Source organism: Scyliorhinus torazame, chromosome 10 (assembly GCF_047496885.1).
Source record: "Scyliorhinus torazame isolate Kashiwa2021f chromosome 10, sScyTor2.1, whole genome shotgun sequence".
NCBI lineage: Eukaryota > Metazoa > Chordata > Chondrichthyes > Carcharhiniformes > Scyliorhinidae > Scyliorhinus > Scyliorhinus torazame.
The window spans coordinates 96926355-97503070 of NC_092716.1; the positions used below are offsets into that span (position 1 = coordinate 96926355).

General features: G+C 49.0%; 1 protein-coding gene across 2 annotated transcripts; it reads left to right on the top strand.

The window, feature by feature from the left end:
• The first annotated feature begins 82427 nt into the window (after window positions 1-82427).
• gnao1b (guanine nucleotide binding protein (G protein), alpha activating activity polypeptide O, b) lies at window positions 82428-443232 on the top strand. Of its 2 annotated transcripts, none has more exons than XM_072518466.1 (8): window positions 82428-83087; window positions 83300-83342; window positions 194554-194695; window positions 347418-347578; window positions 393778-393906; window positions 398673-398802; window positions 418633-418786; window positions 424231-428345. In XM_072518466.1, exons 1-8 carry the CDS (start codon window positions 82970-82972, stop codon window positions 424416-424418), a joined length of 1065 nt encoding a protein of 354 aa, XP_072374567.1. In that variant the 5' UTR covers window positions 82428-82969; the 3' UTR covers window positions 424419-428345. The 2 variants fall into 2 exon arrangements, with proteins under 2 accessions (XP_072374567.1, XP_072374566.1); XM_072518465.1 differs by lacking the exons at window positions 418633-418786; window positions 424231-428345 and adding exons at window positions 431825-431978; window positions 441465-443232 and having other exon boundaries at window positions 82453-83087.
• Window positions 443233-576716: the final 133484 nt, after the last annotated feature.

Sequence of the window (576716 nt, forward strand, 5' to 3'; positions counted from 1 at the left end):
AAAGTGGATTTTGACCTGAAATGGATTTTGGTTGAGTGGAGATAAAGATAGCAGGTAGGATTTAGTGCTTTATTGTTATTGTTAAGCCTTGCTTAACCGGTAATTGTAAGCTATTTTCTTTATTATGTTAAAGTTAGTAATAGTGTGTTCATAATAAAGTTTGTTTTAATATACCATATGCCTATTTGTGCATGGAATCACTCTTGGAACAAATTATCCTTTCTTCACAGTCTTACAAATTAAATTAAATATTGGGGCTCTGTCCGGTATCCTGTTGGATCTTATCCAGGATCGTAATACCTAACTCACTTACTGCCTTTCAGAACAAGAAGAGTCCAATGTTGAGGAGCAAATTCTATTTGAGTGCCTTGTCATCCTTCTCTTGAGTAGATGTTACTCAAGGAAGACCACCACCGTAACCGAAAGCCGGGTAGAGGGACACCAAGTGGCATTTAGCCCTTGGTGGGCAATTAAGAGGCCGACGCTGGAACCATCATCCAACTGAGGAAGCTGCTGCCTCCGAGAGCTGTCTACCCAATCAGAGTGAGAGGCTGCAAGATGAATGAGAAGGCATCCGCAAGCTGAGGTACCCTGGAAGACAAGGTAAGTTTTGTTTTTAATGATCCGGAGCCAAACATAAGCCCCGGTGATCACGGGAGGTGGGTACTGTGGTGATATGTAACAGGCACATCTCTGTATAATTGTACATAGTTGTATCAATGTACATATTTGTTTTTATAGTGCCACTGTATATAGACAATGACCAACACATGTAGGGACAGCTATAACATCCCACCAGCAGGTGGAACAAGACCAGACAGATATATATCTAACAGAGGATGGACGAGAGCCAGGCACGGGTTAGCAGGACGGGCACGACGACAGACATCAGTAATGGAGCCGGAATCGTTTGTACATAGGAATACATGGTTACCATTAAGAATAAATACTTGCAGCATCTACATCTTTGTGTTCTACGTGTACCTTCATCATCGAGGAAGTAATAGAACATAACATGGTACCAGGTGTGCTGAAGACCCCGAGATAACCGCAGCAAGACAAACCATGTGGCATGGCAGAAAAGCTAGATGAACAACCGCTGTCAACCTGGTGACCTCACGCAACGCAAGACGGTGAAGTGCGAGATGGATGGGTTTAAGGTACCACACCAACTTCAAACCTCGGGCAAACTGGACTCAAACTGGCGTGCATTCAAGCAGCAGTTTCTTTTGGCCTGTGGTCTATAGGCACTGCCTGATGAAAGGTGTGTTGCGTTGCTGCTAAAGACAGTTGGGTTCCAAGCGCTCCAACAATACAATTCGTTCGGCTTTGAGACAGGTCAGCAGAGCTATGAGGAGGTGGTTTGATCCTTTGATGGCCACTGCTCCCCGAAAAACAATGAAACTTTTGAGAGATACGTGTTCCGATTTCACGCCAAAAAAGACAAGGAATTCTTAGACAGTTTTGCGATGGATCTGCGTTTAAAGGCCCCATCGTGCAATTTTGGACAGTTGCAATCAGCGCGTCACCTGAAGCCCCTCCCCTGAAACTCCGGCCCCGATGGGCCGAGTTCCCCCCGGCGCGATTCACTTATGGTCTCAGCCGTGCGGGAACACGGCATGGCGACTGCGGACTGTGTCCAGCGCCACCACAACCGGCCGAGGGAGCTTCCACTAGGGCTGGGGGGACTGGTGGGGGGGTGGCCAGGGGGGGAACTATCTAGAAGGTCGGGTCTGCGCATGGCCAGCACCATGTTTTACGGTGCGATCACTGCATGTCGTCGCCGTGCGCATGCGCGGCCACAGGCCTGGCCATACTCCGGCCATTATGAGGTAGGTCGCAGGAGGTCCCACGTAAAACGCCACCGATCCTCCGCACTTAGCCTCAGAATCGGAGAATCTGGCCTGTGGTCTCGATGTGGGCAGCCATTTTGAGCGCTATGGTATGCAGCCGAACACACAATGTGGTCTCGAGGCAGGTGGCCATTTTGAGAGCAATGCTCAGCACTGGCGAAAGAAACGTGTTTGCGATGTGGGTGGCCATTTTGAACATCACAAAAAAAGTGATCTCGCTGGGAACGGCCATTTTGGATCCCATCCGTCATTTTGTGCCCGAGCTGTGGCAACAGACACTCACTGAAAAGACGTCCGCTGTTTAACAAGAGCTGTTACCAGTGTGGCAGAAGGGGCACTTTGCTCGCCACTGAACAGTTGATCTGGCAGTAGAGGCACCCGAAGCAGGGCTGCTGTGAATATGGTTACAAGAGATGAGTCGAGCGTCTTGGCCGGCCTCGGCCTAGAAGTGGCGCGCACCATCTGCGCTCACTGTGAGGCGCATGTGGGGACCATCGAGGACAGGTGGACGATCCTGGTAATGCTAAATGGAACAGTCATCAAGTATAAGCTTGATATGGGAATGAGGGCCAACCTGATTCCGCTCTCGATGGTGCAGCAGCTTAACACAGTACCTCACGTTGATCCGGCAGGCATCATTCACGAGGACTACAATGGGCGTCAGGTTGCGACTGTGGGGCAATGCAAGCTGGATGTCACCATTAAGAAGGTAACTCAGGATACGGTTCTCCGTAATAGTGGTGGTGCGTGAATAACTCATTGGCATGCAGGCCTGTGAACAGCTCGGGCTAGTCAAAAGGGTGTACGCTGCAGATTGCATGGAGCCTTCCCTTCACGCCTCAGAGGAAGCTATTTCCAAGACATATCCGGAGGCATTTCAGGGCTTTGGCACCAGACCGTTCACCTACCGTACACAACTGAAGGAAGATGTGAGACTGGTGGTGCATGCGCCCAGTCAGGTTCCTGCCCCGCTGCGGGAGAGACTCAAGGCCAAGCTACAGTGGATGACAACCCTGGGTGCCATCAGGCGCATTGAAGAGCCCATGGACTGGGTGAACTCGATGGTACGTGTAAAAAAAACAGAAAGGGCACCTGAGAACTTTCATGGACCCCAAAGATCTTAATGCGAGCATCAAACGAGAACACAAACCCGTCCCAAAAAGGGAGGAAATTGCGTGCAAGATGGCTGGAACAACATGCTTCAGCAAGCTGGATGCGTTACAGGGATTCTGGCACCTCAAGCTTGATGAGGCAGGTACAAGACTGCACTTTTAATATCCCCTTTGGCTGATACGGTTTTCAGCAGCTGCCCTTCGGAATCATTTGTGCTTCGGAAATATTTAATTGGGCCATGGAAAACATAGTCGAAGGGCTGCCGGGTGTACGTCTATAAGTGAATGACATCATGATCTGGGGATCCCGTGAGAGGAAAATGATGCTCGGCTCTTGCAAGTGCTCCAAAGGGTCAAGGAAAATGGGCTCACACTTAATTGGACGAAATGCCACATTTCTGGCTGACTGAATATCATCAAATGGGGTGCAGCCGGATGAAGAGAAAATCAAGGCCCTCACCAACATGCCGAAGCCCACAGATAAAAAGGGTATCTTCCGAATTCTGGGCATGATAACTTTGTTGGAAAATTCGTTCCCAACCTTGCCTCAAAAACATCAAAGCTCAGGGAGTCCATTAAAAAGGATGTGGTCGCCAAAACATGAGCAGGAATGGAGAGAGCTCTGTGTCTCCCTAACGACGGTGCCCGTTCTGGCCTTTTTCAACCCGGCTAAGGAGACAAGAATCTCCATGGACGCATCTGAAGATGGGGTTGGGGCAGTGATGCTGCAACAGAGTGTGAATGGGGACAGGCTGCCGGAAGCATATACATCGAGGGCCATGACGAACACAGAGCGCAGGTATGCACAAAAGTTTCACAATTACGTGTATGGCCTCCCCGCATTCTTGGCTGAAACAGACCACAGGCCGCTGGTCACAATAGTCTACAAGAATCTATGCCAGATGTCCCCATGGATACAACAGCTCATGATGAAGCTTCAGCGGTATGACTTTCAATTGATCTATACACCAGGTAGATTTCTGGCTGTCATTCATACACTCTCCAGAGCTGCGTCCGTAAATGAAGTCTGTCCAAGGGGAACAAAGTTTAAATACATGTTAATATGGTGGCTGTATCACTACCGGTATCAGATGAGAAATCAAAGCTCATCAAGCACAAACGGCCAAGGATCCGGTGCTTCAAAAGGTGATCGGGTGTCTGAAGGAGGGTTGGCCAAAAAGTTGCTGCCCAGCTTCCGACAACATTTGTGCTGAACGTAGTGAGGTGGATGGCTTGCACAAAATTGTCATCCCCCACTCGCTACGGCCGTTCATGCTCAAGAAGTTGCACAAAGGACTTATAGGTATTGAGAAATGCAAGTGCCAGACGGTATACTGGCCTGGTGTCCCCCAGGACATAGCTGGCTTGGGAGGAACAGTGTCACACCTGCCAGAAATTCCGCTGCAGTCAAAACAAGGAGCCCATGCAAGTCAAAGACATTATTGCCAGCCCATGGTATAAAGTCGGGATGGATCTGTTCCACTTTCGAGGGAGAGACTACCTGGTGGTCATTGATTACTTTTCCAACTACCCTGGGATAGCGCAGTTGTCCAACATGACAGCAGGTTGTGTGATCCAGCACGTAAAATCGATCTTCGCACGGCATGGCATACCATCAATTGTCATGTCGGACAATGGCCCCTGCTTTAGCAATTATGAATGGACCGCGTTTGCTCACCGGTATGACTTCAAGCACGTAACATCAAGCCCACTCTATCCACAGTCAAATGGGAAGGCGGAGAGGGGCGTTTACTTGATCAAACGGCTGCTCGTGAAAGCTTTAGACAACGGGGAAGACATACCTCACTCTGCTCAGTTACCGGTCAACCCCACTGATAAATGGCCTGTCACCAGCACAGCTGTTGATGAACATGCAGCTGCGGACAACCCTGCCCTCCATGGTAGTCTCCGCAGTAGATCGAAACCTCCAGTCAAAGCTCATCTTACAGAAGCAAAAGCAGAAGGAGGCATATGACAAATCTGCAAGGGCACTCCAGCTTCTGCAAATATGGGACACAGTTGGAGTCAAGAATCCCACTGACTGGGGTGGACGAGGCTAGCAATGGTTGTCCAGCAAGCGGGTCCACACTCATATAGGATGTTCACTGAGGGTGGCTAATTTCTGCACCGAAATCGAAGAGGCCTACTCAAGGTACAATGACTTTTCGTACTCAACCCGACAGATGAGTCTGAGTACACTCTGATGTACCGTCAACTGCCACGAGACGAGAATGGTGAAGCAATCGAGGCTTTATTGCACAAGGTGTTGTGCCTCCTGCAGCTGGAACCAGAATGGGAGCAGCGCAGGAGAGCACACACTTTTATACGCCGCCTGCTGGGCGGAGCCAGCAGGCAGGGATTTACCGTCGTACCTGTAATATATGGGCAGTGCTGTAATACATACAATATATCACTCGTGGTGTTTACCACATTCACCCCCTGCTAAAAAGAAGTCTGGCGGGGGTGACAAAAACATTACAAATTAAGTCTGTCGGGGGCTTTGACCCTCCGCCACGATCACCTCAGTCCTGGTGGTGATGTGGGCGCCGACGTGGTCACCTGCGACTCCAGGAGCGTGTTGTCCTCGTCTTCGACACCCCTGAGTGGATCCAGTGGGAGGACGGATCCCGCTGGGGTGGGGGCTGCGGTGAGATTTGCCGGAGGGAGGGTGAGTGGCGCAGGGGTGAATGAGGCAACCGGGGGGGGGGACGGTGTCAGGTCGGGGGTCGTGGGTGGGGACCCAGCGGGTGCCAGGTGCCGGAGGGAGACTGTGTCTTGGCGCCCGTCAGGGTGTGCCACGTAGGCGTACTGCGGGTTTGCATGTAGGAGGTGGAACTTCTCGACCATGGGGTCCGATTTATGGCTCCGCACATGCTTCCGGAGGAGGACGGGTCCAGGAACTGTCTGCCATGTTGGGAGTGAGACCCCGGAGGTGGACTTCCTGGGGAAGGCAAACACACGTTTGTGAGGGGTCTCATTAGTGGCGGTGCAGAGGAGCGACCGGATGGAGTGGAGCGCGTCGGGGTGGACCTCCTGCCAGCGGGAGACCGGGAGAATTTTAGACTGCAGGGCCAGCAGGACGGTCTTCCGACCGTCCCGTTCTCCCTCTCCACCTGCCCATTTCCCCGGGGGTTGTAGCTGGTCGTCCTGCTCGAGACAATGCCCTTACTGAGCAGGAACTGACGCAGCTCATCGCTTATGAAAGAGGATCCCTGATCACTGTGGATGTAGGTGGGGAAACCGAACAGAGTGAAGATGCTTTGATTACCGTGGCAGAAGTCATGTCGGGGCACGGGATGGCAAAAGGGAACCTGGAGTATTCGTCAATTACGTTGAGGAAGTACACGTTGCGGTCAGTGGAGGGGAGGGCCCTTTGAAGTCCACACTGAGGCATTCAAAGGGGCAGGAGGCCTTCACCAGGTGCGCTCTATCTGGCCGGTAGAAGTGCGGCTTGCACTCTGTGCAGACTTAGCAGTCTCTAGTGACGGTCATGACCTCCTCAATGGAGTAGGGCAGGTTGCGGGCATTGACAAAATGGAAGAACCGGGGGATCCCTGGGTGGCAGAGGTCATAGTGGAGAGCCCGGAGTCAGTCCACTTGTGCGCTGGCACATGTACCGCGGGATAGGGCATCAAGAGGCTCGTTGAGCTTCCCCGGGCGATACAAGATCTCATAATTATAGGTGGAGAGCTTAATCCTCCACCTCAAGATCTTGTCATTTTTGATCTTGCCCCGCTGTGTATTATTAAACATGAAGGCAACCGACCGTTGGTCAGTGAGGAGAGTAAATCTCCTGCCGGCCAGGTAATGCCTCAAATGTTGCATAGCTTCCACAATGGCTTGGGCCTCCTTTTCGACAGAGCAGTGCCGAATTTCGGAGGTATGGAGGGTGCGGGGAAAGAAGGCCACGGGTCTGCCCGCCTGGTTGAGGGTGGCGGCCAGAGCCACATCCGATGCATCGCTCTCCACCAGAATGGGGAGGGACTCATCGACCATGTGCATCGTGGCCTTGGCGATGTCTGCCTTGATGTGGTTGAAGGCCTGGCGGGCCTCAGCCATCAGGGGAAAAACTGTGGACTTGATGAGTCCGCATAATTAGGGACCCACTGGACGTAATACGAGAAAAACCCCAGGCATCGTTTCAGGGCCTTGGGGCAGTGGGGGGGGGGGGAGTTCCAGGAGGGGGCGCATGTGGTCGGGGTCGGGCCCTAGGACTCCATTTTCCACAACATAGCCAAGGATGGCTAAGCGGTTGGTGAGGAACATGCATTTCTCCTTATTGTGTGTGAGGTTAAGGAGTTTGGCGGTATGGAGGAATTTTTGGAGGTTTGCATCGTGGTCCTGCTGATCGAGGCCGCAGATGGTGACGTTATCTAGGTACGGGAAGGTGGCCCGCAGCCCATACTGGTCAACCATTCGGTCCATCTCTCGCTGGAACACAGGGACCCCATTGGTGACGCCAAAGGGAACTCTGAGGAAGTGATAGAGGCGGCCATCTGCTTCAAATGCAGTGTATTGGCGGTCCTCCGGGCGGATGGGGTGCTGGTGGTAGGCGGACTTCAAGTCAACTGTGGAGAAGACTCGATACTGCGCAATCTGATTGACCATGTCAGATATGCGTGGGAGGGGGTACGTGTCGAGCTGCTTGTACCGGTTGATGGTCTGGCTGTAGTCAATGACCATCCTGTGCTTCTCCCCAGTCTTCACTACCACAACTTGAGCTCTCCAGGGGCTGTTGCTGGCTTCAATGATCCCCTCTCGCAGAAGCCGTTAGACCTCCGACCTGATGAAGGTCCTGTCCTGGGCACTGTACCGTCTGCTCCTAGTGGCGACGGGTTTGCAGTCCGGGGTGAGGTTCGCAAACAGTGAAGGTGGATCGACCTTAAGGTCAAGGGGCTCGTTGAGCTTCCCCGGGCGATACAAGATCTCATAATTATAGGTGGAGAGCTCGATCCTCCACCTCAAGATCTTGTCCTTTTTGATCTTGCCCCGCTGTGTATTATTAAACATGAAGGCAACCGACCGTTGGTCAGTGAGGAGAGTGAATCTCCTGCCGGCCAGGTAATGCCTCCAATGTCGCACAGCTTCCACAATGGCTTGGACCTCCTATTCGACAGAACAGTGCCGTTTTTCGGAGGCATGGAGGGTGCGGGGAAAGAAGGCCACGGGTCTGCCCGCCTGGTTGAGGGTGGCGGCCAGAGCCACGTCTGATGCATCGCTCTCCACCTGAAAGGGGAGGGACTCATCGACTGCATGCATCGGCCAGACGGGCAGGGGTCCACCGAATTTCAAAGTAAGGCTTTGAAGATGGCATTGAAAATCCAGGCCGAGCAACAGGGCAGCGCAGAGGTGGGGGAGGACATAGAGCCTAAAGTTGCTGAACTCTACGCCCTGGATGGCAAGGGTCGCAATACAGTACCCCCGGATTTCAACGGAATGGGATCCGGAGGCCATGGAGATTTTCTAGGTGATGGGGTGTACTGGGAGGGAGCAGCCCCTTACCGTAGTGGGATGGATGAAACTCTCTGTGCTCCCAGAGTCAAAGAGGCAGGTCGTCTCGTGCCCGTTGATCTTCACCGTCGTCGTAGCAGCCGCGTGGTTGCGGGGCCGAGACTGATCCAGGGTGATGGAGGCGAGCTGCGGAAGATGCTGGGAGGTCCCGGCTGGTCTGAGGTGGCGGAGGTAGCAGTAGGCAGCGAACAGCCAGACGAGCAAGGGTCCTGAGGCGCGGTCCAAAATGGCGGCAGAAATGGCGGCGCCCACGGGGTGCACATGGCGGGTGGCATCAAAGATGGCGGCACCCAAGGGACGCACGTGGCTTGCGAAGGGGAAGATGGCGGCGCCCACGGGGTTCACATGGCGGGTGGCATTAAAGATGGCGGCACCCACGGGCCGCACGTGGCTTGCGAAGGGGAAGATGGCGGCGCCCACAGGCCGCATGTGGCTTGCGGAGGAGAAGATGGCGGCGTCCCTGGGTCGCACGTGGGGGGTGTAGAAATGCCGGGCCTGGAAACAGCGGCGACCGACCGGGCCTGGCAAACAGAAACAAAGTGTCCTTTCTTCCAACACCCGTTGCAGGTCGCGCTCCGCGCCGGGCAGCGCTGCCTTGGGTGTTTGCTTTGTCCACAAAAATATCACTTGGGCCCCCCCAGGGTTGGCTGGCTGTCGCGCGGTGCAGACTTGCGGTGAGCTGGAATCGGCAGCTGGTGGGGCCCACGATGCCCATGAGGGTGCCACGCGGTCGGGGGTGTAGGACTCCAGGTTACGGGAGGCCACTTCTAGTGAATTAGCAAGCTGCCTAGTCTCCGCAAGATCGTGCATACCCCTTTCCAATAGTCGCTGGCGGACGTATTTAGACTTCATGCCCGTGACATAAGCGTCTTTAATTAAAAGTTTGGTGTGTTGAACTGCCAAAACTGCCTGGCAGTCACAGTTCCTACCAAGGATCTGTAGGGCCCGCAAGAAATCGTCCAGAGTCTCCCCGGGGAGTTTCCGTCTCATGGCCAGGAGGTGCCTGGCGTACACTTGATTCACCGGTTTAACGTAATGTCCCTTGAGGAGCATCATCGCTTCTGAGTAGGTGGGCGCATCCCGGATGAGGGGGAAAATTTCAGGGCTCACCCGCGAGTAGAGGACTTGGAGCTTCTGTGGGTCCGAGGGTTCTTCAGTGGCTGCTCTGAGGTAGCCTTCGAAGCAGGCTAGCCAGTGGTCGAAGGTAGACGTGGCGTTGGCTGCGTGAGGGCTGATCTGCAGGAGATCAGGCTTGATTAGGAGATCCATCTTTTAAAATCTTGTGCAATAAATTGATGTACCGTCAATTACCCGAGACGAGAATGGTGAAACAATCGAGGCTTTATTGCACCAGATGTTGTGCCTCCCGCAGCTGGAACCCGAAGCAGCGCAGGAGAGCACACACTTTTATACGCCGCCTGCTGGGCGGAGCCAGCAGGCAGGGATTTACCGTCGTACCTGTAATATACGGGCAGTGCCGTAATACATACAATATATCACTAGTGGTGTTTACCACACACCCCCAAGAGTGAAATGGGCGCAGAAGATCCGGCACACCCTGGGGCAACTGATGCGTCCGTGTTGGCGCCGAGGGAAGGAGCAGTGCTTGATGCAGATTGGGCATACTCACCAGCCCAGACACTCAGGTGGCCGTTCAGAGTGTGGCAGAAGCCTGATAGACTGAATTTGTAGCTGAACACATCTCTCATAAAGCAGAAATGTGATTGTAAATAAGGGTATTTAAAACATTTCTCCGAAGGAAGGACGATGTGCTGATATGCGTACAGGCATATCTATGAATAATTGTACATAGTTGTATCAATGCACATATTTGTAGATAATAGTGCCACTGTATGTAGACAATGACCAACACATCTAGGGACAGCTTTAACCTCCCGCCAGCACGTGGAACCAGATCAGACAGATATTTTTATATTCGAGAATGGACAGGAGCCAGGCACGGGGTAGCAGGACGGACGAGATGATAGACATCAGTAACGGAGCCGGAATCATTTGTACATAGGAATACATGATTATCATTAAGAATAAATACTTGTCGCAACTACATCTTTGTGTTCTATGTGTACCTTCATCATCAAGGAAGTAATAGAACACAACAGATACCTTCCAATGGTGGCACCATAACTGTGGGAGTGGCTTCACCATGGAGTAACCATAAAGGAGGGCTGAAACCATCCACCCCCCTCCCAGCCTGAAGGAGGGCATCCAGGGTTTACCAGGCAGTTACTCCACATGACTGCAGCCCTCCCTAACACTGGTAAAATACAAGCAGAATAGGAGGTGATTCTTAACTGGGCACTAATGGGCACAATTATGCTGCTGAGGTTCCTGGTGCTGGTAATGCTCCCTGCCTAATTCCTTTCCAGCCCATCCCCAGGGAGCGAGTAAAATCTGGTCCTATGTTTCTGAGAATGCATTTCTATTCTCTGATAGTATTCCAACTCCAGGTGAAAACTGCCAGGTCTCTGTCCTGTCTGAACATTGAGCTGAGCATGTTTTCCACCATTTTGCCACCACAACATTATTGCTGATCACTAAGCCTGAATACAAAACTGCAATAAACATGCAAATTTACCAATAAGTAAAAAATTGAGTTATTACCATTATTAAAGTTATTCAACTACTAGATGAAAAATCTAGCCTGTGTGGTAATTAAATCTGTTAGAAGCACCTCTATCTGATGCGCAGAGTGTAACTATGCAGACTCAATGAAATCATGAGCTGAGAGAAAGAACAAAAGAACAGCACAGTAGCACATGTGATTAGCATTGTGGCTTCAGAGCGCCAGGGTCCCAGGTTCGATTCCCTGCTGGGACTCTGTGCGGAGTCTGCACGTGCTCCCAGTGTCTGCATGGGTTTCCTCCGGGTGCTCCGGTTTCCTCCCACAGTCTAAAGACATGCAGGTTAGGTGGATTGGCCATGATAAATTACCCTTAGTGACCAAAAAAAGGTTAGAAGGGGTTATTGGGTTCTGGGGATCGGGCTTAAATGGGTCGGTGCAGACTCAATGGTTTGAATGGCCTTCTTCTGCACTCTGTGTTCTATGTTCTAACAAAGAACAAAGAAAAGTACAGCACAGGAACAGGCCCTTTGGCCCTCCAAGCCTGCACAGACCATGCTGCCAGTCTAAACTAAAATCTTCTACACTTCAAAGAACAAAGAAAAGTACAGAAAGCTGACAGGGTTTTGATTTATCTGAGATACAGACGTTGGTTGAGAAGATGAATTGAAGAATGGGGAAAAAATAGAATGCAGTATATCTTGAATTTATTCATTAATTCTATCAAATACTCAAATCATGTTTGACTAGCTCCCTAAATCTGAAGTATATTATTCATGCATTGCAATTTTGACAATATTGTCATTTAGAAAAGCTAAGAGCCCTTTTACTTCATTGGTGAGGTGGCCCTTTGCGTATTTTGGATTGTTCTATATTTTGATGCCAATGTTGGATGATCAAAGCTTTAAATCTGCTATTGAGATTGGCAAAGAGTCTTCTATTTAAGAGAAAATCCAACTGTTAGACATTGTTTCCGCATCTCTTCTTTGTTGTTTAATTGAACTAAGTCTGCCCAAAAATAAATAATCATAAATAAGTTTGGCCATACCATGTGTACAGTGCAAGTGACTATAGCAAAATGTTCTGGATAAGATTCCAGCAATTTGTTGGGGGAATCTTAACTTCCAGAAGCGTGAAAGGTTGGGAGTCTGTGGGAGAGTTAAAATCAGAGAAATGTAAATAGCCCATTAAAAGCTATCACAAGCGAGCAAGAGGACATGGTGGAGACAGTAACAGCAGTGAAGAATCCGTAGTGGAGATCACAGGATTCCCATTGAAACCACCCATGCCGCTGGGAAACCCATGGGCGGGAATGCAACAGAGAATTCAGCTCCGATGTTGGACAATCTCTCCCTATTCTTGATTTCTATGTATAATTCCTCCTTTTACTCTGATTTCAACTTCTTCAAATAACAGGAGCAAACAGAGCAAAACTATCGTTTATAACCCCATTGACAAACATTAGTGATTTGTTGTCTAGTTTTGATTTAGTGGCTGGTCTACATTCAGCCACAGTTTGATGGTGGCTCAGATACCTGGGCCGAGTTTAATTTTGACACAAGCTGGAGAGAGGACTATTTTGAGCTTAAAAGAATGCTGTGTGGTTGGTTCAACTTGTGTATGACTGACAAAGCCGTTATCATTTTGCAAGGTGAGCAATTCAAAATACGCGATGTCCCAGTAATTGCTTTTTGGGAAAAGAAAGATGAATTGTGTTTGGACGGTGTGCCAGTAAGTGATTGGTAAAGTAAAGGTCACAGTCCATGGGAGACCTCTCTCTGTGATGGAGAGTAACAAATGATTATTTTTACAAAAGGGTGTCATTCCGCATCAAACACAGAGCAAACAAAGGAGACAGGCCTTACCACCACGACCGGTATGGCAATTGAAGCCAGACTGTTGATGCCATTCAGCACCACATTCTAGCTATCCTGCCAGCTGAGCAAACCGAGCCCCACAGGGAGTGGGGGCAGTTCGAAGATCTCAGAGAAGGAGCCTCCCTCAGTTTGAAATTCTGGTCATACAGCACAAAGTGGCCTGCATCCATCTGTCTGGGTAACGCCCCTGCTGCTCCAGACTGCAGAGTACTTTCCTGCCAAAGCTGGGAACGCGAGCCAGGGGCGGATCCGGGTACGTTGACCCTTAAAAGTTCTGCTGGCACTACTTTGGTTGCAGCATGTGGGGTGGTCCGGTAACAGAAAAGAAATCTGACCAGTCGTGTGTTGGGAGTCTCTGAGGTCTGTTTCTTCAAGCCTCTTTTCAATGTTTGCACTGCCGAGCCATTTGAAGCTGGGTGGTACGGGGCCGTGTGGATGTGTGCACCCCATTTGCCTTCACAAATCTCCAAAATTCTTCGCTAGTTAAAAACATGCCATTGTCGGTGATCCACACCTCTGGGATACCATGTGCATGAACGAGAGTCGCAGTTTTCCAATTGTCACCTTAAAAGTAGTGGACCACATCTAGCCACTTTGAATGGCCGCAACAACTAAAATAATGGACCCCTGAAAAGGACTAACAAAGTCGGTATGAAGCCACACCCAAGGTCAACCAGGCCGTACCCATAGTGAAGAGGCATGGCGGGTGCGAGCTTTTGCTGCTCCTGCAGACGCCGCAATTCTGAGCCAGTCGCTCTATCTCCGCATAGAGGCCTGGCCACCAGACATAATTTCGGGTGAGCATTTTCATTTTTGATATGCCTGGGTGCCCGTTATGCAGCTCTCACAGTTTAAAGTCCTGACCTTTGTGTGGGACCAAGACGTGAGTTCCCCATACAAGGATGCCGTCTGCAATGCTGAACTCTGCTACTTTAGTTGAAAAAGCCTTTAGCTCGTTGGGCAGTTTTTGGCATGACCACCTGTTGAATCCTCGGTAGGCAGAACGCAAGGATGAAAGTAGAAATTACAGAACAAGTTTTAATTCTATACAATTACAATACTTCTCCATTCCCCGAAGAGTCTCCTTCCCCAACCTGCAGCTAGGCCGGGGTTTTTATACAACTGGGGCTCTCCTTGTAAAGGGGAAACCCCGCCCTCTTAAAGGAGAAGGCCTATCTGCCTTAAAGGGGAAGTTCATATTCAGGGAGGTCATGGGAAATTGTATAGGCCTGATTCCGGGACTTCCATTGGGGTTATAACACCACCATATAGCACAAAGTAGCAGATCTTGGACAATATGTGTGTGGTTTCATGCATCCACTCACGTATTTGGGCTGCCAAGACTAGCAATGTATCCATGAAGTTCAAAGTGGCTATAACGTTGTCGGCTCCAGGGATAGTTGGGGGCCATGTCGATAGCGAAAGTCTACCTAATGCCTCTGCGTTCGCAATTTTTATGCCCGGTTGGTGCTCAAACGTATAGTCATACGCCACCAACAAGAGGGCCCACCTCTAGATACGGGCTGGCGCTTTGACCGGATTAGCCTTGTCCTCCATGAATAGACCCAACAATGGTTTGTGGTCCACCAGTATTGTAAAATGATGCCCGTACACGTATTGACAGAACCTTTTGACAGCAAAAACTATGGCCAATCCTTCTTTTTTGATTGTGTGTAGTTTCTGTCTGCCGCGGCCAGCATTCGAGAGGAAAATGCAATTGGCCGCTCTCTAACGTCGTCCATGCGGAGTGACAAGACGGCGCCAAAGCTGTATGGCGAGGCATTGCATGTGACTAACAGTGGTTGGCAGGATTGTAATGCAGCAGCAAGCCGGATGAAGTCAATTGCTTCTTTACCTGAGCAAACTCCTCCTCCTGTTGCGCTTTTCACACCCATGGCTGGAGTTTTTCAGCAAGACGTGTAGGGAACTAGCAAGGTTGCGAGGCCAGGGATGAATTTTCCATAACAATTCACGAACCCCAGAAACAAATGCAGCTCAGTTGTATTTTCCGACGTGGGGGCCTGTGGAATCACTAGCACTTTCTCTTCTACTGGGTGACGTCCATCCCGGTCGACACGGTACCCTAAGTAAATGACCTCCCTGGCGATAAAGATGCACTTCTCTCTTTTGCGGAGGCTGCCCGACTGAAAAGCGGCAGAGCACCTCGTCCAAGTTGCTCAAGTGTTCTCGCTCCATCATATCCATGACCAAATTATCATTCAAATAAATCACCACATGTTGCAGGCCCGGCATGAAGCGCTGGAAAATGAGGCAGGCCGACAATACACCAAGGTCAATCTCATGTAGTCATAAAGGCCCCTGTGGGTATTTATGATCACACATTGTTTAATTCCAGTTGAAGATAGGCATGACTCAAGTCAAGCTTTGTAAATAAGTGACCTCTAGCCAATTTTGCATACAAGTCTTCATTGCATGGCATCGGGTACCTATCCAATCGGGCGGCCCTATTTACTATCACTTTATAGTCGCCATAAAGGCGCACGGTTTTGTCCAGTTTAAGAATGGGGACTACCGGTGCTGTCAATCAGCGGATTTTACTGGTCGAATGATCCCGAGGCTCTCTAGTCAGCTGAGCTCTTCTTGAATCTACCGGGCAGGCCCGAATATATTTAGACCATGCTTCAGGTCGACATGAATCTTTTTCCATGGCTCTCTTTATTTTCCCCAGCCTGATTTGGAAAACTTTGGGGCATTTCCCCAATACCTCATAAAGGCCTCCTGCAGAAATTACTTTGCCGGGCGGCGCATGCGCGGGAGCGTTAGCGGCCGCTCACGGCACCCCACGCATGCGCTGTGGAGGGAGTCTCTTCCGCCTCCGCCATGGTGGAGACCGTGGCGAGGGCGGAAGGAAAAGAGTGCCCCCACGGCACAGGCTCGCCCGCGGATCGGTGGGCCCCGATCGTGGGCCAGGCCACCGTGGGAGCACCCACGGCCAGATCGCCCCGCGCCTGCCCCAGGACCCCGGAGCCCGGGACAGGCATTCTAGCAGCGGGACTTCGGCCCATCCGGGCCGGAGAATCGCGGAAGGAGCCCGCCAACCGGCGCAGCGCGATTCCCGCCCCCACCGAATCTCCGGTGCCGGAGAATTCGGCAACCAGCAGGGGCGGGATTCACCCCAGCCCCCGGCGATTCTCCGACCCGGCGGGGGGGGGGGTCGGAGAATCTCGCACCTGGAATTCAATTTAAAAAGTCTAATAACGACCATGAAACCATTGTCGATTGTTGTAAAAACCCATCTGGTCCATTAATGTCCTTTAGGGAAAGAAATCTGTCATCCTTACCTGGTTTGGCCTACATGTGACTCCAGACCCACAGTAATGTGGTTGACTCTTAAATGCCCTCAGGGATGGGCAATAATTGCTGACTTAGCCACATCCCACGAACAAAAAAAAAAGACAAACAGATTTGTCAAGCAATATTTCTGTTTCATAAATCCGAGGCGACTCTGCACAATCATATTGTGATGTTCTAAGTGCTTTGTTATCACTTCTCTAATAATAGATTTTAGCATTTTCCCTATTATTGATGTCATGCTAACTGGCCCAAAGTTACCTGTTTTCTCTGTCCCTCCTTTCTTGAATGTTTTCTCTCTTTCACATCCTTTCATGATTGCTGCCAAGATACCATACATTGACTAAGGTTGTGTATGACTGCACAGCAGCTGGATGTTGAGGGAGGAAAATATCTCATAGCTGGCATGCAGTGTTTGCAAAGTAACGTTCATACTGTCAATATGGCACCCACCACCATGGGAAAGACTGAGATTCTTGCAAAGCTGCAGCTTCTCACTGATGTGTTGGGTGCTCCAGATCCGGGGAACACATACAGGCCACCAACACTTAAAATAGTGCATCACTGTTTTATTAAGTCAGAAACTGTTGAACATAATTTCACTGTGGGTTTACACGATATTAGATTGAACTAAAGACCTATGCCTTGTCCTAACCAGTCTATGCACTCAGCACATGGTGCAGATCTGTGCTGCAGGCTGTGAGCTCTATCCTACTAGGATGCTGCAGCTCAAATGAGCGGGAACTCAGATGCCCCCTGTCTTTATAGTGAGTGTGCTCTAACTGGTGATTGGCTGCAGTGTTGTGTGTTTTGATTGGTCCCGCTGTGTGTCCATCAGTGTGTGTGTATCTGCACCATGATATACTGGTGTATATTATGACATCCCCCCTTTTATAAAAGAATGTACCTGTGTGGTAATAAATAATGTATGGTGAGAATGTTCCGAACTACTTGTGGGGTGCGAAAACATATTTACAGGACTACGTACATGAGAACTAAGCTATTTACATGGGAAGGTGCATGGTGCAGTGAAGCAGAATGCAACAAGAATAACGAGATGAACACTATATACAAACCAGGTAAACGATCAAACAAAGCGACAAAACAATTCAGAAAGTCTCTAAGTCCGCAAAGTTCATAAATTTAGTCTCTGAGGTGGGCGACGAATTCTGGTTGACCGCCTCAAGGGTGGGTCGAGAGCCGCTGGTTCAGGAACGGGCTGGACTGCATCAGAGTCAGGGGGATGCAGAGTGACAGGGATTTCTGCATAGTCCGTGGGAGGGTCAGCAGGAGAGCGAGGCGACACTGGAGGATCACGTAGCGAGCGTGGAACGAGATGAAGGGCGCAGCGATTGTGGCGCAGAATGGAGCCATCCGGTAGACGAACCAGGAATGAGCGGGGGGCCACCTGCCGAAGGACAACAGCGGTCGCAGACCAGCCACCATCCAGAAGATGAATGCGGACGTTGTCATCTGGAGCCAGAGCCGGGAGATCCGCTGCACGGGAGTCATGAGCCGCCTTGTTCTGTGCACGAGGCAGCTGCATCCGGCGAAGGACTGGAACGTGGTTGAGGTCTGGGACATGAATGGACGGCACCGTTGTCCTCAGGGTACGACCCATGAGCAACTAGGCTGGCGACAGGCCAGTGGGCCGTGGGGCGGAGTGATAGGCCAGCAAGTCAAGGTAGAAATTGAACCCAGCATCGGCAGCCTTGCAGAGGAGCCGTTTGACGATATGTACTCCCTCTCCGCTTTGCCATTGGATTGGGGGTACAGAGATTGGATGTCACATGGGCAAAATTGTACCGCCTGGCAAAGTTGGACCATTCCTGGCTGGCGAAGAAGGGTCCATTGTCCGACATAACTGTGAGCGGGATGCCGTGTTGAGCAAAGGTTTCCTTACAGGCACGAATGACTGCAGACGAGGTGATGTAGTGCAACCGTATCACCTCCGGGTAATTCGAAAAGTAGTCCACAATCAGGACATAGTCTCTACCCAGCGCGTGGAACAGGTCGATGCCCACCTTGGTCCATGGTGACAACTCATGGGGCTGCAGGGTCTCACGTGGTTGGGCCGGCTGGAAGCGCTGATAAGTGGGGCAGTTGAGCACTGTGTTGGCTATGTCCTCATTGATGCCGGGCCAGTACACTGCCTCTCGGGCCCGTCAGCGGCACTTTTCCACGCCCAGGTGGCCCTCGTGTAGTTGTACCAGGACGAGCTGGCGCATGCTATGTGGGATGACAATGCGGTCCAGTTTTAGAAGAACCCCGCCTACTACCGCCAGATCATCTCTGATATTATAGAACTGAGGGCATTGGCCCTTGAGCCACCCGTCTGTTAGGTGGCGCGTGACACCCTGTAGCAAAGGGTGAGCCGCCGTCTCGCGGTGAATTTGGATGAGGCGTTCATCCGTAGCAGGTAGATTGGAGGCTGCAAATGCCACATGGGCATCAACCTGGCAGACGAATCCCGCTGGGTCACATGGAGTGTTGACTGCCCTGGAGAGAGCATCAGCAATGATGAGGTCTTTGCCTGGGGTGTATACCAGCTGGAAGTCGTATCGCTGGAGCTTGAGAAGAATACGCTGGAGGCGAAGCGTCATGTCATTCAAGTCTTTCTGTATTGTACTGACCAGCGGGCGATGGTCGGCCTCGACGGTGAATTGAGGAAGTCCATAGACATAATCGTGAAACTTAACCACACCGGTCAGAAGGCCCAGGCACTCCTTTTCTATCTGCACGTAGCGCTACTCCGTGGGGGTCATGGCGCGTGACGCATATGCAACGGGGGCCCATGATGAGGCCTCATCGCGTTGAAGGAGCACTGCCCCTATGCCGGATTGGCTGGCATCGGTCGAAATTTAGGTCTCTTTTGCTGGATCAAAGAAAGCTAAGACCGGGGCCGTGGTGAGTTTGGTTTTGAGTTCTCTCCATTCGCGCTCGTGGGCAGGAAGCCATTGGAAGTCTGTCGTCTTCCTGACCAGGTTCCTGAGAGCCGTGGTATGAGAGGCGAGGTTAGGGATGAACTTCCCTAAAAAATTGACCATGCCCAGAAATCGGAGGACCGCCTTCTTGTCCTCAGGTGTTTTCATAGCTGTGACAGCAGCCACCTTGTCCGCATCCGGCCGCACACCAAACTGGGAGATGTGGTCCCCGAGGAACTTGAGTTCCGTCTGACCAAAAGAGCATTTGGCCCTGTTGAGGCGGAGGCCATGCTCACGTATACGTTTGAATACGCGCTGGAGGCGACTGACATGCTCCTGCGGGGTGGTGGACCAAATGATTATGTCGTCGACATAGACGCGAACACCTTCAATGCCTTCCATCATTTGTTCCATAATCCTATGGAACACTTCTGAAACAGTTATGATCCCAAACGGCACCCTGTAGTAACAATATCTGCCAAAGGGGGTATTAAATGTGCAAAGTTTACTGCTGGATTTGTCGAGCTGGATTTGCCAGAATCCTTTTGAGGCGTCGAGTTTGGTGACGAGCTTGGCGCGAGCCATCTCACATGTGAGCTCTTCGCGCTTGGGAATTGGATAACGCTCCCTCATGATATTGCGATTTAGATCCTTGGGATCAGTGCAAATTCTCAATTCGCCGGAAGGCTTTTTTACACCTACCATGGAACTGACCAATCGGTTGGTTCCGTGACTTTGGAAATCACTCCTTGGTTCTGGAGGTCCTACAGCTGCTGCTTGAGGCGGTCCTTAAGGGGTGCTGGGACCCTGCGAGGTGCGTGCACCACAGGCGTGGCATTCTGTTTCAATAAGATCTTGTAGGTGTATGGGAGCATGCCCATGCCCTCGAAGACGTCGTGGTGCTGGTTGATAATGGCGTCGAGTTGCGCCCTGAAGTCGGTGTCCTGAAAGGCAGACGTGTCATCAGGAGAGAGTGAACTCTCTGAACTAGGTTCAACAGCTTGCATGCCTGCGCGCCAAGCAGGGAGGCTTTCCAGGAGCCCACGATTTCAAAGGGAAGGATGGCTTTGCATGACCTGTGCATCACTTCAAGTTGGCACGAGCCACTGGCATCAATGGCATTGCCATTGTAATCTAATAGCTGGCAGGCTGATGGGAGGATGGCTGGTTTGACACGAAGGCTTCGGAGGTCAGACCGCGCAATGAGATTGGCGGAGGCACCAGTGTCCAGGCGGAATCGTATTTGGGACCGGTTGACCGTCAGGGTGGCACACCACTCATCGTCTGGATCGATGCTGTATACTGATAGAGGCTGGATTCTTTGCTTCGGGGACACCCTGTTTTTTGTAACGATACCGACTCGAAAAGGCATCTTTGGGTCCTCGTGTCAATGTTGGGTAGTAGGTCCGCATCAGACTCGGTGACGGTGGGTTGAATGGCCCGGACATTCCTGCGAGACTGGCTGAAGCGATATCAGTTGGGAGGCTGAGCTGCTCTGCATAAGGCAGCATAGTGTCCAAGTTTGCCACATCTCAGGCATTGTCGGAATTTGGCAGGGCATTGCCGCTTTAAATGGGCGGAGCCACAGTTGCCACACGTCGGAGCGTCAGTACGTTCGCTGCGCCACTGCGCTTGCGTGGTGCGGTCGTACGTGGTGCGCACCTGCGCATTACATTCGTCGACGTCGCCGTCCCCTCGTTTGGTGCGCACAAGCGCGGGAGTCTGCGAAAAGCGCGCAAAATGGCTGCCCTCATCCAGGCTGAGGCCCTGGAGTTGCTGGATTGCTTGGACTCGTTCCGCCTCGTGGGGACCTTGCCGTGCCGTTTCAGCCGCTTGGATGTGGGAATACCGACTCGTGGTGTTTTCGTGTAGCACGCAGGTCTCAATGACGGTCGCTAGGGTGAGCTGCTTTACCTTGAGGAGCTGCTGGCATAGGGGGTCCGACTGAACACCGAAAACTATCTGGTCGCATATCATGGAGTTGGAGGTGGGCCCGTAGCTACAGGACTGCGCAAGGATGCGGAGGTGGGTGAGAAAGAACTGGAAAGGTTCATCCTTACCCTGCAAACGCTGTTGGACACGTAGCGCTCAAAACTTTCATTCACCTCTATGCTGCAGTGAGTGTCAAACTTGAGGAGGACCGTCTTGAACTTTGTTTTATCTTCATCATCCGCAAAGGTGAGAGAACTGAAAATGTGGATGGCATGGTCCCCGGCCGTGGATAGGAAGAGAGTGATCTTCCATGGCATGTCCAAGACATCCTCCCGGTCTGTGGCTTCAAGGTACAGTTGGAAGGGTTGTTTGAATATCTTCCAGTTGGCCCCTAGGTTACCGGTGATGCGGAACATCGGCAGCGGGCAGACGCTGTCCATTTTGCAGGATGACGGTATGCTGGTGGAAGGCAGATCACTTGCAGGTAGGTCTAAGAAGTTCTAATATCCCTCAACTCCTGGTATCATGATGTGTTGGGTGCTCTGGATCCGCGGAACACATACAGGCCACCAACACTTAAAATAGTGCAACACTATTTTATTAAGTCAGAAACTGTTGAACATACTTTCACTGTGGGTTAACACGATATTAGATTGAAGTAAAGACCTATGCCTTGTCCTAACCAGTCTATGCACTCAGCACATGGTGAAGATTTGTGTTGCAGGCTGTGAGCTCTGTCCTACTAGGATGCTGCAGCTTGAATGAGCGGGAACTCTGATGCCCCCTGCCTTTATAGTGCGTGTGCTCTAACTGGTGATTGGCTGCAGTGTTGTGTGTTTTGATTGGTCCCGCTGTGTGTCCATCAGTGTGTGTGTATCTGCACCATGATATACTGGTGTATATTATGACACACACCATCTGCTTCTCTTCGACAAGAGAGAATGAAATGCATTCGGCTGCTTTGGAATACAGTGTTCGGTGTTTTTCCTTATGAAGCAGGAAGATGTGGCCAATATTGCCTGGTCCAGCCTGGAAGAAGCTCAATGCAAGAAAGTTCATATCTATAGTCATGGCAACTGGCACTGCTGTACTCACCCTGCTGTGTGATTGCAGTTGTGACAGATTTCAGTGAAGACATCCTTAGGGAAGAACTATCATCTGATACTAAGGTTCCTCACTAGGTTCATATAGGAGAATTGCTCCTTAGGCACCCTTGGGAGATGTTGTCTCTGCTGAGAGCCCTACTCCTCCTCTTCCTCCTCCTCCCTCTTCCTGCATCTATCCTGCACTGTGTCACCTCTGCTCATTCTGCAAGTCATACTGTATTCAAAGAGGAACGCACACTACTACACCCACATCTAAAGCAACTGGTTTTGCGGAGGAATCCTTGAAGTCAGCACAAAGTCCTTCAACACATGATCAGACCACTCCCTGTAGATTTGAGAAACTTTGGAACACTGGACACCAGATATTTATATAATTGTAGCAGCAGCTAGTAGAAATCAATCAACAACTAACCCCGTGTTATCAAACTTCTTTCCCGGAGCCCATTTTTGCCAACCAACCAACCTTTGAGACCCACACTAGCCGACCTCTACGACACACACGGCCGGCCTTTGTGGCACACACCATGTTCTCTTACCATTCATGCGAAAGGGGAGTCTGCTTGGTCCTCACAATCTCACTCCAATCAGGTTCACAGGAGGAGAGGGCAATGCACATATCAGATGCAGATTTCAGCCAATTCCTTTGTGCCGTCTTCATCTTTGTGAGAATGGAAAATCCAACCTTGCATATGTAGGTTGCCGTGGAGCAATAGCAACAAAATGCTTGTTTTACTCAGCACTAGATACTCCTGGGCAATGTTACACCAAAATGCTGACAGCCTCATGGGCTTTTGGCATATTTTTAATGTGCTGTCACAGGTCAGGTAGAGCAGCGTAGTCTTTTCATTTGGAGTCAGCTGTAGCTTAATAACTGACTCTGGGATCTCAACCACAAGAGAAATTTTCACTTAGCACTTATCTTTCAAAATCTGAAACTTCTCCTCTCATTTGCCAGTGTTTCCCTGCATTTCACACAGATGGGCTTTGCATCCTTATTTGCATTAGCACAATTGACAAAAAGAAATCATCTTTATACTGCTTTGTTTCCGAGTTAAGTTTCTTCTTTGCAGACTGTTAACCGAGGCCCTGGAGCTCTGTACAGAGTTAACAGTAGCACTTCACTGTCCTGCCATGGACTGTCCTGAGCAGCTCTGTCCAGCAGATTCAGATGTGAGACCTGGCCAATAAGTACTCTGCCTATTTGTGCTATGGCCGTCTCTTTCTTGTAACAAAATGATTCATCTTCACAGTCCTCTTGTCTTAGCTTGCTAGCAGCTAGAAAATGGAAATTTTATATTACACGGAAACTCCAGTCTGATTGTATCATGAGTACACACACCATTTTGATTTGACATCACTTATAATCTCTTTAGATTTAGTCATGATTACCATGTTGTGTAAAAAAAAGTCTTCAACATGTCCCTTTCCTCACTTTTATCTCAAATGTAGTTTTATTTCAATTGAATCTCAGGCCATGGGTGTTGCTAGCAAAGCCAGTGCTTATTGTGCATCACAGACTGCCTTCAGAAGGCGGAGGTGGGTCGACTCCAGCAGTCTGTGTGTTTTGTAGAACTTTGATACAACTGAATGGGCTTTCTATGCCACTTCAGAGGATAGTTAAGAGTCAATCATGTTGATGTGAAGTTGGAGTCACATGAGGACCAAATTAAGTAAAACGCCAGGCTTCCTTCCCTAGAGAACATTAGTGACTCACTTGGGTTTTATTATGACAATGTGATAACTTCATACTGACAACAGCTTTTCATTTGGACATTTGTTTTTTTAACTGCTTTGAAATTCTCGAACTGCCGCAGTGGGATTTTAACTTGTGGATGATTGGTGCAGGTTTCTAGATTACTCAAGCAGTAACATAGCCATGGCACGGTCATACCCACGATTAACTCAAAATGAAAGTTTCTTCTCTCTGTTAATTATAACGGCCGTGCTTTTTAAAATGAGCGTGAGCAGTCCTCTCACCTGAGTTTACATTGAAATCCAGAGAAGAAAGCTGGCCACAATTCAACATGTAATTTACAAATGATCAGAAATACAAGGGAGAAGACAAACCAATTTGGCCTCTCATCTCTCAAGAATTGCACAACTCTACAATTGCATTTTTGAAAATTCCCCAATATGTTTCTATCCAGTAACTAGCCTGGCAGAATATTTATCTTGGCTTAGGTAAAGAGGTACTTTCTAGATTGCTCTCTTAAATGTACTATCCACCAATTTCCTATTTAGCTCCATTTCCCCTGCGCTCCTGGCTTTCTTTGAAATAATATCCTGGCTTTACCTTATCTCGACCATATAATGTTTAATGTACTTGGGAATAACTTCCTTCTCTCCAGACTGTAAAGCTTGAGCATTTTTTCTAATCTTCTTTCATTTCCTAAGCCCTTTACTCTTGGGACCCTCTTATTGTTGTTTTCTCTATTATTTCCTATACATGTATATAACCTTCTGGTGAAGTGGTGACATCAACTAAACAAAGTATTCTTCAACCGGCCTTTGTAATGGGAGGCCCTGGAAGATCATGGCGCAGGGAATGGAAAACTCACAGTGATATATTAGGATACCTCTTGCGGGAAGGGGTGGTTAGGATGCATAGTTTTTTTTAGTTTTTTTATTATAAATTTAAAGTACCCAATTCATTTTTTCCAATTAAGGGGCAATTTAATGTGGCCAATCCACCTACCCTGCACATCTTTGGGTTGTGGGGGCGAAACCCTACGGAAACACGGGAAGAATGTGCAAACTCCACACGGACAGTGACCCAGAGCCAGGATCGAACCTGGGACCTCGGCGTCGTGAGGCTGCAGTGCTAATCACTGCACCACCGTGCTGCCCTTAGGGTGCATAGTTAAGGGGCTTGATTCCCCGATTTTGAGGCTATGTCTGGAGGAAGTATCTAGTTCTACGATGAAAGAATCGGCGAGGCCCCAGCACCGACCCTCCACCCGGTGAGGGGCTAGCAACCGTGTCCATTAAAACACACGGCCTTTACAAAATAAAAGGGCGGAGAATTTCCGGGTCCATGGCCGCGCATGCGCAGGGTGACGACCTGCAGCAGTCACGCCGTATATAACATGGCGCTGGCCAGATACTGCCCCCCTGGACAGCCCCTCGCCACCCCCAGACCACCCCCCACCCGTTCCCCAGCCCTCGCCAAAGCCCCCCGGCAAGCGGCACGCCTCCTCCCCCCCCGGGCTGTGGCGGCGCTGGACACACTCCGCAGCGGCCACGCCAGGTTTACGAAAACTGAGAGCACACCTGCCTGGCGTCATCGTGAACCCGGCCCATCGGGGGCGGAGCATCGGGGGAGGGCCTTCAGGTAACGCCCCGAGGCCGTTCCAACGGCGTGTGGCGTACTCCCTGATGACTATGTCTTGGAGGGGGCGGAGCATCCAAAAACAGGCACCGTCCCGGATTCGGTCGGAAAAAGGGATTCTCCGCCCGATCGGCGATTACGAAATCGGCGTCGGGGAACAGAGAATCCCGCCCAAGGTATTTCAGTCTGCACCTTGTTTCTATACTACCAAAGCTCACAAATGGATGGAATGATTCTTCCAAAGAAAACTACCTGCTGGGATTCTGAAATAAAACTAATGGGCTTCTCACTGATGGGACAAATCTCAGGGTGCTGTTGGAATACCTGCACAGTTAACCATCAGAAAATTCGGGCACAACTAGAGACACTCACTGTCACTGATCAACCAATAGATTCTGCAACGACTATACTGAGGAAATAATGACATACACTGCTGCACCGATGATGGCATCCTTACTTGTGGAATAAGTGCGGCAGTGAGGGCAATCACCATGCTAACAGAATTGTGATGTACAAAAGGGATAATGACTGGGCATTACAGAAGTAATGACAAAACTAATGGACAGTACCAAGTCTTACAACACCAGGTTAAAGTCCAACAGGTTTGTTTCAATGTCACTAGCTTACGGAGCGCTGCTCCTTCCTCAGGTGAATGAAGAGGTCTGTTCCAGAAACACATATATAGACAAATTCAAAGATGCCAAACAATGCTAGGAATGCGAGCATTAGCAGGTGATTAAATCTTTACAGATCCAGAGATGGGGTAACCCCAGGTTAAAGAGGTGTGAATTGTCTCAAGCCAGGACAGTTGGTAGGATTTCGCAGGCCAGATGGTGGGGGATGAATGTAATGTGACATGAATCCCGGAACAGACACAGAACAGACCTCTTCATTCACCTGAGGAAGGAGCAGCGCTCCGAAAGCTAGTGACATCGAAACAAACCTGTTGGACTTTAACCTGGTATTGTAAGACTTCGTACTGTGCTCACCCCAGTCCAACGCCGGCATCTCCACATCATGGCTACCATCGACACCGCAAACTGCCGGCTCAAAGTGGAGAGGATCTCCAGGAAGATCGCGCATATAGACACTGACATTAAGTTTCTACAAAGATGCAAGAAAGCAGACAAGATCCCGAAAGGGCTACAGATCACAAACCCACTCAAGTCGACCTACAACACAGACTTCGCTGAGAGACTCTGCCGTCGCACCTCTCTCACACTCCTCAACCACCTCGTCCGCCAGCTCTACAGCAGACGACGCAACCTGGAAACCAAGATAGAGGCCATATTCTCAACTTGCGCTCAGGATGCAGCAGACCAGCTGCGGAACACCGCCAAACAGATGAGACAACAATACTATGCCACCTATATGCACACCAAGAGCAGGAAGCTTGAGACCCAGTCTTCAGAACAGTGACCACGACACCACACAACCCTGTCATGGCAATCTCTGAAAGACGTGCCAGATCATCGACATGGATACCACTATTACACGTGAGAACACCACCCACCAGGTACGCGGTACATACTCGTGCGACTCGGCCAACGTTGTCTACCTCATACGCTGCAGGAAAGGATGTCCCGAAGCGTGGTACATTGGCGAGACCATGCAGACGCTGCGACAACGAATGAACGGACATCGCGCAACAATCACCAGGCAGGAATGTTCCCTTCCAGTCGGGGAACACTTCAGCAGTCAAGGGCATTCCGCCTCTGATCTCCGGGTAAGCGTTCTCCAAGGCGGCCTTCAGGACCCGCGACAACGCAGAATCGCCGAGCAGAAACTTATAGCCAAGTTCCGCACACATGAGTGCGGCCTCAACCGGGACCTGGGATTCATGTCGCATTACATTCATCCCCCACCATCTGGCCTGCGAAATCCTACCAACTGTCCTGGCTTGACACAATTCACACCTCTTTAACCTGGGGTTACCCCATCTCTGGATCTGTAAAGATTTAATCACCTGCTAATGCTCGCATTCCTAGCATTGTTTGGCATCTTTGAATTTGTCTATATATGTGTTTCTGGAACAGACCTCTTCATTCACCTGAGGAAGGAGCAGCGCTCCGAAAGCTAGTGACATCGAAACAAACCTGTTGGACTTTAACCTGGTGTTGTAAGACTTCGTACTGTGCTCACCCCAGTCCAACGCCGGCATCTCCACATCAAAACTAATGGAATAATAGAAGTTCTATCTATGATCCGCACCTGGCTGAAGAATTAACAGAGCCAACTGAACCACTTCACTCGTTGCCATTGCAGACAAAATCTTTCAGTATCTATCCTTCAATTTATTTGAATAATTTACAGAGCCTTGCTTTTCCCATTCAGTTGGCATGCATCGAGCAGTACTTTCTAGTTCTAAAATCATGGGCACGATTTAACCAAAAGGTTTCTAAGTGTGGTAGCAAGCGGGAACTGTCTCGAGTTTCCCAACCCTCGGCCCGCCAAGACCGTCACCACTGTCAAACATCAATTGGACAACTTAATGAGGCCCCATGGACTTCACGCCGCAAATGGTGGTCCCGCTGGCTGATTCAACGCTCTCGCCAGCCCCCCACTAACAAGGGAGAGCAGCACTTAAATCGATCCAGCACAGTCAACCCCACTCAGCTCTCAGCCATGCTGCCAAGAAAACCAGCCCTCGATTCGGAGATGCCAACCTGGGCAAATTACTGGATGCGGTCAAGGCCAGATGGGATGCCCTATTCCTCCGGCGGACTCACAGGTCAGCCAAAGAGCACAGACTGCCGCAAGAAGATCAACGACTTCCACTGAGCTGCACGGGTAAGTTGGCACAGGACCCCCGAACCCCTCCCCTACGAGTATGCATCTGGCACCCCCCCACCCCCCCGCCCAGCCCGTGCCCCGGACTACGCATGTTCAGTGGTGCCGCCCATGTCGCCTACCCCCCATACTCCCCATCCCCCACGCTATCCTCATACGGGACCTCTCCTCTCCCCCTCCCCCGCTGAACCCACACACCCCGAATCCCGACCATCCCCCAAACCCCTGTGATGACTGATGTGTGTGGCTAACGATGCCCACCCCCCCCCCCCCCGTGTCCCTGCAGCAGACGTTGGCCCACATCAGGCGGGTGAGGGCCCAGGTGGGCGGCGGGGTGTCGGACATCAGGGGTGGGATTCTCCGACCCCCCGCCGGGTCGGAGAATGGCTGGGGGCTGGCGTGAATCCCGCCCCCGCTGGTTGCCGAATTCTCCGGCACCGGATATTCGGCGGGGGCGGGAATCGCGCCGGTCGGCGGGCCCCCCCCCCCCCGGCGATTCTCCAGCCCGGATGGGCCGAAGTCCCGCTGCTGGAATGCTTGTCCTGCCGGCGAGAATCAAACCACCTCTCTTACCGGCGGGAGTAGGCAGCGCGGGCGGGCCCCAGGGTCCTGGAGGGGGCGATCTGGCCCCGGGGGGTGCCCCCACGGTGACCTAGCCCGCGATCGGGGCCCACCGATCCGCGGGCAGGTCTGTACCGTTGGGGCACTGTTTTCCCTCCACCTCGGCCACAGCCTCCACGATGGCCGATGCGTAAGAGACCCCCCCCCCCGCGCGTGCGCGGGGATGACGTCAGCAGCCGCTGATGCTCCCGCGCATGAGCGGACTTCCGCCAATCGCCAAAGTCCTTTTGGCCCCGGCTGGCGTGGCGCCAAATGTCTTTCCCGCCGGCAGGCGGCGCGCCAACCAATCCGGTGCGGGGCTAGCCCCTCAAGGTGAGGGCTTGGCCCCTAAAGGTGCGGAGAAATCCGCACCTTTGGGGCGGCCCGACGGCGGAGTGGTTCCCGACACTCCATCCCGCTGGGATCCCCCCCCCCCCCGCCCCGCTGGGTAGGGGAGAATCCCGCCCCAGGTTCCTCACCCCTTATGAGGAACAGGCGCTAGAGGTCGTGGGAAACACTAGAGGCTGAGGACAGATCTGTAACCAATGAGGAGGTTGCAATATGGTGCAGAGGTGAGGGTCCACCAGCCCCCACCCAGATGAACTGTTATACGTGAGTTGTTGCCGCCACACAGAATGATCCATCCATCCCATTGATCACATGTCCATTCTCCCACAGAATCTCCATCTGACGGCACTGGCCCACTCGGGGTGGTTTCCGCCCCCCCCACCCTCCACACTTCCCCCACCATGAGAACACTTCAGAGGAGAGCTCCGAGGATGCCACCGTCAAAGCGTCACAGCTGTCATCTCCACCCTCCACCAGCACAGAGACACACACCTCAGTGGACAAAGGTAGTGGTCAGTCTTCCAGGACACGACATGGTGAGCACCACACAGTTTCTGATGCACATCAGGTGGAGGCAGGAACACCCCGGTGAGACAGCAGACGGAGGTCTGCTGGATCCCAAGACCAGCTGGATCCCAGTCAGATGCTGAGCCTCTGGACCAGGTTTACCCAGAGCTGATGCAGACGTTAGGGTGCAGCCATGAGATTGAGAGAGAGATGTCAGCAAGTCTTCAACAGGTCCATCGCCAATTGGCGGAGTCCCAGAAGCTACGAGCACAGGGATATGGTACTGCCAATGCATGGCACCGAGGCCAACACTGCTGGCGTGGTGACCGCAGTGGAGAGCCTGGTGCACGACGTTGGCAGAATGCGTTGAGGTGCCCAAGGTTTGGCTCAGTCAGTGACGGCCATGGCTGAGTGCCTCGACAGTGTGTCCCAGTCACTCGGGAACGTGACCCAGTACCATGCGGACCTTAATGAGGTGCTGCAGGGCATGTCCAGTCTCAAGTCAGCATTGCCGAGGCCCTCCAGAGCATGTCCCAGTCACTAGGGGAGGTCTCCCAGTCCCATACATGCAGAGCTGATGTGCTGCAGAGCCTGACCCGGTCACTGGGGGATGTGCCCCTATCATAGATGTGCATTGCTGGGGTGCTCCAGAGCATGTCCCAGTCACTGAGGAGCATCGCCGAGGGTGACAACACTGTACTGAAGACATTGGGGAGTGCCAGGGCTGGCAGAGCCAGATGATGCAGGGGCAGCCGGGGCTTGATCCAGTTCCGAGGTGAATCCGACCGAGAGGAGGAAGCGCTGGGTGACAATCTGATGCCACGCTACGGAGTGGCGACGGTGGCTACCTGCTCCACCGAGACTCACCCCATTCTCAGCGGCGCGTCTCGGAATCAGCATCCGGAACAGGATGGTACGCCGGGGCATGTGCCACTGGAAAGTGCGCCGGGGCCCTCCGGCCCCAGTGCCGCCAGAGGAAGTCCTCTAGGGGCATCAAAGACCAGGGGACGCAGTGGGCAACAGGCTGCCTCCACCTCTGTTGTGAAACCTGGGGACACACCATTGCGAATGCTAAGCAGGTCAAGTATCATAGAGAGGGCACTGGGGGTTAGAGGGGGTAAGGGAGGGTTGGGTGCATTGTGTTGTGGGGGGGGGTCTGGAAGTGGTGGGGAAGGGGGTCGGATCTCAAACAACGATGAGTCAGAGTGCAGGAAGGAGATGGAGAACTTAGTGACATGGTGCAATGACTTCACAGCTCCAGGGTTCCAGGTTCGATTCCAGCCTTGGGTCACTGTCTGTGCGGAGTCTGCACATCCTCCCCGTGTGTGCGTGGGTTTCCTCCGGGTGCTCCGGTTTCCTCCCACAGTCCAAAGATGTGCAGGTTAGGTGGATTGGCCATGCTAAATTGCCCTTAGTGGCCAAAATTGCCCTTAGTGTTGGGTGGGGGTTACTGGTTTATGGGGATAGGGTGGAGGTGTGGACTTGGGTAGGGCGCTCTTTCCAAGAGCTGGTGCAGACTCAATGGGCCGAATGGCCTCCTTCTGCATATCCATTCCTGGCTGACAGTCCCAGGGCCCGTCCTCCTCCGAAAGTATGCAAGGAATCATGAATTGGATCCCCTCGTCGAGAAGGTCCTGCTCCTCCATGCCAATCCACAATATGCCTACGTGGCACATCATGACGGCCGGTAGGACACAGTCTCCCTCCAGGATTTGGCACCTGCAGGTTCCCCAGCGACCATCACCACCACCCCTGACCCTACATCGTATCCCTCCACCACTACCCAGCTACTTCAAGATTTGGCACCCGCAGGCCGACCGGCGACCATCACCACCACCCCCACCCCTACACCGCCCCCCCCCCCCCCCCTTCACCAACTCAACTACTGGGTGACGAAGAGGACAGCATGCTCCTGGACGCGCAGGTCTCGACACCAGTGCACACACCACAGCCAAGACTGAGGCGATCATGGCGGAAGGTCAAAGCCCCCAACAGACTCGACCTTTAAGTCCACTTCACCCCCGCTGGACTGTTTTTTAAACCACTGTTAGTATATTATATGTATTGTGGTAAACTGTCATTGTATTACATGTATTGTGGTAAATTACTGCCTGATGGCTCCGCCTCCCCTCGGGCTCGGTATAAAGGTGGCCGACCTCCGGTCCTACCCCAGCTCGCGATCAGAGGGCAGGAGGCTTTCTGTTTAGCTTATTAAAGTCTCAGTTTCGTTCACTAATCGTCTTGTGTTGATTGATGGCACATCAATCCTCTTATGGACTGAACTGACCATTCCAAGCACCTTCTCTATTGTATAGCACTACACCCCATTTGCTCCACTCCATGTTTATGTATTTACATTGCATATTTATCATATATCCTATGTTTTCCATGTATGGAATGATCTGCCTCGACTGTATGCAGAATAATACTTTTCACTGTACCCTAGTACACATAACAATAAACCTAAATCCAAAAAGAGACCATCAGGGAATTGGGGTAGTTGGTGACACATTTGTTAAACAACAAAGATCGTTGACCTTTGTTGTACGATCAATGACCACTAAAGCGAGGTTGTAGTCCAACTGAAGGCTTTAATGAGCTAGATGTTTCCCCCAGCAGCTAAGGCACACAATGAGGGCTGCTGGGGCGGCACGGATTCTTATACCCTGCCTATCCGGGCGGAGCTATCATACACTCTAACCAATAGAAAGCATACAGTTTCTACCAATGGTGCTTTAGCCTATCAGGTACCGTATTACCTATAACACCACATTCACCACCGGTTTAAAAAAAAGAGCCCGGCAGGGGTGGTGGCCAGAAACTACAAAACATAGCAACATGGTATAATTAGTTATGGAGGTACCGTAATACCTCCGTACAGTGTTTAGTAACTATTTACAAGTCTGGTAGCCATGTACATTTGATGGTTGATATTTACAGATTACAGTTAAAATGAAGCAATCAGTCGATCGGGGGCCCTGGTCGTCCTCTGTGATCGTCGGAGCTTCGGTGGTGACTCCGGTGGAGGCTCGGGCATCTGTGACTCCGGGAGCGTGGTTTCGATCTCCATGGCAGCTTCGTCACCCCTAGACGGCGCTGGTGGGAAAAACAGCTGACCTGGGAAGGGAGCGCCTGCAGGGGGCGTCGGTGGGTGGGGGAGCCTAGACGGGGGTGGCGGAAGGACCGATCCTCCTGTAAGGTGCTGCGGTGGAGGGGAGGGTGGGACTGGTGGCTGGAATGTGCGTGAGGTACCGGCGGGCACCAGGTCCTATAGGGAGACCGTATCTTGTCGGCCGACGGGGTACGCCACGTAGGTGTACTGGGGGTTAGCATGGAGCAGGTGGACCCTCTCGACCAACGGGTCCGACTTGTGCGCCCGCACGTGTTTTCGGAGCAGGATGGGTCCAGGTGCTGCCAGCCAGGTCGGGCGCGAGGTCCCAGAGGAGGACTTCCTGGGGAAGACAAGGAGACGTTCGTGAGGTGTCTGATTGGTGATCGTACAAAGCAGTGACCGGATGGAGTGGAGGGCATCCGGGAGGACTTCTTGCCAGCGGGATACTGGGAGGTTCCTGGACTGTAGGGCCAGTAGGACGGTCTTCTAGACCATTCCGTTCTCCCTCTCTACCTGTCCGTTACCCCGGGGGTTGTAACTGGTCATCCTGCTCGAGGCGATGCCCTTGCTGAGCAGGAATTGACGCAGTTCTTCGCTCATAAAGGAGGACCCCCTATCACTGTGTATGTAAGCAGGGAACCCGAACAGTGCAAAGATGCTATGGAGGGCCTTGATGACGGTGGAGACGGTCATGTCGGGGCAGGGGATGGCGAATGGGAACCGGGAGTACTCATCAATCACGTTCAGGAAGTACGTGTTGCGGTCAGTGGAGGGGAGGGGGCCTTTGAAGTCCATGCTGAGGCGTTCAAAGAGACGGGAAGCCTTTATCAGGTGCGCTTTCTCTGGCCTGTAGAAGTGCGGCTTGCACTCCGTGCAGATCTGGCAGTTCCTGGTGGCTGCCCTGATCTCCTCGATGGAGTAGGGCAGGTTGCGGGTCTTGATGAAGTGGAAAAATCGAGTGACCCCCGGGTGGCAGAGGTCCTCGTGGAGGGCTCGGAGATGGTCCACTTGTGCGGTGACACATGTGCCGCGTGACAGGGCGTCAGGAGGCTTGTTTAGCTTCCCGGGACGATACAAGATCTCGTAGTTGTAGGTGGAGAGCTCGATCCTCCACCGCAAGATCTTGTCGTTTTTTATCTTGCCCCGCTATGCATTATCAAACATGAAAGCCACCGACCGTTGGTCAGTGAGGAGAGTGAATCTCCTGCCAGCCAGGTAATGCCTCCAATGTCGCACAGCTTCTACTATGGCCTGGGCCTCCTTTTCGACTGAGGAGTGGCGGATTTCTGAAGCGTGGAGGGTACGGGAGAAGAAGGCCATGGGTCTGCCCGTTTGGTTGAGGGTGGCCGCCAGAGCTACGTCGGACGCATCGCTCTCGACCTGGAAGGGGAGGGACTCGTCGATGGCGTGCATCGTGGCCTTTGCAATGTCTGCTTTGATGCGGCTGAAGGCCTGGCGGGCCTCTATCGACAGGGGAAAAACTGTGGATTGGATCAGGGGACGGGCCTTGTCCGTGATGGGGACACACTGAGCGTAGTAGCTAAAAAAACCCTAGGCAACGTTTCAGGGCTTTGGAGCAGTGAGGGAGGGGGAACTCCATAAGGGGGCGCATGCGTTCAGGGTCGGGGCCTATAACTCCATTTCGCACTACGTAGCCGAGGATGGCTAGGTGGTCGGTGCTAAACACGCATTTATCCTTGTTATACGTGAGGTTAAGGAATTTAGCGGTCTGGAGAAAATTTTGGAGGTTAGTGTCGTGGTCCTGCTGGTCATGGCCGCAGATGGTGACATTATCGAGATACGGGAATGTTGCCCGTAAACCGTACTGGTCAACCATTCGGTCCATCTCGCGCTGGAAGACCGAGACCCCGTTGGTGACACCAAAGGGAACCCTTAAAAAGTGATAGAGCCGCCCATCTGCCTCGAAGGCAGTGTATTTGTGGTCACTAGTGTGGATGGGGAGCTGGTGGTAGGCAGACTTGAGATCCACCGTGGAGAAGACCTTATAATGCACAATCCTGTTTACCAGGTTGGATATGCGGGGGAGAGGGTACGCGTCCAGTTGCGTAAACTTGTTGATGGTCTGACTGGAGTCGATGACCATCCTATGCTTCTCCCCGGTCTTTACCACCACTACTTGAGCTCTCCAGGGGCTTTTACTGGCTTCAATGACCCCTTCCCTCAGTAGCCTTTGGATCTCTGACCTAATACAGATATGGTCCTGGGCACTGTAGCGTCTGCTCCTGGTGGCGACGGGTTTGCAATCCGGGGTGAGGTTCGCAAACAGGGAAGGCGGGTCGACCTTAAGGGTCGCGAGGCCGCAGACAGTAAGGGGGCGGTATAGGGCCGCCGAATTGGAAGGTCAGACTTTGAAGGTTACACTGGAAGTCTAAACCCAGGAGTGTAGCCGCGCAGAGGTGGGGAAGGACGTGGAGACGGAATTTTTTGAACTCCCTTCCCTGGACTGTGAGGTTTGCTACACAAAACCCCTTTATCTCCACTGAGTGTGAACCGGAGGCCAGGGAGATTTTTTGATTAACGAGGTGGATGAGGAGAGAACAGCGCCTTACCGTGTCGGGGTGTATGAAGCTCTCTGTGCTCCCCGTTGATGAATACATTCGTCGTAGCGGTTGAGAGCGTTCGAGGCCGAGACTGATCCAGAGTCACCGAGGCTAGTCGCAGCAGTTGAGAGTTCTGTTCAGGCAGTGTGTGGTCAGCCGAGCTGGGGTCCTGAGGGTTCATCCAAGATGGCGTCTCTCATTGGTCGCACATGGCTGGGGGTGCACAAAATGGCGGCGCCCATCCCTCCAACGTGGCATCCGCGGAACAAGATGGCGGTTCCCGGGGTCTGCATGTGGCCCTGGGATATGGAGGTGGCGGCGACCGCTAGCCGCACGGGGCCCGTAGAGAAGTTTGTGGTTGCGGTCCGCATTCGCCGCTGGAGACCGCGGCAACCGCCCGGGCATGGCATACCCCCACGAAATGGCCCTTTTTACCTCATCCCTTGCAGGTGGATGCGCGGGCCGGGCAGCGCTGGCGGGGGTGCTTGGCCTGTCCGCAAAAGTAGCAGCGGGGCCCCTCGGGGTTGCCAGACCGCCTTGCAGCGCAGGCCTGCGGGGGAACGGGGGAAGTCTCGGGGTCGGCCGCGGAGGGGTTCCACGCTGCCCAGGGGGATGGCGCGCGGTCGGGAACATAAGCGCGGGCGTTTCTGGAGGCCACGTCCAGGGAGCCTGCAAGGGCCCGTGCCTCCCTGAGACCCAAGGTGTTCTTTTCTAACAGGCGCTGGCGGATTTGTGACGATAGCATACCTCCCACGAAAGTGTCCCAGACTAAGAGTTCCGTGTGTTCACTCGCCGAAACTTGTGGGCAGCCACAGCTTCTGCCCAACACCAGGAGTGCACGGTAGAATTCCTCCAGCGATTCCCCAGGGGTTTGTCGCCTTGTTGCAAGCAAGTGCCGGGCGTAGACCTGGTTTACCGGGCGAATATAGTGTCCTTTTAGCAGCTCTATTGCTGCATCGAAGTCTTCCGCTTCCTCGATGAGGGTGTAAATCTCTGGGCTCACCCTTGAGTGCAGGACCTGCAGTTTCTGCTCTCCCGTGGGTGCGTTTTCGGCCATCTCGAGATACCCTTTAAAGCACGCCAGCCAGTGCTTAAAGATTGCCGCTGAGTTCGCCGCGTGGGGGCTAAGTTGCAGACACTCCGGCTTGATACGGAGCTCCATCCTTTCTTCTTAAAAAAACTAGCTTATTTAATTGATGCACGATCAATGACCACTAAAGCGAGGTTGTAGCCCAACTGAAGGCTTTAATAAGCTAGATGTTTCCCCCAGCAGCTCAGGTACAGAATGAGGGCTGCTGGGGTGGCACGGGTTCTTATACCCCGCCTATCCGGGCGGAGCTATCATACACTCTAACCAATAGAAAGCATACAGTTTCCACCAATGGTGCTTTAGCCTATCAGGTACCATAATACCTATAATACCACAACCTTGACCAATATGACGCATCTGGCACTTTCTTCCACAATGCGGGCACCAATCGTCGAGCACCAATCGCATGCCCCATCTCCCTAGATGGACGCAGAGGTCCTGGATGCCTCTCCCCGGGATTGAAGATGGCTACTCACCTCTATGGGTCCCCGCACCAGCCCTTCCACCAGCTTCATGTTTTAAAATGTATACTAGCCCTATGCAGGGCTAGCACATCCTCATCATGTGCCAGGCTTAGCCTGATACAGTTCAGAATAGTCCACCGGGCGTACATGATGGTGGCCCGGATGAGCAAGTTATTCGGGGTAGAGGACAGGTAAGAGAGCCCAGCAAATCATGTCCTCATATTTTGGACATGCCCGAAGCTTAGAGGGTTTTGGGAGGGTTTCGCTAAGGCGATGTCCACGGTGCTAAAAACACGCGTGGTGCCGAGTCCAGAAGTGGCGATCTTTGGAGTGTCTGAAAAGCCGGAAGTCCAAGGGACGAAAGAGGCCGACGTTTTGGCCTTTGCCTCCCTGGTAGCCCGGAGACGGATCTTATTAATGTGGAGGGACTCCAAGCCCCCGAGTGTAGAGACCTGGGTTAGTGACATGGCTGGGTTTCTGAGTCTCCAGAAAATAAAGTTCGCCTTAAGAGGGTCAATGTTAGGGTTCACCCGGAGGTGGCAGCCATTCGTCGACTTTCTCAGGGAAAATTAAAATGTCAGCAGGAGCAGAATTCCAGGGGGAGGGCCAGACTATTGTTTTATGGTTGGGGTGTGTGAAGATTGTGATGGGGTGGAAATGTTTATTGTACCATGCTTATGTCGCTGTTATTATTATTATTCTAAAATTTGCAAGTACCCTCATAAAAATATTTTTAAAAATTAAATAAAATGTATACTAATCGCCACCCACATGACCACTTGTTGGGGAGGCCATTAGATCATGGGGCCATTGGATAGGGGATTGCTCACATTAATTTCTCACCATGCTACTTGGGTTCCTGATTTCACCAACGGGAGCAGGCAGATTAGATCACAAACAAAACGGCGCCCGGCGAGGTTCTCGATTTTGACCTCAACCACGATTTAATGGCCTCATTACACTCACCTTTACGCGCAACAGGGTCATAAAATCACTCCCCATTTTTCTTCTGGTTTGGCAAAACGAATTTCAACATTGGGCCATCAACATGCATAAACCTGAAGGCATGACAACAGTATTGGTAATGTCACTGGGCTGGTGATCCAGAGGCCCAAGCTAATACTTGGGGTAAGAGTTCAGATTCCAACATGGCAATCAGTGGTATTTAAATGCAATTGATAACCTTGAATTTATAAGCTAGTCTGAGAAATAGTGACTGCGGAAACCTTGTCGTAAAAACCCATCTGGTTCACTAATGTCCTTCAGGGAAGGAAATCTGCCACCCTTACCTGGTCTGGCCTACACATGTCTCCAGGTACACAGCAACATGATTGAATCTTAAAAGCCCTCTGAAATGTTGTGATATGCCACTCTGTTCAAGGGCAAGTAGGGATGGGTAACAAGTGCTGGCCTTGCCAGCGGCTCCCACATCCCATGAAAGAATATTTTAAAATTTTGAACCACGAATGAATGAAACTGAATGAAATTTGAATGAGGCCAATTGTACATCTACAATTAGATTGGGCTTACTTTTCCAGTATTCAAAATAGGTACATTTTATCTTGCTTGTACGTTGGAAAAAGTGATTCCTTGAAGCTCCCTTCTGCTGGATCTTCTAACTTAGAGAAATACATAGCGTGTAAAAAAAAGTCAGGCTGAAATTCTACTTTCCTTGACTACAAAATAATTGGTCATGCTCATCTGGGGGTTGTGGGGAGGACCATGCAATGCATGTACTCTGAGGCACTGAACCCTAATGCCCCCTTGTCAAAAATCCTGACCTCTTAATATACCAGTCCACAAATGATTAGCCATCTTAAGATGTTTATTGACATATTTGCTGCCACTTTGCATCCATGCAATATAGGGTGTAGAAAATGCCAAGAGCCCCTTGTGTTCAACACGGCTTAAATCCTCAGGTGTGGGTGCTAAACTTAACCAGGCTTTTTTTCAGGAAATAGATTTCCAGCAGAAGCAGCAGTGTTTCTAGTTTGCTTTCTGAGTATTCTAGGTCTGGCCCTACCAGCCCATTTGTGCTGTGTCCCGGTCCTGTTACTAAGTATCTCCCCTGGTTGAGAAGGGCACCCCATTGGCACCTTAAGTGACACAGATATCTGCCAGCTCAGTGCAAATGTCCCTGACCTCAGGATGTTAGATCTTGTCAGGATCACATCCCTGAGAAGAGGAAAGTTCCTCTCCCAGAATTTCTAGGCCAGTATCTTTGACGCAAGATAACAAATTACTACTTTGAAAGTTGTACTTCGTCCCGGGTTTCATTTTCTTCCTCCTACTTTGGATCCACAAAGGTACAAACAGGAACAGTATAAGATTTAGTAAATTCTTCCTGCCATTCACTGAGCGGCTAAGTGCAGAAACTGTTGTTTGACCCAAGGAAACTCATGGTCTAACACAGCAGCTCATTAATACGAGCTGATATTAATAGGAGCTGATATCCGGTTTGTAAGTCATATACTGTGTGGAGATGTATTCACATGCCTGCCATTCTGAGGTGCAGTGTGATAAAAAACTGATACATTGCCACAATTGTAATTGGTTTTTTCCATCCAATTTTCTTTCCTTATACCCCCTCTCATTTACTCGTGCTGGAGGATATGTTCATACCGAGCACCTGTCGTTGTCCTGAAATTCTTATCCTCTGCTATGAATTTGGAGGTCAGCATTGGGAGATCATTGGTCTACAGAGGATATCATAACAAAAACCTCATCCTTCCCTTGGTTCAGGAGAGGTTCCCAGGAGAGGTATCCTCCCCAGCTTGAATATGACAGCATAAACCAGGACACAATCCTAGAATCTTCCCGATCTTTAGGACTTGGTACAGAGCATGCACCCACCAAGGGAATCCCAAAATTGTAATTTTGTTCCCTTGTGATTTGAGCATAGAAGCGCCATTAGGTTTTAGTCTGTGCTGAAAACATACTTTGGATGCTATTCACCAGTCATCATTTAGGATCAGGATCCTCTCCAACTTTACCGAATTGATATGATCACAGCTGCTGATTATCATCATGCACACCTCTGTTGCTTCCCAGTTCAGACACCCGAGATACCCATTTGTGTTATCCTCCATCACTGAATCCATCTGCATTGCATCAGCAATCAACCAAGTTTGAATTATTGCTAAGGATCAGGTACGGCTGATGTGGCAATCATTTCCTGACACAAAGACTAAAGGTCAGAGAAATTCCGCTGACCACTTTGAATAGCTAGTGAAAGGGCTATTGCCTGACCTTTAGGCACACGCTTGTTTTGGCAATTTAGACATTCAAAAGCAATGGCAATGCCTGCAGTTCATCCAATGGAGGACAGTAAATGAAAAATCTAGAGGGAAGACTCCAAACTGGACTTTCCTCATTGAAAAAACATTCAATGTTGGACAGAAACACGACACAGTCCAAAAAGCTCTTCCTGACATTCACTGAGGGGCTAGGTGCAGAAACTGTTGTTTGGCCCAAGGAAACACATGGGGCTGGATTCTCTGAGCCTCCGCACCAGAATCGCGATTGGCTCGGGGCGGAGAATGGGCGTTTAAGCCAAAATCCGGTCCGACGCCGCTCCCGCAATTCTCCGGTCCCCGGAAAATTGCTTGGGAGTCTCTCGCGCGTGAACTATCCGGCGCGGGTAGGGGGCCATTGACAGAGGCCAACCCCCCCCCCCCCCCCCGCGATTCTCCGAGGAAAACTGGTCAGGTTCCCGACAGCGTGGTTCTAACCACCTATCGGCCATCGGGAATGGCCGGTAGCGGCTGCGGACTCAGTCCGCGGCCACCCTTGTTGGGGCGGGGGGATCGATCTCTGCAGGGGGGGCCTCATGGACGGCCAGGGGGGCGATCGGGCGTCACGGACCCACGGGCGCGTGCGATCTCGGGGGCCTACATTTCTGGAGCCGCTCCGCGGCCCGGGTCCGCCATGTCCCACGGGGCGGCCACTGCAGGCCGCCATTGTGCGCATGCGCGGACTCCCGACCGGAGTGATTAAAGAAAGTCCAGAGTGATTTGCCAGCGTTTTTACACTGGCGTGGGGACATAGCCCGATTATTGGAGAATCCCACCCATGGTTTACTGCCATTAATCCTCAAAATAATGGGAAGATTCTGACTGTTTTTGGATCTCAGACCTCTGAATGTGCAGTCTGTGATGGTAAAGTTCAAGATTGTCATATTGCTCAGGTGGGGGGCCCGATTCCCCCAGCCCCGTGGAGAATCGGCACCATTTGCCCCGGCACGTTTGGCGCAGTGCCGGTCGCGGGCCGCTGTACAAGGCCGGGCCGCAGATTCTCCGGACTTGATGGGCCGAGCGGCCGCGCGGAAAAAGCAGAGTCCCGCCGGCGCTGTCCACACCTGGTTGCTGCGCGTAGGGTCGGGGGCAGCCTGTGGGTGGGGGGAGAGGCGCTCCTTCACCGGGGTGGGCTTCCGATGGGGTCTGGCCCGCAATCGGGGCCCACCGATTGGCGGGCCGGCCTCTCCAGCCCCGGCCCTATTTTATTACGCGGCCGGCCCTTGAACCCCTACGCCATGTTGCGTCGGGGCCGGCGCGTTGAAGAAGTCCCCCGCGCATTCGCGGATTGACGCGGCGCCACTGCGCATGCGTGAGTTGGCCCCGCCCCCAGTGCATGGCAGGAAGTGAGGCTGGCGTTAACCGCTCCAGCGCGTGCTGGCCCCCTGTTGGGGCCAGAATCGCTAGTGCCCGTGTCCATTTCGTGCCATTGTGAAATGCGACGGCGTTCACAATGGCGTGGGCACTCTGTCCCGCGTTCGGAGAATCGCGCCCAGTATGACCAATTGGGCTTTTGATTGACATTTGGCACATGCAAAACCCGAGGAGCCAATCAATTGATCTGACCTGGCCCAACCACACAACATATTTTGATGTGTTCCTGATGACACAATTTGTAAAGCACTTGAAACATTAAGAGGTGGGGGATGATAGGAGGAGAGCAACTGCCACAATTTAGCCACCAGCAGCCAATGAAGGCAGGCAGGCAGTCAGGGCTTATTGCATAGCTACAAAAGTCTCACTACAATCCTTCCAAGCTGGTTAAGCCATTTTGCAGTTTATTCCTCTGCTGAGACAACACATTTGTCTGGGCAGCATCTTTATCACATTCCATGTGAAAAGGAGATACCGACTGAAGAGGGCACAGCGATTCTGCTGCTTGGCAGCTTTCCCAAGAGTGCAGGCATTCTAGAACGAATCCATGTGGCATTCAGGGCTCTACATGTCAACTCTGATAGATAAATGAACAGAAGGAATCACCACTTTTGGATTATTTCAGACCACAGAAACCTGACTCCTGCACTTTGATGCCTGTTAATAATGACACACCCGGGCTGTGCGCTGTACAGTTTTTCCATCCGAAGAGATAAGGATGAATATCATAGAATCCCTATAGGGGAAAAGGAGTCCATTCGGCCCATCAAGTCTGCACCTCCGAAAGTACACACTACCTGGACCCACTCGCATGCCCTATCCCCAAAAGCCCATGCATTGATCATGGCCAGTCCACCTAACCTGCACATTTTTGGACTGCGGGAGGAAACCGGAGCACCCAGAGGAAACCCACATAGACATAGGGAGAACCTGCAAACTCCACAGAGTAACCCAAGACCAGAATTGAATCTGGGACCCAGGCACTCTGAGGCAGCAGTGCTAATCACAGTGCCACCGTGCTGCCCATTAGTTCTATAGTGCTGCAGTTCCACAAGAAGAGTATGAGGAAAAGGGGTGCAACAAGGAGACTGGGAAATTGGTGCAGAACACTAATTAAAAACCACTTAATCAATGACAACTTCCTGCCTCTGGTCATTTGTTTTGCTTAATGAAATCCCATCCATTGTGATCCCTAGAAATAAGCTCCATATTCTCTTTAGCTAAACTGCCCTCTCCAAGCACTTCAAACCTTTCCACAATTCAATTCAACAAACATTGTCCTGGCTATGGAGGAATTTAGAGATAGCTTTTTTGGAAAATGCATTTTACATTGCAAATCTGTTCTTAGCCCATTGCCTGTGCTTCCCCGAGGTGACATGATAGGTGTGATGTTGGAGGAGAACTGCAGTACACTCTCTGTCAGCTGCTACAAGCTGCTCACAGCAAGTGCAAAGGATGGTAGCAAATGCCTTTTGCATTAACTTCTGTTTTAATTAAGGCATGCCTAGCTGAATACCAATCCCTTGCCCATACAGTTGACAAATAAGCTGGAAGCGTGGTCAGAACTTTGTTTTTTCCTTTTTTTTCTCCCCCATTTGCTCTTTCCTATTTGTCAGGTGCCCCTTCCTGACACTCACTTGCTAAGTACTCCAACATGCCAGCAGTTGGTGCTGTCAAAAGAGCAGCAAACATCCCAGGCCCATGTTGCCACTTCCCCATGCCTCAGACTGGGATGAACCTTTACCAACAGAGCAAGGAGATCCGCAATGCATGCCCAAGAAATTGCATTCAAAGTTAGGTAAGACTTGAATGAAGGAAGTCAGTGTGGGATGATAAATGGAGGCTGGGTGTAGACACCTTCAAACTTGTCTTTGCCAATTCCTTCGAAAAATGGCAGATACCTGCAGCATCTTCTGATAATGCATGAGTTAATTCAGCAAGACTGATCCACTGCCTGTCTCCATTCTTAGTATGTGGTTCTTATCAAGCTCTGTAGACTGGCCAAAGTGAATGATGAACTACAGAACATCTAGTTTAAATAATTTATTATGGAACAACTGCGTGATAAGACAACTAGGATAAATAAAATAATAAACTACTAGCCTAATTAACTATTGTAGAGCTACTGCAAAATACATCTATCCTCCAGCACGACCTTCTCCCAACTCCCAGACTACAGGGTTAATTGGTGGGTTTGCACTGCCACCTATTGGTCGGAGGACGCGCATAACATTATGTACAAACTTGCTTTATGCATACCATCACAGTTCTACTCTGTGGTTGTGTGTAATCTTGGCCTGTAAGCAGAGCATTTTCAGACAGACTCGATTTTCACTGGATGTATACATTGGGACTGTTATGTCTAACCTAGCATTACTGCTGCAATATGTAAGTTATAGGCTTCAGACAAAGTGAGAAGGAAAAGGACAATAAAGTAGATGCTGCGGAAGTGGCATTCTGTGATCATGCAGTAGATAAATCCAACTTTTAACAATTAACTTTAATGGAAATGAAAAGTTCAAAGCATTCTAGCAAGATGAGGACAAACAATTCTTTTAGTGTCATAAATTTGGTAAATGTTGTCACCCTTGGCTCAGTGGTACCATTCCCACTTCTAACTTCAAAGGTTATGGGTGCATGCCCCACTCCAGACAGTCCCAGAGAGTAGAGGCAAGCGTTTCAATTTCTGAATATTGGGTTGACATCCGGTGGATCACTCGCAACCATTGGGAGTGGAGTGGCGAGGCTGCCCTCTAATGCATCTATTTAGCCAGATCCTAACGAGGGATTGAGTCGGGCTAACAATCTGTTCATGTAAAGGGGTACTTTGTAACAGAAACAACCTAGAGCATGATCTGTTGAGTGGAAATCAGTGGAAGAAATATCTTGTGACATTTGACATGGAAGAGAAGAAGAAAAATTTGGTAAGCATTTCAAAGACTTGACGTAGCATTTCTATGAAGCAATGAGAGACATTTCTTTGTGTCTCTCATTGGGGCACCATAGTGATCTCCTTTACGCAACAAACTACTGTTGCATAACTTGTAATCAAGCTATTTTTATGGTGCTGCCGATTGTGACACTGACTCTGTGATCATTAGGCACAGCTGTAGTAAAAGAGTTTTGGTTTGCATAAGTGTTGATTGTTATTTTTTTTGTGCATTTCCCCTCCCCACAACTCTCTTTATTGTCCTGTATGAAGAGTTTCTATGCATTCCCGAGTCATGGTTTGATACAGAGTTCTTGTTATATACACAAATCTACAGGTGCAGACATTCAGGGACATACATTAACATTGTGGTACTCTGCATCAGAGCCTATCATAATCAGTGGCTTAGTTCCAGAGGAGGGGCCTGCAGAAAGATTGATTAGGCAGCAATGCATTTAGTGTGGGTTAGACAGAGTGCTGATATCTGTCTCTTTAGGAGTCAGTTCAAAGTTCTTTTAGCTGCTCAGTGCAGCCTATCAACACCAGAGTCTTTGTAACAGAAAAGAGTAAATAAATGTGTTTATTTTCTTTACATTTGTGAAATAATCAAGAGGTTGGCAATCCCATCAAACACGACTATTTCCACAATGGTCCATAGAGGTTGATATAAGATTGTGACCGGACAGGAGAAAAATAACTCCATGATCTTCAGCATAAAGGAACCTGAGTGACTATTGGATTATATCGGTTGCTCCATGGGACATGACCTCATAGAATCTTACAGCGCAGAAGGAGGACATTCAACACCTTGTGCCTGGGCCAGTTGTGATGGAGTTTTCCATTTTGTCCCATTCCCCTAATCTCGCTCCATAGTAGTGTATTTATTTTTTCCTTTTCCAACATTTATTCAAATCCCTTTTCAAAGTTATGATAAATTTGTTCTCACCATGCTTTCAGATGAGTACATTCCAGATCGTAACAATTTGTTGTGTGAAAATAAACCACATCTCCTCTCTAGTTCTTTTGGTTGTGAATCATTTACCACTTTACGTTCAGACGACAGGGAAATATTTTGACCTTTTGAGCATCAAAGCCAAATAATTCGTGTATAGTTTCTGGTTTCTTCAAAAAAACTCTAGATATTTATCTTCTGTGTCCCAGGTTACTCTCCGAGATGAATTGTAGCTCTGTGTACCAGAGAGCATTTTCACATGCCTTGCTTTCCATTAGACATTTATTGAGATCCCAGGTATTGACCAGAGAACCTGTCTTTCAGTTACTGGTTCTATATTGTGCCTTCATTAAGTCCTCCTTGTTTGCCCAGTTATGTCCAAATGTGTGGAGAGAGGTGTCTAACGTTTGATGGCTTTGGAATCACAGTTCAATGAATAACTACAAATGAAGGCTACACTGTGCGAGTTCAGTCATTTCCAATCAGGAGCAATAGAATCTATTGTTGATTGTAGATTATGGTATCCAATCAGGGCTTATTTCCTATTGATCACACAAGGCACCTTAATAAGGAGGAAGTGGGGCATTTAAAGACTATTAGACTCTGGTGGACACAATCCAGTTGTGCTGATTGGAACCTCTGACTATGTTGTGAGAAAGAAGGAGCTGTGTTTGTGGGGTAATCCCAAAGTGATTTTGAAGGCATGATATGTTAAAAATAACTCTGTCATCAGCACATGGACTCAGGGACTTCCGGTGACGGTGATGTGCTGAGCGGATGCATATCAGGTGGCTCTCCTCCCAACCAGAACCAAAAAAGTAACTTTTAGAAGAATTTGGTCTGAAAAACCAATGGAAAATAACCCTAATGGAGAAGAAGAAGCAACGGAGGAGGAGATGCCAGCAAATGGAAGCTCGAGGGCCGACTGGAGGGCAGAATTGTCGGAAAGGGCCACAGTCAGCGAGTGGACATCCAAAAGCGGAGGAGACCAGCGACTTGAACACCGGCACTGACAACAGCCTCCCCATCCCCACCAGGAGACCGCAGGAGGACCTTTCTAAAAAATGAGCTGGCCGCCATGAAGGAGGCGATTAAAACCGAGATCCGGGTGGCAGTGAAGATGGTGGTGATGGAAACAATAATCTCCCTCCAACGCACGATTTATAGAATCATAGAATTTACAGTGCCACTCGGCCTATCGAGTCTGCACCAGCCTCCGGAAAGAGCACCCCACTTAAGCCCACGCCTCCATCCTATCCCAGTAACCCCACCCAACCTTTTTTGGACACCCAGGGCAATTTATCATGACCAATCCACCTAACCTGCTCATCTTTGTTGTAGAAAATCGGAGGGCCCAGAGGAAACCCACTGACACGGGGAGAACGTGCAGACTCCGCACAGGCAGTGACCCAAGTCGGGAACCGAACTGGGACCCTGGAGCTGTGAAGAAACTGTGCTAACCATTGTGCTACCGTGCCGCCCCTGGCGGGAAAGGGCTGGGAAAAAAAGTGGAGGCGCAGGAAAAGATGATCCAGGACAGGATCTTTGCTCTGGAGGCGGAGGTGAAAATGTTGGAGGTGGCCCAGGGGAGTCTGAAGAGGAAGGTCAAGAACCAGGAGAATAGATTCTGGCGGGTGAATATACAAATTGTGGGCCTGCCAGAAGGCATCGAGGGCAAAGACCCGACAGACTATATTGCCCAAATGCTGGGCAACGTAGTCGGGAGGTACAGTTTCCCTAACACCCAAGAACTCGACAGGGCACACAGGTCAGTCAGACCGAAGCCCAAGGCGGGGGAGCAGCTGAGAGCGATCGTCGCAAAGCTCCACCGATATCATATTCAGGAAAGGATCCTGCGGTGGGCCAGGCAAACAAAGGCGAGCTTGTGGGAAGGACATAGAATCCGGGTCTATCAGGACATTGGGGCAGACCTGGCAAAGAAAAGAGCCGAGTTTAAGGCAAAGTCGGCGCTCTACAAGAGTGGAGTCCGATTCGGCATGTTATTCCCAGCCAGACTCTGGGTCACACACCAGAGCAAAGAATACTGGGCGGGATTCTCCGAGCCAGCGCCGGGTCAGAGAATCCCCAGGGGGCCGCGCGAATCCTGCCACGCCGCTCCGGTGCCGGGACGCGATTCTCCGGAGAGCACGGCACCGGTCGGGGGCCGCTCTATGCGCCCCCCCCCCCCCGCCCCAGCGATTCTCGGCCCGAGATGGGACGAGCGTCCGTACAAAAACACCCGAGTCCCGCCGTTCTAACCTAGTCTTACCTGGCAGGACCTCGGCGTGAATGGATCCGGGGTCGGCCTGGTGGGTGGGGGGGGGGGGGGGGGGGCGGGGAAGGGTTCCGACCCCGGGGGCGCCACCGCTGTGGCCTAGCCCGCGATCGGGGCCTACCGATCGGTGGGTCGGACTCTCGGGCTGGGGGCCTCCTTTGTTCCACGCCGGCCCCTGTAGCCCTACGCCATGTTGCGTCGGGGCCGGCGCGGAGAAGGGAGCCACCGCGCATGTGCGGCAATCGCGCCGGTCCCACTGCGCATACGCAGACCCGCGGTGCCCATCTGGCGCTGGGATCGGCAGCTGGAGCGGCGTGAGTCACTCCAGTGCCGTGCTGGCCCCCTGTAGGGGTCAGAATTGCTGCTCCTGAGGCCATGTTGACGCCGTCGGGAAACGCGACGGCGTTTATGACGACGTCAACACTTAGCCTCAGGATCAGAGAATCCCGCCCACTATTTCAATACCCCGACAGAAGCAAATGACTTTGTACGGACTAACAGCCTGGACAGAGAACCAGGTGTGTGGGAGGAGGATCACTGAAAGGCAGAGACTGAACTAGTGACTTATAATCTTGGTTATGTGTTTGCGCGGGACTGTTCTGCCTCGTTCAGACCAGAAGGACCAGGTACAATAGAGAGCAAGGACAGGGAAAGCAGGTGAGGGGGTGGAGCGGAAAAACAGGCAGTCAGAGGGCACAAAGGGCTTGACCAGTCCTGGGAGGGGAGCCACCGTACTAGCAGGGAGGGCTAGCACAGGAAGACAGGCAGTAAAGTGGCGGTGCGGTGCACCTCCTGGCATGGAGGGAGCATCCACCAGGTAATTATGGTTGATCCCACAGGAACGGGGGACAGAGGCCCCATATCAGGATAGCCACCTGGAATGTAAGGGGACTTAAAGACCCAGTGAAAGGTTCCAGAGTCTTCGCCCACTTAAGAAGCCTGAAGTCCGACATAATCTTCCTGCAGGAGAAGACTTGAGGGAGAAGGACCGACTGCGGGTAAGAAAGGGCTGGGTGGGACAGACCAACATTCTTGCTACAGGCTGAGGGCTTGGGGAGTAGCCATACTGATTAGCAAAAGGACAAGGTTCACAGAGACAAGGACTGTTACGGACCCAGGGGAACAGTACAACATGGTCAGCGGTGCACTGGAAGGGGCATCGGTCGTACTGGTAAATGTGTATGCGCCCAAATGGGACGACACAGACTTTATAAAGAAGACCATGGTGGAAATCCCCGACATCGACACACACCGACTGATTCTGGGGAGCGGCTTTAACTGCATGCAGGACTCGCTGACCGACCGATCGAAACCCAGAACGGGGAAAAAGACAGGCATGGCTACGGAACTGGGAGCATTCTGGAACAGATGGGGCTGTGGACCCATGGAGGTTCCTGCACGTTGGCGAGAGGGAATTCTCGTTCTTCTCACCGGTCCACAAGCTATACTGCCAGATCGACCTTTTTGCAGTTGGGAAATTGGTGCTTCGAGGAATAGTAGGAGCGCAATATTCCGTGGTAGTCATCTCCGATAACTCTCCACATTACATGGATGTGAGGTTGGAGATGGGCCGTGCCCAATGCCCCACATGGAGGTTGGACACGGACCTCTTGGCCGACAAGGGCTGCTGCCAGGAAACATCAGAAACCATAGGCGACTATGTGACTAACAACCGGAACGGGGAAGTCTCACCTTCCACATTCAGGGAGGCACTAAAGGCCGTGATCAGGGGGTAAATTATAGCCTAAAAGGTTCGCAGAGAGAGGGCAGCCAGGCAACAACTGATTGACTCCATTCTGGAGATCGACAGGAAGTACTCCGAGGCCCCAACCATAGAGCTTCTGGCGGAGAACAAAAAGCTACAAATGGACTTTAACCTGTACACCAACTCCGCCAGACATGGGGGACCTTCTACGAGTGCGGAGAAAAGGCAGGCCACCTAATGGCTCGGCAGCTGAGAAAGCAGGCAGCCACGAGGGAAATAGCGCAGGTAAAAGACAGCAGAGACAGACTGGTAACGGAACCAAAATAGAAAATGGGTGACCAAAAGACAGAGCAAGAGCAGGAAGGCAGTGCAGGTGTCCTCTGCGGTCATCCCCCTGCAAAACAGATATACCGCTTTGGATATTGTTGAGGGAGATGGCTCACCAGGGGAAGGCAGCAGCAGCCAGGTTCATGGCACCGTGGCTGGCTCTACTGCGCAGCTGGGCAGGAAGAAGAATGGCAGGGCTATAGTGATAGGGGACTCAATTGTAAGGGGAATAGACAGGCGATTCTGCGGACGCAATCGAGATTCCAGGATGGTATGTTGCCTCCCTGGTGCAAGGGACAAGGATGTCTCAGAGCGGCTGCAGGACATTCTGGGGGGGGGGGGGGGGAGGGAGGGTGAACAGCCAGCTGTCGTGGTGCACATAGGCACCAACGATATAGGTAAAAAACGGGACAAGGTCCCACAAGCTGAATTCAGGGAGTTAGGAGTTAAAGTAAAAAGTAGGACCTCAAAGGTAGTAATCTCAGTATTGCTACCAGTGCCACGAGCTAGTCAGAGTAGGAATGTCAGGATAGATAGGATGAATGCGTGGCTCAAGGGATGGTGCAAGAGGGAGGGATTCAAATTCCTGGGGCATTGGAACCGGTTCTGGGGAGGTGGGACCAGTACAAACCGGACTGTCTGCACCTGGGCAGGACTGGAACCGATGTCCTGGGATGGTGTTTGCTAGAGCTGTTGGGGAGAGTTTAAACTAACATGGCAGGGGGTTGGGAACCGATGCAGGAAGTTGGAAGGTAGTGAAACAGGGACAGAAACAAAAGACAGTAAGGGGGAAAGTGTAAGGCAGAGAAGCCATAGTCAAAAATCAAAAAGGGTGACAGAACAAGGTACAGTGACTGACGGGAGCTCAGTGAATAGGACCAGGAATACTAAAAGGAATAAAACGGGAAGTGAAAGCATTAATGGTAAGCGACGCGGCAGGTTGTTACATGAAGATATGGGTTCAACGACAAGGAAAATTAGGAGAAAGGTTGAGAGGAAATATAACTTCGGAGATGTTACTGATCGAGGTGTTAAGATTCAGAACAGAGGTAAAAAAGCCAACATAAGTGTATTTTACCTGAATGCTCGTAGTATTCGGAATAAGGTAAATGAGTTGATGGCGCAAATCATCGTGAATGACTATGATTTAGTGGCCATTACTGAAACATGGTTCTGGATGGTCGCGACTGGGAGTTAAATATCCGAGGGTATCAAACTATTCGGAAGGACAGAGTGGATGGCAAGGGAGGTGATGTAGCTCTGTTATTTAAGGATGGCATCCGGGCAACAGTGAGGGATGACATCGGTGCTATGGAGGATAAGGTTGAATCCATTTGGGTGGAAATCAGGAATAGTAAGGCGAAAAAGTCACTGATAGGAGTAGTCTATTGGCCACCAAATAGTAACATTATGGTGGGGCAGGCAATAAACAAAGAAATAACTGATGCATGTAGAAATGGTACAGCAGTTATCATGGGGGATTTTAATCTACATGTCGATTGGTTTAACCAGGTCGGTCAAGGCAGCCTGGAGGAGCAGTTTATAGAATGTATCCGCGATAGTTTCCTAGAACAGTATGTAGTGGAACCTACGAGGGAACAAGCGGTCCTAGATCTGGTTCTGTGTAATGAGACAGGATTGATTCAGGATCTCATAGTTAGGGATCCTCTCGGAAGGAGCGATCACAATAGGTTGGAACTTAAAATACAGATGGAGGGTGAGAAGGTAAAATTAAGCAATAGTGTTTTGTGCTTAAACAAAGGAGATTACAATGGGATGAGAGAAGAACTAGCTAAGGTAGACTGGGAGCAAAGACTTTATGGTGAAACAGTTGAGGAACAGTGGAGAACCTTCCAAGCAATTTTTCACAGTGCTCAGCAAAGGTTTATACCAACAAAAGGGAAGGACGGTAGAAAGAGGGAAAATCGACCGTGGATATCTAAGGAAATAAGGGAGAGTATCAAATTGAAGGAAAAAGCATACAAAGTAGCAAAGATTAGTGGGAGACTAGAGGACTGGGAAATCTTTAGGGGGCAACAGAAAGCTACTAAAAAAAGCTATAAAGAAGAGTAAGATAGATTATGAGAGTAAACTTGCTCAGAATATAAAAACAGACAGTAAAAGATTCTACAAATATATAAAACAAAAAAGAGTGGCTAAGGTAAATATTGGTCCTTTAGAGGATGAGCAGGGAGATTTAATAATGGGAGATGAGGAAGTGGCTGAGGAACTGAACAGGTTTTTTGGGTCGGTCTTCACAGTGGAAGACACAAATAATATTCCAGTGACTGATGGAAATGAGGCTATGACACGTGAGGACCTTGAGAGGATTGTTATCACTAAGGAGGTAATGATGGGCAAGCTAATGGGGCTAAATGTAGACAAGTCTCCTGGACGTGATGGAATGCATCCCAGAGTGCTAAAAGTGATGGCTAGGGAAATTGCAAATGCACTAGTGATAATTTACCAAAATTCACTAGACTCTGGGGTGGTCCCGGCGGATTGGAAATTAGCAAACGTGACACCACTGTTTAAAAAAGGAGGTAGGCAGAAAGCAGTAATTATAGGCCAGTGAGTTTAACTTCGGTAGTAGGGAAGATGCTGGAACCTATCATCAAGGAAGAAATAGCGAGGCATCTGGATGGAAATTGTCCCTTTGGGCAGATGCAGCATGGGTTCATAAAGGGCAGGTCGTGCCTAACTAATTTAGTGGAATTGTTTGAGGACATTACCAGTGCGGTAGATAATGGGGAACCAATGGATGTGGTATATCTGGATTTCCAGAAAGTCTTTGACAAGGTGCCACACAAAAGGTTGCTGCAAAAGATAAAGATGAATGGCATTAAGGGGAAAGTAGTAGCATGGATAGAGGAATTGGTTAATTAATAGAAAGCTACAAGTGGGGATTAATGGGTGTTTCTCTGGTTGGCAATCAGTAGCTAGTGGTGTCCCTCAGGGATCAGTGTTGGGCCCACAACTGTTCACAATTTACATAGATGATTTGGAGTTGGGGACCAAGGGCAATGTGTCCAGGTTTGCAGACGACACTAAGATAAGTGGTAAAGCAAAAAGTGCAGAGGATACTGGAAGTCTGCAGAGGGATTTGGATAGGCTAAGTGAATGGGCTAGGGTCTGGCAGATGGAATACAATGTTGACAAATGCGAGATTATCCATTTTGGTAGGAATAACAGCAAAAGGGATTATTATTTAAATGATAAAATATTAAAACATGCTGCTGTGCAGAGAGACCTGGGTGTACTAGTGCATGAGTCGCAAAAAGTTGGTTTACGGTTGCAACAGGTGATTAAAAAGGCAAATGGAATGTTGTCCTTCATTGCTAGAGGGATGGAGTTTAAGACTAGGGCGGTTATGCTGCAATTGTATAAGGTGTTAGCGAGGCCACACCTGGAGTATTGTGTTCAGTTTTGGTCTCCTTACTTGAGAAAGAACGTACTGGCACTGGAGGGTGTGCAGAGGAGATTCACTAGGCTAATCCCAGAGCTGAAGGGGTTGGATTACGAGGAGAGGTTGAGTAGACTGGGACTGTACTCGTTGGAATTTAGAAGGATGAGGGGGGATCTTATAGAAACATATAAAATTATGAAGGAAATAGGATAGATGCGGGCAGGTTGTTTCCAGTGGCGGGTGAAAGCAGAACTAGGGGGCATAGCCTCAAAATAAGGGGAAGTAGATTTAGGACTGAATTTAGGAGGAACTTCTTCACCCAAAGGGTTGTGAATCTATGGAATTCCTTGCCCAGCGAAGCAGTTGAGGCTCCTTCATTAAATGTTTTTAAGATAAAGATAGATAGTTTTTTGAAGAATAAAGGGATTAAGGGTTATGGTGTTCGGGCCGGAAAGTGGAACTGAGTCCACAAAAGATCAGCCATGATCTCATTGAATGGTGGAGCAGGCTCGAGGGGTCAGATGGCCTACTCCTGCTCCTAGTTCTTATGTTCTTATGTTCTTAAAAGGGGTCAACCGGGCATTTGAGACCTTCTACCTGTAGTGATCTGTACATCTGCACATACACCAGGGACTATAGCACAGATGTAACAGCCACAGCATCACTAGAGGGCAGCATCAGAGACGGATAGAAAGGGTCCGACCCAAGGGAGGAACCACCTCTTTTAGAAGCACAGGGCTAGTGAGCAGTAGCACACAGAGACAGCTCAGCATAGGCAGTTTACCTTAGTTTCACGGGTGGTACCTCTTCACTGTATTACATCTAGCTGAGCTCTGGAAACAGAACAAACCCTCTGAATAAAGTATTTGTGTAAACTGGAAGTCTACAATCTTTATTCAGACTTAGAGAATAGCATATGGTACCAAGAGTGATTTCAGCAAGCTAGCTAGACACCAGCAGGAGAAGAGAACTTAAACCAGACATTCGACCAAGGAAGGCCTCACAGCATTCGGACCCTTCGGATACCAATCGGCACGATGGACCCAATCCAAGCTCCACGCCTGCTCAAGACCACTGGTAATATGCATTCCAATTGGAAACTTTTTATACAACAGTTCAATCTATATCTAGAAGCTAAGGATCTGACCTCAGCATCTGATGCCAGGAAGATAGCCTTGCTCTTATCCCTGGCCGGGCCGCAGGCATTAGAAATATAATTCCTTTACCTACCTGGAAGGGGAGGACAAGGGCAAGCTGGAAATAATCATCAAAAAATTTGAAACCCACTGTCAATCTGAAGTCAATGAGATATTTGAAAGATTCAAGTTCACCCGGCGTTTGCAAAAACCAGGAGAACCTTTCAGCAGTTTTGTGACTGATTTAAAATTACCAGCTCAATCCTGCAACTTTGAAAACCTCCGTGACTCCCTCATCAGAGACCAGATGGTCAATGGCATATCTGATGAGGGACTCAGAAAATCTTTATTAAAACGAAAAGACCTAACCCTAGAAACGGCCATGCAAAGATGATCTCCTCATGAAAAAAGTAAAGACGAGTATGAGGAATTTATTTAACAGGACCAAGGTCTTCACCACGAGGTCGAGCCCATCAAAATGGTGGCCCAGGCTTCTAGAAGGCGTCCTCTAGCGGCAATCGCACACGTGCAAATCTGGATGCAGGCCACACGCATGCGCAGTTCTCCCGAAGATTTGACACGGAAGAAAGGCCTACTGCGCATGCGCGAGCGTGGTGGCACAGCGCCATGACGTGTATCCGCTGCGGACACACCCACTTAAAAGGGCAATGTCCAGCTTCTGGCAAACAATGTTTAAAGTGTGGCAAATACAACCACTTTGCCTCACAGTGCAGAGCTGCACTGCAAATGAAGACCACAAGACAGAAACACATGAACTTCAACGTAAAAAGCATGGACTCAACGGAGCACAAAAAAAACCAATGATGAGTATTCCTCGGATGAGGACAACCTCGCTTGCGACAACTCGCTTGTCGTGGACACGATTGAGACAATTGAGGAACCTGGTGCAACAATCGCCACGCCTCACCCGGTCAACAGCATTGATTCCAGCAGTGAGTGGACTGCGACTGTGCAAATCAACAACTTTCCATTAGTCTTCAAGCTTGACACTGGGCCTCAGCTAACCTCCTCACTAGCAAAGGTCTCCATTCGATTCCACGAGACCATGAAATAATATCCGCTGCATGTCGGCTGAAAGACTACAACGGCAATCAGATCGCCTCAAAGGGATCGTGCCATCTCCGGGTGGACAACAAAATGCTACGCAAGCAGCTATGATTCGAGATTGTAGACAACAATAAATCTTTGCTGCTGGTACAACGCATCTACATGCACACCCAGGATCCATCAAGCTTGGAAGCTAAAATCCACAGCATGCTACAAGAATACCCCGACGTATTCAAAGGCATGGGCACCCTACCTTGCCAATCAAAATCATGCTGAAGACAGACACCAAACCCGTCATTCAGCCGCCCAGGAGGGTTCCAGCTCCACTGCGGGAGAAGTTGAAAGCGTAACTCGACAGACTGCAGTCACAAGGCGTAATATCGAGAGTCACACAGCCGACTGACTGGGTCAGCTCTATTGTCTGTATTAAGAAAACTTCTGGAGATCTTCACATATATGTAGACCCGAAGGACCTGAACCAGAACATTCGCCGGGAACACTACCCCATCCCCAAGCGTGAAGTGATCACATCTGAGATGGCGAATGCTCGTATCTTCACCAAACTCGACGCCTCGCAGGGGTTTTGGCAGATACAGCTCGATGACTCAAGCAGATTACTGTGTACGTTCAACACGCCATTTGGACGTTTCTGCTTCAATCGCATGCCCTTCGGCATTATGTCTGCATCAGAGATCTTCCACAGGATGATGGAGCAAATGATCAAAGGTGTCAGAGTCTATGTGGATGACATCATCGTATGGTCCACCACTGAAGAAGAACACCGCTGTCGTCTGAAGAAAGTGTTTCAGAGGATTCATAAATACGGTTTGAAACTGAACCAGGCAAAATGCACATTTGCGCAGGAGTCTGTAACCTTTTTGAGTGATACCATATCATCTCAGGGTGTCAGCCCTGATGAGGCGAAAATCGCTGCGATATGGACCATGAAGACGCCACACGACAAGAAGGCGGTGCTACGATTTCTGGGCTTCGTCAATTTCCTCGGCAGGTTCATCCCAAATGTGTCCGCACGGACAGCAGCTTTACGCAATCTCCTACGAAAGACCACTGAGTTTGAGTGGACACAACGTCACCAGAATGAATGGGTGGATCTCAAACAGCAACTGACGAGGGTACCGACCCTTGCTTTTTTTGATGCAACCAGACCTACCAAGATCTCCACTGATGCCAGCCAGGATGGGATTGGCGCCGTTCTCCTCAAACAGGACGACCAGTCTGACTGGGTCCCGGTGGCATACGCGTCCAGGGCCATGACCGCAACTGAGTGCAGATACGTACAAATCGAGAAAGAATATCTCAGACTCCTCACTGGGATTCTGAAGTTCCACGACTACATGTACGGCCTGCCCATGTTCATAGTGGAAACAGACCACAGACCGTTGGACCAAGGATCTGAATGACATGACACCTCGTCTGCAGCGCAGCGTGATGAAGCTGCGAAGTTATGATTTAACCCTAGTATACACCCCGGGAAGAGACCTTGCCATTGCCGACGCATTGTCCCAATCAATTGGCACTGACAGCGCACCACCAGCCCCCGTCAGAGAAACCGAGGCCCAAACACAGTTATGAATGGAGAATTTGCCTGCTTTGGATGAGAAGCTTTGCCTAATCCGACAGGAGACGCAGAAAGACGCAACCTTACGGAGAGTGCTGCACCTACTCCAGCACGGTTGGACGAGGGAACAATGTCCACAATTTCAGAATGTCAAGTCAGAATTGATTGAAGTTGATGCCCTCCTGCTGCACAATGCGCGGATTGTGATTCCGGCCACTCTCCGCGCGCGCTGAGATGCTACGTAAGATTCATGAAGGCCACCTAGGAATTGAGAAATGCAAAAGGCGAACACGACAGGCTGTGTACTTGCCCGGAATGAATCAAGACATAACGGACATGGTCATGACATGTGACACCTGTCAAAGACATCAACCTGCACAGTGCAAAGAACCACTGCAACAACACAAACTCACAATGGCGCCATGGACAAAAGTGGGCATTGACCTATTTCATGCCGCAGGGCGTGATTATGTTCTGATCATGGACTATTACTCAAACTATCCGGGGGAACTGAAACTCCCTGATCTCACGTCTTCATCTGTCATCAAGGCATGCCAGGAGACATCCTCGCGACATGGAATCCCACACGTGGTGATGTCGGATAATGGTCCTTGCTTCTCGAGCTGGGAATAGAAAGAGTTCTCAGACAGCTACAGCTTTCGGCATGTAACATCCAGTCCGCGCTAACCACAGTCAAATGGGAAAGTGGAAAAAGTTGTCCACATTGTCAAACGACTCATTAGCAAGGCATCAGATTCACACTCGGACATCAACCTAGCGCTGTTGTCCTACCGAGCAACCCCATTGAGCTCAGGACTGTCGCCAGTGCAGATGCTCTTCGGCAGAGACATTCGGACAACCCTACCGGCGATACAATTCCAAGAAACCGATAACGCTCTGGTCCTCGACAAAATGCGGGCTCTACGGTCCAAACAAAAACAATACTACGATCAACATGCGATCCCACTCAAGCCACTGACAATAGGCGACATCGTCAGAATCAGGGACCCAGAAGGTGGATGGTCTGAGCCAGCCATGGTGAACAGGCAGGAGGCAACGCAGTCCTACATTGTCAAATCGTCAGCGGGAGTACTTTTTCTCCGTAACCGCCACGATCTGTTAGTGATTCGACCTACAACGCCGGTGTTTCCCACACTGGACTTGACCGAGTCCATTTGTCCACAGGACGTTCCTCGCCACACAACGCCAGACAGTACTCTTGATGACATCAAACCATCATCCCTACTACCACCGTTAAGACGCTCCAGCAGAAGCCGTAAAGCACCCGACCGGCTAGATTTGTAACGACACTTCAACGCACGCACAAGGCGAATATGGACATTTCTCACGATGGACTCATATCACAGTTAATTGTTTCTGTATTACTTTTATCATTTTCACAGTGTGCAGATTTCCATATTCTCACCATTTGTTATGTACAGTTTTCTTGAGGCCAGTCTAGAAAACATGTCAAATAAAAGGGGGGGGGGGATGTAATGATCTGTACATCTGCACATACACCAGGGACTATAGCACAGATGTAACAGCCACAGCATCACTAGAGGGCAGCATCAGAGACGGGTATAAAGGGTCCGACCCAAGGGAGGATCCGCCTCTTTCAGAAGCACAGGGCTAGTGAGCAGCAGCACACAGAGACAGCTCAGCATAGGCAGTTTACCTTAGTTTGTATTACATCTAGTTGAGCTCTGGAAACAGAATGAACCCTCTGAATAAAGTATTTGTGTTAACTGGAAGTCTTCAATCTTTATTCAGACTTAGAGAATAACATACTACCGAGGGCTGTACACCTCCGAGCCCCCCAACGGGAAGGCAGGGATGAAACAGTTCCTCGACGGACTGGACATGCAATTATGGGGGAGGACAGACAGGGGGAACCGGAACCACCAATAGATCTGGGAGAAATCATGAAGAGCATCAGCTCCATGCAGGCGGGGAAGGCGCCGGGACCCAATGGATTCCCGGCAGACTCCTAGAAAATATTTGTCCCCCTCCCCCCCGCCCTCCCCGGGGAGAGAACACCAGAGGTGATTGTCTCCCTGGATGCAGAAAAGGCCTTCGACAGAGTCGAGTGGAAATACCTCCTCTAGGTACAGGAGTGGTTTGGGCTAGGGGCAGAATTCACCTCTTGGTGAAAATCCTGTACAACGCCCCCAAGGCAAGCATTCAAACCCACACCATCAGCTCAGAATACTTCCAGCTGCACAGAGGCACCAGACAGGAATGCCCACTGTCACCGCTCCTCTTTGCCCTAACAATTGAACCCTTGATGATCGCTCTGCAAGACGCGAAAAGCTGAAAGGGCATCCAAAGGGGAGGCAGAGAGCACAGAGTCTCACTCTATGCAAATGACTTGCTTCTCTATGTCCTGAGAGCAATTATGCAGCTCCTGCAAGAGTTTGGAACCTTCTCGGGTGATAAACCTAACCTGGGCAAAAGTGAGGCATTCCCGGTGAACCCAAACGGGGAAGGGACAGAGTGATGCGCTATCAATTACGACGAGACGAGGGTAGAGAGTAATCGAGGCTTTATTACACAGAGATGTGTGGCCTCCGACAGCTGCTGCTGAAATGGCTGCAGTTCGGAGAGCACACACATTTATACTCAGCCTACTGGGCGGAGCCAGCAGGCAGGGACTTATCCCCGTACCTGTAGTACAGGGGCCTTACCGTAATACCCTCGTATGCAGTGCAGTATGTACAATATAATAAAATGGTGGTGACTACCACATTCACCCCCTGTTAAAAATGAGTCCAGCGGGGGTGGTGGGAACTATTTACATACACGTTGTCATTAAAATTTCAGAGAAGGTTACAAATTTAGACGGTCGGGCGCCTTGATCCGTCATTGAGAGTGCCGCAGTGCTGGTGGCGAGTCAGGCGTCGGCTCGGTCGTCGGTGACTCCGGGAGCATGTCGACATCCCCTTCATCCCTGGGTGGGACCAAGGGGAGGATGGATTGTGCTGGAATGGGGGCTGTGGTGGGGTGTGCAGGGGGAAGGGAGGGTGGCGCCGGGGCAGGGGGGCGGGGGGGCTGTGGGGACCCAGCTGGTCCAAGGTCCCTGAGGGAGACTGTGTCTTGGCGGCCGTCGGGGTACGCTACGTAGGCATACTTCGGGTTTGCGTGGAGTAGCTGTACCCTCTCAACCAACGGGTCCGCGTTGTGGAGCCGCACGTGCTTGCAGAGGAGAACGGGTCCTGGAGCTGCCAGCCACATTGGGAGCGAAATCCCGGAGGTGGACATCCTTGGGAAGGCAAAGAGACGTTCATGGGGGGTTTCGTTAGTCGCCGTGCACAGGAGCGACTAAATGGAGTGAAGTGCGTCGGGGGGCTCGTTGAGCTTACCGGGGCAATACAAAATCTCGTAATTAAAGGTGGAGAGCTTGATCCTCCACCGCAAGATCTTGTCATTTTTGATCTTACCCCGCTGTGTGTTGTTAAACATGAAGGCAACCGACCATTGATCTGTGAGGAGAGTGAATCTCCTGCCGGTCAGGTAATGCCTCCAGTGCCGTACATGCCTCCAGTGCCGATAGCTTGGGCCTCCGTTTCGATGGAGGAGTGCCGAATTTCGGAGGCATGGAGGGTGCGGGAAAAGAATGCCACGGGCCTGCCTGCCTGGTTGAGGGTGGCGGCCAGAGCGACGTCTGATGCATTGCTCTCGACTTGGAAGGGGAGCGTCTCGTCGACCGCGTGCATTGCGGCCTTGGCGATGTCGGCCTTGATACGGTTGAAGGCCTGGTGAGCCTCGGCCATCTGTGGGAAACCGGTGGAGTGGATGAGTGAGCGGGCCTTGTCCGTATAGTTAGGGACCCACTGGGCGTAGTACGAAAAGAACCCCAGCCATCGTTTGAGGGCCTTGGGGGCAGTGGGGAAGGGGGAGTTCCATGAGGGGGCGCATGCGATCGCGGTCGGCCCTAGATCTCCGTTCTGACCACGTAGCCGAGGATGGCTAATCGGTTCGTGCTGAACACACACTTCTCTTTGTTGAAGGTTAGGTTGAGGAGTTTGGCGATGTGGAGAAATTTGGAAAGGTTAGCTTCATGGTCCTGCTGGTCGTGGCCGCAGATGGGGACGTTATCCAGGTACGGGAAAGTGGCCTGCAGTCCGTACCAGTCAACCATTCGGCCCATCACCCGTTGGAAGACCAAGACCCCGTTAGTGACGCCGAAGGGAACCCTAAGGAAATGGTAAAGGCAGCCGTCCACTTCAAACGCGGTGTACGGGCGGTCCACTTTGCGAATGGGGAGCTGGTGGTAGGCAGATTTCAGGTCCACTGTCGAGAAGACCCGGTACTGTGCAATCTGATTGACCATATCAGATATGCGTGGGAGGGGGTATGCGTCGAGCTGCGTGTACCGATTGATGGTCTGACTGTCGTCAACGACCATCCTGTTTTTCTCCCTCGTTTTCACCACTACCACTTGGGCTCTCCAGGGGCTGTTGCTGGCCTCGATGATACCTTCCCGCAGCAGCCACCCCGATACGGATCCTGTTCAGATCGATACAGATCCTCATCCCTGCATTTAACACTGCAGAGGAGAAAAGACATGGGCAGCCTGGTGCTATCAAGCTTACAAGACTACCACTGTGCAGCAACAGAAGAGAGAGTGAGGGGATGGATACGCAAACCCACCACGGAATGGGACGGATGGAGGAGTCTTCCTGCAAGGGAACAACCCTCCAGGCCCTTGCCACAGCAGCCCTCCCATCCTCACGATGAAGCACACATCCTGCCCAGTGGTGGTAGCTACACTAAAGACAAGGAACCAGATGAAGCAACATTTTGCTCTGACTGCAATGTCTCCCATGGCCCCAACCTACGGAAACCGTTTGCACCAGCCATGCTCGACACTACTTTCAAAAAATGGAGACAGGACTGGGTGATGCTAACAGTCCGGGACCTTTACATGGGGGACAGACTAGCGACACTGAGCGAACTGGCGGAGGACCTGGAACTACCGACAGGACAGGAACTCAGACACCTCTGGGTAAAGCACTTTCTCCGCAAGGAGACAGTCGGATACCCCAGTGCCCTGGGAACCACATTACTAGAGGACCTGATAAACATGGACAGTAAGGAAGGGGGAAACTGCAGGAAAATCTACGGACAGCTACTGGACAGGGCGAAACTGCCACTGGATGAAGCCAGGTGAAAATGGGGAGACAAACTGGGGACAGGAGTGGACTGGGGACTCTGGAGCGAAGCACTGAGCAGGGCCAACTCCACCTCCTCCTGCGCAAGGCTCAGCCTCATGCAGTTCAAGGTGGTGCACAGAGCGCCCCTAACCAGAACCCAAATGAACAGGTTCTTCCCAGAGGTGGAAGATAAATGTGAGCGGTGCCCGGGAGGCCCGGCCAAACACACCCACATGTTCTGGGTTGTCCCAAACTTGCCGGGTTCTGGACAGTCTTCTTCGAGGCAATGTCCAAGGTGGTGGGGGTGAGGGTGGAGCCATGCCCAAAAGTGGCAATCTTCTGGGTATCAGAACAGAGCTACACTTGTGGAAGAGGACTGACACCTTAACTTTCACTTCCCTAATCGCACGCCGGAGAATCCTGCTCGGCTGCCGATCAGCAGCACCACCCACAGCTGCAAACTGACTGGCAGAACTGGTGGAATTTCTCCACTTGGAGAAGATCAAGTACACCATCCGAAGGTCGGAAGAAGGCTTTCTCAAAGCGTGGGGGCAGTTCTTCAGCCTGTTCCAAGACCTGTTTGAAGCCAACAACGAGTAGGGAAAAAGCGAGAGACAGGAGAATGCAGACAGAGATACACAACTCTAAGGGGGGGGGGAGGAAGAGATGAGGACATTCAGAGGAACTACAGGGAGAAGCATTGCCCCCCCCCCCCCCACCAAATCCACATGGCCAGCAACAGAAAACACAAAGGGAAGTGGGGGGGAGGGAGAATAGGAGCCAGGGGACAGAACACCCTGAACGAAAGAGGGGGATGCCAGGGAAGGGGGTGGCAGGGAAAGGGGAAGGGGGGGAGGAAACACCAAAGAGCGATTGTATGTACATAAAAACCACACGTGCTGTAAATATTGGACATAAAGTTTTACTGTGTGCAATTGAAAATGCCAATAAAAATATTCAACAAAAAAAACATATGGACTCCGTGTCCAGAGCCCAAAATAAGAATGAAACTTGATTAAATAATGTAAATTTGTTCAGCTTGGATTATAGCTGTAGAACCAAACAAATACAAAAACACTGTTAGATCTTTCTTTTCACTGGACAGCAGCTATACGGATTGGACGACCAGCTTGAGTAGTCATTTTTTAAAAATTCATTCATGGCATGTGGGCATCCCTACAGGGCCACCATTTATTGTCCATCCCTAATTGCCCTTGAACTGAGTGGCTCGGCCATTTCAGAGGGAATTTCAGATGCAAAACATCTCCGTGTCTTTCTGTCAAACCTCTTCAAGAGACAATCACATTGCTGTGGGCCTGGAGTCAAATGGAGGCCACACCGCCTTTGTTCAGCAGATGAACAGGATGGGGTTTTTTTAACAGTAATCGATGATGGTTTCATGATCAATAGACATTTTTCATTCCCGATTTTAAAAAAAAATTGAATTCAAATATCACTATCTGCCGTGACGGGGATGTGAACTTGGGTCCCCAGGGCATTATCATGGGGCTCTGAATTATTAGTCTGGTGACAATATAACCATGTCAATATCTCCCCAATCTTAATGCATGGAATGGCATTTATGAATGTATAAGTGATCTTATACATGAGATTAAAATGAATGAATGAATATGGACTAATGCTCAAGAATATAGCTGAGAGATCTTCAATGGCTGCAATCATGGAAATGTGTGAAGGAAGACAAGGTATGGTGTAAATTCCGGGTGTGCTGGTATTTAATTGTATCCAATTTATTTTTGCAGTTTGGATGAGAGAGACAAAAAGTGCTATGAAACATTCCTCAGCTGATTAAGTGAATTGATTAGAGGCCACAATAGATCAAATGTGGATAGAAAGATATGGGCCTGGTGGGCAGCAGGCTCCTCAGTTCTAGAGTTTTTACATCTGTATTGAGATCAACAAATGTTGGCCTTGCCAGCGATATCCACACCTCATCAAAGAATGAATAATAATTTTAAAAAGATTGTGGGTTCAGTGCACTGAAGAAGCAGTGACCTCAGAGGTCCATAAATCAAATTGTTAAAAAAACAGTTTCCTTAACAGAGATGCAAAACATCTCCGTGTCGTTCTGTCAAACCTCTTCATAATTTTACACACCTTTTATCAGGTCCTCACCCCAGTCTTTTCTCGAGAAGATGATCCCAGTTTGTTCTGCCTAAGTACTACCTGCATTCTGGTTTCATCGTTCTAACTCTTTTTTTTGTACCTTCTCTGGTGCTGCAATGCCCTTTCCCATCATATTGAGACTACGGAACGCAGCACAGCACTCCAAAAGTGATCTAACGTAGGTTGTGTAAAAAATTAACATAATGTGCGGGATTTTCTGGTTGCACCCTCCCCGAGACTGGAAATTCCCGCCCAAGGTCAATGGACCTTTAAATGGTCTGCCAAATTTTCCACCCCGCCTGTGACAATTCTTGCGGTGGGCGGAACTGGAAAATGTACCTCAAATATTCCTGCTTTTCGATTCCTTCCCTCTGGAAATAAATCCCAGAGCTGACTTTGCTTTTCTTAAATGGCCTTATTAACCTGCTTCATGACTACTAGTGATTTGTGTATCTGTACCCCTAGATCTCTTTGCTCCTCATTCTTGTTTAGTCTCTTACTATCCAAGCATTATGTGACATCCTTATTTTTTCCATGACCAAAATGAACTATCTCACACTTAGCTGTATTGAAATTAATTTGACAATTAAACAGCCTGCAAGTTTATTAATGTCTTGTACTTGTCATATTCTTCCTTTGTATTAACCCCCACCAATTTGGTGTTATCGCAAATTTATAAATTGTACTTCTGATTCCTGAGTCTAAATTGTGATCAACAGTGGTCCCAAAACTGATCCCAGTGGATTGCTGTTTTCCACCTTTAGCTAGTCTCAGTAACGACCTTTAATCCTTACTCTCTGTTTTCTGTGTTGTAGCCAGCAAGTGAATGATCTAGGCTTTGTGAAAGGAGGTGACCTTTTTGGGGTGTCTCACATAACACATCATCAGAACAAGCAGAAAATGCTGAAATACTCAGCAGGTCAGGCAACAGCTACAGAGAGAGGATCATAGTCAATGTCTCCGGCTAATGATCTTTTGTCGGAACTGGAAAAAGCTGGGGCTATAACAGGTTTTAAACAGGGAAAGGGAGTCGGGAAAAGAGAAGCTTTATAACATGGTAGGAGAGGTTAAAGGATCATTGAATTGAATCATAGAATCCTTACAGTGCTGAAGGAGACCATTCGGCCCATCGAGTCTGCACTTACCCTTTGAAAGAGTGCTCAACCCAAGCTGACTCCCGAGCCCTATCCTAATAACCCCTTAACCTAACCTACACATCTTTGGACACTAAGGAGCAATTTAGCATGGCCAATCCACCTAACCTGCATTTCTTTGGACTGTCGGAGGAAACCCACATTGACACAGGGAGAACATGCAAACTCCACAGTCACCCAAGGTCGGAATCGAACCCTGGTCCGTGATGCTGTGAAGCAGCAGTGCTAACTGTAGGCAGGGCCGTCACGCGGCAGCAACGCTATGCTGTTACCAGGAAGTCAGTCAGTGTTACAAATTTAAAGACCCTGCTCTCTGAATCTGTCTTTATTTTTCTTATTGGATGCTCAAAAAAATGCTTAAAGCGGAAGAATGAGTTTGAAAAAAGACAGGCTACCACCTTCACCAGCAGAATCTGCTGCTACATTCAGCCATGATCCTGATATCAGGCCTTCTCTTCTGCTCTTACTCTGCCTCGTCATAGTTGCCGTAAAACCCTCCCAAACATTTTCACATTTGATACCCAAAAGAAATCTGCGTAGTGGGCAATGAAAAATTGCAGACAACTGGGCCGTTAACAAGCGCAATAGCTTGTTAATTCGTCATTTCAAAATGGGGGTCCAGTCCAATTTCCTTGCCTGCTTACCTTCTGCAATTTCAGAGACTGGTGTGATGATATCATATTGCTAATCCAATGTCGTCATGCCCTATTCGCACGGAGGGGCAGCCAGCCTGATTTGTGGCCATAAAATCCAACCCTGTATGTCTAAGGCGTCAAAAAGGGACACTTCGCCAGAGTCTGTCTGGGCTGACCTAAAGCCCAGAAATTGAAAACTCATCGGGCCCGTCCCATGGATTCGCAGGCCCACAGGCCCCACAATGTGGCTGCGTGCCTGCCTGGAACGCCCCCTTCAGACGCGTCATCAGCCTTGTGCGACTCGTGGGGGCCGCCATCGTGGCCGCCGGCACCAACACCGACCGACACGTGTGACCGATGGGGGCGGCCACCTTGGTCGCCATCTTCGACCCAGCCCGACACGTGCGACTCACGGGGGCCGCCATTTTGTGACCCCGATACCGCCGACCACACAGGCTACCCGCAGCTTGGTGCAGTCACCCTCGACCAGTCGCAGCCAAAGCACCTGAAAAATGCAATGATGGTCGTCCGGTTCAACGGGCACAAGACCCCCTGTCTTTTCGACTCCGGGAGCACGGAGAGCTTCGTTCATCCTGACAGGGTAAGGCGCTGCTCCCTTCACATCTACCCCACATCCCAAACAATCTCCCTTGCCTCCGGATCCCATTCGGTTCAGATCCGGGGGTACTGTTTCGCTAATCTCGCGATGCAGGGCGCCGAGTTGTTTTAAGCTGTACGTCCTCCCTCACCTCTGCACCCCCCTACTGCTCGGATTAGACTTCCAATGCAGTCACCGAAGCTTGACCCTACAGTTTGGCGGATCCTTGCCCCCCCTCACGGTATGAAGCCTCGCGACCCTCAAGGTCTCCCCCCCCTTCATTCTTTGCGAACCTCACTCCCGACTGGAAGCCCATCGCCACCAGGAGCAGGCGGTACAGTTCCCAAGACATGACTTTCATCAAGTCGGAGGTCCAGCGACTGTTGAGTGAAGGGATCATCGAGGCCAGCAACAGCCCCTGGAGAGCGCAAGTGGTGGTCGTCCGGATCGGGGAAAAGAATCGGATGGTTGTGGACTACAGCCAGACCATTAACCGGTTCACGCAACTGGAAGCGTACCCCCTCCCCCGCATAGCGGAGATGGTCAACCAGATCGCACAGTACCGTGTTCTCAACAGTCGATCTGAAGTCGGCCTACCACCAGCTCCCGATCCGCCCGGAAGAGCGCCACTACACTGCTTTTGAAGCAGCCGGCCGACTCTTCCACTTCCTCAGGGTCCCCTTTGGCATCACTAACGGGGTCTCGGTTTTCCAGAGAACGATGGACTGAATGGTGGACCAGTACTGTTTGCGGACTACATACACATACTTGGACAATGTTACCATTTACGGCCATGATCAGCAAGACCATGACGCCAACCTTCAGAGGTTCCTCCAGGCCGCCCAATCCCTCAACCTCACATATAACAAAGAGAAGTGCTTTTTCCGCACTACCCGACTGGCCATCCTTGGCTACGTCGTGGAGAACGGAGTCCTGGGGCCTGATCCCGACCGTATGCGCCCCCTCACGGAACTTCCCCCTCCCAACAGCCTCAAGCCCCTCAAACAATGCCAGGGGCTAGTCTCCTACTACGCCCAGTGGGTCCCCAACTATGCGGACAAAGCCCGCTCACTGATTCAAACCACCACATTTCCCCTGACGGCTGAGGCCCGCTCGGCCTTCAGCCGCATCAAGGCCGACATCACCAAGGCCGCAATGCACGCGGTGGACGAGTCCGTCCCCTTTCAGGTAGAGAGCAATGCGTCAGACGTCGCACTGGCCGCTACACTCAACCAGGCGGCCAGGCCAGTAGCATTCTTCTCTGGGACCCTCCACGTTTCCGAAATCCGACACTCCTCGGTCGAGAAGGAAGCACAAGCCATAGTGGAAGCTGTGCGGCAATGGAGGCACTACCTCGCCGGTAGGAGGTTCACACTCATCACCGACCAGCGGTCAGTCGCCTTTATGTTGGACAACGCACAACGGGGTAAAATTTAAAATGACAAAATCTTGAGGTGGAGGATCGAACTCTCCACCTACAATTACGATATCAAGTATCGTCCTGGGAAGCTCAATGAGCCCCCAGATGCCCTGTCCCGTGGCACATGCACCAGCACGCAAGATGACCGACTTTGGGCTATCCACGATGACCTCTGTCACCCGGGGATCACCCGGCTTACCCACTTTATTAAGGCTCGCAATCTGCCCTTCTCCACCGAGGAAGTCAAGGCCATGACCAGGGACTGCCAAGTCTGCGCAGAGTGCAAACTGCACTTCTACAGGCCAGACAAGGCCCGCCTGGTAAAGGCCTCCCGGCCCTTTGAGCGCCTAAGTATTGACTTCAAAGGGCCCCTCCACCAACCGTAATATATACTTTCTAACCGTCGTCGATGAGTATTCCCGCTTCCCCTTCGCTGTCCCCTGCCCCGACATGAGCTCGGCCACTGTGATTAAGGCACTGCACAGCATCTTCACACTGTTCGGTTTTCCTGCATACGTCCACAGCGACCGGGTCACATCGTTCATGAGCGATGAGCTGCGTCAGTACCTGCTCAGTAAAGGCATCGCCTCGAGCAGGACTACGAGCGATAACCCGTAGGGAAACGGGCAGGTGGAGAAGGAGAACGCGACGGTATGGAAGGCCGTCCTTCTGGCCCTCCGGTCTAGAAGACTCCCGACCCCCAGCTGGCAGGAGGTCCTCCCCGACGCCCTCCACTCCATTAGATCACTCCTTTGCACAGCCACGAACGAGACCCCTCACGACCATTTGTTTGTCTTCCCTAGGAAGTCCATCTCCGGGGTCTCCTTCCATACTTGCTGACAACTCCGGGACCTGTCCTTCTCCGGAGGCATACAAGGAGCCATAAGACCGACCCCCTGGTCGAGAGAGTCCAGCTGCTGCACGCCAACCCCCAGTACGCCTACATCGCCCACCAGGACAGACGGCAAGATATGGTCTCCCTCCGAGACCTGGCGCCAGCTGGTTCCCCTGCCAACGCGCATCCCTCCACGCTGCCTACCGCCACCCTCAGCGCTCCTTACGCCCCCCTGGGTCTCTTGTATTGTCCCGTGCCGGCACTGCCGCAACCCACAACCCCCCTGCGTACCCCCACCCCCAACCGTCTCCGACACGCCGGACTGAAGCTCAAGCTCCAGACACATCGCCCCGGGAGTCACCACCTGCAACAACCGTGCCTGCCGCATCGCCAGAGCTGAGGAGGTCTAAAAGAATGATCCCGCCTCCAGACAGACTGAATATTTAATGACCCCCACGTCACCCCCGCTGGACTTGATTTTTTTAATAGTGGGTGAATGTGGTGAATGTATTCACCTAAGCATGAACTGTCTGTATAGTGCTGTGACCGATGATCTGGAAATGATGATACTGTTTACTTCCAGGTACTGTACTGGAACCCCGGTGGGCTCCGCCTCTGGCTCCGCCCTCACCGGGGCAATATATGGACCGGCCACCTGTGGGTGGCACTCATTTGTACAGTCGACACTGGCAGGCGAGTTCATGGATAATAAAGCCTAATGTTCACTCGTTCTCACGGTCTCACATTGAATTGACGGTATAACACTAATGATGACTATGAACCATTGTCGATTGTCATGAAAACCCATCTGGTTCACTAATGTCCTTTAGGGAAGGAAATCTGCCGTCCTTACCTGGTCGGGCCTACATGTGACTCCAGATCCACAGCAATGTGGCTGACTCTTAACTGCCCCTTCAAGGGTATTTTGGGATGGGCAATAAATGACGGTACAGCCTGCGACGCCCATGTCCATGAATGAATTTTTAAACATAATAATTCAGGATGCATTCCTGCTATCCTTCCCTTTAATACCATTTCCAGTACCTTCTCCATCAAGGAATCATTTCTGCTGTGATCTTGGACTTGAGCTGTAGTCACTGGAACATGTTCCATCTGCGCATAATAGAAGATATTTTCACTACTGAGTGGTATCTGACCAATGCATCAGCATTGACAAGGCTCTCACACTGATGGTATTTGATCTCATAGGAATGTGCAGATAATATTAAGGACTATCATTGGAGGTTATTTGCTGTCAATGAAGGAATACCTTTATGTGGCCCAAAAATAACTGTTAACGGCTTGTGGCCATCAGCAATGTGAAGTGACGACCATAGATAGAGGTATTGGTGAAAGTTTCTCACACCAAAAATAATACTCAGAGCCATTTTCTCAAACTGAGTATAGTTTGATTCATCATTTGATGCAAAAGCCATTGGTCTTCCTTACCCTGAAGGGTGTGACACCACCGCCCCAACTCCATACGGTGAAGCATCACAGCCAAGTTGCGATGGTAATTTCAGGGTTGCAGTGTACCAACACTTCTTCAGTGCTTCTTTAGCTGACTGATGTACTTTTTTGCATTCTGGTGTCCACTGCCATGCTGGTTTAACGCACAAGGTATGTGACAGTTTAAGTAGGATTGCTAGATTCAGCACAAATTTCCAATAGTGGTTCATTAACACTAGGAACGATCTTATCTGTGTTACATTCATTGGTCATGGGGCGTACATAATAGCCTCCGTCCTCTTTGGTGCCTTGAGTAAACACTTGCTAATGATCATGTGGCCTAAATATTGGACTGATGCTTGAAAAACGTAACACTTATCTTTCCTCACATGGAAACCATGGGCGGGATTCTCCGCTGGCGTGATTCTCCATTATGCCGGCACCCGGGGGTTTCCCGACGGCGTGGGGCTGCCCCACAATGGAAAACCCCATTGACCACTGGCGTAACGGAGAATCCCGCCGGCTGGTCGGGGCAGAAATGTGGCGTAGCGGGACGGAGAATCCCGCTCCATGCATTTGAAGGTGTTTCAATGTGGTTTCTCAGTTACATAAGTGTTCCAGTTCATTGGCACCAGTAATTAGTATATCATCTAGGGGCAGCACGGTAGCATTGTGGATAGCACAATTGCTTCACAGCTCCAGGGTCCCAGGTTCGATTCCGGCTTGGGTCACTGTCTGTGCGGAGTCTGCACGTTCTCCCCGTGTGTGCGTGGGTTTCCTCCGGGTGCTCCGGTTTCTCCTCCCACAGTCCAAAGATGTGCAGGTTAGGTGGATTGGCCATGATAAATTGCCCTTAGTGTCCAAAATTGCCCTTAGTGGTGGGCGGGGTTACTGGGTTATGGGGATAGGGTGGAGGTGCTGACCTTGGATAGGGTGCTCTTTCCAAGAGCCGGTGCAGACTCGATGGGCCAAATGGCCTCCTTCTGCACTGTAAATTCTATGGTAATCTATGATAATCAAAGTAACACTGTACCCCTGTAAACCTCTAATGATCTGGTCCATGGAACGTTGAAACCTGGTGCTGACTTTATTCCAAGAGGTAATCACTTAAAGCGAAAAAGGTCTTTGTGTGTTATAATGGTGAGCAGCTGTTGAAATTTAGCTGTAACATTCATTTGCCGGTCAGCCCTTAATAGGCTGACCTTGCTGAACTTCAGTCCTGCTAGGCTGGCAAAAAAAACCTCAATCAATGGTAGTGGGTGGTATTGATCTTCGCACAGAATCGGATTGATGGTTCTAAAAGCTCCACTGATGAATAGTTTGGTTCTGCATCAAAACAGGCACAATTGGGGTTGCCCAGTCACTAGTAGTGAGGAGTTCTAAAAATCCTGTGTTCACAAGTTTAATTACTTCAGATTCTACCTTTCGACATATAGCGTAGGTCAGTGTTTTTCAAACATTTTTCCGGGGACCCATTTTTACCAACCAGCCAACCTTCGGGACCCAACCCAGCTGACCTTCCCGACCCACGCCGGCCGACGTCCGAGGCCCACGCCAGCCAACCTTTGCGGCCCCGCCGGCCGACCTGCGCGACCCACCATTTTCTCTTACCTTGTTTGTTACTTACAAAAATGCAGGAATTGGTTTTGGGTCCCTTTGGCCCCAATGGTCCCTTTGTCCCTTTGGCCCCTTTGGCCCCCGAACTTGAAAAGAAAAGGTTGCGACCATATGAAACAAAAATGCGGCCGCACTGCGCATGCGTGCCCGATCACCGGTGCGCATGCGCATAGTTTACCAATGATCGGGCACACATGCGCAGTGCGGCCAAATTGTTTTTATCTGTTCCTGGCCATTTTGAAGGCCGCTCGCAGCCGGCATTATTAAAAGCCGTTGCTGTGGCTGTTGCGCGCGGATTTGGGCGATCGGGAGTGCCGCAACGGACAGCTCCGCGACCCTCCCGACACCCATCCGCGGGTCGCGCCCCTGAGTTTGATAATGCCTGGCGTAGGGTACTGCTTTAGCCTTGAGACTCTTAGGCTGGCTATTTTGCTTCATCTTTAATGACACTTGTACCCCTTTCATGGACCCCAGTGTGTCCTCACATACACTGTTGTATTTTTCTAAGATAATCTGTAAGATCGTCTTTGAATCAACTAAACTGTTCACAGCACTCCAATTCAAATTTATCTTTTCCAGCCAAGAAGGGCCAAAGAGAGCTCGAAAACTTCCTTGGACAACATGAAGAGGCAGCTCTGCAATTTGCCCACTTAACTTTACTTTGACTATGATGCATCCTCTTAGAGGCACTATTTTCTCAGTGTAAGTCCTCAAGGTGAGATCTCTTGGTTTTAATGGTAGGTAATTCAGTTTTTGTTCATAGATGTTTTTGGAAATTAAAGAGATGGCAGCCCAATATCGACCTCCATTTTTAAAATTAATTTAGAGTGCCCAATTCTTTTTTCAAATTAAGGGGCAATTTAGCATGGCCAATCCACCTACCTGCACTTCTTTTTGGGTTGTGGGGGTGGGACCCACGCAGACACGGGGAGAATATGCAATCTCCATACGGACAGTGACCCGGGGCCGGGACCGAACCGGGTTCCTTGGTGCTGTGATGCAGCAGTGCGAACCATTGCGCCACCGTGCTGCCCTGACCTCCATTTTTATAGATTATCCATTCAGTTTTGAAACTACCCAGAACCGATGTGATTCACCTTGAACTGAAAATACATTCAACTTTAATTCCTCATCAGAATGATGTGATGTGTCTTCATTATTGTTATTGTTTTTTTCTTCCACATTGTGAATTTTCTTACTTCAATTATTTTGCTTCTTCCTTGAAATGTATTCTTTGAGCATTCTTCTCAGGGGAAACTAGTTTACTCCAGCAAGCTCTTCCTTTGTGGCCAGCTCTGCCACAATCTTTACATTGGCTATTTTTGCTTCTGCAATCAACCTGTGAATGGATAATTTTTGCAAAGCATTGACATGCCTGTTGATTTTTCTGGTTGGCAGTTTTTGGATCCTCGTGCCTGCTCCTAGCAGCAAGCTCCATTGAAATGGTAGTCTCTATTGCTGTTTTCAGACCTATATTTCATTCTATTCATAATCCTTGAATGGTCGAATTTCTCAACCCACAATCCAAACGGTCTCTAATTGTACCAAGTCAGTCACCAAATTCACAAAACTCTGCGAGTTGCTTTAGGGTTACAACAAACTATTTATTCCCTTCCAGCCAATTTCTTTGGTGAACTCAAAACCTTTCCGTGATAATGAATGACTTTGGTGCATAGTGGTCTTCTAATATTTTAACCAATTCCTGATAGGTATCATCATCTAATTTCATGGACATGACTAGTCTTCTGGGTAAATTAGAAGTTTTGCTTCCAATAGTACTGTGGAATGCAGGGACCTTAATATCTTCTGAAATCTTACTGGCGTATGATTTCCAAATTTCTGAGTCTTCTTCAAATGAGCCCATTTCTCCACATTTTCCCGCCATTTTTTCAGCAATATCAGAATGCTCTCACAACTTCCCTTATATTAATGGTCTATTTTAATAATGATGAATAAGCCAATTGTAGCAGCATGCGATGCGAGAATGTTTTACTGCAGATTTGTGGCTCAGTCTTGGAGATCCTCCGACTGTAACTACTCTTGCGACTGTCTGTCACAGCAATCATCTGCTGTTTGCAACTGAATATTCTTAAGCATGAGAGAGGGATTACATTAGCATCGGTCAAACCTCTGTGAGCGCACACATTCAGTAAGTGAATGGTGCATAATTAGAATATTCTGAGTAACTTTGGACACAGCTTTCAAAGGGAACTTGGTCTTCCCATTGCACCAACAGGACAATTTTAGGACTGCTGGTTCCTAGTTTTGAAAGGAGGCTCATTTTATCAAAGAAATGATTGAGAGGTGACATAATCTAGGTATGTGGCATACTCATTGGCATGAATAATATGGATGTACGCAGTATTGGGTAAATTAATAGTGATCACAGGATTACATTTTTCTGATATGGAATAAAATCGCATCAGGAGCAGTTCATGTGTCGATGTCATGCGTGCCTGTGCCTCAAGCTAGGTCCTTGTCTCACTGTCTGGTGTTGCTTCATCCTGCGCAGTTCTCATCAGTGTAGTTTTCCATTGCCTTCCACTCTCAAGGGCAGGACAAGGAAGCAGGTCCCAAGTCTACCTTAACCAGAACAGGAGTCAAACCACACATTAGCCATCTAGCCAACTGATCTAACCAGCCCCTTGATGCTGTATCCACTTAACCATTCAGGTGTGTTGAATATAAAAATAAGGGTGGCTTCCGGTTGCGGCTATGCGGCTCCCGCTAAAAAAGTACTTTTGGGCTCTTTTTAGGGCTCGTAACAGCACTTGTTCAACGTTTCCCGACGTGGGAAGGGGACAGCAACATTCCCCCAATAGTGTATGGATTGGACCAGGAGTGGGGCGATTTAAAAAGTGGCATTAAAGCAAAGAAAGGTGCGAGGGAGGAGGACCAGGATGGCGGCGGGCGGAGACCAGGCAGTGTGGAGGCAGTGGGAGCAAGAGCAGCAGGAGCTTCTCCAGCGCTGTTTTAAGGAACTGAAAGCAGAGCTGCTGGAGCCGATGAAGGCTTCAATTGATAAGCTACTGGAGACCCAGACAGCCCAAGGGGCAGCGATCCGGGAGGTCCGGCAGAAGGTCTCGGAGGACGAGGACGAGATCCTGGGCCTGGCGGTGAAGGTGGAGGTGCACAAGGCGCTCCACAAGAAATTGCAGGCGAGGTTCGAGGAGAAGGAGAATCAGTCGAGGCGGAAGAACCTGCGGATCCTGGGTCTCCCGGAGGGGCTGGAGGGATCGGACGTGGGGGCTTACGTGGTCACCATGCTGAATTCGCTGATGGGAGCGGGGGCCTTTCAGGGGCCCTTGGAGCTGGAGGGGCCCCACCGAGTGCTGGGGAGGAGGCCCAAGCCCAGCGAGCCGCCGCGGGCGGTGCTGATGCGGTTCCACCGGTTTGCTGATCGGGAGTGTGTGCTAAGGTGGGCCAAGAAGGAGTGGAGCAGCAGGTGGGAGAACGCGGAGGTCCGGATCTACCAGGATTGGGGCACGGAGGTGGCGAAGAATAGGGACGGTTACAACCGGGAGAAGGCAGTGCTGCACAGGAAGGGGGTGAAGTTCCATATGCTGCAGCCGGTGCATCTGTGGGTCACCTATAAGGACCAAGACCATTATTTCAAGTCCCCGGAGGAGGCGTGGGCCTTTGTTCAGGCCGGAAGACTGGACTCGGACTAAGGGTCGAGGACGAGGGGTCGTGGTGGAGGGATGGTTGGGGATTGTTGTGTTGTGTTTTGAGGGAGGGTTCTTTGTTTGTTGGGGGTTGATTGGGCATTGTTTTGATTAGGTCCGCCGGGTGGGCTTGTAGGGGGGGTAGGTAAACTGCTTGGGGGGTTGATGGTTGGTAGGGGAGATGGGGCCCCGCGGGGGGGGGGGGGGGGGAGGGAGAGGCCTGAGTTGGGAGTAGTGGGACCAGGCCTGGAAAGGGAGCTGCGCCAGAGGAGGCGGGGCCTGGTGAGTGGAAAGCGCGGGCTTTTTCCCGCGCTTAGGGTTGAAGGGGTGGGGCCGGAGCTGGGAAGCGTGGGCTTTTCTCCCGCGCTGGGAGGGGAATGGATGAGAGCCTGCTGGTGGACAAGTGGGGGAGGGGAAGTTCCACACTGGGGGGGGGGGGAGTGGCCGGGGTCAGCAGGAGTCAGCTGACTTACGGGTTGCTGCTGGAATGGCCAAGGGGGAGCTGGAGTTGGTAGAGGAGGTCGGGGCGGGGGTCTGCCGCTGTGGGGAACGGGTCGTGCGGGGGGTGCGGGCACGTGGCTGGCCTAGGAAGGGCTATTGCTAGTCGGCGGGGGAGGGGGGTGAGTAGCCCCCTGATCCGGCTGATAACCTGGAATGTAAGGGGACTGAATGGGCCGGTCAAGCGGGCCCGGGTGTTCGCGCACCTGAAGGGGCTGAAGGCGGGTGTGGCCATGCTTCAGGAGACGCACCTGAAGGGTGGCGGGTCAGGTAATGTTGAGAAAGGGGTGGGTAGGGCAGGTGTTTCATTTGGGTTTGGATGCAAAAAATCAGAGGGTGGCGATCTTGGTGGGGAAGAGAGTGTCGTTCGAGGCGTCGAGCATTGTGGCAGACAATGGCGGTAGGTATGTGACGGTAAGTGGCAAGCTGCAGGGGGAGAGGGTGGTGTTGGTCAATGTATATGCCCCGAATAGGGACGATGCGGGGTTCATGTGGCGTATGCTGGGCCGGATTCCGGACCTGGAGACAGGGGGCCTGATAATGGGGGAGGGATTTCAACACGGTGCTGGACCCGGCACTGGATCGCTCTAGGTCTAGGACGGGCAGGAGACCGGCGGCGGCCAAGGTGTTGAGGGGATTCATGGACCAGATGGGAGGGGTAGATCCATGGAGGTTTGCGAGGCCGGGGGCCAGGGAATGTTCACTCTTCTCCCATGTCCACAAGGCCTACTCCCGGATTGACTTTTTTGTCATGAGCAGGGCGCTGATTCCGAGGGTGGAGGAAACGGAGTACACGGCGATAGCCATTTCTGATCATGCTCCGCATTGGGTGGACCTCGAGTTGGGGAGGAGAGGGATCAGCGCCCACTGTGGCGCCTAGAGATGGGGTTGCTGGCGGACGAGGAGGTGAGCGGGCGGGTCCGGGGGTGTATAGAGAGGTAGCTGGAGGCTAATGACAATGGGGAGGTGCATGTAGGGTGGTCTGGGAGGCGCTGAAGGCGGTGGTCAGAAGAGAGCTGATCTCCGTTAGGGCACACAAGGAGAGGGGGGAGAGGAGAGAGAGGGAGCGGTTGGTGGGGGAGATGGTGAGGGTGGACAGGAGGTACATGGAGACCCTGGAGGAGGGATTGCTTAGGGAGCGGCGTAGCCTCCAGGCTGAATTCGATTTGCTGACCACCAGGAAGGCAGAGACGCAGTGGAGGAAGACGCAGGGGGCGGTATATGAATACAGAGAAAAGGCGAGCCGGATGCTGGCGCACCAGCTTCGGAAGCGAGAGGCAGCTAGGGAGATCAGGGGAGTTAGGGATGGTGGACGGAGCACGGTGCGAAGTGCGGTGGGTATCAATGGAGTCTTCAGGGACTTCTACGATGAACTGTACCGGTCTGAGCCCCCACTGAATGAGGGAGGGAATGGTCGCTTCCTGGACCAGCTAGGATTTCCTAGGGTGGCGGGGTTGGGGGCGCCGGTTGGGTTGGAGGGGTTGGTCAAAGGGATGGGGAACATCCAGGCAGGGAAGGCACTGGGGCTGGATGGGTTCCCGGTTGAATTTTACAAGAAGTGTTCGGATCTCCTGGGTCCGCTGTTGGTAAGGATCTTCAACGAGGCAAGCGAAGGGGGGGCTCTGTCCCGGACGACGTCGAGAGTGCTGATTTCCCTCATCCCGAAGCGAGACAAGGATCCCCTATAGTGTGGGTCATATAGGCCGATCTCACTCCTAATTGTAGGTGCAAAGTTGCTGGCAAAGATTTTGGCCATGAGGATAGAGGACTGTGTGCCGCAGGTCATACACGAGGATCAGACGGGGTTCGTGAAAGGGAGGCTGTTGAATACTAATGTACGGAGGCTCTTGAATGTTATAATGATGCCAGCGATGGAAGGGGAGGCAGAGATAGGTGGCGACGATGGATGCGGAGAAGGCCTTTGATAGGGTGGAATGGGGGTACCTTTGGGAGGTGTTGAAAAGGTTCGGGTTCAGGGGGGGGTTCATCAGGTGGGTGAGGCTGCTATATGAGGCCCCGGTGGCGAGTGTGGCCACAAACAGAAGGAGGTCAGAGTATTTCCGGCTACACCGGGGGACGAGGCAGGGGTGTCCCCTGTCCCCCCTGCTCTTTGCGCTGGCGATTGAACCCCTGGCCATGGAGTTGAGGGAGTCGAGGAACTGGAGGGGTCTGGTGTGGGATGGGGTGGAGCATCAGGTGTTGCTGTATGCGGATGATTTGCTGCTGTATGTGGCGGACCCGATGGGGCGAATGCCGGAGGTGATGAGGATCCTTAGTTTGGAAATTTCTCCAGGTACAAGCTTAATATGGGGAAGAACGAGTTGTTCGTGGTGCACCCAGGGGACCAGGAGAGGGGGATTGGTGAGGTCCCGCTAATAAGGGCGGAGAGGACTTTCAGGTACCTGGGGGTCCAGGTGGCTAGGAGCTGGGGGGCCCTACATAAGCTTAACTTCATGAGGCTGGTGGAGCAGATGGAGGAGGAGTTTAAGAGGTGGGACGTGCTGCCACTCTCCCTGGCGGGTACAGTGCAGTCAGTTAAAATGACGGTGCTCCCGAGGTTTTTGTTCCTGTTCCAATACCTCCCCATCCTGATCCCTAAGGCCTTCTTCAGGCGGGTTAACAGGAGTGTTATGGGGTTTGTGTGGGTGCAGAAGACCCCGAGGATGAGAAGGGTGTTCCTGGAGTGGTGCAGGGATAGGGGGGGGGGGGGGGGGTTTGGCGCTGCCTAACCTCTGTGGGTAATATTGGGCCGCCAACGTGGCTATGGTGCATAAGTGGGTGATGGAGGGGGATGAGGCGGCATGGAAGAGGCTGGAGATGGCATCCTGTGTGGGCACGAGCCTGGAGGCGCTGGTGATGCCGCTGCTGCCGCTTCCTCCAACGAGGTATACCACGAGCCCGGTGGTGGTGGCTACCCTCAAAATCTGGGGGCAATGGAGATGTCATGTCTTTTTTTTCTGTATTTTGTTGATATTTTGTGAAAATGTGAATAAAAATTATTTTTAAAAAAGAAAAGAAAAATAAGGGTGAAATACAATTCAATGTGAGAAATGAAAGTAGATAAATAGTGAGGTGCTCAATGAGATCCAGTGACTTCTGCTATGCTGAGCAAAGTTAAATAATTGTGATTAACTAAAAATTGGATTTGGATTCTAGACTTATCACTTGATCAACATCAATGAGCACAACGGCGATTGATTTTTTGGGGGCTAAAGACAAGCAGTACATCTATTTAGCACGATAAAAGCAAAATAGTGTAGATGTATATTCAAATATTTAAGTTGGCTAATGTGACAGAAGACAGTCATAGATAATGGACATTTTAAAAATTACATGGAATTTACAGCACATCAATAGGCCAGTTGGTCAAACAAGTTTATGCTCCACATGAGTGTCCTCCTACCTTACTTCATCTCAACATTTGTGTATTTATTTAGCTTCCCCTTCAATGCTTCTTTACTAATCTCCTCAATACTCCATGTGGTAGCAAGATCCATCTTCCAGATTAGGGGGGATATCAGTGGCAATGGTGCTCTGAATGATCTGGACAAGGGTATAGGAACAGAGGTTATTATTAATAATTATTAATTATTTGAAGGCAACACAAAAGTGGGAGTGAGGTTATGGGTGTTAAAAGAACTCCAATTTTGGGAGGAATTTATGAACAAGTTAGTAGATTTGGCAGATAGAATTTATTGTGGGAAAATATAGGGTGAGGCAATGAAAAAAAGAAAGGACATGTACACTAAAAGGTAAAACTTTAAAGGAAGTTAGAGTAAAGAGACATGGGTACCTTTTAAAAGTGGACACATAACTGAAGTATAGAAGATTCTAGTTTCTATAACCATGTATTGGCTACAGTAGTTTGACTCAAATCGAATATGGTCCAGTTTTGTGTACCCTTATTTTAGGCCATGGGAAGGGAGCAGAAGAGACAAAATAAGATGCAGCATGGATGAACGGCTTATACGGTGAGAGCCTAAAGAAGCTGGGACTGCTTTTATTCCTTCATTAAATATAAGATTAAATAAACATCTGATAAAGATACTCAAGATTAATCAGAGATCTTGAGAAATCAGGTAACTATTTCCGCTGCTGGTGAGTGAGCAATTAGCAGTCATAAATTTGAAGATCATTACCAAAAGAAAGAAGGAAGAGTTTAGGCGGGTTTCTCTATGTAGATGGCATACATACACAAACTTCCTGGAAGTTTGGAAGCAGGATCCATTTTTTAATAAATCAAATGATAATTATTTGAAAGAAGAAATGTAAAGGCTGTACAGATAGGGCAACATAATGAGACTGAATGGACGACTGGTTTGGGTACCACTGATCAAGTGACTTTCTCCCATATACTGACATTTCTGTAATTCCAGGAATGTTGCGTAATTCGAACCATCTTGTGTTGTCCAAGAGGCCAATAGAAATTTCACAGACCTTTTTATTCAGCTGGAGGTTCTATTTGTGGATGCTCCCCTCTCTTGGAGATCGATGGTTTGATTTCTCCTTTTTGTGATCTATATATTTTTTTTGCACCCACTCCCTGTCTTGGTGTATATGGACTTCAAATAGTATTTCCTATCTGCTGCACCATGACAGTACCTCACATTTTTATTTGGTTTCGGTAAAATTAACTTTTGTGGCAGCAGCCAAAGTTCAGAAACTTTAAAAGAATGCAATAATTAATGTAATGTGACTATAAGTTGACAATTAATCTTTTCCATGCTCATTCACCTCGTGACCTCTGTGCCATCAACTTCTTGATCGGTGCTTGGACTGAACCTTCAGTGCTTTTTGCCACTTGTGCCACAAGCTGTGTATGCCCTGGTTACGAATTGATGGCGACAGAAGCATGGCACACACTGGCATTGGCTACAAAGCGCTTTGGGGCGTGGTGGGGTGGTGAAAGGCTCTAGATTTAGGCAACTCTGTCTTTTTGTATAAGCAGCGATTCTCAAAAGGACTCGTGCAATGCTGGTGCTATTCTGGCTGTGACTGAATATCTTTCTCCTCCACATTTTTCAATACAAAGTTGAGAGAGTTCCCAATTTAACATGCCCCCCCCCCCCCGCCCCCCTCTGCAACACAATGCCCGAGATCCTTAACCCACTTCACAAATATTGTCATTGATTTTTTAAATATAATGTTTCGTAAAAGATGATCCTCCTAATGGATAACGGATGATCGGATATACTAAACCACAGATGCTTGCGGGAGTGCTTGTTCTGGGCAGTGGATTGATCCAGATGTCACTGTACTTGGAATTGACAGACACGTTTCTCGGGGAGAGACACGGGCGTATTGCACGTTGCAATCCGGGAATGACAGGGCGGAATGCTTTGTGGCTAGTTGATATTGTTCATAGCTGCCATTGATTCTGAATTTGTGTGTCAATAAGATGACAAGGAAGTAGGGGCTTGGGGGTGGTTGGCTAGCTGGTGGATGAACGGGCGCTGGTGAGGTTCGGATCTTGGTTGGCACCGTGGTCTGGGTCCACACCCTGACAGCCTGGGAAAAGGAAAGGGGCTCCTTTCACAACACTGGAACTGCCTGCCTCCCTACTCGGCTTTACTCAAATGGTTGCTTTGCCAGCAATACTGCACTCGCTGAACGTTTTAGATGTTTTTTAAAAATGCATATGATGCCCGCGTTTCTGTGATTTTTCTTTTACCTCCCTTCCCTTATCATTTCTCCAGTGAAACAGTCCGACTCCTGCAGCAGCTGAGCTTCCCCGCCTGCCTGACGCTAAATCGTCATGTACAGTATCTTAAGTGCTTCAGTGCCCTAATTGCGAGTGATTTTGTGGTCAAATCCGTTTAACAGCGTAACATTATGGGTGTGATCAATTTATAGAGCCCACCATAATCTGCTGATGCAATAAGCACTCTCTGCTCCCCCCCCCCCCCCCCCCCCCACATAGGGATCAAAGTCCTTTTTTTTACATTCGATAGAAGCAAGTTAAAGTGCACGATTATGAGAGAGTGTTTCAGTAATGGATTCTGCTCGGTGTTGTATTGAATATGTGTGTGTTTGCATTTGGCCACTGGAGATTTTTTGTTTTGCAATGTAACGCTGATTATTTTATTTTTTTTGCAATTGCAATTTTTTGCATCGTGGGGGGAGGGGGGGGCACGGAGATTGCAGCCTTTTCTGCCACCTCCTGTAAGAAGCAGTGTTGCTCCCTCCCTCCCTCTCTCTGGTTAAGGTGCAGTCAGCAGTGGGAGTGTTGGATTGGCGCAAGCTCACAGTCTATTTGACGTCAGTGTGGAGTGGGGCTGAGGCTGGCGCACTCTCTGTCTCTCCCTCCATTGTGAGCAGTTGAAGGATGCGATCGGGCTGAACTGCTGCCGCCGCCCCGCACACACACACGGCACACACCCAACACACACCCCAGCAGCACCCGGAGCCAGACTGAGACCGTGACAGGCAGAGGCAGCCGGCCAGAGCCTCTTCCCCCCCTTCCCAACCCCTTCATCTCTCTGTCTCTCGCTTCCCATTCTCTGGACTGCATCTTGCAACGACCAAGGGGGAAACAAATCCAGGATATCTGTCTCTCTCTCTCTTCTTCTCCCATCCGCTGATCATCAAGCAAAGGAGAAAAAAAAGAAGCCAGCCTCGTCCTTGGCGTTGGATGTGTGATTAAACCCCAGCGTCTCTCAAAAAAAAAACCGAGGGTTCAGTCCGAGAGAGAGAGAGAGTCAGTCAGTCAGTGTGTGAGGGGAGCGAAGCAAGGAGAGGCCAGAGCTACTTTCCAACAGCAGCCATGGGATGTACAATGAGCGCCGAGGAGAGGGCAGCCATGGAACGGAACAAAGCCATCGAGAAAGGCATCAAAGAGGATGGCATCAGCGCCGCCAAGGATGTCAAGCTGCTGCTTCTCGGTAAGAGCCCGGGGGGTGCTCACACGAACCCTTCCCCTTCCCGTCTGGAGAGTCTGCTCCGCCGGCCTTGCTGCTTTCCTCCTCTCTCTCTCCCTCCTCTCATTAATCTCCCTTTATCCCCTTTACATTTGTCAAACGTTCCTTTTTTTCCCCCTCCCTTTCTCCCCAACCCTACTTTCTCTCATTTTCTCCCTTTTTTAATTTCCCCACAGGGGCGGGAGAATCCGGGAAAAGCACCATCGTAAAGCAAATGAAGTAAGTGGCTTGTTTTTTAAAAACATTTTATTTTGCCATTTTGTGTGGAATTTAATATCGGGGATGCACTTTCTCTTATCTGTTCACGCCTCATTTTGGGTCGAGACAGTATCTTGTGGTTAAGATGTATATTAATGGTAGGGGCCCGCCATGTTTATGGTGCTATTATCTTACTCTCTTATGCCCAACATATTGATGGCTTTGGTGAAAGGGCTGTGACTCTTCCCTACATGTGCAGTGTTGTGATTGGGGAGTCAGGTTATTTTTTCTGGGATGGGTCCTGATATTATTTTTGTTAATATTCCTGTTTCTTTGGAAAGGGTGTGGGTCTGGTGTATTTATGCTATAGCTCTGTCACCATAGCAGGACATGCATCTGTGAATGTGCAAAGATGCATCAGGAACTGAGACTGCTTCAGAGGAGGGGCAGGAGAAAATGAAAATCATCCCCAGCTACCAATTAACCTTTAATGCTAAGCTTTCATCTTTAAACCTTTTTTTTGTCACGTTTGATCGCTTGAATCTGGCATTTATGTGGCATTTAAAAAAATACATTGAATGTGGATTTATTTAACCTGACAGATGGCAGATTGAACACTTGCCATTTAAAGATTCTTTTAACACAGATATTATGATTCATTGTTATAATTAATCAGCCAGGATTCATTTGGGGTTTCAATAACTAGTGATACACTCTTTGCTCGTGAATTTGTGAGATTACTTGCATCAAACAGCAGGTTGGTCCCACCACTCCCTATCCACTCCCTTGCATCTTATTTTCTTCATTGACAATCTGGGATCCTCACAGTTTGGGAGCTCAGGAAATGCGTATTAGTGATGGCAATGTGTCCCTCATAAGCACAGACAAGTTGTTGTTTTACAAGGATTATTCAGGCCTCTTTATTATCTGTGTATCACTGGCCCAGGTCTGTGTGTTATGTACTTGGGTGTTTATGTACAAAAATCACCATAAGTCAGTGGTCAGACACAAATAAAAATCAGCAACTCAAGGAATGTTGGCTTTTGCCTCAAGGTGCCTGGGTTACAAAAGTGAGAATGTTGTGCTTCAGCTGTACAAGGCCTTGGACAGGCACCCATTTGACATGTTGCGTTTGGCACTGGCCATCACATTTCAGGATGGGTATAGCTCAGTTGGTTGGGTGACTGGTTTGTTATGCTGAGCAATGCAAACAGTGCGGGTTCAATCCCCATACCAGCTGAAGTTATTCATGAATGCCCTGCCTTCTCAACCTTGCCCCTTGTCTGAGAGGGTGATGATCCTCCGGTTAAATCATCAACCAGTGGGCTCTGAAAAGTGAGAGCAGCCTCTGGGGCTGTAGTGACATTTGCATTTTATGGGCCTTGAAGAGAGTACAATATAGATTCACCAGAATGATGCAGGGGGTTTAAAGGGTTAACTAATGAGAAGAGGTTGCATAAAATAGACATTGTAGATGGTGGAGTCGCTTGATCAAGATGTTTAAAATAAGAAAAAGGATTTAATAGGGTAAATACGAAGGAACTTTCCTTGGGTGGGGTAATCGAAAACAAGAGGGCAACATTTTTCAATTAAACCTAGGCCTTTCAGAATAGAAATCAGCAACCACTTTTTACGCAACGGGTATGAGAAAGCTGTAGATTCTAGGACAGTTGACATCTTCAAGTCTGAGACAGGTAGATCGATGTTGATTAAGGGAATGGAGATACGAATCAAAGGCAGGTACATGTATTTTAAGATTAGTACTAATCAAATGGCAGAACAGGTTTAAGAGTGTGACTAGGTCTATTTCTATTCCTCCCTGAGACTGGCCAAGCCTTGGTGTATATTATAGCTTGGGTCTGCATATTTACCTGTGCATTTTTTTTTGTAGCTGCCAATGTGTCTTGATTTAGTGTGGAATATTACCTGGACATCAGCATATTTCTGTGTATCATACCCCAGATCAACCAATTTCATGCACAACTGGCTGGGAGTCTAGATCTGTGTATTGGAGCCTAGATCTCATGTGCATGTTAGTGTCAAGGTTGTAGTCCAAAAGTGATGATGCTGTAGCTTGGATCTGTATCTTTGTATTGTGTCCCGTTTGTTTCTGTTGTGGGCTTGGTTTGTGGGATGTGAATTGAGATCAATGCAAAATTGGTGTTGTGGCCTGGGATGGTGCCCTGTAGGTTGGAGTCCGAGCTTTCCGGCTCGTGTTGGTGTGAAATGGTCTTGGTCTGTGTTTACCTACCTGGTCTAGTTTACTTGGCAAACGTCAGTCCCTTTAAAGTTCTGTTGTTGGTGCCCTTGTTCTCACTACATCCTATTCACATTTTACCCCTGTGTTTGCTGACCCACATTGGCTCCCTGTCTGGCAGTACCTCAGTTAGAGCCATTTGCGGCACAGAAGGTAGCCATTCGGCCCATCAGGTTAATGCCGATTCCCTGCAGAACAATCCAGTCAGGCCCCCTTCCTTGCTCCAACCCCTTGGCCCTGCCAGTTTATTTCCTTCAAGCGCTCATCTAACTTCCCTTTGAACTCATCAATCATTTTTGCTTCCAACACTTCTTAAATTATGATGCTTGTTTCAAATCCATCCATGGCCTCGCTCTTCTCTATGTTGGCAAATCTCCTCCAGTCCTCACATCTCTCCAGTATCTGTACTCCTTTAATCCTGACCTCTTCAGCATCCCTGATTTTAATTGCTCCACTATTGGTGACCGTGTCTTCATCTGTCAAAACCGTTCATAAACCTCTCTGACTCCCTTAACACAAGCCTTAAAACTACCTTCTTGACCAAACTTCACTTTGCTGCCCATGCTAAAGTTGCTATATAAATGTGATTTGTCTTTGGAGGAGGGGAAGGGGGTGGGCTCTGGGTCAGTGTTCTGCCCTGACTCGGTTTGGTGAACCAGGATGAATGCATTTGGGCTCTGGGTCAGTGTTCTGCCCTGACTCAGTTTGGTGAACCAGGATGAATGCATTTGGGCTCTGGGTCAGTGTTCTGCCCTGACTCAGTTTGGTGAACCAGGATGAATGCCTTTGGGCTCTGGGTCAGTGTTCTGCCCTGACTCAGTTTGGTGAACCAGGATGAATGCCTTTGGGCTCTGGGTTAGTGATCTGCCCTGACTCAGTTTGATGTGAACCAGGATTAGTGTCTTTGGGCTCTGGGTCAGTGTTCTGCCCTGACTCAGTTTGGTGAACCAGGATTAGTGTCTTTGGGCTCTGGGTCAGTGTTCTGCCCTGACTCGGTTTGGTGAACCAGGATGAATGCATTTGGGCTCTGGGTCAGTGTTCTGCCCTGACTCAGTTTGGTGAACCAGGATGAATGCCTTTGGGCTCTGGGTCAGTGTTCTGCCCTGGCTCAGTTTGGTGAACCAGGATGAATGCATTTGGGCTCTGGGTCAGTGTTCTGCCCTGACTCAGTTTCGTGAACCAGGATGAATGCCTTTGGGCTCTGGGTCAGTGTTCTGCCCTGGCTCAGTTTGGTGAACCAGGATGAATGCATTTGGGCTCTGGGTCAGTGTTCTGCCCTGACTCAGTTTGGTGAACCAGGATGAATGCCTTTGGGCTCTGGGTCAGTGTTCTGCCCTGACTCAGTTTGGTGAACCAGGATGAATGCCTTTGGGCTCTGGGTTAGTGATCTGCCCTAGACTCGGTTTGATGTGAACCAGGATTAGTGTCTTTGGGCTCTGGGTCAGTGTTCTGCCCTGACTCAGTTTGGTGAACCAGGATTAGTGTCTTTGGGCTCTGGGTCAGTGTTCTGCCCTGACTCGGTTTGGTGAACCAGGATGAATGCATTTGGGCTCTGGGTCAGTGTTCTGCCCTGACTCGGTTTGGTGAACCAGGATGAATGCCTTTGGGCTCTGGGTCAGTGTTCTGCCCTGACTCAGTTTGGTGAACCAGGATGAATGCCTTTGGGCTCTGGGTCAGTGTTCTGCCCTGGCTCAGTTTGGTGAACCAGGATGAATGCATTTGGGCTCTGGGTCAGTGTTCTGCCCTGACTCAGTTTGGTGAACCAGGATGAATGCCTTTGGGCTCTGGGTCAGTGTTCTGCCCTGACTCAGTTTGGTGAACCAGGATGAATGCCTTTGGGCTCTGGGTTAGTGTTCTGCCCTGACTCGGTTTGATGTGAACCAGGATTAGTGTCTTTGGGCTCTGGGTCAGTGTTCTGCCCTGACTCAGTTTGGTGAACCAGGATTAGTGTCTTTGGGCTCTGGGTCAGTGTTCTGCCCTGACTCAGTTTGGTGAACCAGGATGAATGCCTTTGGGCTCTGGGTCAGTGTTCTGCCCTGACTCAGTTTGGTGAACCAGGATGAATGCCTTTGGGCTCTGGGTTAGTGTTCTGCCCTGACTCAGTTTGGTGAACCAGGATGAATGCATTTGGGCTCTGGGTCAGTGTTCTGCCCTGACTCGGTTTGGTGAACCAGGATGAATGCTTTTGGGCTCTGGGTTAGTGTTCTGCCCTGACTCGGTTTGATGTGAACCAGGATTAGTGTCTTTGGGCTCTGGGTCAGTGTTTTGCCCTGCATCTGATGTGAACCAAGATTAGTGCCTTTAGGCTCTGGGTCAGTTTACTGCCCTGACTCGGTTTGATGTGAACAGGATTATTGCCTTTGGACTCTGGGTCAATTTTCTGCCATGATTCGGTTTGATGTGAACCAGGATTAGTGCCTTTGGACTCTGGGTCAGTGTTCTGCTCCAGATCAGTGTTCTGCTCCGAGTCTTTGCACCGAGTCCAGTTTAAACGCAGCGTTTGGGGCCGGAGTTGTGCGGATGTGACCGGCTCCCGGGTATCGCTTTTTGGGAGTTCAGTTTGACCAGGGACAGCAACAGGGTTTGTGAGGCTGCCCCGGGAGCGGACTGTGAGAGCCGGGGGGGGGGGGGGGGGGGGAGCAGCGGCCGCCGAGCGCTTTTCAGGCGCTTTGACTGGTGGACAGCGCCCAGGAAAGTGGCTGGACGCGGCTTCGGGAGAGCTCGGGACGGCTCTGGGGTACTCGTCACCCGGAGTGTGGGTCACCTCGGGACGGTGAACTTCGCTTGGGTGGTACCACCCCCAGAAACTGGGGAAGGGGGTTTGTCCCCCTGTTGAGTATGGGCCAGTTACCATTGGGCTTGAGACCCCAGCGCTGCGCTGGCATTGGAAACACAGACATACACATCTGCTTGCTTTGTTGAGAGACTTGAGGTGGTTGTAAGTTAGTCAGCAGCAAGAAGCCTCCTTGTTCCTTTGGTGCTGCAGAATGTGCTCATTCAGATTACAATAGTCAAACTAACCGAGCAAGAATCTGCACAGCCAGAAGCTTGAAAGTTGGAATTTGTAAGATGGAATGGGTCAAGAATGCAGCCCTGTGATGGCTGTAAGTGTTCATTCTTACTCCTGACAGAAGCATCAGGACCAGCTTTCTCCGTAGCTGGTACTTACAGCTCATTTAAATTGAGAGTCATCAGCAGCAACTATCTAAAATTTGCTTTTATGCAGCACCTTTAACGTTGGATATGTTGATATTAGGATATTTTACTAATATAGGACACAAAGTTGTGAAATAAAAACAGCATCCCCACGTTTCAAACCATGTTTGAAATAGATGCCTTTTGCTGCATGATTTGATCATGGCAAACTACTCATCTGTGCCACCCACCATACTGCTCTCAGCTGGCCAAAAAATATCTTAGCAGAATGGATAAAGCTGATTCCACAATTCCATGCAATATGTTGTAAAGAATATGTACATTGGGTTGAGATTGTACTGATAAATCTATCTAGATTTACTTTAATTGTTCTTCTGGTGTAGTCTCTTCAGTGTCCTAACATTTCAGCCTATTTGTGGTGTACGTTTTCTTCAACAATGTAAACTGAGTGATCTGTATGGAAATTGAGAATTCAAAGGCTGTTTGAACCAACTGGACATTCATCTAAAAAGCATTGCAAATGCATTTAGACTTACAAGTTATTCCACAGGGAAGGAAATGCTGGCAATAGCATGAAACCATTGTTAAATGAATGTCTTTCGATTCAACAGCACTCTTCTGTTTTAGAATAAGAAGGTGGCAAATGAACATTCCAATTCTTGGCTGCTATTAAGAAAAGGAAAGTTTGTCATCATAATTTATGTCTGAACTATAGAAAGGATAGACAAAACATATAAAATATTTGGATTCATTCTGTTGGATGGGCAGAGAGTGAGAACAGACACAATACTGGCCTTGGTCCCCTGGAAATGATCCCATGGTATATCCTGTAATACTTCAGATGTGAGTCGAGTTCTAAATATTTGGGATGGGCACCCATTTGTTTCCTTCCAGTGATAATTGAAGAAGAGACCATGGATATTCGAAGAGTGGATACAGCTGTCTTATGAGGCGTACCTGGGGAGATGTATCCATGCTGCATGCATCTGCCAAGTCACAGCTGATAGATAGTGGGAGGTGTCCTGGGCCCACCAAATAATTTCTAGTGCCTGCAATGATCTGAAAGTGCACTAACAATGCACATTAGTTTAGATTTGTGGAATAGAGCAGTGTAGGTGTTGGTGTCACAGTCATAGAATCTCTACAGGAGCGTGGTGCAGTGGTTAGCACTGCTGCCTCACGGCACTGAGGTCCCAGGTTTGATCCCGGCCCTGGGTCACTGTCCATGTGGAGTTTGCACATTCTCCCCGTGTTTGTATGGGTTTCGCCCCCACAACCCAAAGATGTGCAGGGTAGGTGGATTGGCCATGCTAAATTGCCCCATAATTGGAAAAATGAATTGGGTACTCTAAATTTATTCCCCCCCAAAAATAGAATCTCTACAGTGCAGAAGGAGGCCATTCAGCCCATCAGGTCTGCACCTGTCTCGGCCCACTCCCTCGCCCTATCCCCACAACCTCACCTAATCTTTGGACACCAAGGGACAATTTAACATGGACAATCCATCTAATCTGCACATCTTTTGACTGTGGGAGGAAACCAGAGAACCGGGAGGAAACCCACACAGACACAGTGGTAACGTTCAAACTCCACACAAGGTCGGAATGAAACCTGGGTCCCATGCTCTGTGAGGCAGCAATGCTAGCCGCTGTGCCACCATCTCTAATATTTGGGTCCACCTGGATGGAGGCCAATGCAACGCAGCCTGGGTTAGAGTATGACCAATATCTTGCAAAGAAATCTTTTGGTGGGCGAAATTCAGAATTGTTCTGTGAGGATTTCTTAAAACATTGAAAGTTGGTATTGAAGGGGGATGTTTGAATGCCTTGCTTTGGGAGAGATTCAGGCATTGTGATATTGTACCATTTATATAATACTGTGATCTTGCAAATATTGAATTCCCTTTCTCTTGCATATGGATTCTCATCGTTATCAAATTACTATTTAGTTATTAAATAATCTCCCTGCAACTATCAGCTATCACGTGCTCCATGTCAAATTTGAGAAGAGCAACAAATAATAATCAATTTTCAAGAATCATCTGCATCACATTTTAATGCATTTCGCAGATACCTTGTGACAATGGTCAAATATGGTCAAATATCAAGAGAGTCTGGACACTGATTTGCTCCACAGCCTGCAATAAAAATATTAAAAGGATCATGTCTTTTTTTTATTGTTTTTATTTTAAAACTCCCAACAGTGTTATTGTTAGGTCCCCAATCTCTGCAGTTCCAGATGATTAATTAGATATAGTGACAGTGAACCTGTTGCACCTGATCCTGTATAGCCGGTTGTTTTGTGAAGCGGGTCAGACCTTGGGGAGCGTAAGAATGTTCGGTGTCTTATAATAACTCAGTCAAAACAGAGAGGTTGACATTGTGTGAAATGCCATCGATTTATTTTAAATTGCCGCTTTATCTAAAACATTGATTATTGGCAGGAGAGTTTTTAAGTAGTGATAGTATACTGCAATAATTGTCCAACCAACAAAGTGACCATATATCTGTTGAAGCGGGTGTGTTCCTCTGAATTGTCCTATAATCCTTTCGATGTTCAAGTCATAAGTTTCCCACATCATGGCTTTTTGTGGTCATGCTATAAAGCTGCGAGGCACTTTACATCGTTCTAGGAGACATTTTGCATATGGTCCACTCCTCACTGGCGATGTTGGATTTTGCTCCTGTGACATTATAAATATACATTGAGTCCCAAGAGCAACACTCTAAATTTATATCCGTGAAGCGACCACACTTGCAATTCTCTCTGCTTCCCCACGGCTGCTAGGGCAACAGTCTTAAAAGTCTAAAATACAGAAACAAATGAACTGGGGTACCAGGTATCTTCGGGAGTTTTGTGTGGAACATTTGGGAATCTCTGGCAGCTCAGATGATGCTCATAATCACAGAGTAATTCTCAAAGCATAGCTGTCATCTGCAGAACACTAAAAGCAGGTGAGTTCCATAGGAGAGCCAGGAATTTGAAATGTTTTAATCAACCCAGAGACTGAAGCCTCAGAACAGAAATTATGTTATCCACCTCAGAACATTTTAGAATTATTGCAATTTTGAGCATTTGAACAAGGTAAATGAATGAGATTATTGCATTTTAAATTCTTAATGAACTAGGTTCAAAGCCCTATATGTACTGCCAGTTTTATTTAATTATTTTTCGTTTGTGGGACTGAGTTCTATGGTTGTCAGTTTAAAATGCTTTCCTTCTCCGTTTTGAATTTCTTCATGATGGGGATGGTGAATTGGTTGGAAAACTGACATTATCTCTGGGAATTGGATTAGGTTGCAGTCTAGCCCAACAGGATGAAACTTTGATGAAAATGTGCTCCTTGGAGCAGTTAAAAGTGATGTGGGTGAGTGTCATTTTCAACCCAATTCTGACTGGGTGTCAGTCCATAGCATGGACTGCTTATAACTTTTATCAATCAGTAGCTTCACTCAGGTAGGATGTAAAGAATACTGTGAGAAATATAAATACAATATTGGTGCAATAGGCAATTATTTTTTAGGTTACATTGAACACATTGTTGATAGAAAGTTACTGTGAAGTTAGTTTATAAGTTGCATGAGGGTGCTTCATGAGGCAACATTGATGGAGCTTTATCGTGTTGGTAGTCCATAATTTGGGAGGGTTCTCCGGGGTAGTATATAGGAGTCTTCTCTGGACTTCTTGAATGGAAATTGCTGCAATCTCATCTGGTAGCATCCTCACCACCAAGCCAATGCTGAATACTTCAGTTCAGCATTGAGGGAGTACTGCACTGCAGGGTAGTTTACTCCATGCCTCTAAATGATGTTGCAGAAGGGTAGAATGTATTTAAGCAGAGATGGGCACAAAATATTGCAAAGGCATTGTATGTTCAGTGGAAAAGTTCAGATTCATCTTCCCCACCCCCAACCCACCGCTTTGCCCCACAGTTGATGGCTGCACCTTCAACTGCCTGAACCTTATTACATCTTGGGTTTCCCTCCTTAAACCCTATTTGCCATTTCTCCACTTTCCTTTAAACCTCCAAGCTTTTGATAGAGTGGAAGTGGAGAAGATGTTTCCACTAGTAAGAGAAACTAGAACCCGAGGGCACAAGGGACAATCCTTTAAAACTCAGATGAGGAGGAATTTCTTCAGGTGGTGAATCTGTGGAAATCATTGTCGCAGAAGACTGTGGAGGCTAAGTCTTTGAGTGTATTGAAGCTAGAGATAGATAGGTTCTTGATTAATGAGGAAATCAGGGTTTACGGGGAGAAGGCAGGAGACTAGGGATGAGAAACATATCAGCCATGTTCAAATGATGGAGCAGACTCGATGGGCCGAATGGCCAATTCAGCTCCTATGTCTTATGGTCTTATGATCACCCTTCCTAATATCCTCCTCCTTTGGCTCAACCTCCTTTTTTTAATGTCTCCTGAAGCACATTGATGTTTGTCTATGTTAAAGATGCGACTATAAATGCAAGTTATTCATGCTGATTGCTACTATTACTGCAGCACAGTGCCGATCATCGAGAATATCCATTCAGTGTTCGGCATTAGTTTGAGAAGGACAAAAGATGAACTGAAGAAATTCAAATCAGGAGCTTTCGGAGAGCTGATGAACATGGAGCTGAGGCAACATCATTTCCAAGTAGCATTGAGAGGGAGGAAGGTTGGCATTTGAATGATAGTTAAAAGAACAGATGTATCATGAGTGAGTTTAGTTAGTGGAGTGGTACCTGAGGAAAGACGAGCATAAAGAACATTGGTTAGCATTGAAAGGAGTTGTGTGGGGAGAGACTTGAGGGACAAACAAGTTGGTTTGTTGTTGGTGTTGGTTGACAGCTTGGTGAGAATAGGTGATAAACTACAAGGAGATGAGGGTCCAGTCTGCAGATGAAAAGGAAGTAGCAGATGATGGTAGTCATAGAGATTTTACAGCACAGAAAGAGGCCCTTCGGCACATTGCGTCCGCATCGGTCGTCAAGCACCTATCCTAATCCCATTTTCCATCACTTGGCCCATAACCTTGTATGCTATAGCATTTCAAGTGCTCATCTAAACACTTCTTAAATGTTGTGAGGGTTCCCGCCTCTATCACCCTTTCAGGCAGTGAGTTCCAGATTCCCATCACCCTCTGGATGAAAAAATGTTTCCTCACATCCCCTCTAGACCTCCTGCCCTTTACCTTAAATCTATGCTCATTATTGACCCCTCTGCTAAGGGGAAAAGTTCTTTCCTTTCTATAACCCTCAGAATTTTGTACTCCCCAATCAGGTCCCGCCTCAGCCTTCTCTGCTCCAATGAAAACAACCCCAGCCCTATCCCATCTCTCTTGATAGCTGAAATGCTCCAGCCCAGGCAATCTTGATTTTGGAGAAGGAGCTCCATTAACCCCTTGCACTTGGTGCTTAAGATGATAGAGGTGGGTTGGGGAAAAAAGAGACTTTAAAGAACCATTATTCTTGCCCTCCAGGATGATCCTGGATTATTGGGTGATTTGGGCTGAAGGAGGCAAAGTATAAACTGCTGGCTTAGTACAGTGGGCTAAACAAGGCCAGCAGAGCGGGTTCAATTCCCGTACTGGCCTCCCCGAACAGGCGCCGGAATGTGGCGACTAGGGGCTTTACACAGTAACTTAATTGAAGCCTACTTGTGACAATAAGCGATTATTATTATTATTATGGTAGTTTATAACTGATACACATTTTGTTGGAGCTTGCCTTGTGACTCAAAGGGGCTAAAAATGATTATCTCGGGTTATGTGTGCAATATTAATTTGACGCTTTGAACAGATGCTGACTACATGTCCAAACTTTTCTTGATTGATTTCCAGCATTTATCATAGAATCATAGAATCTCTACAGTGCAAAAGGAGGCCATTCGGCCCATCGAGTCTGCATCACTACCTCACCCTATCCCAATAACCACTTCAGCTAACCTACACATCTTTAGACACTAAAGGGCAGTTTAGCATGGCCAATCCACCTAACCTGCACATCTTTGGACTATGGGAGGAAACCGGAGCACCCAGAGGAAACCCACACAGACACAAAGCGAGTGCAAACTCCACTCAGACAGTCACCCAAGGCCAGAATTGGCCACAGGTCCCTGGTGCTGTGAGGCAGCAGTGCTAACCACTGTGCCGCAGCACCACCCATTTATGTTTTTTAAAAATAAATATTTTGTATAGAGCAGCAGTCTACGTTTATGCAGAAAGGTGGTGAAAACTGCACCTCCACTTCACCCTCTCTACACCCTCTCTACTCTTTGTCTGCAAATCTACTGACATTTTTGGGGAAATGCTCTGATTAAATACAGCCCACTACATTTATATTCCGTCTTTCTGTTTAATTGTGATTGATAATTGCGTCGTTTTCATTTCGACATACACTTAAATACAGATTTACATTTTAAAGAAAAAGAAAGTCCTCACTGAAGGTTAGAACATGTATGAGAACCCTTTTTATCTGGAAGCTGCACTACTTGTGATTACTATTTTATCTTTTATTGGCCCTGTTTGACATGATTTTACCACAATCACTCAATGTGGTAATCATAAATCTGGGGCGAAATTCTCCTACCCGCCCCGCCACATTTCTGCCCCGACCGGCCGGCGGGAGTCTCCGTAACACCGGCCGGTCAATGGGGTTTCCCATTGTGGGGCAGCCCCACGCCGTCGGGAAACCCCCGGGCGCCGGCAAAACGGAGACTCCCGCCGGCGGAGAATGACGCCCCTGATGTCTAACACCATACCCCAAGTGTTCAAAACTGCACAATACACACCCCTTTAATCAAACAACATTACCATTAACTTTACAGTTCCAACATAATACATCATTAGACTAGTCCAGTGGTTTCCTTAACATTTTTGGATTGAATATGTTGAGAGTTCAGCTGGTCCGAGCTGCAATGGATAAGTCTGTCAAAAGTCAAGTCTGAAAGGTTCCTCTCTAATTAGAGAAAGCTTGCGCAATCTCTAATCCCATTTTTGCAAAATTTTAATTTAATAATCTTTATTGTCACAAGTAGGCTTACATTACCAGTGCAATGAAGTTACTGTGAAAAGACCCCAGTGCTAACCACTGTGCTACCGTACCATTCCAGGGCAAAAATGTTTTTAAAAGGCACACTCCTAATGCAAATTAATAATATAGACAATGCATAATCATCTAATGCCTTGCTATCTCAGCAATAGGTCGAAAAGGGTCTTAACATATTGGTTAGTGGTCTCGTTATGTCAAGTCTGAAATTTTCACTATAGCATGGATGACTGCACAATTCTTGTTTATATTTGCAGTGTTGTCCTGTGCTGATTCAAAATAAGACCCCACTCCACTTATTATAAAATGAAAAGATTATAATATCTCATTACGGTTAACTTTTATTTGTTTCTTTATGCCTGCTTTGTGTATGAAAAAGTGTCCATGTTCCAACTTGTCTTTCTAGGACCCTGATGTAAGCTGAAGCATGTTCATCTGAACGATCGCACAATCCTTTAATGTTCAATTTATAGGTCTTCTGATAATGCAGTCCCATTTAACATTTTCTTCAGAAGCTTTCCTGCAACATTTTGCCACAAGTTTTCAAATAATAAATGTCTGTGCTAAGATTCAAACACTTGTATTGAAAGTTTCTTCCAAAGTGTGCTGAAGAAACTGGAGTTGTGTGCTGCTAAATGGTATGAAAGGATCACGTAAACTCATGTTTTGAGTTGATGAGACATATGAACAAATACATGTGCAAAATGATAGTCTGTTCATTGACTATGATATTTAGAAGTTGAGCATTGATTAGATAATATATCAATTTCTCTGGACTATGTTCAGTGCTTGAATTAAACTGCGGTGAAGGAAATTGGGGGCATAGTCCACTTTTATTTTGGATCCTGTTCCGAATCATTTCAGAAGGAAGTGACCCGTGCCTCATACTGATAAGGAGAGTGCCACATGGCTCTTTATATTGGAACTCAGCTTTTTTTACCTGGAGAAATAGAGTGGGAATCTGGTTTCTATGGGATGGTGTAATATTTCTGGAGCAATACACAGCACAGAACTGCTCGTTATTAAGCAAACTTAGGGATTCATTGGAAATCTCCCTGAAATAGTGCTGAATGTGGTCTTTTTAAAAAAAAAATTGCTGTACAGTGGTAGTAGGACTCTTGAGATTGCAGTTAGCATTAATTAGTAGGGCAGTACTAGGGGTATTCTCTGTTTCGCCTGGCTCACACTGTGTCAGATTTGGGAGCACTTAGTCCAAACAGTGGATGGTTTTTTCCTCAGGACTGCTAGCTATCATGTGTCGGTACATAAATAAACATAAGCCAAACAGAAGGAAGTTTTTATTGGGCGGCTGTCTCTGACCTGAAGATGTTAGTGATTATCTTAAGATTATGTGGACAAGGACATGACCATTCCTTACAGAAACTTGTCTTTCAACCTTCCCTTGTTGCCTTATAGAGTCAGAGTTTTTACAGCACAGAAAGAGGCCCTTCAGCACATGGATGGGGAGGTTTTAAATGAGAGCTGGGCACTTCCCACCTTGAGGGAGGGAGGGGAGGGAACAGCCAGATAGGGATTCATTATTGTACCACTGTCACGCACATCTGGTTGCATTGGTGGTGGTTTGGAAACAGACCAATTGGCAAATGCTCTTGGCTCAAGGGTGCATAACCAGGGAAATCTGTCAGGACAACAAATATAGAATAAAAAGACTCATGGACGTGACTGATGCACAGACTTATTCAGTTTCAATTTGCAATAATTCTAAATTATATTTTTAACTTAAATTCAAATGGAGAAAGAGGTGGCAGCTCAAGATGGAGGAGCCAATTTTGTCCTTCAGAATGACCACTGTATGTGCAGTATGGCACTTTGACATGCTACTCTGATCTTGCCTCCAGTAAGCAGATGAATTACAGATTTTGTTTTAGGGGGTGGCCGGTCCCATGGGTTGCAGGAAAGCATCCAGAGCCTTCCAGGAATATTGTTAATTGCATCCTTAATTCACTTTCTCTGCTGTCTGGTAAATTGCCATTCCACCCCTGAAAAAACATCAAGATATCTGTCAACTTTAAAAAAGGTTTCTGGACCCTCTCCCTGGGAAAAATCCCGCTGATAGCTCTCTTGATAGTGAACTCAAATGCACTAGCATCTGCTGGGAATCTGAATCCAATGAAGTAAGATTTTGGTTTGACAGCTGTTGTGAACTTTGTCATAGCTGCTTCTTAACCACCAGAGGTGACGCATAAGCCCTGTGTATGTGGGCAAAGTGCTAGCAGTGGAGCAGAAACAACTGTGACGATTTTGTTTTGGAGTTGTCAATTCCTTCTTGTCTTTTAGTTTGTCACTGCAGAGTGAAATTTGATGTTTTGGATTTTATCTTCCATTGTGGTGGGAATCAAAAAAGGTGAGAGGCATATAACTTGGTTGGCCCTCCACATTCTTCAGTTTTCCTGTTTTTTTTTGCTTAATAGTTGGGACAGTGTCTATAAGGCATTTCAGCTGTCAAACTCCTTCATTGTAGATGCTGAAATGCTGAAATAGATGGTGTGAAGTTAAGTACAGTCCTGTGTTTGTCTGCAGATTCATTGTTGCTTCTATATAATTTTACGCGAAAAATCTAAATTAGTTTGCTCAGCCAGGAGTCACATTCAGCAAGAAGGGGTTATGGGTGAATAGGACTTGGTGTAAAGAGCCTTGGGCAGCAGAGTTTTGGATGCCCTCAAGTTCACGGAGGGTGGAATGTGTGAGGCCGGCCATGGGAGTGTGGTTGTTTTAAGAGTCAAGTCTAGAGTAAGAGTCAGCACGGTAGCATAGTGGTTAGCACAGTTGCTTCACAGCTCCAGGGACCTAGGTTCGATTCCCGGCTTGGGTCACTGTCTGTGTGGAGTCTGCACGTTCTCCCCGTGTCTGCGTGGGTTTCCTCCGGGTGCTCCGGTTTCCTTCCACAGGCCAAAGATGTGTGGGTTAGGTGGATCGGCGATGTGCGGGTTAGGAGTATTGGCTATGCCAAATTGTCCTTAGTGCCCAAAAAAGGTTCAGTGGGGGTACTGGGTTACAGGGATAGGGTGGAGGTGTGGGCTTGGGTAGGGTGCTCTTTCCAAGGGCCGGTGCAGACTCGATGGGCCGAAGGGCCTCCTTCAGCACTATAAATTCTATGATTCTATAGAGATAATGGAAAGGTGGATGAGGACTTTCACAGCAAAAGAGCTGAGGCAAGACCGAGTTGTTAGAGGTGACACTACATTGGTGGAAATGTCTCACTGATGGTTTGGATATGTGGTCAGAAGCTCATCTCCGAGTCAGATATGACACCAAGATTGCAAACTGTCAGGGCCAGCCTCAGACAATTGCTCGGGAGAGAGATGGAGTCTGTAGCTAAGGATTGGCGTTAGTAGCAGGGACCAAAGTCATTGATTTCAGTCTTCCCAATGTGTAGTTGGAGGAAATTTCTGCTCATCGATACTGGATGTCGGAAGAGCAGTCTGAAAATGTAGGCAATGAAGGAAGATTGTTGTGAGATAGAGCTGGGTATAACAGAGTACAAATGAAAACGGCCATGTTTTGGGATGATGTTTTTTGAGGGGCAGCATGTAGATGAGAAATAGGATGGGGCGGGGATAGATCCTTGCCGGGACACTGAACGTAATGGCCTGGGAGCTGGAAAACAAACCATTGGTGATTCTCTGGCTAACCTAATTATAGGTAAGAATGGAATAAGGTGAGCTGAATGACATTGGAGAAGTGCTGGTGGAGGATGCTGTGGCCAGCCGTGTCAAAGATCTCTGACAGGCTGAGAAGGATAAGAAGGGCGAGATTACCTTTGGTTCAGTCACATAGGATGTAATTTGTGACAATGATAGGAAACATTTGGTACAGTAGCAGGAGCAGAAAGCTGATTGAAAATGAGAATTCAGGAACGATGGGTTTGGGAGGTGACTTTGGAGAGGCAGGAAGGATGGAGATGGCGTGGTAGTTTGCAAGGATGGGGTTAAGGGTTGAGTTTCCTCCACGCAATGTATTGAGCTGTGGGTTGCAATTCGGGCAGGCTAATTTTTTATCTAATCGCTATCCAAATGCAGGTGGACCACACTCAGAATATTTCTTGGTAGTTTTAATTATACTGTCAGCAGAATTAACCTGAACACTTCTAACAATTGCCCTGCCTAGTAGCAGCACTGAGGTGTTACAGAGCACCAAAACTGCAATTGTGCCGTGCATACTTTCAGCTGAAATGTGGTGTGAAAAACTCATTATGGTGGAGTTATGTTGTCTCCTCCTTCATGGGAGGGAGGGAACTGGAGTAATAAGCCTTGTAGCAAGATTTCAACTGCACTTCTCACTAGTTTAGTGTGATGAAAAATAACTTCAGCAAAGCATTGCTCTTTCACAGAGGTCAAGCTAAGAGAATAGAACAGCACAGACATGAGGAAGTGAGATAATCCGTAGGTTCATATTGGTGTGATAATCCAGTCAACACATCGAGCCTATTCTGCCATTCAATTAGATGATGGTTGATCCATGTCTTAGCATCATTTAAGTGACTTGGCTCCATATCTTTTTAATATCCTTGACTAATGCAAATATAATACTTTCTATTTGAAATGTTCACTTGAACAAGCCTCACATCAATTTGTTGTGGCGTAGGACTGAGGTGAGCATAGTAAGAAGTCTTACAACACCAGGTTAAAGTCCAACAGGTTTGTTTCAAACCACTAGCTTTCAGAGCACTGCTCCTTCCTCAGGTGAATTTGTTGGAGGAAGAGTTCCAAATTTCCACTCCCCTTTTGTGTGAAAAAGAGCTTCCTGACAGCACCTCTGAATGACCATGCTCTAATTCTGACTTCAGGACAGGTGTTCAACTGGAAAGATCCCCTGAGTAAAGTTCTAGACTGGTACCTGCAAAATACTTCCTTGTATCATTTATTCTGTTTGTTGAGATTACGGGACTAAAATAAGCTGTTGCTAAATGTTATTCCTCGGCAAATATGTATTTAATGTGTCCCACTCATTTTCATTTAATTAATCAGATTAACAGATAATTGAAGTGATTGCATATTGAAATTCATTTCAAATGATCAAAATGGGCCCAGTGCCCTGTCGTCTTGCTCATTAGATTTGGGGTTGTGGGTTTCAGCACTTTCTCTTCAACTTGTATTTTCTTTTTTTTTAAACAAACGATTTTATTGAGGTATTTTAGGCATGTAGAAAAAGTGACATTGTACAGTACAAAAAAAAAGAAGCGAAGACACAAATTACAAAATAAACATAGTGCAAACTACGGCTCTGTTCACGCACAGACCTGCCTCAATATCCCCCTATTCTACTCTACTCTACCCTTGCCCCCCCCCCCCCCCCCCCCCCCCCCCCCCCCCCCCCCCCGACGCTTACTCCTTTGCGAGGAAGTCAATAAATGGCTGCCACCTTCGGGCGAACCCTAGTAGCGAACTTCTCAAGGCGAACGACTTTCTCTAGGCCAAGAAAGCTCGCCATGTCCGATAGCCATACCTCAGCCCTCGGGGGCTTTGAGTCCCTCCATGCTGACAGTATTCGTCGCCGGGCTACCAGGGAAGCAAAGGCCAGAACGTCGGCCTTTCTCTCTTCCTGGACTCCCGGGTCCTCCGAAACCCCAAAGATTGCCACCTCCGGGCTCATTACCACCCCAGTTTTCAATACCCGGGACATGACATCTGCGAATCCCTGCCAATATCCCCTGAGTTTAGGGCACGACCAGAACATGTGCACATGGTTAGCCGGCCCTCCGGCGCATCTAGCACACTTGTCCTCCAGCCCGAAGAATCTGCTCATCCGGACCACCGTCATGTGGGCCCAGTGCACGACCTTAAACTGGATCAGGCTGAGCCTGCCGCATGTTGCGGTCGTGTTTACTCTGCTCAGAGCTTCTGCCCAGATACCGTCCTCCATCTCCCCCCCCGAGCTCCTCTTCCCACTTAAGTTTCAGGTCCTCGGTCTGCGTATCCTCAGCTCCCATTAGTTCCTTGTAGACGTCTGAAACTCTACCCTCTCCCACCTCTCCCCTAGAAACTACCCTGTCCTGCCTCCCCTTCGGCGGGAGACGTGGGAAGGATGGCACCAGTCTGCGTACAAAATCCCTCACCTGCATGTATCTAACATTGTTCCCTCTCGCCAGCCCAAACTTCTCCTCCAGTGCCCTCATGCTCGGAAAGCTCCCTTCCAGGAATAGATCCCCCATCCTCACAATCCCCGCCCTCCTCCACAGTCGATACCCCCCGTCCATGTTCCCCGGGGCAAATCGGTGGTTGCCGCTAGATTGGGGTCCACACCGATGCTCTTACCTTCCCTACATGCCTCCTCCACTGGCCCCAGATCTGAAGAGCCGCCACCACTATCGGGCTGGTGGAGTACCGTGCCAGCGGAAGCGGCAGAGGCGCCGTGACCAGGGCTGTTAAGCTTGTGCCCTGCGCGAAGCAGCCTCCATCTGCTCCCAAACTGACCCCGTACCCACCATCCATTTCCTTATCATCGCTATGTTGGCCGCCCAGTAATAGTTGCTGAAGTTCGGCAACGCCAGCCCCCCTTCTCCTCTGTTCCTTTTAAGCATCACCTTCCTCACCCGCGGATACTTCCCTGCCCATTTAAATCTCAGAATAATTTTATTCAGCCTCTTAAAGATGGACCGCGGGATAAAGATGGGAAACACTGAAAAACAAACAAGAACCGCAGGAGAATCGTCATCTTAACAGTCTGCACCCTCCCTGCCAATGACAGCGGGAGCGCATCCCACCTCCGGACCTCCTCCCTCACTCGTTCCACCAGTCGGGACAGGTTGAGCTTATGCAACTTGCCCCAGTCCCGTGCCACCTGAATCCCCAAATATCAGAAACTCTCCCCCACCAGCCTGAACGGCAACCCCTTCAGCCTACTCTCCTGCCCCCTCGCCTGAATTACAAACAACTCGCTCTTAGCCATGTTCAGTTTGTATCCGGAGAACCGGCCAAATTCCCTCAGGGTTGCCATAATACCGTCCATCCCCACCATTGGGTCTGATACATATAGCAGCAGATTATTCCCGTATAACGAGACTCTATGTTCCACCCCCCCCCTGACCAGCCCTTTCCAGCCCCTAGAAACTCTCAGTGCAATTGCCAGCGGCTCTATGGCCAGCGCGAACAGCAGTGGGGAGAGAGGGCAGCCCTGTCTTGTCCCACGGTGCAGTCTAAAGTAGCCTGATGTCCTGTTCGTCCTTACACTCGCCTCCGGGGCCTGATACAATAGCCTAACCCAGTCGATGAACCGCGCCCTGAACACGAACCGTCCTAGTACCTCCCACAGATAATCCCACTCGACCCGGTCAAAAGCCTTTTCAGCATCCATGGCTACCACTATCTCTACCTCCCTACTCTCTGGGGGCATCATAATCACATTGAGCAGCCTTCTTAGGTTGGCCACCAGCTGTATTTTCCTTTTTTTAAAAAAATATCTTTTATTGAAATTTTTTTTTCCCTGAGCAACATTTTTCCCGATTACAAAACAAACGAAATGATAACAATAACAAAACAGAAATTTTAAACTTTTTAACAATAATAATAATAATAATAATAATACACAAGTAACAAAACCTCATACTCTATTGACCTATACTCAACTAAACCTCCTCCCCCCGCCCCCCCCCCCCCCTCCCCCCTGGGTTGCTGCTGCTGGTCATCTGTCTTCCCTCTAACGTTCCCCTAGGTAGTCGAGAAATGGCTGCCACCGCCTGGTGAACCCTTGAGCCGATCCTCTCAGGGCAAACTTTATCTGCTCCAGTTTAATAAACCCCGCCATATCGTTTACCCAGGCCTCCAGTCCCGGGGGTTTCGCATCCTTCCACATGAGTAGGATCCTGCGCCGGGCTACGAGGGACGCAAAGGCCACGACATCGGCCTCTTTCGCCTCCTGCACTCCCGGCTCTTCCGCAACTCCAAATAGAGCTAACCCCCAGCTTGGTTTGACCCGGGCATTCACCACCTGCGAGATCACTCCCGTCACTCCCTTCCAATATCCGACCAGTGCCGGGCACGCCCAAAACATATGTGCGTGGTTTGCCGGGCTCCCGCCACACCTCCCACATCAGGGGCGTCATTCTCCGACCCCCCGCCGGGTCGGAGAATGGCCGATGGCCGCCGTGAATCCCGCCCCCGTCCCCGCCGAAGTCTCCGCTCCCGGAGATTGGGCGGGGGCGGGAATCCAGCCGCGCCGGTTGGCGGGACCCCCCGCTGGATTCTCCGGCCCGGATGGGCCGAAGTCCCGCCCAGAAACTGCCTGTCCCGCCGACGTAAATCAAACCTGGTATTTACCGGCGGGACCAGGCAGCGTGGGCGGGCTCCGGGGTCCTGGGGGGGGGCGCGGGGCGATCTGACCCCGGGGGGTGCCCCCACGGTGGCCTGGCCCGCGATCGGGGCCCACCGATCCGCGGGCGGGCCTGTGCCGTGGGGGCACTCTTTCCCTTCCGCCTCCGCTACGGCCTCCACCATGGCGGAGGCGGAAGAGACTCTCCCCACTGCGCATGCGCGGGAAACTTTCGGCGGCCGCTGACGCTCCCGCGCATGCGCGGGGAAACTGACAGCGGCCGCTGACGCTCCCGCGCATGCGCCGCATTTCCGCGCCAGCTGGCGGGGCAACAAACGCCATTTCCGCCAGCTGGCGGGGCGGAAATCCCTCCGGCGTCGGCCTAGCCCCTCAATGTTGGGGCTAGGCCGCCAAAGATGCGGAGACTTCCGCACCTTTTTGCCGGCGCGATGCCCGTCTGATTTGCGCCGGCTTTGGCGCCAGTCGGCGGGCATCCCGCCGTTGGGGGAGAATTTCGCCCCTGTTCTCCACTCCAAAGAACCTGCTCAATCTTGCCCCCGTTATGTGTGCTCTATGCAGCACCTTGAATTGAATCAGGCTAAGCCTGGCGCATGAGGAAGAGGAGTTTACCCTGCTTAGGGCATCAGCCCACACACCCTCCTCTATCTCCTCCCCTAGTTCTTCTTCCCACTTTCCTTTTAGTTTGCGCACCGACTCCTCCCCCTCTTCCCTCATCTCTCTGTAAATCTCTGACACCTTGCCCTCTCCGACCCACACCCCTGAAAGCACCCTGTCCTGTATCCCCTGTGTCGGGAGCCGCGGAAATTCCCTCACCTGTTGTCTAGTAAACGCCCTCACCTGCATATATCTCAAGAAATTCCCCCGGGGTAACTTATACTTTTCCTCCAGTGCTCCCAAGCTCGCAAAAGTCCCATCTATGAATAAATCTCCCACCTTCCTAATTCCCAACTGGTACCAGCTCTGAAATCCTCCATCCATTCTTCCTGGGGCGAACCTATGGTTGTTCCTGATAGGGGACCCCACCAGGGCTCCCCGCACCCCTCTCTGTCACCTCCACTGTCCCCATATGTTCAGTGTTGCCGCCACCACCGGGTTCGTGGTGTACTTTTTCGGTGAGAGCGGTAGCGGTGCCGTCACCAGCGCCTCTAGACTCGTCCCTTTACAGGACCTTCTCTCCAGCCTTTTCCACACCGCTCCCTCACCCTCCATCATCCATCTACGTATCATTGCCACATTGGCGGCCCAATAATAATCTCCCAAGTTCGGTAGTGCCAGTCCTCCTCTGTCCCTACTACGCTGAAGGAACCCCCTCCTTACTCTCGGAACTTTCCCTGCCCACACGAAGCTCGTGATGCTCCTGTCTATTTTTTTAGTGCTTCCCAGACCACTCCCACAGGGACCTCGCCGTCGTCATTGACCTCCAGGTATCTCTCAATACACCCCCTCACTCTTGCACACACTCCCTCACCCGCCATCAGTCCCACATCTAATCGCCAGAGTGTTCTCTGCTCCCTGTCCTCTCCTACTTCCAGGTCCACCCAATGTGGGGCATGGTCCAAAACCGCTATGGCTGAGTATTCAGCTTCTTCCACCCTAGAGATCAACGACCTTCCTAAAACAAAAAAATCTATCCGGGAGTACACTTTATGGACGTGGGAGAAGAAGGAATACTCCCTAGCCCTGGGTCTAAGAAATCGCCATGGATCCACTCCCCCCATTTGGTCCATAAACCCCTTAAGTACCTTGGCCGCTGCCGGCCTTCTTCCAGTCCTTGAGCTGGATCTATCTAGCCCCGGGTCCAGCACCGTATTGAAGTCCCCTCCTAAAATCAAATTTCCTGCCTCCAGGTCCGGAATACGCCCCAGCATCCGTCTCATGAACCCCGCATCGTCCCAATTTGGGGCATACACATTAACCAACACGACCTCCATTCCCTCCAGCCTACCATTCACCATTACATATCTACCTCCACTATCTGCTACGATGTTCTTTGCTTCAAAGTTCAAAGCTACCCGCTTCCCCACCAAAATGGCCACCCCTCTGTTCTTTGCGTCCAGTCCTGAGTGGAACACCTGTCCCACCCATCCTTTCCTTAGCCTAACTTGGTCCGCCACCTTTAGGTGCGTCTCTTGGAGCATAACCACGTCTGCCCTTTGTCCTTTCAAATGCGCGAGCGCTCGGGCCCTTTTTATCGGTCCATTCAGGCCTCTCACGTTCCACGTGATCAGCCTCACTGGGGGGCTACCTGCCCCCCTCCCGTGTCGACTAGCCATTACCTTCTCTAGGCCAGTCCCATATCCCGCCTCCGCGCTCCCGCTCGCTCCCCCAGCGTCGCATTCCGCCCCCGACCACCCACTCTTTAGCCATTTCCTTTTGGATTTCCGCAGCAGCAACCCAGTTGTCGTGTCCCCCCCCCCCCCCGCTAGATCCCTATCTAGCTTGATTGCTCCCCCCATATCACTTCCGTAAGTCAGCTGATTTCAACTGACCCCGGCTACTCCTGCTCGCTCCTCGACCCCCCCGGTGTGAGGGAACTCCCATCCGCCTTGCGCCTGTTTTCCCGCCTTATTCTTTCTGGCGCGGGAACATCCCTTTACCTGACCCACCTCTTATGGCGCAGCTCCCTTTCCCCTCCCCCTCTCCTTCCCCATTCTCCGACTATGTCCCGCCTTTCCCCCCTCACCGGCGCCCACATTTCCCCAATGTCCCCCCCCTTCCCTGTTTACTTCTCGATTAACTTCCACCATCACATTAACAAAAACAATAACAATAACAACAATAACAGTTCCCTGCAGCATCAGTCCCTCGGTTCCGGTCCAGTTTCTCTTCATTGATGAAGGACCGTGCTTCCTCCGCCGTCTCGAAATAATAGTGTCTCTCCTGATGCGTGACCCATAGTCTTGCCGGCTGCAGCATCCCAAACTTCACCTTCCTTTTGTGCAAAACCTCTTTGGCTCGGTTGAAGCTCGCCCTCCTTCTCGCCACCTCCGCACTCCAATCCTGGTCGATCCTTACCACAGCATTCTCCCATCTGCTACTCCGCACCTTTTTAGCCCATCTCAGGACCTCTTCTCTGTCCTTAAGGCGGTAGAATCGCACGATTATCGCCCTTGGTGGTTCTCCCGCTTTTGGTCTTCTCGCCGGGATCCGATTTGCCCACTCCACCTCCATGGGGCCCGCAGGGGCCTCAGCACCCATTAGTGAGCTCAGCATCTTACTTGCGTACGCTCCACAGTCCACTCCTTCCACACCCTCCGGGAGACCTAGTATCCTAAGGTTCTTCCTTCGCGCTCCATTTTCAAGGGCCTCAATCCTGTCAGCACACTTTTTATGAAATGCCTCGTGCGTCTGAGTCTTAACCGCCAGGCCCAGGACCTCGTCCTCAATACCTGACACCTTCTGCTCCACCACGCAAAGCTCAGCCTCCTGGGTCTTTAAAGTCTCCTTAAGCCCCTCAATTGCCTGTAACATCGGGGTCATTACCTCCTTCTTCAGCAGATCCACACACCGTCTCACAACCTCGTCCTGCTCAGGCCCCCATGTCGCCTGCGATTTCTCCGCCCCCATTTTGTTCTCCACTCCCTCTGACCTTGTGGTTGAAGATTCTTCGGGCTGCAGCCGCCGCCGCCGGTTTTTCCCTCCGTCTTTCGGGGGGGACTCCCTTCCCACGCACCTCGCACCGGGTTTTTCGGCCGGCAAAGTCCCCGTTGGGGCTCTTAAAAGAGCCCGAAGTTCCGCCGGAGCTGGAGCCGCCGAAACGTGCGGCTAGCTCATCCCCGCCGCAACTGGAAGTCTTGTATTTTCCTTTTTTGAACACAAAGATGAGTTTCCCTGCCAGGGGAGGTTATTCCAGGGACGTGCTGATACTGACCATTTGCCAAGAGAAGCCATACAAGTTCTGATAAGAGAACGAGCTGGGAGTTGATACCACATCACCGGCTGATGAGGGACAAACTGATCTCATGCCAGTTACAAGCTAAGAGAAACCATGTTAGTTCTGTGCCAAGAGACCTACCTGATCATGTAGTGAGGCAACCTGTATTATGTGATGTGTTCATGCAGCATACTATGTGTCAAAACGGATAGTGACACAAGCCAACTATTTACCACGCCGACTGCTCACAGAGAAGTTTCACTGAGTAACGTCTTTCCCAATCTATATCAGGAGGGAGCAACTGCTCCATTGCAGGAACCAATGCCTACTATATGTAACATCTGCAGGTTAATTTAGAAATAATAGTGCAGCGATGTACTCTGAACTATATGCAACAAAGTGTTGCTAATTTACTCCACAAAGCCTAACTTGTGCGGGGAGATTACCAGGTTCTGTATGTGTCAGTTATGCAATAACTCTATCGCAGTACAGACGATCACTGCTTTTTGGTTGTGCTTTGAGAGTATTTGAGGCCTGTATGGACAACTAGACAATTAGGAGTGTTTCCAGGAAGACTGCAGTAATGTGTTGTGTTATGACCTCTAAGATTCCCTGCCTTTTCTACAGAGCATGAACTCCCCTGGTAATTGGGAGAGGGGTTTCCCCTTAACAAGGGGGGAATCTCTCAGTATAAAAACCCTGACTGGCATCCAGAGTGGCCCATTCAGGGAGAGGAATTGTTGCTTTTGTAATTATTGTGTACACAGTAATAATCCTTTGTTCATTCCTATCCTACCGTGCATTCTTGCGTCTCTTCCGTTGGATTCTACATATTGCACCCAGACTAATTTCTCGGCATGTGGATTAAGTACTAGTTTTTCTGATTTTAGCAAAAACTCTATTTCATAATAAGATGTGGATTTTCCTTACTTTGGTGCTCCTGTTGGCTAAAGAGTAGGGTTAAGGAAATATCCAATGGCCCCTATAGAGTGAAAATTGGATGCTGATACGATCCAGTTCGATTATGATTTTTCAACCCCTCATGGTCAGATAGCTTGCTAACACTCACATCCAGCACAAGGACTTTGTATAACCTGTGGCTTCTGAGCATCCCATTTATAGCTCCCAACCTACTTCACTTGGATTATGTTAACATGAAAAAAGACAAAAACATGCAAATGAAGAAATCTAAGCCAGGTATTTATTGTGGAATAAAAGGCTAATAATTATGCTGCACTTTACAGGTTAAATTATTTTAACAAAAAGCACCATAGTGTTCTAAATAAACCTGCTCGAATGGTTACACCATGTTTATGGATAGTGCCTTTGGTTTGAGGAACAGGTTTATGGCTGTGTCCAATATTGTTTGTAATATAGGCGAGATGATGAATTATTCTGAATGTGCTATTTTTTAATCATGGGAATTAATAGCCAGAAAAATTGTCTTAATTCTATACATATTCAGTTAAAGTTTGTTTTTAAAAGATGACTTTACTGACAAAATCTCAGTAGAATGTCAAACCTAATTCATCTATATTTTAATTTTGATTTTCTTCCATTGCTTTTTTTCAGTGCATTTCATTCATTGAAAATGCAAAATATGAATTCTACTAGAGACCCATAACAATTTGCCAAGGTTCTTGATTAAGAAATGATGAATTTTTGTCTTGCAACTCCCAACAGTTTTGGCTTTGGCAATTAAAAACAAAAGGCTGTTCAGTTATTCAGGAAAAGGGTTGCTAATCCCTCATCCAGCAAATGCATTCTTTTACTGTACTCCTCCTCCTTCAGACATCCATTGGTGGGGTGGGGGGTCCATGATTATGCTTGGCAAAGTACCGCAGTAGTTTGCCATTACCTTCTGCAGTATGGCAGACAACAAAACTCGCCCAATCTGAACACCTGCGATAATTCCTTTTGGAAGGATTTATAGGCTGATTGTCAACCTGTCTGTCCACGTTATGAACGCACCTTCCGTGTTTGATGTGATGTGCAGCAAAATTTGAAATCCATTTCCAACTTGCATGCTAAAAGCAGTTGGGAACTGGACAAAGCCTTTTCCCACTCTCCACCCATATCAAATATGGACACTTGGGTCTGCTACTGGTCAATACTCAGTGTTCATGCAGCTGCACTCTAGCAAGAGCTAGTGCCTTCAGGAGGGAGGATTGCAGAAGATTTTTGTTTTTAAAAGAAATGAAACACTGATGGTTAAGTGGGAGATTACTTTGACAATTTTGTCAGTGAGTTGATTGGTACCAAAATCAAACCGAAAACATAAAAACATGGAGGTAGCATTCTTGATTGCGGCACAGTGGTTTGCACTGCTGCATCACAGCACCAGGGACCTGGGTTCGATTCCAACCTTGGGTGACTGTGTGGAATTTGCACATTCTCCCTATGTCTGCGTGGGTTTCCTCCGGGTGCTCCGGTTTCCTCCCACGGTCCAAAGATGTGCAGGTTCGGGGGTTATTGGGATAGGGTGGGAAATTGGGCTTGGGGCGAGTGCAGACCCGTTGGGCCGAATGGCCTCCTTCTGCACTGTAGGGATTCTATGAAGAAATAAAAATAGAATCATTTTGAGGAACAATGTGGCACGCAGGGAATGGTTGTCACTTGAAGTGCACTGTGTAAAAGTGTGATAGAAAATTATTTCATAGTAATTTTCCAAAAGGAATTTAAAAGGAAAAAGTTGCAGGGCTGTGGGGAGTGGAGCAAATTGGATAGCTCCTTCGAAAGAGTCAGCATAGACCTTATGGACCAAATGACCTCCTTCTGAGTAGTAAGATTGAGTTTGTTGGTTTTATCTCATTTGTACTTGGAAAGTGTCCATTCACAGAGCCTCCTGTCTTTTCATTACATTTTCTCACTGAAACCTGAGTGCAGTCCTTGCATTGAATAGATCAATAAACCATTTCCAAATGGTACCTGACTAACAATTTGTGGACCTGATTGAGTGTCTCAATGTCCTGTTGTTTGGCCCAGTCTGTTCTACTGATACGTGATGATAATTTTACACTTTTTTACTCTATTTCAAGGATTCAGGATTCAGGAAATATATTAATTTCCTTGGATGCTCTTGTCAAATGCCCAAATCATTATAGCCTTTTTCTCTCCAAGACTGACCACTCCTGATATCCGACGTAGAATAAATGATGGTCATCCACTAAAGCCATAAAAGCTGAACTGCAGGAAACCAAGAGCACCTTTTCACTTATCGCATCACATTTCTCTAAGTTATGTACTGCTGGTGTAACAGTGGTGAACAAATAACTAACTAAATTATTTTAATCATAAGGATGCATTTACATCATAAGTTGATGTGGAAGGGTTTCAGCTTTGCACTAAATTCTAATGATCTGTATTGTGTATAAGACTCAAACACTCCTGAAGATATACAGAACTGGACTTCCTCTTTGAGGGCATTTCACTTTGCCATGCTCCATTATGTGGCCAAATGTCTGATTGAAACCAAAGTTGAGCTTTGAAGTGCACACCCTATCCATCAGCAAGAATATTTGCTTTTGGAAAGTTGCCTACCTTCACTTTTTTGCTTCAGCTCTTTTACTGTAATCCTTAAACACTCCTTTTGTGACTTCGACTATTTCTCCCTTCATAAACTTTAATTTGCCTGAGACCTGGCTGCACATGTCCTATTCTGCACTAAATCTTGCTTCTGCCCGTCATCAGCGGTCCCTCGATTTGAGGATGATGTCTGCTCCAGGTCATGAGTTCCAGCCACGGTCTTCATGTGGCTGAACAAGCTGATTCTCAAACCACAGGCCTTTGGCTGATGGGGAGGACATTTCACGAGGTAGTCAGATCAATAGATTTGCTTTCTTTTCTTTCCTTCTATGCCACTGCTCTGCCTCATCATGGAACTGTTATGACTCAAAGCATGATGTAATTGAATTTGATTGGTAGCAAGCTTCTCCCAGTTATTACTATCAATGCTGCTGCACCTCAGTGTGTCTTTGTGACATTTTCTTTGTCACCCCCTGCAACACTGTCCGTTTGACAGTTGAGAAAACAGGACCTAGAGGGGTAGATGTGTTTTAGCCATCCGGCCACTGTTTCCAGTCCATCATAGTTTATCTTGTTGCAGGATTTCTGCCTGAATGTTTGTGGAGCTGGCTTCAAGAAGGACACTAGAGTTTGTTCCGTGCTCCTCCGATTGAATCTGGAGGATTCAGCAGTGGCATTGCTGATGGAATATCTCCAGTGTTCTTGTGTCACTGAAGCCAGTTCTCACTGCAATACAGGAGGGCAGTGATGACAGCTGCACTATAATGTTGACTTGTAAGTACCTGTGTTGTAATATACTTGCTGCTATAGTCTGTAGAAGGCTGAGCTGATGCAGCTGATCTGGTGTTGGATTTCCTTGTTAATGGTGGCCTTTTGGGGGGAGGTGGCTGCCAAGGTATGGGAAGTGCTCAACATATTCCAGAATGTCGTCTCCATCATATATGGGTGGTGGAATATTTGGCCGACAAGATATGGGTTTATAGCACTTTGCTTTGGAAACATTTAAGGACAGGTCGAGTTTCTTGGATGCCGAATTTATAAAATTGAAAGTGGTTTGCAAATCTGGTGCAGAATGGACTCTGCAGTCATCTGCAAACTATAGATCATGTATGTCTATCGTGATCAATTTACTTTTGACATGGAGGCTACTGAGGTTAAAGAGTTTTCCATCTGGGCTGTATTTAATACTCACACCAAAGCGCAGTTGATCTCGGAGGTAAACAGACACTGTCAGGTAGATTGTAAATAGTGTGAGGCAATCACACAGCCTTGCTTGATCCTGGTCCAGATTTTGAATGCATTTGTTTCAGATCTCCCACCCAAGACAGTTGCAGTCATATCATCATGAAGTAGTTGCAGGATTGTGATGAAGCTTATTGGAGATCCAAATCTTTGGATCACAATCCACATAACCTTGTGATTTAATGAGTCAAATGCTTTGGCCAGATCAATATTGCAATGAAGTTGCTCATGATGGTGTTGTTCATGACATTTTTCTTGTAGCCAGACCAATCCCATGTCAGAGGTTCCTCTGGAAGGTCTAAAACCACACTGTGTCTGGGGGAGGATTTCCTCAGCCACAGGAAGTAGGCGATTCAGATGAATATGTGTCAGGATTTTCCCTGCAATGAGCAAGAGGGAAATACCTTGATGGTTCCCACAGCATGATTTGACTGCCTTCTTGAAGATAGTTACAATTGTCGCATTCCTGAAGTTGGTTGGAGTTATCTTTCCTCATGAATTAGGAAGAATGGAGTTTTGCTATGAGCAAAAACCCACCAGCTTTGAGATCTTCAGCTGGAATTGTGAGTATAACTTGGGACAGATATCTCAACCCACAATCTGTAACATAATAAAGCTCTTTCGATGAATTCCAGCAGGCTTAGATGTTTGTCATCTGATTGCATGTTGTAGCTCTTCCATCAATAGTGGTGAACCCATTGAGTCTACCACAGAGTATTAGGGGAAAGCCTGAAGAGTATCAGCTACCTCTGTGGATTCACAGGTGAGGAGTTGTTGAAAATGTTCTTCTAGTGTTGACGGATGCACCATCATCCTTGAGAAGAGCAACACCATCCTGTGAATGAAACTGATTTTGTCCATTTGATCTTGGACTATAGTTGGCCCTGGTAGCTTCAAAGAATCTTTTCATGTCATGATGATCGGCATATTGTTGGATCTCTCGGGCTTTTTCTTCCCACCACATTCCCTTTATCTTCCAGATTTGTCTTTGGATGTCAGCCTTGGGCTGTTGGTATGCAGCCTTCTTGACTGGCTACCTTGGGTTGTTCCGCCAGGCAATGAAAAGTTCTCATTTTGTTCTAGGAGGCCATCCATCATTTTCGCCAAATGTCTGGTGATGGCAATACCCAAACCTAATGGTCTGGACACAGGAGTCCTGTACAACTGACTTTATTTGATACCATTGATCTGAAATTGTGTTGGATGTGTGAGGATATTTGAGATTGGTCAAGAGATGCTCTTGGAATCAATCCCCTTCTTTGATTGGGCTGTTTTAGAGCTGAGACATTGACCTTCTCCCTTTTTGACTTTTGGGCCTTGCGATGGTTTGGTAGATATTCATCGCCAATCAAGCAAGTCGATCATCTATCCAGTAGGCATCAGTCCCCTGCTATGGATCAAATGTTATAGACATCACTTGGATCGCACAATTACATAATCCAGGAGGTACCAATACTTTGATCTAGGATACCTCCATCTGGTTTTGTATTTGTCCTTCTGGCAGAAGGTGTTTGTTATAATGAGGCCTTGCTGAGCACACTACTGGCAGCAGGAGGACACCATTTTGTATTGGCTTTTTCCATTCCGGTATCCCAATGGTTCCACCCCAGACATTGCAATCACGGACAGCCCTGTTATTAAAGTCCCCCTGAAGGATAATCTTATTTTGGGAAGGCAGTGAGGACTCCATCAAGGTCAGAATAGAACTTCTCCTTGACATCTTCATCAGAGTCAAGGGCCAAGGCTTAAGCACTGATGACAATGTCATATTGATTATGGCTGATCCACAGATGAAGTGTCATGAGTCTTTCATTTATACAATTGGGCAGTTTTGGTAGTGCATCCAAGATGGCAAAATCATTTCATGGTCATGAGGGTCACTGTTAGCCTTTCCTTTCCAATAGATGGTGCATCCCTCTGCTTGTTCATTCAGCTGTCTCTCCCTAGGAAGGTGGGTCTTTATCTGAGGGTGGCAATACCAACCTGGAGTCATGATAGCTCATGTGCTATGATTACAGTTCTTCTTTCCGGATGGTCAGTCTTGCGATTACCCTTTCATTCTCTGACCACAAGGATGGTGATGCCACAGAAAGTTCCCCAGAAAGGAGGAAGTGGGACAATTTAATTTTAGGGCATCTTTTCGACCGCACTTCACAATTGGCGTGACCCAAGAGTATCCTGAAGAGGCCTCTTGTCACAGTTGCTGTTGTCCGAACATACTTTTGTCCCATCATAGGTGTCCCAATGACCTTCATGCATCTGTCACCAGTGCGCAGATTCTTGACTCGGGACTCCCACGTTCGCAGCTCTGTTCCCCCTTGCCAATTCTCTATCGCAACAGGACTTGGCAAATGGGCATGGCAGAAACTTCTGCATGACTTTGTTTAATGAGGGGACCTAGGGCCACCATCCCCCCTCCCTCCCCTACCACCAATGATTGAAATTCAAAATCTTTGTCCGTTCCCACTGTAAATCAATGGCTGCATTCTGCCGCCACTTTTTTTATAAATTAACAGTCTTGCTATCCCTTTAATACCAGCCTTCTGTTTATTTGCCTCTTTCATTTGGACCACCATTGGCAGCGAGGCTTTCAGCCAACTTGGGTCTACTATCTGAAATTTCCTTTCTGCCTCCACATCTCCTCAAAAACAATCTCTTTGGTGAAGCTGTCTGTTACCCTCACCTAATCAACCCCTCAACTAATCACCCTCTATCATGGTACTTACCTTGCATCTATGGAGGGTGAAAGGTGTTCGATGAAAGCAAGTTCTTTAAGTGAATCTGATTAGCAACAGTTACAGTTTGAATGCAATCTTTATGGGATCGCATGATGCACTATAATATGCATTAGAGTGACATTTGTCTGAAGTTTCTGAGTTTGTAGTTTAAGTGGAGGAGCAGCACCATGGCCTTCCCTGTAAGGGGACATCTGTGGCAGGGCAAGAAGCTGGAGAACAGCTGCTGGCCTGTCATAGAGATGAAACTCTGCAAAGGAAGATGCAAGTTTGACCTTGGGACAAGCATAGTGCTATTATTACCGGTGTCTCTGAAGAGTAGGTGTGTGATGTGTCATCCAGCATGATTTGAGAAAGTAGTACTTCACCAGGGAATGAGACAAGTGATTCAGTTGTACTCTGTGAGGGTAGAATTTGATGAGGGAAAAAGTTGATGTTTTGTTGGAACAAAATTGTTAGTGGGGGAGCATTTTGGAGATTGTGACCACAATTCTGTGACTTTCACTTTAGTAATGGAGAGGGATAAGTGCGTGCAACATGGGCAAGGTTTACAATTGGGGGAAGGGTAAATACGATGCTGTCAGACAAGAACTGAAGTGCATAAGTTGGGAACATAGGCTGTCAGGGAAGGACACAATTGAAATGTGGAACTTGTTCAAGGAACAGGTACTACGTGTCCTTGATATGCATGTCCCTGTCAGGCAGGGAAGAGATGGTCGAGTGAGGGAACCATGGTTGACAAGAGAGGTTGAATGTCTTGTTAAGAGGAAGAAGGATACTTATGTAAGGCTGAGGAAACAAGGTTCAGACAGGGCACTGGAGGGATACAAGGTAGCCAGGAGGGAACTGAAGAAAGGGATTAGGAGAGATAAGGGAGGGCATGAAAAATCTTTGTCGGGTAGGATCATGGAAATCCCCAAGGCCTTTTACACATATTTGAGAAATATGAGAATGACTAGAGCGAGGGTAGGTCCGATCAAGGACAGTAGCGGGAGATTGTGTACTGAGTCTGAAGAGATAGGAGAGGTCTTGAACGAGTACTTTTCTTCTGTATTTATGAATGAGAGGGGCCATATTGTTGGGGAGCACAGTGTGAAACAGACTGGTAAGCTCGAGGAGATACTTGTTAGGAAGGAAGATGTGTTGGGCATTTTGAAAAACTTGATGATAGACAAGTTCACCGGGCCTGACGAGATATATCCAAGGATTCTAAGGGAAGCAAGAGATGAAATTGCAGAGCCGTTGGCATTGATCTTTTCGTCCTCACTGTCAACAGGGGTGGTACCAGGGGATTGGAGAGTGGTGAATGTCGTGCCCCTGTTCAAAAAAGGGAATAGGGATAACCCTGGGAATTACAGGCCAGTTAGTCTTACTTCGGTGGTAGGCAAAGTAATGGAAAGGGTGCTGAGGGATAGGATTTCTGAGCATCTGGAAAGACACTGCTTGATTAGGGATGGTCAGCACGGATTTGTGAGGGGTAGGTCTTGCCTCACAAGTTTTATTGAATTCTTTGAGGAGGTGACCAAGCACGTGGATGAAGGTAAAGCAGTGGATGTAGTGCACATGGATTTTAGTAAGGCATTTGATAAGGTTCCCCATGGTAGGCTTATGCAGAAAGTAAGGAGGCATGGGATAGTGGGGAATTTGGCCAGTTGGATAACGAACTGGCTAACCGATAGAAGTCAGAGAGTGGTGGTGGATGGCAAATATTCAGCCTGGAGCCCAGTTACCAGTGGCGTACCGCAGGGATCAGTTCTGGGTCCTCTGCTGTTTGTGATTTTCATTAATGACTTGGATGAGGGAGTTGAAGGGTGGGTCAGTAAATTTGCAGACGATACGAAGATTGGTGGAGTTGTGGATTGTGAGGAGGGCTGTTGTTGGCTGCAAAGAGACATAGATAGGATGCAGAGCTGGGCTGAGAAGTGGCAGATGGAATTTAACCTTGAAAAGTGTGAGGTTGTCCATTTTGGAAGGACAAATATGAACGCGGAATACAGGGTTAACGGTAGGGTTCTTGGCAATGTGGAGGAGCAGAGAGATCTTGGGGTCTATGTTCATAGATCTTTGAAAGTTGCCACTCAAGTGGATAGAGCTGCAAAGAAGGCCTATGGTGTGCTCATGTTCATTAGCAGAGGGATTGAATTTAAGAGCCATGAGGTAACGATGCAGCTGTACAAAACCTTGGTCAGGCCGCATTTGGAGTACTGTGTACAGTTCTGGTCACCTCATTTTAGGAAGGATGTGGAAGCTTTGGAAAAGGTGCAAAGGCGATTTACTAGGATGTTGCCTGGAATGGAGAGTCGGTCTTACGAGGAAAGGTTGAGGGTGCTAGGCCTTTTCTCATTAGAACGGAGAAGGATGAGGGACGACGATAGAGGTTTATCAGATGATCAGGGGAATAGATAGAGACAGTCAGAGACTTTTTCCTTGGGTGGAACAAACCATTACAAGGGGACATAAATTTAAGGTGAATGGTGGAAGATATAGGGGGGATGTCAGAGGTAGGTTCTTTACCCAGAGAGTAGTGGGGGCATGGAATGCACTGCCTGTGGAAGTAGTTGAGTCGGAAACATTAGGGACCTTCAAGCGGGTATTGGATAGGTACATGGATTACGGTAGAATGCTGGGGTGTAGATTAATTTGTTCTTAATCTAGGACAAAAGTTCAGCACAACATCGTGGGCCGAAGGGCCTGTTCTGTGCTGTATTTTTCTATGTTCTAATTCCCAAATACCACATGTGAATGCAAATTTTTGAAGTAATTGTATCAACGAGTCATTTAAAATGTCAGTCAGTAAAGTTACATTTTGTAGAAATTAACAGTGGGAGGCCCTTTATGCTCCCCATCTCTCTTTGCACTGGATTTGAATCTTGCCTTGAAGAGGAAAGGGCAGTGCTGTAAACCCTGGGCGTGATTCTTCGATCCCGCGACTAAATGCCCGCGCCATCGTGAACGCCGTCGAGTTTCACGGTGGTGCGAAACGGCCCCGATCACGATCGATCCAGGGCTCGAAAATGGGCTAGGAGCGGGGCCATGAAGAACTCGGGGGGCATGGCGCGAAAGCAGCGTCGTAAGCACGTGATGCCCGAATGACGCGGCGCTGCGCCATAAATGGCGGGATCCGCGTATGGAAGGACCCAGGAGGAGGAGAAGGAGGAGAGATGGCTGAGCCCCGACGAGCCGCACCGAGGTTCCGGGACAGGGACCTAGATACCCTCCTTGATGAGGTTGAACAACGAAGGGCCTTCCTCTGCCCAAGACGTGGGTATCGCCAGCTGTCCAGCACAGTGAGGAGCGGCTGGCGTGACATTGGCACCGCCGTGAGTGCTGTGGGGCACACACCCCGGTCCGGGGAGCAGTGTAGGAAGAAGCTGCACAACCTCACTAGGGCTGTCAGGGTAAGTGCCATGAGGGTGCCCCCGGGTCACAACCAACCACCTCCCCTCTCAGGACAAGACAGCTCACAACCATCGTGAGCGTATGAGAACCGGATGGGGTTCGCCTGTGCTGCACCCCCTAAACGTTCACGAGAGGCGGGCCCTGGACCTCGCTGGGGGATCCGCCACCTGCCATGGCCCGGTCCCAGCAGGCGATGGCACAGTCCCAGCAGTCAGTCGCAGAGAGCATAGACCGCCTGGCGCACGTGATGGATGGCGTAGCGCACTCACAGGTTGAGGTAGCACAGTCCCTGGCAGGAATGTCGCACTCCCTGGGCGCCGTCACTGCGAACATTCGGACCATGGTCGATACCCCTGCAAGCCTCCAGGACTGGCAGCGCCAGGTGTCGGTGGGGCGACGGGGCATGTCTCCGATCGCACCTCCGTCCCACAGTGAGGCCTGGGGGCCACCGGGCTCCCTGAGAGAGGAGGAGGTTCTCGGGCCTGTCCCGGTATCTCCAGCAAGGGGCGTCTCTGAACACTCGGCCTCCCCCCGTTCCATCCCTGGCGCATCTGGTGGGCAGCAGGCAGGACAGGGTGGCACCACGCCATCCAGCATGCCCGCCGAGCAGCGTGGCCCATCGAAGCCGGGCCGCCACAGGAAACGGGTGCCGACGGGGAGCCATGTCGCAGGGCGTGATTCTCAGCAGTCCGCCTCCGCTCCTGCTGTACCATCTGGGGAGACACCTAGACGTAGTGGTAGGGCCCGTAAGCCAAAGAAGTTAGAAACATAGTAAGTTGGCACGGGTGCAGGGCACAGTTTAGTTGTAGGGGGTAGGGCATCTGTATGTGAATGTCACAATTAAACTCATTGTTGCACTTTACTTGTAAGACTCTGTGCTATGTCCGGTGCCAGGGGGCTGGTGAGGGTGAACGCGTGGCGCTGGGGTTAACGAGCGGTTCAACATCGGTGCCGGATGTGCTGTCCCTTTCCCCCCTGCCTCCCAAAATCGGACACCGTAGTCCTCGGCACTCCAACGCCAGCTACCCCACACGGGCACGTGATGAAATGTTTGTGACGAACGCTGTGACCACCGGAGTGCATGGTTCAACTATAGCCATGAGTCAGACCTTGGCTGGCAAATCTCAGCTCACGGCTCATCGCAGAGCAGGCTGTCATCATTCAGCATGGTACTGATCACAACCGCTTACACAATCATCAATGTTGTGCAATCCCTTAGTGCCGCAGTGGTAAGGTGATGTGGAATTGGTGCATTGTATGCGGTGCGGAGGTACGGGGGTGCAGGGGGGGTGGGTGGGTGCTGTGTAGTGCCCATGTGCAGGGCTGGCGGTGCAAGTGGTAGTGTTCAGCGAATCCCACCCCCACAGTGCGTGAACCGTGCGGCCACCAACGCGTCGCGCGCCCGCTGTCCCCGGCGGTGCCGTCGCGCAGCCTCCTGGGCGTAACGAGCAGCCGGGCAGTGTCTGCGTCCTGCACCCCTCCCCCCACCCTGATGCACGCCATCCTCCTCCTCCTCCTCCTCTTCCTCCTCCCCTTCGTTTGTGTTAGCTCCGGTGCCGTCGGGTCCTCCCTCCGACTCCTCCACCAGTGCATCTCCCCTCTGCATGGCTATCTTGTGCAGCGCACAGCAGACCACAACTCTGCGACCGACCCTGTCGGGCCGGTACTGCAGGGCCCCTGCGGAGCGGTCCAAGCATCTGAATTGCATCTTCAGCAGGCCGAAGCACCGCTCCACCACACCCCTGGTTGCTGCATGGGCCTCGTTGTATAGGCTCTCCGCGTTGGTGTGAGGCCTCCGTATTGGCGTCATCAGCCATGACCTCAACGGATAGCCCTTGTCGCCCAGCAACCAGCCCCTCAGCCGGGGGGGGGGGGGGGGGGGGGGGGGGGGGGGGGGGGCATCCATCGAACATTGCGGGGATGAACGACTGTGCCAGAATGTCGGCATCATGCACACTCCCGGGTACCTTGCACACACATGCATGATCTTCATGTGGAGGTCGCACGCCACCTGAATGTTCATGGAGTATGCGCCCTTCCTGTTCATGAACACTTCCCTGCTGTCTGCAGGCGGGCGCATGGGGACGTGCACATCATCGATGACACCCCGGACCATCGGTATCCCGGCCACCTTGGTGAATCCACGTGCCCGTGCTTCCTGCTGTGCACGGTCCTCGGGAAATTTAATGTACCTGTCTGCGATGGCGTACAAGGCGTCGGTCACGGCCCGGATGCACCTGTGGACCGATGCCTGTGAGATCCCAGATAGGTCCCCGCTCGGCGCCTGGAAGGAACCAGTAGCGTAAAAGTTTAGGGCCACCGTTACCTTGACAGAGACTGGTATAGCGTGTCCTCCCGTTCCACATGGGGCGAGGTGCGCCATGAGCTGGCATATATGTGCGACCGTCTCCCTGCTGAACCGTAGTCTCCTCCTGCATGTAATGTCCGGTAGGCCTTCGGTCACGGTACACCCTAGGACTTGCTGGACGCCTGTGGCGCCCTGGCACCACCATCAGCGGCTCCTCCTCCTCCAACCCCCAATCCACTTCGATATCATTGCCCGCTTCCTGTGCATTCCTCACCGTCGGGGGTCAATGTTCCCTCGGCATCCCCCTGGACATTCCGGGCCTGAGCGCTTGCGGCCTGCGCGGTGACGACGGGCCACTCCGCGGCCATCCCCTCTGCTGCAGCACAGCCGCTGCATCTGCAGCCACTGTGGGCCGTCGCAGTCTATGCTGCCAGATGGCCACCTGCAGAGCTGCGGCTCTAACCACGGCAGTGAACATCGCTGTCTGGTTGGCATACATGGTGACCCACAGGAGGGTGGCGGGGGGCAGAGAAACAAACTGTTACACGGAAGTTCTTCCACACCTCGTCAGCCGGGCTGCATGGGATCCCTGTGTGCCCCGGTGGGACGGTCGCGCTGCAGATACGCAGCCAGCCTAACACCTTGTCACTGTCTGCGTCCAACGGTCAGTTCACACCGTCCTCCTCACCAGTGTGCCAGTCGCCTGTGCCCATCAGCCACACGACAATCTGCGGCCGTGCCCTCGTCACCGTCCTGCCACATCAGGGCGGCTGACATGTGGCATCTGCGGATGGACGACACCCTCCACACTCTCCCTCATCCCCCTCCCACCTCCACTCCCTCCCTCACCTCCCTCCCACCTCCACTCCATCCCTCACCCCCCTCCCACCTCCATCCCTCACCACCCCCACATCCACTCTATCCCTCACCCCCCCTCCCACCTCCACTCCCTCCCTCACCCCCCCCCTCCCACCTCCACTCCCTCCCTCCGCCTCTCCCACCTCCACTCCCTCCCTCATCTCCCTCCCACCTCCACTCCATCCATCACCCCCCCCCCCCCCCCCCCCCCCACGTTGGCCACAGTGTTCTCGGGGAAGCCGACCCGGTCTGCAGGAGCTCCGGAACAGTCCACTCACCTCCTCACTGCTCAGCGTCAGCCAGCACGACTGGCTGACGACTTTATTTACCAGGTGTGAACGGCGACGGCGTGAACTGGGGTCACGCCGTCGGGACTTCGGCCCATCCGGGCCGGAGAATAGCGGGGGTAGTGGAGAATCGCCATTTTGGGTGTCTCGGGCGATTCTCCGGCCTGCGCCGCGCAGAACTCAACGGGGCCGATCTCACCGCTTGGGTGAATCGCGGGAGGGCATCGGACTGGCATCGCGTGGAAAACTGGCGCACCAGGCGATTCTCCCAACCGGCGCGGCATCGGAGAATAGCGCCCCCTGACTGGATTTGAGTGTTATTTATCCCTGTCATGGTAAATCTAGATAAGTACATGAGGGGGAAAGGACTCGGAAGGATGTTCTGAGGAGGTTAGATGGAGTAGTTTGGGAGGAGGCTCATGTAGCATAAACACCAGCATCGACCAGTTAGGTCAAGTGGCCTGTATCTGTACTGTGAATTCTGTTTCATTCTGTAGAATATGTGCTGACATCCTTTTGGAATTGAATGGATTAAGCGTATAGTTTCCTCATCTTAGATTTGGAAGTGGTTTGTAAATATTGATTACACAGGATCACAATCAACCAGGAGATTTGGGAAAAGCAATCCGGGGAGAATATATATGAACACTGTGATACTTCAAAGTTTGATACTTAACCTGGCAGATGTTTGTGAAAAGATTGCAACTGTCTGTGAGTTGAGCAGAATTCACTGAGAATGGGGAGCTGCAGTCAAGCCCTGCAATTGTCACACTAAATTATTGGAACTTGAAGCTGATCAATAAGCGGCACTCCGCAGGGCAGCGTTCTCAATGCGATCAGTTACCAGTACAACCCATTCATAGGCCGACTGTTAGCACTAAATACCAGACTTCCACAAATTGACAATGAAATAAGAGCAGCTGCTGAAAGGAAATGTGATTAAATGACATTAGGCCAAATTCCATTTATATTTAATAGCAGGACTTGTACGTCTGGATAGAGGAAAGAGCAACGTAGAATTTTGTGTGGAGATTGACAGCAGTTAGAGATTATTAACTAAAAGTACCCACTTAGTATGGATGGGGCTTTTGTCCAGAGCTTTCAGATGAAGAAATGTAGCTCTTTGGAGATGTCCAGCTTGGTTGAGGTTTCAAAGGATGACATTGTCCTGGTAATATGTTCTGTAAAACTCGTCACTGTGTTCTGTTGTGTGTGACTTGGTCATCATCGAACCATCATCGTGCATCTGGCCTTATGAAATCTAAAACCAGGGCAGCATGGTGGCATAGTGGTTAGCACTGGGACTGCGGCGCTGAGGCCCCATGTTCGATCCTGGCTCTGGGTCACTGTCCGTGTGGAGTTTGCATATTCTCCCCATGTCTGTGTGGCTTTCACCATCACAATCCAAAAGATGTGCAGATTAGGTGGATTGGCCACGCTAAATTGCCCCTTAATTGGAACAAAAAATAATTGGGTACTCCTAAAACCACAGATGGTTCTGTCTGTTGTGGTTGTGCGACTTCTTTGTTAGGGCGATCAAAACCTTAAGTCCACTGCCTAGCTCACTCCCCATAGACCCTTTTACTCCTCTGCTTTGAATATTTAGCCATCCGCCTTAAAAAGGTGTATTGTTTCAGTCTCAACTTCTCCCATTTGCACATTATTCCATGCTTACAACAAATCTGCACTCATTCTCACTCCTTGAGATAATTTTTAATTGATTGGCCACTAGTTCGCCAAACAATAGTTGAAATACTCCACTCATTCATACTTTCAAAACTCTTTATGCAATTACATTTCTCTTTCTCGGGTGTCGGAGGTTGCTCTCTCTCTCTCTGCTTTTGAGTCGGAAAGTTACGGGTTAAAGCCTCATCGGAGACTTGAGCATAATATCTGGGCTGATACTCCAGAGTAGTGCTGCATTGTGCTGTTTTTTTGGATGCCCCATCTGAGCATAAAATATTCCAAAGTACTGCAGAAAGTAAAGCAGAGGAATTCTCTTGGACAATATTTCTCCGTCGAGCAACATCACTGAAACGGATCACCTGGTCATTATCTTATGGTGAATTTGGAACTTTGAACAAATTGGCTGCAGTGTTTCCCTAGGGTGTTTGAAGTGTAGTCAGTATTGTAATGGAGGAAGCACAGTGTATATATGTTGTTAGTTTGCAAAATTTACATTTGAATGATCATCTTCTAGAGTCCAGTCAAAAATCACTACCGTAACCATCTCTGAACAATTTTCCAAATCCTTTCCATAGAGTTGTGCGACACCACACCCCAATAACAGAATGTTTGAGATGCATCGAAATCAGTCCTGATAATGTTTATTCTTTAATATGATCATGGAACAGTACTTCAATCATTCATCTTGTGTTTATTAATCAACATTAACATGTTTTCAGAGAAGGCAGAAGGTGCAAAGAGTTTGGGTTCATCGCATGGCCAGATCTAAAATCTTGCTGACTTGTAGCTTTATATTTGAGCTTTATTTGAGTAGCAATCTCTGTCATGTGTTTTAGGGATTTTGATCCTTTTTTAAAGATCTGTGTAGAAGGTGCATGTGTATTTGTAAAAATGATTTTAATAAATAATTGCACTACCTTCAACGCAAAACATTTGATTCAAACAGAATTGGGTCACATCGAGTTGACTTTTGACTTCTGAACTATGTCATTTTCAGAAATCATGTGAATTTTCACTTTTTAAACATTTTGTTTGCAAGTACAAACAGTTAATTTGATCCTGGGATAGATTTTTATTTTGTGTAACAGTGCTTTGTTGGTGCTTTACTGAATTGCAGTGTGTACACAACTGCAGGTCTAATGCTTGCGTTTGCAGGTTACGAAGACACTGATCCAAGCAGAGAACATCTTGGCAAAGCAGACTTTATTGTCATAACGGATGGGATTTTCTGACTATTGATGCTGGTGGGTCCCGCCGAATGCACATCCCCACTGCAGGTTTTGCAGTGGCGAGGGTTGCGTTCAATGAGAAACCCTCTTGATAGTGGCAAGACAAGATCCCACCACTGGCCACCAGTGAACCATCTTCCGCCACTACAGGACACACCGTGGAGTGGGAGGAAAATCCCAACCGTAAACCTTTTCCTTTCTAATTCTTCTTAACTCCATGCGTATGTTGTTCCGCCTCCCTGGCTGCTTTAAATAAAGCCTCATCGTTGTCTCTGTAACTCATTTAAAAAAAAAAAATTTAGAATACCCAATTCATTTTTTCCAATTAAGGGCCAATTTCGCGTTGCCAATCCACCTACCCTGCACGTCTTTGGGGCAAAACCCTCGCAAACACGGGGAGAATGTGCAAACTCCACACGGACAGTGACCCAAAGCCAGGATCGAACCTGGGACCTCGGCGCCGTGAGGCAGCAATGCTAACCACTGCGCCACCGTGCTGCCGGTCTCTGTAACTCATGCTAGCTCTATCCGTGGGCCTCATGCTCCAACCAGACTTGGCCACATATAGCACCTCCTTCTTGCTTGCTAGTGAAGGACTACAGGTTTGAGCTTTGGACAGCAGGTTCCCAAAATGTTCCAGCACAGGTTTTTCTCACATCATGGGCGGAATTCTCCGCAATCGGCGGGATGACCGGCGCCAAAAACAGCGCGAATCAGTCCGGCATCGCGCCGCCCCAATGGTGCGGAATCCTCCGCATCTTGAGCGGCCGAGCCCTCACCTTGAGGGGCTAGGCCCGCGCCGGACTGATTTCCGCCTCGCCAGCTGGCGGAGGCACCAAAGGCCTTTTCCAGCAGGTCCCCCGCCACGCCAAGGCACAGGGTGGAGAAGCTGACCCCCACCCCAACAGAATCCGCCTTAGTTTTTGCTTTCTATCTCAATTACTGGCACAACACCGAGAAACTGATGGACCAAAATCCTACTGCGAATGGAATAGAGTGCTCAGAATTAAGTTAACCTTTTGATGTATTATTGGTTTCTGGATACCTCATGAAGCTCCCAACATCTTCACCTTGTTTATTGGGCAGGCAGATAATACCACATCGTCAAAGTTGCCCAGGTTAACACTAATATTCTGATTTATTTACAATTGGATCAATACATGGAGGCAATTTAAGGCAGAAGCTATGAGGTTACCTGTATTCGATTGAGTTCACAAGTAATTTTTTTTTTAAATCGCTTCTCAGAATGGAAGTAGTCATCTTTTGTAGACATTCACAAAGCAATATGAAGTATCAGCACTGATGTCAAATATAGAATTAAATCTGAGTAATCAGAACTGCATGTCTATGGCATGTGAACGTTTTTTGGGTTACTGCCGTGCTGCTGAAGTTCACAGACAATCTGAGTACACAGCTTATCTTGTGCCTTGTGGAGATAGTTGTTAATGGCAGGATGTTCCTGTCTATCGGCAAAAATCTTGCATTAATGGTTCAGCAATCGGAGTAATTGAATTTCTGTATTCCCTGGTCTGTTAACCATCATAGATTAACATATCCAGCAGACAGTCCCATCAGGCAAGCGACTTTCAACTTAATTCATTTCTGGGGCAGAGGTGCTGACACACAGTCCACCCAGGTTGGATATATCTCATGGTCATGGTTTATTTATGTTCATTGCTGCCATTTTTGCCAGAGGGCCCCTGAGCTCTCCTAATTGGCTGAATTTCCAGATCTGCGCGCAGGCCAATTTTCCTGGAGGCAGCCTAACTTCAGCCTCCATCTTGAAATTCGGTAAGGATTTTAATCCTATCTATACTGTACATAAACAGATCCAATTTCACATTTCACACCCTGTTTTCATCATAAAAGAACATCTTTCTTTTTCATTTAATGTGAAATTTTGAGCCATATAAGGGTCACAACACAGGACTGATAATATTGTTCCTAATATTCCTATTCCAGGACACCAACATGCACCATTTTACTGATATCTGTGGGCTATAGAAGAGAAACACAGATATTAAAGATGTTAAGAAAATTGATAACTGGTATGTACCACGTGCAAAATGTGGCACCAAATGCTTGTTTTATTTTACCTGGTATGCACTATCCATAATCCATTGTGGGCAAGATAATTCCACTCGGCAGACCTTGAAGGCTGTTATTTCCCAACTTCAGCTGAGTTGCAAAACAAAGCAACATTATTGTCTCTGATTTGAGCTCATCCTGACCCCACCTCTACCTTCATTGAAACTACGTTTAACTCCATTATCAGTTTAATTCTGGCTGGTTGTCTGAGGAATTGTCATTATTTCACAATCCTGGTGTCACCATTTGTAAACACATTGGGCAAACGCATATGTCACGTTACAGTGAAATAGTGTTTCTTTATATGTTTCTTTGAACAAGACTTTTCTGCAGTGACTTCCATGACCTCTGAACGTCTCAAAGCGATTTACACTTGGTGAAGTATTTCTTGAAGTACAGTCACTGTTGTAATGCAGGAACTTGGCAGCTATCTTCACAGCAAGGATCCACAAACAGCAAAGAGACAAAGTATAAAGCTCCTTTTCTTTTTAGTTGTATCAATTGAGGGATACATGCTGGTCAGGACTTGCCCTCGTTGAAATAGCGCCATGGGATCTGATACATCCACCTGAGAGGTCAACCGGAGCCCCAGTTTAAATCTCATGCGAGAGATGCCACCTTCAATTGGGCATCACCCTGTCTGTATGGCACTGGGATGTTGGCCGAGCTTTTGTGCTGAAATCTGTGGAGCGAGACTTGAACCTTTAGCTGTTGTGATCGTGGATAACCCAGTGCAGTTTGATCTTGTCCTTAAACATTATCCACACTGTGCACTTTTTACAAGGATCTCTGGATCATGGACAGGAGCAAGAACCTGGTTGAAAATCCAAAAGACTTGGTGTGCCCATCTGCTTTTGGAGTTGGATCTGGAATTTGCATGGTTCCTAATGGCCAGCTCCACACTTAAGTCACTGAGTCTTGGAGAAGCTCTGAGTTTCTTTAAAAATTCCAGCGCTGGTGTCAGATGCAGTGTAATGACTTGTTCCCTCCTTCACCATTCTTTGTGGAACTTTCCCCTCACTGACTAATCCTCAGTGAGATCAGCATGTTGCAATGTAGAAACCCGTGGGTACAAATCTGCTTTCACTTACCATTCCAAGGTAGTTGTGATTAAAAGCCCAATGAAACCTCAATCACTTGAGTTGGCTTGTGATTTATTGGAGAGAAGGTGAGCAGATGGTGTGCAGACTTCTATCAGAGCTGCACTGAGCACCAATTCAAAGTGCTGAAGTGTCCTTTGTTTGCCCTGGTGGTTGAAGTGCAATGCTTCTTCATCATGAGGCATTCCACTTAATGGTGGCAGACAGAATTGATGAAATGAATCACATCTATGATGGGTATATTTAAGCGCTAGGCTGAAGGGTCAGCCTTGAATGATAGTCTGCTGATTCACACACCCTGAGTAGAAACCAGGGCGGTGGTTACATGGTAAAAGATACACTGTGATAATTTTAGAAATCAATTGCCAATGGCATTAGTTCTTGCTAATGCAAATGCCCCAAGTAAGCTATTAACCCAATCATGAATACTAAGTACAATTTGTGTCACGCAGTGTCACAGTTCAACTCCACATTGCCAGTATAGACTATTATGCTGAATATGGAGGCCACTTTGATTTTGTAATTTGGCCATCAACCACACTGAGAAAAAGCTCCACGGAATCCCTTCAAATCCTATGCTTGCTGTAAAGAAAGTAAATCAATTCTGATTTCTCAGACAAGAAAAGAGAACTTGCCCTTGTATAGTGCCTTTCACTACTTCACAACATCCTAAAGTGCTTTGCAATCATTTTTAATGATGTTGAATAGAGGGATAGATATACTCCAACAAGGGCAGATGGAACCTCCGTTTAAATAAACCTTGTCAGAGGTTTAGTGCTCATGCCCTGGAGTGGGGCTTGAAACCACACCTTGCATATTAACATATGAAATAGGAGCAGACGTAGGCCATTCGGCCCCTCTAACCTGATCCACCATTCATTAAGATCATGGCTGATCTGTTTGTGTTTCAAATTCCACATTCCCGTTACCCCAATTAGCCTTTGATTCCCTTGCCAAACACAAACCTATCTACGTCCACCTTCCAACATATTCAATGACCCCACTTCCACCCACCTGAAGCAGAGTTCCAAAGTCGGACAACCCTATGAGAGAAATAAATTCTCCTCATCTCTATCCTAAAAGGGTGACCCCTACTTTTATGACAGAGCCGCCTAGTTCCGGACTCACCCACAAGAGGAAACACCGTTTCCACGTCCACCTTGTTAACGCCGTTCAGGATTTTGCTGACGTGAATTTGATGATGCTACTTATTGAGCCAATGTCAACAATTTGATTTCCTTACTAAAAACAGAAGAAACTAAAACCAAAAGGCAATGAATGATTCCCTCTCCAATCTGGACTGGCTGCACTGGGTGGAACCTGAGTATATTGTGATATAAAAACGTCACTCTTTGTCTTCAAATTATACAGATTAGCTGTTTGACTCTTTATAGGTAGCTTACTGACTTCAATCTTGTGGCGTACAACAGTGATATTCTGAAGCCAATTTCCTCCCAACTCCAACAGCAACACAACTTCAGTGGGGCTGACCCTGATTGGAACAATTTCCTGGGGTCAAATTTGGTATAATATTTTTGACTGGCGCCTTGTGGGACTCCTGCCCTGGGTGGTGGGGAGTGGGAGCGCTGTTGGCAGTTTCTGGAGCCTGGCCTCTTCCCTAGATTGGCTGACAAAGTTTTAATTTGAAAGTGTACTAACATAGACAGCATACTAACATAGACAGCGTATCTGTCATTCTAACATTGCAACATTGTATGCCAGAAATGCCTGGCACCTGGGTGGTGGGAGTGGTGGAGTATATTGTGGTAAATGTGTTACATAAAGTATTCCTGATATTTGCAATTGTGTTTAATATGCCCATCCGTATTTGGGCAGACATAATGAATACTCCACCCTATTACTGGTAGGAAATCCCTGAATGGCCAGCAAATGTGTTGGGGAGTTGGCAGGACAGAATTTCAACAACAGCCCACTGAAGTTAACTAGCATAACTCCAATGGATAATCGTCTCAATTTCAAGTAACCAATTTGTTCTAATGTTACATTGTTCTTGCAACACAAAAAGAGGCCATCAGACCCAGCAGTTCTAAGCTGGTGTTTATGCTCCACACGAGTCGCCTCCCTCCTTGCCTCATCTTACCCAAAATATTTAAAACAATCCTCCCACAAAACCCACCACACTAACATGCCCGGATCCCTCTCCAGTGCAGTAGCAGGTTCTTAAGTATTGATTGCTAGCTGAAGGGCTTGAAGATGGCAAGCCAGGTTAGAAACCATATTCAAATTTAGCAGGTCTCGTATCCATCAATTGGCTGCCTCACCCATGGTGTCTCCAAATTCCCCCCTGACACTGAAGCAACAACATCCATTTATAAGACACCTTGAACATATTAAAACATCCCAAAGCGCTTCTCAGGAGCTTGCTCAGACAAAAATGGACACTGAGCCAACGAAGACTGGCTGACTGAAAGTTTGGTCATGGAGGTAAGTTTTAAGGAGTCACTTAAACCTCTGTGGGGAAATTCCAGAACTTAGGGCCTGGAGGGCTGAAGGCACAGCAAAATTGCTGCAGATGAAGGAAACTGGGGTGCACCACTGGAGGAACTGTATCGACTTGAGGAAATTTAGATAGAGGAATGGTATAGTCACAAATTTGAACACAAGGATGAGGAATGTTGATTATCTTTGGTATGCTTTTTCAACTGTGATTTAGAACTAGTATATTACTGTGTGCAAATTGTGGTGCAATTTAATTTATAATTACTGAATGTTACATCATAGGGAGACCATTTAGCCCATTGTACCTGCACCAGCTCTTTTTGAAAGAATGATTAATTAGTCCTACTCACCTGCTCTTTCCCGATTAGCCCTCCAAAGTTTTCCTTTTCTTTTTTTAAAAAATATGTTTACTCAAAGTTTTTCCAACAAATATTTTCAACCAGTTAACCCCCCCCCCCCCCCCCCCCCCCCCCGTAACAGAAAAGAAAAAGACAAAAGAGCAAAACAAAACATAAACATATCAAGCAAACATAGTACAGAACTTATACAATGGGTTTCTCCCGCACATATTAACCCTCCCTATGTTTGTACAAATACTACCTGGGAAAAAAAACCTCCCCCACCCACCCAAATATCCCCCCCCCCGAAAGAAATACCCCCCCCCCCCCCCTTCCCCCCTCCCTGGGTTGCTGCTGCTGACCGAGCTCCTTCTAGCGCTCCGCGAGATAGTCAAGGAACGGTTGTCACCGCCTGAAGAACCCCTGCGCAGACCCTCTCAGGGCAAACTTTATCCTCTCTAGCTTAATGAACCCTGCCATGTCATTTATCCAGGCTTCCACACTGGGGGGCTTCACGCCCTTCCATAATAGCAAGATCCTCCGCTGGGCTACCAGGGACGCAAAGGCCAGAATGCCGGCCTCTTTTGCCTCCTGCACTCCCGGCTCGTCCGCCACCCCAAATAATGCTAGCCCCCAACTTGGTTTGACCTGGACTTTCACCACCTTGGACATAGTCCTTGCGAAACCCCTCCAGAACCCTTCCAGTGCCGGGCACGACCAAAACATGTGGACGTGATTCGCCGGGCTTCCTGAGCACCTCCCACATCTGTCCTCCACCCCAAAGAACCTACTCCGCCTCGCCCCCGTCATGTGCACTCTGTGAACAACCTTAAACTGTATCAGGCTGAGCCTGGCACATGAGGAAGAGGAATTGACCCTATTCAGGGCATCCACCCCCAGACCCTCTTCAATCTCCTCCACCAACTCCTCCTCCCACTTGCCCTTCAGCTCCTCTACCAAAGCCTCCCCCTCTTCTTTCATCTCCTGATATATCGCCGAAACCTTGCCCTCTCCGACCCATACACCCGAAATCACCCTGTCCTGGATCCGCTGTGCCGGGAGTGACGGGAATTCCCTCACCTGCCGCCTCACAAACGCCCTCACTTGCATATACCTGAACGCATTTCCCGGGGGTAACCTGAACTTCTCCTCCAGCGCCCCGAGGCTCGCAAACGTCCCGTCTATAAATAGGTCCCCCATCCTTCTGATCCCTGCCCGATGCCAGCTCTGAAACCCCCCATCCATCCTCACTGGGACGAACCGGTGGTTCTCCCGGATCGGGGACCACACCGAGGCTCCCATCTCACCCCTATGTCGTCTCCACTGCCTCCAGATCTTTAGCGTTTCCGCCAGTACCGGTCTCGTGGTGTACCTTGTCAGCGAGAGTGGCAGCGGTGCCGTCACCAGCGCCCTCAGGCTTGTTCCTTTGCAGGACGCCATCTCCAACCTCTTCCATGCCGCCCCCTCTCCCTCTATCACCCACTTACGGATCATCGCTACGTTGGCTGCCCAATAATAGCCCTCCAGATTCGGCAACGCCAGCCCTCCCTGTCCCTACTATGCTCCAGAAACACCCTCCTTACCCTCAGGGTCGTGTTTGCCCACATAAAGCCCATGATGCTCCTACCTACCCGCTTAAAAAAGGCCTTGGTAATCCTAATAGGAAGGCACTGGAACACGAAAAGAAACCTCGGGAGGACCGTCATTTTAATTGACTGTACCCTGCCCGCTAGCGAGAGTAGCAACAAATCCCATCGTTTGAAGTCCTCCTCCATCTGCTCCACCAACCGCGTCAAATTAAGTTTGTGCAGGGCCCCCCAGCTCCTAGTTACCTGGATCCCCAAGTACCGAAAGCTCCTTTCCGCCCTCCTCAATGGTAGGTCGTCTATCCCTCTTCCCTGGTCCCCCGGATGCACCACAAAGAGCTCACTCTTCCCTACATTGAGCTTGTAGCCCGAGAAGTCCCCAAACTCTTTTAGGATCCGCATGACCTCCGCCATCTCCTCCACTGGATCCACCACATACAGCAACAGGTCGTCTGCATACAACGACACTCGATGCTCCTCTCCCCCTCGGACCACCCCCCTCCAGTTCCTGGACTCCCTTAGTGCCATGGCCAAAGGCTCAATTGCTAATGCAAACAACAGGGGGGACAGGGGGCACCCCTGACTCGTCCCTCGATACTGCCGAAAATACTCCGACCTCCGCCGATTAGTAGCCACACTCGCCACCCGAGCTCTATATAGAAGCTTAACCCAACTAATAAACCCCTCCCCAACTCCAAACCTCCGCACCACTTCCCAGAGATATTCCCACTCCACTCGGTCAAAGGCCTTCTCCGCGTCCATAGCCACCACTATCTCCGCCTCTCCCTCCACCGATGGCATCATAATCACGATTAGGAGCCTCCACACATTGGTATTTAGCTGCCTGCCCTTTACAAATCCCGTCTGGTCCTCATGAATCACCCCCGGGACACAGTCCTCAATTCTCGTAGCCAGCACATTTGCCAACAGCTTAGCGTCCATATTGAGGAGCGAGATCGGTCTATATGACCCATATTGCAGTGGGTCCTTGTCCCGCTTCAGGATCAGAGAAATCAGCGTTCCGGTCATTGTCGGGGGCAAGGTCCCCCCCTCCCTTGCCTCATTGAAAGCCCTCATCAGCAACGGGGCTAACAGGTCCGCATACTTCCTGTAAAACTCAACCGGGAACCCATCTGGCCCCGGGGCCTTCCCCGCCTGCATGCTCCCCAGTCCTTTAGCCAGCTCCTCCAACCCAATTGGCTCCCCAAACCAGCCACCTCCTGCTCTTCCACCCTCGGGAACCTCAGTTGATCAAGAAACCTTTGTATCCCCTCTTCCCCCGCTGGGGACTGAGATCTGTACAGCTCCTCATAGAAGTCCTTAAATGTCTCATTTATTTTCACCGCACTCCGCACCGTAGTTCCTCTGCTATCCTTGACTTCACCTATCTCCCTCTCTGCCATCCTCTTACGGAGCTGATGTGCCAGCATCCGGCTCGCCTTCTCCCCATACTCGTACGTCGCCGCCTGTGCCTTCCTCCACTGTGCCTCTGCCTTCCCCGTGGTCAACAGGTCGAATTCCGTCTGGAGACTTTGCCGCTCCCTAAGTAGTCCCTCCTCGGGGGCCTCTGCATATCTCCTGTCCACCCTTAGGATCTCTCCCACTCACCTCTCCCTTTCCCTGCCCTCTCTCTTCTCCCTGTGAGCCCTGATGGAGATTAACTCTCCCCTGACCACCGCCTTTAGTGCCTCCCACACTACCCCCACCTGCACCTCCCCATTGTCGTTGGCCTCCAAATACCTTTCAATGCACCCCCGCACCTTCCCGCACACCTCCTCATCCGCCACTAATCCCACATCCAGACGCCACAGCGGGCGTTGGTCCCTCTCCTCTCCTAACTCCAGCTCCACCCAGTGCAGGGCGTGGTCTGAGATGGCTACGCAAAGTTTTCCTTTTCGAACGTACATAATAGGCACATCTTATCTCATGGCCTGCTGGACCTAAGTGTTCCTGCAAATCTGGTTGGTTGTGTGGCATTCAGGAGGCCTGTTGAATGAATCTGTGCATGAATGAAAGGTAGGATTTTCCCCTGGATGGGCGCCAACCAGATTTGGAGTTGCCTTTCATTCAGCGTGTGATCAGGTTCAATGTCATGGGTTCATGTGGCCCCATTGCCCAATGAGAATGGAGCATGTGGACCTTGGGCCAGAGCATGGACATTTGCAGCCAGAATAGATCCTGGAGCAAGATGTGATACTATAGTGAAAGACTCCGTCAATACCATTTGTAAATAGCCCGTTATTTGTGATGTGTTATGTATACTGACTGGTGGTCTCCAATCTTTCCTTTTCTACACATTGTTTATATAATTTGAAGAAAAGTGAAAATTGTTTTCGATCAGGAATGGTGTGCAGCTGATGTCCTGGACCGTTTTATTTCATGAAGGGGCACGTTTGGGAGCACAAAGCAAGTTCCTTTCAAAATTGATGCTCTCAATCCAGCAACACCTCCATTTTAAAATCTTCATTCTTTGTTTTCAAGTCCCTTTGTGACATTGCCTTCCATATTTTCCTAACCTCCAGCCCTACAACCCTCCAGTATTTGTGCTGCTCCACTTCTAGCCCGTAGCGCACATCCAACTTTAATCTCTTTACCAGTGCTGACTGTGCCTTCAGCTGGCAAGCTCTAGAATTCCCATCTAAATGTCTCAGCTTTTCAACCTTCTTCTCCTCCTCATTTTTTGACCTTAGTCACTCCCCGTCTACATCCATGACTCTTCTAATGCTCTCCATTTCTTTTAAAAGTTTCCAATTTCCTGGCGCTAATCCTCTTTTCACCATGAATACACAATCTCTCTACACCTCCATCCCCCACCACGATGGTCAGGTCTCAGCTGGCTGAACGTTGCCCAACTGCATCTTGCTTTTGCAGAATGCCTTGCGTTTCTAAACGATTGCCCCTCTTTGCAGCAGTGGATCAAGGATATTCTCTGCACTGGAGAAGCTCCTTCTGATCGGGATTTCCATCCACAAACTGTGAGGTAATCATTTCCCAGGCAAGCTGGTATACTAAGAAATTCTAAGGGCTTGTGCTATTATATATCATCACAATTGCTGTCCAGGGCCAGATGAGACTTCGACAGACTGAAGATCAGATTTCTTTCAGATTCTATCCAATAATCAAGATCATTTTCAACTATAAATATTTACCGCCTGTGCATATGTCATTCTGTGGGTTGAATGGGAGAAGAAGCAGTATTATCAGCATCAAAATCGTTGTGCATTTTGTGGACAATTATCAGCTTAATATCCTTTTGAGGTGGTTTGAGGGAACTTTCCAACAGAAATGATGCATGACAATATTCAATGTCACCTACAAAGCAGACAGTCATTCACAATCTCTGACAGTAACCGTCGTACACTGGGGAGGTCATGAATGCCAACTGACAGAAGAAGGGCAAAGAGCCTTGACAGGGAATAAACCATCTTTTAGTTGATGTTTTTCCAGCTTCTTCAGTCTTGTGTCCTGGTATTCAGAATATCACTACCTAGTCTGACACTTCAATAGAGGAGATTTATTAACATTCTCCAGATTCCTTCCTCTTGCCGAGGCTTGGATGCAATGTTGCACAAAATGCTTTTCCTGTAAACACCAGCATTTCTGTGACTAGATTTAATTGCTAAGTCCAAAGGTGTGCAGGTTAGGTGGATTAACCATGCTAAATTGCCCTTTCGTGTCCAAAAGGTTAGGTGGGGTTACTGGGTTACAGGGATAAGGTGGAGGCATTGGCTTAAATAGGGTGCTCATGGAGGGATTCTGGTGTGAGGTGCTCCGGAGGGTAAACGCCTCCACCTCTTGTGCGAGGTTGGGGCTGATACAGCTGAAGGTGGTGTATAGAGTGCACCTTACAAGGGCGAGGATGAGCCGGCTCTTTGAGGGGATAGAAGATGTGTGTGAACGTTGCGGGGTGGGCCCTGCAAACCACGTTCATATGTTTTGGTCCTGTCCAAAGCTGGAGAATTACTGGAGGGAGGTGTTTAGGGTAATCTCTAAAGTGGTGCACGTGAAACTGGACCTGGGCCCTCGGGATGCCATATTCGGGGTGTCGGACCAGCTGGGGTTGGAAACGGGCACGGAGCCAGATGTTGTAGCCTTCGCCTCGTTGATCGCCCGAAGGCGGACCTTGTTAGGGTGGAAATCAACCTCTCCACCCTGTGCCCTGACGTGGCGGGGGACCTGCTGGAATTCTTGACGCTTGAAAAGATCAAATTTGAACTGAGGGGAAGGATGGAGGGGTTCTACATTTCATGGGCGTTATTCATTATGCATTTTCGAGAATTGGATCACATCGAACATTGGGGGGCTGGGAGAGTTGTGGGGAGGGGGACTGTATGTGTTAATGGTGACTATGGGTGATTCCTAATTCCTTTTTATCATTTGTTTGTGTTAACACGTGGGCTAATATCTGGGGTTTGGTGGGAGGATGGGATCGTTGTTATTGATCAGAGGCTGGTTTAGCACAGGGCTAAATCGCTGGCTTTGAAAGCAGACCAAGGCAGGCCAGCAGCATGGTTCAATTCACGTACCAGCCGCCCAGAATAAGCGCCGGAATGTGTCGGCGAGGGGCTTTTCACAGTAACTTCATTTGAAGCCTACTTGTGACAATAAGCGATTTTCATTTTCATTTCATTTTGATATGGGGATTGACATTAAATTCGTTACTGATTATTATTTATTGTTGGCTGTAAATTTGGGAGAAAATGTGAAAAAGGAGGAGAATAAAAAATATTTTTTTTAAAAGTAGGGTGCTCTTTCCAAGGGCCAGTGCAGACTCGATGGGCCGAATGGCCTCCTTCTGCACTGTAAATTTTATGATTCTAAGTGACTGGCTACAAGTCTACCTCATCAGCAGAGTGCTCTGGATGGTTAACACATTTTGCTGGCGTCTGCCATCAAAGCCATTATTTAGTTACGAGGGTACTGCCTCTCCAATCATTCCAGACTTCTTGCAATGTCCCCCATCTACAGCAGACAAAGTGGACTATACCCTCACTTAGTTTAACTCATCTACCAAGATAATGGTGCCAGGGTTTGCTCATTGGTGTGTATTGGAGGCATAAGTGAGAGCTGAAGCCACTGTGGGACACCATTGGATCTTACCCACATTTCAAACCAAAGTGTGCAGATAACATATAAACTAGAAGTTCTCTTTGTCTAACCACAGAACCCCAGCCTTCCTATGACTTTCTGGGGTTATTATTGACAGCAATAGGACACCTCACAACCTGCTCCTGATCGCCAGCCTATTGCCATTTCCCATCAGGTTTGGGTGGGACATTACAGATGATTTGCCATTTGCTCCCACAAGGCGGCACAGTAGTTAGCACTGATGCTTTACAGAGCCAGGACCCAGGTTCGATTCCCGGCTTGGGTCACTGCGGAGTCTGTACATTCTCCCTATGTCTGCGTGGGTTTCGTCTGGGTGCTCCGGTTTCCTCCCACAGTCCAAAGATGTGCGCGTTAGGTGGATTGGTCATGCTAAATTGCCCCGTAGTGTTCAAACGTTAAGTGGGGTTTCTGGATTACGGGGATAGGGTGGATGGAGGTGTGGTCTTAGGTAGGGTGCTCTTTCCGGAGTGGTGTAGACTCGATGGGTCGAATGGCCTCCTTCTGCACTGCAAATTCTATGAAGTTGTTAAAATTGTGCTATGATGGAGCTGTTGAGAGGCTTTTTGACCTGGTCTCTGAGCGTTGAACTAGAAAAGACAAGTAAGAATAGAGATGAGAAGGATCACATTAATCTTCAGAATGGCTGGTTCATGGAGCAAAAGCTGTAGATTCTGTGTGGATTCACATTTTCATATGAGTGCTTGAAGAATATTGGGCTGGATTCTCTGCCCCGCTGCGCCCCATTTCTGTTTCAGCACGCCGGCGGGATGCTCCGTTACGCCATCCGGTCAGTGGGGTTTCCCATTGTGGGGCTGCCCCACGCCGTCAGGAAACCCCCGGACTGCTGGCAAAATGGAGCATCCCGCTGGCGGAGAATCCAGCCCATTTTGTTCGGAGAGGGAATTGAAGATTACGAGAAGAGGAATTGCTGCCGTGGTTGGTTTGTGGAGGGTGCCTGGCCAAGGTTGGATAATGGCTCGTGAGGATATTCTGGAATCTCCCTTCTTTCTCCCATATATTAGTGTGTAGAGTCCACACTGGAGCGGATAGTGGATGATTCGTGGAAAGAGTACACTTGATAAACTGAGGATCCATCTCTTTTTGGAGTAAACCATGCAGCCTCTTCAACCTGATATTATGGCGGGTCTACACCTCAAATCTGTTTGCTTGTACATTTGCTCCGTTTTCCTTGATGCTCTTACTTGACTAAAATCTTTCAATTTGCAGTCTTAAAAGCTTAGCTTGTCATAAGATCTCCAGAATGCTTCAGAATTCTTTTCAGGGAAGAGAGCTCCTGATTTTCTGCTAGGTTTTTTTGTAATTGAAATTAACACTGCTGGTTGGTGACTGCAAGGCACTGTTATGCCTTAGAGTGTCTATTTTTGAGCCCAGTATCCCAGGTGAGGTGAAATTAACAGTTCTCCACAGCAAGCACAATCTGCAAATTACTTTCAAGCTGCCGATGCAAGAAAAGTGTACAATAGACTTTCAGACAAGATATTATTGTTGAGCCTCCAGTTAAACTGGGAGATGCACCCTGAAGGGTACTGGTAATACCAATGTCACCTCTCGGGGCCCAAGTTCAATTCCAGCTGACTGAACAAATATCTCCTCCATCAGCTGTTCCACAAATCCTACCTCCAGTGGATCTGGACAAACTCAATTCAGATTCTAGTGTGAACACAGCAGGAAACCAGCCACAATTTGATATCAAATTCCGTGTTTAAGCTGAAAATGATTATACAAATCACAAATGCTTGCCACATTGAGGAAACACATATAAACTTGCATTTATGTAGTAGCTTTCATGGCCTGGGGTCACCCTAAGGGAATTTGCAGTCAAAAAGTGCTCTCGGGAGATAGTCGCTGTTTTTAGCCGACAGTTTGCATTCAAGCACCCAGAAGCAGCACTACGATAAGTAACTAGATAATGTGTTTTGGTGGGGTTGGTGAAAGATAAATATTTGCCCGGGTAGCAGGAAAGCTGCTCTGCGCTTCAGATAGAGGTGTAAGATCTTCCACCGAACAAGCAGTTTACTAGTACAGCATACCGCCAAGACTGGGCAGATGTGTCAGCTGATATCCTGTTCTTGAGTGTCTAGAGAGCGTCTTGAACACATGAGCCTCTGACTCGGAGGTAAGCATACCCCCTCCCCACTGAGCCATGGCTGACAGAGAGAACTCTTCTGTGTTTGACCTGTGCTATAGCTGACCCGGAAGTGCTGAATGCTGACACTGGTGCCAAAATTGGATTCCTCAGCATCGGCATTTCTCACCTTGTTGAGCCCTGACAAACAGTACCGAAAAGAGGAGGTGGCATTGTCTTGTTTTTCCAAGTACAGACATGGTGTATGCCATCTTTGTATATTTGTGTTTTAAATATATTTGCTGCTGAAACAATGTTCGACAATCTCTATGTGGGATTATTGGAGCAGTCAAATCCCTAAGTCACAGCCCAAAACCTCTGCTTTCCTCCTGTATTAATCCTTGTCCATCAGATGCTGCTGAAGTTAGCACATGCCAGATATTATTGTAAATTATTTCTCAGGATGTGGGTGTTGCTGGATGGCCAGCATCCCGAGTTGCCCTTGAGGATGCAGCTGGGCCAATTCTGAGGGCAGTTAAGATCTCACCGCGTAACGTGAGACTCCAGCCTCACATCTTGGGTCAGATCGAATACTGAAGATTAGTTTCCCTCCCCGAAAAGTCATTATACATTTACACACCAAAGAGGATATCCTCGAACAAAAGTCAAAATAAGGCTCTGAAACCAAATTGCTATTGCCTGAATTTTGGCACCAGTTGAGCTTGTAACGTATTTGCAATTGTGACCTATTTTCATGCAAGTAGTTGTGAAACATTGTGTTTTGAGAAGAAAAATATTGCAATAAATCTGTCACAAGAACGCTGCTGCTTTATTACAAAATGGTCACCCCTCATTAGCTGATAAACAAGTTCAAAATAGCTACAAATTACAGTCAGTTATTTTATTGTGCAAATGCTTAAGTATTAGTACAGGCTGTAGTGTATAAATGGAAAGCCCATGTTGTGCGTATTGTGTGATTAGTCATCGAGATATTGAATATTAATCAGGAAGCATCTTTGAGAGCAGCATTTTGACTCCTATCTTGGATCAATCATCCTCCTAATAATAGATACTCATGGTTTGACAATCCAACACATTTGCTCTAAATATGAAAATCCCTCAAATTGGCAGTTTGCTTTCATTTCGAAGCACAAATGCAATCACCTGTGACCTTATTTCTGGGATTACTGTACCGTGATAGCTTATGACAATCGTCAGCCCAGTTTCTTTTAGTCACAGAAATACTATACAACAAAAAGCCATAAAAATAAGGGGGGGGGGGGGCGCGGTGGGCGCTGGGGAAGATTGCCATGAGGCTGGGTGGGGACATTTAATTGTCTTTGGCATTTGTAGCTTATTCAAAGTCCTTTACTGTTACGTTAGGCTGTAACATGAAGCCAAGCCTGTTACGCTCCCTGATTAAAGTGAGTTTTGGTTGAATCTAAAATGGAAGCAAAGCTCATGGCAAACTCCCAAAGGTATTTCCCATCCCTGCAAAGCACTAGGTTACCTCAGGTTGCACGTTGGCGTGACCTCCTGGTAGCAGAATTCAGGGCTAAGTGCGGTGCGAAAATACGCGGCAAGTCTTAGTTATGTTGGGACCCCAGGTCACACCCTTTCTGCTCTACCATTCAGTTAGATTCTGGTGGATCTGGACATTTGGCGCAACTTCATTTACCAAATTTGGGTCCATATCCTTTAGTACCCTTACCTCTTTCTTTTAGAACAACTGATATTTTGGTGATGTGGCACAATGGGACATTGGGATACAGGTTAGGACAGGGTGTATAATGTTGCAACCAGATGTGTTGGTGGCAGTGGGGCACATATTAGGATTGGATGTGTTGGTGGTGTGAGCATGCTGTGGGCAGACAGCCACAGCTGGTGCTTGCCTTGTCAAAACAACCTTATTTTGCAAATCCGAGGCCTCTCTGGGACACAGCATCACGAGAAACCAATCCACAGGGACATGCTCCAATTGTGCTTCATTGAACATGACAAGTACATAATGATGGTGATGGAAAGTGTGATGCTTGTCCGCCTTCTAGAGTGCACAGAGTGCAGTACAAGGTGGTATTGTTTGTGTTGTACACTTACCTTTTGGACTGCAATTCCCTACCTATCCCCAGTTCAAAGGAGCCCTGTCATTCCTTTGGCATTCTTGGGCGATGACTATTGTGATTTGGCGACTAACAAATGGGCATATATTTTGTTGGTGGAATAAAGTGCGAGCAGCAATGCCAGCTGAAAGATGAATGCAGCTTCTTTGTGAGGATGAAATTATTCAGAAAAGTGCTCTAGATTCATGCAATTGCCAAGAATGGGAATATTTTCCTTGTTTGTTCCAAAGTCCTAACTTTGAGAGTTCCAGTGTGCAATGGTTTCCAGCTTTGAAGGGCTAATTTTGTTCTCAAAGTTCACATTTGGTCTATTTCAGCATTCAATGCTCTTGGTTTAAATTACTTAATGCTGAAGCCCACCTTGAAGGAGTTATATTGAACTTCTACTCGAACTGTGCTTTAGCCACTGTAAGCTGAGAGTCTCTCCTGCCAAAACCCGTTTGCTGGAGAAGAAACACTGGATGCAAACGCCAGCTTCTATTTTCTCCAAAAAAGGGTTGAAATGCAAAACCCATTTAAAAGCCTGTCTTAATTAGTTTACTGTGAAACCTTGCTAACAAATACATCTAACATTGAATTAACAACTATTTAGAGGAGCAGATCCTGCTCAAGGCACCATGAGATTTTACAGTTGGTGTGCTGACAATATAGAATTAGCTCCATGAATGTCACACATCAACTGTTAAATTTGTCATAAAATAACTGTCAGTGCAGCTCACAAAGCCATTCACTTGTCCCAGTGAAGCCAAAGAGTGTGACAATTGAGAATATGATACTCCTTGATACACAAAGAAATAAACACACCTAACACATTCCGTGGAGTGCATTTAGTTGCTTACCCCAGTGTCTTCTTCATTATCAAACATGCCCGTAAACGCCCCCGCCACCTCGCTTCACTCCTCCACTCTGACTTGCAACAAGTGTAGGGAGTTCCAACACCACTGCTCCATTTTCAAGCTGGATGACGCTGCCCCACCTGGTTCTGTTCTTACCTGTCTAGCCATAGCAAGATAATCTCCTGTAATGGACCCTTTTTCCCCCCTTCCCACCATTATCTCTGAGGTACCCCTATCCTTGCACCCTCTATTGTGCAACCATGAGCTGCCCTTCAGTGACATCATTCAAAGGTGTAAGATCAGCAGCTATGTATGCTAATGACTCGCAACGTTGCCTCACCTCCTAACTGTCACCCTTCCATTACTCGTGTGTTATCAGACTAGTTATCCAACATCCAGTCCTGGATGAATGCAATTTACTCCAGATTTGACACTGAAAGACTGAAGCCATTGTATTTGACCCCCATTGTATTTGACCCCCACCACAAACTCAACTGCATCCCATTCTAGGCTACTGCCTTAGATTGAATCAATCTTTATGTAATCTCAGCACCCACTTTGAAGCTTATCTTCTGACATCCCACTCTCTCTAACTCCAACCTTTGCAACATTGCCCATCCCTTCCACTGCCTCACTCCAACTATCATTGAAATCCTTATCCATGCCTCTGTTTAACTTCTGACTTTGTCTATTCCAATGCTTCGCAAGTCTAACTCCCAATTTACCCCCAGTCTATCCCCTGTAAATCTGAGCTAATCTTACCGCTGCCTGTATTCTAACTCCCACCAGGTCTTGCTTACCCTTAATCCTTCTGCTTGCTAACCGACAACGGCATCCAGTTCATTAATACTTCAAATTTAAAATGCTCATCCTTGTGTTCAAATCATTCCTCCCTGCTAGTCCAGCATTCTTGAACTCTGCAAACCTCATAGCTCTACATTCCTTCAACCTCAGCCTCTTGTGCACTCTCCACCCTAAATTCCCTTTGCTCCACATTGGCTACTGTGCTTTCAACCACCTATCTTCTAAATTCTGGAATTATTTCTCTCTAAGCCATGTCTGCCTTAATAATCCCTCCCATCTTTTAAGATCCTAATGAAAACGTACCTCTTTGTTGAAACTTTATTTGGGAAGAATTGACGAACAAGGTTGCAATTGGACAAAAATTCACACCAACCTAAATAAAGATACTAGGCAGGGTAACTAATCATCATTGGTTCAATGCCAAATTGTCTAATACTTTTTATGATGCGCTTTGGGAAGTTTTCTTGTGTTAAAAGGTGCAGGGCAGAGGGCACCACTGTGCCAGTTTGGTTTGGGCATTAATGCTCCTAACAGGGAGCTAGTCATCTTGCTGTGCTTTGGCCTGCCCTCTTCAATGCCCACATTACATCCCCATATACTTCTAGCTTTCTCTCCTCGCCCTTTAAGCCACTTTTAAAATCAACCTTTTTGATTGAACGTTTGATCCCCTCAAATGTCTCCTTTTATGGCTCAGTGTCAAATTTTTGTTTTGAAGATTGCTCTGATGTAGCACCTTGTGACTGTTTACAACAGTAAAGGTGCGATGTAAATACAAGCTGTTATATAAATGCAAGTTTGTGTTCATCTAGTCACTTTGAAATGTTAAAATCAGCATACGTTAGCCACAAACTTGGAAAATTACCTCTAGACATGAAGTAACTGACCTTTTGTGGGTTCAAGTCAGTTCAAATTAATGATGCCTAGAACGTATCTGGTAAAATCAGGACATGCGATCCTAGCGTTAAGTTAATAGTGACTATGACTTACTGATGAGCTGGTCCATATGTTATGCCTTTGAAAGGATTAGTATTGCCAATTGTTTCTGATGTTGTTTTGAATTTATTAGAACATTTCACAAATAAAAGTCCTGTTAAGGGATAAGGATCATTTTTTTAGAATCCCTTTGCATTCTGAAATTTTTGAACAGACTGGGTCATTGCACCAAATATCACTCACTTTTTACTTTGTGCAGCTTTTTGTAAAATTTACAAAAGATCAAAATCTTTTGTAGCAATCCACATTTCCTGACTTGGTCCAGGGGGTAGTAAACACTGAGGGGGGTTCATCCAGATTTTAGGTCTTTGGGTTTCCATTATCCTTCTAACTTAAACTCTGCCTGGATTAATGCCCCATAAATGGACCAGCAGTACCAATTTTGTCAGCTTCTGACTGGTGATGGATGTCATATTGACAGTAATCAGTGGGGTGAGATTTCTAACTATCTGGTAAGTTACATTTTCTTACGAGAAAATATTCTGCTCAACATCGTTGCATTTATTGATCAAATTTGCCCATATTGAATTGTGCAAGTCCTTACAATCAGTCTTGAGCCTTTTGTAGAATCACAGATAATATTTTCATCTGAGAGAGTGTTTTACTTGCAGCCATCAGGTGACACAGGGCTGGGCATTCTCTGCTGCATTTCCTGAACATTCCTGTTAGATCACCATATCTGTGATATAAAGTGTGGTATTCAATATCTTTCGGAAAACTGCAGTTGACTGGGACAGCTTGACCCTCATTTATTGGGATGAAGGTTTGAGGGTGAATTTTATTTGAAGTATTCAATTAAATAACAGCAGAACTTTATTTTTGAACTGTCTTGCTGTTGATCTGAATCAGTCCTCCCCACCTCTCCCTGTTCCAGTTTGCTTGCTCCAGTGGGCTTACCAAGGAGAGCGTTCCAGTAAATTTCAGAGCAGCTCTTTAGGAAGTAATGTAACTATATTTAACTCTCAGTGCACAAAACCTCTGGCTGCAGGGCATTGGGTCATACTGGATTTGATGTTGTAGAGAATAGTCTGAGAATATTTCTGCAATGGGGAGCCCAATAGAATTTCATCCAGCTGGAGGTTTTACACCCAAGTGTGTTTCAAGTCAGATGCAACATTCCTTATCCTATCTTTAATGGACTCTGAAGCTTGCATTGAAGCTGTATTTCAGTATTAACATATTTGTGATATGGAAGTGGGATTAAGCATTCAGACTATTTTTTGAGTCTGGTAAGCAGATACCTGAAGCGCAATCCACATTTCCAAGTGTTTAAGATGATTGGTTCCAGCAACATTTTTGATCAAGTTTCATGAAAGTATTGGCTGCTCGGGATCCTCAAAACCAACCTGGATTTTCAAACTCCCAAAAGTGTGTCCCGGGGGTTTACTCAGAATTGTGCAGGTAACATCAGTCAGGTGACAAAAGGCAGTTTGGATTTCTAATAGTAGGCACACAAATACAAGGTACTTTTTATGAATTTAATCAAGACCTGGATCTGCCCTTGAATCTTGGTTTGTGAAATCATTACAGGGATCATTTTAACCTGACCCACCAAAGAGGGAAATGGGATCAGATTGAAGGCAGATGGTAAGTAAAAAGCAGGCAAGAGTGTAAAACAAGTGACTAATTCAATCCTGTCAATTTCCCACAAGTTAGGTTCAAATTTAGGGCAGCACAGTAGCATAGTGGTTAGCACAGTTGCTTCACAGCTCCGGGGTCCCAGGTTCGATTCCCGACTTGGGTCACTGTCTGTGTGGAGTCTGCACGTTCTCCCCGTGTGTGTGTGGGTTTCCTCCGGTACTACGGTTTCCTCCCACAGTCCAAAAATGAGCGGATTAGGTGGATTGGCTATGCTAAATTGCCCTTAGTGTCCAAAAAAAAAGGTTAATTGGGGTTACTGGGTTAAGAGGATGGAGTGGAGGAGGTGTGTGCTTGAGTAGGGTGCTCTTTCCAAGGGCCAGTGCTGACTTGATGGGCCGAATGGCCTTCTGCACTGTAAATTCTATGATTCTGTGAAATTGCCCCCATCAACCCTCTCAGTGAAAACAGGGAGGATTTCACAGTCAGGCTTCATAAACCCTATACAGAACCATTTTCTTCCAGTGGTTAGCATTGAAGTGACTGTAGAAATGACCGGAGTTTAATTGCATGATCTTGAGAGTTGAAAAACAGACTATATAAACATAATATTGTTCACAGATCATAGGAGGAGAAAGGCAAAGTGCAACATTCAAAATACGTTTCAACCACATGTAAGGTGTAGGCTGTGTTAACAGTGTTTTGTTACTTCATTAATTTAGCATTTTAACAATGTTGACTCAAAAGTATCACAATACAATGGAACCCGTGTAGGTGGTGTATATGTATTAACCTGACAGCCTGCTATCTCGCAGTGTAATTGAAGGATTTAGATATTCACTCGGTTATGCACAAGACCAGCCCTTCTCTATCCACATTAATGATCTGCATGAAGGCATCGGAGGAACAGTCAACAAGCTTATGGATGGCGCCAAAACTTGTGCAGGTATTCAATCCTTGGATGAGGGTCAAAGATTATAATCAGATCTAGATGCTTTATGAGGAAAGGGCTTGAATCTTGTAGCAATTTAATGCAGTAAAAATGGAGCTTTACACACATGGGTTTGAGCTAATACCAAGCATGTATTATACCATGCAGGGCTCTGATCTGACTCTGTTGATTGAGAAAGAGATTCAGGTGTTGAATTGCATAAGTCTCTAAATATTTGTGATCGGTACTGCAAGGCTACAATGAAGGCTAACCAAGTACTGGAATGCTGGGAAGGTCCAATATTAAACAATAGATACTACATTGTTCATTTTCCTTTGTTTCTTTGGAACCCTAAAAAGGAGAGGCTAAGCGACAATAATAGACTGGCTAGAGAATCTTGGTACACACCTATTTATAAATCTTTATACTGAAACAAAAACGTTTCTTTCACATCAGTCTAATTCATGAGTGAAGCCACCTTAAAATCCTCAGCCGAGTGGCAGTCCCTCCAAGCTGCAGAGAAGAGCTGCTGGCTTTGTGTATTAATTTTTATTGCAGAGTGATTCATCTTGGCTGTTTCAGAGAGGAAGACCAGATTGTGTTGAGGTGAAACCCTGTTTTTGCCATTTGTCAGGCTGTCAAACCTTTTAGTGAACACAGGGGATTAATATTTACTCCTGCATCAGAAAAATCTGGAGCAGCCAGGCTTGGAGAGAATGGAGATTACACACTTCCACTTGATGTGTGGGTGGAGTTCTTGGTTAGAAATACCAAGGAAGAACAGTATAGTTATGGTTGGATAATCATTCTCATGAGATATTATTCTTAATGATTCTCTACAATGGCCATGTGTGCTTTGCAAAAATGAAAAGTTTATATAATAATAATAATAGCTTATTGTCACAAGTAGGCTTCAATGAAGTTACTGTGAATAATGCAGAGCAATGGGATACTAACCTGTTTTTAAGACTGAATAAACCTCAAAAGTAAAATGTGTCAAGTCACAAGTTAGTTATAAGGATCTGTGGAATAAACTCAATATCCTGGATTGCGTTCATCGATCACCACTGTCCAAAGTATCCAGATGTTACCAGAAGGCATTTATTTGCATGTTAACTCAACTGATTTAGCACTGGGTTCCTGAAAAACACTAAATGCAAACTAACTCTCAAAGTTGAAGAGCTACCTCTCTTGTGCCTTGGCCAAACCATCGCGTTTTCAGTTTACGTATGGTCGTGCTTTGCCTAATAGTAATCAATAGTTCGGTTTCTACTCTTCCCACTTCTGTTTACAAATTCTAGTTTCTTTTTAAGCCTTGGTTACAACTGAGCAAAAAAATATGAAGTTCTATTGTCTAGGTGGCATTCCAATGCTTAAAACAGGTAACTCAAATCAATCATTTAAACTGACTCTCCAGCAAAATCTGTGTCCAAAATAAGAAAGGAATGCAGGCAGCACACAAGAGAAACTATTGCCTGAAATTTGGTAAGCGTGTTCAAACAGGAATGATAGAAAATCCTATAAACTGCAGGATGTGGCTTTTTACTTGGGCATCAGTCTCTGCTGGTCTAATATTATCGCAGCCATTTAAAACACAGTATGAGTGTGCAGGATATTTTCAACCATGTTCTTGTTAATTATGTACAATCATAGAATTACTACAGTGCATAAGGAGGCCATGCGACCCATCGAGTCTGCACTGACCCTCTAATAGAGCACCCCACCCAGGCCCAATCCCCCATCCTATCCCCATAACCCCACCCAACCGTTGGACATTAAGGGGCAATTTATCATGGCTAATCCACCTAACGTGCACATCTTTGGACTGTGGAAGTTAACCGGAGCACCCAGAGGAAACCCATGCAGACATGGGGAGAACCTGCAAACTCCACACAGACGGTTACCCAAGGCCAGGTGCCTGGCTGTGAGGCCACCGTGCAGCCCTCTGCGTCTTAGTATTTTACAAACCTTTATTTCCCTTAGAAAGTGCTTAGTTTGTGGGAATGCTAAAATGGCAGGCTGAAATATTTTTTTAAAATGCTGTTCATTTGTAACTTGTTGCTATCCATTGAATATGATATTTGATCCGATCAGTTGTCAGTGATTTTCACGTATGTACCTGTGATGTCGAGGACTTAATGTTAAAGTTATGATGTGGCACATATGAAGTGACAAAAGCAATGAATACGAGATGCAGTTGTTTAATGAAATAACCCTGACCTGGGGTTTTCAGTGCTCCAAGGTCGACATGTCACTCCCTACTATTCTGCTGCTTGTTTCTGCTCCTCTCCCTCTACTAACTTGGTCTTAATCACCTAGGCTCTATCGTTTGGGTAGAAAGTCCGAGGTCGGTTGAAGGGTAGGGAAAGAGAGAGGTCCTGCTTTTACATTACATCAACAGCACTTTGTAAAGCACATTGGGACATTCTGAAGTCATGAAAGGCTGGGGATAAATCCAAGTCCACATGGCTGAACCGAAGGAGAATTCAACAAGGTGAGAGATGCAGTAAAAGGAATGGGACGAGGCTCTTGTGGAGTTTGGAAAACCTGGCAGCATTAAGTCTTGGAGATTTTAACTCCCAGGGAAAAAAATCAATGCAAAATCAAATTTGACAACTGTAAAGAGATTGAATTTTAAGCCTTATGTCTAATGTCAATATTCTCCCACTGTTCATATTCTAAACCTCAAATATTTTGGCAATGTAACTGGAGAAGAGAGTCCGATGTCCCTGACAATTAAATTAGTTTCCAGGGAACAGAAATGACAAGAAAGATACATTGCTAAGATGAAATGAAACAAGCAGAGTGCGAGGAGGCTCATGTGGAGCATAAACACTAGCATTGACCAGTTGGGCCGAATGGCCTGTTTCTTTGTGCCGATCTCGCCGCTTAGGTGAATCGCGGGAGGGGGGGGGGGGGGGGGGCGTCGGACCGGCGTCGCGTGGAAAAAGGGCGCGATCGGCGATTCTCCCAACCGGCACGGCATCGGAGAATCGCGCCCAGGGTGTCTTGCTTCTATGCCAATTCTTCAGCCAAGAGTTTATTGAAGACAACAGGTAAAAACTGAAGTGAAAACCGCTACTTGTGGTGTTTCTCTGTCATTCAGTCTGTGTTTGAGATCGGTACCTCAATTACTTCCCTCTCACACAACACATAAGTGGTAGTCTTACTGAAAACTGAGGCTGCTGCACCAGCAGTTTTTACAAATTGAGATCTGGCTAAAATCCTCCGACCAACTGAATGAATGATGTGAAAATATGTGATTAGAAGCAGCCTGTGTTTACAGCAGGAACCACACTGAGTTCGAGAGAGGTATGGCAAGGAGCGATTGTCACTGTGGCAATATATTTCAGCCATTTCTGTTCTTGTAAGTCAACAAACAGCAGGACCTTGCCACTCAAATAAACCACGATGAGTGCAGGAATATCAGAGAACATATGAGTCTTCCCCTAAAAACTCTGACATCAAACAATATATCATAGTGAGTCCTGAAAAGCAACTGTCATTGCCCGACATTAAATATCCCTCACCTTGCCAAGAACAACATTTTAAAATAAGCATTTTAAAAGGACAATTCACAATTTATTCCCTCAAATGCAAGACAACCATGTTGCTGCAGGTGGCTCTTTGTATTGGTACTTCTTCATCGGATGAAATTTTTTGTTTTATTCTTTTTAAAAATAAATTCAGAGTACCCAATTCATTTTTTCCAATTAACGGGCAATTTAGCGTGGCCAATCCACCTAGCCTGCACATCTTTGGGTTGTGGGGGCGAAACCCACGCAAACACGGGGAGAATGTGCAAACTCCACACGGACAGTGACCCAGAGCCGGGATCGAACCTGGGACCTCGGCGTCATGAGGCAACAGGGCTAACTCACTGCGCCACCGTGCTGCCCTTTTTTGTTTTATTCTGGCCTCAATCCTCTCTGACAGAATTTTGAGGATGGTACAGTGACTGAAATGCAGGTTTTGTCTTCCATCTGAGTTAGGTGGAATGCACTGCTCTGGAGGCTCTTACACCTGCGTGCATAACAATGGAGTTGGGGCTTGTTGAAATGCTGGGTTGACATCCACTGCAATAGCAGTGAAGTGCCTCCACCTTTCCTTCTCTATCTACTCACTTGAATCAGGCTAACAACAACTTGCATTTATATAGTATCTTTTAATATAACAGAACAACCCATTGCACTTAACAAGAAAGTTAACAATTAAAAACACATTGACACCAAACCACAGGAGGAGGTATCAGGACAGGTGACCAGAAGCTTGGTCAAAAGGCTAGATTTTAAGGAACATCAAAGAAGGAGGGAAAGAAAGAATGGTAAAGGTTTAGGTGGGTATTTGAGAGTTTGGGTCCGCGACACCTGAAACTTCAGCCACTGATGGTAGAGCGATTTAATGCTGAAATGGCCAGAACTGGAGGAAGGTTCTAGGATTCTAAGAACTTACAAAGAGGTTGGCGAAATTTGGAGTGAGTTACAATGTGAGTTACAATATGGACAGCAGAATTTAAAAAAATATGTATTTTTATTGAGAAAACCTAAATAGATTAGTCTTTAGAAGTTGGAATTTACCCAACCTATCTTCAAAACTGGCAAATTTCCCCTCTATAAACATGTCCCCAAACTGCTCCAACCCCTTCCTCCCTGGAGAGCTGAATTTTGAATGAGCTTGGGTTTATGAAGGGTGGAAGATGGGAGGATAGCCAGGAATAATCTGCTGCCCAGGTAACAGGTATGGGTGGGTTTGCGTGGGTTTCGCCCCACAACCCAAAAGATGTGCAGGGCAGGTGGATTGGCCATGTTAAATTGCCCCTTAATTGGAAAAAAATGAATTGGATACTCTAAATTTAAAAAAGAAGATATGGATGGGAGGTTCAACTGCAGATGGGTTGAGGCAGAGTCAGAAACGAGTAGTGTCACGGAGGTGGAAATAAGCAATCTTGGTGGTGTTGCAGATGTGTGAGCAGCAACTCACCACCTGGTCAAAGGCAATACTAAGGTTGTGAGCAGTTTGGCTCAACTTCAGATAACTGGCAGAATTAGAAATGGTGGCCAGGGAGCTATAAGTTTGTGGCACCTTTAAAGTGGTAACATGTCCCCCAGTGTGACACAGGAACATAATCAACTAAAATTTGACACTGAACGATATCAACAATGTTCTGTAGGTGTCAAAAGGGGTTGGTGTGGAAAAACCTTGAGCTTGATTTGCTAGTTGTAAGTCAGTGAAAGAAATGGGTTGTTTCATTGTGCCTCTAGTTCTGGAAGAAAGAAGACATGCAGAGCCCTGCGTTTATCCGGAAGGTACTCCCACTGTAGGCCCACTCGCGTGGTTTGCCTGAATTGACTATAAACGTAATTATATTTGATTTCAATTCCCGTCTATAGTTATGTCCTCTGTGGAATGCTATCAGTACTCTGTCACCAGTATCCATATTCTGCAGAATGATCATTGTAGTTCAACGAAGTGTAAGAGAAAAAACCTCCGCCCAGTATTTTAATTAACATGGATAAAAGCTCTCTACTCATCTCTTGTCTAAGTCTTCCACTCATTGTTTAATTGCTATAAGTTGTTTCTTATTCCTGTACTGAGTGCTGAAATATTCAGGCCATCCTAGTTATATTATTCTGCCATGAAAAGGGAATGTCATGGCAACACAGAAGGCATTTGGTACGTGAGGGCATCGTGACCCATTCCGAATAATGAATGATTGTGAAACATTCCTGTTGATTAGTTGGAGGATTGAATGAATAATGCAGCAAGAGGAAGGGTTTATTACTGACAAAGTTTAGTTTTTAAAGATCGGCCTGTTGAAGTATCTCAGTCTGGCTTGATTCTGGTCCTAGAGCAATGCACTCGAGCAATTCAGGAACCTCCGCCAATATTAATCATCCATTACTCAATGGAACAGCTTTTGAGTGATACATATTATGTATTTTTCAACTTTGACTTTGTGACTCTCGGACTTTAGAACAATCTAGGTTGATACTTCATGCAGTATTGAAGGAATGCTCCACTGTCAGAGATGCTGGCTGAGATACCCCGCCCCGGGCTGGTTTTCCATGGTGGGGGCGGCATGCCATTGACCACCGGTGGGATCTTCCGGTCCCACTGAAGTCAAAGGCAATTTGCATGGCTTGCCCACCCTGGCACTGGAGAACCCACGGCGGGGGTCGACTTTGGGCAGGAGTGGAAGATCCCGCCAATGGAAAGGGCCAAATAAACCCGCCAGCTGTCTTTATGACAAGACATTAAACTGAGACTTGGAATGCTCTTTAAGATGAACGTAAAAGATCCCATGGCACTATTTAAAAACGTGTAGGGGAGTTTTGCTAGTGTTCTGGCCAATATCTATCCCTCAGCCAGCACTTGAAATATATTATTTGGTCATTTCATTTCTTTCTAACCTTGTTATGTAAATTAGCAGATGTATCTCCTACATTGCAACAATGACTACACCTCAAAGATGGGCAGCATGGTAGCATTGTGGATAGCACAATTGCTTCACAGCTCCAGGGTCCCAGGTTCGATTCCGGCTTGGGTCTCTGTCTGTGCGGAGTCTGTACATCCTCCCCGTGTGTGCGTGGGTTTCCTCTGGGTGCTCCGGTTTCCTCCCACAGTCCAAAGATGTGCAGGTTAGGTGGATTGGCCGCGCTAAATTGCCCATAGTGTCCAAAATTGCCCTTAGTGTTGGGTGGGGTTACTGGGTTGTGGGGATAGGGTGGAGGTGCTAACCTTGGGTAGGGTGCACTTTCCAAGAGCTGGTGCAGATTCGATGGGCCGAATGGCCTCCTTCTGCACTGTAAATTCTATGAAATTCTATGATGGTCCCTTGGTTGTTAAATGTCTTGGGAAGTCCTGAGGTTGTGAAATGCACTATATAAATGCAATTTTAAAAAGTTTTTTTGTCATTTTCTGAACCTTTTCCTTTCATCCTGTCTGTAATTCATTGAATCCTTACAGTGCAGAAGGAGGCCATTCAGCCCACCGAGTCTGTACCGATCCTCCAAAGGAGTACCCCACCCAGGCCCACGTCCTCGCCCTATCCCCGTAACCCCACCTAACCTTTTTGTTTGGACATTAAGGGCAATATAACTTGGCCAATCCACCTAATCTACATCTTTGGACTATGGGAGGAAACAGGAACACCCGGAGGAAACCCACACAGACATGGGGAGAACGTGCAAACTCCACATAGTCACGCAAGGCCAGAATCGAACCTGTGTCCCTGGCGCTGTGACTGTAGTGCTAACCACTGTACCACTGTGCTTCCCCAGTTATATTTCAACATAAAATTAACTGAGATAGCAATTTAAGTAACTGATGGGGTTTAGTAGTCAATCATACAAGTTACTGCTCAGTTCTACCCTAGCCAATTTGGATTGAAATATCCTATGTGCACTCATGAAGAATTTTAACCGGCAGATTCATTTTGGGGAAATGCACTAAGATTTGAGTGATGACTGACAAATCTACATAATTTCATTAATAACTGCTGTTGTCCTTGAGTTCAATGTTGGGATTCACATAATTGTTGTAGCTCTTGGCAAATTAATTTGGTGGTAGTGGAGGATTGTAAGAGCTCCACATCGATTGGAAAAAGTTTCTAACCATAAGCAAGCTTAACTGTTCAGTGGAAATCGTAGAATGATACAGCTGAGAAAGAGGTTGTCTTTCCAGCGGCTGTTTGGTAGAGCTATCTAATTGGTCCCACTCTCGTGCATGTATTTCTGAAAGTTACTGTTGAATCTGTTGCCACCAACCTTTCAGGCAGTGCATCCATATCATCATAACACTGCATGAAAAAATTATCTGCTCATGAGCTCTCGGGTCCATTTGCGGACTATCTTAAACCTGCATTCACCGGTTACCAACTTTCCTGTCAGTGGAAACAGTTACTGCTTAATTGCTTCTATCTAAACCCCAACATTCGTGTCCCCCTTCCCCCAGCCCCACACCCCACTGCCCATACATGCACATCAGGAAGTGCTGAAAACCTACCCAGTATAGTGATTTTCCTAGAGTTATATATCTCCACCTTCAGGATGAAAAGTTCACCTTGGAAGTTGCCAACCTCGGACTATGATCTGAATTTTTTTTAAAAATGTTTTTATTCAGATTTTTCATTTTATATAATACAAAATAAACAAGTCTGTGCAGCGGTGGGCGGTGCTACTGATCGCCAGCCAAGCAGGATCCTCCGTCGTGCGATTAGGAAAACATAAGCAAGGGCGTCGGCCCTTTTGCCCATATGAAGATCAGGCTGGTCTGAAAAACCGAAGACTGCCACTCTGGGGCACAGCTCCATCCTCACCCCCACAACCTTGGACATCGCCTCGAAAAAGGCTGTCCAGAACCCACGTCTGGGGCAGGCCTTTGTGGGCATGGTTAGCCGGGCCTCCCGGGCGCCGCTCACTTTAATCCTCCACCTCGGGGAAGAACCTGTTCATTTGGGTTCTGGTTAGGTGCGCTCTGTGCGCCACCTTGAACTGCATGAGGCTTAGCCTTGTGCAGGAGGAGGTGATGTTGGCCCTCTTCAGTGTTTCTTTCCCCACTCTACCTCCAACCCTAGTTTGTCCTTCCATTTCTGTCTTGCTACATCTAGTGGTGTCCATGCCCTTTCCTTTTTTTTAAATAAATTTAGAGTACCCAATAATTTTTTTCCAATTAAGGGGCAATTTAGCGTGGCCAATCCACCTAACCTGCACATCTTTGGGTTGTGGGCGTGAAACCCATGCAGACATGGGGAGAATGTACAAACTCCACACGGACAGTGACCCAAGGCCTGGATTCGAACCCGGGTCCTCAGTGCCATAGGCAGCCATGCTAACCACTGGGCCACCGTGCTGCCCTGTCCATGCCCTTTCTAACAGTCACCTGTAAATGTCGCCACAGTTCCCCTTCTCCATGCCGTGCGCCTCCAGCAGTTACTCCAGCATCGTGTCTCTCAAGGTCCAAGGGTACCTCGTCGTCTCCTTGCAGAGAAGGTTTTTGATTTGTAAATGTCAGAGCTCCTATCCGTTCGGTAGCTCCAGTTCTTTCCATCAGCCCATCCAGGGTTGCAGGTCAGTCCCCATGTAGAAGTCCCTAATCGCTAGCGTCCCCCCATCCTGTCTCCACTTCTTAAAAGTGGGGTCTCGCATGGCTGGTGGGAATTTGTGGTTACCGCAGGTAACCCCGGTTATGCCAAAGTGCTGTCTCATCTGGTTCCACATTTTTAATGTAGTTACCACCACTGGGCTGGATGTGAATTTTTCCGGGGGGTGGGGGGGGGAGGGAATGGGAGCGCTTTCATGGCTAGGGCCAAGAGAGTGGTTCCTGTACAGGAGGATTCCTCCATTTTCACCCATTCTTTGCTCGGTTCCCTGATACGTGCCCTCACACTTTCAGCTCTTCCAAACCTGCCCAGTGGAAGTATTGCAGGTTTGAAAGGACCAGGCCGCCCATGTTTCATCTCCTCTGCAGTGTATTTTGGGGGATTCTTGGATTCTTCCCCCCCCCCCCCCCCCCACACACACACACACACACACACACACCACAATCATTTTATCTAGTCCTTGGAAAAAGGTCTTGGGGATGAAGATCGGTATGGATCTAAACAGGAAGTAGAGGAACCTTGGCAGTTCGTTCATCTTGATTGTCTGCACCCTCCCTGCCAGAGCGAGCAGGAGTACATCCCATCTCTGGAGGTCCTTTTTAACTTCCTCCGCCAGACGGGTCAGATTCCATTTGGGATCCGTGTCCAGTCTTGGACTATCTGAATCCCCAGGTAGCGGAATTTGTTTTGGGCTAGTTTGAATGGTAATTCTCCAGCTCCGTCCCGTCCCCATTCGGGTTCACCGGGAATACCTCACTATTGCACAGGTTGAGTTTGTAGCCTATGTAGGCCTCAAACTCTTCCAGGAGCCTCATGATTTCCTTCTGTCATTCTGCAGGTCCGAGATGTAGAGGAACAAATCATCTGTGAAGAGTGAGACTCTGTGCTTTCCACTTCCTCTTCGGATACCCTTCCAGCCTTTTGTGTATCGCAGAGCAATTGCCAGGGGTTCAAATGCCAAGGCGAATCAGAGTAGAGACAGTGGGCATCCGTGTCTGATGCCTCTGTGCAACTGGAAGTATTCAGAGCTGCTGGTGTTGGTCCAAACGCTCGCCTTGGGGGCGAACCCCATCCCTAGTCCAAACCATTCCAATACCTCTATGAGATACTTCCATTCGACCCTGTCGAACGCCTTTTCTGCATCTAGGGAGACGATCATCTCTGGTGTTCTGTCACCTGATGGGGTTAGTGTCACACTCAGCAGCCATCTGATGTTCACAGTTAGTTGTCTACCCTTGACAAAACCGTCTGGTCCTCTGTGACCACTTCTGGTATACAGTCTTCCAATCTCTTGGCCAGGAATTTCACGAGTATTTTCGCATCTACGTTAAGCCGCGAAATGGGCCATATGATCCGCATTCTGTCGGGTCTTTGTCTTTCTTGGGTATCAGTCATATGGTGGCCTGTGTTAGTGTAGGAGGCAGGGAGCCCCTTGCTAGCGAGCCTGCGAGCACCTCCCATAGGTGCGGGGCCAGAGCTGGTGCAAATCTTTTATAGATGCCCGCCGGGAACCATCAGGTCCTGGCGCCTTCCCCGCCTGCATGGAGTTGATGCTCTCCATGACCTCTCCCATTCCTATTGGTACTTCCAGCTCTCCATGCCTATCGTCTCCCACGACTGGCATGTCCAGTTCAACGAGGGACCATTTCATTCCCAAGTCCCCATCGGGGGGCTCAGAGATGTACAGTCCCCGGTAGATGGCCTCAAATCCTTGGTTGACCTTTTTGGTGCGGCTCCCAGTCTACCTCTGCTATCCTTTACCTGGGCTATCTCCCTCGTGGCTGCCTGCTTTCTCAGCTGGTGAGCCAACAGGCAGATAGCCTTTTCTCTGTGTTCATAAAAGGTTCCCCGTATCTGGCGGAGTTGGTGCACTGCCTTCCAGGTGGATATCAGGTTAAAGGCCATTTGTATTTTTTTCCTCTCCGCCAGAAGCTCTATGGTCACGGCCTCAGAGTATCTTCTGTCGACTCCAGGATGGAGTCGATCAGTTGTTATCCAGCCGTCCTCTCTTCCCTGTCTCTGTGAGCCTTGTAGGCTATAATCTCTCCCCTAAGCACCGCCTTCAGTGCTTCCAAGAATGTGGAAGCTGAGACTTCCCATTCTGGCTGTTAGTGATGTACTCGCCTGTGGCCTGTGATGTTTTCTGGCAGAAGACCTTGTCGGACAAGAGGTCCATGTCCAACCTCCATGCGGGGCATTGAACCCGGCCCATCTCCGACCTCACATTCATGTAATGTGGAGCGTGGTCGGAGATGACTATCGCGGAGTATTCTGCTCTTACTATGGCTGGAATCATCGATTTCCCCACTGCAAAGAAGCTGATATGGGTGTATACCTTTGCACCGGTGAAAAGAACGAGAATTCCTTCATACCAGGGTGTAGGAACCGCCATTAGTCCACTGCTCTCATCTGCTCCATGAATGCTTCCATTTCTCTAGCCTAACCTGTCTTTTTCCCCGTTCTTTGGTTTGATCGGTCTGTCAGTGGGTCCTGTACACAGTTAAAGACCACCCCCATGATCAGTCGGTATATGTCGATGTCAGGGATTTCCACCATGGTCTTCTTTATGAAATCCAGTTGGGCGCGTACACATTTGCCAGGACTATGGGTGCCCCGTCCAAGATCTATGATCTGAATTTGAATGAATGTACTCTTCTGGTCATAGTACAGCACTGGGTTCACCAAAGTCATCACTGCTGCAGCACCGTTACATGAAGTACAGAACAAGATGTATACAGCCGTCCACAGAGTGAGCAGCACGGTAGCATAGTGGTTAGCACTATGGCTTCACAGCGCCAGGGTTCCAGGTTCGATTTCCGGCTTGGGTCACTGTCTGCGTGAGTTTCCTCCGGGTGCTCCGGTTTCCTCCCACAAGTCCCGAAAGACGTGCTGTTAGGTAATTTGGACATTCTGAATTCTCCTTCGGTGTACTCGAACAGGCGTCGGAATGTGGCGACTAGGGGCTTTTCACAGTAACTTCATTGCAGTGTTAATGTAAGCCTAGTTATGACAATAAAGATTATTATTATTATGGCAGTCTTGTCTGTTCAGTGCAGAAAGTGAGGCTGCAGCCTACAGAGGGGGAGAGGAGAGACTAAGAGAAATGGAATGATCTCTGAAAGTTGGTCGGGTGTTGGAAGTCACAGTGTTACTGTTTGTTAACCTACATTCCATACAGTAATGATAATCCTTATTGTTATGTATAAACTGCAACTTAGCACCGTTAGACAGCAAATATCATTCTGCTGAATATACAGGAACTCCCCATAGCTCTCTGTCAGGAATCTGCATGCTGTTGACAAGGTTGAATCTCTCGATGATTGGCATGCTTCTTGGCTATTACCAGTTAATAAATTTTGAGTGGATGTAGGCAGGCTGCTGGAATGGACAGACACCTGGCAGATGACATTTAATGAGAGAATTGCGATGGGATACATTTTGGTAGGAAGAATATAATATCAATGTGGAGTACAATTCTAAAGCGGGTGTTGGAGGAGAGAGACTTATGTGCAGTAAATATGTGCCAATTGTTGAAGTTGGCAATGCAGGTTGAGAGAGTTTCTAAAAATGACCTGGGATTATGGGCTGGGGCAAAGAGCACAAAAGCAAGGGTGTTATGTTGAACCCTTACAGATATTGATTTAACCTTAACTGGGATATTGTGTCCAGTTCTGGGCACCACACTTTAGCAAGGGTTTACTGGGATAATTCAAGGGATGACTGACTTCAGTTTGGAGGATAGATTAAGAAATTGGGGTTATGTCATTAGAGAAGAGAGGGTTGTGAGGAGATATGATGGTGTTCAAAATTGTGAAGAGTCTAGACAATGTAGATAGCGAAATCGTTCCCATTGGCAGAAAGGTCTAGAACCAGAAAACCGATTTAAGATGATTGGTAAAAGCTCCAATGGTGACAGGGGGGGGAAATATTTCCACACAATGAGTGGTTACAAACTGGAATGCACTGACTGGAAAGATGATGGAGACAGATTGAATTGTGACTTTCAATAGGAAATTAGGCAAATACTTGGAGGAAAAACATTTGCAGGGCCACGGGTAAGGGCTGGAGGAGTGGTAATAGCTGGATTGCTCACGTGGAGAGTGGCACAGACCCAATGGGCCAAACGGCACCTTTATAAAAATAAATTTAGACTACCCAATTATTTTTTTTCAATTAATGGGAAATTTAGTGTGGCCAGTTCACCTACCTTGCACATCTTTGGGTTGTGGGGACGAAACCCACGCAGACACGGGGAGAATGTGCAAACTCCACTCAGACAGTGACCCGGGGCCGGGATTGAACCCGGGTCCTCAGCGCCGTAGGCAGCAGTGTTAACCACTGCGCCACTGTGCTGCCCTAAATGGCACCTTTCTGTGGTGTAACCATCTGTGATTCTACAAAATGTACATTGTTGCTATTTGTTCATCTGTGATTGAAGAAAGTGCAGCAGAATTCATAGCGAATAAGGTACTCATGGGGTTGAACGTTCTGGTCTATTGCCTTGGCATCTATACCCATAAGCCTGTTTCTCTTTTAGCCACCATGTAAGATTTGTTTTTGAGGAACGGTGATCAACCTCACTGGTGCTCATACGAACTGTAAATTGATTTGTTTCTCCATACATCAAACCTTTTGTGGCCGTTTCTGCCCACAACTAAGGATAGGCATAAAGAAGAGACTTTCAAAAGAGAGTCCATGGCAAAAACCTGCTCTCTCACTCCTTCATAAGCAATCCAGCGAATGCCAGTGGCTCAGACCCTACTCAGAGTCCCTAGGGCCGATTTTAATTTGCAGTTGAAGTTTTGCAGTTGCATGAGAGCTGCACTGAACTCCGGGCCCTCCACAGCGCAAGACGCAGGAGATTGTAGCTCGTGGTCCATGTGAGCAAGAAGTACTAGCTGGCTGGCAGAATTCAGATGGAAAGCATTCCCAATGGGGGGCCCAATGTAATTGGGTAAGTGATCAGGAGGGTTGGGAGTGCATCGAGTGAAGGAAGTTTGCAATAGGGGAGGCCCAAGGTTTGCTTGTGAGGGACCTTGAAGCACTCTTTTTCACACAGAAATAGAAAAAAAAATTTAAATGTTGGTTGAGCTCTGATGTTGGGGAGGAATCCACAGATATAAAATAGGTCCCCATTGTTTGCAGTAAAGGACAGGTTACAATTCTGACCCAAAGGAAGGCGGTGAGATTGGAGGAGGTGAGCTACTGCTGTAATTTTCACTGCCTGTATTCCATTGGGGAGGCAGGGTTAAAATCGGCTCCCTGTGGATAGAATAAGAGAGCATTTTAGGTCACCTACAGTAATGGCGATGTTAAGGCCTCTGTAAAATCACGGGCCTCATTTGCAAGGGCACAGCATTCAGCTTGAGCATCTTGCACACTGTACTGTAGTTTAGTTAAAGGGAAGAAACAAGGTTTGTGTCTGTTGTGGAGACTTCACAGCTCTGCAGGTCTTTTAAAATGAACAAGATTTCATGTTTCTTATATGCTATTAGTGAGAATATGTGCAAAAAAAATCATGAAACAATCTGGACTAATATCTGCTGTATCAGTCTGTGTCACTCAGTGTACAATGTAGGTGTGACAGGACTCTTAAGTACTCTCCTACTCCTCTTCACTGCTTTAGTGTTTTCTCTGGCTTTTCAATCTTATTTCAGTGGTTATTGTAGCATCTTTTGCTTCTGAATGCCTGATCTATCTTAATTCTTTCACAGGTCGTGGATGTCCTCATTTATTTATTTAGGGCATTTATTGCCCATTACTAATTGCAATTATAGTAATAATCCCTTCAAACATATCCTCACTTGTACCGTTGACAAATGTGCCTGTGTTCTGCTTCTAATTGGACTCGATCTATCTTTGGGAGATCTGGGGCGAAATTCTCCGTTATCGGCGGAAACTCCGCCGATCGGCGCAAAAAACGGCGCAAATCCCACTTGCGTCACGTCATAAAAATGGGCCGATAGTCTGCGGCCCGAAATGGGCTAGCAGCGACGTAACGGGATCCGCGCTTGCGCAGTGGTTCACGCCGTGCAGCGTCATACGCGCTGCACGGCGTGACGGCTCATAAGGCCGCGCAGCTCCCCCCCCACCCGACCGGAACAGCCGACCGCAACACCCGACTTGATGGCTGGCCGTCGCTCAGCCCCGAGGTTCGAGTCACGCGATGTGGAGGCGCTCCTGGATGCGGTGGAGCAGAGGAGGGACGCCCTGTATCCCGGGCACGGCCGCAGAGTTGCCCCACGCCACAGCCGGCGTCTGTGGAGGGAGGTGGCAGAGGCCGTCACCGCTGTGGCCCTGACACCACGGACAGGCACCCAGTGCCACAAGAAGGTGAACGACCTCGTCAGAGCAGGCAGGGTGAGCGTCCCCCATATCCCCCATATCCCCTCTCCCCCAAATCCCCCCCTCCCCCATATCCCCCATATCCCCCCTCCCCCATATCCCCCATATTCCCCCCTCCCCCATATCCCCCCCTCCCCCATATCCCCCATATTCCCCCCTCCCCCATATCCCCATATCCCCCCTCCCCCATATCCCCCCTCCCCCATATCCCCCCCTCCCACATATCCACCCTCCCCCATATCCCCCCTCCCCCATATCCCCCATATCCCCCCTCCCCCATATCCCCCCCTCCCCCATATCCCCCCTCCCCCATATCCCCCATATTCCCCCCTCCCCCATATCCCCCCTCCCCCATATCCCCCCTCCCCCATATCCCCCATATCCCCCCTCCCCCATATCCCCCCTCCCACATATCCCCCATATCCCCCCTCCCCCATATCCCCCATATCCCCCCTCCCCCATATCCCCCCTCCCCCATATCCCCCCTCCCACATATCCCCCATATTCCCCCCTCCCCCATATCCCCCCTCCCCCATATCCCCCATATCCCCCCTCCCCCATATCCCCCATATCCCCCCTCCCCCATATCCCCCATATCCCCCCTCCCCCATATCCCCCCTCCCCCATATCCCCCATATCCCCAAGTGAATCCAGCCCTAACCTTAACCTCTGCAATGCACGCGCAACCGATGGCGTGCATTCATATACCTGCCTAACACTGTTGCCTTTTACCCCTGCCACCACCCCCCCCCCCCCCCCCCCCAGGAGAAGCGCGCACACAACAATAGGGAGCATGTGAGGACTGGAGGAGGGCCCGCTGATGAGAGGCCACTGACCGTACACGAGGAAAGGGCCCTGGAACTGGCTGGCGGACCTGACGACCGGGAGGTTGCTGATGCAGAGGTCGGGGCCCCACGAGCAAGTGAGCCACCAACAGCCCGTCCCCATATCCCCCCTCCCCTATATCCCCCTCTCCCGTATCACCTGATCACTGCCTGATGTCTAACCATGCATGCTTCATTGTGTATCGCAGGACCAAACGTCCAGGCACCCATCCCCGCAGATGCAGACCGCCCGCAGGATGCCCCTCGGAGACCACGGGAGACGGAGAGACCCGAACCCTCCAGCATGCGACGCCCGCAGGATGCCCCTCGGAGACCACGGGAGACGGAGAGACCCGAACCCTCCAGCATGCGACGCCCGCAGGATGCCCCTCGGAGACCACGGGAGACGGAGAGACCCGCACCCTCCAGCATGCGACGCCCGCAGGATGCCCCTCGGAGACCACGGGAGACGGAGAGACCTGGAGCAACAGGGAGACGACACCCCCGTCACGTGCGGGAGCGACCACCCAGCGATGAGGGGGGCAGCCACAGGCCCCCGTCACATCCGAGCCAGGACACCACTACCCAGGACACCACTATCCAGGACACCCCTACCCGGGACACCACTACCCAGGACACCCCTACCCGGGACAGCACTACCCGGGACAGCACTACCCAGGACACCCCTACCCGGGAAGACGAAATACCGGACAGTGACTCAGAGTGGATGGGTGGAGACGAACCCCCACCCCAAAGTGCCATGGACTCAGAGTGGGACGAAGAGCACGACACAACGCCACTGCTGTCACCAACACCCTCCACCATCGCAGAAACACTCACCACGGTTGGGCACTTTAGTGATGAGGCGTCTGGTACACTCACTGGTGCGCACAACACAGCCGTCCCGGTACAGCAGGTGGAGGTAGGAGCAGCAGAGGGACCGGGCGGTCGGAGGGCAGCCCAGGCCAAGCGAACATCTGCCGCCCAGATGGATCCCGGGTTCCTGCAGTTACCACACCCACACATAGATCCGATGCAACCACCGACACGGAGACGAGCGAATAGGGTGACGGGTGGCTTGCGGCGGCTGCGGTCGCAGGTGGAGGAGTCCACCCGCGTCCAGGAGCTGGGAGTGGTCCCGGTCATGCGTGCCACCCAGGCTGACACCGCACGGGTGGCGTCCGCGGTGGAGGCAATGGGTGCGACGGTGTCAGACATGGGGAACGGTTTGCGAGGCCTGGGGCCTTCCGTGCAGGCGGCGTCTGTGGCCCAGGAAATGGCTGCCCTCTCACAGGAGGCCATGAGCCAGTGCCAGCGCCAGATGGCAGAGGCGCTCAACGCCATAGCCCAGTCTCAGCAGGCCATGGCCCAGTCTCAGCAGGCCATAGCCCAGTCTCTGCAGGCCATGGCCCAGTCTCTGCAGGCCATGGCCCAGTCTCAGCAGGCCATCGCTGAGGGCATCGGCGCCAGTGGCCATGTGCGAGCTGGCGTCGCACTGTCGCAGACAGGGTTCGACAACCCCCTGGGCTCCATGGCTGCAAACCTGCAGACCCCTGTCGATACCAGCACGGGCCTCCAGGACTGGCAGCGCCAGATGTCGGGGGCGCGTCGGATGGCCAGTCCGTTCGCATCCCCCACCCATGTAGAGGCCTGGGGGCCATCGGGCACCCCGAGGGAGGAGGAGGTGGTGTGGTCCATCCCGGCTCCCTCTGTAGGGGAGGTCCCGGTACACCGCGACACCTCGGACTCCCCCCCTTCCGTCCCAGGTGCATCGGGTGGGCAACGGGCAGGACAGGCTGGCAGCTCGCCATCCCAGTCGCCCGGGCCGCAGCCTGGCCCATCTAGGCCAGGACGCCCCAGGAAACGGCCGCCAAAGGGATCCAGTGTCAGAGGGCAGGAATCACAGGAGTCCACCTCCAGTTCTGCTGTACCGTCTGGGGAACCACGTAGACGTAGTCAAAGGGCCCGTAAGGCCAAACAATTAGACACTGAGTAAGTTGGCACGGGTGCAGGGCACAGATGAGTTTTAGGCGCTAGGGCACGTGCATGAACTCCTTTGGTTATTAAAGTCAATGTTACACCTACCGAAGCTGCCTTTATGCTCTGTCCAAAGTGTGCGGGGGTGTCATGTACGTTGAGCGCAAGTGTGTGTGTGAGGGGTGGTCTTACCTCAGCCCCAGGTGAGTCTGCCCCCTTCCCCCTGGGCCGCCATCAACATCCCCCGGGCAGAGGACGGGACCGTGCGCTGCAGTATCACAGCCGCATGCAGGGATGGTCCGGGTGGATGGTGGTACTGTGGCCATGGGTCAGACATAGTCCAACGATGTAGAGCCAGGAGCTCATCGGAGGCGGGCTGTCATCATTCTCCATGGCCTGCGATAGACACGCGTCCACCCGCAACTGGGTGAGCCCGGCCCGTTGTGCCGCCGGTGGATCGGCAATTGGGAGTGGGGGGGTGGTGTGCATGCGGGTGGGGTGTGTGGGGTTGGGGAGGGGGGTGATGGTGCTGGGTGGATGGATGGGTGGGGGGTGTGGGTGGTCGGCTGTTGTCATGGTGTGCGGTCTGTGGCCATACTACCCGATTCCCACGCCCATCTAGTCAGTGAAGCGGGCGTCTATCAGTCTGTCCCGTGCCCGCTGGGCCAGCCGGTAACGGTGGACAGCCACCCGTCTGTGTCTACCCCGTCTGCCCTGACCATTGCCCCCATCCCCCTCATCTGGGGAGGACTGGGCCTCTTCCTGCTGCTCCTCCACTCCGCCCTCCTCTGCCTGCGGCACATCGCCCCTCTGCTGGGCTATGTTGTGCAGGACGCAGCACACCACAATGATGCGGCCGACCCTATCTGACCGATACTGGAGGGCGCCCCCAGAGAGGTCCAGGCACCTGAAACGCATCTTCAGCACGCCAAAGCACCTCTCGATCACTCCCCTTGTCGCTACATGGGCATCATTGTAGCGGTTCTCCGCCTCATTGCGTGGCCTCCGTATAGGCGTCATCAGCCACGATCGCAATGGGTAGCCCCTGTCGCCCAGCAACCAGCCCCTCAGCCGGGGATGGCGTCCCTCGTACATGCCGGGGATGGATGACCGCGACAACACGAATGAGTCGTGTACACTGCCTGGGTAACGGGCGCAGACGTGCAGGATCATCATGCGGTGGTCGCAGACCACCTGTACGTTCATCGAATAGGTCCCCTTCCTATTAGTGAACACGGCCCTGTTATCTGCAGGTGGCCGCACGGCGACGTGCATCCCATCGATCGCGCCCTGGACCATGGGGAACCCGGCAATGGCAGAGAAGCCCACGGCCCGGGCATCTTGGCTGGCCCGGTCCACGGGGAAGCGGATGTAGCGGTGCGCCATGGCATAAAGGGCATCTGTCACTGCCCGGATGCACCGATGCACCGATGTCTGCGATATGCCGGACAGGTCCCCACTCGGTGCCTGGAATGACCCCGTTGCATAAAAGTTCAGGGCCACCGTAACCTTGACGGACACGGGGAGAGGGTGTCCCCCGCCAGTGCCACGCGGTGACAGGTGTGCCAGCAGGTGGCAGATGTGTGCCACGGTTTCCCGGCTCATCCGGAGTCTCCTCCTGCATTCCCGGTCCGTGAGGTCCTGGTATGACTGCCGGGGCCGGTACACACGGGGCGCCCTCGGGTGCCTCCGTTGCCGTGGGGCCGCGACGTCCTCCTCCCCCTCCTCGTCCTGTCGGTCAGGTGTCCCTCCAGCCTGGGCGGCTGCCGCCTGCCCCTCTGCGGCAGCCTGCGCCGCCTCTCTGGCACGCTCCTCCTCCTCCTCCTCCTCCTCCTCCTCCTCATCCAGGGCAACATAGACATGAGCGGCTGCCACCACGGCGGCCAACATCGCTGGATGATCTGAAAACATGACGACCTGGTGGGGGGGAGGGGAACGACGACATGTCATCATTGCCCATATCCCCTCCTCCCCCCAGCCAGGTGGCATGGACCGCATGGGTCCAACTGTTGGAGGCTGGCACCTGGCCAGGTGGACCAACTCATTTGCCCTCCCATCACCCACCCCGGCACGGACCCCCCCCCGCCCCAACCTCCACCCCAGCACGGACCCCCCCCCAACCTCCACCCCGGCACGGACCCCCTCCCCAACCCCCAACCTCCACCCCAGCACGGACCCCCCCCCCCCAACCTCCACCCCGGCACGGACCCCCTCCACAACCCCCAACCTCCACCCCGGCACGGACCCCCCCCCCCAACCTCCACCCCAGCACGGACCCCCCCCCCCCAACCTCCACCCCGGCACGGACCCCCTCCACAACCCCCAACCTCCACCCCGGCACGGACCCCCTCCACAACCCCCAACCTCCACCCCGGCACGGACCCCCTCCACAACCTCCACCCCGGCACGGACCCCCTCCACAACCCCCAACCTCCACCCCAGCACGGACCCCCCCCCCCCAACCTCCACCCCGGCACGGACCCCCTCCACAACCCCCAACCTCCACCCCGGCACGGACCCCCCTCCACAACCTCCACCCCGGCACGGACCCCCTCCACAACCCCCAACCTCCACCCCAGCACGGACCCCCCCCCCCCAACCTCCACCCCGGCACGGACCCCCTCCACAACCCCCAACCTCCACCCCGGCACGGACCCCCTCCACAACCCCCAACCTCCACCCCGGCACGGACCCCCTCCACAACCTCCACCCCGGCACGGACCCCCTCCACAACCCCCAACCTCCACCCCAGCACGGACCCCCCCCCCCCAACCTCCACCCCGGCACGGACCCCCTCCACAACCCCCAACCTCCACCCCGGCACGGACCCCCTCCACAACCCCCAACCTCCACCCCGGCACGGACCCCCTCCACAACCCCCAACCTCCACCCCGGCACGGACCCCCTCCCCAACCCCCAACCTCCACCCCAGCACGGACCCCCCCCCCCCAACCTCCACCCCGGCACGGACCCCCTCCCCAACCCCCAACCTCCACCCCAGCACGGACCCCCCCCCCCCAACCTCCACCCCGGCACGGACCCCCTCCACAACCCCCAACCTCCACCCCGGCACGGACCCCCCCCCCCAACCTCCACCCCAGCACGGACCCCCCCCCCCCAACCTCCACCCCGGCACGGACCCCCTCCACAACCCCCAACCTCCACCCCGGCACGGACCCCCTCCACAACCCCCAACCTCCACCCCGGCACGGACCCCCTCCACAACCTCCACCCCGGCACGGACCCCCTCCACAACCCCCAACCTCCACCCCAGCACGGACCCCCCCCCCCCCAACCTCCACCCCGGCACGGACCCCCTCCACAACCCCCAACCTCCACCCCGGCACGGACCCCCCTCCACAACCTCCACCCCGGCACGGACCCCCTCCACAACCCCCAACCTCCACCCCAGCACGGACCCCCCCCCCCCAACCTCCACCCCGGCACGGACCCCCTCCACAACCCCCAACCTCCACCCCGGCACGGACCCCCTCCACAACCCCCAACCTCCACCCCGGCACGGACCCCCCTCCACAACCTCCACCCCGGCACGGACCCCCTCCACAACCCCCAACCTCCACCCCAGCACGGACCCCCCCCCCCCAACCTCCACCCCGGCACGGACCCCCTCCACAACCCCCAACCTCCACCCCGGCACGGACCCCCTCCACAACCCCCAACCTCCACCCCGGCACGGACCCCCTCCACAACCCCCAACCTCCACCCCGGCACGGACCCCCTCCCCAACCCCCAACCTCCACCCCAGCACGGACCCCCCCCCCCCAACCTCCACCCCGGCACGGACCCCCTCCACAACCCCCAACCTCCACCCCGGCACGGACCCCCTCCACAACCTCCACCCCGGCACGGACCCCCTCCCGGCACTCCCCCGGAGCCCAGCCTACTCTAACCACCCCCCCCCCCCCCCCGCCGCACACACACACACAAGCCGAGACACACCTCTTCTCAGGCAATCAGTCTGCGGCCACGCCATTTCCTGCCCAGAGCCAACCCCCCAGGCCGTCACTCACCTCCTCGCTGGTCGGCGTGAGCCTGGAGCACCGGGTCACGCCGATGAAAAGGAGGTTTGATTGACGTCGACGTGAACGGTCATCACGTCGACGGGACTTCGGCCCATCCGGAAGGGAGAATATCGGCAGGCCGAAAATCGGCTGCCTTGCGCAGGCCCGTGACATTCTCCGCGGCAGCGGCGCCATTAACGCCCCGCCGACTTTTCTCCCTTCGGAGACTTCGGCGGGGGCGGGGGCGGGATTCACGGCGGCCAACGGCCATTCTCCGACCCGGCGGGGGGTCGGAGAATGACGCCCCTGACTCCCATCTCCAGTTACATTGTTGAAATATTGGAGGTTTAGAATGTGAAGGGCTCAAATTTCAAACTTTGCAAACTTGTCAGTTTTAATGTTCTGGTGATTTCTGCGTGCAGATCAAAATGTCCTGGCCTCGTACTGCCAAGGGTTTAAACCAGGGCTTGGACCAACTTTTAACTAAGCTCTTGCATGATTTCACTCGGTGTTTACTTAACAGCAACTTCTTCATTGACACTTGTCCTAACTTACGCTGTGTTAACACCAATTAGACTTTAGCCATAAACCGAATCCCATTTAAACTTCAGGAATACAATATGTTGTGTTTTACATGGTGTAATGCTCCTATCCTAATGCTGACTTTGACTGTGACTTTCTGTGAGCAATGCCACAGGAGATCAACTAACAAACTCATGTAGGATGAAGAGGTTAGTTAGCTTTCATTCTCTTCCAACTATCTTTTTAAGTGTGTCGCTCAATTTTTTTAAAGTAAAGTTTGTGATAGGTGAAAGCTCCAGGTCCTACACTGCAGCACCGGGAGGTAGATTTGATCCCAGCACACCCCTACGTGCATGGGCCTAGATTCTCCGATCCCCGACGCCAAAATCGCGTTCGGCAAAGGGGCGGAGAATCCCTGATGACGATGAAATTGGGGGCGGCGCCACTTTCATGATGCTCCTGAAAAGTGGCGTACTCTAGGAGGAATCCGCGTGCTGTATCTACAGCCTCCGAACGTTGGCTCAGGCCGGAGTCAGTCCAGCGGCGCCACAGTCGGGGGTGGGCCGATCCACGGGCAGGGAGGGCATTATTTGGGGCTGGGGGCACTGTGGTGGGGTGGTCTGGGGCGCACGAGCCGGCCAAAGGGGCGGACTATTTTTGCAGACTGGTCCGCGGGCTGCATCTGCCATGAAGTACGGCGTGGCTGCAGCAGGCCGCCGGCGTGCGTATGCGCGGCCACGGACCCGGCAATTCTCCGGGCCGTATTGGCAGCTACGCTTCCTGGCCGCTAGCACCCCCACCCCGAGCAGGGAATTGGTGGCCGTTTTGCGCCAGATTTCCTGGCGTAAAACTCCGGCGTGGGGACTTAGTCTCCAGAATGGAGAATCCAGCCCATGATTTTAGCCATGTCTTTGCGGAGAGACATTTGGTGAAGGTAACCATCCACAAAGTGATGGGGCAATTGGAGAGAATTGCCTCTCAGTGCTGCTGTTCAACTCCTTGTCAGCTCATGGATTAAGTTACAATAACAGACAATATCTCTTTCAGTATAAGCTGCAGAACAGCACAGGGAGAAAAAAAATGAAACATAGCTTTCTCTTGTTCCTATTGCAGCTTACGAGAGGCTTATAAATAAATCTTGTGTGAGAACAGAGGAGCGGGTCGAATGAGCCAGTTGACAAAGTCACTTCTTTATTGTGATTGAGCCACGTGTTAGTGCACATTCCCCACAGTGTTACTGCCGCAGTTCAGATCCACTCGGCACAGCTGTGTGATTGATGCCATGGAGCGCCTTCCCTGGGACAAAGGATTACAATTAGAATGAGGTCACTTGACCGTTAATAACTGAGTGGCGCACAAGAGCCTCAGCTAGTACCAGGGGTCTTGGGCGCGGTAGGAACAATAGGACCAGCATTTGGAAGAATGAGGCAACTCTAGAATCCCAATCAAGAACAGATCAGTCTCACTACAGCAGGGGCTGGGTGGCTTGATAATGACAATATTGGCTTATTAGACCCTTAACCAAGAGAGTCATAAATAGGAATTATAAACTGGATTTGCATTCACACCAGTTTTGGGTTTTAGAGTAATGAAAACTTGTCGGGAAGGAACATTTTCAGCATTGCCCTTGCATCCCACCTGGTACTGAAAGTATACACTGAGATGTCAAGGTGAGAGTTAAAGCTAGGACATGTCAAACTCAAATGCAGGTTGAAAACGAGTGAAGCAGATGTCAAATACAGCCGTGCTGCGGTTGAGGGTTGAGATTCACACTCCCGAACAGTGGTACCAAAGCAGAACTGACGAGCAGCATTGGGGCTTAAATCAAAGTCTTCAAGACAAAAAGAGAAACAGCTAGAGGGCGTGAATTCATTCTCAGGAGGGAAGGACATTGCTCTGGGTGTGCACTCAGGGCCTCCAGGATGGACAGACATTGTCCTGGGCTTGAACTCCAGGCTGGCGTCACACAGTCCTGGAGATGAACTGGAGTTAAGTTGTGATGTGTACGCTGTTTATATATTTTGTGTAATCCAATCAAGTTAGTAAGACCAAACCAAACAATCCAATTCGGAAAACATATCCAACCTCAGATTTGAATTGACCAGACTTCTGCTGAACTTTCGTTGTTTGTGCAGGCCCAAACCCCAAATAATTTTGGGTGAGAACCCACTTGGAATAAATAGTCTTCTTCCTGCTGCTACTTTGTATAAAGTGAAAATGAGCTTGAACCAATGGTGCATCGGGGCTCTAAACCAGAGGAGTGAATTGATATTTTAATAACTCAGACTGATTTTGGGTTCCAGGAGAAGTAATTTTCCTCTTCCTCAGTCCTATGTGATAATTAATCAAATCTATCTGATGATGTCTTCGGATGACTTCAGTAAACAGTAGAAATCCAGTAATCAATAGACAATGTGAAGATTGGATTCACTCAGGTGAATAGTAGGAAGCCATTAAATGTTACTGAAAGAAGAACCGACTCATGTCTCAGGAAATATATTTCCAGTTAAGTGACTGGATTTTAGAATAGTGTAAAATAGCATCAAAATAATTAATAGTGATACAAAGAAACGTCGTATACTGATTAAGAGGTTCTGCCCACGTGTAATGGTGTGTCCAGTTGTTACTTCTCACTGGCTAAAAGGCATGACATTAGTGATTTTTATTTTATGTTTTGTAAACTTGGTATTTGATTTTTTATTATCTAGATTCAATTCCCAACTTCATTCTGTTCTCCAAATCACCTGTCCCTGTGCCAGTGTGGCTCCTCTGGCACGGTAGTACAGTGGTTAGCAATGTTGCTACACAGCACCAGGGTCCCAGGATAGATTCCCGCTTGGGTCACTGTCTGTGCAGAGTCTGTGTTCTCCCCGTGTCTGCGTGGGTTTCCTCCGGCTGCTCCGGTTTCCTCCCACAAGGTTCGAAAGACGTGCTGTTAGGTAATTTGGACATTCTGAATTCTCCCTCTGTGTACCCGAACAGGCGCCGGAATGTGGCGACCAGGGGCTTTCTCAGTAACTTCATTGCAGCGTTAATGTAAGCCTACTTGTGACAATAAAGATTATTATTATAAAGGAAGTGCTTGATCTCAGTTTGATCCCTCCATGAGCCTGGGTGAAGGGGGGGGGCGGGATTTCAACAAGTTGTCCTGTTCACCATGGCACATTAATGCAGTAATGAGCTACAACCCTGCGACTGAGACCTCCCTAGAAAAGGCATTGGGAGGTTGTCCTCCTTTGGACAGGATTTTCACTTGCCCCCTGCAACCTTCTCTCTTTCCCCCTTCCCACTCCCTGCACCCATCCAATTGAGTCTTGCTTATTCAATAATAATAAAATCATCATCTTTATTATTGCCACAAGTAGACTTACATTAACACTGCAATGAAGTTACTGTGAAAATCCCCTACTGGCTTTCTGGGGAAATATTTCAATTCACCAACAGTGCAGCAACAGCATGAGAGGAGACAAAGCTCCTGAAGGGGACAGAAATGCCCATAGATTGGAATGAAGTCTCCCATTGAAGGCTTCCGTGAAGCATTTGGTGCTGACTGGAGAGAGGGACAATTCCCACCTGCCAGGAGTTGGATGAACTTTGGGTCGTTACTGCCACCTCAGGAGTTTCTGTTGTCACCAGTGTTGCTAAATCTGGACATATATTCAGAGGTTTCAACATGTGATGCAATGGAATTAAGGACTGACATGCTTGACTCCTTCACTCACAACATTGCTACACTGATAAGATGGGTGAGAGAGGTCAAGCATGTGTAGCCTTGATTCTTTAGGTCATTGGTCAGACTGTAAAGCTGAATGGGAGGCTGACAACGTGATTGTTATCATTCACCATTCAGTATTCATTTTGAGAGTATCTGGGGGAATAATTGGTAACTCTAGGAGACTCCAGAACAATTCAGGAAGGTTTGTGAGAACAGCAGCCCCCATCCATGTGGTGACTCCAAGAAGCAGCAATGGTTAATACAGATGGAAGGAATATCCATTGCGGATTCACGAGCTCCTGCCATGTCCATGCATTGAGTGGGCAGAAGGAGCCAGTAAGATTTCTGTGCAGTGGGGGTGGTATTTTGGAAATGGGACAGGTTAGACCTACTGTGATTCCACTAGATTTCTGACAGGATCACCAAAGAGAACTGTTCAGAAAGTCTTTCAGTTGGCAAACAGCAAGCTCGCACAAACAACAATGAGGAATGACCAGATCCAGCTGTTTCAGTGATATTGGTTGAGGGATGAATGTTGACCAGCACACTGGCAAGAACACCCCCTGCACTTCTTCGCAATAGTGTCATCGGGGCCTTGAGAAGACAGTGGAGGCCTTTTGTTTAATGCAGCCTATTCGAGTCACTCAACCTATGTCTGTGTTTCAGGAGAAAACAGTTGCAGTGTATTTCCACAAACAAGATTATTCTTCACATCTTCTCGGGGAGTTTTCATCAACAGGAAAGCCTGCATGAAGTATAACATGACAATACTCAGCAAGGACTGTGAAAATACCGCAGTCACTGGACTTCTGCTTAAATATTGTGTGGCTCAAATGAATCAGTGGATTAGTGTTTGAGCAAATGACAACAGGGCCATTAATCTGCTCCAGTGTGAATACAGACTGCAGCACTGCATGTGCCCCGCTGCAGGGAGTTTTAAGCAGCTCTGCTGCCATCACTCGCAATCCTGAATGTAAAGGTGGTATCCTCAGGCGAGTGCCAGGATTGTTTCTTTGTAATGCCGCAAATCAGCAAAGCGCAATTTTATCACAAATGAACTTTGGAAGTTTACTCGGTTGAGATTGGCGGATTTTACGCGTTTGGCTCTTGAGCTGTCAGCTCAGCGTTACAGGTGAATTCTTATTGCTACTTGATTTCTAAACATATAACGTCACAAATCACCAGCTCTGCATCTGACTGTAGGTCGCAAAATTCTTCTCGCCACCTGGTTCCCCACACATAGTAGCCCTGAAATCACAGGTGCGTAGTAAACCTGGCTCCACTGTAAACAAATATCAAGGGGTTAATTTTAATCCATCCAGCCCACTGGGCAGGTAAGCAGTTAAAATCCACCCAGGTGAGTTACCCACTAATGTCCCTGCTGAATCCCACTGTCTTTACTATTAATCTGCTGTTATGAGCATACGATGAAGGCACCTGTCTGAAACCTGCAGGGTCTTTCTTTAAATGAGCAGACTACAGTCCATTGACATTACATGCTGTGCCCCAAGCAGGGAATTTGCTGTGATATCACCTGCCAAGTACAGAAGGAGGAGGATCAAAAGCAGAAGAGTCCATTCATCAACCGTTTGTTTCTTTACTTTGTAGGATAGGGAAGATCTGCTGTGCTTCTTCCTTCCAGACCACAAGACTCCCTCGGAACTCCCTTCTCCATATTTAACCTGGCTGCCAATGCTAAGGACCAGCAAATGTCTGGGCCAACAGCTAGTTCCTGGTGTCATGTTGCTGTAGCTCGATGGTTCAAATGACCATGGCCACTTTCTGCTGCAAAATGTCACAAACCTAACTGAAACTAATGGCAATCAACCATCCTTTCCAACCCACACCACCAGTATACTGGATTTACTCAAATACACCCCGACCAAATGTGCACTTCATATGAGTGCAGGAAGCTAATGCTGGGATTTTTCAGCCCTTCCCACTGGTGGGATCTTCCAATCCTGCCAAAGTTGACCCCCGCTGAAGGTTCCTTGGTGGCAGGACAGGCAAGTCATGCAAATTACCAATCACTTTATCCTGCCAGCAGCCAATGGTGAGCAGCCTCCATCACGGGAAAACCCACCGCGCGGGGGGAGGGCTGCAAAATTCCAGCCATTCTGTTAATGGTTACAATTCTGATGGGGCCTAAATAAAATCACCAGGCCCTCAACTGATGTAGACATGATCACTTTGCAGGACGTCCAGTGTACTGACAGCAGGTTGTGCTAAATTGGATTGGTTAAAAAAAGCTGTATGCTCTGCGTTTAGCATTAATTTTGAGAAAGGACATTCAGATCGACTGATAATTTAGACCACATCCAAATCTAGAAGAATGAAAACAGAATAGGTTACTGTATGAGTGAATAGAGCTGCATCAAAACCCCAGATTGTTCATTGTAGCACAATCACTCACTCACGAGACAAGATGAGAAGGAGTCGAACGATGGCTTTATTACGCAGACTTGTTCCCCAGCAGCACAGTTACAGAATGCGGCTGCTGGGAGAACCCGGGCTCTTATACTCCGCCTTGCTGGGTGGAGCCAGCAGGCGGCTGATCCAATCGGGATCCAGTGTCTATCTACCAATAGCCTCTCGGCATCCCAGGGTACCTTAATACCCCTAATACATACCACCACATTCACCCCTTGTTAAAAAGGAACCCGGCGGGGTAGTGGGCCATATGGTGATAGGGGTTTCCAGAGTCGGTACCTAGGATGCCGCTAAAACGGCGGCCATGCTCCGATATTAACTACTTACAATGCTGCTTTTACTGGGCAACCAAACCCAAAAAAATTGTTTACAGAGGCATTTTGTGCTTCATTATACAGATTCGATGAATCGGATGGGTGCCCTGGTCGACCTCGCCGATCGTCTTAGCCCCAGTGGCGATGCAGGCGCAGGTTCCGGCCTCGTCGTCTCTGGGAGCGTTGCAATGCCTCGTCCCGCTTCAGTATCCCAATTCGGGGCCGGGGGAAGGACCGATCCACCCTGGAAGGAGGCAGCTGTGGGGTGGGCCGGTGGGAGGGAGGGGGCGATTGGTGTTGGAGGGGGTGTGCATGGCTCCAGAGGGGGTCACTGGTGTTGGGGGGGGTGTGCGGGGCTCCGGCGGGTGCCAGGTCCCGCAGGGAGACCGTGACCTGTCGGCCGTCGGGATACGCCACATAGGCGTATTGAGGGTTCGCGTGGAGGAGATGAACCCTCTCGACTAACGGATCCGATTTGTGCATCCGCACATGCTTTCGGAGCAGGAAGAGTCCCGGGGCTGCCAGCCAGATCGAAAGTGACGTTCCGGAGGAGGATTTCCTAGGGAAGACAAGGAGGCGTTCGTGAGATGTTTGATTCGTTGTTGTACACAGCAGCGGCCGGATGGAGTGGAGGGTGTCCGGGAGGACTTCCTGCCAGCGGGAAACTGGGAGACTTCTGGACCGCAGGGCCAGTAGGCCGGTCTTCCAGACGATTCCGTTCTCCCTCTCTACCTGACCGTTCCCCCGGGGGTTGTAACTGGTCATCCTGCTCGAGGCGATGCCCTTGCTGAGCAGGAATTGACGCAGTTCGTCGCTCATGAAGGAGGACCCCCTGTCGCTATGTATGTAGGCGGGGAAACCGAACAGTGTAAAGATGGTGCCGAGGGCTCTAATGACCGTGGCCGCGGTCATGTCGGGACAGGGGATGGCGAATGGGAACCGGGAGTATTCGTCAATCACGTTGTGGAAGTACGTGTTGCGATCGGTGGAGGGGAGGGGGCCTTTGAAGTCCAGGCTGAGGCACTCAAAGGGACGGGAAGCCTTTATCAGATGTGCTTTATCTGGCCTGTAGAAATGCGACTTGCACTCTGCGCAGATCTGGCAGTTCCTGGTGGCGGTCCTGACCTCCTCGATGGAGTAGGGCAGGGTACGGGTCTTCACAAAGTGATAGAACCGAGTGACCCCCGGGTGGCAGAGGTCCTCGTGGAGGGTTCGGAGACGGTCCACTTGTGCGTTGGCACAAGTGCCGCAGGATAGGGCATCGGAAGGCTCATTCAGCTTTCCTGGACGATACAAGATCTCATAATTATAGGTGGAGAGTTCGATCCTCCGCCGCAAGATCTTGTCGTTCGTGATCTTGCCCCGCTGTGCATTATCGAACATGAAGGCAACCGACCGTTGGTCAGTGAGGAGAGTGAATCTCCTACCGGCCAGGTAATGTCTCCAATGCCGCACAGCTTCCACTATGGCCTGGGCCTCCTTTTCCACTGAGGAGTGGCGGATTTCTGAAGCGTGGAAGGTACGTGAAAAAAGGCCACGGGTCTGCCCGCTTGGTTGAGGGTGGCCGCCAGAGCTACGTCAGACGCGTCGCTCTCGACTTGGAAGGGGAGGGACTCGTCGATTGCATGCATCGTGGCCTTTGCGATATCTGCTTTGATGCGGCTGAAGGCCTGGCGGGCCTCTGTCGACAGGGGGAAAACCGTGGACTGGATTAGCGGACGGGCCTTGTCTGCGTATTGGAGAACCCATTGGGCGTAATAAGAGAAGAAGCCCAGGCAGCGTTTCAGGGCCTTGGAGCAGTGGGGGAGGGGGAACTCCATGAGGGGGCGCATGCGTTCGGGGTCGTGGCCTATCACTCCATTTCGCACTACGTAGCCAAGGAAGGATAGACGGTCGGTGCTAAACACGCATTTTCCCCTGTTGTATGTGAGATTCAGGGCGTTTGCGGTCTGGAGGAATTTTCGGAGGTTGACGTCGTGGTCCTGCTGGTCGTGGCCGCAGATGGTGACGTTGTCGAGATACGGGAACGTGGCCCGCAAACCGTACCGATCAACCATTCGGTCCATCTCCCGTTGGAAGACTGAGACCGCGTTAGTGACGCCGAATGGAACCCTTAAAAAATGGTCGAGCCGCCCGTCTGCTTCGAAGGCAGTTTATTTTCGGTCGCTCGGGCGGAGGGGGAGCTGGTGGTAGGCTGACTTAAGGTCCACCGTGGAAAAGACCTTGTACTGTGCAATCCGATTGACCATGTCGGATATGCGGGGAAGAGGGTACGCATCCAGCTGCATGTACCTATTGATGGTTTGACTATAGTCTACGACCATCCTCTGCTTTTCCCCGGTCTTTACGACTACCACCTGGGCTCTCCAGGGACTATTGCTGGCCTGAATTATGCCTTCCCTCAGCAGCCGCTGGACTTCTGACCGGATAAAAGATCGGTCCTGGGCGCTGTACCGTCTGCTCCGAGTGGCGACTGGTTTGCAATCCGTGGTGAGGTTTGCAAACAGGGAAGGCGGATCGACCTTGAGGGTCGCAAGGCTGCAGATAGTGAGTGGGGGTATAGGGCCGCCGAATGTAAACGTTAAGCTCTGGAGATTGAACTAAAAATCCAATCCCAGGAGTGTGGCAGCGCAGAGGTGGGGAAGGACGTACAGCCGGTAGTTTTTGAACTCCCTCCCCTGCACCGTGATCGTTCGCGATGCAGAACCCTTTTACCTCTACCGAGTGGGACCCTGGCGCCCAAAAATATTTTGATAACTCGGGTGGATCGGAAGGGAACAGCGTCTTACCGTATCAGGATGTATAAAACTCTCCGTGCTCCCAGAGTCGATCAGGCAGGGCGTCTCGTACCCGTTTATGAATATCGTTGTTGATGCCGTTTGGAGTGCTTGGGGCCGCGACTGGTCCAGGGTCACCGAAGCCAGTCTTAATTGTTGCATCGGGGCGTTTTCTTCAGACCCCGTGTGGCCATCCATCCCGGGGTCCTTAGACGTCAGCCAAAGTGGCGGCGTCCACGTGTCGCACATGGTCGGGGGGTGGGCAAGGTGGCGCCGCCCAAGGATCGCACGTTGCCGGGGGGCACAAAATGGCGGCGCCCATCCCTCCCGCGTGTAGTCTGGGACCCAAGATGGCGGTGCCCGTTGGCCGCACATGGATTGCTGGGGGGTTGAGTTTGGGGTTCTCCCCCGGAGATTGCGGCTACCCCCCGGGCCTGGCACACAGCGACGAAATGCCCCTTTTTCCCGCACCCTTTACAGAGGGCCGAGCGGGCCGGGCAGCGCATCCGGGGGTGTTTCCCTTGCCCGCAAAAGTAGCAGCAGGGCCCCCCTGGGTGATCTGCCCCTCTGGCAGCGCAGGCCTGCGGGGGGTCCCGGGGGTTCGGTCGCGACGGGGGTCCACGGTGCCCAAGGGGCTGCCGCGCGGTCGGGGGAGTAGGCGCGTGGGTTTTGTGACGCCACATCGAACGAGGCCGCGAGGGCCCATGCGTCTTTGAGGCCTAGTGTGTCTCTTTCAAGCAATCGCTGGCGAATTTGGGACGAAAGCATACCTGCCACGAACGCATCTCGGACCAGCAGCTCTGTGTGTTCATTCGCCGCAACCGATGGGCAGTTGCAATTCCTCCCCAGTATCAACAGTGCATTGTAGAATTCATCCAGTGATTCCCCAGGAATCTGCCGTCTCGTCGCGAACTGGTGGCGTGCGTAGACCAGCCGAACATAGATTCCAATCAGCATCGCGATCGCCGTCGGGAAATCCTCCGCATCCTCTATAAGCGTGTAGATATCAGGGCTCACCCTGGCATGCGGGACCTGGATTTTCTGTTCCTCTGTAGGTATGCCGGGGACCGTTCGGAGGTATCCCTGGAAACACGCTAACCAATGTTTAAACATGGCCGCTGCATTTGCAGCTTGGGGGCTGATTTGCAGACACTCCGGCATGATTCAGAGCTCCATGTCCTTAAAAGTTTGCGTAATAAATTGTAGCACAATCAATCACTCACGAGACGAGATGGGAAGGAGTCGAACGATGGCTTTATTATGCAGACTTGTTCCCCAGCAGCACAATTACAGAATGCGGCTGCTGGGAGAACCCGGGCTCTTATACTCCGCCTTGCTGGGTGGAGCCAGCAGGTGGCCTGATCCTATTGGGATTCAGTGTCTGTCTGCCAATAGCCTCTCGGCATCCCGGGGTACCTTAATACCCCTAATACATACCACCACACTCATTGCCTTGTCCCCACAATCACTAGTCGTCCGTGGCAAGGAATTTGTTTATTTTGTCAACCACCTGGGTGTCTAACACTCAGGAAACCTATTACCACAATTGACCATCCAGACCAAGCTGTATTGTCGCTGCACAGGCACATATCCCACTTAGCAGAGCTTTGTCACAGGTTGGTAGAGCCGAGGCGAGGGGACCTCGAAACAGGCACAGGAATACAGGTGAGGTTTGGTATTGCTTGTCTGGTTAGGACCACCCTACAAATTCAGGCGTACAGGAATAGCTGGAGCCCAATGGAAACAATCCCAGCCCCTATGACAAGTCTACCCCTCCACATTCCATTAGTGAATCAGGCTGCTTGGTCAGTCAGCACAAAGGTGGCAGGCCTGCACAGTTCGGCCATCAGATTGCTAAATCCACCACAGAGAGTTGACACCTGTTGAAACTTGCATTACCAGTTTCACCAATGTGGGACCCTGAGAATCCTAGAACACAGGCTTCCTATTTATTTTACTTCATGTTTACACAGGTGATTTAAACTGAGGGATATTTAAAGTTCCCGATTAGCTTTAGAGGAAACTGAGAGTTTTTGAGTTGCATCGTTTTTTGCTTTGTTACTGCAGTTCATTGTCTAGAAAAAAATCTGAATGTTTTATTGGCCATGTTATTACTGTACCTTTACAGCATTATTATTGTCAGCACAGTTAGTAAAACAGTAAGTAGCCACAATTTGAGTTTACTTATCTTGAACTGGAGCATGGATACCCAATATTTTCAAACTGAGATTAGAAAGGGGAAAAATTGGAAGCATTGCACTTTGTAGAGTTTATCATTTTTTACATGAGATTTTCAGGGGAACTCTTCTATAAACTCTTCTATAATGAGTAAGAGGTTAAGTTAAACTGCCCTATGTACCCTCTACACTTGTGGCGAGGTGTTAACTTAATGGCAAGTAAACCAATATATAATCTACTGGGTGAACTGAGGGCTTTGTTTAAGCAGTACTGTAAAGATTCACTACACTGTGTACATTGTAGTAAAAATGTTGGGAATTAAATGCAACAATTACTGCTGTTTGGTCCAATTACAAAAGCACCGTTTATTAAAGATTTGCAATCAATAGCGTTAACTTGGGTTAAAGAGCGCTGTGACCATCTGGGAGACTGTTTCTTGTTGGACTGATTGCTAACAGTTCCAGTTCTTCATTATTATGTGAGATTTACAGTTGCCGTTTCTTCTTGGATCTTATGAGTTCAGGGAAATATTTTTGGTCTCTGGACTTCAATTCCAGAGCATCGATCTGGAACTGCAGGTCAGAGCATTTTCATCTCCTCAGCCTACTGCATTCACTCCTGCTCCACGTCACTGCTGTGCTTATGAGCTTTGTTGCTCCTTCACCCTTTTTCCATATTGTTCCTGTTGATGGTATTAACCATCTGTTTTCACCCTAGGATGAGATTCGGGTGTTTTAAGCGGGTTGTATTCAACATGAAGTGAATTGCAGGGTGGGATTTGTATACAGTGTCATAATTACCTGTGACAGGATGAAGTAATTCATGATGAGTGAATGTGTAAGGCTGCAGAGGGTAGGCCAGAGGTATGTACTGTGGTGCGATTGGGGCAATTTAGATCACTTGGCTGGACAGCCGGTTTGTGATGCAGAGCAAGCCCAGCAGCGCAGGTTCAATACCTGTATGGCAGAGGTTATTCATGAAGGTCTGCCTTCTCAACCTTGCCCCTTGCCTAGGTGTGGTGATCCTCAGGTTAAATCTCCACCAGTCAGCTCTCCCCCTCAAAGAGGAAAGCAACCTATGGTCATCTGGGGCTATGGCGACTTTACCTTTACCTTACTGATGAGAGTGGGGGAAACGGGGAGTTATCCTCAACCATTTCAGTCCTAATGCACAGTCTGCTGAAGATGTTAATCTCTAATTTGAGAGATTCTGTAGAATTTGAGAGATTCTGTAATATGAATGCCTCGTGTATCTGCAACAAATTCTTTTCTCAAAATCCCTTTCTTTTCTTGCATTTCTGTAGCACTTTTTAGGACAGCCCGATGTGCTTCACAACCAATAAAGTATTTTCCAACTACAGGTGCTGCTGTAATGTGGAAAGCACAGCAACACATTTTCACACCGTAAGGCCCTAAAGGTAGCAATGAGACCAATGACCACACTGTTTTAGTGACGGCAAGGGCAAACTCCTTTGTTCTTTTACTAATGCCAAATGATATTTTTATGTGTAAGGGAAGATTGGGCCTCCATTTAAGATCTCATTCAAAAGACAGTGCTGTACTCTGAGCACTGTGGCATCACTCAATCTCTGCAGTGGGGCCATTCACCCATGATCTTTTGCTCGCAACTGAGCCATGGAGGATGCAAATATGGTAAGCATTCATACCAAAGGATTGCTAGCATAAGATGTAGGAGCAGAAGTTGGCCATTCGGCCCATTGGGTCTGCTCCGCCATTCAATGTGATCATGATTAATCTGAAATAATTTCAAGGTTTTTGTGTTGGTGTAAATAGGCAAGGGAGTGACAGTCAGTGCATAGAAATTACAACATGGAAATGGATCATTTAATCCAGCCAGTCCCTGTTTGATTTGATGTGTATTGTCTCTTGTAAAGAAGTCTCAGCCCCGATTAAAATTATACGTGGAATTTATTTTCAGTTTTAGAGTATAACTGTAAAGCACATTGTTTGATTTAAATCTTCCTGGCCAGTATTCTGAATTTATCCCACTACCAGCGAGAACGGAGAATTTGGCGCTCAGCCAATACTCCATTCGCTATAGCAGAACCGGAGAATCCCACCAGTATGAATGGACGGAGAATCCTGCCTGCTGTGTTAAATTCACAAGGAGTGCCCATGGTGAAACTGGTGAGTAATAAGAAATTGACATGTTCAATGCCACCTTGTCATTTAGGGCTAGTATATCAAAGTAACAGGAGCAGCAAATAGTAAGGTCAAATAATACTTTGAGGTGACAGTATGAACGATGGAAGCATGTTCCACAAGCATTTGAATATTCACTCTTTGACTGTACAGAAGCATTCTGGATCATGGTCGGGATTCTCCAACACCCCGCCGGGTCAGAGAATCCCCGGGGAGGCGGCGTGAATCCTGCCCCGCCGCTCCGACGCTGGCTGCCCTTTCCTCCGGTGCCGGTTTTCGGGCGGGGGCGGGGTTTACGCCACGCTGGTCGGGGGCCATTGGCAGCGGCCCCCCACCAGTGATTCTCTGGGCTGAGTGGCCTTCAGTTCCTGGTCAGTCCCGCCGGAATGAATTGGACATGGTCCCACACGGCGGAACCTGGCTGGTAGGCCATCTAGTGGAGTCCTCGGGGGCGGGGGGGGGGGGGGGGGGGGGGGAGGGGGGCAGGGACATGCCGGCCGGTCTGCGCATGCGCGGAACCACGCCGGCGGTTCTGCGCCTGCGCCAACCCGCGCCGCCGGTTAGTGTGGTGCCAACCCCTCCGCCGCCGGCCTAGCCCCCGGAAGTGTGGAGGATTCCGCAACTTCCGGTTGGCCCGACGCTGGAGTGGTTCGCGCCATCCTTGGCGCCGGCATCGGGCCATCCCATCAATTGCGGGAGAATCCCGCTGCTTGTGTTTGCCTAATTTATTACTTACCTGCCTGTACAATGGGGAAAAGTAATATCCTCACAAATATCATTGCATGGAGTTTAATTTACAAATGCTGGGAATTCCCTGTTTATAAAATAAGCTGAACTGTGGAATGTCACAGACACGAATGAGCACTTGGGGGCGTCTGTCACTTAAATCAAACGTTTTGGGATTCCTGAATGTATAAAATTCCAGGGATCAAGATGGGACATGAGTTGTAAAACCGTGTCCCTAACCTTGTGATTCATTTCCATGGGTTGCTCGTTCTTTTCCTCCCTACTCAAGGGTGAAATTTAGGGGCAGACCTTGGCTGCAAAAAATTGGTACAGTTGTCATCTGTACACTGCCAGGGTGAGATCACCTGCACCATTAATGCGCACCACCCAACTTAGTTGGAATCATCACAGTTGTGATTTGGATCATCATCCCAAAGCCAATACTTAGCTAAGCTCTTAAACTTGCTTGAAGTCATGGCCCGTGAGATAAGGCTTTAATGGGTGAGGAGTTATTATCACTGATTTACTGCTATAGCATGCAACTCCCTGTCTGGAGGGGAGGGTAAAAAATAAGCATCTTCTAACTGACCTCTAGTTTGACTGAATGCATGAGAACTAATCGTGTGAAGCCCTTTATGTGATCCACGAGATAGACCAGATCTACATCCACTAACAATCCAGCTGATTGAATCGGAGCTTGTGTTCCTATTCATGTTGTGTTCTTAAAGTCTGTCAGATTGTAAGTTAGATTGATGAATTGTGGGATTGCTTCCAGAAGAAATACAGATGAATATGGAACTGACTCACATCCAGAGGCATTTTGTTTGGCCTCGCCGAGATAATGAGAGTGTAATTGAGGATAAACCCTCTTTAAGCAATAGCTTTATCTCTTACCTGAGACCCATGACCATTTATTTTGGAATAGCTGTCAGCCATGATTCGGGAGCATATTGATATTTATGGGGCTGGCTATGTGCACCTTGGCTGCTGCCTTTTTTACATTTCTAATTGCGACTGCATTTCACATACTTAATTAGCTGCAAAACACTTTGGGACAATTAAAGATTGTGAAGGTCATAATGTAAATGCAGGTCTGGCCTTCTTGCATGCTTGCATAGGAGTTTGGGAAGTGATAGCTTTATTTTCAGCCTGGGATCTATCGTTCGAAATGTCCTGTAGGCTTTCTTTCTGTTCTCATTGACTCCAACTCTCAATGCCCACTTCCCTCTCCACCTACTCCACAAAACATTGGTGAGAGGAAGTTAATAATTCACAATCAAGGCATGTATGCTACTGAAGTACTTCTGTATTTAACTTCTCAAGGTGTAATCCATACAACATGACACCCTTTGGTGGAATCCAGTGTTGTACCATTTGCACCAGGAAAGTTTGCACCTTATCATGTTTCCCTGTTACATCCCAAAGTTCCTCACAGACAGCTAACTGATTTCAATTCTGGAAACCAGTCAGCAAACACAGCGCTCCTATTTCTGCAGAGCAGAAATGCAAACAGCACGAAGATGGCCAGTCAATCTATTTTGAATGGTGTTGTGTGAGGGGGCAGTGAAACAAAGAAAACTTTCTGCGCATCTTTGATCAGCGCGGTGAGATTTTGGTTACATCTGAACAGATTTTTAAAAAGTCTTGGCTTAACATTTCACCTGTATTGCACCTTTGACCACGCAGAGTTCAGTTCATTTAAGGTCAGCAGCGCTTTTGCACTGAAGTCTGGTAATGGGACTTGACCCCGAGTCTGTCTGAGATATCAGAGTATTCTCTGGGCCATGTTGACACTTCAAACAACAATAAGCACATTATTGCCCACCTCGGAGTAAATTAATTAGTGTACCAATGAAGGTGAGCAAGACAGTATCCAAATGAACAATCAGAAGTAGTAGAAAATTGGACCTGATCTAGTATTTTCTGCTATCGTTAATACATCTGCGATTGTCCGTAATGTTGCAGATTGTTCCGTGCTGTGACCAGACTGTCTTCCTTGAAGAATGAGGGATTAAAGGCCTAACAATTATGAGCTATTGATGATTTTCTCATTGTTCGGTCACACGTTTTTCAGCGATAGATCAAATCCTGTTGTAACTGATTAGACTGACTTATGATGTAGTCCTTTGGTAGTACAGAACTTGAGTATTGCTGAAACAGAGACATTAATTGTGAAAACCTTTTGACTTGAACTCAGCAGAACAATTGCAAGAATACCGATGTAAGGGGAATCAATAAATTTATACTGTATGAAAAGAGAGTGCTGAGTGGTTGGTAAGTGGACTCTGATATTGGAGGTATTGCCATGGAGAATGCACCAGTTGATGGTGACTGACAGTTAACCGCCAAGCATTGCTTGAAATTTAAACAAGGCATACTTGACTCTGGGGAAAGCATTGTCTTGAGGAATGAACCAGCGAATGGCTGTCACTTATTTTATTTAGCTTAAAAAGGCACAATGTGTGTACATATTCTCTCTGTAAATGCTCCACACTGCGAGCCTTACAGACAATTGTAAATTGGTTGTCAGTGTAATTGTTAGCACACTAAGGATTATTTAGCAAATGTTGCCCAATTTCAGAATCACATCTAATATTGAACACTGTGTTTTGAGTATTGCAAGCATGGGCTGATTGGTATGGTCTGTACCTTGCCTGTTGTGAGCAGTGAAAGGAACATACTGTTTGATATGATCTTCAGTCAGGCGCTCAGTGTGAAGCATTTGCATGTACTGGAAACTACATATGTTAGTACACAGGGCTCATCTTTACAGGCAGAAGGAACATCTGCACGGATTGCGTCCATTTCAGCTAAACAAAATAAATCACAGCCATTCACTGCTTCATTCCTCAAGACAATGTCTTGACCAATCAGAGTCAAGCTGCCTGGTTTGAATTTTGAACCATGCTTGGTTGTTAACAATCAGTCACCATTAACTGGTGCATTTTCCATGTTAATGCCACTACCAATCAGAGTCCACTTGCCGACTAGTCAGCACACTCTTCTCATACAGAATAGATTTATTGATTTCCCTTGCCTTGTATTCTTGCGAATGTCCTGATGAGTGCAAGTCAAAAAGCTTTGAGAAAAAATGTCTATTTTTTCCAGCAAAACTTGAGATGTATTAAATGACCATGAGGATATGATTGTTCAATACAAAAATGCAGCTTTACACCTTCAGAATAGATCGTGTGCTGACTATGTACTTTAGGAACTTTCAAATGGGATTGTATTGAACCCAATGTTCATATCACTTGAGTTTCCTAAAGGTAGGCTTTACATTTATTTTGTAGATGAACTCTTATGCTGCTGAGGCCTTGAATGGAATAAACACATGGGGCTGGATTCTCCGTCGGCGGGATCCTCCGCTTCGCTGGCAATGCACTCACGCGCGTAGATTTTCCATTGGCGCGGGGGTGCCCACAATGGGAAACCCCATTGGCAGGCTTCCGGGACGGAGAATCCCGCCCATGAGCTTTGACCTGTGAGAGCAAAATGAGCCACAATTAAAGTTCAATATTCAAGATTTGAAATCTTGTTCTAAATTGTGAGAATTTAAACTGGCTGGTACATTTTTTGACCAGCCGATTTATTCCTGACACAATGATCCTTTTCAGCAGCAATATTGCATTAAATGGCAGAAAAACTGGGTGAAAGGAGTGATAACAAAGTAGGGAAGGGGAATGATGCTGTTTTAAGCGCTCAACAAAGCACCGTTTGGTATGTTTGAGTGCACTTGGTCTGCATTCAAGTGGCCTTTTTGTATCTTGAAAGGAATACCAAGCACTAGGTTTGGCTGGTGACCAATTGGAACTATCTCAAGCATGAAGTTGCTGCCTCCAACTGGCATCCCATCCGACAATCAAAAGATCCAATCTCCCAACTGAGCTCAAACTGAGCAGGTCACATTTTGAACTGCAGAACATCACTTCCCATCTAAACAGCCAACTGGCATCTGTTCAAAGTCTTGGTCTAACGTGAAGTATCCCTGCTAGATGATGAAGATTGGGTTATGGGAAGGACATTCTATTCATTAGCTCACCAGATGTACAAGTCCAAGATCAGCTGTACAATCCTGAAGGAGAGGATTTTTTTCCTTGCAAAACTGACAAACCTACATGAATAGTCTAGATCTGTAAAAATTGGCAATATGAATCATAAAGCAGAGGTTAGTCAACTGCAGGATTGCAGCTTTAAAAGCTGTAAGAGGAATAGGAAAGAGGCGGAATTAAGAGTTCCGTTGTTCAGAGGTTTTAGGAAAGAATTAGCGTTTGGATATAAAGCAGTGGGCCTTGATTAAAATGAAGTTTGCAAGAAAGAAATATGCATAAAAAAACACACTTATGGAAAAGCTGCCTTCAACACTGGGATGAATCACAGCCTGATGAGGACAGAGATGGATAATAAACTTGTGTAAGTAAAGTCAAATTTTTGAACACCAGGGTGGTCAAGTTCTGCTTTGTTTTTCAAGCTGCTAAAACAAATATTTGAGAAAAATGTGGCTGGGTCTTTCCGGTTGCACCCACCCTGAGACCGGAGTTTCACACCTGAGGTCAACAGACCTTTAAGAGGTCAGCCAAATTTTCTGTCCCGCCCGCAACTATTCCTGTAGTGTGCAGTACCAGAACACTTACTCCTCTGGCTTCAATATGCAACAGAAACACCAAATGCGAAGACAACCATGGCCAGTAACTCTTCCGAAGTCTATCATAAACATCTTTTCCATAAACCTCTATTCAAGGATTCTCAAACTCCCATCTGAGGGTCTAGATCCTCTTCTTACTGATCCTTTTCAGTCAGAATTATCCACCATAAGTAGTCAAAGTCATGCCCATGTACAATTTCTTTCAGTTTCTGTATTCACCTCAGCCGATGCCATTTTTCCGAAGATATCTGAAGTTGTTGACTGTACAAATACAAATTAAAAGGGAAAATTACATAGAGTTGGAGAAGAATTATTATTGGGCTGTAGTTGCAAAGTATGTCAGAAATAGGAACAGGATTAAACCATACAGCCCATTGAGCTTGCTCTGCCATTAACTGCCATCATGGCCTATCCACCGCTTCAACTCCACTTTCCTGCCTGCTCCCTCTATCCCTTGATCCCTTGAGAAGCCAAAAATCTGTCTGACTGAACCTTAAATATATTTGCCACACCCATAGCCCACTGGGATAGAGAATTTCAAAAATTCACAACTCTTTGGGCGGGATTTGCCATGCCTTTTCGCCAGCGGAGGCAACCTGCCATTGGCCTCCCCCCCCCCCACTCCCCCTCCCCACTGTCAATAGGGTTTCCCGTTCTATGCACCCTCCCGCACCAGGAAACCCATGGTGGGGGTTCGCCATTGACCGTACCAGAAGGGAATGACCGGAAAATTCTGGGCACCGAGGGAGGAAATGTTTCCTTATCTCAGTCCTTAATGATTGTCCTTTTATTTTGAAACTGTTTCCCAGTGTTTTAGATTTCCCCAAAAAGGGAAATACATCTCCGTATCTACCCTGTCAATCCCCATGCCAAATGGCAAGTAATATTTGTGTCTCACAAGTTCCAGGCAATGACCATGTCCAAGAAGAGAGGATCTAACTATTTGCCCTTGACATTCAATGTCCATACATAACCATCAATATTCTGGGCGTTACCATTGACCACAAACTGAACTGGACCAACCATATAAATACTGAGGCTATAAAAGCAAGTTAGAGACTGGGAATTCTGTGGTGAGTAACTCACCTCCTGACTCCCCAAAGCCTGTCCACTATCTACAAGGCACAGATCGGGAGTGTGATGGAACGCACACCACTTGCCTGAATCAGTGAAGCTCCAACAACACTCGAGAAGCTTAATACCATCCAGGATGAAGCAGCCCCACTTGATTGGCACATCCACCAGCATCTCATGCACTCACTCCCTCCACTCCTGACTCACAGTGGCAGCAGTGTGTAGAATCTACAAGATGCACTGCACAAACTCATCCAGGCTCTTTAGACAGCACTTTACAAATCCACGACCACAACCATCTAGAAGGACAAGGGAAGCAGGCACATGGGAACACCACCACTTGCAAGTTCCCCTTTAAGCCACGTACTTCCGAACATGGAACTATATCACCGTTCCTTCATTGTTGCGAGGCCAAAATCTGGAACACCACTTTTAACCACACAATGGGCCCCCACATCATATTAACTGCAGTGATTCAAGAAGGCAGCTCCCACCACCACCTTATCAAAAGCAATTGGGAATAGACAATGAACACTGGTCTAGCCAGTGATGCCCAATCATCACCATTTAAGGCCAATCTCCATACAATTAATGGGAGCGACCCCCAATCTAATGGCCTCCCATGATCTAACCACCTCCCCAGCAAGTAATCACATGGGCACATATTAGTACACCTTTTTAAAAAGTGAAGCTGGTGGAAGGGCTGCTGTGGGAATCCGAGGTGGTGAGTAGCCATCTTCGCTCCCGGGGACATTTCAAAGACCAGAGGGAGGGCGTGTGCACCGGAGAGAAGACCAGCGCCCAGTTCAGGTGACGTTACGTGCGATGTCTGGGGTACAAGGTATGGGGGCGGTGATCAGGAGCTGTATGAGCACTGTCAACCCCCCCCCCCCCACCCAGCCGCCCAAAAAGGCAAGGCCCCTGAACCCAACACCTGGTAGTGCCAACTTGGCACCTTGGCAGTGACAGGGTGGCACAGTCAGGGTTCCTGAGTGGCAGTGCCAAGGTGCTAGGCTGGCGGTGCCAGGGGGAGTGCCAGGGTACTAACCTGCCCTGTACCCGACCATCCTGGGGTCTCTGATGACCTGCAAAACCCCCCAGAGATGCCGTTACGCCAGGTCCATATTTGTGAAAACCGTGCGAAAGGGTGCCGTGTCGAGGTCTCTCAGGCACGGCTGTTGACCTCCGGGCGCCTGGTGAACGCGGCGAGCCTAATGGTTAATTTAAATATCATCATTTGGATCACGCCCAGCAAGGGCATGATCTAGATTGCACCTGGCATAGAGCCCGATTTGGGGCTCTCACGGGATTCACCCATTGCAGCAGGCGCAACGTGGTGGATGAATTGCTCCCTAAAGCTAGCCTAGGCTTGAGCTATTATAATGTAAGTAGGCCTAGGCCTACCGTTTGTACGCAGATTGTACAAGGGACCTTCCTCGGGGCAAATGCATGGTAGCCGATTTTCTTTTCATAGAAATTCCACAACAATGTTTCATTAGTTATGGTGTGATGTTTGAGGCAAATTACGTGGCCTTTTTTGTATTGTGATCCTGCCGCTGTGAGTGAGATTCCAGATAAAATACTTTGAAGAGAGATTGAAAAAACTATAGGACAGGTGTTAGGATAAATTATAAACACGACAGGTAATTTGAAACCTTTGCTTAAGCTGAAAAAAATTAATTTAATACTACCTGGGCCACTTTCACTATTGGCAAGTTTACAATTCAGTAGTTTGGTTGTTATAAAGAAAGAGTAAGTTTGAACTGGAATGAATTTTTGAGAAACGTAACTGTTTAGCAAATAAAGAGAGGACTAGGAAATTAGGACTGAATTTGTACACGGTCAACATTGACAAATATTTTATTAGAAACAGAGGAAAGAATATCTAATAAAAAGGAAGAATTTACATTGAGCTTAGAATGTTTCTCCGAAACATCCCATTTAAATTGCCTTGTAGTTCTGGAGGTGAATGCGCTGACCATTTTGAACAGGCAACAATATGAATTAGCAGATCACTTATTTTTGATGTATTAATTAAGCAAACAATTTGTAAAGGAGAACAAGAGGCAGACTCCATGCTCCTTTTGAATTATCGCTGTGGGAGTTTAACATCTACATTAACCATTGGAACAAGCAGGTTGAATGCTCTCATTTGAAGAGCAGTACTTCCACCACTGCAGCAGTCCCTCCGTGCCAGCCTAGATCATGTGCTCAAGTCCTTGGAGTGGGGTTTGAACTCTCAGCATTCTGGATCCAGAGGCAAGAGAGTACTAGCAGAGCTGTGCCGACAGATAGCTTTAAACGTGGCATATTCATGATGACAAAGCTGAGGCATTAAGAAAACAGCAGATGAAAATCAATGAACGAGTAATTGCAGCATTCATCGTGATGTTGGCAGAATAAAGTGTTCTTACTCCAATATAAAGAGTACTAGTAGCGAGAAAAAATGGATAATCTATAGCTCATAGGGACTAGGTTAGAATCAAAGGGCACCAGTATATTAATCGAAGTAATGTACCCTCTTGTGTGTGGATAATGTGCAACTACTCCACCAGCGTATATAAGTGGAGCAAAATAAATAAATATTCAGAATGGACAAAAAAGGCACACAAGTTTAAAATAAAATGTGTGCTGATGAGGAAGGAATTGACATTTACTTGAAAACTGGATTCAACTTTGCTCGAAGGGATTGTTGCGTCAATGTGGATGGAAATCCAAGATGTTCAGAGCAGCAACTTGAGAATTCCTATTGTACATCAGAGCAGTAAGAGGAAATGGATTGTAAATTATTGTAAGCTACATGGAGAAAAGAAAACAAGGATTGATGAAGGATTTTAATGGCACTAAATTCAGTTGAAATGAGAGTGGCAATCTTTCAAAGGGTATAGACAAACCTGGGCCACTTTAGGACTGTTGCTGGATATCTATGTTAAAAGGGGATCAGGAAAAATAGTCTTCCAGTATTTAGTAACAAGTCTGAGATGATGGAAAATTTTGGAGATTAGCAGCACTTGAGCAGCTGTGGAGGGAGGACCAAGGAATAAAACAGGAAAGGTAATATTTACTATCTCGTGGAATACTGCCCAATTGAAGTTTCAGTGTGGACATAGGGAGCCGGTTTTAGACACACACTTCCTTTACGCAGACACAATACAGGTAAATATACTTCTTGTGTGTGTATATTTGCTTAACGAACATCTACTGCCAGTCAGTAACTAAGGAAGTAAAGCACTCACAAGAATGGAAAAGCACTCAGACATTCCACTTTTTGTCTTGTCATTTTATCACCAAATGCTCAGAAAGGTTAAAGTTCAAATGCACACCTTTTGTGAAAATAAACATTAAGATCACATGCCAAAAGATTATGTGTATTATACATTTTATAATTTAATAATTACAATTTTCCGCATCTGGGGCGCGATTCTCCGACCGACCCCCCCCCCCCCCCCCCCCCCCCCGCCGGGTCGGAGAATCGCCGGGGGCTGCCGTGAATCTCTCCCCCGCCGTGTCCCGAATTCTCCGCTACCAGAGAATCGGCGGGGCGGGAATCGCGGCGCGCCGGTCAGCGGGCTCCCCCCAGCGATTCTCCGGCCCGCGATGGGCCGAAGTCACGCCGCTGTCAACCCGCTGCCAGCCAGCGTGGATTGAACCACCTACCTTACCGGCGGGAGCAGACGGCACTGGCGCGCTCCGGGGTCCTGGGGGGGGCGGGCGCGGGGCGATCTGGCCCCGGGGGGTGCCCCCACGGTGGCCTGGCCCACGATCGGGGCCCACCGATCGGTGGGCGGGCCTGTGCCATGGGGGCACTCTTTTTCTTCCGCCTTCGCCATGGTCTTCACTATGGCGGAGGCGGAAGAGACCCCCTCCCCTGCGCATGCGCGGGGATGCCGTGAGCGGCCGCTGACGCTCCCGCGCATGCGTCGCCCGGCAAAGTCCGGATGGCATGACGCCAAAGGCCTTTCCCGCCAGCCGGTGGGGCGGAAATCACTCCGGCGCGGGCCTAGCCCCTCAAGGTGAGGGCTTGGCCCCTAAAGGTGCGGAGAATTCCGCACCTTTTGGGGCGGCCCGACGCCGGAGTGGTTCACGCCACTCCATTACGCCGGATTCCCCCGCCCCGCCGGGTAGGGGAGAATCCCGGCCCTGGATTCTCAATTAGCCGCATGTGGCTGGTGGACAATACTGATCTAGAAGAAGGTTAATATTGGAGAGCTAGAATGAGATTGTTAATTAGTGAGGTTAAAAATCAACAAGATCAAGGAAAAGCACGTGTACTTTTTAAAAAAGTTTTCGGACCGTCAAGTGGAATCTGCGGAAAGTTGACCAGGGATCGAAAGGATAAATTTGAAAATTTAAATTGAAAGGGATATTCAAAGGATAAAGAGAGATTACATTTATCTGTTTTTAGTAATTGTTGGAAGTGTGATAACTTTCATGTTGGCAGCATTGGTAGCAGGACTGCCAATCTAGTTTGGGGATTATTTCAGCAATTTCCTTGTAACGGTTGCATTATATTCTTCCAGGATTATCCACGAGGATGGATTCTCTGGTGACGATGTGAAGCAGTACAAGCCTGTGGTGTACAGCAACACCATTCAGTCATTGGCGGCCATTGTCCGTGCCATGGATACCTTGGGCATCGAGTATGGTGACAAGGAGAGGAAGGTAAGCACATCCAAAAACATATGTGTCGGGAGGAAACATGGTTATTAACTCAGCCAAAAAAAAATTATAAATTAAACAAATTGAACCAGGGCAACAACAGGATCAACCTATAAAAGTGGGACATGCATGGATGATAGATGTTGGCATATACATTGCCTTTGATTAAATGGACATTACCAGAATTTACAGTTTTTGGTTTAATTGGAATTTGGGTTTTGGAATTTGCTTGGCAAACAAACAACAAAAGTGTCTTGTGGCATTAGTGGAATCTCAAGTACAAAATAAAATTTGTGTGTAGATTGTTCCTGTTTGCTTACCCCTGTTCAGCTGATTGCCTGTGCTCAACTATTCCAATGTGGCCTCTTTTAAGTTTAGAATTTAAAATGGAATGCATGATGTAACTCTGTATCTGCCATTCCTGACTCCTTGTCTGAAAGTCATCGATGATACTAATTGGTAAATCCAGTACAAATCAACTTGAGAAATGCTTACAGTGACCTCCCATGTGTTAGATTTAGACAAACTTTGTTTTGTTTCCCGGAGAGCAAAGGCATTGATGGTTTATTCACATTAAGAATAATTGAGTTTGCTGTTTCAGTTATACCCTGCACTGTTAATGCCCAAAGTAAGTATGTGGGTGGAATACTCCCATTTTGAGCCATGCCAGGGGCGGGAACAAGGAGTGTTTGCCCCTGAGGAGGCTGGTGGGAAAACACACCAAATCTTCTGGTCCTGACCTAATTAATGATGTACCCTGGAGTATTGTATATGCCAACATCTATCACCCATGCATGTATTGCACATTGTATTCAGTGGCAGGTCAGGCCTAGATGGCACGCAGTCTGCTGTCGTGTCCAGGTGGCATATTCAAAAGGCCCCCAACATCATTAATCCACTGTTGAAGAAAGAAGGCGGACCTACTGAAAATGAAGGTAGATCCCTGGGAGCATTCTAAGGCTGGAAGATGGACCGCCTGAGAAAGAAGATGGATGTTCAGGAACATTTTGGACCCCATCCAGGACACTAAACCTGAAAGGTCCCTCTGCAGATGCTCCCCCCACTCACTGCTGTGGTATTCCGGGAACTTGGCAAAATTGTCCTCTGTGTCTCTCCTGGACTTAAACTTTTCCCCAAATTCCGAACCCAATCATTTTGTACATTGGCCCACACTGTCAGCCAGCTCAGAGCAAAATGGACAATATGTGCTACCATTGTACTCGGAACAGGTAGATTAGAACAGAGAAGGATGAGGGGCGACTTGATAGAGGTTTATAAGATGATCAGGGGAATAGATAGAGTAGACAGTCAGAGACTTTTTCCCTGGGTGGAACAAACCATTACAAGGGGACATAAATTTAAGGTGAATGGTGGAAGATATAGGGGGGATGTCAGAGGTAGGTTCTTTACCCAGAGAGTAGTGGGGGCATGGAATGCACTGCCTGTGGAAGTAGTTGAGTCGGAAACATTAGGGACCTTCAAGCAGCTATTGGATAGGTACATGGATTACGGTAGAATGATATAGTGTCGATTTATTTGTTCTTAAGGGCAGCACGGTAGCATTGTGGATAGCACAGTTACTTTGCAGCTCCGGGGTCCCAGGTTGGATTCCGGCTTGCGTCGCTGTCTGTGCGGAGTCTGCACATCCTCCCTGTGTGTGCGTGGGTTTCCTCCGGGTGCTCTGGTTTCCTCCCACGGTCCAAAGATGTGCAGGTTAGGTGGATTGGCCATGGTGGATTGCCCTTAGTGTTGGGTGGAGGTGTTGACCTTGGGTGGGGTGCTCTTTCCAAGAGCCGGTGCAGTCTCGATGGGCAGAATGGCCTCCTTCTGCACTGTAAATTCTAAGATAATCTATGATTAATGTAGGACAAAGGTTCGGCACAACATCGTGGGCCGAAGGGCCTGTTCTGTGCTGTATTTTTCTATGTTCTATGTTCTACCTGAACATAAAAAAGTTGATATTGATAGGTTAGGGGAAGCTAATAGGTTAGGGGATACACAAAGGCACACACAAACCATTAGGCATATCAATCGATCCTGCTGGTAGAATATGGTAACTTTTCTACTTCTGGCACTCACTTTACCCATTCAATAAAAAAACCTGTAAAACCCCTTTAGTTGCAATGGATAAATGCCCAGTTCGGGGACTCTTTTACTTACTCCATTGAGAAATAAATTTGTAATTGCTATGGAAACATTTTTCAGATGTTAGTAGAAAGCTTACCAAAAATGGAAACAGCATGATCTTTTCTTATGCTGAGTAATACAGTAGTGAAAAACAAATTGTGATCGAGGAACCCAAAATATGAAATGTACAAATATGGCCATCTTCCCTGAAGATAGGGATTGTGTGGTATTTACTTCTGCCATTTGATCAACACCCATGTGTGCGATTCTCCGAGCCCCGCGCCGGGCCGAAGAATCGCTGCAACCGCGCCACGACGCCCCGATGCCGGAGCATCGGCGCCATTTGCGGCGGCGTGTTTGGCGCGGCGCTGGCCGCGGACCGCTGGAATCGGCGAGGCCGCCGATTCTCCGGCCCGGATGGGCAGAGCGGCCGCGCAGATACAAAAGAGTCCCGCCGGCGTCGTTCACCCCTGGTCGCTGCAAGCGGGAACTCTGCGCGAACAGTCAGGGGGCGGCCTGTGGGGGTGGGGGGGGGGGGTGGTCTCCTTCACCGGGGGGGGCCCCCGATGGGGTCTGGCCCGCGATCGGGGCCCACCGATCAGCGGGCCGGCCTCTCCCCCCACTGGCCTACTTCCCTGCGCGACCATGTTGAGTCGGGGCCGGCGCGCTAACGAAGTTCCCCGCGCATGTGCAGGTTGGCGCGGCCCAACTGCGCATGCGTGGGTTGGCGCGGCGCCCATTTCATGCCGGGAAAGGAGGCTGGAGCTGTGTGAACCGCTCCAGCACCGTGCTGGCCCCCTGTGGGGGACAGAATAGGTCGTACCCGGGCCCGGTTCGCGCCATCGTGAAACGCAACGGCGTTCACGACAGCGCGAACACTTGGGCTCCATTTGGGAGAACCGCCCCCCTGTGTTTATTTATGAAAAATTGCTCGTAGTTATTTGACTGTTTGCCAATAACACCTCCTGATGTAGGAGCAGCTCCTTTATTCTGAGTAGGGGATAAGGGTTTCATGCCGACGTCGAGATATCGACTGTTGCTGTGGTAGAATCCAAATGGGAGGGGTACATTGAATCTCTATATATGAATGATGATGCAATGTGGTTTTGAATTCCATTTTGGTATGTGAATTACCCCTGGGAACATCTCAGGTTTTACATCCAGCATAAATGACACAGAAGAATTCCAACTGCATAGGTTGAAATGGCATAGTTAACAGGTGAAGTTGCACAGCCATTGTTTAAGGCATCACGAGAACCTCTCTCTTCAAGCAAGTCATTTGTAGCATGCTTGCAATCATCTAGTTTTTTGAAGAAGCTTTGGCTTTTATTATTACAGAGTGCATTTCCTGCCCAATACAATTAAACTTTAATGTAACTCACTAAAAGCTTGCTGGAATATTCCTTTGCAAGACTATCTAACTTGGAGCATTTGTAGAGTGGTAACTTCTACTTAGATACTATAAGTAACTTCTACTTATAACACAGTGGATGTTTCTTTTCTTCTGCTTTTCTCTCCTCTCCTCTTCCTCTTAGCCCCAATGGTCTTGACTCTGCTATGGAATATGAATCCATGGCCAGGCTTCTTTTGCTACCACACCTGAGTGGTCCTGTGTAGGTTTTTGCAGGCAGAGTTAGCGGCTTGATCCATGATGGGTACACTCCCAGCTGAGCACAGTGCTGTGCTGCCTGATCGTACATGTGCAATATCAGCAGGAGTTACTGGTTAGTGACAAAGAGTAGGCACACTGGCCTATCTTTTTCTCCCTCGTCCAGAGGTTTTGAAGCACAGTTGCAGCTGTGCCTGACATTCATCACCCTGGACTAGATATTACCTGTTTAGTTTGTACACTTACCTTTTCAAGTGACCATAACTAGCTCAATTGTAAGAGACACCACTGTGGAAGTTAAGGAATATGGCATAGATAGTCTCATATAACTTATGGTACTAGGCATAGAAAAATAAAATTATCAAAGGGTTACTATTAGAAAATGCTCTTCAGGCCTGATGGGTCACAACTGCGTATATTCAATAGCTCCCTTGAGTCTGGTGTGATATGATTATAGTTGTTATGTAGAGGATATTCCCTTAAGACAGTGTAATGTGATTAGAGGTGTTTTTGTAGAAGATGTTTCTATGGGTATAATTCGAAGTGTTATACAGAGGATACTCTGTGGCCAAACAATTTCCTACTCCAGGTTCATGCAAAAGACCATTGGCAATACTCACGTGGTTTTCACACTAAACAACCTTCTTCAAACTTCCCTTCCCCATTTACTCCCTTTGCAGGTGAAGATTTCTTCAAAATTGATGCTATCTGCCAGCTGCCCAACCATCTGCCTACCCTGCAACACCTGTTCATCTTCACCCAGTTCTTGGCAGTTTCATCTTCTTCTGAGGAAGGCTCATGCTTTTAAAATTGAAATGCCTATCAACACTTCTGTCCTCTTAGCTTAGAACACCCGCCTCCAAAACCCCCTTCGCCCAAAACCCTTGGATCTATTGTTTTCACTCAACTCATCCACCATTCCCTATTTCAGTTCTTCCAGTCTGGTTCCATCCCAGCTTAACTCCGACTCTCTTGATCAGAATAGTCATTGACAACTTAGAACATAGAACATTACAGCGCAGTACAGGCCCTTCAGCCCTCGATGTTGCGCCGACCTGTGAAACCACTCTAAAGCCCATTTACACTATTGTGGCATTCTCATGTTTCTTTCTCTCCATGACTTGTACGATTAACCATTCATTCTCCTCCATAATTAGCCCTCTATGGCCCACTTCAGCAGCAGTGCACTCTTCTGGTTCCATTCTAAGTTACTGCAATGAATTAAATGCATATTTTACAACTTTTCCACCTCCCATGCCCAAGCATTCATTTCTAATCTTACCAGAAGTTCAACTTCTGGTTCTCTCCTATTCATAATTTATATATTACTTCTGGCCGATACTATAAAGATATATATATTTCTACCCAGAGCTCCCCGCTGTCTCATCTTTAATTACATAACTGGCGTTTTTCTATCGGATATATTTGGAGGCATTGGGTCCTGAACGAGCTTAAACTTTGTTTAGCTCGTGTGAACAGGAGTGAAGCCATCCTGTTTGACTTCTATCAAATCATGTGCCTCAGATGTTGATTTTGCCTTTGTCCACTGCTGCTCTCTGATGGAATCTAACAGTGTGCAACCCAGGTCTTCTGCTTAGTCTACAGCTAAATAGCTTTTCTTTCACCTCTGAAATTGTTCAGTCTAATGCCCTGATGACATCCCCACTGCTGCTGATACTTTCATCATCTTCGGCATCAACTTCAACATTCTTTGAGTCACAGCGATGAAGTTGACATTTGATAGAAAGTTCTGCAGTCTCATTACTCCTGTCCTTGGCAACTTCTGCTGATTTCCATAGTATTAATTTCAAAATCCTAGCTGCCATCTCGGTCTTAGTCCTTTGAGACTCGCCAATCTTTTTTTTCAGCCCCAGATTTCAGCAGATACCCTCTGCCCTTCCAACTCAAATTATTTTGTGCCCCTCACCATTCTGTCTTCAATAACATGCCTTTGCAATTCATGATAATCCTGCATTCTGAGTTTCCTTCATCTCTTGTCATGCTTTTTTTCTCCCCTCCTTCTCTCCTCTTCCCCTGTTCTTACCAGTTCTGAGACAGCTGTAAGATGTCATGTGATAAGTGGTGTTATGTAGAGACTATCCCCTGAAGACTGGTGTGATATGATTAGCTACACTTCAGAGATTGTTCACTTAGTACTGGTTTATTTAGAGATGTGTACAGAAGGTATTGACTTGGAATGGAATTGTTGGGGGAATATGAGGGACTACGTTATCCTCCTGAGGCTGCCAACGGGTAATGCCTGCACGTTAGTGGCATTGCGGTGTCCTAGAAATGGGTTACATGTCTGCCCTTTGTGGTTGAGTGCATCTTATGGACCTGGTTGACCAAAAGACTAGGGGGATATTTAACATGCCATTGCTTATTAAAAGATGTTGTAGTTCCCTACCTTTTTCTTTTTTATTCTGATAAGTCAGGATAATCAAGCATAATATAACTCAGCCCAAATATCAACCAGCCTCCTGCAAATATGCCTGTACAGGGTTATATCTAAAGTCTTCTGTGTTTGTAGCCCTTTGCAGCGACTATGTGCTAACACTTCTGATAAGTCTATTCACAGTGCTTACTGGCAACACATCCCAGCTGAGCAAGGAGTGTGGAGAATTTAATTCTCACTTTGGGTTATTAATAACTCCTTATCTTCCCTTCTCCTGTCTAAAGAGAGCTCAGTGTTAGTGACTAAGATTGGTTTTAAAATTTGGACCCCTGACAGTAACCATATGGGAGTACATTCACACAGGAATTGTGCAGAAATTTCTCAAGTCATGGGCATTGTATTCAGTCCCTGTTGTTGATTTTGCTTCCATTTCTCTGTGCCAGTCTGAATTTCATGTTTTGGCATTTAGTTTAGTTCTGATTTCTTTCTATTACTGTTCAGTGTTTGCATCTTTTTTGAAACTTGCTTCATCAAAATCGCTAATTGTAAATGATTACTTCAGGTTATCACTGTCGGTTTTAGAGTTGTTTCATAATTTTAAAACCCCTTTTTAAAATTAAAAAAAAAAACCTTTTTGGTCAAGTTTTTCATATTTGCAAAATGCAGGCATGCAAATTGCCACCGTATTTCTCAATGATGCAGTGCCAACTAAGCCAGTCACACAGTTATCAAGAGTGGTGAGTGTTGTTGAGCATGGAACTGCTGATGTTATATTGTGATTCTCCCACTTTTGTAACAGCCAGTTAAAATACAGATTTTTTCACTTAAGTATAGCAATGTAGTTTGCTATCATAGCATAACACGATTTTAATCCAAATTGAGGATTGTTGGACAATGCGTGAACTAACAATAATTAACAGAAAGATCATGATAGCTGCATCTCTGAGACTGGCCATGTTACTGATCAGGATACTTCAAGTTCCATTTAAAATAAATTGCTGAACTTGATATTTAAGACATTCCACACAGGTTATTAACATGTCAATAGAAGAGGAAATAAAATGCTTTGGGATTCTCATCGCACTGCCTGTTTTTACTTCATGTATCTCAGAATTGTATGTCAGAATAAGATGCATAAGTGAGCTCACCTGATGAAATCTAACCAAAAGATTCCAGGTTTAAAGCTGACTCTGTACTGAGCTACTTGGTCTTGGCCTGGCTGGCACCTGACGAATGGTTGGTTTTAGGGCCCCTGAGAAAAGGTGAAGGAATAAAATAATCTTCAATTTTGTGCTCCTTATTGCTGTCCAGTAACTGTCTCACCTGGCTGACAAATCCCAGAGGTAATGCCCCTTCCATTATGCCCCTTCCTTCACTTGGAAAGTGCACTGTGTACATGCAGAGATTGGGTTTAGCTGCATTGTCTGATAGTCAGATAGCCTGCAGAATTCACTGGCTAGAATTGGACATGTAAAATAAACTCTTGGGCAAGGTATTGGAGGGAGCCGAGTGGGGTGGGGAATAATGTTTATGCACACAAACGTAAGGCTTCAGAGGACTGGTAAAGCATTTAGGTGAATATTAACTGCTGAAGTATAATCCCATGGGTAAGCCCAGGCCATGTAGATTAACTAGTGGAGTGCCAGGTGCTGCAACCAACATCAAGTAATAACTGTGCATCAACATCCCCTCTAAATCCTTTACCTGAAACAAAATTAAGTGAAGGAAGCTATATATTTATCTATGTTATAACTGAGGAAAGAGGACATGCAGGAGAAACATTTTATGGTAATGTCTGAAACTAGCAGAGATGATGGTACAAATAAATCTTAAATGGGTTTCAAGGAGGAACTTACCAGGTCCCTGTCAACAAATGGAATTCAGATTGTTAGAAATGTGGATGGGTTGTTGCAGGGTTGGTGGATTAGCCATGCTAAATTGCCCCTTAATTGGGAAAAAATGAATTGGGAAAAAAAATTAAAATAAAAGAAATGTGGATGGGTGGGCACGATGAGCTGGAAACCTTCTCCGATCTGCAACTGTTGCAAAGTTCTAAAACAATTTATTGAAGCGGCCACTACCGGAGACAAAGTTATTTTGAGTTGCCATGCCAGTCAGAAGTAAAATAATTGTGTTTTGGGATGCCGTGAGTTAGTAAATTGAAAATGAGCTGAGTCCCACTGGGTGTCTGGGACGTCTTCAATTTCATCAGATTGGAAGAAGCTATGGCTGTTTAGTACCAATACCATTGATACCAACAGAAATTACAGGGAGGGTAAATGGAGTTCTTTAATCTGATTTCTCCCCTTTTTTTTTGTTTGGACGAGAAAGAAAAAAAAAACAGTCACAGAAACAAGCGCCCTTCATTAACAATATCCAAAAGTTTCTGTGAACTTGCCCCTCTTTTCGTAAAACAATCTGATAGTTGATAGCTCCTGTCGACCCATTTAATTTTTGTTAATTCCCCTCTGCCCAACATCTGCTTCAAACTTGCGATGTCTATCCGTAACCTCTTTTCATTGACACTTTTTGTAGAGTGCACATTTTCCCATGGGATTTATTGTCAATGTGACAGTCAATAGGTATATTACCCAAATCCCCTAATCTCAAAATTTCTGTCAATATCATACTTATATAAAAGGCCATATCCACCGCCTCTACAAGGCTTAACATCTCAGCAGCCAAAGTGCTTTTTACCACTCTCCTTATTTTCTTTGTTTCCCACACAAGCGGGCAACATTTACCATTGTTCCCCAAAAGGATAATTATAAAACTTCCTGCGCTTGAAACCCCATCACATAAATTTGCGTAGGACGCATCATTATAAACTATGAGTTTCAAGTGCGTAAGGTCACCTAAAACCGGGAACTTCAAAACACACCCCTGCATTTTTAGTTTGGCCAACGCTTTATTTGCTCTTATTATGTCTTCCACTTTGGGATCATTCATTTTTGTACTCAACTCTAAGACATCAAAACTCACGTCCGGTCAAGTCTGTCTACCTAACCAGTTCAGTTGCCCAATTAAACTTCGCAGTTGCACTTTTTCTATCTCTGAAACCATTGCGTCTTTTTGTGAACCTCGGCCACGACTAATTGCTATTGGGCTGATGCTTTCCAAATAAGATTGCTGACGTAAAGTTGCCCCCAACTTAGTCTGTCCAATTTCCAGTCCAATATATTTAAATGCACCGGAAGCCTGACTTCCAACCCTGAATTGTTTCCTCAAACCAGAGATTACAATAGCTTCAAAATCACTAGTCCCACCCCACAAAAAATCATCGACATGCATCATAAAACTGCCAGAAAATGTTCTTTTATAGTGCCTGTAAAACATTGCAGGATCTGCTTTCAACTGGCAACAGCCTAACTTTAACAAAACTGACCTTACCGAAAAATACCAGATTCTAGATGCATCATTTAATCCATATACACATTTGTTCAACTTCCAGAGTACCAATTCTGTGTTAGCTGCTTCTTTAGGAGGACAGAGAAAAATGTCTCTCTGGAGCTGATGCCCCTGCAAAAAGGCAGCTTTTATATCTATAGATTTGCATTCCCATGACTTTGTGGCTAATAGAGCCAAGAAGATCTTTAAAATAACCTTTCCTGCAGTAGGTGAATCTACCCTTAAATCCTGATCTTCTAAGTTTTCTTCAAATCCCCTTGCCACAAGCCTGGCCTTTGCCTTATACGTTCCATCCGGAAGAACCTTTTCCGTGCAAATCCATCTGTGGGATAGAGCTCTTTGTCCCCTATCCGGTACTTCCGTGTACACTCCAAATTCACTCCAACTATGCAATTCTTGCTGCTTAGCTTCTTTGATAAGATAACTTTTTCATCTAATTTATTTTGAAGCCACCAAAATCTCACGTGCATGTGGGCTTCTACTCCTATTATTATTCGTAGTCTTACTCATGTTCCGAGATCTTGATAAACTACGTCCCCTCACCCGCCTGGTATCTCGTTCTGTACTGCTACTGCTTGATCTTTCCCTTCTGCTGTGGGATGTCCTTTCAATAGTTCTCGACCTTTTCCTGTGGAGCTGTTCACTATCCGATGTACTATCTGAACTGGCACTGCGAATCTGTGCCCTCCATTTTTGAACTTTGTTTTCCCAATCCATTGTCTTGACTCATTCCCCTGAATGCTATACATTCAACCAATGTTTATACTTTCCAGTGGCCTTCCCTGCTCTACTAATAACAGTTGCATCCTTCTATTGATTAGACCCTTCAGGCAAGTATGTCACTTTTGTACCAACCTTTGGCAGTTGCCCTTTTGGAAAAATGGCCTGTTCTAATTCATCAGAAGTGTTGTGTTCCTCCACAGAAACCCTGTCTATATCAGTTAATTGGTCCTCATAGTTCTGGAACACATGCATACCAATGACTCTGGTTCCTCATCATGTCTGTCTGCTCTGTCTAAGTTTGAAAATTTGTAATCTGTACCCATTATCCTTGATGAATGTACCCTAACAGTTTGATTACCATGTTGCAAAATAATTGTTTTGTCATCTATGCCTATGATCTTCCCTGGGCCTTTCCATTCATTAGAATTTTCTCTTTTATAGTATACCCTGCCTCCTTGCTGAAAAACGGCATCTGAGGCCGTACGTTATGTCTTAAAGCTCTGCGAATTCTTTCAGAGACTTCTGCTTCCAAAAAAGCTTTTCTACTGCGATGTAATGCATTTAAATGTTCAGCAAAACCAGAGCTAATTGTAGTCCCCTCCCAAGCTAAAGGCTGATCATCCAAAATAGACAGAATTTTAGGATTTCTACCAAACACTAATTGATAAGCCCCCAACCATCTGCAATGAATTCTTTGCATGTACTGCCCATGCTAAAGCTGAATTTAGCCTGCAATTTGGTCGATCTGCCAAAATTTTCTGAAGTATGTCATCGATGACAGCATTATTTCTTTCACAGACACCATTACTAAATGGGCTTTCTGCAGCCGTATTCATAACTCTGATATTCATGTTTTCACACATATCCCTAAACTCATCATTAGCAAATTCTCCCCATTGTCCGTAAGGAATTTAGCCGGTGAACCCATTCCTGTCCCTATTCATTTTTCCACGATTTGATCCAGAATTACTCTCTTTTCTTTACTTCGTACAATCGTAGATTGACTAAATCTGGTTGCTAAATCTACAAAGTGCAAAATAAATATATTATTTGCTTTATCCCAGATCTTAAGGTCCATGGCCACAATGTTGTTAAAATCCCTGGCCAAAGGTAGGGTTACTATCGGTCGTGCTGGTATCCTTCTGTACTTCCTACAAACTTCACAGCGGTCACTAATCTGTTCTATCAGTTTAGTATAGTCGTCATCCCTTACCCCTGCATCCTTTAATAAATTATTTAGCCTCCGAGGAGACGGATGTGCAAATTGCCTATGCAGTTTTAATACCACAAGCTTATTTCTCAGCTAAAGTCCCATTTTCAACTGCCATTAACACATCCTTAACCACTCTACTTGAAATATTATTTGTCAGTAATGGAATACAATAGTGTCCCGACTGTGTAAATTGTAAGTCCACCACCTTTCCAAAAACTGTTGCCTTATCCTGTTCCATATCCAGTTTCATGTGTGCTTTCTTCATCGACGGTCTGCTCAGAAGCAAAGGATCTTGCCTGATACAACATATGTGCTAATGAAATGATTCACTCCGGCAATATTGCAAGGGATCACCACTCTTTTCAGCGACTTCAGAGTATTATCATCCCCAAACCTGAAACATGTGGAACTTTCAAATTCCTTAACCTTGTTACGATGTTCAGCATTCAAAGAGTCCAGGTAACATTTTAACCAGTCAATTCCACACACAGTAGATGTGCAGCCACTGTCTAATACAGCACAGTTGAAGGATTCTGCAACCAACACCCTCATTACCGGCGTAAAACTGCTTGTCAATAGGACAATGCCTTCTTTCTGGTCACTATCTTTTTCCTCTTCTGAGTCTTCCGTGTCATCTGTCGCTTCAAACACTCTATCATAACGAGTTGGACAGTTGAAAGCATAATGGTATTGAGAGTCACATCGAAAACATCAATTTATCATGCTCCATGCATTTCTGGGGTTCACCTTCCTATTGTAGGTTCTAACTGGGTTTCTGTCTTCATAATTTCCTTGTCTCGGTCTCCTTCTATAATCTTGAGCCCTGTTCGTAGCCATAAGATTGCGCCATCCTGTTAGTAGTGTATCTTCCATATTCTGCCTTATTGCAGGCTGACCTATTTGGGTCATCAGAGCCATCGGAATCGAATGTTTCCCCAGAAACTTTTGTAAAGCTTTTGTCATCTGTTCGAATAAGGTATCCTTATCAGTAAACTGAACTCCTGTCAAAACCAGGAGCCTATCCATGTTGCTCACTCTAGTACAGTCAAGTAATTTAAAGACCAACACAGACTGTGGAAATTCCAGGTTGTGTTTCTGCAGTCTTTTATATAGTCTGTCAAATTCCATTATATAGTCTTCCATGGAGATATCCTCCATTTTCCGGAACTTATCAAAATCCGACCATGCTTCATACGCACTTAACAAATCATCTTTCTTATAAATCTTATCTATATAATGTAATAAAGTTTCCAGACCTTCTTCTGAGTCTAACTCTTCCAATTCCAGCTCAGAAAGCACTTTGTTTCGGATTTTACTGCCATATGGTAGAGAAAGAGCCAATGCCATACCTTGTTTTCTCTTTCCCAAAGCAGTTAACTTAGTCCACATAACTACTGCACTTCTCCATTGGTCGTACGATTCCCTTTCAGAAAATAAGGGAGGATAGTCATATCCAGCCTTCTTTATCCTCGGTTCAGCCATATATCCCTTTTTTTTTCTCACTCACTCTTTGGTTTGATCTGGAAAGTTGTATCTTTCAACCCTTCACATTTACACAGCAACCATTCTCTGCTACCAATTGTTAGACATTTTAGTTGCTGTGATATGAAGAGTCTAAAGTTCTGTTCCTTTTTCACAAACACACATTTATTTCCTTCCAACAGCCTTTGCACAAAACTCTCACTATACATCACCTGACAGAGGCCACCTGAAGCCTCTTTACATATCAGTGTCAATTAATGGATACTTAACATAAATGAGACAACTAATTGCAATGTCTCTTAACCCATTACTTAACAAACTATGCCCCAGTGCCCTTTGCCATTTTTCCCTCTGTCACATTTTGAAATTCCTCCCGGCCAGTCTGCTGCCCCTTGCTCATTATACTCCTTGTCTGATTAGCCATAAACCAGCTTTTCCTGTCTCTCACGGTTCATGCATTTTGAACCAACAAACACCCCCTATATCGGGTGAAAAGGACCAGGCACCTCCACCTCGAACGGGAGCCACCAAATGTGCGACCATTCACTCCATGGTCTCCACCGGAAGTCAGCTGTCACAGATTCTGAGTGAATATTTACATACATAGAACATAGAACATACAGTGCAGAAGGAGGCCATTCGGCCCATCAAGTCTGCACCGACCCACTTAAGCCCTCACTTCCACCCTATACCCGTAACCCAATAACCCCTTCTAACCTTTTTGATCACTAAGGGCAATTTATCATAACCAATGCATCTCACCTGCATGTCTTTGGACTGTGGGAGGAAACCGGAGGAAACCCACGCAGACACGGGGAGAACGTGCAGACTCTGCACAGACAGTGACGCAGCGAGGAATCGAACCTGGGACCCTGGCACTGTGAAGCCACAGTGCTAGCCACTTGTGCTACCGTGCTTGCCTTGTTTTACTGCACCTCCCAGCAAATGTCTGCTGCAGCTTGAATTTCAGCACCTTGCTGAGGTAAGGTAGAGTAATATTTACATTGCAACTCATCCAAGGATATTAATTCTAAAGATTATTATTTGCTTGATTATATTAGGATGGCACAGTGGTTTGCACTGCTGTCTCACAGTACCAGGGACCGGGATTCAATTCCAGCCTTGGGTGACTGTGTGGAGTTTGTATGTTCTCTTCCTGTCTGCGTGGGTTTCCTTTGGGTCTCCAGTTTCCTCCCACAGTCCAAAGATCTAAAGATAGGTAGATTGGCCATGCTAAATTGCCCCTTAGTGTTCAAAAGGTTAGGTGGGGTTATAGGGATGAGTTAGGGGCATGGGCCTATGTAGAGTGCTCTTTCAGAAGGTCGGTGCAGACTTGATGGGTCAAATTGCCTCCTTCTGCACTGTAGGGATTCTATGATATCAATGTAGCGAGAAGAAAATTGTCAAGATAGTATTGAATAGCAAAAGTCTGAGAACAGTGACACATTCAGACAGTCACACAGATCATGCTGTGAACAGAAGACCCTGGCAACTGAGACAGGATAGTTTCTCCAACCCTCTGCCTCACTCGATAATTATCACATAAACTGCTATTGCAGCTAGGAAGTAAACATTAAGCAAATTTATTAAATTAAATTTTCTTGCACTGGTGGCATTTTTGTATCTTTTCTGAGCACAAATAATTCTACAGCGATTGTTTACTAGCCCATCACATCAACTCATCTATTTGTGACGTTAATAAACACCTAACAATCTGCAGTTAAATTGGATGCTGCTAGTGTGCAGAATGATAGCTTCATTACAGGTTATGGTAACAGTGTAAGTGTGAAAATTCACAACCCTCATGCCTGTCGTGTTGGGTGTTCCGATACACAAACGAACCAACACGGTTGTAGATGGTACAACTCTGTTTTATTGTTCTGTACAATAATAACTATTAATTTCTGGCTGTGGTTTGTACTTTACCAGCTAACCTGGGGACCCAGCCTTTGCACTATCTTGGTGAGGCACTCAGCACATGGTGTATGTCTGAGTGGCACGCTGTGAGCTCTGTGCTCTGAGCTATCTCCTGGTAGAATGAGCGGGAACTGTGGTGTTCCCTGTTTTATAGTGTGTGTGCTCTCACTGGTGATTGGCTGTGATGTTGTGTGTGTGTTGATTGGTCCATCTACCTGTCCCTCAGTGTGTGTGTGTGATTGCACCATGATATGTTAATATGGATATCATGACATCCCCTTTTCACAAGGATATGTGCCTACATGGTAATAAGTATTGGTGTGTACTGAGTGCATCTGAGTATGTGTGTGCAATATTTACAACATGTACATGAGGCTAAACTATATACATAGGAAGGTGTCAGGTGCAACAGAGCAACGAGGTTGTACCACAAACAAAATAAGTGCAATCATCAAATATCGAAAGAGAACTTCTGGAACGACAAGAAAGAAACACGTTAACATTATTGCACAACAATTCAGTGAGTCCAATGTGCAAACAGGCTCATAAGTCCAGCCTAGTAGGTGGGCGACGAATTCGGGTTGACCGCCTCAAGGGTGGGTCAGGATCCACCGGCTGAGGAATGGGCCTGGCCACGGGTGATAGAGGAATAGGCAGAGTGGCCGGAAGCTCCACAAAGTCGACATCAGGGACAGCAGGAGGGCGTGGCACCGGCACATGATCCCGTAGCGAGCGCGGAAGCAGCCGAAGGGCCCGTCGATTACGTCGGCGAATGGAGCCATCAGGCATGCGAACCAGGAACGAGCGGGGAGCCACGCGGCAGAGAACCTCGGCGGTTGCCGACCAGCCACCCTCCGGTAGGTGTATGCGGACGTTGTCTCCAGGCGCCAGGGCAGGAAGATCAGTTGCCCGAGCGTCATGTGCCACCTTCTGCTGAGCACGCTGCTGTCGCATCCTTTGCAGTACTGGAGCATGGTCTTTGAGTGGTGCTGGGACTCTACGAGGTGCGTGAATGACCGGGGTGGCGTCCGGTTTGAGCCGTATTCTGTAAGTGTAGGGCAGTGTGCCCATGCCCTCGAAAACCTCTTGGTTGTGGGCGAGGAGTGAGTGGAGCTGCGCCCTAAAGTCATCCGGGAAATCGCACGTGCCTTCTGGAGACAGAGTGTGTACCCGCTGAACGAGGTGGAGGATCTTGCACGCTTGTGCGCCTAACAGAGCGTCCTTCGAGGATCCAACTATCTCAAAAGACAGTGTGGCTGTGTTTGAATTGTGTGCAACTTCAAGCTGGCAGGACCCCATGGCCGGGATGACGTTCCCGTTGTAATCAACCAGCTGACAGTGGGATGGCCGAATCGGTGGTTTGACCTTCAAGGTGTGGAAGGCTGACCATGCAATGAGATTGGCAGAGGCACCAGTGTCTAAGCGGAATGTGATTGGTGATCGGTTGACCGTTAGGGTGGCAAACCATTCATCGCCCGGATTAATGCTGTGCACTGGCATCAGCTGGTGGGTCCTACTTGGGGACATCCGGGTTCCTGTCTATTACCGCAACGCGGAAGGGTTCCCGGTCATCGGTGTCACCGGTCTGCACGTCGTCAGGGTATGACTCGGTGTATGTGGGTTGAATGGCCCGCATGTCCCTGTGAGGCTGGTGGAATAGCGGAGGGTTGGTAGGTTGAGCTGCTCGACAGCAGGCAGCGTAGTGGCCCATCCTGCCACAGCGGAGGCATTGTCGCGTTTTAGCTGGACATTGCTGCTTTAAGTGGCGGATCCACAGTTGCCGAACGTCGTGACGTCATGGCATTCGTTGCGCCACCGCGCTTGCGCGGTCCTGCGTAGAGCGCGCCTGCGCATCACGTCCCTCTGCATCACCGTCCCCTCTTTTGGCGCGTACAAGCGCGGGATCTCGGAAAACGCGCAAAATGGCCGCCCTCGTGCGGGCCGGGAGGAACTCGATCGATTGGACCCCTTCGGCCTCGTAGGACCCCTGCCATGCCGATTCGGCCGCCTGGATTTGGGAGTACCGGCTGGTCGCGTTTTCGTGGAGGACGCAGGTCTCGATGGCGGTGGCTAGGGTGAGGCACTTTATTTGGAGGAGCTGCTGGCGTAGGGTGTCCGAGGTGACCCCAAAAACTATCTGATCCCGAATCATGGAGTCGGAGGTGGCCTCATAGCCGCAGGACTGCGCGAGGATACGGAGGTGTGTCAAATGAGATTGAAAAGGCTCATCCTTACCCTGCAGGCACTGCTGGAAGAGGTACCTCTCGAAGCTCTCAATAACTCCCACGCTGAAGTTTTCCTCAAATTTTAGAAGGACCGTCTTGTATTTCGTCTTGTCCTCGCCTTCCGTGAATGCCAGGGAGTTGTAGATGTGGATGGCATGTTGCCCCGCCGTGGAGAGGAGGAAGGCGATCTTCCTGGTGTCCGATGCATTCTCCCTGTCTGTGGCTTCTAGGAAGAGCTGGAAGCGCTGTTTAAACAGCTTCCAGTCGACGCCGAGATTTCCAGCGAACCAGAGCGGCTGCGACGGGCTGATGGTGTCATGGCGCAGGATGGCGGATCTCTGAAGAGGTGCAGGTAGGTCTCACAGTCGCTGGCGAGTTTTCAGTCCTGGTATCATGTCGTGTTGGGTGTTCCAATACACAAACGAACCAACACGGTTGTAGATGGTACAACTCTGTTTTATTATTCTGTACAATAATAACTATTAACTTCTGGCTGTGGTTCGTACTTCACCAGCTAACCTGTGGACCCAGCCCTAGCACTATCTTAGTGAGGCACTCAGCACATGGTCTATGTCTGAGTGGCATCCTGTGAGCTCTGTGCTCTGAGCTATCTCCTGTTAGCATGAGCGGGAACTGTGGTGTTCCCTGTTTTATAGTGCGTGTGCTCTCACTGGTGATTGGCTGTGATGTTGTGTGTGTGTTGGTTGGTCCAACTACCTGTCCATCAGTGTGTGTGTGTGATTGCACCATGATATGTTAATATGGATATCATGACAATGCCAATGCTGTGTTGTGAATGAGTTGATGTGTTTGGGTCAAAAATGTTTTGCAAGGCAGGGAATATGGCTTTGAATAGTCCAATGAATGGTAGAAGGGATGGAATTTTAAAATCGGAACAGACAGAGGCCATTCATCCCATTGAACCTGTTCCACCAGTCAATTTGATCATGTCTGATCTGCCATAAAGCTTCTCCTAATTTAGATTGTACGTTCAAAGTGTCTGTTAATTCCTGGGAGAAGGGACTAGAAAATGCTCGATGTGCACTACAAGCAGTCAGTAGCACTAAGGAGATTTCCACTTTGATTACACTACATCACATGAAGTCCAGACCACCCTGTGAATATAATGTCAGGTCAGATCTACAGGAGGAGCTGGTTAATGTCAGTGTGTCGTTATCTGCAGGTACTTATACGGTTTGGATTTGCGACGGAACAAATTTTAACTTGATCAAACCTGAGCAATTCCAGCCCAAAGGGCCCATCCCGATTCTCTCCCTCATTCAGTCGCTCCTAAACTCAGGGACACCGATTTGAAAACAGACGCAAAAGCCTGCTGAGTGTGTGCCGCTGTACCCCCTGGGTACTGATCTTCGATCAAAATCCAGCAGGCAAGGGTAATGTTGGCCAAAGACCAATTAAAATCTAAGTGCCAGTATGCTGTGCTCTGTCCAGGGTACTGAAAAGGCACTTTGCCCTAACAGTCAAAGATCAGCCACATAATGTCTTGTTATCGCTGTGATGTGGACTTGAGATTTTTAAAATTCTTTTATGGGATGTAGGCAAGTCGACTAGGCCACAATGGGCATTTATTGCCCATCCCTAACTGCCCTTGAGGCGGCAGCAAGAATCAACCACATTGCTGTGGGTCTGGAGTCACATGTAGGCCAGATCAGGTAGAGACGGCAAATGGTTTCTACAACAATCGACAATGGTTCCATGGTCATCATTAGACTTTTAATTATAATTTTTCTTTTTTAATTCAGATTTCACCATCTGCAACGGTGGGATTCGAACCCAGGTCCCCAGAGTCCTTGGGCCTCTGGATTACTAGCCCAGTGACAATGCCACTAGGCCACTGCCGCCCCCATGAAATACATTTCATAGTTAAGAAAGGGCGAATTTAGGTTGTTTCCTCTAGCATAATGATCTTTTTTTTAAACTGCAGATGTTTCAGGTTAAGATATTCAGCATGGGTTCCTTAGGAACAAGTTGATTTGCAGGAATCTTGGGCGAAATTCTCCTACCCGCCCCGCCACATTTCTGCCCCGACCGGCCGGCGGGAGTCTCCGTAACACCGGCCGGTCAATGGGGTTTCCCATTGTGGGGCAGCCCCACGCCATCGGGAAACCCCCGGGCGCCGGCAAAACGGAGACTCCCGCCGGCGGAGAATGACGCCCCCAATCTGAGAAGTAGTTCATGTGCCTGCAGTCTTGAAACATAAACAGTCTCCTTAATTATGGCAAAGAGTGTTTTCAGCTGAAAGCTAACTTATGTACAGATCCCATATTCATAATAGTGTTTAAGGGTATTACAATGAATCAAATGCATGGCAATCAGAAAAGTCTGTGTTTCTTGTAATGTGCTAAGGGAGGGAGAGAGCCTTGTATATTATATACCATCTTCTACAACTCTGAAACATGCCAAAGTTCATGAAGAATCCATTGAACTGTAGTTGCAGTTGTCGCAAATATGACCTGCCTGTAACGGTAGGCCCTGACTTATCCACAAGATGGGACCTCTGACCATAAGACCATAAGACATAGGAACAGAATTAAGCCACTCGGCCCATCGAGTCTGCTTCGCCATTCAATCATGGCTGATATTTTCTCATCCCCATTCTCCTGCCTTCTCCCCATAACCCCTGATCCCCTTATTAATCCAAAACCTATCTATCTCTGTCTTAAAGACACTCAGTGATTTGGCCTCTACAGCCTTCTACGGCAAAGAGTTCCACAGATTCACCACCTTCTGGCTCAAGAAATTCCTCCTCATCTCTGTTTTAAAGGATCGTCCCTTTAGTCTGAGATGGTGTCCTCTGGTTTTAATTTTTCCTACAAGTGGAAACATCCTCTCCACGTCCACTCTATCCAGGCGCCGCAGTATCCTGTAAGTTTCAATAAGATCCCTCCTCATCCTTCTAAACTCCAACGAGTACAGACCCAGAGTCCTCAACCGTTCCTCATACGACGAGTTCTTCATTCCAGGGATCATTCTTGTGAACCTCCTCTGGACCCTTTCCAAGGCCAGCACATTCTTCCTTAGATACGGGGCCCAAAACTGCTCACAATACTCCAAATGGGGTCTGACCAAAGCCGTATACAGCCTCAGAAGACCTCCCTGACAGAGGAGTGTTCACCTAGATTTTGCCTTCAAGCATCTGGAGAGGGACCTGAATCTAGGACCTTCTGCCTCTTGAATGAAAGTACGACAGCTAGTTGTGTTAACTATAGTGATGGTTTTTGGCAAGAAATGAATATTTTAGTAGGACATTGCTTGTTATTTGAGCTGGGATATCCAATTCCGTTCAGTTAATTGATGAACAATGTAAATGGCAACAATGTTTAATACAAGGCACCCATCTATTTTTGGTGAATCACTCCACACTTCCCACACCCAACTTGTATTAATGAACAACACTTCACAAACCTACAAATTGACACACAACCTGATGGCAAGTTGTGTAATTAGCCACTCGGCAGGCTACCAGAGCAGTTTGTGGTGATTTGTTTGAAAATTTTCCCATCTTGCTTAATGGAAGCTGCTGTTCCTTATTCACTACTTCCCCGAGATGGCGCAGTCTAGATCAGTAACTCTCTGCAAGGAGTTGGGTTAATTTAGGATGTAATTAGTGACAGAAAATTTGTGGCATAAATTGGACAAACTTTATCACACATCAGCAAGCGTTTTCATATAGTGACCTCTCTGATCCCAAGTGGTTGTAGGAGCCAGTGTATTTTCTAAGATGGTAACAATGTGCCATGTACCAGGAATATCCAGAAACTCTATTTTGCTCACCTGCCGCATGCAAACATGTACGCATCCATTCTTGCATCGTTCTGGTCCTTTTGCTAATATGGAATTAACATGCTAACCTTGAAGCCATTTACTGGACTACGGTTGTCTCCTTAACCAGTAACCCATCTTACTGACATGAATTTGCACCGTTGCCCAGATTCTCTGAGCTGTAGTCATTGCTGCTTCAGAAACTGCCACAGGTGAATGAATAAAATCTCATCATTAATAGACCCGTTCTTTTTAGATCTACCAATCCTAGTTTTAGGAATTCAAAGCATACTTGTAAAAAATAAAAGACAGGCATGGTCTATCAACAATTAAAACAGTTAATGGGACCGCTGGATATACTGAAGGCACATTGTTCAGAAACATGTGCAGTGATGAGCTCATCTATCGTTTTCTGCAGGGACAGAGAACAGCACCAAGCTCTCCTGCAAACTCCAGTGGAGTGGAGTGGTCATCCCTCAGATCTAATTATAGATGAGCAAAGAACTGAGGAATCAAATTTGAAAACATCAAGACCCTCTGGTAGACTGCATCCCTGTTTGTTTTTGTGTGTGACATGATATAATCTCAGGGGTTTCGTTTGCGTTTATCCTGAGGATGACACTCATTTATTAGCTTTGTCCATGGGTGCCATTTCCAGCCAGTGCACAGCTCCAGGCCCCAGTGAGTCAACTGAAAACTGCAATACTTCTCATTGCTCATGAAGTGTTATATTGAAGGATTAGAACAATGGTGCCAGATTTTACTTGGGATATTGTTAGGGAGGGCATATTCCCATTCTTTCCCTTGTGAATGCTTTAATCTTGTAGTAATTCACTGAGAACTTTGTATCAATTGTAATTTTGTTAAATTGCTAATTATAGATGAATTCAGCGTACCTTTTGCCAGTTCTTGTAACTGTGCCAAAAGTCAGATTAGATTTAAGGTGACTGCAGCAATTGTGTGAGTTGGCAGACTAGATTAAACGTATTGCCAAATATTATGCTTAGCCCAAGGCAAAGCTCGGAATGCCAAGAAAATGGTTCATTATTTTTACACAAAAATTGTGATGAGTTCAAGTATTATTAAATTAGTTTGATTCAAAAACGCAGCGTGGAATAGTCACATTTGCAGATCCTACCAAACTATCAGGGGCAATGGAATCCGAAGCGGTAGTTCAATGTACAAAATGAGTTGGACAAGGTACACAAGTGACCAGAACAATAGTGGGTGAAGTTCACTGCAGATGGTGTAAAGCAGCATGCAGAGCAAAGAGAAATAAGCAACACTTGTACTTAATGAATCGTGTTGAACCAGCTAAAGGGGAAGCTGAAAGAGATCTCAATATTATTTTTCACCGTGACGTAGTAAACCAGTGGAGTGGATTGTCCAGCTGTTATCGAACCACCTGACTTTTCATTTCCATTGCAGAAATGTGGAATTTTCATGCGACAGGGAAGGTGTTTTTATTTATATAAGTTTACAAGACAATGAAGTGAATGGAAAAAGTCAATCCAGAAAATGAGTTTGAATTGTTTGAACAATTGGATGTTGAAATGGTGGGAGAGCAAAGCGACTATGGTTGATCTTAAGGGGGCTTTACTCTTATGATCCCCGGTGGGGGGTGGGGTTGCCCGTGTGCGTCTTTGGAGGGGGTTTCCCCTTATCCATGGCAGGGAGAGAGGGGGCGGTGTCGGGGAAGTAGAGCCGGCAACACTTGGTCTATTTCTCTATTTGGCCCCACCCCAGCATGATGGGGTCGGCCATGTCACAAGATTTCATCTACACAGAGTGCTGCCAAACGTGGCAAGAAAAGCCGGCTATACAACCTGCAAGCTCCATGCCAGGTTTCTCGCCTCAGGATGCTCTATGCAAATAATGGAAAATTCCGCCCATTACCTTGACGATTTCAACGTGCCTCTAAGTTTTAAGTCACAGTGACATTTGAGCTCTAATTCAGACATTGTGGACCTGACCATGCCCCTGTGAAATGGCTGCCTTCACTGTTCATCATGTTGACCTCTGGCACGCGTAGCTGTACTCTATGGAATTTTCAGTCACGTTTGTCTAACATCTGTCAAATCAGATCAACTGTACTTGGAGCAACTAACGTGCCCTTGAAATTCACTTTCTTTTCCCTGTTCAGTGGCATTGAATAACTCCAAACAGGAACACTGAACCCTTCAACAGTGAGCACTTTAATTTCCACCAAAGCCAAACCTGAGACTTTTTCTGCCAATTTGGAGCCAACTGGTGTACAGTTGTGAGCAGTTTTAAGCCTGTCAGCTTGTGCCAGCTGGACCTGAGTCGCTGGATTATCAGTGTCTTAAATGTTTGGAGTTAAAGGTTATAACGGTGCAAGGTGGAAACATGGAAACAGAAACAATGGGAGGCAGTGTAGTTCTTACAATCCTTACTAACAGTTTCAAAACATAAAATCTGAAAGGGTAACTATGGGCGAGATCTGTTGGCGGTTAGATGCTGGGAGATCCCTCTTCCGGGGTCTACCCAGCTCACCACGCCTTGGAAAGCGGATACTAACTCGATCTTGCAAGACTTCACAATGTGAATCCCCCCCCCCCTTTGTGGGCAGGGTCATTTTCTGACAAATCTGCATATTAGAGTGAGAAAGCTTGTCTCACTCTAATATGCATCCCTGTGATCTAACCAAGGTGTGGGATCTAACCCCCTCGCCTTGGAGACCTCGGGCAAGTACCATTCAGGGCCGGTCTTCACAAATGGGGACCAGACGTTATGGCATTCGCAGGGGTCTCCCTTGCCCTCAGGACAGGGTGGCCCCTGGCACTGATGGTGCCACTCAGGGGCACTGACAGTGCCACCTGTGTGCCAAACTGGCACAGCCAAAGTGCCCAGGTGGTGTTGGCAGGGGCACTGGCACTGGCAAGATGGCATTTTTTGTGTGACGGGGATTGGGCCGGGGGTGTGCACTGTGTGGGTCCGGGGATGGGGAAGGCTGATGACCCCTTTATAGGTGAGTTGAGGCTTGGGAGGTGTGGTAGTGTTCGGGAGTTGAGAGATTGGGACACTATTTTAAAAATGGCGTCCGATCTCTCCCTGCACTGAGCTCCAGTGAACGGAGCTCCTCAGTGCAGAAAACAGGACTAAGTGCGGCCTCGGCCATGCATTCCCCGCTGAGGCCGCAATCTACCCGAATGGCCATTCGTTAGCGTCGTGTTCTCCCTGATCAGAGTGCCGGGAAACATCCGGCTAATCACACGCGCTATGGGACTCTATTCCCGTTTGGGTCGATACCGCCCTGCATGTTTTGCTAACTTTCAATGGAGAAATGCTTTTAATCTGTTGTTGCATTTAAATAAGATATAGCTGAATTATTGTGAGATGCAATACAGTAGTTTTGGGAATGTGATCAACTGGCTAATTACTTGGAATCGTCTGCTATTTTGGGATAATCAGCTTTAATTTTTTTGCTAAAGAACACGCAATTGCTAATGTAAATCATTTATATTCTAGTATTTAATGGATTTGTAATCCATAAAGGTCACTGATCCCCTTAGAAATACAGGAGGGTAGGGTCATTTGAATTTCTCTGCATCTGTTAGAGCAAATCCCAGGTTCTACATTTGAAATGTAAGAGTTTAGGGAAATTGAACCCCAGGAATGGGCATGGGCCGTATCATTGACCCATGAGCATTTTATAAGTCGGGCACCTGCACTCATTGGAGAATTTTTTCACAAAGAACATTTACTTGTCAAAATCAGCATTGTTAGAAAAGCCACATGTTTGTCCCTGTGTTTGAATTCTCACCGTGCCTCACTTCACAGCTATAACTCAGTTGGTGGCAGCCTCACACCTGAGTCAGAAGGTTGTGGGTTCAGGCTACACTCCAGAGACCTTAAGCACAAAATCTAGGCTGACAAGCATACTGAGGGAATACTGCACTGTCGGAGGTGTCCTCTTCAGGGAGATGTTAAACCAACGCCTTCTCTGCCTTCTTGGGCGGACGTAGACAAGTCTATGGCACTATGGTGAAGAAAGGCAGGAGGGCTATTCCTGATCTCCTGGCCAATGGTTATTCATTAATTAGAATTACTTTATCTGATCATTATTGCATTGCTGTTTGTAGAAACTTGCTGTGTATAAATGGGCTGCTGTGTTTGCAAAATTACAACAGTGACTCCACTTCAAAAGTACTTCATTGGCTGCAAAGTGCTTTGAACCTTTCTAAATTGATAAAGGTGGTACTTCATTGCAGGTTTTTTAAAAATGAAACCACATATGGATCGCACCTGGAATGTGAGACATTTCCACCCTCAAAAGGTTTGCTGGCAGCGGAAACGACTCGCCATTGGCCTCCGGTGGGATTTTTAAGCCGGTGGCCACCGCAGTACCCACCACAGGGGATTGCCTTCAGCGGGGCCAAAAGATCTTGATGGAGGGATGGGTAGGATCTTCTCGCCCTTGGTCACAAATCAAGCTGGTGAACTTTTATGCTGGGTTCCAAATGGAACCTATAAGGCTTATGACCATGATCTTTTAAAAAGAAATGTTGTTTGGTTACACTACCCAAACTGACCACTCTTTTTTTTTTTAAAAACCTCATGTCACCATGCTGGTTATATTGCCCAACTGCATGGTGGCTAGACTGACCAAAATATCTGGCTGTAATCACGGTGTCCAATTCCTTCACCATAAACACACAGCCTGGCATGTTGGCAAGATCCCATGATGATGAGAGTGATACCATCCAAGGCTATTTCATAGTTGTTAAAAATCAACTTAAAGGTACTACCCCAGACCCATTCATAGTGCACCTTAGGTTGTCACCAACCGCCTCCCTATCTGTCTCCTGTACAACAGATTTGATGTTTAGGCTGTGAACCTAAGCTATACTTGGATTCAGGGAGGTGTAAGCACTTACTGTTGTATGGCAAAGTGTTGTCAAAATGTATACAGCTTCAAAGCAGTTTGATTTGGTGTTCTGGTGGTTTCTTCAAATCTTTGAGTTTGGCCTTGGGGTTGGGCTGTGTGTTGCAATAGAATAATTTAGTACTGATGCAGCCAGAGTCTTCGAAGCGCAAACTAACAGCACAAAGAATACTTTGAAAAAAAATTAATTTCATGTACTTAATCCAATACCTTAATATAAGCTCACGTTCAAAACAGAAAGGTAATCTTCATAAAAAAGGACCAGGAAATGGAAGCACGGAAGGCACCTATTCCACTCTGTTCAAAAATCCTCCCATTGGTATAGTTAAAATCAGGCCCTTTAAAGACTAATAGGTGAAGGAATTTTTTTTTAAATCCAAGGAGAATACCAGAACTGAGCAGCTATACCTATCAGGGAAAACTGAATAGGCTGGGGTTCTTTTATCTCGAAGAGAGAAGGCTGAGGGATGACATGATAAAGGTTTTTAAAATTATGAATGGGCTTGATAGGGTATATGTAGAGAAGATTTTCCACTTGTGGGAGGGAGGGATTTCTAAAAATTTGGGTCAAAATTAAGACAGTCGTTCATAGTCAGGAATTAAAGAGAACCTTTTCCCGGAGAGTAGTCGACAAGGTGAACCTTTTACAGATTAGGCGAATAGCATTGATGCCTTGAAGGGGAAGCTACATGACCAAGGGAAAAATATAGAAGGATATGCTGATAGGGTTAAAATAAGTAGAGTGGGGGGAAGCTAGTGCAAAGCATATACTTTGACATAGATCAGTTAGTCTAAATGATGCCATTTTTGTGTTATAAATTCAATAACAATCAACTCTTGTCTTCTGTTTGGCACTTGTGGTGCTTGGCTGCTGGACTCTTTGCTCTCTTAAAGTGACCTTCAACCAACAGAAATTATAATTGAGACTATAACTTTATCTAACCAAGGTCAAATAGTTTCATGTAACACCTATGACACTGTCTTAGACCACTACCATTTGATAATGATGAACAGAAAAGATTCCCCCAGCGCAACCATTGTTATTTCCAAATGAAAAGCTATTTTTTGGTTTTGTTGTAATAAAGGTATGGGGGATTCCTGGGGCGAGATTCTCCGACCCCCCGCCGGGTCGGAGAATCGCCGGGGGCTGGCATGAACCCCGCCCCCGCCAGTTGCCGTAGTCTCCGGCACCGGATATTCGGCGGGGGGCGGGAATCGCGTCGCGCCGGTTGGCGGGGCCCCCCCCCCCGCGATTCTCCGGCCCGGATGGGCCGAAGTCCCGCCGCTAAAATGCCTGTCCCGCCGGCGTAAATTAAACCACCTACCTTACCGGCGGGACAAGGCGGCGCAGGCGGGCTCCGGGGTCCTGGGGGGGGCCACCATGGCGGAGGCAGAAGAGACTCCCTCCACTGCGCATGCACGGGAATGCCGTCGTGGCCGCTGACGCTCCCGCGCATGCGCCGCCCGGAGATGTCATTTCCGCGCCAGCTGGCGGGGCACCAAAGGCCTTTTCCGCCAGCTGGCAGGGCGGAAATTCGTCCGGCGCCAACCTAGCCCCTTAAGGTTGGGCTCAGCCCCCAAAGATGTGGAGCATTCCGCACCTTTGGGACGGCGCGATGCCCGTCTGATTTGCGCCGTTTTGGGCGCCAGTCGGCGGACATCGCGCCGTTTCCGGAGAATTTCGCCCCTGATTCCAGTAAGTGTTGGGAGTATCCTTGCTAGTTTGTATATTGATATGGTTACTCGGTAAAATCTGATAGTTGGCAACAATTTGAGGTGCAATTAGATTTTAGAAAACACTTTGAAAAGTTTGTCAAGAATAGTACTTGCATACCACAGCTTTTAATAATCCAAACTGACTGCGCAATTTATATTTCAGGGGCGTCATTCTCCGACCCCCCGCCGGGTCGGAGAATGGCCGTTGGCCGCCGTGAATCCCGCCCCCGCCGAAGTCTCCGGTACCGGAGATTGGGCGGGGGCGGGAATCGGGCCGCGCCGGTTGGCGGGACCCCCCGCTCAATTCTCTGGCCCGGATGGGCCGAAGTCCCGCCCAGAAATTGCCTGCCCCGCCAGCGTAAATCAAAGCTGGTATTTACCGGCGGGACGAGGCGGCGTGGGCGGGCTCCGGGGTCCTGGGGAGGGGCGCGGGGCGATCCGACCCCGGGGGTGCCCCCACGGTGGCCTGGCCCGCAATCGGGGCCCACCGATCCGGGGGCGGGCCTGTGCCGTGGGGGCACTCTTTCCCTTCCGCCTCTGCCACGGTCTCCACCATGGCGGAGGCAGAAGAGACTCCCTCCACTGCGCATGCACGGGAATGCCGTCAGCAGCCGCTGACGCTCCCGCGCATGCGCCGCCTGGAGATGTCATTTCCGCGCCAGCTGGCGGGGCACCAAAGGCCTTTTCCGCCAGCTGGCGGGGCGGAAATTCGTCCGTCGCCGACCTAGCCCCTTAAGGTTGGGCTCGGCCCCCAAAGATGCGGAGCATTCCGCACCTTTGGGGCGGCGCGATGCCTGACTGATTTGCGCCGTTTTGGGGGCCAGTCGGCGGACATCGCGCCGTTTCCGGAGAATTTCGCCCGTGGTTTCTTTCAAAAAGGAAATTAGAAAGTGGAAAATGCTGCAAGTAGCTGGTCCAGGTTAATTTTCCTAACTCTTTAGGGCCCATGCATACTTTGATGCGCATTCACTGTGTGTGGATTGGCTCATGGGTTTCCTTGCATTACAGCAGTGGCGCTATTTCATTGAATGTGTGATATTATGCGAAGCCGAGGTCATGGGAAGGCCTGTATTAGAGCAAGTTTGTTCTTTCCTTCATTGCTACTACTCAGAGTGCCCTAACAACATGGTTGTGTCCACCCATATGGCGTTAGTTTCTTTTTCCCCTCCATTCCCCTCTTGTATTTCTCTCTCATTCGCGTTCTCTCAACTCTTGATAAATATCTCTAGCCCCTGTTCTGACCACCTTGCCTTGGTAGAGTTTTTTTTTGGCCTCTTTTTGTTGGTTTTTAATTCCCTTTGGGATATTTGCATCATTTTCAGATGTATACGGTTTGCCACTTGAAACTGGGGGCCTAGATCAACCTCAAAAAGATTTTTAGGCTTCCTTCGCTGCTCGGCTCTTGTCTTGGGTTTCATCTTCAATCGCCCACCTTTCATCTCTAAAGTAAAAATAAAATTCTGCGGCTGCTGGAAACTTGAAACAAAAACAGAAAGTGCTGGAGACACTCAGCAGGTTCGGCTGCATCGGCAGAGAGGGAAACCGTGTTAATATTTCAAATCAACTATGACTCTTCCTCCTCCTGAGTTTTTTCAGGGCTTTCTGCTTATGTCCCATATTCAATCTTATTGTATCTCGCTGTATGTCATGATTGGGGTGTTCGATGGTTTTAATGTTGTGTATTAACCATCAACTTCAAACTTCACAGTTGAATGAACAGAGCATGTTGATCATTTCAGCAGATTGATTTCACTTTGTATCTTCGCTGTTATAACTTTATGAAATGAAAAGATTACAGATAAAAATTCTGTCCTTGGTTCAGTGACAATACAGAAGAATATGTATGGTGTGTGATGCTGGACGGTCACTTGTGGGCAATAGAAGACTGGAGCAGAATATGAGCCAGTTGGAATATGAAGTTGCTAATACTTGATGTTCTGCAGAAAACAGAGCTCTGAATTTTTTAATTACACAAGCACCTAATATTGGCTTCAGTTATTAACCATCTGAGTTTTAACGACAACCAATGTTTTATGATCTTTCAAATTTATATGGGTATTAGGATTTGGCTGGCATGGCTACCAGATGGCTTTAAAATCTTTTTTCCATATTAGTTCTTAGGATATGGGTGACTGGCAAGCAGCATTTATTTACCCGTCGTTGGTTGGCCTGTCGCAAGAGCAAATAAAATCTAAAAAAATATATATAGTTGAATGAATTAAGCTTTTAAGATGTTTGTAATGTTATGCCTCAAAATTCAATCTCCTCTCCATCCTAAGACTGTATTGTTCGGCCTTCTCTCTGTGGAATCTACCGTTTTGACTGGTCTTTTTACCAATATGTTTCATGCAATTTGAACAGCTACCAAAATCTTCAGATCTTTTGTATAAGACAGGCCCTCCCCTTTTAAGTCAATGACACATTCAAATTGAACTTAACATCAATCAGTTTACTGAGACGAAGTGTTAGAAAGATGAGATTGTCCTCATGACCTTTAGGACCACAGATTGTCTTGATTCGTGAAGATAATCTCATTTCAACAGCCAGCAGGGGTCTAAATATCCACCTCATTCATCTTCACCTTCAGCAAGGACACTAGCGTTTGGCTGACAAAGTCCACAGTGAAAGGTATGAAGCTAACTCCTTAAAATTCTGATCGTAGTGAAAGTCGGCAAATATCGTTGGTTAGCATCTCTCTCCCCTTAAATTGAAATGTGATTTGAGGACGTTGTGCATTAATTAAATTGAGAGCTGTTCAAATGTGTGAGCTTGCCAGCAAGAGGAGATGTACCTTGTTTTAAAAAAATTTGAATAAAATTGCAGAGTAGTGGTATCATCAATCTTCGTTATTACTGTGTAATCGCACAATTCCCTCCTGTGACCTATAGAAGTATTTGGCATCAGTGCGAGACTAAGTCCTGAGATGCATTATGAAAATTAAGGTAAGTGCTTCAAACTGTCATTATAAATCTGTTACCATAAAATACTGAGTTAGAAATACAGGAAATTGCATCACAGAGGCCCCTGAGCATCAGCTGTGTTTAATGTGTTGTGATTGGTAAAGTAGATGTTATGTCATGACGACTCCCTTTGGTTCCAATTGAAAACAGGCAGCTCCGTATAAGGTACTGTAGAGGGAACCTGTAAAACAAACACATCCCTGCTTGTTTTTCTCTATACGTGTTTACCTAAGACAGAATGTTGTTCTTCTGCCAACATATATAGCAAAACAGCGATAAAGTACATCACAAGAGAGTGCCTTTGGCACCAAATTATCTACCGTGATGCGATATGAATGCTTTGGTTTGCGGCATGGATGTGACCTGAAGCGTTGGTCAGTGTTGCCCAGCCCTTTTCAGTCCTTCCATTAGTGCCTGGATTGTCTGTGCTCCTTTCCACTTGTAATTTCCTTCACTCCTTTTCCATCCCCTGAATAATCCAAAGCATTTCTCCGCCAATATTTTGTTTTTAAAGGACAGTTGCTCAATATGTCAGCAAAGCTTTGCACAGATCAGGGTCCTGTGTTCCTCTTTGAGGAGTATGGGGAGATGGCAGGAAAGTTGGATTGAAGCTCAAGATCAGCCTTGATCATATTGCATGGCGGAGCAGACTCAAAGAGCCGTATGGGCTTGTCCTACTCCCATCATTTATGCTCTTACAAACAGTAATGAAATAAATGAACGCTTAAAATGTTCTGCTGGTATTGATTGAAGGATAAATCTTAGTCAAGGCACAGGCACGCACCCCCTGCTGTTCAAAGTAGTACCTCAGAGTAATTGACTTCTTTCCAAACAAACAGATGGAGCCTGGGTGTAACGCTCATCTGAAAGATGGGACTTCTCGATAGTGCAGCACTCCTCCTTGCTACGCACATAGGAACAGGAGTAGGCTATTCAGCCTCTCGAGCCTGCTCCACCATTCAGTGAGATCCTGGCTGCTCTGTCGCCTATATACCTCCCTTTGGCCCATATCCTTTATCACCTTTGCTTAATAAAAAATTATCTATCTCAGATTTAAAATGAACAACTGATGTAGCATCAATTGCCATTTGTGGAAGAGGTACTGCAGCAGAGGTGGACTTTCAGCAACTTTCTGACTCTAGTGAGATTGCACCCATGAAGCAAAGACAATTTCAAGCTGACATAAGTCATGTGAGAAATTCAAGATCATTATCTTATGTGAAAATGTGGTAATCGATGCCTTGTCCACAAATTGCAGGACTAGATGCTTTAGGCTATTGGTAGCTGGTGACAGTCTTGTCGGAACGCATGGTGCATTGAATTCATAGATTTTTAAAATTCCCTTTGAAAGCATCAGTGCTCATTTTAGGATTGTGATCTGAATAAGCTCTTTCATCATGGGGGCCACTAGGACTGAGAACTGCAGCATTTGAGGAATACCCGCTGCCTTCTCAGGGGAGTGGACTGTAAAAATAAAACATTTCCATTATTGTCCACATTTGAGAACAAATAATAAAAACGACAAGAAAGGTGCTTTCCCCTGCGTTATCAAATCAATAAAAACCTGCATTTGTTACTCCTAATATTCAACCAGAGCCTTTAGTTTCACACTTTATTGATGTAATCCTCGCTATCCTGCAAAACACACCTTATTAAAATTAACATGTTTAAAATTAACATGATTAAAAGTCCAAATTAACATAGTGATTCTTTTGCTTTAGTGAAAACCTACCACAGAACGTAAGGAGCAATTAACCTGATACCTTATTAAATAGCATGCAATACGGTAATCACACCTATTGAAACATAGCCCCTTAATCAGCTAATGCTACTTCAGCAATAAGCCATGTACATTTAAAATTGCAAGTTAATGATACCAGTTTACATCCTGATGGAAGACGCTCCGATCCAAATATTCTGCCTGTTCTGTATTGCACACCTGCTGATTTCCCAGTGTTAAGTATTTCCGCTGCTCCTCTCTCAAGTGAGTACAAAGTTTGAAGAGAAATTTTCTGGAATTTTCTTTCTTGTCTCCCTTCTCCTGATGGATGATCGGTCACCCTGTTATTACCAGTCAACAGTCAACATTGGCCCTCCACAGCCTCACTGGAGGGGGGCCCTCTGCCGCCTCACTGGAGTGGCCACCCACCAACTCACTGCAGAAGCCCTCCACTGCCCCACTGGAGGGTCCCTCCTCTGCCCACTGGAGGGTCCCTCCACCCCACTGGAAGTGCCCTCTGCCGCCCCACTGGAGGTACCTTCTACCTCATTGGAGGAGCCTTCCGCCTCCTCACGGCAGTTACACTCTCATCTTGGGAGAGTGTCCCTTGAACAATGCAAGCAGTCAAAGCAGAGTCTCATGCTGTCCTCGGGCTCAAACAGAATTAAAGGTCACTGCAAGCAGGGAGCAATCCAGAGTGAAAGGAGGATAATTTTTCCCTTTTTTCTCTTTAACCTATATTCACGTCTCACCTGGCAGGCAGGTATATCTATCTATATTATTAAATACCATGTATGTGTGTGCATCCACAATGATTAAAGTGTGCCTCTAACTTTACTGTCTGGTGGGGAATGAATCCTATCACTATCAGTTTCACACTTGTTGCCTCAGAATTGGCAAGTGAGGGAAACAAGCTAAAAATCGCTGAGCCCAACCATATTGTGGCCCTGGAACAGTATAGGAAGATTGCTGGCTTGCTTTCTTTCCTTCAAAAAGGCAAATAATTGCCTACAGCATATTGATGAAAGAGAGGTGGTGGTCACCAGCCTCAGATTTTACAGGCAACAAGGTCCTGTTAAAATATTCTACATGTTTGAAGGTGTGGTTCCCATTAACAAAATACACAAGAGAGCCAGTTCTTTTAAAGGATAGGCAAACTGTATGTCACCGCACCCCCCTGCCCCACAAGCAGCAAGTCTCCGCTAGCTGCCTAATCTAACGTCAGCACTGAGCAACTGACCAAATGGCAATATGCGTGCGACTTCACTCGCTCATTCTGTTCCCAGTCACCCAGAACCCTGGGGTTTCTTAATTTCTCTATGCAAGGCTTTGAATGACACCTGGATAATGTGCAGCGAGTACATAGGGCTATGCATTTAATAAGGACACGGGGAGTCCCCATCGAGTAAAGTAAATAAACATAGTTTTATTGGGGCAGCACGGTGGCGCAGTGGTTAGCACTGCTGCATCACGGCGCCAAGGTCCCAGGTTCGATCCTGGCCCTAGGTCACTGTCCTTGTGGAGTTTGCACATTCTCCCCGTGTTTGCATGGGTTTAGCCCCACAACCCAAAGATGTGCAGCGTAGGTGGATTGGCCACGCTAAATTGCCCCTTAATTAGAAAAATTGAATTGGGTACTCTAAATTTATTTTTTAAAATAAAAATAATAAAAACATAGTTTTATTTACAACATGATATAAACCTCCCGACGGGGTTTCTGTTATGGTCAATGCTTTATTAGCCGACCTTTTGTACAAAGGTTGATAGAGATTCCCTGCCCTCAGCGGGGGAGCCCGTACTCCGCAAGGACCACGGGGAAGATGATCATTTCCACCCCGTAGGCCCTGTGCGAGCGATTACAATGCCTTTTCCCTCTCCAGTAAACAACAGAGGAAAAATACAGAATTCAACAGTAAACTAAAGCCAAAACTCAGCTGCTTCTCGTTCTGCTCAATCAGGCACCAGGTGCAGCCCGGTAAGATTGTAAACACCACCAGATTAGGGGTAGGTGGAGATTGAGGTCACTGAGCGGCCTTTGAGTCAAGCAACCAAACAAAAACAAAAACCTGATGAAGCTAGTCTCTTTGACACACTGGTCCAACAGGCTTGCTGAGAACCAGTGTGAACACAGTTCCAGGGTTACATCTACCAACAAACTAAGGTAGATTACAATCTCTCAGCTCTGTGAACATTCCCCCTGCATTAGTGAGAGGCGACCTTTGGTTCATTATGTTTTTTAAAATATTTTTATTCAGGCATTTGTGAAAACAAATAGAACAGATAAGAGCAGAAGTGAAATTGTACAACATAATAAATAACCAACGCCCACTCTCGCCCGCTGCCTTACCCCCTCCTCTTGTCCTGCCTTTCCCCTTTTTAACCCCCTTCACCCCCTTTTGACACCTTGGGCGTCATTCTCCGACCCCCCGCCGGGTCGGAGAATGGCCGTTGGCCGCCGTGAATCCCGCCCCCGCCGAAGTCTCCGCTCCCGGAGATTGGGCGGGGGCGGGAATCGGGCCGCGCCGGTTGGCGGGACCCCCCGCTGGATTCTCCGGCCCAGATGGGCCGAAGTCCCGCCCATGAATTGCATGTCCCGCCGACGTAAATCAAACCTGGTATTTACCGGCGGGACCAGGCGGCGTGGGCGGGCTCCGGGGTCCTGGGGGGGGGCGCGGGGCGATCTGACCCCGGGGGGTGCCCCCACGGTGGCCTGGCCCGCGATCGGGGCCCACCGATCCGCGGGCGGGCCTGTGCCGTGGGGGCACTCTTTCCCTTCCGCCTCCGCTACGGCCTCCACCATGGCGGAGGCGGAAGAGACTCTCCCCACTGCGCATGCGCGGGAAACTGACAGCTGACGCTCTCGCGCATGCGCTGGGAAACTGACAGCGGCCGCTGACGCTCCCGCGCATGCGCCGCATTTCCGCGCCAGCTGGCGGGGAAACAAACGCCATTTCCGCCAGCTGGCGGGGCGGAAATCCCTCCGGCGTCGGCCTAGCCCCTCAATGTTGGGGCTAGGCCGCCAAATATGCGGAGCCTTCCGCACCTTTGGGCCGGCGCGATGCCCGTCTGATTGGCGCCGTCTTTGGCGCCAGTCGGCGGACATCCCGCCGTTGGGGGAGAATTTCGCCCCTTAATCCTCCTTAAAGAAGTCAATGAACGGTTTCCACCTCCAAGCTAACCCATCGACCGACCCCCTCAAGATGAACTTGACCTTCTCCAACCTCAGGAATTCCGCCAGGTCACTTACCCACACCCACGCTTTCGGCGGCTCCAAGTCCCTCCACCCAAGCAAAATCCACCTCCAGGCTATCAGTGAGGCAAACGCCAAGACATCGACCTCTCTAGCCCCCTGGACCCTGGGTCGTCCGACACCCCTATTATCGCTACCTCTGAACTCAGGGCCACCTTCACCCCCAACACCTTGGGCATTACGTCCGCGAACCTCTACCTGGACCCATTCTGTTTTGGACATGTCCAAAACATGTGGACATGATTCATGGGCTTCCCCACGCACTGCTCACACCAGTCCTCTAGTCCCTCAAAGAACCTACTCATCCTTGCCACAGTCATAATCGCCCTGTGGACTACCTTAAACTGAATAAGACAGCCTTGCACGCGACAAAGTTGCAGTCACCCTCTGCAGGGCCTTCCCACCTCTCCCCGTGCCCCCCCCCATTACCGCCTGCCCCCCCCCCCCCCCACCCCCCCACCCCCATCCCCCCCCCCAGCTCCTCCTAATTCTGTTCAATGTCTCCCATCGGAGCTCCCTCCCAGTCCATCAACTCCTTGTAGACCTCGTACACCTTCCCCACCCCTACCCCCTCTCTTGACAACACGTTGGGCGGGATTCTCCACTCCCGCGCTGAAGTGCCCACGCCGTCGTGAATGCCGTCGAGGTTCACGACGGCGTGAAACGGCCCCTATCCCGACCGATTCAGGGCCCGATAATGGGCTAGGAGCGGGGCTGCGTCATTTACACATGCCAGGCCTTGTCGCTGCGTAAAGGCGGCGCCGCATACATGGCGCGGCCGGCGCCGCATAACTGGCGTCACCCGCGCATGCGTGGGTTGGCCGGCGCCAACCCGCGCATGCATGGTTGCCGTCCTCTCCGAGTCCGCCCCGCAAGAAGATGGCAGACGGATCTTGCGGGGCTGCGGAAGAAAGGAGGTCCTCCTTCAGAGAGGACGGCCTGACGATCGGTGGGCACCGATAGCGGGCCAGACCCCATTTGAGGTACCCCCCGGTGCAGGATCCCCCCCCCCCCGCAGGCTGCCCCCCCAGTGTTCCTGCGCTGTTCCCGACTGCAGCGACCAGGTGTGGACGGCGCCGAGGGGAACCCGCCATTTTGGCCTGGCCGCTCGGCCCATCCGGGCCTGAGAATAGCAGGGGTGCCGGAGAATCACCATTTTGGGTGTCTCGGGCGATTCTCCGGCCTGCGCCGCGCGGCACTCGACGGGGCCGTTCCCGCCGCTTGGGAGAATCGCGGGAGGGCGTCGGACCGGCGTCGTGGGAAAATTTGGCGGCCCAGGCGATTCTCCCAACCGCCGCGGGAGTGGAGAATCACGCCCCCTATCTTGCAGACCCAAGGGCGGCAACCCGGGAAGGGAAGGCACCTCCCTCCTCACAAAATCCCAGACCTGCAAGTACCTGAGCCATTCCCCCTGGGCAGCTCGTATTCCTCATCCAGGTCCGCTAATTTCGCAAAGCTGCCCCCTACGAACAGGGGCGTCATTCTCCGCCGGCGGGAGTCTCCGTTCTGCCGGCACTGGGGGGGTTTCCCGATGACGTGGGGCTGCCCCACAATGGGAAACCCCATTGACCGGCCGGTGTTACGGAGACTCCCGCCGGCCGGTTGGCGCAGAAATGTGGCGGGGCGGGTAGGAGAATTTCGCCCCTGATCCCAGAATCACTCAATCCATGCCTGCCGCCACCCCCGAAACATCGCATCCAACCCCTGGTGCAAACCTATGATTATCACAGATCGGTGCCCACACTGAGGCACCCTCCAGTCTCAAATGCTGCCTCTACTGCCCCCATACCCTCAAGGCCGACACCACAACTGGGCTCCTGGAGTACCTGGCTGGCGAGAACAGCAGAGGCGTTGTCAACAATGCCCTTAAGCTTGTTCCCCCACAAGAATCCGCCTGCATACCAGCCCCTCCCCCACTGTCGGAGGATACAGCAGGATTTAGATTGTTTGGAGACTTGGGCGGAGAGATGGCAGATGGAATTTAATCCGGACAAATGTGAGGTAATGCATTTTGGAAGGTCTAATGCAGGTAGGGAATATACAGTGAATGGTAGAACCCTCAAGAGTATTGAAAGTCAAAGAAATCTAGGAGTACAGGTCCACAGGTCATTGAAAGGGGCAACACAGGTGGAGAAGGTAGTCAAGAAGGCATATGGCATGCTTGCCTTCATTGGCCGGGGCAATGAGTATAAGAATTGGCAAGTCATGTTGCAGCTGTATAGAACCTTAGTTAGGCCACACTTGGAGTATAGTGTTCAATTCTGGTCGCCACACTACCAGAAGGATGTGGAGGCTTTAGAGAGGGTGCAGAAGAGATTTACCAGAATGTTGCCTGGTATGGAGGGCATTAGCTATGAGGAGCGGTTGAATAAACTCGGTTTATCACTGGAGCGAAGGAGGTTGAGGGGAGACCTGATAGAGGTATACAAAATTATGAGGGGCATAGACAGAGTGGATAGTCAGAGGCTTTTCCCCAGGGTAGAGGGGTCAATTACTAGGGGGCATAGGTTTAAGGTGAGAGGGGCAAGGTTTAGAGTAGATGTACGAGGCAAGTTTTTTACGTAGAGGGTAGTGGGTGCCTGGAACTCGCTACCGGAGGAGGTGGTGGAAGCAGGGACGATAGTGACATTTAAGGGGCATCTTGACAAATACATGAATAGGATGGGAATAGAGGGATACGGATCCAGGAAGTGTAGAAGATTGTAGTTTAGTCAGGCAGCATGGTCGGCACGGGCTTGGAGGGCCGAAGGGCCTGTTCCTGTGCTGTACATTTCTTTGTTCTTTGTTCTTTGTACCCATTTCCTGACCATAGCGATATTCGCCGCCCAATATTAATTCATTATATTCTGCAACGCTAAACCCCCAGCTCGCCCCCACTCCAAGAAAACCCTTTTGACCCGCTGAGTTTCCCCGCCCACACAAACCCTGAGATCAACGCATCAACCTCCTTAAAGAATGACTTTGAGACAAAGATCAGTCGGTTCTGAAATATAAACAGGAACCTTTGCCGCACTGTCATCTTCATTGTCTGCACCCGCCCCACCAACAACAGTGGCAGCACGTCCCACCTCTTAAAATTCCCCTTCATCTGCTCCACCAACCGAGTCAAGTTTAACATATGCCACTGTGCCCAACCCCACGTTATCTGGATGCACAAGTATCTAAAGCCCGCCTCACCACCTTAAATGGCAGCTCCCCCAACCTCCTCTCCTGGAGGTTGGGGGAGAGGTCTCAATTGGGAACACCTCGCTCTTTCCCATATTCAACTTGTACCCGGAGAATCGGCCGAAATCCTCCAAAACGTCCATAATGCTGCAAATGCCCCCAATGGGTCCGAAATATTTAACAGGTCATCTGCATACAACAAAACCCTGTGCTCAATGCCCCCCAACCCCTGCACAATCCCTTTCCAATCTCTTGATGCTCTAAGCACCATAGCCAATGGCTCTATAGCCAAAGCATAAAACAACGGGGAGAGCAGGCACCCCTGCCTTGTCGCATAGTGTAACCCAAAATATCCCAACTCACCCGGTTCATCCACACACTTGCGACGGGCACCTTGAACAGCAGCCGGACCCAATCCACAAACCAGCCCAGCACCTCCCACAGATATTCCCACTCCACCCAGTCGAAAACCTTCTCCGCGTCCATTGCCACTGCCACTTCCTGCTCCTCTGGGGGCATCATGATCACATTAAGCAACCTCCTCACATTGGCCGACAACTGTCTTCCTTTCACAAACCCTGTTTGGTCCTCGCCTATCACCCCCGAAACACAGTCTTCAATTCACGAAGCCAACACCTTCGCCAACAATCTAGCGTCCACATTCAGCAACAATATTGGACAATATGGTCCACACTGCTCCAGATCCTCATCTTCCCCCCCCCCCCCCCCTCCCCCCCCCCCGCCAAATGTTTCATAAAATCCCATCTATCCAGGCCTGGGGCCTTCCCTGCCTGCATCGTCCCATACTCTCCATCACCTCCCTCAACCTAATGGGTGCCCCCAAACCTTGCACCAACTCCTCGTCCACCCTGGGAAACTCCAACCCATCTCCACAACCCCCCCCCCCCCCCCCCGCCGCAAGGGGCTCCCACTCATACAACCTCCTGCAAAATTCCTCAAACACACCCCATTTACCCCCACCGGGTCCAGCACCACCCTTCCTGTCTTGTCTTTCACTCTACCAAACTCTCTTGCCGCCTCCTGTTTCCTAAGCTGGTGGGCCAGCATCCTACTCACCTTCTCCCCATACCCATATATTGCCCCCGTTCACCCTCCGCAAACTGCCCTACCGCATTTCGCGTGGACAACAATCCAAACTCCATCTGGAGCCTTTGCCTCTCCCTCAACAACCCTGTCTCCTGTCCACTTTCAAAATCTCTTTCACCAGCCTTGCCATCTCTGCCCGTTCTGCCTTCTCCCTATGTACCCGAATCAAAATAAGCTCCCCAGTGCGGCGCATTGTCTGAGACCACAATTGCTGAATACTTTGAGTCGGCCACCCCTGCCAACAACGCATTACCTACTACAAAAAAGTAAATCCAGGAGTACACCCAGTGCACATGGGAGAAAAAAAAGAAAATTCCTTCGCCCGTGGTTTCCCAAACCTCCACAGATCCAGCCCCACCACCCCTTCAGCTCCTTCGACACTGCCGGCAACGTTCCCGGCCTCGGGCTCGACCGGCCCAAGCTTGGCTCAACGACACTGTTAAAATCCCCCCGTGATCAACCAGTGCAAGTCCAGGTCAAGAATCTTCCTCAGCACCCACTTCATAAACTCCACATCATCCCAATTCGGGGCTTAAACATTCACCAGGACCACCAGCATCCCTTCCAGCTTTCTACTAACCATCATGAACCTCTCCCCCGCTCCCCCCCCCCCACCTCGAATCTGCCACAATGTACCCCACCTCAAAAGCCTCCTCCTTATTCACCAGCACCGCCACCCCCCTCGTCTTCATATCCAGTCCCGAATGGAACACCTGCCCCACCCATCCTTTCCTCAATCTTGTCTGAACCCCTATCTTTAAATGCATCTCTTGTAGAAAAGCCACATAGCCTTCAGACTCCTCAAGTGAGTGAACACATGTGATCATTTGACCGGCCCATTCAGCCCCCTCACATTCCGCATGACCAGCCTGGTTGGGGGGCTCCCCGCCTCCATTCCCTGCTGTTCAACCAAATCCCTTTTTGGGCCAGCCCTGGCCCATGTCACGCGACCCTCTAGGCCCACCCTCGGATGGCCACCATCACCACTCCCTTTCCAACAGCGCCACACCAACCACACCCTTGTCAACATCTCCTCCCCCCACACTCGCAACCAACACAACAACCCCACCCCCTCCCCTGCGCCAACCACCTGACCTCCCCCACTATGCTCCTGTTTATTAGCCCGCCCAGCTAGCATGACAGTCCCTGCCCCAGGCCTCCAGACCTCCTACACCCCACTCATACTCCTCACGCCCCCCACCGACGGCATCTCCCCCCCCCCCCAAGAAACAAAGAAACTAAAACAGAAAAGGGTGCACTCACCCTTGATGCTCCCCAGGCATCCTGCCACCAAATCCAACAAAACATTTCAAAGGAGGAAGAGCTCTCTAAAAACAACCAAAAGAAAATGCATCCGCACACCTCCTCAAGAGTTCGATGTCCTTCTTCTGCCAGCCCATTGTCCCTCAGAAGCTATGTCGCCTCCTCTGGCGTACCAAAAGTAATATTCTCTGTTCTGAAAAGTCACTCAGAGATGGGCTGGGTACAGCACTCCAAACTTCGCCCCCTTCTTGAAGATATTAAACCTGGTCCTCCTCTTCGCCAGTTCTGTGCCCAGGTCTTGGTATACTCGCAGCTCGTTCCCTTCCCAGATGTACTTCCTCGTCTGCCTCGCCCACCAAAGAATCTTCTCTTTGTCCAAGAAGCGGTGAAACCGCACCACCATCGCCCTATGCAGCTCGCCGTCCTGTGGCCTCCTCATCAGCGCCCTGTGCGCTTGGTCAACCTCCAGAGGTCAGTCAAAGGCCACTATCAACTTTTCCAGCATTTTGGCTACATATGTCCCGGCCTCCGCTCCTTCGGTGCCTTCGGTCATCCCCACGATCTGCACTTTTTGCTACCTGGAGCGATTCTCCAGATCCACCATCTTCTCCTTCAGCCTCATTTAGGTCTCCCGTATCACCCCCATCTCAGCCACCAACAAGGCGAGCTGCTCCTCGTGTTCCCCCACCGCCTCCCACTTTCTGGATCGCCTGGCCCTGAGACTCAAGCCTCTGCTCCACTGGTCAGTCTCTGCTTTGAGCGGCTCCACCTCCTTGATCAGGCCCTCCGGGGCTCCCCTTCTCTGCTGGTTGAACTTCTCATTTAGCAAGTCCACCAGCTGCTCCGTAAACCACTGGGCGGGGAAAACAGGCCCTTTACCCTCTGCCATCTTGACCTGTGGCACACAAAGACTCTCCTGCTCCACCAGCTCCCTTTTTATTGACCCATCCACTAACCACGCCAGATGAGTTATACCTTGTCCTGGCACTCCTACACCTCTTTCCAACCAAAATTCCACCCATCAGATGGGAAAGGACCGAAAACTTCCACCTTGAGCGGGAGCTGCCAAATGTGCGATCGCTCATTCCATGGCCGCTACCGGTTGTCGGTTCATTAAGTTTTCATGCATTCCCTCTGGTTATACTTTCTCCGGGAATGCAAATTTAGAATATCTTTTTAAAATGCACGCTGTCCTGTTGAAATTTGTGCTGTCGCAGCCTCGAGATTTCAGCGCTGCAGCATGAATGTCCTCCTGCCTTTTGCATTTAACATCTGGGGCGTCATTCTCCGACCCCCCAGCGGGTCGGAGAATGGCCGTTGGCCGCCGTGAATCCCGCCCACGCCGCCTTGTCCCGCCCATTCGGGACCGGATGGGCCGAAGTCCCGCCGATAAATTGCCTGTCCCGCCGGTGTAAATTAGAGTACCTATTTACCGGCGGGACAAGGCGGCGTGGGCGGGCTCCGGGGTCCTGGGGGGGGGGCGCGGGGCGATCTGACCCTGGGGGGGTGCCCCCACGGTGGCCTGGCCCGGGATCGGGGCCCACCGATCCGCGGGCGGGCCTGCGCCGTGGGGGCACTCTTTCCCTTCCACCTCCGCAACGGTCTCCACCATGGCGGAGGCGGAAGAGACTCTCCCCACTGCGCATGCGTGGGAAACTGTCAGCGGCCGCTGACGCTCCCGCGCATGCGCCGCCCCGACATGTCATTTTCGCGCCAGCTGGCGGGGCAACAAAGACCGTTTCCCCCAGCTGGCGGGGCGGAAACCCCTCCGGCGCCGGCCTCGCCCCTCAATGTTGGGGCTCGGCCCCCAAAGATGCGGAGCATTCCGCACCTTTGGGGCGGCGCGATGCCCGTCTGATTGGCGCCGTTTTGGGCGCCAGTCGGCGGACATCGCGCCGTTTGGTGAGGATTTCGCCCCAGATTTTAACTTGGGGATGGAAGTTCTTTGAGTTTATATGACTGCACTGATATGAGACCAGGACCACTTCAACCCCAGGCAAATTGTTCCACAATTCTGTCATGCCATCCTTAAGCCAGATGGATAGAATGTTTGAGAGAGTTCTCTGCGAACCAGCTCACTAAATTCCCTCCATTCCATTGCCCACAAGTTCATTGGAGGAGCTTCCCAGGATTTCTCCTGCTAAATGTTGCATGTAACTGTGAAACATAGAGAATGCAAAAAGATGTTTTCAGTTCTCTGGGCCTCTCTTTGCAATTGCATTGTACAATGTGCAAGGGAGTGCTGACACTTGTCTTAGTTAAGAAGGCTTGTAAATGTTTTACTTCCGTAGAATCTCCTAGAGAGGAGGCATATGCCCAGGATTATGACAGTGCCCGTGGGGTCCATGTTAAGACCCTTGCATGCTGTGAAGCAGATGGCATTTCAACCAGCTCTTCATATGAACCCGGAAGATGCGTGTTTACTATAGAGAATATGGTACTGATTGTAACCTCAGCTGCTACTTGCCCAGTGCACCCTGCTTTGAATCAGTCGACACCTGCAGAATAAGGCTGGAGGCTGCTACCACAGCTACATTAAAAGGAAAAAGGTTCAGGGCCAAAGAGAATTCTGTGCATCAGTCCCAGCACACACTAGATACGCTGAGCAGCTGAATCAACCAGACTGCCTGATGGTGACCTGCGCATCATGGTGCAAGTAATTGTATCATTCCTGTTCTAGCCGGTTGATTAGCCAAAACAATTGACTCGATAGTACAATGTCTGTCGAATTCTGTGCTGCAAAGAAGCTTGGGGCAGGTTGTTTCATTTTGTGAAGGAAATACTCTTCCATTGTGGGAATAAGTCAGATCTAAGCTCAAATGCCATGGAAGTGAGGTGAATTAGTGAGCGAATCAGCAGAGAGCTCTCTCAAACCTTAGGACAAACTAGCTGAAGATTGATGTTACAGAACCATGGGATCAATTTGCCCCCTTCTTCCCCCACACCCGTCCCCTCCACCTCTCAGCAGATTCAATAGAAACTTTCAAAAGGAATTTGATAGATAGTTGAAAAGGAAACCTTTGCAGGTCAATAGTGAAAGAGCAGGGCTGTGGGACTAATTGCATATCTCTTTGGCAGTCCTAAGAAGTTGGCAGTCCACATCCATTACAATGTTATGGTCAGACGTATAATATATATTGAGAGGACTAGCGTGCAAAGGGGCCTATTGTCCCATGTTTACATACAAAGATACAAGAAAAACAGATAGAAAAATAAACAGTTTGTCCTCGAACCTGCTCCACACACGATGCCTGGACTCCTCTCTACCCCCACAGCTGCATAGGCTAAGAGCTAATGATTAGTCAATGGTGGGGTATTTGGACCCAGTGTTACAAGTCATTTATTTTCTCCCCCTACAGAAATGACTGGACTGTGTTGAGGATAGGTGGGGGACAGGAGAAGAAGAGGGCTAATTGATCCCACAAAATCTATCGTATTTATGCTAAGTTGTGGTTAGATCACATCTGGAGTAGTTAGAGCAGCCCTAGGCATCACATCTTTGGAAGAATACATTGTCCTTCGAAGGAGTTTAGCCGAGACTTACAAGAATGATAAGCAGACTCGGGATTAAGTAACAAGGAGAGATTACACAAACTAGGGGTTTATTCACTGAAATTGAGCAGATTAGTGGGCAAAATGATGTAAATTTTCAAGATACTAAGCGGAGCAAATCCTGTAGATGGAGGAAAACTATTTCTGCTGCTTGGGAAGTCTAGGATAAGAGAATTTAGTCTAAATATTAGAGCTGGGCTTTTCAGAAATGAAGTTAGTAAACACTTCTACATGTGAATCGTGGTAGAGGTTCGAAAAACTCTTCGGCAATAGAAGTTGATGCTGGATCAGTTAATTTTAAGTCTGTGATTAATGGATTTTTGTTACCTAAAGGCATCACAGGATTTGAAGCAAGGGCAGGTAGGTGCATGGAGCTCGGTCACAAATCATCCATGATCTCATTGAAAGACTGAATAGGCCTGAGCGGCTATATGGCCCACTCTTGTTCCTATGTTCCATCAAAGAGCTGGCACAGGCATGTTGCCTGAATGGTTTCCTTCTGTGCTGTAGGAATCTATGATATCACAAAAATGTGGGGAATGTATCAGCTGTTCAGTTATTCTAAACTATTTGAGTTCTAGGTTTTATTCTGAAATTACTCATTTAGATGGACACCTTTGGCATCCAACACAGTCACAAATAATGTATGTCCACTTGATTTTGCTGATGGCAGCCCCTTTTGGATTATAGATTCCCATTCGGTTCCTCCACTGCACGAGTTTCACATTCACACATGCAATGACTAATATGGAATTGCTTCACGTGAGAACTGTTTCAGAATACAAAGCTCACCCGTTTATTGTAAAACTTATTAGCATAGTTGCCAAGTTAGTGGAGTGTCCCCTTCTCCCCATTTCACCGTTACTCTTTGTTTATCTTATATCCCTCAGTCTTCCACTGAGCTGTTTATTTCCTTTCTGTATTTCCTTCCCACTATTATCTAAAAGGGTGGATCACCAGACTACTCCCAGGCTTCTGCCAATGCTGTGCTCTTTGCCCCAATTGTATGTGAATTCCCTCAATGACTTGCCTTTATATTTTGCCATCACCTGCTTACCTGCCCCAATGTCAGCCCAGTTACTGTAAAACTTCCTTGCAGTTTTCTAGGAATACCTGCTACTTAGGAACACACCAAAGAGCTATTTCCACTGGTATCTCAAGTTTAAACAAGGTTCAGGAATTATGTTTGAAAGTCACAAGTACCAACAGTACTGCTCACACAAGACATGATGGTTTGAATGCCAGATGTGTCCCCCTCTTATTCCTTTCTGATGCCACCATGCACCTGGCTACCTGAGGATGCAGGTACAACTGGCATACCTTGAATTTTCAGTCTTTATCTCCAGGGATCAGTGCGAGCTTCCAGTCAGTTGGATATCTGGGGCGAGATTCTCCGACCCCCCCCGCCGGGTCGGAGAATTGCCGGCGGCTGGTGTGAATACCACCCGCGCCGGTTGCCGAATTCTCCGGCACTGGAAATTCGGTGGGGGCGAGAATCGCGCCGCGCCGGTTGGCGCCCCCCCCCCCCCCGCGATTCTCCGGCCTGGATGGGCCGAAGTCCCACTGCTAAAATGCCTCTCCCGCCGGCGTAGATTAAACCACCTACCTTACCGGCAGTGCGGGCGGGCTCCGGGGTCCCGGGGGGGGGGGGGTGCGTGGGTGATCTGGCCCTGGGGGGTGCACCCACGGTGGCCTGGCCCGCGATCGGGGCCCACCGATCCGCGGGCGGGCCTGAGCCGTGGGGGCACTCTTTTCCTTCCGCCTTCGCCACGGTCTCCACCATGGCGGAGGCGGAAGAGACTCCCTCCACTGCGCATGCGCGGGAATGCCATCAGCGGCCGCTAACGCTCCCGTGCATGCGCCGCCCGGAGATGCATTTCCGCGCCAGCTGGCGGGGCACCAAAGGCCTTGGGTGAGATTCTCCACTCCCGCGCCGGTTGGGAGAATCGCCTGGGCCGCCAAAATTTCCCGGGACGCCGGTCCGACGCCCTCCCGCGATTCTCCCAAGCGGCGGGAACGGCCCGGTTGAGTTCCGCAGGCTGGAGAATCGCCGGAGACACCCAAAATGGCGATTCTCCGGCACCCCCGCGATTCTCAGGCCCGGATGGGCCGAGCGGCCAGGCCAAAACGGCGGGTTCCCCCCCCAGCGCCGTCAGCACCTGGTCGCTGCCGTCGTGAATGGTGCGTGAACGCTGGGATGACGCAAGTTATGCGGCGCCGGCCGCATCATGTATGCGGCGCCGCCTTTACACGGGCGACAAGGCCTGGCGCGTGTAGATGACGCGGCCCCGATCCTAGCCCATTGTCAGGGCCTGAATCGGTCGGGATCGGGGCCGTTTCGCGCCGTCGTGAACCTCGACGGCGTTCACGACGGCACGGCCACTTCGACGCGGGAGAGGAGAATCCCGCCCCTTTTCCGCCAGCTGGCAGGGCGGAAATTCGTCCGGCGCGGGCCTAGCCCCTTAAGGTTGGGGCTCGGCCCCCAAAGGTGCGGAGCGATGCCCGACTGATTTGCGCCGTTTTGGGCGGCGCGATGCCCGACTGATTTGCGCCGTTTTGGGCGCCAGTCGACAGACATCGCGCTGATACCGGAGAATTTCGCCCCTGATGTTATATGAGGGTAATTTACAGCCACACCCCCATGCGGAGTGCAGGTAATCAATGTCACATTATAATCTGAAGGCTATCCCTGAAACAGTAGTGGTTGCCTTGTGGAAGATTGACAAAATTTGCAAAGCACATGCATAACCCATTCTGAATTACACACTAGGGACAAGCAAGGCAATACTTGGTTCAGGTGTGCAATTATGACTCAGGTGAGTGTTAGCTGTAATTAGTTGAGGAGTGATTGTATAATACAATGCATCAGGGACAATATTTTCCTCTCATGTCACAGTATCTACAATTCTGCATTCTGTTGTTTGAAACAGGTTCTGTAGCACAGTAATTAGTATTGTTTTTTACAGTTACACCAGTCACTTTAACCAAACTTACAGTACAACCTGTCGGAGAGATTGTGGTAGCAGGGATCTGGGTGGGAGCTCAGAGTGCATGAAGGTGGTGGGTGGGTGTGGGTGTGTGGTGGGGGGGTGGAGGGAGAGGGTTGAGGAGGGGGGTGTTGTTGACTTAGGAGCGTCAGGAGGGGTGGGACAGGTGTGGTAACAGGTGAGGGGAGTCGCAGGTGCTGGGTGGGATTCATGGACCCTGAGTGCCGTGTGCTGACGGGATGGCTCATGATAACAAGATAAACAGAATTAGGGGCATTAAAACTAGCACAGCAGTTTAAGAGAAAACTGGGAGAATGATAAGCTGATCCTTCAGTAAAATACAAAGTCAAAAGAAGTGGTATTTCCTATGTATAGGATATGGGGATAGTTTTACTTTCCCATGCAGTCAATATCTTGTTTACTTCATAAATGTTCTTACTGTCTGTAACCCATTGAGAATGTCAAAAGATGAGGAGAATAAGCCCAGAATTCCTGCAAAATTACTAAATGATAGGAAAAAGCTTGTTGGATGGTACATATCATAAGCACTTGAAATCCCTCCCTAACCTCTTGTGTAAACCCTTTGATTTTGTGGTGCATTGCTACTTTAAAGGCACTATATAATTGCAAGTGTTTTTGTTATAAGGACAATGGGAAGACCACACAGTTGCAAAACTCTGCAATGGACTTGTTTATTTTGGAGAGTCATGTCACCATCTGTACACCTGAGTGCCTAATCCATTTCATAAGAACTTGTTCAGCCAGAGAGAAGATAGCAGAAATCCTTGGGCTTTATACTGTTCTGTTTACTCAGTGTAACAGTAACTGCATAGAGTAATCTACATGAAGTGGTTTTGCATGTGTTCAAAATTTGTGTTAAGGTGTCAAATAAATACATTTGTTGCTTACTTTTGAGCCCCTCAGACAATCTCACCCACCAGGTCAGCAGCTAATCTTTGTCCTCAGCTTCTGGATTGGCACCCACCAACACCAGGGAAGGCCTTTAAATCTAACCAAGGTATAAATTCACACTTGGACAATGTCCTCATCTTCACCAGCCCATATATTGAATAACTTGAGCAGAGACAACAAATCTTTTGGCTGATACCAGTAAATCAGTGTGCCAATTGACTCAAGCTTATATTCGGAAAACAATGTCCACACCTAGGAGATGAACCAAGGGGCCATTCATTCAGCACCCCCCTGACCATAACCAGAATTAGTTTGAGAAACATAGTCTCTTATCGAACAAACCAGATCTAGGAAATTCTACTGCTAATGATTGACCATTGATCCTGGCTCACCAATCATTCCCGTTTCTGGGTGCTAAGATTCCATAGAATCCCTACAGTGCGGAAGATGGCCATTTGTCACGTCAAGTCTGCACCGATCCTCCGAAAGAGTATCGTACTTGGGTCCAATCCCCTGTCATCTAACCTGGACTCTGAGGGACAATTTGGCATGGAAGAAACCGGAACACCCAGATGAAACCCACGCAGATATCGGGAGAACGTGCAAACTCCACACAAATCGTCACCCAAGGCTGGAATCGAACCCTGGTCCCTGGTGCTGTGAGACAGCAATGCTAAGCACTATGCCACTGTGCTGCCCATTTTGGTTACTAGTTCTAGAGAATCTTTCAGGTCAATGTTTGGCAGGCTCACATGTGCGTTAGCCAGTCAGTTTTAGCGGGTTAATCTCTGGGTATGCTCACACACTTGACAAGTTCCTAAATACTGGAGTCTCGCAGTCTACATTTAAGCATCTGTCTTGGGAAAGTGGAGGGCGTTTCAATGGGAGGATGGTGTCTGATCGAGACTGGGCAATAAAAACTCTACTTATGTGAATCTTTATGTTTAATTATTGTGACAACAAGCCAGTGATTTTAACCTCAATGGTGAAAAAAAGTTTAGAAAAGATAATCTGGGGTAAAATTAACAGTTGCTGAGATACGTGTAGATTAATTAAGGAAAACCAGCATGGATTTCTTAAAGGCAAATTGTATTTTGTCGACTTGATTGAATTTTTTTGATGAGGTAACAGAGAGAGAGTTGCTTTGAATAATCCGGTGGATGTGGTGTACATGGACCTGCAAAAGACATTTGATAATGTGCCACATACTAGGTTTGCCAATCAAGTTGAAGCCCATGGAATGGTGGTAACATGGAGACAAAATTGTCTGCGTGACATGCAGTAGGAAGTAGTGGTGAATAATTATTTTTCAAATTACAGGAAAGTTTGCAGCGGGGTTTCCAGGGGTTGACATTATGATCATTGCTTCTATTTATATAAATTAATGACCAATACCTAGGTGAACAAAGTACAAGTTCAAAATTTGTGGCTAGCACAAAACTGTTGTTTATTGTGAGTGAACAGTGATGGACATACGCTGATTGAATGGCGGACATGTGATAGATAAAATTTAATGCAGTGATGAACATACGCTGATGGAATGGCGGACATGTGGTAGATAAAATTTAATGCAGAGAAGTGTGAAATTCTACATTTTATTGTAAGGAGAGTAAATTTAAATTAAGGATACAATTCTAAAGTTCTATGGTAATCATAGAATTTACAGTGCAGAAGGAGGCCATTCAGCCAATCGGGTTTGCACCGACCTTTGGAAAGAGCACCCTACCTAAGCCCACACCCCCACCCTATTCACGTAACCCAGTAGCCCTACGCAACCCAATATTTTTGGACACTAAGGGCAGTTTAGCATGGCCAATCCACCTAACCTGCCCATTTTTGGACTGTGGGAGGAAACCGGAGCACCCGGAGGAAACCCACGCACACACGGGGAGAAAGTGCAAACTCTGCACAGACAGTGACCCAAGCCGGGAATCGGACCTGGGACCCTGGAGCTGTGAAACAACTGTGCTAACCACTGTGATAACATGCAGAGGAGAGGGACCAGCTAAATTGCTCCCACAGAGAGCTAGCATGGGCCTAACAGGCTGAATAGCCACCTTCCGAGGACACCACGATGGCGCAGTGGTTAGCACTACTGCCTCACAGTGCCAAAGACCCAGGTTCGATCCCGGTCCTGAGTCACTGTCTGTGTGGAGGTTGCATATTCTCCCCGTGTCTGCGTGGGTCTCATCCCCATGGCCCAAAGATGTGCAGGGTAGATGAATTGCCCATGCTAAATTGCCCCTTAATTGGAAAAAAAAAGAACCGGGTACTCTAAATTTAAAAAAAATGAATAGCCACCTACCGTGCAGAAACCATTTTTGTTTGTGCCTCTAGAAGAGTGCTAGTTGGGTTATGCTTATCAGTCACCCAACTGACCAAAACTGCATAGTTTAAAATTCATAGACATGTATCTTTAGTCATTGGTGACACATCCTACAGCGTTTCCTCCCTTATTGGAAGAGAAGAAGGTGGCTACAGCCAAGGAAAATGAGTCGGCATTTAACAATAGGGATAATTATTGGCTTCACTGGAAATGGAAATCGGCAAAGATACATAATGGTAGCTGAATTGATGTTGCCCAATTTGTACTATTGATCAAACTCAAAATTAACCCAAGAAGGATATTAGAAAGAAAAGGTTAATTTTGTAAGGTGGTTGCTTTAGCTCTCCCTATTTTCCCATGTTGAGGAATGGGCCATTAAAAGCTGAATATATCTCATCAGTGAATTAATTACTCTTGGGCGGCGGCATAGCACAGTGGTTAGCACGGTTGCTTCACAGCATCAGGGTCCCAGGTTTGATTCCCTGCTTGGATCACTGTCTGTGCGGAGTCTGCACATTCTCCCTATGTCTGCCTGGGTTTCTTCCGGGTGCTCCGGTTTCCTCCCACAAGTCCTGAAAGAAGTGCTGCAAGGTAATTTGGACATTCTGAATTCTCCCTCCGTGTATCCGAACAGGCATCGAAATGTGGCGGCCAGGGGCTTTTCACAGTAACCTCATTGCAGTATTAATGTAAGCCTACTTCTGACAATAAAATTATTATTATTATACATAGAGAATATATAGGTTGCAGTATAGAATGTATAGAATTGCAGTAGGTTAACCTGGGGTGTGGTGGATTGAGGGTAGGTCAATGTCTGCGTGCCTTAACACTGCCGAGCGGCCGTCGTGGAGTCCCGCCGGCAATGTCCACACCTGCTCTCAGCCGGCGGGAACTCAGCGTGGAAGGGTTGGGTGGCGGCCTGTGGAGGGGAGGGGTGCTCCGACCCGGGGTGGGGGGGGGCCCTCCGATGCGGCCTGGCCCACGATTGGGGCCCACCGATTGGCGGGCCGGCCTCTCTGGCAAGGGCACTGATTTCCTATGCGGCGGTCCCTGTAGTCCTGTGCCATGTTGCGTCGGGGCTGGCACGTTGAAGGAAGCCACTACGCATGCTGCGTTGGCGCCGGCGTCACTGCGCATGCGTGGATCCTGCGGCGCCCAGTTCGCGACGGGATCGGCAGCTGGAGCGGCGTGAACTGCTCCAGCGCCATGCTGGCCCTGTGTGGGGGCCGGAATGAGTCCTGGGAGCGGCCCGTTCATGCCGTCGTAAAATGCGATGGCATTTACGACGGAGTATACACTCTGCCGCGGGATGAGAGAATCCCGCCCCTGGTATTCATTGCCCTGGCCATCAGAAAGGGGGTATAAACTGGCTGTAGTTACAGATTCAGCAGCATTAAGTAGTTATATGTAGCTCTTGGCAGGGATTCTTTCCTCTCTAGTGCCCATCCCCGCCCAACCTAGTTATTGAGTAGTTTCAGAATTATGCGCATGGCTGGCCATCAATATAAAAATAGCACACCGTACCAGTGATGATGATTAGTGTCTCTGCTTCGCTTAAGGGATGGGCTTCTGAACAATAGGCAGAATAACTCTCAAGGCTTGAATCTCCACTCTACTGGAGCACTGGATCACTTCAGCAGGGAAGGAGAAAATGTGATGTGGGCTGAATTTGTGGCATCGGCATGTCCCTTGCCTGTTTTCAAAAACACCAGGGAGTGGAAGGTTACTGCTTTATTTGCAGCCTTTCAAAGAGCTATGGTTGGGAAGTGATGTTTGCGCTGGAATCATTAAAAGTGATTTGATAGCAACAATTTATGGGGAGGTGGTGGCTTAGTGGCATTGCCACTGGACGAGTAAACCAGAAATCCAGAGTAATGCTCTTGGGATCCAGGTTCAAAACCCACACTGCAGATGGTAACATTTGAATTTAATTTTTAAAAATCATCTGGAATTAAAAGTCTAATGATGACCATGAAACCATTATTGATTGTCATATAATCATATCTGGTTCACTAATGTCCTTTATGGAAGGAAATCTGCCATCTTTATCTGGTGTGGCCTACCTGTGACTCCAGGCCAACAGCAGTGTGGTTGACACTTAACTGCCTCCTCAAGGGCATTTAGGGATGGGCCATAAATGCTGGCACAACCTGCGACATCCACTTCCCATGAACAAATTTTTAAAATTGTAAAATGAAGTATGAGTAATACTGGAAAGATACTTTACTTCTGGGTGCAGTATATGGCACTGAGTGATGAGGACAGCCATACATCAGGGGTCCTTGAACTTGTGACTCTTGGGGATCATATGCCTGGGGAAATAGCAAGGGTGGGAAGTGGTGACTGATTTGATGCAAGCTTGTGAGAGAACTAAGGGATAGTTTTTAAAAGAGGGGCTTCACCCATCAATATCCACTTCAGTATGACAGGAACTTGAGTGAACACATTTTCAATTCTGCCAAAAGTTGCTTCCAGCACAGGTGGCTATTCGGCCCTTCATTAAAGATCTGACCACACTAATTCCATTTTCCAGCACTTGTCTCATAGTTCTGGACCGTTAATTGATTGGACTGGTGGAGTCCTATCATGGAAATAATTCTAAATGGCATGCGTTTGAATCAGACTTGGTAGTGGGGAAGAGGGGCTTGCCCTGTTTATTGTCTATTCATCAGCAGATCTTTCTTTGTCAACATCTTAAAGACATCTTTCTAAACGCTTTCCATGCGTTTTTCTTCACCGCCCTTTCTCCTTTCCTTGCTGCCGTGAGAGAGTTTGAATTAAACATGGGGCGAAATTCTCTGGAAACGGCGCGATGTCCGCCGACTGGCGCCCAAAATGGTGCAAATCAGACGGGCATCGCGCCGCCCCAAAGGTGCGGAATGCTCCGCATCTTTGGGGGCCGAGCCCCAACCTTAAGGGGCTAGGTCAGCGCCGGACGAATTTCCGCCCCGCCAGCTGGCGGAAAAGGCCTTTGGTGCCCCGCCAGCTGGCGCGGAAATGACATCTCCGGGCGGCGCATGCGCGGGAGCGTTAGCGGCCGCTGACAGCTTCCCATGCATGCGCAGTGGAGGGAGTCTCTTCTGCCTCCGCCATGGTGGAGACCGTAGCGGAGGCGGAAGGGAAAGAGTGCCCCCACGGCACAGGCCCGCCCGCGGACCGGTGGGCCCCGATCGCGGGCCAGGCCACCATGGGGGCACCCCCCGGGGCCAGATCGCCCCGCAACCCCCCAAGGACCCCGGAGCCCGACCTCGCCGCCGTGTCCCGCCGGTAAGGTAGGTGGTTTAATTTACGCCGGCGGGACAGGCATTTTAGCGGCGGGACTTCAGCCCATCCGGGCCGGAGAATCGCGCGGGGGGGCCCGCCAACCGGCGGGATTCCCGCCCCCGCCGAATATCCGGTGCCGGAGACTTCGGCAACCAGCGGAGGCAGGATTCACGCCAGCCCCCGGCGATTCTCCGACCCGGCAGGGGGTCGGAGAATTTCGCCCATGATTCTAGTACCAAAAAGCTTAGATTTTCCTCTTGATAGGATCATTGCCTATTGTTGGCTTTATGCTATGAGCCCATCTGACTAACACTTGTTGGGCACAACTAACACATTTAGGTCACAACTGAAATACTGCATGCAGTTATGGTCACCACATTATAGGAAGGATGTGATTGCACTGGAGAGGGAGCAGAGGAGATTTACCAGGATGTTGGAAGGTCCGAGCTATGAGGAAAGATTTGATAAGGCTTGAAGGATCGAAGGACCTGTTCTGTGCTGTATTGTTCTTTGTTCTTTAAAGCTGGGGCTATCTTCCTTGGAGCAGCACAAATTGAGAGGGGACCTGATAGAGGTGTACATGATTATAAGGGGCATAGACAGGTGGGATAGGAAGGCACTTTGTCCATTAGTAGAGGGATCAATAACCAGGGGCCATGGATTTAAGATAAGAGGTAGAAAGCTAAGAGGGGAGTTGAGGAGAAACGTTTTCATCGAGAGGGTGGAGAGAGTCTGGAACTTACTGCCTGAAAGGGTTGTTGCGAGTTACTTCCTCGTTAGTATCGTGGTTAGTGTCCCCGCCTGTCATGCGGGAGACCGGGGTTCAATTCCCCGACGGGGAGTTTATAATAATGTTGAAAGGATGGTTGAGTCAGAAGCTCTTGTAACATTTAAGAAGTATTTCGATATTCACTTGCACTGCCATTACCTCCAGAACTATGGGACAAATGCTAGAAAATGGAATTAGTGTGGTCAGATCTTTATTACACAAAGGGCCGAATGGCCACATGTGCTGTAAATGTCTATGAATCTGTGACTCACTACCGACCCCATTGTGATCTAATTTTTCAGGTTAACATACAGTGAGATCCGTCTCTCTCTCTTTGGCTAGGGAGCTCATTAACTAAGACAGGAGCTGCTGGAAATGATCACTGCAATACAATGATACAACAGTGATGGACAAGGAAAGAACAAATGGTCCATCCAGTAGCGGAGATTGTGGTAATGTCACTTGCCTGGTAATCCTGAGGCCCAGGCTAATACTCTGGTAGCTGGTGGAATTTAAATTCAATTAATTTATCTGGAATTGAAAGCTAGGGCGGGATTTACTGAGCAATCCGCAGCGTGTTTCGTGGCAGTGGGAGGTGGTCCGCCATTGCCTGGTGCCGATCCCGCTGTTGTCAATGGGGTTTCCTATTGAATACACCCCTCGCCGCTGGGAAACCCTTGGTGGGTACGCTGTTTGCAGGACCAGAAAATCCCGCCGGCGTGAATGGCCGGAAAATCTTGCCCCAAGTCTCAGTATTGGTGACCATGAAACTACCATCGATTGTCATAGAAATCCACCTGGTTCACTAAAGACCTTTAGGGAAGGAAATCTGACATCCTTATCTGGTCTGGCCTAATTGTGACTCCAGATCCACAGCAATGTGGTCGGCACTCAGCTCAAGGGCAATCAGGAATGGGCAACAAATGGTTGCCTTGTCTCATCCCATGAAAGAATAAAGAAGAAAAATGTCTTATGCAGTAATATAGACTCCCCACCTTCCAAAAGACAAGGGGCGCGATTCTTCAAACCCCCACCGGGCCGGAGAATCGCCGGGGGCTGGCGTGAAACCCGCCCCCGCCGTGTCCCGAATTCTCCGCCACCAGAGATTCAGCGGGGGTGGGAATCGCGTCGCGCCGGTCGGCTGGAATCGCGCCGGTCGGCGGGCCCACCCCCAGCGATTCTCCGGCCCGCGATGGGCCGAAGTCCCGCCGCTGTCAACCCTCTCCAGCCGGTGTGGATTAAACCACCTTGTGAACGGCGGGACAAGGCAGCGCGGGCGGGCACCGGCGTCCTGCGGGGGGGGCGCGTGGCGATCTGGCCCCGGGGGGGTGCCCCCACGGTGGCCTGGCCCGCGATCGGGGCCCACCGATCGGCCAGCGGGCTTGTGCCGTGGGGGCACTCTTTTTCTTCCGCCTTCGCCATGGCCTTCACTATGGCGGAGGCAGAAGAGACCCTCTCCCCTGCGCATGTGCGGGGGTGACATCAGCAGCCGCTGACGCTCCCGCGCATGCGCCGCCCGATGAAGTCCTTTCGGCGCCGGCTGGCGTGGCTCCAAAGGCCTTTCCCGCCAGCCGGCGGAGCGGAAACCACTCCGGCGCGGGCCTAGCACCTCAAGGTGAGGGCTTGGCCCCTAAGGTGCGGAGACTTCCGCACCTTAGGGGCGGCCCGACGCCGGAGTGATCCGCGCCGTTTATGGCGCCGGGTAGCGGACATCGCGCCGGTTTGCGGAGAATCCCACCCAAGATCCCTGAAAGAGGTTAAAAACAGATGAAAATCTAGACGAATCGAAGGGGGAAAAATGTGGAAAATCTCTCCCCGGACCCCCCCGAAAAGGTTCCCCGGGTTAATTATAACTGCAACAGTTTAAAGCGAGGAGTTAGATTTCGGTTTCAGAATAATCCAACTGTCCTCAATGAGTTGGACAATGAGTTGTCCTCAATTCATGTGGAGCTGCCAATCTATTGCCTGTACCAGCCTATGTTTCGGGTGTTTATATTTGTTCCTTTCCCTAGTAAAAGTGGAAACCTGTAAAAGGCTGACATTAGCATCCAGCAATGCTAAGCGGATTATGATGGGAGCATTTTCTCATATGCATGTTCCTACCATCACATTTAGGCCACACACCCAATATTGCTTCCGGCAGAAATAGCATGTTGTGCCAGAATCATGAGGGCATCAACACTATGGGTCCCCACCTACTCCTGTACTGCTGCTAAAAAGAGGAAGACACATCCTCAAGTCTCCAGCGCTAGTAAGTCCGGTCTCCCTCCAACAGTGGTAAGCAGTGGAAGAGCTTTAGTCTTCCATATGATCAACCCCGAATGAAAATGGTGTTGTCTGTGCAGACAAGCCTAGGAGAATTATAGGAGGTGATTATATTTGAAGGATCTATCATGACCTCCAATTGTAGCAATTACTCTTTATTTATCTGATAGCCCTGATGGGCAGAACCTGTGATGCTGAAGCTGAGAACAACAAGGGATAATGTATGGAAACCAGCTGAGCAAAAAGGACAGGGCCCAGCACGAAAACGATGGGTCTATGCAATCTGTGTGTATTTAAACGTTTATTATAGTTTTCATTTCAGGTTCCTGCCACAAAGCAATGACACATTGTTGTTAATAATTCATTTGCATCCCTGGAGGAGACTTTCCAAAGCAAGCGTTTGCAATCTTGTTGCTAGGGTGTTGCCTAGGCAGGTTGTGAGGTTGAACATGGCAGAGCTCGTTGCCGAGGACTCTGATGGATGTCTTGTGAAATCGGGAAGAGAGCGCAGAATTAGCTCCAAATGCAAATAGGCTCTTTCATTCTGTCCTCCTCTGGGAGAAAAAAAAATTAAAAATAATGTTCACAGCTACTGTTCAATTCTTCTTTGGGGATGTGTCCTGCATTTTGCCTTTCCCTGGATTTAACATTGAGTCTAATTCTTCTCTACCAGTGTTGGATAAATGTACAAAGTACTATTGACATTGGTGGTGTAAACAGGAAATAGATTTGTGCGCAGGTTGGAATCCTTGTTAATACAAGGGATTACTTTCTTCGTATGGCTCAAGTGGGACTTCTTCATTTTCCATTTGCCATAACTCTTCCATGCCTCTGGATTTGCCTGTCTGAGACGTCTACGTGTAGCGTAGCTCCTCAAGTCTATTCTCTCTGGGGGGGTAAGGTCAACCCAAACACAGGACAGTGCATCATCTCTACTCTGACCACACCGTCTGCCAGAGTGCCACACTGATCAAGACCTGATCATGGAGGTGAGTGGGTTCCTACAAAGACCAATGCTATATCAAGCGTGTTAAATCGTGTACCTCCAAGCACGCAGCTGACAATCAATATCATCACAATCTACACAAATGATTTAACTGGACAAGGCAACCTTTTCCTCCAAACACTGGTGGGGAATTGGGAAAGAGACGTGCTGTAAATTTTAACCAGCATCAAACATTCCCACCCTCTCATCGCGTTTAAAACAAACTGAAACGTTATAGTCTGGCCAAGATGGTAAGGAGTGGGCAGGTGTGCTGCCTTACAAAGAAGTGTCATGATGAAGGACTGGAAGGAGGAGAGGATGTGTGGCCTAATTTTTCTTGGGGCTGAAGAACATTTAGGGACCTATCTACCCATGCACAGCCCCCCACACTTCTCTCCCCCTCCCCACTCAGTCTGTTGAACATACAGATGTGGAGAAGTAGACTTGGCAGGTTGAAAGCAGATCATGCCAGGATGTACTTTGCCTAAATTAAGCTGTTTTGAGCATTTTTTCCTGTGTTATGATGAGTTTTACCATATTTGGCTGTGGGCCCTGATGAACAGGTCTCACGGGCTGAAGGGTTAAACTGCCCATTCTCCACTAACCCCCAGTACAAAGCTGCCACCATTGATAGAAAGTTCTTGGCGTATCCTGAGAGTTGCTGCACACATATGCATCATGTCCTTAAAGTAACTTCCAAGCCTTTCCGAGAACACCATCTGCAGCCTCAGCAATTTAAGTGAAGCTATAAATTGAATTAAAAACAAGTGGGATTCTCAGACACCCCACCGGCGAAGGATCACCGGGGGGCGGCGTGAATCCTGCCCCCGCCGGCTGCCGAATTCTCCGAGCGGGAGTCGCACCGCGCCGGTCGGCGGCCGCTAGCAGCGCCCCCCCCCCCCCGGTGATTCTCCAGCCCACGATGGGCCGAGCGGCCGCCCGTTTTAGGCCGGTCCCGCCGGCGTAAATTAGACCTGGTACTTACTGGCGGGACCTGGCTCTGCGGGCGGCCTCCGGGGTCCTGCGGTGTGATCTGGCCCCGGGGGGTGCCCCCACGGTTGCCTGGCCACGATCAGGGCCCACTCTTTCCCTCTGCCCCGGCTGTTGTGGACCTCCGCCATGGCCGGTGCGGAGACAAAACCCCCTGCGCATGCGCTGGGATGACGCCAGCACACGCTGGCACTCCCGCGCATGCGCCAACTCGCGCCGGCCGGGGAGGCCCTTCGGCACCGGTTGGCGTGGCGCCAAGCCCCTTCCGCACCGGTTGGTGTGGCGCCAACCCCGCCGCTGCCGGCCTAGCCCCTGCAGGTGCGGATTCCGCATCTTCCGGGCGGCCCGACACTGGAGTGGTTCATGCCACTCCTCGGCGCCGGGACCGCCCGCCCCGCCGGGTAGGGGAGAATCTCGCCCCACATTCTGTATGTGAATATTTCTTCTGTGCTTCATGTGGATGCAAGTACGTGACGTCTGAAAAGCCCCATCAGGTTTTGCGATTTTGTCTCTGTGAAGTGATTTGGGACCTTTGCTGTCTTTGTTAGAGATGCCCTCTAAGTACAACTTGTACACAGTCATCATGATCTGTGGCTACGACCAATGATGTGACAGCCCAAATTTCACGATTCTTGGTACCTTTCCTTTTTGGTGGCATTTCCTTGTCCAGCCAAGTAATAACTTCAATTTTGTACCCTGGCAATCATGCTTTATTTGAAAGACTGGTAAACAGTGTCCTTTTTGAAATTTCTCCTATGATTTTTCACTGTCGACCGCTCATCATATCTGCGAAAAGCGGTTCTATTCTGCTGTGTTTGTAGTTCTTTGTCACGCAACTAATGGATGGACTGCAGAGATCCTAACTGAAAGCAGCTTGCTCAAGGCTGGCAATGTTAAATAACAGAACCAACAGAGAGGGAGGTAGGCAGAAAAAGTGCTTGCGCTGTATGACAGTTAATATTGATATTAGTGTTGCCCTTTGGAGGATCCAGACTTAGTAAATAAAATGAGATCAGCTGCATGGCCATTGTGAGTGGTAACTGCGCATTGCTGTTATATTTGATAGCTTTTCCGCCACCTAATTATATATCATTACGGTATTGAGTGTAGGGTACATATTAACTGAGCATCATTTACATGCCAACACCAAGCAGCAAGCCCGCTGATTACAGGGCCAAAATTATCGGTGCACACTGCACTTTGGCAATGAGAAGGGCTTTTGGGGTGCTTACTGGGCTAGAATTCTGTCGACAGCAGACAAAGCTGAGATACGCTCACTGCTTTTTAGCTGCAAAACTATTGCTGAATTAGCAACCAACGCCAGATGAGTTGGTTCTCGTTTGACAGCTTAAATGCTGCAGATTTAGTGCATTTGGAATAAACAAAATTTGCCCCATCTCACTTATTCAAATTTATGTAGCTACCGCAAGAAATTCAAGATACAAAATGAAAATGATGAAACCTCCCCCCCGATCTGCCTTCCTCCAGCATTCAACTCTCTTTTTACAGAGTTTTAATGGACTCCTTTGCAGTGAACAGCAGAATCACAAAAAAATGCAGTGCAGAAGAGGCCCTTCGGCCCGTCGAGTCTGCATTGGCTCATAGAAAATACCTGACCTACCTATCTAATCCCATTTGCCAGCATTTGGCCCATAGCCTTAAATGTTATGACCTGCCAAGTGCTCATCCAGGTACTTTTTAAAGGATGTGAGGCAACTCGCTTCTACCACCCTCCCAGACAGTGGCAGCAGATCAGGGGCTGGATTCTCTGACCTGCTGCGCCACATTTCAGGTTCACCCGCCGGCTGGATGCTCCGTTACGCCGGCTGATCAATGGGGTTTCCCATTGTGGGGCATCCCCACGCCGTCAGGAAACCCCTGGGCTGCCGGCAAAATGGAGCATCCCACCGGTGGAGAATCCAGCCCCAGATATTTTTTGTTTGAAAACCTGACACATCCTTTCGTAGATCTATGTCACATACATATTGTTATAGAATAGAAGTCTGTGGATGTTGCACTTCAAACACGCATTAAATGCAGTGCCCCAAAGATTCAGTGGTTAAACAGAGACTCAAATCTTTGAGGTCTTGTTGTCTCAGCATCACACTAATTTCCCCCATTGTTCCCTGGTTAAATATGTTCAGTCATTTTTAGGTCTAGCCAGCAACACTGAAGCGATACTAACCAAACTCGGGGAAGATATCATCTATGACTGTGGTGTATTATCCCTCCTGGTGCTTGTCTTCTCCACAGACTCTGATACAGTTCATCATGTTGCTCTGCTGTACCATTGTCCAGTTGTGTGAGCCTCTTCTTGCAAGGAGGCTGCATACTTACTTGTCCAAACTAAACCTGTTCATCAATGATAGCTTCTTTCTCCCAACTCAGCACTGTCATCCCCCAGAGTCTCTCAAGGATTTAGACTTCCGGCTCCATCGCTCCCTTATCTATATGCCATCTCTTGATGGCATCCATACACGTGGTCACTGCCTTATGTATGCTGACAACAGCCATCTCCAAATTAGTAACAATTCCCTTATCCCCGATCACCACTTTTAGGCAGAGCATCCTTCAGCTGAGCAATAAGAAGATCAATATTAGAGGTTTTGGTGTCAGTTGTAAATTGACACTCTTTACTAGTCCCTGGTTATATTTTTAGGATGTCTGTATGTTACTAATGCAGCTTCAATTTAATATTTGACAGAACTAAGCTTCATTGCCTGACCCACTGCATCATCACGTCAATAGCATGGCCTGACTGGTCCTTACTTCCTTCTCCTGCTGAATTATAGTACTTCCAGAGGTTTTCTTGCTGGTCTTTCATTGCCCACCTTTAAGCACACATGCCCATACCCCATCCTACACTGCCCAACATCCCCCATCATCACTGACCTGTGCAGAGTTTTCCCTATTTACTCCCATCCTAGATACATCCACCACTCCACTGATCTCACCCTCCACTCCCCCAAAACCCAGTTTTTCCGCCTAAACTTCAAAAGCTTATTTTAAACTCTCCTCATTAGCCCGATGCCTGTTCCACTTCCTCTGTAAAACATTTTGGTACATTCTGCTATTGTAAATTGGTAAATACCTGTCTAACTTAAATTTGTTGATGAAGAAGAGGAATGCTGCATCCTATGTGGCAATGCATCACGCAGTTAGGGAAAGAAAATAAAATTTTCTGCACCAAATTAGCTGTGTCAACAAGGACAACAGGGAGAATAGCTGGTCTGTTCTATGAAAGGATAAAACAATATAAGGGGCGGGATTCTCTCAGCCCGGGGCCGGGCCGTAGAATCCCTGTGACCGGGCCACGCCGCCCCGACGCCGGCATGCGGAGAATCAGAGCCATTGGTGCCGGCGTGTTTGGCGCAGCGCCGGTCACGGGCCGCTCTACACAGCTGGTCCGCCGATTCTCGGCCCAGGATGGGCTGCTGTTAAAACGCTGAGTCCCGCCGCCGCCGTCCACACATGCTCACGGCCGGCAGGAGCTCTGCGTGCAAGGGTCGGGTGGCGGCCTGTGGGGGAGATGGGGGCTCCGACCCGGGGCCTGCCTCTCTGTCCCCCGGCCTCTTTTCCGATGCGCCGTCCCCTGTAGTCCTGCGCCATGTTGCGTAGGGGCCGGCGGTTGAAGGAGCCAACCGTGCATGCTGGCGCCACTGCGCATGTGCGGATCCCGCGGCACACAGTTCGCGCCGGGATCAGCAGCTGGAGCGGCGCAAACCGCTCCAGCACTGTGCTGGTCCCCTATAGGGGCCGGAATCACTCCTTGCAGCAGTCTGTTCACGACGTCGTAAAACGCGACGGCGTGGACACTCTGCTGCGCGATGGGAGAATCCCGCCCATGATTCTGGTTCCTGATATTGCCAACTAAGTGATTATGAGTGGGGTTTAGAGTGAGTGGGTCTGGGCTTAAATATGCTGCCTTGTCTTCAATCAAAAGAAGGCCTCCATGGCTGACCTGAGGAAATACGCCCTTAACATTAATGAAAAGCTACTGGGGTGGGTGGGGGTAGGGTGGAAGTAATTAGGCAGCAGTCATGGTCGCAGGAGGAGCAGGAGAATGCCTGGCGTGTCAGAGGTCCAAGGTTTTCCTTATGGGGCTACAGGGAGATGGTTAATTTTTTTCTTATCATAAATGTTACATAGCGTAAATTCTAATCAAGCGCTGAGCCACAGCTTAAACTGGCACAATCAGCACTCTGTGCACTCACACAGCCCAGGGTTAGAATTGCATCAATGTCAGAAGAACAGCAGCAAACAAACCCTGGCGCAGATTTCTCCGACCCACCGTAATGCGGAGAAGGCGCCATCGGCACCGGTGTGGTTAGCGCGGCGCCGGCGGTGGTATGCGGCGACTCTCCGGCCCGGGCCTGCACGGTCCGGCGCGCCGATTCTCCGGGCCGGATGGGCCAATTGGCCGTCAACAAAAAACCGAGTCCCACCAGCGCCGTTCTAACCTGCTGTGGACCGGCGGGACCTCAGCGTTGAAGGGTCCGGGTGCGGCCTGTGCGAGGGGGAGGGGGGGTCCGACCCCGTGGGGGGCTTCCATAGTGGCCTGGCCCGCAATCGGGGCCCACCGATCGGCGGGCCGGCCTCTCTGCCCCCCGACCTCCTTTCCTCCGCGCTGGCTCCTGTAGCCCTGCACCATTTGGCGTCGGGGCCGCCGCGGGGAAGAAGGAGAGCCGCTCCAGCACTGTCCTAGCCCCCTGTGGGCCGCAGAATGGGGTCCCGGAACGAGCGCCGACACAGGAGTAAAACACTCCCGTTTTTACTCCGGCGTCGGCACCTAGCCACCCATTGGGAGAATCCCGCCCTCCTGATGTTTGAATATTTATGAGGCCCCAACCTCACATGCCTCCCAAAGAGCTGGATTAAAATGGTGGCCCACAAGAGCGGGAAATTAAGTTCTCTGCTTCGCTATTAACCACCCCCCATGTTCTTTTTATTTCATAAATTGGGGGTTTAATTTGGAGCTTCAGGGGTTAAAATTGCGCTGCAATAATATCGCATTGTTCGACATCGATCCATAAGACATCTCCTGCAGAGGTGTGGTACGTGCCAGGTTGTCGAGGGAAGGAGTTTCTTTAAAAGCTTACTAAATATGGATCCCCATTGTTGCTGACTACTCATGTGTAAAATCTGCTAATTCAGTCACTCTTTGGGAGGTGTCAGCACATTTCCCCATTCAAGGCTTTGCCGCTGTTAATAAATTGGTCCTGTAGCAGTGCTTAGTGTCAGAAATGTCTGAACACGATGTCGCAATGGACCAATGCCAATATCTATGCTATCTCCAACCAGCATGAAGTAAACCTTCAGCCGTATTAATTGCCACGCCACCCCACTGTGCGAACTAACATCAGGGACGGAATTCTCCGCAATCGGCGCGATGTCCGCCGACCGGCGCCAAAAGCGGCGCGAATCAGTCCGGCATCGCGCCGCCCCAAAGGTGCGGAATCCTCCGCATCTTGAGCAGCCAAGCCCTAACCTTGAGGGGCTAGGCCCGAGCCGGACTGATTTCCGCCCCGCCAGCTGGCGGGAAAGGCCTGTGGTGCCCCGCCCGCTGGCGTGAAACCGGTAAATACCAGGTTTGATTTACGCCGGCGGGACAGGCAATTTCTGGGTGGGACTTCGGCCCATCCGGCCGGAGAATCCAGCAGGGGGTCCCGCCAACCGGCGCGGCCCGATTCCCGCCCCCGCCCAATCTCCTGTACTGGAGACTTCGGCGGGGGCGGAATTCACGGCGGCCAACGGCCATTCTCCTACCCGGCGAGGGGTCGGAGAATGACGCCCCAGGTCACCAACACTTCTGCTAACAGCCTGCCGAACGCTAAACTACCAGTCCTCAGTGTAGGATCCAGACTAAAGCTCAGCCCAGTGGTCCTCTGGGTAGAAGGCTCACCAAGGGCTTGATTACTGCTTTACCAAGTAGGAGTAGCACTAATGGCCAGACTATTGACCCTCTGAGCAGCAGGCAACTGGACTGTACCATCTGACCCTAATAGCCAGTATCTATTGGCAGTGCAAAATGTCATTGCCAGCTGAATTGTAGTCACCTGTATGTATTTGACAGAGGATGGGGACGGGGACAGTGCTGGAATTTATCGCAGTGCTGGAAATCTGGGGCAGGATGTTCCGACCCCCGCCGGGTCGGAGAATTGCCGGGGGCTGGCGTGAATCCCGCCCCCGCCAGTTGCCGAATTCTCTGGCACCGGATATTCAGAGGGGGCGGGAATCGCGCTGCGCCGTTTGGTGGCCCCCCCCGGCGATTCTCCGGCCCGGATGGGCCGAAGTCCCGCTGCTGGAATGCCTGTCCTGCCGGCGTGGATTAAACCACCTCTCTTACCGGTGGGACAAGGCGGCGCGGGCGGGCTCCGGGGTCTTGGGGGGGGGCGCGGGGCGATCTGGCCCCGGGGGGTGCCCCCACAGTGGCCTGGCCCGCGATCGGGGCCCAACGATACGCGGGCGGGCCTGTGCCGTGGGGGCACTCTTTTCCTTCCGCCTTCGCCATGGTCTCCACCATGGCGGAGGCGGAAGAGACCCCCTCCACTGCGCATGCGCTGGGATGCCGTGAGCGACCGCTGACGCTCCCACGCATGCGCCACCCGGCAAATGGCGGGGCGGAAATCCCTCCTGCGTCGGCCTAGCCCCTCAATGTTGGGGCTAGGCCGCCAAAGATGCGGAGCATTCCGCACCTTTGGGCCAGCGCGATGCCCGTCTGATTGGCGCCGTCTTTGGCGCCAGTCGGCGGACATCGCGCCGTTGGGAGAGAATTTCGCCCCTGACCTTTGGCTAGACTCCTACACTGGCCTTCAGTCAGGCACGAGCCTAATAGCCTGAATGTCTTGTGTAGTCTGACTAGGACCTATACTATCAGTCAATGTCATTGGAACAGTCAAAGTCTTCCCATCTTGTCTAGATGCAGCCCTAAGAGAAGGTTTTTTTGTGTTGGAGAATTAAATGTGTTTTTTTAAACTTCTATACTTCGTGAAATGCATTGTGCTCCAGTAGATTTGGGTTAATATCTTCAGCTAAGTATTTCATCAAGCGCTACTGTTGCACAGCATATGATTTCACTGTTGTTGATATCAAATGCTTCCACGTTCAGGTGTTGCATAGTTTATGTGCAGAATGAAGTATGTCTATCATTGCAACATTTCAGTGACGGTCTGTCTTGCAATTGCCAATTGGTACCAACTTCTTGCAATTTTATGGTGCAGGATCGGTCCACTGAGAATGCAAGGGTAGGATTTTCTGCTTTGGTGCTGCCACCACCTATCCAGATTGCACACCAGGAAATTGCACAGTCTTAAACTGTGATAATCATGGGTCAGGGATGCAGTTTTATGCCTTTATGCAGATGCAAGCTGAGAGAGCCAGCATAGTTAATATTGAATCTGCTTCCACCACCCTTTCTGACAGTGCATTCCAACTCATCACAACTGACTGCTTTAAAATCACCGTCGAGACCAGGAACGTTTGTTTAAAAAGATATCCGATATCCCAGTTATTTGCCAAAAGAAGGAAGCTGCAAGGGTCCGCCATGTAAAATAAAATATTTTTTACAATGTAAGAGTCAAACAAAGCAAACACTAAATCCTATCTTGGGTATCCACCTATACTCTGATACCCAGAATCAAACATGGATTAATAATTGTGGTTGACTATAAAATAGAATTACAGCTTAAGTGGCAGATAGAGCAAAGATAGTTCTTTTTTATTTTTAAAATATTTCTATTCTCCTTTTTCACATTTTCTCCCAAATTTACACCCACCAACAATAAACAATAATCAGCAACAAATATGTCAATCCCCATAACAATAACAACGATCCCATCCTCCCACCAACCCCCAAACATTAGCCCGCATGTTTACATAAACAAATGATAAAAAGGAATCCGGGATTACCCATAGTCACCCGAAATACACACAGCCCCACCCCCCCTCCAACCCTTCCCCCCCCCCCCCCCCCCGACTAATGTTCGATGTTATCCAGTTCTTGAAAGTGCATAATGAATATTGCCCATGACTTGTCGAACCCCTCCGAGCTTCCCCTCAGTTCAAACTTAACCTTCTCAAGAGTCAAGAATTCCAACAGGTCCCCCCGCCACGCCAGGGCACAGGGTGGAGAGGCTGCTCTCCATCCCAACAGGATCTGCCTTCGGGCGATCAACGAGACGAAGGCTACGATATCTGCCTCCGCACCCGTTTCCAACCCTGGCTGGTCCGACACCCCGAATATGGCCTCCCAGGGACCCAGGTCCAGTTTGCGCCATCTTGTAAATTACTCTAAAAAAACTCCTTCCAGTAATCCTCTAGCTTTGGACAGGACCAAAACATATGACATATGAACGTGATTAGTGCCTCACCGGCCCCGCAACGCTCACGCACATCTTCTACTCCTTCAAAGAATCGGCTCATCCTCGCCCTCATTTTTAAAAATTATATATATTTATTAAAGTTTATTAACACAATTTTTCACCCTTACAAACAAACCCCCCCCTCATAACAAAAGAAAAAGAAAACGCACATAGCAAGATATAAACATGGTAAAACGATATGTTACAGAGCTTTGTACACTGGATTCCTCCCATACATGCCAGTTTTCCAGATCTTCAATGTGTTCTCTTGCTCAAATACCCCCGAGGCAGACCCCCCTTTCCCCCCCCTCCCCCCCCCCCCTTCACAAGACATCCCCCCCTGGGTTACTTCTGCTGCTGACCGACCGTCATCTAACACTCCGCGAGATAGTCTAGGGACGGTTGCCACCGCCTGTAGAACCCCTGTGCAGATCCTCTCAAAGCAAACTTTATCCTCTCCAGCTTAATGAACCCAGCCATGTCGTTTATCCAGGCCTCCACGCTGGGGGGCTTCGCCTCCTTCCACATTAGCAAGATCCTTCGCCGGGCTACTAGGGACGCAAAGGCCAGAATGCCGGCCTCTTTCGCCTCCTGCACTCCCGGCTCGTCCACTACTCTAAATATTGCTAGCCCCCAGCTTGGCTTGACCCGGACTTTCACCACCTTAGATACTGTTCCTGCCACTCCTCTCCAGAACCCCTCCAGTGCCGGGCATGACCAAAACATATGGACATGGTTCACCGGACTTCCTGAGCACCTCCCACATCTGTCCTCTACCCCAAAAAACCTACTCAACCTCGCCCCCGTCAAGTACGCTCTGTGAACCACCTTAAATTGTATCAGGCTGAGCCTGGCACACGAGGAGGAGGAATTAACCCTACCTAGAGCATCAGCCCATAGCCCCTCCTCTATCTCCTCCCCCAGCTCCTCCTCCCATTTATCCTTCAGCTCCTCTACCAACGCCTCCCCCTCTTCTTTCATCTCCTGGTATATCGCCGACACCTTGCCCTCTCCCACCCATACGCCCGAGATCACCCTGTCTTGAATTTCCTGTGCCGGTAGCAACGGGAATTCCCTCACTCGCCGCCTCACAAACGCCCTCACCTGCATGTATCTGAAAGCATTTCCCGGGGGTATCTCAAAATTCTCCTCCAGTGCCCCGAGGCTCGCAAACGTCCCATCAATGAACAGGTCCCCCATTCTTCTAATCCCCGCCCGATGCCAGCCCTGAAACCCCCCGTCCATCCTCCCCGGGACAAACCGGTGGTTACCTCTGATCGGGGACCACACCGAGGCTCCCATTGCACCCCTGTGCCATCTCCACTGGCCCCAGATCTTTAGCGTTGCCGCCACCACCGGACTCGTGGTGTACCTTGACGGTGAGAGCGCAGCGGTGATGTCACCAGCGCCCCCAGGCCCGTTCCTTTGCAGGACGCCATCTCCAACCTCTTCCATGCCGCCCCCTCTCCCTCCATCACCCACTTACGGATCATCGCCACATTTGCTGCCCAGTAGTAGCTCCCTAGATTTGGCAACGCCAACCCTCCTCGGTCCCTACTGCGCTCCAAAAACCCTCTCTTTACCCTCGGGGTCTTATTCGCCCACACAAACCCCATAATGCTCCTGCCTACTCTCTTAAAAAAGGCCTTGGTGATCACGATGGGAAGGCACTGAAACACAAAGAGAAACCTCGGAAGGACCACCATTTTGACCGACTGCACTCTACCCGCTAGCGAGAGCGGTAACATGTCCCACCTTTTGAAGTCCTCCTCCATCTGCTCCACCAGTCACGTCAGATTCAGTTTATGTAGGGCCCCCCAACTCCTGGCTATCTGGATCCCCAGGTACCGAAAGCTCCCCTCCGCCCTCCTCAGCGGTAGATCGCCTATCCCACTTTCTTGGTCTCCCGCCTGTACTACAAAGAGCTCACTCTTCCCTACATTAAGCTTATAGCCCGAAAAATCCCCAAACTCCCTTAGAGTCTGCATGACCTCCACAATCCCCTCCACTGGATCCGCCACGTACAGCAACAGGTCATCCGCATAAAGCGACACTCGATGCTCCTCTCCCCCTCGGACCACCCCCCTCCATTTCCTAGACGCCCTCAATGATATGGCCAAGGGTTCAATCACCAATGCAAACAACAGGGGGGACAGGCGGCACCCCTGCCTCGTCCCACGGTACAGTCGAAAATACTCCGATCTCCGCCGATTCGTAACCACACTCGCCACCGGGGCTCTGTAAAGGAGCTTAACCCAGCTAATAAACCCTCCCCCGAACCCAAACTACGCAGCACTTCCCAGAGGTACTCCCACTCTACTCGGTCAAAGGCCTTCTCCGCGTCCATAGCCGCCACTATCTCCGCCTCTCCCTCCACCGATGGCATCATTATCACATTTAGGAGCCGCCGCACATTGGTGTTTAGTTGCCTGCCCTTTACAAATCCCGTCTGGTCACCCCCGGGACACAGTCCTCGATCCTCGTAGCCAGCACTTTTGCCAGCAACTTAGCATCCACGTTGAGAAGCGAGATTGGCCTGTACGATCCACATTGCAGTGGGTCCTTGTCCTGCTTTAGGATCAAAGAAATCGTCGCCTCCGACATTGTCGGGGGCAGGGTCCCTCCCTCCCTTGCCTCATTAAAGGTCCTCACTAGCAGCGGGGCCAACAGGTCTACGTACTTCCTGTAGAACTCCACCGGGAACCCGTCCGGTCCCGGGGCCTTCCCTGCCTGCATACTCCACAAACCCTTGCTCAGCTCCTCCAATCCAATTGTTGCCCCCAAACTAGCCACCTCTTGCTCCTCTACCCTCGGGAATCTCAATTGGTCTAGGAATCGTCTCATCCCCTCTTCCCCCGCCGGGGGCTGGGATTTGTACAGCTCCTCATAGAAGGCCTTGAATGCCTCATTTATTTTCATCGCACTCCGCACCGTAGCTCCCCTTCCATCCTTGACTCCACCTATTTCCCTCGCTGCCATCCTCTTACGGAGTTGGTGTGCCAGCATCCGACTCGCCTTCTCCCTATACTCGTAGGTCGCCCCCTGCGCTTTCCTCCACTGTGCCTCTGCCTTCCCTGTGGTCAACAGATCAAACTCCGTCTGGAGACGTTGCCTTTCCCCAAGTAATCCCTCCTCAAGGGCCTCTGCGTATCTCTCCTCGCCCTCATGAGGTGTGCTCTGTATACCACCTTCAGCTGTATCAGCCCCAGCCTCGCACATGAGGTGGAGGCATTCACTCTCCGGAGCACCTCACACCAGACCCCCTCCTCTATAACCTCTCACAACTCTTCCTCCCACTTTGCTTTGATCCCTTCCAGTGGTGCCTTATCCTCTTCCAAAATAGCTCGGTACACCACTGACACTACCTCCTTCTCCAGTTCCCTTGTCGTCAGCACCTCCTCCAGCAATGTGGAGGCCGGTTCCTCCAGGAAGCTCTGTATCTCCTTTCTGGCAAAATCTCGAACTTGCATGGGCGAAATGCTCCGACCCCCCACCGGGTCGGAGAATCGCCGGGGACTGGTGTGAATCCCGCCCCCGCCGGTTGCTGAATTCTCCGGCACCGGAGATTCGGCAGGGGCGGGAATCGCACCGCGCCGGTTGGCAGGCCCCCCCCCCCCGGCGATTCTCCGGCCCGGACGGGCCGAAGTCCCGCTGCTAGAATGCCTGTCCCGCCGGCGTGGATTAAACCACCTCTCTTACCGGCGGGACAAGGTGGCGAGGGCGGGCTCCGGGGTCCTGTGGGGGGGGCGATCTGGCCCCGGGGGGTGCCCCCACGGTGGCCTGGCCCGCGATCGGGGCCCACCGATCCGCGGGTGTGCCTGTGCCGTGGGGCACTCTTTTCCTTCCGCCTTCACCACGGTCTCCACCATGGCGGAGGCGGAAGAGACTCCCTCCACTGCGCATGCGCGGGAATGCCGTGAGCGGCCGCTGATGCTCCCGCTCATGCGCCGCCCGGCAATGTCATTTCCGCGCCAGCTGGCGGGGCACCAAAGGCCTTTCCCGCCAGCTGACGGGGCGGAAATCAGTCCGGCGGCGCGGGCGGGCTCCGGGGTCCTGGGGGAGGACGATCTGGCCCAGGGGGATGCCCCCACGGTGGATTGGCCCGCGATACGGGCCCACCGATCCACGGGCGGGCCTGTGCCGTGGGGGCACTCTTTTCCTTCCGCTTTCACCACGGTCTCCACCATGGCGGAGGCGGAAGAGACTCCCTCCACTGCGCATGCGCGGGGATGCCGTGAGCGGCCGCTGACGCTCCCACGCATGCGCCGCCCAGCAATGTCATTTCCGCACCAGCTGGCGGGGCACCAAAGGCCTTTCCCGCCAGCTGGCAGGGCGGAAATCAGTCCGGCGCGGGCCTAGCCCCTCAAGGTTAGGGCTCGGCCGGTCAAGATGCGGAGGATTCCGCACCCGCGATGCCCGACTGATTTGCGCCGTTTTTGGAGCCGGTTGGCGGACATCGCGCCGATTACGGAGAATTTCGCCCCAGGTATCCAAACATTTCTCCCTGCTCCAGCCCATACTTCGCTTCCAGCTCCTTCAATCCTGCAAACCGACCCCTAAGAAACAAATCTTTTAGCATCTTAATCCCCTTCTCTTCCCATTTCCGGAAATTTCCATCCCACCTCCCTGGCACAAATCTGTGGTTTCCCCGAATCGGCATTTCCCTTGACCCTGCCCCAACCCAAAGTGTTGGCGAAACTGCCTCCAGATTTTCAATGAAGCTATTATTACCGGCCTCCCTGAGTATTTCCCCGGGGCCATCGGGAGCGGCGCTGTTGCTAGTGCTTTCAGTCCCGACCCCCTGCACAAACTCTCCTCCATTCTGACCCACTGGGAATCAACCCCTCTGACCCAGCTCCGCACCTTCTCCACATTCGCCGCCCAGTAGTAGTACAACAGGTTCGGGGGACCCAAACCCCCTGCCTGCCTTCCCCTCTGTAGCAGCACCTTTCTCACTCTGGCCACCTTCCCTCCCCATATGAATGAGGTAATCCTTCCGTCAATTTCCCTGCAAAAAGACTTTGGCAGCAAAATCGGTAGGCATTGAAAAATAAACAGAAATCGCGGCAACACATTCATTTTAACCGCCTGTACCCGACCCGCCAGTGACAGAGGGAGATCATCCCACCTTGCCAGATCGGCTTTCACTCTCCCCACCAAACTAGTGATGTTGTACCTGCGAAGCCTCCCCCACTCCCGGGCAACCTGCACCCCCAGATACCTAAAGTGAGTCCCTGCACTATGGAATGGCAGCCCCCCCCACCCCTGCCCCCACCCCCGGCCGAGACACCACAAATGCCTAGGTTTAGCTTGTACCCTGAGAAAGACCCAAATACCCGCAGTAGCTCCAATATTCCCCCTATCGACACACTCGGTTCCGACACATATAACAGCAAATCGTTGGCATATAAGGACACCCTATGCTCTATCCCCCCCGCACTATTCCTTTCCATGCTCCCGAACTTTTTAATGCGATGGCCAACAGCTCAATCACAAGTGCAAACAGCAGGGGGGACATAGAACATTCCTGCCTCGCCCCACGGTGGAGAGAAAAGGCAAAGATAGTTCTTATGAATTAGCTCGGCAGTCCATTCAGCAAATGTCATCAACCTCAGTCACAAATTCCTTCAAACTTCTGTCTTCCTCTCAAAGAATTTCAGCTCCTCTTTTTTGCGGATTTCGTCTGATCTCCAGCCAGTAACAGCACACAACCAAACAGCACACAACCAACCCAAATCACACATGCCTGCATGGCCACCTCAACCCTGTTTACGATGGTCTGGATGGCGTAGATCCATCAGCCTTTCCTTCAAGTGACTGAAATAGGCTGCATCAACTATTTGCCTCGCCTCAGCTACTGGATCCAGCCTCTGTCTTCTTCAGCCTGCCTGTAACTACACCACTGGGATTATCATCTGAGATCCGAAGGCTCCCTGTCCTTTTTTATGGTTTCAACAGGTTTCAGTCTCCCCCCAAATTTTTGAGTTCCAATCTCTATTTCAGTCTCAGTTTCCTTAGAAACTGAAGAGGTCACTTTGCTTTCTCAGTTTCCCCTTTCAGTTTCCCTTTTCCATTGAGGGCAGTCTCAAAAAAAAGCTTTGAAACCATGGACTCCATCGTACTGCTTAAAAAAATGTTTCTGTTGGTCACCTCTGGTTATTTTGCCTTCCATCTGTGTCCTCTGGTTACTGACCGTTCTCCTTATTTACTCTTGTCAAAACCATTTATAATTTTGAACACCACGATTAAATCTCACCTGAACCTTTCTGCTCCAAAGGGAACAATCTCAGCTTATGCCTTTCAGATAGATTTCTGCATGTCCATTTTAGCCACGAGTGAGCAGTTAAAATGAAGTGCCTGAAATGTCTGCTGCATTCCCACTTGGCTGCAACTTTTAACGCCTGATGTTAACTGATGTTTGAGGTGACCCCCCCGGAGTCCCCCTCTCTATGGCGTCAATACGAGCCTCTCGCCATTTCAACTGTCATGAAAGCTCTTCCAGCCGTCAACAGTGAATGTGTGGGCCTTCCCTGCCTGAGGAATTCACATCAATAAGGCATTGGCAATTTAGTAGCCACTGGAATATGCTCCTGTCTCCTGTTGCGTCACACAAGCTTGAGAATCATTAATGAAATGAACGATTGTCATCCCTAGTGGAGAGTCAAAGGCTGTGCGGGGGGAACTTTTTATTTGTGTGGGTTTAAGGGGTGTGAATATCATTAAAACCTATTGAAAAGTGATTCTTACCAGTTAGAAAATCCTCGGCTTTATGGCATTAGAACCATTCAAGATTCAGGGAGGAGAGGGACACGAGCCAAAGATATCAGGTATCCAGACTGTATTTATACTGTAAGTAATACTTTCTGAAGTCAGTCAAATGTTGCCAAGCCACTCCATTATTAAAAGCGTACTTGTGCATCAATTTGTAGCCTTTTGTTCAGACCACTCCTCAATAACTAAAAGGATAAAGTACATACATTAACTTCCTCTGACTTGCCAGCTTGTTATGGTAGCAGCCCATTGCAGGAGGACCAACTAATTAGGTAGAATAATGTTCTCAGATTGGATGGCTAATTTAGTGTGACTCTTTGGTAACTGAACCCTCAGTTCCTCTCATTAGCTCTCTTTCTCAGACCTGATTGTGTGATATTTTGTGACCGGTAGAATTCTCATCCAGTGCTATCCTTTACAATTCTGATGTCTTCTGGCTGAATTTCAGCCGTTGAAAATTGCTGTGATTACATGAAGACAATCACTATAAAGGGAAGGCACTAGCACATCAGAGCACTTCCGATGTAGCCTGCATTTACCACAAGAGTTTACAAAGCAAGGTTCAGATATTAGTAAATCGTTTTTGTCCCAGGATTTCAGACACAATTTGTGGTCAGTATTCACCCATTGAAAATATTGGCGGTGCCAAATTAATTACCAATTGTAAACTTTAGACTTAATAGTTTGACAAAAATCATCTGCTTTATTTGTGTGTTCTAGAATGAACATTGCACGCATGTAATTTAATTTTGGATGTGATTTCCATAGAATCCGTACAATGCAGTAGGAGGCCATTTGGCCCATCGAGTCTAGACCAATCATCCAAAAGAGCACTCAACCGAGGCCTACTCCCCGCCCTATCCCCATAATTGATCAATGCCGATCCACCTAATCTGCACATCTTTGGGCACTAAGGAGCAATTTAGCATGGCCAATCCACCCAACTTGCACATTTTTGGACTGTGGAACTGGAACACCCGGAGGAAACCCACACAGACACGGGGAGAACGTGCAAACGCCACATAGATAGTCACCCAAGGCTGGAATCAAACCCGGATCCTTGGCATCTGAGGCAGCCACTGCTAACCATTGTGCCACTGTGCCGCCCTAGGTATTGGCTCTCGTGGTGTCTTTTATCCTTTTTTGAATATGAAGTAACAATATTTTCCACACATCAGTTGTTCTTCTAAGTGAACCATGCCATATAGGTCAAAATACTATTCCAGAATGTTCCCTGCCATTCTTTATTGCACTGCTTATTTCTCGCTGTTCCTATTGATCCTTATTGATCTTCTAAAACTCCCAGACTCCTGTATTAGAACTTTAGGTAGAGGCTATTCCAGTGGGTACAAACTGCCCTTGCCTTGTTAATGTGAATCTCTAAAGGTTATGGTCTGATTTGGTGCTCTAGGAAGGAAGAATGAAAATGAGCAAGCATTTATATAACACCTTTCACAACCTCAGGATGTGCTGAAGTACTTTACAGCCAACAAAGTATTTTTGAAGTGTAGCCAGTGTAGGAAACACAGCCAATTTGCATACAGCAAGGCCCCAGAAACAGCAATGTAAGAATTAATAGGGAATCTGTATCAGTGATGTTGGTTGAGGGGTTAAATGTTGGCTAGGAAACCAAGGGAAAACACCCCCGCTTTTCTTCAAAATAGTACTGCAGGATCTTTTACGTCCAGCTGGTTGCCAACTCGCCAGGATTGGTCTAGAGTCTCCAGGAACGAAGATCAATCTACAGGACACTGTTGTGTGCGACCCTGGAGGAAAATCATGGGAACATTTAAAAAAAAGTTTTTTTGTCATTTTCTTCGAATGCTGCCCTTTACCAAATATAAAAGTATTGAAAAAGAAAAAAAAGGCCCTTTGGTTGACAGTCAAGCATCGTGCAATTGGATAATGAATTGGAATGCCGGCGTCACAAGGATGGATGAGTTGACCGACGAATGGCTGGAATGTGGGAGGGTGAAACCTCCAGGAATACTTCTAATCACAGTTGGCAACCATACTGAGAGGGCAGTCAGGACCTCACTTTAGTGTTTCACCCAAAGGATGGTACCTCTGACAGTGCAGCATTCCCTTATTACTGTATTGAATTGTCAACCTAGGTATGTGCTCAAGTCTCTGGAGTGGAGCCTTAAGCCTACAGGCCTTCTGACTTCGGTGAGAATGCCACCATTGAGCCAAGATGTTGTGCTGATTCAGTATTGGGAAAGACCTGTGAGGGGCTGACATTTCAAAAGGTCTTGCAGCAGTTCTGCAAGATCACAAAATAATTGCGGCTAAAGAAGATGGTTTGACTTAAATACTTTGTTTAATTTATTTAATTTCCATGCTATCTTCCTCGGTTCCATTACTCCTCCACGTTGCTGTCACAACTGGCCACCTTGCATTGTGCTTCTGAATCCAGGTTGGTGAGGCAAACACTGAACCCTGGCCTCCACTTCACTGCTTAGTTTTTATACAGATCATCCTCAACATGATTGCCAATTATTAAGAACAGTTTTCTCCCTTAATGTTGCACAGGTCTTTCTTTATTTGATATTCCCATGTTTTGGCTTATTTTTTCCTCTTGCTGGTGACCCACCATCGTACTCGTTAGAATTGCATAGAATTTTACAACATAGAGACAGGCCATTCGGCCAAACTTATGTTCCAAACAAACCTCCTCCAACCATATTTCATCTCACTATCAACTTCTCCTTTTATACTTGTCAATTTTCCCTGAAATGCATCTATGCTCATCACTTCTACTCCTGCATGTGGTTGTAAGTCTTTTGTAAGTGCAACAAACAGTCCACACCGAGTGGGTCAAAACAAAAACATACTTCATTTTACAATTACCATTATACACAGCTCCAGTAGCTCTCCACTGGGTCTTCTCTAGTCGGTGCCTTACTGGCCGACTCTATTTATACAAAGCCAAGTATTGTTAAGGGTCCCCCGCCCCCTTATCAGGAGAGCTCATATTCTGCAAGATCCACGGGATAGTTGATCATCCCTACTCCGTAAAATGGTACCTCTGACAGCGCAGCATTCCCTTATTACTGCATTGAATTGTCAACCTAGATTATGTGTTTAAGTCTCTGGAGTGGAGCCTTAAACCTACAAGCCTTCTGACTTGGGTGAGAATGCTAAAATTGAGCCCTGCAGGTTATAATCCCTCCCCCTCCCCCCAAAGTCCAAAGAATTCTCCAAAGACAGTGGAAGATCCATTTGGCATCTGGCTGGGCGTCATGCACCCAAAGTGCTGGATCGGGCGGCATGTTTTTCGAAGGTGAATGCCGCTTTCGACACAAACGGCATGGCGGCTGCAATTCATGAGACTATGGATCCGAGGGTTCCCCATCGGAGACCTCCTGTGTCTCCATCTCCTAGTCTGAGTCGATGACCTCAGTCATCTTGGCGTCTTGACCTGCATGGGCGTAGGGTCGGGGGGCGGCCTGGGGGGCGGGGAAAAGCGCTCCTTCACCGGGGTGGGGGTGGGGCCTCCGATGGGATCTGGCCTGCGATCGGGGCCCACCGATCGACGGGCCGGCCTCTCCAGCCCCGGCCCTATTTTATTACGCGGCCGGCCCTTGAACCCCCATGACATGTTGCGTCGGGGCCGGCTCGTTGAGGAAGTCCCCCGTGCAAGCGCGGGTTGGTGCGGCGCCCAGTTGGCGCCGGGAAGGGAGGCTGGAGCAGCGTGAACAGCTCCAGCGCCGTGCTGGCCCCCTGTAGTGCCAGCGCCCGCTTTGCGCCGTTGTGAAACGCGATGGCGTTCACGATGGCGCGAACACTCTGCCTCCATTTTGAAGAATCCCAACCTCTATTTGAGCTTCACAGAGCCAGCACAGACAAGATGGACCGAATGTAAAATATGTATGCTGACTACAGGAGGGTTACGGTCACAGTTGTAGTGAAGATTCTTGCTTGTGACTATATGGGTGGGTTTTTGGCGCAGTTTTGTAATTTCTAAATTGTTGGATATAAAGTATGAAAACTCAATAAAAACATTGAGCTGGATTTCACGCCCCCCCCCCCCCCCCCCCACCCGAAATCGTGTTCGGCGACGGGGCAGAAAACCCACTTTGGTGCTGAAATCGGGAGCGGCGCCGGTTTTAAAATTCTCCGCTCCCCAAAAATCAACGTACTCGTAGGACGGGATTCTCTGACCCCCCGCGGGCCGGAGAAATGCCAGGGGGCGGCATGAATCCCACCCCGATGTGGCTGCCGGATTCCCGGTGCCAGTTTTTCAGCATGGGTGGGAATCTCGTCGCACCGGTCGGGGCCCGTTGGTAGTGGTTCCCCCCGGCGATTCTCCACTCCTGCGATGGGCCGAGCGGCCGCCCGTTTTCGGCCTGTCCCGCCGGCATAGATCACCCTAGGTCCGTACCGGCGGGACCTGGCTCTGCGAGCGGCCTGCAGAGTCCTTGGGGGGGCGAGGGGGATCTGGCCCCGGAAGGGGGGGGGGCCTGTGCCATGAGGGCACTCTTTCCCTCCATGCCGGCCGCTGTAACAGTCCGCCATGGCCGGCGCGGAGAAGAACCCCCCTGTGTACGCGCTGGGATGACGCCAGTACCCGCTGGCGCTCCCGCGTATGTGCCAACTTGCATCGGCCAGCGGAGGCCCTTCGGCGCCGGTTGGCGCGGCGCCGACCCCGCCGCCGCCGGCCTAGCCCCTGAAGGTGCAGAGGATTCCGCACCTTGTGGGCAGCCCGACGCCAGAGTGGTTCACGCCACTCCTCGACGCCAGTACGGCCCGCCCCACCGGTTAGGGGAGAATCCCGCCCGTGGTCTCTCTCTCTCTCTCACTCACTCTCTCTCTCTCTGTCTCTCTCTCACTCTCTTCCTCCCCCACCGCCCTTCTCTTCCCCTCTCAACGGTCTTCACCTTCTATTTCTCTCTCCCTCTCTACAGTTCTCACTCACTCTTTGTCTCTCGCTCAACGTTACTCACCTCTCTCTCTCTCTCTGTCAGCAGCTTTGCTTCTTGTTTTGATGCACCTGAGTGGTGGTGACCTTGAGTAGGGCAAGGTTGGTTGTTCATTCCAGCTTCAACGTCATATTATGGAAAGAATTTGAGACAGGTTTTAGCGAGATCACCAAAAAAGGAATTAAAACTCAAAACAATGTACAAGTTCCATACATTGCAAAGGATACAATATCTGTATTTGAGTACTCCACTATCAAACACAGTGAGGCTCAGTAAATTCCACAAATCCTGTTCAGAAAAAAATAACTTATTTTCCCAAGATAGTCTCAACTTCTCTAAGTTTTCCATAATTACAATATTTATTTGTAACCTGGGGCGTCATTCTTTGACCCCCCGCCGGGTTGGAGAATCGCCGGGGGCTGCCGTGAATCCCGCCCCCGCCGGTTGCCGAAGTCTCCGGTACCGGATATTTGGCGGGGGCGGGAATCGGGCCGCGCCGGTTGGCGGGCACCCCCGCTGGATTCTCCGGCCCGGATGGGCCGAAGTCCCGCCGATAAATTGCCTGTCCCGCCAGCGTCGATTAAACCACCGTTTGAACGGCGGGACAAGGCGGCGTTGGCGGGCTCCGGGGTCCTGGGGGGGGCGCGGGCCGATCTGGCCCCGGGGGGTGCCCCCACGGTGGCCTGGCCCGCGATCGGGGCCCACCGATCCGCAGGCGGGCCTGTGCCATGGGGCACTCTTTCCCTTCCGCCTCCGCCACGGTCTCCACCATGGCGGAGGCGGAAGAGACTCCCTCCACTGCGCATGCGCGGGAAACTGTCAGCGGCTGCTGACGCTCCCGCGAATGCGCCGCCCGGGGATGTCATTTCCGCGCCAGCTGGCGGGGCAACAAATGCCGTTTCCGCCAGCTGGCGGGGCGGAAATCCCTACGGTGTCGGCCTAGCCCCTCAATGTTGGGGCTCGGCCCCCAAAGATGCGGAGCATTCCGCACCTTTGGGGCGGCGTGATGCCCGTCTGATTGGCGCCGTTTTGCGGACATCGCGCCGTTTGGGGAGAATTTGCATCAATTCACTGCTAGAATTCAATCATTTTCAGTCAAGATTGAACAATTCTTTAAATTATCAAGCCCTTTTCTGCTTCACACTTTCAGAAAAGCTCCCTTCAATTTTTGTGATGTGATGGATTTCTTTATCCAGGTACCCACTAGATATAGTGCCTTCTAATAGTGCAATTTCATTTGAACTCAGTTTGTCAATTAGTTTTTTAAAATCATGTCACAATAAAAGATGGTGTACTTATCAGCTGGTACCAGGAGCATTAATATCAGTTCCTAGAAAACGCAAAGGGCGATTGCCACTGCAGTTTACACATTTCAATTGTGTACAATGGTTTAAGGGCTTTATTTTTAACTTTCATGGCTGTTATTCGTTGCCCATTCCTAATTGTCCTTGAGAAGGTGACGATGAGCTGCCGCCTTGAATTGCTGCAGACCCTGTGGTGTAGGTACACACACAGTGCTGCTAGGGAGGGACTTCCAGGATTTTAATCCGGCGACTATAAAGGAATGATGATATATTTCCAAATTAGGATGATGAGTGATTTAGGGGAGGGGAACTTGCAGGTGGTGGTGTTTGCTTGTATCTGCTGACCTTCTAGATGGTAGGGGTCACCGGTTTGGGAGGTGCTGTCGAACGCGCCTCGGTGAGTTGCTGCAGTGATGGTACATACTGCTGCTACTGTTCATCAGTTGTGGAGGGAGTCAATGTTTGTAGATGTGGTGCCAATCAAATGGGCTGCTTTGTCCTGGATGGTGTCCAGTTTCTTGAGTGTTGTTGGAGCTACATTCATCCAGGCAAGTGGGGAGTATTCCATCACACTCATGACTTGTGCCTTGTAGATGGTGGACAGGCTTTGGGGAGTCAGGAGATGAGTTACTCACTGCAGAATTCACATCCTTTGTCCTGCTCTTGTAACCATTGTATTTGTATGGCATCCCCAGGATGTTGTGGGTACAGAATTCAGCAATGATAATTTAGCCATATAGTATTTGAACTTCAGTGCCAGTGTGATGCTAGGCATGGTAAGCTCTATATCCCAAAGACTGACACATCGTATCAAACAGCATGGGCGGAATACCCCCCCCCCGCAACGCCGGGTGGGAGAATCGCCTGGGCGCCGCGCGAGTCCTGCCACACCATCCCGACGCCCACACGCGATTCTCCCACCCCCCCTCCAAACCGGCGCGGCGCGAATCACGACAGGCCGCTCGGAGAATCGCCGCTCGCCGTTGGTAATGGGCGAGCGCTGATTCTCCGGCCCGGATGGGCCGAACGGCCTGCCCAACACGACAGGTTCCCGCCGGCGCCATCCACACCTGGTCGCTGCCGGCGAGAACAGCGCGGGAACGCTGGGGGGCGGCCTATGGGGGGATGAGGGGGGTTCCTGCACTGGGGGGGGGGGCTCAAAAGGGGTCTGGCCCGCGATCGGTGCCTACTGATCTGTGGGCCGGCCTCTCTGAAGGAGGACCTCCTTTCCTCCGCTGCCCCACAAGATCGATCCGCCATCACCTTGCGGGAAGGACGGCAACCGCGCATGCGCGGGTGACGTCATTTCCGCGGCGCCGGTCGCGTCATTAACGCGCCGCTGCTTTTACGCGGCGCCAAGGCCCGGCGGGCGTAAATGACGCGGCGCCGCTTCTAGCCCCCCGGGGGCAGGAGAATAGGAGGCTGGGAACGGCCTCCGATGCCGGAGTGAAACACTCCGGTTTTCACTCCAGCGTCGGGACTTAGTCTCCCGATGGGGGAATTGCGCCCCATGTCTCCAGCGCCGAGGTCCCAAGTATGATCCTGGCTCTAGGACACTGTCCGTGTGGAGTTTGCACATTCTCCCCGCGTTTGCGTGGGTTTCGCCCCCACAACCCAAAGATGTGCAAGGTAGGTGGATTGAACACGCCAAATTGCCCCTTAATTGGAAAAAATGAATTAAGCACTCTAAATTTATAAAAAAAACAGCATGTCTCCAGCTGCCTTTTGTAATGCGCAAGGTCAGATGTACCCAACCAGCCTGCATGCAAAACTCAAAACACAGTGTCCAACATTAAATGTGATTTGACGATTAGACAACATTTGCTAAATCATACTTAGTGCATTAAAAATTATGTTGATGACGAATTTAAGAGTTTCAGATTGTCAGTCAGGCTCGCAATGCGGTTCATTTACGTGTACTGGAAGCTACATATATTAGTACACAGGGCCCTGTTCTTTGCAGACAGAAAGAACATAGACACACATTCCATTGTGCCTGTTTCAGCTAAACAGAATAAATGACAGCCATTTACTGGTTCGTTCCTCAGGGCAATGCCTTTACCAATCAGGCTCAAACGGCCTGGTTTAAATTTCGAACAGTGCTTGGCTGTTAACTGTCAGTCACCTGGTGCATCGGCATAGCAACACCTCTACCAATCTAAGTCTACTTGCCAACCAATCAGCACTTCCTTCTAATACAGTACAAATTGTTGTTTTCCTCTTATATTGGTATCAGTGTTCTGATCAGTGCAAAATGAAAAGCTTTGACATGTCTCTTTTTTTCAGCAATACTCACGTTTTGTAGGGCGTTTTGTGATCGCTCCTTTTGTAGGGCCAAATGACTATTTGATCATCAAATGTTCAAAATCCACCACAGCTCCCCTTTTGTCCAATACATTTGTTAGTTTGATGAAAAAAAGAGTACTTTTACTTCAGTTCAACATTCTAGTGTGGGAAGGTGAAGCTTTCAGTTATCATGGGGGATTTTAATCTACATGTCGATTGGTTTAACCAGGTCAGTCAAGGCAGCCTTGAGGATGAGTTTATAGAATGTATCCATGATAGTTTCCTAGAACAGTATGTAATGGAACCTACGAGGGAACAAGCGGTCCTAGATCTGGTCCTGTGTAATGAGACAGGATTGATTCATGATCTCATAGTTAGGGATCCTCTCGGAAGGAGCGATCACAATATGGTGGAATTTAAAATACAGATGGAGGGTGAGAAGGTAAAATCAAACACTAGTGTTTTGTGTTTAAACAAAGGAGATTACAATGGGATGAGAGAAGAACTAGCTAAGGTAGACTGGGAGCTAAGATTTTATGGTGAAACAGTTGAACAGTGGAGAACCTTCCAAGCGATTTTTCACAGTGCTCAGCAAAGGTTCTTACCAACAAAAAAGAAGGACGGTAGAAAGAGGGAAAATCGACCGTGGACATCTAAGGAAATAAGGGAGAGTATCAAATTGAAGCAAAAAGCATACAAAGTGGCAAAGATTAGTGGGAGACTAGAGGACTGGGAATTCTTTAGGGGGCAACAGAAAGCTACTAAAAAAGCTATAAAGAAGAGTAAGATAGATTTTGAGAGTAAACTTGATCAGAATATAAAAACAGATATTAAAAGTTTCTACAAATATATAAAACAAAAAAGAGTGGCTAAGGTAAATATTGGTCCTTTAGAGGATGAGAAAGGAGATTTAATAATGGGAGATGAGGAAATGGCTGAGGAAATGAACAGGATTTTTGGGTCGGTCTTCACAGTGGAAGACACAAAGAATATGCCAGTGACTGATAGAAATGAGGCTATGACACGTGAGGACCTTGAGAGGATTATTATCACTAAGGAGGTAGTGATGGGCGAGCTAATGGGGCTAAATGTAGACAAGTCTCCAGGCCCTGATGGAATGCATCCCAGAGTGCTAAAAGAGATGGCTAGGGAAATTGCAAATGCACTAGTGATAATTTACCAAAATTCACGAGACTCTGGGGTGGTCCCGGCGGATTGGAAATTAGCAAACGTGGCACCACTGTTTAAAAAAGGAGGTAGGCAGAAAGCGGGTAATTATAGGCCAGTGAGCTTAACTTCGGTAGTAGGGAAGATGCTGGAATCTATCATCAAGGAATAAATAGCGAGGCATTTGAATGGAAATTGTCCCATTGGGCAGACGCAGATTGGGTTCATAAAGGGCAGGTCGTGCCTAACTAATTTAGTGGAATTTTTTGAGGACATTACCAGTGCGGTAGATAACAGGGAGCCAATGGATGTGGTATATCTGGATTTCCAGAAAGCCTTTGACAAGGTGCCACACAAAATGTTGCTGCATAAGATAAAGATGCATGGCATTAAGGGGAAAGTAGTAGCATGGATAGAGGATTGGTTAATTAATACAAAGAAAAGAGTGGGGATTAGTGGGTGTTTCTCTGGTTGGCAATCAGTAGCTAGTGGTGTCCCTCAGGGATCAGTGTTGGACCCACAATTGTTCACAATTTACATAGATGATTTGGAGTTGGGGACCAAGGGCAATGTGTCCAAGTTTGCAGACGACACTAAGATGAGTGGTAAAGCAAAAAGTGCAGAGGATACCGGAAGTCTGCAGAGGGATTTGGATACGCTAAGTGAATGGGCTCGGGTCTGGCAGATGGAATACAATGTTGACAAATGTGAGGTTATCCATTTTGGTAGGAATAACAGCAAACGGGATTATTATTTAAATGATAAAATATTAAAACATGCTGCTGTGCAGAGAGACCTGGGTGTGCTAGTGCATGAGTCGCAAAAAGTTGGTTTACAGGTGCAACAGGTGATTAAGAAGGCAAATGGAATTTTGTCCTTCATTGCTAGAGGGATGGAGTTTAGGAATAGGGAGGTTATGCTGCAATTGTATAAGGCGTTAGTGAGCCCGCACCTGGAGTATTGTGTTCAGTTTTGTCTCCTTACTTGAGAAAGGACGTACTGGCACTGGAGGGTGTGCAGAGGAGATTCACTAGGTTAATCCCAGAGCTGAAGGGGTTGGATTACGAGGAGAGGTTGAATAGACTGGGACTGTACTCGTTGGAATTTAGAAGGATGAGGGGGGATCTTATAGAAACATATAAAATTATGAAGGGAATAGATGCGGACAGGTTGTTTTCACTGGCGGGTGAAAGCAGAACTAGGGGGCATAGCCTCAAAATAAGGGGAAGTAGATTTAGGACTGAGTTTAGGAGGAACTTCTTCACTCAAAGCATTGTGAATCTATGGAATTCCTTGCCCAGTGAAGCAGTTGAGGATCCTTCATTAAATGTTTTTAAGATAAAGATAGATAGTTTTTTGAAGAATAAAGGGATTAAGGGTTATGGTGTTCAGGCCGGAAAGTGGAGCTGAGTCCACAAAAGATCAGCCATGATCTCATTGAATGGCGGAGCAGGCTCGAGGGGCCAGATGGCCTACTCCTGCTCCTAGTTCTTATGTTCTATAGGTACGTAATGTTCGGGAATGTAGTGGCTGCATTGCTTCTTCTGTGACTCGATTGTTTGGTCCTGGCAGAAAAAACATTGTGGATTTATATAGTTACTTAAATTATTTAAGGCAGCATCTGTAACTGAATGAATAATTTATCTGTAAAAACCAGTAGTGTTGTGCATTAGTTTAATATTTATTTCAGTGCGCTGCACCGAATATGTTTTATTAGTACCGGGGTCAGATCTCAAAGGGGGTTCCTTTGTGAAATCACAAAACCCATTTTGTCCTTGTCACTGAGTGTGCTTCTAGTTATTACTGTCAGATGTCGAATGTCCTTGCACTGATTGGAATTCTATTCTCCCAAGTCATGTTCTAATGTTGAGGCAAAACCCATTTCTTGCTAGCTGGGCTTCTCGTTCCAAATGTGGGGCTGGCTCTGAGATCTTGCCCAGAAAGTCTTGAGGTGTCACCAAAGTGATAGGTTAGGGATGTTATAAATAGCTAGCCCTGGATGGAAAGGATGAGGTCAGAGAACAGGTAGGCAGGAGCGCGAGGGGTGGGAGCAGATGGGCAGGGGCGGGCAAGCTGGGTAGGCAGGGGCAAGTAGGAACAGATGAGCAAGGCAGGGGAATGGGCAAGCAGGGGCGAGGTGGTAGGTAGGTAAATGGGGTGACAATCTTAAAATTGTTTTCTTGGGCTATTGAGAGCTAGTAGGGCTGGTTTCAGAGAGTGGGGCGGGGATGTGGTGGGCAAGGTCTTGATGGTGGAAAACCACAGGGGCCGGTGATGTGTCGGTGAGGAACCAGAGCTTTGCGACTGACTGGTGTTCCTTCCCTTCCTTAATTATATCACTTCAGGGTTTCTCCAAGATGGAGAGAAAGGGAAGCAATGAACAAGTGGGAAGAACCATATTCAAAATAAAGGAGAAAAGGATGAGGCAAAGTAAGAGGTAAATGATAAAAAAGAAGCAGTATAAAGCCCATCAATGGTTTCCTTTACTCTGGTGGGTAACTGAAGATTGATGGACTGTTCTTAAAATTAGAGCTCAGCCATTTGGAGTGAAATCAGGGATGAATATTTTTCACACAAAGAATAGCAGAAACCTGGAAAACTCTTCCTCAAATGTTTGTGGGCGTGAGAACAATTGCCAATTTTCAAGATTGAGACAGATAGATTTTTATTAAGTACGGGATATGGAGAGAATGTGTGTAAATGGAGTTGAGATTCAGATTGCCATAATCTAATTCAATGACAGAGCTGGCTCAAAGGGTTGGATGGTCTGCTCTTATTCCTGAACTGCTGTGTTGTGAAATGCACAACACTCGCACTCACCACCAGTATGACGTAAGAACAATTACAGAAGCCTCTACACTTAATATGGATAATTGGAAGCATTTTCTGATTGATCCTCTGATGGGATATTAGCCAGGTGGATATTTTTTGCACCATCCTGTCCACTGGTGTACTCGATTCTGAGGGATTGGCTCTAATTACAGTGTGTACGGGTTGTCAATCAGTATCAGATCTGCCCTTGAACATGTCAGCAGCAGTGATGGATCAATTGCAGCTAGGTAAAGGTGAGTGGCTGAAAGTATATGGGGATAAACATGTTCTGACCCTGTATAAGGGTCAAGTCAGGCCTTGACAAAGGTTCCTTGAGTATCAAATAACTAAAACATATCTGACTGGCATAAGTAACATGATCAGGAAACTACGCTTGTGGCCAAATGGCAGAGCTGAGCAACACTCCAAACCCCCTGTTTTGATGGTTAATGAAGTGGAGTTGTTACAGAATGAGTTGGTAATAAAGAAGATGCCTCTGTTTGCCCATTCCTGGTCACCGTCCCTACCGGATGGTATGGCTGTGTATTTGGAAAGCGAGAAAGCAAAGCTCGCAGAGATTAACCTTAACTGCACTGGCAACATTCCGAAGCACATGACTATCCGTGGTACAAGTTCTTTCAAGGAAAGATATTGCCAATAATTTGCATCCTCGCCATGCTCTTATCTCCCCACCTCGCTGTGCTCTACTCCCCCCACCATATCGCCGTGCTCTTCTCCCCCCCCCCCCATCTCGCCGTGCTCTTCTCCCCCCCCTCGCCGTGCAATTCTCTCCAAACCCCCCCTCCCAAAGCAATATCGGGGCCCACCGATCCGCGGGCGGGCCTGTGCCGTGGGGGCACTCTTTCCCCTCCCCGTTGGCCATAGCCTCCGCGATGGCCAATGCGGAGGTATATGGCCAACGCGGAGGTGACCCCCCCCCCCCTGCCCATGCGCGGGGATGACATCAGCAGCCGCTGACGCTCCCCCGCATGTGCGGACTTCCGCCGGCCGGCGGAGACCCTTCTGCCCCGGCTGGCGGTTGAGGCCGCACTCATGTGTGCGGAACTTGGCTATAAGTTTCTGTCCGGTTGAGGCCGCACTCATGTGTGCGGAACTTGGCTATAAGTTTCTGTCCGGTTGAGGCCGCACTCATGTGTGCGGAACTTGGCTATAAGTTTCTGTCCGGTTGAGGCCGCACTCATGTGTGCAGAACTTGGCTATAAGTTTCAGAAACTTATAGCCAAGTTCTGCACACATGAGTGCGGCCTCAACCGGGACCTGGGATTCATGTCACATTACATTCATCCCCCACCATCTGGCCTGCGAAATCCTACCAACTGTCCTGGCTTGATACAATTCACACCTCTTTAACCTGGGGTTACCCCATCTCTGGATCTGTAAAGATTTAATCACCTGCTAATGCTCGCATTCCTAGCATTGTTTGGCATCTTTGAATTTGTCTATATATGTATTTCTGGAACAGACCTCTTCATATACCTGAGGAAGGAGCAACGCTCCGAAAGCTAGTGACATCGAAACAAACCTGTTGGACTTTAACCTGGTGTTGTAAGACTTCGTACATTAAATGTAGACGTACCTTTTTGCAAATGAATGCCTGGGTCAATAATCAAGAACAGGACTGTTGCCAAGGTACAGTCAGCTGGTCAGAAGCATGTGAGAGCATATCCCAACCAAGTGTTAACACCTTCAGAGGAGAAGAAATGGAGAAAATTGTTAAGAAGCAAAATAAGGTGCACATTCTGATGGAAAATATAAGGAGCTCCCGAAAGTCATTCTGTGGCACCTTGCATCACAAGGACTCTTTGGTGCTTTTTTCTGGTTCCATTTATCTGCAGTCCTCTTCTATTAGTAGCAACTTGCCACATCCTATTACGCCTTGTGTAAGTGACCACTCTTCATGTCCTAACCAAGGCAGTAGCTATCTTCAAAAGCAAAAAGTGCAGAGGATACTGGAAGTCTGCAGAGGGATTTGGATAGTTTAAGTGAATGGGCTAGGGTCTGGCAGGTGGAATACAATGTTGACAAATGTGAGATTATCCATTTTGACAGGAATAACAGCAAAAGGGATTATTATTTAAATGATAAAATATTAAAACATGCTGCTGTGCAGAGGGACCTGGGTGTCCTAGTGCAGGAGTCGCAAAAAGTTGATTTACAGGTGCAACAGGTGATTAAGAAGGCAAATGAATTTTTTGGAATCTTTTTCTTTATGTGGAGGGGAAGGGCTCAGAGTGCCTGGGTACTTCTTTGGCGCAAATCAGTCGGGCATCGCGCCGCCCCAAAGGTGCGGAATGCTCCGCATCTTTGGGGGCCGAGCCCCAACCTTAAGGGGCTAGGCCCACGCCGGATGGATTTCCGCCCCGCCAGCTGGCAGAAAAGGCCTTTGGTGCCCCGCCAGCTGGCGCGGAAATGACATCTCCGGGCGGCGCATGCGCGGGAGCGTCAGCGGCCGCTCACGGCATTCCCGCGCATGCGCAGTGGAGGGAGTCTCTTCCGCCTCCGCCATGGTGGAGACCGTGGCGAAGGCGGAAGGGAAAGAGTGTCCCCATGGCACAGGCTAGAATTGAGGACTGTGTACCGGACATAATTGTAGAGGACCTAACTGGGTTCGTAAAGGGTAGGCAACTGGAGGCCAATCGAAGAAGGCTGCTTAATGTGATCATAATGCCCCCGGAGAGCTGGGAAGGAGAGATCGTGATAGCTATGGATGTGGAAAAAGCTTTCCACCGGGTCGAGTGGGACTATCTGTGGGAGGTGCTGGGAATGTTTGGGTTCGGGGAGGGGTTCATTGACTGGGTTAGGCTGTTATACCAGGACCCAGAGGCTAGTGTAAGGATGAACAGGACGACATCAGATTACTTCAGACTACACCGTGGGACAAGACAGGGCTGCCCTCTCTCCCCACTGCTGTTCGCACTGGCCATAGAGCCGCTGGCAATTGCTCTGAGAGCTTCAAAGGACTGGGATGGGCTGGTCCGAGGGGGAGTGGAACATAAAGTCTTGTTATACACGGATGACCTATTGTTATACGTAGCGGACCCAATGGCGGGTATGGACGGCATCATGGAAATCCTGAGGAAATTTGGCTGGTTTTCAGGATATAAATTGAACATGGCTAAGAGCGAGTTGTTCGTAATTCAGGCGAGGGGGCAGGAGAGTAGGCTGAAGGGGTTGCCGTTCAGGCTGGTAGGAGAAAGCTTTAGATACTTGGGGATACAGGTGGCACGGGACTGGGCAGGTTGCATAAGCTCAACCTGTCCCGATTGGTGGAACGAGTGAGGGAGGAGGTTCGGAGTTGGGTTGCGCTCCCGCTGACACTAGCGGGGAGGATGCAGACTGTCAAGATGACGATTCTCCCGAGATTCTTGTTCATATTTCAGTGTCTCCCCATTTTCATCCCGAGATCCTTCTTTAAGAGGCTGAATAAAATTATCCTGGGATTTGCCTGGGTGGGGAAGTCCCCGCGGGTGAGGAAGGTGATGCTCGAAAGGAGCAGAGGGCAAGGAGGGCTGGTGTTGCCGAACTTTAGCAACTACTACTGGGCGGCCAACATAGCGATGATAAGGTAATGGATGGTGGGCACAGGGTCGGTCTGGGAGCGGATGGAGGCTGCATCGTGCGGTGCACCAATTTGGCAGCCCTGGTTACGGCACCTCTGCCGCTCCCGCCGGCACGGTACTCCCCAACCCTATAGTGGTAGCGGCTCTTCGGATCTGGGGCCAGTGGAGGAGGCACATAGGGGAAGTGAGAGCATCGGTGTGGACCCCAATCTGCGGCAATCACCGATTTACCCCGGGGAACACGGACGGCGGGTATCGACTGTGGCGGAGGGCAGAGATTGCGAGGGTGGGTGACCTGTTCTTGGAAGGGAGCTTCCCGAGCATGAGGGCGTTGGAGGAGAAGTTTGGGCTGGCGGGAGGGAATAACTTTAGATACTTACAGGTGCGGGATTTTGTGCGCAGGCTGGTGCCGTCTTTCCCACACCTCCCGCCAAAGAAGAGGCAGGACAGGGTGATATCGAGGGGAGAGGTAGGTGAGGGTAGAGTCTCAGATATTTACAAAGAACTAATGGGAGCAGAGGATACACAGACTGGTGACCTGAAGCTTAAGTGGGAAGAGGAGCTCGGGGAGGGGGGGGGGGGGATGGAGGACGGTATTTGGGCAGAAGCTCTGGGAAGAGTAAACACGACCGCAACGTGTGCCAGGCTCAGTCTGATCCAGTTTAAGGTTGTGCACCAGGCCCACATGACGGTGGCCCGGATGAGTAAATTCTTCGGGCTGGAGGACAAGTGTGCCAGATGCGCCGGTGGGCCGGCTAATCACGTGCACATGTTCTGGTCGTGCCCTAGACTCAGGGGGTACTGGCAGGGATCGCGGACATCATGACCTGGGTTTTGAAAACTGGGGTGGTAATGAGTCCTGAGGTGGCAATCTTTGGGGTGTCGGAGGACCCGGGAGTCCAGGAGGAGAAGGAGGCCAATGTCTTAGCCTTTGCTTTGCTGGTAGCCCGGCGACGAATACTGTTGGCATGGAGGAACTCAAAGCCCCCGAAGACCGAAGCATGGCTATCGGACATGGCGAGCTTTCTCGGTCTAGAAAAGGTTAAGTTTGCCTTGAGAGGTTCACTATCGGGGTTTGCCCGGAGGTGGCAGCCATTCATTGACTTCTTCGCGGTGAATTAATCGTCAGCAGGAGGGGGGGGGGGGCGGGCGGGCTAGGGTAGTGTAGAGTAGGGGGTGCTTTAGGCAGGTCCTTGCGCGAATGGAGTCGTGGTTTGCACTATGTGTTATTTGCTTTTCCTTTTGTACAGTACAATACAATGTCATTGTTTTATATGCCAAAATTACCTCAATAAAATTGTTTATTGAAAAAAAAGGCAAATGGAGTTTTGTCCTTCATTGCTAGAGGGTTGGAATTTAAGACTAGGGAGGTTATGCTGCAACTGTATACGGTGTTAGTGAGGCCGCACCTGGAGTATTGTGTTCAGTTTTGGTCTCCTGACCTGAGAAATGACGTATTGGCACTGGAGGGTGTGCACAGGAGATTCACTAGGTTAATCCCAGAGTTGAGGGGGTTGGATTACGAGGAGAGGTTGAGTAGACTGGGACTGTACTCGTTAGAATTTAGAAGGATGCGGGGGGACCTTATAGCAACATATAAAATTATGAAGGAAATAGATAGGATAGATGCGGGCAGGTTGTTTCCACTGGCGGGTGAAAGCAGAACTAGGGGGCATAGCCTCAAAATAAGGGGAAGTAGATTTAGGACTGAGTTTAGGAGGAACTTCTTTGCCCAAAGGGATGTGAATCTATGGAATTCCTTGCCCAGTAAAGCAGTTGAGGCTCCTTCATTAAATGTTTTCAAGATAAAGATAGATAGTTTTTTGAAGAATAAAGGGATTAAGGGTTATGGTGTTCGGGCAGGAAAGTGGAGCTGAGTCCACAAAAGATCAGCCATGATCTCATTGAATGGGGGAGCAGGCTCGAGGGGCCAGATGACCTACTCCTGCTCCTAGTTCTTATGTTCTTATGTTCTGGCATTTGGACTCTTGAGTGCATCACAGCTGAGCACAATCCTGCCCTTACCTTACATCCCGATCCAGTGAGGGTCTCTGAACGGCAATCAGGAGCAGGAAGTGTCCACCAATCTTCCCTTCCCTGACTGAGCACTGGCTGTGGTTAGTTCTAGCACCTTTACTGCCAACCGAATCATAGAGTGGCTACAGCACAGAGGAGGCCATTTGGCCCATTGTGTCCACGCCACTCTCTGCTTGAGCAACTTCACTCGTCACACTTCCCTGCACATTCCCCTTTGTCCTGAATTTGTTTTCGCCTCAGGTCCTTTTGCAATTCCCTGAGATTAGTTAATTCAGCAAAGATTGATCTGCATGACAGTTGCCAGTTACACAACTTCACTTAGGGAGAAGCCGTCTGGTACCTTTATGGTTCGCATTAAAAATTGGGATTCTCTGAGTCCAGGATAACCGATATTTTGCTGACATTAGAAATTTGTTTTGGTGTGACTTCAGTCTCTGTCTAATACCGCTCTCTGTACTGTTGTGAATCAATACATTCCTTTGAATTAGAGAGTTGTTTGTGGTTAAAGCTTTTAAAACATTTCAAGGCTTTCTCTGACAGGACAGCTAGGGGCAACAAACCCTCACGGGTGTCCTTGACTTCATACAGCTCTTCCTTGTTGCTTCAAAACCAAGTACACCCCAATACACTGAAGAACGGGCAGTCCTCAACCTGTGGGCTTCTGAACGACCAGACACATCTGCTGGATGAAAGGAGCCAGGGCGTGTGATCGCTTTGTTGTTGAGCTCCAATCATTTGATTCCTATTTCATGTCAGTTTGGTCTTCTTCTAAATCAGTTTACTTCTGGGTTTCAGATTTTATTGAATTTTCCTTGCAGACGGTTCACAGTACAAGGCAAATGAAGAAAGAGACGATCATGTGACCCGTCGTCATGTCTGACATAACTGTTTCTTCCTGGAGATGGTCTGTATGTGGGACCGTTTCCATTTCTAGTCCAGCTTGCTTCATTTTATGGAAGCTTTGAGATTATGGCCAACAGAAACAGAATTGCGCTGGGAAGGGGACAAGATCAGGTATTGCTGGCCAAGTACAAATTACCATAGAAGCATTCTGCCAAAGTGTTAGCCAATGGCACCCAGGTGAGTTGAGAGTTGCTGGATCTGTTGCCAAGTTTTAAATAGTAGTCATAATTCCAATTGTGGTATATTTTCAATCCATTAGGAAGATTAAGCATCAGTCAATTTTTAAAAAACAGGGCCTATTACTCCCAAGGCATTGGCACTCATTTTATGGAGCTCACCTTTGTCCATGTTGCTGCATGTGGTCCTGCTCCAAAAAAACTGTAGGTCAACTAGTGAGGCTCTGATTCTTCTACTTCTTGTCTGCTTTGGTTCTATTGTCATCACATACTGACATCCCTACTCGGCCAACATTTATGAATAAATGTGGATAACAATATGATAATGACCAGGTAATCTGTTTCTTTTGTGATATTGATTTGAGGGAAAAAATATTTGCCAGCGCAGTGGGAGATAACTCCATTGCTCTTCTTCAAAATAGTGTCATTGGATCTTTTACATTCACTTGATGTGTCATGTGGCAGCTCCTGAATGCCATCATGATCCAGGGCAAACACCTTTGCAGTGTGTGTCTGCAGCCTGAGGACCTTCAGCTCAAATTGAGCTGGAGGCTGAGCTGCAGATGCTATAATACATCAGGGAGACGGAAAGGTACCTGGATGCTTTGTACCAGGAGGCAGGGTCTTCTGATTTGGCCAGTGGTCAGAGACAGGAAGCTGTGACTGTGAGTGAGGCAGGTAAGGGGTCCTAGAGGGCAGGAGTGTCAACCTCTGGAATTGCCCAATAGGTTTCAGATTCTCTCAACCTGTTTAAATGAGTATGGAGACTGCAGGGTGGATAAACAAACTGACCATGGCACTGTGGTACAGGGAGCAAAATGGAACATAGTGGTGGTAGGGGAGAATTGTGAGGGTGATTGACGCTGTTCTCTGCAGCAAAGAGTGAGAAACTTGATGGCTGTGTTGCCTGCCTAGTGCCAGGGTTCAGGACATCTGCTCAGGGTCACAGAGGAACTTGCAGGAGAAGGGGGAGGATCCAGTTGTCATGGTCCATGTAGGCACCAACGACATAGGCCAAACTAAAATAGAGGTTCAGCATAGAGTATTATTATTATTATAAGGAGTTAGACACTAAATTAAAAAGCAGAACCTCAAAGTTACCTGAGCCACGTGCAAATTAGCATAAGTTACATAAAATTAGAGAGATGAATACATGGTTCAAAGACTGGTGTGGGAGTTGTGGGTTCCAGTTTGTGGGGCACTAGCACTAGTGCGGGCGAAAGTTGGGACTGTACCATTGGAATGGTCTATACCTGAACCGTGTTGTGATCAGTGTTCTTGCGAACTGTGTAACTAGGGAGGTAGACAGGGCTTTATACTAAATGATGGGGAAAGGGATCAAATGTGGAAAGATGTGGAGCTGCATTCTCCGGTTGCCAATGCCGAAATTGCGTTCGGCGACGGGCCGGAAAATCCAAGATCCCGACAGAATCGGGGGCGGAGCCGCTTCCGCGATGCCCCGCCCTCCCTCCAAAGTGCGAGTACACCGCGCCATGTTGAGGCCCGCCCACCGATGCTCCGCCCCCGACCGGCCGAGTTCTCGACGGCGTGGGCCACATTTGGTCTCACCTGTCGGGAACTCGGCGTGGCGGCTGCGGACTCAGTCCAGCGGCGCCACAGTCGGGGAGGGCCGATTTGCGGACAGGGATGGACATATTCTGGGCTGGGGGCACTGTGGTGGGGCGGTCAGGGGCACATGAGCCGGCCGAAGGGGAGGACTATTTCACGGGCTGTGTCCGCGATCAGCATCCGCCAAGAAACGCGGCGTGGCCGCTGCAGGCTCCCGCCATGTGCATGCGCGGCCATGGACCCGGCAATTCTGCAGGCCATATCGGCAACTAGAGCCGGTGCTCCACGCCAGGCATTGTCAAACTCGGGGACCCGACCCACGGGTGGGTCGTGGGCGGGTGTCGGAAGGGCCGCAGAGCCCTTTGTTTTACATGTTCGGGGCGGTTTTATTCATTTATTTTATTCATTTTATTTATTTATTTTTTTACAAGTTCGTGGGGGTTTTATTTGATAACATTTTATAGGAACAAAATGCAGAACTTTGCACAGATGGAGATTCCATACTTTCCGACACCGGAAGGCTTCACCTTCATCCAACAGGTTCCATTGGAGGAGCGTGTACAAGGGCCAAAGGGACCCAAAACCATTTCCTCCATTTTTGTCAGTAGCAAACAAGGTAAGAGAAAATGGTGGGTCGCGCAGGTCGGCCGGGTTGGGTCGCGAAGGTCGACCAGCGTGGGTCGCGAAGCTCAGCCGGGTTGGGTCGCGAATGTTGGCCGGTTGGTAAAAATGGGTCCCCGGAAAAAAAAGTTTGAAGAACACTGTTCTACACTGCCTCCCTGCTAGCTCCCAGCAAAACGGGGAATCGGTGGCCATTTTGCGCCAGTTTTCGTGGCGGACCATTCCCATGCCGGCATGGCGACCTAGTCTCCAAATCGGAGAACCCAACTCGTGGTATACCAAAGAGTAGACACAAGGTAAGAAAGGAAATAGTAACAAGGGAAATGAAGGTTAGAGAATAGCAGGAAGGGACCGAGAGAACAAAATCTAAACATGTACCAACAATTGAGACTGATGTTACAAAGATAACTAAAAGACAAAGCGAAAGATTCTGTATCTGCGTGTAGCATTCAAAACAAAGTAAATGAATGGATAACATTTATTGATGAAATAAATATGATTTGATAACCATTATGGGGACCTGGCTTCTGGTGGACAAGGATTGGGTCATGAATACTGAGGGTATATGTCGTTCAAGAAGAGTAGGAATCGAGGTAAAGGTGGAGAGGTGGCACTGTTAATCAAAGATGGCATTGGTGCAATAGTTCAAAGCGACCTCAGTTCAGGAGGTCACGATTTGAGTGGAGATGAGCAATGGTAGCGGAAAGAAATCATGAGTGGGAGTGGCCTACAAGCCGTCTAACAGTAACCAAAATGTAGGACAGAATATACAAGAAGAAATATTGGGTGCTTGTGATAAAGGGATAGCAATAATCAGGGATGACTTTAATTTACATATAAACTAGAAAAATCAGTAGTAGCCTGGATGAGGAGTTTATGGAATGCTGCCGAGACAATTTCTTAGAGCAGCATGTTCTGGAACCAACCAGAGAGCAGGTTATATTAGACTTGGTACTGCGTAATGTGACAGAATTAATTAATGACCTCACAGTAAAGGCAATCTTTGGTGGCAGTGAATGCAATATGACTGAATTTTATAACCAGTTTGAAAGGAAGAAGAGTATGGCTAAAACTAGTATTTTAAACTTAAATAAGAGAAACAACATAGGCATGAAAGCTAAGCTGGCTGAAGTGAACTGGGATACTAGGTGAGGGGGTAGATCAATAGGGAGGCAGTGACGAACATTTGAGCAAATATTTGAGAATACTCAGAATAAGTATATTACTGCTGTAAAGAAAAAGTCTAAAGGGATGACCCACCATCTGTGGAGTTAACAAAAGAAATTAGGGAAAACATTAAACCTTAAAAAAAAAGTTGGACTGTGCAAAGATGAGTGGTAGGTCAGATGATTAGTCAGAATATAAAGAATGCCGAAGTCAGGGGGGGCCCAACAATAATCCTACACATTTGCTGTCTTTTCCCCATCTGGGCTTATTATACAGATATCGCTGTTACAAAGAAAAGTACAGCTCAGGAACAGGCCCTTCGGCCCTCCAAGCCTGTGCCGAGCATGATGCCCGAACGAAAAAAAAATCCCCTGCCCTTACTCGGTCCGTATCCCTCTATTTCCTCCCTATTTATGTACTCATCCAGATGTCTCTCAAATGTTGCTAATGTGCCTGCTTCTATCACACACTCTGGCAGCACATTCCAGGCACCCACCACTCTCTGCGTGAAAAACATCCCCCGCACATCTCCCATAAACTTTCCTCCTCTCACCTTGAACCTGTGCCCCCTTGTAATTGAAATTTCCGCCCTTGGAAAAAACCTCTGACTATCCACCCTGTCTATGTCTCTCATAATTTTGTAGACCTCTATCACATCTCCCCTCAACCTCCGTCTTTCCAGTAAAAACAATCTTGGTTTATTCAACTTCTCCTCATAGCCAACACCCTTCAGACCAGGCAACATCCTGAGGTGAACTTTCTTTGTACTCTCTCCAAAGTTTCCACGTCCTTCTGATAATGTGATAACCAGAACTGCTCGCAATACTCCAAATGCAGCCTCACCAAGTTTTATACAGCTGCAACATGATTTCCCAACTCCTGTACTCAATGCCCCGGCTAATGAAGGCAGGCATGCCATATGCCTCCTTAATCGCCTTGGCCACCTGTGTCACTTTTAAGGAACTGTGGACCTGCACACCTAGATCCCTCTGTACGTTAATGTTCCTAAGGGTTTTGATATTTACACATATAATTCATTCCTAGATTTGATCCTCCAAAATGCAATACCTCGCATTTGTCCGGATTAAACTCCATCTGCCATTTCTGTGTCCAAGTCTCCAATCTATCGATATCCTGCTTTATCCCCTGACAATCCTCGTCACTATCAGCAACTCCACCAATCTTTGTGTCAACCACAAGCTTACGAATCAGACCACCTACATTTCCCCCCAAATCATTTATGTATTCTACAAATGTACTCTACAAGGTCTCAGTGCAGAGGACTCCATTCTGAAAAACACCTTTCCACCACTACTCTATGTCTTCTATAACCAAGCCTGCTGTATCTATTTAGCCAGCCCCCCTCGAAAGCCATGTGGTTTTAGTTTTTATACCAGTCTGCCATGTGGGACCTTGTCAAACACCTTACTAAAGTCCACAGCTCGTCCCTCGTCAATTTTCTTTGTCACCTCTTCAAAAACCTTAATCAGGTTGGTGAGACATGACTCTCCCCGTACACCTGTCACAAACTAGACCATTTTCCTCCAATGTGCATATATCCTGTCCCTCGGTATCTTTTACAAAAGCTTCCCCACCACTGATGTTAGGCTCACCGGCCTATAATTTGCTGGATTAGCCCTGCTTCCTTTCTTTTTAAAAATATGTTTGTTGGCTTTATCCAGTTTTATAAAGTAACATCTCGTGTGTATCTGGTATTTACAAACAGGTCTGTGTCTTATTTACACCGGTTTTTGCATGAGGTCCCCTCCCCCCTCTGCCCCTTTCTCTTGTGTGCGGCTTCCTTTGTCTTCCTCCCTCTAATCGCCCTCCTCTCTTCCTCGTCCCTGTTGGCCTCAAATAGGTCTTGGAACAGGCTGATGAATAGCCCCCACGCTTTGTGGAAGCCCTCATCCGAACCTCGGATGGTGTACTTGATCTTCTCCAGGTGGAGAAATTCGCCAGGTCTGCCAGCCTGTCTGCAGCTGTGGGTGGTTCTGCCGTTCGCCAGGCGAGCAGGATTCTCCGGTGAGCGATTAGAGTTGCAAAAGCCAGGGCGGCGGCCCTCTTCCCCATATGAATATCTAGCTGGTCTGATATCCCGAATACTGCCACTCTTGGGCACGGCTCCATCCTCATCCCCATAACCCTGGACATCACCTCGAAGAAGGCAGTCCAGAACCTGACATTCTGGGGAGGCCCAGAACATGTGGGTGTAGGTTGGCCGGGCCTCCCTGGCACCGTTCACATTTGTCCTCCACCTCCGGGAGGAACCTGTTCATTCGGGTTCTCGGTCAGGTAGGCTCTGTGCACCACTTTACCTGCATGATGCTGAGCCTAACGGAGGTGGAGTTGGCCCTGCTTAGTGCTTTGCTCCAGAATCCCCAATCCACTTTGGTCCACAATTCGTCCTCCCATTTCCGTCTAGCTTCTTCCAGTGGTAGTCTTGCCCTGTCCAGCAACCGTCCGTATATGTTCCCACAATTCCCCCCCTCCTTATTGTCTGTGTTGATTAGTTCCTCTAGTAGAGTGTCTCTCGGGGCCCTGGGGTACTTTGACGTCTCCTTGCAGAGAAGGTGTTTAATTTGGAGGTGCCTGAGCTCTTGTCCCGTTGGCAGATCCAGATCCTCTGTCAGCTCGTCCAAGGTCACGAGTCTTCTCCCTATGTAAAGGTCCCCATCTTGTCTCCATTTTTTTAAAGTGGCATCAAGCATGGCTGGCAGGATTTTGTGGTTACCGCAGGTGGGGGCCATGGAGGACATCTTGGTTGGACCGAAATGCTGCCTCATTTGGTTCCACGTCTTCAGTGTGGCTACCACCACTGGGCTGGATGTGTACTTTGATGGAGGGCGGAGGGGGGATGCGAATGCTGGCGTGGCAAGGGCTTGGAGGGCTGTTCTCTTGCAGGAGGGTTCCTCCAGCCTCACCCATTCCGTGTTTGACTCTCGTATCCATCCCCTCACCCTTTCGGCTGTGGCAGCCCAGTGATAGTACTGTACATTTGGCAAGGCTAGACTGCCCATGTGTTTCCTTCTTTGCAGTGTTTGCTGAAGGATCCTCTGGTTCTTACACCCCCACACAAACACCATAATCATTTTGTCCACTTTGTGGAAATAGGTCTTTGGGATGAAGATCAGTATGGATCTCAACAGGAAGAGGAACCGGGGCAGTAAGTTTATCTTGATTGTCTGCACCCTCCCCGCCAGGGAAAGCAGAAGTGCATCCCATCTCTATAGGTCTACCTTAATGCAATTTACAATACTCACACTTCCTCCTTTGATATATTGACGTTCTCAAGAGCGTTCACACATCTATCTCTGACCTCAATATCTGTCATGTCCTTCTCCCTGGTGAATACCGATACAAAGTACTGATTAAGGATTTCACCCACTTCCTGTGGTTGCACGCATAATGTCCCTCCATTGTCCTTGAGTGGGCCTATCATTTCTCTTGCTACCCTCTTGCTCCTAATATATGCATAAAAAGCCTTGTATTCTCCTTGACCATGTTTGCTAAAGACATTTCATGGCCCCTTTTAGCCCTCCTAATTCCACGTTTAAGTTCCTTCCTACTTTCACTATACTCTTCAAGGGCTTCGTCCGTTTTTAGATGCCGAAACCTATTGCATGCTTCCTTTTTCCTAAGGTTACATTTTCCCTTGTCATCCATGGTTCCCGAATCCTGCCATTTCTATCCTTAATTTTTGTGGGAACATGCCTGTCCTACACTTCAATCAACTGACGTTTAAAAGCCTCAGACATGTCAGATGTGGATTTGCCCTCAAATAGCCGCTCTCAATCCACATTCCCCAGTTCCTGTCTAATTTGGATGTAATTGGCCCTTGCCCAATTAAGCACCCTCACCCTACTCTTGTCCTGATCCATAACTACCCGAAATATTATGGAATTTTGGTTGCTAAGCCCAAAATGCTCCCCCACTGAAACATCAATCACCTGGCCTGGCTCATTCCCCAATACCAAGAATAGTATGGCCCCCTTCCCTGGTTGGAGTGCCAACATACTGTATCAAAGAGCACTCCTGGACACATCTAACAAATTGCTCTCCATCCGAGCCACTGGCTGTAAGGGATTCCCAATCAATATGGGGGAAATTAAAGTCACCCATCACAATTACCCTACTTTTTTCACACCTTTTCCATATGTGACTACACAACTGCTCCCCTGTCTCCTGCTGGCTGTTAGGGGGTCTATAGTACACTCCCAACATTGTGATTTCACCTTTCTTATTCCTGAGCTCCACCCATAATGCCTCACTACAAGATCCCTACAATGTGTCCCCCCTCAACACAGCTGTGATATGCTCCCTAGTCAGCAATGCAACTCCCCACCTCTTTTGTTTCCTGTTCTGCTGCCTCTGCTGGGTGATCTTCCTCCTGTCTGTCACTGGAAGGGTTCTTCGGCTACCCACAGTACAGTCGAGGTGACTGAGTTGACTTCTCCCAGAACTATAGGCCAGTTAGCTTGATGCCTGTCATTGGGAAGGTGTTAATATTAACCATTAAAAAGGTTATAACTGGGCACTTAGAAAAACTCAAGACAATCAGGAAGAGTCAGCATGGTTTTGTGAAAGGGAAATCATGCGCAACCAATTTGCTAGAGATCCTTGAAGGAGCAACATGTGCTGTGGATAAAGGGGAGCCTGCACGCGTTCTATCCTTGGATTTGCAGAAGGTATTTGATAAGGTGCCACATCAAAGTTTATTGCAGAAAATAAAAGCTCATGGTGTAAGGGGTAACATATTAGCATGGATTGAAGATTGGTTAGCTGGCAGAAAATCAAGAGTATGCCTAAATGAGTCTTTGTCTGATTAGCAGGATATGATGAGTGAATTCCCGCAGGGGTCTGTGCTGGGTCCTCAACTTTTTCCAATTTACATCAATAGATAAGAGGAGTGAAGGTATGACTGCTAAATTTGCAGATCACGCAAAGATAGGTAGGAAAATATGCCGTAGTGAAAGCATAAGTATGCAGGTAGATATAGATGGGGCAAAAATCTTGCAGATGGAGTGAAATGTGGGAAAATGTGAAGTTGTTTACTTTGGCAGGAAGAGTACAAAAGCAGAGAATTATTTAAATGGAGAATGACTGCACAATTCTGGAGTGCAGAGGGATCTAGGTGTTCCAGTGCATGAGTCACAAAACGTTGGCATGCAGGTACAGCACATAATCAAAAAGGGTATCCTTTATTATGAGAGGAATTGAACATAAAAGTAAGAATGTTATGCGTCAGTTCCACAAGGCATTGGTGAGACGACATCTTGAATACAGTGTACTATTTTAAATACGTCTTCTTATCTAAGGAAGGATGTAAATGCATTGGAGATAATTCAGAGGAGGTTTACTAATTTGATTCCTGGAATGAGGGGGTTGTCTCATGAGGATAAGTTGGACAGGCTGGTTTTGTTTCCACTGAGAAGTGACTTTATTGAAGTATATAAGATCGTGAATGGTCTTGACAAGGTGGATGTGGAAAGGGTATTTCCAATTGTGCATGGGTCCAGAACTAGGGAACACTGTTTTAAATTTAGGGATTGCCCAGGACAGAGATTAGGATAAATTACTTCTCTGAGAGTTGTGTGACTTTGGAACTCTCGGCCTCAGGAGATGGGGGGCATTCAATATTTTTAAGGTGGTGGTAGATAGATTTGTGTGAGGCAAGGGAATCAAAGTTTATTGGTGGTAGCTGAGAGTGTGGAATTCAAAATACAAACAGATCTGCCATGATCTTATTGAATGACAGAACAACCTCGAGGGGCTGAGTGGCCTACTTCTGCTCCTGTTATATATGTTTGTAACAGGCAGATGGAACCTTAGTTTAACATCTCTTTTTACTCTTGCAAACTCTGTGGCCATGGTGCCTGCCCTGGATCAGTGTGGTCCTGTTACCTAGCTGTTTGAAGAGTTCCTGTTTACACTGCCACCTAAAGACTAATTGGGTCCCCTTCCCTTCCAGCTGAAATATGGTAGGTACCCATGCCAGATGATAATTTTCTCTGAAGGAGAAATGAAAATAGTTGGATGTGTGGACTAAGAAACATTATTTATATGGAACACTCCAGATGCATTTGGCTTCTGACAAGGCACATTGTTTATCCATGTTTTTCACACAATCACCCAAATGGAGCTGGCAAGCACTCAACTCCTTCCTGTAGCCAGCACCTAGGTGTAGGCCAATACAGACATAATTGGCCAGGTGCAATGCTGCTGCTCCAGTCAGCAATGAACCACCTCAATACAGCCCAGATGGCGGCCCATGATATTGTCCTGCACTGTTTCACTTGGCTGAGAATCTTGTGTTCTCTGCCAGATTTACAAAACTGGTTGATGGAGTTCTCCTTTCCAATGAAAATCATTCTGAGAAATATGTAGAAGCAAGCCTCGAAATTTCTCTTTAAAAAGCAATCAAGCGATTTTGGGGACATAGTTTTTAAAAGATACAATACATGAAGTAATGCCAAACCAAGATTGTCTCAACCAATAAATGAGTGGCCGGTTCACCCAGTGTTGGTAATGCAGGAAAGTGGTTCATAAACCAATACTCTCGCTATGTTGATGCAGACGGTATGATGTCTGACGGTGCAATGACAGATGAAACCATGGGCAGCACGGTAGCACAAGTGGATAGCACTGTGGCTTCACAGTGCCAGGGTCCCAGGTTCGATTCCCTGCTGGGTCACTGTCTGTGCGGAGTCTGCACATTCTCCCCGTGTCTGCATGGGTTTCCTCCGGGTGCTCCGGTTTCCTCCCACAGTCCAAAGACGTGCAGGTTAGGTGGATTGGCCATGATAAATTGCCCTTAGTGACCAAAAAAGGTTAGGAAGGGTTATTGGGTTATGGGGATAGGGTGGAAGTGGGGGCTTAAGTGGGTCGGTGCAGACTCGATGGGTCAAATGGCCTCCTTCTGCACTGTATGTTCTATCTTCTATAACTAGATAGGTTACGAGAACATTATATATAGAAAGGAAGACTTGTATTTCTCTAGTACCGTTTGGGATATCCCAAACTGTTTTACAGCCATTGACGTACTTTTGAAGTATAGTCACTGCTGTAGGAAATGTGACAGCCAACTTACACAGAGCAGGGACCCATAAACAGAAATGAGATAATGACAAGTTAATCTGTTTTGGTGATGTTGGTTGAGGGATAAATAAATATTTATGAATTTGTCACACAGTACCATGGTTATCTATTTTCCAAGAGCTGAAATTCTTGCCGACTTTCGCAAATGTGTCCCTGAGTGTGCAGACCCACAGTGGCAGTAACACGTATATCTGTAAACCAAGTCGCCCTTAGTAGTGAGGGAAGCAGCAGAGGGAGCTCCAAGTTCAGCAATACATAACTGAGCATATTAAGGGCAGGGAGTGGAAAAGGGTAGTCAGAACAGATTGAAAGAAATGCAGTACTCATTTTAAAGCTACAAAGATGGATTATTTTGATTGGAGCTAATTGCAGCTGCCTCACAGGCCACAGGGGCCGAAGCAGAATTATTCTGCCATTTCTACTGCTCATAAACACAAACTAATTGGCCATCGTATTCTGTCCAACAGTGTGTGATTGTTTCATCTTCTTGGTGTCTGGGGTTTCGAGATTGATGCAGGATTGCTTCTGAAGCTACTCATTAATTTCATCAGCTGTTGGTCTCTGTCATTGAAATGATGACTGGCCGAGTCTGCATTGGACAAGCCTACAATAGAAATGCAAGGAGAAAGGGGCTACAGAGAAAGCATTATTGGGACACATTGCGGTAGGCCATGCTGAACGCGACTCTGTCCATCCATAACCTTGTGCAAGGAACATTTTGGAGGGGGGTATTATCTCCTCTGGCACTGTCAGCCTCCCTTTCAAATCCATCTTTATCACCCAACTTCTCAAAACACCTACCCTTGACCACCCCTCTCCCCATGTACTTTCAGGCTCTTAACCCATCTCCAACATGGCCTTGAATGGGATGTCATCTCCCAAATCCATGCCCACCTACACTCCATTTTGAATCTCCCCAATCAAATGTTTTAAACTTGTCAGAATATATATTAATGACTTGGACGAGGAAAGTGAGTGCACTATTCCCAAATTTGGGAATGACACAAAGATAAGTGGGAAGGCAAATGGTGAGGGTGATACAAATCGTCTACAGAGGGATACAGAAAGGTTAGTTGAGTGGGCAGAAGCTTGGCAAATGGAACATAATGTCGGAAAATGAAGTTCTGCACTTTGGTAGGAAGAATAAAGGCACTGAATATATTTAAATAGAGAAAAACAGCATAAAGCTGAAGCACAGAGGGATTTGGGGGTCCTCATGCACAATCACAAAAAGCTAGCATGCAAGTTCAGCAGGTAATTGGGAAGGCAAATAGAATGTTGGCCTTTATTTCAAAGGGAATGGAGCATCAAAATAGAGAGGTCCTGCTAAAACTGTACAAGGCACTAGTTAGATCACACCTGGAATACTGTGAACAGTTTTGACCCCCTTATCAAAGGAAAGATATATTGGCATTGTAGGCAGTCCAGAGAAGTTTCACTAGGTTGATCCTGTGTATGGAGGGATTTTCTTGTAAGGAGATGTTAAGTAGATTGGGCCTGTCCTCATTGGAGCTTAGAAGAATGAGAGGCAACCTTATTGAGACATACGCGATTCTCAGGGGGCTTGATAGGGTCGATGCTGAGAGGTGTTTCTTCATGTGGGAAAGTCTAGGACTAGAGGGCACCATCTCAGAGTAAGAGGTCCCGGGTTCGGTCCCGGCCCTGGGTCGCTGTCCGTGTGGAGTTTGCACATTCTCCCCGTGTCTGCTTGGGTTTCACCCCCACGGCCCAACGATGTGCAGGGTAGGTGGATTGGCCACGCTGAATTGCCCCTTAATTGGGAATTTAAAGAAGTATGTTCAAAGATGAGAAAGACTGATTTTTCATCAGTAAGGAAATCAAGGGTTATGGGGATAAGACGGGAAAGTGGAATTGAGGAATCAACCGTGATCTCATTGAATGGCGGAGCAAACTCAATGGGCCGAACTACCTAGTTCTGCTTCTACGTCTAATGGTCCAACACTGAAACAGTCCAATCCAAGTCACAAATTTAATATTACACTTCTGTATGCTTCACCCGATGCCGGTGTCTATGTATTTACATTGTGTACCTTGTGTTGCCCTATTATGTATTTTCTTTTTATTTTGTTTTCATTTACGAAGTGATTTGAGCCGCTCGCAAAACAGTACTTTTCACTGTACCTCGGTACACGTGACAATAAACAAATCAAAATCAAAATCCTTTGCACCTCAGGTTGTCATGCATTGCCCATCTCATTCTTCTCAACTTTTTTCAGCGTCCTATACATCTTCCTTTTCTGGCTCAGTGAAGATACCTCCACTGACTCCACGCTAACCTATCAGATTGCAGCCAGATTATCTCCAGCATTGCTTTCTTATCCTATGCTCACACTGTGTGTGAATTAAAAGTCTAATTAAAAGTCTAATGATGATCATGAAACCATTGTCAATTGTTGTAAAAACCCATCTGGTTCACTAATGTCCTTTAGGGATGGAAATCTGCCGTCCTTACCTGGTCTGGCCTACATGTGACTACAGATCCACAGCAATGTGGTTGACTCTTAACTGCCCCCTCAAGGACAATTAGGGATGGGCAATAAATGCTGGCCCAGCGGTAGCACCCACATCCCATGAACAAATAAAATAAAATGTACACCGGTCCCTTAAGGTAGCAGAGCAGGTGGATACAGTGGTTAAGAAGGTATAAGGTATGCTTGCCTTTATTAGCCAAGGCATAGAGTTTAAGAGCAAGGAGGTTATGCTGGAACTGTATAAAACATTGGTTAGGCCACAACTAGAGCATTGAGTGCAGCTCTGGAATCCACATTACAGGAGGGATGTGATAGCATTGGAAAGGGTGCAGAGGAGATATACCAGGATGTTGCCCGGGCTGAAGAATGTTAGTTATGAAGGGAGATTGGGTAGACTTGAATTGTTTTCCTTGAAGCAGAGGACACTGAGGGAGGACATGACTGAGTTGTATAAAATTCTGAGGGGCATAGATGGAGTAGACAGGAACAAATTTTTATCCTCGGTTGAGGGGTCAATGAACATGGGGCATAGATTTCAGGTGAGGGCCAGGAGATTTAGAGGGGATATATGTAAAAACCTTTTACCCAGAGGGTGGTGGGACTTTGGAATTCGCTGCCTGAAGGGTGGTGGAGGCAGAGACCTTCATAACATTTAAAAAGTATTTAGATGGGCACTTGCAATCCCAGGGCACACAAACTATGGGCCAAGGGCTGGAAAATGGGATTAGAATGGTTATGTGGTTGTTTTTGATCGGCACAATGCGCTGAAGGGCCTTTTCTGTGCTGTGTGACTCCACAACTCTATCTCCATGCTGCCCTCGGTGCCATCATCCAGAGGTAAGAAGCCATGTGAACATTGGTAACACCCAGTTTTCCCTCAACATCACCTCCATCCATCCCTCGCTGCTCTGGATTGTCAGCCTGCTTGTCCTCTTCCCAGTCCTGGACACCGAATTTAATTCCAGCCAACCATTGGGAAGACTAGAACCATTGTCTTTAACCCCATCACAAACCTCATACCCTCTCCTCCAATTATGGTCTCCGGCTGAACCTGACACTTTGTAACCTCCGAATCCTATTTTAACTTCTGGTGCCACATCCTCCAGATCACAAAGACTGTCGAATTCCACCTCTGTTAGATCCTTTTTCTCCATCCTTGCCTGAGTCAAATTCACACTCATGCTTTCTCCATCTCCAGATTTGAGTATTTCTGTGCTCTACTGATTGGCCTCCTATTTTCAATAAACTTCAGCTCATCCAAGACCCATAATCTAACCTGCACCAAGTTCCATTGTCCCAGAAAACCATTACTCTTGTGCTCACTGATCTTTGTTGATTCTTGTCCTCTTTCAGTTTGTTTTTCTCTGGTCACATTTCGGTAAACTCCCCTGCAATGTTTTCCAGTATTAAAAGTGCGGGTTGCATTGCTTTTTAGGTTTTTTGCGTGTGTCGGCCTACGCGGTTTTTTAAGAAATGTTAATGTGGGGGAGCTGATCTCGATCCGGGCTCATAGGGAGAAGGTTGACAGGGCAGAGACGGACAGATTGGTAAAGGAGATATTACAGATCGATAGGAGGTATGCGGAGGTCCCAGAGGCAGGGCTCCTGAGGGAACGGCGGAGGCTGCAGGTGGAGTTTAGCTTACAGACCACAGGGAGAGCGGTGGAGCAGCTGAGAAAGGCGAGGGGGGTGATTTATGAACATGGAGAGAAGACCAGCGGAATGCTTACACAGCAGCTTAGGAAGAGGGAGTCAGCTAGGGAGATAGGGAAAGTAAAGGACGGAGATGGGAACCTGGTTGGTGATTCAGTAGGGGTGAATAAGGCGTTTAGAGATTTTTACAGCAGGCTGTACAGGTCGGAACCCCCTACGGGGCCGGAGGGGATGAGGCACTTCTTGGAGGGGCTGAATTCCCGACGGTGGACGGGGAGCAGGTAGAAGGGCTGGGGACCCTAATTGGGCTGGAAGAGATAGTAGAGGGCTTGAAGGCCATGCAGGTGGGTAAGGCCCCAGGTCCGGACAGGTACCCAGTGGTGTTTTATAAAAAGTTCTTGGGGATATTGGGGCCAGTGTTGTTGAGGATGTTCAATGAGGCAAGGGAAAGAGGGGTGCTGCCCCCAACGATGTCACAGGCAACGATTTCGCTGATTCTTAAGCGGGACAAGAACCCGGAGCTGTGTGGGTCCTATAGGCCGATCTCCCTGCTGAATGTGGATGCCAAGTTGTTGGCCAAAATCTTGTCCCCCCAGGATTGAGGACTGTATTCCGGACGTTATTGGGGAGGACCAGACGGGGTTTGTTAAGCGTAGGCAGATGGTGGCCAATGTAAGAAGGTTGTTAAATGTGTTCATGGTAGGGAGGTGGAGGTAGTGGTCGCAATGGATGCAGAAAAGGCTTTTGATCGGGTAGAATGGGATTATCTGTAGGAGGTACTGGAACGGTTTGGATTCGGGCGGGGCTTTATTGACTGGGTCAGGTTACTGTATCAGGCTCCTGTGGCAAGTGTGCGGATGAACAGGACAACTTCGGACTATTTTAGACTGCACCGGGGGACGAGACCGGGATGCCCCCTCTCCCCACTGCTGTTTGCGCTGGCTATAGAGCCGTTGGCAATTGCTCTGAGAGCTTAAAGGGGCTGGAGGGGACTGGTCCGGGGGGGGGGGGGGGGGGGGGGGGGGCACAGGGTTTCACTCTATGCAGATGATCTGCTTCTGAACATTTCGGACCCAGTAGAGGGGATGGAGGAAATCATGAAGATTTTAGGGGAATTCGGCCGGTTTTCGGGTATAAGCTAAACATGGATAAGAGTGAGATGTTTGTGGTTCAGGCGAGGGGACAGGAGGGGCGACTGGGGAAGCTGCCGTTTAGGTCAGTAGGGGGTAGTTTTAGGTACCTGAGCATCCAAGTGGCGCGGGAATGGGACCGGCTGCATAAATTGAATCTGGTCCGGCTAGTGGATCAAATGAAGGACGATTTCCGGAGATGGGACGCGCTCCCATTGTCGTTGGCTGGGAGGGTACAAACGGTGAAAATGACGGTCCTCCCGAGGTTCCTATTTGTATTTCAATGTCATCCCATTTTTATTCCGCGGTCCTTTTTTAAGCGGGTCAACAGGGTGTTCACGGGCTTCGTCTGGTTGGGCAAGACCCCACGGGTAAGGAAGGTAATGCTCGAGCGGAGCCGGGTGAGGGCGGGCTGGCGCTGCCAAATTTTAGCAGCTATTACTGGGTGGCTAACATAGCCATGATCAGGAAGTGGGTGGTGGGGGAGGGGTCGGCGTGGGTGCGTAGGGAGGCGGCTTCTTGTAAGGGCACCAGCCTGGAGGCGTTGGTAACTGCGCCTCTGCTGCTCCCGCCGATGCGGTACTCTACCAGCCCCGTGGTGGTGATGGCCCTGAGAGTTTGGGGCCAGTGGAGGCGGCATGTGGGAGCAGTGGGAGCATCGGTCTGGGCCCCAGTTTGTGATAATCACTGTTTTGCCCCGGGGAGTATGGATGGGGGGGGTACCGGGTATGGTGGGGGGCGGGGATTGAGAGGATGTTCATAGAGGGGAGCTTTCCGAGTATGAGGGCACTGGAGGAAAATTTTGGGCTGGCGAGGGGAAACAAATTCAGATATCTGCAGGTGCGGGACTTCCTTCGTAAACAGGTGTCAACCTTCCCACTCCTACCGCTGAGGGGGATTCAGGACAGGGTAATTTCCAGGGGGTGGGTAGGGGAGGGGAACGTCTCGGACATCTATAAGGAGCTTATGGGGTCGGAGGAGACGCAGACCAAGGAGCTGAAGCGTAAGTGGGAGGAGGAGCTGGGAGGGGAAATAGAGGATGGTTTATGGGCAGACGCGTTGAGTAGAGTCAACGCATCCGCAACATGTGCCAGGCTCAGCCTGATACAATTTAAGGTTGTTCACCGGGCTCACATGACAGTGGCCCGGATGAGCAGATTCTTTGGGGGTGGAAGACAGGTGCACAAAATGCGCGGGAGGACCAGCGAACCATGTCCACATGTTCTGGACATGTCCAAAGCTGAGGTGATTTTGGCAGGGGTTTGCAGACGTCATGTCCAAGGTCTTAAACACAAGGGTGGCGATGAGTCCAGAGGTGGCGATTTTCGGGGTGTCGGAAGATCCGGGAATCCAGGAGGAGAAAGAGGCAGATGTTTTGGCCTTTGCTTCCCTGGTAGCCCGGAGACGGATACTATTGGCATGGAGGGACCCAAAGCCCCCGAAGTCGGAGTCCTGGCTATCGGACATGGCTAGCTTTCTCTGTATGAAGAAAATTAAGTTCGCCTTGAGAGGTTCACTGTTCGGGTTCACCCGTAAGGGGCAACCGTTCGTCGACTTCCTTGCGGAAAATTAATCGTCAGCAGACAGGGGTGGGGTGCGGGGGGGGGGGGGGGGGGGGGGGGGAGTAGTTTAGGTTAGAGTAGGGGGGTAATAAGGGCGGGAGCTGTACAAAAGATAAACGGTTTTTGCACTATGTTTATGGTTTCCTGTATCTTGTCTATTTTGTTGTTGTTTCTATACCAAAAATACCTCATTAAAATGTTTATTAAAAGAAAAAAGAAATGTTAATGTGTTAAACTGTGAAAATTACAAATGCTTCAAGAAAGTATTTTCTAAAAAAAAAAGTGCGGGTTGAAATTAAAATTCTTTTTGTGCTAGTGAGTTTGAACTAAAATTGCCTGCATTTAATAGCATCACTGCAGGACAATCAATGATCTGACAAGTTTGAGTGTTTGTTGTATTGGGTATATTTGGAGGGATTCTATATCTATTGACTGTCTAGATTGGATGTGGCTGGTCACTGGCTGCGTATTGTTTGGAAATCAAGGCTGTATTTGGCCAAGAGAGATGAGCGGCCTTTCTGCTGGGAAAAACTATTTGGTGATTCCCAGGTAACCTATGAGGACAAGTTCTGAGAGCGATGTTGTTGGACTGACCATGTTCTGGGAGATTGGTGTAGGGTAAGTCTCGACGTCCCCAGACCTTCATGTTCTGACTGCATGTTCTTGTATTCTCCTCAGTTGAAATGAGGCTGGATAATGGCTGCCTTTATGATTACTTTCCATTTGACTGATCGCGTTAATAAGCACATAGCTCATGTGACCAGTCAACTATTTAGCCCATGTGTTGAATTATTATCAAATTAGTATTTCATTTTCCCAATTATAGGATCTTGAATTATTGGTTTGTTTTGCTCTCAGTTGAAAGCCTCCTCCCCCCCGCCTGCCCCCCCCCCCCCGGCAACATTTTCCATTTATTTTCCATAAACTATCTTCTTCTGGCTTTTTACTGCTCGGCGATCGGTGGTTGTCATGACAACACAGTTTCTAAGATGCCTGGTGTCTCTCGGATTGGTGCATCTGTGCTGAACTGCTTTCAGGATTAATTTTACTGTGCGTTCAGATACAAAGAGGGTAGTCTGTTGTGCTGGTTAATATTTTTGTGGTTGATGGAAAGGTGGTTTGTGGGAGGGAGAGGGAGGGTCAGTGTCTGCAAGCAAGCTTTGGCTCTGTATTTTACCTTGACTAATATGACACATCCAGTCGCTCCATTCAGACAGAGATCGGAGAAACACCATGTTTGCTTATTACCCTGGCAGAGCAATATCTGCATACTCAGCCTGTTGACCGCTGGAGTTATCTCTGCTCATTTGTAATACACCAATGAGATATCTTCAGAGTAGAAGGTTTAATTAAAATAAATTATCTTTTAGAATCACTCCTCTTGATACAGTTTTTTGCAGTAGGAGTTGGAGTGACATTGACCTCAACACATTGCCCTGGTTCCTCACTGACAATAAATTTAAGTAATGAATGGATCAGTGCATGTTGGATGCTGCAGGCCTCCTAAGTGCAAAGACCATAAGATGTAGGGGCAGAAGTAGTCCATTCGGCCCATCGAAACCGCACTGCCATTCAATGAGATCATGACTGATCTGATATGATAATCCTCAACTCCACATTTCCACTTATCCCCATAACCTTGATTCTTTACTGATTAAAAATCTGTCTATCTCAACCTCGAACGTAATTAACGACCCTGCCTCTACAGCACTCTATGGTAAAGAATTCCACAGATTCACTACCTCTGAGAGAATAAATTCCTCCTCATCTTTGTCTTAAATGGGTGACCCAGTAGTCTGAGATTACGCCCTCTGGTCCTGGACTCTCTCGCAGCATCTACCCAGTCAAGCCCCCTGAGAATTCTATCTGTGGGGTTCTCTGTTGGCAGGATCCTCCACTTCGCCGCCAGCGTACCCATTCCTGCGGGTTTCCCGACGCTTGGGATGGCCACAATGGGAAACCCCTTTGGCCAGCTGACGGAACAGAGGATCCGCTGCCTGCGGGGGCACGCCACGCCGGACTGCTGGGATGGAGAATCCCATCTTATATGTCTTAATGAGTTCACCTCTCATTCTTCCAAACTCCAATGAGTACAGGTTCTCCGATGGCCCGGGAGACCCCCCCCCCCCCCCCCCACCCCCCCCCCCCCCGCCCCGGGTGCCGTCCTGCCTAGTCCACATTCTTGTGGATCAGCATTGATCAGCGCCCAGCTGCAGCCTCCGTGGGGAGGCCGGTGAATTGAGGGAGGCCGGTAGATCCTGGGTATATCTATTGACTGTAGGCGGTCAGGTAGGTAGGCCTTAAGTAGGTTTACGAGCTACTTCAGAGCACACCGTTTAGTCCCTCCTCAAAAGAAAGTCTCTCCATACCCAGGATCATACCCAGAGTGAACCTTCTCTGGACCGCATCCAATGCAGATATATCTTTCCTTCGAGAAGGGGACCAAAACTGTGCACAGTATTCCAGATGCGGTCTGACTGGTAGTAATGCATTTTCCAGTTGAACCATTGAGGGAGGCCGGTAGACCCTGGGTAGGTAGGCCTTAAGTAGGTTTACGAGCTACTTCAGCGCACACCGTTTAGCCCCTCCCTTTTTGGGCGGAGTTCTGATTCTAATGCCTCGCAGGACTTGGGTGAATCCCGCGAGGCGCGGAGGTTGCCGGGAAGCCTGTGGGGGGCTCTCCCGGGATTCTCCAGCCACATTGTGCTCTCACTCGAGCGCAACGCAGCAAGCGAATCACGCCCTAAATATGGGCTGAACGGGGAGAAACATCCCAGGGCCCCAAAAGGTGACTATGGGCACAATCATCCTGCCACACTGCACCGGAAAAGCAGCTCGTCGTGGCACAGTCTGGCTATTGAAAGCCGGAAGACCCCGCTCCCGGGATCTACCCGGCTCACAATGTCTCATGAGGTTCAATGCAATCTCATGGGACGTTGCAAGGGAAATCCTGCCCAAATGGGTGGGATCACTTTTTGGCAAATCTGCAGATTGGAGCAAAGCAGTAAGCCTTACTCTGATGTGCAGATCCCCAAGGTACCTGAGGCTTTCAGATTCAATCCCTTAGTTTCGGGGACTTCAGGCGAGCGCCGTTTGGTACTAATCCCCACAAACGGGGACCAGATGGAATAGCATTTGGGGGGATCTCCAAGGGGATTGGAGGCCCCCAGCTGCATGCCTTTTGATGGTGCCCTGGCACTGGGTGCCACCTGGGTACACTGGCTGGCACCCTAGCAGTACCATCTGGTCCTGGCACTGACAAGGTGCTCAGGTGGTGCTGCCAGCTGGCAGGGGCACTGCCAGTGTGTCATGTTGGCTGTGCCAAGGTGCCAAGCTGACATGTTTTGTGCGCGCATGACTGGGTGTGGGTTGCCCGGTGTGGGTGTTGGGGGTTGCGGGGAGGGTGAGGCCAGAGGGATCCTCCCATTATGAGTTTGGGCTGGGGGGGAGATGGGAAATTTTTTTGTGGACCTTGGACCGGGACACCATTTTTAAATGGCGTCCTGATCTCTTGCTACAACGGGGATTTCTAGCGGGCAGAGCTCCCCATTGTAAAAAACGGGGCTATGTCCGGCTTTGGCCGTGAGTTCCTCTTTTAGACCCGTTATTCAAAGCTAGTCGCATTGAATAGCCATGTGTTTCTCGGCACTGCAAGTGCCGGGAAACACGCGGCTAAACCTCCTAGCTCCTGTGTAGTTAGATAGGAGCCGACGGAGCCAGTAGGAAACTCCCAGCAAAACACGCACAAATGACACTTAGACATCTTTCCATTCAATCGCGCCCAGAATGTTTCCAATCATACCCAGAATGTTGCTGTGTGTCTCTAAATCCATTAGCACTTACAGCTCCTTTGCATTGTGAAGCCCTCTCGGTCTTCCAGGAAAATACTGTCAAGTATATTTGTCCGCTCAGCAAACTCCCTTAGGTTGGATTTAAGGTTTTGTGACTGTTACTTCTCTTTAGTTCCAGTGTCTGTATTCCCCAGCAGTCTTCTCCTCTTACCAGTTACATAGTACAGTCATATTACCCCCTGTATCCCCAAAGGAAACTATATCCAGCTCCCCTATTTCTTACTTGGCATCCTCAGTGAAACCCACTGATAATTGGAGAAACTCTGCATGGTTGGCATCATATCTTTAACAGAAAAGAAGATGGTTGGGTTGTTGGTCAACCATCTCAGTCCCACGACATCACTGCAGGAGTTCCACGGGTGTGTCCTCGGCCCATTTAACTTTAACTGCTTTGTCAGTGACCTTCCCTCCATCATAAGACGAGAAGTGGGGGTGTTGATTAATTGCATGGTTTTCAGTATCATTCACAATTCCTCAGATACTGAATTGGTCAGTGCTCTCATTACCGTTACTGAACACCCCATCATCAACATCCTAGGAGTTACCTTTGACCAGAAACTTAACTGGACCAGCCAGATAAATACAGTGGTTACAAGCAGGATATTGTTGGGAATTATGTGATGAATAACTCACCTCCTGACTCTCCAAAGCCTGACCACCATCTGCAATGCATAGGACAGGAATACTTACCACTTGCCTGGAAGAGTGCAGCTCCAACAGGTCTCAAGAAGCTCAATACCATCCAGGACAAAGCAGCCTACTTGTTTGCCACCCTATCCAACACTATATAAACATTTATTCCCTCTGCTACTGGCGCACAATGGTAACAATGTGACTTTACAATGTGACTTTGCACTGCAGCAACTCACCAAAGCACCTCTGACAACACTTTCCAAACCTGCAACTTCCACCATCTATAAGGACAATGTCAGTAGACACAAAGGAACACCATTAACTGCAAGTTCCTCTCCCAAGTCATACACCATTCTGACTTGGAACTATATTACCGTTCATTCACTGTTGATAGGTCAGAATCCTGGGATTTCCTTCCCTCACACTGTGGGTGTACCAATACGACATGGCCTCTAGCAATTCAAAAAGGTAGCTCACCACCACTTTCTTTAGGGTCTTTAGCAATGGGCAATAAATGCTGGCCTAGCTAGTGACACCCATAGCCCACTGCACCCAGTTCACCTACCCCCTACTGCACTATCTCACTGAGCTTTCTTGTAGACAAATATACTGACCCCCATCTCCCCACCGTGCTCCCTCAGTAAACTTTGCGATACACAAGTGCACTGCTGTTGCTGGACCCCAGTATTTAAGCAGCAAGTCACCTCCTGTAATTGGGGTCAGGCCTGGGAGAATATAATGGATGAAGGAATAAACATCAAATGATTCACCCACACAAGAAATCTGATGTGACAACCACTAATCTAAGATATTCTGTTACAAAGGCTCATAACGTCAAGGTTCCCCAGCATCGCATTTATGGGTACCCCAATGATGCGCTGGGAACTCCAAGAAGTTCCAACATAAGGGGCGGGATTCTCCGACCCCACGCCGGGTCGTGGAATCGCCGGGGGTTGCAGTGAATCCCGCCCCCGCTGTGTCCCGAAGTCTCCGCCACCAGAGATTCGGCGGGGGCGGGAATCACGCCGGTCGGCGGGCCCACCCCCGCCGATTCTCCGGCCCGTGATGGGCTGACGTCCCGCTGCTGGAACGCCTGTCCCGCCAGCATGGATTGAACCACCTTTTGAACGGCGGGACAAGGCGGCGTGGGCAGGCTCTGGGTTCTTGGGGGAGGGTGCGAGGCGGTCTGGCCCGGGGGGGTGGCCCCATGGTGGTCTGGCCCGTGATCGGGGCCCACCGATCCGCGGGCGGGCCTGTGCCATGGGGGCACTCTTTTTCCTCCGCCTTCGCCATGGTCTTCACTATGGCAGAGGTGGAAGAGACCCCGTCCCCTACGCATGCGCAGGGCTGACGTCAGCAGCCGCTAACGCTCCCGCGCATGCGTCGCCCGGCGAAGACCTTTTGGTCTTGGTGGCGCCAAAGGCCTTTCCCACCAGCCGGCTGAGCGCAAACCACTCCGGCGCGGGCCTAGCCCCTCAAGGTGAGGGCTTGGCCCTAAAGGTGCGGAGACTTCTGCACCTTTGGTGCGGCCCAACGCCGGAGTGGTTCCCGCCACTCCATTACACCGGAACCCCCCGCCCCGCCGGGTAGGGGAGAATCCCGCCCAAGGGTTGTCCCAAGGTGCTAACTTCCTCTGGACAATTGCATTGGACTGGGAGCCATCCAACAGAAGCAGTTTAAATCCGGTGTTAACCTGATAGCTACTCTGAAAGTGTTCGAAGGGGGACAACAATTCTAACTCCCGAGTAAGTATTTAAAAAACTCAGCACCAGCCCCACAAGGAACAAGGCGCACAAACACGACCCTCCCAGGGGACACACCTCACCCAACCCGATGCCCTTCTCCACCAATCACCGACACCCTCCCTCCTTCCCGTTCTGACCCTCCCAGACTGACCCCCCTCCCCCCCCCGCCCTGCTAGGGGCGCACTTCGCTGCTCCTACCTCACCCAGCCTGAGTGAGGAATGTTGGGTGAGACAGTGGCTTAGGACTTACAGCACAGGTAAGCCTGGCAAGGGTGGCAATCTGACGAAGATTGCCACTTTGTGGAATGTATTACAACATCCCTAGTTTCTAGACTCCTCCCCAGCATTTGACTATAGCAGTGAAACAAAGAGCTGTTTAATCTGTTGGGGTGCATTGATTACATTTTGACTGCAATAATTCTGACCTCTCTCGTGACCGATTAACTTAACATTTCATAACGCCGTTGCCTTAACGACCACCCCATCCTTCCCTGCTGCATTTAGACTCTGGTGTAAAATGATCTGAGAAATTGAGTGCAAGGGATACGTGGGACAGCAAGAGATGACTGCCCAAAGAAAGCGGGTATGAGTTGTGGTTTTCGCACAGCCTCTGAATAACCAGCTGTCAGCATGAGGAGACAGATAGAGACTTGGAGTCAGGGTGAGACTTTGGCCTTGCTTCCTCTCAGGCAGCTCAGCTTACAGCTTGTTGCTTCCCCTGTTTGTCTAGAGTACCTCACACTGTTTAGCCACACTGAAGAAGAGGTGGTACACAGGTAAAATCTCCATCTGGTTCAGAGCTGAGAGCTGTCAACATTGGATGCTCTGAGAGATTTTCAGTCATGAGCTGTTGCTTCAATTAAAAATACAGACAGGATTAAAAGCAGGAGCATGTATTGCCCACAAAAAGAGAAGAGAATGGTGAAGTGCCGCCAGTATACTATTCTTTTCCCTCCTATCCTCTTCTTTTTCTGCTTCTCCCTTTCTCCTTTTTACTTACAGCTACTTTATGTCCCTAGACCAAAGTTTGAATAGCGAGCTTTTACTGTTACTTTAGATGCTGGAGTAAGAATGTCAGGGAAATTCCACTAGCGATGTCTCCACCGCATCCTCCAGATGCTGTGGATGGGCCATCAACAAATGCTAATGTCATTCTTGAAGCCAGCTCCACAGTCGTTCAGGCAAAACTCCTCCAAAATTAATTTTGATGGACTGGACTGTCCAGGTGGCTGAAAACCACCTCCCATGTCCGGTCCTGTTTTCTCAATTTTCAAATGACCAACGTTCCAGGGGAAAACAAAGGAAACACTTCAAAGACACCTTAAAGCTCTCCTTGAAGTGCATTGACATTGACCTTCCCAGGACTGAAAGAAGCCGCTACCAATCATTCAGAATGGCAACAACTTGTCCATCATCACGCTTTCCTGAGTCTGGATGTCTTACTGATGAGACAGAGTGGCGGCAAAGAAAGAGAGAAAAGGAAGTGAACTCTGCATTCCGGGATCCCACTACTCCATATCCAGTATCCAAACCCTGTCTCATGTTCCCAAAGTTCTGCAGGTCGAGGTGGGTCTGTTCGGTCACATGAAGGCCCATGGCAGAAACTCATGGGGCTGGATTCTTCGCTGCAGAATTCTCCATTGCCACCAGCAGCGCTCCCATGCCCGTGGATTTGCCGACGATGTGGGGCTGCCCATAATGGGAAACCCCATTGGCCGGCTTGCGGGACGGAGAAACCCACTACCGACGGGGGTGCACTGCACCAGAAAACTGGTGTGGCAGGACGGAGAATCCCGCCCATGACCGTGAGTAGATTTGATCTTCGAATTAAGGGACAGGCAACAGTGGCAATGATGGATGCTGGGATCCCCCAACTACCATAAGCGTTCCCTGGGGAAAGCATTGCTACAGCTGAGGCATCAATTTGCCTGATCGTTGGACCGCCACCATATCCACGAGTGTCAGTTGATGAGTACGGATAAGTTCAAACAGAAACCAAGGACCAAGCTACCTAAGTCATGAGTGTACAGGCACACAGATGCATTTGGACATGTAGTGCAGGGAGGATATATGTGACTGAAGCGCAAATAATTCCCTGCGGTTAATTGCCTCTTGGATGATTAAATGTGTTGGGAAGCAGCTGTGCTATTTTCCTTGTATTGTCATGTGAGAGTGCCTTTAAGAAAAGGATGTTTATGCAGTGTACCTTTAAGAAATGCAGTGATGTCAGAGTGTGGGTGGAGCTGGGTTTTAGATCAGCCATTTTGCAGTATTAGTTTGAGTTTTGAGGAAAAGAGCTTGGATGTGTCTGTGTTTGGAGTGAGCTGGATCTGCTGTGATCTCTGCCATGAAAGACTACCTCTGGATCATTTGGGTGATTTAAACTCATAAAAGTAATGCCTTTAACCTGATGTGTTTCTGTTTAAAGGTGTTAAGTCTCTTGGATGTTGAAAGGAATAACTGAAGGATTATTTAGTGTTGTATTATTTTCGGGGTTATCTTTGAAGTAAGGGGTGTTAAGTGATCCAATGTTTATTTAAAAGGTTAAGTTGAGTTCATGGAATAAACATTGTTTTGTGTTTAAAAACCCACGTGTCCATAATTGTAATCCCATACCTGGAGAACAAGCCGTGTGCTCGGAAAAGCAACAATACATTAAAGGGGGAGGTTGGTTGAACTCCATGATACATTTTGGAGTTCTGAAAACGCCTCTCCCATAATAGTATAATTTCCCCGGCTCACAGGGTGGAGTTGGGGAAGCAGGCAAAAAGATTCTTGATTCCATCGTTTCCGCTGGTCATTTCTACAGCTGGCCATAACGAGGGATCAAAGTCATCATGGTGACTATGTTTTCCCTCTTTCGGTACTTCGTACTTTGGAATGTGGAGGAGCGACAGTCCATTGCTCAATTCCAGATTACAGATATTGGGCCCCTGATCTTCACTCTCTGTTTACAATGAACACTTAAATGGCACCATAGATCTATGATCTAGAGTGACAAGGTTACTTCATGCAGTGAACAGCCAACTTTTATTTTGAAGATGTTGCCCACTGCTGCCAAATATTGTTTGAGCTGCTATTTCCTGGGGTGGGAGAGACAACATCCTCCCTTGGTAGAGTTGTACGATATACTGCAAAGGAGTGGAGCTGTGAAAACCCATCAACCTGTCATTGGTAGTTAGTTGTGTAACCAGAGGTGAAAGCAGAAATCCTGGTCAAGGTGTCCGTGCGATACAAATTTCAGCAGGATTGTATTCTGGAGGGTCAATGTCCGACGGGATGTTTAGAAGACGTTTGCTTCAATATCTTCTCCCTCCACTCCACTGAGTTCCCAATCTTGGCAATGCTACACAGAGGAAAACAACTCCCCTTGGAACAGGAGAAAAATCGGAGGGTGAGTAACTTGGTACAACTCAGGCATGAAGGAACTAATTCACCAACAGAATGGAGAATGGAATTCATCCAAGGCAGCAATGTAACCAAGAGGGGCAAAAACACTCTCCACGAACCCATTATTTCAGAGATAAACCAATCAGAACTCTTGATCAGTGCACAGTGTGTAACTTACACACAGGTATCCATTATTCTATCTAAGCCATACATTGTAACTTCTAGTAGGGCCCTGATTATTCTGCTTATACTGAAGCCAGTCCTCTTAAATCAGATTTGAACTCTGCATGTTCTCCATTCATCTCACCCCTATGAGTCACATTTCTCATGGACAGTCAGTTTTAAACCATGTGATTCTCAGCATGGTTTATTCTGTTTCTTATGTAAGTACAGCCTCTTAACAGGCTATGGTCCCCATCAATACTGGCTACACCCATTGCTCTCTATTGTTCTCTGTGTATGAGCCAAGATATTGACCCCCAGTAGATTACAGGAAGTTACTCCCCTGTGGTTTCCTTTCGAACAGTGTTTGTTGGACTGTAATTGGAGATTGATTCACAAACTGATATTTCTCTCCTTTAGCCCTCAGCCCAGCCCCAGTTTCTAGGCTTGTAGTCCAACTTGAATACCTCAGCAGCTGCTTCAGTTGAAGTGAGCTGACTCAGTATAGACCAGAGGTAAGCTCTAGCTCTTCTTGGTTATGACACAGGTGAATCATCAGGCCATCCAAGAGCTTCAAGGAACTCTTATTATCTTTGGTGTTTTGTTCGGCATTCGCTGCATCACTACGTTAGTCCAGCAGCTTTGGCCAGCAACAAAAGAAAGACTTTCATTTATATAGCTCCTTCACAACCTCAGGACATCCCAAAGTAATTTACAGATAACAAAATACTTTTGAAGGTTCAGCCAATGCTGTAATGTGGGAAATGTGGCAGCAGATTTGTGGGCAGTAAGCACCTAAAAACAGTAATGTGATAGTGACCAGATAGTCTGTTTAAGCAACCTTGTTTGAGGATACATATTGACCAGGACACCAGCTCTTCAAAATAGTGTTGTGGGATCTGTTATGATGGTGCAGGTGGATCCTTGGTTTATTGACACCTCTGTCACTGCAGCACGCCTTCAGTGCTGCAAGGGAAGGTTTGACTGGAATTTGTGCCTGTGTTTCAGGGGTGGGGTGAGAACCAACAGTTTTCTGGCTCAAGGCATTGGGACACAGCTGACTAAACACTGAATTGCCTCGCTGTGTTGTCATATTGTCATTACTGTGCCTACCTGCCAGCTGCAGGCAGGGCAACCAGCATTCAAGTGGACCTGCTGAGTATGCATTGCATTAAGGGGCTTATGCTTAAGACAAGACAAGGCAAGATAAGATGTCATCGTAATGCCTTACAGTGTGATTCTGATTGGATTTATAATACCGAGCTGGCTGCTGCATAAAATCCAGGTAGTGCATCCCAGAAGATGATGTTTAATGATTTATTGCAGTTCAAAAATACCCTGTGCCCCTTGCTGTGTTTAACCCTGCTTTCATTTTACTAAATCCTTACTCTGACCTTGTGGAGCAGATCTCAGCATTGTTGCAATATTAGAAAAAAATCTCCCAGAAACTTGGATAGTCTCTGAATATTCAAGTAGGCTTTCTGATGTAGCCCATCTGTTGCTTATTAACCTGGGCAATTGGATGCTTTCTGCTTTTTGCAACCTGTGTCAGTATCTGGAACCTGGGTCAGCAGGCCCAGTAAGGTGCAGCAAGTGCTGAATGTAGGTTAAAAACTCCCTTTAAATTGGCTCATGTATATATTGTATATTTAAATATATGCCTAGGGACCAAGTTCAGAAAGGCTATTTTTCACATCTATTTCGTTTCAAGATAGAAACAGCTAAGTGGCCTCACAGTCTGCTGGGACCACCTAATTAACTTATGATAAAATCTCATGGGTTGGGAGCACAACAGCATGCACCTCACCTTTTTTTAACCTTCATCACAGTCTTTGCAATTTGGTAAGCAATAGAAAGAATTTTGACTTTCTCTTTAGATCATAAGAAGTAGGATCTGGAGTGGGCTCCACATGCAAGAAGATTATGGTCTATTTTTGGTTACAACTCTAGCCCCTTCCCTACACTGTTGAAAATACATTGTCCAAATTCAGTGAGGCTAAACCAGCGCACCTAATAATGAAAAAGTCTCAATTTATCCCTTGGGGAGACCCCATGGCCATTCCAGGTGTCCTAAGTAGACTCTGGGTTGTGTTAGAATGTTAGAAAGTAAAAGCCACAATAGTCCCAGATTACCATTGAGCATAGAGCATAGAACATACAGTGCAGAAGGAGGCCATTTGGCCTATCGAGCCTGCACCGACCCACTTAAGCCCTAACTTCCACCCTAACCCAATAACCCCTCTTAACCTTTTTGGACACTAAGGATAATTTTGCGTGGCCAATCCACCTAACCTGCACGTCTTTGGACTGTGGGAGGAAACCGGAGCACCCGGAGGAAACCCACGCCGACACAGGGAGAACGTGCAGACTCTGCACAGACAGTGACCCAGCAGGGAATCGAACCTGGGACCCTGGCGCTGTGAAGCCACAGTGCTAACCACTATGCTACCGTGCTGCCCAATAAGCTGCCTTCCCCTTTGAGGGGGAGAGCTGAATGGTGGTGATTTAACCTGAGGATCACCACACCTCAGGCGAGGGGTAAGGTTGAGAAGGCAGGGGCTTCATGAATAACCTCAGCCGGTACGGGAATTGAACCCATGCTGTTGGCCTCACTCTGCATCACGAACCAGCTGTCCAGCCAACTGAGCTATGTTATACTGCATTGAGGGAGCTCCAAATGGTCACTTTGTCTAACTAAGCACTGCACTGAAAGTAATTATCATGTGAAATGTCTTGATTCAAAGGGAGAGTGACAGAAATATGAAATTTGCTATATTCCAGTAGCGTTAATTCCCTGGAAATCTCGAAGGAGTAGAAAGTAGACGTTAGCAAGCAGAGACTCTTGCACACATTTCTCCTGAAAGGCTTGATTAGTAGTGGTTGGTTTAAGGGTAGAAGTAGAGTTTGTGTAAAGTGTACCCTCTCAAAACCAAAAACAATGTTGTGTGAGGGATTGTTTTCACTGTTAAATTACTGGTATTAAAATCAAAACAAAGCACCTAATTCAGGTCGTTTAACAAAACGTTACTTTAGTTTCTGAGTCAGTGAGGCACATTTCCAGGTTGAGATCAGGGGCGGGATTCTCCGACCCCCCACCGGGTCGGAGAATCGCCGGGGGTCGGCGTGAATCCCGTCCCAGCCGTCCTCCGAATTCTCCGGCCCCCCAAAATCGCCCCAGCGTGAATCGCGCCGCCCGCCTCAGAGAATGTCGGGACCGGCGCGACTCAATGGGCCCCGGGGCCGCCCGAATACTCCGGGCCGCGATGGGCTGAAGTCCCGCCCGTTTAACGAGGGTCCCGCCGGCATAAATCAAGGTTAGTCCCTACCGGTGGGGCCCAGCTCCGTGGGCGGTCTCGGGGGAGCGCGGGGGGATCTGGCCCCGGGAGGTGCCGCCACAGTGGCCTGGCCCGCGATCGGGGCCCACCGATCCGCGGGCGGGCCTGCGCCATGGGGGCACTCTATTCCTCGGCATCAGCCGCTGTGGTCCTCCACCATGGCCGATGCGGAGACGAACACTTCCGCGCATGCGCCAGGATGACACCAGCACACGCTGGCGCTCCCGCGCATGCGCCAACTCGCGCCGGCCAGCAAAGGCCCTTCGACGTCGGTTGGCATGGCGCCAAGCCCCTTCCCCGCCAGCCGGCGGGGCGCAAACCACTCCGGGGCAGGCCTAGCCCCTGAAGGTGCAGAGGATTCCGCACCTTTGGGGCGGCCCGACACTGTAGTGGTTCACGCCACTCCTCGGCGCCGGGACCCCCTGCCCCCCCGGGTAGGGGAGAATCCCGCCCCAGATGTGGTCCACTCACTTAGTATTGGAATGAGCTGACAGGTCTTTACGCCCCCCCCCCCCCCCGGTGACCATCTGTGTGGAGTTTGCACGTTCTCCCCGTCTGCGTGGGTTTCCTCTGGTTACCTCCCACAGTCCAAAGATGTGCAGATGTGCACGGTGTTACGAGGAAAGGATAGGGGAGTGGGCCTAAATAGACTGCACTTTCGGAGGGTTGGTGAGGACTTGATGGGGTGAATGGCCCATGCTGTAGATATTCTAAGGAATTGTCCTTCAGAAGCAAACAATTCAGTTATTCACAAGCTCACACTCTGCGATTGTTAAGGAAGAACAAAATCGTTGTTTTATTTGCTTGCAATTCTTGTATGTTTTCATAGAATTTACAGTGCAGAAGGAGGCCATTCAGCCCATCGAGTCTGCACCGGCTCTTGGAAAGAGCACCCTACCCAAGCCAACACCTCCACCCTATCCCCATAATCCAGTAACCCCACCCAACACTAAGGGCAATTTTGGACACTAAGGGAAATTTATCATGGCCAATCCACCTAACCTGCATATCTTTGGACTGTGGGAGGAAATCGGAGCACCCGGAGGAAACCCACGCACACACGGGGAGAACATGCAGACTCCGCACAGACAGTGACCCAAGCCGGGAATCGAACCTGGGACCCTGGAGCTGTGAAGCAATTGTGCTAACCACTATGCTAACGTGCTGCCTTAAAATAATTACTTGTGAAGGATGAAGATTTTGAAGCTTTTATATTTAACATTTACTTAATTATTTATATCTTGAAATATATGTGGAATAGATCTCAGATCTGGAATAGGTCTTGGATCAGATCTGCAATAGACCTTGGATCGGATCTAGAGTAGGTCCTGGAGCAAAGTTTCTGCTCTGGGTACATTCAACGATCCAGGCACAAATTGCATTCAAGATTGCGCGAGGCTTCGGAACTTTATTTTCTGCTCACGTTTCCGCTCAAAAATGTAAACGTGCCATGAGCCGGCAAAATTTGGCATTGCTTTAGAACATAACTTTAAAAGCTTACATTAAAAATTGATGTAATTAAGTGTGGTAACTTGATGCTGTCTGATTAATACTGTGGAAGATGGGTGTGTCACACAAAAATAGCATTCTGATTCCGTGTCCTGTGAGGAACCTGATTTAAATTCTTCTCTGACTCACTGAGGCAATTGAAACTAGTCCAGCCGGTCACTCTGAGCTGTTGAATTGTGGTCATTTCAGTGCTCCACTCTGAAGGGGTGATGTGCTGACAACCAGCAGAGAGAGAGAGAGAGAGAAAGAAAAGACCAGTAAATGCATTGTGTTTCCTAGCAGGAACTTTTGTGGAGAAGACCGTGTTATATCCTGATTATCTATAACACAGATGGATGCACAGGCCCCGGTCACACTCCGGTCACACTAATAAAGCCCAGAGCAATTCAAACAAACCAATTGCGTCCATAATCTAAACTGTACATGCAAAGTAAATCAAATAATAAGCTAAATAATTTACCCATTTCAATAAGTGGTTGTATTGATCACAGTGCAGGAACTCAGATCAAGTGTCACAGAATCATAGAAACTTACAGCACAGAAGGAGACCATACAGCCCAGACGGAAACCATACAGCCCAGTCAGGCCTTTAGAGCTATCCAAATGATTGCACTCCCCTGCTCTTTCCCCATAGCCCTGTGATTTTCTTCTCTTAAGATCCAGATATTCTGATCAGGATCGGAAAGCCTGGTTCTGACTCTGATCGGACAGGAAAATACACACTTACCTTCCTCTGATTTTTTCAAACGATCTTCCCATGGAGGAGCCTTCACAGCTGACTGTGTGCAGCAAACCTCAGGGGAAGCAGCGCAGAGAATCCGTGCGGATACCAAACCCCCTTTCTACAGCACGAGCTGCGTACGCTGGTAAGTAAAGAGTTTAAATGCCCCAAAGATAAGTGGGTAAGGGAATATGGTGGATACGTGGTTAGGGTGGCAGGTAGGTGAAGTAGGTTGGGAGGCAATTGGGACATGTTTGGGGAGTCGAGTAAGGTTTTGAGCTTGTCAGGGTGGGACTGTTAGTGGAGGGGAGAAGGCGGGAGTGGTGTCAGGGGGTAAGCGGGGATGGGGTGGTCAGTTGTATTGTTACCCAAGAGTTAGACAACGTTTTGTCTCTCTTATGTTTCCCGGGTAACTATCCAGGTAAGTAAGTTGGAACTGACCCAAATCTTCCACTCTAGCTCAGAGTTGGAGATTTTTTGGAGGGTTCCGGGGAGCAGGGAAATTGCCCATCAGAAGTTTAGACTTTCCAAGTGTGATGGTATGCATTAGGGATATTACGGTACCCTGTGATGCCGAGAGGCTATTGGTGGATAGACGCCGGGCCCCGCTTGGATCAGCCGCCTACTGGCTCCACCCAGTAAGGCGGAGTATAAGAGCCCAGGTTCTCCCAGCAGCCGCATTCTGTAACTGTGCTGCTGGGGAACAAGTCTGTGTAATAAAGCCATCGATTGACTCCATCTCTTCTCATCTCGTGAGTGATTGATTGTGCTACAATTTATTACGCAAACTTTAAAGAACATGGAGCTCCGAATCACTCCGGAGTGTCTGCGAAGCAGCCCCCATGCGGCAAACTCAGCGGCCACTTTTAAACACTGGTTAGCGTGTTTTGAAGGATACCTCCGAACGGCCCCCGCGTACCTACGGAAGACCAGAAAATGCAGGTCCTGCATTCCAGGGTGAGCCCGGAAATCTACACTCTCATAGAGGACACGGACGATTTCCAGTCGGCGCTCGCCATGCTGAGAGGAATCTACGTTCGGCCCGTCAACCAGGTCTACGCACGCCACCAGCTCGCAACGAGACGGCAAATCCCCGGGAAATTGCTGGGCGAATTCTACAGTGCGCTGTTAATACTGGGGAGAAATTGCAACTGCCCACCGGTTTCGGCTAACGAACATACGGAACTACTAATTCGGGATGCTTTCGTGGCAGGTATGCTTTCGTCCCAAATTCGCCAGCGATTGCTGGAAAGAGACACACTAGGCTCACGGGCCTTCGCTGCCTCGCTCGATGTGGCATCACAGAACACCCGTGCCTACACCCCCGACCGCGCGGCAGCCCCTTGGGCACCATGGACCCCCACCGCGACCGACCCACCGGCACCCCCCAACCCCCGCAGGCCTGTGCTACTTTTGCAGGCAAGTGAAACACCCCCGACTGCGCTGCCCGGCCCGCTCAGCCCTCTGCAAAGGGTGCGGCAAAAAGGGGCACTTTGCAGCAGTGTGCCAGGCCCGGGGGGTTGTTGCAATCTCTGGGGGAGAACCAAGACCCCAACCTCAACCCCCCCCAACGATCCATGTGTGGCCAACGGGCGCCGCCATCTTGGGTCCCGGACTCCATGCGGGAGGGATGGGCGCCATTTTGTGCTCCTCCGGCCATGTGCGATCAATGGGCGGCGCCATCTTGTCCACCCCCAACCGTGTGCGACCCGTGGACGCCGACATCTTGGCTGACAGCTAAGGACCCCAGAATGGACGGCCCCGCGGGGCCTGAGGAAAACGCCCCGATGCAGCAAGAGCGACTGGCTTCGGTGACGCTGGACCAGTCGCGGCCCCGAACGCTCCAAACGGCAACAACGACGGTATTCATAAAAGGGTACGAGACGCCCTGCCTGATCGACTCTGGGAGCACGGAGAGTTTTATACATCCCGATACGGTAAGACGCTGTTCCCTTCCGGTCCACCTGAGTAATCAATAGATTTTCCTGGCAGCAGGATCCCATTCTGTAGAGATCAAAGGGTTCTGCATCACGAACCTCACGGTGCAGGGGAGGGAGTTCAAGAACTACCGGCTTTACGTCCTCCCCCTCCTCTGCGCTGCCACACTCCTGGGGTTGGATTTTCAGTGCAACCTCCCGAGTTTTAACGTTTCAATTCGGCGGCCCTATACCCCCACTGCAGCCTCGCGACCCTCAAGGTCAACCCGCCTTCCCTGTTTGCGAACCTCACCCCGGATTGCAAACCCGTCGCCACCAGGAGCAGACGGTACAGCGCCCAGGACCGAACCTTTATCCGGTCAGAAGTCCAGCGGCTGCTGAGGGAAGGCATAATCCAGGCCAGCAATAGTCCCTGGAAAGCTCAGGTGGTAGTTGTAAAGACCGTGGAGAAGCAGAGGATGGTCATAGACTATAGTCAAACCATCAATAGGGACACACAGCTGGATGCGTACCCTCTCCCCCGCATATCCGACATGGTCAATCGGATTGCACAGTACAAAGTCTTTTCCACGGTGGACCTTAAGTCCGCCTATCACCAGCTCCCCATCCGCCCGAGCGACCGCAAATACACTGCTTTTGAAGCAAATGGGCGGCTCTATCACTTCTTAAGGGTTCCATTCGGTGTCACTAATGGAGTCTCGGTCTTCCAACGGGAGATGGACCGAATGGTTGACCAGTACGGTTTGCGGGCCACGTTTCCATACCTCGATAACGTCACCATCTGCGGCCACAACCAGCAGGACCACAACGCCAACCTCCGCAAATTCCTCCAGACCGCAAACGCCCTGAATCTCACATACAACAGGGAGAAATGCATGTTTAGCACCGACCGTCGAGCCATCCTCGGCTACGTAGTGCGAAATGGAGTTATAGGCCCAGACAATGAACACGTGCGCCCCCTCATGGAGTTCCCCCTCCCTCACTGCTCCAAGGCCCTGAAACGCTGCCTGGGCTTTTTCTCTTATTATGCCCAGTGGGTCCCCAACTACGCGGACAAGGCCTGTCCGCTAATTCAGTCCACTGTGATTCCCCTGTCGACAGAGGCCTGCCAGGCCTTCAGCCGCATTAAAGCGGATATCGCAAAGGCCACGATGCACACGATCGACGAGTCCCTCCCCTTCGAAGTCGAGAGCGACGCGTCCGACGTAGCACTGGCGGCCACCCTCAACCAAGCGGGCAGACCCGTGGCCTTTTTCTCACGCATCCTCCACGTTTCAGAAATCCGCCACTCCTCAGTGGAAAAGGAGGCCCAGGCCATAGTGGAGGCTGTACGATATTGGAGGCATTACCTGGCCGGCAGGAGATTCACTCTCCTCATTGACCAACGGTCGGTTGCCTTCATGTTCGATAATGCACAGCGGGGCAAGATCAAGAACAACAAGATCTTGCGGTGGAGGATCGAACTCTCCACCTATAACTATGAGATCTTGTATCATCCCGGAAAGCTGAACGAGCCTTCCGATGCCCTATCCCGCGGCACATGTGCCACGCACAAGTGGACCGTCTCCGAACCCTCCACGAGGACCTCTGCCACCCGGGGGTCACTCGGTTCTATCACTTCGTGAAGACCCGCAACCTGCCCTACTCCATCGAGGAGGTCAGAACAGCCACCAGGAACTGCCAAATCTGCGCAGAGTGCAAGCCGCACTTCTACAAGCCAGGTAAAGCGCACCTGATAAAGGCATCCCGTCCCTTTGAGCGCCTCAGCCTGGACTTCAAAGGGCCCCTCCCCTCCACCGACCGCAACACGTACTTCCTGAACGTGGTTGACGAGTACTCCCGGTTCCCATTCGCCATCCCCTGCCCCAACATGACCGCGGCCACGGTCATTAAAGCCCTCTGCACCATCTTTACACTGTTTGGTTTCCCCGTCTACATACATAGCGATAGGGGATCCTCCTTCATGAGCGACGAACTGCGTCAATTCTTGCTCAGCAAAGGCATTGCCTCGAGCAGGACGACCAGTTACAAGCCCCGGGGAAACGGTCAGGTAGAGAGGGAGAACGGAACGGCCTGGAAGACCGTCCTGCTGGCCCTACGGTCCAGAAATCTCCCAGTCTCCCGCTGGCAGAAAGTCCTCCCGGACGCCCTCCACTCCATCCGGTCGCTGCTTAGTACCACGACAAATCAAACACCTCACGAACGCCTCCTTGTCTTCCCTAGGAAGTCCTCCTCCGGAACCTCACTCCCGACCTGGCTGGCAGCTCCGGGACCCATCCTGCTCCGAAAACATGTGCGGGTGCACAAATCGGACCCATTGGTCGAGAGGGTTCATCTCCTCCACGCGGACCCTCAGTACGCCTACGCGGCATACCCCGACGGCCGACAGGACATGGTCTCTCTGCGGGACCTGGCGCCCGCCGGAACTCCACACACCCCCCCAACACCAATCACCCCCTCCCTCCCACCGGCGCACGCCACAGCCGCCCCCTTCCCGGGTGGATCGGTCCTTCCCCCGGCCCCGCCTAGGGGTAGTGAAGCAGGAAGAGACGTCGCTACGCTCCCAGAGACGACGGTGCCCGAGCCAGCGCCTGCATCACCACCGGGGCTGAGACGATCGGGGAGGACGACCAGGGCACCCATTCGACTCATCGAATCTTTATAACAAAGCAAGAAATGCCCCTGTAAATAATTCAGTTGCCCAGTAAAAGCGGCATTGTAAATAGTGCTGGTAGTTTGATATCGGAGCATAGCCGCTGTGTTAGTGGCATCCCAGGTACCGACTCTATAAACCCCTACCACCATACGGCCCACCACCCAGGCCGGGTTATTTTTTTAACAAGGGGTGAATGTGGTGGTATGCATTAGGGGTATTACGGTACCCTGTGATGACGAGAGGCTATTGGTAGATAGCCGCCGGGTCCCGATTGGATCAGCCGCCTACTGGCTCCACCCAGTAAGGCGGAGTATAAGAGCCCGGGTTCTCCCAGCAGCCGCATTCTGTAACTGTGCTGCTGGGGAACAAGTCTGCATAATAAAGCTATCGATTGACTCCATCTCATCTCGTCTCGTGAGTGATTGATTGTGCTATACCAAGAAATTACCACCAAGTCATTGCATTGGTCTTCCAGGGTATGCCCAGTCTTCGACTATCCAGAGGCCAGAAGACATGTACCTAAGTATTTAGGGCCCTCCCTCATAAACTTTACTGTTTAATCATGCTTCCAGCCCCCTTTCACAACAATTCATAATGTTTATAATGAAAACAAAATTCCCTCACATCGCCACTGGTTCTTTTTGCCAATTGCCTTAAATCTGTGCCCTCTGGTTACTTGCCTTCTGCCCATGGAGACAGTTTCTAATTATTTACCCTATCAAAACCTATTCATAATTTTGAATACTTACCAGATCTTCTCTTAACTTTTTCTGCTCTAAGAAGGACAACCCCACCGTGTTCAGTTTCTCCACATAAGTAAAGACCCACATCCCTGGTGCCATTCTTGTAACTTCTTTTGTACCAACTTCTTTTGCCTTGACATCCTTCCTCTAGTGTGTTGCCCAGAATTGGACTCCAACTGAGGCCTAACCAGTCTACTATAAAGATTTACCATAACTTTCTTTTTCTTTTTACTTTCTTTCTCTATGAATAAAGCTAAAGATCTCATTTTTTTCCTCAACCTGGCCTTCCACCTCGAAAGACCTGCATACAAATATCTCCAGTTCTCTCAGTTCCTGCATCCCCTTTAAAATTCTACCATTTAGTTTATTTTACCTCACTTCATTTTTTTTACCAAAATGTATCGCGTCACATTTCTCAGCATTAAGTTCCATCTGGTATGTGTCTGATCTGTCCATTTTTGTCAGTATGTCTACACCCTTCTGAAGTCTGTTACTGTGCTCTTCTTCTTCACTACATTTCCAAGTTTTGTGCCATTTGTAAGCTTTGACAGTATATACCCAGGTCCCCGTGTACACATCCAGCATACTGCCCTCTTTACTGCTTCATCAAAGAACGCAATCAAGTTAGTCGAACCTGATTTGTCTTTAACAAATCCACACTGTTTTTCATTTATTAGCCCATGTTTTCCTAGTGCCAATTAACTTAGCCGTGGATTGCTGTCATTAACTGTTTCCCTACCACCGATGTTGGGTTGACTGGCCTGTAGTTACCGGGTTTATCCTCCAGTCCTGTGGCAGCACCCTCCTATTGAAGGAGGTTTGGAAAGTTGTGGCCAGAGCCTGCACAATGTCCACCCTTATGTCTCTCAATTAACTAAAAGGCATCCCATCTGGACTGGGTGGCTTTACTGCATTAAGGACTGCCAGCCTATTAAACACATCGTGCATCCTCCGACCCCAGCAGTTGGCTGATAATGTGGAATGTTGCTGCATGAACTGGCTGCAAAGAAGCGTCTCTCTATTTGCCACTCTCAGGTCCCCGCCCAGAAGTCAGCATTGCAGAATGTGTGGAAGGAGGAGATATGATTGACTGTTGCCTCCTGGAAATAATTAGGCATTGCTAATGTTATTTTAATAAGTCCATACGGAAAATAGGGCTACTTGGAAGCCCAGCAACATTTCAGTGCATTCAGTCAAAGTTGGATTTAAAGGCCCCAGCGAGAAGGGGAAAAACACAATCTGGGAATTGAAGACAAATTTGACCTGCAGTTACTGTTATTGTTTGCAAGTGTAATGTTTGAGTTTTGACAAAGTCGCTAGCAAATTAAATATCTCTTAGTTTGTAGAGATAATGATCCATATCTGGTAGAATAGAGCCTCAATAACTCAGATATTTCATTTGGCTGGATGAGGAGGAATTTCTTCAGCCAGAGGGTGGCGAATCTGTGGAACTCTTTGCCGCAGAAAGCTGTGGAGGCCAAATCACTGAGTGCCTTTAAGACAAGATAGATAGGTTCTAGATTAATAAGGGGATCAGGGGTTTTGGGGAGAAGGTAGGAGAATGGGGATGAAAGACATTTCAGCCATGATTGAATGGTGGAGCAGACTCGATGGGCCGAGTGGCCTAATTCTGCTCCGTCTTGTGGTCTTGCTCCCGACAGCCGTTATGCCTTGCGAAATCTAATGAGCAGGGCCCAATTTCACACAGTGAGTTTAAAACCCCACTTAGCCGCGCTGACGCCGGATCCAACGGCCACCCGGCATCTATCGGCCTTACCGAGGAGAGGAGACCCCAGGCTTACCGGCACTTGGGGTAGGGAGGGGTGGTCTCCCAGGCAATCGGAGACCCCCTGATGGTCGACCTCCGGCCAGGCTGGAACCTTAGCACTACCACCCTAGCAGTGCCACACCATTGCCACCCTGGCACTACCAAGGTGCCAAGCTAGCATTTTATCTGCACTAGGGATCAGGTCTGGGGTTTCCCTGCCAGTATATGGTGGGTGCAGGGGGAATTGGAGGACCCCCCAAAAGGTGAGTTGGGGGTGTCCAGGGGTCGCGTTGGGAGTGTACTGATCTCTTCCTACACTGAGGAGCTCCACCCATCGGAGCTCCTCTGCAGGAAATGATGCTAAGTGCAGTCTCGGTGGGGGCCCGAAATAGGAACAGAGTGCCGTTAGATATCATAGATATCATAGAATTTACAGTGCAGAAGGAGGCCATTCGGCCCATCGAGTCTGCACCGGCTCTTGGAAAGAGCACCCTACCCAAGGTCAACACCTCCACCCTATCCCCATAACCCAGTAACTCCACCCAACACTAAGGTCAATTTTGGACACTAAGGGCAATTTATCATGGCCAATCCACCTAACCTGCACATCTTTGGACTGTGGGAGGAAACCGGAGCACCCGGAGGAAACCCACGCACACACGGGGAGGATGTGCAGACTCCGCACAGACAGTGACCCAAGCCGGAATCGAACCTGGGACACTGGAGCTATGAAGCAATTGTGCTATCCACAATGCTACCGTGCTTCCCGATAGGAGGGTTGTTCCCAGCACTTAACAACCCCGCTAATCGCGCCCAGAACGGTCTCTGATATATTTTGGGAAATGTGGTTGAGCACATTTCACCCACCAAACTCGCCCAAAATAACACTTGGGCGCGATTCTCCAAAAAGGGAACAATGTGCCCTCGCGACCACGTTTAGCCAAGTGTTTCCTGACCCTCGTTGTGCCGAGAAACAAATGGCGATTCAACGCGACTCGCATTGAATAAGGGGCCTAAACAGGACGTGCGGCTGAGGCTGCACATAGCCCCGTTTTGTACAGTGAGGAACTCCGCTCGCTGGAACTCCCCATTGCAGTGAGAGATTGGGACTCCATTTTTAAATGATCTCCAAGGCCCCTGAAACAATCCCTGCCCCCCCCAGCCTTAATGCATTATGGGAGCGTTCCCCCCAACACCCACCCTGCGCAACCCCGGCCCGATAGCCGTGCAAAAAATGCCAGCTTGGCAGTGCCAACCTGCCACCCTCACAGTGCCCATTCCAGCTAGCAATGCTACCTGTGCATCTTGCCATTGCCAGGGCACCACCCTGCCCAAAGGGCATGCAGTTGAGGGCCTCTGGCCACCTGCGAGACTGCCACGAGTGTCATTCCGACTGGGCCCTGTTTGTGGGGACCAGTACTGATCGGCGCTCACCCGAGGTCTCTGAGGTGAAGGGGTTGAATCCCAAAGCCTCAGGTACCTTGGGAATTTGCACATTTAAGTGGGGCTTAATGCCTCTCTCTAACATGCAGATTTACCAAAAAGTGTTCCCGTCCATTGTGGATGGGATTCACATCGCAACATCTCGTGAGATTGCATTGAATCTCGCAAGGCCATTTTGAGCCGGGTAGATCCCAGGAACGGGGCCTCCCGGCTTTCAGTGGCCAATTTGCACCCCGGCGAGCTGATTTTAGGGCGCAGCATGGCTGTTGGATCGTGCCCTTAGAAAGTGTTTGATTGAATTGCGCCCCATGTTTTTGATATATCCAGTGTAAACCATCGAACTCTTTCCCCCTCCCTGGCTATTGTCCATTCTGCATCTTCCACAGACAGGAGTTCTTGCTCATATTTATCAAAAGGTCCCACATTAGTATATCATCTTTAATACAATGTTCTTGAATATAGTTACCACGTCATTTGTAATTATTCACTTTCATTGTTCTGCTCCAAAAAGCTCTTATCGTATCATGACCTTTGAAAGTTATTTCTATAACGTATTTATTTATTTCTGTTCTCTGCTCTTATCCCAAACAATCTATTATTAGATTTTCTTGAACATTCAGTCCATATTCAAATGGATTGCCATGACTGTAATAATGCTGTGCATCTAACACACAATCCAAATGTAAAAGAGGGTCTTTAAATATTTCATCAAATCAATAATTTAGTGACAATGCACATGAACCTCTTTGGTGGTCTGTAAGATGCATTGTCAGCAGGGATTAGTTGCCATGGTTACCAACTTGCACCATCATGTGATGGAAGAGATTTGGGGTGTGAGGAGGGATGGGAGTTGCCATGGTAACAGTGACAGATTTGATTGATTGTGCCTTAAAAGCAGACGGCCGGTAAACATCACTGGTCCTCACCCATCACAGCTGTCTTCTATCCAAGAGTTTACTGAATAGATCACACATCGTACCTTGAATAATGTGCAAGTGGGTGGATGATGCTGGGTGATAAACTGTTGAAACTGAAGCTCGAATAGAGGGAAGAGATCGTCTTATTGCTGCTTGTTCCGTCATGTATAAAGATTCCTTGTGCACTTCTGCATCATGTTCTCCATTACCCAGCTCTGGAATTAAGCACACACAAGTAAAATGTGCAGAGGACAAAAAATGAGTAACATCTGATTGGCCACCTGTTACACACCCATCCTGATTTTTCTTTTTCTATTGAGGTCAATGAGAAACAGGCAATCAAACCAGTATCGCCCATTTTACATTACTTTCCCCATGAGCGAGGAATGAATGTCCTTCCACATTACCCCACCAATGCCACGGCAGTTGTATTGGGGTTAGCCTTGTCATGATATTTAGATCAGCATATCATGGTGCAATCAAACACACACTGATGGATATGCAGTAGGACCAACCAACACACACACAACATCGCAGCCAATCACCAGTGAGAGCACACGCACTATAAAAACAGGGGACATTGCAGTTCCCGCTCATTCCAGCAGCAGCCAGCTCAGAGCATTGAGCTCAGAGCCTGCCACTCAGACATTCACCATGTGCTGAGTGCCTCACGCAGATAGTAATAGGACAAGGTCCACAGATTAGCTGGTAATGCACGTACCCAAGTTAGCAGTGTGCTGTTATCGTAAAGTAGAAAATAAAATTGAGTTACACCATCTCCAGCCGTGTTGGATCGTTTGTACACCAGAACACTCAACACGACATGATACCAGAAGTGGACACAAGCCAGCGCCTGGGAGACCTACCTGCAACGCATCAGCAATCCGCCGTCCTGCACCATGGAGAACATCAACCCGCCGCCGCCGCTCCGAATCGCTGGCAATCTCGGGGTCAATTGGAAACTGTTCAAACAGCGCTTCCAACTCATCCTCGAGGCCACAGACAGGGAGAATGCATCAGACACCAGGAAGATTGCCCTTCTTCTCTCCACGGCGGGGCAACACGCCATCCACATCTTTAACTCCCTTACATTTACGGACGGCGAGGACAAAACCTGATCGCTGGCGTCGAGGAGTCTGGCTTGGCCTTGTTTATCCCAAATGTTTCAATTGTTCCCGGGGATCGCTCATTAGTATGTAGATGGATGCCAGATTATTATGCAGATGGCTGCTTGTATCGATGCTGTCTGGGCTTTTGCAGAGTTTAATACACAGTAAACTTGCACCTACTAGTTTCTGCCTGTGTTGGCTGAATTTCCCTTCAGCATTTGCTGTTCTCCATTTTACGTCGGGAGTTGGCCAAACCAGGTGGCTACACTCTCTCCTTGTGATCCTAACGCGAAGCGTGAAGGATCACATAACTGCGTTGTTCTTCATTCCCTGACCCGGCGAGCACTCTTCTATGGCCTCTACACTGACCATAACTATTCAAGACATTTTTAACTGACAATTCTGAGGGGCGCTATGTCAAACAGGGACATGCACTACAAAATAAGAAAATTGGAACCTCTAACTATCCTTAATAAACTACACTCACTCAAACATTCAATCATACTAACTTCCTAAACAATACACACAAAATCATAGCAGCACTATACACATTTTTCTGGCTTGGCAGTCAAGCTCAGGATTGTACAATCGTTCATGAAACATTTCTTTATTCACAAAAAAAAATGCAAACGAATGTTCTTTATTATAGATCGCGGGGGTCGGGGGTCTGGTCGTATCCGAAAATAGGGGATCTTATCCTATATACCGGGGTGCGGGCGCGGTAGGCTCTCCTTCTCCATTTTCTCAGACGAATAGTCTGCACAATGCAGCAGAGTATCGCCAATACTAGCAGGGATTCTATCAAGTAGGACAGGGAGTACCAGGTTATAAACCTGTCACACCAAGATGGTGTGGTGTCGCTTGTGACTGGGCTCTGGGTACTATGGGGAAGTGAATCATTAACGGCTGGGGGGGGGGGTTGAGGTCAGGGGGTTCGCGTTCGCGCGCAACCAAATGTCCATTATGGTGATGAGTCACGCGGAGGATGTCCTCATGGTTCTTCTTTCACTTCTCTTCTCTGGTCCTGGAGCTTCTGGAGTTCTGTGGAAACAAGCATAGTGTCTGTTACTATCTTGGTTTAATATCTCGTATGATAGCCTGTCTGCCCTTTAGTGCCAATTACTCCCTTTCTAATTGGTCACTATGTGTGACTCCCTCAATTTTTTTTTCAAAAACCGAATTTCAAGACAAAACACACTTAAAAATACTGAACCAGTGTGAGCCGTCTCTCAGACTGTGCGATTTACCATCCAAATGTTTGAGGATGTAAATAGCAGAGGGTTGGCAACCTAAGGGTTACCTAAAAACAAAACAAAACCTTTTGAACAAAACTTGTCGAAATGAGGTGCGTATGGGCTGCGACAGGTAAGATTTGGATGGAGTCCCCAGGTAGGACGGTGACCAATGCCGTGTGTGCTCTACCCGAGCGTAGCTGACCAGAGGGGGGGTTCCCAGGCAGGGCGGGTCCCAATGCCGTTTCTCCACTGCCTGAGCAACCGACAAGAACGGGCAAGAAATGTAGTCATCGTGGGGGGTTGCCGTATTGGTTCTTCCTTCGAACCAGAAGGGCAGTTACGAACGGGGGTCTGTGTTTCAGTCGACAGACGAGTTCCTCTGGACTGGCGCCTGGGACATTAACAAGTCTCTGCGGCCAAACTAGTTTCTCTGACCTAGCGTCCAGACAAGGTGATGGCGTGGGGCCATGGAAAAAAAATTCCGGTCTAACATACAACATTTAACAGTACAAGTACAAACAACATCAAACATGCTGCAGGTTCCATCAGAAAGGACACCGTTTTCTCCCAAGCGATTCCTTTTTACAACATCATCTGGACACATCAGTTATCGGTTGCGAACAGGGTCGCAAAGGGGTTCTCGTTTTGGGAGTCAGACTTAAAGTCGTCATCTTCTCCCGGATGCCAAACTCTCGAGTGTATCAGGGCTGATAGGCTGCATGGTGTGATCTGGGATCGCTCTCGCCATTCCGGACGAGTCTGTACGAATTATCTCGGTGCCAAAAGGTGGTGTCTAGTTCTGTGGGGACGGAATCGGGGTCGTCATTGTAGGTCGGTGGTTGGTGGTGGGGTTTGTTTAGGAAAGTGATCGTGAAGGGATCACTCGAATCGTGGTCGGATTCGCTGGGTGTGGGTCCTGTTGCATGGGGATAGTAGGGAGGCGTGCTGTGGCTATTGTCCGAGTCACAGTCGCTGTCTCTGCTGCTGCAGTCTGTGGGCGTTCCGGGGTGGAGTCTATAGGTCGGGGGTGGAGTCGGGGTTGAGTCTGTGGCTGGGCTGGACGTGTTGGGGGAGGGTAGGGTTACGTTGGCTGTGGGTGGGGCGTGGTCTGCTGCGCGAGCATGATGTGATGTGCGTGGTTAGACTGTGTTCCATATGCCTTAAGCTGGTTGATATGGAACCACGCAGTCTTTCCATTGGGGTACTTTATTTTGTAGACGGAAGGGCTTACTTTGTCCGCAATGGAGTACGGACCCGAATACTTAGGTGACAGGAATGTGCTGGGGTGTATACGGAGAGCATGACTTGCTGTCCTACACTGAACTCAGCCGCATGCACTGTCTTATCGAAACAGGCCTTGCTCTGTTTCCTTCTTGTGCCTAATTTCACTGCGGCTGCTAGCTGAGCCATTTTAACATTCGCCACTAATTGTTCTACTGCTTTCTCGTGTGTGAGGGCCGTCACTTCGGGGCTGGTCAAATCTAAGCCTAATAAAAATTCTGTGCCTTTCATGGGGCGTCCGGTCATGAGGGTGTGTGGGGTGTAACCTGTGGAAGTTGAAACTGTATTTCGCAAAAACATCAGCGCAGAAGGGAGGACTGAATCCCAAGTGGTGTTGTTTTGCTGGACCATTTTTCTGAGGGTGGATTTTAGGGTCCGATTCATGCGCTCCTCGATACCACTTGACTGGGGGTGGTATGCGATGTGGAATTTTTGGGTAATGCCAAATATCGTGAGGATGTTCTTCATGACACATCCCGTAAAATGGGAGCCTTGGTCGGATTCAGTGCTGCGGGGGAGTGCCCATCTCGTAAAGATGTGGTGGGTTAAAATCTTGGCTGTGGTCGTTGCCGTGTTAGTTCTGGATGGGAATGCTTCCACCCATTTTGTAAACGTGTCTATCACCACGATTACATATTTATAACCATTCCTGCAAGGGGGCAATAGTCCTATAAAATCAATCTCGAGGTTAGTCCAGGGGTCATTAACGGGTCGGGTGTGACTAAGCTCAGCCTTTTTGGCGTATCTGTCTGGGTTGTTCTGGGCACAGATAAGGCAATTCTCAACGTAGTGAGTTACATCGACTTTTAAACTCGGCCACCAACAGAGCTGCCTGAGGTGGGCTGTAGTGGGATCGATTCCCTGATGTCCATGACTGTCATGGAACAAACAAATGAGCTGATTCCTGTCCTGTTCAGGAACCACATAAAGGGTGTCTTTTAACACCGCACCGTTATGTGTGGTCAGAGCATTTTTAAACCTATCATATGGTTCTGGATAGTTACCTTTTAAAATCTCCCTGAGATTGCTGTCCTGCTTCTGGGCCTGCACTAAATCCTCGATATTAGTCTGCGAGACCTGAACTGCATTCACTGGTGCACTTTCGGGGGGTGTCCAAAAATATCGGTACCTGGAACCTACTTTAGCCAATGCGTCGGCTTTTACATTCCCAGGGGGGGAGGAACGATGGTGGCTTCGAACTTTGACTATTCCAAAAGTCCTGTTCTGTGCTCGCTCTAAAATGTGACGGAGCAATGGGGCTGAAGGGAGGGGTTTTCCGTCTGCGGAAACAAATCCTCTCGCTTTCCACAGGGCTAGGAATTCCGTAAGGCTGTTGCAGACATAGAGGCTGTCCGAATATATGTCTGCTGAGCCAGGGAAGGAATCTGGGTGTTCCACTATGTATGCGATGGCCACAAGTTCTGCCACCTGCGCGCCTAAGTGTCCTGGAAGTTTTATTGCTATTTCTTCTAGGGCGCGTCCTCGACTTAAATGCCGCATCCTGTTATGCACTTCCCTTCTAATATTGTGGAAGATCCATCCACGTATATCCTAATGGGTTCGCACGTGTCTGTGTGCTTGGGGCTCTGGTTGAACTATCTATCTTTCTGGGGGGTGTTTTAGCAATAAAGGGGTCTGTGTTGTGGTGTGGAGAGATAATTTCACATTCATGGGGGTTTCCGGGGTACTATAGGTTGTCGGCTAAAAAAGTGTGGGTCTTTGTCCTTTTAACAGTGATGTCCCATCCCTGCAAAAGAAGGGTCCATCTGGCTGCGCTTATCTGACTAACTGTATCGTCCTTGAGTCGTCCGTCCAGTAAAAGTTGGGTGAGGGTGTGTCCCGTCAGGATTGTGATGGGGTTTAGTCCGGTAATGTACGAAAGATACTGTACTGCCCAAAAAACTGCGAGCAGGTGCCTTTCACAGGCTGAAAATTCCTGCTCCACAGCATCTAGAACTCTGGAGGCGTAAGCCACGGGCCTTAACTGTTCGTGCCGTTCCTGAAGGAGCACAGCCGAAAGGGTGCAGTCTGTGCTTGCTACCTCTATAGCGTAAGGGGAAAGCGGGTCTGGAACTTGTAGTGCGGGGGCTGCAATGAGCGCCCTTTTCAATGAGTCCACAGCATCCGTATGCTGCGAAAGCCATTCCCAGGGGGCTCCTTTCTTTAGGAGGTCTGAGAGGGGTGCTGCCTTGTTGGCGAAACCGTCAACGTGGTTTCGGCAGTAGCCAACCAGTCCTAAAAATGACCGGAGGGCTGAAACTTTCTGGGGAAGGGGCAATTTAGCAATCGGGTCAATCCTTTTATGCTCAATCTCGCGTTTACCATGTGTGATAATTGTTCCCAAACGTGTCACCTTGTTTTCCAAAATCTGTGCCTTTTTGAGGTTTACTTTACATCCAATTGCTTGTAGGAGTTCCAGGAGTTCGGACAGAAGCTCAATGTGCTCTTCCTTGGTGTCTGTCTGCAGTAGTAGGTCGTCTACGTACTGGACCAGACATTCGGGGCGAAAAAATTTGGCTAAACCATTTGCCAACTGTCGGTGGAAAATGGAAGGGGCATTGTGGAATCCTTGTGGCAGGCATGTCCACGTGTACTGCTGATTTTTAAAGGTGAAGGCAAATTTGTCCTGGCACGCCTTTGCCAATGGAATGGACCAGAATCCATTACTGACATCCAAAACCATAAAGAATCAGGAATTGAGTCCCTGCTTGAGCATGGTCTCGGGACTTGTGGCTATTGTGGGGGCTGCTGCGGGGGTGATTTTGTTGAGTTCCCGGTAATCGATGGTCAGTCGCCATGATCCATCGGGCTTTCTCACTGGCCAAATCGGGACATTATTAGTGGAGGCTACTGATCTAAGTATGCCCTGCTCTAATAAGCTGTTGATTACTTTTGCGATTTCTCCCTCTGCCTCTTGGGGAAATCCATACTGCTTTTGGGGTCTAGGTCAGGTCCTGTGATCTGTACTGAACCAGTCATCCGGCCACAGTCATGTTTGTGGGTTGCGAATGCTGTCCTGTTCTTTTGTAACACTGCCCTAACCTGCTTGTCCGTGCTAATCATAGTCGGGTTAAACCAAAATTCACCTACTGCGCTAATCTTGTTGGCGTATTCTCCTATGGTGAGCGTTGCGTGGGCTCTTGCAGATTTTGCCATTTTCCAGACACATTGGTTGACTGGATCAAAGGATAGGTTGTGGGAATTCATAAAGTCCATGCCTTAAATGTGTTCTGCTGTGGAGGGTAGATCGATTAAAACTATGGGGTGCTTGGTGGTGATGTTGCCGATTTGAATGGGTACAGGGGCTGTGATGTGTCCCTGCTGTGAGTGGCCTGTAAAGCCGCTGAGGGTGATGGTGGCTGTAGTGGGCCACGTGTCTTTTTGAAACATGATGGAGGAATTTATTGTGGTGCGGGACCCTCCTGTGTCCCAGAGAAACTCGATGGGCTGTCCCCGTATTTTCGCTGCAAAACTACCGGTCGTCCGGACCTATCCCAAAGGGTGTCGCAGACCCAACTGGGGGAGCCCGAACACCATCACTCCGTTCCATTCAGGTCCGTCTGATCTGAACGGGTGCTCACACTATGTATGGGCTCTGTCTTATTCTTATTCAGGGTGCCTGCCTGCTGTGCTCTCTGTGGCTTTCGTGTCATTGCATTCTCGTGCAAAGTGTCCTAACTGTCCACAGTTGTAACACTCCTGTGACTTTTGTGGGGGGCTGTTCTTGCTTTCATTTACCCATGCGGGGTTCTGGTGTGTTTTAACTGCTTGTATGTCTGCTTCTGCCTGCTGGCCTTCGGGATTTTTAACTGCGGGTTTGTTCTGTACAGACTGCTCCCAGGTGCGGGACAATCTTTTTACAACCCATTTCTCATTATGAGCCTCCTCCGAGGGGGTCATAATTGGTACAAGCTTTTTGTCCTGTTTCTGTGGCATGGGAGATAAGGGTGCGGGTCCATTTGGCCATGTTGTCTGGGGACAAATGGGCACGGTCTAAGTCTCCGAAAACTGCTGCAAAATGGATCCACAGGCGTCCAGCAAACGCTGTGGGGTGCTCGGTTTTCTTTTGCCTGCACTTATTGAGGCCATCTATGGGGTCACCCCGGTTATACCCGATCGCATCTAGGATCGCGGTATGCATTTCTGCAAGGGTGCCTCCTCCTACATTCTGTGGGTCGGGAAGGGCTGCTACGACCGAAGGGTCTAAACTCAAAACTGTGAGCTTCACGTGCTCTCGCTCATCCAGGCCGTACATGGTCGCCTGCTGCTTTACTCTGGCAAAGAAGTGGTGGGGGTCTGAGGTGGGGAGGAACGGTTTGATTTTCTCGCACGCGTCCGGTAATTGGGTCACTGTTAAGGGGGTGGTGTACAGAAATTCCGTGTCGTCCGATGTGGCTGTGCGGTGGGTGATTACTGGGTTCATTGGAGCCTGAACTATCTGTTCTGTGGGAGTTGGGGCGCTTTTCTCTTTTGGGGCTTTCACTGCGCACATGTTCCCTGAACATATCTCTGCGCTGCCTCATTTAACTCTTCCCAATCAGGGCCGTCTTCCTCATCTAACTGGGATCCAAAGCTTTCCTGGAATCCTTTTTGAACTGAAAGCAGAGATTGTAGTTCTGCAATCTGCTTCCGGCACTTTGCGTGGTCCAGTAAGCTTTGTCTTTGCTCCGTGGTGGCAGCATGGAGTGCTCTTAACGCTGCCTTCAGGTCACTACACTGCCTCTGCAATGCCTCTACCTGCTTCTCGGTTTTCTCTCGTACCAGGACTGCACGTTGCGTGTCCTGATAGGCCTTTTCGTACTGGGACTGGAAGCTGCTTAAGTGCGCCAGGCAAGACTGATGTGCCCCCTTGGCATCATCCACCTCTCCGTCTTTTGCTGCCAACTTCCTCCTTAACTCTACGTTCTCTCTTTCTACCTCACTGACATCGACCTTGCTCATTCGATGAATGCCTTCTATCTCTTTCCAGAGCGTCCTAACGACCTCCTCTGTGCCTCGTAATTGTGCCAAGCAGGACACGATTGCCATCGGCTTGCGAGCTTTTCCTAAGCTCTTCTTGCGGATCTCGCTCAGGTTCTCCCACCAATAATGTCCTATACTCCCGGGACCTGTTTCCGCATTGTTACAGAATTCGCTCCAAAGGGGCCATCCTTTCTCTTTGAGGTACTTCCTGATTTCCTCTTCCCAAACGGGACATTGATCTACTCTACCTCTGCTGGTCGCTGCGACCACAAAGTCTTTGGGGTTCATGAGGCGTTGCATTGCCTGCATTGCCATTTTTCCTATCTGAATGCTTCTTTTAAATTTGCAACCAGGGGGACTAAGGCGGTGCTGTAATTACGGGTACGGCTTTCGCTATTTTCCGGAATACAAACTCCCGACAGTTTCGTCGCAACAAAAAATCTATCAGTATGACCTAATCGCCCTGTTAGTTACGCATGCATTTAACACACTTCCGAATTATGAGGATTGATCAGAACTGCTTGAACACTTGTAGTTTTCTGTTCCCAATTGGATCTCTAATTCAAATTTTTGTGTTCTCCCGGAGTGGTTAAGCCACTTCTAGATCGGGTCCCGTCAGATGTCGCCAGTAATATGTTGCTAACTTATGGTTGGTTCAATTGGCTCTGTTTTATAACCTTTGCTCTCGAGTCGCCAGGTATCTTTATGATACCGCCACGAGGTTCAAGTTCAAGTAATGATCAATAACTCAATACACCAATTAGTAAGATTCAAATCAAACACATTTATTATACACAGTAAATCGCTACTCATGCATAAATTCTACTTCTAAGCTACTTCTACAACTAACAGGCCTATACGTAGCTTCGGACTGGCCCACCAGGTCAGGGGAACAAATGGCCTTTCGTTCGGGTTCTGAGTCTGCGGGATTCGAAGTTGGTACGGATTGGTAGCTGGGAGCGCCTATCTCGTAGCAAGCGTTGACTTAAGACTTAAGGTCTTTTGGCGGCAGCTGAACACGTCACGGTCAAGGGTTGGTTCGCGTTGCTGAGTGACCCTATCAAGAACGACGATTTGAACTTGGGGGCTTTGCTTTATAGTCCTCAGGGGCTTCCCACCTTTCGGGGCAGACCCCGTACCTGGTTCCAAGTGATTGGACTTCGTTCCAATCGCTTGGTTCTATTTCTCCAATACTGGAGCGGTTCCCTGATCGATGGGCGGTCTTTTGAGGTGTCCGTTAACCTCTTTTGTGTTGGCTCCTGCTGGCGCCGAGGAGTCGGGCTTGGCCTTGTTTATCCCAAATGTTTTGATTATTCCCGGGGATCGCTCATTAGTATGTAGATGGCTGCTATATTATTAAGCAGATGGCTGCTTGTATCGATGCTGTCTGGACTTTTGCAGAGTTTAATACACAGTAAACTTGCACCTGCTAGTTTCTGCCTGTGTTGGCTGAATTTCCCTTCAGCCTTTGCTGTTCGCCATTTTACGTCGGGAGTTGGCCAACCCAGGTAGCTACAGCTGCCTGCTGTCGAGCAGCTCACGCTGCCAACTCGTACCCGTTCAACCAGCCTCGCAGAAACGTTCGGGCAATTCAACCCACGTTCATGGAGTCCAATCCCGACGTCACACAGACCAATGACACTGAGGACAGGGAGCCCTTTCGCGTTGCTGTCATCAACAAGAACAAGCTGTCCCCGAGTCGAATGCACCAGCCGCTGTCAGTGCACAGCATTGATCCGGACGATGAGTGGTGTGCCACCCTGACGGTCAACTCAAATTCGTCGCCCACCTGAGAGACTTAATTTATGAAGCTTTTCATATTGGACTCACTGACTTGTTCTGACATACTGGGCGCGATTCTCCACTCCCGCGCCGGTTGGGAGAATCGCCTGGGCCGCCAAAATTTCCCGGGACGCCGGTCCGACGCCCTCCCGCGATTCTCCAAAGCGGCGGGAACGGCCCGGTTGAGTTTCGCAGGCTGGAGAATCGCCGGAGACACCGAAAATGGCAATTCTCCGGCACCCCCGCTATTCTCAGGCCCGGGTGGGCCGAGCGGCCAGGCCAAAACGGCGGGTTCCCCCCGGCGCCGTCCACACCTGGTCGCTGCCGTCGTGAACGGTGCGTGAACGCTGGGGGGGTGCGGCCTGCGAGGGGGGATCCTGCACCGGAGGGTACATCAAATGTGGGGTGGCCCGCGATCGGTGGCCACCGATCGTCGGGCCGTTCTCTCTGAAGGAGGACTTCCTTCCTTCTGAGGCCCCGCAAGATCCGTCAGACATCTTCTTGCGGGGCGGACCTAGAGAGGACTGCAACCACGCATGCGCGGATGACGCCCCTTATGCAGCGCCGGATGCATCATCTATGCGGTGCCGCCTTTACGCGGGCGACAAGGCCTGGCGCGTGCAGATGACACGGCCCCGATCCTGGGCCATTGTCAGGACCTGAATCAGTCGGGATCGGGCCGTTTTGGGCCGTCGTGAACCTCGACGGCGTTCACGACGGCGCGGCCACTTCGGCGCGGCCACTTCGGCGCGGGAGTGGAGAATCGCGCCCACTGTTTTGACTTTCTGCCATACTGTTTAAGATTTTGTTATCGTTTGTCAATGACATTGGTTTCGTTCTTGGTGTAACATAGTTAGTTTCTGCACCGGGCATCTTCCTGTGTATATAGTATAGCCACATGTACATATTGTTGTAAATATTGCACACACATGATTAGATGCACTCACCACACTTCTTTATTTATTGTCATGTCGGCACATATTCTTTGCGAAAAGGGGGGGATGTCATGATATTTAGATCAGCATATCATGGTGTAATCAAACACACACTGATGGACATGCAGTAGGACCAACCAACACACACACAACATCGCAGCCAATCACCAGTGAGAGCACACTCACTATAAAAACAGGGGACACTACAGTTCCCGCACATTCCAGCAGCAGCCAGCTCAGAGCACCGAGCTCAGAGCCTGCCACTCTGACATTCACCATGTGCTGAGTGCCTCACCCAGATAGTAATAGGACAGGGTCCACAGATTAACTGGTAATGCACGTACCCAAGTTAGCAGTGTGCTGTTATAGTTAAGTAGTAAATAAAATTGAGTTACACCATCTCCAGCCGTGTTGGATCGTTTGTACACCAGAACACCCAACACGACAAGCCTGATTGGGAGCACACTAGTATTTGAGTCAGATGGTCATGCCTGCCAGCAGGACCTGAGCACATAATGTTTGGTGCAATACTGAAAGGGTGCCATCTTGGGGAGCACCAAATGATCTTGTGGCACAATTTGAAGAACAGAGGGTTTCTACCCAGAGTCCTTGCCAACGTTTATTCCTCAACCAACCCCATTTAAAATAAATGATTTGGTCATGATCTCAGTGTTGTTTGATGGCAAGCTAGCTGCTGCGTTTGTTTATGTAACAGGGACCATACTTCAGACATACTTGCTTAATTATCAAGCACTTTGTGACAAATTGAGAATGTGAAAGGTGCTATATAAATGTAAGTTTGTTCTTACTGAATTTGTGACTTGTCTAACTTATGACCAAACTGGTAGAACACATAAGAGATCATATTTTCTTCCTGTAGCTAGTGGCAAAGTTTTAAAAACCCATTTAAAAGTCCAGTCTTTCTATTCCTTCATTAAAGTGAAATAACATTTGAGTTTTAAGTGGCAATATTCTGAGTCTCAGTCATCTGCACATTAATTTATCGCCATGGTGAAAATGACATTTTGCACCAAGAGGCATTTTTGATTGATTTTAACACTAGGGTCAGTAGCTTTAATACAGTGATAACAGTTTTACACTGCTCTACTGAAAGCATTATTTTAACCAATTATTGTCTGGAAAATTAACTTGACTCTCAGTGCATGTCCCAAATTGTTTTATCAGATGCAATGTCAGTATTATAATCCTGCCGAGAGGCCTTCGTTTATGCTACTCAGGGAGCACTGATTCTATGGCGTGGTTATCACACCAATGGCAACAAATGTTCTTGTCATGATTCTGAGATAGAATTTTTAAATGTTCATACAAATAGGGGAACGCTTTTATTTTGTTTTAAGGCTGCACTGCAATTCATTAGGTAATGAAGTAGACTTTACTGGAGTCATGAGTATGTCAGAGTATGGAGTATGTTGACATGCCTTGTGAATGAACTCATGGTGATATCCTGCTGCATCATCCAACCCTTGGTGAATTACATTTAAAAGCCACGGTAACAACAGTAGCAGCATGATTTATCAGAGACTCTTTGCCTCCATGCCAGACTTTCGTCCTGATGGGGCTGGCTGTAGAGTATAGACACCTTGGGCTGGATTCTCCGATTTTGAGGCTATTTCCCCACAGCCCCTGATAATGTCCTCCCTGCTCACGAACTGAGACTGCAGCCGCCACGCCGAGTTCCCGACGGATGAGATCACGCCCGACCGACGCCGTCAGGAACTCAGCCGGTTGGGGGTTGAGCATCAGGGGGGCTGGCCTCAGGCAATGTCCTGAGGCCGTCGATATGTCGCGCGGTGTACTCTCTGAGTACGCCGCTTTGGAGGGGGTGGAGCATCACGAAAGCGGCACCGCCCCCGATTTGATCAGGGATTGTGACTCTCTGGCTGATCGCCGAACGCGATTTCGCCGTCAGCGACTGGGAAATCCAGCCCCTTAGCTGTGTGTTTTTAATGTGAGGTCTCCTCCACCTAGTTGGGTGAAAACGTTATTTCTTTAGTATGTGTTGCCAGGCCCCTTAATACAGACATAGGAAAACAAACCTAATGAAGTTCCTTCAGACAAAACCATGTTTCTCATCCTGTGATGAACGGTTGTCATTCTCAGCTAGTAATAGAACATAGAACATAGAAAAATACAGCACAGAACAGGCCCTTCAGCCCACGATGTTGTGCTGAACCTTTGTCCAAGATTAATCATAGATTATCATTGAATTTACAGTGCAGAAGAATGAAATAAGTTGCATTTATAAGGACCCTCAGCACCCCCTCATTAGCCCCAAAGCACTTGACAAGTACTTTTGATGTGCAGTCACTGTTGTTCCGGAGGTCAGCAAGATCACACAAACAACAGACAATTGTTGGTCCCACTGGCTGTGGAAGGAATGTTGGCCAAGATACCCCATTTTTCCTGTCTTTGAATGATGTTGTGACCTGAACAGCTTAACGCTTGGCAGTGCAGCTCACTCAGAGCCCATTCGGGCAGATCGTGCCCCCCCAAATGTCATTTGTGGCAGTTTTTGCTGGGAGTTTTCCACTGACTCCGTCGATGAGTTCCCCACCACTATCTAACCACACATACCAGATGTCCCTGGAGCGTGAACATGCGGCGTCCACGGGCACACTCGAGGCCTTCCGTGCTCGGTGGGCACCACAGGGGTTGGATTGCCTTATCGACTCCGATTTTCACACTTTAATTTGACGGGTTTTTGATAAGGTTTTGTTTCCTTTCTCGTTCTTTTTGAGCTGCGCTCCACTCGTTGTTTTGGGGCACTCCCCTCTTTTGTTTTATCCATCAGTTACTTTATGTTCTTTTGCTTGGTTGTCACACCCAGCGTGATCACGGCAGTGTCAGTGGCGGATGCAGGCTTAACTCCTGTACGTGTAGATAAACGAACAGGTCATCAATTCACAAAAAAACAAAAATAATAAAAAAGACAAAACACATAAACATAAATATTTTTTTTTCTTTTTAAAATTAGAGTAGTAAGACCATATAAAAGGTCTAACCAGCCATAGTCACTTTATTGGGCCCTGGGGAATTTCTCCCTGGTCAAACCCACGCTTAGAGTTATTTTCATCACTGGGGAGCTGAACTCGCTTGTCAGGCTGACTCCTCGGAAATCTGGGCCACCACTTTGAAAGGGTGCCCCGATCTCTGTGGATTCCCCCACAACCCCCATACACATGGAGCAGGCAGGGAGCTGGATTAGGGGTTTGCCCCTGTCCACACTCTGAGCTCTGGCTTTGTAACTCTGATAAAGTAATAAAAAAAAGTGTGTGGGATGCATAATTAAACTCTGTTAAGCCGCAGACTGCACAAAGTGTTTAAGCAATATGAAGATCAGGTGGGTGAGCAGGGATAATGTGCCTGCTTTAGTTAGGCTTGCTAAAAGTGGACCTCTCAAACTGATTGCTCGGCTGTGTCCCAAATCATCAAAATAAGCTGTCTGCTTTTAAAGAGGAATGCAGAGACTCTCCCATGCATCCACATTCCGGTTTCACAAACCTGGTCTATCATTTTGAACTATCCTTGTCCCTTTCTGTTCAAAATTGAAATCGATATTCGATTCTCATTGTCGGCATACAAAATAGTGCAATCTGGTGCTGTCTGAAAATGCTAATGCTCTGACATTTTCTCCACCTTTCTCTCCTCCTCAGAACCTTAAACCGTTTACATTCTAACCTGTCTGAGCATTAGCTGCACCTCTCCCCCACCCCCACCCCTCCATTCAAATTCAGAAACGTGCCAGGGTTAGGATTTGGGTACATTCCAAACTCTGGAGAGCAGGAGAATGGAAATGTGCCAAATCATAGCAATCTTTTCATTGCATGTTTGGAATAAGGAGCTCTGGTTATTGCAGGTAACCACCTTCACTGCAGAAAGCAATATACCTACATGGAGAGGTGAGGGAGTAGATTGAATCTTTCTGCTTTCTAGCAGAGAAGATTATGAGGAGATTTACTAAAGGTGTTTAAAATGGTGAGAGGTTTTGACAGAGTAAATGGAGTGAAACCGTTTACACTGATGAGTGTTCGAAACCAGAGGAACCTGGAGGAGATGTGAATTCTTCTTTATACAGCCAGTTGTTCTGATCCGGATCGTGCTGCCTGAAGAAGTGACGAAAGCATATTCACGAGAAAATTTCAGAAGGGATTGGGCACAAGCAGCAATAGCTTCCCCAAAACTTTCAGTGAAGGTATTAAAGGTCTTTATTTCATTTCTTCAATCCTGAGATGTGGGCATCACTGGCTAGGTCAGCATTTGTTACCCATTCTCAATTGCCCTTGAAAAGGTGGTGATGGGATGGCGCCGTGGTTAGCACTGCCGCCGCACGGCGCCGAGGCCCCAGGTTCGCTCCCGACCCTGCGTCAACGTGTGGAGTTTGCACATTCTCCCCGTGTCTGCATGGGTCTCGCCCCCTCAACCCAAAGATGTGCAAGGTAGATGGATTGGCCATGCTAAATTGCCCCTTAATTGTAAAAAGTAATAATTGGCAACTCTAAATTTATGGGGGAAAAAGAGAAGGTGGTGATGAGCGACAGCCTTGGACTGCTGCAGTCCATGTGGTGCAGAATTTTGACCTGGAGACATTGAAGGAACAGTGATATAGTTCCAAATCAGGATGGTGTGTGGCTTGGAAGGGATTTTAATGGTCAATTGAAGTTAAATGCATGCAAGTGGAGGGTATTGCTTGGGTGGTTACTTGAGCATATACAAAGAAACAATATAGACACAGAAGTTGAGTGGAGTGAGGAGATAATTTTCAAAATATTTTCCTTTGATTTATGTCCTTATTGGGCTGGACCACCTTTTCCTGTCCCTAAGAAATCTTCTACCTTTAACGAATATAACACCGGGACCTTATGGAGGACTTTAAAAGTATGAAAGGGTTTGCTGGTGTCCATGTGTTTCCACTTGTGAGTATATTCAGAACAAGGCATCATAAATTGAAGATAGCAACGAACAGACCAAATCCAGAACTTAGGAGTCCTTTACACAGCGAGGGATGAGAATGTGGAAATTGGCTGTCATTTGGAATATTGAGACAGCTTGAACACATTTGCGGGAGGATTGCTGCCTCAATGTGGGAGAAGGGAGCAGCGGGAAATGGGGCCATGGTGGGGAAAGATAATTAGAGTGGAAGAGGCTTGTGTGAAATGTAAACACTGCTGTAGATGGTTTGGTCAGATGCCCTGTTCCAGTGCTGTAAATATATGTGATTCTATGTAGGACAGCTAGGCACAGCAAAAATGAAGAGAAACATTGAAGGATCGGCATTGGGGTGCTGACGGCTCATAACCTGGGTAATAATGTGGTTTGGAACGTCAGCAAAGTTGACCATCAATTCACCCATGACTAGTTGGTGGGTAGAAGTCAGTAACCCAATATTGTATAATGTGACATCTGCAACACTGACCTCAATTGAGGTGGCACAGACTTGTTCAGTCACTGGCAGACCGAGGTCCGAGGGTTGATCCCAGAGTTGGCTGCCTTACAATTGACCTTAGCATCACTGTGCTCAGGACTGAAAAAAACAGCCAGGATTCCCACTTACGATCATTAGCCAGGAATACTCCCACCAACCAGCTGGAAATTGAGTTATTACTTCCTGTTATAACCCTCAAGTACCTTACGGGGTGGGAACAATTAACTTCCCCATGGACGTTTCAGAACATGAGCTCCCCAGTAAGGGGGTGGGGGCAATCTCTAAACAGTGTATAGCTGTGTGGTATATAAAGCCGGTCAGTTAGGCACTGGCAAGACAGACCCAGTTGGGATCTACCATGTGATGTATATAACGGTTATTGTAAATAAACTAAGTTTCTTTGAACTACTCGGTGTGGACACCTTCGTGGCCTTATAAAACTTCCCTTCCCCATGATGTGATTGGCTCATTGCTGTTCCTTGCACTGATACAATGGGTTTATTGCTGCCTCATTCTGATGCATGTTCTTATCTCCCGCAGGCTGATGCTAAAATGGTGTGTGATGTAGTGAGTCGGATGGAGGATACGGAGCCATTTTCCCCAGAGCTGCTGTCAGCCATGATACGACTTTGGACAGACTCTGGGATGGTGGAATGCTTCAGCCGTTCCCGTGAATACCAGCTTAACGATTCTGCACAATAGTGAGTAGACAACTGAATGGATTACACACGGCAGGGTCATTGTTGAGCGGGCTATTTCAAGGATTACTGTGCCAGGGATTTTAGTGGCCAACTGGGTGCCGGAACCTCACCTTCAGGTCATAACGTGGGGGGAAAGTCATATCATGGGGAGCATGTTAAAGTCTGCGGGTGCAGGTGCTGAAGGAAAACACAATACCTGTCCCAGATGGGTGGCACGCTATGGTATTTGGGGAAGTGGCTAATAAAATCTGTCATGTGCTGACGTATTGTAAAGATTCATTGGAAACAATAATAGTGCCTGAGGATTGGAGAGTGGCAAATGCAACACCAGTTTAGAAAGAGAGGTCTAAAGAAGCTGGAATCCACAATCCAATGGACCTAATGTACGTAAGAGATCAAACAGACCCGAAGGAGGGAATAGTGAAGCACTTGTTGAAATATGAACTTAAGAGGGCCATTATTTTTACGGGATGGAGGTCAAGTCTGACTCATTGAATTTTGAGGAGATAATGTACAAAGTGGACAATTAATTTCAGCAGACAATCGCTACCTCAGAAGTTTACCAGTCTCCCACCATAGTTCTGGAAGTAGATCAGCAAAACTACCAGAGACTGAGTTATGTTGGGTTTTCTACCAACCCCTTTAAGAGGCAAATGTTGAGCCGGGGACAGAACCAAGGCTGGGAACTTGACATAGAAGTGATTTCAGTGAGGCAAATTGGCCCATTGCTGGGGTATAGGCGATGCAAGGGTCTAGACACTGGAGAATTGTAAATGATTTTCACAAAACAGATAAAAATTCTCAGTCGGTCAACTTGCTCAGACCAGTGTTGGACTCTTGCTGGGGATTGGGAGTGGGGGAGGGGCACATTGGGAGATACTTGCTCCCACCTGTCTCACTGAAATGACTGTGACCTCTCACTTCTTGTGAGCCGGTTGTTTGGGGGGGGGGGGGGGGGGGGGGACTTACTGGCATAGCTACTGTGGTCGAACAATCAGGATCTCAACCCACAGAATTTTGGGGCCTGTATGTGCAGATTTTAACACAGTTGATCAGAATTTACATGGGGTGGGGGGAGCTTGCTGAAGTGGATCATAAATTGGTATAATCATAGGGTGGGTTTACATGGAACTGGAACGAAATGGAGGATTGTGATTAAAAGAGTGTTTCATGAATCAGTCCGCAGCCTTTGTTGTTAGCACAACACATAAATTATTTTGAAGTCATCTCAGTTTGATAGTAGAAAATTAGGAGGTTCAGCGGACAGAACCACACTGACTAAATACAAATACAGGGTCCTCTGGGCAAGTTTTGAGAAAGGAAGCTCAGAGATTCCATAGGGTACAGATAAACCAAATCCAATAATTTTAACAATGACAAACTCTGGGGAACAGGCAAATATTCAGAAGAGGGAATGGAGGATTTAGATTTACCTACTTTACAAAGGATGGTGAATGCATGAAACATTGCCTGCGGAGTGTGAACAATTGTTGGACGGAGCTGGATAGCTTTTGGTGAAAGGAGTGATTGAAGAATAAAATAAAAATAATTGATAGCAGTTTCAGAGCTTAGAAACTATCCATATGAACCATGTTGCCCTGAACATTCCAAAGTTTCTAGAACCATTTGGTGTGAGGGCATTACAAAGCTGGCAGGCTCCAAAAGAAATGTTGGATTCTGGGGCTTGGCCAGTTTGAGATTTGGCACAACTCTGCCTTGTAGTTGCCAGCCTTTGTCACTAGATGCTGCTGGCGGGTTGGGCTGGTGCTGTGAGGACCTCTGGTGGCAGACATTGTGTACTGCAACATCACTCTTCACTGCAATTTTCACCCACCATACTTAATTGCAAAGGAATCAATGTGCAATCATGCAAGGTGACTTTCAGAATTAATACCAGAATTTACATACACTATACTTCAAAAATCTGTTCATGAAATAATCACATTGCAGGAGCCTCCTTTTTCTGTTTTACTTACTGGATGAAATAGTGGAACAGATGTGCTAGCCTTGACGTCAACTAACAGGATCCCTTGCAACACATCATTGATTAGAATTGGCATTTAGTGTGCACAGTCTGTTTGCGGGTTTTTTTTTCATGTATAATTATATAGTCCATGCTGTATGTTTGCTCTATTTAATTCTTTCACTTGGCTGGAGCATACTTTCCTTTTAGGCAGCTCCCCATTTTGCATTAAGGTTGGGTTACATTCCATGCGAATGGTCAATTCAAACCCTGAAACAGTGGCTCTGTCTCTGGACTAGGATTTATAAATCCCTCCACTGAAAAACCTTAGCCTAATTAACCCCCGCATGATCTCATGGGAAAATATGTGCAATCTGGAAGCCCTAAATGCCTTCACCAATTATGCTGGTGAAGTGATCTGAGTGTATTTCATATGGTTTTCCAGTACAAATCAATAATATAATGGAAGGTGATGAATATTATACAATATATTCCTTATCATATGTCTACCATTAGCAGTAGGTGCTACACCCCCATTATCTTTGACCTCCACCAATACCATGGGTCATGTGGGGTCGATGGGGAAAAGAGTGGGATGGGGTTATAGTTTAATGGACAATGTACATAAAACAGTAACAGTGTATTGTAAAAAATTCCAATATTTAAACTTTCCAAGTTGATGAAATGCCATAGGGAATTTTCCTAATGTGCTTAACTTCAGGGGATCTACAAAACTCCAAAGTGCTGGATTGAACACCCAAATTTGCAGCATAAAATTGAATAAAATGCCTATTGACCTCTGGCCTCTGAATCAATGGATGACACCACATCAACTCTTACCCCAAACCTCCCTGACCGAGCACCATAAATGGTCCAGCTCCCATCCTCTCTATAATAATGATGACCACTCCCAATATAGGCTGGGACGTGGATGTAAACCGGATATAGCGGGAATAGATCCTGCCCTATCAGAAGATTTGATTGTAACCAGGGGTTACAGTTTCTGTAAAGTAAAGCATGTTCTGTTTTCGTAATGCAAAAATCACTCTCCTGTCCTCATCCCTACACAATCCAGTCCAGACCATTCTCATCGTTTGTGTTTCTCATTGTGCCTCGTGTGTCCATCGTGGCTCAGTCGATAGCATTTCCACCTCTGAATCAGGAAGTTGTGGGTTCAAGTCCCACTCTAGGACTTGGGCACAAATAACATGGCTGACACTCAGGACCATCTCTCAGATGAGATGTTAAACTGAGGCCTTGTCTGCCCTCAGCTGCCCATGAAAGATCACATGACACTATTTGGAATAAGAGCAGTGGAGTTCTCCCTGGTCAATATTTATTGGAAATATTTATCGGAAAAACCGATTGTATGGTCATTATCATGGGCGGGATTCTCCCCTACCTGGCGGGGCGGGGGGGTTCCGGCGTAATGGAGTGGCGGGAACCACTCCGGCGTTGGGCCGCCCCAAAGGTGCGCCGCACCTTTAGGGGCCAAGCCCTCACCTTGAGGGATTAGGCCCGCGCCGGAGTGGTTTCTGCTCCGCCGGCTGGCGGGAAAGGCCTTTGGTGCCACGCCAGCCGGTCTTCGCCGGGCGACGCATGCGCGGGAGCATCAGCGGCTGCTGACGTCATCCCTGCGCAGGGGAGGGGGTGTCTTCCGCCTCCGCCATAGTGAAGACCATGGCGAAGGCGGAAGAAAAAGAATGCCATCACGGTACAGGCCCGCCCACAGATCGGTGGGCCTGATCGCGGGCCAGGCCACCGTGGGGGCAGCCCCCGTGGCCAGATCACCCCGTGCCCCCCCAGGGCCCCGGAGCCCGCTCGCGCCGCCTTGCCCCACCGTTCAAAAGGTGGTTTAATCCACGCCAGCGGGAGAGGGTTGACAGCGGCGGGACTTCGGCTCATCGCGGGCCGCCAACCGGCAACCGGCGCGGCACGATTCCCACCCCCGCCGAATCTCTGGTGGCGGAGAATTCGGGACACGGCGGGGGCGCGATTCATGCCAGCCCCCGGCGATTCTCCGACCCGGTGGGGGGTCGGAGAATCGCGCCCCATGTTACCATTTGTGTGAGCCAATATGTGGGCATATTGGCTGCTACATTACAACATCGACAACACTTCAAACATACTTCATTGGCTATAAAGTACTTTGAGACGTCTGGTAGTTATGAAAAGCACTACATAAATGCAAGTCTCTCCCTCGTTTCCTTATGTTAAATACTTATTGCACAGCACCAATCCATAAGGATTTGGTAAAAGTACTGGTGGTCAGTATATGGAGCAAAATGTCCAAGCCCAAACTAACACTCAGCACAATCATTGGTATCCAGGATATCTGGAAGTCAAGAATGTGATGTGAAGGGGAATTTTTGAAATGTTTCCAGATGAACTCTTGTAGTCCGTATGATGGAAGTACTGCCATGGGTACTGTTGAATGGTGAGTTCCAGGTCTTTGGCTCAGTGACAATGAAGGAACGGCAAATATTGGACAAATATTGATCAAGCAGCCTGAATATTTCAGCTATACTCCAAGATTCCCTAATTTATTCTGGATTGTAAATGGTTCTTTTCAGGCAGGATGCAGGATATATTTCATTCCGTTTTCTGTGTCTCACATGGGAGCGCGAGCAATGATACGCCTTCCCTTACTCTTGTCTCTTTTTCAACTGTTGCCCTTGATTTTCCTTTCCCCATATTGTACTCCTCAAAATGTCTTGGCAACTGTTTGAGTTTGGGGAACCGGGAGCCAATTGAGCCACGCACAAATGAGATGATTAAATATCATGGTATAATGTGTGCACTCGGATGCAGTGGCCCCCCTAATACAGAACTGGGTATTCTCTCCAAGTTACAGTATGACAGACCAAGGGAGAGATTTGCCGTGTCAACAGCAAAATGTCAGCTGCATCACTGTAACCATCACATGACAATCTGAGTCTCTCCTTGATTAGCACTCCTCCCCAATATCTATTAGCTGGCAGCACAATATACAACTAGCCAGATCCATAACAAAGAACAGCATCTCTCAGATTTACCCTGTTGCATTGCTGGGTGCACAGAAAAATTTGGGAGAGTTGTACTTTGAGAGAAAGACTTGTATTTTTATAGCAACTTTAATAACCTCATGACATCTCAATGTACTTTACTGCCAATTAAGTACTTTTGAATTGTAGTCACTGTTGGAAAAAAGTGGCAGACAATCTGTGCTCAGCAAGCTCCCAGAGCCAGTGATGTGATAACAACCAGATTATCTGTTTTGCTGATATTGGTTGAGGGCTGAGAAATGGGCAGAATACCGGGCATAACTCCGCTGCTCATCTTCACAATAGTGCCATGGGATCTTTTACACCAACCTGTGAGCAGATAGATCCTAAATTTAATGCCTCCTCCAAGAAACAGTGAAGCACTTCCTCGGTACAGTAATTCTTGACATAAAGTTATGGTTACGTTTCTGAAACTAAGTGAAACGACTTTAAATGAATCATGAAAATCAATGTTAAATCCAAAGTTGGGTTCCTTCAGACATCTGGCGCCTTGTAAAACTAATCTAGAAGTTCAAATACTGTACCGTGCATGTACAGCAATGTGCATTCCAAGCATGAATAATTTGCAAAGTAAAATATACTATATACTTTGAAGTTAGATAGTATTAAATCACCAAACACATCCAGAATAGCACAGCTTCTATGTCTCATCCACAGCACTTCTGAAACTCAGCTCAATGTTTGCTTCCAAAGAGAAAATGCTGGAAAATCTCAGCAGGTCTGGCAGCATCTGTAGAGAGAGACAATAGCTAACATTTCAAGTCCAGGTGACCCTTTGCCAAAGCCCATTCAATGTTTGCTTGCTTTCCTTTCCCACACTTTTTTCTCTCCCACTTTGCCTCTCTCTCTCGTGTTCCACTCGGTGTCTGTCTGTCTTTCTCTCCCTTTCTCTCTCTCTCTCTCCCCTTTTCCACTTTCTCTCTCTCTCTCTCTCTCTCTAGGGGTTTGGATGGAGAGAAATGTGTCAGGTGTATTTAGGAAGAATTCCTTATTCAATGTGTGGATGGACTAACTAGAGAGGGGGTAAAACTTGACCTCCTCTTGGGGAATAAGGAAGGGCGGGTGATAGAAGTGTTAGTGAGGGATCACTTTGGGACCAGTTACCGTAATTCCATTAGTTTTAAGGTAGCTATGGAGAATGATAGTTCTGGCCCAAAAGTTAAAATTCTAAATTGGGCAAGGCCAATTTCGATGGTATTAGGCGGGAACTTTCAGAAGTTGATTGGGGGAGCCTGTTTACAGGCAAGAGGACAGTTGGTTAGTGGGAGTCTTTCAAAAGGGTGTTAACGAGGGTTCAGGGTAAGCACATTCCTCTTAGAGTGAAGGGTAAGGCTGTAGATGTAGAGAACCCTGGATGACTCGGGATATTGAGGCCATGGTCAAAAGGAATAAGGAGGCATATGACATGCATTGGCATCTGGAATCAAGTGGATCCCTTGAAGAGTATAGGGCTTGTCGGAGTAGAGTGAAGAGAGAAATCAGGTGGGTAAAAAGGGGACATGAGATTGTCTTGGCAGATAAGGCAAAGGAAAATCCAAGAGCTTTTGCAGATACATAAAGAGCAAAAGAGTGACTCGGGAGAGGGTAGGGCCTCTTAAGGATAAAACAAGGTCCTCTATGTGCGGATCCACAAGGGATGGGAGAGATCCTAAATGAATATTTATCGTCAGTATAGGCATGAATGTTAGGGAAATTGGGGAAATAAAAAGTGATGTCTTGAGGAGTGTACATATTACAGAGAAGGAGGTGCTGGAGGTATTAAAGCGCATCAAGATAGATAAATCCCCGGGACCTGATGAAATGTACCCCAGGACGTTGTGGGAGGCTAGGGAGGCAATTGCCGGCCCCTAGCTGAGATATTTGAATCATCGACAGCCACAGGAGAGGTGTCTGAAGATTGGAGGGTAGTAAATGTTGTGCCCTTGCTTAAGAAGGGCTGTAGGGATAAGCCTGGGAACTACTGACTGGGTGAGCCTGACTTCTGTAGTGGGTAAATTGTTAGAAGGTATTCTGAGGGACAGGATCTGCAGGCATTTAGACAGGCAAGGGCTAATTAGCTAAGTCAGCATGGCTTCGTCAGGGGAAAGTCATGTCTCACAAATTTGATTGAGTTTTTGAAGGGGTAACCAAGAAGGTAAATGAGGACAGTGCGGTCGACGATGTCTACATGGACTTTAGCAAGGCCTTTGACAAGGTACCGCATGGTAGGTTGTTGCAAAAGATTAAATCTCACGGAATCCAGGGTGAGGTATCCAATTGGATACAAAATTGGCTTGGCGACCATAGCCAAAGGGTGGTAGTGGAGGGTTTTTCAAACTGGAGGCCTGTGACCAGCGGTGTGCCTCAGGGATCAGTGATGGGTTCACTGTTATTTGTTATATATACATATAAATGATTTGGATGAGAATGAGAATGTAAGAGGCATGGTTAGTAAGTTTGCAGATGACACCAAGATTGGTGGCATAGTGGATAGTGAAGAAGGTTATATTAGATTGCAACAGGATCTTGACCAATTGGCCAGTGGGCTGATGAAGTTTAATTTGGATAAATGTGAGGTGATGCATTTTGGTAGATCAAATCAGGGCAGGACTTACTCAGTCAATGGTAGGGAGCTGGGGAGAGTTACAGAACAAAGCGATCTCGGAGTCCAGGCTCATAGCTCCTTGAAGATGGGCAGGATGGTGAAGAAAGCATTCAGCATGCTAGGTTTTATTGGTCAGAATATTGAATACAGGAGTTTGGACGTCTTGTTGAAGTTGTACAAGACATTGGTGTTCCACACATGGAATACTGTGTTCAGTTCTGGTCACCCCATTATAGGAAAGATATTGTTAAATAGAAACAGTGCAAAAGAGATTTACGAGGATGCTACCAGGACTTGATGGTCTGAGTTATAAGGAGAGGCTGGAGAGGCTGAGAACTATTTTCCTGGAGCGTAGGAGGCTGAGGGGTGATCTTATAGAGGTCTATAAAATAATGAGGAGCATAGATAAGGTAGATAGTCGTCATCTTTTCCCAAAGGTACAGGAGTCCAGAACTAGAGGGCAGAGGTTTAAAGTCAGAGGGAAGTGATATAAAAGGGACCAGAGGGGAAATTTCTTCACGCAGAGGGTGGTGAGCATCTGGAATGAGCTGCCAGAGGCAGTGGTAGAGGTGGGTACAATTTTATTCCTTAAAAAGCAGTTAGACAGTTACATGGGCAGGATGGGTATAGAGGGATATGGGCAAAATGCAGGCAAGTGGGACTAGCTTAGTAATAGAAACTGGGTGGCATGGACAAGCTGGGCCGAAGGGCCTGTTTCCATGTTGTAAACATCTTATGACTCTCACTCTCTCTCTTATTCCCTCTCTCTCTCCTTTCCCTCTCTCCTTTCACTCAACTCTCTATCTCTCTCTCTCCTTTCCTCCCCGCCCCCCCCCCCCCCTCTATCTCTCTCTTTCTCTCCTTTTCCATTATATCTCTGTCTCTCTTACTTCCTGTACCTCACTGAAGTGCTGACATGGATTACGTGCTCAAGTCTCTGGAAATGAACTTGAACCAACAGCTTTGAACTCTGAGAAAAGAGTGCTACCAGTGAGCCACCGCTGACACAAGGGCATTAGGTCCTGCGCCAAGTAGATTATAACATTGGGTTTCTTTGTATCTGTGCATCCTATGGCAAGAGATGGATCTGCAATTAATTGTTTCTGCTGTATTTTAACTTGTAGATGAGGAACAGATTTCCAGATGGTAACACTATCTGGTAGCAAGCTCTATAAGCAGAAAGAACTTTCCAATCAATGTATGCAACTCCTATACTAGTGTTGCAGTTATCATTTTGTAAAGGAATGTCACCGACAGAATGATACTTGGGGATACTGTTGATGAGGCTGACGCCACAGGCGACTTGATCTTACAAGGCCAAATATTGTGCTGATTTGAATAAATCTGGGAAAATTATGAAGGTAAAGGGTTTCCATCAGGGAATTTTGAATTTGACAGCTGAACAGTGGAGGCTGTGATCAAACCGCACAGCTCTTTGGTTAGACCGCACCTTGGGTACCATGTCCAATTCTGCTGAATAAGACATGACTCAAACATTCAGCCCCTGAAGACAGTGCAGAGAAGAGCAATGAGGCTGGTAGCTGGTATTAGAAAGCAGAGTTAAGAACGAATGCTTGAGAAATTTGAGCTGTCCAGCTGGGAAAGGAACTCATTGGAGGTCAACTTGTAAAGCTATGCAAGACAGGTGATCTGTTTAAATTAAATAGCAGGAGTAGAACAAGGAGACATGGTGAAGGGTGAAAGTATTTTCAGGTCTGTTGTCAGGCGCTGCTTTACACAAAGACAAAGCAGTGGAGGCAAAAGCCTTGAGTTCAGAAGCAATTAGAGACTGAATGTGGGAGGGGATGAGTGGGTGGAGTCTGGATGGGGGAGTATGGTGAATTAAACAACATCCTCATAAGTACCTTGGGAGCTTGGATCTAATTTCTCGAAAACTCCACTTACCTATGACGGGTCTAACGGAAGCCATTTCAGCACTCCATAATGAACTGACGTGCTGTACTTTAGATGAGAACATGCTGGATTAGCAGAATTATTCACTGATGGATGCTGTGAACAGTATAAAGCTTTTTACTTTCTTTACAGTGCGAAAACCGATTGGTCTTTTGCAGCATTTCGGAACAAGTTTTCAGAATTGAGTTTGTAATTTGTGTTCATGGGGAGTGGAAGGATGGGGGAAATAGAGAAACAATTTTTTTTGAAACAACAGTAGCAAAAGAGCCTTTAATGTAGGAAAATGTCACGTGTTTGACAGAAGTATTATCAACCAAAATCTGACACTGGGACAAGAAAAAAAGATATTAAGACAGGTGGCAAAAGGCTTAGTCAAAGAGGTGGGTTTTAAGAGAGATTTTAAAAGAAGAAAGACAGAATGGTTTAGTGAAGAAATCCTAGAGCTTAAAGCCTGGCTGAAAACATCGCTGCCAATGGGAAGGCAAAGGGAGTGGGTGTTGAACAGTAAAACAATGATAATGGTTGTATTTATACTTTATTGAGGATGCCTTCTGTTGATTCCCCAGTGCAAAGAAAAGGCAATTAAATATGAACCTAGTCCCTCTTTGAAATTATAGAAAGAAAGGAGCAACACAGACCCAAGCATTGGCTGATTGGAGAGGTCTGAGCTGCAGTGTTGATGCACAGCATGATTCCTAAAGAATAAACAACAAGTTTAAAAACAACTCTGAGGAGCAAAAGGTGAATTGGAATTGCAATGCAATAGTCGCATGGAAACAACCACTGGGCTTTTATATTTAGGAACCTTCAATAATTAAGAGAAGGACTTGAGGCTCCATCAGCTGATGCTTGGCACTCTGACTGCAGAAATGAAAAACAACATTTAATTAAATTAACGACATTGCAGGTGATGTCACCGATTTGTTTAATTGGTCAATTTGTGATGCGTTTGTTAGATCAGCATAAATAATTAGAGTTGAGTAATTCAGTAGTTTATTACCACTTAACTATTAAAAATGGTGTTCAAATACCAGCCATGTACAAGGTAAAGATTTGTCACTTCATGGTTAAATAGTAGAGAATTTCCTTTCAGTTCCAATCCCAGTGACAATTCTACTGGTCCAATATTCTGTTCCAAATCACTTGACCATCTGCAACATTGAGGTGACTTTGCAACTGGCCCTCCATATAATCCCAACTCACTTGATTCCAACTCTGGTTGTGTGTATCCCTGGAAGTTTCATCACATGACCATCTACACATGATTGGTCATCCAATCTAACCTCCATCCTCACGGTGCACAGCCTTTCCGACCCAATTAAAGAAAGAAAATAGACACATCATTGCCTGACTGGATGATTCTTGACCCACAATCAAACAACCTTTCTCTTATCCCCAATATTTCTTTTCATAAAAAATGAAAAGGAGCACATAGTTATTTTTTAATGTCCCCATGTTTATTCTCACGGATTGCTGAGAACAGTGTGTTGGGGATTAATCTTAATTCCCAGAGGCTCTACAAGAATTCTGGAGGGTTGGCACCCCTGCTTGATTTCCAGTCACATCCCAGCTTGGTCAACACAGCTGGCATTCATGTCCTTGAATTCTGTTGGATAGTGAGTGCTTTAAGTAGTGAGCGACTCATTCACCTGCCCATTGATGGGCTGTACTTGGTTCAGGACCGGACCAGGAAAAGTAAGGGAAATCAAGATGTCAAACTCATGAATCTGGGCTAGAAATCAGGAGGCTGTGTTGAATTTGAGCATTGAAGTTGCACAGCGAATGGTTTATTAAAAGCTTAACAACACCAAAAAGCTGCTCAGCTTCTGTGTTGCTACAAAGACTCTTTCAATAAAAGTACAAGAACCGCTCCCTTGGGCTGATGAGTTTGGACTCTACTTAACAAAACAAGGTTGAACCTTTCTATTTTTTCAAACCCCAGCTCTCCCTGATGTTTTGATGGATGCAGCCTTGGGCACTTGTCTTCCACACACTGCTGAAAGGTCCACACTCCCTTTGTTTCAAATGATGTGGGAGTAGATTTAATGTACAGTGGTAGCTAAGTGCACCAGCGAAGTATGTAATAAATACCGACAGCTAGCAGAGGTAACGATGTGAAACTCTTGGAGAGCTTAGATCGGATTTAGTTTCTGTGTTTGTGAATTCAGCAGAAGCTATTCACCAATGAAGCATGTATGTGAGAGGGAGAGCAGGAGAATGCACAAAGAAGACCGAAAGGCTGAAGGTAAAGAAGCAGGGTGGCAAAGACTCCTGAAAGACAACAGAATTGTTATTTTGTTTGTTACACCCTCACTTCCTGAAATGAGGTGAAAATATTCTGCAGGCTGCTAATTCCCCCCTCCCCTCAATAAAAACACACACTCGACCATCTGATTGCACTCCATCCTCTCAGAAGAGCCAAGCACAGGGGATTACAATAATGTAGCACATAAATCTCATTCTAATGGATTATTATCATATTAATTGAGTTTTTGATGCTGTTTTAGAATTATAATATTTCAAAAGGCAATATCTCAATTGTGATAGCTTGTCTGATGTTGTGTGTAAAATAATGACATACAATTACAGTATAACCCATTTAATCTCCTGTGAACTGCTGTTCACTGCCCACCTCACATAATGCATCAGAGTAATTACATAGGGCAACATGGATATCTTGTACAATGGATCAGCCCTGTGCACAAGAGGAGCATTAGATTCTTTGTAGGGCATTGCCACACAATGATCTTTCCTTTGTTGAACTGGAGCTCACTGAGATGGACAGAGTGTGTTGAATTGGAGAGAATCGTGCGTGACAATAGCAAACTCACTCGGTGCTTTAGTATATTTCGCACATCATAAGGAAACTATCACCTGAATTAAGGCAATGTCACACTGTGTGAAAATTTCATTATCAAAAGATCGAGCTTTTAATTTTTAAGTAGTGACAACAGTAAATTCTCAAAGAACGAGATTACACCGTTTGGCCCAACAAGCCTATTCTTTCCAAACCTTAATCATGGACTCTTGTTCCTGATGTCTTCCGGACATACAACAGATTTCAACAAGTCATATTTTTAACATTGGTATGTTTGTCGAGTCTCTCCCCATCCCCCTAGCCCCACAACCCCCTAAGTAGGATCAGCTTGTCGACGAATGACCTGAATTATAGTAATCTGTCCCTAAAGTTTCTCTAGCTAGGGGTGACCTGCAACTCCACATTTGGGGTAATTCAGATGTTTTTTTAGGTCAGATTGACTTTTAAAGAGGAGACAGCACTAAACAACCATTTCCAACTGAAAGTGGATTTAAATCTTAAACATTAAGCCAGTTTTATTTTTCTTTTGCTAACAGAGACTTCCACCTTTCCTTTCAATTTTAAAGTATACTCTCCAATTCCCCTTCATTGGGTCTTTCCATTCACATAATCATAGCACTGTTATGTTGCAGCAGGAGATTATATGGCAAACGAGCACCATGATATAGTGCCAAACCCCTTCCTTTTCCCTGTAACCCAGCACATTGTTTCTATTCAAAAAATCATCGATTTTATTTCGTCTCCATGTTCTTCCTACAAAATTCATCACCTCCGACTTCTCCACATTGAATTTCATCTGCCACCTATCTGCCAACTCCATCAAATTGCCTGATTGTCTCTGTCCTTTTGAAGTTCTACAGTATCCTCCTCATAGTTTACAATATTCCTCCAGCCCAAATAATATTCATTGACTATTATTTAGCCAGTTTTGTATCCATGTTGCTACTGTCGCTTTTATTCCATTAGGTGTAACATTTCTCATAAGTCTGTTGTGTGGCACTGTATTTATTGAACGCCTTTTGAAAGTCCATATCCACCACATCAACAGTATTACCCACATCAACCCATTCTGTTACCTCCTCAAAAAACTCCAGCAAGTTTATACATTGCAATTTCCCCATTAGAAATCCATGCTGGCTGTTCCTAATCAACCCAGATTTTTCCATGTGACTACTAACTCTATCCTGAATAATTGTTCATAGCCAGGAAGGGGTGCAGTTGAGCGCAGCCCTGTCCCATCCACCCCAACAAGCTTCCTCCCCAACCTGCAGCCAGTAGAAGGTGATTGGAGTAACCATCTTAAGATTCCCCTACAATCCTGGCAAAGGAATTCATGGACTCGACCCATCATCACTCCACAGTGGTTAAGCTGTTTGTAATTTACAATGTGATAGATCACAGGCAAGTGCCTGGATTCCAGGAATATGGGCATAGAATGTGGTCTGGGTGGGAGAACCGCAGCAAGAGTGGTATGGTCCTGAAGAACATAGCTGCCAGACTGGGCCTGCAGCAAGTGGTGAGGGAACCCACATAAGGGAAAAACCTATTTGACCTTATCCTCACCAATCCACCTCTTGCAGATGCATCTGCCGTGACAGTAATGATAAGAGTGATCACTGCACAGTCATTGTGGAGATAAACTGCCATCTTCACACTGAAGGCACCCTCCAGCATGTTTTTGCATAACTAAATGGGATAAATTCAGAACAGGTCTAGCAACTCAAAACTGGGCAATCATGAGGCACTGTGGATCATCAGCAGCAGAATTGTATTCGACCACATTCTGTAACCTCATGACCTGGCATATTCCACATTCTACCATTGCCATCAATCAAGGAGAACAATTCAGGTTCAATGAAGAATATGGGAGAGCATGCCAGGCGTAGCATCAGATGTACCAAAAATGAACTGTCAACCTTGTGAAGCTACAATACAGGACTACACACTGCTAAACAGCAGAAGCAACATGTGCTAAGCAAAGTTAAGCAAATCCATAAATAATGGATTGGATCAAAGCTCTGCAGTCCTGCCACATCCAGTTGTGAATGGTGGAGGACAATTCAACAACTAATGCAAGAAAGCATACATCATCCATGTTCCCATCCTTGATTATGGGGGAGTCCATCAGTCAGTGCAAAAGACTGAAATATTTGCAACCATCTTCAGCCAGAAGAAACTCTATGTGGTGATATGCATCTGCATAATAATGTATATAGTTAGATATATGACCTCCAACCAGCAGGTGGGGACAGAGATCCACCGTGTGACTCCAGAGATTGGGCAGTTGGTAGTAAGTCATACTAGGGGACAGACACATTAGAAGTAGCTCCAAGAGAATTAACTTATTCGTTACTGCTTGTATTATAGTTCATTAGTTATCTTTCTGTGTGTTCTTTTTGTCAACAAACTATCTTACTAGTAAAGAACTAGATGTTCTGTGTGCATCTTTACCATGGCCACAACACAGAACATAAAACTCTACAACATTCAGAAAAATCAATCTGTTCGATCAGCACCCCATCCACTATCTTAAGCATCCACTCCCTCCACTACCAGTGCACAGTGGCAGCAGTTGTGTACCATTTACAAGAGGCACTGCAGCAATTTTCCACGTCTCTCGCAAGCACCTTCCAAAAACATGACTTCTACCACCTAGAAGGACAATGACAGCAAATGCTTGGGGACGCCATCGCCAGCAAGTCACATGCACCATAACTTGGAATTATGTCACGGTCCCATCACCTCAAAATCTTGGAACTCCCTCCCTTAACAGCACTGCGCGTGTACCTACACCATATGGATCGTAGAGTTTTACCATCACCTCGAGGGCAATTAGAGATGGGCAACACCCCGTTATACATACCCAAAACTGGACTGCACGTTAAATCGCGCCAACTGTGTCCACAAGAGCAGGTCAGAGGCTGGGAATCTTGTGGCAAGTAACTCACTTCTTGACCCGCAAAAGCCTGCCCACAACTACAAGGCACAAGTCGGGAGTGTGATGGAATAATCTCTACTTGCCTGAATGAGTGCCGCTTCAACAACACTCACGAAAGTTAACATCCATCCAGTGCAAAACAGCCCCCTTGATTGGTACCATAACTTTAACATTAATTTCTTCCACCACAAGTTGTACCATCTGAAAGGTTCACTACAGCAACACACCAAGGGCGCGATTTTCCCAAAAAGGAACAAAGTCCCCGAGTAAGTGCGTTTAGCCACATGTTTCCCGGCACTCACAGTGCCGAGAAACACAGTGGTATTCACACGACTCGCTTTGAATAAGGTGCCCAGGTGGCACTGCCAGGGTATCCAGGTGGTACCAGCAGTGCCAGGGCACCACCCTGCCCAAAGGCATGCAGCTGGGGGCTTCTAATCCCCTTGGAGACCCCCATGAGTGCCGTTCTGTCTGGTCCCCGTTTGTGCAGACCAATACCAAATTGCGCTCACCCAAGGTCCCCAAGGAGAAGGGATTCAGGTACCTCGGAAATCTGCACCATAGAGTAAGGTTTACTGCCACAACTCCTTGGCTATTACTCCTCAGTTTTGTGTTTGGTTCTGCATATTTCTTGCCAACAGCAGGATGCATCAATGAAAAGATGTCCTGTAATGATTGCATCAGTATGTATTAGAACAATAAAACTGCATTAGAGCAACCTTATTGAGGGAAATCTAATGGATGTTACACCTTTGGTACAGATGTTACAGATATGAATGTGATGAGTTCTCTACTCTGTTTCAACAGAACACAGGAAACCAGGCACTTTATCAGTAAGCTATTGTGGATCTTCCTGAAGGACAGTCACAGATCAGCTCAGCTGGTGAAGTGTTGACAGTTTGCAAGATTGTACAAATCCTATTCCCACTGTAACACAAGCCCATTCTCGTCTTTCTTTGTCTTGAAATGATACTGCAAGCAGGACAGTTTGACAAGTGCATACTGAAAGCACTTAGTGATGAGTAGCAATTCGCCGGTAAAGAGAAGCAGCAGCAGTGAATTCTTCCTCTAATACAGCAGCCCTGTAGATGAGGCTCTGGAACAATTAATGCTCACAGCAGAGTAACTGAATAATTTACTCATGCTGTCACTAAATGATAATGTTAGCTTTATCGTGCTGTAAGGTTGAAGGCAGAACAGAATGTATGTGACTGAAGTCTCTGTTGGATTCTGTGGCCCAAAATGGCTGCGACTTGTGTTTGACAAAATTTGTCTGACTCCTTTGAGTTCAGTCAGGGTGATGCTTGTACAGTGTGAAGATTGGATGAGTGCATCAGGATGTTATGACGTAAACAGACTCATAGATGACTACAGCACCGAAGCAGGCCATTCAGCCCATTAGGTTTGCACCAGCTCTTGCAGAAAGCAATCCTGTTAATTCCACTCATTCTTCCCCTGCATGCCCCCGCACCCCCCAATCCCAGCAATTTTGTTCTCCTTCAAGTATAAATCCAATTTCCTTACTATTGACTGCTATTGAATTTGTATCTGCCACCTTGTCAGGCAGTGTATTCCAAATCCCAATCACTCATTCTGTAGGAAAGATTTTTGGTCATGTCACCTTGCTTCATTGTCAATCATTTTAAATCTTTTCTCTCTGGTTTTCAACCCTTCAGCCATTAGAAAGTTTTTTGTCATTTACTCGATCTAAAACACTTCATGATTTTAAGCATCTCTATTAAATCTCCATATATCCTTCTCTGCTCTAAAGATTCTCCAGTCTATCGAGGGGGAGGAAAGTGTCATAGATAGGGGTTCTAGAGATTTGGTCACAACCAAGGTGCAGGAAACCAGATGGGCGACCGCAAGAAAGGGCAGACAGTCAGTGCTGGAATCCCCTGCGCCTGTACCCCTCTCTAACAAGTATACCGTTTTGGATACTGTTGGGGGATGGGGGGGAGTAGGGGGATGGGGGGGGGGAGGGGGGGGGATAGCCTATTAGGGGGAAACAACAGCAGCTAGAACGGCACCACAACTGGCTCCGTTGCTCAGCAGGGAAGGGCAAAGTGCAGGAGAGTGAGAGTTATAGGGGACTCTATAGTAAGGGGCACAGATAGGTGCTTCTGTGGATGGGAAAGAGACTACAGGATGCTATGTTGCCTCCCTGGTGCCAAGGTCAAGGATGTCTCTGAACAAACACAGGACATCCTGAAGGGTGAGGGTGAACAGTCAACGGTTGTAGTACACATAGGTACTAATGACATAGGCAGGAAGAGTGATGAGATCCTGCAGAAGGAGTTCAGGGAGTTAGGCAACAAGCTAAAAAGCAGGACCTCTAGGGTTATAGACCTCAGGATTACTCCCTGTGCCATGTGCCAGTGAGGCTAGAAATAGCAAGATAGTGCAGCTAAATATGTGGCTAAACTGGTGGTGTAGAAGGGAGGGTTTCGGTTTTTTTGGACCACTGGGACCTCTTCCGGCGCAGGTGTGATCTGTACAAGAAGGACAGATTGCTTCTAAACTGGAGTCACTCGGGAGGATTTAAACTAGTATGGCAGGGGGTGGGAACCAGAGCACTAGCTTAGAAGGTGTAATAACTGAAGGGGAAATAGAGAACAAAAATAAGAGAACAACATCACCCTGTCTGCTCAAATGCAGTGGTTTGAAGTGTATTTGTTTCAATGCCAGAAGTAGAGCGGGTAAGGCAGATGAACTTGGAGCACTTATTAGTACTTGGAATTATGATGTTGTGGTTATCACCGAAACGTGTTTAAAGGAAGGGCAGGATTGGCAGATGAACATTGGAGGATATAGATGCTTCAGGGATAAAGGGGGATGTAAAAGAGGTGGGGAGTAGCATTACTGGTTAAGGAGAATATTATAGCCGTCCTGCGGGAGGACACCTCGGAGGGCTCATACAATGAGCCAATCTGGGTAGAGCTCAGGAACAGGAAGGGGGCAATCACAATGTTGGATGTTTATGACAGGCCCCCAAACTGCCAGCAAAAGATAGAGGAGCAGATAGGTAGAGAGATTTTGGATAGGTGCAAAAGTAACAGGGTTGTGGTAGGGAATTTTAATTTCCCCTATATTGATTGGGGGGGGGGGGGTTGGATGGGGCAGAGTTTGTAAGGTGTATCCAGGAATATGTAGATAGTCCAACTAGGGAAGGGGCTGTACTGGATCTGTATTGGGGAATGAACCTGAACAGGTGGTTGAGGTTTCAGATGGGGAACATTTTGGGAGTAGTGACCACAATTCCGTAAGTATTCAGGTACTTTTGGATAGGGATGAGGGTAACCCTCTCGTTAAGGTGCTAAACTGGGGAAAGACAACTTATGATAACATAAGACAGGAATTGAAGATTTTGGATTGGATGTGGCTGTTGGATGGTAAATCAACATCGGACATGTGGGAGTCTTTCAAGTGACAGTTGATTAGGATTCAGGAAAGTCACGTTCCTGAGAGAACTAAGGATAAGTATGGAAAGCTTAGAGAGCCTTGGATAATGAGGGATATTGTGAACCTCGGCAAAAAGGAGACTTTTGTATGGTCAAGAAGGGTGGCGATAGTCGAAACCCTTGAGGAGTATAAAGAAAGTAGGAAGGTACTTAAGCGGGAAATTAGGAAGGGTCATGAAAAGTCCTTGGAAGGTAGGATTAAGGTGAATCCCAAATCTTTTTATTCATATGTAAAAGCAAGAGGGTGGCCAGGGAAAGGATTGGACCACTTAAGGACAGGGGGAGGAATCTGTGTTGAGCCAGAGGAAATGGGTGAGGTAATAAATGAGTACTTTGCACCAGTGTTCATCAAAGAAAGGGACTTTGTGGAAGATGATGCATGGGTAGAGTGTGTGGACAGTCTGGATCATGTTAACATCGAAAAGGAGGAGGTATTGGGTCTTTTAAAAGATATTAAGGTAGATAAGTCTCCTGGACCAGATGGGATTTATCTCAGAATACTGAGGGAAGCAAGGGAGGAAATTGCTGTGGCCTGACTGACATCTTTGCATACTCATTGGCTACAGGTGAGGGGCGAAATTCTCCCCCAACGGCGCGATGTCCGCCGACTGGCGCCAAAAACGGCGCCAATCAGACGGGCATCGCGCCGGCCCAAAGGTGCGGAATGCTCCGCATCTTTGGTGGCCGAGCCCCAACATTGAGGGGCTAGGCCGGCGCCGGAGGGATTTCCGCCCCGCCAGCTGGCGGAAATGGCGTTTGTTGCCCCGCCAGCTGGCGGAAATGGCGTTCGTTGCCCCGCCAGCTGGCGCGGAAATGCGGCGCATGCGCGGGAGCGTCAGCGGCTGCCGACAGTTTCCCGCGCATGCGCAGTGGGGAAAGTCTCTTCCGCCTCCGCCATGGTGGAGGCCGTGGCGAAGGCGGAAGGGAAAGAGTGCCCGCACGGCACAGGCCCGCCCGCGGATCGGTGGGTCCCGATCGCGGGCCAGGCCACCGTGGGGGCACCCCCGGGGTCAGATCGCCCTGCGCCCCCCCCAGGACTGATCCCGCCGGTAAATACCAGCTTTGATTTACGCCGGCGGGACAGGCAATTTCTGGGCGGGACTTCGGCCCATCCAGGCCGGAGAATTGAGCGGGGGGGTCCCGCCAACCGGCGCGGCCCGATTCCCGCCCCCGCCCAATCTCCGGTACCGGAGACTTCGGCGGTGGCAGGATTCACGGCAGCCAACGGCCATTCTCTGACCCGGTGCGGGGTCGGAGAATGACGCCCGAGATCCCAGAGGACTGGAGAATAGCTAATGTGGTACCGCTGTTTCAGAAAGGTAGCAGGAATAATCCTGGAAACTATAGGCTGGTGGGCCTCATGTCGGTAGTAGGTAAATTATTGGAGAGAATTCTCAGGGACAAGATTTATAACATTGGGAAACAAATGGACTCATTAGCGATAGACAGCAATGTTTTGTGAAAAGGTCATGCCTCAGTAACTTGATCGGGTTTTTTGAGGAGGTGACAAAGATGATTGATGAGGAGAGGGCGGTGGATGTTGTTTACATGAGCTTCAGTAAAGCCTTTGACAAGGTGCCTCATGGCAGACTGGTACAAAAGGTGAAGTCACACGGGATCTGAGGTGAGGTGGTAAGATGGATACAGTACTGGCTCGGTTACAGAAGGCAAAGGGTAGCAGTAGAAGGGTGTTTTTCCGAATGGAACGTTGTGACTAGTGGTGTTCCATAGGGATCTGTGTTGGGGCCTCTGTTGTTTGTATTATACATAAACGATTTGGAGGAAAATGTAGCTGTTCTGATTGATAAGTTTGCGGATGGCACCAAGGTTGGTGGAGTGGCAGATAGTGTTGAGGATTGTCAGAGGATACAGCAAGACATAGATAGGTTGGAGACTTGGGCAGAGAAATGGCAAATGGACTTTAGACCAGACAAATGTGAGGAAATGAATTTTGGTAGGTCTAATATAGAGGGGAAATATTCCGTAAATGGCAAAACTCTTAGGAATATAGAAAATCAGAGAGATCCGGGCGTGAAGGTCCACACATTTTTGAAGGTGGCAACACAAGTCGACAAGGTAGTCAAGGAAGCATATGGGATGCTTGCCTTCACTGGATGGGGCATCGAATATTAAAACTGGCAAGTCATGCTACAGTTTTATGGAACTTTGGTACAGCCGCACTTGGAATATTGTGCACAATTCTGGTCACCACACTACAAGAAGGATGTGGAGGCTTTGGAGAGGATGCAGAAGAGGTTTATCAGCATGTTGCCTGGTCTGGAGGGTGTTAGCTATGTGGAGATGCTGATTAGACTGTGGAGATGCTGATTAGACTCGGACTGTTTTCATTAGAAAGACGGAGGTTGAAGGGTCACTTGATAGAGGTCTACAAGATTATGAGGGGCATGGATAGAGTGGTTGGCCAGGCACTCTTTCCCAGGGTGGAGAGGTCAGTCATCAGGGGGAATAGGTTTGAGGTTTATGGGGCAAAGTTTAGAGGAGATGTGCGCGGCAGGTTTTTTACGAAGAGGGTGGTGAGTGCCTGGAACGCTTTACAAGGGGAGGTTGCGGAAGCAGATACATCAACGGCGTTCAAAGGCCATCTTGACAAACACATAGACAAGATTGATATAGAGGGATATGGCACAAGGAAGTGCTGAGGGTTTTGGCAAAGGTTGTTATCGACCGGTACAGGCTTGGAGGGCCGAAAGGCCTGTTCCTGTGCTGTATTGTTCTTTGTTCTATCCACACAGCTGTAACTGCTCATCCTAGAGGGCTGTGAATGTTTAGCCAATGAGTAATTCAAGACTAAGACTGATAGACTTTTGGCTACGAAAGAAAGCAATGGATAGAGAAAAGTGGACCAGGAAAATGGAGTTGATGTAGAAGTTCAGCCACAATCTTGCTGAATGGCACAGCAGGTTTGATGGGATGTATGACCTTCTCCTGCTCCTATTTCTTAGTCTTTATGTTCTCTAGTCGGGGCAACTTTGCAGAACTGCACCATTCTTTCCTGTTCGCTAAACTGCATTGGTAGCTCCAGCCAGCTCTTTCATGCTGACTGCACTGGCCATGAAGAATGTCTTTCGAGCCATACATAATGCTCTTAAACATAATCAAATGGACCCCAGGGCCCCGAGAGGCACACTATTAGAGGAACTAATAAACATGGACAGCACAGAAGGGGGGAACTGCGAGAACATCTATGGACAGTTACTGGACAGGGCAAGACTACCACTGGATGAAGCCAGACAAAAATGGGAGGATGAACTGGGGACGGACGTGGGTTAGGGACTCTGGAAAGAAGCACTGAGCAGGGCCAACTCCACCTCCTGCTGCGCAAGGCTCAGCCTCAAGCAGTTTAAAGTGGTGCACAGAGCGCACCTAACCAGAACCCGAATGAGCAGGTTCTTCCCAGAGGTGGAATATAAATGTGAACGGTGCCAGAGGGGCCCGGCAAACCATGCTCATATGTTCTGGACTAGCCCCAGATGTATAGGGTTCTGGACAGCTTTGAGGCAGTGCCCAAGAGTGGCAGTCTTCAGAGTATTGGATCAGCCAGAGCTACACATGGGGAAGGAGGCCGTCGCCTTTGCTTTCGCTTCCCTAATCGCACGCCGGAGACTCCTGCTCGGCTGGTGATCAAAGGAGGATACTCAACGTTTTTTAAAATAAATTTAGAATACCCAATTATTTTTTTCCAATTGAGAGGCAATTTAGCGTGGCCAATTCACCTATCCTGCACATCTTTGGGTTGTGGGAGTGAGTCCCACGCAGACACGGGGAGAATGTGCAAACTCACAAGAACAGTGACCCGGAGCCGGGATTGAAGTCGGGTCCTCAGTGCTGTGAGGCAGCAGTGCCAACCACTGCGCCACTGTGCCACCCGATACTTAATTGTGTAACCACATACAACTTGCTCACTAATTTGGAATGCACAAATCTCACTGCACCCACTTGCCAGCTCCAACATGTTGTATTTTGGAGATATTTTGAAATGGGGCTGGGAGAATCAGAGTGCATCACATTGGCAGGGGTGATAGACCCTGCACAATTCTCCACACAGCACCATCTCAATCTGAATGACCAAAGGAGCGGTGATTGAGAGATTGTCTCACCAAACAGTGAATGTGGGGATAAGCCTTGACATGCGATTTTCATCTAAGCATCAATCAAAATTGTAAATGTGACAAGTTTTGTCCATCACATGGGCCTTGTGGGATGGCCTTTCTTATTTTTGTCCCGGTGATGCTTCCATTGTAACTCATTTTTCACTCCTGTTAGAAGAGCTGTGTTGTGTCACCTAATTAGTTACAGAACAGACAGGATTGAGCCAACCAGAAAAGTCCTGATAGAGGTAGAAGATAGAAGCATTTGATACGGTGGCACAGTGGTTACTACTGCTGTCTCACAGCGCCAGGGATCCGGATTCAATTCCGGCCTTCAGTGACAGTGTAGAGTTTGTACTTTCTCCCCGTGTCTGTGTGGGTTTCCTCCGGGTACCCCGGTTTCCTCCCACAGTATAAAGATGTGCAAGTTAGTGAATTGGTCATGATAAAGACATTTCTTAAAACCTACCATTTTGACCAAGGATGGTATCATCACCGGTCCAGGCTTGGAGGGCCAAAGGGCCTGTTCCTGTGCTGTATTGTTCGTTGTTCTTTTCTCGACCAGCTCATCTATCCTAATATCTACTTGTATAGATTGGTGTCAAATGTTCTTTAATAATGCTCCTGTGAGGGTGGCTCAGTGGTGTAGTGGTTAGCACTGCTGCCTCATGGCGCTGAGGACCGGGGTTCAATTCTGGCTCCAGATCACTGTCTATGTGGAATTTGCACATTCTCCCTGTGTCTGCGTGGGTCTCACCCCCACAACCCAAAGATGTGCCTGGTGAATTGGCCACTCTAAATTGCCCCTTATTTTGAAAAAAAAAAGAATTTGGTATTCTAAATTTATAAAATAAAAATAATAATAAAAATTATGCTCCTTTTTTTTTCCATGGCGGCTATGAGGGAGTAGGTCGCACATTTGGTGACTCCCGTTTCGGTCAGACTTTTGGACCTTTTCCTCCGACTTTTTTGCGCTTTTGAGCACTGAACTGGAAAGCAATAGTACTCAGGCGCTGAACCCATACAGAGTTGTATGGACTTAAGAAGCCGGAGGGACCGTAAACAGCAGAAGAAGTGGTCAAGCAAGGGCACAGTGGAGGCTGTGAGAGAGACCAATTTGGCTGATGTCCAGAGCAAGGCACCGACAGCCCAGCCTACAATGGAGCAGCTGCTACAGGCCTTGCAGGCGGGCGTTTTAGCTCTGAAGCGTGACAACTTGGAGCCGCTACAGAAGTTGATTGACCGATTGGAAAAAAGGCTGGACGATCAGGCTGAGAAGCCCCAGAAGCTGGAGAAGAATGTGGAGGAGCACGCCGACTTTCAAACGGTGGCAGACGTGGAGATTCGGAGGTTGAGGGATCAGCAAAAGATGCTCCTGGAAAGGCTGGAGGACCTGGACAATAGATCTCGCCGGCAGAATGTAAGAATCGTTGGCCTCCCGGAGGGGGCTGAGGGGCTGGGTGCTGCCGCGTATGTGGAGGATATGTTCCAGAAGCTGTTGGGGAATGAGGTGTTCCCTCACCCGCCAGTGGTGGACAGGGCACACAGAGTGCAGGTGAGGCAGCCGCGACGAGGGGGTCCCGCACGAGCAATGGTGGTCCGGTTCCACAGGTACCTGGACAAGGAACGGGTTCTGCAATGGGCCAAGAGCACACAAAGCTGTACCCGGGACAATAGCACCCTGCGTGTTTACCAAGATCTGAGTACTGAGCTGGCCAGGAGGAGGGGAGGCTACAGGCAGGTGAAGGAGATTTTGTATAAGAACAAGGTGAAGTTCGGGCTGCTTTTCCAGCGCGACTGTGGGTTACGTATGAGAGCCAGCACCACTATTTAGAGGAACCCGAGGATGCGATGGACTTTGTTAAGAAGCAAGGGCTGGCCCTGAGCTGAGGACTCTTGGACTCACGGTAGAACTTTTAAGTCTATTTTGTTTCTCTCTCGCTGTGACAGATGCCTGCATGCTTGTTCTTTTCGTTTTATTTCGACCTTTTTAGGTTGATGTATTTTGGTTGCGATGTGTTTATCTTGTTCTTTTTCGGGGTTTCCTTGAATATTTCCTTTTTGGGGTCTCTTGTTTGGTTGGAGGTTTGGTCGGGGAAAATGTTAGAAAGAAAATAGTTTAAAAGGTGCAGTTATGATGGGGGTTTCGCGGGAATTTTGTTTTTGCAATCTTTTTCTGTGTTTGGAGGGGAAGGGCTGAGAGTGCCTGGTACTTCTTATCTCTATTTGTTTGATCTAAATTGCACTATTGTTGGGGATGTTTCTGACTTGTATAGAGTTTTTGTTTAAGCAGGGCTGGTTTGGGGAAGTGGTATGGATGGGCCGGGGGGGAGGGGAGCCAGGGAACAATGGGTGAGAGACACGCTGGCGCCGAAGCTGGGAGCCACCAGGCTAGCTGGGTGGGCTACTCAACAGAGGCCAGGTGGGCGGTGTTCATATAGTTAGATTAGAGCAGGGGTTAGGTGGTAGGTTAGTGTTGCAGGGGGGAGGGGAGGTTGATCTGCTGACGAGGATGAAAATTGGACATGGCAACAGTGAGGAGGTCATGGGTGGAGTCGCCAGGATGCGGGCCAGAGGAAGTGCGACACATGGCTGGGGGGCTGGCCAAGGAAACAGGATGGCTGATCGGCAAAGGGGGGGGGGGCGAAGTGCCCTCCAACCAGGCTGATCACCTGGAACGTTAGAGGGCTAAACGGGCCAGTGAAGAGGCTGTGTGTGTTCGCGCATTTGCGGGTTCTGAAGGCGGACGTAGTCATGCTGCAGGAGACGCACCTGAAAGTGGCAGACCAGGTTAGGCTAAGGAAGGGCTGGGTTAGTCAGGTCTTTCACTCGGGGCTCGGCACTAAGACTTAGGGGGGTTGCGATCCTGATTAATAAAAGGATTCAATTTGAGGCGGAGGGTACAGTTGCGGATGGGGGCGGCAGGTTTGTTATGGTTAGGGGTAAGCTCGAAGGGGTGAGAGTAGTCTTGGTTAGTGTGTGTGCCCCTAATTGGGACGATGTGAATTTTATCAGGAGGGTGCTAGGGAAGATCCCCGACTTGGACTCACGCAAACTGATCATGGGCGGGGACTTTAACACAGTCCTGGACCCAAGCCTGGATCGGTCGTGTTCAAAAACGGGCAGGTTGCCAGCGATGGAAAGGAACTGAGAGGGTTCATGGTGTAAATGGGGGGAGCTGATCCGTGGAAATTTAGCCAGCCGTCGGCGAGGGAGTTTTCGTACTACTCCCACGTTCATAAGGTGTATTCCCGAATCGATTTCTTTGTCATAAGTAGGGACTTGCTGGCCGGGATGTTGGGGGCAGAATATTCGGCAATTGCCATATCGGACCATGCTCCGCACTGGGTAGATCTACAGATTTGTAAGGATAGCTTCCAGCGCCCACAATGGAGGTTGGAAGTTGGATTGCTTGCGGACGAGGAGTTGTGTGAGAGACTCAGGAAATGCATGCAGAATTACCTGCAGGTAAATGATACCGGAGATGTCTCAGCAGCAGTGCTCTGGGAGGCACTGAAGGCAATGGTGAGGGGGGAGCTGATCTCAATCCGGGCTCACAGGGACAGGACAGATGGGGCAGAAATGGACTGACTGATTAAGGAAATTTTACGGACGGACAGGAGCTACGCGGGGTCCCCGAGGCCAGAGTTACTCAGGAAACGACAGAGGCTGCAGGCCGAGTTCGGGGTGCTGACTACAGGCAAGTAGAGCAGCTTAGAAAGACAAAAGGCGCGATATATGAGCATGGAGAGAAGGCCAGCAGAATGCTCGCGCAACAATTAAGGAAGAGAGAAGCAGCTAGGGAGATAGGAAGGATAGCGGATGGGGAGGGAAATCTGGTGGGGGACCCGTCAGGGCTGAACAAGGTGTTTCGGGACTTTTGTAGTAAGCTGTACACTTCGGAACTCCCCAGGGGACTGGCGGGGATGAGGCGATTCCTGGACGGACTGACCGTCCCAAGGGTGGGTAAGGGGTTGGTAGACGGACTGGGGGCCCTGGTCAGGATCAAAGAGGTATTAGGGGGCCTGAAGGTCATGCAGTCGGGTAAAGCCCCGGGGCCGGATGAGTATCTGGTGGGGTTTTACAAAACGTTTGCCGAGATAGTGGGGCCGGTGCTGGTCAGGGGTTTTGTCGCGCACAAAGACTCCGTGAGACGAATAGAGTGAAGTCGATGAGGCTTTATTAAGCGTGTCTGTTCCCCCGCAGCTCGATAGTAAACTGGCCTGCGGGGGAAGACTCCGGCTTCTTATACTCCGCCTTCAGGGCGGAGCTAGAGGTCAACGGCCAACCAGGACCCAGGATCTGTCAGCCAATGACATTAGGGCTTCCAGTCCCACATGACCCCCAATACATACTACCACATTCACCCCTTGTCAAAAATGAACCCGGCGGGGTGATGCTTCGTATGGTGGTAAGGGTTTACAGGGCTGGTCCTGGGAGGGAAAAAAAACATTCACAAGGCAATACAGTATTGTACAATTTTGTCCTGTTGCAACTATTTACAGAGGGTATGGGAAGAAAAGCAAAATGTTCTTGTGAAAAGTCCATATTTAGTTTTAGATCGACGCCACGAGTCGGTCGGGTGGTCTGGTCGTCCGTGTCGATCGCCTCGGCCCCGGTGGTGGTGGTGCTTGTACCGGTGTTGTCGCCTCCAGGAGCCTTACGGTTTCAGCTTGGGCTTTATTCTTGGTCGGTGCTGCGGGGAGGGGAACCGATCCTCCTGGGAAGGGGGCGGTCGCGGGGTGCGGTGGTGGCAGGAAGGGGGGGGGGTTGGGTTGATGGTGTCGGGGGGGTGTGCGTGTTGCCGGCGGGCGCCAGATCCCGCAGGGAGACCGTGTCCTGTCGGCCGTCGGGGTACTCCACGTAGGCGTACTGGGGGTTCGCGTGGAGGAGGTGAACCCTTTCGACCAACGGGTCCGCCTTATGTGCCCGCACGTGCTTTCGGAGCAGGATGGGTCCTGGGGCCGCCAGCCAGGTCGGCAGCGACGTTCCAGAGGAGGAGCTCCTAGGGAAAACAAGGAGACGCTCATGAGGCGTTTGATTCGTGCTCGTACATAATAACGACCGGATGGAGTGGAGAGCGTCCAGGAGGACCTCCTGCCACCGTGAAACTGGGAGGTCCCTGGACCGTAGGGCCAGTAGGGCGGCCTTCCAGACCGTGCCGTTCTCCCTCTCTACTTGCCCGTTCCCCCGGGGGTTGTAGCTGGTCGTCCTGCTTGAGGCTATGCCCTTGCTGAGCAGGAACTGGCGCAGCTCGTCACTCATGAAAGAGGACCCCCTGTCGCTGTGGACGTAAGCGGGGTAACCGAACAGTGTGAAGATGCTGTTCAGGGCTTTAATGACTGTGGCCACGGTCATGTCAGAACAGGGAATGGCAAAAGGGAAGCGGGAGTATTCGTCCACCACATTAAGAAAATATGCGTTGCGGTCGGTGGAGGGGAGGGGCCCTTTGAAATCGAGACTGAGGCGTTCAAAGGGGCGGGAAGCCTTAATCAGGTGCGCTCCATCTGGCCTGAAAAAATGCGGTTTGCATTCCGCGCAGATGTGGCAGTCCCTTGTGACTGTACGGACCTCCTCTAAAGAGTATGGGAGGTTGCGGGACTTAATAAAGTGGTAGAACCGAGTGACCCCCGGGTGGCAGAGATCCTCGTGGAGGGTTTGGAGGCGGTTAATTTGTGCGTTGGCACATGTGCCGCGGGATAGGGCATCGGACGGCTCGTTCAGCTTTCCGGGACGATACAAAATCTCATAGTTGAAGGTGGAGAGCTCGATCCTCCACCTTAAGATCTTGTCGTTTTTGATTTTGCCCCGCTGTGCATTATCGAAAATGAAGGCTACCGACCGTTGGTCGGTGAGGAGAGTGAATCTCCTGCCGGCCAGGTAATGCCTCCAATGTCGCACCGCTTCCACTATGGCTTGGGCTTCCTTTTCCACTGAGGAGTGGCGGATTTCTGAGGCGTGGAGGGTCCGGGAGAAAAAGGCCACGGGTCTGCCCGCTTGGTTAAGGGTGGCCGCTAGAGCTACGTCGGAGGCGTCGCTCTCGACCTGGAAGGGGAGGGACTCGTCGATGGCGCGCATCGTGGCCTTTGCGATATCCGCTTTGATGCGGCTGAAGGCCTGGCAAGCCTCTGTCGACAGAGGGAAGGTCGTGGTCTGTATTAGGGGGCGGGCCTTGTCTGCGTACTGGGGGACCCACTGGGCGTAGTATGAAAAGAACCCCAGGCAGCGTTTCAGGGCTTTTGGGCAGTGCGGGAGGGGAAATTCCATGAGTGCGCGCATACATTCGGGGTCGGGGCCTATTATCCCATTGCGCACTACGTAGCCCAGAATGGCTAGCCGATCGGTGCTAAAAACGCACTTGTCCTCGTTGTACGTGAGGTTCAAGGCTTTGGCGGTCTGGAGGAATTTTTGGAGGTTGGCGTCGTGGTCCTGCTGATCGTGGCCGCAGATGGTTACATTGTCGAGATACGGGAACGTGGCCCGCAACCCATGTTGATCAACCATTCGGTCCATCTCCCGTTGGAAGACCGAGACCCCGTTTGTGACGCCAAAAGGGACCCGTAGGAAATGGTATAATCGCCCGTCTGCCTCGAAGGCTGTGTACTTGCGGTCACTTGGGCGGATGGGGAGCTGATGGTAGGCGGACTTGAGGTCCACGGTGGAGAAGACTTTATATTGGGCAATCCGGTTGACCATGTCGGATATGCGGGGGAGAGGGTACGCGTCTAGTTGTGTGTACCTGTTGATGGTCTGGCTATAGTCAATGACCATCCTTTGTTTCTCCCCTGCAATCACTACTACCACCTGCGCTCTCCAGGGACTATTGCTGGCCTGGATTATGCCCTCCTTTAGTAGCCACTGGACTTCGGACCGAATGAAGGTCCGGTCCTGGGCGCTGTACCGTCTGCTCCTAGTGGCGACGGGTTTGCAATCCGGGGTGAGGTTCGCAAACAAGGACGGGGGTTGCACCTTGAGGGTTGCGAGGCCGCAGATAGTGATTGGGGGTTTGGGGCCGCCGAATTTGAATGTTAGGCTCTGTAGATTGCATTGGAAATCTAATCCCAGCAAGGTGGGGGCACAGAGTTGGGGAAGGACGTTTAGTTTGTAGTTTTTAAACTCCCTCCCCTGCACCGTTAGGGTAACTATGCAGAATCCCTGGATCTGTACGGAGTGGGATCCTGCAGCTAGGGAAATCTTTTGTGCGCTGGGATAGGTGGTCAAGGAACAGCGTCTTACCGCGTCGGGGTGTATAAAGCTTTCCGTGCTCCCGGAGTCGACTAGGCATGGCGTCTCGTGGCCGTTTATTAGTACCGTTGTCGTCGTCGTCTGGAGTGTCCGGGGCCGAGCTTGATCGAGCGTAATTGAAGCGAGCCGTGGTTGTAGTAGTGGAGTGGGGTCCGTTGTTGCCGTCCAAGATGGCGTCGGGGATGGACAAAATGGCCACCCCCATACATCGCACGTGGCTGGGGGGTCACAAGATGGCGGCGGGGGTGGACAAAATGGCCGCCCCCACGCGTCGTACAGGTCTGGGGTGGTCCAAGATGGCGGCGCCCCTCCTCCCCTCGTGGTGGCCGGGACCCAAAATGGCGGCGTCTGCGGGTCGCACATGGTGTGCTGGGGGGGCTGGGGAGCGCTAGGACCGCGAGCGCTAGGACCACGAGCGCTAGGACCGCGAGCGCTAGGACCGCGCGGAGCTCCCTCACCGGGGACAGCGGTGGTCGGGGCCCAAGTAGGTGGCGCCGGCGGGTCAGGCGTGGGGCGCGGGGTGGGGGTTAGGGTGGCGTTAGGGACGCGTAAAACTCCCTCCTCTCCGTGGAGAGTGTTGGCCGGGACCCAAAGCGGTAGCGCCGGCGGCGGGTCATACATGGGCTGCGGGGAGGGGGGTTGGGGAGCGTAAGCGGCGTGCAGAGCTCCCAGTTCTCCCGGGACCGCGGTGGTCGGGACCCAGAGCGGCTGCGCCTGCGGGTCGTACATGGCGTGCTGGGGGGGTTGGGGCGCGTAAACTGCTTGCAGGGCTCCCTGTGCTCCCGGGACAGCGGCGACCTCGCGGGACCGGCATACAACCGCATAATGGCCCTTTTTCCCGCAGCTTTTGCAGATAGCTGCGCGGGCCGGGCAGCGCTGTCGGGGGTGTTTCACCTGGCCGCAGAAATAACAGCGGGCGCCCCCGGTGCGACTCGGCGTTTGGACCGCGCAAGCCTGTGGGGTGTCCACGGGGGGGGGGGGGTAGGGGGTTTGCCGCGACGGGTACGTACGGGGCCCAATGGGTTGCCGCGCGGTCGGGGCCATAGGCGCGGGTATTACGCGCGGCCACGTCTAGGGAGGCTGCTAGGGCCCGTGCCTCTGAGAGTCCTAGCGACTCTTTTTCTAGAAATCTTTGGCGGATCTGGGAGGATTGCATACCTGCCACAAAAGCATCGCGCATTAACATGTCCGTGTGTTCGTTTGCGTTCACCGACGGGCAGCTGCAGGCTCGTCCCAAAATCAGCAGCGCGGCGTAGAATTCGTCCATCGATTCTCCGGGACCTTGCCGTCTCGTCGCGAGCTGGTAGCGAGCGTAGATTTGGTTAACTGGGCGGACATAGAGACTTTTCAGTGCTGCGAACGCCGTCTGGAAATCCTCCGAGTCTTCGATGAGGGAGAAAATCTCCGTGCTCACCCTCGAGTGCAGGACCTGCAGTTTTTGGTCTTCTGAGACCCGGCCGGTGGTCGTTCTGAGGTAGGCCTCGAAGCAAGTCTGCCAGTGCTTGAAGGCTGCTGCCGCGTTCACTGCGTGGGGGCTGATCCTCAGGCATTCCGGAATGATCCTGAGCTCCATAGTCCTTTTTAGGCACGCTTAATAAATTGTAGCGCACAAAGACTCCGTGAGACGAATAGAGTAAAGTCGATGAGGCTTTATTAAGCGTGTCTGTTCCCCCGCAGCTCGATAGTAAACTGGCCTGCGGGGGAAGACTCCGGCTTCTTATACTCCGCCTTCAGGGCGGAGCTAGAGGTCAACGGCCAACCAGGACCCGGGATCTGTCAGCCAATGACATTAGGGCTTCCAGTCCCACATGACCCCCAATACATACTACCACAGGTTTTAACAAGGCAAGAGACAGAGGGGTTCTACCCCCGACGATGTCGCAGGCCACCATCTCGCTTATTCTGAAACGGGATAAAGACCCTGAGGCTTGTGGGTCCTCCAGGCCGATCTCTTTGATCAACGCAGACGCTAAGTTACTGGCCAAGATTTGGCGACTAGAATTGAGGACTGTGTACCGGACGTAATTGCGGAGGACCAAACCGGGTTCGTAAAGGGTAGGCAACTGGTGGCCACTCTAAGAAGGCTGCTTAATGTGATTATGGTGCCCCGGAGAGCAGGGAGGCAGAGATAGTGGTAGCTATGGATGTGGAAAAGGCTTTTGACCAGGTCGAGTGGGATTATCTGTGGGTGGTGCTGGGACGGTTCGGGTTCGGGGAGGGGTTCATTGACTGGGTTAGGCTGTTATATCAGGCCCCAGAGGCTAGTGTAAGGACGAATAGGACGACATCAGATTACTTCAGACTACAACGCGGGACAAGACCGGGTTGCCCTCTCTCACTGCTGTTCGCGCTGGCCATAGAGCCCCTGGTAATTGCACTGAGAGCTTCTCGGGGCTGGAAAGGGGTGGTCCGGGGGGGAGTGGAACATAGAGGCTCGTTATACGCAGACGATCTGCAGTTATACGTATCGGACCCAATGGTGGGCATGGACGGTATCATGGAAACCCTGAGAGAATTTGGCCGGTTTTCAGGATATAAATTGAACATGGCTAAGAACGAGTTGTTCGTAATTCAGGCGAGGGGGCAGGAGAGTAGGCTGAAGGGGTTGCCGTTCAGGCTGGTAGGAGAAAGCTGCAGATACTTGGGGATACAGGTGGCACGGGACTGGGGCAAGTTGCTTAAGCTCAACCTGTCCCGACTGGTGGAACGAGCGAGGGAGGAGGTTCGGAGTTGGGATGCGCTCCCGCTGACACTAGCGGGGAGGATGCAGACTGTTAAGATGACGATTCTCCCGCGATTCTTGTTCATATTTCAGTGTCTCCCCATTTTCATCCCGACGTCCTTCTTTAAAAGGCTGAATAAAATTATCCTGGGATTTGTCTGGGCGGGGACGTCCACGTGGGTGAGGAAGGTGATGCTCGAAAGGAACAGAGGGCAAGGGGGGCTGGCATTGCCGAACTTCAGCAACTACTACCGGGCGGCCAACATAGCGATGATAAGGTAATGGATGGTGGGTATGGGGTCGGTTTGGGAGCAGTTGGAGGCTGCATCGTGCGGGGGCACCAGTTTGGCAGCCCTGGTTACGGCTCCTCTGCCACTCCCACCGGCGTGGTACTCCACCAGCCATATAGTGGTAGCGGCTCTTCGGATCTGGGGCCAGTGGAGGAGGCACATAGGGGAAGTGAGAGCATCTGTGTGGACCCCAATCTGCGGCAATCACCGATTTGCCCCGGGGAACATGGACGGTGGGTATCGACTGTGGCGGAGGGCAGGAATTGCGAGGGTGGGTGACCTGTTCTTGGAAGGGAGCTTCCCGAGCATGAGGGCGTTGGAGGAGAAGTTTGGGCTGGCGGGAGGGAATGACTTTAGATACTTACAGGTGCGGGATTTTGTGCGCAGGCTGGTGCCGTCTTTCCCACACCTCCCGCCAAAGAAGAGGCAGGACAGGGTGATATCGAGGGGAGAGGTAGGTGAGGGTAGAGTCTCAGATTTTTACAGAGAACTAATGGGAGCAGAGGATACACAGACTGGTGACCTGAAGCTTAAGTGGGATGAGGAGCTCGGGGGGAAGATGGAGGACGGTATTTGGGCAGAAGCTCTGAGCAGAGTAAACACGACCGCAACATGCGGCAGGCTCAGCCTGATCCAGTTTAAGGTCGTGCACCGGGCCCACATGACAGTGGCCCGGATGAGTAAATTCTTCGGGCTGGAGGACAAGTGTGCCAGATGCGCCGGTGGGCCGGCCAATCACGTGCACATGTTCTGGTCGTGCCCTAGACTCAGGGGGTACTCTGGATGCCGAAAAGGCCTTTGACAGAGTCGAATGGAAGTACCTCATTGAAGTACTGAAGCGCTTTGGGCTAGGAACAGGGTTCACCTCATGGGTGAAACTCCTGTACAACGCCCCCAAGGCAAGCGTTCGAACCAACACCACCAGTTCTGAATATATGCACTTGCACAGAGGCACAAGCCAGGGACGCCCACTGTCCCCGCTCTTGTTTGTCCTGGCAATCGAGCCCCTGGCGATTGCTCTGTGAGGCGCGAGAGGCTGGAAGGGCATCCGAATAGGAGCCAGAGAGCACAGAGTTTCACTCTATGCGGATGATCTGATCCTCTATGTCTTGAACCCACAGAATGGCTTGAAAGGAATCATGAAGCTCCTGGAAGAGCTCAGGGCCTTCTCGGGCTACAAACTCAACCTGGGCAAGAGCGAGGCATTCCTGGTGAACCTGAACTGGGGAGGGACAGAGCTGGAGGGACTACCACTCAAGCTAACCCAAAACAAATTCTGCTACTTGGGAATCCAGATAGCCCATTACTGGACATGGATCCACAAATGGAACCTCACCTGTCTGGCAGAAGAAGTTAAAAAGGACCTCCAGAGATGGGATGCACTCCTGCTTTCCCTGGCAGGGAGAGTACAGGCGATCGGGATGAACGTGCTGCCAAGGTTCCTCTTCCTGTTCAGATCCATAGCAATAGCAATCTTCATCCCCAAGGCCTTTTTCCAAACAATAGACAAAATGAATCATGCCGTTTGTGTGTGTGGGGTGGGGGGCGGAGAGGGGGGGAGGGGGGGCGGGACTCAAGGATCCCCGCTGAAAAGAAGAAGAAACATGGGTGGCCTGACCCTTCCAAACGTGCAATACTACCACTGGGCAGCCACAGCCGAGGGGGTGGGGGGATGGATACGAGAACCGAATACGGAATGGTTGAGGCTGGAGGAGTCCTCCTGCAAGGGAATGACCCTCCGAGCCCTCGCCACGGCAGCGCTCCCATACCCGCCCCAGCAAAATATACATCCTGTCAGTGGTGGTAGCCACATTCAGGACATGATACCAAATGAGACATTTCGGTTTAACCAAGATGTCCTCCATGGCCCCCATCTTCGGTAACCACACATTCCCGCCAGCCATGCTAGACGTCACCTTCAAGAAGTGGAGACAGGACAGGGGGACACGAGCGGTCAGGGACTTTTACACGGGGGACAGACCCGCAACCCTAGACGAAATAGCGGAAGAACTGGAACTACCGAAAGGTCAGGAACTCCGGCACCTAAAATCAAAAAATATTTCCGCAAGGTGACAACGAGGTACCCTAGCACCCTGAGAGACACTTTACTGGAGGACCTACTGGGCATGAACAGAAGGGAGAAGGGTAACTGTGGGGACATTTACGGATAATTCCTGGAAAGGGCAAGAACACTGTTAGACGGGGCTAGACATAAATGGGAAGACGAACTCGGGACGGAAGTAGGGTGGTGACTCTGGAGCGAAGCACAGACCAGGGCCAACTCCACCTCCTGTGCAAGGCTGAGCCTCATGCAGTTTAAAGTGGTGCACAGAGCGCACCTAACCAGAACCCAAATGAACAGGTTCTTCTGGGAGGTGGAGGACAAATGTGAACGATGTCAGGGGGCCCACATGTTCTGGGCCTGCCCCAGAATTGTCGGGTTCTGGATAGCCTTCTTCGAGGCGATATCCAAGTGGGTGGAGGCCAAGAGTGGCAGTCTTTGGCATTTCGGATCAGCCAGAACTTCATATGGGGAAGAGGGCCGATGCCCTTGCCCCCCACTCCCCAAGCGAACCCACAAGGATAACAACAGGAATCACACACGGAAGGAAAGAAGGACAATACGACACCCAGGGCGGAAGGTGGAGCCAGGAGGGAGCCTGTCTATCAACAGGGGAGGATTGGTTTGGGGGGGGGGGGGGGGGGGGGGGGCAGGGAGGGGTGAGGGCGATTGAAGAGGTCCATGTAAAATTGTACATAAGAAGCATTATACTCTGTAAATATTCAAATATTGTGTGCCTTCTATGTCAAATTGGAAAATACCAATAAAAGTATCTATTTTTTTAATGCTATAAATGTGATCTGTTGTGTAACAGGTTGTAAATGTTCTCTATTGATGTATGAGGGAGATAATACAGAATCTTGACCCTCTCAGGAAGCTTCCATTCTTGATTACTGATTTGTACTCAGTCAGCTGGGGTGACAGTAGAGGTGTATTGATTAGTCTCTGGTTATACACGGAAGATTGGAAATAGGTTTGTGGTCATCAGTTGAACACAATTCAACTTCGGAGTGAAATGAGTGATTGACAAATCAGCTACCCCGCTCAAGTCAATAGAATGGAAAGGCAGCCAAAGCGTATAATGGCTGATCAATCTACCAATGCTCCCTTTGCCCTGTCGAATGGAATTCGTGGCTGGGTTCACTATGAATGAACAGTTCCTGGTATTAAATAACAATTGTCATTCATGGGGTTGTACCGCAGCATGCAGTGTGACATCCACTTATTATTCTAATATTTAGAAGGAATTATCACTGCTGCTAATATTTTTATTCTCCTTTTTCACATTATCTCCCAAATTTACACCCACCAACAAGAAACAATAATCAGTAACGAATGCAGTGTCAATCCCCATATCAATAACAATCCCATCCTCAAATATTAGCCCGCATGTTAACATAAACAAATAACAAAAAGGAATCAGGAATCACCCATAGTCACCATTAACACATACAGACCATCCCCCTCTCCTCAACCCTCCCAACCCCTAATGTTCGATGTAATCCAATTCTCGAAAGTGCATAATGAATAACGCCCATAAATTGTAGAACCCCTTCATCCTTCCCCTCAGTTCAAATTTGACCTTCTCAAAAGTCAAGAATTACAGCCAATCCCCCCGCCACGCCAGGGCACAGGGTGGAGAGGTTGGTTGATCTCCATCCCAACAGGATCCGCCTTCGGGTGATCAACGAAGCGAAGGCTACAACATCTGCCTCTGTTGGTCCGACACCCCGAATATGGCCTCCCGAGGGCCCGGTTCCAGTTTCACGTGCACCACTTTAGAGATTACCCTAAAAGCCTCCTTCCAGTAATCCTCCAGCTTCCCCCCACCCAAACGTTCGCACACATCTTCTACCCCCTCAAAGAGCCGGCTCATCCTCGCCGCTCTGTATACCACCTTCAGCTGTATCAGTCCCAACCTCGCGCACGAGGTGGAGGAGATCACCCTCTGGAGCACCTCACACCAGAAGCCCTCCTTCATACCCTCTCCCAGCTTTTCCTCCCACTTTGCCTTGATCCCTTCCAGTGGTGCCTTCTCCTCTTCCAAAATAGCCCCCTAAACCGCCGATCCCTTCTCCAGTCCCCCTGTCGTCAGCACCTCTTCCAGCAATGTGGAGGCCGGCCCTACCGGGAAGCTCTGTATCTCCTTCCTGGCAAAGCCTCGAATCTGCATGTATCTAAATATTTCCCCCTGCTCCAGGCCATACTTCGCTCCCAGCTCCTTCAATCCTGCAAACCGACCCCCAAGAAACAAATCTTTTAGTGTCCTAATTCCTTTCTCCTCCCATCTCCGGAAATTTCCATCCCACTGCCCTGGCTCAAATCTATGGTTCCCCCGAAATCACTGCTGCTTACATAACAGACAAAGGAATGTTAAGTTTTCATCATTTGATATTGGCTGTAGTCGTTTGTAGGTAATTGTAGGCAATGTCAGTTTATATGCATGGAGAGTTTTCTTCAAATAGGTAATTAGTTTTATACAGAAAACATTGACTGACACTCCCATCACATGTGTGCAGCAAATGACTGAAGCATGTCTACCTCATGTAACGCAAGTGGACATCACCCATGCCACCCAATATGATAACATTTTTAGTGGTAATCTGACTGTGCAACAAAATAAATGTGGAATTCCTGAACGAATATGAAAATGGCATTGCTGAATTTCCATGCATAGCTGAACTGATCTTTCAGACTAATAGATGCCAGGGGTGATTCCTCACCCTCCATACGGAGAGGCTGTCATGCAGTTAATTGTAGGAACACAAGCCACGATTTTCTGCCCATTAAAATGAATGAATAGCTCCTGCCATTTCCCTATGTATTTTCTCCTTGTGACTGGCACAGCCTCCACAGAGCACTAGACTGGAGGTTCCTCTTGCGAATTATCTGGTCTTACATCCTCTGTTGGGAAGAGATCTTTGTTTTTATTAATTTGCCTAGAAATCAGTGTAACTAAATTATATTTAACTTTTTTAAAAGAATTTAGAGTACCCAATTCATTTTTTCCAATTAAGGGGCAATTTAGCGTGTTCAATCCACCTACCTTGGACATCTTTGGGCTGTGGGGGCAAAACCCACGCAAACACGGGGACAATGTGCAAACTCCAACGGACAGTGACCCAGAGCCGGAATCAAACCTTGGACCTCGGCGCGTGAGACTGCAGTGCTAACCACTGTGCCACCGTGCTGCAATTATATTTACCTTAAGGTATTTCACCATAGACATCTGGTGGCGGCCATGGAGTGATTGGTTGCACATTTGGCAGCTCCCACTCGAGGCGACCTTTTCGGTCCTTTTCCCCAGTTGCCGGGCAGATGTTTTGAAGCAAAAGGGTGCAGGGGTGGTGGAGGAAGACTATACTCCACCAGTGAATGGATTCATGGACCAGAATTGGGTTTAGAGGAAAGGAGCTGCTAGAGCAAGAAACTCTTCGTGCGACACAGGGAAAGATGGCGGAGAGCAAGGGGTGGGTCCCACCAGCCCAATGGTCGACAGAGCAGCTGGTGGACTTTCTGAACGAAAAGCTTAGTCAGCAGAGGAGGGAGGCTCTGGAGGACCTGGCGAAGGTGATAGACCCGCTGAGAGTGGGGATCAACCATGTGGAGCTGAGGCTGGAGATCCAGAGCCAAGCGATCCAGAAGGTGGAGGAGGCGGTGGGGGAGCACGAGGAGCAGCTTACCTCGTTGGTCACTGAGATTGGGGTGATGCGGGAGACCCAGAAGCAGCTTCAGGAAAAGGTGGAGGATTTGGAGGACCGCTCCCAAAGGCAAAATTTGAGAATTGTGGGGATGCCAGAGGGCATCGAGGGAGCAGACGCTGGCTTTTATGTAGCCAAAATGCTGGAGAAGCTGCTGCGGGAGGGGGCCTTTGATAGGCCCCTGGAGGTTGATCGGGTGCATAGGGCGCTGATGAGGAAGCTGCAGGCGAATGAGCCACCGAGGGCGATGGTGGTGATGTTACATCGATTCCTGGATAAGGAGAAGATCTTGAGGTAGGCCAGGCAGACGAGGAGATGTACCTGGGAGGGTAATGAGCTCCGGGTATACCAAGACCTGGGTGCAGAACTGGCCAAGAGGAGAGCGGGATTCAACCGAGTCAAGACTGCCTTCTTTAAGAAGGGGATGAAGTTCAGGATGCTGTACGCGGCCCACCTCTGGGTGACCCACAATGGTCATGAGTATTATTTTGGAGCACCGGAGGAGGCAATGGAGTTTGTGAGAGACAATGGACTGGCAGGAGCAGGAGGACATTGAACTCTGGAGGAGGTGTGGAGATGCTGGTTCTCTCTGCCCCCCCCCCTTATTGTTTGTTTTTTTTGTTTTTATTGTTATTGCTCTGTTTCTTTGGGGGGATGGTCAGAGGCGAACCTCTTTTCGGGTCTTTTTTCTTTCTTATGGGGTTTTTTGGTGGGAGACTGGAGGATCGTGTAGGGTGAGTGCACCTTTTTTCTTATTGTTGTTTCACCATGGAAGTGCACGAGTGGGGGGGGGAATCAGTTGGGGGTAGGATGTTTGGCACCTGGGGTGAGGACTGCCAGGCTAGCTGGGCAGGCTAGGGTCTCGTGTCACGGGTCGGGACTGGCCCAAGAGGGGCTATGTTAGAATGGGGGGGGGGAGGGGGTGCCCCCCTAACTGGCTGATCACATGGAATGTGAATGGGCCGGTCAAGGTGGCGCGTGTTCCTGCATTCGAGGAGCTTAAAGGCGGATGTTGCATTTTTACCGGAAACGCATGTGAAGATCGGGAATCAGACTAGACTAAGGAAAGGGTGGGTAGACCAGGTCTTCCACTCGTGATTAGGCATGAAGACGTGGGGAGTGGTGGTGCTTATTAATAAGCAGGTAGCGTTTGAGGTGGGGAATATAGTAGCAGATTCGGGCGGTGGGGTGGAAGGTTCGTGATGGTGAGTGGGAAATTGGAGGGGATGCCAGTGGTATTGGTGAATGTGTATGCCCCAAATTGGGATGATGTTGAATTCACAAGGCGGGTGCTAGGTAAGATCCAGATCCAGATCAACAATAATGGGGGGAGATTTTAATACGGCTATCGAACCGAAATTGGACTGGCCGAGTCCGCGGTCGGGGAGGATATCGGAGGTGGCTAGGGAGCTAAAAGTGTTTATGGAGCGCATAGATTTGGAGGTTTGGGAGGCCAAGGATGAAGGAATTTTTACCCATGTGGACAGGGTGTACTCCCGACTACTTTGTGATGGATAAGACTCTGCTGATGGGGGTGGTCGGCTCAGAGTATTCGACGATTGTGATCTCGGACCATGCGCCACATTGGGTGGACTTGCAAGTTGATCGGGGGGGGTGGGGTGGGGGGGGTGGGCACCTAGCGCAGTGGAAGTTAGATATGGGATTATTAGCAGATGAGGAGGTGTGTGAGCGGGTGAGAGCCACTATTCAGAGGTATGTGGAGTTGAATGGTACGGGTGAGGTTTCGGCCGTCACGCGATAGGAGGCGCTTAAGGCAGTGGTTAGGGGGGAGTTTATATCGATACGGGCACATAGGGACAAGACGGAGTGGGCAGAGATGGCCAGGCTGGTGGATGAAATCCTGCAGGTTGAAAGGAGGGATTCGGACGTCCCGGAGGCTGGGTTGTTGAAAGAGTGGCAGAAACTCCAGGTGGAGTTCGGGCTGGTGTCATTGGGTAAGGCAGTGGGGCAGTTGCGGACAGCCAGGGGGGCAGTCTATGAGTATGGGGAGAAGGTGAGCAGGATGTTGGCTCATCAACTGAGGAAGCAGGAGGCGGTGAGGGAGATCGGAAAGGTGAAGAATAGGAGGGGACAAGTGGTCTTGGACCTGGTGGGGGTGAATGGGGTTTTCAAGGACGTTTACAAGAGGCTATATGAATTGGAGCCCTGGCCGGGGGTAGGGAATGAGGTGTATTTTGGACGGGATGGCGTTCCCCAAGGTGGAGGAGGGCATGGTGAAGGGGCTGGGAGCACCAATTGGACTGGTGGAGGTGATGGAGGGTATGGGGAGGTGCAGACAGAGAAGGCCCTGGGTCCTGATGGCTTCCCGGTAGAATTCTATAAAACGTTTTTAGGAGACCTGGGGCCCCTGCTGATAAGGACATTTAATGAGGCGAGGGAGCAGGGGGAGCTCCCACCCCACCCCCACCCCCCACCCCACATTATCGCAGACCTTAATATCCTTAATTTTGAAGAAGGTAAGGACTCGGAGCAATACGGGTCCTACCGTCCAATATCACTGCTGAATGTAAATGCCAAGTTGGTGGCAAAAATCTTGGACTCACAGATTGAGGGCTGTGGGCCAGGGGTGAAAAAGGAAGACCAGACGGGGTTTATAAAGGGGAGGCATCCATTGGATAACTTTAGGCATTTGTTGAACGTTATAATGATGCCCTCGGAGGAAGGAAATGTGGAGGTGGTGGTCGCTATGGACGAGGAGAAGGCCTTTGTTCTGGTAGAATGAGAATATTTGTGGGATGTACTGGGACGGTTTGAGTTTGGGCAGGGGTTTGTGGATTGGGTCCGGTTGTTGTATCAGGCACCAGCAGCGAGTGTAAGGACGAACCAGGTGAATTTGGCATATTTCGGGCTGCACTGTTGGACGAGGCAGAGATGCCCACACTCCCTGTTGCTCTTTGCCTTGGCAATAGAGCCATTGTCAATGGCGCTTAGAGCGTCAAGGGGTTGGCAGGGGATAGTGCAGTGGGTGGAGCGCAGGGTCTCACAATATGCGGACAATTTATTGCTTTACATATCGGACCCATTGGAAGGTATTGGGGGAATCATGGACATTTTGGAGGAATTCGGCCGAGTCTCAGGGTATAAGTTAATAGTGGGAAAAAGTGAGATCCTCCTGATCCAGGTGAGGGGCAGGAGAGGAGGTTGGGCGAGCTGCCATTTAAGATGGTGGGGGCGAGTTTCAGGTATCTGGGCATCCAGGTGGCACAGGGATGGGAGCAGCTGCATAAATTGAATTTGGCACGACAGGTGGAGTAATTGAAGGGGGATTTTAAGAGGTGAGACGTGCTCCCGCTGTGGGGCGATGCAGTCCGTGAAGCTGACGGTGCTCCCGAGGTTTTTGTTTGTGTTCCAGAACCTTCCGAATTTTATTCCAACGGCCTTCTTTAGGAAGATTTATGCATTGATCTTGGTGTTTGTGTGGGTGAGGAAAGCTCTCCGGGTGAAGAACGTGCTGCTGGAGTGGGGAGTGGGGTGGGGCTGGCCTTGCCAAATTTGATGAACTACTAATGGGCAGCAAATATAGCCATGGTCAGGAAGTGGGTAGTGGGGTAGGGTCGGTGTGGGAGCAGATGGAGGCAGCCTCTTTCAAGAACACTAGCTTAGGGGCACTGTTGACAGCACCTCTGCCGTTCTCGCCGGCCAGGTACGCCACAAGTAATAATAATAATACTCTTTATTGTCACAAGTAGGTTTACATTAACACTGCAATGAAGTTATGTGAAATGCCCCTAGTCGCCACATTCCAACGCCTGTTCTGGTACACAGAGGGAGAATGCAGAATGTCCAAATTACCTAACAGCATGTCTTTCGAGACTTGTGGGAGGAAACCAGAGCACCCGGAGGAAACCCACACAGACACGGGGAAAACGTGCAGACTCCGCACAGGCGGGGGTTCGCCGATGTTATGTCAGAGGTGCTGAGGGTGAAGGTTGTCCCGAGTCCAGAAGTGGCGATTTTTGGAGTGTCGGAAGACCCAGGAGTCCAGGGCACGGGAGACGCCGAGGTCTTGGCCTTTGCCTCCCTGGTAGCCCGGAGACGGATCTTGTTGGAATGGAGGGACTCGGGGCCGCCGAAACCGGGGATGCGGGTGAGGGACCTCATGGAATTTCTTAGGTTGGAAAAAATCAAGTTCCCCTTGAGAGGGTCTGTGAAGGGGTTTGCCCGGAGATGGAAACCGTTTATCGACTTCTTAAAGATAGGTAAGAAGTCAGCAAGTGGGGTGAAGGGGGGGATTCAGGGGTTAAAAAAGGAGGCAGTGGGGTGCAGGGTAACGACAGGGAGGGTGGGGCGGTGGAGTGTTAGCTATTTATTTATTATGTGAATTCCTGTTTGTTCTCTTTTTCGTTGTGGTTGTATTTGATGTATATATATAAATGCCTTAATAAAAACATTTTTTTTTAAAAAGGTATTTCACCATCAACTCTGAACTGGTTTGTTTATAATGCCTACCTTGCATTGGTGCAGTAGGTCCGAAATTGCCATTGAAATTATTTGGTTTCATTTCAGAACATGGGGCGAGATTCTCCGACCCCCCGCCGGGTCGGAGAATCGCCGGGGGCTGGCGTGAATCCCGCCCCCGCCGGTTGCCGAATTCTCCGGCACCGGACATTCGGCGGGGGCGGGAATCGCGCCGCGCCGGTTGGCGGCCCCCCCCAGCGATTCTCGCCGAAGTCCGCTGCTAAAATGCCTGACCCGCCGGCGTAGATTAAACCACCTAACTTACCGGTGCGACAAGGCGGCGCGGGCGGGCTCCGGGGTCCTGGAGGGGGGGGGGCGCGGGGCGATCTGGCCCCGGGGGGTGCCCCCACGGTGGCCTGGCCCGCGATCGGGACCCACCGATCCGCGGGCGGGCCTGTGCCATGGGGGCACTCTTTCCCTTCCGCCTTCGCCACGGTCTCCACCATGGCAGAGGCGGAAGAGACTCCCTCCACCGCGCATGCGCGGGAATGCCGTCAGCGGCTGCTAACGCCTCCGCGCATGCGCCACCCGGAGATGCTGGGGCTCGGCCCCCCAAGATGCGGAGCATTCCGCACCTTTGGGGCGGCGCGATGCCCGACTGATTTGCGCCGTTTTGGGCGCCAGTCGGCGGATATCGCGCTGATACCGGAGAATTTCGCCCATGAGCTCGAATTGGGCACAACTCCAAAACACAATAGACGGGATTCTCCGGTCTCCGACGACGAAATCACGTTCGGCGATCGGGCGGAGAATCCATGTTGGCGCCGAAATTGGGGCATCGCTGTTTTTGCGATGCTCCACCCCCTCCAAAACAGCGTACTCTAGGAATATGCCGTATGGACGGCCTCAGGACATTACCTAAGGCCCTCCCCCGATGCTCTACCCCTGGCGGACTGATTCCCGACGGCATTGGTCACTCATGGTATCCTTTTTCGGGAACTCGGCGTGGCGGCTGCGGGCTGAGTCCAGCGCCGCCACAGTCGGGGGAGAGCCGATCTGCGGGCAGGGGGGGCTTTGGGGCAGTGGCTGGGGCTACTGGTGGGGGGTGGTCCAGGGGTGGCAAGCTTGGCCAAAGCGGGACACCATTTGGCAGGCCGAGTGCGCGCCCGGCAGCCATGATGTTGCACGGCGCGGCCACTGCAGGCCGCCGCCATGCGCATGCGCGACCACAGACCCGGCAATTCTCCGGCCGTATCGGCAACTAGAGCAGGGTGCTCTCCGCTGTGTGCATGCTAGCCCCCCACCAGACGGGGGTTCGGAGGCCGTTTCTTCAGTCATAAAACGTCACCGTTCCCACGGCGGTGTCAGCACTTAGTTTCAGAATCGGAGAATCCAGCCCAATAAACGTGCAGAGGGGTAATATGAGATTTCATATCAACAAATGTGTCAATCTATTTTAGCAAGAAGATTGAGCCAATAGGTGTTTATTATGATACGATATCAGGTCCATAGACTGCAACGTAAAACTCATATTGCACATTGTACTGAGGTCCACACGATTCAGACTAAAACAATTATCAATATGTACTCCAGTAAAGATGATAGACTGCAATGCAAAATGCTCACTTATGCACTCCATGGGGTCTATATAATGCATGTGAGAGATTCATCAATGCGTTGGGTTAAATGTAATGGAATCTTTGAGTGTGATTTGGTTAGATTTTAGGAATGGTTAGTTGTAATTGGATTAAAATTGGAGGGAATCATTGAGTAACTGATTCATTTTTGCATGAAACATTGAATATTCCAGTAAATATGCATATAATAATATTGGAGAGGCTTATTATTTTACTACTGTTGTCTCTATGTTAGAGTATGCAGCGGTAATGCTTAATGGAATTATCGGTGATTGGTAAAAAGTTTATTGATTTTTTGTTTAGATTGCTATTAAGCTTACTAAGACAAGTACTTGCAATTTCTCCCAGTTAGTGTGATTCATTGCACTGTGAATTCATTTCTATTGCTGATACAGGCTTTGCAAAATGAAGTTACAGCAAATAATCTGTATACAATTTAAGGAAACATATTAAACATTACACATGATGGAATCTAGCCACTGAAACCCCCAAATGACTAACTTTGACCATGTCTTCAGACCTCCAGTGAAGATGAGAGTAATTTTCTTTGACACATGAAGCTGGGTAGGTATTTCTACCAAAGAGAGGTAGAAAGAACTAGCCAGGAAGGCATTTTCAGTAAGTTACTGTATGCAGTTAAACAATAACCCCTATCCAATATGAGAAGTTAATTATTGTTATTCATTGGTGGCATGCTGCGATTAATAGGAAGTTAATGTACCTTAAATATAGCAGGTAACCTTCACCCCTGCAGTGGCCATTCAAATCAATTCTTCCACTAGCAGTAAAGGGGCACATGAAAGAGTTCATGTTTCCTTAATTATAGTCTAACTTGTATATAAAAAAAAAAAATCTCTTGTCCCTACCCCTTAGTCTTTTTAAAAGGTGTGATTCCAACCCCCAGAATGGAAAGCCTTCCAAAGCGACAGCTCAGTCACCTGATTTGGCAAAAAGCGGCCATCAGTTTCATTTCATCCAAATGCCATAGAGGAGCTGACTGAAGAGAAGAGCCCCTTCTCACAGGCTTGCAAAGAATTCTGCTGAACATTTTGTGTACTTCAGTCTATTTCTGTTCACTAGTTGAATATTGCAAATCAGTATTTATGCTGTTGACTTTGGGAGTAATTCTCTGGGGAAGAGCATGTTCCTTATAATTATTTGATTGATTTACAATTGTAAAATGTCTCTAGAGGCTTCCGATCACTTTATGATGCAGTACATTGTTGTTGGGCACTCCAGCACTTACTGTGCAGTGGAGGACCTGATTCAGAACAGCTTCTCTTTTCTTTCAGTTACCTAGACAGCTTAGATCGGATTGGAGGGAATGATTACCAACCGACAGAGCAGGATATCCTCCGAACCAGAGTGAAGACCACTGGCATCGTAGAAACTCACTTTACATTCAAAAACCTCCACTTCAGGTGAGTCCAGTTAAATAGGGCAGAAACATACCTTCCCACAAAGGAGCGCTACTCCCCATCATATCAAAATATAATTCATCAAACATGTACCATTATGGGGCAATTAGTGAGAAAGATCATGGGCTGGATTCTCCGCCCCGCCGCGCCACATTTCTGTTTCAGCATGCCGGTGGGATGCAGCCCGGGGGTTGCCCGACGGTGTGGGGCGGAGAATCCTGCCCAACATATTCAAAACCCATCCATCTCACTTATTCAAAACCCAACCATCTCACCGAAGGGAAGCATATGGATGGGGAGGAGAAAAGGACCAAGAAAAGACCCTTGAGAGACTCCAGAGTTAATGGTGATGGAGCAGGAAGCAGAAGCCTGTGCTGGAGCAGCTCTGGCTGGGACTTGACAGGGAAGAGCAAAACTAGGCAACAGCAGTTCCACTCAGCTCGACACTGGAGAAGGATGGTGTGGTCAGCCATGAGATTGAGGAGAGCTGATTACAGAAGATGCCATTTGTGACTTTGATTAGGACAGTGTCAGTGCTGTACCAAAACCTGATTGGAAAGGTTTAAATTTGGATTTGCTGGAAACGTAGGCATGGATTTGGGAGGCTTTTGTAATAATCCAGCATTGTGCTTTTTTCTTTTAAAAATGCTGCCCATTGATGACCAATTTCAACTTTACAACTTGTGGTGGTGGAATTTGAACTCCGACTTCTGGTTAACCAGTCCAGTATCCAACCTAATACCTCACAATCACAGAGGAGTCCAAACAAATTATAGAACCAATTTATTTAGGAACGGATCTGTTGTGTAAACATTGATGCAAGTGGCAGAGGGGTTGCTTTTTCCCTGTAAGGTGGAGGTTCTGATCCTTGCGGCAGTGTTTCAGACTGTGTCCATTCCCCAGTTTGCATTTCAAAAGATTTTTAAAGATTTTGAAAAGATTGATTAAATGATTTTCGGAAACGGTTCGAGAAACATGTAGATAGGAGATTGTGTGGCTCACGGGAGTTGATAGCAGGTGGCTTTCATTAATTAGCCTGCGTGGGCACAGATAGACTGCAGAGTTTTAATCATTAACCTTTTAAAAGATCTAAATTTACATTTTATTAAACTTTATTATTTCCAGGGATTAAGTTTTAACTGATGCACACAAGATCAATACAATTACATAATCAGTTTGAAAAACAGACTACACAGACCATTCTAAACAACGTTAATTACTGTATTCAGGTTGGTATACGGTACCCTGTACTCGATCAAGATTTACTGTATACCCATGTTAGTTCGTTCCCATTAGATTAAGACCTTGTACCCAAATTAGCACTTAGCACTCTGACCTCTGCCAAGTACACAGTGACCTGAATCTGTCCAAAAAGAAGTTCCAGTAAAACTGGCACCAGTCGATCCCATTCTGAACTCGGAAATGAGGGCCACCTTTGAACTGACAGCCCAGTGGGAAGTACCAGTGGTACTGCTACGATTTTCCAGTTACCCAGTGGAATTTCTGGCTGCAGTCATGAGCTGCATTTATTGTTCGTGCACTTATATGTTGCAGGCTCAAATGGGGATCAACTGATGTCAATAATCAACTGAAAGTACACAAACCCTTTCCTGTGTGTCTAACTGTGTGTGTGTGTGCCTGAATGCGTGCATGTATATTAATAGGTGTAATTGAGCAGAATTTCAGGTTACATCTCCATATGTTCAGACAAAACACTTGGAGTAAGAGTAATACCTGTGCAAATTTTATTATGGTGGAAATAAAAGTGTTACGATCCCAGACCAGGCGCAGCAGTGGCTAGGATGCTGGACCGAAACTCTAAATTTTAGTTTAATTCAAAACTGTGTGGAAAGAATGATTCACTCCAGGAGCGATTATGAAAAAATAGGGCTTTGGTATTTCTAAAACAAAACTTTATTATGAATACAATATTAAACTTTTTAACTTCAAATCTGAAAAGAATAGCTTACAATCACCCCTTAACACTACTATACAAATTCCCATTAAACAACAAGAAAAGAAATATACAGCTCTCAATCTATCTTAAAATTAGCAGGGCATAGAGTAACACTTGCTTTGCAGAACAGATTCGGGCCCTGGTTAGAACCCCTGTAGATTCTGACTGAATATCTCCAAATAGCTGCTTCAGCTGGGTTGTTTCAGCCTCTTCTTTGTCTTCAGACATGACTGCTCTGCTTTAAAATAGTATCTTTTTTTTTTAACTATCCTACTGGGAAAGAGTTGTGGACTCAGGGTCAGGCAGATCAGAATTCAGCTCCTTTCTCTCTCAAAGCTTCACCCAAAACTCACTGCCTCTCTGCCTTTCTGGGCTCCATACAGCAATGACCTCATCTCCTCAAGCTGAAAAATAAATTAACTTTGCAGGCTGCAAAAGCACATTACCCCCCAGGGCCTCCCCCATTCAAAACACATTCCTCTGGTCAATTTCACTTGTTTCCTCGAAGCAAAACAAAATTATTTTTAAAAACATGACCACTGCAGTGAAACAAACTATATTCCCAGACTTTTAACCCTTAAATTGTCCCACTATTTTGAAACCAATATTCCTAAATTCTTCCAATCGTCACAAGAGGACAAACACACATCATTAAAATATGGACACTGTCTACACTGCGTGTAACTGACTCCAGGCAAAACAGTCTAAATAAAAGTTCAAGTAAAAGCCGTCCAAAGTTTATGCCTGGGTGTTGTTATCCCACTGAGAGGCCTGGTCCTAGCCTACACTGTTTACATTGAGATGCTGATGCAATTGTCTTGCTACAACTGGAAGCCAAAAAATACAAATTCAAGGGCAATAAATCACAACCCCAATAAATCTATTGTCTTTTTTTTAGCCTCGGGTCACTGTCTGTGTGGAGTTTGCACACTCTCCCCTTTTCTGCGTGGGTTTCACCCCCACAACCCAAAGATGTGCTGGTTAGGTGGATTGGCCACGCTAAATTGCCCCTTAATTGGAAAAAAAATTATTCTAAATTTGTAATTTTTTAAATACCTATCGTCTTTTTACAAGCAGAGGGATGCTGCACTGAAAGAGATGTGGCAGGTGAAGTTTAAACTGTAATTCTATAAACAAATGCTTGAGGGCTTCCTGGAGGCAGTGATTCAGCCTGGAAATATCCTCTGCCTTTTCCTGGGTGGTATGCAGACACTTATATCTGGTAATATAACTAGTACCCATGAACTTTTTTGCCAGACCTATATCCAGCACTTATTATCATGCTCCTGGGCACAGTATGTGGTATCTAGGGCTGCTTTCTTTGGCTCATTATGTGGGCTACTATCAATTTACGTATGATGACGACCACTTTTGTATGTAACTGCGTAGCAAGTAACCTGTATCTATTGTATATATTGGGATTACGCCCATGTTTCTATATCTCAGGGTAATTTGGTTATTGTATTTATGAAGTTAGGCCCATGTATATTAATTTTGAATTATCTAAGTACATGAGGACATTTTGCCACTGTGATTATTGATCAGAAGAGTGATTTAGTCTCCCGGAGAGTATATATTTGAAGTTATTCCTGCTGAGCATCAATCATAGTGAGAGCAGGAAAGTTAGTCTCAATCAATCAAGCTGATTTTTAACATCACATGACCTCACCAAGATGATTAGCTTCTTCAAAGTTCCATTATGGTCACCTACCCTGTCAGTTCACAGTTCTGTTCTCCGAGTTTCCACATGGTCTTATCCCAGCCCACACTCATTTTGTCACCTTCCAAGATGCCAACCTTGTGTCATATGCTTACCCACTGCAGTTGCCTCACTGAAATATATGCTGTTACATAGGGCCATTATTTCATTGCCCTGGGTGCTACTCACTGTACACTTTGCACAGCACGGTGAATTCCAAAAATAACAGTTACTACTTCAGTGCCTTTTGTCAGTACAGGACTGTGGACTGTAAGCTCCAATTGATGAAGGGATATTTTGTAACGGCTGGAAGATATGCACAGCACAGAAACAGGGCATTGTGTGCAACTGGTCTATGTCAGTGCTTATACTTTACATTGAGCCTCTTCCAATTCCCTCTCTTCTAACCCTATCAGCACAACCTTTTATATCTTGCTCATCCAGCTTCCCCTTAAATGCCTGTGCTATTTGCCTCAGATGCTTTCTGTTGTAGCAAGTTGCACATTTGCACCACACTGAGAATGATAATAATATCAATAATAATAATCGCTTATTGTCACAAGTAGGCTTCAATGAAGTTACTGTGAAAAGCCCCTAGTCGCCACATTCCGTTGCATGTTCGGGGAGGCCGGTACGGGAATTGAACCCGCGCTGCTGGCCTTGTTCTGCATTACAAGAAAGGTTTCCCCAATATTCCTTACTGGATTTATTACTGACTTTCTTATCATTCTGATCCTGGGTTTTGGATTCTCCCACAAGTATCTTTTATACACCTACCCTATCAAACCCTGTGCATGTTGGCTCCTGCCCCAGAGATTGTATGCAGCTGACTGCTACAAATAGCGTGCTCACTAGCCAATCCTGCTTGTTGGCCTCCTCAGCCAAGGTCAGAAACACCACATAAAGGGACACGATCACAAGGACAGGTACTACTGCTCCATGGAGGACAGCATGGGAATGACACAATATCACCTCTAGGTGTTTAGTCTTGTGGACAGTTAGGAAAGTAAGGCTGAATGTTGTGGTTGCTATCTGTCAGTTCCACATCCCATAGCTTAATGGTTTGTCAGTCACCAGGCCTTATTTAAATAAAATGTTATATTTTCTTCACAGGCTGTTTGATGTGGGAGGCCAACGGTCAGAGAGAAAGAAATGGATCCATTGCTTTGAAGATGTGACAGCAATTATTTTCTGTGTGGCACTGAGTGGCTATGATCAGGTGCTCCATGAGGATGAGACCACGGTGAGTAGGGTCCCAGGAGATGGAGTAAGCTGGATAATTGGTGTGGGGACTGCCTGGCAAATTATTGAATGATCGTTTGGTCTCTGTCCTGTAACTGCAGTGTACCAATGAGAGACAGAACCATGGTTTCACTGGTGTGTGCCTGTGGGTGTGGGTGTGTGTGCATATGTGTAAATACATATTTGTATGCATGTGGTCTGCATATGGCTGTTCTCAAATAGCTTTGTGCATAAAACTATAGATTAAAGCAAGAAGGTCTGAACAGAAGGGAGGGGCAGAATTGTGATTCCTCTTTATCTGCAGGTAGTAAGAACTTTGAATGATATATCATGTGCAATAACATTTCTCTCATGCTGTATAAAGTACAGTGAGAGATGGATTGTTGTCTTTACTGATGTCCGTGAGATACTGAATAGATGTGATGTGTTTTGGCTCTTGGGTATTTATTCTATTCCTTACCACAGGGTAGTGCTGCCAAAGTTGAACAGTTTGTGACTGACTCACCAGCTATCATACTGGCTGTACTTTATCATTTGTCGAAAATGGTTTGCTCATCACTATTTATATAGAGACACTGGCACATTTACTGGTCTTTTCTCTCCATCAGCACTCCCCCCCCACCTTGACTTTCTCAAAATGGCTTTTTTAAAATGCACTTTTTTTTAAGGGATCTGAAAATACAACAATAGTGTTTAACGTAGAATGAGGCTTTGAGAACAGTGGGGACCTTCCTTGTTTGAGATTTGCTGCTATTATAATCCAGTTCCAGGATTCTCTGACCTGTCCAACCAAGCCATTTAAACCCAAGAGGAAATGACTCTCTGTGCATTTGTAATGGTACATTGTACTCATTTAGGATTTCTGATGCAACAAATAAGATTTCAATGGATGCAAAGCAAGATGTTTAAAAATCTCTGTCATGCGTGTGTTAATAGGACAAGTCTTGGAAAAGTATATTATCCCAAAACAATTTCATAGCCTCTGTCATGTGTCCCCTCTTCCTTTAAAACCATTCTGTACTGTTGGCTAATTGTTAGGATTGATTGTATCAGTGGTAAGCGGGACATTAACTAATGACTTTTGCTTCCTAGCATGTGTTCAACTCGATATATACCAACACTCCTTCCTTTAGGAGTAATCAAAAGCAGTGTGATTATGTGTATTGATGTGTTCAAATGATGGCACACCCCTGGATGTTTTTGTATTCTGGAGCTGGGCAGATGGTTGTTGTCAAAGTTTCAACCAAGTTTCACCAAACTGCAACTGTAATGTGTCAGGAACCATTGATGCAGGAATGTCACTATAGGGTTGCCCCAGCAGAAACCTGAATCTGGCCTGAACGTACAATGGCATAAGATCGTTCTGAGCCATGTGAATTATCATAGAACGTTGCTTCAGTAATTCCCACCAGTGACTCCGCTGATTTGTTAAAAAGCAATACAACTTAATCAGACTGCGTCTAACACTGCCCATGTAGATCCTCAATAACCGTTACTTTGATTTATTGAATATACAATCACTATATTTTCATCTTAGTGCACAGTGCAATCAGCAGTAAATAGGTGAAGGGATAACAAGGTGTTGCATTGTTTCAGTCTTGCTCGCAATCATAATGGCCTTGTGTGGACTACCTTAAAATGTATCTGTAATTTGCTATACAGTAGTTTTTGTAATAGTGAAACATCATCAATACTACAACACAGGCAGCGTCGCAGACTGCAATACTCCTCCAATAACTATTTAATTTGATTTAATTGAACAATTAATTTTACATAAATCCACAGGACAACACAACAGTGATGGGGCATGTTAAGACTATTGTATTCCATGAGATATATCACCATACTACATCAGTAACAAAATATAGCCAATAAAAAGCACTCTATATAATTTTGTAAAAGTAGATTCCAAACCATACTTAGGATTTAGTAGTAACGCTTGTGAGGATATATATGAATCCCAAAAAAGGCAGGATTGATTATATTTTCTTTCCCTACAGGATAGTGGGCAAATGGAGCATACTCCCAAAGAAGCTAATTAATTTGAGTTCATTTGACACCTATGAAGGGATCTCCAAATCAATACTGTTGAAAAAAGTGATTGAGGTGGAGGCAGAATCTATGGGTGCAAACTTCCAGCCTCGTTACACTCCACTCAAGCATAACGAGGCCGGTGAATAGCAGGAGAGGTCAAAAATGGGAACCATGCCAGGCACCAAACAGTTTGCGATGCAACCATCCCACTGCCCTAGGCGAAATTAGAATCTCGCCGTAGCGTGACTAGAAACCAATTATCACCACTTAAGCCCTATTTCCATACAATTAACAAGAGCCACCCATCATCCAACGGCCTCCTGACATTCACCGACCTCCCCAGCAAGTGCTCAGGCTGGCACCGATTAATTAGTACCCCCTATTATAAACGTGAACCTGACGGAAGGGCTTCCATGGGGAGCCGAGGAGGGGAGTAGCCATCTTTGCTCACAGGCAAAGAGACCGGGGGTGCTGGGCTTGCCACCCCAGTGCTCGGTGGGGGGGTGGGGAACCCTCATTAGGGATGGGCCGCCGTGGGAGGGTAGGGGGGAGGCTCTGGTGGGGCAACTGGGGGGGGAGATAATGGCTTGCGGTACCACTATTCCAACCCCTGGATCCTAACGCCATTCCAGGGGCAACCCCTGTCCCTGCCCATCTGCCCCATCCGTCCCCCATAACCCCCACCAACTACTGAGGCCTCTGGCTGCACAGCTGAAGGCAATCGTTAATAAGGAATTGGCAATCGTGGTTATAATAATAATCTTTTTATAGTCACAAGTAGAACTTACATCACCACTGCAATGAAGTTACTGTGAAAAGCCCCGAGTCGCCACATTCTGCTGCCTGTTCGGGTGCACAGAGGGAGAATTCAGAATGTCCAAATTACCTAACTGAGCACTTGACACATGCCAATTGGATTTTGTGGGTAAGCAGGCAATTTAGTAAAGCACGTGGGAGTCATTGCCTAGCATTCTGATCGTACCTTGATGCCTGGACACTGCGTGGGAGTCAACACCACGCATGCAGCAGCCAACATCTGAACACACAGGGGATGGGAGACAACTCCCGGGACATGACCACAGCTGGAGGGTGGGTGGGTGCCGTGGGGAGGGGGGTGGGTGTTGCCTGCAGAGACAGGCAAAGGGTCCGGGGTGTCAGCCGCATTGCGGAAGAAAGTGACAGAGGCATCGTAATGTTTGTGTAAAAAGTTGTTTAATGTGCTGTACAATACCCCATTTCTGAAAGTGCCACGCCCCTGGCCCCCAGCCCCTCCCCACTCCCTACCTAACCCTCCCCCCTACCCTGGTGCCCTCTGTGATCCTCAACGTGCCGCCCTCCGAGCTCTACCGCTATGGCTTCCCAAGGATGCACATCTGAGGTGGAGCTAGCCAGCTGCTTACCTCGTCCCGTGACCTTCGATGCCCTTGGCAGGCATCCTCTGGGGCCGGAGGGCCACAGCTCACTTGTCGATGGTACATGCACAGCCATGCCACCCTGTCCCATGTGCTGATCCTGAGTTGCGGCTTCATCAGGGGGGTGCAACTCGGGAGTGCTGGTTGCCACCATCGCCGCCCCATGGGACAGGCCCCGGTTGGCACTCAGTGGACCCTCCTCCCGATCGCTGCCCAAGGGCCCTGGGTTCACATTGGGATGGAGGGGCAGCAGTTTGGAGCACCGGCTGCCCCTGCATCATCTGGCTCTGCCAGCACTGGTGGTTCCACCATCGTGTCGACGCCCTCGGTGATGCTCTTCAGTAAATGGGACACATCCCCCAGTGACCAGGCCATGCTCTGCAGTGCCTCAGCCATGCACACCTGCGACTGGGAGAAGCTCTACAGCGCCTCAGCTATTCCCATCTGAGAGCGGGACATGCCCCGCAAAATCCCATCAAGGTCGGCCTGGTACTGGGTGACATCCCCCAGTGAGGCAGACATACTGCCGAGACCCTCAGCCATGGCCACCACTCACTGCGCAACGCCTTGGACACCTTCACTTATGGTGTCGACGTTGTGCACCAACCTCCCCACTGCGGTCGCCACCGTGGCAGTGTTGGCCTCGGTGCCACTCATTGCCGGTGCCATCTCCCTCACCCTTAGCCTCAGGGATGCCTCCAAGTGGCTATGGATCTGCTGGAGTGACGCTGACATCTCCCTCTGAAAGTCCAGGTTGGTCTCTATCATCCCCATCAGCCCCGGGTAACTCTGTTCCAGGGGCTCAGCATAAGGCTGGGACCCAGATGGGTCCAGGAATCCAGCAGACCTCCAACTGTTGGCTCGCATGGGGGTTCCTGCCTCCACCAGATGTACATCATCAACAGTGTGGTGCTCACCAGATTGTGCCCCAGTGGCTTGACCACTAACATTTCCCACCAAGGTGTATGTATCTGCGCTGGCGGAGGGTGGGGATGACAGCTGTGCTGTGACTACAACAGTTGCATCCTCGGAGCTCTCCTCCGAGGTGTTCTCCTCGGAGTCAGGAGAGGGGGCCGCCCGGGATGGGCCGGTGTCATCGGCTGCTGGACATGTGGACAGTGGAAGGGATGAGTCAGTCAGTAAGGCAATCACTACTCACATTTGACAAGTCCTCTGGTGCTGAAGGGGGAGAGGGATGGAAGGAGGGTTAGGAGTCACCTGGGGGGATTCTCCCTTGGGACATTGGTGTCATGATATTCAAACACACACATCATGATGGACACACTAACAGGCAAATCAGAGTACACAACACCACAACCAATCACAGACAAGAACACCAACCACATAAAAAGCACGAGCACGACACCTGGAGGGGAGTAGGTCTGGGGAGAAGGAAGCATGAAAGAGCTGTTGAAACACCACAAGCAGGGAGCCCCCCACGTGCAGAGTGCAAAGACCAAGTTGTAAATAGTGAGTTTAAATAAACAAGCGTTGTACCATATGCAACTGTGTTGGCTCTTCTGTGTGTTAGAACACCCAACACCACATGGTACAGGAGTGGATCGATACCTGCCTACCAACCTGCCATTCTGGACATGGACCACACCGGCAAACCGCAGCCGATGCAAGTCACGGGGAACCTAGGCACCAACTGGAAGCTCTACAGGCAGCGATTTGACCTGTACATCCGTGCCACCGAAAAACAGAATGTCTCGGATGATTCGAAGATTGCAATGCTCCTCTTCTACGCAGGCCCCCACCCAAATGATGTCTTTAATTCACTGGTGTTCGAGGAAGGCGAAAACCAGGCCAAATATGACACGGTCATCCTCAAAATGGACCAGCACTTTCAAACTGAAGTAAACGAAACTTTCGAAAGATACATCTTTCAGCAACGCCTGCAAGGTAAGGAGGAGCTTTTTCAACCCTTTTTGACGCACCTCCGGATTCTGGCGCAGTCCTGCGGTTACGGCACCACCACAGAGTCCATGATCAGGGACCAGATTGTTTTTGGCGTTGCCTCCAGTGGCCTACGCCAGCAGCTTCTTAAAATAAAGAGCCTCACCTTAGCGTCTGCTGTGGAAGCCTGTGTCCTCCATGAGAATGCTGCCTGCCGTTTTGCCCGATTTCAGGCGTCCGAGTTGGCACGGAGGGGGTCCCCAGCCGTCGAATCGGCAAGCCAGGCCGCCCACGACGTTGAACGCATCCAGGCCGTCGATTTCTTCCCGCCCCACGGCCCGGACGACAGCGGCCGCTTCCCGCGCTTTTCGCGGTCTCCCGCGCAGGTGCGCGCCAAGAATAACGGCCACAACGAGGGACGCACTGCGCAGGCGCGCCCACCGCAAGATCGCACTGCGCATGCGCAGTGGCGCAACGAACGCCGTGACGTCATGACGTGCAGCAAGTGTGGAGGTCTACACTTAAAAGGGCAATGTCCTGCAAAATACCAACAGTGCAACAGATGTGCCATGATAGGCCACTACGCAGCCCGCTGTCGTGCGGCTCAACCCATGGATCCGGCGCATCCTCGACAACCTCGCACACGAGTCAGGACCGTCCAGCCCACGCATCAAGACTTCCAGTTAAGTGATGCAGATGACCAGGATGACTTCAGAGTTGCCGTCATTGATGTCAACAAGGTCAATGCCATCAATCCAGACGATGAGTGGTGTGCCACCCTGACGGTCAACCGATCGCGCGTCGCCTTCCGTCTGGACACCGGCGCATCCGCCAACCTGATTGCTTACTCTGCAGTCCAGGCCATGAAGGTCAAACCACTCATCACACCATCCCGGCTTAAGATGGTTGACTATAACGGGAACGTTATCCCGTCCGTAGGATCTTGCCAGCTACAGGTGACTCACAAGAGGTACACGGCCACACTCCCCTTCGAAGTTGTGGGCTCATCAAAGGACTCGTTACTGGGCGCACAAGCGTGTAAGGTCCTTCACCTGGTACAGCGCATCATGTCTCTCTCTCCAGATGAGATATCCGACTTCCCGGATGCTGAGTTCCACGCGAATCTCCATTCCCTCCTCGCTCACAACCAGGAGGTTTTTGAAGGCATGGGGACATTGCCACACACGTACAAGATTCGACTCAGACCGGACGCCATCCCTGTCGTTCACGCACCTCGCAGGGTTCCTGCGCCTCTCAAAGACCGCCTCAAGGCACAACTGCAGATTCTTCAGGACCAAGGGGTCCTATCCAAGGTCACGGAGCCCACGCCATGGGTCAGCTCCATGGTCTGTGTAAAGAAGCCCTCTGGCGAGCTCCGTATATGTATAGATCCAAAAGATCTGAACAACAACATCATGCGGGAACACTATCCCATCCCGAAACGAGAAGACCTCACCAGCGAGATGGCGCGAGCCAACATATTCACTAAATTGGATGCGTCCAAAGGATTCTGGCAGATCCAACTGGACCCGGCCAGCCGAAGACTATGCACATTCAACACCCCTTTTGGCAGATTCTGCTACAACCGGATGCCATTCGGCATCATTTCGGCATCTGAAGTATTCCACCGCATTATGGAGCAGATGATGGAAGGCATCGAAGGGGTACGTGTATATGTGGACGATATCATCATTTGGTCCACCACTCCGCAGGAACACATGCATCGTCTTCGACGTGTCTTCACCCGCATACGGCAAAATGGCCTGCGTCTCAACCGTGCGAAGTGTGCTTTCGGCCAGACGGAGCTGAAATTCCTCGGGGACCACATCTCAAGGTCCGGGGTCCGTCCCGATGCAGACAAGGTTAGCGCCATCACAGCCATGCCACGACCGGCTGACAAGAAGGCTGTCTTAAGATTCCTGGGCATGGTCAACTTCCTTGGGAAGTTCATTCCCAACCTGGCTTCTCATACAACAAACATGCGCCATCTCGTAAAAAAATCGACGGAATTCAACTGGCACCAGTCGCATCAGCAGGAATGGGAGGAGCTCAAGCACAAACTGGTCACGGCACCAGTGCTGGCCTTCTTTGACGCGACTCGCCCTACAAAGATCTCAACAGACGCCAGCCAATCTGGTATTGGAGCGGTACTCCTGCAAAAAGACAGCACGTCATCATGGGCCCCGGTTGCGTATGCCTCACGAGCCATGACCCCTACCGAACAGCGCTACGCGCAAATCGAAAAAGAATGCCTGGGCTTGTTAACTGGACTGGACAAGTTCCACGACTATGTGTATGGCCTGCCACGATTCACGGTCGAAACTGACCACCGCCCCCTGGTCAACATCATTAACAAAGACCTGAACGACATGACTCCTCGCCTCCAGCGCATCTTACTCAAACTCAGGAGGTACGATTTTGAACTGATCTACACTCCGGGGAAGGAACTCATAGTGGCGGACACTCTTTCCCGAGCAGTGAGCACACCACCAGATGCGGAGGGGTTCGTGCGTCAAATTGAGGCACACGTGACTCTGACAGCAGCAAATATGCCAGCTGATGATCCTTGTCTGGCCCACATACGCGCAGAGACGGCGACTGACCCTCTGCTGCAGCGAGTGATGCGCCACATGACGGAAGGGTGGCTAAAAGGGCAGTGCCCCCAGTTTTACAATGTGCGAGATGATCTCACCAATATAGACGGGGTCCTTATGAAATCGCATAGGATCGTCATTCCACACAGTGTGCGCCAGATGATTCTTCGTCAACTACACGAAGGCCACTTGGGTGTCGAAAAATGCAGACGAAGGGCCCGGGCGGCGGTATATTGGCCGGGTATTAATGAAGACATAGCCAACATGGTGCTCAACTGCACAACCTGTCAGAGGTTTCAGCCGGCGCAACCTCCGGAAACACTTCTACCACACGAGATGGTGACGTCCCCCTGGGCGAAGGTGGGTGTTGACCTATTTCACGCGCTCGGCAGAGATTACATTGTTATTATAGACTACTTCTCAAACTACCCGGAAGTCATGCCTCTCCATGATCTGACGTCGTCCGCAGTCATTGGGGCCTGCAAGGAAACGTTTGCTCGCCATGGCATTCCAAGGACTGTCATGTCAGACAATGGACCTTGTTTTGCCAGCCGTGAATGGTCGTCCTTTGCCGCAGCATATGGTTTCACTCATGTGACATCCAGCCCTCTGCATCCACAATCGAACGGGAAGGCTGAAAAGGGTGTCCACATCGCAAAGCGGCTCCTGTGCAAGGCGGCTGATGCCGGATCGGACTTTAACCTTGCCTTGCTGGCCTATCGATCGGCCCCGTTATCCACGGGCCTCTCGCCAGCGCAGCTACTAATGGGTCGCTCCCTCAGGACGACGGTACCTTCCGTCCTGGCACCGACAACAGACCATGAGGCGGTTCTTCGGGACATGCAACTGCAGCGTGATCGCCAGAAAGGTCGGTACGACACACGAGCGACGGACCTGCCCCCCCTGTCCTCCGGAGACAAAGTACGCGTCCATCAACCGTATGGTGGCTGGTCAGCACCGGCCGAAGTCCTCCGACAAGTGGCTCCCCGCTCGTTCCTGGTTCGCATGCCGGATGGTTCCGTGCGTCGCCGCAATCGGCGCGCCCTTCGCCGACTTCCACGTTCACAGCCACACAACACGCCAGATCCTCAACAGGCTTCCGAGGATGACTTTGTGGAGCTGCCGCACATCACGCCCTTTCCATCGCCACCCATGGCCATGCCTGCACAGCAGCCGGTGGTTCTTGATCCACCCTTAAGGCGGTCAACCCGAATTCGTCGCAAACCCATTAGAATGGACTTATAATACAGTTCATATGTTTAATAAGTTGGACAATTTTACATGATAACCTGTTGTTGTTTATCGTTCCAGATGTCGTCTGACTGGACAACTGTTCAAAATTTTTTTTCTTCTTCTCTCGTTCGCATTTCTGTTATGTTATGGTACAACTGGATTCATGTGACGCACTCGACATCGCCCCATGTACATAGTTCCGTCATAGACACATGCTGCACACGACACACACACACTCTTAGATGCACTCACGTCACGATCATATTTATTACCACGTAGGCACATATCTTTGTAAAAAGGGGGGATGTCATGATATTCAAACACACACATCATGATGGACACACTAACAGGCAAATCAGAGTACACAACACCACAACCAATCACAGACAAGAACACCAACCACATAAAAAGCACGAGCACGACACCTGGAGGGGAGTAGGTCTGGGGAGAAGGAAGCATGAAAGAGCTGTTGAAACACCACAAGCAGGGAGCCCCCCACGTGCAGAGTGCAAAGACCAAGTTGTAAATAGTGAGTTTAAATAAACAAGCGTTGTACCATATGCAACTGTGTTGGCTCTTCTGTGTGTTAGAACACCCAACACCACAATTGGGGGGTAGAATGTTGGTATCTACTCACTCGTGCTGCCCGGTGTAGGTCATTGACCTTCTTCCGACACTGGAGGCCAGTCCTGCTGGTCACACTGCCCGAGCAGACTGCTGCCGCCACCTCGTCCCAGACAGCACTGGCTGCCTTGTGGCTCACCCTCCGGGGCCCTCGGGGGAACAGGACATCCCTCCTGGCCTCCACCGCGTCCAGGAGCCTCCCCAGGTCAGCGCCCCCGAATCTTGGGCCGGTCTCCTCGGCACCATTATTGCGAGCTGGCTGGAGATGGCTGAGCAAGTGCAGCTTAAGTGCTGCTCGACGTTGTTAGTGGGGGGTTGGCGAGCTGGCATTCGGGGCGAGAAGCCCGTGAGGCCTCGTTAAGTAGACCAATTAATGTTGAATAATGTTGCCGGCCTTGCTGGGCCAAGCGCCGGGAAACTTGCGGCAATTCCTGCTCGCGACAGCACTTGGAAATTTGTCCGGAGAATCGCGCCCTTAGTATTGCTTAAATGGAAGTCATTAGATTATTGCACCACGGTGGAATCATTGTATATTAATCATGGCATCTTTTAGATGGAGCTGCTTGACTAGTTAAAAACCTTTTTCCTGCATTATTACATTGAAAGGCAATGGGGTGGTGGCCACATTGGGTGCCCCCTGGGCAAAGAGAAACCCCTGAACGCTGGGGCCCGACCCCATGGTGAGAACGGCGGCCCGCTAGCAAAGGGACTCCCCGGAGTGCAGGGGCACGTCCACCAGGTAAGTATGGGTGATCCCACAGGACCGGGGGGTCAGTAACCCCCACCAGGATTGTTACCTGGAATGTAAGGGGACTCAACGGCCCAGTGAAAAGATCCAGAGAGTTCGCCCACCTAAAAAGCCTAAAAGCAGACATAATCTACCTACAAGAGACGCACCTGAGGGAGAAGGACCGACTGCTGGTAAGGAAGGGCTGGGTGGGACAGACATACCATTCATGCTGCGGGACGAGGGCTAGGGGAGTAGCAATATTAATTAGTAAGAGGACGAGGTTTACGGAAACCAAGACAGTTACGGACCAAGGGGGACGGTACGTCATGGTCAGCGGTGTCCTGGAAGGGGCACCGGTCGTACTGGTAAACGTGTACACTCCCAACTGGGACGACACAGAATTCATAAAGAAGACCATGGCAGAAATCCTTGACCTTGACCCACATCGACTGATTATGGGGGGCGCCTTTAACCGCGTGCTGGACCCACTGACCGACCGATCAAACCCCAGATCGGGGAAAAAGTCTAGTATGGCTAGGCAGCTAGGGGCCTTCATGGAACAGATGGGGGCAGTGGACCCATGGAGGTTCCTGCACCCGGGAGAAAAGGAGTTCTCGTTCTTTTCGCACGTGCACAAGGTGTACACTCGTATCGACTTCTTTGCAGTGGGGAAATCGGTGCTTCCAGAGATCACGGGAACGGACTACTCTGCGATCGTTATTTCCGACCACGCTCCACATTATATGGATGTGAGGTTGGAGACAGGCCGGGCCCAGCACCCCTCATGGAGGCTGGACACGGACCTCCTGGCTGACAAGGCTTTCTGCCAAAAACTATCGCAGGCCATAGGCGATTACATTAGTAACAACCAAAACGGAGAGGTCTCACCCTCTACGTTTTGGGAGGCACTGAAGGCTGTGATCAGAGGAGAGACCAGGCAAGTAGAGATAGGGAAGAGAGGGTGGCCAGGCAACAACTGGTGGACTCCATTCTGGAAGTCGATAGAAAATACTCCAAGGCCCTGACCTTAGGGCTGCTGGCGGAGAGGAAAAAGCTACAAATGGACTTTGACCTGCTATTCACTAGGAAAGCAGTGTATCAACTCCACCAGACACGGGGGACCTTCTACGAACACGGAGACAAGGCTGGCCGCCTGTTGGCTCACCAGCTGAGAAAGCAGGCAGCCACGAGGGAAATAGCGCAGGTTAAGGATAGTAAAGGCAGACTGGTAACAGAACCAAAGGAGGTCGGTCGGGCATTGAAGACCTTCTACTGGGTACTGTACACTTCCGAGCCCCCCCGACAGGGATGTGGGAATGAAAAAGTTCCTGGACAGATTGGAACTACCAGTGGTGGGGGAAGACAGATGGTGGGGAGCTGGAAGCACCAATAGACCTGGGAGAAATCATGGAGAGCATCAGCTCCATGCAAGCGGGGAAGGCACCGGGACCCGACAGGTTGCCGGCGGACTTCTACAAAAGATTCGCACCAGTCCTGGCCCCACATCTAAGGGACATGTTCGCGGACTCACTGGCAGGGGGCATGCTGCCCACAAAGATAGCGCAGGCCACAATCTCGCTGATACCCAAAAAAGATAAAGACCTGACGGAATGCGGATCATACAGACCCATTTCACTGCTGAACGTGGATGTGAAAATACTCGCAGAGGTCCTGGCCAAAAGGCTGGAGGGCTGCATACCAGAGGTGGTCGCAGAGGACCAAACCGGCTTTGTCAAGGGTAGGCAGCTCACAGCGAACATCAGGCGGCTGCTGAATGTGATAATGACCCTGCCCCCCCCGGGGAGAGAACACCAGAGGTGATTGTCTCCCTGGACACAGAAAAGGCCTTTGACAGAATCGAATGGAAATATCTCCTCGAGGTACTGGAACGGTTTGGGCTAGGAGCGGGATTCACCGCCTGGGTGAGACTCCTGTACAATGCTCCCAAAGCGAGTGTCCAAACTAACACCACCAGCTCTGAATACTTCCAGTTGCAGAGAGGAACAAGACAGGGCTGCCCCCTGTCCCCAATCTTGTTCGTGCTAGCCATCGAACCCCTGGCGATAGCCCTGCGGGACGCAAAAAGCTGGAAGGGAATCCGGAGAGGCGACAGAGAGCACAGAGTCTCACTCTATGCAGATGAACAGCTCCTCTATGTCTCGAAGCCACAGGAGGGACTGAAGGCAATACTGCAAATACTGAAAGAGTTTGGAACCTTCTCGGGCTACAAACTTAACCTGGGCAAAGGAGAGGCATTTCCAGTGAACCCAAAAGGGGGAGGGACAGAGCTGAAGGGCTCCCGTTCAAAACAGCCCAGAACAGATTCCGCTACCTGGGGATCCAGATAGCCAGAGACTGGACACAGATCCACAAGTGGATCCTGACCAGCCTGGTGGAGGAAGTAAGAAAAGACCTTCAACGGTAGGGCTCACTCCCACTCTCCCTGGCGGGGAGAGTGCAGACGATCAAGATGAACGTACAGCCAAGGTTCCTCTTCCTGTTTAGATCCATCCCGATCTTCATCCTCAAGGCCTTATTCCACAACGTAGACAGTCTAATCATGGCATTTGTGGGAGCGGGGGGGGGACGGGGGAGAATTCCCAAACCGACACTGCAAAGTGGGAAAGTCAGAGGGGGCCTGGCTCTACCGAACCTACAATACTACCACTGGGCAGCAACGGCAAAAAAAGTGAGGGGATGGGTACAAGAACCCGACACAGATTGGGTACAAATGGAGGAGGCATCCTGTAAAGGAACGACCCTCCGGGCCCTGGCCACGGCAGCACTCCCATCCTCCTCAACAAGGTACACAACGAGCCCAGTGGTAGCGGCCACGCTGAGAACATGGACCCAGTTGAACAGCACTTCGGGATAACCAAAATGTCCCCTATGGCCCCCATTTGCGGCAATCACAGATTCTCCCCAGCCATGCTAAATACCACCTTTAAAAGATGGAGGCAGGACAGGGGCACATTGACGATCGGGGACTTCTCCATAGGGCGCAGACTGGCGACAGTGGACAAACTGACGAGGAAGTGGAAACTAGCAAAAGGACAGGAATTGAGACACCTCCAAATAAAGCACTTCCTCCGCAAAGAGACAGTAGGGTACCCTGGGCCCCAGAAAGCACACTACTAGGGGACCTGATATGCACAAGCAGCGAGAAGCGGGGGCTCTGTGGGAAAATATATGGACAGCTACTGGACAGAGCCCGAACACCACTGGACGGGACCAGACAAAAATGGGAGGACGAACTGGGACAGATGTAGGTGTGGTAGTCACCACTAACTGCATTAGATGTATATTAGATGCAGTACGGTAAGACTCCTGTATTAGAGGTACATGGGTAAATCCATGCCTGATGGCTCCGCCCAGTAGGCGGCGTACAAATGTGTGTGCTCGCCAGGGCTGCTCCCATCCCATTCTGGTAGTAGCTACAGGAGGCCACACATCTTTGCTCAATAAAGCCTCGATTATTCACTACTCTCGTCTTTGTAGTAATTGATAGTGCATCAATTTATTGAGCAAAGATTTGTGGCCTCCTTTACTGAGCAAAGATTGTAAAACTATGGAACTTCGCATCAAGCCTGATCGCCTACAGCTGAACCCTCAAGCAGCCAACGCTACGTCCGCTTTTGACCACTGGCTAACCTGCTTCGAAAGCTACCTCCGAACATCTGCTGAAGAACCCTCGGACGCTCAGAAGCTCCAGGTCCTTTATTCATGGGTGAGCCCTGACATTTTTCCTCTCATCCGGGATGCGCCCACTTACTCTGAAGCAATGGAACTCCTGAAAGGACATTACGTTTGGCCGGTCTTAAAACTATACGCCAGGCACATCCTGTCCACGAGACAGCAACTCCCCGGTGAGTCCCTAGACGATTTCTGGCGTGCCCTACACATCCCGGCGAGGAACAATGACTGCCAGGCAGTTTCGGCAGCCGAGCATACAGAACTTTTAATCAGAGACACTTTTGTTACGGGCATGGGGTCGGCGTACATCCGCCAGCGCCTATTGGAGGGGGGTACACTTGATCTTGCGGGAACCAGGCAGTTCGCGAACTCGTTAACAGTGGCCTCCCATAACGTCCAGTCGTACGCCCCCTACCGCTGGGCACCACATGGGCATCGTGGGCCCCACCAGCTACCGACCCCAGCCCACCGCAAGCCTGCGCTGCGCGGCAGCCAGCCAACCCCGGGGGGCCCAAATGCTACTTCTGAGGGCAGAACAAACACGCCCGACGGCGCGGAGCGCAACCTGCAACGGCTGCAGAAAGAAGGGACATTTTGCTGCCGTGTGCCAGGCCCGGTCGGTCGCCGCTGTTTCTAGGCCCAGTGTTCCTACACCCCCCCACGTGCGGCCCTTGGGCGCCACGATCTTTAATGCCACCCATCATGTGAGCCCCGTGGGCGCCGTCATCTTTGGCGCCGCCTTGGACGGCGCCTCAGGATCCCTGCTCATCGGGAAGCTCATCTGGCTGCTCATCGTCCGCCACCACCGCTGACCAGCCCAGGGCCTCCCAGCATCAGCTGCAGCTCAACTCGATCACCCTCGACCAGTCCCGGCCTCACAACCTCGCAACTGCAACGACAACGGTTAAAATCGATGGGCAAAAGACGTCCTGCCTATTTGACTCCAGGAGCACGGAAAGCTTCACCCACCCCACTATGGTAAGGCGCTGCTCGCTCCCGGTACACCCCGTTTCCCAGAAGATCTCCCTGGCCTCCGGATCCCATTCTGTGGAAATCCGGGGGTACTGCATCGCGACCCTCACCGTCCAGGGCGTAGAGTTCACCAACTTCCGGCTCTACGTCCTCCCCAACCTCTGCTCTGTAAATCGGTCTGGACTTCCAATGCCACCTCCAAAGTTTAACTTTAAAATTCGGCGGACCCCTACCCCCCCTCACCGTCTGCGGCCTCACGACCCTTAAGGTCGATCCACCTTCCTTGTTTGCAAACCTCACCCCGGATTGCGAACCCGTAGCCACCAGGAGCAGACGGTACAGTGCCCAGGACAGGACCTTCATCAGGTCGGAGGTCCAGCGGCTGCTGCGGGAAGGTATCATTGAGGCCAGCAACAGCCCCTGGAGAGCCCAAGTGGCTGTAGTAAAGACTGGGGAGAAACACAGGATGGTCATTGACTACAGTCAGATCATCAGTCGGTACACGCATCTCGACGCATACCCCCTCCCACGCATATCTCATATGGTCAATCAGATTGCACAATACCGGGTCTTTTCCACAGTGGACCTGAAGTCCGCCTACCACCAGCTCCCCATCCGCAAGGAGGACCGCCAATACACTGCGTTCGAAGCAGATGGCTGCCTCTATCACTTCCTTAGGGTTCCCTTCGGCGTCACTAACAGTGTCTCGGTCTTCCAACGTGAGATGGACCGAATGGTTGACCGGTACGGACTGCGGGCCACCTTCCCGTACCTAGACAACATCACCACCTGCGGCCACGGTCAGCAGGACCATGACGCTAACCTCCTAAAATTCCTCCAGACCGCCAAACTCCTTAACCTCACGTACAATAAGGAGACGTGCGTGTTCCGCACCAACCGCTTAGCCATCCTTGGTTATGTTGTGGAAAATGGAGTTCTAGGGCCCGACTCCGACCGCATGCGCCCCCTCATGGAACTCCCCCTCCCCCACTGCCCCAAGGCCCTGAAACGATGCCTGGGGTTCTTCTCCTATTATGCCCAGTGGGTCCCTAATTATGCGGACAAGGCCCACCCACTCATTCAGTTCACAGTTTTTCCCCTGACGGCTGAGGCCCGACAGGCCTTTAACCGCATCAAGGCAGATATCGCCAAGGCCACGATGCACGTGGTCGACGAGTCCCTCCCTTTTCAGGTCGAGAGCGATGCATCGGACGTAGCTCTGGCCACCACCCTCAACCAGGCAGGCAGGCCCATGGCATCCTTTTCCCGCACCCTCCATGCCTCCGAAATTCGGCACTCCTCTGTCGAAAAGGAGGCCCAAGCCATTGTGGAAGCTGTGCGGCATTGGAGGCATTACCTGGCCGGCAGGACATTCACTCTCCTCACTGACCAACGGTCGGTTGCCTTCATGTTCAATAACACACAGCGGGGCAAGATCAAAAACGATAAGATCTTGAGGTGGAGGATCGAGCTCTTCACCTACAATTATGAAATTTTTTATCGCCCCGGTAAGCTCAACGAGCCCCCCGATGCCCTATCCCGAGGTCCATGTGCCAGCGCACAAGTGGACCGACTCCGGACTCTACACGATGGTCTCTGTCACCCGGGGGTCCCCCAGTTCTTCCATTTCATAAAGGCCCGCAACCTGCCCTACTCCATCGAGGAGGTCAGGACTGTCACCAGAGACTGCCAGGTCTGTGCAGAGTGCAAACCGCACTTCTACCAGCCAGATCGAGCGCACCGGGTGAAGGCCTCCCGCCCCTTTGAGCGCCTCAGTGTGGACCTCAAAGGGCCCCTCTCCTCCACCGACGAAACACGTACTTCCTGAACGTGGTCGATGAGTACTCCCGGTTTCCCTTCGCCATCCCATGCCCCGATATGACTTCTGCCACGGTCATTAAAGCACTCAACACCATCTTCACCCTGTTCGGTTTCCCCGCTTACATCCACAGCGACCGGGGATCCTCCTTTATGAGTTATGAGCTGCGTCAGTTTCTGCTCAGCAAGGGCATTGCCTCAAGCAGGACGACCAGCTACAACCCCCGGGGAAACGGGCAAGTGGAGAGGGAGAACGGGATGGTCTGGAAGGCCATACTGATTGCCCTACGGTCTAAGAATCGCCCAGTCTCCCGCTGGCGGGATGTACTCCCCGACACGCTCCACTCCATCCGATCGCTCCTCTGCACTGCAACGAACTAAATCCCCCATGAACGTCTTTTTGCCTTCCCCAGGAAGTCCACCTCCGGGGTCTCGCTCCCAAACATGGCTGGCAGCTCCTGGACCTGTCCTCCTTCGCAAACACGTGCGGACCCATAAGTCGGACCTGTTGGCCGAAAGGGTCCAACTACTGCACGCTAACCCACAGTACGCCTACGTGGCGTACCCGACGGGCGCCAGAATACAGTCTCCTTCCGGGACCTGGCACCCGCTGGATCCTCACCCATGGCCCACCACCCGACCCCCCCCCCTCCAGTTGCCCCTGTGCCACACACCCTCCCCCCAGCGCACCTCACCATCCGTCCTCCCACTGGTCGGCGCCCGCATCACCACCAGGACCGAGGCGATCACAGCCCCCCCCCCCCCCCCCGGACTCTTTTTTAAAATGGGGAAACCACAAGAGAAGAGGAAGAGTGCTGAAACCAATGGGGAGGGGGAGAAGAAGGGGAGGGGGTATCATAGACCGATCCAGAGGGCAGCAAAATGTACGTACAGCTAGTCAAATGAAGGACAAAACAAACCTCTCTGTAAAATAAAGCAAATTAGCGTGGGCAAGAAAAAGGTAATGTAGATAAGCAACAACTGTTTATAAATATAAGAAAAGCCAATAAAAAGATTTTCCAAAAAAAAAAGACCCCTATGGCCACAGGTTAAAAGTATATTATAATTAGATACCCAGCCAATTTAGTGATATCATTAATAGATGAACAAAAGTATTAATGACCATTCATTAGTCTGATAAATGGGAAAGGCTGGGTTAGTAAAATGCTGAAAATCAGACCTAAAAGACCTGTTAACACCTGAAAAGAAAGGTTAAGATTTCCTACTTCTTTAAAAAGGTGTGATCGTAACATTTATTCATGTGTAATCAATATCCCCAAATTGTTTCAGCATTCAAATTGACAGGAAGGTCTGATAATGTTATCTTTCTTCACATCACTTAGTGATTTCATTCAGCCCTTCCAGCATGCGACTGACTGAAAGAATCCATTTCTACATTGAGCTGCTCTTCAAATCTTTTCTCCTTGTATTATTGATTGGTCAGGCACATAAACGTTCTGTTCAAGTAAACAGATCCTTGGAATGTGAGACCAGGGTAGCTTTTTCTCATTGCGATTTCCATTAAAGGGAAAGTAACAGAGTTTGGAGTGGATGGTATGTGCAAGAGTGAAATAGATTTTTGCATTCCTATGTGATGAACACAAGGTGGCAACACTGAAGTAAAGTGGTGTCAATACTTAGGAGCTCGGACAATCATTGAATGGTATAGCTGAAACTGTAAAACTGTTTTTTTTAGCCATACTGATAATCTCTAGAAGTAAAATGCAATCAAACGTTCTATTTGTGTGAACTTTCAATGGTTACAGGCTAAATTCCACTCTATTCATTATGTAAAGAGACGCCCATTTGGGGCATGCTGCATTGATGCTAGTGATATTTTTTTGGATTGCACTGTGACATAACAGTGTGCCTTCAATGCCGTGTGACCATCCCATGACTTTGGGTGTGCTTCATCCTCCTTTTGTCTGCTCTCTGGTATCACGTCCCTGGGGGAAGGAGGCAGCCTTCCAGCTCCAGCCTCACGCTACAGCCTCATGACACCATTCCGCCACCGGCTGACTGTTGCAAACAAAATGCTAATAATGAGATTTTCAGACACCAACCCAAATTGGCAGGTATGAAGCTTCTCTTGACCAAGAATTGAAAACAGCAGTGTGACCTCTGGCCGGGACCTTTTTTTGAGCGAGCTCCTCCCACCGCCATTTGCCATGTTGAAGATGTACGAGTCTTTTCTAAAAAAAAAATTCCTGTTTTTCACTTTGCCTCAACATATGCCCTATAAAATGCAATGCATCTTTTTTACGCTTTTCATGCATTTGATAGCCTTTCTTTTAGCTCATGTCTTCATGACCTGACATTGGGGTGTTCAAATAGGCAACAGACTTCTTAATCTGTCAGTTCCATCACTCCAGCCTATCAAAATCTATCTTTTAAGCCATTGCAGCTACTAAAACAAAAAGATCATGGCAAAGATTCAAAGGTCGGGAAGAGGTCAATCACCGTCTGTTTTCAAGTCCGGATTAATTCAAGGATCTCTTGACATCCTTGGTTAATGTATCCAGTTAATGTTTTCCACTGCTGTGGTTGCATGGATTCTGAGCCTAGAAATAGAAAAAGGCAGCAAGTCTTCAGCTCTAGTTCCAAATACATGCATGGTGCATGATTTATACCGTAAAATAAAATGATTTGTTTTAAGTAGATGCACTTGTAACATTATGTGAAAAATGTTGGTAGCGTTGACCTTCTGTAATTAACCCTCGATTTAATATAAAAATGGTAAAATTAGATCTGAGCTGTCAAGATAGAATTGCTATGGTTTGATGCTGAGTGCATGCCATAACAAAGGGCGTTCTTTGTTTCAGAATCGCATGCATGAGTCGTTGAAGTTATTCGACAGTATCTGTAACAACAAATGGTTTACAGATACTTCCATCATCCTCTTTCTCAACAAGAAGGACATATTTGAGGATAAAATTAAGAAATCTCCATTAAAGATCTGCTTCCCTGAGTACACAGGTAACTAGGTTACCTCCGCATGTATTGGGGTGAATGGGAAGGGAGCACACAAGCCTGAAAAATGGCAATTGGATTCATTTGGTAATTAATTTTGAAATTCTATGGCTTGAACATGCATTCTTTGAAAGTTAACATTTGAGGCTTTGTATTCTCAACATTCAAAAGGGTTATTTTCAAGGCACTTGTGTCTGGAAATACAACAAGAATGTGGTTTATTTATGAGCGAGAAATGTGAGGAGACATTTTAATAATCTAGGAAATGACAGGACATGGGTCCATCAACAGAACCCAAAATAGATTTTGCCCTCTTCTCATTCACTCCCCTTCAAGTAGTAGGAGCAAATTATGCTAGTTATGAGACAAGTAATTCCCAATTCCTCTTGATAATTTAGTGGGAATTCAGTCAGAGGTGTTAGAAAATGTAAGCAGCATTCAAGATAAGGTGGGCATGTTTTTAAGCAGATTGGAGATTTAGTTAAACATAAAAAGTTAAACTTTGAAGGAAAACTTTAACCATTTTCTTCATGATGAGGGACACTTCAGAGGATGTTGGGGCACTGCACTGTCAGCACTGTCAACTTTCAGGTGTGATGGTAAACCCAAGCCCCATCAGGAGGCAGTGAACTATCTCAAACACGACTGTCCAAAGAAGAGCTTTTTAGGTGTGGTGGCTAATATTTGTCTTTCAATCTACATGATAAAGAACTGATTATCTAGCCATTAATTTTGCTGTTTGTTGGAGCTTTCTTGTATAGTTTGACAGCTGTGGTTCTCTACATTACAACCATAACTATGGGCGCTATTTAGTGGCGCATTGCGCTTAAGCGAGAGCGCGATGAGGCTGTTAAATAGCGGGAGAGGCCAAAAACGCGAAGAGGGCCGGGTGCCGATCCGTTCACGAACTAACCAACCCACCCCCCTTGGCAAAATCCGGATTTCGCTTAGCGTGGCAAGAAACTAATATTCACCACTTAAGGCCAATCTCCATACAATTAACAGGAGCAAACCACTATCTAACGACCTCCCGTTATCTAAAGGATCTCCCCAGCAAGTGGCCACGCGGGCGGTGATTAGCACTCCTTTTTTAAAACTTGAAACTGGTGGAGGAGTTACTGCGGGGACCCGAGTTGGCGGCACTGTAGCACAGTGTTTAGCACTGTAGCTTCACAGCTCCAGGGTCCCAGGTTCGATTCCCGGCTTGGGTTACTGTCTGTGCGGAGTCTGCACATTCTCCCCGTGTCTACGTGGGTTTCTTCCGGGTGCTCCGGTTTCCTCCCACAACCCAAAGATATGCAGGTTAGGTGGATTGGCCATGATAAATTGTCCTTAGTATCCAAAAAGGTTAGGAGGGGTTACAGGGAAAGAGTGGAGGTGTGGGCTTAAGTAGGGTGTTCTTTCCAAGGGCCGGTGCAGACTCAATGGGCTGAATGGCCACTTCTGCACTGTAAATTCTATGATTTTATGAGTAGCAAAGACCCCGGGGGCAGTGGGTTTGTTGCCCTGGTGCTCGGAAGGGGTGGGGGAGGAACACTGGGGAAAGCCTTGGTCAGGGTGGGTCACCATGAGCGGTGGGCGTTACACAGCAAGGGGGTTGGTCGCCTATTGTCTCGGCTGGGGGGTTCTAATCGCCTGCGGGTCCGCCGTGCCAACCCCTGGGCGTGTTTACCTGTTCCGGGGGCAAGCTTAGTCCTTGTCTGTCCCACCGACCACCCACGACTCCCACTGACCACGGAGACCCTTGGCTGCGTGGCTGAAGGCTATTGCTAATTGGGAATTGGCAATCATAGTTAAGTGAGCACCTCACAATTCCCAAGTGGATCCCGGTGGGTAGACATGCCATGTTTTTGGGTTTTTTTCATAGAATTTACAGTGCAGAAGGAGGCCATTCGGCCCATCGAGTCTGCACCGGCTCTTGGAAAGAGCACCCTACCCAAGGTCAATACCTCCACCCTATCCCCATAACCCAGTAACCCCACCCAACACTAAGGGCAATTTTGGACACTAAGGGCAATTTATCATGGCCAATCCACCTAACCTGCACATCTTTGGAATGTGGGAGGAAACCGGAGCACCCGGAGGAAACCCACGCACCCACGGGGAGGATGTGCAGACTCCGCACAGTCTGCGGAGCATGTAGCATATAGAGGGTTAATTCCTAGCATCCCAATTATACTGCGATACCTGGACACAGTGCTTGAACACTGCAGGAAGCAACACCATGGACGCAGCGTCCAACATCCGACGACAGAGTGGCTTGACCCCAGCACCGGGAACATAACCACAGCTGGAGGGTGTGTGAGTGCACCGGGTAGGGGCACTGCGCCCAATCCAGGTACCGTTACATGCGGGTGTCTGGGGTACAGGGTGAGGGGTCCGGTGAGCAGGGGACCCCGCTGCAGCCGGGGCTACGTGGGCAGGGTGTGCTGATGGTGGCGGGGCGGGAGCACTGGTGGGCGGTCTGGAGAGCCCCGGGGTGGAAGACACCGTTGGTTATCAGTTTCACAGCCTCTCCCAATTCCTCACCACCATTTTACGGTATGGGCGATATTTTGGACCCAGCGCAACTCGCTGGGTGGTGCTGCTAGCATGCCAGCCGGCCAGACGGTGGAGAAGGTGGTAGCGGCAGCACGACAAAGCCTCGAGGTGCTGGGCACCAGCTGGGTCCTGCAATCCAGTAGATCTCTGACTGCTATCTCGCCTGCCCATTCCTGCCTCCACCTGATGTGCATCAGAAACTGTGTGCTGCTTACCAGATCGTGCCCCAGAAGCATGACCACTACCGTTGCCCACAGATGTGTATGTCTCTGTGCTGGTGGAGAGTGGGGATGACAGCTGTGCTGCGACTATTATGGTGGCATCCTTGGAGCTCTCCTCCGAGGTGTTCTCATGGGAGGCGGGGAGTGGGGACCACCCCTGATGGGCTGACGCCACCGGCTGGAGGTCCAGTGGGAGAATGAACACATGGTCAATGGGAAGGATGGGACAGTCTGCATGGCATTAACAACTCGCATTTGACAGGTCATATCGGTGGTGGCCGGGGGACCCTTGCCTCTGCGACGTTGTTCGTGACCGATCTGTTCTCGGCCACTCCCATATCCTCCAGGGCCCGTTCTTCATAGGGGCCGAGGACTCTGATGTCCTGCACCCTGCATCCTGCCTGGGCCCTCTCCCATCGGTTGTGGGCCTACTTCACATGAGGTGACACAGGGTGGGTATTGTTAGCCGCACACGTGGTTACTCACGGGGGGGCAGTATGGGGGGAGTATAGATGGGGGAGATTATGTGGTTGGAAGGGGAGGGGGAATCTGGGGTCCAGTGCAAACTCATCCGAATGGACCGGTGCAGATCATTGACCTCCTTACGTCATTGGGTGCCAGTCCTCTGGTCACGTTCCCTGATCTGACGGTTGCAGCCCAGGCTGTGGTAGCTGCTCTGTGGCTGGCCCTCCTGGCCCCTCGGGGGATCAGAGCACCCTGTCTCCTCTCCACCGTGTCCAATAGTAGTCCCAGATTGTCGTCACCAAACGTGGGGCTGGTCTCCGTGGCGGCATGGCTGCGTGCAGAGTGGGGTTGGCTGTGCAGGAGCAGTTGGAGTGCTGCTGTCACTTGTTAGCGGGAGCTGGCGAGTGCGGTCCCGGGCAAACCATGATTTGTGGCGTGAATCCCGTTGGGTTTTGTTAAGTCAGCCAATTAACGTTTTGGAGCGGTGAAGGCCTCGCCGTGCCAAGCGTCGGGAGCTCGCGGCAATTCCCGCTCACTACCACACTTAGGAACGCTTCCACTAAATCACGCGCAACACTTCAATAGGATTTCATTGGCTGTGAAGCAATACAAGAAGGTTGCTACTTCTGATAGATTCCTAAAAGCCAGAGATCACCTGGGAAAACAAAAGCTCTGGCTAAGATTTGTACAAAATTAGTTTTCCAACAAAAGTATCAAATCTGTTATTGAAAATGCATTCCAAGGGCATGCTTTAATGTAAGTGTCATTTGTGGCGGGTTTGCTGGGAGTTTCCCATCAGCTCTGCCGTGAGTTCCCCAACGCTATCTAACGATACTTAGGAGGGGATCCTACGGCCACGTTGCGGCAGAAAAGCAGCTTGCGCGACGCAACGTGGCATTTGAAAGTCAGGAGGTTCCGCTCACAGGATCTACCCGGGCCCGCAATGCCTCGCGAGATTCAACCTGATCTCTAGAGATGTTGCGAGGTAGGTGAATCCCGCCCACAATGGACGGGATCAATTTTTGGCAAATCTGCATATTAGTGCAAGGCAGTAAGCCTCACTCTAATGTGCATATTCCCAAGGTACCTAAGGCTTTGGGATCAAAATACTTCCCCTCAGAGACCTTGGGTGAGTGCCGTTCTGCACTGGTCCCCGCAACAGGGACCGGACGGAACAGCACTCGTGGGGGTCTCCAAGGGGATGTGAGGCCCCCAGCTGCATGCCCTTCGGGCAGGGTGGTGCAGGGATTGTTTTGGGGGCCTTGGAGATCGGGACGTCCAAATCTCTTGTTACAAAGGGGAGTTCCGGCGAGCGGAGCACCCCATTGTAAAAAAACGGGGCTATATACGGCCTCAGCCACACATTTCCCATTCAGGCCCCTTATTCAATTCAAGTCACGTTGAATGGTCATGTATTTCTCGGCACTGCGAGTGCTGGGAAACACGCGGCTAAATGTGCACGCGAGGGGAATTTGTTCGCTTTTGGGAATTCTTTTCATCACTGGGGAGCTGAGCTTGTGGGTCCCCGTCGCCCCTCACCCATGAGCATCACCCCCACCCACACACAAAATGAGCATTACCCCACACCCCCCCCAAGTGAGGACACCCCTCAAATAATCAGAGTCATTTATAATGTCGGTTCCAGATTTTTGTTTTAATGGGATTTAGTCCTTCAGTTGCAGCCAGTGTTCTAGCTTGGTTGCATTTTACTGTTACTGCAGGCTTCTGGTACATTGCCGAAGTAGACAACTTTCATGTGTCACTCTAAACAAAGATTTTTGGTAGCTCTCCATCACACTAGGATCCTGTTCTCAGCCAGTTTCAGATTTTTAACCATTTCCTCGGATTGCAGCAATCTCTTGGAGAAACGGTTTCAATCCCCGTCTGTGCCATTCCTGCAGGATTTCCCTCCCAGAGTCAACAGCGGGAAATCGGGTAAACCCCACACTCTGCAGAAATTAAACCCCGTGTGTTTATTACCAAGCAGGGTGTTTGTAGTATCCCAGCAAAGGCTTTTGGATGCTTCTTGGGGATAATTTTACAAAGAAGCAGAACAGAAACTGAGAGACCACTGAATGCTTTGGCCATGTTACTCACGGTTTTGAAATGTTTGATCTGAAATGGCCGGTGTCTGTCACTAGATGAGGTATTGCTCAGAGGAAGGAGAACAACCTCAAATATTGCTGATGCTATCTTTGTTCTGTGTTTGTCTCTCTCTTTTAGGCCCCAACATGTTTGCTGAAGCTGTTTCTTACATTCAGTCCCAATATGAGACCAAGAACAAGTCAGCGAACAAGGAGATCTACACACACATCACCTGTGCCACTGATACCAATAACATCCTGTTTGTTTTTGACGCAGTAACTGATGTGATTGTTGCTAACAACTTGCGAGGGTGCGGACTGTACTAGAGTCAGTCAGGCACTGTAAAGGTGGCATTTTTGGAGACAATTCTGCCGCTGTTTTTACATTAGATAAAAACAATACAGCCTGTTGTGCAGCTGTTGCTTGGTCACAGAGCAGAATTGGACAGATTGTATCTTCACTTATGTACACATATGGGCCAGGCAGATGGACGTACACACATACTCCAATGCGCACATCATGGTCTTTGGAATGCAGTTGTAATGTCACTTTTGCATTGAATATTTTTCAGCGGGCCTCAATGTGTAAGCGGCAGTATAACTCAGGAGATTACTGACAGTAGTACAACCAAGAAGTGAGAGGCCCCTCCAGGAGGCCATCTCGTGTTGATTGACGTTTGCATCAAGTTCAGCATAACTCCATCCTTAACGGCACTGAACTAGTCACTCATTCACAACCATTCACATTGTTAGTCATGCATGCACACAAACCCAGCTCTAACACTCAGAATGCGTACTCATACGAATCACACACTGCGCATGCATATGCATTTCACTTTGCAGTTGGTATTGGCCAGTCCTGCACTCTCCCTCTCCCTTTTCTTCATGATGTTTCAGTTTGACTAAATTTATCCTCGGGATCCCTTTATCTGAAAAGTTCATCTTTTATTTAAATTATATTTCACAACTTAAAGTCTATACTCTTCAGTTGCATTTCAATTTGATGGAGAAGTCGTTGTCTTTTAGGTTTTTCTTGGTGTAGTATCTGAAATTAAAAATGTGATTTACTTGGGAAGAGTTTGCTTAAGGATTGTTGGCCTTGTGTTAAGAGCGATGAGCTCGGGGCTGTGTCTATATCCGTGACTAGACCCGTGTTGTCTGGTCCATGTGAGCCCGTGTTGTCTGTTCAGTGTGGGCTCATGTTGTCTGGTCAGTGTAGGTCCAGGTTGTCTGGTCTATGTGGGCCCATATTTGGTCCGTGTGGGCACATGGTGTCTGGTCAGGTGTCTGTTAGCCCCATGGTATCTTAGCTTCCCGTGCTCCTTATTGACGTGTGGTAGTTGTGGGCAGAGCCAATAAGTATTAAGATACTATGTGAAGACTGACCATGGGTTTGTCCTCTTCAGACTGATTGATTGATATTTATTGTCACATGAACCAAAGTACAGTGAAAAGTATTTTTCTGCGGCCAAGGGAACATACACAGTACGTACATAGTAGACAAAAGAATAATCAACAGAGTACACTGACAGTGGTACATCAAGAAATAATATTTGGAGAGCAGCATAGGGCATCGTGATTGTGCACCCACTGATGTTGGAACCTATTAACAGTTGATATTTGTCATATCCAACACTGCTGGTCAATCAACGGTACTGAGGCTCAATTCCAAAACTTTGATTGCAATCATACAGGAGGCCAATTGGCGCATCGTGTCTCTGCTAGTTCCATGGCAAAACATGCAGTTTTTCTTGATAGCAAATCAAACTGGAAAATATTCAAAATATTAAATAATAGTCCTTTCAAATAATTCACAATTATAATTTCTTGAACGCAGAGCTTGTGTGTGCGTGAAGTAGAGATCCACAAACATTAAAAGTATTTATCATAAATTAAAATATATACTAAACACGACAATGTATATTAAAAGCTGAAATAATGTATTACAATAAAATACAGGTGGCATTAAAATGAAATATGAAATAGAATTTAGTGATTGGTTGTTTATTGGATGTTGATCTTTAATATTGTGTTTGGGAGGTTTGCTGTTATGTTGAATATTGCACAGTTTACCTCCCTCTCCTCAGTCGCAGAGCAAGTTTCCTTATTTCTGGCATTATTCCACATGCCGCTATATCACTTATGATATTGCAAAGGCTCCTTGGCTGAGGGAGAAAGATTCAAAAATTACTTTCTTCACTGTTCCGGAGAACAGTGGGACACAATCCTGTCCCTGTGAGATTGGTATTTATTTATGAGAATTAGCAGGGTCCCACCCCAAAGTTATGGACAGAGAGCTTTTGGTATGGAAGAGATAACAAATGGTGTTTTATATTCGCTGTTTAACATAGCTCTTCCATTTGATATTTACAGATGTTTCCTTTGCCTGCTGTATAATTCCAGCTGGGTGTTTATTTGCCCATCAGGAGAGGCGATAGACAACACCGTATCATGCCAGTCAAGTAGATAGAGGAAGGCAAGGTTGAGACAATGTTTCTTAGTCTGGCTACGTTTCATTGAAGGACAGACTAGTGAATGGAATAGTGCCTGATCTCTCTACAATCATGGAGACCTGAGTAGTTCACTCTCTCTGACAATGTATGAGGTATTGAGTTAATCACTGGAATAATGGACAACACATAACCAAGGGTAGCATTAGAGAATGAACAACTGAGGGTGGCACGGTGACGCAGTGGTTAACACTGCTGCCTCACAGCACTGAGGACCCGGTTTCAATCCCGGCCCCGGGTCACTGTCTGTGTTGAGTTTGCACATTCACCCTGTGTTTGAGTGGTCTCACCCCCACAACCCAAAGATGTGCAGGCTAGATTGATTGGCCATGCTAAATTACCCCTTAATTGGAAATAAAAAGAATTTGGTACTAAAAAGAGAATAAACAACCAGGCTTGACTCCTGAGAGTTTCACCTCTCATTACGGACCAGATGTGTTGAGCTAACAGACAGGCCTATACAGGGAAACTTGTACACAGGTGAATTTAGGCTAGGAGCCTGATTGTGACAGTATTTGATTACCTCAAATTGCTGGACTTAAAGAAAGTATATATAGCAAGTGAATAGTAATATGTAAATGACATGGGATGAAATGGTGTAGGTACCAGAGCAAACCTAGCCATACAGTGTTGTTGAATACTATAGATATACTGGTAGTATACATAGACCCAGGTAATGTCAGAACTGGTTCATGGTAAAGGTATCAGCCATTGTTGCCCAGGAGTCTTGGGTGCCATTCATTTACTGGAAGCAGAACTGATATTGATGGCTTTGGAGTGATTAGTATTGGTATTGGACCCTGTAGGAGTTGTAGGTTTTGACTACAAATAGAATTTGGTGGTAAGGCATTATTCCTATTCTAGGGGTTGACTTTCACTCTGTATCCTGGAATAATGATAGGGTCTGGTGCAAGCGGGTGGGACCTGTACTGGGCTCTCTATCAAAACAAATATCAATGCAAATCCTCAAATGACTTCTCTGAAAAGAACCGTGTTTTATGAATCTGGCATGGGAAATACACCTATCCTCTTTCTGCAGTTGGGATGCGAGAATTTGTGGTTTACTGGCACCCTTGCTATTTTGAATGCTGATTCATTCAGCGACGTTTGGTTGTTGTTCCCTCACCGTTACTCCCTGTGGGGACATTGTGGAGAGATTCTGTTGTTCCGGTGGTTGTTGCTGCTTGCATGTTGCAGTTGCACTGTCAGTATTAGTGTGAGTCTTCAAGGCTACCTTCTAGCTTTGAACCACGCTTGCAGGTCTGCCAATTGCTGTGATGGTTTTGAAGGCCAATTGTGCTCTCTTGCCATTGAAAATCAGCCCACTGGCTCTGTACTATACTGGTATTCCTTTCCAAAGTATTAACCACTTCTTGAGTGATGTCTACTCAGTTCCATAACACAAATAGGAGCGGAGTGCTTCAGGTAAGTGAACCGTGTGGAACACAAGCAAACTTTTGTCCAAAACCTAGTCCTAAGGGAGTCCTTACTCCTACCATATGTGTCAGCATTCAGTGGCTATCTCTAGTCACCTTTCTGTGTAGGATTAGGAACTGTAATACAAATTTGAGTGACTGCTTAGACTAACCTAGTGCTTTATTACACGTGAATGAGGTTGTACTTCAGTCATTTTGTAACAAAGTGAGTATCTGAATGTTTATATGGTAGATTATGTCATTATTTATTTCTGTTATTCATGTATTTATTAGTAAGATGTCAATAAAGTGCCAGCGCTTTCCTAGTATGTGTTTGCCTCTTCTTTGTGTCTGTCCTAATGATGCTTAGTGCGTTCTTTCATTCATTCTTAGATCTACGATTCTTAGGTGAGGAATCCATTCAGACTTCTTTCTCCAATTTTCAGATTTAAGGAGTCAAAGCAGAAAAGTGGAATAAGTCTTGGTCCTCAGATTTCTTCAGAATGTCTTTTAATGTTTCACTTTACATGCAAGTTCCAATGAATGACTGACCATCATTACTGCCCCAAACTGGGATAATTTGATCTTCTCTCTGTAGTTTAGTTTCCAATAGCAATATCATTTACCAACATGTAACTTGGATCTACAGTGAGAAATGCAGGTTCCATTACTTTTCACTTCACAAGCTTAACATTTAATTTAGCTATCTTTTTTCCACAGGACCTGGGCTTCAATTCCTGAACCAGTCTGTACGGCAAACCTTTGCACATAATGTCTGTGACTAACTGGCAGGGGGTCATATGATTGTAGTTAATCAAGAGCCTGTGAGTTCCCCACCATCCCGACCCTCACCAGCTCCACATTTTTAGGTGGGATGGGGTGTCGGAGTGAAGTCTTTATGTGATAGATAATGAACGTGCAACAGTCCCAGCAGTGTAAATGTATATCCTGGGCTGCAGTGCGTTAACGCAAAAGCATCAGCATCCAACTTTTCTCCTTGTATGTCAGCTCCTCAGTCTTCTCTGTTTGCCAGGTAGATCCTGTGATCAAATTAAGTCTGCCTTTTGTCTTGACACTGATTAATAAAAATTGAAAATACTGAAAAAAGAAGTAGATTTAGCATCTGGATTGAACCTGGATTTCAGGCCAGAGTGCAGGAGCAGCACAATCTGCCACAGTTTCAACTCCAAATATGTCCTCAACTCACTTTTAAAATATCAGTGCTGGCCTTACACATAAGGATTCTCAGAACAACTCATTCACTCGGGAAGAAATTCTCAGTGCATTTTTCCGGCATCTACACATTGATCTTTACCTCTTTCAGATGTTTTTATCAACTTTGAGTGTGCATTATGCAGACACCCACCCCATCCCAATTCTTGTTTGCATGCCAATTCGCTCCCTAGTGGTATGTTCCAAATACAGTTCTTTTTTTATAAATGTATTTTATTACAAACATATATAAACAAGAACAGTAACATCAACAACAACACATTCATAGTGCACATGACTCGGACAAGGATGAGTTGTTTTATTTTGTGGGGTGGCTGACGAGTGTGTAAAATGCGGGCAGGGGCTGGGTAAACCATGCACACATATTCTGGGGCTGTGAGAAGCTGGAAAGGTACCTGGAAGCGGTGTTTCAGACATTGTCCAAAATTGTTGGGGTAGAAGTCAGTCAATGATGGCGATCTTTGGGGCATCGGAAATGCCAGAGCTGGTGGAGAAGAGCAGTTGCGTGGCCAAATACAGTTCTTTCCTCAGTCTCTGGCATGTATGAACTCGGGAGTGGGCCAGACGTTGTAGGAAAGTTATGGTGATGACTTAATTATATCACTTCTTGAGCAATTTGATATAGAAATCCCTCGGCAGCCTTGTTGCCACGGGTGTTTGAGTGCTCTAGTCAGGATGGCCTTGTGCAGTCCTGTTTGCTTGGAGTAGCACATGTGAGAGTCACATAGGATCCCTCTATATGTACACTGTAAACTGAGTTAAATTGTATACCCGCCATAATTTATTTAAGAGAATGTGTCTGGTGTTGGAGAAAACAATTTTCATGTGTCGGATATCTTAGATAATTGAGGAATACATCCAAGTTATGTTTTGTGATGTCTATGATATGTGTACTCAATAAGGTACCTACCTTTATACAGCCTGCACTATAGCTCTGAGTTATTGACAAGACCTTCTTGAATGGATGAACTAAAACGTTCATGTGATTGGTCTGTATTTATTTGGTAAAATTGTTTTCACCTGTAATGTTAGTTTGTATTTTCACAACAATTTTAGCATTTACACCAGTGGGTGGATTCACATTCTAGAGAATGTGAACACTTTTTATGTTTTTGCAAGGTCATCTGCGATGCTCTTTGTAACCGTCACTGAAAAGTAAATAGATACAGGGCTTGCCAATGAGTTTATGATCTAGTACAAATCTCTCATCTATACATCTGACCTCTAGACTACAAAGTTTCCTGCTTTCTTTCTTTGTGGCCATGTGTAGGCATGGTGCCTCTCCTGAGCAATCTCAATGCAGGGCTTCATGAGCATATCAGAGGCATAGGTGAAAGAATTTGAGTTGATGGGTTTCAGTTTTGTGGGCTAGGATGTTCCATTCTTGTCGCAGCGGGTTCACCCGTAGCAAATGTAGCGAGCCATTCAAATGTCCATTGACTTTGTTGAAACTGATGATTCCCTCCGGGTCACTGTCCGTGTGGAGTTTGCACATTCTCCCCGTGTTTGCATGGGTTTTGCCCCCACAACCCAAAGATGTGCAGGGTAGGTGGATTGAACACGCTAAATTGCCCCTTAATTGGAAAAAATTAATTGGGTACTCTAAAAAAAAATTTAAAAACTGATGATTCCCTTTCTCCCCCCATGTGTTATTTGCTATTATGTGCAACAAGCCTAGTAATGGTTGTTGTGGACCTCCTTCTCCATGCTCCCTGCCGTGCACCCACTTGGGTCCTGTGACATTTTAACATGGGAAGATTTGTGTAAGTTGTATAGACTCACCATGTGTGTGATCAAATTTATAGTTCAAGATGAGATTTATGAGAATGGTTCCAGGAATGAGGTACTTTAGATACTTGGATTGATTAGAGAAGCTGGGCCTGTCTTGTTGGACAAGAGAAGGTTGAGGGGAAATTTGATTAAAGTGTTCCAAATCATGAGCAGTCTGGACAGAGTAGATATGGAGAAACTTTCCATTGGCAGAAGGGTCGGGAACCAGAGGGCATGATATAAGGCGAATGGCAAAAGAACTAAAGACGACAGGTAAACGTTTTTATGCACAGGGTGGTTAGGCTCTGGAATGCATTACCTGGGAGCGTGGTGAAAGCAGATTCAATTGTAGCTTTCAAAAGGAAATTAGATAATTGTCTGAATTGAAAACAATTGCAAGGCTGTGGGGAAAAGGCAGGGGAGCGGGGCTAACTGATTTACTCTTGCAGAGAGCCAACACGGATCAACAAGCCCAACAGCTCCTGTGCTTAATAATTCTACTCTTAAACCTACAAAGGTCATCAGCAAAGGGCTAAAGGAATAAAAGAGTTTCGAGAATGATCAATAGAGAATGCTGAAAGTTTTAGGTGATGGAATGTAAGTGAGTGTGAGTGAATGAGTGTGTATACTGCCGTTTGTGTCTGTCCATCTGATCATTGGACTGTCTGTACTTATTTGAAAGCTTACTTGTATCTAATATCTTTTTGGCTCATGTTTATTAACTACTCGTTCATACAGTTTCCCCTTTCTGATGCTAACGAATCCTCCTTCTTTCTCTTTCTTCTTTCCCTTTCCCTTGCTACAGAACCGCATGCACGAGTCTCTTATGCTGTTTGATTCCATCTGTAATAATAAGTTCTTCATCGACACCTCCATTATTCTTTTCCTCAACAAGAAAGACTTGTTTGCTGAGAAGATCAAGAAGTCAGCTCTTACAATCTGCTTCCCTGAGTACACAGGTAGGAGTTTTAATGAATTAAACTTTTCTTCCTCTCATCTTTCTCAGCAGCGACTCCCTCTCTGTGCATATTTGTGTGTGCATTTGGCTTTGTCCAATCATTTACTCTCTTAACTAACACTTTTTCATTTCAAGGTTGCAGGGTACATGTCATTAGAAGTCTCTGACCTGTTAACCACAGATCTGTGTGCGTGTGTGTGTATGCATGAACGGTGGAGCATTGATGGCTGTAAAATATGCTGGGAGGGTGGAGGGACATTTGCAGATTTGTGCTGCTATAATATTTTAAAGGCTCTGGGGTAAATATTAACCCCATTCGGCACTGTAAAACAGGTGAAGTTTGTTATTGTTTGTTCTACTTCTCATCGACTTAATAGGAATAATAATCAAGCTGCCAATTGGCCATCAATCATTTTGCATTGTTAAAGTTAGAAATCGACCACTTTCTATGAAAATCGCTCTTTAAACACTTCAAAGATCTGGGGGGCGATTCTCCAAGCCCTGCGCCAGGCCAGAGAATCGCCACAACTGCGCCCCGACGCTGGCGCGCGATTCTCCAAGGTGCGGAGAATCGGCGCCATTTGCGCCGGCACAGCGCTGTCCGCGGGCCACTGGAATCGGCGGGGCCTTCAATTCTCCGGCCCAGATGGGCCAAGCAGCCACGCGGATACGACAGAGTCCCGCCGGCGCCGTTCACCCCTGGTCGCTGTGGGAACTCTGCGCGAACGGTCGGGGGGCGGCCTGTGGGGGGGGGTCTCCGTCCCCTCCGATGGGGTCTGGCCTGCGATCGGGGCCCACCAATTGGTGGGCCGGTCTCTGCCCCCCGGGCCTACTTTCCTGCGCAGCCGGCCCCTGAACGCCATGTTGAGTCGGGGCCGATGCGCGGAAGAAGTCCCCCGCGCATGCGCCGGTTAGTGCGGCCCAACTGCACATGCGCGGGTTGGTGCGGCGCTGGGAAGGGAGGCTGGAGCGGTGTGAACCGCTCCAGCATCGTGCTAGCCCCCTGTGGGGGACATAATTGGTCGTACCCGGGCCCGGTTCGCGCCGTCGTGAAACGCAACGGCGTTCTTGACGGCGCAAACAATTGGATTCCATTTGGGAGAACCGCTCCCCTCAATTGGGTTGTGGTGGGTTTATGAACCTTTCATTACACTGCACCTGTAATCTTTCAATATTAGTTCAGGAACAAAGTACAGTATGCAATTAAGTCAAAAAATGTGACAAGAGTCTTTTAGACATCTGCAGTAGCATTAATGCACATATATATGTAATTTAATAACCATTTTTTGTACATCTGTTGCTTCTGTAACTTTGAGTATATCCTGGTTTTAAGCTATGTGTATAAATACCGTGATGTTACAAGAGGCTGGAGATTGAGATAGGTGGAGTGGAGTTCATTCAGTTCAATAGCTCACACAGTTGTCCAGATACAAAAGAAAAGGAATGTTATTTAAAGATCTTCAGATACTCAGCAAAACAAAAAAGTAAGGAAATGAACGTCTTGCTCTTCTCTGAGCTTAATGTTGCCCACCATATATCCCTATTTAAACCTGGACGGCTAATCTATTTCCAAGGGAAAACTCAACATAGTACAAAGCAGCAACTGTCCTTCAAGGGGACACAGCAGAAGCAAGGTCATAACATGGACAAAGAAGGTCAGATTACCAGAGCGGATTCCATACAGGCCAAATTCAAATCCAAATCAGAGTTTTCATAGAGTTCAAGTCAACGGCAAACACACAAAAAATTCTTCACTGGCTAAGGCACCTTACCCATCTTCACCAAATTGGCTTCCACACGTAACAGGACTGTAAGGCTACACAGCTGATCCTTGATCCACACTGATTCTTGATGGAGTTGTCCCTCAGTCTGCCATGTGACTTCCAGGTTGACTTGCTGTGACCATCTTGATGGAGCGAAATTGTGTCAAGAAACTGGAGAGTATTATGAGAAAAGTACCGCTATTCAAGCACATAGCCCCTGGTGACACCACAGTACATATCTGTGTGTATGGAACTGCATTTGTCTATATGTGTATGTGAAGCTTTGTTTGCATCTGTGAATCTCCACATCTCTGTGATTGTATTCTGTGTATCTGCATTTTGTATATGTATGTTTGTAGGCACACAAAGGGCAGCACGGAGTGGTTAGCACTGCTGTCTCACGGCTCTGAGGTCCCAGGCTCGATCCCGGCTCTGGGTCACTGCCCGTGCGGAGTTTGCACATTCTCCTTGTATTTGCGTGTGTTTCGCCCCCACAACCCAAAGATGTGCAGGGTAGCTGGATTGGCCATGCTAAATTGTCCCTTAATTGGAAAAAATGAATTGGGTACTCGAAATTTATATAAAATTTAAAAATAAATGTTTGTAGGCACACACAAATGGGTGAATGTATACTGTCTGTTGTCTGTACATGCACATACCAGTGTGTAACAATGGGCGGGATTTACCAGCTGTTAATGCCAGCGGGACATTCCGATCCCATGCTGGCACACAGGTTTCCCGGCGACGAGGGGTGCAGTTAACAGGAAATCTCGTTGACCACGGTGGGACCAATAGATCCTGCTGGCGGGCAACCTCCTCCACCAAAAACCCCACCCTCTGTCTTTGTATCTGAGGATATATACATTTGCGTATATCTGGATATATGAAAATCTGTCTCTGTACACTTGTATGTGTGTGCTACCTCTATATAGATGTGTCTGTATCTATCTTGTTTATTTAGATTTGTGTATATCTAGAGGTATGTATAGTCATGTATGCTTACAAGTAAGCCTGATTTTATCTGAATATATGTTTGCAGGATAGATGGGGAAGAAAATGGGGGTTGGATTTGTTAGTAAATATTTCTATCACAACACTAGAAAAAATGGATATTCTAGGATGTTGCATACAGAAACTATGGCCTGGATTCTTCCGCCCCGCCCTCCCCAAGATCGCCACGGGCGGGACGCAGACCATGTAAAGGTTCATTGACCTTGGGTGGGAATTTCTGATCGTCAGGCGGGCATGGCCGGAGAATCCCACCCTTTTTGGATAAAGGTAAGAAATAGGAAGGGAAATGGTAGAATTCTGAATAATGACCTGTCATGCACAATTAGTAGAGAGGTAGTGATAGGTAGAACTTTCAGAGAAATTGATCTAAGGACAACAGAACAATAATGTTGGATGATTTTAAAATATTGTGTAATTTCAAGAAGAAATTAGAGATAGCTCCTGGGGCTAAAGGTATCAAGGGATATGGGGGAAGGCGGGATCAGAACTTAATGATCAGCCATGATCATGATGAATGGTGGAGCAGGCTCGAAGGGCTGAATGGCCTCCTCCTGCTTCTATTTTCCATGTTTCTATGTTTAACCACACCAAGGTAGACTGGAATAAAGGTAATATGTGGTGGAAGGAGTATGACCATTTTAGGTTGCTGCCTAGATCATTATTTCTAGTCCAACAAAGAAAGAAGCTTGGCTTGATTTAGTTTTGCCAAAAATAAGAAGCACAAATAGCTGATGGGATCGGGGTATAATTGTGAAACAGTGATTACAAAATTCTTCACTTCAATGTCAGGATAGGAAAGTTAATGGAAGAGTGAAAGGAATGGATGGTGGGCTGAAGAAAGGCAACACAGAGTAAGAAGGTATCTGACATAAATTAACTGGTTATAAAACAGGTCAGAATGCGAAATGTTGAAATGTGAGAGGAATAGTATTCAAGATTAATGAGGTCAAAAGAGGGTGCATCAAATTTCTATGGATAAATAGAAATTAAAACTTAATTGATGTGCCAAAGCGTTTTACAACCAGGGAAGTATTTTTGAAATGTAGTCACCTTTCTAATGTAGCAAATGCGGCAAACAGTTTTCACACAGTAAGTTCTCACAAACAACAGTGTGAGAGTGACCAGATTTTTTTTTGCAATGTTGATTGAGGGATCAGTATTGGCCAGGATACCAGGGAGAGGCCCTTGCTCAAAATGGTGACATTTTGTCCATCGGAGAGCGCTTAGCTTACCAAATCTGTTAGAGTTCTTTGAGGAGGTAACAAGGAAGTTAGACAAAGGAGAACCAGTGGACGTGATTTATTTAGATTTCCAGAAGGCCTTTGACAAGGTGCCGCATAGGAGACTGTTTAATAAGTTAAGAGCCCATGGTGTTAAGGGTAAGATCCTGGTATGGATAGAGGATTGGCTGACTGGCAGAAAACAGAGAGTGGGGATAAAGGGGTCTTTTTCAGGGTGGCAGCCGGTGACTAGTGGTGTGCCTCACGGGTCTGTGCTGGGAGCACAACTTTTCACAATATACATTAATGATCTGGAAGAACGAACTGAAGGCACTGTTGCCAAGTTTGCAGATGATGCAAAGATCTGTAGAAGGACAGGTAGTATTGAGGTAGCAAGGGGACAACAGAAGGATTTGGACAAGCTAGGAGAATGGGCAATGAAGTGGCAGATGAAATACAATGTGGAAAAGTGCAAGGTTATGCACTTTGGAAGGAGGAATTTAAGCATAGACTATTTTCTAAATGGGGAAATGCTTAGGAAATCAGAAGCACAAAGGGACTTGGGAGTCCTTGTTCATGACTCTCTTAAGGTTAATGTGCAGGTTCAGCCAGCAGTTAAGAAGGCAAATGCAATGTTAGCATTCAAACAAACAAAGAACAAAGAACAAAGAAATGTACAGCACAGGAACAGGCCCTTCGGCCCTCCAAGCCCGTGCCGACCATACTGCCCGACTAAACTACAATCTTCTACACTTCCTGGGTCCGTATCCTTCTATTCCCATCCTATTCCCATCCCTTCATGTCAAGTGGGCTAGAGTACAAGACCAGGGATGTACTTCTGAGGCTGTATAAGGCTCTGGTCAGACCCCATTTGGAGTATTGTGAGCAGTTTTGGACCCCATATCTAAGGAAGGATGTGCTGGCCTTGTAAAGGGTCTAGAGGAGGTTCACAAGAATGATCCCTGGAATGAAGAACTTGTCGTATGAGGAACGTTTGAGGACTCTGGGTCTGTACTCATTGGAGTTTAGAAGGATGAGGGAGGAAACTTATTGAAACTTACAGGATACTTCGAGGCCTGGATAGAGTGGACGTGGAGAGGATGTTTCCACTTGTAGGAAAAACTAGAATCAGAGGATACCATCTCAGACTAAAGGGACAATCCTTTAAAACAGAGATGAGGAGGAATTTCTTCAGCCATAGGGTGGTGAATCTGTGGAACTTTTTGCCGCAGAAGGCTGTGGAAGCCAAATCACTGAGTGTCTTTAAGACAGAGATAGATAGGTTCTTGATTAATAAGCAGATATGGGGTTATGGGGAGAAGGCAGAAGAATGGGGATGAGAAAATATCAGCCATGATTGAATGGCGTGTTATACGTTTAGCTGCTGTTGTACAAAGAGTCAAAGGTTCTGCTCCTTTTCCACAAACACCTTTAATTTACTTCAACAGACTCTGCACAAAACGCTAACATCACATCACCTGACACAAAGGCCACCTGAAGCCCCTTTACATATCAGTGTCAATTATTGGATACTTAACATAAATGAGACAACTAATTGGAATGTCTCTTAACCCATTTCTTAACATGGCGGAGCAGACTCGATGGGTGAGTGGCCTAAGTCAGCTCCTCTGTCTTATGGTCATATCTCATCTGAAAGACTGGCAGTGCAACATTCCCTCAGTACTGCACTACAGTGCCAGCCTAGATTCTGTCTCAGAGAGCTCCCACGGCCATGGCCAATAATTGAAAAGCTCAAACTTAAACTCTGAAGCTTAAAAGGTCGCATAAAAGCTAACGATGTAAAGAACATCATGAGGAACATAGAAAGGGGCATGAAGAGGAAGATGATAAGAACTAAAAGATCATTTGAAAAAAAACCCAGAGAATTGAAAAGGGAAAGTGTGTGCTTTTAACAATCATACATTTGTGCCGGGGCTGGACGTGAGGATTCCGGGGTGAAGACAGGTGGGGATTGAGTATTTCAGGGGTTTGTTTATAGGGGAAAAGTCATGGGGCTGGAGGAATTGTATGAGCTGCCCAAGGGGAACGGATTTAGGTACCTGCAGGTACGGGATTTTGTGGGCAAAGAAAAATAAAATTAAGAGTGTAGGACTACTCGGATGAACGAGGGAGTATAATTATGAAGATATCATGGTCATATTAACTAAATATCTTCCATTGATTTTTATAATGATGGTGGAGGTGAGCATGTAGATATACAAAAGGAGAACAAGGGACACTTATCAGAGAGAACTTTAGAAAATAAATTGGTTTAAATCACGCAGGCCAGGGTTCTGAGTTTGAGAGACTAAGTGCGGATGCCGGGACTGAATCGCGAGAGATCTACGTTGACAAAAGTGGTCCCAGTCCCGGAGTGATTCAGGACAGGTTAATGGGCTAGCACCGGTGCCACGTAGAACTAGTGCAATTCCAACGATTGCCAGTGTCTGATTCGCCGGGGTCAGGATTGGTACTGGAGAGCCTGACAGGCTGCAGCCACATATAAGCACTCCACTCCCATACACACTCATTCCAGCCAAGATGATGGGAGCCCGAAGAGCGGCCCCGAGATTCACAGATGCAGAGCTGGAGACATTGTTGGATGCCATGGAAGAGGGGCAGGACACCCTGGGCGCAGGTGGCAGGGGCCGTGAACGCCATGGGCCCCACTGCCAGGACCGGACGGCAGTGCAGGAAGAACCTGTATGACCTCCTCAGGGCAGCCTGGGTAAGTCACCACCTCCGTGCCCTCAGCACCACCCCAGTCCCACATCCCCACACTCATAAGCCCTTTAGAGGAAGCTTCCATTTCCCTATTGACATCACCGCAAGGCAACACAGCTGTAATTCGGAGTGCAGTGTTGTAGCTGATTGTGGCTACAATCCTAGTATCTTGACTGGTGTCACATGTTGGCTCCAATGCACCAACCGCTGCTCTGCCAGATGGCATGCAAGTACTTAACTAGCATTCTGTCAGTCGATACTACGATTCAGACCTGTCATGAGTAAAGTACTGTTTGAATAAAGGAACAGAACAGGAACAAGGCTTGCTTCTTATTATCACTTGTTCCAAAAATATGGAAACCAAGTTGAAGGTCAAAGCTCAATTTATGCTTTGATGCTCACGTATTCAGTGCCATATTGTTGCCACTGTGAGCAGCATCAGATAATTAATCTGGAACATGACACGTAAAAGACTGTGTGAAGATTCAGTTCCTACCATGGGTTTGGGCAAACTTTATTGCAAAAGTTAATTAAATTGAATATTTACAGATGTTACAGTGAGATTTTACAGTAGCATTGATCCACCAATCACAGAAATATAACAGAGTTTGACACTACAAACCAGTTTCTTAAAACTGTTGCTATATTTTATTCTAGACAGTCAAACACCTCTTACTGTTACCATGGTTTCCAATTATACAAATACAGCTCCGCCTCACTGCTGCCACTTATCAAGTGAATTTCTTTTCCAGAAATATATCGCATTCATTTGTAAAAATACATTCCAAAATACTAATCAAATTTTTCAAATTCAAAATTACAAACCAAAATAGAATTCAACTTTTCTCCATACTGCATATTCCACTCTGAAGTGCCTCAATACAATTTCAGTACTCTTGATATTCACATATACATTACACATCAGGCACACACCCAAGACGTTCTGCACAGTTTCCAGCCCATTGATGTACAGTGGCTGAGAGGACTTACAGAGAGTGGCCTTTCCTGCCTCTGCGGTGGTTGCCTCAAGATGTAGTGTGCCCCTTAGCACATAGACCTGGACCTTGGAATGTGCTAGTCTGCAACACTCAGTCCTGGGCAACTCTTTTCACTGGAACAGCACGTTTTGGGCAAACCACGGAGTGTCTTTCATCGAGTTGATGGTCCACCAGCTGCAGTTGATGTTTTTCTTGGTCTGTGGCCCAGGAACAGCCCTTAGAGCTGCGTGACAGAGTTGCTTGGGACGAAGCTTGATTAAAAACCATTGCATCTCTCTCCACACCTCCTTTGCAAAAACATATTCCAGAAATTTCAAATTATTGAGTGAAATAACTGAACAAATGTTTTCCATTCCACTTTCTTACAAAGTGTGTGGCTGTATATTCAATTCAGCCACACACTTTGTCATACTGCTCCTGAGTCCTGTTCTTTTGTTAAACTTAATGTAAAACTCTGACAATGCTGGGTGGCACATTCAGCATTTCAAAGTCATCTTTCATATTCTGTAACATACATTAATGCTTCCCTGCCCATCTCCCAGCTTAATTTACATATGTGTCAACAATTCCAAAAATTACATCAGAGCTATGGGTTGATCGAACAGCTCTTAAGGCTGCCGTGTAACCTTGTCATTTACTGCCTCGCCATGTTAAATAGCACTGAAAAGTTATTTCAGATGGTCAAGTATGATTGTGGATTTACATCAAAACTAACGTTGATATTGACCAGACTTCACCGTACCTGCCGGCAGCGCAACCCCGCCAGCAGGTTGCCCGGTGGCGTGAGGTGGCTTCAGTGGGAAATCCCATTGACAAGTGGTGGGAAGATAGAATCCTGCCACCAGTGAATGTTGCGTCGCCGAGAATCACGTGGCTGGGAGACCGGAGAATCCAGCCCATTAGTGAACGAGTGAGGTTCACTGGATCTACATAGGTGTAAAAACAATCGGACCCAGGATTTGTTTCAATGTACCCAAAGCAACACCTCTTTGGAAGCTGGATTCTGCCATCAGGCCGCACTGAAAGTGAGATTTAAGTTTTATACTGATAATTATAAAGTAGTGCACATGGGAGAACAAAATGATTGCCACAAATATTCTATGAAATAGTTAAGAATGCTGAAAGCATTGGGCAGCATGGTGGCACCGTAGTTAGCACTGTTGTCTCACAGCGCCAGTGACCCAGGTTCATTTCCGGCTTTGGGTGACTGTATGTAGTTTGCATGTTCTCCCCGTGTCTGCGTTGGTTTCCTCCCACAGTCCAAAGATGCGTAGGTTAGGTTGATTGGCCATGCTAAATTGGCCCTTCATGTCCAAAGATGTGCCGGTTAGGAAGGTTTATGGGATAGGGTGGGGGAGTGGACCTGGTGGGGTGCCTTTTGAAGGGTCGGTGCAGACCCGATGGGCCGAATGGCTTCCTTTTGCACTGTAAGGATTCTATGGAAAGAGATCCAGTGGCCTCCCAACCATTGTGGAGCAGTGATTAACAAAGCAGTGGAACACTGAACGGGAGAGTCAAAGCAATAGAGAGCAAATCAGAGGAGGCCATGCTTAAACTGGTTATTGTTCTGATCAGATCACACCATAAGTACTGTGTCCCGTTGTGATTCAACTACTGCATTATGCCAACAAAGGAGATAGGAAACAGACAGAATTCACTGTCTACCGATGGCTTACCCAACAATGTTTTGTGTGGAATTTAGATGCATATGTGTGTTGTGCTATTCCTTGTGCTTAAGGCTGTTTTTGTTCCATTCTATCCTTGCCTTTAGGCCCTAACACTTATGAGGATGGTGCAGCCTACGTTCAAGCACAATTTGAGAGCAAGAATCGCTCTCCCAATAAGGAGATCTACTGCCATTTGACCTGCGCTACGGATACTGGCAACATCCAGGTGGTCTTCGATGCCGTCACTGACATCATCATTGCCAACAATCTCCGAGGCTGCGGCTTATACTGACTCTACTGTCTAGAGGCAAATTTGGTGATGATTATTGAATGCAAGTTGGTAAATAAAGGCATAACGTATATAATTCTTTTTAGTTATCATAAGCTGCCAACAGAACTAGACTCCTGAAACCCGCAGCCTTATCACAAACTCGTACACTGTTAACACTACTTCACTGGATATTCTGCTTTAAAGAGAAACATTTTACAAAAAATCTTTTTAAAAAAACAACACACACACCCCAACACCCATCCCCTGGGTAGACAAGCCCTTTTATTGGTACCATGTCTGCCTGTTTTTAACACATGGCCATTACTCTGGAATCAGTGTGATGCTTCACCTTCCAAGCACAAGGCTGAGTTTCCAGTGTTTAGTTCCGTGGCAGCTCTTTGACTAATATGTTAGGAAACCTGAGGACGCACAGGACAGCACCATATCAGCTGCATTGAGCCTCCCTCTTCATATGGTGGAATGGAACGGCCCTGAGTTAAGCACAGCAACAGCCTTGGAGCTTTCCACTCTGACCGAGGGAGGAGAGGGGCTTCCGTTTACTAAAAGCTTGAAGGTCTATTTTTTGCCAGAAACGTTTTTTTGGTTTTTGTTTTATTTTCTTTGACTGCCCTTACCAGTGCCAACCTGCCCTGCCATTCCCCTCACCCCACTACCCTTCTCCACCCCACTTCCCCCTTTGGTGAGCTTGTGAAAATGGTTTAGACAAGTTGGTGACCTGATAAATATTTCTCTTCCTCCCTCCCCTCAGTGTGCATGAAGAATCTCTTGTGTGTTTTGTGTGATGGGAAGGTTCCCTCAGCCTCTCTTTCTGCAGACTGTATAATGGACTATCCTGGTGCCCTTATGTACAGATAGCATGATCTTTGGCCTTTGTGAGACACAGCCTTCCTACACGGTCAATTCAACCTTCTGAAAATTGAATGGTGGTTGTGTGTTTCAGTAGAATGCTGTAGATCTGGTTTTAGCCAAGTCTTTAAAAGTAGAAGCTAAAATAATAAATTATTTAAAAAAATTCCATTTCTTGTGCTTTGTAGCTTCAAAAGGTTATTTTTCCCTTTTTTAAAGATTAAAGAAATTTTGCTGAGAGGTTGTGCACAACACTCGGATTAGTTAAGCCAAGTTAATGTTTGGATTATACTGGTTCAGCACTGCTTTGGTTACTCTTTAGCCTGACATCCTGCATTTGCAACATCTTTACTAGGCCTGGAATCTTTCAACCCACACATGGCCCCTGACTGTCCCCCAAGACAGTGCAACTGTACAGTAACGATGAAACTCTGTTTAGACTTCTCTTAGTTCTAATTGTATTGGGATTTTAAAAAATTAAACTTGTTCACCCTTCAGGTTTGTATAGAAAAGCACAGCTCTCACTGGCCAAGTAGGTGCAGTAAAGATGTCCCCATTTTACAATATTTGCTATGATACTGTGTAATATATAAGTTAGGCTTCCTTTCTTTCTCAGTGAACGTCTGTGCTGCTATTTCTTCTTTTTAGTGAATGGTGTTTTCTCCTGTGGGATGTTAGTGACGCAAACACCTCGAATGTAGTGTTTACATTAAAGCCACAGTTTTCATGACCAATATTGTTTGTCATTTCCTAGTTTGATTGAAAACAAGGTTGCACCCCACTGTCTCATTCTGAATAACGCGTGACCTTTAAATGCTGACAGCGAACCAGCTTGTAGGAAAATGGTGGCCGCCATGGCGGAGGCCTTTCTACTTTATTTATTGATTCGTTTCTTGCTGGTGTCTGTTCAACGTGACCAGTCTCTTTTACAGATGATGGAATATTCATGTGTAGCTCTTCAATAAAGAGGAAATTTGTCAGTAACACCCAGTCTCCAAACCTCTGGTTTTCAAATTACAATTGTTCCTTCTTTTTGTGTTTTCGATTATTTAATGGGTACGTTTGTGGCGTTTGAAAAGTCATTTTCTGTTTCTAACCCTCTGGTAAAGCGCATGGGAGATGCCTGTTTTTCTAAAACCAATGCCCAATCTCCAGTGGGACAGTTGGTAGTGACCGTGACACGAAGCAGTGCAGAGAAGGCAGACCTTCAACTTCACCTTCAGCTCCTTGCACAAGTGAATGGCCCAAATGACATTTCCTCTGGGAGATTTCAGATAAGAATATAGATAGGATGAGCCTTTATCTTCTTTGTGTTTAGATATCCATCCTGACTGATGAATTGGAATACTGAAGAGAGGGCTCCCAGTTGCTGAATGACTCTCAAAGATTTTGCAGGCTGGCCACCCTATGGTTTTATTCCATTTGACAACAGATTATGTTAACCCACATCTTCATTTAAACACCCAATGGGAGGTACCATTTATATGGATCACATTCTCAAAAATGTCTAGTTTGGAATCCAGTAATTCTTTTATGTCGATGCCAGTTCACTGGGTCCAAAGTCAATGGTACAACCAAATGTTGTGTCACTTATTCTAACAATGCATCACATGGTTATGGTAGACGTTTCCATCTTCTCATTAATAACACCGGAAAACCCATAATTATTTTGAGTTGACAACATGTTTTGTCATTTCTAGCCTAAAGATTTAATAACCCAAATAAAATTAATTCACTGTCACCTCATTGAAGCAGATACACAGTAACTTTCATGAACTTGAGACAATATTAGTCTCACAGTTTATAGAGACACATGGATATGCTGAGAAGAGTACTTGTGGGGTTAAGTGCATTAATCCTTTGTGTTTAACATTAGTAAAAAGTGATTTCTGCTACACGTTGATGCTGAACTGATAGTTTGATTCTAGTTTCATAGGGAGCAGCTGTGGTTATGTTAATTCAACAGCAGCCTGGACTAATGATCCAGAGATGACAGTTCAAATACCACCATGGCAGTAGGGCATTTCAATTCAGTTAAACAAATCTAGAATTTTAAAACAGCTGCTAGCATTGTGGTAATATTACTGGATGAGTAATCCGACTAATGCTCTGAAGATATGAGTTCAAATCCCACACCAGTATTTTGGGAATTTAAATTTAATTAATTAACCCGTGTGTAAAAAAATTGCTCATCTCATTAATAATGATCATAAAACTACTGGTTGTCGGTAAAAAAGTCGTCTGGCTCATCTTCAGGGGAGGAAATCTGCCATTGTTATGTAGGTCTGTCTACATGTGACTCTAGACCAACCGTAATGTCTTCACTGCCATCTTCAGTGGCCTAGCAAGCGTCTCAGTTGTATCAAACCATTACAGAAAAGTCCAATACAGTTTTAAGAAGGCAGCTCACTACCACCTTGGGGGGCAGCTCCCACACCCGTGAAGGATTATTTTTAAAATCATTAGTCGTGACCATTAATTAAATTAAAACTCATCTGGTTCACTGTTGGACTTAAGGAATGGAAATCGGATGCCCTTACCCTGACTAGCCCATATGACCCTCAGCAATGTGGTTGCCTCTTGACTCCCTCTGAAACGGCATTAGTTACGAAGGTGACTCACCGCCACCTTCTCAAAGGAATTTGTTTTATTTTATTATTCGGGACTGAGCTGATTCTGTAACCTCCACAGCGTGGGTTTCTGCAGTTTTGCACTGTTTTGGTTTGATACTGCGTGCAGTATAAATCTGTCAATTAAATCTAACTGACTTCAAGGTCAGAATTCTCTGGCAGCCTTTTCCCACAAGCATTGCACCCCTACCCATGCGTTTCACAGCGGTGTGGGGTGGCTTCAATGGGAAATCCCATTGGCAAGCGTCAGGTAGAGAGAATCCCGCCACCAGCGAATGGTGCACCACCGAGAAACACATGGCTGGGTGATTGGAGAATCCCAACCCAAATGCTTGACACAGACTATCCTCCTGATCATTGAATCATAGAATCTACGGCATGGAGACAGGCCCTTCGGCCCAAACTGGTCCATGCCAACCAAAAAGCCCATCTACGCCAACCCCATTTGCCTGCATTTGGTCCATATCCCTCTAAACCTTTCCGATCCATGTATCTGTCCAAATGCCTTTTAAATGTTGTCAATGTCCCTGTCTCAACCACTTCCTCCGGCAGCTCATTCCACATACATACCACCCTCTGTGTAAAAAAGGTTGCTCCTCAGGTTCCCATTAATTCTTTCCCCTCTTCACTTAAACCTATGCCCTCTAGTTATCGATTCCCCAACCCTGGGAAAAACGACTGAGTGCATTCACCCTATCCATGCCTCTCATGATCATTTTTTTAAAATGTATTTTATGACAAACATGTACCAAAGCAGGTTACAGCAAATAAACACCCCAGGAAACATACTTCCCAACAATCAACTATACAGTCTGTACAGATTTTTCCCCATTTTCACCTTCCCTTCCTCCCCCCACCCCCCTGCGACGAACAGCTCCTCAACCACGGTCACAAACATCCCCCACCTTTCCTCAAACCCCCCTGATGAGCCCCTTAACTCATACTTTATCTTCTCTAATCGCAGGAAGTCGTACAGGTCACCCAACCGAACTGCTAACCCCTGTGGCGATGCCGACCCCCACTCCAGCAAAATTCGCCACCATGCAATCAGAGAGACGAAGGCCACGACATCGGCCTTCGTCCTCTCCATGAGCTCCGGCTTCTCTGAAACCCCAGATATCGCCACCAAAACATCCGGGTCCACCTCCTCCTCCACTATCCTGGCTAAGACCGTGGACACTCCCGCCCAGAATCTTCCCAAATTTCCGCAACCCCAAAACATGTGTGCGTGATTCGCTGGCCCCCGCCCACACCTCTCACACTCATCTGCTACCCCCTGAAAGAACCCACTCATTCTCACCCGAGTCATATGCACCCTGTGCACCACCTTAAACTGTGTCAGGCTCATCCTTGCACAGGAGCCGGTCCCGTTTACCCGTCACAGTGCCTCACTCCATATTCCCCAATTGATTTCCCCTCCCAACTCCCCTTCCCATTTCTCCTTGATCTTCACCACCCGCTCACCTCCCTGCTCCCCCAGCCACTTGTATATATCCCCAATTCTTCCCTTCCCTTCCACATCCGGAAGCAGCAGTTGCTCCAGCAGGGTGTATCCCGGCAACCTAGGGAACCCCCTCCAAACATTTTTGCGCAAAGTCCCTAACCTGCAGATACCTGAACTCACTCCCCCTTGGCAGCTCTATCCTCTCCCTTAGCTGCTCCAGATTGGCGAACCTTAACGAGCCCCACTTCCCTCCACCTCCTGTATACACTATCCATCCCCCCGGCTCAAACCCATGATTCTCGCACAGCGGCGTTAGCACCGACGTCCCTTCCACCCTAAAATGCCTCCTCAGCTGATTCCATATCCTCCCTGTGGACTGCACCACTGGGCTCCCTGAATACCTATTCGGAGCCATTGGCAATGCTGCCGTCATCATAGCCCTCAAACTAGACCCTTTACAAGATTCTTCCTCCATCCTAACCCACTCTACCCCTTCTCCTTCCCACCACTGCTGCACCTTGTCCACATTCGCCGCCCAATAATAATGAAGCAAGTTCGGCAACGCCAATCCCCCCTGCTGCCAGTGCCTCTAGAAGGATCCTCCCCACCCTCGGCACCTGCCCCGCCCATACAAAGTCCTCGATGATTGTGTCCACTTTCCGAAAAAAGGTCTTTGGTATAAAGATCGGGAGAGCCTGAAAGATAAACAAGAACCTTGGTGGAATATTCATTTTCACCACTTGGACCCTCCCGCCAATGTTAAGTGCAGTGTATCCCACCTCCTAAGATCCTCCCTGGCCTCCTCCACCAGGTTCGTTAAGTTCCACTTATGGAGCCCCGTCCATTCCCTCGCTACCTGAATCCCCAAATATCTAAACCTATCACTCGCTACTGTAAATGGCATCCCCCCTAAATTAGCCCGCTGTCACAGCTCACTCACTGGGAATAGCTCACTTTTCCCTACATTCAGTTTGTACCCTGAGAACCCTCCAAACCTCCCCAGCAGGTCCATAATCCTTGCCATACTCTCCAATGGATCGGAAACATTCAGCAAGAGGTCATCGACATAGAACGACACTCAATGCTCCCTCTGTCCCCTCATAATCCCCTGCCACTCCACCGACCCCCTGAGAGCCATCACCAATGGCTCTATGGCCAGCGCAAACAGCAACGGCAACACTGGGCACCCCTGCCTCGTACCCCTGTGTAAGTCAAAGCTTTGTGAGCTCATATCATTCATCCTCACCCTCGTCCTTGGTGCCACATATAACAACCGCACCCATGCCACAAATCTCGGCCCAAACCCAAACCTTCCCAAAACAAGTACCGCCACTGCACCCAATCAAATGCCTTCTCCACGTCCATGGACACCACCACCTCCGGTACCAGAGCCCCCGATGGATTCATCACCACATTCAACAGCCTTATATTACTCGCGAGCTGCCTGCCCTTCATAAAGCCTGTTTGATCTTCTGTAACCACCCTGGGGGGACACTCTTCCATCCTCCCCGGCAACAACTTTGCCAATACTTTCACATCCGTGTTCAATCGTGATATGGATCTAAATGACCCAAATTCCACCGAATCCTTTTTTGGGGATTAGCGTGATTACTGCCTGCAACATCGTCACCGGCAACTCCCCCTTCTCCAGTGCTTCATTAAATGCCCGCAACAGATGTGGTGCCAGGTCCGTCGCGAATTCCTTATAAAGTTCCGCCGGGTATCCATACGGCCCAGGGGCCTTTGCTGACTTCATACCCCTGATACTATCCAGCACCTCCCTCAGCCCCAAGGGCTCCTCCAATGCATGCCTCTTTGTTTCCTCCACCTGGGGAAATTCCAGCTCATCCAGAAACCACGGTTCCCAAGCATTGTCAGCTCAGTTCTCCCCCAGTTTATGCTCCTTAATGACGTCTTCGGCCGCTTCTGGGGTCTCGAAATAATACTCCCGGCCTCCGAACGTTACCCATAATTTCGCCGGGTAGAGCTCCCCAAGCCTGATCTGACACCGGCACAGCACCATCTTGGCCTTGTTGAAACCTATCCACCTCTTTGCCAACTCGGCTCCGATGTCCTGATAAATCAGGACCTTATTCCCCTCCCAGTCACAGGTTTGCTTCTCCCTGGCCCATCACAGAATCTTCTCTTTCTCCACAAATTTGTGGAGTCTCACGATCACCGCCCGCGGCGGCTCCCCAGCTCTAGGCTTCTGCCTCGGGGACCTATGCGCTCTGTCCAGGCACCTTATCTAGCACTCCTTCTGCCACCAGCCCCGCCAGCATCTTTGAGACATAACTTGTGGCACTCACACATTCCATTGCTTCAGGCAGGCCCACTATTCACAGGTTCTGTCTTCTCGAGGCATTCTCCTGCTCCTCCACCTTTGCCCTCAATGTTTTACACAGGTTCCCTAGGAGCCCCACCTCCGCCTCCAGAGCAACCACACGATCACTGTGGTCCAAGATCACTCCTTCGATCTCCCGAATCTGTGACACCTCCAAACACCTCTCCACCCGTTCCAGAGAACTCTTCAGGGGTGCCACAGCTTCTGCAATGGCCTTTTCGCAATCCTCGCGCACTTCTTTCCTCTGTTGATGGAATTCCACCTTGATAAAAGACATCAGCTCCTGTATCTGGGGCCTTCCAGCTTGCATCAGGCCTTCCCCCGCCTGCATGTTTACTATGGCTGCTGCAGTACAAGATTGTTCCAACTTTTCAGCCAAATCTGTTTTCTGCCGGGTCTGGTAACCAGCAGACATACCACTCCCGGGGGAAAGTACTCCTCCAACATTCACCTACGCCATTTCTTCAAAATTCCACCGAGTATTGGGTAAAAAGAGCTCTTTTCTGTGACTTTAAGCAGGAGTTGCCCTGTGTGTGACCACTCACCCAATGGTCACAACCGGAAGTCCGCCTCTCATGATTTTATGCACCTCTATAAGATCACCCTTCAGTCTCCTACGCTCCAAAGAAAAAAGTCCCAGCCTGTCCAATCTCTCCCTATAACTCAGTCCCTTGAGTCCAGGCAATATCCTTGAAAATCTCTTCTCTCTCTCCAGTTTAATGACATATTTCCTATAGCAAGGCGACCAAAACTGAACACAATACTCCAGGTGCGACCTCATCAACGTCCTGCAACATAACTTCCCAACTTCTATGCTCAGTGCCCTGACTGATGAAGGCCAGCATGCCAAAAGCCTTCTTTACTGCACTATCTACCTGTGATTCCACCTTTAGAGAACCACGCACCTGAACTCCAAGGTCCCCATGTTCCACGATACTCCCTAAGGTCATACCATTCACCCTGAAAGTCCTACCTTGATTTGACTTTCCAAAATGCAACACCTCACACTTATCTGTATTGAACTCCATTTGCCATTTCTCGGCCCACTTCCCCAGTTGATCAAGATCTTGCTGCAATTTTTGATACCCTTCCTCACTGTCTACACTACCACCTATTTTAGTAAGAAGACTTACAACACCAGGTTAAAGTCCAACAGGTTTGTTTCGAGGAAGTCACCTGAGGAAGGAGCAGTGCTCCGAAAGCTAGTGACATCGAAACAAACCTGTTGGACTTTAACCTGGTGTTGTAAAACTTCTTACTGTGCTCACCCCAGTCCAACACCAGCATCTCCACATCATGGCTACCTATTTTAGTGTCATCTGCAAACTTACTGATCATGCCTTATAAATTCTCATCCAAATCGTTGATATAGATCAGGTATTTTCAAAGTGGGGGTCGCGACTTTTGGGTGGGTCGCGGGCGGGTGTCAGGCGGGTCATGGAGCCATCCATCGCGATGTTCCCGATCGCATGACTTAGGTGCCACGGCCGCAGCAGGCGGCTTTTAAAAATGCTGCCGTGCAGCGCATGCGTGCCCGCTCATCAATGCGCATGCCCGGAGCTCAGAGAGAAACACCACCTCCTCCTGACGTCAGGGCGCTGACCCAGAAGATTTTTTTTAAAATTCAATTCAGTTTTCCTGCATCTGTCTTGAATATGCTCCATGGCTGAGCCTGCAGAACTCTCTTTGATAGTGAATTTTACAAATTAAAAAGGTTCACAGTACTTTGAGTCAAGTAATTCCTCCTCATCTATGTCTAAAATCGTCGCATTGTAATTTGCAGAATATAACCCCAAGCTGTAAACCACCCATCTGAGGAAAACTTACATTCTGCATCTGCTCTGTAGAGTCCTGAGAGAATAAAGCCTGTTTCAATGAGGCCATTTCTCATTCTTCGCTACTCTAGACTATAGACTATAAGTCCAGATCACCTCTCACATTAAAGACAAGAGAAAATGGTGGTTGCGAAGATCGGCCAGCATGGGTCCCAAAGGTCGGCCGGCGTGGGTCCCGAATCAAAGGCCTTACTGAAGTCCATATAGACTACGTCTACTGCCCTGCCCTCATCAACCTTCCTGGTCACTTCATCAAAGAACTCTAACATATTTGTAAGGCATGATCTCCCATGCATAAAGCTGTGTTGATTACTCTTAATCAAACCCTGTCTTTCCAAATGACTGCATATCATATCCTTCAGAATCCTCTCTAATAACTTACCCACCACAGATGTTCGGCTTACCGGTCTATAATTACCAGATTTTTCTTTGCAGCCCTTCTTAATTAAGGGCACAACATTTGCTACCGCCCAGTTTTCTGGCACCTCACCCGTGGCTAACGAAGATGCATATATCTCAGCCAGAGCTCCCACAATTTCTTCTCTAGCCTCAAGCAGTATTCTTGGATATAGCTGATCAGGGCCAGGAGATTTATCCACCTTCATACATTGTATTATTTTTTTTAAATATTTTTATTAAGGTATTTGAAAGTTTTTATAATAATAACAATGACATAAACATGGTATAATAAACATTTCCACCCCCATCCCAATCTTCACACACCCCAACCATAAAACAACAATCAGGCCCTCACCCCCCTCCCCCCCCGCCATACTGCATCTGCTGACATTTTAGTTTTCCCCGAGAAAGTCGACGAACAGCTGCCACCTCCGGGTGAACCCAACCATTGACCCTCTTAAGGTGAACTTTATCTTCTCGAGACTCAGGAACCCGGCTATGTCACTAACCCAGGTCTTTACACTCAGGGGCTTCGAGTCCCTCCACATTAACAAGATCCGTCTCCAGGCTACCAGGGAGGCAAAGGCCAAGACGTCAGCCTCTTTCGCCCCCTGAACTCCCGGCTCTTCCGACACTCCAATGTTTGCTACCTCCGGACTCGGCACCACCCGTGTTTTGAGTACCGTGCGACATTGCCTGAGTGAAACCCTGCCAAAACCCTCTAAGCTTCGGGCATGCCCAAAACATATGGACATGATTTGCTGGGCTTTCCGCGCACCTCGCACACCTGTCCTCTACCCCGGAAAACTTGCGCATCCTAGCCACTGTCATGTGTGCCCGGTGGACTATCTTAAATTGTATCAGGCTACGCCTGGCACATGATGAGGATGTATTAACCCTGCTTGGGGGGGGCAAAGGGACCCCATCCCTGGGGGGGGGGGGGGGGGGGCAAAGGGACCCCTTCGTGGTGGGGGGCCAAAGGGACCCCTTCGGGGGGTGGGTGGCCAAAGGGACCCCTTCCCTGGGGCGGGGGGGACAAAGGTACCCCTTCACTGGGGCTGGGGGGGGGGCAAAGGGGCCACTTCCCTGGGGAGGGGCAGGGGGGGGGCCAAAGGGGCCCCTTCCCTGGGGGGGGGGTAAAAAATTAAAAAAACACTGTTCAGGGCATCCGCCCATAGACCCACCTCGATCTCTCCTCCTAGCTCGTCCTACCACTTGCCCTTAAGCTCCTCCACCGGAGTTTCCTCTGCCTCCAAAAGCTCCTGGTAAATATCCAATACCTTCCCCTCTCCCACCCAGGTATTGGAAACTACTCTACCCTGTATCCCCCGGGGAGGCAGCAGCGGAAAGGCCGGAACCTGCTTTCTCAGGAAGTCTCGCACCAGCAAGTACCTAAACCCAATCCCCGCTGGCAATTCAAATTTATCCTCCAAGGCTTTCAAGCTGGGGAAGCTCCTGTCTATTAATAGATTCCCCATCCTTCTAATTCCTGCCCTTTGCCAACTCCAGAACCCGCCAGCCAGCCTACCCGGTACAAACTGGTGATTATTATAAATCGGGGTACAAACCGATGCTCCCTCCACTCTCTTATATCTCCTCCATTGCCCCCAGATTCTCAGAGCCGCCACTACCACCGGACTTGTGGAGTGTTGGGCCAGCGAGAACGGAAGAGGTGCCGTTATCAGTGCTCCCAAACAGGGGCTGTTTAGCACAGGGCTAAATCGCTGGCTTTGAAAGCAGACCAAGGCAGGCCAGCAGCACGGTTCGATTCCCGTAACAGCCTCCCTGAACAGGTGCCAGAATGTGGCGACTAGGGGCTTTTCACAGTAACTTCATTTGAAGCCTACTTGTGACAATAAGCGATTTTCATTTCATTTCATTTCTTTGCATGACGCCGCCTCCATCCGCTCCCACACCGACCCCTCCCCCACTACCCACTTCCTGATCATGGCTTTATTAGCCGTAGTAATTGCAGACGTTCGGCAGCACCAACCCACCCTCTCCCCGACTGCGCTCCAGCAACACCTTCTTCACTCGCAGGGTTTTACCCGCCCACACAAAGCCTAAAATAACCTTATTCACCCGCTTGAAAAAGGTCTTGGGGATGAAGATGGGAAGGCACTGAAAGACAAACAGAAATTTGGGGAGGACCGTCATTTTCACAGCCTGTACCCTCCCGCCTGTGACAGTGGGAGCATGTCCCATCTCTTAAAGTCATCTTCCATTTGTTCTACCAGCTGGGATAGGTTTAACTTGTGCAGTGCTTCCCACGCCCGGGCCACCTGGATTCCCAGATATCGAATGCTCTTCCCTATCATTCTAAGCGGCAGCTCTCCCAGTCTCTTCTCCTGTCCTCTTGCCTGGATCGCGAACATCTCGCTTTTCCCCATGTTCAATTTATAACCCGAAAAATTGCCAAATTCCCTCCGGATTCGCATTACTTCCCGTACCAGCCTCCCCGAAAAGGCGCCGGAATGTGGCGACACGGGGCTTTTCACAGTAACTTCATTTGAAGCCTACTTGTGACAATAAGCGATTTACATTTACATTACTTCCCCCATCCCCTCCAACAGGTCTGACATATACAAGAGCAGGTCATCTGCGTAAAGCTCCACCCCCCCCCCCCCCCCCCCCCCCCCCCTCTCTCTCCACAAACCAGCCCTTTCCAGTTCCTAGAGGCTCTTAACGCCATGGCCAATGGCTCTATGGCCAGAGCAAACAGTAACGGGGAGAGGGGGCACCCTTGCCTCGTCCCTCAGTGTAGTTTAAAATACCCCAACCTCAGTCGGTTCGTACGCACACTCACTACTGGTGCCTGATAGAGCAACCACACACAGTCAATAAAGCCCTCACCAAACCGAAACCTCCCCAGCACCTCCCACAGGAAATTCCACACCACCCGATCAAAAGCCTTCTCCGCATCCATCGCTACCACCACCTCCATCTCTTCTCCTTCTGAGGGCATCATAATAACATTCAAAAACCTTTGAACATTGGCCTTGAGTTGACTGCCCTTTACAAATCCCATCTGGTCTTCCCCTATCACCCCTGGGACACTGTCCTCTATCCTTGTGGCCAGTATCTTAGCCAGCAGTTTGGCGTCCACATTCAGTAGAGAAATTGGCCTGTATGACCCGCATTGCTCCAGATCCTTCTCCCGTTTCAGGATCAATGAAATCGAGGCCTGTGACATTGTTGGGTGAGGACTCCGTTCTCTCTTGCTTCATTAAATGTCCTCACCAGCAGTGGGTTCAATATCTCTGAAAACTTCTTATAGAATTCCACCGGCTAGCTGTCAGGCCCCGGGGCCTTGCCCGACTGCAGCCCTCCAGCCCCTCGATTATTTCCTCAATCTCAATTGGGGCTCCCAGCCCTTCCACCAGATCCTCATCTACTCTCGGAAACCTCAACTGATCCAAAACCTGCCTCATCCCCTCCACCCCAGCCGGGGCTTCCGCCTCATATAATTTACTATAAAAGTCCTGAAACACCTCACTCACCCCCACTGGGTCCAGTACAGTATTCCCGCCTCTCCTCTTTACTTCCCCGATCTCCCTGGCCGCCTCCCTTTTCCTGAGGCTGGTGCACTAACATTCTGCTTGCCTTTTCTCCCTACTCATAAATCGCCCCCCTTGCCTTCCTCAACTGTTCCACCGCTTTCCCTTGTGGTCAACAGCACAAACTCCGACTGTAACCTCCGCTGCTCCCTCAGTAGCCCCGCGTCCGGGGCCTCCGAGTATCTGTCCATCTGGAGTATCTCCTCCACTAACCTATCCCTCCCGGCCCGTTCCGTCTTTTCTCTGTGGGCCCGTATCGAGATTAATTCCCCTCTGACCACTGCCTTCAAAGCTTCCCAAACCGTCGCTGCAGAGACCTCCCCTGTATCATTTGTTTCCAGATAGTTCTGGACGGACTTGTTCACCCGCCCACAGATCGCTTCGTCCGCTAGCAACCCCACATCCAGTCTCCACAGCGGCCGTTGTCCTCTCTCCAAACTAACCCGTAGATCCACCCAGTGCGGGACATCCGACACTGCGATTGCCTAGTACTCAGTATCCACCACCCCCGGTATTACCACCCTGCTCAGAACAAAAAAGTCGATGCGAGAGTATATCTTGTGGACATGTGAGAAAAAAGAAAACTCCTTCACCCCCTGGCCGTGCAAACCTCCCTGGGCCTACTCACCCCATCTGTTCTATAAACCCCTTCAATTCCTTTGCTGCAGCCGGCCTCCTCCCTGCCTGGATTTTGACCGGTCCAATTCCGGATCAATGACTGTGTTAAAATCTCCCCCCATAATCAGGTTATGTGACTCTAAGTCTGCGTTACCTAAAACCCGCTTCATGAATTCCACATCGTCCCAATTTGGAGCATATATGTTCACGAGTACCACCCGCACCCCCTCCAGCTTCCCACTCACCATTATGCACCTACCGCCCTTTTCTGACACGATTCTCCCTGCCTCGAATGCCACTCGTTTGTTTATCAAGATCGCTACCCCCCTGGTGTTTCAGTCCAGCCCTGCGTGGAATACTTGGCCAACCCACCCCTTTCTCGATCTCGTCACGTCTATAACGTTTAGGTGTGTCTCTTGTAGCATTGCCACGTCCGCCTTCAGCCCCCTGAAATGTGCAAACATGCGGGCCCTCTTGACCGGCCCATTCAACCCTCTAACATTCCATGTAATCAGCCTGGTCAGGGGGCTTCCCGCCTTCCCCCCCCCTCCTACCCCCCCCTGCCAACTAGCCATCACCCTTTTTATGGCACCCTCTAGCTCGAGCCCCCTCCTCGGGCATTTGCCGTTTCCGACCTCCCATTTGTCCCCTAGTAACAGTTCCACCCCTGTCAGCAAAGCAGCTCCCCCCTCAGCAACAACACTTAGAAACCCAACCCCCCAAGTCAAGCTCCAGCTTAACACCTGTTTGCCCCCCACTGTGCTTCCGTGAGTCAGATGACCCATGCTGAGTTGATAGCGCCCGCCCATGGCACCACGCAGTCTGTCTCCCCATTGTTCTCTCCCCTTTCCCCCCACTTGGATAAACATATTAAAAGCATCACATTCCCCAGTAAACAAACATGAGAAAAAACAGTGAAGAAAAAGCCACTTTTAAAAAAAACACCCAAAAACAGAACCAGCCCCAAAGACCCCCCCCCCCCCCCTCTACCCAGCTCTCTGCAAGACAAAGTTACATTTCGCCATCAAAACAGGCCCTTATTGCACATAACACTACTTATACAGCCCAGCACAACAAATCGCCACCAGAGTACTCTCCAAGACTTCAGTGTCTTTTAATTCGCCTCCAGCCTCTTCTTCAATAAAAGTCCATACTTTATCTGGTGTTTCGAAGTAGAAGTCCCGTTCCTCATGCGTAACCCACAGACGGGCTGTGTACAACATCCCAAACTTCACCCCCTTTTTAAAGAGGGCCATTTTTGCCCGATTAAACCCAGCTCGCCTCTTGGCCAAATTCGCGCCCAGGTCCTGATAAATGCGCAGCTCACAATTCTCCCACTTGCTGCTCCGTTCCTCCTTGGCCCACTGCAGAACGTGTTCCTTGTCCAGGAATCGGTGAAAGCATACCACCATGGCCCTCGGCGGCTCGTTAGCTCGGGGCTTCTTCGCGAGGGGTCTGTGCGCTCTATCCACTTCCAGGGGCCGAGGGAACGCCTCAGCCCCCAACAACTTCTCCAACATGTCCGTCACATAAACCCTTGCATCCGATCCCTCACTGCCTTCAGGGAGGCCAACAATTCTAAGATTCTGCCTCCTGGACCTGTTCTCCAGGTCCTCCAGTTTCTCCTGCATTCTTTTCTGGCGGGCATCATCATCTTGGTCTCCAGCACGGTTATGTATTCCTCGTGCTCAGACGCCTTTTTCTTCACCGTCTGAATCGCTCTTCCATGCCTCTTGATCAATAGAAGCCTTAATCGGGTCCAGCGTGCCCTTCTTCAGCTTGGCGAAGCAATCTTCGAAAAGCTTCACCAGCTGCTTCGCCAACCACTGTGCCGTCTCCCCGCGGCCCTTGCTCTCCGCCATGCTTTCCCGCGTTACCAGCTCTACTCGTGTCTTCCTTATAGGACTTTGTCTTCTCACACGGTCACTTCTGGTCCAATTCTTCATACACCGGAGGGGTATTTCTCCTCACTGTCTCACTCTTCACCGATTTATCCCATAAAATCTCAAAAAAAACGGGGGGGAAAGGTCCAATGTTCGTCACAGGCGGGAGCTATCAAATGTGCGACCTACTCCTCCATGGCCGCCATCGGAAGTCACCTTCATACATTTTAATACATCCATCACCTCTTCTACTGTAATGCAAACTGTCGCCAATATATCTTTCCCTGGTTACCAAGTCTTCAAATCTTTCTCCACGGTAAACATTGAGAACCTCGCCCACCTCCTGCGGTTCCACACACATGTGTCCACTTTAGTCCTTGAGGGGTCCCATTCTTTCTCTAGTTATTCTTTTTCCTTTAATATACTTAAAGAATCCCTTTGGATTCACCTTAATCCTCTCGGCCAAAGCTACCCCATGGCCGCTTTTTGCCCTCCTAATTTCCTTCTTGAGTATACTCTTGTATCCCCTGTACACCTGCAGGGAATCCCTTGATTCCAGCTGCTTGTACCAGAGCCATGCCTCCTTTTTCCTGGCCAAAACCTCAATCTGTTTTGTCATCCACGGTTCTCTACTCCTTGCCCTTCACCCTAACAGGAACATATAGACCCTGAACTCTAGCTATTTCACTTTTAAAGGCCTCCCACTTGCCGGAGGCCCCTTTGCCCTCAAACAAGCTACTCCAATTAACCCTTGCCAGCTCCTGTCTAATTCCATCAAACTTTGCCTTGCCCCAATTTAGAACTTGTACCTGGGGACCAATTTTGTCCAAAACTATTTTAAAATTATTAGAACTATGGTTACTGGTCCCCCACTGTCACCTCAGTCACTTGCCCTGCCCTATTTCCCAAGAATCGGTCTCAAAAGTCCCTCTAGGCCAAAGCAACAAGTTGGAGCCAAGGGATATAAATTGCTTCTAAGTCAGAAGGTTGTGAGTTTGAGTTCCACACCTTGAGCGCAAAAATCAACAATGAAACTCCTGTGGCGTACTGAGGGAGCAAGTAAGTAAAGTCGGCAGAGTCCCAGATGACCATCGGCTGATTTCCCCTTTGAGGGGGAGAGCTGACTGGTCGTGATTTAACGCTATTGATGACGGGCGCTTCGCGCAATATTCAGGCCTACACCCAATATTCAGGGTCACCACACAAGTGTGTGACAAATGGCTTCTCAAGAGAGCCAATCATTATATCAAGTTCTGAAATGATGCAGACAGGCTAAGAAAGTCAGAGGCTTTGACACCATGGTTGGAATCCTTCAAGTGCCAGCTATCATAAACTGCAGACCCTTGCCCATCAAGGCTCCTACAAGCCAGCCAGGAGCCTTCATCAACTGGTAGGAATTGTGCTCCTTCAGCATCCAACTTTTTTTTTTTAAATTCCAATTAAGGGGCAATTTAGTAATGCCAATCCACCTACCCTGCACATCTTTGGGTTGTGGGGGTGAGACCCACACATACACAAGGAGAACGTGCAAACTCCACACGACCAGTGACCCGGGGCCGGGAACGAACCCAGGTCCTCGGCGCCATGAATCCAACTTGTTTTCGATTACCACCAGCAAATGTGTGCCTGTTACCATGGGATAGGCCACAACACTTACATTGCCTGATACTCCAGGTGCCACAACATCCTGACAGGCATGAGGGACGGCTTGGAGGTCACCAAGATCTTCGCATAAGAGAGGCTTGGAAAGCACTTATGCTCACTTGTCTCTCATGGATAGGTGTTTGATGGCAGACATGGACACAATGGGTCTCTTTCTGTGCTGTAAAACTCTATGATTCGAGAGACCATGCCACCTCAGACAACCAGACAAAAGAAAAAGCTCCACACTCCGAGCACACGAAAGCCACTTGTGGTAATCACCACCGTTGTACATATTAGAAGATGTGTGGTAAGACCCTGTACTACAGGTACGGTGGTAGTCCCTGCTGCTGGCTCTGCCCAGTAGGCGGAGTATAGCTTTGTGTGCTCCCTATACAGCAGCCATTTCGCCAGCTGCTGTAGGAGGCCACACATCTTAGAGTAATAAAGCCTCAGTTGTATTCAACTCTCGTCTCTGTGCAATTGATCGTGCATCAATTTATTACTCTAAGATTTTCAGAAGATGGACCTCCACATCAAGCCAGATCGCCTGCAGCTGGATCCGCAATCAAGCGACACCAAAAAGGACTTTCAACACTGGCTAGCTTGTTTCGAAGCTTACATCAGGTCTGCACCAGACCCAATCCCGGAAGCTCAGAAGATCCAGATACTCTACTCGCGGCTGAGCTCCAACGTCTTTCCTCTTATCCAGGACGCTGAACTACGACAAAGCCATGGAGCTGCTGAAAGAGAATTACGCCCAGCGGACGAACACGCTCTTCGCCAGACATGTACTCTCTACTCGCAGCCAACTCCCTGGTGAGCCGGTAGAGGATTTCTGGCGTGCTTTAATTCCCCTGGTCAGAGACTGTGACTGTCAGGCCGTCACGGCCACGGAACATTCGAACCTCCTCATGCGGGATGCCTTCGTTACGGGGATAGACCTCATATGCCAGCGACTTTTATAGGGGTCCACGCTCGACCTCGCAGCAACAAAAAAACTGGCGCTATCGATGACGGTCGCTTCGCGCAATATTCAGGCCTACACCCCAAGCCGCGTGGCCCACCCCTCCTACACATTGTGGACTCCGCAGGCGGCCGCCCCACCAGGGGCCTCACCCAGCCAATACGCCTGTGCCACGCGCCAGCCAGCCAAGCCCGAGGGCCCCCGATGTTACTTCTGCGGGCAACAGAAACACCCCCGCCAATGCCGCACGGCCCACACCGCCCTTTGCAAGACCTGCGCCAAGAAGGGGCACTTCGCTGCGGTGTGACAGGCCCAATCAGTCGCCGCTTGTGGTAATACCACGTATTGCAGTACCTGAGAGGTGGATGTCCATTGGCCAGACCTAGGAGTCTACCATTGGCCAACATACGTAGCTCCGCCCTGAGAGGCAGGGTATAAGAACCCATGCCGTCCCAGCAGCCCTCACTTTCTGTATCGGAGCTGCTGGGTACAGTTCTAGCTGATTAAAGCCGATTAGCATGACTCTCCTTGTCTCACGAGTAATTGATTGTGCATCACCGCTATTGCCCCGGCCCACCTCGCGTACGGACAATGGGCGCTGCCACCTTCTCCCCCTCAGACTACGCGCAGCCAGTGGGCGCCGCCATCTTCCCTTCTCTGACCACATGCGGCCCATGGGCGCCGCCATCTTTTTCAACCCCCGCCACATGCGGCCCGTGGGCGCCGCCATCTTGTCCACCCCAAGATCATCAGGCACAGCTAAGTGGTGTTCCCCACGGCACATGGGGATTGTCCATTGTTCCAGGACCCGTGCTCCCCGGACACCCCATCGTTCGATACCAGCGACGGCCAGCCACGACTCGCATTGGTCACGATCGACCAGTCTCGCCCGCACAATCTAGCCACCGCCTCGACAAGCGTGAAGACCGATGGGCACGAGACCTCTTGCCTGCTGGACTCCAGGAGCACTGAAAGCTTCATCGATCCAGATACGGTAAGGCGCTGCTCCCTTGCGGTACACCCCGCCAATCAAAGAATCTCCCTGGCCTCTGGATCCCACTCCGTGGCGATCCGGGGATACTGTATAGTCACACTCACGGTCCAGGGCGTAGAATTCAGCGGCTTCCGCCTCTACGTCCTCCCCAACCTCTGTGCTGCCCTGCTACTCGGCCTGGACTTCCAGTGTAACCTCCAGAGCCTAACCTTGAAATTCGGCGGGCCCCTACCACCCCTTACTGTGTGCGGCCTCGTGACCCTAAAGATCGCCCCACCTTCCCTACTCACAAACCTAACCCCGGATTGCAAACACGTCACCACCAGGAGCAGACGGTACAGCACCCAGGACAGGACCTTCATCAGGTCCGAGGTCCAGCGGCTGCTTCGGGAAGGCATCATTGAGCTCAGCAACAGCCCCTGGAGAGCCCAAGTGGCAGTGGTGAAAACTGGGGAGAAACACAGAATGGTCGTGGACTACAGCCAGACCATCAATAGGTACACGCAGCTCGACGCGTACCCCCCCACGCATATCTGATATGGTCAATCAGATTGCACAGTACCGGGTCTTCTCAATTGTAGACCTCAAATCCGCCTACCACCAGCTCCCCATCCATAAGGCGGACCGCCCATACACTGCCTTCGAGGCAGATGGCCACCTCTATCATTTTCTCAGGGTTCCCTTCGGCGTCACCAACGGGGTCTCGGTCTCCCAAAGGGAGATGGACCGAATGGTCGACCGGTAAGGGTTGCGGGCCACCTTCCCGTACCTAGACAATGTCACCATCTGCGGCCATGATCAGCAGGACCACGATGCCAACCTTGCCAAATTTCTCCACACCGCCACTCTCCTAAACCTCACCTATAATAAGAAGTGCGTATTCAGCACGAACCGCTTAGCCATCCTCGGCTCTGTGGTCCAGAACGGAGTTCTGGGGCCCGATCCCGACCGCATGCGCCCTCTCATGGAGCTCCCCCTTCCCCACTGCCCCAAGGCCCTCAAACGCTGCCTGGGGTTCTTTTCATACTACACCCATTGGGTCCCAAACTATGCGGACAAGGCCCACCCTCTCATCCAGTCCACCGTTTTCCCCCTGACGGCGGAGGCTCAACATGCCTTCAACCGTATTAGAGCCGATATTGCCAAGGCCGCGATGCACGCAGTCGACGAGACGTTAACCTTTCAAGTGGAGAGCGACGCATCAGACGTCACCCTAGCTGCCACGCTCAATCAGGCAGGCAGGCCCGTGGCATTCTTTTCACGAACCCTTCATGCCTCCGAAATTCGGCACTCCTCCGTCGAAAAAGAGGCCCAAGCCATCGTTGAAGCTGTGCGGCATTGAAGGCATTACCTGGCCGGCAGGAGAGTCACTCTCCTCACTGACCAACGGTCGGTAGCCTTCATGTTCAATAACATACAGTGGGGTAAGATCAAAAATGATAAAATCTTGATGTGGGCGATCGAGCTCTCCACCTACAACTACGAGATTTTATATCGCCCCGGCAAGCTCAACGAGCCCCCAGACACCCTATCCTGAGGTACATGTGCCAGCACACAAGTAGGCTGACTCCGGACCCTGCACGACAACCTTTGTCACCCAGGAGTCACACGGTTGTACCATTTCATAAAGGCCTGCAATCTGCACTACTCCGTCGAGGGAGTCAGGGCAATCCCCAGGGACTGCCAGGTCTGTGCGGAGTGCAAACCGCACTTCTACCAGCTCGCGGCTGGTGAAGGCCTCCCGCCCCTTTGAACACCTCAGCGTGGATTTCAAAGGGCCCCTCCCCTCCACCGAACGTAACACGTATTTCCTCAGTGTGGTCGATGAGTACTCCAGATTCCCCTTCGCCATCCCATGCCCCGACATGACGTCTGCCACCATCATCAAAGTCCTCAACACAATCTTCGCTCTGTTCGGCTTCCCCGCCTACATCCACAGTGATAGGGGATCCTCATTCATGAGTGATAAGCTGCGTCAGTTCCTGCTCAGCAGGGGTATCGCCTCCAGCAGGACAACCAGCTATAACCCCCGGGGAAACGGGCAGGTGGAGAGAGAGAACGGGACGGTCTGGAGGGCAGTCCAACTGGCCCTACGGCCCAGAAATCTCCCAGCCTCCCGCTGGCACGAGGTCCTCCCCAATGCACTGTACTCCATTCGGTCGCTACTATGCACCGCCACTAACGACACACCCCATGAACGTTTCTTTGCCTTCCCCAGGAAGTCCACATCCGGGGTGTCGCTCCCGATCTGGCTCTCAGCTCCAGGATCCGTACTCCTCCGTAGGCACGTCCGACTATACAAGGCAGACCCGTTGGTTGAAAGGGTGCAGTTACTCCACGCTAACCCCCAGTATGCCTATGTAGCGTACCCCAATGGCCGCCAGGATACTGTCTCCCTCAGGGACCTGGCACCAGCAGGTTCCACACACACACACACCTCTGGCCCGACTCCAATCCCCCTCCCCCGGCGCACCCAGCGGCAACCCCCCCAGGACCATCGGTCCTCCCCCTGCCCACGCCCGAGGATGAAGAGGATTTTGGCATGCTCCCGGAGTCACCGAGGACCAGACCAACACTGGACTCGGCGCCACCACTGCGTCACTCCCAACGCCGCATCAAGGCCCCGGACCGGCTAAATCTATAATTGGTTCGGGACTATCAAACCACTTTGTACTGGACTTCAGAAAGAGATATATATTTTTTCGCTTCTGTATATTAAACTTGCTCTGTATATAGTTCTCCACCACCCCCGCCGGACTCAATTTTAACAGGGGTGAATGTGGTAATCACCACTGTTGTACATATTAGAAGATGTGTTGTAACACCCTGTACTACAGGTACGGGGGTAGTCCCTGCCTGCTGGCTCCGCCCAGTAGGCGGAGTATAAATATGTGTGCTCCCTATACAGCAGCCATTTCGCCAGCTGCTGTAGGAGGCCACACATCTTAGAGTAATAAAGCCTCAGTTGTATTTAACTCTTGTCTCTGTGCAATTGATCGTGCCTCACCACTCACCTGTGCTGGAAACCCCAACTGTCACTACCTCCAGCGCTGTCCATTCTCACCTGCTGCTTCTCCAGCATGCAAATCATGAGCACACCCACCAGGGTCAACCCCTGCAGGCAGTCTCTAGGTCGACAGCTCCCACCTCCTGGATAGCTCACGGCATTGAGCTGGTTGTCTAGGAGATTTGATATTGATATTATGACAATAGCTGAATAGTGGAGGATAATCTTTCCTTCGCAAGCGCCCAAGAGGCCCATGTGTATCTAGAGTGCTTTCTTAAATTGCTTATGCTCTAACGTGAAGCCCCCTTTCGCTGCCAATTGAAGCAGACTGCTGATCCGGCTGCCCCGTGGCCTTGGATGATCTTCATGTCCGTCGTTTGGGTGCCTGAAAGGCCCAGAAGAGGTGGAGTGAAAAAGATGCAAACACTGGGGGCCCATCCCCATTGGGGGAGGGGGCTCCGGTTCATTTCAAAGACATGAAATTGTGCTTTTTTTTATTTAAAAAAGTAAGTGGATTGAGTCTGTAGGGGGAATTTTCCTCCATCAACTGTGGGACAATGCCAGAGGTGCTTTGAACAAACATTAACCCTGACTGCATCATTCAGAGATGTTGCTCCAATGCTACCTGCCCATCAATCAGAAGGTTCCACCCACCAGGAGAGGAGGCAGAGTCTGCACTCACTACACGTGCGCATTAGAGTCGGTCCATGCTCGAGGTCCATTACGGCAGCACGGTAGCATACACGGCAGCAGGGTAGTATAGTGGTTAGCACAGTTGCTTCACAGCTCCAGCGTCCCAGGTTCGATTCCCAGACTGGGTCATTGTCTGTGTGGAGTCTGCACGTTCTCCCCGTGAGTGTGTGGGTTTCCTCCGGGTGCTCCGATTTCCTCCCACAGTCCAAAGATGTGCAGGTTAGGTGGATTGGCCATTCTAAATTTTTCCAAGGGCCGGTGCAGACTCGATGGGCTGAATGGCCTCCTTCTGCACTGTAAATTCTATGATTCTATGATTACCAAGCCCTGCCCCTGACAACCACGGAGCACGCGAGCTCATCAGCGCGCCCCCACCCCCTCAAGTGAGAAGAATAAAGCTGCCGGGAGCGCGTTTCGGTATGGTGGGTGACAGTCGGGGGCGAGCAGAGCCAGAGCGCGCCGGATCCCCCGTGGTTCAGGTGAACGGCAGCACTGCTAGAAACCGGGATCTGCAGGTGTAAGGTGGTCAGTGCTGTCAGTGTGTGAGGAGAGGGGAGGCCTGGGCGGCATGTGGCGCAGTGGTTAGCACTGGGACTTCGGCGCTCAGGACGCAGGTTCGAATCCTGGCCCTGGGTCACTGTCCGTGTGGAGTTTGCACATTCTCTCCATGTCTGCGTGGGTTTCACCCCCACAACCCAAAGATGCGCAGGTTAGGTGGATTGGCCACAACATATTGCCCCTTAATTGAAAAAAAAATTAGGTACTCTAAATTTATTTTTTAAAAGGGGAGGGGAGGCCGATGCTGTCAGTGTGTGAGGAAAGGGGGATCAGTGCTGTCAGTGTGTGAGGGGAGGGGGGGATCAGTGCTGTCAGTGTGTGAGGGGAGGGGGGGTCAGTGCTGTCAGTGTGTGAGGGGAGGGGGGTCTGTGCTGTCAGTGTGTGAGGGGAGGGGGGTCAGTGTGTGAGGAGGGGGGGGTCAGTGCTGTCAGTGTGTGAGGGGAGGGGGGGTCAGTGTGTGAGGGGAGGGGGGGTCAGTGCTGTCAGTGTGTGAGGGGAGGGGGGGTCAGTGCTGTCAGTGTGTGAGGGGAGGGGGGGTCAGTGCTGTCAGTGCGTGAGGGGAGGGGCGGTCAGTGCTGTCAGTGTGTGCGGGGAGGGGGCTCAGTGCTGTCAGTGTGTGAGGAGAGGGGGGGTCAGTGCTGTCAGTGTGTGAGGGGAGGGGGGTCAGTGCTGTCAGTGTGCGGGGGGAGGGGGTGTCAGTGCTGTCAGTGTGTGAGGGGAGGGGGGGTCAGTGCTGTCAGTGTGTGAGGGGGGTCAGTGCTGTCAGTGTGTGAGGGGAGGGGGTGTCAGTGCTGTCAGTGCGTGAGGGGAGGGGGGTTCAGTGCTGTCAGTGTGTGAGGAGAGGGGGGTCAGTGCTGTCAGTTTGTGAGGGGAGGGGGGTCAGCGCAGTCTGTGTGTGAGGGGGGGGCTCAGTGCTGTCAGTGTGTGAGGAGAGGGGGGGTCAGTGCTGTCAGTGTGCGAGGGGAGGGGGTGTCAGTGCTGTCAGTGTGTGAGGGGAGGGGGGTCAGTGCTGTCTGTGTGTGAGGGGAGGGGGGTCAGTGCTGTCTGTGTGTGAGGGGAGGGGGGGGTCAGTGTGTGAGGGGAGGGGGGGTCAGTGCTGTCAGTGTGTGAGGGGAGGGTGGGTCAGTGTGTGAGGGGAGGGGGGTCAGTGTGTGAGGGGAGGGGGGGACAGTGCTGTCAGTGTGTGAGGGGAGGGGGGTCAGTGCTATCAGTGTGCGGGTGGAGGGGGGGTCAGTGTGTGAGGGGAGGGGGGTCAGTGTGTGAGGGGAGGGGGGTCAGTGCTGTCAGTGTGTGAGGGGAGGGTGGGTCAGTGCTATCAGTGTGCGGGTGGAGGGGGGTCAGTGTGTGAGGGGAGGGGGGTCAGTGTGTGAGGGGAGGGGGGTCAGTGCTGTCAGTTTGTGAGGGGAGGGGGGTCAGCGCAGTCTGTGTGTGAGGGGGGGGCTCAGTGCTGTCAGTGTGTGAGGAGAGGGGGGGTCAGTGCTGTCAGTGTGCGAGGGGAGGGGGTGTCAGTGCTGTCAGTGTGTGAGGGGAGGGGGGTCAGTGCTGTCTGTGTGTGAGGGGAGGGGGGTCAGTGCTGTCTGTGTGTGAGGGGAGGGGGGGGTCAGTGTGTGAGGGGAGGGGGGGTCAGTGCTGTCAGTGTGTGAGGGGAGGGTGGGTCAGTGTGTGAGGGGAGGGGGGTCAGTGTGTGAGGGGAGGGGGGGACAGTGCTGTCAGTGTGTGAGGGGAGGGGGGTCAGTGCTGTCAGTGTGCGGGGGGAGGGGGTGTCAGTGCTGTCAGTGTGTGAGGGGAGGGGGGGTCAGTGCTGTCAGTGTGTGAGGGGGGTCAGTGCTGTCAGTGTGTGAGGGGAGGGGGTGTCAGTGCTGTCAGTGCGTGAGGGGAGGGGGGTTCAGTGCTGTCAGTGTGTGAGGAGAGGGGGGTCAGTGCTGTCAGTTTGTGAGGGGAGGGGGGTCAGCGCAGTCTGTGTGTGAGGGGGGGGCTCAGTGCTGTCAGTGTGTGAGGAGAGGGGGGGTCAGTGCTGTCAGTGTGCGAGGGGAGGGGGTGTCAGTGCTGTCAGTGTGTGAGGGGAGGGGGGTCAGTGCTGTCTGTGTGTGAGGGGAGGGGGGTCAGTGCTGTCTGTGTGTGAGGGGAGGGGGGGGTCAGTGTGTGAGGGGAGGGGGGGTCAGTGCTGTCAGTGTGTGAGGGGAGGGTGGGTCAGTGTGTGAGGGGAGGGGGGTCAGTGTGTGAGGGGAGGGGGGGACAGTGCTGTCAGTGTGTGAGGGGAGGGGGGTCAGTGCTATCAGTGTGCGGGTGGAGGGGGGGTCAGTGTGTGAGGGGAGGGGGGTCAGTGTGTGAGGGGAGGGGGGTCAGTGCTGTCAGTGTGTGAGGGGAGGGTGGGTCAGTGCTATCAGTGTGCGGGTGGAGGGGGGTCAGTGTGTGAGGGGAGGGGGGTCAGTGTGTGAGGGGAGGGGGGTCAGTGCTGTCAGTGTGTGAGGGGAGGGTGGGTCAGTGTGTGAGGGGAGGGGGGGTCAGTGCTGTCAGTGTGTGAGGGGAGGGTGGGTCAGTGTGTGAGGGGAGGGGGGGTCAGTGCTGTCAGTGTGTGAGGGGAGGGTGGGTCAGTGTGTGAGGGGAGGGGGGTCAGTGTGTGAGGGGAGGGGGGGACAGTGCTGTCAGTGTGTGAGGGGAGGGGGGTCAGTGCTATCAGTGTGCGGGTGGAGGGGGGTCAGTGTGTGAGGGGAGGGGGGTCAGTGCTGTCAGTGTGTGAGGGGAGGGGGGTCAGTGCTGTCAGTGTGCGAGGGGAGGGGGTGTCAGTGCTGTCAGTGTGTGAGGGGAGGGGGGTCAGTGCTGTCAGTGTGCGAGGGGAGGGGGTGTCAGTGCTGTCAGTGTGTGAGTGGGGGGGTCAGTGCTGTCAGTGTGTGAGGGGGGGGCGTCAGTGCTGTCAGTGTGTGAGGGGGGGCCAGTGCTGTCAGTGTGTGAGGGGGGGCATCAGTGCTGTCAGTGTGTGAGTAGAGGGGGGTCAGTGTGTTAGGGGAGGGGGGGGGTCATTGCTGTCAGTTTGTGAGAGGAGGGGGGTCAGTGCTATCAGTGTGTCAGTGGAGGGGGGTCAGTGTGTTAGGGGAGGGGGGGGGTCATTGCTGTCAGTGTGTGAGGGGAGGGGGGGTCAGTGCTGTCAGTGTGCGAGGGGAGGGGGGGGTCAGTGTGTGAGGAGAGGGGAGGGTCAGTGCTGTCAGTGTGTGAGGGGAGGGGGGGTCAGTGCTGTCAGTGTGTGAGGGGAGGGGGGGTCAGTGCTGTCAGTGTGTGAGGGGAGGGGGGGTCAGTGCTGTCAGTGTGCGAGGGGAGGGGTGGTCAGTGCTGTCAGTGGGCGAGGGGAGGGGGGTCAGTGCTGTCAGTGTGTGAGGGGAGGGGGGGTCAGTGCTGTCAGTGTGCGAGGGGAGGGGTGGTCAGTGCTGTCAGTGTGTGAGGGGAGGGGGGGTCAGTGCTGTCAGTGTGCGAGGGGAGGGGTGGTCAGTGCTGTCAGTGGGCGAGGGGAGGGGGGTCAGTGCTGTCAGTGTGTGAGGGGAGGGGGCTCAGTGCTGTCAGTGTGCGAGGGGAGGGGGGGTCAGTGCTGTCAGTGTGCGAGGGGAGGGGTGGTCAGTGCTGTCAGTGTGTGAGGGGAGGGGGGGGTCAGTGCTGTCAGTGCGTGAGGGGAGGGGAGGTCAGTGCTGTCAGTGTGTGAGGGGAGGGGGCTCAGTGCTGTCAGTGTGTGAGGAGAGGGGGGGTCAGTGTGTGAGGGGAGAGGGGGTCAGTGTGTGAGGGGAGGGGGGGTCAGTGCTGTCAGTGCACGAGGGGAGGGTGGGTCACTGTGTGAGGGGAGGGGGGGGTCAGTGTGTGAGGGGAGGGGGGTCAGTGCTGCCAGTGTGTGAGGGGAGGGGGGGTCAGTGCTGTCAGTGTGTGAGGGGAGGGGGGGGTCAGTGCTGTCAGTGTGTGAGGGGAGGGGGGTCTGTGCTGTCAGTGTGTGAGGGGAGGAGGGTCAGTGTGTGAGGAGAGGGGGGTCAGTGCTGTCAGTGTGTGAAGGGAGGGGGGGTCAGTGTGTGAGGGGAGGGGGGGTCAGTGCTGTCAGTGTGTGAGGGGAGGGGGCTCAGTGCTGTCAGTGTGTGAGGGGAGGGGGAGTCAGTGCTGTCAGTGTGTGAGGGGGGGTCAGTGCTGTCAGTTTGTGAGGGGAGGGGGGTCAGTGCTGTCAGTGTGTGAGGGGAGGGGGGTCAGTGTGTGAGGGTAGGGGGGGTCAGTGCTGTCAGTGTGTGAAGGGGGGGTCAGTGCTGTCAGTGTGTGAGGGGAGGGTGGGTCAGTGTGTGAGGGGAGGGGGGGTCAGTGTGTGAGGGGAGGGGAGTCAGTGTGTGAGGGTAGGGGGGGTCAGTGCTGTCAGTGTGTGAGGGGGGGTCAGTGCTGTCAGTGTGTGAGGGGAGGGGGGGTCAGTGCTGTCAGTGCCTGAGGGGAGGGGAGGTCAGTGCTGTCAGTGTGTGAGGGGAGGGGGCTCAGTGCTGTCAGTGTGTGAGGGGTGTCAATGCTGTCAGTTTGTGAGGGGAGGGGGGTCAGTGCTGTCTGTGTGTGAGGGGAGAGGGGGTCAGTGTGTGAGGGGAGGGGGGGTCAGTGCTGTCAGTGCACGAGGGGAGGGTGGGTCACTGTGTGAGGGGAGGGGGGGTCAGTGTGTGAGGGGAGGGGGGGCCAGTGTGTGAGGGGACGGGGGGTCAGTGCTGTCAGTGTGTGAGGGGAGGGAGTTCAGTGCTGTCAGTGTGCGGGGGGAGGGGGGGGTCAGTGCTGTCAGTGCGTGAGGGGAGGGGGTGTCAGTGCTGTCAGTGTGTGAGGGGAGGGGGGGTCAGTGCTGTCAGTGTGTGAGGGGAGGGGGTGTCAGTGCTGTCAGTGCGTGAGGGGAGGGGGAGTCAGTGCTGTCAGTGTGTGAGGGGAGGGGGGTCAGTGCTGTCAGTGTGTGAGGGGGATTCAGTGCTGTCAGTGTGTGAGGGGAGGGGGTGTCAGTGCTGTCAGTGCGTGAGGGGAGGGGGAGTCAGTGCTGTCAGTGTGTGAGGAGAGGGGGGGTCAGTGCTGTCAGTGTGTGAGGGGGGTCAGTGCTGTCAGTTTGTGAGGGGAGGGGGGTCAGCGCTGTCTGTGTGTGAGGGGGGGGCTCAGTGCTGTCAGTGTGTGAGGAGAGGGGGGTCAGTGCTGTCAGTGTGCGAGGGGAGGGGGTGTCAGTGCTGTCAGTTTGTGAGGGGGGGTCAGTGCTGTCAGTTTGTGAGGGGAGGGGGGGGCCAGTGTGTGAGGGGAGGGGGGGGTCAGTGCTGTCAGTGTGTGAGGGGAGGGTGGGTCAGTGTGTGAGGGGAGGGGGTTCAGTGTGTGAGGGGAGGGGGGGACAGTGCTGTCAGTGTGTGAGGGGAGGGGGGTCAGTGCTGTCAGTGTGTGGGTGGAGGGGGGTCAGTGTGTGAGGGGTGGGGGGTCAGTGTGTGAGGGGAGGGGTGGTCAGTGCTGTCAATATGTGAGGGGAGGGGGGTCAGTGCTGTCAGTATGCGAGGGGAGGGGGTGTCAGTGCTGTCAGTGTGTGAGGGGGGGGTCAGTGCTGTCAGTGTGTGAGGGGAGGGGGGTCAGTGCTGTCAGTGTGTGAGGGGGGGCCAGTGCTGTCAGTGTGTGAGGGGGGGGGCATCAGTGCTGTCAGTGTGTGAGTAGAGGGGGGTCAGTGTGTTAGGGGAGGGGGGGGTCAGTGCTGTCAGTGTGTGAGGGGGGGGGGGTCAGTGCTGTCAGTGTGTGAGGGGAGGGGGGTCAGTGCTGTCAGTGTGTGAGGGGGGGCCAGTGCTGTCAGTGTGTGAGGGGGGGGGGGTCAGTGTGTTAGGGGAGGGGGGGGTCATTGCTGTCAGTTTGTGAGTGGAGGGGGGTCAGTGTGTTAGGGGAGGGGGGGGGCCATTGCTGTCAGTGTGTGAGGGGAGGGCGGGTCAGTGCTGTCAGTGTGAGAGGGGAGGGGGGGTCAGTGTGTTAGGGGAGGGGGGGGTCATTGCTGTCAGTGTGTGAGGGGAGGGGGGGTCAGTGCTGTCAGTGTGTGAGGGGAGGGAGGGTCATTGCTGTCAGTGTGCGAGGCGAGGGGGGTCAGTGCTGTCAGTGTGTGAGGGGAGGGGGGGTCAGTGCAGTCAGTGCGCGAGGGGAGGGTGGGTCACTGTGTGAGGGGAGGGGTGTCAGTGCTGTCAGTGTGTGAAGGGAGGGGGTGTCAGTGCTGTCAGTGTGTGAGGGGGGGTCAGTGCTGTCAGTTTGTGAGGGGAGGGGGGTCAGTGCTATCAGTGCATGAGGGGAGGGGGGGTCAGTGCTGTCAGTGTGTGAGTGGAGGGGGGTCAGTGTGTGAGGGGACGGGGGGTCAGTGCTGTCAGTGTGTGAGGGGAGGGAGCTCAGTGCTGTCAGTTTGTGAGGGGACGGGGGTCAGTGCTGTCAGTGTGTAAGGGGAGGGGGGGGGTCAGTGTGAGGGGAGGGGGGGTCAGTGCTGTCAGTGCGCGAGGGGAGGGTGGGTCACTGTGTGAGGGGAGGGGTGTCAGTGCTGTCAGTGTGTGAAGGGAGGGGGTGTCAGTGCTGTCAGTGTGTGAGGGGGGGTCAGTGCTGTCAGTTTGTGAGGGGAGGGGGGTCAGTGCTGTCAGTGCATGAGGGGAGGGGGGGTCAGTGCTGTCAGTGTGTGAGTGGAGGGGGGTCAGTGTGTGAGGGGACGGGGGGTCAGTGCTGTCAGTGTGTGAGGGGAGGGAGCTCAGTGCTGTCAGTTTGTGAGGGGACGGGGGTCAGTGCTGTCAGTGTGTAAGGGGAGGGGGGGGGTCAGTGTGAGGGGAGGGGGGGTCAGTGCTGTCAGTGCGCGAGGGGAGGGTGGGTCACTGTGTGAGGGGAGGGGGGGTCAGTGTGCGAGGGGAGGGGGGTCAGTGTGTGAGGGAGGGATCAGTGCTGTCAGTGTGTGAGGGGGGGTCAGTGCTGTCAGTGTGTGAGGGGAGGGAGCTCAGTGCTGTCAGTTTGTGAGGGGAGGGGGGTCAGTGCTGTCAGTGTGTAAGGGGAGGGGGGGGTCAGTGTGAGGGGAGGGGGGGTCAGTGCTGTCAGTGCGCGAGGGGAGGGTAGGTCACTGTGTGAGGGGAGGGGGGGTCAGTGTGCGAGGGGAGGGGGGTCAGTGTGTGAGGGAGGGATCAGTGCTGTCAGTGTGTGAGGGGGGGTCAGTGCTGTCAGTGTGTGAGGGGAGGGGGGTCACTGTGTGAGGGGAGGGGGGGTCAGTGCTGTCAGTGTGTGAGGGGAGGGGGGCTCAGTGCTGACAGTGCGCGAGGGGAGGTTGGGTCACTGTGTGAGGGGAGGGGGGGTCAGTGTGTGAGGGGAGGGGGGGTCACTGTGTGAGGGGAGGGTGGGTCGGTGCTGTCAGTGTGTGAGGGGAAGGTGGGTCAGTGCTGTCAGTGTGTGAGAGGAGGGGGGTCAGTGTCTGCGGGGGCGGGGGGTCAGTGCTGTCACTGTGTGAGGGGCGGGGGGGTCAGTGCTGTCAGTGTGTGAGGGGCGGGGGGCTCAGTGCTGTCAGTGTGTGAGGAGAGGGGGAGTCAGTGCTGTCAGTGTGTGAGGGGGGGTCAGTGATGTCAGTTTGTGAGGGGAGGGGGGTCAGTGCTGTCAGTGTGTGAGGGTAGGGGGGGTCAGTGTGTGAGGGGAGGGGGTGTCAGTGCGCGAGGGGAGGGTGGGTCACTGTGTGAGGGGAGGGGGGGTCAGTGTGTGAGGGGAGGGGGGTCAGTGTGTGAGGGGGGGGGTCAGTGCTGTCAGTGTGTGAGGGGGGGTCAGTGCTGTCAGTGTGCGAGGGGAGGGGGTGTCAGTGCTGTCAGTTCATGAGGGGAGGGGGGTCAGTGCTGTCAGTGCGCGAGGTGAGGGTGGGTCACTGTGTGAGGGGAGGGGGGTCAGTGTGTAAGGGGAGGGGGGTCATTGCTGTCAGTGTGCGAGGCGAGGGGGGTCAGTGCTGTCAGTGTGTGAGGGGGGGTCAGTGTGTGAGGGGAGGGGGGTCAGTGTGTGAGGGGAGGGGGGGGTCAGTGTGTGAGGGGAGGGGTTGGTCAGTGTGTGAGGGGAGGGGGGTCAGTGAGTGAGGGGAGGGGGGTCAGTGCTGTCAGTTTGTGAGGGGAGGGGGGTCAGTGTGTGAGGGGAGGGGGGTCAGTGTGTGAGGGAAGGGGGGTCAGTGCTGTCAGTGTGTGAGGAGAGGGGGGTCAGTGTGTGAGGGGAGGGGGGTCAGTGTGTGAGGGGAGGGGGGGTCAGTGTGTGGGGGGAGGGGGGTCAGTGTGTGAGGGGAGGGGGGGTCAGTGCTGTCAGTGTGTGAGGGGAGGGGGGGTCAGTGCTGTCAGTGTGTGAGGGGAGGGGGTGTCAGTGCTGTCTGTGTGAGGGGAGGGGGTGTCAGTGCTGTCAGTGTGTGAGGAGAGGGGGGGTCAGTGTGTGAGGGGAGGGGAGGGGGGGTCAGTGCTGTCAGTGTGTGAGGGGAGGGGGGGTCAGTGCTGTCAGTGTGTGAGGTGGGGTGAGTGCTGTGAGTGTGTGAGGGGAGGGGGGGTCAGTGCTCTCAGTGTGTGAGGGGAGGGTCAGTGCTGTCAGTGTGTGAGGGGGGGGGTCAATGCTGTCAGTGTGTGAGGGGAAGGGGGGTCAGTGCTGCCAGTGTGTGAGGGGAGGGGGGGGTCAGTGCTATCAGTGCGTGAGGGGAGGGGGAGTCTGTGCTGTCAGTGTGCGAGGGGAGGGGGGTCAGTGCTGTCAGTGTGCGAGGGGAGGTGGGATCAGTGCTGTCAGTGTGTGAGGGGAGGGGGCTCAGTGCTGTCAGTGTGTGAAGGGAGGAGGGTCAGTGCTGTCAGTGTGGGAGGGAGGGGGGGTCAGTGCTGTCAGTGTGCGAGGGGAGGGGCGGTCAGTGCTGTCAGTGTGCGAGGGGAGGGGGCTCAGTGCTGTCAGTGTGTGAGGGGAGGGGGGGGTCAGTGCTGTCAGTGTGCGAGGGGAGGGGGATCAGTGCTGTCAGTGTGCGAGGGGAGGGGGATCAGTGCTGTCAGTGTGCGAGGGGAGGTGGGATCAGTGCTGTCAGTGTGTGAGGGGAGTTGTAGGCTAATGCTGTCACTGAGTGTGTGTGGGGAGGCAGTATTGTCAGTGTTGGGGGGAGAGGGAAGCTGAGGAGGCCAGTGCTGTCAGTATGTGGGGTGGCCCAGTATATTCTTGGGGAGGAGGCCAGTGCTGCCACTGTGTGAGATGGGGGGTCAGAGGACATCAGTGCTGTCAGTATGCGAGGGGGAGGGGGGCTAGTGCAATCTGGGGTGGTGGTGGAGGCCAGTGCTGTCACTGCGTGAGCTGGGCTGGGAGAGGTGGAGGAGGCCTGCGCTGTCAGTGGGGATGGGGTGTTGGGGTGGGGGTTGGACAGATGTGGCCAATGTTGTCAGTCTGTGAGAGGGGAGGCGAATACGACACTTGGGGCAGGGGGGAGGCGGTGAGGGCAGTCCTGTCACTGTGTCAGTTGGTGGGGGTGGGGGGCTGTGCTGTCGCTGCGTGAGATGGTGGGGCAATGGTGTCATTGCGTAAGATGGGGGTTGGGGTGAGGCCAATGCTTTCACCGTGTGAGAGAGGAGGAGGCCAGTGCTGTCACCGTCTGAAGTGGGGAGGAATCTAATGCCTTCTTTGTTTGGGTCACTGTCTTTGCAGAGTCTGCACGTTCTCCCCGTGTCTGCGTGGCTTTCCTCCAGGTGCCCCAGTTTCCTCCCACAAGTCCAGAAAGACTTGCTTTTAGGTGAATTGAACATTATGAATTCTCCCCCAGTGCACCCAAACAGGCGACTAGGTGATTTTCACAGTAACGTCATTACAGTGTTAATGTAAGCCTACTTGTGACACTAATAAAGATTTTTTTTATTTTTTTATAACTGTTATAACTGTTCTCAGTGGTGAATTTAAACCTGATGTGCTTCTGTTAAAAGGTACTCCTTCTACCACTTCACCACTCTTCACTGGACTTTCTAACCTTACCTTATATAATGGAACACTACTCCTCTCACCCTGAATTCCACATTTCACCACCTTTTCCGGCAATATTCTTCCCAAACTACATAATTCCTCATCTCTTACCATTAAAGATTGACTAGCTCCCATATCTCTTAAAATTGTGACTTCTTTACCTGCTCCTCCTAATACACATGAGTACATTTTACCCACACAAGTAAATTCTTTAAAGAGACCTGGCACCTTCTTATCAATCACCTCTTGATCAGGCTGCACAATCTATTGCACCTCCTTCGCTTCACTTGGGCTTTCCTTTACCACTTTAACAAATCCCACTGTCTTATCCTATTTTACCACATCAGCCTTCCCAGTGCTTTTCTTCAACTACCAACAGTGTGACTTTACATGGCCTAGTTTATTATAGTAAAAACATTTGAAATTTTTCATTTCTTTTCCACCCTCCTGGATTTCTTTTTTAATCTGAGGTACTCTCTCCATATTATCTCCCATTAGATCTCCGTTACCTTTACAAAGAACAAAGAACAAAGAAATGTACAGCACAGGAACAGGCCCTTCGGCCCTCCAAGCCCGTGCCGACCATGCTGCCCGACTAAACTACAATCTCCTACACTTCCTGGGTCCGTATCCTTCTATTCCCATCCTATTCATATATTTGTCAAGATGCCCCTTAAATGTCCCTATCGTCCCTGCTTCCACTACCTCCTCCGGTAGCGAGTTCCAGGCACCCACTACCCTCTGCGTAAAAAACTTGCCTCGTACATCTACTCTAAACCTTGCCCCTCTCACCTTAAACCTATGCCCCCTAGTAATTGGCCCCTCTACCCTGGGGAAAAGCCTCTGACTATCCACTCTGTCTATGCCCCTCATAATTTAGTGTACCTCTATCAGGTCTCCCCTCAACCTCCTTCGTTCCAGTGAGAACAAACCGAGTTTATTCAACCGCTCCTCATAGCTAATGCTATGCTACCAGGCAACATTCTGGTAAATCTCTTCTGCACCCTCTCTAAAGCCTCCACATCCTTCTGGTAGTGTGGCGACCAGAATTGAACACTATACTCCAAGTGTGGCCTAACTAAGGTTCTATACAGCTGCAACATGACTTGCCAATTCTTATACTCAATGCCCCGGCCAATGAAGGCAAGCATGCCGTATGCCTTCTTGACTACCTTCTCCACCTGTGTTGCCCCTTTCAATGACCTGTGGACCTGTACTCCTAGATCTCTTTGACTTTCAATACTCTTGAGGGTTCTACCATTCACTGTATATTCCCTACCTGCATTAGACCTTCCAAAATGCATTACCTCACATTTGTCCGGATTAAACTCCATCTGCCATCTCTCCGCCCAAGTCTCCAGACAATCTAAATCCTGCTGTATCCTCCGACAGTCCTCATCGCTATCCGCAATTCCACCAACCTTTGTGTCGTCTGCAAACTTACTAATCAGACCAGTTACATTTTCCTTCAAATCATTTATATATACTACAAAGAGCAAAGGTCCCAGCACTGATCCCTGTGGAACACCACTGGTCACAGCCCTCCAATTAGAAAAGCATCCCTCCATTGCTACTCTCTGCCTTCTATGGCCTAGCCAGTTCTGTATCCACCTTGCCAGCTCACCCCTGATCCCGTGTGACTTCACCTTTTGTACTAGTCTGCCCTGAGGGATCTTGTCAAAGGCCTTACTGAAGTCCATATAGACAACATCCACTGCCCTACCTGCATCCATCATCTTAGTGACCTCCTCGAAAAACTCTATCAAGTTAGTGAGACACGACCTCCCCTTCACAAAACCGTGCTGCCTCTCACTAATACGTCCATTTGCTTCCAAATGGGAGTAGATCCTGTCTCGAAGAATTCTCTCCAGTAATTTCCCTACCACTGAAGTAAGGCTCACCGGCCTGTAGTTCCCGGGATTATCCTTGCTACCCTTCTTAAACAGAGGAACAACATTGGCTATTCTCCAGTCCTCCGGGACATCCCCTGAAGACAGCAAGGATCCAAAGATTTCTGTCAAGGCCTCAGCAATTTCCTCTCCAGCCTCCTTCAGTATTCTGGGGTAGATCCCATCAGGCCCTGGGGACTTATCTACCTTAATATCTTTTAAGACACCCAACACCTCGTCTTTTTGGATCACAATGTGACCCAGGCTATCTACACCCCCTTCTCCAGACTCAACATCTACCAATTCCTTCTCTTTGGTGAATACCGCTTGAGTATTTCTCATGTCCCCAGTTTCTATCCCTCACAGGCTGAAACTGATGTCGGAAACCAAGCTTTGATTTATGAACTAATTCATAATCATCTGCCATTTCTGCTGCTAATCTCGCAGTTTTAACCCTCTGCTCTTCCACATTAGTTCTCACTACATCAGGAATTGAATTTTTAAACTCCTCCAAAAGCATAATTTCTCTGAGAGCTTGGAGAGATCTACCATGCGGATCTAGTGGCACTTGCGATCACTAAAACTCAGTCGAATTTTGAGTTAACATTACTGTAAATTCAATGATAATCTATGATTAATCTAGGACAAAGGTTCAGTGCTGTATTTTTCTATGTTCTCAGGTGCAAATAGGAATTGTTTTATTTGTCTCTATCGATTACAATTGAGAATCATTTAAATCTTATTCTCTAATAAGTCCAGCTAGCAAAAGGACTCAAAGAGAAGCAATTTTGTGGACAATTCAACTTTCAAATAATACAGAAATTATTTTCTTGCTTAGGGCAAACAGCTTGCAATAACTTCAAAAGTCAGAGTTAGAAAGTGAAATATGAAAGACAAAGAGACAGCGAATAGTTAAGTCAAAGTCTAGATTGAGTCCGGAATGGAATATGGCCGTACGAACTACCACGGTTATACTAAATCATATCAGTCTTTAGCCATCTAGCTATACCCCTATGTAATCCTAATTGGTTTGGGTTAGAATCAAATACGTTTGATTCAACGTTTAGCTGTCTGTCTGTAATATGCAACATTAACTTGAAATGTTTCATTCATGAATTCTTATATGTGCTGTGGAATGCGATTCAGTGCCGTTATCGCAAGCAGCCTGAACTGGATTATTGCTGACTTGACTGTTAAGACAATGGCTCCTTTAGGCTCTATGCTGTTGTCATGGAGCCTGCCCTGTCCTTTGTCACTTTATCTTGCAAATGTATTTGTTAGCTGAATAAGAATACTGTTGTAATCTATCTCTTTCTGTGTTCTGTTGAAGCTATGTTTTGCATGCTGTATATCTGTTTTGAAATGACCTGAGGTTATGAGTGAGTTTTAAAATGGTATTTAATAGACTAGGGGCTTAATGCTAAATGTCCCTCAAGGATCAGTGTTGGGCCCGCAGTTGTTCACAATTTACATAGACGATTTAGAGTTGGGGACCAAGTGCAATGTGTCAAAGTTTGCAGACGACACTAAGATGAGTGGTAAAGCAAAAAGGGCAGAGGATACCGAAAGTCTGCAGAAGGATTTGGATAGGTTAGGTGAATGGGCTAGGGTCTGGCAGATGGAATTCAATGTTGCCAAGTGTGAGGCTATCCATTTTGGGAGGAATAACAGCAGAATGGATTATTATTTAAACGGTAAGATGTTAAAACATGCTGCTGTGCAGAGGGACCTGGGTGTGCTGGTGCACAAGTCGCAAAAAGTTGGTGTGCAGGTGCAACAGGTGATTAAGAAGGCTAATCGAGTTTTGTCTTTCATTGCTAGAGGGATGGAGTTCAAGACTAGTGAGGTTATGCTGCAATTGTATAGGGTGTTGGTGAGGCCGCATCTGGAGTATTGTGTTCAGTTTTGGTCTCCTTACCTGAGAAAGGACATATTGGCACTGGAGGGAGTGCAGAGGAGATTCACTAGGTTGATCCCAGAGTTGAGGGGATTAGATTATGACGAGAGGTTGAGTAGACTGGGACTGTACTCATTGGAGTTTAGAAAGATGGGTCTTATTGAGACATATAAAATTATGACGGGAATAGATGGAATAGATGCGGGCAGGTTGTTTCCACTGGTCGGGGAAAGCAGAACTAGGGGGCATAGCCTCAAAATAAGGGGAGGTAGATTAAGGACGGAGTGTAGGAGGAACCTCTTCACCCAAAGGGTTGTGAATATCTGGAATTCCTTGCCCAGTGAAGCAGTTGAGGCTCCTTCTTTAAACGTTTTTAAGAAAAAGATAGATGCCTTTCTAAAGAATAAAGGGATTCGGGGATATGGTGTACGGGCCGGAGAGTGGAGCTGAGTCCACAAAGATCAGCCATGATCTCATTAAATGGCGGAGCAGGCTCGAGGGGTCAGGTGGCCTACTCCTGTTCCTAGTTCTTATGTAAATAGCTATCTTTTACCTGTCACTTTTACCTATAGAAAATAGCTGGCTTCTACAGTCGGCCCTTTTGATGAATCGAAAGACTAAGTGAGATATTATCACAATAAGATAAAAGACACTATTAATGCAATAGGATAGGTAAAAGCGCAAAGAATAACTCATTCATATTGTCATTGCAGTTTTAAACGAAGAGCTCCGGCTCAGAGTTGATGAGCTGGAATCTGAGCTTCAAACACTGAGGCACATTCGGGAGGGGGAGATTTACCTGGACACTGTGTTTCAGGAGGCAGTCACAGCTGTCAGAGTAAGTAGTTTAAATCCTGCTAGTGGCCAGGGACAGCAGGGTGTGACTGCAAGTCAGGCAGGTAAAGGGAACCAGCAGTCAGGAACTCAGGAGCCTCAGCCCTTGACTCTGTCCAACAGGTATGAGGCACTTGCTCCCTGTGCGGATGGCGAACAGGGTTGCAGGAAGGATGAGTCAGCTGACCAAGGCACCATGGTTCAGCAGGCCATTCAAGGGGAGGGAGTAAATAGGCAAGTTGTAGTTGTAGGGGATTCTATTATCAGGGGGATAGATAGTATCCTTTGTGAGCAGGATAAAGAGTCCCGCATGGTATGTTGCCTGCCCGGTGCTAGGGTACGGGACATCTCTGACCGGCTTGAAAGGATACTGGAGAGGGAGGGGGAGGATCCAGTTGTTGTGGTCCATGTCGGTACCAACAACATAGGGAAATCTAGGAAAGAGGACCTGTTTAGAGATTATAAAGAGCTAGGATTCAAATTTAAAAAACAGGTCCTCAAGGGTCATAATCTCCGGATTACTGCCCGAGCCATGTGCAAATTGGCATAGGGAGGCAAGAATAAGGGAAGTTAACACGTGGCTGAAAGAGTGGTGTGGGAATGAGGGGTTCCTTTTCATGGGACACTGGCATCAGTTTTGGGACAGGGGGGACCTATACCGTTGGGATGGTCTCCACCTGAACCGAGCTGGGACCAGTGTTCTGGCGAAAAGAGTAAATAGGGTGGTCAATAGGACTTTAAACTAAAGATTGGGGGGGAAGGGAAAGTCAGGGAACCAAGAGGTGAAGTAATCAGTGGGAAGCGTAGCTGCTTAGGAATACAAAAAAGCACGAAAAGACAGAACTCAGGAGAGGTTACAATAGTCCCCATCCCACAAAATATGACACAGTGTATGGAAAGGCTCAGTAAACCAAGGTCCACCACACTAAGAAAACAAAAAGGGACGGTCAATAGAGAATTAAAGGTGCTATATTTAAATGCGCGCAGTGTACGGAACAAGGTAGATGAGCTTGTGGCCTAGATTGTGACTGGCAGGTATGATGTGGTAGGCATCACAGAGACATGGTTGCAGGGGGTTCAGGACCGGCATTTAAACATCCAGGGATTCACAACCTATTGAAAAGACAGAGAGGTGGGCAGAGGGGGCGGGGTTGCCTTGTTAATTAGGAATGAAATTAAATCAATAGCACTAAACGACATGGGGTCGGATGATGTGGAGTCTGTGTGGGTAGAGTTGAGGAACCACAAAGGCAAAAAAACCATAATGGGAGTTATGTACAGGCCTCCTAACAGTGGTCAGGACCAGGGTCACAAAATGTACCACAAAATAGAAAGGGCATGTCAGAAAGGCAAGGTCACAGTGATCATGGGGGACTTCAATATGCAGGTGGACTGGGTAAATAATACTGCCAGTGGACCCAAGGAAAGGGAATTCATTGAATGTTTACAGGAGGGCTTTTTGGAACAGCTTGTTCCAAATGATGGGTCGTTTTTTGTACAGTGTGTGCAGGAGGGTTTCCTGAAACAATATGTTGACAGGCCAACAAGAGGCGAGGCCACGTTGGATTTGGTTTTGAGTAATGAACCAGGCCAGGTGTTGGATTTGGAGGTAGGAGAGCACTTTGGGGACAGTGACCACAATTCGGTGACGTTTACGTTAATGATGGAAAGGGATAAGTATACACCGCAGGGCAAGAGTTATAGCTGGGGAAGGGCAATTATGATGCCATTAGACGTGACTTGGGGGGGATAAGGTGGAGAAGTAGGCTGCAAGTGTTGGGCACACTGGATAAGTGGGGCTTGTTCAAGGATCAGCTACTGCGTGTTCTTGATAAGTATGTACCGGTCAGACAGGGAGGAAGGCGTCGAGCAAGGGAACCGTGGTTTACCAAGGAAGTGGAATCTCTTGTTAAGAGGAAGAAGGAGGCCTATGTGAAGATGAAGTGTGAAGTTTCGGTTGGGGCGATGGATAGTTACAAGGTAGCGAGGAAGGATCTAAAGAGAGAGCTAAGACGAGCAAGGAGGGGACATGAGAAGTATTTGGCAGGAAGGATCAAGGAAAACCCAAAAGCTTTCTATAGGTATGTCAGGAATAAGCGAATGACTAGGGAAAGAGTAGGACCAGTCAAGGACAGGGATGGGAAATTGTGTATGGAGTCTGAAGAGATAGGCGAGATACTAAATGAATATTTTTCGTCAGTATTCACTCAGGAAAAAGATAATGTTGTGGAGAAGAATGCTGAGCCCCAGGCTAATAGATTAGATGGCATTGAGGTACGTAGGGAAGAGGTGTTGGCAATTCTGGACAGGCTGAAAATAGATAAGTCCCTGGGACCTGATGGGATTTATCCTAGGATTCTCTGGGAGGCCAGGGAAGAGATTGCTGGACCTTTGGCTTTGATTTTTATGTCATCATTGGCTACAGGAATAGTGCCAGAGGACTGGAGGACAGCAAATGTGGTCCCTTTGTTCAAAAAGGGGAGCAGAGACAACCCCGGCAACTATAGACCGGTGAGCCTCACGTCTGTAGTGGGTAAAGTCTTGGAGGGGATTATAAGAGACAAGATTTATAATCATCTAGATAGGAATAATATGATCAGGGATAGTCAGCATGGCTTTGTGAAGGGTAGGTCATGCCTCACAAATCTTATTGAGTTCTTTGAGAAGGTGACTGAACAGGTAGACGAGGGTAGAGCAGTTGATGTGGTGTATATGGATTTCAGCAAAGCGTTTGATAAGGTTCCCCACGGTAGGCTATTGCAAAAAATACGGAGGCTGGGGATTGAGGGTGATTTAGAGATGTGGATCAGAAATTGGCTAGCTGAAAGAAGACAGAGGGTGGTGGTTGATGGGAAATGTTCAGAATGGAGTACAGTCACAAGTGGAGTACCACAAGGATCTGTTCCGGGGCCGTTGCTGTTTGTCATTTTTATCAATGACCTAGAGGAAGGCGCAGAAGGGTGGGTGAGTAAATTTGCAGACGATACTAAAGTCGGTGGTGTTGTCGATAGTGTGGAAGGATGTAGCAGGTTACAGAGGGATATAGATAAGCTGCAGAGCTGGGCTGAGAGGTGGCAAATGGAGTTTAATGTAGAGAAGTGTGAGGTGATTCACTTTGGAAGGAATAACAGGAATGCGGAATATTTGGCTAATGGTAAAGTTCTTGAAAGTGTGGATGAGCAGAGGGATCTAGGTGTCCATGTACATAGATCCCTGAAAGTTGCCACCCAGGTTGATAGGGTTGTGAAGAAGGCCTATGGAGTGTTGGCCTTTATTGGTAGAGGGATTGAGTTCCGGAGTCGGGAGGTCATGTTGCAGCTGTACAGAACTCTGGTACGGCCGCATTTGGAGTATTGCGTACAGTTCTGGTCACCGCATTATAGGAAGGACGTGGAGGCTTTGGAGCGGGTGCAGAGGAGATTTACCAGGATGTTGCCAGGTATGGAGGGAAAATCTTATGAGGAAAGGCTGATGGACTTGAGGTTGTTTTCGTTGGAGAGAAGAAGGTTAAGAGGAGACTTAATAGAGGCATACAAAATGATCAGGGGGTTGGATAGGGTGGACAGTGAGAGCCTTCTCCCGCGGATGGATATGGCTGGCACGAGGGGACATAACTTTAAACTGAGGGGTAATAGATATAGGACAGCGGTCAGAGGTAGGTTCTTTACGCAAAGAGTAGTGAGGCCGTGGAATGCCCTACCTGCTACAGTAGTGAACTCGCCAACATTGAGGGCATTTAAAAGTTTATTGGATAAACATATGGATGATAATGGCATAGTGTAGGTTAGATGGCTTTTGTTTCGGTGCAACATCGTGGGCCGAAGGGCCTGTACTGCGCTGTATTGTTCTATGTTCTATGTTCTAGCTTGTGATGGAGCCCACGAGGGAACAGGCCATTCTGGACTTAGTGTTATGTAATGAGCCAGACTTGATTAAAGATCTTAAAGTAAGGGAGCACTTAGGAGGCAGTGATCATAATATGGTCGAATTCAATCTCCAATTTGAAAGAAAGAAGGTAGAATCAGATATAAAGGTGTTACAGTTAAATAAAGGTAACTACAGGGGCATGAGGGAGGAACTGACGAAAATCGACTGGGAGCAGAGCCTAGTGGGAAAGACAGTAGAACAGCAATGGCAGGAGTTTCTGGGAGTAATTGAGGACACAGTACAGAGGTTCATCCCAAAGAAAAGAAAGGTTATCAGAGGGGGGATTAGGCAGCCATGGCTGACAAAGGAAGTTAGGGAATGCATCAAAGCAAAAGAGAAAGCCTATAATGTGGCAAAGAGTAGTGGGAAGTCAGAAGATTGGGAAGGCTACAAAAACAAACAGAGGATAACAAAGAGAGAGATAAGGAAAGAGAGGATCAAATTTGAAGGTAGGCTAGCCAGTAACATTAGGAATGATAGTAAAAGTTTCTTTAAATACATTAAAAACAAACGGGAGGCAAAGGTTGACATTGGGCCGCTCCAAAATGACGCTGGTAATTTTGTGATGGGAGACAAGGAAATAGCCGAGGAACTGAATAAGTACTTTGCGTCAGTCTTCACAGTAGAAGACATGAGTAATATCCCAACAATTCCGGAGAGTCAGGGGACAGAGTTGAATATGGTAGCCATCACAAAGGAGAAAGTGCTCGAGAAACTAAGAGGTCTAAAAATTGATAAATCTCCGGGCCCAGATGGGCTACATCCTAGAGTTCTAAAGGAGATAGCTGAAGAAATAGTGGAGGCGTTGGTGATGATGTTTCAAAAGTCACTGGAGTCAGGGAAAGTACCAGAGGATTGGAAAATCGCTGTTGTAACCCCCCCTGTTCAAGAAAGGAACAAGGAAAAAGATGGAAAATTATAGGCCAATTAGCCTAACCTCGGTTGTTGGCAAGATTCTAGAATCCATTGTTAAGGATGAGATTTCTAAATTCTTGGAAGTGCAGGGTCGGATTAGGACAAGTCATCATGGATTTAGTAAGGGGACGTCGTGCCGGACAAACCTGTTAGAGTTCTTTGGAGATAACAAATAGGATGTGTGGCCAATGCTTTTCCAATGGATGTGTGGTAGTATGCATTAGGGGTCATGTGGGACTGTGAAGCCGTGATGTCATTGGCTGACAGATCCCGGGTCCTGGTTGGCCGTTGACCTCTAGCTCCGCCCTGAAGGCGGAGTATAAGAACCAGGAGTCCTCCCCCGCAGGCAGTCTACTACTGAACTGCGGGGGAACAGTCACGCTTAATAAATTGTAGCGCACAACGACTCCGAGAGACGAATAGAGTGAAGTCGATGAGGCTTTATTAAGCGTCTATCTTGACTTCAAAAATTATCCATCTTGACTTCCAAAAGGCCTTTGATAAGGTGCCTCACGGGAGACTGCTGAGTAAAATAAGTGCCCATTGTATTCGAGGCAAGGTACTAACATGGATTGACGATTGGCTGTCAGGCAGAAGGCAGAGAGTTGGGATAAAAGGTTCTTTTTCGGAATGGCAACCGGTGACGAGTGGTGTCCCGCAGGGTTCAGTGTTGGGGCCACAGCTGTTCTCTTTATATATTAACGATCTAGATGACGGGACTGAGGGCATTCTGGCTAAGTTTGCCGATGATACAAAGATAGGTGGAGGGGCAGGTAGTATGGAGGAGGTGGGGAGGCTGCAGAAAGATTTAGACAGTTTAGGAGAGTGGTCCAAGAAATGGCTGATGAAATTCAACGTGGGTAAGTGCGAGGTCTTGCACTTTGGAAAAAAGAATAGAGGCGTGGACTATTTTCTAAACGGTGACAAAATTCATAATGCTGAAGTGCAAAGGGACTTGGGAGTCCTAGTCCAGGATTCTCTAAAGGTAAACTTGCAGGTTGAGTCCGTAATTAAGAAAGCAAATGCAATGTTGTCATTCATCTCAAGAGGCTTGGAATATAAAAGCAGGGATGTACTTCTGAAGCTTTATAAAGCATTAGTTAGGCCTCATTTAGAATACTGTGAGCAATTTTGGGCCCCACACCTCAGGAAGGACATACTGGCACTGGAGCGGGTCCAGCGGAGATTCACACGGATGATCCCAGGAATGGTAGGCCTAACATACGATGAGTGTCTGAGGATCCTGGGATTATATTCACTGGAGTTTAGGAGGTTGAGGGGAGATCTAATAGAAACTTACAAGATAATGAATGGCTTAGATAGGGTGGATGTAGGGAAGTTGTTTCCATTAACAGGGGAGACTAGGACCCGGAGGCACAGACTTAGAATAAAAGGGAGTCACTTTAGAACAGAGATGAGGAGAAATGTCTTCAGCCAGAGAGTGGTGGGTCTGTGGAATTCATTGCCACAGAGGGCGGTGAAGGCCGGGACGCTGAGTGTCTTTAAGACAGAAGTTGATAAATTCTTGATTTCTCGAGGAATTAAGGGCTATGGAGAGAGAGCGGGTAAATGGAGTTGAAATCAGCCATGATTGAATGGTGGAGTGGACTCGATGGGCCAAATGGCCTTACTTCCACTCCCATGTCTTATGGTCTTAAACAATAGAGTGGAAAAGCATTGCATTACAAGCATTTCAGCAATAATTATTATAATTCGTAAAGAAACATTATTATAAAATAACAATTAATAAATTAATCAAATTTGACACTACTGATTCGGTATTAATAAATTACACAATATGTTAATAATACAGTCAAATAATTGATTGATCAGTAACATTTCAACAATAATATCTCATTTCGAGTTCATCTAATGGTGGTGCAGTTGGGTTAGTGTGAATTATTCTGACATTTGGTCCCCTGCATTTAGCGATTAGTTCTTTGATGCACATTGGTATGTTATGTAAATGATGAATCCAGCTACACAGGAGAATAAGATTATTCTTACTGTGGACATTCCAGTGTGTCCCAACCACCCACAAAGTTTATCCCAGAGAGGGATAACGGGGTGGATCAAGTTTCTTGATTTCTTTTTGGATATGTGATGCGAGGTCTTTAACTTCTTTTGAGTTATCTGGAATGAAGGTGCAACACTCCGCACCAATCAGGGCACAGGTGCCACCTTTTTCGGCTCGCACATAGTCAAGTGCCATTCGATTTTGTAATGCCACGGTTCGAATTGCTCGCATTTCATCAGAAATTTTACCTAGGGCAGTGGCGGTGTAATTGGCTACGTTTTGTATGATGGTCGTTAGTTTACTCAATTCATTGCCCATCCTTATTTCCCAATAGAAAGGAATAATTCCAGCATAAATTGCATCTCTTAAGGAAATGGAATGTTTATTTCTTCGAGTGGCTGGTTCTGAAACATAAGGGAGATGAGGAAGATGACGGATGGCAGGTACTAAGTATCCTAAATAGCAAGACCCTGACCAGTATTTTGGGAGCCAGGTATATGCTCTATGATCACAAATAAAATAAGTCCCATTATAAACAGAGTATAAGTAAATATCTTCTAAGTACCACTGATCTGAGACTGTTTTATTACTTGTGAGGTTACGTATGCCTGTTATTTTAGAGGACCGTTAAGTTCTTTGTAATGCATTTTGTTTACATTTATAAGCTGTGTTAACATCTAAATAATTAGTACAAACACTATTGCTTATTTTCATCCCTTCAGAGTGATTACTGATGAGGCATATTGATCCTTTTTGTTTAATATTAGTTGGGAGGCTAATATATTGAGGATTTTTGTTCGGATTATATATAAGTTGGTGCCATCCTGAAAAGGGTTTTAGTGGATAGCCTGCAGATTTCCATAAGTTGATGAATTTCTGTAAATATATTTTGTACCTTCCTTTATCACATGAATATGCTCCAGAATGGACCACTACAGAGCGAGGGACACTTTGATAGATGCACCATTCTGCTGTTTCTGAAGCATTAAATTGAATAGTTAGAAAGGGAATACCCTCTCCTGATTTAGTAGGGGTTGCAATGCAGACCCAACAATTGGAAATGTTGAAATTTTTAGCATACATCTTAGATGTGTAAAGGAATGTGTTCTTATTCAGTTCTGGTCCAACATTTACCAGGCCAATCAAATAACTGAAAATGAATATTATAGTAAACATTTTTACAGATCTTAATATTTGTACGCGCGCTTCACATGCGATGCGTGAATCCAACTTTTCTTTCCTTTTAACTTTACAGCGGATTGGGTGGTGAAAAGGATTATGAATGGTCCTTCCCACTTTGATCCTAAGGGGTCTTTTTGCAGCTTTTTGACGTACACTTCTTCACCGGGCACCAGGTCGTGCCCACCTTCTGGAGGATCTCCCCGTGCAGCTATCACCTGTTGAGAAGCAGAACTAACAGCATTTGTTAGATTTTGACAATAAGTCAGCAAAGCATCACTCATTCAATGACAGTCTGCTTTCCGCAAATCAATAGTTCCTGGCAGAGACATTGGTCTGCCTGTGATGATTTCAAATGGACTCAGGCCTGTTGTTCTGTTTGATGTAGCTCGAATACTGCATAATACTATTGGCAAAGCTTGGACCCAGTTCATGCCTTCCTGGCTGTATTTAGACAGTCTTTCTTTCAGAAGTTCGATTCATACGTTCCACTTGTCCTGACGATTGTGGATGATAAGGACAGTGTAAATTCCAGTCAATGTTTAGTAGTCTACAGACTTCCTTACAAACAGCACCAGTGAAGTGGGATCCATTGTCTGAGTCAATGCTAGCTGGTGTCATGATATGCAGACATGCAGATAATGATATACAGACAGGCACAGACAGGCAGCTAATGAACACGGAGAACAGGACATGACCAATGAGCAAGCAGGACACTCAGGGGTGGTATCTCACTATAAAAGGCATGAGGCACTCACACTCCACTTCTTTCCACTAATGTACATCTACAGAGTGAGTGAGGGTGCATTTACAGTATCAGACCTCCAGCACGTGGCTAAGAGCTAGTCTGGTTCAGTCAGACAGAGTAACCACACTTAGGTTAGCAGAGAGTCGAACTCATAGAGAACTGTGCTAACTGTGCTACTGGTTCAATAAATCAGATTGAACTAACTTCAAGGTCTGGAGTATCTTTTGGTTAAAGCTGCATCCAGTTGCAGCCTGTGTTATCCCAGAGTACATAACATGACATGCTACCAGGAGACTGCTTAATCTAGGTGTTTTACCTCAGTCCGTTCCGTGACGGCCAGCGAATGTATCCCGGCACCATGGAGAAGATTCAGGCTCCTCACCAGCACAGGACCTCCGGCAATCTCAGTGCCAACTGGCGGACATTCAAGCAAAAGTTTCTGTTGTACGTCGAAGCTTCAGACCTCGTGGGTGCGTCTGATGCAAGGAAGATCGCGCTTCTCCTCTCAACAGCGGGTGATCAAGCCATCAAACTCTTCAACTCTTTTCACTTCACCGAAGGCCAGGACAAGACAAAGTTTCAGACCATCCTGGACAAGTTTAACAGTCACTGTGACACCAATGAAATCTTAGAGCGTTACATATTCAAACAGCGTCTACAAGGTAAAGATGAATCTTTCAACTCCTTCTTAACTAACCTCCGCCTGCGAGCGCTGTCCCGCAACTTTGGTGATATTGCTGACTCCATGATCAGAGACCAAATCGTTTTTGGAGTTCACCCTGATCCTCTGAGAGAGCAGCTACTGAAAATCAAGCATATGACCCTGCCAGTCGCGATTGAAACATGCACAGTGCATGACCACGCAAAAAATCACTATGCCCAGTACAAATCGGCTGAAAATTAGAAACTTGCCTCCCACGAGGCAGAGAGTGTGCAGGCCATCTCCCGGATGCAGCGCCTCAGCATTGATGAAAGTGGCCATTTCATGTGCTTTTCCCGGGGCCCCATGCATGCGCGATGCGAACGGAATAACAAAGCGGCCAACACCCGCACTGCGCAATTGCGACGATGCGCGGAGAGTCAGGACGCCGACGTCACGACGTGCTCGAACTGCAGGATCGCCCACTTAAAGAAACACTGCCCTGAAAGAGGCAGGCGATGTTTAAACTGCGGGAAGCCTGGACACTATGCAGCCTTGTGCAGGTCTGCACAACCAGTCGGGCCAGCGCTCCCAATTCCGACGACGGCGCGCTCAGAGTGTGCAACGATTACAGGATTCTGATCCTGGCAGCACAATGGATCCAGAGGAAGAATGCCTGGACTCCGCCTACTGTATGGGCATCATTACCAAATGTGAATATGCCGCATCCACCTCATCACAAATTCAATCCATCCTCGTTGTGGATTCTGCGGACGAATGGCGTGCGGTGATGCAGGTCACCCACTGCTCCATCCAGTTTAAGCTGGACACAGGTGCTTCTGCCAACCTCCTCTCACAGCCAGATTTCAAACGCATCAAGAAGTCCCCCAAGATCCTTCCAGCAGCCTGCAGGCTCCTGGACTACAACAGAAATGCCATCACGGCACTGGGATCCTGCCACCTACTCGTCTCCAACTGGAGCACCCATGCACGGTTACGTTTTGAAATTGTCAAGCCAGACAGGGCATCCCTACTTGGCGCGCAGGCCTGCAAGCAGCTGAACCTCGTGCAGCGGGTTTACACAACAACATCCTCCAATGTGGATCTTCAGGCCGGCATTGACGACATCCTCGCTCAGTATCCGGATGTGTTCGACGGGATGGGCATGTGCCATATCGATACAAGATTCTGCTATGACCTGATGCGAAGCCAGTGGTCCACGCACCACACCAGGTCCCGGCTCCGCTGAGGGAGCATCTGAAGGCACAGCTCAAGGATCTTCAGCAACAGGGCATCATTTCCAAGGTAACCGAACCGACTGACTGGGTCAGCTCGATAGTATGTGTTAGAAAGCCTTCGGGAGACCTGCACATCTGCATTGATCCCAAGGATCTCAATAAGAATATAATGCGTGAACACTACCCCATCCCGAAGCAGGAGGAACTCACCAGTGAGATGGCGCACGCACGTTTTTTCACCAAGATAGATGCATCACATGGATTTTGGCAAATCCAGCTGGATGGGTCCAGCAGAAGGGTCTGCACCTTCAACACACCGTTTGGCAAATACTGCTATAATCGCATGCCGTTTGGCATTGTCTCGGCATCGGAGATCTTCCATCGCATCATGGAGCAGATGATGGAGGGCATTGCAGGGGTTCATGTGTACGTGGACGACATCATCATATGGTCCACGACCCCTGAAGAGCATGTATCCCGTCTCCAGCGGGTATTCCGCCGTGTCCATGCCAATGGCCTGAAGCTGAACAGGTCCAAATGTTGCTTTGGCATGTCGACACTCAAGTTTCTAGGTGACCAGATCTCTCAGCAGGGCGTGCGCCCGGACACAGACAAGGTCAAGGCCATCGAAGCCATGAAGGTCCCTGAAGACAAGAAGGCGGTGTTGCGCTTCCTCGGCATAGTCGGTTTTCTGGGCAAGTTCATCCCAAACCTGGACCTCACACACCACGGCCCTATGAAACCTGGTGAAAAAGTCTACTGCCGTTGAGTGGAAGGCAGCACATCAGGCAGAGTGGTTGGAGCTGAAAGCCAAGCTCACCACTGCACCCAAACAGGGAGACGAAGATCGCGACATATGCGAGCCAGGATGGCATCAGTGCGGTGCTGCTTCAACGCGATGACACTTCATCCTGGGCACCGGTAGCCTACACATCGAGGGCCATGGCGCTCACTGAAACAAGGTATGCGCAAATAGAGAAGGAAAGCCTGGGTCTTCTCACTGGCATTCTCAAGTTTCACGACTATGTCTGCGGCCTGCCGATATTCACTGTCGAGACGGATCATAGGCCTCTGGTCTGATGTGTTATGTACTCTGGGATAACACCAGCTGCAACTGGATGCAGCTTTAACCAAAAGATACTCCAGACCTTGAAGTTGGTTCAATCTGATTTATTGAACCAGTAGCTCAGTTCGCACAGTTCTCTATGAGTTTGACTCTTTGCTAACCTAAGTGTGGTTACTCTGTCTGACTGAACCACCTCTTAGCCGCGTGCTGGAGTAAATACACCCTCACTCACTCTGTAGATGTACATCAGTGGAAAGAAGCGGAGTGTGAATGCCTCGTGCCTTTTATAGTGAGATACCACCCCTGAGCGTCCTGCCTGCTCATTGGTCATGTCCTGTTCTCTTTGTTCATTAGCTGCCTGTTTGTATATAATTATCTGCATGTCTGCATATCATGACATGGTCCTCATTATCCACAAGGACCTGAATGACATGATGCCTCGGTTGCAGCGCATCCTCTTCAAAGTCAGAAGGTACGACTTTGACTTAGTGTACACGCCTGGCAAGGAGCTCATCATCGCTGATGCATTGTCCCGCTCCATCACATTGCCTAGTGAACCGCTGGAAATCATCCGGCAGATTGAATCACAGGTGCAGCTGTGTGCTAGCACCCTCCCGGCGTCTGATGAGAAGGTGGTTCGTATCTGCGAGGAGACAGCCAAAGACCCCCTCTTGCAGCGTGTCATGCACCACCTCGCCAATGGCTGGCAGAAAGGGCAGTGCCCTCAATTTTACAATGTGAAGGACGACCTGACGGTGATTGATGGTATCCTCCTCAAGCTGGACCGGATTGTCATTCCACTCATTCTCCAGAGCTTGGTGCTCCGCCAAATCCACGAGGGACACCTGGGCGTCGAGAAGTGCAGACACAGAGCCCGGCAAACTGTCTACTGACCCGGTATTAGCCAGGACATCTTGAACATGGTCCTCAGCTGTGCAACCTGTCAACGCTTCCAACCAGCACAGAGCAAGGAGACGCTCCAGCAACATGAAATCGAGACCTTCCCATGGTCCAAGGTTGGCATTGACCTCTTTCGTGTGAATGGTCGTGACTACGTGTTGATTATTGACTATTTCTCCAATTACCCTGAAGTCGTGAAGCTCTCAGACCTCACATCTCGGACCGTCATCAAGGCCTGTAAGGAGACATTCTCCAGGCATGGTATCCCACTCACTGTCATGAGTGACAATGGCCCGTGCTTCAACAGCCTCGAGTGGTCTATGTTTGCCAAGTCATACCATTTCAAACATGTCATTTCCAGCCCACACTATCCGCAGTCCAATGGGAAGGTTGAAAAAGGGGTGCACATTGTTAAACAGCTCATCTGCAAGGCAGCGGATTCTGCTTCTGACATCTACCTCGCGCTGCTTGCAGCAAAAACCAGCAAAAGCAGGGCTATGATGCTCATGTCACTGATTTTGCCCGTGTTATCCCCGGCAGACACTGTCAGGATCAAGATACCAGATGGTGGCTGGTCTGCTCCAGCTGTCGTTGTTCGACAGGCTGCGCCCCGCTCGTATGTTGTACGTATGGCTGATGGTTCTGTTGTGCGACAAAACAGACGGGCACTGTGCAAAGTTGCCTGCCCGCAACCGCTTTCTTCTCCGTTTCCGTCCATTGTTTTGCCACTTCCTGATACCTCAAACCTCTCCGGCGGTCGACAAGGATCAGACGCAAGCCCCAGAGACTTGACTTATGAACATTTGTTTTGTTTGCTATGTTCTGTTTTCTCACATTAGACAGCTGTCTTCACATGTAAAAACGTTCACATATGCCACCGCTTGTAAATATGTTAATATATGCCACCACATGTAAGTACGTTCCCATATGCCAACAAAACATTTTTTAAAAAGAGGAGATGTCATGATATGCAGACATGCAGATAATGATATACAGACAGGCACAGACAGGCAGATAATGAACACAGAGAACAGGACATGACCAATGAGCAGACAGGACACTCAGGGGTGATATCTCACTATAAAAGGCACAAGGCACTCACACTCCAACTCTTTCCACTGATGAACATCTACAGAGAGAGTCAGGGTGTATGCACAGTATCACACCTCCAGCACGTGGCTAAGAGCTAGTCTGGTTCAGTCAGACAGGGTAACCACACTTAGGTTAACAGAGAGTCGAACTCATAGAGAACTGTGTTAACTGTGCTACTGATTCAATAAATCAGATTGAACTAACTTCAAGGTCTGGAGTATCTTTTGGTTAAAGCTGCATCCAGTTGCAGCCTGGGTTAGCCCAGAGTACATAACACGACAGCTGGTACTCCCCATCTGGCGATAAAGTCTTTGCATAGCACTTTGGCTGTATGGGCAGCTGTCCCTCTTCTAGCTGGAGCAGCTTCCACCCATCTGGAGTGTTTATCCATTATACAAGGACGTCATTGTATTGTTGACACTTGGGAAGGGTGATGTAATCTACCTGTATATCCTGGAATGGTCCTGCGGGAGCAGGAGCTCTTAGTTGAGGCATAGATGTTATAGGACCCAAGTTATTCTTTTGACAGGTTACACAACGATTTGATACTAATTGTGCATGTTTTTTGAATCCTTTACCACACCAGCTTTCATGGAATCGATCCATCATTTGTTGAGGAGATATATGTCCCCATGAATTAATTTGTTGAGCTAGGAAGGGCATTAGTGATTGTGGTGCGACTGGTTTATAAGTTTAAACTTCTCTCCAAATTTAGTCATCATATGGCTGAGCTCGGTAGCATTGTGGATAGCACAATTGCTTCACAGCTCCAGGGTCCCAGGTTCGATTCTGGCTTGGGTCACTGTCTGTGCGGAGTCTGCACATCCTCCCCGTGTGTGTGTGGGTTTTCTCCGGGTGCTCCGGTTTCCTCCCACAGTCCAAAGATGTGCAGGTTAGGTGGATTGGCCATGATAAATTGCCCTTAGTGTCCAAAATTGCCCTTAGTGTTGGGTGGGGTTACTGGGTTATGGGGTCATGGGGATAGGGTGGAGGTGTTGACCTTGGGTAGGGTGCTCTTTCCAAGAGCCGGTGCAGACTCGGTGGGCCGAATGGCCTCCTTCTGCACTGTAAATTCTATGAAATTACCTGATTCCAACCATGTCCATTTTTCTTCCATTGTGCAATCATTTTGCATTTCACGTAAATCATGTAATAAGGTGGTTACTCCCAATTTGTAAATGTGACTGAATTCCTGATGCCATTGGGAGGCACAAAGGAAGGCAGCTTCCCTTGCTGCTTGGTCCGCAAGAGCATTTCCTCTTGCTTCCATAGTGTCCTCATGAGTATGGGCTTTACATTTTAGAACTGATACTTCTTTTGGTAAGGCCATAGCTTCTAGAAGATTTCATACTTCCTTTCTGTCATAATATACACCAGTATATTATGGTGCAGACACACACACACACACTGATGGACATGCAGTGGGACCAATCAGCATACACAACACCGCAGCCAATCACCAGTGAGAGCACACGCACTATAAAGACAGGGGACAGGAGAGTTCCCGCTCATTCTAGTAGCAGCCAGCTCAGAGCACAGAGCTCACAGCCTGCAACACAGACATTCACCATGTGCTGAGTGCATCACCTGGTTAGGACTAGGCAAGGGTCAACAGTTAAAACTGGTATTGCATTTACCCACAGTTCAAGTATGTTAATATAGTAACCTTATAATAAAATAGAGTTGCACCACTTCAAGTGTTGGTGACCTGTTTGTGATCCAGAACACCCAACACATCACTTTCCATTTCGGATGGGTGTACCTGCTGTTGTGAAAAATCCTCTTTTTCTCCACAGATGGCCAAAATCATGTGCTACTCCAAAACCATATCTGGAGTCAGTATAGATGTTAGCAGATTTATCTCTTGCCACATGACATGCTTCTGTTAGTGCTTTTAATTCGGCCTGCAGAGCTGATGTATCTGGGGACAAACTTCCTTCAGCTAATACTTCGTATGGGCTTGTGACTGCCCACCCAGCTTTTTTGATACCCTTGTCAATAAAAGAGGAACCATCAGTGAATAGGACTAAATCTGGGTTCTGTAGTGGCTCTTCTTCTATCAAGCGTGCTTCTTCCATTTCCTCTATTATTTTCACACAGTCATGCCCTTCTCCCTCTCCTCCCTTTTGTTCCTCGTGAAGCGGGAGCAAAGATGATGGGTTTACAGGACTGGCTTTGTGAAAGTGGGAGCTTCCAAAACTGCTGTCCATCTAGTCCATCTAGCTGATGTAACTTGTGACACTCTGTTCATGGATAGGAGAGAATGGACTGAGTGTGGACATTTGATGGTTAACTTCTGGTCTAGGACAAGCCCTGATGTTGCCATTACGGCTCGATATGTGGCTTCCATGGCTCATAAACAGCTGCCAAATGCTAGTGCCACATTGTCAAGTTTAAGGGAATAGTATCTGATGCGACCATCAATTCACACGAGATGATGAGTAGAAGTGAACAGTGGTTTTAATCAGCTAGATCTGTTCCTGCCTGCGACTGCTCTGTACTGAGTGCCGCCTACAGGCTGCAGATCTATATTCCTTCCACGAAGGGGCGGAGCCATAGGCGGAGCCCACAAGGGCACCAATATAATACAATACAATGTAATGCAATACAATGATGAATGGTAGCAGTAATATGTTCACAACAGCATCCAACCGGTCTTAACAGACCACCATCTTCCTGAGCTAATACTGCAGTCATGTAACCATCTTTTTCATGAACAAACATGGTAAAAGGTTTTCCATTGTTTGGAATACCTAAGGCTGGTGCTGAACACAGGACCTTTTTCAAATTCAGAAATGATTGCTTCTGCTCTAAATTGAGATTAACTGGATCCTTTGATTTTCTGTTTCCTTTTAAAAGATCATTCAATGGCTGGGATAACTGAGTGTAAGAATCAATCCAATTTCTGTTAAAATTACAGAGTCCCAAAAAGGATCTTACTTCCTGTACAGTTGAGGGTTCTTTAGCTGCTTCGATGGCAACCATTCTGTCCGCAGTAAGTTCCCTTTTTCCTTTGGATATTTTCTGACCTAAGTAGACAACTTCTTCTTGGGAAATCTGGGCTTTGGCAAAGCTAGCTTTGTGACCATTAATACTGAGGTGGTTCAGGCCCACCCGTAGATCTTTCTCATGATCATCTTTATTGATGGAGGCTATCAGAACATTATCTACATACTGGATAATGGTGGAAGGAAGAACAGGCAGTTGCCTGAGATGATTCTGTGGAGCCATGAGGTAAACAGTTGGGTTATTGTGAAAACCTTGCGGTAGTCTAGTCCATGTGTACTGTTGTTGATTAACTGTAAAAGCAAATCATGGTTGTACTTGCTTAGCTAGTGGTACTGACCAGAAACCATTTGCTATGTGAATTGTGATATGGTATGAATTAAGTCATGGCATGATGGGAAAACTGGTCAATGGGAAGACTGTTCAAAAGGTTTGATACAATATAAGAAAGACTGAAACTACTCATTCCAGCTCAGCAGGCCCAGGTAAAGAAAACTGCCCTAACCATTTTCAGACTAGTATGGCCGTAGGCCAACTCTGCATAACTTGAAGTCTGAAAAGATCAGCGAAGGTCGAGCCATTCCAAAACACCGGACCTCGGCAACTCCTGATACAACTAACTCGTCATAACCCAGGGCCGTAGGAATTTAAAACAAAGATAAGTTCAGAAAGAACCAAGTCTATTCCGACCTTTCAATGTTCCCTCCGAGGACTAAATAATGGTATGAGTGATATGACCAAACATGGTCTGGTCTTTGCTTCCGTTTGTATTTCCGATCAAACTCCTGACCATACTGTTGTCACATAATCTTGATAAAGATAATGTATAAATATTGAGCTAATTCTCCGCGAAAGCGCGGAACTTGTGAAAGACTGAGCAGTTTTGTTGACTGCTCTCTAATTTCAAGTTTCAGCCATTACTGCATGCAGTTGTTTTCGAAAATAAAGCTTGTTATTCTGTCTTAACGAGTGTGTTGTATCTTTCTACTACAGAAGCGGGAAAATATTGACTTTGACATTTTGGCGCAAGCGAGCAGTTACCAATATCCTGAGTGAATTCCGTGGGGGACTGAAGACGTGATCGAGCCAGACCCGGAGGAAAGAGACAGACGCCGCCGGCACAATGTAAGATTAACCTTGGTCTCTCTCTCTCTCTCTCGGATTGGTGGTTCGACCCCTCATCCCTGACGGAAGTAACTAAACAGGTGCTCGAATCTAAATTGTACTGTTAGTCGAGTACTTTGGGTCAGGGACCCCAATTGTGGTTAGCCTTAGGTCAGGGACCTCTTGCTTGTTTTATAGGTTTAAGTTTGGGTCAGGAACCTCTTATACAGTTTGGGTCAGGGACCCTGCAATTTGATTTGGTACCAGGGATCTTTTTGATTGCCAGGGGCACATTTTATTGACATTATGGGTCAGAGTTTAGACAAAACCGGGGGCAATTCCCCTCTATTTTTCATGTGCTCTTGTCGTCTTTTAAAATTTTTCCTACTCCAAGACTGTGAAGAAAACAACTTTACAACTCTGTTTCGAAATAAATAACTTTGTCTTTATTGACCAAAGTCTGCATGCAGATGGCTACAGGTTAGAGACAGAGAGAGCTGTTAAGGTAAACCTGCTCATTCTTCCTCAAGCTCGCAAAGACATGTAGAAAACGTTCAATATTTATACACAAGCTGTATCATTTTACAAAAACAGACCTTGTTCAAAAATGTCAATACAGTCATAACTTCTGATCAAACATGTTGTCATGGAAAGACCCTGACTCGGCTTATTTGCAGTAGTTTGTTTTTAGAGGAAATAAGACGTGGTCCTATTTTGTTTTTCACCTCTGCCCTCATGATGCCTTGACGCAGATGGACCTAGGTCATGAGGAAGTTGTGTTATTAGGACATTCCTAGATCGTGGCTTTGTTATCAGGTTTTAATAAGGTCAGGCACTATCTTCCCTCTTCTGGCCTTGTATGATACAATTATGTGGATTCTTAGCTTTGTCTAGTTTGTCAGGGTCTGATCTTGGCACTAGCTGACATAGCTTTCTCACACTTGGTTACATAATGTAATTTACGGAGATTATCTGCAGCACTGAACAATAAATTGGGTAACGATATTTGGCCACTCGGGGGCACATGAACTACGATAATTGCATTTCTGCTGAGAAAATCATTTGGCAGAGAAACGTCGGTTTTAAATGGAAATTTTTAATCTCAGAGTGGAAGACACAATCCACTAAGCGCCACGAACAATCACTATTAATGAGTTGGAGAGATAACGCCCGTAGAAAAGGGATTGATGATTGTGTGGATGGTAAAGCAAAAAATTGGGAGACTTTAAAATTGGAATGTGAACTTTGGGATAGGAAGCATAAACAACAAGGCGAAAATAAAAAATCTCCAACCAATAGGCAAAGATGGGCTAGCCAATCAAATTAAACAAAAAGGAGGATCCACCCAGTTGCTCTGGCATGCCGATGTTTCCCTATTCAGGCGATACGGAAGAGGAGGAGGATTTAACCCCTGGACCCCACCCTCATCCTGCACACCCTGATTCTACAATTCCACTGTCCCAAGTCCAGACTCCCCCTTATGGTCCCACTGCCAATGAAACTCCTGCTAACGCATCCCCCGTAGCAACACACACTCGGTCACATACGCAAGCCGTTAATATGGAACAACTCTTCACCTCTGTTAATCAGGCTTTTCTTGATTTATCACTCCAACCTAAGGAGGAGGAAACTTTTCCACCACCACCTCCCCCCCCCCGCAAATTATCCCATTAGGAGTGTTATTAACCCCCACGCTGGTGATAATGACGACCCATTCATTGAGGTGTGGCAGGCTTTTAAACCCCATGAGCTATGTTTGATCATGGCCCAATGTCCCTCCTGCTGGTTTCATGGGGGAAGGTGCTGTTTATCCGCTTACGAAGCCGCTCTCTGTTCAATTTGAGGGCCGGGAATGTTGCATCCCTTTCACAGTTACCCGCGTCCGCGGTGTCAACCTGGCCGTACGTGACTTGCTGTGTCCCTTGCAGGTGGAAGTTGTTTGCCTTGATAACGGCATTACTATATCAGCTATCCCGCAGGCCCAGCTTTGAAATGTTTCCCTTTTCACTGCTCCACAGTGGTGGTCGGTTGATTTTGAGCCCTCACATTTTTCACCTCCCTTAGATATTCCCGATCCACATGTCACTCTTTGCTACGATCATACAGGATGCTCACCTGATTTGGAGAGCATTTACCAAGACGCCCTCAGTTCTCTACAATCCGTTTCCTTTGTTGGTCTCGCTAAGGGAAAAAAAGTGTCTGCCTTTCTTGTCAATTTACCCCATGGCCTCTGGCGCCAGTCGGGACTTGTGTCACCCCACGTGACCCTCTCTGTGAACGAAGGCTACAGTGCCAAGTCCTTGTGATTTCTGGCAGCTGAACTGCGAGGACAAGCTGATCCTTTCTTTAATGGAAGTCAAATCCTACCCGCAGGCACTTAAGAATTTTTTCAACACCCATTTGCCCTCATTGGCACACTGCACCACCATCATTCAGTCCAATCAACAACTTCTGAACTACCTGCAGATTTATGGGCGGCCTCCAAACACGAAGTTGGTCTCACTAATGTCCCTCCCATTGTTATTAAACCTGACTTGCCCTTGCCCTCGATTTCCCAGTACCCTTTGCACTCCGAGGCTGAAGAAGGAGTCTCGGTCATGATTCAATCGTTTCTTCAATAGGGAATTGTGGTACCATGCCAATCGCCCTGTAACAACCCGATTCTTCCAGTTCCTAAGATAGGAAGACCATCCGAATGGCATTTGGTCCAAGACCTCCGACGTATTAATCAGATAGTGGAACCCTTACATCCTATTGTCCCAAACCCGGCGACAATCCTTAGTAATGTCCCACCGGAAGCGACTGTTTTCACCCTTGTTGATTTACAACATGCCTTTTTTGCGATACCCCTTGCCCCTGAATCACAGTATTTGTTTGCCTTTACATTTAAGGGCAACCAATACACTTGGACTAGGCTCCCACAGGGCTTCATTCATTCTCCAACCCTTTTCTCACAAGCATTGCACTCCCAGTTAGCGACATTATCAACTCCTGGTGGCTCCACCATCATCCAATATGTTGATGACGTATTCCTTGCCAGCCCTGACTTCAACGCTAACCAGCGTGACACCATTTACCTGCTCATCCGTCTCCATTCATGGGGATATGTGATCCCCCCCACTAAAATTCATAAAGGCCAACGGCAGGTCAAATTTTTGGGTGTCCTAATAAGTGCTACGGATCGCTCCCTTACTCAGGAACGCATTACTCCTATACTGCAGACCCCATTTCCTACCTCGCCCAAGCAGGCGCGAGCCTTTTTAGGATTGGTGAACTTTTGCAGACAATGGATTCCGAATGTTACTGTCCATACTAAAGATTTAACTCCGTACTCCTCTCAAAATGCTCCTCTTAAGTTTGAACTTCCTGATTCAGCAAAACAATCTTTTGTTACTCTCAAAAACGCCCTGGCTACTGCCCCAGCGCTAGGACGACCTATGTATGACAGACCCTTTCAGTTGTATGTTAATGTTCTTGATGAATGTGCCACTGGTGTTCTGACACAAGAACACGGTGACCGGCGTCGCCCGGTCGCCTACTATTCTACAAAATTGGATCCTGTAGCTTGCGGTCCACCTCCCTGCACCCAAATTCTTACCGCTGTCCATTTGTTAGCGCAGGCAGCCTCTAATCTGACCCTTCACTAGCCAGTACAAGTGCATACCTCGCACTCTATTGTGGCTCTCCTAACATCTCAGGAAACCCACCATCTGACTCAAGCCCGCTTGAGCCGCTATGAGGTTTCAGTATTGCAAAACCCCTACCTCTCTTTTCATTACTGTTGTACCTTAAATCCTGCTGTGTTCCTCGAACAGCCTCCCAATAACCTTGCGGACCCGCCACACGATTGTTTGCTTCGGAATCACTTTCTTACCGCGCCTCGCCCGGATTTAACGGACCGACCTATTGATAATCCAGATCTAATTTTTTATGTTGATGGCAGTTCCTCCATTTCTCTCACTGGCATCCCACAGTCGGGATATGCTGTGGTAACCGACACTGACTTTGAGACCCCTGTCTCCGCACAAAAAGCCGAGCTATTTGCCTTACTCGAGCATGTATTTTGGCCACAGATAAAAGTACTAATGTTTACACTGATTCTAGGTATGCCTTTGGCGCGACCCACGATTTCAGTCGCCTCTGGCAACAGCGAGGCTTTTTCACCTCTGCGGGAGCTCCCATTCAAAATGCTCTTTGGGTTAAAAATCTCCTCGATGCTATTCAGCTTCCCCATCAATTGGCAATTATTAAATGTGCTGCGCACACAAAGGAGGACACTCCTGTTCAATTAGGAAATGCCCGTGCTGATTCGGCTGCTAAGGCTGCGGCTATATCAGCCTCTCTGATTGTTCCCAGTGGGGCTAATCAGGCTCTAAACCAGGTACCTGCATTAGGAGCGAAGGGCATGCCAGACATAACTGAAGTTCAAAATTTACAGAGGGACGCCTCTGATTCCGAGCGCACACTATGGAAGTCAATGGGGTGTTCACACTCCTTGACACGAGACCTCTGACTTACTCCCGTTGGTCAAGTTTGTATTCCGAATTCTTTATTGCTGGTACTTATTGATTATTTGCATTCTTGTACCCATCTTGGCAAGGAGGGAATGGTACAGCTACTCCTGAAAACTTGGTGGCACCCAGATTTGAATACAGCAGCGCAAACGCGGCTGGATCGATGCGTTATTTGCATGAAACATAATAAGGGTAAAGGCATTAAATGCCCTCCAGGAACCACTCCCTTGCCAGATGGCCCTTTTGCCTGTATACAGCTTGATTTTATCGAATTGCCAAAAGCACAGTGCTATAAATATTGTTTAGTAATAATCGATGTCTTTAGTAAATGGATTGAAGCCTTCCCCACCACTAATTGTACGGCACATACAGTGGTGAAGTTGTTGTTAACGGAAGTCATTCCTCGATTTGGGGGACCCAAAATGGTGAGCTCAGACAATGGACCACATTTTGTAGCTCGGATCAATACTGAATTGTGAGAAGCACTCGTAATTAAACAGCACTGCACGTATCACCCGTAGGCTGCAGGAATTGTGGAAAGAGCCAACGGGACTTTAAAAGAAAAATTATCTAAATTAACTGAAGAAACTGGGTTAAATTGGCACTGTTTCACATGCGAGTGACTCCCCATTTGCGGACCGGACTGTCAGCTGCAGAGATAGTCTATGGTCGGCCAATGAGGACTCCCTGGGATGCCCATGAAAAACCCCTAGAGGGAGTAGACCTCCACGTGATGGGGGAACAAATGCAGAACTATTTGAAGCAATTAACACTTTCGCTGAAGTTTCTCCACTCACAGGTAAAACAGGCACATCTCCCAGTAACGGCAGGGACAGCCGTCCCTCGATATCCAGTGATCAAACCCGGAGACCACGTGTTGGTGAAAAACTGGGACAGAAAGAAACTAGGACGACGCTGGAGCGGACCCCTCCTCGTACTGCTGACTACACCGACTTCTGTCAAACTTGAAGGACGTTCAAGTTGGATACATCTATCCGATTGCAAAAAGATAGTCTCCAACCCAGACAAGAACACAGGATGAAGATCTTCATTACAATTTTTGGACTCTCTGGACTATTTAGCCTTAATGGCCACTCGGTAGTAAAAAAAACGACCTAAACGAGACCTGCCTTCCAATACCTATTTATATATGTCATATCTTTATGCCGAAAAATTGAACGTAAGCAAGTGTTGGGTTTGTACCCACATCCCCATCCATTCGAGGGAAGGAATACCTCTCCAATCCCTCCCCTTTCATATCGCAGAGACGTTTGAATGGATTTTACGACAAAATCAAACAGGGAGCAGGGGAAATATGGAAATATGGAGATCTGCTGGCTATGACATGACTAAATTTTCAGCTTCGTATCAACCTACCTATAATCATGCTTTGACTCCACCCTCCCTCACTGTCCACTCGTATAATGTTCAAGGTTCCATGTGTTTTAATAAATCAGGGAAAGGAAAGTTAATGGGGCAAAGTAGGTGCAACCTTACAGTTGACTGGCAAGGACCGGTATCAGGCATATCCAACAAGGGCATGTTTAACTGTGATTGGTCCAAGGTATGGAATATAACCTCTAACATTTCATGGGGACAGACATCCCCAATCCCCTGGATGACATCAGCTGATGATTATACGGCCGATAATGGAACCTATTTCATATGCGGCACTAAAGCATATCCATGGCTCTCCATTGATTGGACAGGATCCTGCTTTTTGGGATATGTTGTACCTCAAATGCGTCACCTACCCACCCTTAAGCACTCCTCCTCGCGAACTAAAAGGACTATTTCTAAAACGGAACAGTTCTTTATGATGGCCATTCCCTTGTACGGAACGGGCAAGGCATCCGACGAACTAATTCACATGGCCACAGCATTGGAACAACTGGCGAACGTAACGGCAGCAGAAGCCAGGGAAACTGGACAGGCACTGGCTGAGGTCTCAGCTGAGCTAGTAGCTGTCCGGACCGTGGCATTACAAAATCGACTTGCTTTGGATTATCTGTTAGCCTCGCAGGGAGGAACGTGCGCTATCATAGGTCAGGAGTGCTGTACTTATATTCCAGATGGCTCTGAAAATATCACTAACCTGGCTGACCATATTAAGAGACAGGCTGCTCAAATTCAAGAGATTGGCAGTGAATTTCATGACTGTAACCCTTTCTAGGATGGTTGGGTCACGGATTATTTGATTGGATCTTTAAGGCCTTCATTTTATTACTCCTAATTCTACTAGGGATAGGATTGCTTGGTTGCTTGTGTGAATACATTTTCAAACGAGTCATGGATATACCTATTTAACTAGTTGTCATGATATGACAAAAGGAGGGAATGTGATATGGTATGAATTAAGTAATGGCATGATAGGAAAGCTGGTCAATGGGAAGACTGTTCAAAAGGTTTGATACAATATAAGAAAGACTGAAACTACTCATCCCAGCTCACCAGGTCCAGGTAAAGAATGCTGCCCTAACCATTTTCGGACTAGTATGGCCGTAGGCCAGCTCTGCATAACTTGAAGTCTGAAAAGATCAGCGAACGTCGAGCCATTCCAAAACACCGGACCTCGGCAACTCCTGATAAAATTAACTCGTCATAACCCAGGGCCGTAGGAATTTAAAACAAAGATAAGCTCAGGAAGAAACAAATCTATTCCGACCTTTCAATGTTCCCTCCGAGGACTAAATAATGGTATGAGTGATATGACCAAACATGGTCTGGTCTTTGCTTCCATTTGTATTTCCGATCAAACTCCTGACCATACTGTTGTCACATAATCTTGATAAAGATAATGTATAAATATTGAGCTAATTCTCCGCGAAAGCGCGGAACTTGTGAAAGACTGAGCAGTTTTGTTGACTGCTCTCTGACTTCAAGTTTCAGCCATTACCGCATGCAGCTGTTTTCGAAAATAAAGCTTGTTATTCTGTCTTAACGAGTGTGTTGTATCTTTCTTCTACAGAAGCGGGAAAATATTGACTTTGACACAATGACTGAAAACCATTGAAGGTCAGGAGTTAAAGATTGTAGATGGATCTGCTACAAAAAGAGCTTTACTGACAATAAATTGATTTGCTCTTCTGTAGTCAATAGTAAGGCGCCACGTGCCATTAGTCTTTTTTACAGGCCATACAGGGCTGTTTGTTGAGCTATGAATGCGCACTAAAGTACCCCTTTCTTCAAGTTGTTTTATTGTAGGTAGAATGCCTTGAATTGAAGTTTTATTAATAGGGTATTGTTTGGTACAAGGTGGAGCGGATCCCATAAAAGTGACTGGTTCCATTTTCAAAAGGCCACAATCATTTTTACCTTTTGCCCAAATTGGATGATTTTGTATTTCATCTTTTTTGATGTGTCTAATGGACCAGGTGATTTTTCCATTATTGAAATTGAGTGAAGAATTTAGTTGTGATAAAATGTCCACACCTAGAAGTGCTTGTGTTTCCGGACCTACCCATATTGATGCCATCAGTTGCTGTGGTCCAAATTCTAAAAGCAATGGCTTAGTTTTTCGAAGAGTAATATAATCTCCTCCTGCAGCAAAAGCGTTAATTTTTCCTGCAGCAAGGAGAAAGAAAGCAGCATACTGTTCAGTAACACAGGTAAGTTCAGCTCCAGTGTCAAATAAAAAATCGATATGAATACCTCCCACTCTTAGTGAAATATATAGTCCATCATTTTTCTGTTCGAAAAGAGAAATATGGAACGAATCATCAATAGTGAGGCTCAGTAGTTTCTTGAATGATCAAACATAGAACGTCTTTGAGCTGCACTACAGCCATTTAACATTTCGTTCATAGCATTGTCGTCATCGTGTGCGTGCCTACATGGGTACGGCTCGTCCCTACGTGGGAATGGCTGGGAGGGTCTAGAATCCCTGTCCGCAAGTCTGGGTGTGTCTTGTTAGAACGCAACCCTAGGTGCTTCTTGTCTGTGCACGTTACGTGATTGTCCACGAGGTGGATACGTATTATAGTGATCACTGCCTACTTCATTGTCATCTTTTGACTCGATCCGTTGTTTATGACAGCATGTTGCCATCCAATGTCCTACTTTACCGCAGAAAATACATTGTGGTATTTTCTTATGTGATTTTAATGGAGCAAGGGTACATGTTTGCCCTGACACTTCCAGTGAAATTGTAGTTACTGCTGATATTCCTGCAGGCGCTGCAACAGCTGCCACTGGAGCAGCAGGTATAGCAGGTTGAATTTGAGCAATGGGTAACATAGGCTGCATTTGAGCGGGTGTCATAGGCTGCATTTGAGCAGGTAACAAAGGCTGCATTTGAGCAGGTAACATAGGTTGCATTTGAGTAGGTTACATAGGCTGTATTTGGGCAGGTACCACAGGCTGAATTTGAGTGGTTAACATAGGCTGCATTTGAGCAGCTGCAGTGTTATAGTTTGTCTGGTTATGTATACCGCGATCTATCTGAATGCATCGGTCAACTATGTCGCGATATGTACCAGCTGTGGCCCATGTTGGTAAAATCAAATTCAAGGTATCAGAAATTTCAGGTTTAATACCGGCTATAAAAGCCGTTTTAATTGGACCTAAAATGTTTGTGTCCCAAGTGTCAGTTTCATTTTTGAGTGTCATTCCTGAGTATTCTATCCAGGCATGTAAAAATCTTTCTTAAAAATCCTGAATTTCTTCAGGATATTTTTGAATGCAAGATGCGATTTTAGACCAATCGGTTCTCGGGGAGGGCAAAATTTTAATGGCCAATTCTTGACTGCTAGCCAACTAGCTTCTAAATTTTGCAAATCATCTCCAAGGGCAACTTCTACCTCTGTTCCAAGAGTTGCACTGGCATGAGTGCCTACCATAATAGTCAGAATTTGTACTCCTTCAAATGAGTGGAGATAGTAAATGGATTGCAACTATGAAGTTGATCCCATGTGGTCATACCACCCCTTTTTGGGTGTTGAAGATCTTTAGACCATCTGTCAATTTTTTCAGGGTCTGCTGCATCATGAACCCAATGGTGGTCAAATATGGTTTCAGTGATAACCATACCTTCATCATTTATTTCTTTACTTCCAACTTTAAACCGTTTGCGTTTTCAAGGGGCTAATCAAATCAATTTAGCATTTTGCATTCTAGGAAAACTTGTTTCATCACTATCTTCATCTGATTCAATTGGAAAATGAAATTTAGATTTTGTTTTAATCCTGACATTTGATCTTGGCTGTGGAATTGGAGCCGATTGTGCCACTGGGGCTGCTTGTTGAATTTGAGCTGTTTTGTGGTACAGGAATTGTTTGTGAAATTGAATTTGGACATGAAACTGGATTTGGAACTGTGTTGCTTAGAGTACTTACTCCAGCATCAGGACCAACATTCACGTTTGTACTTCGGTTTAAATTATGAGCTGCAAGACTGTCTGTCACGATTTTGCAGTGATCTTTAAAATTGTTCATTTCACCTTCCAAAATACATCTTTCTTTGATTAACTTGCAATTTTAAATTTTGACCGGCTCAGTTTTTGTTTTTAATTGATGGTATTTTGACTCTGTTTCAATAACTTTACGTTGCAACTCTCTATTTTGAAATGATAGTTGTTGAACTTTAAAGGACTCATTTTCCAATAATGTTCTAATCTCATCATAATGCTCAAGTTTAGATTTTGCATCTCGTAATTCCTCAACAACTGCGGTCAGTTGATCTTTAGTGGACTTAAGGTCATGATCGCTTTTATTTTCAACAGTTACTTCTTGCTGTCTGCGAAGCTGTCCCATCATTGCAAGAGACCATTTTGCATGTTCTTCACCGTGCAAGCGTGTGGTTTTTCCCCATGCCCTCTTGATATTATCGAGGGATTACTGTCCTCTGGGGGTATCATATTTTGATTCAATATTTCTTGAAATTTCACATAGTCCAAATTGTCTACGAATCAAAGATCCAAAATCACCCAATATATCGTTAATAGAGACATCCGGCACAGCCCTTGGAAGTTATGGGAAGTAGTTCTCTACCATTTGAAGGTCCTGAATCTATTTTAGGAGCCACGTCCACCATGAATTCAGCCTTACACCCAATTTTTTGGTCGTCAACTACGTTTGTGTATCTGTGTACACTACCATGACTATTTTTTCAGTCCCGTTTTATTTTAGTTTCAACGACCGGCACCCAATTGAATTAACACAGTCTATAAAAAGGTCCTTTCTAAGGAGTCGAAGCACTGCTTGATGCGGCTTTAAGACTTTTAATGGGTGATTTCTTACCCCAGTCTAGCCGTTTTTCTTTGGGTCTTCCGTCCTTCTGGTCTTTCTTTGGTCTTCTGATTTCTTCCTGGCTGGCTCCTCCCCTTTTTGCCGAACTACGCCAGTTGTAGAGATCTACCATGCGGATCTAGTGGCACTTCCGATCACTAAATCTCAGTAGAAATTTGAGTTAACATTTCTCAGGTGCAAATAAGAATTGTTTTATTTGTCTCGATCGATTACAATTGAGAATCATTTAAACCTTATTCTCTAATAAGTCCAGCTAGCAAAAGGACTCAAAGAGAAGCAATTTTGTAGACAATCCAACTTTCAAATAATACTCTCAAGCGTATTGAAAGTCAGAGAGATCTAGGTGTACAGGTCCACAGGTCACTGAAAGGGGCAACACAGGTGGAGAAGGTAGTCAAAAAGGCATTCGGCATGCTTGCCTTCATTGGCCGGGTCATTGAGTATAAGAATTGGCAAGTCATGTTGCAGCTGTATAGGACCTTATTTAGGCCACACTTGGAGTATAGTGTTCAATTCTGGTCGCCACACTACCAGAAGGATGTGGAGGCTTTAGAGAGGGTGGAGAAGAGATTTGCCAGGATGTTGCCTGGTATGGAGGGCAATAGCTATGAGGAGCGGTTGAATAAACTCGGTTTGTTCTCACTGGAACGACGGAGGTTGAGGGGCGACCTGATAGAGGTATACAAAATTATGAGGAGCATAGACAGAGTGGATAGTCAGAGGCTTTTCCCCAGGGTAGAGGGGTCAATTACTAGGGGGCATAGGTTTAAGGTGAGAGGGGCAAGGTTTAGAGTAGATGTACGAGGCAAGTTTTTTACTCAGAGGGTAGTGGGTGCCTGGAACTCGCTGCCGGAGGAGGTGGTGGAAGCAGGGACGATAGTGACATTTAAGGGGCATCTTGACAAATACATGAATAGGATGGGAATAGAGGGATACGGACCCAGGAAGTGTAGAAGATTGTAGTTTAGTCAGGCAGCATGGTCAGCACGGGCTTGGAGGGTCGAAGGGCCTGTTCCGGTGCTGTACTTTTCTTTGTTCTTTATTCTACAGAAATGATTTTCTTGCTTACGGCAAACAGCTTGTAATAATTTCAAAAGTCAGAGTTAGAAAATTAAACATGAAAGACAGAGAGACAGTGAATAGTTAAGTCAAAGTATAGATTGATTTCGGAATGGAATGGAACTATCACGGTTGTACTAAATCATATCCGTCTTTAGCCATCTAGCTATACCCCTATGTAATCCTAATTGGTTTGGGTTAGAATCAAATAAGTTTGATTCGACGTTTAGCTGTCTGTAATGTGCAACATTAACTTGAAATGTTTCATTCATGAATTCTTATATGTGCTGTGGAATGCGATTCAGAGCTGTTATCGCAAGCAGCCTGAACTGGATTATTGCTGACTTGACTGTTAAGACAATGGCTCCTTTAGGTTCTATGCTGTTGTCAAGTAGCCTGCCCTGTTCTTGGTCACTTTATCTTGCAAACATATTTGTTAGCTGAATAAGAATGCTGTTTTAATCTATCTGTTTCTGTGTTCTGTTGAAGCTATGTTTTGCACACTGAATATGTGTTTTGAAATGACCTGAGGTTATGAGTGAGTTTTAAAATGGTATTTAATAGACTAGGGGCTTAATGCTAAATAGCTATCTTTTACCTGTCACTTTTACCTATAGAAAATAGCTGGCTTCTACGAGCTTTATATGTTTGGTCTATTTTCAAAGCCCTTATCCACCAATCAAGATTACTCTGTTTGATCCTTTCTAACTCCATTTGTGTTTGACCAAATTCTTTCCTTAAATTTCTAAACCTTTGTCTGTAGGCTTCAAGCACTAGTTCCTATGTACCTAAGATGGATTTTTTCACCTCCTCATATGTCCCAGATACCTCCTCCGGTAGTGATGCAAACACTTCATTAGCCCTACCTACCAGCTTCGTTTGAATCAGTAATACCCACATGTTCTGCGGCCATTTCATTTGTTTAGTTACCTTCTCAAATGAAATGAAAAAGGCTTCTACCTCCTTCTCATCCAACAGCACGTTTCCCTTTACATCTGTAGCCATCTGGGATGGCCACTTCTAACTAAGCACAGAGCAACCTGCAAAGACTGATGGGTAAAATGGACATGCCAAGAGTCAGGCAGGTTTTGAGCCTGAAATGCATATTTGTCAGCAAAGTCTAGACGGTATCGAAACCCCGTTCCATTAGCATGTTAATCAGGTCGATTAGCAGGTGATGGACCAACTCCCCCAACACAAAGGACTAGTACTCCAGCTACCGGGACAGTCCCAGACATTTCGGCGCCACTCCCTGTTCAAGGGAAACACTAACAACGGGGTCAATGACCTCTTGAGACACGCCCAGTCATCCAGATGCCCGCCCACTTATTGGCTAAGGAATCGAACTGAGTGATCAGGGATCACCCAATTAGTAAGGCCCAAATCGAAGGACCGCCCAAAAGAGTGCGAAAGCCCCCCGAGTATAAAGGAAGAGTTCGCCATATGCTCGCTCTCTTTTGGCCTTTGTAACCCCGGTTACAGCCATTGCCAACTGCAGCAACACCAGAAGCAAGTTCGAGTTCAACGCCCACTACCAGAAGGACGAGCCCTGCCGAGCAGCAGTTACCACTTCGAACCCAAGAGATCCTGAACAGCAGCCACTGTTTCCTGACCTAAACCGGGTGCCCGAAGTTAAGTACAGGGTGTCTTAGTAATAGGAGTAGTTACCTAGTAGTGTATGTTGCATGATTGATTGTATGTAAATAAAGTACCCTTGACCTTTAACTAACTAACTGGTGTTTGGCTCTTTGATCGGTAGCCGGTTGAAACTTGTGGTGGTATCATTCGATACCTGGCGACTCTAAGCATTCGGACATAGACAATATGGAAAGAAGGTAAATTCACTGATTGCCCTAATTGGAACAGAGCCGGAGTAAAGAGCATAGTAAAGAGGAATCGGCAACAGTTATTGGCGATATCTGCGAGACTCGACCCAGAAGTGACCGTGTCACTCCGAGAGAAACCACCCAAGCATTTGAATTAGAATCCAAATTGGCAAAGTAAAGAAACCACAAGCGAAACCTATATCGGTCAAACCTTCAGAATTCGGAAGTGTGTAATTTGCATGTGTACTAACAAAGGGATATAAGGTAACCTCGATAGATTTTGTTGCGTGAAACTTTCGGGAGTTGCGTAAACCGGAAAATAGCGTAAGCCGTACACATGTTTGCACCATCGCTTTATTCCCCCTTGTTCCAAATTTCCGGTAAGAGACAGAAGAGTATTTGTAGGGATGGCCATGAAGGCAATGGAACACCTTATGCATCCACAAGAGCCCGAGGTCGCAGCGACCAATAGATCAGAACAGTGTCCCATTTGGGAGGAAGAGATCAGGAAATACCTAAAGGGGAAAGGATGGCCCCTATGGTCTGAGTTTTGCGCGAATGAAGAGACAGGTCCTGGCAGCATAGGACAGACTTGGTGGGACAGCCTGACCGAGATCCATAAAAAGAGTTTAGCTCAGGTTCGTAAGCCGATGGCAATCATGTCCTGTCTGGCACAATTGCGAGGCACAGAGGAGGTCGTGAGGACGCTCTGCAAGCAGCTTGAGGAGAAAGAGAAAAGTAGAGAGGGAGATTTAAGTGAATGCGAGAAGTTAAATGTACAGCTCCGGGAGCAGTTAGTGGCGAAGGACAAGGAAATGGATGATGTCAAGAGGGCACATCAATCCTGTCTCGCCAACCTTAGCAGCTTCCAAACCCAATATGATAAGGCCCATCAGGACACACAGCGTGCTGTACTGGTAAGAGAAGAGACAGAGAATCAGGTACAGATCCAAAAGAAACAATACGATAATTTGAAGGCAGCCCTCCGAGCACTCCACAGTTCCACCATGGAATAGAGGCAGAGTTCAGTGGACCATGCCAAATGCAGGCAGCAAATTGCAAGGTTGCACTCCCTGCTATCGGTTCAAATGGGTTTAGAGACACCTTTGGCCCACAGCTAGACCAGGAAGACGGCCCCGATTGGCAGGAACTCAGTGAAATGGCCCAACGGTACGTAAGCGAGACTGAGAATCAAAATAGAGCCCCCCAGGCCCCGAAGAGAAAAGCACCCGCACCACCGACAGCACAGGCAGCACCCAATCCAATGAACCCCACCACCACACAGCGCAGGGTGACCACGGAAGACCAATCCGATTTTGTGTACACCACCCCATTATTGATCACCCAGTTACGAGATGCTCACAAGAAAATAGAGACTTTCCACCCCACATCAGACCCACATCACTTTTTCGAGTTAATGAAACAACAGACCCTCATGTACGGTTTAGACGAGCCGGAGCAGGTTAAGCTCATAGTTATGTGCTTACACCCCTCAGTAAGTTCAGCCCTTCCAGACCCACAAAATGTAGGAGGAGGTAGCCTCCAAGAAATGAAAATGGCCATTTTAGACGGCGTAGGATATAACAGAGGAGATCCGGTAGACGGACTCAACCGTTGCAGGCAGAAAAAGGGAGAGCATCCACCAGCGTTTGCTGGACGCCTTTGGATCCATTTCACTGCGGTATTCGGTGAGTTAGCCCGTGCCCATTTGTCAGCAGACAATACGGCCAAATGGAGCCGTACGTTAATGTCCCACGCCACAGAGGCAGGACAGAACGCTTGCGCCAATTATGATCCCTCAGACCCAGCGCACAATGAAGTGTGGGTTCTGAAACGATTGTCCAGAGCTTGGGAACAGTTGGTACAGAAAAGGACAGAACATGAGAGAGTAGACGCCACCATGAACCCAGTAAAGGCTCACCAAGACCCCGCATGGGTAAATGAAGGCAGAGGTACAGCGCCACACCCCAAGACACAGAAATGCTACAATTGTGGACACGAAGGACATTATGCCCGAGAATGCAATGCCCCCGTGAAACAGCAAAGGAATCAGTACCCAAACTCCCACCCGCCCAGAAACAATACCCAACGCATTCACAGCGTTAGCGCCCAACCAGATAATTCGGCCATGAATGGCACTGATTGACGGTGTTCAGGCTCCTCAACTTGGGTCTGTGATACCCTTTGGGATAAGTCCGGAAGACCGGTCGTTGCAGGCACAGTCCGGGGACACCCCATAGAGTTATTTTGGGACACAGGAGGGTCCTGAACCACGTTAAACTCCTCCATCATGTTCCAGAAAGAGATTTGGCCCACTACGGATACCATTACCCTTAGTGGCTTTACAGGTCACCTCCAACCGGGACACATCACAGCCCCTGTGGACGTACAGCTCAGTAATATTAGGACAAAACATTTGGTTGTTTTAGTAGATTTGCCCCAGGCAGCAGAACACATTCTAGGCATCGATTTCATGAGTGTAACAACCTTTCGTTCGACCCAGTCAACCGATGCATCTGGAAGATGGCTAGAGCAGCACGCGCTCCCGCCACGCTCACAGTAGGAGATTATGCCCATAGAATCAGCTCAGTAGGAGAGTACTGGTTTGATCCACAAACCATTACCACAGACAAAGCAGTTAGAGAGGTCTTGAAAAGACATAAGATAGCATTTGCTCATCACAAGCACGACTGCGGTAAAATCCCAGGTGTTGTAAACATTACAGGTCCCGATCCCAAGCCCCAGAAGCAAGCCGAGGGAAAGATAGCCAAGGTAATTCAAAGCTTATTGAATTAAGCAGTGATTCGACCCATCGCATCGACGAATAATGCCCTCATTTGGCCCGTACGGAAACCAGATGGATCATGGTGACTGACCATCGACTACCGAGAATTGAACAAAGTAACTCCCCTAGCAGCACCACCATTGCCAAAAGTCCCGAGACCATGTTGAGACAGGGACTCCAGTCGAAAATCTTTTCCGTATTAGATATCAGGAATGGCTTTTGGTCCATACCACTGGACAAAGCATGCCAGTATAAATTTGCATTCACTTTCCAGGGACAGCAGTACACGTGAACGTACCTTCCGCAACACCCCCTCCATTTTTCACAGACAATTGGCAAACGGATTATCTAAATTTTCTCGCCCTGAATGCCTTGTTCAGTATGTGGACAATTTGCTCCTACAGACTGACACCAAGGAAGAGCACATCTCGCTTCTTTCGGAATTATTGGAACTCCTTACAATTGGATGCAAAATTAACCCCAAGAAAGCCCAAATTCTTCAGGAAAAGGTCACGTATTTAGGTACAGTCATCACGCATGGGAAGCGTGAAATAGAACTCAAATGGATTGATTCCATCGTAAATTTGCCCTTGCCCCAGAACGTTACAGCCCACTGGTCATTTTTGGGACTGGTTGGCTATTGTCGGAACCATATTGACGGATTCGCCACAAAAGCAGCCCCACTCTCCGAGTTACTAAAGAAACAGGCCCCATGGAAATGGCTTCCACAGCACACGGATGCCGTGGATGCCTTGAAACGCGCCTGAGCACAGTCCCTGCTTTGCAAGCTCCCGATCCCCACACCCCATACGCGATAGAGGTAGCGACCACAGAAGGCACGATCGTCTGGGACCCGTAGCCTACACCTCACGAGTCTTGTTTTCCGGTCGAACAAGGATTTTCAGCCTGCGAAAGGCATCTGTTGGCAGTTTTCTGGGCTGTACAGTACTTCTCGTACAAAACCGGACTCAACCCAGTAACCATTTTGACCGAGCACACCCCGACACAGCTTTTATTGGACGGCAGATTAAAGGACAGCACAGTAATCCAAATTCGAGCAGCGTGATGGACCCTACTCCTACAGGGATGCAACATCACGGTAAAACGGACCAAAACACACACGGTTCTGGCCAATAACTTGCATTATTCAGGAATCCCACATGAGTGCGAGATCATAACCCCCAAGCACAGCACAGGCTACTTTGTTCCAAAGTCGGTACCAAGAAAGACAGGTATCGGACCCCAGCACACAGACAATGCCCTAAGAATTTATGTAGACAGATCCTCCGCAGTCCTTGAGGGAAAAAGGATAACAGGCTGTGGCATTTATGTAGAAGATGCGCAGGGAGAGATAGCTTTAAAATTGCCTGGACACTTAGGTTCGCAGGCAGCCGAGTTAGCGGCCATTGCTTACATTGTCCAGCACCCTGATTCATTCCCGACCCCTGCAGACATATATTGGGGCAGTTTGTACGTCTGCAACAGCCTGACAGAATTCCTACCCCTGTGGGAATCGAGAGGATTTATTTCCACGGACAGAAAACCTCTACCCTCAGCCCCACTACTAAAACATATCCTTCAGACAGCTAAAGGCAGAGAATACGGCATCATCAAAGTAAGAAGTCACCATCGTTCCTCCCCACCCGGTAATGTGAAAGCTGACGCCCTAGCGAATGCAGGCTCACGACATGGCCACTTTTGGCAACCCCCAGAGAGTGCCCCAGTACACGCAGTTCAGGTCTCATAGACCAACAACCACGACCTAGCCCAGGCACAAACGGAAGACGAGACAGTGAGGGAAATTTTAAAAGGAAACTTCCCAGCTCCCTATGAAAAGTTTAGAAATTCTTTGACGGGTTGAGGGAATCATTTTAAAAGATGGAGTTTATGTAGTCCCCACCCAGGACAGGAATGAGATCATTTGCAAGTTCCATGACGGACATGGACAGCAAGGGATTGAATCCACCCTTGCCCACCACAGACCCCTCTGCTGGTGGCCTGATTTGAAAACCGCCGTGTCCCACTACGTCGAAAATTGTTTAATTTGTGCTCAAAACAACCCCGATCGGTATGCGCATCATGATCGTCTTCATCTGGTTTTGGTTTTCCTTCACCGTCGAGTGTCTTCATATCTCTCTAAGGGAACAAGCATAGTATCTGTTATAATCGTGTTGTTTAACATCTCGTATTTCCATCTGTGTCTCCTTAACGTCAATTCTCCCATTATAATCGTCACCCTATGTGACTTCTGCCAATTTTAACTGACTGTCATGTTTCATGGCCATTTTCTGAAGTTCAAACTCTCTCTCTTTATCTTTTTCCCTGATTTGTATCTCCCTTTCTCTTTTGTTTTGTTCTGCTCGGGCTATTCTTTCTTTTCTCCTTTCTTCTCTCTCCTTTTCTTTTTCCTCACTCTCTCTTTCTTTTTCCTCTCTATCTCTTTCTTTTTCCGCTCTCTCTTTTTCTTCCCTCTCTTTCGTATTCAAGCTGCTTTAATTCTTTCTCATGTTCCATTTGTTTAATTTGTAACTGAATTTTTGCCATTTCCAATGAGTCAAACTGTATCTCAGGCAACTTTAAATGCTCAGCCACCACCATAATTACCTCATCTTTTTGCATTTTGTCAGGTAATGTTAACAGCAATGTTTTTGCCAAATCTAACAGTCTGCTTTTAGTCTCTGTCTGTAACTTACTGCGTGTGACCGTCTCCACACCCAAAAACTTCAGAGCCATTGTCCACAACACACTGCTCACTTAAACTGGAATACCACACCTGAAAAGCAACCACAATATGTTCACCCCTCACTGTCTTTAAGTTCACAAAGCCAATCCAATATATAGACTTTTATCCTGGACGAGCCCCCAATTTATGAGCTAGTCAATCTTTAATGGTAAGAGATGAGGAGTTATGTAGTTGGGGAGGAATATTGCCAGAAAAGGTGGTAATATGTGGAATTCAGGGTGAGAGGAGTAGTGTTCCATTACATAAGGTAAAATTGGAAAGTCCAGTGAAGAGTGGTGAAGTGGTAGCAGGAGTAATAGAGAAACTATCTTATCCAGGAATACAGTTTATCTTGGGTAATGATATAGCTGGATCGCAGATGGGAGTGATGCCTACTGTGGTTGATAAGCCAGTGGAAAATCAGACAACTGAAGTGTTGAAGGACGAACATCCTGGGATTTTTCCGGATTGTGCAGTAACAATATAACAAAGTCACAGGTTAAGACAAGAGGAGAAATCAAAGAGTGAAGATGAAGTTGAAGTGCAATTATCAGAAATGATTTTTGATCAGATAGAACATAGAACATAGAACATAGAACATAGAAAATACAGCACAGAACAGGCCCTTCGGCCCACGATGTTGTGCCGAACCTTTGTCCTAGATTAATCATAGATTATCATTGAATTTACAGTGCAGAAGGAGGCCATTCGGCCGTTTGAGTCTGCACCGGCTCTTGGAAAGAGCACCCTACCCAAACTCAACACCTCCACCCAACACAAAGGGCAATTTGGACATTAAGGGCAATTTATCATTGGCCAATTCACCTAACCCGCACATCTTTGGACTGTGGGAGGAAACCGGAGCACCCGGAGGAAACCCACGCAGACACGGGGAGGACGTGCAGACTCCGCACAGACAATGACCCAATCCGGAATCGAACCTGGGACCATGGAGCTGTGAAGCAATTGTGCTATGCACAATGCTACCGTGCTGCCCTTAAGAACAAATAAATCTACACTATATCATTTTACCGTAATCCATGTACCTATCCAATAGCTGCTTGAAGGTCCCTAATGTTTCCGACTCAACTACTTCCACAGGCAGTGCATTCCATGCCCCCACTACTCTCTGGGTAAAGAACCTACCTCTGATATCCCTCCTATATCTTCCACCTTTCACCTTAAATTTATGTCCCCTTGTAATGGTGTGTTCCACCCGGGGAAAAAGTCTCTGACTGTCTACTCTATCTATTCCCCTGATCATCTTATAAACCTCTATCAAGTCGCCCCTCATCCTTCTCCGCTCTAATGAGAAAAGGCCTAGCACCCTCAACCTTTCCTCGTAAGACCTACTCTCCATTCCAGGCAACATCCTGGTAAATCTTCTTTGCACCTTTTCCAGAGCTTCCACATCCTTCCTAAAATGAGGCGACCAGAACTGTACACAGTACTCCAAATGTGGCCTTACCAAAGTTTTGTACAGCTGCATCATCACCTCACGGCTCTTAAATTCAATCCCTCTGTTAATGAACGCGAGCACACCATAGGCCTTCTTCACAGCTCTATCCACTTGAGTGGCAACTTTCAAAGATGTATGAACATAGACCCCAAGATCTCTCTGCTCCTCCACATTGCCAAGAACTCTACCGTTAACCCTGTATTCCGCATTCATATTTGTCCTTCCAAAATGGACAACCTCACACTTTTCAGGGTTAAACTCCATCTGCCACTTCTCAGCCCAGCTCTGCATCCTATCTATGTCTCTTTGCAGCCGACAACAGCCCTCCTTACTATCCACAACTCCACCAATCTTTGTATCGTCTGCAAATTTACTGACCCACCCTTCAACTCCCTCATCCAAGTCATTAATGAAAATCACAAACAGCAGAGGACCCAAAACTGATCCCTGCGGTACGCCACTGGTAACTGGGATCCAGGCTGAATATTTGCCATCCACCACCACTCTCTGACTTCTATCGGTTAGCCAGTTTGTTATCCAACTGGCCAAATTTCCCACTATCCCATGCCTCCTTACTTTCTGCATAAGCCTACCATGGGGAACTTTATCAAATGCCTTACTAAAATCCATGTACACTACATCCACTGCTTTACCTTCATCCACATGCTTGGTCACCTCCTCAAAGAATTCAATAAGATTTGTTAGGCAAGACCTACCCCTCACAAATCCGTGCTGACTATCCCTAATCAAGCAGTGTCTTTCCAGATGCTCAGAAATCCTATCCTTCAGTACCCTTTCCATTACTTTGCCTACCACCGAAGTAAGACTAACTGGCCTGTAATTCCCAGGGTTATCCCTAGTTCCTTTTTTGAACAGGGGCACGACATTCGCCACTCTCCAATCCCCTGGTACCACCCCTGTTGACAGTGAGGATGAAAAGATAATTGCCAACGGCTCTGCAATTTCATCTCTTGCTTCCCATAGAATCCTTGGATATATCCCGTCAGGCCCGGGGGACTTGTCTATCCTCAAGTTTTTCAAAATGCCCAACACATCTTCCTTCCTAACAAGTATTTCCTCGAGCTTACCAATCTGTTTCACACTGTCCTCTCCAACAATATCGCCCCTCTCATTTGTAAATACAGAAGAAAAGTACTCATTCAAGACCTCTCCTATCTCTTCAGACTCAATACACAATCTCCCGCTACTGTCCTTGATTGGACCTACCCTCGCTCTAGTCATTCTCATATTTCTCACATATGTGTAAAAGGCCTTGGGGTTTTCCTTGATCCTACCCGCCAAAGATTGTTCATGCCCTCTCTTAGCTCTCCTAATCCCTTTCTTCAGTTCCCTCCTGGCTATCTTGTATCCCTCCAATGCCCTGTCTGAACCTTGTTTCCTCAGCCTTACATAAGTCACCTTTTTCCTCTTAACAAGACATTCAACCTCTCTTGTCAACCATGGTTCCCTCACTCGACCATCTCTTCCCTGCCTGACAGGGACATACATATCAAGGACACGTAGCACCTGTTCCTTGATGGTTGAAAAAGAACAAGAACAGGTGGAAGATGAGGCGGATATTTTTAGTTCAGAAAAATTGGCGGAGTTACAACAAAAAGATGTAGAAATAAAACGTTTTATAAATAAAGCATATATGGAAGAGGTATCTGAGTGTATACCACAGTGTTATTACTGTAAAAATGATGTCCTGACCTTTACATATGCAGGTGGATGAAAAGTGGGCAGAAGTTCATCAAGTAGTGTTGCCGGTAGGGTATAGAAAGGAGGTGTTGCGAGTTGCACATGAGGTACCAGTGGGAGATCATTGGAAGTAAGGAAAACTCAAGTTAAAATACAAAAACATTTTTATTGGCCTGGACTACATAAAGATGTAGTTAAATTTTGTCAATCATGTCACACATGTCAAGTGATAGGGAAACTTCAAGCAGTGATAAAACCAGCACCCTTAATACCCATTCCAGCATTTGAGGAACCTTTTACAAGGGTCCTAATTGATTGCGTAGGACCGCTTCCTAAAACGAAAAGTGCAAATCAATATCTTTTGACGATAATGGATGTGTCTACTAGGTTTCTAGAGACCATTCCAGTACATAATATTACTGCTAACAAGATTGTGGAGGAGTTACTTAAATTCTTTACTAGATATGGACTACCCACAGAAATACAATCGGATCAAGGATCAAATTTTACCTCAAGGTTATTCAAAGAAGTTATGGATAGCTTAGGAATAAAACAATTTAAATCAACTGTGTACCATCCAGAATCACAGGAAGTGTTAGAAAGGTGGTATCAGACAAAAAAGACAATGTTGAGGGCTTATTGTCAAGATTTTCCAGAGGATTGGGATACAGGAATTCCATTCGCACTGTTTGCAATTAGGGATGCACCTAGTGAGTCAACCAAATTCAGTCCTTTTGAACTGTTCTCAGTAGTGAATTTAAAGCTGATGGGCTTCTGTTGAAAGGTTTTTTAAAGTATTATGGATGTTAAAAGGAAAGTAAGGATTACTTAGCGTTGTATTCTTTGGGGGTTGTATTTGAATTAATGGTTGCTAAGATGTTCACTGTATGTTTTAGAAAGGTTAACTTGAATTCCTAGAATAAACATTGTTTTGCTTTAAAAGTACTTTTCCATTTCTGCTGTACCACACCTGTAGAGTGGGCCGTGTGCTCCCCACAGCACAATCTATTAAAAGTTGTGGGTCAGGTGAACTCCATGATCCACTTTGGGGTTTTCTAAATCCTGGCCCATAACACCGGTAATCCAAAGCTGTTGAGGTGCCTTGATGCCTTCCGTCCCAGCCTTGAAGTTTTACCACGCATTGAGCACCAGATGCCCATAGCTTGCAAGATTAGGAGCAAAGATGCATTTTCTTCCTTATCCTTCAAAGTTATCTTTAGTGTAGGGCAGCAGGGTGGCGCAGTGGTTAGCAGTGCTGCCTCACAGCGCCGAGGTCCCAGGTTCAATCCCGGCTCTGGGTCGCTGTGTGGAGTTTTCACATTCTCCCCGTGTTTGCATTGGTTTCACCCCCATAACCCAAAGATGTGCAGGTTAGGTGGATTGGCCACGCTAAATTGCCCCTTATTTGGAAAAAATAATAATTGAGTACTCTAAAAAAAAAATTTTTTTTAAGTTATCTTTAGTGGTTTGTATTTTTTCGTACAGGATCTTGGAGTTCTTTGTAAATCATCAATCCTTGTACCATATCATATTCCGTAGACTGGCTGAAGAGAATGATGAACTACAGAACATCTAGTTTAAATAATTTATTGTAGAACAACTGCGTGATAAGATAACTAAAATAATAAACTACTAAGACTAATTAACTATTGTGGAACAATTGCAAAATACGTCTATCCTCCAGCACGACCTACTCCCAACACCCCAGCCACGGGGTCACGTTGTGGATTTACACTCCCACCTCGTGGTCGGAGGTCACGCATAACATTATGTACAAACTTACTTTATGCATACCATCACATTGTCCAATACTGTCACTGCATGAGGGGGGGGAGGAGTCCAGTGCTGTCATCGTGTGAGGGGGAGGAATCCAGTGCTGTCGCCGCATGAGGAGGGAGGAGTCCAGCGCTATCGCCGTGCGAAGGGGGAAGAGTCTGGTGCTGTCACCGTATGAGGGGGAGGAGTCCGGCGCTGTCGCTGCTGGGGGAGGAGACCAGCACCGTCGCCACAGGGGGAGGGTTCCGGCACGGTGACCACGGGGGAAGGACGCCGGTGCTGTCACCATGTGAGAGCAGGGCGAGGAGACCGGTGCTGTCACTGTGTGACCCCACTGAACCGACACATCTTTGGATGCTAAGGGGCAATTTAGCATGGCCAATCCACCTAACCTGCACATATTTGGACCATAAGAGAAAACTGGAGCCCCCGGAAAAAACCCACGCAGACGTGGAGAGATAGTGCAAGCTCCACGCACAAGTGGATATTGAACCCTGGCACTGTGAGGCTGCAGGGCTAACCACCGCGCCACCCCATCGTGTGAAGGGGTATGGTACAGCAGATGATAAGTGCCAAGTTGTCCAAATCCCAAAGGAAAACTTGGATCAACTGTCAGAACTATTTTGCAATTTGTGTATTATGAGGAGTTCTCTGAATTCAATATAATAACACTCAGAGCAATTGCAATGATATATTAAAGACCAACATTCATAAGAGTGGACGTCCGGTTGCGGCATGTAGGCGGAGGTCGTGTTTTTGGTGGCTCCTGCCAGAGTTGTCTTTTTAGGCTCATGTACTCAGTTTTTGGGAAGATTCTTATGTGAGAAACTGTGCGAATGTCTGAGGAGTTCAAGATTGTCAAAAATCAGAAAAAAGAACCCAGGAGAAAGGGAGTGAGTGAAAGTCCACCGTCAAACGTGGCGAGGAGTTCAGCGGGAAAAAAGATGGTGGGAGAGAGCTCGTCGGTGGGGCTGTGCCCATCATGATGGAAAAGATGCCTGGAGTGATGGCCGGGGAGATCGAGCGGCTGTTTTCAAAACATTTTGAACTGCATCGGTCAGAGATGATGCCCTTGCTTAAGGCATGGCTGGGTGAGACCCTTGCCCCAATGAGAGAGGAATTGATGAAGACTTCGGCGGTGCGTAAGCAAGGAGAGTAAATAAACGGGGTAGGGGACACAATGACGCTCATAGCGACCAGTTCACCTCTGGATGAGGAATTGTGGAAGGTGGCTGAGATCAACAGGGGGCTGGGAGTCAATGTAGAGAACCCAGAGAGCAGGTCACAAAGGCAGAATTTGAGGATTGTGGGTGTGCCTGGGGGAGTAGAGGGCCGGAGGTCTACAGAATACTTCTCCAAGACTCTGGCAAAGTTGATGGGGCGGGGGAGGATCTCCTCCCATTTGAAATTGGACAGGGCCCACCGGTCGCTCCAATTGAAACCAAGAATGAACCACCGAGAGCTGTGATCGTCTGCTTTCACAATTTTCAAGTGAAGGAGAAGGTGCTGAGGTGGACGATGCGGAAGATGGAATGGATGGTAATGGTATACGTATATACCAGGATCTGCCAATGGAGTTGGTGAGGAGACGGGTGGCTTTTGGTCGGGCTAAGACAGTGTTGTATAAACACAACATGCGGTTTGATGTTGTCTACCCGGCGAAGCTAAGGGTCGCGCATAACAACAGGAACTACCACTTTGAATCGGCGGCAGAGGTGTTTGTGAAGGCAGAAGGCCTGGGACTGGACTGAATTTGGACCCTGACGGTTTTTGACTTTTTTTCCTTTATGTTCTTTCCCTTTATGGATGTTATGGTTAACTGTTTGTGTAATGTTTGGGTTGGGGTGGATTGCGGAGGATGGTTGGGATTTATGGTTTTTTGGGGTTGTGGGGTTTGTTTGGAGGTAAGGGGCGGGATTCTCCGACCTCCGCCGGGCCTGAGAATCGCCGGGGGAGCAGCATGAATCCTGCCCCGATGCCGGCTGCCGAATTCTCCGGCGCCATTTTTTTGGTGGGGCGGGAATCGCGTTGTGCCGGTCAAATTTCCTGAATTTGTTATACTATTACTGGGCGACGAGTGCAGACAAGGTGCAGTGTTTGAGTAGAAAGATGGAGGCTTTGTGGGTGCGGATGGAGGTGGGTTCTTGTAAAGGGTTGTGGGCACTGGCAACGGCACCGTTCGCCCCAAGGAGGTACTGAGGTAGTCCTGTGGTGGTAGCCACGCTGAAGAGTTGGAGCCAAGTCAGACAGCACTTTAAGTTGAGGGAGGCTTGAGGGTAATGCCAATAAGGGGGATCCATGGGTTTGATCCAGGAAGGATGGATGCGAGGCTCCAGGATGGGAGGAGAAAGGGATGAAAGAGATGAAAGATTTGTTTTTGGAGGGGCGGTTCGCTAGCTTGGAGGAGTTGGGGGTGAAGTTTGGGCTCCAACATGAGGAGGGCTTCAGGTATACGCAGGTGCGGAACTTCACAAGAAAGGATTTCCCGTACTTTCCGGTGTCACCATCCTCCTCGCTGTGGAGAAGGTGCTGTCAGTTAGGGGGTTGGAGGGCGGGGTCGTTTTGGCCGATTTATAGTTGGATCATGGAGGAGGATAAGGTGTCCATGGAAGGGATTAAGGTCAAGTGGGAGGAAGAGTTGGAAATGGTGTTGGAGGAGGGATTGCTGGTGCAAAGTGTCAATGTCTCACGTGCATTGGAGAAATGTCAGCACCCTCTCTGTCGTTCTACACGGGGGTTTCGAGCCGGGTCTCCTAGATAAGGGGTTCAACAAGTGATAGGGTTTGTTTATCTTACACTTTGGGGATCTGATTGCCGTCAAGGGGGGTGCGTTCGGGGTGCGTTTATTTGTTGTAAAAATGTTGACATTTTGAATTTATTTTTAAACAGTGATAAGAATAAAGAAAATAACAATTAAACACAAGAACACCTTTAAACAGTACTTTTTAAACATTTCCGAAAATATTTTGGCCTAAATAAACTCATAAACCTCCCTTTCGATGACAACAGTTTTTATTGATTTTCTAATCTACAAAATTCGCGTAATGTTGGCACACAATACCATGCTGCTCTTACGGTGCTCCCTGGGGGTAGCAGCTCACAGATCTGGTTGCAACGCATGCTCTGTCTTGTTGGCGATCTCGCAGCCACCACACCAACACAGTCTTCAATGTTTTTTTCCTTAAATTTGTTTTTTCATTTTGATCTTGCAGACTACTTTAGAAGTACCTTTTCCCAGAATTGATCAACTTTTAAAAAACTTTTATGGCTCCTATATTTTATAAGTAAGCCATAGGCGACCGTCTTCTGGGGCGGCTGTGCCTGGATGGGCCCGACTGCTGCTCGGGTGTCCCAGGTGGTGTGATCTGCCCTGTTCTTCCCACCAGATCTGCCAGGGACAGGAGGAGGTGAGTCCGAGGTGCTGTGGTGTTCTGGCACCTCCCCTGCGGGAGTCACCAGCTCAGGCCCCATCACCTCCTCCTCTTTGGAGTGCTCAGTGGCCCCCGGGCTTCTCCGAAGGACAGAGGTGCGAGTGGAGCTATTCCCTGAGGCTCCCCCACCACCTGGCTCTGCCAGTCCTGGAGGCCTGCTCTCGTCTCAAACCAGGGTGTGCATGCTGGTGGACATGGCGTACCGGGAGTGGACCATTGCCATCTGGGACTGGGCCACATCACCCATTGACTGTGCCACCACTTTCTGGGTCTGTGTCACATTAGCCAGTGACTGCGTCATCTCTCTCTGGGACTGGCCCACCTCCATCTATGTCTGAGCCCCGATGGCCAGTGCCTGGGCAAAGCCACCGACATTATCAGCCATTGCCCGTTGTGACTGGGCCATGCTCAGAAGCGCTGCTGCAATTTCCAGGTGGCTCTGGCACATGGCTGCCTGTGAGGTGGTAACTCCGGCCTGGGCCATGGTCAGCACCTGCACAGAATGCCCCAGGCCTTGGACACGCAGATCCATAGCCGTAACTCTCGCCCCCAAAGCCTCCACCGCGAATGCCACATGTGTGGTGTTGGCCTTGGACACACTAATTCTGTTAGGCGTGGGTTTCCTCCGGGTGCTCTGGTTTCCTCCCACAAGTCCCGAAAGATGTGCTTGTTAGGTGAATTGGACATTCTGAATTCTCCCTCTGTGTACCCGGACAGGCGCCGGAATGTGGCGACTGTCATAATATACACATCAGTATATGATGGTGCAAAGACACACACTGACTGACACACTGCAAGACCAATCAACACACACAACACAGCAGCCAATCACCAGTTAGGGCACGGTCACTATAAAGACAGAGGGCACTAGTTTACCCGCTCATTCGGGATGCAGCCTCTGAGAGAGACAGAGCCCGCAGTCAGTAGCACAAACATCCACCATGTGCCAGCAGTATGGGTTGGTCAGGTTAGGCATAGGTCTTCAGTCAATCTAACATAGTGTCGACCCACAGTGCAAGTATGTTTAACAGCTCTTAGTTAAATAAAATAGAGTTGTACTATAACAAGTGTTGGTAGTCTGTCTATGTTACTGCTAAGGTAAACACAGTCTCCACAGATCCAGAGTACCCAACACATCATGGTACCAGTATGTGATGTTAGAGTTTAATAGACCTACCTTCAAGTGATCTGCCTTCGACCAGCAATCAGCCATCCGATAGTATGGACAGCGTCCGCCCTCCCCCGCCATTCCGCATCACCGGCAACCTCAGTGCAAACTGGAAAACCTTTAAACAACGATTCCAGCTATACCTCGAAGCTACAGACCAGGAAGCTGCTTCAGACGCCAGGAAGATTGCTCTCTTCCTTTCCACGGCCGGGGACCAAGCCATCCATATCTTCAACTCTCTCACTTTCGCTGAAGGTGAAGAAAAGTCTAAGTTCAAGACAGTCCTGCTCAAATTCGACAGTCGCTGTGACATCGAGGCAAATGAAAGTTTTGAGCAGGGTAAGGATAAACCTTTTCAATCTTTCCTCACCCACCTTCGCATCCTCGCACAGTCCTGCAATTACGGCTCCACCTCCGACTCGATGATCCATGACCAGATCATTTTCAGTGTGCAATCGGACCCCCTACGCCAGCAGCTCCTCAAGGTTAAACAGCTCACCCTTGCGATAGTCATCGAGACATGTGTTCTGCATGAACACGCCACTAACCGATACTCGCACATCCAAGCAGCTGAAACGGTGCAGCAAGGTCCCCACGAGGCAGAGCGGGTGCAAGCCATTAAACAACTCCAGGGCCTAAGCCTGGATGAGGGTGGCCATTTCGCGCGCTTTTCGCAGGCTCCCGCGCATGCGCACACTGACCGAGGGGACGGCGAGGCCGAAGACCGCACTGCGCAGGCGCGCACTACGTACAACCGCACCACGCATGCGCGGTGGCGTACCGAACGTTCTGACATCACAACGTGCGGCAACTGTGGCTCCGCCCACTTAAAGCGGCAGTGTCCTGCAAAATCCCGACGCTGTCTCCAATGTGGCAAGCTTGGCCACTATGCAGCCCTACGCAGGTCTGCTCAACATACTACCTCTCGTCGCTCCAACCAGCCATGCAGGGATGTCCGAACCATCCAGCCACCTGTCACAGATTCCGACTCTGATTTGATTCCGAACCTTGACACCGAGGACCCTAAAGCACCATTTTGGGTGGGCATCATCACCAAACACAAGATGCTCCAGAAGACAAAAGCCAAGTCTCTCCCAATATTCAGCATTGATCCGGACGACGAGTGGTGTGCCACCCTCACCGTCAACCGATCCCGCATCCGATTCCGCCTGGACACCAGCGCTTCAGCCAACCTCATTGCGCGGTCTGACCTGGACAGCCTCCATGTCAAGCCTACCATCCTGCCATCCGCCTGCCAGCTTCTGGACTATAATGGTAATGTCATTGCTGCCAGTGGCTCTTGCCAGCTTGAAGTGTCGCACCAGTCATTGAAGGCTAACCTGCCATTCGAAATAGTAGGATCCACTAAAGCCTCCCTGCTTGGTGCTCAGGCGTGCAAACTTCTGTCCACAGGGTTCACTCCCTGTCACCCGCTGACGCTTCCGCATCTCAGGACGCTGACTTTCGGACACAGCTGAACGCCATCATCACCCGATACCACGGTGTATCGAGGGCATGGGCACACTCCCATACACTTATAAAATCTTGTTAAATCCAAATGCCACGCCTGTGGTGCACGCACCTCGCAGGGTACCAGCACCCTTCAAGGACCGCCTCAAGCAGCAGCTGCAGGACCTCCAGGACCAGGACGTAATTTAGAAAGTTACAGAACCGACTGACTGGGTCAGCTCTATGGTGTGCGTGAAAAAACCATCTGCCGAATTACGCATATGTATTTATCCATAGGACCTCAACCGCAATATTATGAGAGAACACTATCCCAATCCAAAGCGTGAAGAACTCACCTGCGAGATGGCTCGCGCCAAATTCTTCACCAAGCTAGACGCATACAAGGGGTTCTGGCAGATACAACTTGACGCATCCAGTCGGAAGCTCTGCACCTTTAACACCCCATTTGGCCGGTATTGCTCCAAACGGATGCCATTTGGCATAATCTCTGCATCGGAGGTGTTCCACAGAATGATGGAGCAGATGATGGAAGGTATCGAAGGGGCTCGCGTCTATGTGGACGACATCATCGTCTGGTCTACCACCCCGCAGGAGCACATTGATCGCCTCCAACGCGTCTTCCGACAAACCCATGAGCATGGCCTCCGCCTCAACAGGGCCAAATGCTCCTTTGGTCAAACAGAACTTAAATTCCTCGGAGACCACATTTCACAGTTTGGCGTGCAGCCAGATGCGGTCAAGGTATCTGCCATTAAGGCCATGAAGACACTGGAGGACAAGAATTTGGTCCTCCGCTTCCTGGGTATGGTCAATTTCCTGGGGAAATTCATCCCTAACCTCGCCTCTCACACCACGGCTCTCAGGAACCTGGTTAAGAAGACGACCGAGTTCCAATGGCTCCCGCCCACGAACAAGAATGGCGGGAACTCAGGGCGAAGCTGACCAAGGCCCCGGTGTTGGCATTTTTTGATCCGGCCAAAGAAACAAAGATCTCCACGGATGCCAGCCAGTCCGGCATTGGAGCAGTGCTCCTTCAACGTGACGACGCCTCCTCGTGGGCTCTTGTCGCATACCGGTCACGTGCAATGACGCCCACCGAACAGCACTATGCGCAAATTGAAAAAGAGTGCCTGGGCCTTCTTACCGGAGTCGTCAAATTCCATGACTATGTCTATGGACTCCCAAAGTTCACAGTTGAGACAGGCCACAGGCCACTGGTCAATATCATTCAAAAAGACCTTAACGACATGACGCCGCGCCTGCAGCGCATTCTCCTTAAACTCAGGCGGTACGACTTTGAACTCGTCTACACACTGGGTAAGGAGCTCATCATCACCGATGCACTCTCCCAATCTGTCACCACACCCTGCGACCCAGCGGGCTTCGTGTGCCAAATTGATGCTCAGGTGGCATTCGCCGCATCCAATCTGCCTGCTACAGACGAACGACTCATCCAGATTCATCGTGAGACGGCCAACGACACCCTGCTCCAACGTGTCATGCGCCACCTGACAGACGGGTGGCTCAAGGGCCAATGCCCTCAATTCTATAACATTAAAGATGACCTGGCGGTGGTAGATGGAATTCTACTAAAGCTGGACAGGATCGTCATTCCGCACAGCATGCGGAACCTCGTCCTTGATCAGCTCCATGAGGGCCACCTGGGAGTGGAGAAATGCCGCCGACGGGCCCGTGAGGCAGTGTCCTGGCCTGGAATCAACAAGGACATTGCCAACGCCGTTCTTAACTGCCCAACATGCCAGCGTTTCCAGCCTGCTCAGCCAAGGGAGACCTTGCAACCCCATGAGTTGGTCACATCCCCCTGGACCAAAGTGGGCATCGACCTGTTCCATGCACTTGGCCGGGACTACGTCCTCATAGTGGACTATATCTCAAACTACCTGGAGGTAGTTAGGCTACACAAACTCACCTCAACTGCGGTCATCCGTGTGCGCAAGGAACCCTTTGCTCGCCATGGCAACCCGCTCACGGTCATGTCCGACAATGGCCCATGTTTTGCCAGTCAGGAGTGGTCCAATTTTGCCAAACGATACAACTTCACACATGTCATGTCCAGTCCCCATCACCCCCAATCCAATGGCAAAGCTGAAAAGGGGGTGCACATTGTCAAACGAGTCCTGTGCAAGGCGGCCGATACAGGATCTGATTTTTACCTCGCCCTGCTTGCTTACAGATCAGCTCCATTGTCCACCGGCCTGTCACCGGCTCAATTGTTGATGATTCGCACGCTGCGGACGACGGTGCCGGCCATTCATGTACCGGACTTGGACAACCTTCCAGTCCTTCGTCGAATGCAGTTGTCTCAGGCCCAACACAAATCGGCATACGACGCCCACGCCATGGATCTCCCTGCTCTGCCTCCTGATGACGAGGTCCGTGTCCAACTTCCCGATGGTGGTTGGTCCACCACCGCTGTGGTGCTCAGACAAGTGGCCCCAGGTCATTTTTGGTTTGTCTACAAGACGGCTCTCTTCTTTGCCGAAATAGGCGGGCACTACGACACCTTCCTCGCTCGCCACCAGATCATCATGTCCTGCCTCGCCATCACGACGAACCCGTCACGGACTTTGCAGATCTCCCTTTTGCTCTGCCACCCTCTGAGTCTGACACAGTCCAACCCATTCCAGAACAGGCAGCCCCTGACCCACCCTTGAGGTGGTCAACCAGAATTTGTCGCTCACCTCAGAAACTGAATTTATGAACTGCCTGAATTCATGGACTCTTTGAACTCATGAACTGATTGTTGCGTTACGCTGTTTGATTAATTCACTGGTTTGTACATACTGTTGTTCTAGTTATATTTTGTGTTACATACTGTCCATCTGCACTAGACACCTTCCAATGTAAATATCTTAGAGTTTCTGTACATAGTCCTGTAAATAAGCTCGCATGTGCCACACATAGTTGGGAACATTCGCATACTACATTATTTATTGCCACGAACACACATTTTTTTTAGAAAAGGGGGGGTGTCATAATATACACGTCAGTATATGATGGTGCAGAGACACACACTGTCTGACACACTGCAAGACCAATCAACACGCACAACACAGCAGCCAATCACCAGTTAGGGCACGGTCACTATAAAGATAGAGAGCACTAGTTTTCCCGCTCATTCGGAATGCAGCCTCTGAGATGGACAGAGCCCGCAGTCAGTAGCACAAACATCCACCATGTGCCAGCAGTATGGGCTGGTCAGGTTAGGCATAGGTCTTCAGTCAATCTAACATAGTGTCGACCCACAGTGCAAGCTCTTAGTTAAATAAAATAGAGTTATAATATTACAAGTGTTGGTAGCCTGTCTGTTACTGCTAAAGTAAACGCAGTCTCCACAGACTCAGAGTACCCAACACATCAGCGACTAGGGGCTTTTCACAGTAACTTAATTACAGTGTAATGTAAGCCTACTTGTGACAATAAAGATTATTATTATTATTATTATTATTAATCCATAGCCGTACCCTTGCCCCCAATGCCTTCATGGGTGCGGTGTTGGCCTGGGTGGCACGCATTGTCGGCACCACCTCCTGCTGCTGCACGCGATTGGACTCCTTTGCCTGCGCCTGTAGGTGCTGGATGCTCGCCGACAACCCCGCATATAGTCACTGGCTCTGCGACTGCATCTCCACTATAGATGCGACGGTCCATTCCAGAAGCCTGAAGCCCCTCTGGACGGCAGCTAGTTCCTAGGGTCAGCCCACCTTCCGACCGTCCATCCCCTCTGTGCCTACCTCGACCTGATGTACCGGATTAGCTGTGTGGTGCGCACCAAAGAGTGTCCCAGGGCCAAGGAGTGTCTCTGGGATGGTGGAGGGTGTCAGAGACAGCTATGACGTGAAATCTGTGTCATTCTTGGACTCGTGTTCCAGAGTGTCTTAGGTCTCAGGTTCATGGCTTGCGTCCATGCTGCTCTCCTCATCACCGCTTGGCACCCGGAGCTCCAGCTGTGGCACTGGCTGGGGGCGGGGGACACCAGATGGACCCGCCCCATCACCAGCAGATCCTGCAAGACATAAGACAAGATGCATGATTAGACTGCGGGCCGGGTGTGTGTGTGTGTGTGGGGGGGGGGGGGGGGGGGGGGGGTGAGGGTGGTGTGGTGTGGGGGCGATGTTGGGGGGGGTGATTGACACACATGTCACGGGGAACCGCAACTCGCCGGGATCTCACTTTGTGGCCCGCGGCTGATCTCCACCCCGGCAACCTCCCTTTCTGTTGTGTTCTTTGTTTTTGTTCTTCAGGATGGTGAAGCCTGTAGTGTGAACAAAGAACAGCGAGCAGTGTTTAACAAACAAAGTTAATTTATTACACTACACTTAATTAAATTCAAACATGTTACTAAGAGATTAGATGAGTAAAGATTACACTTCACTTCTACAATACTAAATTATATATGGTTGCTCTACAGCACCATCTAGTGACTAGAGTAGTAACATTACATTAACCCTGCATGTGCTTGACAATTTCCGCATATTGTGACACCCCCTATCTTTGAAAAATTTAAATCTTGCATTCAAATATACATGTAGTGTATGGGCAATGTACAATCATGAACATTATTAAAAGTTACACACGAGTTAAATCAGTGTATTACTGTTCATAAATTGAGACGATCAGATTTCTTTCTTGATCTCGTTGATCTTCTCAATTCAACTGTCACTGAGTCAGAATGTTCTTTATTCTGACTGAGAATTGTATCAGTCAGTTGAGTGTCAGATGATGAAGTACTCAGCTTCAACAAATGTCCAGGAAACCTACTGGTTGAAAACAATTATTGAGGTTGAATTGGAGGTCAAATTGGAGTTGGAGGTTGCTTCACCTTCAGCAATGCACAACGGTTTCTCCTGAATATCGAACCTTCAGACGTTTGACAAGATAGGAATGTGGAGTTGCCTGACTTAAAACATGGGCAGTGCAGGACCATCCACCTGTTGGATCTTGTACACGTACACAATCTCCTGGAACTAGCGGAATCAGCTGTTTGTCTGACTTGTTATAATACAAACTTTGAGTTAGCTGCTGCTGTCTCATATTGTTAACGATTGATTTAACATCAAGATTTGGTGCAGTTAGGCTTGGTAATGTGGTACGCAGCTGTCTGTTCATAAGAAGTTGAGCTGGCGAAAGACCTGTTGATAAAGGAGTGGCTCTATAACTTAATAATGCTAGTAAAAAATCTTGTCTCACTTCATATGCTTTCTTCATCAATTTATTCATGATACCCCCACCTTTCTCAGCCTTCCCATTGGACTGAGGATATAGAGGGCTTGACGTGACATGATTGAAATTGTAGCACTGAGAAAATTCAGACCGTTCCCAACTGTTGAAACAAGATCCATCGTCCGTTACGGCCGTCAATGGTATCCCATGTCTAGAAAAAACATCTTTAGTTGACTTGATGACTGATTTTGAACTCGAGTTTGTAAGTTTTATCACTTCTGGATAATTTGAGTAATAGTCAATAATGACGATGTAGTCTTTGCCTTGAAAGTAGAAAACATCTATTGCCACTTTAGACCATGGATTTGTTACATCATTCTGAATTTCTCTTTCTGTTGAGCAGACTTTTTTTTTGACAAATGTCACATTCACAAACATAATTTTCAATGTCTGTCTTATGCCAGGCGAATATACGGATTGCCTCACGCGTCGCTTACATTTCTCAATACCCTGGTGTCCTTCATGGATCTGGGTAAGAATCTGTCTTCTCAACTTTGTAGGAATGACTATTCTATCCAGTTTGAGTAAAAATTAATTTACCACAGAGAGGTCATCTTTAACACTTCTGAAGCTGGATCAGCTTGCATTTGGCCAGCCATCAGTCATGTGATGAATCGCTCGCTGTAAAACTTCATCCTTTGCAGTTTCTTCTTTTATTAGCCTTAATTTGACATCCGATACAGGTAGTGTGTCAGCTAGCATGTCAGCTTGAGTTTCTATCACCTGCACAAGATCTGGAATTTTATCTTCATGTTCAGTAGCACATGATAAGGGTCTACTAGGATTAGATCTTTCCCTGGAGTATATACTGGACAAAAATCATATCTTCTTAGTTTCATCAGCATTCTTTGCAATTTGGGCGACATGTCATTTAGACTCTTGTGAATTATATGCACACGCGACCTATGATCAGTCTCAATCACAAATGTAGGTAGACCATAAATATAATTGTGAAATTTTTAAACACCTGTCACCAGACCAAGACATTCTTTTTCAATCTGTGAGTAGCGCTGTTCTGTGGGTGTCATGGCCCGAGAAATGTTTGCTACCGGTCTCCACAGATCATTTGATGTCTTCTGGAGAAGAATAGCTCCTATCCCGTCTTGACTCATGTCCATCGAGATCTTTGTCTCCTTTGTCGGATCGAAAAATGTGAGAACTGTGTCTGTGGTCAGTGCGGATTTTAGGCAGGACCATTCCTTACCATGTTGTGAAGTCCAAGAAAAAGAAACATTTTTCTTGATCAATTGTCAAAGAGCTGTCGCCCTAGATGAAAGATTCAAAATAAATTTGCCAAGAAAGTTGACAACTCCATGCATTCTCAAGACTGCTTTTTTATCTGTCAGAACAGGCATGTCGTGTATAGCTTTAACTTTATATCACTGTCCAGTTGTACACCATCCTTAGATATGAGATTTCCCAGAGACGTCTGTTTGGAAATCCCAAATTGACACTTGGATTTGTTGAGCTTCAATCCATACGAACCAATGCGTCATAGCACTTGTAATAGTCTGGAAATGTGCTCTTCTGGTGATGCAGACCAGATGATAAATCATCGACGTACACCCGTACCCCATCAATACCTTCTGTATGTTTTCCATTGCTCTATGGAAGATTTCTGAGGCAGAGATGATTCCAAAAGGCATGCGATTGAAACAATATCTTCCATACGGTGTATTAAAAGTACAGAGCTTTCTGCTGGACTTAACAAGTTGTAGCTGCCAAAATCCTTTTGAGTCATCTAACTTAGAGAAACTTTTCACATGTGCCATCTCTCTTATAATCTCTTTGTGCTTAGGAATTGGATAGTGCTCTCTCCTGATATTCTTGTTCAGATCCTTTGGGTGTATACATATGCGGAGATCACCATTAGGCTTTCGTACACATGCCACGGAACTAACCCAATCAGTAGGCTCAGCTATCTTGGATATGATGTTCAGTTTTTGCATACGATCAAGTTCCTGCTTGAGACGTTCTTTGATAGGGGCTGGTACTCTTCCCGGAGGATGTATTACTGGTGTAGCATTTTCTTTAAACTGTATTTTATAGGCAAACAGTAACATATCCCTAACCAGTGAATACATTTGGAAATCTAGCAAGGACGCCCTCTATGCCATCTTGCTGTGAACCAACACATTGATTGGCGCTTTGAATCCTTTTCAGAAGATTCAGCATCAAACAAGCAACAACACCTAGTAGAGACAATTTATTGGCATCAACTATTTCAAATAGCACTGGCAGGTGGATATCATTGCTGCTGACTGTTAGACAACACGATCCTATTGTGCTAATGATGTTGCCATTGTAGTCCCTCAGTTGACATTTAGTAGCTTCAATTGGAGGAGGACACTGCATTTTCGAGAGGTCTGATTCAGTGATCAAATTTGCATGAGCTCTAGTATCCAACTTGAAAAGCATTTTGGACCCATTTATTTTCAATGGTATGTTCTAATCTTTCTTCATATGAACAGATTATATCTGCTTTAATATTGTTTTCCGGCATTATCAATCTTGTTGACTGAGTCAACAAAGAATGTGTCTTCCAAATCACATTGTTGTGCCTCAATATCGGAATGAGAAATGTTTCCTCCATTTGATCCGTTTTGCATGCTTCTGATCTTCCTTGCCTTGTTCCAGCAGAGGACAACAGAGCGGAGATGCTGATTGGCTGTTGCAGGGAAATGTTGCATCAGTGCATTGTGGTTACTGTATCTAGAAGGTGGTTTGTGGGGGAGCTGTTGTCAAGTGACAGTTAAACCCCAAACACCTCTTCAGTGTTTCCCTCCCTATCTCTTCCTCTAACCAAAAAAAAAACAATCACTGTAAGGATCCCAGCCGAGTAAAGATCAAGAGGGAGACTTGAGGGCAGATAGAAGTAGAAAGAAGTTGAACCGTGACGTCACAGCCTGCAGGTAAATGATTGGCTGGTGACAGTTAAGTAGATTTCTTTTCCCTGAGGTGTTCTCGTGAGGGGCGCAGTGGTTGCTGAGTGAGTGCTTGCTGAGAAGGGGAGTAAATTTGTTTTAAACTTACTGTTGGGAGTTTGCAGCTGAATCCGGTCGGAGTGAGGACAGAGTGACTGCTGGATAAGTAGTAAAGATTAAAATTGTTTGCTCGGGCCCATAACAGCTGATTGCTGTTCTCATGCGGGGCACAGTGGTTGCTGGTTAAGTGTTTTATTTTTACCTGTATTTAAGTTGGGCGGTTCCTAAACCCTAGACACTACATTTATAGTGCCCCCACCCTTCCACCTCCTCTAAGCTAAGGGGTAGAGTGAATAACAGGTAAGCTCTTTCTTTCTTTTTCTTGTTTTATCCAGAGGGGATGGCAGGGAAGGCAGTGCAATGTTCCTCCTGCAGAATGTTTGAGGTGAGGGACGCCGTCAGTGTCCCTGCTGATTTCACCTGTGGGAAGTGCACCCATCTCCAGCTCCTCAGAAACTGCGTTAGGGAACTGGAGCTGGAGCTGGATGAACTTCGGATCATTCAGGAGGCAGAGGTGGTCATGGATAGTAGCTTCAGGGATGTAGTTACTAGGAAGAATCAAGATAGATGGGTGACGGTGAGACGGGCTGGGAGGAAGCAGTCAGTGCAGGGATCCTCTGTGGCCGTTCCCCTCAGTGACAAGTATACCGCTATGGATACTGTTGAGGGGTTCATGTCCACAGATCTCTGAATGTTGCCACTCAAGTGGATAGAGCCGTGAAGAAGGCCTATAGTGTGTTAGCGTTTATTAACAGGGGGCTTGAGTTTAAGAGCCGCGGGGTTACGCTGCAACTGTACATAACCCTGGTGAGACCACATTTGGAGTATTGTGTGCAGTTCTGGTCACCTCACTATGGGAAGGATGTGGAAGCATTGGTAAGGGTGCAAAGGAGGTTTACCAGGATGCTGCCTGGTTTGCAGGATAGGTCTTATGAGGAAATGTTGAGGGAGCTAGGGCTTTTCTCTTTGGAGCGGAGGAGGGTGAAAGGCGACTTAATAGAGGTTTATAAGATAATGAGGGGGATAGATAGAGTGGACATTCAGAGACTATTTCCTCGGGTGGATGTAGCTGTTACAAGGGGGCATAACTATAAGGTTCAGGGTGGGAGATATAGGAGGGATGTCCGAGATAGGTTCTTTACTCAGAGAGTGGTTAGGGTGTGAATGGACTGCCTGCTGTGATAGTGGAGTTGGACACTTTAGGAACTTTCAAGCGGTTATTGGATAGGCACATGGAGCACACCGGAATGACAGGGAGTGGGATAGCTTGATCTTGGTTTTGGACAATGCTCGACACAACATCGAGGGGCAAAGGGCCTGTTCTGTGCTGTATTGTGTTATGTTCTATGTTCTATGTTAAAAAAGCTTTTTGTATTACTTTGAGGCGTTGTTGTACAATTACAACGGCAATGTGAAGCGTAATGATTAAGTTTGCCACAGTTTGCGTATACTTTCCCGATGGCTGGACATTGTTTTTCTTGGTGAGCATGGCCACAACGTGCACACATCACCACGCTGCTTACATCATTTGCAAAATGGCCACCAGCTGCAGCGCGCCATTTCTTTAACTGCACCACAGCTATAATGGCGTCAGCCACATTGTCTTCTTTTGCACCTTTTACCCGGGACTGTATATCTGCATACTGACTCGCGGCAAACTCACTTGTTCGACATAAATTTAGTGCATCTTCTAACAATAAATTGTGCTGTCTAAGCAAATGCTCACAAAGTTTTTCATTTTTCATACCAAACACGATTTGGTCACGGAGGAGGGAATCTGTTAGCGTTGAAAAGTTGCAAGTCTGCACTCTTAAACGGAGACTCGTGACGAAGGAATCTACCGCCTGTTTTTTGTATCCACTTTGTAAACATATATCCCTCATGTTTCATTAATTTGAGCCTTACAATGCAGATCAAACCTTTCTATTACTGCATTGAAATGTGTCTTGTCATCACTATTTTCAAACTTAAACGTATTGAACAGTTCTATGGCTTGTGGTCCAGTCACAGTGAGAAACAGCGCAATTTTCCTCTGATCACTGGCTGACTCTGGAGTTGAAGCAGAGATACAACTGAAATTGTTGCTTAAAACGTTTCCAATTCACATCCAATTTACCAGTAGCCTTAAAGTGTTTCGGAGTCTGTAGACCTTTCATCTTTGCTTCTTTCACTCGGTGTGCCTAGATGCGACTGGCTTGTCGAGTGCTATGGGGGTTTTTTTCAAAGACTTTTTTCTTCTCGACAAAGTTGTTTTTTCTCGGCAATCTTCTTTCTAACCTTACTAAACCTAACTAAAACCCTTTATCAATCATCCCTGGTACCATGTTGTGTTCTTTGTTTTCATTCTTCAGGATGGTGAAGGTTGTAGTGTGAACAAAGAACAGCAAGCAGTGTTTAACAAACAAAGTTAATTTATTACACTACACTTAATTAGATGCAAATATATTACTAAGAGATTAGAAAAGTAAAGATTACACTACACTTCTACAATACTAAATTATTCTATCAGCTAAACTATCTCATATCTACTCTGTCTGGCTCCCTTCCACTCTCTCCTGTGTCTCCCAGAAGTCAAGGAGGAGTGTTGATATTTATATGGTTGCTCTACAGCACTATCTAGTGACTAGGGTAGTAACATTACATTAACCCTTCATGTGCTTTACAATATCCACATATTGTGACACTTTCCTCTGGCCGCCGACCACTTCCAGAACACTATGCTCAGCCACAGTGAGGGACCACAGGTCCGGTGGTCCCCCTCCAGTTTTCTTCCGCTCCTGGCAGTTATGGCCGGTCTTCTCCTGGGGAGGGGTGGCGGAAACAGAAAACAACGGTGTTAGACAGTCCGCATGCAGCCCAAAGAGTGGGTAGCTGGTGGTCTTAGTGGCCAGGGCACCCAGCCATGGGGGTTCGGCCACCCTCTGGGTGTGTGGGGGGTGTAGGCTTTCGGGTGTGTAGGACAGGGGTTAGTACCAGGGGCACAGTGTTGCCTATTCACCCTGGCCACCATGAGGAGGTTGTGCAGTTTTTTACAGCACTGCTGGCCAGTCCGGATAGTGTTGCTGGTGATGCTCACCGCCTCTGCCACCTGTGCCCAGGCAAGGCAAATGATGGTGGTGGCAGCCTCCTTCCCGGTCTGGGGTACAGGATCACCCGCCTCTCCTCCACCGCGTTCAGCAGGGTTTTCAGCTCGGCGTCTGTAAATCGTGGGGCCGTGGGTCTCGCTGCCATATTGTTGGCTGGGATGGTGTGTGGGGGGAGTGAAGTGTGTATATGTGACTGCGGCTTATCAGCCTCCTGAGTGTCAATCACGAATCCGGCAAATCCCACACCGTTTCTCATTGGAATCGATTGTGTTTCACGTGGCGCCGGTGTTAATAGTAGCGGAATCAGTCCATGCAACGCCAATTTTGCTGTCATGGAACTCCTGCCCCGGCGTCAACACTTAGTCTCAGGAACGGAGAAGCCAGCCCTACTTTTTTGTTATCCTCCTTGTCAAAATATGTTTTTTCACATTTAGAGCACCCAACACTTTTTTTCCCAATTAAGGGACAATTTTAAAAATATATAAATTTTAAGTGCCCAATTCATTTTTTTTCAATTAAGGGCAATTTAGCGTGGTCAATTCACCTACCCTGCACATCTTTGGGTTATGGGGGGTGAAACCCATGCAGACACAGGGAGAATGTGCAAACGCCATACGGACAGTGACCCAGGACTGGGATCGAATCCGGGTCCTCGGCACCATGAGGCAGCAGTGCTAACTATTGCACCACTGTCCCTTCCTGTCAAATACCTTTTAAAGCATATTTACAGGGTGTCCTGCGTCTCAAGTGAAGGGCTGACATCTGAGCTGCTCTCAGCATCGCTGCTTGGCTCACCGGGAGGGAGGGCTCCGGGTGTGGCACCGGCTGGGGGCGGAGGACGGCAGATGGACCCACCCCATCGCCAGCAGATCCTGTAAGACACAAGACAAAATACATGATTAGACTGCGGGCCGTGGGGGGGTGGAGTGCGGTTGGTGTGACGTTGAGGGTGGGGGTGAGGGTGTTGTGAAAGTGATGGTGGTGTGGGGGTGAGGGTGGTGGTGAGGGTGGTGTGGGAGTGAGGGTCATGTGGGGGTGGGGGTGGTGTTGAGGGGGGCTGACACACGTGTCATGGGAAACCGCAACTCAACGGGGTCTCATGGCCTTGTCCGCGGCCAAACCCCACCCCGGCGACCTTCTCCTCGAGGGGGGGGGGGGGAAACAAAAAATGGCAATGTTAGACAGTCCGATGCATGCAGTGCAGGGGAGAAGCTGGTGGCCTCAGTGGCCAGGGCACCCGGCCATGGTGGCCAGTATGGGTGCCAACATGTGGTGCAGGGTGGGGGTTTGCCCACAGTTCAGGTGTGTTGGAAGGGGGTTAGTGCCTTGGGCACAGTGTTGCCTACTCAGCCTCGCCGCCCTGAGGAGGTTGAGCAGTTTTTTCCGGCTCTGCAGTCCGGTCCGGATGGCGTTACCCATGGTGCTGACCACCTCTGCCATCTGCGCCCAGGCACACCGAGTGGTGGCAGCTGGCAGCCTTGGCCAGGGTACAGGGCCATCCGCCTCTCCCCCACATCGTCCAGAAGGGTCTCCAGCTCGGCATCCGTGAAGCATGGGGTCACGCGTCTTGCTGCTATCTTGTTGGCTGGTATGGTGTGTGGGGGGAGTGAAGTGTGCATATGCAGCTGCAGCTTGTCAGCCACCTGAATATCATTCGCAAAACCGGCCAATCCCGCACCATTTCTCATTGGAATCGATTGTGTTTCACGTGGCGCCGGTGCGAGCCCCTTAATAGTAGTGGAATCGGTCCAGGCATCCAGCAGTTTTGCTGTCTTGGAGCTTCACGAATTCTGCAGTGGCGCCAACACTTAGTCTCAAAAACAGAGAATCCTACCCCTTGAGTTTCAAATCTTCCAATTCAGTTCTGAGACAAACATTTTCTGTTCGTATTTCAGTTTCCTATTGTTTATTTGGGGTTTCATCGGATAGCTTTCCTTCATTCACAGACAGCTGCTTGCTCCGCACTGCCACATACTATTCAGATAATATTTGGGGATTATATTTTATTTTGAGAATTCCAGGAAGTTTCATGCCGCTCTGATATCCGTGTGTGGTTTACCAAAATCCCACTGGCAGGCCACCAAAAATCACCCGGCGGGTTGGTCGGTATATCCCGCCCAATGGCACTCGTGCTCAGCCTTGAAAACATTTTAAACAATGGCTGCTCGGATCGACTGGCTGCAGACATTTCAGCACTATGCTTTAGGGGAGGTGGTGGCGTAGTGGTATTGTAACTGGACACGTAAACCCTGGTTCAAATCCTGCCACTGCAGATGGTGACATTTGAATTCAATAAAAATCTGGAATTAAAAGTCTAATGATGGCCATGAAACCACTGTTGATTGTCATAAAAACCTCTCTGGTTCACTAATGTCCTTTAGGGAAGGAAATCTGTCATCCTTACCTGGTCTGGCCTACATGTGACTCCAGACCCACTAAATGTGGTTGACACTTAGCTGCCCCTCAAGGGCAATTAGGGGTGGGCAATAAATGCTGGCACAGTCTTCGAAGCAAATAAAAAAAAGTGCTGAATCCTAGCTTTTGCTGGTCTTTAAAGCTGATTCTTTAATTGCAATCCTTCCAGTTAAGAATCTGTCTTTTTACTGTAAATTGCTTACCCTTTGTGCGATCTGGCCAGGTCCTTTGACTCTGTATTTATTCAGGCTCTTCTTTTCATCTGCACAGTGGCTTATTTTTCTGCATTTCAGTATTTTCTTTTCCTTTTTGAATTATAGCCAGCCTTTTGTGATCTGGCAAGCTTCTTTGACTCTGCATTTATTCAGGTCTGACAATTGAGCTTTTGTAGACAATCTCCAGATGTGTCTTTGATTTAGGCGCACACCTGGCAGGTCAGCACGCAGTTTCTGAACTTTTTCATGCTTTCGGAATGTTGGGATCTCTCCTTCGCTGGCACGATGTTGTAGAGTGCTGCATACTGTTCTTTGGGTCTGAACTGCATGCATTTAATAACTCCAAGAAATTTGTGCATGTATTCAGTGAAGGGTTCAAGTTGGGAATGAATGTCGGTACTGTACTCAGTCCTACATTAATCTTAAATGTGCCAGACTCTTATACTACAATGCCCACCCCATTGCACAGTACCACTCTTTCCCATGCTACATATGCTCTCAATGCCATTTTCCTGTGTTTTGAGACACTCCGACCCCGCCAACTCTGGCCACAGCCCACAACTCTTGGCTAACTCTTGAAAGTCCCTGACATTTGACTGTGGTCGAGCCCTCGCTGACTCACCCTCCCCTGGTCAGTCCTGGAATATTTTGGACACAGTCAGTGCCATCATGGGGGGGGGGGGGGGAGGGACATGCTGCTGAATTGGGAAATTTAAAATGTAATGGTGTCCAAGATTGTGAGGGGCAGTGGTCTGAACATCTGTCTCCTATTCCGAGAGGCTCCTGGGGCAATCCAGGAGGCTTGGTAACCCTGTTCACGCCCAGGCATTAAACTGACTGTGAACACAGGCAAAGGTGCAGAGAAAGCAGGGGCTGAGGGGTTGGGAGAGGCAGGCGGGGGTTAAATAGAGGAACCCGACCAATAGGGAGCCGCAACACTATTGAGTAAGGTGGTGTACGGAACTACAGTGAAGGAAGAGGCGCGACGTGCCTCCCGGGAGGGAAGGAGCACCTGGCAGAAGGGAGGGGAAAGACAGAAATTCAGGGAAAACAAAGGGCAAAAAGAGGGAGGGGGCGAGAAGGAGGTAAAACCAAGAGGGGAGGGGGGGCTAGGAGGGTGGAGCACAAGGACAGGGGCGTTCAGAGGGAGAAACAGAGGGGGGAAGAGGAGAGCACTGGTTACAACAGATGGTTTCAACACCATCATTCCTACAAAACTCATCTCCAAATTCCGTGGCCTTGGCCTCGGCTCCTACCTCTGCGACTGGATCCTGAACCTTCTAACCCACAGGCCACAATCAGTAAAGATAGGCAACAACACCTCCTCCACGATCATCCTCAACACCGGTGCCCCACAAGGCTGTGTCCTCGGCCCCCTACTATACTCCTTGTACACCTATGACTGTGTGGCCAAATTCCCCTCCAACTCGATTTTCAAATTTGCTGATGACACCACCGTAGTGGGTCGGATTTCAAGCAATGACGAGACAGAGTACAGGAATGAGATAGAGAATCTGGTGAACTGGTGCTACGACAATAATCTCTCCCTCAATGTCAACAAAACGAAGGAGATTGTCATCGACTTCAGGAAGCGTAGTGCAGAACATGCCCCTGTCTACATCAATGGGAATGAAGTAGAAAGGGTCGAGAGCTTCAAGTTTTTAGGTGTCCAGATCACCAACAACCTGCCCTGGTCCCCCCATGCCGACACTATAGTTAAGAAAGCCCACCAACGACTCTACTTTCTCAGAAGAGGAAGGAAATTTAGCATGTCAGCTACCACCCTCACCAGCCTTTACAGATGCACCATAGTGTGGTAGTCACCACTGTTTGTATAATACGTGTATTAGAGGTAATATGTGTCATGATATTCAGGTAAACATCATGGTGCAAACATACATACATACTGATGGACAGATTAACGGACCAATCAATGCACACACAACACCACAGCCAATCACAGGCAAGAGCATACACACTATAAAACGGGGAGCACGACACTTCCCGCTCATTCCAGCAGGAGACAGCTCAGGGCACAGAGCTCACAGCAAGCCACTCAGACATCCACCATGTGCTGAGTGCCACTCCAAGATAGCGTTCGGGATAGGTCCACAGATTCAAGGGTAATGAATGAACCACAGTAACCAGTTTACCATTGTAAATATTGTTAGTAATAAAACTGAGTTGTACCATCCGCAACCGTGTTGGTTCGTCTGTGTAGCAGAGCACCTAACACGACAATAAGGTAAGGCTCCTGTACTACAGGTACGGGGGTAGTGCTGATGCACTATCAATTACGACGAGACAAGAGTAGAGAGTAATCGAGGCTTTATTACACAGAGATGTGTGGCCTCCTACAGCTGCTGCCAAAATGGCTGCAGTTCGGAGAGCACACACATTTATACTCCGCCTACTGGGCGGAGCCAGCAGGCAGGGATCTACCCCCATACCTGTAGTACAGCGGCCTTACCGTAATACCCTTGTATGCAGTGCAGTATGTACAATATAATACAACAGTGGTGACGACCACATTCACCTCCTGTTAAAAATTAGTCCAGCGGGGGTGATGGAAAACTATTTACATACAGGTTGTCATTTGAAGCCTAAAATTTCAGAGAAGGTTACAAACTTAGACGGTCGGGTGCCTTCATCCGTCGTTGAGAGCGCCGCAGTGCTGATGGCGAGTCAGGCGACGGCTCGGTCGTCGGTGACTCCAGGAGCGTGCCGACATCCTCTTCACCCCTGGGTGGGACCAAGGGGAGGACGGATTGTCCTGGAGCGGGGGCTGTGGTGGGGTGCGCTGGGGGAAAGGAGAGGTGGCGCCAGGGTAAAGGGGGGGGGGACCCAGCTGGTGCCAGGTCCCTGAGGGAGACTGTGTCATGGCGGCCATCGGGGTACGCTATGTAGACGCACTGCGGGTTTGCGTGGAGTAGCTGTAACCTCGCAACCAACGGGTACGCCTTGTGGAGCCGCACGTGCTTGCGGAGGAGAACAGGTCCTGGAGCTGCCAGCCATGTTGGGAGCGAAACCCCGGAGGTGGACTTCCTGGGGAAGGCAAAGAGACATTCATGGGGGGTTTTGTTAGTCGCCGTGCACAGGAGCGACCGAATGGAGTGAAGTGCTTCGGGGAGGACCTCCTGCCAGCGGGAGGCCGGGAGATTTCTGGACCATAGGGTCAGCTGGACGGCCTTCCAGACCGTCCCATTCTCCCGCTCCACCTGCCCGTTTCCCCGGGGGTTGTAGCTGGTCATCCTGCTCGAGGCAATGCCCCTGTTGAGCAGGTACTGGCGCAGCTCATCGCTCATAAATGAGGATCCCCGGTTGCTGTGGCCGTAGGCGGGGAAACCGAACAGAGTGAAGATGGCGTTGAGGGCTTTGATGACGGTGGCAGACGTCATATCGGGACATGGGATTGCGAAGGGGAATCTGGATTAATCGGTGACCACATTGAGAAAATACGTGTTGTGGTCGGTGGAGGGGAGGGGCCCTTTGAAGTCCACGCTGAGGCGTTCAAAGGGGTGGGAGGCCTTCACCAGGCGTGCATGGTCTGGCCGGTAGAAGTGCGGTTTACACTCCACGCAGACCTGGCAGTCTCTGGTGACAGCCCTGACTTCCTCGATGGAGTAGGGCAGATTGCGGGCCTTAATGAAGTGATAAAAGCGGGTGACCCCTGGGTGGCAGAGATTGTCGTGCAGGGTCCGGAGTCAGTCCCCTTGTGCGTAGGCACATGTACCTCGGGACAGGGCAACGGGGGGCTCGTTGAGCTTACTGGGGCGATACAAAATCTCGTGATTAAAGGTGGAGAGCACGATCCACCACCGCAAGATCTTAGCATTTTTTACCTTACCCCGCTGTGTGTTGTTAAACATGAAGGCAACCGACCGTTGGTCAGTGAGGAGAGTGAATCTCCTGCCGGCCAGGTAATGCCTCCAGTGCCGCACAGCTTCAACGATAGCTTGGGCCTCCTTTTCGACGGAGGAGTGCCAAATTTCGGAGGCATGGAGGGTGCGGGAAAAGAATGCCCTGGGCCTGCCTGCCTGGTTGAGGGTAGCGGCCAGAGCAACGTCTGATGCATCGCTCTCGACTTGGAAGGGGAGCGTCTCGTCGACCGCGTGCATCGCGGCCTTGCCGATGTCGGCCTTGATACGATTGAAGGACTGGTGAGACTCGGCCATCAGTGGGAAACCGATGGAGTGGATGAGTGGGCGGGCCTTGTCCGCATAGTTAGGGACCCACTGGGCGTAGTACGAAAAGAAGCCCAGGCATTGTTTGAGGGCCTTGGGGCAGTGGGGAAGGGGGAGTTCCATGAGGGGGCGCATGCGATCGGGGTCGGGCCCTAGAACTCCGTTCTGAACCACATAGCCGAGGATATCTAATCGGTTTGTGCTGAACACACACTTCTCCTTGTTGTAGGTTAGGTTGAGGAGTTTGGCGGTGTGGAGAAATTTGGAAAGGTTAGCTTCGTGGTCCTGCTGGTCGTGGCCGCAGATGGTGACGTTATCTAGGTTTGGGAAAGTGGCCTGCAGTCCGTACCGGTCAACCATTCGGTCCATCTCCTGTTGGAAGACCGAGACCCCATTAGTGACACCGAAGGGAACCCTAAGGAAATGGTAAAGGCGGCCGTCTGCTTCAAACGTGGTGTACGGGCGGTCTGCCTTGCAAATGGAGAGCTGGTGGTTGGCAGATTTCAGGTCCACTGTCGAGAAGACCCGGTACTGTGCAATCTGATTGACCATATCAGATATGCGTGGGAGGGGGTACGCGTCGAGCTGCGTGTACCGATTGATGGTCTGACTGTCGTCAACGACCATCCTGTTTTTCTCCCCGGTTTTCACCACTACCACTTGGGCTCTCCAGGGGCTGTTGCTGGCCTCGATGATACCTTCCCACAGCAGCCGCTGGACCTCCGACCTGATGAAGGTCCTGTCCTGGGCGCTGTACCGTCTGCTCCTGGTGGCGACGGGTTTGCAATCCGGGGTGAGGTTTGCAAACAGAGAAGGCGGGTCGACCTTAAGGGTCGTGAGGCCACATACAGTAAGGGGTAGTAGGGGCCCTCCAGATTTCAGGGTTAGGCTCTGGAGGTTGCACTGGAAGTCTAGGACGAGTAGCAAGGCAGCTCAGAGGTTGGGGAGGATGTAGAGCCGGAAGCCGCTGAACTCTACGCCCTGGATGGTGAGGGTGGCGGTGCAGTACCCCCGGATCGCCACGGAGTGGGATCCGGAGGCCAGGGAGATTCTTTGGTTAATGAGGTGTATCGCGAGGGAGCAGCGCCTTACCGTATCGGGATGGATGAAGCTCTCAGTGCTCCCGGAGTCCAGAAGGCAGGATATCTCATGCCCGTCCACCTTCACCTTTGTCGACGCAGTCGCGAGGTTATGCGGTCGGGACTGGTCGATCGTGACGGAAGAGAGACGCGGCTGGTCGGCGGTGGTTGCAGGTGATGAGCGGCCCGATGAGGTGCCCGACGGGAGGGGTCCTGAGGCGGGGAAGATGGCGGCGCCCACGGGCCGCACATGGTCTGAGGCGAGGAAGATGGCGGCGCCCACTGGCCGCACACGGGGGGGTGCAGGGACAATAGCGGCGATTGAGCGGGCCTGGCACACTGCAGCAAAATGTCCTTTCTTGCCGCAGGCCTTGCAGAGCGCGCTCCGTGCCGGGCAGTGCTGCCGGGGGTGTTTTGTCTGTCCGCAGAAGTAGCACTTGGATCCCCCGGGGTTGGTTGGCTGCCGCGCGACGCAGGCGTGGGGTTGGCTGGGGGCGGTCGCTGGCGGGGTCCACGATGGGGTGGCCGCTGGCGGGGTCCCCGATGTCCAGGAGGGGTGGTCGGGGGCATACACCTGTACGTCGTGTGAGGCGACTGTGAGAGAGAGCGCTAGTTTCTTGGTCGCCGCGAGGTCAAGCGTAGCCCCTTCTAAAGAGGCGCTGGCAGATGTAGGTCAACCTTATGCCCGTAACGAACGCGTCTCTCATTAGCAGGTTAGAATGTTCAGCGGCCAAAACGGCCTGGCAATCAGTCTCTCATCAGGGCGAGCAGGGCACTCCAGAAATCTTCCACAGACTCACCGGGAAGTTGGTGCCGCGAGAACAGGAGGTGCCTGGTGTAGATCTTGTTGGTCTGCTGAGCGTAGTTCTCCTTCAGTAGCGCCATGGCCTCTGCGTAGGTAGGCGCGTCCTGGATGAGGGGAAAGACATCGGAGCTCAGCTGCGTGTACAGAATCTGGAGCTTCTGTGCTTCTGGGATTGGGTCTGTCGCTGATCCGATGTATGCTTCAAAGCAAGCTAGCCAATGTGCAAAGTCCTTTTTGCCGTTGTCTGCTTGAGGATGCAGCTGCAGGCGATCCGGGTTGATGCGGAGATCCATCTTTGTAAAATCTCTGTGTAATAAATTGATGCACTATCAATTATGATGAGAAGTGAGTAGAGAGTAATCAAGGCTTTATTACACAGAGATGTGTGGCCTCCTACAGCTGCTGCCGAAATGGCTGCAGTTCAGAGAGCACACACATTTATACTCCGCCTACTGGGCGGAGCCAGCAGGCAGGGATCTACCCCTGTACCTGTAGTACAGGGGCCTTACCGTAATACCCTCGTATGCAGTGCAGTATATACAATATAATACAACAGTGGTGACTACCACCAGTGCATCAATTTATTAAGCAGAGATATTACAGCGATGGAACTACGCATCAAGCCTGATCGCCTACAGATGCAGCCGCAAGCAGCCAAAGCCGCTTCGGCCTTCGACCACTGGCTCTCTTGTTTCGAGAGCTACCTCCGATCCGCGACGGACCAACCCTCGGAAGAACAGATACTCCAGGTTCTCTACTCACGGGTGAGCTCCGATATTTTCCCCCTTATCCGGGATGCGCCTACTTACACGGAAGAGATGGTGCTCCTGAAAGGACATTACATCCGCCCAATCAACAAACTGTGTCATGATATTGAAACACACACATCATGATAGACAGACCAACAGACCAACTAGCACACATAACATGACAGCCAATCACAGACAAGGACAGAGACAGTATAAGACAAGAAACACGACACCTGGTGGTGAGTAGATCTGGAGACCAGGACAAGGACAGGACCTGATTATCAACACACTCAGAGAGTCACCACGTGCTGAGTACCAGGACAGATCTGTAAATAACAAGTTGAAATAAAACAGCGTTGTACCAATTGCAACCGTGTTGGTTCATCTGTACCTCAGAGCACCCAACACCACATGGTACCAAGTGAGTGGATCGATACCCGCCACCATACCTCAGCATACAGAGACAACCAGCAATACCCAGGCAAGATGAACGAGCTCCCGGTTCCGCAGCCACTCCAGTGCCACGGCGATCTCCGCGAAAACTGGCAGCGATTCCGGCAAGCGTTTGAATTCTTCCTGGTGGCAGCCGAACTTAAAGACCTGGCAGATGATGAAAAAATAGAGTTTCTCCTCACCATCGCCGGTGCAAGAGCAGAAGAAATCTTTTAAAAATTCAAGTTCTCCAAGGGGCAAAACAGGTACGACTTCCAGGCAGTCCTGGACAAATTCGGCAAATTCTGTGAGGAAAACACACTCCAATCGGCAAGGAAAGGTAAGAAAAACGGCAGTACTCACCTCGAGACCGAAATCCCGGACCAGAGAGCGATTTGGGTCGAGGTCGGCGGCCATCTTGCTAAAGGTATAACGCTAGCGCAGTTGCGCGAGAAGTGCGCAGAACTTGAAGTTTCGTCTGCGCATGCGCGAGATGCCGTGCATGCGCAATCAAGAAAACGGCCATCGGTAAAGGAACAGCGATCTGCGCATGCGCAATCGCTTCCTACGTGCTACGTCACGCGCGTCATGACGTCAGAGGCCCCAGACAGCACCAATTTAAAGGGGAAACGTCCCAAATCCTATTTAAAGGGGAAACGTCCCAAATCAAAGAAAAAATCTTTTAAAGCTGTAAAACAACCTTCCTTCACCAGGAATGACAGCACAATGCCTCAAATTGAACCAGGAAATGAATTTAATCTCCGAAGAACCCTGCAACAAGCAGTTACCTATGCACAAACCGATGATTCCGACCTCGAATACTTCGATACCGATCTTTACATTTTTTCCGGACCTCGCGAGCCCAATGACAGCTCCATGGTCCTAGACGACTACGACCCGGACGAACCTTTTGTGTTGAACATTGGCGACCCCCACATTGAATCCGACGCAGATGCGGATTCACTTTTCGGATCTGAGGATCTTCAACCCAGCAGATACGACGTCCCAACTCATCAGTGCAGAATGATGCTGCAGCCTGAAATTAACAGACAGGGAGCGGTACAAGCCCACAGAGAGCGGCCTGCTGCCACACAGAGCGTGGTCCACGCCCTGCTCAGGGTTCCCGACCCTGCGAGGAAAGCAACGCAAGAATCCAATGCACAGTCCTTGCAGGAACAAGACCATGAGGGTCTAGCAACTTCCTCTGACCAACTAGCGGCAGATGATGCAAGTCTGCCATGCTCACGTAAACAGCAAGAAGGCTATAACAGTCCACCACGCTCCAGTGCACAGCAGCATGACCATGACGGTCTCTCATGCTACAATGAAGGGCACAGCGCTGATGACTGTTCAAGCCCAAATGAAGACAAGCCAAAGGAGTCGCCTCTTCCAAGCCCGAAGAAAAAAGGATTATGCGCTGACCTTCAGGATCATTATAGCCGAAGAGATATTAATAATGCTGCACGGTCACAGAAGGATGCTGAGGATTTGCTTAAGAAATTACTTGTATGTCTAACTTGCAAGGAGCAGACTGAAAATTGCCATTGTTTTAGTACGGATCGAAAAAATGGACAAGACATTGATCCTCATTTAATGGAAATAACACAACCTGAATCATATCTACAGCAGGGACAACTGTCTCCCTTCAACACAAAACCGCTAAGTCCCAGCTTCAGAGACCAGCAGTTAGTCAGTAATGACTCTTCAAACCCTGATGGGAATATTAATCGCATTGAACCTATGCACACTCCACTGATAAATGAGCAGAACATTGGAGCAAGAATCCTGAGGACACCGACATCGAGTAGCCAGACAAAGCACTTAAAACCCGCAGCAGTTTCAAGTGATCCAATTGTGCTTTCCAGTGATGGTGAAGATGCAGTTAAGGTCGACCCGGTTATCCATTGTACCACATTAACTCCAGAGATTAAGCATTTATGTCTGGGGAGTAGAATGTGGGCAATTGAGAACAGTAAAAGAGAGACTGTGACTATGCCAGTCCCAGCAAAATCAGACCCAGAGACTATGAAGGAATGTACATTAGAAAAGGATACATATGAAGTAACTGAGAAGAAAATTGAAACGGACTGTTCTTTGGAAACTAGTACAATGACGAAAGAAACATTGGATCCAACATTTGATGCTCTACATATGGGAGAAATTGAGGGAAATGAACAAGGTTCTGTAATGTCTGGGGGAAGATTTAAAATTCCAAAGAAGAAAAGCCCAAATGAAGGACAACGGCAAGACAATGACAGTCCACCGACATGGTTTGCACCACCAGATGAAAACTCTGACAATTTACCCAACCCTAGTGAACAGCAAGCAGCTACTGAGGATCTATCCACGGTAAGTGAGACGAGTGACGACAGCATCCCACTTCCCATGCAAAAGGTGCAAAGTGACAGACCTCAGCTAGTGCGTACAGAGGCACTCGACGATCACGGTGAGACCACTGGTAACTACGGTGACACCACACTACTTCCACCCTCAATTGCTCGAACCTCTCCACTAGTCAATGCATTCCTGCATGTTCCAACTCCAGAAGTGCAGCTTCAAGAAATCTCAGCTGACTCCAGTGAACCTGCTAAGACTCCGGACGGGGAGCATCAACAAAAAAACAGACCAGACTCCAGATGGGGAGCAAACAAACGCCGACTCTGATTCACGTAAGCCAGACTTTACTCCAGACAGGCAGTGTCGCAACCTCAGTGATGGCATACTCAGGGTGACAGCAGATGCCACAACGACAGGAGATGGATCACGTGACAATCACACTGGGTCAGCAATAACAAGCAGCAGCGACAGTCCAAGAGGAATACACCAATTTTCACCACAGCTATGTCCACACATTTGTTCCACACCGACAGTGCGGCCAATGACAGCTCATGCTGGACAAACTCAGTATTCAAGCATGCAGCAACCAGCAGTCTATGCAGCATATTCTCAAACAGGCCAGCACTGCGGATTGCCCACTAATGGAATCAAGACCAAAGGAGGACTACCGCCAGCGCAATCTGCACTACAGACTGGATGCCTTAGTTACTGCCCAGGATTTGCTGCACCACAGCCTGGCCAGATAGCGTTTTCCTATCAGATGCAAGGTTCTAGTTTCACACCATCACCAGACATTGATGCGAGCAGCAATTCTGTCTCCAAATCGACAAGCTTCAACGCTTCTCAGCAGAATCACCCTTCCAGCACAGCATGTGGCCAGAACCAGCATGCACAGCCTCATCCAACTTCAATATTTGGCACATTCACGACCTTGAATGATATTGTTGATGGTACCTCTTCAATGTCAACGACCCATCAGCTACAAGATGCCATCCGACGGCACCACCACAAACATAAAAAGAAAAAGACTCCACCTCGTTCCTGGTACGCATGACGGATGGATCGGTGCGTAGGCGCAATCGGCGAGCCTTTCGCCTACTTCCACGCTCGCAACGGAACCACACACAGACGCCGCGTCCTCCAATGGTTCCTGATAGTGACTTCGTGGAGCTGCCATATACCATGCCACTTCTGTCGCCACCCGTGGCCAGGCTCGCACCTCAGCCGGTGGTTCTCGACCCACCCTTGAGGCGGTCAACCCGTATTCGTCGCCCACCTACTAGACTGGACTTATGAGACTGTTCACACGTCAAAGTTTAGAAACTATTGTATTGTAACATGTTACTGTTTTATCGTTCCAGATCTCCTTTGACTGGACCACACTTCAAAGTTTTTCCTCTTTTGTTATGGTACAACCTCGTCAGCATGCCACACCTGACATCGCCCCTTGTATATAGTTACGCCACATGTACATGCTGTAAATATCACGCACACACACCTTTAGCTGCACTCAGGACACATTCATATTTATAACCACGTAGGCACATAATCTTGTAAAAAAAGGGGGGATGTCATGATATTCAAACACACACATCATGATAGACAGACCAACAGACCAATTAGCACACATAACACGACAGCCAATCACAGACAAGGACAGAGACAGTATAAGACAAGAAACACAACACCTGGTGGCCAGTTGATCTGGAGACCAGGACAAGGACAGGACCTGATTAACAACACACTCAGAGAGTCACCACGTGCTGAGTACCAAGACAGATCTGTAAAATCTGTAAATAACAAGTTGAAATAAAACAGCGTTGTACCAATTGCAACCGTGTTGGTTCATCTGTACCTCAGAGCACCCAACACCACAAACTGTACGCCTGGCACCTCCTGTCCATGAGACAGCAACTCTCTGGTGAGTCGTTCGATGATTTCTGGCGTGCCCTGCACACCCTGGCGAGGAAATGCGATTGCCAGGCAGTTTCAGCAGTCGAACACACTGAACTTTTAATCCGGGACGCTTTTGTTACGGACATGGGGTCAGTGAACGTCCGCCAGCGCCTATTGGAAGGGGGTACGCTCGACCTTGCGGCAATTAGGCAGCTCGCAAACTCACTGACTGTTGCCTCCCGTAATGTACAGTCATACGCCCCCGACCGCATGGCGCCCTCATGGACATCATGGACCCCACCAGCGGCCGCCCCCAGCTGTGATATGGTACGAATAAATATTGACTTTAGCACTGCCCCAGACTCAGAGAGCTCTGGACGGCCTTCTTCAAGGCTATGTCCAGGGTGGTGGGGGTCAAGATGGAGCCGTGCCCATCTGTGGCAGTCTTCAGGGTGTCAGAGCACCCAGAGCTTTGGACAGAGAAGGGTGCAGATGCCCTGGCCTTCGCATCACTGATCACCAGGCAGAGACATCTGCTAGGTTGGAAATCAGCAATGCCACCCAGGGCCTCGTAATGGCTGAATTCGTGAGGCTGGAAAAAAGATTAAATCTGAGATAAGAGGGTTTGAAGAGAGATTCCATATAAAACAGGCCTTCACAGACCTGTTTGCAACCAACTGGGGGGGCAGGGAATGTCACCTGGAAGGGGAGGTGCTCACGAAGAACATAGAAGGAACAGGGAGGAGAGCCACTCACAGGAGGGGACACAACCCCCTCCCACATGTGCTGAACCAGGGAATCAAGCTGACCCACACGCCCTCGAAAACTCAAGGGAAAAACGGGATCCCCCCCACCAGCGAAACAAAGACAACCAGGAAGCGAGGGGAAGGGTCCCAGCAATATTTGTAAAGCTGGGTGCAACTCCTGCCGCCAAGCAGTAGGAGCCCCAGTAAGAACCCATCACAATACCGTAAAAAATGTAAAATAGTGTTGGGACCTCAGTCATAGTTATGGTGAGCACAGTACGAAGTCTTACAACACCAGGTTAAAGTCCAACAGGTTTGTTTCGATGTCACTAGCTTTCGGAGCGCTGCTCCTTCTTCAGGTTCCAAGCATTGTTTGGCATCTTTGAATTTGTCTATATATGTGTTTCTGGAACATACCTCTTATTCACCTGAGGAAGGAGCAGCGCTCCGAAAGCTAGTGACATCGAAACAAACCTGTTGGACTTTAACCTGGTGTTGTAAGACTTGGTACTGTGCTCACCCCAGTCCAACGCCGGCATCTAAACATCATAGTTATGGTGGCATTGAGGAGCTCCTGTTATGAATTTTCTATTTTGTTACTTACCATTACTGTTGTTGTATTGTTATTTATATGCAGAATTCTGTTTTTTTAATTCCAAATGGCAATAAAATATTTTTTTAAATAAATAAATAAAGCTTAATTTGTGGATCAACTGTCTTTCATGAATATTGTCTGATTTTCATTTTGAACTGAACGAGGAGGTGATACAGCCAGGTGGGCAAGTTGCAAATTTACCTCACAGAACTCTATAAAGTTGTTTTTATCCCGTTATACGTCATTGAATCCCTACAGTGCAGAAGGAGGCCATTTGGCCCATCGAGACAGCAGCAACCCTTAAAAAGAGCATCCTATGTACGCCCAATCTCCCGCCCTACCCCTGTAACCCCACCCATTGGACACTCGGGGGCAATTCATGGCCCATCCACCTAGCCTGCACATCTTTGGACTATGGGAGGAAACCCGTGCACCCGGGGGGAACCCACACAGACACGGGGAGGATGTGCAAACTCCACACAGACAGTCACCCGAGGTCAGGGTCGGAATCAAATCCAGGTCCCTGGCGCTGCGAACCAGCAATGCTAACCACCGAATGCACAACTACTCATCTGATTCAAGATGACATAGGACAGCAATACAGCAACACGCCACCAGGTGTCAGTCCTGCTCCAAATGTTCTTGGCACCAACAGTGCCCAATTCAACAGCATGCTGCATTCAATTTAAGTGCCCTGAGGCAGGGTCCCAGGTGGGGCTGTCTACTCTTACTCAAGTGCGTGCAGGGCAGTAACTACACAGTGCATATCGGTTGTCATAGCACAAACTATTCTATTTATGTTCAATTCAATGCTGGTAGCTTATAGGCCTTTATAGGTGAAATTTTATTATAATAATTAATCATCTTTATTAGTGTCACAAATAGGCTTACATTAACACTGCAATGAAGTTACTGTGAAAAGCCCCTAGTCGTTACGTTCCTGCGCCTGTTCGGGTACACAGAGGGAGAGTTCAGAATGTCCAATTCACCTAACAGCACGTCTTTCGGGACTTATGGGAGGAAACCGGAGCACCCGGAGGAAACCCACGCAGACATGGGGAGAACAGGCAGACTCCACACAGACAGTGACCCAAGCCAGGAATTGAACCTGGGACCCTGGAGCTGTGAAGCAACAGTGCTAACCACTGTGCTACCATGCAGCCAGAATGTCCAATTCACCTAACAGCACGTCTTTCGGGACTCGTGGGAGGAAACCGGAGCACCCGGAGGAAACCCACGCAAACACGGAGAGAATGTGCAAACTCCACATGGACAGTGGCCCAGAGCTGGGATCGCACCTGGGACCTCAGCGCCGCGAGGCTGTATCAACCAGCGCCACCTTGTTGGCTGGGATGAGTGTGTGTGGGGAGTGTAATGTGTATATGCGGTTGCAGTTTGTCAGCCTCCCGAGTGTCAATCACGGGCCCAGCGAATCCGGCACTATTCTTCATTGGAATCAATTGTGTTCCACGTGGCGCCGGTGATAGCCCCTTAATAGTAGCAGAATCGGTCCAGGTGTGGCGGCAGTTTTTCTGTCGTGAAAGTCCACAAATTCTGCCTTGGCGTCAACACTTTGTTGCAGAAACGGAGAATCTCGCCCCTTATATTTCACAATTCATAAGTTACATATTTCAAAACCGCCCAAAAAAGGAAAATAAAAAAGACAAACAGAACTTTTTCTTTATAGGAAATTGTTGTCCTTTCTGCTGGGCCTGTGCCCCCTTTAATCGGCATACATCTGTTACAATCCCCAGTATAGCCAGCGCACGTAATTACAGGTGTCTATTCACAGTTTAGTTTGGGCCTCAGCTTGCCCTCGGACCAGTCCCCTGCAACTTTGTCCCTTGTCCCTCTCATTTTCTTTGTGTGCCTTCGTTCACAGGGAGATCTCGCTTTTGCTAAGGTTAAGCTTGTAACCAGAGAAGGCTCCAAACTCCTTTAGGTGTTTCATTATCCCTTCCATTCTGGTCTGGGGATTCGAGATGTAGAGGAGCAGGTCATCCACATGGAGTGCGATTCTATGCTCACTGCCCCCCCCTTTGGATACCCGTCACCCCTTCGCTGTTCTGAGGGTGATTGCCAGTGGCTCAATTGCCAGAGTAAACAGCAGCGGGGATTGTGGGCATCCCTGTCTCAAGCCTCTGTGCGGCCAGAAATATTTAGAGCTGGAGGTATTTGTACTTTCACCATGGGAGTACTTTTCACCAAAGTCGTTTAACCAAAGAGGTGAACCCTGATCCTAACCCAAACCATTCCTGTACCTCTATGAGGTATTTCCACTCAATCCTGTGGAAGGGCTTCTCTGCGTTCAGGGAGATGATCACCTCTGGTGTTCTCTCCCCCGATAGGATTATTATCATGTTCAGCAGGCGCCTGTTTCGATGTTAGTTGCCAGCCCTTGACCAAGCCCATCTGGTCCTCCATGACTACCTCTGGCATTCAGCTCTCCAACCTCCTCGTCAGGGCCATTGCCAAGATCTTTGCGTTTCTTTGAGTCGCGAAATGGGCCGGTAGGACCCACACTGAGTCAGGTCTTTGTTCTTTTTGGATATCAGCGATATTGAGGCTTGTGCATTGTTGGTGACAGGGTGCCCCTTACTTGCAGGTCTGCAAACATCACCCACAGGTGTGGGGACAATGCTGGCACGGGTTTCTTGTAGAGGTCCGCCAGGAATCCATCTGGCCCAGCGCCTTCCCTGCCAGCATGGAGTTGATACTCTCCATAGCTTCTCCCAGTTCTAATGGTGCTTCCAGGCCCCGTCTCTTTTCTTCCCCCATGTAGCACAATGGCTTTATTACGCTGACTTGTTCCCCAGCAGTTCGGTTAAAGAATGCGGCTGCTGGAAGAACCCGGGTTCTTATACTCCGCCTTACTGGGTGGAGCCAGCAGGCGGCAGATCCAATCAGCTCCCAGTGTCTCGGCATCACTGGGTCCCGTACTACCCCTAATACATACCACAACATTCACCCCTTGTTAAAAAAAGAACCCGGCGGGGTGGTGGTCGCGTGGTGGTAGGGGTTTACAAGGTCGGTACTGGGATTCCATTAACACAGTGGCTATGCATCGATATCAACGGTTAACTCTTTACAATGCCGCTTTTACTGGGCTACTGAATTATTTACAGATCTTGCTTTGTCGCGCAGATTCAATGAGTCGAGTGGGTGCCCTGGTCATCCTTGCTGATCGTCTCAGCTCCGGTGGTGGTGCAGGCGCTGGCTCGGGCACTGTCGTCTGTGGGACCGGCACGATGTTTGTTCCTGTTTCACTACTCCTGGGCGGGCACGGGAGGAGGACCGATCCACCCGAGAAGGGAGCGGCTGTGGGGTGCGCCGGCGGGAGGGAGGGGGTGATTGGTGTTGGGGGGGGTGGGGAGCTCCAGTGGGCGCCAGGTCTCGCAGGGAGACCGTGTCCTGTCGGCCATCGGGGTATGCCACGTAGGCGTATTGAGGGTTCGCATGGAGAAGATGAACCCTCTCGACCAACGGGTCCGATTTGTGCGCCAGCACATGCTTTCGGAGCAAGATGGGTCCTGGGTCTACCAACCAGGTCGGAAGTAACGTTCTGGAGAAGGACTTCCTCGGGAAGACAAGGAGGTGCTCGTGAGGCGTTTGATTAGTTGTGGTACACAGCAGCGACCGGATGGAGTGGAGGGCCTCCAATGCCGCACAGCTTCTACTATGGCTTGGGCTTCCTTTTCCACTGAGGAGTGGCGGTTTTCTGAAGCGTGGCGGGTACGGGAGAAAAAGGCCACGGGTCTGCCCGCTTGGTTGAGAGTGGCCGCCAGAGCTACGTCGGATGCATCGCTCTCGACTTGGAAGGGGAGGGACTCGTCGATTGCGTGCATCGTGGCCTTTGCGATATCCGCTTTGATGCGGCTGAAGGCCTGGCGGGCCTCTGTCGACAGGGGGAAAACCGTGGACTGGATTAGCGGGTGGGCCTTGTCCGCGTATTGAGGAACCCACTGGGCGTAATAAGAGAAGAAACCCAGGCAGCGTTTCAGGGCTTTGGGACAGTGAGGGAGGGGGAACTCCAAAAGGGGGCGCATGCGTTCAGGGTCGGGGCCTATCACTCCATTATGCACTACGTAGCCAAGGATGGCTAGACGGTTGGTGCTAAACACGCATTTTCCCGTTGTAGGTGAGGTTCAGGGCGTTCGCGGTCTGGAGGAATTTGCGGATGTTGGCGTCTTGGTCCTGCTGGTCATGGCCGCAGATGGTGACGTTGTCGAGGTACGGGAACGTGGCCCGTAAACCCTGCTGGTCAACCATTCGGTCCATCTCCCGTTGGAAGACCGAGACTCCGTTAGTGACGCCGAATGGAACCCTTAAAAAGTGGTAGAGCCGCCCGTCTGCTTCGAAGGCAGTGTACTTGCGGTCGCTCGGGCGGATGGGGAGCTGATGATATGCGGACTTAAGGTCCACGGTGGAAAAGACCTTGTACTGTGCAATCCGATTGACGTTGTCGGATATGCGGGGGAGAGGGTACGCATCTAGTTGCGTGTACCTATTGATGGTTTGACTATAGTCTATGACCATCCTCTGCTTCTCCCCGGTCTTTACAACTACCACCTGAGCTCTCCAGGGACTATTGCTGGCCTGGATTATGCCTTCCTTCAGCAGCCGCTGGACTTCAGACCGGATAAATGTTCGGTCCTGGGCTCTGTACCGTCTGCTCCTAGTGGCGACGGGTCTGCAATCCGGGGTGAGGTTCGCAAACAAGGAAGGCGGTTCAACCTTGAGGGTCGCGAGGCTGCAGATAGTAAGTGGGGATATAGGGCCGCCGAATTGGAACGTTAAACTCTGAAGGTTACATTGAAAATCTAACTCCAGGAGAGTGGGAGCGCAGAGGTGGGGAAGGACATAAAGTCGATAATTCTTAAACTCTCTCCCCTGCACCGTTAGGTTCGCGATGCAGCACCCTTTAATTTCTACGGAATGGGATCCCGCTGCCAGAAAAATCTTTTGGCTACTCGGGTGGATTGAAAGAAAACAGCGTCTTACCGTATCCGGATGGATAAAACTTTCCGTGCTCCCAGAGTCGATCAGACAGGGCGTTTCGTACCCGTTAACCAGCACCGTCGTCGTTGCCGTTTGGAGGTCATGGGCCGCGACTGGTCCAGGGTCACCGAAGCCAGTCGCGGTTGCTGCATCAGCCAAGATGGCGGCTTCTACGGATCACACGTGGTCGGGGGCGGACAAAATGGCCGGGCTCATGAATCGCACGTGGTCGGAGGGTCACAAGATGGCGGCGCCCATCCCCCCTGCATGGGGTCCGGGACCCAAAATGGCGGCGCCCGTTGGCCGCACATGGATCGTTGGGGGGGGTTGAGTCTGTGGTCCCAGTTCTCCACCGGAGATTGTGGCGACCCCCCCGGGACTGGCACACCGCTGAATAGTGCCCCTTCTTGCCGCAACTTTTACAGATGGCTGAGCAAGCTGGGCAGTGCTGTCGGGGGTGTTTCGACTGCCCGCAAAAATAACAGCGGGACCCCCCCCCGGGTGGTCTGGTGATCTGGCTACGCAGGCTTGCGGGGGGATGGGGGGTGCCGGGGAGTCGGTCGCGGTGGGGGTCCACGGAGCCCAAGGGGTTGCCGCGCGGTCGGGGGCGTAAGCGCGGGCATTCTGCGAGGCCACATCAAGGGAGGCCGCAAGGGCCCGTGCCCCCATGAGCCCCAATGAGTCTCTTTCCAGCAGTCGCTGGCAAATTTGGGGTGAGGTCATACCTGCTATGAAAGCATCCCTGATTAGGAGTTCCGTATGTTCATTAGCCGTCACCGGTGGGCAGTTGCAGTTCCTTCCCAATATCAGCAGCGCTATAGAACACGTCCAGCGATTCTCCCGGGATTTGCTGTCTCATCGTGAGTTGGTGGCGTGCGTAGACCTGGTTTACGGGCCGAATGTAGATCCCTCTCAGCATGGTGAGCGCCGTCGGGAAATCCTCCGCGTCTTCGATGAGCGTGTAGATCTCCGGACTCACCCTGGAATGCAGGACCTGCATTTTCTGGTCTTCTGTAGGTTTGCTGGGGGCCGTTCAGAGGTATCCCTCAAAGCACGCTTGACAAATCCCAAATTTCTTTACCCGTCAGTCTGGCCTCAATAAAAGTCGAGATGGATTTGCAGGTACAGCATTAGTTATTTTATTTGGCTTGCAAGCCTGATTCATCTCAGAGGCATAAGACACATCCAGTCTCCTACACCCCGGAAAGCGAATGAACAAAGAGACAAAGGAATCTCTGCAAATCAATTAAACTGGTATCAAGTTTCACATACACGATTCCCATAGGTCATCCTATACCCCTCCTGACCTAGTCAGACATTCTGATTGGCTCACTTCCAATCCCTTCCTCTGGCCCCTATTACCCAGCATCCTTTTTTCCTCCTTTGGTGGACACACCTCCTCCTTGCTTTGCCATGCGGTCTGAAATCCTTTGTCTGTGAACTCGCCAGAATGAGACTGGCCTATCTCTACATTACAGTAACTAATATCTCTAAAGTAACTATTTTATATCACATTCGTCACGCTAGCCAGTGTTTAAAAGTGGCCGCTGAGTTTACTGCATGGGGGCTGATTCGCAGACACTCCAGGGTGATCCGGAGCTCCATAGTCTTTCAAAGTGTGCGTAATAAATTGTAGCACAATCAATCACTCATGAGGCGAGAAGAGATGAAGTCAATCGATGGCTTTATTACGCAGACTTGTTCCCCAGCAGCTCGGTTACAGAATGCGGCTGCTGGGAGAACCCGGGTTCTTTTTCTCCGTCTTACTGGGTGGAGCCAGCAGGCGGCAGATCCAATCAGGACCCAGTGTCTGTCCACCAATAGCCTCTCGGCATCACTGGGTACCGTACTATCCCTAATACATACCACCACACCCCACAACTAGCATGCCCAGTCTGTTGAGGAACTGCTTCATCCCCGAGTCCCCATTGGGGAGCTTGGAGGTGTACAGCCCCCTGTGAAAGGTTGCAAAGGTCTCTTTGACCCTTTCTGGTGCAGCGACTAGCCTGCCATTTCTGTCTTTAACCTGAGCTATTTCCCTTCTGGCTGCCTGCTTTCTCAGCCGGTGGGCCAGCAGGCAGCTGGCTTTCTCTCCTTGTTCGTAGAAGGTCCCCGTGTCTGGCGGAGCTGATGCACTGCTTTCCCTGTGAAGAGCAGGTCAAAGTCCATTTGTAGCTTCTTCCTCTCCGTTAGTAGCTCCACTGTCGAGGCCGAGGAGTACTACCGGTTCACCTCCAGTGTGGAGTCAACTAGCTGTTGCCTGGCCGCCCTCTCCTTCCTATCTTTACGCACTATGTACGCAATAATTCCCTCTTTTATCACCAACTTCAGTGCTGAGCAGAACATGGAGGTGAGACCTCCCCATTCTGGTTGTTGGGAATGAAAATGGCCTATGTATCCGTTCGCTGAATGCCTTCTCGGCCAGGAGAGCAGTGTCCAGCCTCCATGGGGGCGTTGAGCCCGGCCTGTCTCCAACCTCACATCCAGGTAATGTGGAGCGTGGTCGGAGATTACAATTGCGGAATACTCCACTCCTACTACCCCTTGACACATCACTTTCCCCATTACAAAAAGGTTGATCTTGGTATATACCCTATGTTCCTGGGAGAAGAAGGAGAACTCTTTTCCTGGGTGTGTGAACCTCCATGGGTCCACTGCCCCCATCTGTTCCATGAAAACACTCAATTCCTTTGCCATTGTTTTTTTCTCCCCGACTTGGGGTTTGATCTGTCTGTCCGTGGGTCCTGTGCACAGTTAAAGTCCTTCCCATGCTGAGTTGGTGTGTGTCTATGTCGGGGATTTCCACCATGGTATTTTTCATGAATTCTGCATTGTCCCAATTGGGAGCGTACACATTAACAAGGACCATTGGTGTCCCTTCCAGAGCACCACTAACCATGATGTACCATCCGCCTTGGTCCGTAACTGTCCTCATCACTGTAAATGCTGTCCCCCTTAATGAGCAGTATTGCCACCCCTAGCCTCATCCCATAGCATGAATGGTAAGTCAGTCCCACCCAGCTTTTTCTTACCCGTAGTTGGTCCTTCTCCCTCAGGTGGGTCCCTGGGATTTCCCTTTGATTAGGGGCCCTCCAAAATGGCTGTTTTCGGTGCTCTTGTTTCCGTGTGTTTGGTGGGGTACAGCATCCCGAACTGTACATTGTTGTTGTAAAGGGCCACGTTGCAGTGATTAGCACTGCTGCCTCACGGCGCCAAGGATCCTGGTTCAATCCCTGCCTGTGTGGAGTTTGCACCTTCTCACCATGTCTACGTGGGTCTCAAACCCACAACCCAAAGATGTGCAGGGTAGGTGGATTGGCCTTCTAAATTTGCCGCTGAATTGGGAACAAAAAGAACTGGGTACTTTAAATTTTAAAAAAAGTAAAGGATCGCCTTGGCTTTGTTAAATTTGGCCCGGCGCTTGGCCAGGTCTGACCCAATGTCCTGGTACACACGGATTGAGTGACCCTCCCTGTTACAGGGCCATGTGTGTCTTGCCCATCTTTTCCCGGTCTTCGTACCGGTGTAGTTTCGTGATGATGGCTCACGGCTGCTCCCCGGCCTTGAGCTTTGTCCGGAGTGACTTGTGGATTCTGTCTACTTCTGGGGTCTTGGGGAATCTTTCCCTTCGAACCAGCTTGCCCAGCATCTGGGCCACGTACGTTGTAGGGTTCCCGTCCTTGGTGCCCTCTGGTAGATCCACAATGTGGAGGTTTTGGCGGCGCAACTGGTTCTCTTGGTCCTTGGCCTTCCCCCTTAGCGTCCCTTGTGGCGCCACCAAACTTGCCATCCCCGTCTCCGGTGAGGTGATCCAGTCACTCTGGTCAGTTGCGGCATTCTTCAGCTCTCTGATTGTCGCCTCCTACGTCTCCAGACGCCGCTCCATCTTTTCCATTGAAGGGGTCTAGTGTCTCCGCTACCGCCACTTTCAACGTCGCCTATATTTCAAGTTTAGTGGTGTCTTTGAGCACTTGATCCTCCTGTTAGGAGATCCCTCCATTCATTTATCAGGGGGTCGCCTAGCATATGTTCTGGTGGCCCATCCCGTTTTGGGTGTGGCTGGTTCCTCGTTGCCTCACATGTTCGCCATCGCCTCAATCTTCCTCTCCAGGCTTTTTGCTGACTCTGTTGTCTTTTTGGCTCCTTGTGTTGTTGCCTGGCATGCCTTGTTCGTTGTGGTGGTGTTGGTGGAGGGTGGGGGTTTCCCGGGTATAGCGATCTATTTTTGGGCTAAAAGTGCCTAATTTCAAGTTTCTAGGAGGAAAAACGCCTTTCGTGGATCCGCCCAGCACGTCCCCGTCATTGGAAGCCTCCTTTCCTGACACTTCATAACCGATTTGTGATCCATCCCAGCATTGACAACAGATGACTTAATTCTTATGGACACTGAAAACATTTTGCAAATTGAAGGTGTCTGTTGGACTCCATGATCTTCCAATTACCTTTATCCACAGCATTGTCTATACAGCACAACGTTCTGTTGGCTTTGCTGATTGCTGCTCTATTAAGTGTCACATTGAAAGTAAAGGCATATAATGCTGCAAAGATTGGTGGCAGGCCAGAATGTTGGGAATTTTTTAGAAACCATCAAAGGATGATTAAAAAATAATAAAGAGGGAGAAATTCGAATATGAAAGTAAACTAGAAAGAAATACAAAAAAAGCTTCTATAAGTATATAAAAAGGAAGAGATTAGCTAAAGTAAGTGTTGGTCCTTAGAAGATGAGTGGGGAATTAATAATGAGGAACAAGGAAATGTTAGGGGCTTTCAACAAGTATTTTGCATCTGTCTTCACAAAAAGCATCCGAAGAATCATGGGAAAAAGGGAAGGAGGAACTTAAATTATCACAACAGTAGAGGAAAATGTAGCAGAAAAACTAATTATACTAAAAGCTGGAAAGGCCCCTGGACTTGATGGCCTGCATTCTGGGGTTTGAAAAGAAGTGACTGCAGTGATAGTGGATGCATTGGTTGTTGTTAGAACCCACACAGGTCTTGCGGGGTAGGGATGATTAACTATCCTGTAGATCTCGCAGAGTACAATCTCCCCTGATTAGGGGTAGCGCGGGGGGGGGGGGGGGGGGGGGACTTAACAATACTTGGCTTTGTATAAATAGAGTCAGCCAGTAAGGCACTGACTAGAGAAGATCCAATAGGGAACTACTGGAGCGGTTTATAATAATAATTGTCAGTAAAGGAAGTTTTGTTTTGATCCACTCACTGTGGACTTTTTGTTGCCTTCACAAAAGCTGTGATCTTCCAAAATTCCCTAGATTGTAGAAAGGTCCCAACAGATTGGAAAACCACAAAATGTATTCAAGAAGGGAGGGAGACAGAAAGCAGGAAGTATAGACCAGTTAGTCTAATGTCTGTCATTTGGAAAATGCCGGAATCCATTATGAAGGAAGCAGTAGCAGGACATTTTGAAATTCATAATACAATCAGGCAGAGACAGTGTGGTTTTATGAAAGGGAAATGGTGTTTGACAAATTTATTAGAGTTCTTTGAGTTTGCAACAAGCACGGTAGATAAAATGGTGCCAGTACATGCAGTGTATTTGGATTTCCAAAAGGCATTAAGATACAGGTTGAGCATCCCTAAACAAAATGCTTGGGACCGAGAGTGTCTCAGATTCCGGAATTTTTAGAATTTTGGAATACCAAGCTGCAAAGACCCTCGGTCACTGCTTGGAGTCGCCGGTTGGTGTGGTGTCTGACGAGGGGTTTCCCTTCCGACAGGCAATCAGGTACCGCGTTCAACTCTTTCTGTGTAACAAACTCCTGCTGTCAGTTGGATGGATACACAGACGCATGTGTGTTCAACCACAGGAACGGGACTTGGTGTCGAAACAGCCGACACTGATGAAGTGCGGATGTCTAAGCTTTTCGGATTTGGGAATTTTGAATAAGGGATAATAACCTGTACTTTGTAAAACGTTACTCTGCAAGATGTGGTGCTCATGGTGCTGGGAATAATATCTCACCCCCACACCGCCCTCACCCCCACCCTCACTTGCACACTACCCTCACCCTCACACCACCCTGACACCATCCTCACCCTCATACCACCCCACTATTCCCCCCGGCCCATGGTCTAATCATACTTCTTGCCTTGCGTCTTTCAGGGTCCGCTGGTGATGGGGCGGGCCGTTCTGGTGTCCCCCGCCCCCAGCCTCAGCCACAGCCCAAACCCCTGGAGCTGAGCAGCGACGATGACACGGAGTTGACTGTGGTGAACCACTGTAATAGGAGATGTAGGGTAGGACCTGAACTACAGGTTCGCCGGTAGCTCCTGCCGGCTGGCTCCGATCACGGAGAACCAGTGCCCTGCTATTTCGCCAGCTGCAGCAGGAGGCCACGCATCTGACTGTAATAAAGCCACAGTTGTACCCAACTTTAGTCTTTGTGCATCATTGACCCATATGCCCGAAACCCAGGACACCCCAGACCTCAAGTCTGATGTTGATACCGATTTCCTGTCACAGCTGTCTCCCAACACCCTCCACCTTCCCAGAGCACTCACCTCGGTTGGGCACTTTAGTGAAGAGGCTCCTGGGACACCCTCTGGTGCTCACCACACAGCTGCTCCGGTACATCAAGTGGAGGTACGAACTCTCGAGGGGCGGACAATTAGAGGGCGGGTCAACCACATGGACCAGCTGCCGTCCAGACGGGTTTCGGGCTTCTGAAACTGACAGTCCCATCGATTACGAAGATGCAATCACAGAGCCAGGGACTAAATGAGGGGTTGTGGGCGAGCATCCAGCACCTGCAGGTGCAGGTGGAGGAGTCCAACTGTGTGTAGGAGCAGGAGGTGGTGCCGACTGATGCACGATCAATGACCACTAAAGCGAGGTTGTAGTCCAACTGAAGGCTTTAATAAGCTAGATGTTTCCCCCAGCAGCTCAGGTACAGAATGAAGGCTGCTGGGGCAGCACAGGCTCTTATACCCCGCCCAGCAGGGCGGAGCTACCATACATCCTAACCAATAGGAAGCATACAGTTTCCACCAATGGTGCTCCAGCCTATCAGGTACCGTAATACCTCTAACACCACATTCACCCCCTGTTAAAAAAAAGTCCGGCGGGGGTGGTGGCCTGATACTACAAACATGGCAACATGGTAGAATTAGTTATGGAGGTACCGTAATACCGCCCGTACAGCATTTTGTAACTATTTACAATTCAGATAGCTATTTACAATTGGTGATTTAAATTTACAGTTTACAGTTTATAATGAAGCAATCAGTCGATCGTGTGCCCTGGTCGTCCTCTGTGATCGTCGGAGCTTCGGTGGTGACTCCGGTGGAGGCTCGGGCATCTGTGACTCAGGGAGTGTGGCTTCGATCTCCATGGCAGCTTCGGCACCCCTAGTGGGGAAAACGGTTGACTTGTGAAGGGAGCGCCTGCGGGGTGCGTCGGTGGGTGGGGGGGCCTAGATGGGGCCGGCGGGAGGACCGATCCTTCTGTAAGGTGCACTGGTGGGAGGGAGGGTGGGACTGGTGGTTGGGTTGTGCGTGGGGTTCCGGCGGGCACCAGGTCTCGTAGGGAGACAGTATCTTGTCGGCCGTCGGGGTACGCCACGTAGGCGTACTGGGGGTTAGCATGGAGCAGATGCACCCTTTCGACCAACGGGTCCGACTTGTGCGCCCACACGTGTTTTCGGAGCAGGATGGGTCCAGGTGCTGCCAGCCAGGTCGGGAGCGAGATCCCAGAGGAAGACTTCCTGGGGAAGACAAGGAGACGTTAGTGAGGTGTCTGGTTGGTGGTGGTACACAGCAGTGACCGGATGGAGTGGAGGGCATCCAGGAGGACTTCCTGCCAGCGGGAGACTGGGAGGTTCCTGGACCGTAGGGCCAGTAGGACGGTCTTCCAGACCGTTCCGTTCTCCCTCGCTACCTGTCCGTTACCCCGGGGGTTGTAACTGGTCAACCTGCTCGAGGCGATGCCCTTGCTGAGCAGGAATTGACGCAGTTCGTCGCTCATAAAGGAGGACCCCCTATCACTATGTATGTAAGCGGGGAACCTGAACAGTGCAAAGATGCTATGGAGAGCCTTGACAACAGTGGTTGTGGCCATGTCGGGGCAAGGAATGGCGAATGGGAACCGGAAGTACTCATCAATCACGTTCAGGAAGTACGTGTTGCGGTCGGTGGAGGGGAGGGGGCCTTTGAAGTCCATGCTGAGGCGTTCAAAGGGACGGGAAACCTTTATCAGGTGCGCGTTCTATGGCCGGTAGAAGTGCGGTTTGCAATCCATGCAGATTTGGCAGTCCCTGGTGGCTGTCATGACCTCCTCGATGGAGTAGGGCAGGTTGCGGGTCTTGACAAAATGGAAAAAGCGAGTGACCCCCGGGTGGCAGAGGTCCTCATGGAGGGCTCGGAGGCGGTCCACTTGTGCGGTGGCACATGTGCCGCGGGACAGGGTTACAGGAGGCTCGTTTAGCTTCCCAGGACGATACAAGATCTCGTAGTTGCAGGTGGAGAGTTCGATCCTCCACCGCAACAACTTGTCGTTTTTTATCTTGCCCCGCTGTGCATTATCAAACATGAAAGCAACCGATCGTTGGTCAGTGAGGAGATTGAATCTCCTGCCGGCCAGGTAATGCCTCCAATGTCGCACAGCTTCTACTATGGCCTGGGCCTCCTTTTCGACTGAGGAGTGGCGGATTTCGGAAGCATGGAAGGTACGTGAGAAGAAGGCCACTGGTCTGCCCGCTTGGTTGAGGGTGGCCGCCAGAGCTACGTCAAACGCATCGCTCTCGACCTGGAAGGGGAGGGACTCGTCGATGGTGTGCATCGTGGCCTTTGCAATGTCTGCTTTGATGCGGCTGAAGGCCTGGCGGGCCTCTATCGACAGGGGAAAAGCTGTAGATTGGATCAGGGGACGTGCCTTTTCCGTATAGTTGTGGACCCACTGGGCATAGTAACTGAAAAACCCTAGGCAGCGCTTCAGAGCCTAGGAGCAGTGAGGGAGGGGGAACTCCATAAGGGGGCGCATGCGTTCAGGGTCGGGGTCAGTGTCTTTTTCTAACAGTCGCTGGCGGATTTGTGACGATAGCATACCTGCCACAAAAGCGTCCCAGACTAAGAGTTCAGTGTGTTCACTCGCCGAAACTTGCGGGCAGCTACAGTTTCTCCCCAACACCAGGAGTGCACGGTAGAATTCTTCCAGCAATTCCCCCGGGGTTTGTCGCCTTTTTGCAAGCAGGTGCCGGGCGTAGACCTGGTTTACCGGGCGAATATAGTGTCCTTTTAGCAGCTCTATTGCAGTATCGAAGTCTTCCGCTTCCTCGATGAGGGTGTAAATGTCCGGGCTCACCCTTGAGTGCAGGACGTGCAGTTTCTGCTCTCCCGTGGGTGTGTTTGCGGCCTACCGAGATACCCTTTAAAGCACGCCAGCCAGTGCTTGAAGATTGCCGCTGCCCTTGCCAGCGGTACACTCTGCAGCCCCATCCTGTGCCCCCCTCTTTGGGGCTACCTTGAGCGTCCTTGGGTGGGACGTGTGGTGCCTCGCTGGTGGGTGCCGGCCAAATGCGGGAGTGGTGGGAGGGGGAGGATGGGTTCGGAGATGGTGCAGTGGCCATATGGCCGGTGTCATTCTGCAGAACCAGGGGCCAAGGTGGGCGGTCAGTGGGGTGCGCAGCAAGATGGCTGCCTTGCAGTCCATGCTTGGGCACCGTCCCATACCAGTGGGGAGTCAGCCTGGCCCCATGGCCCTTCTCCCATCACCCCCACCACCCACCCTGGCAAGCCCCTCTCCCTCCCCCAGTATCTTATCACCCACCCATTCTTATCTCAATGGATGGAAGAGGTCACAATTGGCATCAGTTACAGGGTCCTGAGAGCATTCCAAACTGATTTTAACACATTATGATTTACAATCAGAGGACTGTCTATGGATCCATTTCCTGCCATGTACATTCAATTTACACATGCTAAAAACTATGTCGTCTGAGGCCTGTCATTGCAAATTGTAATTAATCTCTCGCTGCTTTTCTCTTCGTACTTTTATAGCTATTTCTGTTAATCTCTCTTTCATTTTGCATATCTTAAACTTTCTGTCTGCTGACCTTTAGACAAATCTTTCTGTGCAAATCTCTCTCTCTGTCTATATATATCTTTGTCTAATTTTTTCTCTCTCGCTCTTCATTCTCTTCCTTTTCTCACTCTCACTATCCCTTCCTCGTTCCAGGTATGCACACACAGAAAGCTGGCCCAGTGCAAGAGAGCCACCCAAATCAATGCTAACATTGTATTGTGTATTAGCTATGCTGAGTCAAATCGGATGCTAGTTTTTTCATTATACCTAATGGCCACAGGCAGACACAATGATGGCAGGGATAAGAGATCCGTCTATGAAAACACTTGATCCACCCATCACAGGTCCTAATCACCTCTTGAATGACTCCAGAGAATTTTGCCTCCACTGCCCTACATTGTGTGTGAAGATGCGCCTCCTTAATTTGGTTCAATACTTTTACCAGGTTGTGCCTATATCCTACCATCTTTCAGTCATCACTGAACCTCGCCAGCTCTCTACCATCTCTCCTCACCAACAGCTTGCATTTACTTAGTACCTAAGTATTAAAACATCCCAAGGAATTTCACTGGAGCGTCGCCAAAAACCTGACATCAGGGCAGATGGCCAAAAGTTTGGTCATTAAGTTTTAAGGAGTGTTGTAAAGTAGGAGAGAGAGAGGTAGACATGTTTAGAGAAGGAACTCCAGAACTTTGTGCCTTGGTAGATAAAGGCATGGGTGCCAATGGTGAAACAGTTAAAATTGGACCGTTCAAGAGACGAGAGAAGGATGGGTAGTTGAGGTTGCAATTCATAAGTATCCAGTGCTAAGTTCCTTGATGCTGAATACCAAGGAAGGGAAAAAGGAAAGCTATAGATAAGAGGGAGTCGGGCTTGAAATTGTTCTAACCTTTCTGTATAACTTTGATGTTCATTTAGTATCTGCCCCAAGGTCATTCTTTGCACCACTTTCAGGATTTGGATATACCTCCAGTGGAAAAGAGCAGGCCCCAGCCAGTGAGCAGCCAGCCAGACAGACTGGTGCAACGAGTTCTGAATGACCAGGATTTGAGTTAAAATCTATGTTTCCACACTAGCTCTTAGCTCAAACAAACCAGCCTTTCCGGCCTCTGCTCAAATATTTCTTGGACACCCTCGAAAGCCTCCATGGACACTGTTTTGAGAACCACTTTTTATCTTGGACATGGTCTACTGACCACGCTGCGCCTGAAAAGCAGCGTAACATGACCGGTAAACGATGGGAGACCCTGGGCGTCATTCTCCGACCCCCCGCCGGGTCGGAGAATGGCCGTTGGCCGCCGTGAATCCCGCCCCTGCCCCCGCTGAAGTCTCCGGTACCGGAGATTGGGCGGGGGCGGGAATCGGGCCGCGCCAGTTGGCGGGACCCCCCGCTGGATTCTCCAGCCCGGATGGGCCGAAGTCCCGCCCAGGAATTGCCTGTCCCGCCGACGTAAATCAAACCTGGTATTTACCGGCGGGACCAGGCAGCGTGGGCGGGCTCCGGGGTCCTGGGGGGGGCACGGGGCGATCTGACCCCGGGGGGTGCCCCCACGGTGGCCTGGCCCGCGATCGGGGCCCACCGATCCGCGGGCGGGCCTGTGCCGTGGGGGCACTCTTTCCCTTCTGCCTCCGCTACGGCCTCCACCATGGCGGAGGCGGAAGAGACTCTCCCCACTGCGCATGCGCGGGAAACTGACAGCGGCTGCTGACGCTCCCGCGCATGCGCCGCATTTCCGCGCCAGCTGGCGGGGCAACAAACGCCATTTCCGCCAGCTGGCGGGGCGGAAATCCCTCCAGCGTCGGCCTGGCCCCTCAATGTTGGGGGCGAGGCCGCCAAAGATGCAGAGCATTCCGCACCTTTGGGCCGGCGCGATGCCCGTCTGATTGGCGCCATCTTTGGCGCCAGTCGGCGGACATCCCGCCGTTGGGGGAGAATTTCGCCCCCTGTTCCCAGGGCAAGAGTTCAGTTATACAAATAGACTAGAGGAACTGGAATTGTTTTCCTTCGAGGCTAAGGGGAAGTTTGATAGAGGTGTTCAAAATAATAAAGGGTTTAGATCGGGTAATTAAGGACAAAATCTTTTCAGTAACAACGCGCATTCCCCGCTGAGGCCACGTACCTAACCAAATGGGCATCAGATTGGGGGGTTTTCTTGGCGCTGTGAGCACTGGGAAACATGCAGCTAAGCACACTCACTATGGGACTCTGTTCCCATTTGGTTAGATAGGGCCCCTTATCTAGTATCTGGTAGCTCAAGACATATCGGAGGCTTCCAGTAGTTAACAAAAGGGTTTTTAATGATGGCCCCAATAAAGGAGGAAATTGGAAGGTTGTCGGAGACGATGCGGGTGCTTGGCGAGGTGTTGAAGGGGATGGGGGCGGCGCTGCCAAGGCACAGTGACCAGCTTGCGTATCTGGAGGCCTAGCTGTTGAAGGTGGAGGACAGTAATAAGGATAAGAGAGCAAAGGTCGAGGACCTAATAAACAGGTACCGGCGGCTGAATTAGCATAATTTGGGGCAGCTTGAGGATGTGAAGGACCCAAGGCCCATGGAGTACTTTGGGAAGCTGTTGGGGGAGGGGGGTGTAGCTTCCCCTGTCGAGCTGGATAAGAACATTGGTCACTCCGGCCGATGCCTAGGGCCAACAAGCCACCTTGGGCTGTGATAGTTTGCTTTCGCAGCTACCAGATGAAGGAGAAGATGTTGCGATGGGCTAAGCAGAACCGTGCGGAGAGGTTGGGAAAACAGTGGTATTCGGATATATACCAGGATGTCACGCTGGAGCTGGCAAGAAGGCGGGCACATTCAATAGGGCGAAGGCAGCTCTCTCCAAAAGCGGAGTGCGTTTTCGAGTTGTCTACCCGGCAAAGTTGAGGGTCATACACAATTCTAACCTTATGTAGCAACCTAACATGCGGTACCTTGCTAAAGGCCTTGCTAAAGTCCATGTAGACAATATCGACCGCACTGCCCTCATCTACCTTCTTGGTTACCCCTTCAAAAAATTCAACTAAATTCGTGAGAAATTCAACTAAATTTCCACGCACAAAGCCATGTTGACCGTCCCTAATCAGTCCTTGCCTCCTGAAGTGCCTGTAGATCCTGGGCAGGATTCTCTAGGCCAACGCTGAAATTGGGAACGGCGATCGGGAGGAGAATAGCTCCCAACGCCGGAATCGTGGCAGGCGCCGGTTTGACGCTGGGTTGGGATGCTCCGCCCCCTCCAAATCGGCCTCATCGGAATGCCCGCCACATGCAATCGCAGCCCCGTTGGTGTGTGCCTAGCCGGCCCTCACGCGATGCACCGACTCCGATGGGCCACATGTAGTCCCAGCGGTCAGGAGCCCGGTGTGCCGGCCGTAGGAAGGGAGAGAAGGCATGCGGATGGTACCCAGCGTCGCCACACTTGGCCGAGATCCATTCCGTTGGCCAGGGGGCTTCCGCCAGGGCTGGGGGAAGTGGTGGGGGGGTGGCCAGGAGGTGGGCTGTGGGTCGGAGTGGGCAAGTACGCAGTCCAGCACTGCCGCCACCATCTTTTCCAGCGCGACTGGTGCATGTGTGGGGGATGTAGGCATACGCACGGCTGCAGCTTGTCAGCCCTGCGCATGTGCAGCCTTGGACCCGTCGTTTCTCCAAGCGTTTTCCGCACGTTCCGCGATGTTTCATGCATCGCCGGTCGTATTCCCTCCGGTGCCGTAATCGGTGAGGGTTTTGCGCCGATCATCCCGTCGTGAAATACCAATGATCCTCCGTTGGCATCGGCACTTAGAATTAGGAACGGAGAATCCATCCCCTGTCTCTCAGAAAACCTTCTAACAATTTACCCACCACAGACATTAGGCTAACCGGTCTGTAGATCCCAGGCTTTTATCTGCGGCCCTCCTTAAACAAGGGCACAACATTTGCTACCCTCCAATCTTCAGGCATCTCACCTGTGGCTGTCGTCGATTCAAATATCTTTGCTAGGGGACCTGCAATTTCCTCAGGTCCATAGGATTTATCTACCTTGATGCGCTTTAAGACGTCCAGTATCTCCTTCTCTGTAATGTGTACAGTCCTCAAGACATCACTATTTATTTCCCCAAGTTCCCCAACATCCAATCCTTTCTCAACAGTAAATACCGATGAGAAATATTCATTTTAAATCTCACCCATCTCTTGTGGATCCATACATAGATGACCTTGTAGATCCTTAAGACGCCCTACTCTGTCACATGTTACTCTTTTCCACTTTGGATTCTCCTTTGCCTTATCTGCCACTGTAATCTCATGTCCCCTTTTTGCCCTCCTGATTTCTCTCTTAATTCTACTCCAACAACCTCTATACTCTTCAAGGGATCCACTTGATCCCAGGTGCCTATATATGTCATATGTCTCCTTTTTGACCAGGGCCTCAATATCCTGAGTCACCCAGGGCGCGATTCTCCACTCCCACGCCGGTTGGGAGAATCGCCTGGGCCGCCAAAATTTCCCAGGATGCCGGTCCAACGCCCTCCCGCGATTCTCCCAAGCGGCGGGAACGGCCCGGTCAAGTTTCGCGGGCCGCAGGCCGGAGAATCGCCGGAGACACCGAAAATGGCGATTCTCCAGCACCCCCGCTATTCTGAGGCCCGGATGGGCCGAGCGGCCAGGCCAAAACGGCGGGTTCCCCCCGGCGCCGTCCACACCTGGTCGCTGCAGTCGTGAGTGGTGCGTGAACGCTGGGGGGGGGGGGGCCTGCGGGGGGGGGCGAGGGGGAATCCTGCACCGGGGGGGTACCTCAGATGTGGGGTGGCCCGCGATCGGTGCCCACCGATCGTCGTGCCGTCCTCTCTGAAGGAGGACCTCCTTCCTTCCGCGGCCCCACAAGATCCGTCAGCCATCTTCTTGCAGGGCGGACTTAGAGAGGACAGCAACCAGGCATGTGCGGGTTGGCGCCGGCCAACCCGCGTATGCGCGGATGAGGCCCGTTATGCGGCGCCGGCCGCGTCATCTATGCGGCGCCGCGTTTACGTGGGCGACAAGGCCTGGCGCGTGTAGATGACGCGGCCCCAATCCTGGCCCATTGTCAGGGCCTGAATCGGTCGGGACCGGGGCCGTTTCGCGCCGTCGTGAACCTCGACGGCGTTCACGACGGCGCAGCCACTTCGGCGTGGGAGTGGAGAATCCCGCCCCCAGTGTTCCCTCCTTCTACCAGCCTTGCCCTTCCCTCTAAAAGGAATGGGCTTAACCTGAACCCTTACGAGCCATCCGTTTGCCTGCCAACAGACTCCCCCAATCAACTTTTACAAGTTCCTGTCTAATACCATCAAAATTGACCTTGCCCCAATTTAGAATTTTAACTTTTGGGTCAGACTGTAGCCATCTGGGATGGCCACGTCCTGATTACAAAATGGACACTTGCATAGAATGCAGGGAAAATTGGACAATGCTAAGAAACAAGCAGGTGCAAGCTCTGTCTGTTGATTAGAACCGTAAACTCTCAGACAGGACAGAAACTGCCATACAATCTACATACTAATGAGCCATCTCCGGGGACAAAAGGGAAACATTTAGATACACAATGTTAAGGCAGACTCCCCGGCGCCAGAGGAGACTAAGACAAAGCAGACCAACGGTCACCAGGACACACCCAGAAATCAGGGAACCACCCCTCTATTGGAGGAAGATCGATACGGATGATTGGGAAAGACCCAATTAGTTGAGGCCATGTTCAAGGCTCGCCCAAAAGTGCTCAAAGCCCTTTTTAGTATAAAAGGTATTCCCCAAGGGAAAATCTTTCTCCTTTGACTTTGGCTCTCACCGAAGAGAGAGACCAGCCTAGCAGCTGCACCAGACCAAGTAAGTTCCAAGTCAACGCTCGCTACAAGATAGACGCTCCTAGTTGCTACCCTGTAAACAGCTCAACCCAGCAGCCTCATAACCAAGCAACGGCCATTGTTCCTCTGACTGAGTGGGCACCCGAAGCTAAGTATAGGCTTTAGTAATAGTGGTAGTTTAGTTTGTAGAGTTTATGCATGAGTAGATTTGACTGTGTGTAAATAAATGAGCATTGCTTTTGAACTTACTAACTGGTGTATCGAGTCATTGATCAGTTTTCGGTTCTGAACCTTGTGAAAAAATGAAATGAAATGAAAATCGCTTATTGTCACGAGTAGGCTTCAATGAAGTTACTGTGAAAAGCCCCTAGTCGCCACATTCCGGCGCCTGTTCGGGGAGGCTGGTACGGGAATTGAACCGTGCTGCTGGCCTACCTTGGTCTGCTTTAAAAGCCAGCGATTTAGCCCAGTGAGCTAAACCAGCCCCGGTGGCGGTGTCGAAAGATACCTGCCGACTCTTGAGCAAACGTAATTAAACAGAGCCAAATTAAGAGCCAACCAAAGAGAGCAACAAGACCTATCATTCTCCATAGCTATCTTAAAACTAATGGAATTATGGTCACTGGTCCCAAAGTGATCCCTCACTAACATTTCTGCCACCTGCCTTTGCTTATTCCCCAAGAGGAGGTCACGTTTTGCCCCCTTCTCTAGTCAGGCCATCCACATACTGAATGAGAAATTCCTCCTGAATGCACTCAACAAATTTCTCTCCATCCAAGCCCCTAATGCTATGGCTGTCCCAGTCAATGTTGGGAAAAGCATTTTCTATAAATTTACAATAGACAATTATTATTGTTTTCCAATTAAGGAGCAATTTAGCGTGGCCAATCCAGCTACCCTGCACATCTTTGGGTTGTGGGGGTGAGACCCATGCAGACACTTGGGATGGACTCCAGATGGACAGTGACCCGGAGCCGGGATCGAACCCGGATCCTCGGCGCCGTGAGGCAGCAATGCTAACCACTGTGCTACCGTGCCGCCCCGTTGGGAAAGTTTTTTAATACTGAAGTACTCTGCTCGGCCAACAGCGATGGGTTCCTGTCAGGTGAGGTTTTGGAGAGAACCAGAGAGAAACCACTGGAGCCACAAGGTGGAAGCAGCTCTCTCTCTCTCTGCTCCGCTGCCTACTGTCTGAAGGCAGAAGCTTCCAGACCCTGTAAGAAGAAGCCGTCTCCCTCTCGAATGTGGAATGCCAGCTATTTCTGTGAGCCTACGGCACGATTTAACCAAATGGGAACTATGTCCCATAGCGAGCATGTTTAGCTGTGTGTTTCCCGGAACGCAGCGCAACGCTTTCTAACGTGGCTCCAGTTAGATACGGGGCTTAAGCGGGGAAATCACAATGAGGCCGCACTTAGTCCCATTTCCTGCACTGAGGAGCCCCGCTCACCAAAACTCCTTAGTGCAGGGAAAGATTGAGAGTTCATT

Coding starts and splice junctions, on each gene's coding strand:
- gnao1b (XM_072518466.1), top strand. CDS start 82,970: ATGGGATGTACAATGAGCGCCGAGGAGAGGGCAGCCATGGAACGGAAC. Junction 83,088..83,299: donor TGTCAAGCTGCTGCTTCTCG/GTAAGAGCCCGG, acceptor ATTTCCCCACAG/GGGCGGGAGAATCCGGGAAA. Junction 398,803..418,632: donor TCCATGAGGATGAGACCACG/GTGAGTAGGGTC, acceptor TCTTTGTTTCAG/AATCGCATGCATGAGTCGTT.